At 40.2% G+C, this 518888-nt stretch overlaps 13 protein-coding genes and 2 long non-coding RNA genes across 26 annotated transcripts; 6 read left to right on the forward strand and 9 right to left on the reverse strand.

Moving 5' to 3' along the window:
* Positions 1 to 6595: 6595 nt before the first annotated feature.
* Positions 6596 to 233122, reverse strand: klhdc8b (kelch domain containing 8B). 3 transcript variants are annotated; one of them, XM_005477951.4, is made up of 7 exons: positions 232876 to 233122; positions 182261 to 182577; positions 181168 to 182096; positions 79879 to 80043; positions 68210 to 68434; positions 28146 to 28247; positions 6596 to 16941 (listed from the first exon to the last, which is right to left on the reverse strand). In XM_005477951.4, exons 3-7 carry the CDS (start codon positions 181556 to 181558, stop codon positions 16745 to 16747), a joined length of 1080 nt encoding a protein of 359 aa, XP_005478008.1. In that variant the 5' UTR covers positions 181559 to 182096; positions 182261 to 182577; positions 232876 to 233122; the 3' UTR covers positions 6596 to 16744. The 3 variants fall into 3 exon arrangements, with proteins under 3 accessions (XP_005478008.1, XP_019205720.1, XP_025757587.1); XM_019350175.2 differs by having other exon boundaries at positions 181168 to 181769; positions 181911 to 182577; XM_025901802.1 differs by having other exon boundaries at positions 181168 to 182577.
* LOC112843301 (uncharacterized) lies at positions 30589 to 50961 on the forward strand. The gene is made up of 3 exons (XR_003215555.1): positions 30589 to 30728; positions 30905 to 30971; positions 48529 to 50961. It is a non-coding gene; the product is annotated as an uncharacterized LOC112843301 (long non-coding RNA).
* Positions 233123 to 235096: 1974 nt separating the features above from the next.
* Positions 235097 to 244244, reverse strand: si:dkey-32e6.3 (uncharacterized). Its single transcript, XM_005477950.4, has 6 exons — positions 243845 to 244244; positions 243168 to 243340; positions 242328 to 242543; positions 237965 to 238125; positions 237733 to 237865; positions 235097 to 237430 (listed from the first exon to the last, which is right to left on the reverse strand). The coding sequence occupies exons 1-6, from the start codon at positions 244122 to 244124 to the stop codon at positions 237254 to 237256; spliced, it is 1140 nt and encodes a 379-aa protein (XP_005478007.1). The 5' UTR covers positions 244125 to 244244; the 3' UTR covers positions 235097 to 237253.
* Positions 244245 to 245562: 1318 nt separating this feature from the next.
* Positions 245563 to 268421, reverse strand: usp19 (ubiquitin specific peptidase 19). 5 transcript variants are annotated; one of them, XM_019349672.2, is made up of 27 exons: positions 268058 to 268421; positions 266630 to 267020; positions 262099 to 262227; positions 261728 to 261864; positions 260969 to 261499; positions 259582 to 259966; positions 258320 to 258476; positions 258147 to 258218; positions 257493 to 257608; positions 256931 to 257163; positions 256506 to 256698; positions 255890 to 256023; positions 255620 to 255778; positions 255392 to 255502; positions 255180 to 255290; positions 254975 to 255076; positions 254684 to 254824; positions 254483 to 254601; positions 254172 to 254315; positions 252954 to 253336; positions 252753 to 252863; positions 252311 to 252527; positions 251224 to 251376; positions 250893 to 251059; positions 250607 to 250782; positions 248966 to 249151; positions 245563 to 246726 (listed from the first exon to the last, which is right to left on the reverse strand). In XM_019349672.2, the coding sequence occupies exons 2-27, from the start codon at positions 266853 to 266855 to the stop codon at positions 246586 to 246588; spliced, it is 4734 nt and encodes a 1577-aa protein (XP_019205217.2). In that variant the 5' UTR covers positions 266856 to 267020; positions 268058 to 268421; the 3' UTR covers positions 245563 to 246585. The 5 variants fall into 5 exon arrangements, with proteins under 5 accessions (XP_019205217.2, XP_025757697.1, XP_019205216.2 ...); XM_025901912.1 differs by having other exon boundaries at positions 256931 to 257169; XM_019349671.2 differs by lacking the exon at positions 268058 to 268421 and adding an exon at positions 267729 to 267874 and having other exon boundaries at positions 256931 to 257169.
* A 368-nt stretch (positions 268422 to 268789) lies between these two features.
* lamb2 (laminin, beta 2 (laminin S)) lies at positions 268790 to 317484 on the reverse strand. Of its 3 annotated transcripts, none has more exons than XM_005477947.4 (37): positions 317384 to 317484; positions 316755 to 316954; positions 316314 to 316380; positions 301684 to 301853; positions 300728 to 300863; positions 296717 to 296790; positions 296434 to 296622; positions 295634 to 295697; positions 292011 to 292213; positions 291409 to 291529; positions 290999 to 291187; positions 289994 to 290173; positions 289785 to 289897; positions 288094 to 288173; positions 287325 to 287460; positions 287080 to 287238; positions 286858 to 286985; positions 286645 to 286777; positions 286382 to 286574; positions 285926 to 286069; positions 285195 to 285426; positions 283640 to 283809; positions 283276 to 283311; positions 280904 to 281128; positions 280573 to 280790; positions 280397 to 280493; positions 278939 to 279120; positions 278649 to 278839; positions 276619 to 276803; positions 276239 to 276480; positions 275859 to 276062; positions 275232 to 275376; positions 274913 to 275120; positions 274685 to 274826; positions 271696 to 271872; positions 271432 to 271591; positions 268790 to 270502 (listed from the first exon to the last, which is right to left on the reverse strand). In XM_005477947.4, exons 3-37 carry the CDS (start codon positions 316342 to 316344, stop codon positions 270366 to 270368), a joined length of 5394 nt encoding a protein of 1797 aa, XP_005478004.1. In that variant the 5' UTR covers positions 316345 to 316380; positions 316755 to 316954; positions 317384 to 317484; the 3' UTR covers positions 268790 to 270365. The 3 variants fall into 3 exon arrangements, with proteins under 3 accessions (XP_005478004.1, XP_025757696.1, XP_005478005.1); XM_025901911.1 differs by having other exon boundaries at positions 316755 to 316990; XM_005477948.4 differs by lacking the exons at positions 283276 to 283311; positions 317384 to 317484 and having other exon boundaries at positions 316755 to 316905.
* Positions 317485 to 319749: 2265 nt separating this feature from the next.
* lamb2l (laminin, beta 2-like) lies at positions 319750 to 372617 on the reverse strand. Of its 2 annotated transcripts, none has more exons than XM_003456969.5 (35): positions 359587 to 359875; positions 357566 to 357633; positions 349766 to 349935; positions 345348 to 345483; positions 344217 to 344290; positions 343800 to 343988; positions 341618 to 341681; positions 340288 to 340490; positions 339966 to 340086; positions 338746 to 338934; positions 338423 to 338602; positions 338203 to 338315; positions 337327 to 337406; positions 336956 to 337112; positions 333649 to 333789; positions 332415 to 332576; positions 332199 to 332320; positions 330672 to 330792; positions 330113 to 330305; positions 329858 to 330001; positions 328097 to 328328; positions 327842 to 328005; positions 327500 to 327724; positions 327181 to 327395; positions 326985 to 327081; positions 325019 to 325391; positions 324752 to 324936; positions 324352 to 324599; positions 323005 to 323220; positions 322783 to 322927; positions 322482 to 322689; positions 321767 to 321908; positions 321234 to 321410; positions 320980 to 321145; positions 319750 to 320353 (listed from the first exon to the last, which is right to left on the reverse strand). In XM_003456969.5, the coding sequence occupies exons 1-35, from the start codon at positions 359592 to 359594 to the stop codon at positions 320214 to 320216; spliced, it is 5568 nt and encodes a 1855-aa protein (XP_003457017.2). In that variant the 5' UTR covers positions 359595 to 359875; the 3' UTR covers positions 319750 to 320213. The 2 variants fall into 2 exon arrangements, with proteins under 2 accessions (XP_003457017.2, XP_005478003.1); XM_005477946.4 differs by lacking the exon at positions 359587 to 359875 and adding an exon at positions 372335 to 372617 and having other exon boundaries at positions 320196 to 320353.
* Positions 372618 to 378968: 6351 nt separating this feature from the next.
* On the reverse strand, positions 378969 to 401455 carry si:rp71-17i16.5 (phosphatidylinositol 4,5-bisphosphate 3-kinase catalytic subunit gamma isoform). The gene is made up of 12 exons (XM_019350206.2): positions 400930 to 401455; positions 398130 to 399346; positions 396336 to 396942; positions 395495 to 395560; positions 393049 to 393274; positions 391396 to 391490; positions 390636 to 390779; positions 390156 to 390246; positions 386661 to 386791; positions 386438 to 386549; positions 386080 to 386237; positions 378969 to 381988 (listed from the first exon to the last, which is right to left on the reverse strand). Exons 1-12 carry the CDS (start codon positions 401143 to 401145, stop codon positions 381731 to 381733), a joined length of 3321 nt encoding a protein of 1106 aa, XP_019205751.1. The 5' UTR covers positions 401146 to 401455; the 3' UTR covers positions 378969 to 381730.
* Positions 401456 to 406943: 5488 nt separating this feature from the next.
* On the reverse strand, positions 406944 to 408119 carry LOC106096692 (olfactory receptor 10AD1). The gene has a single exon (XM_013265207.1). It carries the CDS (start codon positions 408117 to 408119, stop codon positions 406944 to 406946), a length of 1176 nt encoding a protein of 391 aa, XP_013120661.1.
* A 3102-nt stretch (positions 408120 to 411221) lies between these two features.
* On the forward strand, positions 411222 to 422931 carry LOC100703845 (troponin C, skeletal muscle). Of its 2 annotated transcripts, none has more exons than XM_025901877.1 (6): positions 411222 to 411308; positions 417814 to 417868; positions 418069 to 418212; positions 418425 to 418539; positions 419056 to 419192; positions 422484 to 422931. In XM_025901877.1, exons 1-6 carry the CDS (start codon positions 411237 to 411239, stop codon positions 422513 to 422515), a joined length of 555 nt encoding a protein of 184 aa, XP_025757662.1. In that variant the 5' UTR covers positions 411222 to 411236; the 3' UTR covers positions 422516 to 422931. The 2 variants fall into 2 exon arrangements, with proteins under 2 accessions (XP_025757662.1, XP_003457007.1); XM_003456959.5 differs by lacking the exon at positions 411222 to 411308 and adding an exon at positions 415486 to 415633.
* A 1405-nt stretch (positions 422932 to 424336) lies between these two features.
* LOC100703573 (troponin C, skeletal muscle) lies at positions 424337 to 427686 on the forward strand. Its single transcript, XM_003456958.4, has 6 exons — positions 424337 to 424454; positions 425323 to 425374; positions 425948 to 426091; positions 426376 to 426490; positions 426675 to 426811; positions 427186 to 427686. Exons 1-6 carry the CDS (start codon positions 424452 to 424454, stop codon positions 427215 to 427217), a joined length of 483 nt encoding a protein of 160 aa, XP_003457006.1. The 5' UTR covers positions 424337 to 424451; the 3' UTR covers positions 427218 to 427686.
* A 2205-nt stretch (positions 427687 to 429891) lies between these two features.
* On the reverse strand, positions 429892 to 430695 carry taf13 (TATA-box binding protein associated factor 13). The gene is made up of 2 exons (XM_005477942.3): positions 430560 to 430695; positions 429892 to 430480 (listed from the first exon to the last, which is right to left on the reverse strand). Exon 2 carries the CDS (start codon positions 430475 to 430477, stop codon positions 430103 to 430105), a length of 375 nt encoding a protein of 124 aa, XP_005477999.1. The 5' UTR covers positions 430478 to 430480; positions 430560 to 430695; the 3' UTR covers positions 429892 to 430102.
* An 8-nt stretch (positions 430696 to 430703) lies between these two features.
* Positions 430704 to 481183, forward strand: slc35h1 (solute carrier family 35 member H1). The gene is made up of 52 exons (XM_025901553.1): positions 430704 to 430833; positions 431765 to 431974; positions 432166 to 432316; positions 433085 to 433148; positions 433256 to 433328; positions 433954 to 434122; positions 434647 to 434730; positions 436484 to 436659; positions 437185 to 437314; positions 437660 to 437796; positions 442901 to 443011; positions 447522 to 447630; positions 449589 to 449693; positions 451796 to 451939; positions 456919 to 457098; positions 458708 to 458893; positions 459317 to 459484; positions 462050 to 462169; positions 462243 to 462407; positions 462573 to 462731; positions 462867 to 463039; positions 463960 to 464089; positions 464667 to 464812; positions 465092 to 465221; positions 465452 to 465591; positions 466256 to 466382; positions 467929 to 468068; positions 468168 to 468300; positions 469011 to 469156; positions 469302 to 469431; positions 469848 to 469964; positions 471352 to 471498; positions 471624 to 471680; positions 472711 to 472749; positions 472866 to 473004; positions 473279 to 473421; positions 473637 to 473746; positions 474000 to 474158; positions 474298 to 474375; positions 474565 to 474651; positions 474734 to 474787; positions 475828 to 475923; positions 476425 to 476478; positions 476566 to 476619; positions 476704 to 476757; positions 477652 to 477723; positions 477814 to 477849; positions 477997 to 478063; positions 478185 to 478373; positions 478471 to 478548; positions 479688 to 479849; positions 480358 to 481183. Exons 2-52 carry the CDS (start codon positions 431864 to 431866, stop codon positions 480384 to 480386), a joined length of 5958 nt encoding a protein of 1985 aa, XP_025757338.1. The 5' UTR covers positions 430704 to 430833; positions 431765 to 431863; the 3' UTR covers positions 480387 to 481183.
* Positions 437838 to 440667, reverse strand: LOC112843293 (uncharacterized). The gene is made up of 2 exons (XR_003215540.1): positions 440628 to 440667; positions 437838 to 439181 (listed from the first exon to the last, which is right to left on the reverse strand). It is a non-coding gene; the product is annotated as an uncharacterized LOC112843293 (long non-coding RNA).
* Positions 481184 to 487871: 6688 nt separating the features above from the next.
* Positions 487872 to 493793, forward strand: dpm1 (dolichyl-phosphate mannosyltransferase subunit 1, catalytic). The gene is made up of 9 exons (XM_003456960.5): positions 487872 to 488057; positions 488258 to 488357; positions 488543 to 488576; positions 488671 to 488747; positions 489259 to 489284; positions 489902 to 489997; positions 490129 to 490197; positions 490321 to 490435; positions 493051 to 493793. The coding sequence occupies exons 1-9, from the start codon at positions 487927 to 487929 to the stop codon at positions 493153 to 493155; spliced, it is 753 nt and encodes a 250-aa protein (XP_003457008.1). The 5' UTR covers positions 487872 to 487926; the 3' UTR covers positions 493156 to 493793.
* Positions 493794 to 495401: 1608 nt separating this feature from the next.
* adnpb (activity-dependent neuroprotector homeobox b) lies at positions 495402 to 504827 on the forward strand. 2 transcript variants are annotated; one of them, XM_025901695.1, is made up of 4 exons: positions 495402 to 495422; positions 499186 to 499302; positions 500565 to 500657; positions 500846 to 504827. In XM_025901695.1, exons 2-4 carry the CDS (start codon positions 499195 to 499197, stop codon positions 503819 to 503821), a joined length of 3177 nt encoding a protein of 1058 aa, XP_025757480.1. In that variant the 5' UTR covers positions 495402 to 495422; positions 499186 to 499194; the 3' UTR covers positions 503822 to 504827. The 2 variants fall into 2 exon arrangements, with proteins under 2 accessions (XP_025757480.1, XP_005477998.1); XM_005477941.4 differs by lacking the exon at positions 495402 to 495422 and adding an exon at positions 495587 to 496093.
* Positions 504828 to 518888: the final 14061 nt, after the last annotated feature.

The following is a 518888-nucleotide window of genomic DNA, read 5'->3' on the forward strand; positions in this document are numbered from 1 at the left end:
GGGGATAAATAAAGTCTTTCTGATTCTGATTCTGATATAAATTTGACCTCTGAGCTCTCCTTCAACGCCTATAGATTGATCTGAAGGTCAAAATGACAATAATGCTATATAGTGCTATTTCAAACTGTTTCTAACTGTTGATATTTGTACTGACAACATATAGACATATAGGGAATGATTTATGGGGATTACATTATAGTTTGCATCCAAATACTGTCAGATTTGAAAATTTGAAAATTAAACAAACTTCTGCAGAATGCAAAACCATTCCCTTAAAAGTAAATACTGCCTATTTGCTGCCTCGGTGGAGGTTTGTGCTCTCGGATCACTTCCTGTTTAAATAAGATTTGTCTGGTTATTCTATACATGCAGTTTCTCTGTTACAGTGAGCACGGCAATTGCAATGAATATAAATAACATTTCAAAATAAATCTCCAAATAAGTTCCCAGAAGTGTTTTAAGTTGACTGCCTAGTAATGAGACTTGCTTGTTGAAGGACTTTGCTGCCTGGACTAATTTGCCAAATATGTGTCGTGTTTGCCAAAAACTTCTTTTTAAACTTGCAGGTGGTACACTTACAGTAGAGAAAACCAAACTTCAGTACTCTGTATTTCTACTCTAGTGTCTGAGGTAATAATCAGAAGAGGTTGTGATTAAAAATGTGCATACAAATCAAACCTGATGACCAAATATTTGATTTTATATCGTGTTTTTAAGTTGATGTATGCAGAACCTGCAGCCGTATCTTTCCGGGTGCCTTGTGCAATCGGTGAGCTACGTGACCTGTACATGCTGCTTGTATGAGCAGAGCAGCCAGGCCTTGTACCACAAAGATGTTACAAATAGCTTCATGATGCTGTGGGTTGCTGGGAAAGAATAACAGCGTGTCTTGGATGAAAGAATTCCACACTCTGCCAGCATGTTCATCAGACCCAGAGTCATGATTTCCTGCTGTTTATCTGCTTTGTGTGTGTTTGTATTTGTGTGTTTGTTTAGTTTTTGTTTTTTTTGTTTTTTTGCAGAGCTAAAAATAATAAGGCCGCAGTAGCCAAACAGCTAACAAAGTCAGCATGTGATATGTCCCACGAGAACAAAACCTCATTATTTTTGTTCTTGCACCTAGATAACATTATCTACAGCATAATTCATATCTGGCGTGAGTTCCCACTGTGTCCCCAGTTTCCCTGCAGAGATCTTAAGCATCTAGGACACCATTTTTAATCATTGCAATTACATGACATTACTGGAAAAAGTCCAATTACCTATGTGTGTCGAACCAGACACCGGGGAACTCCTGGGTGAAACAGGTGAGAGGATGATCATTAATCTTTGATTGCTAATTACCACGAATCATTTCTGCATCTCTCACTGTACAGCCTAGCACTGCGTTTGACTTGAGCTCGCACGAGGCCACAAAGAGCTGCACGGATATTTCCTCTAATTTTCCACGCCTCATACATGCCAGCTGAAAGTAACTGAGAGATGCGTTCATCAGTCTAATTGCCCCGCACTTCAAGTCAGTTTCTGCTAACAATGGTTCAGCAGTTTCTGCGGGGGCGTTTCTTTTCTCACTTTTTCCTCTCAGCTGTCACTGTTACCTAACCGTATATCCCCAGTAGTCAAGATGGCAGAGGGAAAATGTCAATTTACTTTATTCATTGCTTCTGGGAGTGGTTGATGTTGTCTTTGAGTTCAAATATTTGGTAGATGATTGCATGATTGCTTGAGGACACATTTGTTTGCTTTGGTCTGTGACCACAGATGCACTGAGGTATCAGCTGAAATCTGAAGGAGGCGTATCTGACTGAGAAACAGAGGGATACCAATTATCGGTTCATAACTTTTCAAACATATAACTGCTTATGTGCTTTTATTTTTTTTTTAATCTGTAATTGGGACCATAATTTAGAAAATAAACATCATATTGTGTCCAATAAGATCTGAACTAGTGATTGGGATCATAAACCTACCAACAGGGTATTTACTGAGGTCACAGAGCAGTGAGCAAATAGCTGTTTTCTCACAAACTGGGGCTTCTTTTTGCAAACACAGGAGTTGCCCCCTGCTGGTCATGGGAAAGAATGCAGGTTTGAGGCACTTCAGCATTCAATTTACTTTTCAGCCACATCCATCTTTTACATACAGTCACTGGTATTTACCTATGGCAGTTATACATGTTTGTGAAGTATTACATTTGTGGCAGCTAGATGTTTAAGGGTGGTATACACTTCTCTGTTTTACTAGAACAAATAATAAATAATAACAAAAACAACAAAAATTTAAAAAAAAATTTTTTTTAAAAACCCTCAAAACACACACACACACACACACACACACACACACACACAAAATTAAAAGTTGTTTTTTAATTGATGCATCTCTTTCTGTGACCAGGTGTTATCTGGCTTGATCACTTCCAAAAGACTGTGATTGCTTAGAAAAATCTATATCTAATCTTGGAAATGTACCTTTGTGCCTGGAGAGCATTCATTTGATCAAAACACTGACCGTAGCTTCATATAGCTGGGAAGAATTTTCTTTTTGGTCCACACCTTAAAAAAGCTGAATTCATAAATTGTTAATTTGTCTCTTTTTATCAGTGCTGACAAGTGGCAACTTGTTGCAGATGAGAGACGTCCACAAGGAGTGGAGAGAGGCTAACCCCACTACCAAGCTTTGTTTGCTTTGTAACAACTCTAAGGTAAGTGTTAAATTTTATCCTGAACCACAGATTTTTTATCTAATCATGTCAGGGGGGGTTTTCTGCCTAAATCCAACAGCACAGTGTTTTAAAAGATTCCCAGTGTATTGAAATTTGAAGTCATGCCATCTTGACCGGGAATCAGTATATAAGATGGAAGTGAGAATGTAACACTGTCATCCTAGGATGATGTGTTGCACATTAGGAGGGCGTTAGGGTGTCAAACGGTAATAAATGTGCTTTTTCCTGCAATATAACACACATGATGATTCACTTTGCAGGACTGTCTACATTAGCAGGATGAACTTTATAAAGATAAGATAAGATAAAGAAGAACTTTATTGTCATTGTATCTCCAAAAGTTGATTTGTTTGGGTATGAAGGACATTCTATGTCAGAAAAAATTAAGCTAGGTCGCGTATATGTATTTACATGTATGTATGTATTTACATGCAAATGTGTTAGTAATGTCTGTTTAAACGCATTCCTGTGATTAGCTTAATCCTGGCTTGAAATAAAATGTCTCCCTCTGCTGGTACTGCAGCTTACTACAACTTCTGCATGTGTGTCAATTTCACGCTTCGCCTCTCCAAAGAATGGTAAACCAGCATATCTATTACATGTTTTGACAGGATCCTGGTTTGTAAGATAAGGGTCTCGTGTCTCATTTGGGACTTTTTTATACTGCCTTTTGTGTTTCATTAGAATTTTAGTTGTGGTTCATGTTGTTAGGATTAAGCACTGAAAACTATTCGGTAAGCTTTAAAGAAATTATGGGTTCGACTAAAATACTTCAATACTTTAAAACACTAAACCTGCAAAATGAAAAAAATGGTTTAAGTGTAATAGAAGTGAGTGCTTCTGTATATCATGAGTTAAAATTGAGCGCTGTCTCACTGTCACCCTAACCCAGAGCAGCACAACACTGATTGCAAAGGACACACTGTGCTCATCCGTGAGAGAGCTCTGACAAAACAGCAGCATTTGACACTCCAAGAATGAGACGGAGCTGGAATGTGTCGAAGAGTCTGGAATGCACTGCTGTTTATCCTTTTCTTCTGGAGCCAGCAAAAGACCTGCTTTCTAGAATCACACAAGAGTATAAATATAACATTGTTGGAATGTAAAAAGATACCACATTATATACTTTCCCATAAAATAAACACTAATCACAGAATAAACAAGAAGTAAATGACTTTGTGACCCATGCTGCTTCACTGGTTTATTTTGCACTGAGTATGATGCTTCCCAATGCTGCATTAGCAAAGCATGGGACTGAGAGACTAGACTACAGCTTTAAAAAGACATATCACAGTGGGGGATACTGAGCTACCCTTAACCACAGCTTGTCTAACATATACATACTAATTATACTTAAAACTTGTTACAGTGTAGCTCTGCCAATTCACTGTAGCTTTAACTTGTGAAAAAAAAAAAACCCCAGCTGGCTACAGAAGAAAGGTGATGTTTGATCCTCAGTGTTCAGATTATCTGAAATTTAATGTCTAACCTCCTCAGCATCAAAACCAAAGATCATGTCACTAAAAAAGAAACTCAAAAACATAAAGATTACCACTGAATGAATATGTTGAAAAAATGTAAAACAAACTTCACTTAAGAAACTGTTTCTTTCTTAAGTGATCATAAAGTAAAAAAATTGATACCTGACTTGTTGTTGTGTTTGATATAGCACCTTTCGACTCACCTGAGCACTCAAAGCACTTTCTCCCAGAAATATCACTCACCAGTAAGGCACTTTTATCTGTGCCTAAGTGCTTTCTAACAGCCACACTCCAATGGAAGTATCGGGACTTAGGAGGACTCAGGGATCAATGCGACAACCTTCTAATCGTGGTCTACCCACTCTTCTACCTGAGTCACAGCTACCAACAAAGTGAATTAATGCCTGTGTTTTGTTTTCAAGTGCAGGATTTCTTTTTAATACCAAAAGCCAATTCAGTCATTTCAGCAGGCATAAAAAAATGAAAAGGAAAAAAAAGTCAGATATGAAAAGCAGCTTTCAAATTACGTTGGTATAAATTCAAGGACCTGCAGTTTCAAAAGTTGTGAGTGGATATCGGAGTTGTTATCACTGTAAACTGCACTATTTGCAGCAAACAGCCATTAACGCCTCTAAGCATGTTTTCACTCCAACATTTTTCACTTCAAAACCCCCATATATGCACAAGCATTTATATAACCTCAAACTTCAATTAGTATGATAAAGTGACGCTCATCCAAGTCACGGTGCAGCCAATTACTTGCTACTTAACATGCTGAAATGCTTTGTAATCAACTAAAGACATAAAACATGCGGTGAAAGCATCATCTCAATTATAACTTCATAGCTAACTTTCTGCTTCTTAATTCAGATAAAACTGAGGTTATTGTACTCAGCCCTGAAAATCTTAGAAATATGGTATCTAACCAGATTCTTACTCTGGATGGCATTACCTTGGCCTCCAATAATGCTGTGAGGAGCCTTGGAGTCATTTTTGACCAGGACATGTCCTTCAACGCACATATTAAACAAATATGTAAGACTGCTTTCTTCCACTTGCGCAACATCTCTAAAGTTAGAAATATCCTGTCGCTTAGTGACGCTGAAAAACTAGTTCATGCATTTATTACTTCCAGGCTGGACTACTGTAATTCATTATTATCAGGATGTCCTAAAAACTCCCTGAAAAGTCTTCAGCTGATCCAAAATGCTGCAGCAAGAGTCCTGACAGGGACTAGAAAGAGAGAGCATATTTCTCCTGTATTGGCTTCCCTTCATTGGCTTCCTGTTAAATCCAGAATTGAATTCAAAATCCTGCTCCTCACATACAAGGTCTTAAATAATCAGGCCCCATCTGATCTTAATGACCTTGTAGTGCCATATCACCCTATTAGAGCACTTCACTCTCGCTCTGCAGGCTTACTTGTTGTTCCTAGAGTATTTAAAAGTAGAATGGGAGGCAGAGCCTTCAGTTTTCAGGCCCCTCTTCTGTGGAACCAGCTTCCAGTTTGGATTCGGGAGACAGACACTATCTCTACTTTCAAGATTAGGTTTAAAACTTTCCTTTTTGATAAAGCATATAGTTAGGGCTGGACCAAGTGACCCTGAATCCTCCCTTAGTTATGCTGCAATAGACGTAGGCTGCCGGGGATTCCCATGATGCATTGAGTTTTTCCTTTCCAGTCACCTTTTTCACTCACTATGTGTTAATAGACCTCTCTGCATCGAATCATATCTGTTATTAATCTCTGTCTCTCTTCCACAGCATGTCTTTATCCTGTTTTCCTTCTTTCACCCCAACCAGTCTCAGCAGATGGCCCCGCCCCTCCCTGAGCCTGGTTCTGCCGGAGGTTTCTTCCTGTTAAAAGGGAGTTTTTCCTTCCCACTGTCGCCAAAGTGCTTGCTCATAGGGGGTCATATGATTGTTGGGTTTTTCTCTGTACTTATGAAGCGCCTTGAGGCGACTTTTGTTGTGATTTGGCGCTATATAAATAAAATTGAATTGAACTGAATTGAATAGCTATTTCCTGAGGACTCCACCTTGTATTTACTGTGACGTTGATTCAATGTGACGATAGTTTGAAGGAATGAGGTTGATGTGGTGAAGCACCTGACCTTGAAGTCAGACATCTAGTATCACTGTGAGAAAAGTCATTTTTTTTGTATTCTACACACTCTGTAGAAGCGCTTCATGAACAAGCTGCATTTGAAGTGGGCTTTGAAGTCAGCTTCATCTATTATGAATAAGGTGACATTTTTTCTGACGACAGCTCCCAATGTGCCTCTTAAGAGACAGCCAGTGAAACAGGCACATGGAGATAAATGAACACCATTATCTTAGAGCTGGAGTCCGACAGGGAGGTGAAGGGGGAAAAAAAGGTACACAGGATGTATGGAATCAGACAGCAAGTCAAAATAGTTTATTATAGAACAGGATTCATAGTCGAGGCACTACCTCACATTTAGTATAGGCACTGAACTACTGCACTGGATTCACAGCCACTACTCGGTCTGAAAACCAAAGCCTGCCAGTCACATTTACTTTGGCTACAGCTACATGTACAGCACGTCAAATCAAGACACCCAAATAATGCTGAATGTTAAAGATATAGCAGCAAAATGATCATTTAGATTGAACAAAGATACACCCATAGTGCATGCAGAACAGGCGTGTGGTGCAAACTGTTATCCGTTGATGTAATTCAAAATGTAAATACTGGTAAACTACATATAAAAGAAGGTCTGAAAACTGAAGCCAGTGTAGAAATGCCTTAAACCTGCATTTTTCCTAATGGCCAGCATGAGGCGGCAGCTTTGGTCGCCAGTTTCAATTCATCCTAAATTCATAATTAAGTGTTTTTTGTAAATTTGAGTCAGAAAAGAAGATAAACAGGGTTCAGTGGTTTGGTTTGACTTGTGATTAACAAATCATTGACCAATGATTGTGTAACAACACTTGTGATACAAGAGCCAAAACCATATCTGCTCATATCACTGAATGGCTCCAACTTTTTAATTATTCTTTTTAGCCTTCATCATCAAAGCATGAATTAGGAATGAAGGAAAAGTCAAAGTCACTCTGGTTGTATTATTGTTCCTCTCAGAAAGATGGGAAAGCTTATTGTATGTAATCTGTCATTATTGAGTTATTAGCCAAAGTCATGCAGCTGTTAATAGGATGGATGGATTGTGCTCTAACCCATTGTTAATCCTTGTTATCATTTTTAAAACCCACTGATTTTATCTGGTGGTGTAAGAATGTGTCTGGCAGGCTTTGGTGAGGGGAGGCAGCCTTTCCCTGTGTACATCCACAATCCTATCACTCCTAAGCTAATTCAGCCTCGTACTTCTTTAGTACAATCTCATTCACTTTGTTTTTTATCCCAACCATTACTTTAAAATACATTGCAATGTCACATTTACCTATTACAGTGACAACAACAACCACAACAATGAATACCACCAAGATTACTTCATCATTATAACCAGAATTATAACAACAAAAGTAATGCCGGTGTATGCCCTCTATCTTTCTGTGTGAGCGGTGAATGAAAAGGAAACACTCCTCCTCCTGTAAACAGGCAGTAGCTTAATCTTGTTTGATGTTAGAGGGATTATCAAGTAGAAGAAATTATTTCTTAATAACTTTGTACATGTGTGGTGCAGAATAAGCACCTGGCATTAGCTTTATCACAATACAACATGCTGCCTCTTGTGTGACACTTAACCCTCAAGTGACTAGCTATGGTTGTTTCTAATGTATCTAAGAGGCTAACCCAGTCAGAGGTATGAGTCCAGTCAGAGTGAGCAAATAAATAAAATGTATGTTTGATATGAGTATCAATACCACTTTGTGTACAGTGGCACTAAAGCCAGAGAGCTGAGCTTAGCATAAAGAGTAGAAACAAAGACTGTCTGTCTTTAGTTTAACATTCTGAGAAACTTTTGTTTGACTCGTACCAGAACAGAAAGGTTCAAATACAGTTAGGGGTGACCTTAAACTATTACTTGGCAAAGGGCAGAAATATTATGGATAGACATTATTTACAGTACATGATGTACTATTTGTTAAAAAGTAAAATTAAATAAGCTTTCCTTTGTAGCCACCAATAATCAGAAAGACCCAAGCTAGTCATTATCCCTGACTTCCAGTCTTTATGTTGAGCTAAGTTAGCCAACTCGAGCTCTAGCTTCTCATTTAAATATTAACTAATTAATGAACAGTTCTCTGAACTGTTAAACCATTAGCAACAGCCAATTTTGAATAAAATGTTTTTTAATTCATCATAATTTATAATTATAAAAACAGTTACAGGTTGTCCCCACTAGCTAATGAAAATGAAGTAATCTGTTTTCTAGTAAATGTTAAATGTTGGTTGAAATTTAGCAAGACACCAGGGCATGATTTCAAGTTTGACGTTAGGAATTGATGTAAAATTTAATTTCTGGCAGTTAGGTCACTTGGCTTGACTCAAATCATTGGGGTAAGTTAAACCTTTTCTAAAATGTGCTAAATGCCTAAATGTGTTTTCAATTTATATATATACATATATACATATATATATCCGAGACAGGGAGCTGCTAGAACAGGCTGCCACTAGGACGGCACTAAGCGAGGCCTTATTTTTATAAACAATTCTCAAAAAAATTAAGGGAACACTCTTAACACAACAATTTTAACAATTTCAATTTTTGGGAGCTCTCAAGGGGTTGATTTTGGTTTCCTCAGACCATTATTGATAAATTATAACCTTATGTCTACATCGTGTTTGTTATCAACGCCAAGTATATCTGTAAAGAGTATTAATTTTATGAATATGTCATTCTCAGACACACATGCACACACACACACACACACACACATAATTATAATTATTGACAAAATATTTACAAAATAATTACTCAAATATGAGACAAAGCATTTTTCATCGTCTCATCATCATCTGATGTGAGATCCCAGTGTTCCCTTAATTTATATAAACGTAGTTTTTAATGGCAACCATTTAAATGACTTGCTGGTTTCCAATATATTATTTTGACTGTTAACTTCAAAGCGTTTTTCATGCACTGTCGTTATGAGAGAAAGAATTCAATGTGTAAAATAGAGTGTGGCGGGGCGTGGTTCATGGCGGGGGAGGCAGACACACCTGAGCTCGATAAGCTCATCACGCCTCCCCTATTAAACGTGCCGGGACCCGAGGAGTTTTCTTGTTGTTGTCATGTATGTGTGGCTGGCAGCTGAAAAGCTGCAGCCGAGGATGTAAGAAACAAGCAACCGTATAAAGAAGTGTGTTTAAGGGTGAATATGTGGTGCCATAGGCTAAACACTTGAAATACTTATCAGCAGTCCTAAATGATTGCGCTGAATGTTACGGCTGGATTTGGATCAAACAACATCAATATGTTATAACTCAGTCAGTGAACCTGAATTAATAAAACAGTACTCTATATTATGATGTAAAACTTCTCTATTATATTTGTATTTTTACAGTTGTGACATTGAATTTAATTGTTGCTAAACTGGACTCATATCTGAATCTAGCTAGTGTTAGTGTCACTTGAGGGTGAAGCCATGTAAGTGCATAGTTTTTATGTATGGTGTGATTCTACGACTACATGTTTACACTGTCATTGTAAGTGTAAAGCAGTATAGCATAAACAAGGTTCTATTTAACTGTTGCACATTCCCACTTATGCCTGGGAGAGTGTAGAAAGCTCCCGTCCCCACGTCTCATCTTCTGTCTTATCACATTCAGCACATTCGGTAACTTTCAGTAGGCCTCCCAAATCACATTTGCAAATACAGAGCACATGGCAATACTGAGACCACAAAGCAGTTTACCAGGTTTTGTCAATCACTGTAGGGAAACAGCACAGTACAGAGAAAGAGAGAGAGATCAGAACAGGAGAGTGGATTCTGGGTTTGTGTTTCCCAAAATGTCTGTACAAACTAGTTTCTACTTTGATGCCGAGCAGTGAAAATGACAGACGCACTGAAAGGCCAGTGGTCTCCGAGATGGTGACAGTAGAAGCGTCTTGTTTCAGTCACAGAATGTTTTCTACATTTTGCTGAAACCCTCTCAAGAAATTGAAGTACTCATAAAATAGTACTCATAACCTTTGTAGGCTTTTATATTCCAACAAACACAGTATCCTTGTCAGAAATATACAAAGTCTGCTTCTACACATCTCATCTGACCCACATGGTAAAAAATAAAGAGATATTTTTTTAGTCTATGTATGTCTATTAAAATATATTGTCAGCCCAAGCAAAGCTTTGCAAGAACACCAAACCAGTGACAAACACTTTGGGGAACCCAGCTCAGATCTGGACAACACTACAACACATCTGTCACCTCACGACCTCAATCCACAACACAAACAACTGGAGGCCAAAATAATGAACAAATATGAACAATTAACAACAAAAAATACTCATATTTAATCTTGATCACTTAATCAAAGACATGTTTGTTTTTTCTTTCTTTCTTTCTTTTGTTTTTGCTTTTTTTGGGTTTTGTTTTGGGGTTTTTTGTTCAGCTCCAAAGACACAAAGAATAAAAAGAAGTCATGGCTATGCTATGCTAATGTAAAAGGGAACACATTTATGCTACCTGCGGGTGTTGACACTGTTCCCTGTTGCCCAGGCAACCGGGAATCCATGCTGAAGCTGCCCGCACAACAAAAAAGAAAAGAAAAAAAAGAAGCTTTTCATTGTTGAAAAAACTACACAGTTCTGGTTGGATTCAAACTGAAACACTGTAACTTGAGCATTTCCCACCCCTCGTCTTTGCACTGTGCTAAAAATGCACCCCTGTCGTTTTGTCCCAACCTGAGTCTGTTGGCCTTATTTTTGTGAAGCAAGGCACAAGGCTGCCTATACCAAAACATGGCCCTGAATGTGTCGTGAAGAAGACGGTACGTACTGTATCTGCAATTTTAAGAGGTAATGACACACAAGGCAACTTTTTCTTTTTTATTTGTTGGGGGAGGGGCCTGGGAGTCTTATCTGTTGCTTGAAAATGTTTTGCATTAGTTCTCTGTCAGCAGCGCTCTGTAATGTAGGATGATTATTGTCATATGGTCGGGCACTTGGTTGTAAAATTGCTTCACGCCTCAGATTCTGAAGATTTTTGAGCCATTTCGTGTAGAAACTCTTACCAGTTAAAACCATATTAATGCTGCTGTCATGGGAAGCAGGATCACAATACATTTTGTCTTTCAACCTGTATTGCTAGAACACATTTACATAGACATTTACATATGCTTGTGCATCATCTGCTCGTGGTCTTCTAAAACAGAACAGCACGTAATTAGCTGCTACCTGTACTGGAGCATCCTGCTCTTTTGTTCTGTTTCTCAACCTGCTGTCAGACGCTGCAGAGGGATTTTACTGCAGTGAGTACACAGCCTAGCACATACATCACATCAAGAGCCAGAGAGACAGACTTTCACACCGAAGGACAAATTCTAGACTTATGAGACGTCTTCTCAGTATATCCATCATACCATGATAAGGTCAGAGAGGTGGGAGATTTTTTTTATCATTATTATTAAAATGCCAGTAGAGACTGCAGGCCAAAAGAGAGAGCTAGCTCTAGAAAAGTCCCAGAATATCTCGGGAGACTGCAGTGTGGCAGGTAAACTGGATCCAATAGCTGCAGCGACAGGAAGCTTGCATTGTACAACCTCCAGAAAGCAATAATAGATGGTGAATGTGTCATGGTGTCAAAAAAAAAGTTTGCATGCACCCACACAGGCATAATAACAAGCATTCCCACAAGCAGATACACATGAACAGCTACACATGAACATGATTGCAGGACACCAAGCTGACTAAAAACCCTTAGCCCCTTTAATCTCTGCCTGGACTGTTTAAACTCCATTAAAAAAGTGAAATATTCTGTGGCCGTTTTAGCTTTGGATGTGTGGAGACCAAATCAGACACAAAAGGAGGATGAAATTTGCACTTATTTAAAAAAAACATCAAATGCATGCTAATGTTGCTCAGTTGCCACTGGAAAAAAATGTAAGTTTAAAAAATGAACTACTGTAAGATATATATTTGTTATTAGCAGCTAAATAGCTGTGAAATGTGAGCTTTCACCTGTAGTGGCAAACCCATCCTGGGTTCTGATTGTCCTTACTTTAAATTTTTCAGGTTCACATCTGCCTGTGGTGGAACAGAAGCCCCTCCTGTGGTCTTCTTCCTGAGGCTTTTTCCCTATTTGAATTAGGGGTTTAAGGACACATGGTGACGCATACTGTACAGACTGTGAAGAGATATGATTTGTTAAACAGATGTTTGTTAAATTACGGTATGTAAGTACAATAAATTAGCTTTAGTTTTTTAAATAGGGGGTTCTTTCAGCAGATTGTCTTTCTGCTGTTTTCCACCTTCTTACCACCTGCAGCAAACAGCTGTTTCCACATAAAAAGCACTGATAGCTCCTCAAGAGCTTGTGCAGGTTGCCAGAAAAACACCTCCAAATGTTGCTGTGTGTCAGCCGCCCCCAAGCTAAAGTACGAACCAAATTAACTCTGCTTATGTCCATTAACCATCATAGGGCCAGTCTCACTGTCAGTTCTTCTCAGTGGCGTACTGCAGTATTACAATACGTACACATATGTTCCCTGAGCCTTGTTAAGATTATTGTGTAAACTGTCAAGACAGCTAATTGTTACTTCTCCTACTGCAGCCATGAGTATGGGTGCGTAGTGTAAAAAGACGAAGAAGTGCAAAAAAACCAAACAGCTGGAGACATTAAAAAAAAAAAAAAAAACAAGTGAGACGGCCAATTGGAGAAATTATGACCTCAATTTAGGCCATCTATGTACTATGTGGGCAGATTACATGCAAGTAAATATACACGTTTTACCAATTCTACGAATTCCTCTATTCTACAAAGTCATTGTTCCAAAGACATCCACGATATGGCCAAGCATCCATACGGAGTCCTGAAACAACCGAGCTGTTGAGAAAAGAATGTCCAAACGTCCAAACAAATGTATCCTGATGGAACGTGCATGCATTCACGCTTGCTTGGCTCTGTGTACAAGCAGGTGTGTGTGTGTGGTGTGTTTTCTGTGTGTGTGCACACATGCATATGTGAGCTTCTGACTTGTATCTAACGTACTCAATTAGGTGCACACAGTGCAGCGCCTAAAATAACTGACTGTCAGCTGGCATCTCATCTGAGCCCATGTGGCTGCAGTGCTCTCTCACAGCAATACATGTCTGAGTCTGTTAGCACGGTGCACCAGGGTGTGGGCCAGAAAACATATGAAGCGGGGGGAAAGACAATGAAGAAGACGTATGTGTGTGTGTGTGTGTGTGTGTTCGTGTATGTGTTAGTATGAATAAAAAACGTATTCTGGAGGCCAGAGACGGCTCTTTCTTCCTGTATTCCTGTGTGTCTCCAAGTTTTTCTGCAGCTTAAGTCAATATTTCAGTTATTTCAAATGGTCTGGATGTAAGTGATCAATATCATCTTTAAATGTTAAACCATTTCATTATAGTCGTTGGGTTATATGAACCATTTTTGTGTATTAGTGTCTCTACTAATGTTAGTAAGTACTAATGTTAGTAAGTACTAATGTTTCTAGTGTCTTCCCTACTGTTCCTGCTATATGGCTATAATAGAAAAGTTTATAATTTAGACCCGAGCTCAAAAGCCTCAGTACCAAACCTGCTAAGCCTTAAAAGAGTGCTGTGTTACAGTAAATGAATACAGTAAAAGCTGCTGACTGGATCTGTGTTTGCATATTCAGAAATGCCACCATTATGGGAGAACATGGTTCAGCAGAATACACAAAGACCAGCAGAGACTACATGCTGCACAGTGACACACTTCCTTTGCTTTCTTGCCCAAACTCTCTCTTGTCCGCAGGTCAGCGCATCTGTCACAAAACATTGTGTACTGCAGCTTTCTCCATTAACTCTTTTACCTAAAGCCTCACCTTTGCCCAAACAATCTAAAATCTGTCTTTTTCACTGTGACTTGATGAGGTTACTGCATTGTGGAAAGGTGGCTTGGAAACGTCTGTAGCAGCTACAGATGTTGAAATCACGGCACTTACAGTGGATTCCAGTGAGTCCAAGAATAATTGGAACCTACCAGTCCTAGAAGATACTGGTCAGCCATTAATGTGCTTTTCTTTTATAACGTAGAAGGCAAATAAGAGACGGGTGTTACCATTTTGAAATTATCTATTTGTTAACTGTGTGTTAAGCCTAATGTTAGCCATTTTGGTAAAAGCTAAAATAATGAAGGGTGTTTTTGTTTTTCTTGTGTGTTTTGTTTTTTGAAGTTGGAAAGTATCAGCTAACGAACCTCTGCTAACTTGGTTAGCTTGGTTAGCCTGCTGCATTAGTAAATAATTTGTAATTCAAAGTGACATTAAATACAGTGATAAGTTTGGTTTTTGAAAAACAATTTTAAAACCAAATACTTGAAAAAATAGAGTTACCTTTAGTACATCCTAATGCTGAACAAGAAGATATCAATCAGAGAGCCTCTCCCTTAATCCTGAAGCCTTAATCTAACTCAAACTGGTGAGTTTAAAATCGGCCAACAGTAAAGCTGTCATTAAGCTATGTGGACTAAAATATCTTTTATTTTTGTACAAGGCTGTAATTATGTTTATTTCTGCTTTCTGGCATTTTAACATAGGACTCTATAGGGACTGACACACCTTTGGCCATCAGAGGAGCTGCAGCTTCAGGCACTTTTAGGCTTCTTTTTCATTTGCTTTTTTTGCGCAAAAAATCTAGCTTGCTAGCTTGCTATCGGACCTATGCCAGAACGCACTAAAGGAAAGCCTCCACTGGAAGGCAGACCAAGATCAACTTATAAGCACACATATCATCGTTAATGGCTTTAATCTGTTAGCTAACTTGCAAGCCAGTTTGCAAGTTAGCTAACAGATTGTAGGCTAGCTAACATTAGCCACTGGTAAAAACACATTTACACATTATATTTGTACAGCTTTCTAACTATTTTTGCCCAACACTGATAACTAAATACACTAATTGTATTTCATGTAATCGACATAATGTGAGAAGTAGCATATTTTATGTTTTTTAAGCAAAAAAAACCCCAAATATTGTTTGGATCCTACTGAAAATGCAGACTAAGAGCAGAAAAAAGACGGTGCTGCAGAAACTTTCTGTGAACTTTTTCAGTTTTGCTTCCTCTGCAAGCGATAAACTTTTTAGTCTCCTTTCCTTTTAGCCATACAGACATGAATATTTTATATTCACAAGACAGATTTTTTTTTTTTTGCCAGAAACACCTTTAAATAGACAACTTTGACATCTATGCTCATGTGGCGAAGAAAGAACTATGATAATGTTAGCTCTGTCAGGCCCAAACATCATATTTCAAATCACTTTTCTTTCCATAGAAAACCATTAAACTGTCCAACAATACTCATGTCAACCCTAATTCTTAAATAGTGTATGGTTTTAACTAAATACATAAATGTCCTCACATGTTTATACCTAGAATGTGACAAAACTGCTAGAATCACAATTGTAAAATCCTCTTCCAAGTGTATCTGACTGATATGAAGTTAAAATAAGAATCTGCTAGTTATCTGCTGGATGCTTCTGTGCAGCACATTTGAAAAGCCCTACATTTACTCTGCCAGCAACTACATCTGCGTAGTACAATGTAAAGTAGCTCTGGAAATGGTTGATGTGATGCACAGGTGGACAGATGTGAAGCATATTGAGGTGATAATAAGCTCAATCACAGCCAGTTTTTCAACTGAAATGAAGGAAACACAGTGGCTGACTCAACATCCATCAGTAGTTGACTGATTGTAGAAAGTAGATGGGCTTGCAGCTGCATGAGTTGCTAGTGGTGTGAGACACTAGGTCGCAGTTGCTTTACACACATATACACAGAACAAAACAAACCAAACCAAAAAAGTGAGAAGCCAAAACAGTCATTCGTATTCTCAGAACCTCAACTGTCTAAAACTCAATATAGTGTTGTTTCTAAGGTCATAGAAAAGTGTCTGAGCTTGCTGTTGCAGCAGTAGGGGAGAGCAACAAAGAGATTCAGATATGGCCCTATGTTCCTTTATTATCCAGAAAAGTACCCTGCTTTTATTCAGAAAAATGCTCAACAGTTCGAAGGCGTGTTATTTCTTCAGACATGGTGTCTGTTTTTTGTTTAGTTTTTTGCTCATTTTTTTCTTCCTTTGATTTCCCCAGAGTAAAAAAAAAGAATTGTCAGTTTTCTGTCCTTGCCAGTCACAGCAGTCCACTTGTATGTCCTTAATCTTGTATTCATCCAGAGATGTCACAACCTGTCTCCGCAGCTCCTGTCAGAAAATGTTTGTCGAATGTGAAAAAGAGTTTCCCACAGCCCAGTGCACAAGACGAATCCATCAGCCGGACATAAAGGTAGAACAGTACAAGCAGGATTTGTGGATCCATTTCATGTGTTTGTGTCTCTGTTCACGCACATGAAGAAAAATATCAGTGCCAGTTTGCACATATTCTTGCTCGTGTGTTCGTGTGTGTCTTTGTGTCACACTGTTTCCTGCATGCACAGGGCCTCCACAGCATTACTGGGTCCCTGTGAAACTCCGCCAATTACAAACAGCATGTTGGTCACCTGCAGAAGAGCAGAGGAGCAGCGCGCGGTGGGCATGGGTGCCACGTACTCCCAGCGCCGCTTCACCGGGTTATAGCTCTCCACCGAGCCCAGCGGCGAGGGTTCGTTGCCTGCAAAATGAAAAAGGGACATATTAGAATGATGACAGTGATGCTTCATGTGGGGAAGTAGGACCATTCAGAGGATGTATATTAACATCCACTGCCTGAACAGTCCAGACAATATTTCTTCAAATAAAAGACATAGAACATACAACATAAGGAGGTATTTAAACCTGGACACTTAATGTCAAAAGCTGACATGTTCATTTCCATGCAAATGCAGGTTTTGGGAGCTCCAGGGTTTGACTCTGAGAGGGGTGCAACAAAACTATATATAAAAAAAAAACAAAGCCAGAGGGTTTATTTAAGAATGAAACTGTTATTTCAGCTAAGACATGCTACGTCTCAGCCAGGATGCTGATTCCTCTTTCTGAGGCGCACTGTGATCTACTGCTTTTTCTCTTTCCCCCACTCTCCTCCTCTTTCACCTCAGGTACAATGGTGGCTGTCATTATACATCAGTCAGCACTGTTTTTTCCGTTTCTATGGTGACCGGCATCACAGCAAGTTCAGAAATAATATGGTCTGGTGAGTTTATGTTGTGTATGTGCGTGTGTGTGTATGTATCTAAGAAGAACTATCATCTTCATTTTGTTAAAAGAACAAAGTGATAATGCCGAGTCGGTCTTTTCAAAGCCTGTAGCCTCGCTCAGGCCATGGTTCCTTTATCATCTGTAGAAGACACACTCATCACAGCTCACACACACACACACACACACACACACACACACAGCACAGAAACATATTCCTTGTTGCTTTGGAGCTCAAAGGCTTCCTGTCATTTGTTTGATTCTCAACCCACAGACGTCATGTCAGCGCTCCTCCTCCTCCCTTTGACCTTCACTCCTCATCACGACAGCCATTCTTCTTCCCTGTTATCTCCTTTAACACCTTTTCCATTTTACATTACTAGTTCCTTATTTAATTCTTCCCGGCCTCATTTTTCTTATTCTCATGCCTCATTTCTAATTCTTATCAAATGCTTAGAAATAGTCTTTCTTCAAGTTTACGGTTCTTAACCCTGCTTGCGAGTCCTCCTCCACCTGCTCTGTTCATTCAACTCTATTCTTTCTCCCATCGAGTCCATTAAACCTCCTGTTCTCAGCTCTCCTGTTCTCATTTTGGCTTTTCTTTTTTCCACTGCGAAGGCTCTCGTCTCAGATTCTCTTCCTTTCTTCTGTACCTGTCACCCCTCCAACCGTCAGCCTCAGTGTATTGTTCGCCTCTCCTGTTTTCTTGTTCTTTGCCACTTCTGAAAATTGCTCTTCTTTTTTTCCTGCTCTCCCTTCCCTTTTGTTTAGCTTTATGTAAACACAACACTTAAGCTGCTGCGTGTAGAGTAATGCAGTTTGAATTAAAATGATTCATCCCATTGTAGTGACATAAAAAATGACCTTCAGAGTACATTTTTTAATATAATTTTTACAGTCATGACGTTTCACTATTATTTACCATATGCCTTTGAAGTATTCTCATTTTATTACCTTTGGGGTTAGTTCCACTCAGGTGGAGCTATGCAATCAAAGATCTATGGAGTCTTCACTGATGGCGAAAACTCTGAGTATAACTGAAGAATAACTAATGGTTACTGAAAACTAGAAGAGGAGACACCCCAAGGACAAGACAGCTGGGTTTTTCTTTATTTTTCATAACAATATAAATCAAATTAACGAACACAGAGAGCAACAAGAGAAGTCGTGATTGTGGTTCAGTACTGAAAAATACATCCATCCTACGCTTATTATTCTAAGACTTGAAAAAGATCCCATGTTGAAGGGAGAGACTCAACCATGAGAGAGCCCAACAACAGAAGTGAACTGTGGTTTTGCACTGAGCTCTGACAAACTACATTATAAATCATGTCCGGTTATAATGATCCCATTACTCCTCAAAAAGATCTGCAGTACAAAAAACAGTGAAGGGTTGAATAAAATTGCTTTGTGGATTCAAATTTTTGTGTACGTACGGGTCACGTCCGTTGAACATGACACCTGAAACAAACATAAACAGAGAACATTTGCAGGGACATGATGAAATTAACACTGTCTTCTTGTACGTGTTCTTGCAAAGTTTGATTGAGATTGACCCACCAGTTAAGGAGAAAAAAGGATACATACAGACATAAATACGCTATGATTGTTATAGTAAGATATGTAATGTAGCCACCATGACACCACATTAGCAAAGTAATGCCGTGAAGCATTACTGAAAGTTTGCACCATCCCCATTTTTGAATTTTAAAAGCAAATGTGCCACCATGATTAAATTAAATTCTAACCCACTGGGGCCTGGACTCTGCAGGGCTTCTGTAACAACCTTGAGGTGTTTCCAGCTCATTCAAGTTCGTTTGGAGCTTTTTTACCCCACTCAGCTGACCATAATGAATTGCACCTTGACATTTATTTGACGTGCAGAACATCAGCTACAGAGACCAAGTTTTTAGTCAACAAGATCAAAACATGCTCCATGTTATCATGATCATGGGTGATCATCTGCATGCGGTTAATCACAGCTTGGGTGTACTTTGCAGTGAATAGATCATGCTATGTGAGTGTAATTGCTAATTTAAGTGTGGTTCAACAAAAACCTCTGAAAAAACAAGCCTAATGTTGCTGGGGTTAATGCTTCAGTCTCTTGTCTAATTTCTGGCTCAAGTAAAAAAAAACAATAACTTTTTTTAATGGCTGCAAAACTGAAGGCTTTAAATAATGGGTGAAGCATTGGCAAATATACCCGAGTTTGCAAACAGTCTATAGTTAGCTGCCTTTACTTGTTTAGAAATGCCATAATATGCTCTGACCCTTTATAATCAACCATCACAACATGTACGTCTTCTCTTTCAACTGACCAATTGAAAAGCACACCTGTGTGCACATTTCTTTGCATAGCTGGTACTCTTTTAGAATCACTTTCACTGCTCAAGCATGGAGCTACACCAGCTGCAGCACCGTTTCCATCTGTTTTTCAGGGTTAGCCTTCCTAAGGTCTTTACTGTTCACCTGTTTCTGACCGCCTGTTGTTTCTGCTTTCACTCGGGACTTCAGGTCAAACAGAAGCCACAGCAAACCTGCTGAGGAGCTTGTATTACTATCTGATCTGTGCTGTAAACAGTGCCATTACATGCACTCTTTTCAGCACTTACCATATTTTAGCAGCTAATGCATAGCTTACATCCTTGACCTTCTTGCCTCCTGTTCTTTATCACTACAATTTACATTGTCAGTGGGCAAAATGCAGCTATCATAATTTACCAGAGTACAGGAAGAATGCCACATGCCCTCCTGCCAGCTCTCTGGTTAACAGTAAAATGGTGGACAGTTTTACTGCTTGCAGACCTCCACAACGTGACTTGGCAGGGTTCAGAACAGGTCAGAATTTACTCTCACAGCTAGCTGCTGGGGGATACAATTATAATATAACATACAATTAGAAGCTGACATCTAATGCAGGAAGAGTAAGGACTTCATCAGCTCATTTTTCTGCTGTCAAAACAGAAGAGAAGCTCTGATTAGTGTTGATTTGTTACTGACATAGCTTGGTACTAATTAAACATGCCAATTTGTAAGAAAAACATCTTTCAGAAGAAGTACTCTGTTTAACAAATGTCCAGCATAAAACACCACTGAACAAATCTATTCATTAGAAGGGGGTGTGTTTCTTTTTGCCATCTGCCATCTGTATGGTATAAAAAGGTTAATTTGAAGTTTTGCCCATAGAAAAACTGCCATGTGAGCCTTTTTCTAAACTACCTCCCACAGCAGTTCAGGAAGAGCCCAGTAACCTGGCTCCAGATCTTCTGACTTCTGAATAACTGCAAACCTCTGACACCAGAAATGCTTTGGTGCAAAAAATCTCTGGAGGCTAATCTGACACCAAACACAGCCTTAAAGTCTGAGCTGACACAGTTCTTATTTTTAGGTATATATTCAAACATGGATAGTTAAAAGCTACTTTTAGCCTGAGGACATGAAGAAATTACGGATAACCCCTTTTTTAAAAATTCTAAATCAGCATATAATTATCTGTTCTGTGCTTCATTAACCTGTCATGATGGGGTTCAAGGAAACTTGCGTCTGTGTTCTAAACTAGCACAGGCGTGACAAATAGTACAGTGTCACTTTGCATTAACACAGAGTGGCAGATTTATTCCGACGGTACTCAGCTTGTTGAAATACGGCTATTTACCTGCTGACTGACAGTTTAAACCACATTAAGTTTATATATTTCTGTCTCTGTCACTGTGTTATTTGTGATTTTAGTTTGAGTTTCCTTTAATATGATTTACTTTAAGAGGCTTAAAATTACAGATGAGGTCAAAGTTGTGTCAGCAGTTTTCTGCATCTGTGACTCTCACAGATGCAGAACATCTCATCTGAATACATAAAGATCAGGAAGTATGTGTATGCAAAGTCTGTGTGTGAGAGCCCATTCCTAATGGCTGTTTTTGAGGTTCATGTGCATGCAAACAGAAATAATCTGATTATGAAATGATATCCATGAGCCCATAATTGCATCTCAAGTCAGTCCCCTTGTGACAAGTCGTATCTAATTATAATTTAGGTGCAGATATCAAGTTGTCAGGCGTTGTCATGAATTAAACAAAAGTACAAGGCAGTGCAAAAATACAAAATGCTGGGTGCGTGGGTGGAGGTGGTGAAGACAGCAACATTAGTGTTACTATAATGGACACAAATACAGAGAAATGCACATAAAGAGAGAACATCCTGTTCTGTTTCAGACTGAAAAGTACAGAAGAACAAAGACAAACAAACGTTATTAAAAGCTGTCCTAACTGGTTGTAACATAATTTGGCCTCCTCCAGCACGCCTTTTAAAATAAACCCTTTAATAAGACGGGTACTGTAAAACTAAGAAAAAACAATCAGTGAATAAATACATCCAACCTCATCACTGATCATCATTAAACTGTGCACAAATTCTAATCACTCACTGTTTATCACCTACCTATTTATTACTGATAGTTGTAGTATCATAAAAATCTAGTTAAGTTCTTCCAGCTTTGTGACTTCATTTTTGTAATGACAATTTGAGCTTGATTCATATAAGAAGTATTAATAAGATCCATGTCTGTATTCCTTCTGAGAAAAACCTGAGAAAAACTCACCCACAAAATCTAAACAAGTAGTCTTAAAATTACTTTAACTTTAACATCCTTTCTCAGGGAGGACTATAGGTAGGTGGAAAGTACTGGAAACTAGTATTGGCCATTTTAGAGGTGTTGTGACGTTGAGTGAAAACCTGTCCTGTGTCCATTATCATGGTTCACTTTGATCTTGACTACAGATATTAAATATCTGTAGCTTAGGTAGCAAGACCTCATACATGAAGACACAGATATGCTGATGTATTCCAGATGCCAATAGCGATAACTGACAATTTAATATGAGTCACAGAGAGGAGAGCAGTGCTGAGCAGATTATTTGCTTAGCCTTTAGTGTAATTTTAGTTTTTTGTACCTATATAAATACTGTAAATTGCACACTAAAATTAAACTTTGAAAGCTACTTTTAGCTTCTCCCTCGTCACAAGGTTTTTATGCCCTCAAGCAGGGTACTGTAAAAGGATGCCACAATAGCAACAAGCAGTTCATGAAATTTCAATTCCACAGTTAAGTGGTACTATTGCAAAGTCGAAGTGTTTAAGAAACATAGTAATCATAAAGTGACAGGCCATGCGAAGTTATGGAGCAGGGCCGACACGAAAATTGAGCAGCAGGAGCTTCATGACATGGATTTTTATGGTTGAGCTGCTCTTGTAATGTGTAGGTGGCCCACTATGTTTGTCCTTAATGTTTAGTTTCTAAACATTTTTCCTATCAATTGAATTTACACATTAGTTAAAAAATCCAAGACAACAAGCTAAATATAGCTGTTGCAGCATGGTCCTGTATAGAAGATGGAGACAGATGTAAAATCGCCCAATGGTTTCTGACATTACATTTTGAAGACTCATAATATACATTTGGCTGCCACCATATTCAGTTTTTGGATGCAAAATTGACAATTGATTAGGGCACAGTGACAGGCTAACACTAGAATTTCACTTACCAGAATTAAACTGTGGTCTGTAGCACACAACATGACATTTTATTTGTCAGATAATTGTATAAAAAATCCTCTAAGAGGCACCAACAATACAAACATGGTGGAGAAGCCCAGCTCAGTGATTTTAATCAAAGGTAGTAAGCATAATTAGTTTTCTACTCTGTGTTGAATATGTTGAAATTCCAGCAGGCATGAAAGCAAATGAAGAGTAACCATAAAAGCAGAATAAGACATTTTCTGCATCGCTTACTAAAGTGATGCTAAAAAAGTTTGCTCTTTACTATACTGCGACATTACTGATATACAGCTCAACGCAATGTCTTTGCAATTATATAGTGCTTTTCAAGTCGTATTGAGCAGCATTTTAGATTACAGATCACATTTTAACAAAACATTCATACAGTGTTTAAATCCTACACACTTCAAACAATTAATCTAACATGCATTTCTTAGGACTGTGGGTGAAAAGCCTGAGGCAAAACTTACACAGGCACAGAGACAACACCCAAAAAGAAACTCCAAACAGAAAGGCAAATCACAGTGGTGCAACTGTATGCTTTCTACATGGCTTATTTGTATGGATATTGGTGTATATGGTCATTAAAATCGTTTGTGAAAATGTAGTGCTTACACTGGATTTTAAAACAAAGCTCCTAACACAGCCTTCTCTATACCAGCTTATGTGTTCAGCATGAGTGAATCTAGTGAGGGTAAAAAAAGAGCCACTTTCTTAACTTTGAATAATTTGACTTTAGGCTCAACATACCTCACTAACGCACTGGTCTTACTTTCTGGTAACCCCTCTGGGTAGTAAATCATTTCCTGTAGACCAGATAATTAATTATGCTAACTGGGAATAAGTAAGTTTTCCACTGAGATCATGTATCATAGCAGGAACATTAAAGATCTTCACTTCTACAAAATTGCAACCGGACTGTTTATTTGAAGTTTAGAACTTTATGAACTAATAAGGTTCAGATCACAGTTAGCAGGAGTCTAAGCAGAGACACAGAGACCTTTCTGGCCACGCTTACATTCGAACATGGCATTCATTGTGAAGAATCCATGATTCACACAGAAGTCCAATAACAGAAGACTTTCTGAGTTCAGCTGATTAGCAGATCATTCCTCCCAATAATGACCTTCAGGGCACACTGTCATTACCCATGTGAGCATAGAAGTAACCCAGTAGAACCACCACCTATTGTCTGCACAGAGAATCTTTGAAATCTCTGCTTTCTTAACCCTTCATCAGTTTAACTGCATTCAAGAATGCCTTCGTGGATGTGTTTGCCTTTTTTATTTCCCTAGTCAACAGGCAGAGGGAGGGAAATGTGCCATGAACCAGAAATGACTCACAAGCCCAAAATATCATCATGGATTAGATGGCGAGCCAAGCTCACAGCTGACATTACCACAGAAGAAAATACAACACGTCTACCTCTTTCCCCTCGCTCACATACATTTCATTCTTTCATCCAACTCAATCCTCTTTTCCCTTTCTTACTCCGTTGGCTGTTGAATTTCCTAACTGTCTCTCTCAGCAGGACAAGATTGGCGTTTTCCTCTGTTTCCCACATAGTCTGACACACACACACACACAGAGGCACACACACACACACACACACACACACACACAAACACACACACACACAGCTGTCAGGCCACATCATTGACTGTCACTCTGGATTTGGGGCAAAAACGAAACTGCTAATGTGTTTTAGGCCTAGAGAGTGTGTTACAGTGTCCAGGTTAAAAAAAATCTAAGTCTTTACATTACTGGTACTGTAACTTAGAGTGACAAATCTATACGAGACAGCAGTAATGCAGAGGAGGAAGCTGAGAAGGATTGTGTTATTCTCCCCAAGCTTTTCATTTCTCCTCACACTGCAGATGTGTGCTTCTCTGGTCAGATGTTTTCTCTCAGACATTAATGATGAGGATAAACATGATGGAAATTTAACCTAATAGGTTTAAGCTGGAGCTAAGCTGTGTTGATTTTATAGTAATGAAAAAAATAAGTTTTCTCTTCCTGCAACTCCCTGCTCTGTGTTGCTGCCTTGCATTCACACGAGGGGCTGTCTTACAAGAACAAACAGCTTTTGAATGCATCAACAGATTTTATTCTATAACTCTGGGCTTTACATCGGTTTGCGTGTGTTGATACAGCTTTGTGGATATATAACCGAGGCTGTTCTTGCGGATGCACACAAGTGCAAAAGAAAAGAGGGTCAATATCTGTTTAACAAGCGTGTCACTGTGAAAAATGCTGACCTGTGATTAATTTGTAGCATTGCTCAATTTCACTTCACACTATATTTACTTTAACAAATGCAGCTCAGTCAGGGAGAAAATGGAAAGTTAATGGAAAATTAATTTGCTTGTGTGCGAGCCTGTGTGTGGCCTTGGTGAGAAATGAGAGTTGCGGTGTTTGTGGTCTGCTCTGACAAGTTCAGTGTAAATGTTGAGTCCTTTTATCATCAGATGATCTCTTTAATAAACAAATAACAACAATTAGTCAAGCCAAGGTCTTGCTCTACATGGTGAAATTTATGGGTTCCAGATACTGAGATAATTATGTGCTTGTACCTGGACCACAGATGGTTTGACTCTATTTGTTCACTTAGAAAGAAAGTTAGCTGCAAAACAATGCAGTTTTTTTTCTAAATGATCAAATTTATGTTTCAAACAATTCTATGTTGATGTCAGAGGTTTCTTAACAAAACCATCTACAGCATAGGTCACAATTGGTTTGAATGGGAAAACTATGTAAATCATATGCTAGGGCTTTCACATTCACAAGAATCCAGCTGAACATCCACAGGAGGTTTGTGTTAGATAATCCACAGCTTGTCTAACACAGGGTTCCCCACAGCTGCAAGCCATGTTGCAGCCAACATTCACCCCAACTTCTTCTTTACAGTTTATCCAGCTTAATCAGTGTCATATCTGGTGTTATTAATGTGACCTCTGTTCTATGCTGCTATCTGTGCTTTTGCTGCTCTCTGAGCCTCCAGCTTTGCATATATGTACAAAGATGGGTGTGAAGCTCCCAAAGCAACTATACTGTGAAATGTCATAGAACAGCTGGATGGATGACAATCTTCTTTTGACTATAGTTGTCCGCTTTGTTGTGAGAATGTTGTTTCTTTTCTCCAGTAGAGTTTTACAAACACTAAAGATTCTCAAGTGACACACTAAGGCCTGATTTACACTTCTGTGGGGAATCTAGAGCCTGACCTAATCTAAGCAAGTGACCGACAAGCATTTATGCTCATCATGGTGCATGGTCCAGGTGTTTTATATGAGGAGCCACCTGGGCTTTTTTTTCCCTCCTGGCTCCCCACTCTTTGCTGTTGTCAGTTATTATCAGGGGGAAATATATTCGTCCCTCTATTTTTTCCAGTTCTCTCACATGCATTATTATTCCTTATATTGATATTGATAATTGTTATTCAAGAAATGCAGGGAAAAAGTAGGTGTAAATGTACAGGAGGAATCGACAGTGGTGAACAAGCCAGTCATAACACACGCCATGTAGACGCAGTTGTTTCATAGGTTAGGGCGTTCAGAGGGGTTTGGAGTCATGATGTTTATGTTCTTCACCTTTTACATGTTGTTTACTTTAATACCACCCCACCATGAGGTTTACTATATTAGTATGTGATGGATCTGTTAACAGAAAGTGAAAGTTTTTGATTTATACATTGGTTTAGCAAAGTAAATACATTCATATATAATAATTTATACATTACAATAAATGTATAAAGAAAGAAAGAAAGAAAGAAAGAAAGAAAGAAAGAAAGAAAGAACTGTAGTGGAGATTTCTGTTTACTGATATTCAGTGTCAAACATTTGACTTAAAAACCTTAAACAACAAGAATTTATTATGCAAAGTGGGAAATTTCTCTGAATAAGTTAGAAAAAAATGACCAACTGTCATGGCTCTGGGACTTTAACCCAGGTTTTTGATCTATTTTAGACTTGTTGTTCATTTTTGTGGAATATTAAAATTCTGCTCTTCATTTAATACTTTTGTTAAATTTCTAGTTCTTAGTTCTTGTTTAATTTAGTTCCCTTTCGTATCCAGTCTCTTAGTCTTTCCTTTGTGTGTCCTCCTCAGCATCCTCAGTCAGTCATGTATGTTTACGTTTGTTGAAGTTTGGTGTCTTTCTCGCTCTCGCTCTGACTCTTGGTCCTGTCATGTGTGAGCTTCTTATGTTCTAGTTTGGCTATCGCTTGCTTTCATGTCTGTTCCCCTTTCATGTCCAGTCTGTTTTGTCTCCCCGGTCTGTCGTGTGTTTCTATTTCTGTTATCCCCTGTCCTAGTGTCAAGCTCCCATGTCTTTGCCTGAGTCTCAGTGTGCTTGTCACATTTTTTGGTATACCTACAATATACCAAGAAATAAAAAAGGATAAATGATTTAATCTTTCTAAATTATTAGCCCAGAAGTACCAAACAATTTAATGCCAGCTTTAAAAAGTTTGGCCAGCTTTAGTCAAAACCATCGAAGGATGGCTGTGTCCCCGTTTTCCTTAATGTTCCGATGTTCTGATGTTGTTTACCTCAAAGTACAGCATCACTCAGATGTTGTACTTGAGGTACACACACAAAGGTATTTGTGCTTTGATGAGTTACCTGCTTTCACAACAACTTTCTTGGAGCAAATAGTGCATAGGATCTACTTCCAGAGACCTGTATCCCCACAGGCGGTAGTCATCTATCTCAACTGGGCCGCCTGCCTGTCTGCCTGTTCTGTTGGCTTCCTTCATCTGGATGTCTGTGATGTATGCATTGCACTACAATAGATCATTTCGGTGCTCTCTCTGTATGGTATTAAATAATTTTTAAAAAAGCAAAAAAAAATTTTATCCCTACCAGAAAAAAAACATAACATGAGCAACGGCTCAATGGCAACAGGATCAAGGACACAGTATATATACAGTATGTTCACACACCACTGAAAGCCATTCAGTGATTTTTGTCTTTTTATTTCTTATATTTGTAATTTTTACATAATTGTACTATATAAAATAAATAAAGTTTCTTTGCCCATTGTTCTACATCTCCTTCTTGAAATGAGGCACAGCGCTATCCTTGATTGACAGAAGGCAGGAAAAAAGGATTAAATAGAACAGAGCTGCTGACCTAGACCACCAGCTATGATGACTCTTCCACCCAGGCATCCTGCCACAAAGTCAGCCCTCTTCTCCCTCATCCTGGACGTCCGAGTGGGTTTTATCCAAATACCTGCCAGAGGTGAGACACAAGAAACTGTCAGTTATCTTTCAGCACAGTCATTCACAACAGAAAGCAGTTTTCACTGTCATAATATTTTAAAGAAGAACACAGTATATCGAGTATGTGGGGTCACAAACAAAGATGCTCTCGGTATGTTGGGTAACAGCTCAGCCAAGTTCTTCAGAATTTAAATGACTACGTTAATAAATGTGACTGCAGTGCTTTCAATTACCTCATTAAACTCTGACTGAACAGTGGTCATACAATTGCAGATAAAAAAAATAGCAAACAAAAATTACTTCATCACAATCCCTGTTATCAAAAAGTGCACAAAAGTACTCAGTAGTCATAATATGTATAATAAAGTTATCTTTAGCATATACCATTTAAACAGTGCATTAATATGCAGCTGACACAACAAACTGTAAGAAACAAGAAAGCTATTTAGTTTTCCTACCAGCAGCTCTCCTACCTTATGCAGACACTAAGAAGACAAGTAAATACACTTCCTATATTTTCCACTAACTGTTCCTTTAATTAAAGACAAATGTATTTTGCATGAGGGTTCAGTTTCTTTGTCATTGTAACAATTGTAAAGTTCAGACTGTGCTTTGCTTGCATTTCTGCTGTTTTGGGGCAAAAAGAGAGTAAAAACTAAAAGGAAAAAAATAATAGAAAAGAAGGAACAAGAAACATTATAGAAAGTTCCTGCCTCAGGAGCTCCCTCCCACCATGTCAACCATTTTCCTTTTTAGGTCTAAAACTCAGAACCCAGCAGCACATTATAGCTCTATATATGGGAGTATCACATGTAGTGACACACTCCTTTCCAATTCTCCATGTCCTCTTTGCCAAATGGTCTGTGACAGGGATGAGCTGTAAATTCAATAAAATACAGCAAAATACACAAAAGAACAACAATTAAAGTTGCTCTATATTTTAATACATTGAAATGAATACAGACTATTAATTCAGTTCAAATCAATTGTATTTACCTATACACAGCAAGTTGTCTTACTGTGTTTTATGTAAGATAAGATAAGCATTACTGCATGAAAACGGGACCTTTCTCATCTTAGAGATGCACGGTGGTTTCTGCAGCTGTTTGATGTGATGGGTATCTAATACACTCACAACAAAGACTTCAACAAACAACAGACTGCAAACCAACGTAACAACGTAACTTATTAACACCATTTTGTCAAAAATTAGATCAACGTGTGAGTTGAGCTGAGCTGTCTATAGACCTTTTCAATGAAAGAGGTTCAGCTGAGTTCTTCAGCGTTGGCGTGGAAATGTGGAGAGAGTGGAGAAATGTCTAATGCCTGTTTAGGCATTTAGACTTGTTTTTTGGAAAAAAGTGGCAGGTTTAACTTATTTGTCCATAAAGCAATGGTTGAGAGAATTACTTTTAAAGTGAGCCAGTGAACAAAAGACCACATTTTTACTATATCTTTTTTTTTCTTTTTAGCTAATGAGCTAATGAATGGCATTAGTGGGTAATATATTGTGATGGTAAATGGTCACCAAATTGTGCACCCCCTGGTGAAGAGCTCAACAGCAGTTAAATAGGAATCAAGGTGCTGTTCCCCTCAATACCTTTATGTACTATCATGATACTTATCACGGCTAGCATAGCGATGCTGGCAGTACTGTGATGAGAAGAATGATAGTAGAAGGATAGTGATCATGATAGATCAATTGGTGGGCAGTTGAATTCTTGTGTGGGCCTTAAATAGGCTTTGTTGCATATTGTCTCACAGATGGCTGCCACTAAATGGTCACCAGAGAGCAGTTATTTCATCTAACAGAAAGCTCGTAAGAGCACTTCTTACGGGCTCACAGCGCTGGGAAAAATAAAATCTTCCCAACAGTGAGACAGTCCAAGGCTGGAGAGAGAGCTTATATATAAATAGATGGAATTGTCTCTGACAAACTGTTTTTCTCTAAACTTATTTCTGTTTACAGCAATTTTTGACTTGGTTTTTGAATTTTCAATGCACAACTACCCAGGAGAAATAACAGAAAACATCTCTTTAGTTGCAAATTTTATTTACTCATTTTTTTAGGGAGCATGGGCAACAGAGACAAAAAAGCTATCAAGAAATAACAGAACTGTTGCATTTTAAAACATGTTCATCATGCTTAGGAACTAAAATGAATGAGCAAATTTGATTTACTGTAAACAGTGAAAGGCCTAAGGTGAGGCGACAGGAGGAGAAGCATACTGTAATTTAGAGATAACAGAAATGTGTTGCAGAGCTGTTGTAGTGCTTCCTGTCAGGAAAGCAATAGCAGAGTTGCAGTGCAGCTAAATGGTAATCTCTGAATCAAGGGAGGGGGAAGCAGAGCCACCAGCAGACCATTAATAGATATGCTGGCTGCACCAGATCAGATATTCAGCCATGGAAAAACGAAAAGGCCAGATAACGTGCAAATATTCTCCTGACATATGGGAGGAGAGGAGCGTAGAGCCGAGGATTCAAATAAGTATGGAAGCTCCTAACCTTTGCTGTACTCTTCTTATCCAAGTTCTGTTTGTAGATATTTGACAGAAACAGCTAGGACCATGCTTTTTTGTCTATCTCAGCTGTCTAAGATTCATTTCAGCTTCTTTGCCTTTCTGAAGCACTGATAAATATTTGTGTGTTTTGACCATCTTTGAGGACAAACAGACGAGATGGGATCCAGCGATCCAGCTGATTTGGACACGGTGCTGCACGTTATCATGCAGTAAGTAAAAACTGTCCCCAGTCAGGATTTCATGTTCCACAGTCAAGAAAGAGTTCTTCAGTGCATTTTTTTAAGAACACGAATGTGTGAATATGGGGTTGTGCAAAATAAATTCTCTGAGCTCTTCTGTAATGTATGAAGAAGAAGAGGGAGAATGTTACAATAACTGGAAAAGTGTTGGGTGTAACACATTCCAAAGTTACATGTTACTGTAATCACATTACATTTTACAGTAATGCAGTAATGTAAAAGTGTTACTGAACTAAACATTATAGTTAGAGTAATGTTGAACTAAAATGCTTTTTTCTTCTGTGCACTTCGGCCGCAGTCAGCTGGTTTTAGTTCATGTGCAGGAGGAAAAAAGTGAAGCGGCCTAATGATACAGCTTTTCAGGAGTGGAGATATAAGCATTACTTTTATTTTTATTGCACAAAAAAGACAGGCACAGGATGGTAAAGTGCAAGCTGTGTCTAGGACAGAAACAACTACATGATGCTGCAAACACAATTTTGGCTCTTTGCAGGCATCTGCACAGACAACATGCTAACGCTAAGCAAGCCGTTCCTGGCTTGCTTAGCGTTAGTGATTTTTAAATGCAGACCCCAAACCAGCAGCCAGAAACTGATCTTTAACAGGTAACAAACTGATGAGCACTCAGGCTGTGCATGTTTCTAAAGCAGAATCACTATGGCGATCAATTTAAAGTTTCTTTAAGCTGGTTTTCATTTTTGCTTGTTTTGTGTTTACATGTAAAAACTCAAAGAAAGATCACATTTGTAACATAATGCATTACTTTAAAGAGAAGCAGCAAATAATTTTTAATAAATTACTCTTCTTGAGTAACAACCCCGAACCTAGTCCGGAACTAAATGTACCATTGTCTGTAGTTTTTATGGCAACACCAATGGAATCATTGCTCACCACCAACCCCTTTCAGTTTGGGTTCCTCCACCTCATTCTTCTTATACAAATTTAAATTCAAGTTCAGTGGGTGGCTCAATGGGTCATTCAGTGGTCATTCAGTGGGACATTCAGGGGGTCAGAGGCCAAAGAAGGGGGGGGGATTCCGATTCATTAAAAAATCCAAAATTAATAAATCCCAATCTTGACATTATACAATAAGGAACTTAAATCAGTGCTGTGGTATTAGGTTGGAAAGATCTCCAGCAGGGTGCTAAAACTGATGTTAGAGGAAGTGCTCAGCCGCATATCGTGTTATCATTTGGATGGCCTCTTCATCAGATGATGGCAGAATTCAAATAGTGAGTTTAATCATCCTGGATTCAAACAGAAACAATAATTACCACAAACCTCATTGCCACACTGTGGATCATTCATAATGATATGACTGGTCTTTTTAAAGTTCTTGAATTGGTTTTATCAAAGTTTCATAAACTGAATACAGGATATTTTAAAATGACACCTTACTGAGAGTATCACACCCTCAAAAGCACCACCATCTCACCAAGGACAAACGGCTGGCTCAAGAGTTAGAAGGAAGCACTTTTGATGTACTTGAATTTGTGAAAGAATCTCTGCTGAAGAACCAGGTATGTTGGTTCTACTGTTTAAGCTCACATCATTTTTTCCTTTTCTAAATTTCTTACCTTCTTTAACCCCAACACAGTTCAACAGAAACAATGCAGCTGTCCCATGTTAGTCACTTTAGGAGGAAATAACATTAAGACCAATAACTTTAAGCACTTCCTGTTATGTTGTGCTTTATTCATTAGTGGTTCAACCATGGAAGATCTGCAAGCTTATGAGGCTTTCTTAAAGGTGAGGAAAATCACCTTCAATAAAGCCTCAAGGGCTTCAGTGCAATAGGTAATCATTTACAAACCTTTGAGTATAAAATTTAAAAAGAAAAATGTCAAAATACCGATTTTTCAGTGTTTTCCACCATATTGCCTTTATCATATCAAACTGAACGATGCTTTGTGTGCAGACAGGAGATGGCACCTATGTGTGTTCTCACATAGTCCATCACACATATATTCTCTCACACAGCCTCTCACAAAGTTTGTCATGCAGAGAGCTACCAAGAGACAGGGCGAACCATTCTCCCATACCAAAAGGAAAACTAACATGGTGCATTTTTCACTGCTGCTTTATCCTTTGAGAGGACAAATGAGCCACTTTGGGGAGGGAATGCTGCAATTTGTCAGCACAAATTATTAATTCGATGGCTGCAGCCAGCTGCAAACTTTAAAGAAAAGCAGGGAGAAAGCAATATTTTACTTTGGCTAACGTTTCTCCAAGCGGTTGTGGGATCAACTGACTGCTGCACACACACACTTTCTGTCTGTGGTGGTGCATGAGAGGAGGTGAGTTGAGTGGCATGTGGGGCAGATATATGTCTGGTGGACTCAGCGGGAGGAAAGGAGAGTGTGTTTATTTAAAGCTCGAAATCAATCCTCTTTGCTCTCCTGTTTCACCCTCCCAGACACTTCACTCTGTACCCATCACCATGTTCAATAAGACAGGCGCACACATACTTAGAAAGGCATATAAGTGGAGAGCAGAAGCACATACACGCGCACACACCCAAATCATATAAGCCACAAGTCTGTAAACAGATGCACACACATGCACACAAAGACATAGTTGTATTTACAATATCACCAATAGCATATTCCCAGTGAATGGGTAAAATTACAGCCTATCTCACCCTGTTTTCAACACGATCACAAGGTAGAAATTGGAAGATATTGGCAAGAAAACGAGGTAGTGATGACAACATCCCCTCTCTGGGATCAAAACCTGGGAGCCAAGAATGCGTTTAATATTGCATGCACAAATCAAAGTGCTACACTGCATATCATCACAATCATAAACTGTTCCAGACACCAGTCTGCACATCATCTCTTTTTTAAGAACAATAGACTTCACTGACATTTGCTGCATCTCGTAATAGTGCATAGTGGCCACAGTTCTCCCCTTTTCAGATGACAAGAAGGTACACATAAACAAAATCCTGCAGGAATTGTAAAACTAAACTCCTCACAGTAAACACCACAGCTACAAACCAAGCCAATTCATTGCTACAATACTGCTGCTTTGTGTGGATACCTGGGCTTCCATACAAGGACTTTGTGTTGATTTTGGACAGCGATGACTGTTGTACTGCAATCTCAGCTTATTACTCCAGTTGAACTTGGTTGATGTTTAGAAATGAAACCCAGCTGAAATGCAAATAAAATATAGACACATTTCATGAATTTTAGTGGTTCATAAAAGAAAAACAGATGCATCAAGGAGAAAGATTAGTTCATTTAAATTTATTTTTAATAGGATATCCAACCAGTTTCCCAGTCAAGGATTAAGCCTAGTCCCAGACTGAAAGGAAACCTTTAATTAATCTCCACTGAAACAAGTTGAGTCTAAAACTATGCTTAATTTACACCTGGGAAAATGAGCCATCAAGAGGATTTCTGTCTCACTGTGCAATGGTGAGTTTGCAGTTGATGTCTCTTAAATAGGGGGTCCGTACAAGTGCAGTTGACAGTTATGGAAATAATTTCTTCAATTGGTATTTTTAATGTGGACTAGTGGACACATTTTGACCCCATGCTACCTCTGGGTTTGATAGAAAAGTTGCCTTGTACTTCCTGAGTAACGTCAGCCATGTTTTCTTGTTATGGTCTGTCTCATTCAGTCATTGTCAGTTAAGGTCTTTACAAACTTAAGACAGTTTTTCCTCAAGGTTCAATATTTTCCGCCTGTCTTAGGAGTGTCTTGTCTACATTCTCTGTTTAAACATTTATTGTCCTGTTAAAGGATCATTTGCTGGTCCAGCAAATTAGAACCTGGGTGAAAATGGTAAATGGCCTGTATTTGTATAGCACTTTACGTAGTCCTTATGGACCCCAAAGCACATTACACTACATTCAGTCATTCACACACACGTGGTGGCAAGCTGCATTGTAGCCACAGCTGCCCTGGGGTGCACTGACAGAGGCGAGGCTGCCGGACACTGGCGCCACTGGGCCCTCTGACCACCACCAGTAGGCAACAGGTGAAGTGTCTTGCCCAAGGACACAACGACTGAGACTGTCTGAGCCGGGGCTTGAACCGGCAACCTTCCAATTACAAGATGAACTGCCAACTCTTGAGCCACGATCGCCCCATTGTTCCAGAATGTGAGTTTTGACTAAAAGAGGCAGTCTCTCTCCAGTATCTTGACATAGACTTTCCCTGGATGATGTATGATGTATGATCACCCAAAGTGTGGACAATCACGATTCCAATTCTTAAAGAGGGGAACCACCTCCCTAGTCTGCCAATTCAGGGGTACAGCCTTCAGGTTTGCTTTCTCCCTCATCTCTCTCTTTGCCACAACAGACTGGCACAGCATCTGTATCACTGCAAACACCACACTAATCCATGTGTCAATCTCCCATTTACCCTTTGGAGGGCCTGTAGAGATCTGGTAAAATGTGGATTGGGCAAAAGTCAAAGGCCTGTGTGGCCCAATCCCCTGTTGCTGAAACAATATTATTTATAGAAGCCACCACGGTGGCCATAGCTCACAATTTGGGGGAAGCTTTCAGATGAAGCTGGTCGCTCTCTTGGAAATCAGTTCTTCTTTAAGCAACTTAAAGAAACTTTTTTCTTTTTTCCTTATCTGTTGAAGTAAGACTAATGATGCTCACAACAAAACATATATGTTTTTAGAAGTAGTAGAATCCGATATATTTATTAAAAATTTCTTGTTTTTCCTTGGAAATGCTGGCATGGTGATAATTATAATAGATGGAACTCTAATGGATGTAGTTTGTACTTATTTAATACAACAGTTCCTTCTCAAATTGGATAAATTCCTTCTTATGAAAAAAACAATTGATAAATGATTCACATTATGAGGATAAACTTACACATTATCTCGACAATACCTATCTCAGAGTGTAAATCATCACTGAAAGTATTTGCGCAATGAAGAGAAATGGCCTTAATAAATCCAAGGTGTTGAAAATGTGGTGCATTGATGTCAGAGAGGTTTTGCTGTCATTACACACAGGATTTCATCAAGATCTACAGTGTGTACAGTTTTATCCTCATATGCTCAAGTGCACCTGTATCTTCTGGCTGACACGAGTGGTCTTGAATTTGCATCGACCTGTACACACAGGTAGGATGAGCTTCTAATAGTGTGATGCAAAAAGACGTAGGCTGCTTCACAGGTTCCAGCAGCCATTTGACCAGCAACAAGCAGAATGAAACCAAACTGAACGCTGTTTAACACCCACATGAATGCAAGCTGTTGTTGAAGTAAAGTACTGTAACAAGCTGTGACCCAGGCAAACAAACAGTCACACAAGGTTAGGGGTTAGTTTGTTCAGTAAGTTTGTATAAGACGGAGTGAAATCCTTTGGCTGCATCAGTAAGGCTGCACTAATTGAGCGATGAATGATGCTGAAATTACACCTAATAGCCAACCAGTAAAAATAGAAATCCTTGAATATGGTGCAGGAACCAGTAACCATTAAATGTCCGAAATGGTTTCTGATTCAAGTGGCTTCCCTTCAGGAAATTACCTACAGAAAAAGAAGAGAAAAAGAATCCCTTCCATATGAACTGTTAATGGCAATCGTAGCTCGACTGATGTTCTCAGCTGAAAGGAATGCAAGGGTGCAATATGAAAAATGACATACTGACTTGGCCTAATAGGTCTGAAACTGCCAATGAGATTCATTTATTAACTTTTTAATCAAAGGTGACAGAACGCCATTCCTTAGAGTTCCGGACCACTTTAACCCTGTTAACGGGTTAATAAAAGTTAAATACTAGAACTTCAATTGTTTTACTTCACTAGAGACAAATTATATAGATCAGTAAAGATTTAAAATTTTAAAATATTATGGTCAATTTAAAAAATTATTTTGATGCTATCACTTTTCCAATTTCTCTTGAGTTGACTTGATCCACCAGCTGCTGTCTCTTCTACCTCCTTCTATCGTTTTGCAGGTCTTTTTAATGCCATGTTGAACCACATGTTACAAGTTGCTATAAAAAGCCTTCAAAATTGTCTTTGTCTCGCTTGCTGTTTCCCCACTTAGCCAGGTTTTCTGCTCACTCCCTTGGTATAACATAAAACCTTCAAAAGTCTCTCTTCTTGTGCATTTCTTTATCTGTTCCTCTGAGCTTTAGTCCCCTCTATTCTGGAACTGGATTTGCATCCTGGACGCACAGATAATTACATCCACTCAGTGAGCTAAACGCATGCACACACACACACACACACACACACACACATACATGCACACACACACACTTGTGTGTTGAAGCTGCAATGCAGCTTTGATTAATAACACTTGACTATTGATTACAAGGATCAATACGTTAATCCTGGAGTCTTACGAGGATAGAGAGGATGCACAAAGCAATGGTCAGAATAGTATACAGCCTGCAGAATGTGGAAAACTTCCTGCATGCACGGAGATAAGAGTCTTTACTCATCCGTAACATGAAGCACATGCAGGCGAGTCTCTCGGCCCCATGGACAGCTACACATAAAGAGGACTGGCAGAAACCTGAGCCGAATGTTGATCTGGTGAGCGAGGGAAGATATTACCCGGCTCATTCTGGAGATGATCCTGGAAAAAGTGATTATTGTGGCTCAGTCTTATCTAGCAGGGCTTCAGGGGGCACTCAGGACCAAAGCAGTGAGGGGCAGAAGAAAACACAGGCTGCAGGTTTCTACCAGGTCTGTTAATGAGTCTCCATGGCCTCTCAGTGATCCCATAAATATTCATAAATAGTGGGCGGAAGAAGAAGTTGATGTGGGCTTTAATCAGTTCCACAGGCATGGCTTTATGATACACCTAGGCACTTTTATACTGCTAACAAATGACAACTCTTTACTCTAGAATCTAATTCTCTAATTCTCAAGTGGCATATGCTCAGGAAAAGTGTTCTGAGAATGACCTTGCAGAGTGTGCAAATCAATTAATGAATCGGCTCCTGGCCAGATTATGCAAAGCCACCCACTGAATGCAGAGTCTCAGTAGACAGACTTTCAAACTCCAACCTAAAGAAGAATACCAAACTTCCAAGATTTGTGATAAAACTGTGTTAAAAAAAAATAAAAAATAAAGTAAAATAAAATAAATGACATGTATCGGGCTCAATGATTGGTATAATTTGTGAGTAAGTGAGTGTTAAGGCACAAGTAACACAACTACATTTAAAAACACTGACTTTATTTTACCTAAAAGATTATATAAAAGTAATTTGTTTAAAGGCTTCAAAGGACACATCAACCCTTCACTCAGGCTTTAATTCTTATGCTGCAAGTAGCTAAAGAAGAAAGAGTAGTATTACATCTATAATTGTAAATTATTTAGCAATACCTGACAATAAGAAGTGGTCAAGTAAATTTTTCCCCAAAATTTGGCAAAGATTTCCCCATCATGTCAAGGATTAATATTACAGCTGCAGGTGTTTAAAGGGAGGAGTGATAAAGATGACCTTTATTAGTCCCACAGGTGGGAAATTTGTTTTGTTACAGCAAAAGTGCAAAGTTATGTAGCAGAAATTAGAAAACACTGGAATGCAATAAAATAAAATAAAATAAAATACTATATACAATAGAATAAAAATAGAATAATATATACAATAGAATAAAATAGAATACAAATACTATATACTATATCGCCTCTGTAGCCAGGGTGGCTGTGGCTACAATGTAGCTTGCCATCACCAGTGTGTGAATGTGTGCGTGAATGGGTGGATGACTGGTTGTGTAAAGCGCTTTGGGGTCCTTAGGGACTAGAAAAGCGCTATACAAATACAGACCATTTACCATATACAACTGAGTAAGAAAATACAAAAGTACAACTTTGTCAGAGAAAGAATTGCACATATAGCAGTCTTATTGCACGTGTGAGGGTTTGATCAGCTGCCAAAGTCTTTGTTATAGAGTCTGACAGCAGTGGGGAGGAAAGACCTGCAAAATCTCTCCGTCCCACACCGTGGGTGCCGCAGTCTCCCACTGAAGGAGCTGCTCAGTGCTGTCAGAGTGTCCTGCATGGGGTGGGAGATGTTGTCCAACAGGGATGACAGCTTAGCCGCCATTCTCCTGTCACTCACCACCTCCACTGGGTCCAGAGGGCATCCTAGAACAGAGCTGGCCCTTCAGATCAGCCTGTTCAGTCTCTTCCTGTCCCCAGCAGAGATGCTGCCGCCCCAGCAGACCACTCCATAAAAGATGGCTGAGTCATAGAAGGTCTTCAGGAGTGGGCCCTCCACTCCAAACGACATGAGTCTCCGCAGCAGGTACAGCCTGCTCTGCCCTTTCCTGTAGAGGGCGTCTGAGTTATGAGTCCAGTCCAGTTTGTTGTTCAGATGAACACCAAGGTACCTGTAGCTGTCCACAGCCTCGATGTCCATACCTTGGATGTTCAGTGGTTGCAGTGGAGGATGTTTGTGCCTGCGGAAGTCTACCACCAGCTCCTTGGTTTTACTGGCATTGATCTGGAGGTAGTTCAGTTGGCACCAGTCCACAAAGTCTTGAGTCAGTCCTCTGTACTCCCTGTCGTCCCCATCAGTGATGAGGCCAACTATTGCACAGTCATCAGAGAACTTCTGCAGGAAGCACTGGGTGGAGTTGTGGGAGAAGTCTGCAGTGTAGATGGTGAAGAGGAACGGAGCCAGAACCGTTCCCTGTGGGGCCCCCGTACTGCAGACGACCCTGTCCGACACACAGCCCTGAGTCCTCACACACTGTGGTCGGTCGGTGAGGTAGTCCAAAATCCAGGTAGTGAGGTGATGGTCCACTCCAGAGTTCTCCAGCTTGTCCTTCAGAACCGAGGGAAGAATAGTGTTGAAGGCACTGGAGAAATCAAAGAACATGATTCTCACAGTGCTCCCAGCGGTCTCCAGGTGAGCGAGGGAACGATGTCGGAGGTGAATGACGCCATCATCCGCTCCAATGCCAGGCTGGTAAGTAAACTGAAGTGGGTCCAGTGATGAGCTCACCAGGCGCCGAAGCTCAGCCAGGACCAGCCGCTCCAGGGTCTTCATCAGGTGGGATGTCAGAGCCACTTGCCTGTAGCTGTTAAGGTCCTTGGGGTGTGAAGTCTTTGGCACTGGAACAACACAGGAGGCTTTCCAGAGCTGTGGGACTCTCCCCAGCCTCAGGCTCAGGTTGAAGAGGTGCTCCATCACCCCACACAGTTGGTCCGCGCAGGACCTGACGACCCATGAGCTGATGCCATCTGGGCCCGCTGCCTTCTTGCCATTAATCCTCCTCAGTACCCTCCTAACCTGGGTGGTTGAGAGAGACAGGCTGGAGCCTTGTGTTGAGTGTGTATTGGATGCTGTTGTTGGGGGAGGGGAGGAGTGAGCAGGGTGAATAGAGAAGGTGTGAAGTGTCTGAGGTGTCAGAGGTGGAACAGCAGCAGTGGGGGTGGGTGAGTCTGCAGCCGATGTTGGAGACTGCCTCATGGCTGAATCAAATCTGTTGAAGAAATGATTCAGTTCATTTGCCCACCTCACATCCCTCCCAGGCAGAGAGTTCTGATGTTTGTGGCCCGAGATGGTTCTGAGGCCTCTCCAGACTTCACCAACGTTGTTTTGCTGAAGCTGGTTCTCCATCTTCAGCCTGTAGCTGTCCTTCCCATTCCTTATCAGCGGGTTCAGGGTGTGGTGTCAGGGGAGGCTGATTTTTGCAGCCAGCGAGCATCGGCTAATTATGCCTTCCCTATTTCAGTAGCAGCCAGGCTGGAGAGGAGAGAGGAGCTGCTGAAGCTGAGAGCCATTGCAGAGAGCAAGCTGCCAGAGAGAGAGTTAGGGAGTGTGGAGCATTGCAAAGTACAGAAGCGCGGAAGCAAAAGTTCAAAAGTTATCCTGAGGCGTGCTGGGTCCTTTGTGTCCACAGACGTATTGACAGGAGAATATTTATCTCTTGAGATGACATGTTACATAAACTCATTTACTTGCTATTGCTCCCTTTGTTTCCACAAAATGTAGATTGCATTGAAGATCATGACTGATATCATTTCAGAGCAGAGTTTTCTCAGAAATCAGAAATCAAATGTCTCTTATGACATCTGAAAACACATTTGTCACTTCATCATTTGCATTGAAGAGTTTAAATAATATCAATAATCATGAAAAAATAAGTATATATCAATATAGGAAGTTTTTCTTTTTTGGACAAGGAAAGACTTCATCATTTTTGAAACAGTATTCATGAGAAACGCTGATAAAAAAAAATTAAAAAAAACCTTACAAATAACATCAGTCACACAGTTTCAAAAAATGAACCAGAGATTCTAGAATAGGAAGCAATGATGAGAAGCTCATTAGGAAAAATAGGTGGAGCTATCATATTCAAACCTGGGCCTAGTTTTTTTTCTATTTGCTTTTGAAGTGTGACAGCATGTAAGGATTTAAAAAGGTTCCCAAGGCCTTCAGAAAAAAAACCAAAGTTGCTAAAATGGATAAGTCAGGCAAGAGATTTAGGGGTTTTTCAGAATTATGTGAAATAAATCATCCCTCTGAAAGGAAAATCTATGAGTAGTGTAGAATTTACGACTATTTGATGTAAACCCTCCAGGAACCCACAGTCTGCAAAAAAATACCCATTAAAGGCATTGAATAGAAAAAGGTCTCTGCTGTCAAAAAAGAAAATCAGAACAACTACAATATGCAAACTACCACATAGGCAAAGACCACATCTATTGGTCTGATGTATTCTAGACAGACGTATCAAAGACATGAGAGATGTTTGTCTACAGTAAAAGTGGGAATAATTGAGGGATTTTCAGGAGAAGAACCTCATAACAGACATTAAGCATCGTGGTGAAAGCTTTCAGGTTGCTTTGCTGCTTCAATGGCAGGGTAAAGTAATTAAAGTTAAAGTAATAAATTTTAACTATAAATTTGTCATCCGAACAAGAGTGCTTGAAGATAATGCAAGCACAAAAGAGAGTAAAGTGGATCTTTTAACAGTATAATGATCCTCAGCACAGTAACAAATTCACCGAGGAATGCTTCACAAAAGAAGAAATATAGGGTTATGAAATATTACAAAGTGCAAATTTCCCAAACCCCTTAAAATCTTGTGAGATTTTTTTCAAAGCAGAAAGAAGAACTTTGTTTAAAAGAGTAGAAAATACTTTTAATAAAGCAGTGTCACAAACTGGTACACAATTATGGAAGTTATTTCTTCTAAAAGAGGTGATCCCATGTCCTGAGACAAATGTTGTACTTACTGTGCTTTGTCATCGGCAGAATACTACGTTTTTTAATTTGAATAAAACAGCTATTTTTCTCTGGGTTTTAATCAGATATGCTTTTTCTTATAAAACACTTGTCCTAAGCCATGAGATGACTCCCCACATAAAGCCAAAGTATCAAAAACACGTGTCCATTGACAAGAAAAACAAGGATCCCTGCAACAGATGGTATAGCTGACAGAGCCCTGACCTCACACCACTGAGTCAGTCTAGTTTTTATGATGCAAAAAGGTAAATAGTTTACCTAGAAGAATCAGCCCTAATTCATTTACCAACATATCTGCACTTCATTTAAGTGAAAATAAACATCTCCATAATATAAATTGATGCACTTTAAGGAAATGACCTGCCATATATTTAGAGTTTTCTGAAAAACTGGTTAGGATTACAGTTTTGCAGGAAATCACTAAAGCAAATCATTTTAACACACCAACCACTGAGCTGAAATCCAGGACTCGATCCAATATTGCACTTATAACAATATTTAATTTACCACTGCATTACAAGTCTCTTTCTTTGATTTTGTATCCATGGAGGTTATGATCCCTTTTCCAAACCTTTGTTGCTGTATAGCAAGTATTAGTAGAGAACAACTGAGCTGAATTTACAAATGCTGGTAAAACAAAGTGAAAAGTCCTCTCTATTCAGAATATTTTTAAGGAATATTTTTTGTATTGAAAACATCCATCTGTCTGTTAAAGGTTACCCATATCGGTATGTTCTCACCCCTTGACTATCACCTATTTATACATGAGTAGAGATATTAAAAAAATGATATGATGCAAAGAAAGACATCTCCAAGAGTGCAGAGCATCTGAGACTACAGGGGGAAAAAACATGAGGAAAAATCCAATATACAAACATGAAATCTTGAAATCTGTTCACAGAATAGCGAGGAGAGGACTTTCAGGGCACAGTATAAACATGACAGCAATGATTCAGAGAAAGAAAAACAGGTATTTGGTTCTAAAGGTCTGACAGCAGCTGGCGGGTTTTGAGTCATCACTCAACCTCGCTGCTGCCTCCGCTGTCCTCCCAGTGAGGAAAACTTTCACTGATTTGCACAGAGTAATTATACTGCTGGCGCTGCTTTAATAGAAAGAGATGTAATCAGCAGGAGGCCTAACAAATCTATCTGATAGTCTATGCAATCACAGCATAATATCATAGTTAGGCCTGCCTGAATAACAGAAGAGAAGCTGTTGTTTTAAGGCCTCTATTGACTAAAAAATAATAATTAAAGATAAAGCTAATATTCTACTGCCAACACTTATCTCACTGTCTCTGTTTATGAAGGCTGGTCACATAAAGGATTTCTTTTCTTCCTCTCCTCTTCTCTACCTCTGTCTCTCCTGCTTTCTTTCATAAACTCCCAAACAGCATGACACACCAGAGAGACCATTAAGGTGCAGATAAAGCTGAATGTGGCCTGAATTATTTTGTGAAACACAAGGCTAGTCCATTAGCCCCACAGCATGTGCTTGTTCATGTGTGAGCATACAGAAAACTCAGAAAACTCTGGCTATGACTGTAGTGCTGTACCTCAAATATCTAATCATAGTCATCGGGTAAACTTTTTTTTTCTTGTGGTTATTTTATGTTTTTGATAGAAGTGGAGAAAGAAATATAGTTCCCGTTTTAATGGGTTTATATTGGAGTAAAGTACAGGTACATGTACATGCTCATGCTACAGTATTGTTTGGTATTTTGGTGCTGGCTGTAAAATAAAAATAATAAATAATAATAAATAAAGATACAAAGGTTCCATAAGGTCTTGTAGTTTGCATGAATTCAAATAAGGGTCATTGTAGACCACTGTCAGACAGTTGCCAGGCAACATGACATTATTATAATATTTTATGTATAATTCATCTTTGGTAGATATAAATGAGATGTTATTGTTGTAAAATTGTGAAATTGTGAAAATGACAGGACACTTTTACAAGGTCTTGTAAGTATTGTGGTGTCCTGTCAATTTTGTACATGACAGGATGCTTAAATTGTAACCAGCTGCATTTGCAAAGCTTTCCTACATCAGGACCGGCACAACCATCGCCTATGAAATTACACATCTGAGTAATGAGGCTTAAGTCTATTTGATTTTTTTGTCTTAATCCATTTGGCTATTGGCCATGTTTACGGCTAAAATCTGAACTAAATAATTAATACCCATTTTCTAACAAGAGTGTTTCTCATCACAGTTCAGTATGTAGTGTTTGTACAAAATCTCAGGGCAATCCATTCAATAGCTGCTAAGGTATTTCAGAGTCAACCAAAGTGCTTCATCAAACAATGCTGAGAACCCTGCCTCTGTCAGTGCCTACCCACTCACATCAAAACACTGCTTTCTTAAGTTAGGCCTCCATACAGGTCAGGGTAATATGCAAAACTCCCTTTGATTAGCTTTCAAAGGGATTTATTTCCAGTAAAGAAATATGTGGTTGCTGAGAATATTGTTATTAACAAAGTATGTGGAATGCATTAAAAATCTCTCTCAGATTATCCAGTGACTAGGCAAATGAACAAAACCTAAACTGTCTATCAGAAACTGTCTACACTTAAACCTCTTTTCACAATCTGTAAAATGATCATTGATGGATTTCTTGCATAACTGATCCCATAGTCACTGACACTGGTACTGTCTTGTTGGTGTTAGCTTTTTTGGCAATAGGACGAATCTTACTGCTATTGCACCAAACGGTTGCTCATAAGAGGTCACATGGGGAGGTTATTGGGGTTATCTCTGTATTATTGTAGGGTCTTTACTTACAATATTGAATGCCTTGAGGCAATGTTTTTATGATTTGGCGCAATATAAATAAAATGGAATTGAAGTGAATGAAATTTAATCTTAATTTGGTGGAAATGTTTGTAACAGTTATAGGTATGTGTCAGTGGGAAATTATTAGGTACAAATACATATAAAAACATAAATTAAAAAAGCCATCAGTGTTTGTGTTTATGTTGTGCTCATTCATATCATGACTAGCTGAGCTAATTAGAAAATCACGGAGAACAAAACCCCACGATTAGCGCTCATGTTAAAGGAACTGGAAGCTTTAAGTCAAAATATCCCCTTCACAGCCATATACTGTACACGATAAAGGCAGTCTGGAATACGACTGATGGTCAATACTTTTACCGAGGACAAGCTGCCAGTGGATATCACTTTATTCTGACAAGGTCATTTTCAAGAGATGGAGCCTTACCTATAGAGAAGTTAAGAGACTGTGTTTAAGCCCATTGTGTGCTGAATGTCTTTGAGTGCTTGAAGCAGTAGGTCAAGTGTTTCTCCAAACCTCTTGCTGAAACCCTGACTCTGACAGGTGATTGAATCATTCTCTAGTTCACATTCTTTATCCTGAATGACCCAGAGTCTAGCGAAGAGCTCAAGGTGACAAATTCTCCCTTCAGTATGGGTGCGGCGGCTTCAGTAGTTTGTTTTCTCCACATAATGAAAGAAAGCACAATATAATTGACAATAATATGATTTATCTTAGTATAAGTGCTTATTTGAAAAGGCACATGTGTTAAGTCTCTGACAGATAAATACTAGATAAGCTTTTGTTCTTGTAATGAGATGGAATCCATGGCAAAAAGGTAACAGAGATTTTTCAGCGCTTAGAAGATATTTTATTTCAAAATGTAAGTAATGAAAGTACATCACAAAAATTATATCAATTAGCTCTTCATGCATCTTATGGAGATGTTCCTGTTGACTCATGTGCACTCATATGTTGCTAAGTTTGATTGGAATAATCAAGACTTTTGTGCATTTTCATCTCTTTGCAATTGGGGACTTGACTCAACTGACTGGCGACTCGTTCTACTCTGGTTACATTCCTATATAAAAGTAAGGTTGACAAGCACCTGTACTACCAGTAAAAAGTTTTAAAACATCTCAATTTTTCCATTTTTTTATTGCAATTCAAGTTGTTCAAGTCCAATGAATAGCTTGAAATGGTACAAAGGTAAGTGGTGAACTTCCAGAGGTTAAAAAAGGTTTCCATATTATCACAAACAGATGTATGTAACAGCATGTAATTGCCAACTTCACCCCATGCAACTGCAAACTGACTAGGAGACTGACAGCAGATGACTCCATCACCTTATAGCTGACTGAGTGGTCACAGAACTGCTCCTCGTCATCAAAGTAACCATTTAAAAGGCAAGACTGCAAGTTCATGGTAAATACTTATTCACTGGTTGTGTCACAGTCTCTAACTACAGTTTCCCCTAGTGTAACTGTAGCATGTGGATAAAACCATTTTAAATGCAAAACAGCAAATCTTACGGTCAACACTCATATAATGTTCTGCAGACATCATCATATAAATAAAACCATAAAACAATGCCCGTAGTGGCAGTAAAGTGATGTATCACCAAACTAAGCAGCAGTAACATCAGTAACTGATAGAAGTTACAGCTTTATGAACATAAATAAAATAAATGTGTTTTTTTATTCAAATATCTCTACTCTTTGATTTAGTTAGCATTAGCCTAATGACTAGCTAACCTATACAGGCTTACTTTAGTGTGTGTGTGTAGGTGTGTGTGTGTGTGTGTGTGTCTTCTTTCAAAACTTGTCAAACTGAACACTATTTTTGGTCATATTTACAAATAAGGAAAATCCTGACTTGTTAGGCAATATATTCATTTGCCTTGTTTTTGTCTACTTTGGGGTGACCGGGTTCAGCTCTCCTCATAGGTTTACATAGTCGAGTGTCTCCATTATCAATATGTCAGTTTTTCCTCCTCCTGTCCTCAAGTTGCTCCGTCTGCTTGTTTTTACTTTTTATTACCTATTTGGATCATCCTGCTTCTTCCTTTTTTGGACTTTTGTTGGACTCCTGCTTCTACACAGAAGTGGCTTCAGTTTAACTTTTTTTTCTGCATTTGTAAAAAAATTAAGGCCTCTTTGGCATTTTAAAACCAGCCTACCTAGTGCATCTTTGACAAAAGAAACAGTTAAATATAATAGACTGCTTTGTTAACATTAGGGAGCCATTATGATGAGAAGTGATAAGAAATTGGTCAAATTTACAATGAATGTCCTGCTTTGAACTTTAACAGTCAGTTTGTAAGAGACACCAGAAGACTGCAGATCTGCTAAACAGTAGCAATCTTGCTCTGTGCCGTTAAGATTAGAGGTAAATTATTAAGTCTATCTTTGATTTTCGAGGTGAAATTAATCACTACATATGACAATCAAAGCAGATATATACATTTTGTAACAAAGTCTAGGAAAAACATAAAGTGGCAAATATGCTTTAAATATAATGCTGTGTGAAACTCTTAGCCTCACATTTTCTGAACTGCCACAGTTGCTCAGTCTGAGTCAAGTTTTGAAATTTTTACAGCTGAGCGTGTCCGTTTTTTGCATGTAAACGAGTGTAATACCATGGATGCCTTGGAGGAAAGATAAAAAAGTGCAGCATTTTCCTGTCCTCAATGATTCTTGCAACCCATTGCTGCCAAATTCTGCAGTAAGAGCCCTGAAGCACAGTTGGACAACGCTTTGTACATACTAGTTAATGTCAAGCATAACTTGCCCTTTAGGCTTGGGTCATATTATCAGCATCCCTGTGATTTACATTCATGTTGGATTACATCCACTGAACAAGGTAAAGCTCAAACTTGCCTGACAACAGAGTTTTTAGAAAAGTCAAGGTATATAGATGTGCTTCAGGTATCAGACTGTAAGGAATGTGTTTGTTTGTTTTTCAGGGGGTTTTTTTAAGTTGCAGAGATTATTGCAACACTAAGAACTGTCTTTGTGTGTGCAACACTACAGAAATGATAAGTTAGGGTCCACCTGTTAGTCTGAATCTGAACTCCGGTTAACACGACCAGTAGGGTTGTGTGTTTGTGTCTGCAGTCAAGGTGGTAAATCTTTTTTTTTTTAATTTAAATTTAAAATCCACATCCACAATTCCACGACTCAGCTGCCCTCCCCTATCTTAGTCTCTGACACCAACGATGCAAGAAGCCAGCGAAAGAGAGGCGTCAAGGAAATGTGCTTTGAACAAATCCTTCTTGCTTAATTTTAACATAATGTCAAATTAATATTATATTTGACATAAATTGTTTTGTTATAGTCCAACTACAGCTGTATGTTGTGATGTTAGAACACAATGCCACTTTTAATTGAATGCACAATAATTTGACATAATTTGACAGGCTACATCTTTGTTTGACTTTCTTTACTAAAACCACTCTGCATTTAATTACTAGTTTTTATTCATCTCTTGCTCTCTTTCACAGTTTGTCTTTTGTCTTGTTTCTCTCCCCTCACCCCCAACTGGTCGCGACAGATGGCTGCGCCTCCCTGAGCCTGGTTCTGCTGGAGGTTCCTTCCTCTTAAAGGAGAGTTTTTCCTTCCCAATGTCACCAAGTGATTGTTCACAGGAGGTCTAAATGTTGAGGATTTCACCCTGAACTGACTGTTGTTGTGATTTAGTAGCATACACACAAAAGTGAATTGCATTGAATTGAACTGAATTGAATTGATTGAATGAAAAGGGACAGAGTCTTGTTCTCGCCATGGCTTGCACGTGTGTCACGCCTCTTTTTAAAATGAAGCTAAAAACACTTCAGCTGTAAAAACTTGATGAAAGCTCCTCTGGCAAGCATTTTAAGAATTGACACGTCCTTCAACATGGCATACTGGGATTGATTTCCGGGTCACAGGCAGGAAGATGGAGGGCAGAGGAGATGAGGAGGTACAAATTAGATTTTCTATTTTCTACTTGAGCATTCAAAGCACTTTCTTATACAAGCCTCCTTCACCCATTTGCACACACATTCGTAAAAGCACCTTTTTATATGCCTAGGTGCTTCTGACCTAACATCCACACACTCACACTTTGATGGATGCATCAGGGTAATGTACGGTTCAGCGTCTTGTCCAGAGTAGTTCAATACGCAGACTAGTCAGGGATTGGACCACTAACATTAAATAAATGACCTGTTTTTCCTCATGAGTCACAGCCGCTCCAATGGAGAGAAATGCCTCCAGTTTAGACAAGAGAAGCTTGTTTTTGTCACTGCAGGGCTGCCGCCCCTGCTTTGCCAGCCTCATATTGAGTCTAAGATTAAAATTTGCTCTTATGTGTGTCTTTCTTTTGTTTTCTTACTTCCCTCATTCGGTTGGTGTAATAACCCTGAATTGGATAACATGGAGAAAATTGATGGATACAAGTCGAACTTTGTCAGAGTTGGAAACAACCAATAACATAAAGCTAAATTTGCACTATAACTACTCATAACTGTCATGCTTTACGGATAGGTGTGTTGTCATTTTAACGGATTGCAGTGGTTATGATAGAAGGCCATTTTAAAAGCACAGTTTAATCTTTGCTGTGATTCAGTTTCTGTTTTTATGGACTGATTATAATACCTGTAGTGTTTCTTTTCAGGTGTTTTATGTGAAGTATTTTTTTTGTAAATAATTGTATTTTATGTTAATAAAACAACATCTCTGGTCCCTGATTTAGTACCAATTAAGCATAGTTTAGACACCACCACGTACCTAAGTATTGTTTCTGACCATGTCCATTCTTTTATAACCACACTCTACCCATCTTCTGATAGACTCCTCGTGTCACAAAGTTCCAATCATCCCAAACTAGTTTCTTGAACGAGGATGTGCATCTTGAACGCGCAGCAACTGCGTGATGCTATCTTTCAATTTGGACCAAAACCTCTGAGGAATGTTTCTAGCACCTTGTTTGACCTCTGTTAAGAAGAATTCGGGCATTTCTGAAGCCAAAAGTGGAGCAGCTCAGTACTAAAGTGTGCACTGAGTGTACATGTACAGCCATGTTCTTGCTACAGGACATGTCACAATAAGACTATTTAACAAAATTCATAACAAACAGAAAGTGCTGGAACTATATGCCATATTCACTGTTAATGAGAGATACAGCCATATGCACCACAGCAGCTGACATGTTCTGTGCTCACTTTGTGGTAACATGAGCTCATGGGTTAACATATGGCACTGCACTTCTATTACTTTCCTCCTTACTCCATTAAGCCTCACTCCTCACCTCCTGAGACGCTAAAACCCATCTGACCACAGCTGGGAATCCCCACTGCAATGACAACTCAATTTAGTGGTGAACAGATTTTGCCTGAACTTTCTGCCATCTTTAAACATAATCCCACTGCTGCCATCATACCGTTAACAAGAGACACACACACGCACGAGGAAAAGCACATCCACAAATGAACACCATCACCTCCAGCACTCCCTGGGCTCTATTTATAGGTTCCCAGGGACAGCACGTCCTCGCTAAAGATAGTCTGAAGAGTAAGCTGGTCTTTTAATCACCATTTCATACAACAGATATCTAATACCTATACTGCAAAAGCAGCTTTGTACTTCATATAACTATAGTTGTTTGCAGCATCTGTCAGCTTGCAGATCAGTTATAAATATTCACAAATATAATTAATGTGAAGCCGGTGTGTTAATTAGTGCATGGATATGTCTGCAGCATATTTGCTGCCATGCTGCATGGTCAGAAAACCATGTGGGAGGAAAACAAATCACTGCAATGACCTATTGCATATTCACCAACTTTAGACTCGCCTGAACAAACACTCAAACACCACAATAGTTAATGAAACTCATTATCAGCACCAACAGAATGAGGGAAGTAAGAGAACCACCAGCGATGGAGTGGCTGTTTTTCTTTGACTTTTCATTAGATCTCTTTCCTAATCAACAAGCACTCCAAGTAAAAAACCAACAACAACAGTTAAGCTGATTACTGTGAAATTGTCTGGTAATCAGTGTTGACACAGGGTGCAGACACAGTGAACAGTGGCTTAGTTACAAAAAAAAAGCCAAGGGAAGTAAAATGGCTTGTTAAAATATTGTTTCGGTTCACTGTATGGGTTTAACTTGTTTTTTTCTGTGACACATGAAGAGAAATTAGAGTAGAAAAACCTTAATATTTCAGCTATTAGTATATTTCTGTTATACTAAGTAAAATGTTTTAAGAGGCCGGTTTTATTGTTGTTTTTCTTTCTGGTGAGTCTCTCAGTTCTTGAAAGTGCCAAATATGTGTGACCATAGCAGAGCTGCCGCAAACAGCAGAAATAAAAGTTTGTTGAAGATTTAGATGAGTCATACAGTGAGCAAAGTGGGAGAATGTTGAAAGGTGAGGAGAGGAGGAGGAGGAGGACTGGATGGGCTGAGGGCGCAAAAAGCTGAAAAGAAATAACGGAGAGAGTGACACTGAATATAAAATCATCACCCAGCCAAATGCAAGATAACTAACTCTTCATGAATAACTAATGTTTGAGAGCAACTGGTGGTCACAAAAGATCTACCAAGCTTTGGCTTTCTTTTCATTACTGTTATGTAAATTTTGATAGAGGCAGGTTTCCTGGGAATACTTCACGAGACTCAGAAGTAAGTTGTAAAATCAGTTAAAAATCTACTAAAGTCACCCCCATACTGAGCATATCATTCCACCACAAGCATTTTACACTTGAGCAAATATTCTTTTCAATCAAGGCTACCAACAAAAACTACTCCTGTTACAGAACAAATCATTGATTTCAATAAAAAGGGGAAACCTAGTTTTAAAAGCCACATCGGTTTCCTGTTGGACTTCCACTAACAGAGTGACAGTACATAAGAGGGGTTTGGAGAGTCAAACATGTAAGTAGCTGGTTTTATCTCCTATGACTAGCTAGTTTACTAACTAGCTAACCAAGTGTTGCCGGGCCTATGCAGCCATTCAAGTCCTAAGTTTAGGAGTTTGTGTTTTGCTCTTTACTAGGACATGCTAGCATGCTACCACGGATATCCAGGAACATAACTTTATCTTGTTACTAACAGTACCTTAACTTAAAACTTTTTAATACTTACAATAAAATATAACTCTAGCCTTCTTTGCCTTGCTTGTGTGTAAGCTAACAGCGCTGCTAACACTATTTTGTGTTTGGTTTGACATTGGGACCTACCCATTGGGTTTACACCAGTATGGCTTCATCGGTCCCACCCCGACAATCATAACACTCTGTCTTGCATAAAGTACAAGACAAGAACCAGCAAGACTAAATTACTACATGATAATAAAACTGAAGTTACCTTTTTATGCCATATGCTTATGTCTTGTTTTGAATGTCACTGATGCACCACCGTAAAGGCCTACGGTGTTTAAAATTTATTCTTAACAATAAAATGTAACTAGAGGAAAAAGCATTTATGAAAAAGGTCTATAGTGATATTGACCCTTTTATATTTTCCATTTAACACGTCAAAATTGACTGATTTAATGTCATAAATGGATAGTAGACTGAGACAGGAATAAAATGTTGTTCATGGATTGATAAATTTTAGCAATATTTCACTTCCATACATGATGTCCAGAGTACACATTTAGGGTTTACTGCTATAGACAAAGGATATTTAGACATGAGCTTGTAAAAGAAGAAATATTCATCATGCAAGTAGGTTCATGGTCATAATTTTCCCAACTCACCTGTGGCGTCTCCCTTTAATACCCTTTAAATACTTTTAAATTTTTGATTTAACAACAGTGAAACCAAGATTGGTTTCAACAAATCCAGGTTATCACACACTGTTAGTTCTGCTTATAAAACAGTCACCCACTGGGCAGACGCATATTTAATTGAAATTTCTGCAAATGTTTTGCTTTAATGGATGATCTTTGCTATGAATCCTAATCAATGGGAACAGGGTAAGAGGAGAGGGAGAAAGAAAGAAATCTGAAAGATGGCTTGACAGAACATTCCCACTACATACAATCCGCTGGCAGATCAAAGCTCTGACTCGTAACCCTCTAAAGAAGGGTGGGCTTGACTGACATGGCATCTCTGGGAAACAGTTCTGCAGAAAGGTGGGATTAAGGGTTTGCTGTCTGTATGTACTCTGAAATTCATATTAACTTTTATGTAAGTTTCAGCCAAACAACCCTGTATGACTTCTAAGCTGAGAAAAGAGACAGACAGAAAATATAAAATTAACTCTGGGGCCTGGTTGACATGGTAGATACAACACATGGGGTTTTGGGGGATATTTCTCAATATTTTTAAGTCGGGGATAGCAGTGGACTCTACTGGTGAAGAAATTCTAATGCAGAAGAAAGTGTAAACATACATAGACATATTGCCAACACGTTGCAATTAATCTGGGTCAGTCTCCACAAATAAGTGCAATTCATCTGCAAAAGACTTTTTGGCAACAACGAACTCAAATGTCGGTATTTTGATGGCTGAGCGCCTACGTCAGTTTGCACTTAGATTTCCATCCTGTAGCAATTCAGTCACTACTTGTGGAGCAATTTCTGTCTGAAATGCGTTCTGGATGAATGTAAGTAGTTTATATGAACTTGTGTTTAATTGTTGTTTCTATGTACTGTATCTAGTCAGCAACCGATACACAGTTACCAATTTATCACATTTAACCACTGTAGCAACACAAACAAATTTGCATGGTATTGTCAATTTGAACCCATTCAGATCTAAATTGATTGCACACGGACTTTGTCTTACAGCCATCTCAATGGGCCAAAGCCACTTTCAAGATGACAACTGACAGTGGTCACCAACCTGGGCACCGTCTTCAAAACAACCATTTCATCGTATAAGCAATGAGCTTGTACGTTCGTTGTACACAATCACAATAATTCATGCCGTGGTCTCCAACCACTGTTTATCTGGCATGACTGCATTAAAGAAAAATTAGGAACTCAAATTAAATTAAAAGTTACAGAATATTATCAAACATTCAACACAAATTGTTTATATAAATGATTATTATTTAATAATAATAACACATTTGAATTATTTATTAATTATTGAGGCATAACTTTAGTTGGATCACAGTCAAAAAGAAGCAACAATTAAAACCTAACAGCTAATAAAATTTGGCAGAACTAGAAAACATTAAAACTGTTCAGTGATAAAAAAAAAAATAATATACATCTAATTTGTGCTGTTTTCTGTTCTCATCTAGAGCCATCAGTGTGTCAACCTGCCAAATCCTTTTTAATGACTTACTGGAAAAGTAATTGCAATCCCATGAAATGTAACTATCTAATGTAAAAGCATACAAAAGTACATCCTTACAGATCAACTACTTTCACTGTAGAACTTATGCAGTGGCTTGTAATAATAGCTAAACTAGGGTGGGGTGTGTGTGTGTGTGTGTGTGTGTGTGTGTGTGTGTGTGTGTGTGTGTGTGTGTGTGTAGGGTGGGGTGGGTGGGGGGCATTTCTCAGTAACACCACAATTACTGTTGCTCCTTAATAAGAGCTACAATAAGAGCCACACTGTGCAGAGTGTCAAGGAAAAACTAAAGTAATTTTCCCTAATGTCTAAGGCCTCTCTTTCCCTTTTAATTACCAGCCCAGTTAAACAGCTGTTCCACAGCAGTGGGACTGGAGACTGCTGAGCAGAGGGTTAATTATCCTGGCTACCTTTTTCAGCAGTCTTAAGTGTGGTTTTTCCTGTTTAAGTCCCATAACAATAAAGCAAAACAATTAGCCTACTTAAGGTAAAAGATATGCTTTGCTACAACTCACAAAATATATGCAGGTTGTGAAAAAAGTAAGATAATAATGCAATGGATAAACATACCATTTTGTTATTCTCTTCTCTTTTCAGTCACCATCTTTGTGTCAGATATAAGGGCAGTTGGATTGATGTGGGGTCAATATGAATGAGAATATTGCATATAGAACTATATATTATCTGATTTTTTTAGTGTAAAGAAATCAATTAATCTGAACTGATCAGGGAGGTGGCTCTTCATTTCCACCTTCTTTAGAAAGGTCTTGAAACTTGGTAAACAACTTGAAGCACAGCCATTGGTGTGGACAGTTATTTTAAAACGTCTAAATTCACTGTAATGTCAAAAGATCAGTTAACACTGTATATATGAACTCACAAATCAAAAATCACTAAAAAACTTTGTAAAAACATTCATTATCAGAAAGTGTTTTTCTGTTTGTTTGTTTTCTTTTTATAATGCTTGTCTCTCTATGATGTCAAAGAGGTGAAATATTAATAATTTAGTTCATTTTAGCTACAGCTCTGGCTGTGAGCAGAGAAGCTCCACCGACATACATATATGTTTAAACCTGGTGAGTCAATCAGAGGAAGGTTTGTTTAAAAGGAGCTGAAACTGCTCGTTTTCCAACAGAGGATAAAATGCGGAGCTACACTAAGCCTGAACTATTGATTTTAACTATTAATCATGCAAAGCTATTTCCATCAAGTCCAACAATAAAAGTATTGAGCTGAAATGAGGTCCCATTTAACTCACACATAGCCTATTTCATATGTTTTGATGGAATCAAAGAGGAAGAGCCATTGCACTTGTCATCATAATTAAAGTTCAGCCAGTAGGTTCGCCACATTTTTGATGTTCACAGACTCCTTGACCAAAAACAAAGCTGCATGCACTTAAAAAGCAGTTGTGTTATCATTTACTCTTTCATACCAGAGTGATCTGGCCTAACTTTGAGAGCTTTAGTACACTGTACCAAACAGTAATGAGTCACTGGCAGAGAACATCCATTAACCCTGCGTGACGCTCTGCTTTTCAGCGGCGCTTAATGCTGACACAGAGATCATTTGAATGCAAATCACCTTGATTACACCATTTCAGCAGCTGTAGAAAAATGAACAGGTAATGAACCTGCTTAGTATCAGCTCAGTATTATGACCTCTATTAAACACCTTAATCACAAACACCTCTCTTTACACTCACATGTATGATTTTTTTTTCACTGAATTAATATGGCCAAATATTCCATTGAGACTCTAAATCAAACTAAGTGCATGGAGCTAAACTCACTTGCAGGTTTAGTCATTGCTTATGTTCATGTTAGTGTCATTCATCATATCTACAGCTACACTCTCAGAGGACACAAAACACAAACGTGTTACTGTTATTGTTGTTGTTATTTAGATGGTTACCACCATCACTTCTGTTTTCACTCCTGTGATGTATAATCTCAACATATTGACAGCAAAGCCATCCCAATACACCGGCAAGACACACTCGAGGGCGCAGAAATGAAAATGGGAATGACAGATATAAAATACTGTAATACTAGTACTCAGTCATGACAGCGATGCAGGAGCAAATTGGACGCGCCCACTGAAACACAAGAGGAATGGACAGAACACCTGAACACACACAAAACACATACTGGAATTTAGATTTTCAAGTTATAAGTCAATATGAAATATTCTACATGTAACAATAATTCCCACGTTATCTTGGATGGTGAGACGTTAGATTTAATGCACAGTAAAGCCTTCAGCATTAACATTATGGGGGAGGTGGCAGATCAAGTAGGACGTGTTCCCCTGAAAATTTAAGGATTTTAAACTTAAAATCAAAATCAACTGTAAGAAGCCTAAAAAACTAATTAATTAAATAAACTAGTTTAGAAATCTTTTACCAAAATCATTTTTTCTGAGGTTTTCTTTAGTATTTGAGTAATACACAGACTTTCTGTACACCCATGACTACATACAAAAACACAAAGTGATAATGAGTGATTTGTTTAAACTTTTATTAGCCCATACACCTGTAGTGATTTATTAATATAATGTAATTTTTACAAGCTGTCACACCCCTAAGAGCTTTAATTTCTTGTTGGAGTATCAGTTCCTAAACATGGTTGAATATTTCGTTGGTGTGAGTCAGAATTTTGTCCTGGACTTTTACTTGACAAGTTTCACACTGATCTGATAAAACGCACAAGGAGGATTACGTTGCTCAGAACAGGATTCAAATTAAAGACATAGAAGTGAGTTCACTGAGCTGTATTTATTATTGAGGGGTGTGAAAATATAGTCATATACTAAAAAATTCCATCATTTCCATTAAGTTTGCATTGAGCACAGTTCTTTTTGAGTTTTTCAGTAATAGTAATAATTTTAGTAAACTGACTGAATTTGTAGAAAAAATATAATATTCCACAGTTTCTAACTAACTCCTGACATGAAGACTTGACTTGTTTTAGAAAACCTCAAACACACATAACATTATAGAATTGTTGTATTTACTATAACGATCCACATGGTGCTTCTAACAAGTTGTTAGCCAACAATCATACCTCAAAAAGCAAGGCATGATCACCAGCTAATGACTTGTCCAAGAGAAGTCATTAACCATTAAGCACACACCTGAATGACAGATATAAAGCCTCCTCTCTGAAATCACCAGAATCTCTGAAATGGGCCTAATGTTTTATTTAATATGAAGCAAAATGAGTGACTGAGACAATAAACTTTTATTGAGGTCAAGCCTGAGGCCTGTTTAGGACCAGAAGTTCACAGCCTTTAAAAAGAAGAAATGTTTAAGGCACTTTCACTTTGGCTTCACTCTCTAGAGCTGGAAGCTCGATGCATAGTTTTTATTTGTTTATGGCCGTTCCGCAGTTGTGTCCCATCAGCATTACCTCTTTACCTTTTTGTGGAAGTCAGGGCAAAGCTGACTCCATGTTGACTCTGTACACCGTTATGTTATATGAACTGGTATTACACACACAAAAAGTTAGCAAAATGCCAAAATAGGAGCTGATTTGAGCGTAGCCTCAGCGCCAAGGTCTTAATTCTTCAAAGTCAAACCCATTAAACCGGAGCTGGTTCAGAGGAGCAAAAAGAGCCATTGTTAACAGGGATCAGGGTTAGACTTGGTTGATTTGACACAAATGTCACATACAGACAGTACTGCACACACACACATACACACACACACACACACTGATCTTTTCACAAGGGAGCAGCAACATACTCCACACACATCCACACAAAGTGAAACACTTCCCTCCAGTTTCTCCAACACATGTGTTTCCTTAGAAATAGAAGAGAAAAACATAACAAAAACAATACCATAAAAATGGGAAGCGGTGTAAAATGTAAATGAAAACAGAACGCAATAATCTGCAAATCTCACATTTGAATCCCAGATTTTATTCACTGTAGACTAGAGAGCAAAAATCCATAAATGTCTGAGAACTGAGGAGATCAGTTCAGTCCCAGTGTTATCCTGTTCGTGTCTGATATTCCATTCCAGCCACTCAACAGTCCCGAGTCTTCTTTATTATGTTTTTTTGTTTTATTATGCTTTAACTTCTTGAGCTCCAAGGGTCTTTCTGGGGTGTTAAAGATAAGGGCAGGGGACCAGAACTGACCGGCTAAAGATTAAATCCGACCGAAAGAGGGAATACATTTTCGCTTTTCCAATGTATTTTAATACGTTTTAAAGCTTTGTGTGTCTTTATGTGTCTTTTGAAGTATCCAAAGTTAAAAAAAATATATAAAATTGATAATTACTTTACAAAGTTTAAAATTTATTTATTTATTCATCATTTTTAAGGTTTATAATTTCTGCACAATGAGCTACCTTTTCCTGTAATTTTACACATTAATTAAAGCCCAAAGAGTTGTGCTAACTGATTAATCATTAACCATTAACTAGCATAAACTAGCAGCATTCCTTTATCATACAGAAAAGCTGATAGGTACTATTAAAATTTGCAGTTATTTTTCTTATATTAAGAATCTCAGGGATTAAATGTGCAGTTAAACTTCTTTAAACTGACAAAAAAGGAAACTTCACTGGTTCAGTGAAGTTTGACATCCCTGCTCTAAACGTTTTCAGCTGGTGAAGGGTCTGCACTGCAGACCTAAATCATTTCAGCACACACACTCTTCTACTAAGAAGCCATACTGTTTTACCCTTTTCCCTCAAAAAAAAAAAATGTAAATGTTTAAGCATGAGCCCCACTAACAGCTGAACTGTAAATAGCTGCTAGTGGGGCTATTCCAGGGGTGGGGAGCTCCAGGCCTCACCGAGGCATATCACCCTGGGTCAAGATACCTGAATCTAATGATTAGTTCATTTCCAGGACTCTGGAGAACTTCAAGACATGTTGAGGAGGTAATTTAGCCATTTAAATCAGCTGTGTTGGATCAAGGACACATCTAAATCCTGCAGGACAGCGGCCCTTGAGGCCTGGAGTCAAGAGCGTAGATTTGGTTTTGGCATTGGTGGGGACGGATGATTCAACCACCGAACCCTGCCCGGTTTCTCTTTTTCCCCCCTTTTTGTCTTTGCTTCTTGATTTAAAAAAAAAGGGGGGGGGAGAAATATACTTGCCTACATATGCTATTCTACATGCTTTTAAACCATTTAAAATTACAATTGATAGTTTTATATGTGAATTATATAATGTTAAATTACTATTAAACAAATGACTAAGTATTTTAGACTTTAGTTTACTTCAGCCATATTCCATATAAATCAGGTATCATACAAAAATAAAAATAGTTTCAAATACAATCATGACAATAAAAGAATATGACTTTAAGGACTTAACAACATTACTTCAGTTATATCGTCTTGATGCATGCTCAATCATCCAGGTAATTAATTTTCCAAAAGCTGATTCTGTTCATCTGGATGCAGCGTTTTGTGGAAGAAACGTTTCGCCACTCATCCAAGTGACTTCTTCAGTCTCAGCTGACTGCAGGTTTCCCCAATCTTATAAACAGTACATTTGCATAATGACTTAACTTCAGTTATAGTGCACCAACATCTCTGACACATTAGCACTAAGGGAACACTGAATGACCTGGTGGTTTTTGTCCATAAAACTACTCATCTAAGATTACCACAAAGTAAAAGATCTCTCAGCAAAATTATGCAACATTTTAGGAACTATTGCCCCGATCAAATCAGTGAGCTGGGATTTTTTATTCTAAACATGAACTACTGTTACAGCAACAGACATGGACTACTGGTGCCCCACACAACAACTCAATTTCCAGTATGTGAAGGAGCCAAACACATGCCTTCTCCTCTTGTTAATCTATAGCACCAACACATCAGTCAGTCACCTGTGACCTCGCCTCTTCACCTCTGTCCGAGCTACAACATGGCAGAGCTGCCTCTGTCACCTGATAAATAACAGTGAGACATTCCAAATACATGCAGTCACACATGTGCTTCAAAAACAGTAATGAACCACCAAGTCATCCTCCAATTTCACCTGTGATCTTGTATCACCATTACTCTCTGAGCTTTGTGTTGGTTCTTCTGTCACCTGACAAATAGGACATACATGACAATAAGAATAAAATGTGTAGCTGCTTCAGTGCTTCTGTCGATGTGTGCAGATCTTGACTCATCAGTAATGTTTGCAGGGTGATTTTTAAAACAATTTGTGCAAACTGCACTCCAAGGTGGAATATTTGCAAAATCATGACTACCTCATGATATTTTGTCTCAAAAATTAACCCTATGAAAATATCAGTACCATTGCAATGAAATTATTGTGTCACCAACATTTTAACGTTAGACATATAATTTTAACAGCCTCTGTAAACTAATATCCTGGCTTGCTCGAGGCTGCCGTTTTCTCTGACAGTTTCAATCAAAATTAGAAATGCTACTCTGGGAGACTGAGGTAACTAATAGTGCTGCCTGCTGTGCAGTTAGTTTCTAAAACACGTTATTCATGGTTACATACAATTTTAGACTGATGTGGGCCAAAGCCTAGCATAGCCTGTAACGTTATTATGACGGACACATTTTATGAGTGAACTTGACTTTAAGTGACTTAGAGGTTTCTTTGAAAAATACTTTCTTATATTCAGGTTCTTCCTTTTTGCTGCCATCCTCCTCTCCTCCTTGCAGGTCCTCACAGCGCAGGCTTGCCGCTGCTAAAACTAAACAGAGCTCCCTGAAAGGCACAGCCAATCACATTGTCCATATTTGTCACATGAGGTAGGTCTCCAGTAGAGAACGTTGTTTAACTCTTTCTGCACCGCTGGGTGAATGAGACGTTGACAGATCTTTTTTTTTTTCTTTCTATCGGGTTTGTTTTTCTTTACTCGAAGAGATCAAATTATTGGTGGGGACAATTCAATAATTGCTGTATATTGGTGGGGACATGTCCCTTCCGTCCATGCCAAATCTACGCCCTTGCCTGGAGTTCCCCCATCCCTGGGCTATTCAATACCGTGTTATAATTACTGACTCAACCACAAAGGTAAATGGACTGCTGCTTATATAGCATTTCTCTACTCTACCTGAGTACTTAGTACAACTCACCTAATTCACCAAAGCACTTTTTTCCTATGCTTAAGTACTTTCACACAGTGATGAAAGCATCAGAGAGCAACCTGTGCTTAGTATTTGCCTAAGGAAAATTGGTTGGAGCAGCCGGGGATTGAACCACAGATAAACAGATGTCCAGTCTACCTCCTGAGCTACAGCCACTTTCATTCAAACCAATTAGTTAATTTCTTTTTCTTTCACTGAATAGAATTAAACAGGAAAAAAAGCTCAACAACAATTTAGAAACACAGTATTGGTCATGACTTCCACAACTACTTGTACACCCTTTATAATGTATTCTTTCTGATCCTAGCGCATATTAAGGTGAACCATCTGCGCATCAGTGCCTCTGCAGAGAAACTGCCGCAGATTTCACCGTGGGTCTTGGTTTATCAAAGTAAAGACAAGAATGCTAAGTTAGTGAATAAATGCAAAGAATATTTGCAGATTAGTCAAAGCTATAAAGACTTCAAAACTTAGAAATTGATTACTTTCCACTTTGTGTCCAAAACACTGAAAATCTTGGCCTCAGTTAATAATATCTCTTTGTGTCTTCAATCTTCCTTTCAAAGTCCAAACTCAGCTTTCTTTTCATTCCGCAGCTCTTAAAAGCAGAATCAAATCACGACTCATTGCGGAGTAAGTATGGCCATCTATTTATCTCTCTAAGACTATGAATCATCGACGTTTGACTGAGGATATTTTGAGACATTGCATTGCTGTATCTAACAGCATTTAAACTCTAGGGGACCGATTCAGTCTCTAAGGCTACTTGAGATTCAGTGTACACTTAGACATGTTTCAGTCATGCTGCTTGACTCTAGCCTTGAATTGAGCACTTACATATTCTACTTAATGCCCACACCATAGAGAATGCAAAACTGCCATTTTGAGGGAACTGACCTCTTCATCTAGTTTGTTCCCAAAATTCCAAATCATCACACAAGAATCCTTACTTACTATTTTTCTAATAGAAATCCAAAAAATTGTATTTGTACAGAATGAGATTTAACAGCATCATCTCTTGGCTTTCACAAGCACAGCCTGTACTTGCTATGACAACAACATTTCACTCTTCCAATAGTGATTATTATTATTATCGGATTAATAATTTTACAATTAATAATCAATAGTTAATAAAGATTAATAACAATTTAATAATTTTACATTAGTTAACATAATTTCCAGTCAAATACTTTTTGAGCTCAGTGATACTAGTTTTGCATGATTGGCAGTTCAAAACATGTTCAGGTATCTTTGTTGCATCTTTTCAGGTCATCAAGTGTGTGAAACAAGCAAAGAGTAGAAAAAATTGTCAAAAACCAAATGTTCAGAGTCTAAAGCAAAAGCTTCTCACTCAGAGGGATTCACTGTGCATGATGACATCATTATGTGACTCTTTGGCCATATGAACATCCACAGCTGTAATAGCATTAAAAAGAAAAAAAGAAAAATCACAGTAGCCTCCATTTAAGGGTTTTGAAGCTTGACCGTGGTACTTTGAAAACAGAAACTCAGCTGTCTCAACATCATCTTATGGTTCAGTCAGACCAGAGTAAAACTACGATGGGAGCTCCCTTACAGGTGCTTGTCTGGTCACTGCATGTTATTTCAAATGCTGTTTTATCACAAACATGCACTTACATGTGAGCTTGTTTCCTTTCAGTCATAAACTGATAACAGACTGATAGGGGATTACTGTTTTATTGCAATTGTGATGCGTCATTGTCCATTATCTTTTCATTTAGCTTAGACAAACATGCTAAATGTGTTGTACTGTGTGCAACTATGATCCTAAATTACTTTTTCCTCCATTTTTTGCACTTATTTTCCATCAATGTACTCACGGGTTAATTAGTGCTTTGTTTTATCTGGGAATGTATTTGTACTTTAGGTATCTAATTAATTTTATTTCATATTTTATTATTGAGAAGCACTTTGGAGTACCTCTGGTCTTTTAAATGTGCTATATAAATAAAGTATTGATTGATTGATTGATTGATTGATTGATTGATTGATTGATCAGTGGGGGTGGCTGAAGCTCAGGAGGTAGAGCAGGTCACCTACTAATCGGAGGGTTGGTGGTTCTATCCTGGCTTCTCCAGTCTGCATGTCAAGTATCCTTGGGCAAGATACTAACCCCAAGTTGCTCTCCGATGCATCCATTGGAGTATGAATGTGTGTGAATGTAGTTAGAAAGCACTCAGTATAGAGAAAGTGCTTGTGAGATTGGGTGTGATTGGGTGAATGTGGCATGTTGTATAGAGCGCTTTGAGTACTCTGGGAGAGAAGAAAAGCGCTGTATAAGAATCAGTCCATTTACCATCAATCACTTCTTCTCTTTGTTACTTTGAAGAAAAAGAAGAAGGAGTGGTGAAGACGAGGAAAACATTTTTGTCATGTCATGTTTTGGCCTTTTGGTCTCTTTTTACTTGACATAGTGTAGTTCTTTAGCAAAAACTGGTCTGCCAAAGAAGTAAAAACAAACAAATTTAAATCGCATGACTCCAGTTCATCAGTTTTTATTGTAAATATATAAATATTTATGGTAATTTAACCCATGGCTACCATGGCTCTCTGGGCCATGGGTAACAGTTTTAGAATCACTGATGTAGTGTATATACAACAATATGAAAGGATAAAAATGGTAAAAGATATATAATAAATTATAAAAGAAAGCCAAAAAAGGTAAAGCAATCACACACACACACACACGGTGTGAGAGAGTTGACAGCTAAAGACCATGTTTCTCACATGATTGAAATGTCACATTTAAAAGGGTCCTCGTGAATTGCAAGATGACAGTGTTTGAATCATCATCTGTCACCGAAGGCACACAAACAGATCTCCTCGGCTTTATTTGCAGAAGAACAAATGACTGATGCAGCTGGCTTCATATCCTGCAATAAAAGTCTACAAATCAGACTGACAGTCACTATAACATTGCACTTAAACCACAAACTCCCTGCTGAATGTAAGTGCCAGAGAAATATGCACATATGAAGGATTGTTTATGGCAATATTGCTGCTTAGTTTCAACATGACATTAAACCACTTAACTTTACTTACAATGTGTGGATTTTGAGGATACATTAACTGTCTGTGCTATATTAAAAATGTTTCACTCAGCTTTCAACCTTCTGTAACATCAAATATCTCATTTTGCCTACAACAGACATAATTACAGCTTAATACTACATGTGAGGAGCCACACTCTGATTTCATGCTTCAAATGGGATTTGGAGCATATGTTATAATCCTAGAACAAAATCACTAAATAATAATGTGGGTTAATTAAAGCTTATATTCCACATAATCCTAATGATTCACTCTGTTTTGACTCCTGAGGTATTAATAAAGCAAACAGTTAAAATCATTGACAGATTTACGGCAGCTCAGGGCACCTTTAAGCGCCTGAAGTGTTGTCTTTACTCAAATCAGATTTATTGCCAACATTGCATACATGCATTTTTTCAGTCATGTTTTATGCAGCAACATTTAAAGTGAGTCAATCAACAAACCCTGTGGTAAAGCATTTGCTCCTTTCTTTCACTGGTCAGGATTCTGCAGCATCATCATCAACAGTGTGGATTTGATTTGATATGATCTGACTCAACTAATGTATAATCTTCCCATATTTGGGCTGCTTTGTATTCCCCGTTCAAAGTGCTCCAGGGTGGCATAGCACACACTGTGAGAAACCCAACCGCTGATTCCATTAGACTGTTTACCAGGCAGCTTCTCCTTCTTATCTGCTGAAATTATTCAAGCATACAGGAATTCACAAAGCAGAGTAACTGGGCTGCTTTGTCTGAATTACTCCTGGGTGGGTATATCTGAAACGGCTCTGCAGTGGTCTAGGTCATGTCTGAACATTTTTTAGTGTTCATTGGTGGCCACAGCTCCCCTTGCTCTGTTCCTCAGAAGGGTGCCTCATTATATATGCTCCCTGTTGACCACATTAAATAGGCATTACATAACATTTCCTTCCATGGGTCCTATACCAACGGTCCCCAACCTTTGTTGCACCACGGACCGGTTTATATCTGACAATATTTTCACGGACCGGTCTTTAAGGTGTTGCGGATAAATACAACAAAATAAAACCAGTACTGGTACCAAAAAAAAGAAGATTTATTCATAATTGAGTTAACGATAAAAACCAATAAAAACCCTGAAAACTATAAATTTACACCCGTGCCTCAACTCTTGCGGCCCGGTACCGGTCTGTGGCCTGGGGGTTGTGGACCGCTGTCCTTTAAAATTTAAATTAGGATGAAAAACAGCTTAAGGACGTGGCTATTTGACCAGCCATCCATTGTGCCACTGTTGAAAATAATGGCGTAGAAGAAAGAATGTGAATACTGTTTACCCCAACACTAGCACAACACAGCAGTATCCAAAACACGAACTGCACATTAGGTGAGCTTATATAGAGGTGAGTATCCTGCTTACGATCAAGTTCTGAAGCACTCCATTCCTGTGTTTATGTTCGTTTTAAACAAAATGACATTTAAGCATGTAAGCTGCAGCATTTTGAAAGAAACCAGGATACCGCTGCATGTATACATTGTATTTAGAAAAGATCCTATACACCTTAAGCCAACTGAGGTACGATAACACAAACCACAGCAGCAAAAAGGAACTGAGAAAGAAACTGGTGTCTCAAATTGTGGTGTTTTGTACTTATGTTTGATAGACATCAAGCATAAGTACATGCAGTCCTCTAAAAGTGGACTTGGAACTTTAGTTACCTCAACTGGAGAAAGTACTTTATTAATGCAGGCTTGCATTTGTAATCCCCTCATTTAAGTAAAAAGCCTTGTTTCTCTCTGTTCCTGTTTGACACATTAAACTTATTGCATTTTGTGATAATACTAAACATCCTGTAGCCTTTTCATGTTAGTGTGTTATAACTATGTTATTACACATAACATTATGCAGGGATGCTTAAATTATTACCATGTAGAATTAAAGGAGAGATCCTTCTTTACTTAAACAGACACTATTAAAGGACGGCGAAGCAAAGCCATTTTCAAAACATTAAATATAATCACTACTAAAATACTGAAAGCATGATATCGTTAACGCACTAAAACAAATTCTCGCTCCTGCTGCCGTCCCGCTGAAGTCACAGTTCGTCATTCCTTTGTGTGTGTGTGTTTTAATCACTGAAATGAGGAACATTTGCTCCATATGTTTGATCTTAACCAGCCGGAGAGAAATGAAAGTTGTTGATGGTTTAATGTGCTGCACATGAGAAGGTAATTAGCTATCTAGTGTGCAAACTGATTGTAGCTGTGCATATTTGTTTGGCAGCTCATTTAACAAGCTAAGGTGCAGAAAGAAAAGCCCGATAAGAAGGCAGGAAGGTTGTGAGTAGTTTTTTTAAATGTTTGTGTGTTATGTGAGGCTGACACGTGGTTCAGTCTGTCTGCCTTTGCTGTGACACAAGACATCAGCATATGTTAAAATAATGCAATATAAGGCTCCATAATTTATAATATTCCTGACATTTTCAATCATTTACATACATAAATACATAATTTGTTATATTATCATTGCAAGTATGTGTGTGTGATTTTTCCTTATTTATTTATTTATTTATTATTTCTTTATGAAAGGAAGCATATGTTTGTGCTTTGATCGGTTTAATCTATATTTTAAACTTTTATTTAATTTCTCATTTTTAAAGGTACAGTGTGTAAAATTTGTCCACCACATGTCTGCAGATTGCCGTAAACTAAATTTTGGGTTTTTTTACATCCCAGTTCAAGTGCATATTCCCACCTACAATTGCCACTGTATGACAAATGCTGTTTATCTCAGCTGTCAATATGACTGCAGTGTCAATATGCCGGGTGTCCTGGGAGTCTGCTATAAGTCAGTGAGTCAGCAAAACTGATGACAAGCTGATGACAGCGATACCGAGGTGAGGTGTTGAGGGTATTTCTGTCAGTAAGCACTGCTGTTAGCTGCTGTTAGCTGCTGTTAGCTGTTGTCAGCTGGAATCATTGAAACTTTCTTTGAAGTGGATCTACCAATGATAGACTCAGGCACTTGGCGAATAAACTCTATTATGATGTGAGAATGTAATCAAACTGTTTTTCAGAGGGAAAATGTGATTTTGTTATGTTAGCTGCATAATGTTAACTTACAACCAGTTTGTTGTTCTTTAGCCAACTCATTGTCTGTCCAGAGATGGGAGAATTTTGTGTCTGATCTGTTGACAACAAGTAATTGCTAAAATATGAGGAATAAATAAGCATGTTTATGCACATTTTCATGTGCTAGAGCCATGAGTTCAGTTTAGGATATGATGCTTGGGAGGGGGAGGAGGAGAAAGACATAAGGAGAAAGAAATTATGTAAATAGACATGTCCAGTCTGCATGCCAAGTGTCCTTGGGTAAGACACTAACCCTGTGTTGTTCTCCGGTGCATCCATTGGAGTATGAATGTGTTTGGATGTTAATTAGGAAGCACTTAGAAACAGTAGAAAAAAGTGCATTGTGCAAATGGATGTGAATGGGTGAATGTACAAGTTGTGTAAAGCACTTTGAGTGCTCAAGACAGAGTAGAAAAGCGCTATATAAGAACCATTTACCATATTTGTGGTCGTCAGGCAGGTAGCACTACTGGACAGGTACAAAATTTTACAAAACACTTGCCATCTAACTATAATGGGCTAATCTCCAATACTCAAGCCCATGTAAAATAGAGTGTGAAAGCATCATAACCGCTGCCTAACCTGTTTAATGGATCACCCAGAAAGCTCCTGCTCCTTTAGGCTGTATTTCATCTCTTGAGTTCAACCTTAAAAATGTCATCTTAAACTCATGACTTCCTTCAGGGTAAAATAACAGCTTACCTTGATCCAGATCATACTCCTCCATGGTGCTGACAAAGTGAGGTCTGGAGTAAAAGTTATGCGGCCCCGGCTGCTGGAGGCCCCCAAGGCTGAAGAGGCTTCGCTCATTTGAAGCACAGCAGGAAAAGGCCCTCCGGCTGGGGATGCAGGGGTAACGTGTCCAGCTCTTCATCTCCAGGTCAAAAGCCTCCAGTGCTGTCACCGGCATCTTTCCCTGGCGACCACCTGGAGGAGAGGGGAGAGAGATTCAGTGCATTTATGATTATGTCAAAGCTTTACAATTACAAAAGATTCTACTAAAATCCAGAGAAATGAAGTGTGAGTGAACTGGCAAAGTCACCTGTGTATTATCATGAAGACATGGAAACTGCATGCCCCTTCCCATAAATGAAATATATTCCCAGAAATATTATCATGTGCACAAACAACAAGCCAAGGACAAATGCAAATTTTCTGTTTCCATTTCCTGTTTCATTGCTTTTTAATCCCCAGCGCCTGTCACATAGTTTCCTTGGCATTTATGTCAAAGTCTAGCGAGTGCGCAGACCAGCACTGGGACCACATTTCATTTTGGGCTGAAAGGAGAGCACAGCAGCAGGGAGCTCCCCTAGGACACTTAGGAGTTGTTTACTTCCACAAATCATAACTTAACCTTGTAAAATACGACTACAAGGGGAAGGCAAGCTTTGTGAGACAGAGAGAGAGAGAGAGCGTGCGTGGAGCGGGCAGTAAGAGTTTGAATGATGGGAGTGGGGGGGGGCTGAAAGCAGGGCAGCACTGTGGGGGCCAGGGGTGAGAGGCAAATGGGCAGGTTGGCAGCGGAAAAAGAAGGGGAAAATGTAAAGAATATGAGAGAGTGACAGAGAGATTATAGAAAGAGATGAACAAAATGTGGAGGAGTCAGAGAAGAAAGTGGAAGAGGGTCAGCTGGAGTGGGCAGAGCAGCAAAGAGATCGATAGCAGTAGCGAGACAAAGAGTCGAACTGAGTGGGAAGCATTAGATGTGAGAAAAAGAGATTCCATGCAAAAGATTTTGTTGATTGCAGCAGAATCTACTGTGTATGATTTTCTGTGAGAGTACATAGTTCACATATGGTTTTAGTGTTGCTGCAATACTCCACAATCAGAGACTGACATTTTGGCAAAAGTGTAAAACAGAGAATCTCGACTGCTGCACTACTGATAGCATGAAAGGACACAGCTTTTGTACAAATCTACATATAATCACGGGCCTGAGCTGCATTCTAGACCAAATTCAGCTCAGCAAAAATAAGCCATCTGTGTAATCTACATAACAGATAGAAATCTGCTCAATAAAAAAAACAAAAGAATCCATTAGTGTTTGGCCGGTTACTTCATCGGTTGCTGAGTAAAAGCAAAAAGCCTTCATAAGCTAAAGGCAGAAGCTAGTGCTAAAGTGCGAAACCCATGCATAATCAGTCTTACTGTATTATTAATGTTTTTCTAATGTTCCATTTTTGTCTTACTAGGTTCTTTTAATGAAGATGAATTACGGTTAACTGATTTTCTGAAAGCTCTTTTTTTTATGAGGAACTTGGTGCATAACTGTTATGACTGACAGGTTCTCTGAATGAAGGAGCTTTGCACGTCAAAGCACTGTTTCATAAACTGTGTGGTTCACTGTTGTCTGTTTCAACAGCTGACAAGCTCCATGCACAACTTATCTATATGTTATCTGTAGGTAGTTAGTGAGAAAATACTAATCCTGCTAATCATTAATAATCATTTTGTGAGCATCCACAACAGTCCTAGAGAGTGAAAGACAGTCAAACTGCAGCATCTGGGCTACATGTTCAGGGGGCAGATCCTCAATACCACATCTTCAAGCACGAGTCACTACTGTATAGATTCTGGTTAAAATTACATCCACAGGTTTCTGTAAGAGCGTACGTAGGCTGCCATGACAGACCAGTACTTCTGCAGTCCGGTTTTATACTTCTAGTTACTCAAAGCGAGAGCCAGCGTTCACTCGTTGCTAACAACAAAATCAGTTACTTTGTGCTGTAATTAGCAGCTTTACCTGTTCGAGGATGAGCTAGGGTTCAACGTGTGCTGTTGTTCGCTGCCACAATAATTCAAGAAAACTGAAAAACGCGTTAGAAAGATTTTGCCTTTCAGCATCAGCAACTTTGGCTCTACATTTTTACAGAGAGAGAAAAAAGTGAAATCACATCTATTTAAATATGTTAAAGTATCAGCTGTCAACTTCACCCACCTAATTATACATTAACCACCATTGAATCTCTGAATCTTGGCTTTGTAGCCATTTTAACATGATAGCATGTTAAATTGGCATAATTAACATAGCAATTATAAAAAAATTTAAAAAAAAATTAAAAAATAGACTAAAACAACCCAAACTAAAAACACCAGTGCAAGCACCAAAACCTACAGTGCCTCAAATAATGATAAGGTGATATTAGAATAGCATTCAGTGATATGCTGGTATTCTCTGTGCCCCGATAAAAAAATATTGTTGTAAACAGTGTATTTTGTGGCACTACGAAACAAACAATAATGTATAATTTGAAACAATGGGTGTTAGAATATCTTCATCCTATATATTTCGTCATATCGCACAGCCCTAAGCAACTGGCAAAATCTTCAACTTCAGACTTCTAAATGGTATTACATAAACCGAAGGGTGACACAGAGGACATAAATGACTAGGTTGGGTCTAAGGTGGGTGTCTGAAAAACGTTAGCATGTTAGCACTGTAGAGGTGCAGTAAAGTCACAGTAAATATTTGGGTGTAACATGAAAATAATGTGAATTATAGAGCCTTCCTTATTTTATTAATATTACCAATACCATTGGCCAATATTAGCTATTTGTTAGTCTATCAAAATTTTCATTTTTAACTGTCAACCAATGAAAATTTAAAAGAAGCAAGAAAGAAACAGGAGACACACCTTTTGCGCTTAAATAAGTAAATAAATACCCACATATTGTAAATCTTAAGGAAAGCTGTTTGTTTCATTTATTTAAAAAAAATTAACATAGACATTCATTAGGGAAAATATACTAATATACTTTTTTAGTTGTAGCTATTATTAACTAAAACATCTTGTTTAACTTTATTTTAGGAGTAAGTTAGCTACTGCTGTGCCAAATTGTCCTCTTTCATATTTTTTGCACATGTCTGTTCTGTGTTCCACATTGGCTGATAAAGAATATATATTATATTGTGGTTCAGTAACAAATGGTTGAAATGGTATACACTTCGTTGCTGTAAGCATTTCTCACTTTTCCCTCAAGCAGAAGCCAACACTTGGATGCCTCCCAAAATGCCAATAAAAAAAAATAAGCAGGAAAACTGCCGTGTAATGGTGTGCGTTCTGAGATTTGTAATGTTTGTTGTTACAGTAATTCATCAGCTTTCCAAGATTCTTACTGCAGATGAAAGTACAGACTGCTGGCTGGTTCAAACACCATTTGTGATTTACTTGTTGTCCTGATGCAGTAAATTTAGTGGTAAAAATGAAGATGTTTATTTTTGTCGTGATTTAGATTCTTTATCTTTATTTACTGCTGAAGAAGTGTGGTGCAGCATTCACCCAAAGGCCCTCCAGTGCTGTGTGTGTTTTTACACCCGTGTTTTTGTTTCACTGAACAATCTTTTCGTCATCCTTCACTTTGCTGACGACTGTTTTTCAGCTGCACGTGTGCTGATTGCTAACCATGACACTGCTGCAAAATCCTTGATGTGTACTGTGAACACACACACGGAGGCACGTAGGCACACATGCACAAGAATTTCAAAGCGGTAGGAAGCCTCGTGAGTTACGTCATTTGCCAGCAAGGCCACTGTTGACTGGGAACGCAGGGAATTTAAATGAAAAGAGGTTCAAGCACCCGCTGAAGAGAACAACCCCCTCAAGTGCAGCAGCAGCTGTAGAAGCAGCGTGAATGTGCAAGGTACGGTAAAGCTTTAACGCAATCCCAGCGAGAAGACATTACAGTCACAGAGAGAGAGAGAGAGACAGCTTAAAAAAACAGCATAAATTATTTATATTCTCTTGGTATATTACACATTAGTCTGTGTCTAATGTGATATAATATGATTAAACTCCCAGCTGTGCTGTGGCTGCACTTTAGACTAGTCATCGCTCTCTGTCCCATGCACTTCCCGGCATCAGCCACAACAACATGAATGAGTTTACTGTTCTACTTAAAACTTAAAGATTTTCTTTGTTTGTTTGGATTTTTTAAAATTTGTTTTTGTGGCTATTTTTACTGTACCATGTGATGTTGTTGAAACTTTGGAGTTGGTTTTAAAGAAGAAGCCAATCTTTTCTCTTCTCCACTAAAACAGCTGATGTGCAAACATTTGCTGTCCAGGACACCAAGCAGAGGTGGAAAGTAGGTGAAGGACACATATTTTGTTACTATAATTATTTAGAAGTGTCAGATATCCATACTTCTGAATTTATTTTACATTATTTGCATTTTGTTTTTACTCACTACACTTTCTGCTCCTCACAATTTTAAAACAGGAACGTTTCAATAAACTTTATGTTTAAGACATGTGGTGGGAGTTATTATTTCCTGTCATTATATGCCTGTAAACATCAAACTGATTTTAACTTAAATGAAGAAAACAATAACATACAAAAGACATAATTTATAAGACTATAGTCACACATTAAAGTTAGCCTGATTCATTTGAAATAGTATTTATGGTGCAGGTGTCCATAAGCTGTGGCTCTCATTAAAGACCATAAAGTGACTATTTTTTTATAAGATAAGATAAGATAAGATAAGATAAGATGTTTTGTCACAGCAGGAAGTGGACAGTGCAAAAGTTATATAGCAAAATTAGAATACAATAAGAATAGAATAGAATAGAAATAAGTACACAACTGTAAAGAATAGAATAAAATAAAATAAAATACTATATACAGTAGTCAACAAGTCTTTTAAAATGCTCTATTTCTAACTGCTCAACAAATATCTTCAAACACACAAACACTGTGCAGTTTGCTGCCTAAAATTACAAAAGTATTGTTGTATGTTGGACTGGTGCAAAGTGGCTGTGGTGTTCAGTGTTAGGTTACACCAAAGGTAGCAGACACTGAATTAAATTTAAGGTGCTATGCCATTTCTTCTACTATTTGCCAGGATTTTCTTTGCATTGTCTCAGCACATTTTGAACACATGTTCTTTTTAGTTTGAGTTTAGCATTAGTTCTTTTAGACAAAAGAGAAGATCCTACATGTCTGAATTATCAGTCATGGATGGTTCTGAGTCTTAGAGACAGGTAACAGAGTGTATTGGATCCATTAGTTTACAAACCTTTAGTTGCTTTAACATGACTAAAATCCATAATTCAAGTCTAACTTAGGTCAGAAAATGAGCCTTTAAAATGATGCAGTGCTAACAGAGTGCAGGACACGCCTGCACATCTGTTGTTTTTACGTGAATGTTGAATTCTGTTTGCAGCCACATTGCCCAAATGTCGGCTTGTTTACCTGATGATGGAAGGGAGGTCACTTTGTGGCAGACGGCAATCATTTGTCAGGGTGAGGGATGTTGTTGTTTGACCTGTGATAAACTGATTTCTTCACCATATATATCACTGTTACATTGAGTCATCAGATAAATGAACACCATCTGAACTCCACCTGCTTGACCTCCTGCTTTGACCTTGTCTCTCTCTGTATTTCTCACACTTTATAACTCGTGTGTTGGAGAGCTCATTACGAGGCAAACAGATATTCCCCAATTCATCTTTTTAAAACAGGAAAAACCTAAAGCTGTGTTGTCTGTGTTTCTTGTATCAGAACACTTTTGCATTGTTGGATTAATTTCCCTTTTATTTGTTTTACCATCAAGTCAAGCAAGATTAAAACTCATTAACTAACATACTTCTGCCCACAAACAGAATGTCAGTCCAATATTTATGCACCATATACCTGAGATATATGGGAAGTATCAGCTCAGTTTACAGTACAAAACCCTTTAGGTGACTATTTAGGTCATTTACCCCCCTGATATGATCAATACCAGTGGAAGACATCAACCACCAACAATAAAGATCACTCTTTTCCAGTTATGATGTGACAAAACTGTCAGATTTAGGCACAGAGTCATTTGATTTGGATTAAGGAATCGCTTCTTTGTTGCCAATAATAACAATATTACAGTAATAAACAGTATACCATAGCATAGACTTAGGTAAATTTGTGCAAAAGTAATTATTAAGTAATAATTAAAAAGATTGGTTTGAAACAAAGGTCTCCATGTTACAGTGACCCATTAATCAACCCTGCAGCACAAGAGGACACATGAATCTTTTGGGAGCATTTGACAGATGACTGTTGTGTCTCAAAACTCACAGAGGTCATTTGGAAATAAAATGTAAGCACATTTTAAACACTTACATTTTAAGTGTTGAAAGAACTTCCAATTACTTTAAACAAAAAATTATTGATTAGTTAATATTGAATAGTTATTGCACTCACATGAAGGCCTTAAAGCTGTAGCTAATAGAAATAATGATAATTCATAAATTATAATTCATTCTAACAAGGAACTGTATAATACAAATTGATCACATGTTTTGTTAGTAACATGTACATTCAACCTGCTTACATGTTGGCGAGACTTCTAAACGCACACTGTGTGCTGTTAGGCATCGCTCTGCTCCCAAGTTCCAGTTTCTTTGCCACTTGCAAAGACTCATTTTGTGCCTCTGGTGGAGCGTGTGAGACAAAAAGCATTAATATGGAAATGACCAAAACTCTCAGGAGGTTACCACTACCACGTGCTGGACGTGGATGTGTGTTGTTCTTTATTGTGAAATGGATTTTCAAAATACTTCCTCGTGAGATAAAATTATTGCACCCTGCCTTGTGCAATTCCAATTTCTTTCTCAGCAGTGGTGTGAAATTTTAACAGTGTGTAAATGGGCAATAACTGCCAACAAATGTTACCTGAGGAATGACTGAATGTCACTTGTATTCTGTACTGGACACAAATGTCCTTGCTGCTTTCCTACAGAGCAGTTTTTTAACTCCAAGTCAGTTCTGCTGATCAATATTTTCCAAAGACCGTAAGATCCCTCAGACCTGAGAGATAGATTTTTGTCTCTTCAGCCACTTTCACAGCTCTACAAGTGGCAGGATAAAGTCAAAGCTAAAAGGCTTATGGTAAAAAACAACAAAAACAGTGCAGCAGTCACTCATTTCTACACTCTGTGTGTGTGTGTGTGTGTGTGTGTGTGTGTGTGTGTGTGTGTGTGAGAGAGAGAGAGAGAGAGAGAGAGAGAGAGAGAGAGAGCAAACCCAAAAGCACACTAAAATCGCAACTTTAATGGAGAGTTGGCAAACTTGCTGTTGTTGTTTATCCCTTTATGCACTTGATAAAAGCACAGAGTGTGAAATGGGGTGCCCTAGATTTTTAAAACCATACAACAGCAAAACCTGCACATTGAGGTACTTCAAATATGTCATCCATCACCGGCCACTAGAGTTCTTGAGAAAATGACCATTTGGGTCTACAAAATTCCTGCACTGAAATACCAAATGGAGTTTGTAAGGAGAGATATTGCTGTAACATACTTGTTTCTTAGTTTTTTATATATTTGACACAATGAAATATTTCTGATCAGCAAAAAATATTAAACCAACACAGCCTGACTTTAACTGTGATTAATCATCTTTGATGGAAAGCTGAGTTCAGTTTCACTAGCTACATCCAGGCCTGATTACTGGCAGACTTGCTGAATTAAGAAATCACTGTCTGACACAGTGAAGGAGTCTAAAAGATCTTAAAAATCAACTCATCTGGATCAAAAGAAACTAAAGAAAACGTCACTTCGATCAGTCTGGATAGGGTTACAAAGTCATTTCTAAGGTTTGGGGGGCTCCAGTAAATGACACAGAAAGCCTTTATCCATAAACTGAGAAAACTTGAAACACTGGTAAAGCTCCCCAGGAGTGGTCGGTCTGCCAAAATTACTCCAAGGGTGCATCAGTGACTCATCCAGGAGGTCACATAAGAACCCAGAACAACATTTAGATATATGCTGGCCTCACTTGTGTCAGCTAAGCTCAAAGTTCATGATTGAACAATAATTAAGAAACTGGGCAAAAATGACATCCATGTGAGAGGTCCAAGGCAAAACCAATGAAAAAGACTAATTTCACATTCACCAAAAATCCATTGTGATGATGGGAACATGTTTTGTATTCATATAAAGAACGCCCTGAGCAAAGGTGGTTATCCCACCTGGACATTTGTTGTCCGGGAAGCTGGGAAACCCTTAGTGATCCCTTATGTGTCAGGAGTATGGGAACAGCTGAGATGTATTTTCTCTAAACACTCTAAACACTCTGTGGCTTTCAAACCCAAAAACACACTGCACCAAAAAATTTCCACCCCATGGATCCGGTCCCACGGCACAAACAGAGTAATGTAGTGTGCGCTATTAAGTGCCAGGAGGTTGCCATGCCATTATACATCGGGGAAGCCAAACAACCTCTGGCTACGCAGATGGCACAACACAGAAGAGCTATCTCGTCAGGCCAGGACTCTGCAGTCTATTTACACCTACAGGCCAGTAAACACTCTTTCAATGATGAGGATGTACACATCCTGGACAGGGAGGAAGGCTGATTTGAGCGGGGAGTCAAGGAGGCCATTTGACTCCCCGCAAAAAGGGAAAGACCATCTCTGAATCGAGGAGGGGGCCTAAGGGTACATCTGTCACCATCTTAAAATGCTGTGATTGCAGCCATTCCCCAACTCTCTGTGAATGGTACTCATGGCCACTGATGAATGGTCTTTGGTCATTGATTGTTATCAGTGGTCATACCATTTTGGATACTAATGATCAAGAAACAGACCTCACAGCCCATTGTTTGGCAGTGGTGCCAGTTTCAGTCCTTATGCAAATGTACTGTTTAAAAGGTTGGGGGAGCCTCCAGTCAGCTGAGAATGATAAAGGCTACCTCAACACTAACACGTTTTCATTTTAAAACGCATCGTTTTCTCTCCATTTTGGCCTCCCGTCGACAATGAGGCGGAATGTTCGCTCAACGAAAATGCAGCGTTTTGAAAACACTCTCGAAAATGCATAAATTTGAAAATGGTGCTTTCACGTCGCAGTCTGTACAGCGAAAACGGAGGCTTTTTGAAAACAACGACACATTTTAGTCATGTGATGCAGTCAAGTGACCAATTAAACCAAGATAGCGGAGGGCATTATACAGCAGTTGTTTTGTTTGCTCTCAATTTTGACAGCCCCATTAAAGATTAATATCAGTTTGTACATGCTCCAGATAGCTTTTCTTCAAATTCTTTTGCAACTTTGTACTTTTGTGTTACTTGCAGCAGCAACTCCACCTCATTGTTAGTCCATTTAAACAACTCGGTGCTTTTCCTCGACATTTTGCCGCAACGTTTCAAAGAGCCGGAAAGTAAATAAACAGCAGACAGAAATGAGGCAGGGCGAATCGTCTTGCGTTTCACGCATGCGCAGCACTGGAATGTAAGCGTTTTCAGCCGTTTCAGTGTGGACGCACAACTCTGTGAAAACGACTGAAAACGATAGAGTGGACGCGGAGCGTTTTCAGATGAAAACGCCATTTTCAAATTTATACGGGCTAGTGTGAACGTAGCCAAAGTCACTTGGATGAGTGACAAAACATTTCTCACACTGAAAATGCTACGTCCAGATGAACAGAACCACCTTTTTGGGAAACTCAATTGAATATAATAAGAACAATTACAGAGACCTCAGGAAAGATCTACAGAGAACTGTAGATTTACATGAGTTGGGCGCATGACTCCATTTCTCAATAACTGCAGAGTCTAAGTTTAAACAATTGTACATAAGTACAAGTGTTCAGGTTTGTAACTGCTTTGCAAAGCTCTGTATGAAGACCAAAGCTTTCACCCTTAGATGAGAGAAAATTGATTAGGATGTTTAGAAACGACCCACTAATCACCAAGGCTCAAGCCTGTCATGAACTGGAAACTGCTGAAGACCAGTGTCACTGTCCACAGTGAAACACATTTTTCATCACCATTGACTGAGATGGTGCCAACATTGAAAATTTCAGTCTTGACTGAACTCTTATAGCTCCCCATATGGACAAACCAAATGCCTTCTGTTGAAAAGCTTATTGTCAGACAAGTCAAAGATTGAGCTACTTGGCCACAGTGACAAGAGGTACACTCAAAGGAATAAAGGTAATGCTTTCATACCTAAGAACCGTGTCATACCTGCCAAGCATAGCAGTGTTAGTGTCATGCTCTGGGACTACCACCATGCTTTTGCTACCAGTGGTACAGGTACTGTATATTGCCCACAGTGGAAGGAATAATGAACAAGGAGGACTATCTCAAAATATTTCAACTTCAACTCAAATAAACAGCTAGATAGTGGAAACTTGGACACAGTTAGGTGTTCCAACAGGACAATGATCCCAAACACACATTAAAACTGGTTTTAGAATGAAAACAGCAGGCTGACATGAAACTTATGGAATGGTCTCTACAAAGCCTCATTACAAACCCTATTAGAATTTTCTGGAGTCCATCCCAGGAAATAACTAATTTAAATTAACTCTACCAAAAGTGGTCAAATATTCAGCCAGAATTATGCCAGACTCTTGTTGATCACTAGGAAAAGCATCCGGTTGAGGTTCAACCAGATGCTGATGTAGAGATATAGAGGGAAAAATGAGGAGTTATTAATTTTAAATACTTTATTTATATACAACAATATATATTTATTTCTATATTATTTCTGTATATTTATTTGCTGTTTTAATGTTCAGCATCGGATTCTGTAGATCGCATGTTTGTGGTGACTGTCCTGTGAGTATCAGGTATCTCTGGGAAAAAAGTCAGTTGTTCATGAGCTCAGAAACACAGGCCGAGTATATTAAAATATGAATTGAAAAACAAGTATGTGATATGATTAATTGTCAATATCAACAAGTGGTATTAAAATATGGATGAAAACTGAAGGTGGAATTTTGGCAAAACAGCACCTGCACCTGTTCAACTTGGTTCGCCTGTTCACCTGTTTTATTAGACCGGACATGGTCAGAGCTGCCATCCCCGCTTACTCATTGTCACAGCTTTCCTTATTAATGTGTTTTTCATACTTCTTCTTTTCTGCATCATGCATGATGGGCAGGGTGGTTTGCAAGATAATACTAGCTGTGTTTCTGGTCTGAAAGTGGTAAAAGCAGACCAGCAGTAGTTTGCCTCACACTCTGGTCTCCCCTCAGTTTACCGTCAAAGACCAGCAGTTTATCCACAATGTACATGCGCAAAGCACCAGAAAAAAAACTGCTGGCCTCTCAGCTTGCCCAGCTTCTGTCATTGTAAACAGGAGATAGACACACTCTCATAGACAGACAACTATACTTTGAGACTGAAGCAAGAACAGCTTTCAGCAACAATACCAAACAGTAACACAAGATGGCAGTGATCTAAAGGTTGGGTGCACATATTAATTGACAGTTAAGGAGCTTCATGACAACGCTGTCTGAGACTAAAAGGAGAGAGATCAGCCTAACGGAGCACCACTGGCAAGAAGTCATGTATTTCTCTACAGCTTTAAGGTAAAGGTCAGTATATGCTAACACAAACATGCTAACAGTTTAACATCTGCATGATGTATTTCCTACCCATCACGTAGATTTTGGTTCCTCTTACGAAGGGCGTGGCTCCATACCGCGGTGTGGGCATAGATGTCATTGGGTGCCATTGGTCCTTCTCTGCATCATACACCCTAACCAGGGCCTGTGGTGTTGTGTCTGCACCCATGCCCCCCAGTGCATACACTTTTCCATCTGCAGAGAGAAAAGAGAAGCAAAGAGCTTATTAACAGCTTTTTAAAGGATCTCATTACGCTCTATTCTTAGTGCAACAGTGTGGTCAGTATATTTGTTCTCAGCCTTGTTAAGCTAATGTGCAGTGAACTGAGAAAAAAACGCTGCCAACAGCTCTCCGAAGAGCCAAGAGCTGCACTCTTTCATCTCTCCATTTCTGCTCTACCTGTCATGATGGCTATCCGTCTCATCCGTCTACAGTTATCCAAACAATCTGCAATATCTATATCAAAAAAACAACTTTTTTCCCACAAGGACACACACAAACACTCCTGAATGCTGCAGTGTCATTAGTATATACAGAAAGGCAAGGGGGAAAGAGAGGGAAAGTGCTGAGCCAGCAAAGAAGGTGCTCCTGGTGATATACTGCAGGAGAAGGGGAAGAAAGGAAGAGGGAAGAGAAAAGAGAACAAAACGTAACAGAACAGAACTGATGAGAGACGGAGATTAACAGCCCATTAGTGCTCTAAGAAGTCGTGACAACTTAAATGTGGAGAAAGAGAGGGGGACAAGACTACAGGGAACAGTGCAACTCAGTGAGCCAAGCAGATGACGAACCAATGAAGCTGTGACTTAAACTGTGAAGAATAGAGCAATAATAAATCTGTCACTCAGAATGCTATCCTCACACAGTTCAACACTTAGGACTGACTAAATCCAATTTTACTATTGCACATGGAATAAGTGTTGCAGCAAGAACACTGTCATTGTGCATATCATGTGGCGCTCTAAAAACTAAAACTGACATTTACTTTAAATTTTTGAAGCAACACTTTTACACTTAAAAATATTGAGTAGATTGGAAACCAGTAAAATCTGTTCAATATACTTGATCAATTGAATAACTAAAGCTTAAACATATTAAGTTGAAAAGAATTTTAGTTGTTACACAAACATGAAAAAATTGAGTAAATAACACTGACATGCTTGGTCAATGTAACTGAAATATAGATGCTCAGTTAATCCAAAATTTTGTTCCATTTACTTAATATTGTAAACTGAACGTAATCAAAATTGTACTTAATATTAAATATGGTAAATGGCCTGGATTTGTATAGCGCTTTACTTAGTCCCTATGGACCCCAAAGCGCTTTACACTACATTCAGTCATCCACCCATTCACACACCGGTGATGGCAAGGCACATTGTAGCCACAGCTGCCCTGGGGCGCACTGACAGCGGCGAGGCTGCCAGACACTGGCACCACCGGGCCCTCTGACCACCACCAGCAGGCAGTAGGCAACCAAGACTGTGGGTGCCGGGGCTCGAACCAGCAACCTTCCGATTACAAGACAAACTCTTGAGCCACGATCGCCCCCTAACATTCAAATACGAATGTTATTGTATTTCACTGGTAGTCTGAGTCTAAAAAAGCAAACAAACTATTTAGTTGTGTGTTTCATAATACATGTATGAAAAATGACCACATGTTAAACATTTTTCCAAATGAAAATTTAATTTTCATAAACATGGCAATAACTCGAAATAAACAAGCACTAAAAAGACAAGAGCCTTTTCCCTTTTAGCTCAAAGCCTTATACTTGAAGGATAAATGACAAACCAGGAGAGCAAACACAAAAGCTCAGAGTATTTAAAAAACAAAATGAACAAAACAATGAAAAAGGCTCATGGTACTCAGTTACTCTACGTTATCGTGTTTTACTTACACTTTTCAGTTGTAGTTTCTGACAATAAATAATATTGATTTGAATAATTAATGATTTTAGTACAAGATACTGATGAGTATAGATACCTATTTCTCAAATATTTTGATTCAATTTTAAACAAAAATATTAAGTACATGCAAAGACGGTATTCCATGAACCACATACTGAATTTTTTGTCTGAGATAAATGTAAATAAATACCTTAATTTAACACAAACACATACGTTAACATTTTAGACATTTATTTCAACTTATCAAACTCAAATAATTACTAAAAGGATATTCATAGATTTTATCAGGTTCATCTAACTTATATTTATAGTGATATTTACTAAGCCTCTGAATTACTTTTTAGAGTGAAAACTGGAGGATATATATATATATATATATATATATATATGTGTGTGTATTCAACAGAGAGCAGGACTTACTAATCCACAGGCTGACTTCACAACCCTTAGATCTAAACATAAACACATGATATGTCACATGGAAGAACTTTTTCACACTCATAAAAAGAAGAAGAAAAAAAACACACACACAACAAATGACAAGACAACACAGGAACAAAAATACAAATAGCACGCAACTCCCCCAAAGGGCAAGCGCTGTACTAAAGCTTTGATCATGCTGGCATCAGCCTGTTATTGTTTCATTGTGACGTCGCAGTGCGTCGTATTGAAAAAATGAAACGTGTGTTTTACGGCTCTCTCCATACCATTTAATATTAAATATTACTTTGAGCTTGGGGCCTTACAATGAAGGTCAAGGTCAAATGCTTTCCCAACCTGGGTACTGGGGTACCTGGGTAAAACCTGTCCCAGAAGGTATACTATATTGTTGTAAAGTTTGAAGACGATTCATAAAAATATTACATTTTTACTTTTTTTTTTTTTTTAAATCGCTGAAATATAATAGTAAAGGCAAAAATACATAAAAATGTACACTGCACATATCTAATCAGCCAATTACATGGCACCAACCCCCAGGCCACATAGAACTCAACTTGCCTCCTTTAAGCATGTAAAAATGGTCAAGATGACCTGTTGAAGTTGAAAAACCGAGCAGATAAATGGGAAAGAATAGTAATTTTATTGACTTTGAGCATCAGAAGACCATACAGGGTGCAGTTTCTGTCAGCTAAGAACATCTGCTATCTGCTATTCACACATGCTCACCAAAATAGAACATTGAGAAAACTTTGCCTGGTCTAATGAGTCTGTTTGCTGCAACACTCATTTTGTTGCAAAGAACATGAAAGCATGGATACATCCTGCTTTTTATCAGCAGTTCAGGCTGATGGTGGTGTAATGTTGTGGGGAATAGTACCTTAGTACCAATTAAGTCTCATAAAGTGAAGCCACAGGCTACCTGTGTAATGTTACTGACCATGTCTCTTTATGTCCATAGTGTACCCATCTTTAGATTGCTGTTTCCAACAGGATTTTGAGCCATGTCCCAAGGCACAGATCATCTCAAACTGGTTTCTTAAACATGAAAATGAGTTCCCTATACTGATCAATAGACAATCAAACTATCACCAGATCTCAATCCAACAGAGCACCTTTGTGATGTGGTAGGACAGGAGATTGGCATCGTGGATGCGCAACTGATGAATCTGCAACAATTGTTTGATGCTATCATGTCAATTTGGTCCAAAATCTCTGAGGTTTATTTCCAGCACCTTGTTGAATCTATGCCATGAAGATGGAACACCAAGACATTCCCCAGCAGATATAATCTCTCCAGCAAGTCCTGGGTGTGCCTTGAGGCCTGCCTAGGCATGCTTTTGATGGCCAGGCCTTGGCCCATTGGGCCCAGCTGGGCCCAGCCTGGGAAAAGGAATGTGGGTCTGTCCTCCTTAGGCCCACCTCCCACAGGAGGGGCTGTAGGGGTTCGGTGTTTAGTGGGGTTGATGGTAGTCAGAGGTGAAGGTCCTGGCCATCCGATCGATGGCTACCAAATAGACTTTTGGTAGTCTCCATTGCATTCCATGATTATAACTTGATACATAATTAATATACTAATAATAATTATAATTTTGTCATGACTTGAACTGTTGACTTTTATACACAAATAAACAAAAACAAGAAGGAAAAAGGGGGAAAAAACGAAATGAGAGACATATGTGGAAAAAATTTTGCACTTACACTGGGACCATTATTCAGATGGGGATAATGCTCTTCTACTGCCTGGGTGTTTGGTACACACGGGCCACAACTGAGAACAAGAAGTCTGTGCAGAGGGTAAATTAACACTTCCAAAAAACTCACTGGCTGCCCCCTGCCACCCCTGGAAGCCATTTCCTGTCTCAGGAAAACCAGGGCCACCACAGGTGACGCCTTGCACCCCGCCCACCACCTGTTACCACCTGTTACCTGCTGCCCTCTGGTCGGCACCTCAGGTCAATCAGGTCCCACACCTCCAGCCTCACAAACAGCTTCTTCCCCTGGGCCACTCACACTGTCAACAAACACTATCCCCACACCTCACCCCTGCCTCACCAATCTGCGCCATGGTCTGAGTAACCCTCATCACTCAGGCCACTCACACACAGACTCTGTACTCAGACCAAGTCTTTTCTTTGCACTACCTCCGAGCACTTTGCTCTCCATTGTGTGCCTTTCTAGTGTTTTGTACATATTCCCCTAGACTTCCTCTAGTTATTTATTCCTGATTTGTTTACTATTTATTTTTATTTTTTTTTACTCCTGCACAGTTGGTGTGGAGTACCCCTAACTTCATTATATATGTACAATGACAAAAAAGAGATATTCTATTCTATTCTATTCTATTCTATTTACCTACTTCTATGTACCTACTGCAGAGCCCTGTAAAGCACTTTAAAACTTAAAAAGTATTGCTTTGTTCCAATCAATGAAGAAGACAGGTTAATGAAAATCGCACTAGAAGAGCTTCAGAGCTGTCATTCTACATGTCTGTCAGTGTTCACAACATGAGGTGTAATTTCCACACTGTCAAAACATAAAGGTTCACCAAATGAAGGATAGCAAGGACAAGGAAACGATTAAGTGAATAACAATCTCCAGGAAATGAAGGCTCCTGTGTTTAAGTTTGTGTGCATGTGAGTGCATGTGCTGGATCCTGAATACCCTTTCTTTTTCTACTAAGTGCTGACACCTCACAGCCTACAATGACAGACAGATGCACACTTCAGAGTGAACAATGTGAAAACATAACCAACCTTCAAAGCATAACTAGTGTTGGTTTCACTTTGTGAGGGTGCGCCTGTGCCTGCGTGTGTGATCACGGCAAAACTCAGTGCTGTTATCAGAAAGACTGGAACATTAGCTAACTACATGCAGAAAATAAATGTAGATTAGATTTTAAGGTGAACTGTGGCCTCAATGACGACTTTCTAAATCCTAAAATGATATTCTATAAAACAGAAAAGAAAAACAAATAAAAAGAATATTGACAGGATGTTGAATTTGTGATCATTTCTGTGTGCGGCTGTCAAAGGTAAAATAGAAAAGATAACACAGGGAGAAATAACAATCATGCAGGTGTATGTGTTAGTGTCTGTAAGGGAGCAAAGAATTTTACATGCAGGATGTGTGTAAAGTAATTCAACAGTGCACAAAGAAAATACCTGTCAAACATTCTGTCAGGCTAAATTACTTTTACTTGAGCTTTAACACTTTGCCGCAGCAGCATGATAAGACTTTCCTTGTACAATGAAATCAGAACCTATTTTCCCTGAGATTAAATCTGGGGAAAATCATTAAACATGCACAGAGGAGAGCCTGGATGTGTAAAAATTCCCTTTAAACATGCTCTCTGGGGATGGTTTGGTTTTATCAGACAATAAATCAAAGATGCTGTATGCTGCCAGGGTTTCACAGCAAATACACCAAATGGGAAAAGACAAAAGATGAAACCACTCTTGAACTATTTTGTATAAATTAGTAGTACTCTGCATTACCTACATTTGAAGTCTTGATTTATCAGGGTAAAAACCAAATGCACTAATGCACTAGGCCCTAATGCAACAATACAAAGTTTCAACCAACTGATTCAGTAATTTAACTTACAGCCACTTTAAAGGTGGTATAACTGATAAATCACAGTTCAAAAGAAATCACTAGTGTGGAAAATTCAAATTGGATGAATTAAGTGGCAAGACTAAAAGTCAAGCACTGAGACAAAAAGCTCAATGCTCTGCACTACACTGAAGCAATGTGTGTTTCCACAGGAACTTTCCCCCAAGGAACAAAAACCTTTTGAGGAACTTTCTTCCTGTGTTTTTAACCAGAAGATCCTGCCCCCAACTTAAGACAGAGGAGTTGTACTTTCGGAAAGAAACTTTGAATGTGGGGCTTAAACGCTCACTGACGATACAAGTCTACTAGCAGTTTTGATAGGACTGTTTAACGCATAATTTTTTAAACCTGCAGCCAAACACATGTCACATATGGCAGACAATTTAAATGGAGAATCCCAAGATAATTTACAGATCTAGGACTAAAGTCAGACCTTTGATTCTGCTGTGGCAGCACAAATCATGATGCACTGGTACAAAAGATAACTATGCAGACGACTGTATATAACTGCAAATGAAATGCATGAAAATAAATCTGATCTCTTCACCTGATTTCTAAAGCCAGTGTTGAATAAACTGTACTTAGTTGTTCATAGAACTACAAACACTGTACTCCTATATAAACTCTCAACCCATCCAACCACCCTGAGAAGGACATTTATGATCTTTTTGTTGTCACTACCCAAAGCCTGTAGGAAAACAGTGAGAATAGAAAGATAACGAGTGACAGTGAGAGCTTGAAAAGAAGGCCACTGGACTTCTTTAGGTTTTTAACACATTTCACTTCTTCAATTTTAGAACAACTGCTGGGAAGTCCCAGTAATGAACCTCTAGCAGGGGCTGTTCTTTTGGAAGTGGCCCTAAGAGACTGATCATGAGCCACGGTGTGGGAAAAAAATTACACTCCTGTCACTGACAGGTCTAACCTCTGTGAGAAATTGCCCCACCCAACCATCATGTGAACTATTGAGTTTACCTGAGACAAGATGATAGTGGCAGTTCAAATGCCTGAAAAGGGATCTCATGTCCGTTCACTTTTACTTCTCTCGCAGACCATCTGTCTTCTCAGTCCAAAATGTAAACACTGGCAAAAAATCGTGACAGAGTGTCCTTTCTCCTTTAAATGCATGCCTACATCTAAGTCTTGTTCTGTTGGGGTGGCTCTCCTATGTTGTGTCATTTGTTTGTGGAGAGGGCTTACAGAGAGGTACTGAGTGGTATATAAAATTCTTGTGATGCGTGAATCCCACCAGGGATGGCATGTGTGCTCTTGTCTTCTGGCCCAGCTGTACTCAAATTGTGCCCTCTAATTAAGGAAACTGTGGTCTATTCTCTGACCGTCACCCCTGGAGACTCCATGGCAACTGCAGCGTACCCTACACACAGTTTTTTATGGGGTGGCTGTTTGGCAGGTTGATGCTTGGCGAGCAAAATCTGTCACCACTCAAAGCCAGAACAATGAGTCATTACCTGAAGCAATCATCAAACGCAATGACGTACACAAGTGCAAATATGCCAGTGATGGCAGACATGACACACCAAAGATGTATGCGAGTTATTGCATTTATGTTTTTTATCCTTCTCTTTTGTAATGTACTCAGTGTGCTGCTCTGATTCCTCTTCAGCACAGCATCTTTCATCACTCTCTGTCTGTGTCCCTCTCTTGTTGATCTCCTGCTGCCTGTCCCTCATCATTATTTTCCTTTGCGTTTTTTGCTCTTCGCACTGCAACTTTCACTTTACTTTCATCATTTTCCATCGCCTTTCTTGTCCTCTCATTCGCTTTAATTGACTGTTTCATCCGTCCCCTCTTGCCCTCCCTTTTTCTCCTCTTGCCTATCATTTTATCCTTTTATCATTCACCCTCATCTATTTTTTTCCCATTACTCCTTATCCATTTGCATCCCCCACTAATGCAGCGTTCAGCCCTGGTATTGGATGCGCTGCCATCATGATAGCACAGAAGGAACGAAATTATAGAAAATATGCAACCATTATACGATTCCTTAAATGCTTTTTTTTTTAAACCACCCATAATCACGCTATCATCAGCATGGAGAAAATGGGGTTTGGCTTTGAAGGTTTTTTTTCCTTGCATGAAAACATGTTTCTGGATTGAAAAAACAAAAAACTTTACTTCCTTCCTTTCTTATGTTTTCAGCATGGATGCCAAACTGTGAAACAGACACTGTAGTGTAGTGCTTTCATTTCATGTTTTTTTTTCTTGGTTGACTACACTGAAAACAACACAACCTTTAAAGTACCCTATATATGGATAGTCCTCCGCAGTGTCTACTATCAAACTGTTTTATAATATCAAAACATAGTAACAAGATATGGTGAAAACTGAGTTCTGCAAACAGGTAAAACTCCATTAACCACCAAAGATAATTGTATCACTTTTCCATGCACTCTGTAATTGAAAACTCAGTTCAGTTTGACTTATGAATTTAATTTGTTCTGTGCCATAAACAGGACATCAACAGAGCCATTAATAATAATTTATAATGGAGACATAAGTTAAACTTTTTCAGGGCTGTGAGTTGAAAACAGATTACAATGTGGAAAGCATTTTCTACACTGACAGCAAACCCTATACCATTCAATTTCTCAAATGCAGCAGAGCCAAAAATATAGATATTTTCCATCACATTATCTCTGTTAATGTTGCTGATCTGACTTGCAAACAGAAGCTCCTTTCAGCTGCTTCCTTATTCACAAGTGGTTGCCACAGCAGATTTGTACACCCTTCCTGATGCAAGCCTCCTGGGGATTTGCGTTTTCTCTCTGGTCTCAATCCAGGGATCTTTTATGTGATAGACAAATGTATTAGCCACTACACTACAGAGCCACCATCTGCTATGTTCCTATCTTCTAGCATGATGTCACTCACCATAGTTATGCAAATCATGGCATCCTGCAAGGCTTCCAAAGTTACAGAAAGAAAAAGAAAAGGGAAAATAGTCAAGATCTCTTACTGAGATTTAAGAATACCTGATTTGTTCTAAAGCTTCTCTACATCAAACCAGTTAACAATGAAAACTTAGTTCTCCAGTCTTCTTTATCACTTGTAACTGTCATGTTTTGCATGTCTTTCTCTAATACAGGATTGGTTGCGACTCAGGAGGTAGAACATAGAAGAGGTCATCTGCTAATTGGAAAATTGGTGATTCAGTCTATTTGACTAAATAAACTTGTGTAAGATACTGAACCACAAGTTTCTCCTGATAAACTCCTCAGAAAGTGTCTGTTAAATAAAAAAACACTTAGTGTTTGGGTGAATGAGACCGTTGCATAGTGTTCAAGAAAACCAAGAATTTCTTTCTTTCTACACAGCAAAAACTCCAGTGTTAAATTAACACTACAGAGTGTTTATATGTGTCCACACTGTTGAGTGTTAAATGAACACTTTTGACAGTGTTGTATTTTTAAAAGTAACCTAGTCAGTTTTCAAGATTTACAATGAATAAAACTGAGCAGTGCTGATTTTCTGAACACTGGAAAATAACTCAAAATGTTAGAAATATTCCAGTGTTAGAAAATCAGCACTGCTCTGTTTTATTCATTGTAAATCTTGAAAACTGACTAGGTTACTTTTAAAAATACAACACTGTCAAAAGTGTTCATTTAACACTCAACAGTGTGGACACATATAAACACTCTGTAGTGTTAATTTAACACTGGAGTTTTTGCTGTGTATCAGGAATTAATTTGATTTCCCATTCAATAATCCTGTCCATTCACATGGTTTAGTCCAGTTATTGGTTTACATCATCCAGCTTTGCTTTTTCTAAAGATGAATAAAGTACATTTTCTCTACATCTTTGTCTCTGAAACTTTTGTTTACTGATAACCTATTGGCCTCTCTAGTTCCAGTGAGGTTGGTAGAAGTTATATAACCTAAGCAATGATAAAACATCAGGCAAGCTCTCCTCTCTTTAAAAGCTCCCTAAATCCAGACTCAGTCTGGATTAAAGACACTTAATGCCGGAGAAAAAAAAAAGATGTCGGTGACGTTAAAAGGAAAAGGCCGAGCAAACAAAAGCAAAAAGCAGAAGACCAGAATGCATTTACGTGCTACTAATCTGCTTTGACAAATAGATTGTGGGGAAAGTGTTGTTATTGCCTGAGCCTCTGATGCTTTTATTTTCTCTTTTTACACCACCCTCCCCACGCTGCATGGAAATGCAATACCAAACCACTGCAGTATGCCTTTTGTTTTCACTTACAGTGGCAGCAAGTCCAATCTTGTGAATGATGTCAGCACTGACTCTTTTCAGTCTTTCACCATAACTAAAATCTCTGCTACGCTCTCTTTTTCATTTGCACCCATCACTGCTTCTGTTTAGCTAACATTGGGCTTATTGTCACTGTTCTCTGTAGTTTAATTACACTGGTCTGCTTGATGGCTGCCAGCAAGAAGAATGGCAACCATACTGTGTGACATGCTGTGAACACCTGTCTGAATATCAACCAATTTAATGGTTGTTATTACTTGATTTCCCTGAAATAGATATAGCCATCACCTCGTTTTGTGTGATCATACCATGTTACTGCGAGAGTTTTATTGGGGATAGCGTTTCTACTTCAACACAGAAACCCAAAGTTTCCACGTAAGGATGCTTGAGGTGCAGTGTTTATACAAAGAAGACAGCACACATCAGACTACGAGTAGTTAAAAAAGCGTGCCTAAAAGTCATATCTGTGAAAGATCTTAACAGGCAATCAATAGGATTCACATCATGTTCTCAATGATGGTCAAAGGGTAGCAGGTGAGTGTTCCAAGAGGACATCCTGAGTATCTTTGCACCTGGGTTCAGTGTAAAATAGAAATAGCTTTAGGGTTATTTTGCAGATACATTTCACAAATATATTAAATTAATCATCTCCACGCCCTCGTTCTCTTTTCCTCCTCCCTGGCACCTCAACATTCAGCATCTTTTGTGCACTATTCCTGCTCTGCCCATATCCAAATAATCTCAGCCTTGCCTCTCTAACTTTGTCTCCAACTGCTCAACCTGAGCTATCTGTCTGATGTACTCTCTCCTCCACTCTGGTCACTACCAATGAAAATCTTAGCATCTTCATTTCTGCCACCTTCAGCTCCAACTCCTGTCTTTTCATCACTGCCATCATCATCAAACCAAACATCAAAGCAGGTTTCACTAACATTTGTAAATCTTCCCTTTCACTCTCACTGCTGTCCTTCTGTTAGATGTCTCCATCCAATCCACCCCTGCTTCCACTCTCTTCTTCACCTATCTTGTTTGCAGCTGTTGATGGCCGACCCTACGTATTTTACCTCATCTACTTTTACTATTTCTGTTCTTTGCATGTTCCCCTTTCCATTTGTCTGACATGAATTCTGTCTCGTTTCTTTCATCCTTTTTCCCTCCACCTCTTCAGGCTCTCTTCCATCTGCTCCCTGCTCTCACTACAGATTACTGCAAACATCAACAGCCACAGAGACTCCTGTCTGTCTTTATCTGTCTACCTGCTCATCGCCACTGAAAACAAAAAGGGGCTCAGAGCCCAACCGCACACGTCACCACTAATCCTGCTGTCCTCGTACATTTCCTGGACCAGTTCAGGTGCTTCTCTGCCCCTCCTGACTTTCTCATGCACGGTACCACAGTTCCTCTCTTGGCACCCGATCAGATGCTTCTTCAATATCCACAAAAACACAAATAGCGTCTCTATACTTCTCCATCAACACTTTCAAAGCAATCATCGAATCTGCGGTGCTTTTCTCAACATGAAGTCATACTGCTGCTCACTGATCATCACGTCTCTCCTTAACCTAACTTTAACAACTCTGTCCCATATCTTCATGGTATAGCTCATCAACTTTATCCCTCTCTTCACTCGCCATGATTGTGTTAAACATGCTGTTCAGAAAGTCCACTGCTCTCTCCTCTAAACATCTCCATATCTCCACAGAAGTGTCATCCGGCAGTATGTAAATCTCATTCTTGATCTTCTGTGCCCAAGACTTTACACTGATGCAGCCGCTTCCCTTTTAAACAGGCCTGGGACTGGCACTAGAAGTCCACTGGCTTGTGGCTCCCAGTGGCTGTTATAACGCACACAAATACATTAAATTTAAAACTCCTTAAATGCATTTAAATCTAAACATGAATCTAAATCTAACCATGTAGTAACTACTCAGATTTCGTCATCAAAAAATGTTTTTTAAACCTAGTCTCGTTCACCCTGCTTCGAAAAGATGTTTACAGTTTGCATTGCACGTTTCACTTCTCCATTTGGAAGGAATCCCATTTCAGAAGTCTCATGCTGTACAAGAGAACATTCAAGCAGACATGAACAGGGAGCTGACAGGCTAATAAAGAAGAAGGTGGAGAGTTGCAGTAATAATATCATCATTAATATCATCATTAACTTCAATAACCATAAGTGTTTATGGTCATTTCAAAAAGTATAGAAGGACTGCTAACTAAAATAGTGCTTACAGGAGTACATATCACCTGGAGGTCCTCAACGACTCAACACTATAGTCCAAAGGTACTTAACTACCATCCTCAAAAGCTATGTGATAAAAGCCTGGCAGCTTATTCTGCTGCTTTGATGCATTAATGAGGGCATCCCCCATTTAAAGGCATCTAAAGGACACTGGACTCGTCCTGTGAGTACTCATCAGTAGCAGATGAATCAGCCTTTCTTCTCTTCCTTCACTCTTCGTTTCTTCCCGTTTTGTTTTACACAATGTTACATGAATAATTCTTCCCTTCTTTTCTCTTTCTTACCTTCCACATTAGAAGGGATGGGATATTATCGAGATGGTGCCGGGGTGTGTATTAAGCATTGTTATTGTGTTCACACAGAAAGAGATCCATCACCCAATATTCAGATATTATGCACATATTTAATTGCTGTTATCAGTTCCTATCAGTCACATACAATCAGGAGGTAAAATTCTCCATGTATGAGGTCATATTCACCTCATTCAGTGGAGGTCCTTTTTGCCATACTAATGCTCATAATAATGAGCAGTGTGCTTCTGGGTTAAAGAGCAACAAAAATCCACATTTGGAGGGTGGAGAGGTCACAGTCACTTAGTCCAAACAACTGTGGCACACACATTCGGTTTGAGTTTTGAGTTTCAGCATTTCTCTTGTTTTCACCGGATGCTTTGGTTAGGCTTAAAAAATAATAAGTTAAAAGAAACTAACCCTTTGGTTTAGGCACCAAAAGTACGTGATTAGGTTTTAATGTCCAGAACAAAGCTTCATTTGCTGGCTAACTTCACATTATTTGTCACACATTGCACATACAATTTATCACACTACTAGTCAAAGTCATCACTGATTACAGTGGACATCAGGCTACTTAGATTTTGGTAAAGGACACATTCATTTTGTATTCTGTAATTTGGATTTTAAACTAAATAACTGAGATGTGATCAAAGTGTAAGGGGTTTGATAAATGTATCACATTACCTTTTTAGGAATTACAGGAATTATTTTTATACTCATCCAACCCCCAATTTTCAGTTGGCTCAAAAGCAGCTTACAGTGATTAATACCATTTTCATTGAATTTGTTGTTCCCTGGCACACATATTTTTGCAAATACCAAAATGGTGATTCAAGGGTTGGTATGAAACTGAGTGCCCCACAGAAACATGCTGCCAGACTTATCAGCTAACACAGCCGCAGACTGACACACACTCACATGGAGTGGTCAATATTAAAGCCATATATTGCAACAGTCACAGTGCCCTCTTTAGTGAAGCTAAGAGACGATCAATAGTCTGGTCAAAATGTCCACCTGAGGAAGAAAAGGATCAAAGTGCATTTACTGGATTCAAAGACTCAGTTGATTGTGGAGAAAAGCAGCATAAATAGCATTGGCACAAAAGAAACGGGTTCAGCCTGCTGAGTTCACATTCACACTGGAGGCAGAACAGAGTGGAAAGCTGCTTCCTTTGAGTCGACCGTGTTAATGGAGAGAACACAGACCTGCGGGAACAGTTTAAGTGTTGAGTTTATTTTCCCTACACACAGCAGGTGGACTTCACAGAAACAGATTGCAGAGGCGCACAATGGACGACATATAGCACAACCATAAATATAACCTCCAAGGTTATATTTATAAGGGGATTTTTTTTTTGTTAACATATGCACTTCAAAAACATGACTTGTTAGATTTCTCAAGATTGAATTGTAGCAGGAAACAAGAGAACAATGCATCACTCTGTCGCTTATAATGACAGCTTGAATGATTGCAAATTGTTTCTCTTTGAATGTTTACCTTAAAATGAAAAAGGGCAGTTGGAGACCAACAAATCATCCAATTAACACAAATTATATCTTTCAAAATATGGACTTTTTATCAATGAATGCATTTATCTGGTGTAGTTACAGGTTACAATGAAATTATTATTTACACCAAACAATGAAGTGCTGTGATAACCTTTAAAAAACCTTACATATTGCCAGTTGTGTAATGCGCACAGCGCAGTCAGATGAGAATAAAATACACCTGTGTGACGTTTGTGCATGACCGTGTTTGCTGTGCAGTGTTAGCCTGACTGTGATCTGCCTCTCATTGCACAACCATCAAAGTCTAGTTTGATGTCTGATGTTGAAATACAGAGCACAGGGGGTAGATGTATGTCCATCAGCAATAAGCTGTAATATGCTGCAGGTCACCTCAGAAACAGTTCACTAACATAAAGGAAGCTGGAATTGAGGTAAACAGCTGCAGAGTCATTGCAGAGATTCATTAACATAATGCTGACTTTTATTGATTTTGGGGGTAGGGGCAGTTGCGGTTTTGTGTTGCATTTGTGAGGACTGAGATATATAATTTAACTATGTGATATAGGTCCTTACTTTAACACAATAAATGTGTGTTTTGGCTTTGGATGAGGATTGGGGTTTATTTAATAGTCCATCATCAGCAAGGTTAAATCCACCAGGTCAACAGCAGACCACTAAAGAGCAAGGTTACGCTGCATTTTAGCTACATTTTAGACAAGTGTGCTTTCAGAAACTACAGAAACTCTTACATCAAGTCATGCATTTGTACTTTCATTATAAGATTTGTTTGTGGGCATGCCATATAGGCGATATGAAAACACATGAAATTCTCTGTTGACCCATCCAACCCACCTCAGCCTCTGCCCTACAGAGTCTCTGTGGTTCTGTAACTATGACACTCACTTCCTCCATTGCTCCTGGTATAATAATTTTGAAGCACAATTGTGGGTTATAATACATCGCATGCAGAATTGTACATCATAGGAGGCCAGTCTGTTCGAGACTCAGAGACAACACCGTGAAGCTAAGATGATGAATCTAAAACTGTTCTGCTCAAGACTGCATCGCTGATGAGAACTCAGTGAATCGCATAAGTTAACGGGGGGTTTTGTTTTGGAGGAGATATTAAAGGCAAACACTGCTGATGCTCACAGCATTACAAAGTACAACTACTCACCAGTAACATGTGATCAGTCTTACACTTGTAACACATGCTGTTTGGATTCTTGGCTGTCATTCTTCATAAATGGAAATAAATATTTTCATCATTAACAGTTGTTTTGTATTTAAATTCTTCAGGTTCTGTAACAGAAAATGAATAATGAAATTGAAATTCTGTACATGAGCAGAATATTAATGTTGATTTATTCATCTCATAAACCAAAGCATATTTCTCTTGCGATTGTGCAGTGGCAACTTTTGAGAGTAATAGTCGCAACAATCTGGACCTTTGTCTGTGATTCTCGCAGTGGAATTACTTTTATAATTACACAGCAGCTGGTTCAGTATTATTATTTGCTACATAGACCCTGTAGTTCCAAAGACACAAAGCCAAAACTAGATGTGTTGCCTTGTTAGAAAGTGACCACAGGTCAGAGTGTGGGAGAACACTGAAGGTTTGGTGTGAGCAACTTCCAAAAATAGACCAGCCTGCTGATACAGATAGTTTCATCTTAGCTTCCACTAACAGAACCTGGGAGACCACATCAGTCACCTTCCACTACTAGGGGGCAGAATCAATAGAAATGCAGTTTTAATCAGTCCTTATTCAACAGAGAAGTTCCCCAATGAATAAAAAAAACCCAGCATCAACAGTTCAGCAAATCCCCAACATCTGAATGTGAATTAGAAGCATTTTAACTGGGAAGTTATTTAAGTTAAAAAATGGCTTATCAACTATGAGTGTAAATACAACACTGTTTTGTATGTACTAGGATATATAAGGAATATTATGCTAACTATAACAACTGTATACAGCAAATAAATAAATTCTTGAAATTTCTATCTTGTTTTAGGGATATTTGTAATTCACCTTCCTCTGACAGCTGCATCCAACTTCAATCTGTCTTTTGAGTCTCAGAGAAACACGATTTAAAAAATGAATTAATAGTTTAGCAGAGAGCAGATGCAATAAGTTACTAAGATAGAAACTCAGAGGGGCAAATTACAGCAATTTCAAACTTGACTTATTAGGCACCATATTTCGAGGAATGGTTTCCCAGAATACTTAAGGTTGGCTCAAAAATTTTAGCATTTTTCAGTGACTTATCATTTAATTACAGGATTTAACCTGCATCAGTACTCCTATATATCTAATCTCATCCCAATTGTGGGGTCATGTTAGATTTAATGTCAGTAAAAGAGTAATTTGTGGACTACACTAATAATGGATTGCATTTATATAGTGCTTTTTGAGACCCTCAAAGCACTTTACAATTCCACTATTCATTCACACACTGGTGGAGGCAAGCTACAGTTGTAGCCACAGCTGCCCTGGGGCAGACTGACAGAAGCGAGGCTGCCATATCGGCCCATCACCAGTAGGTGGTAGGTGAAATGTCTTGCCCAAGGACACAACGACCAAGACACATAGAGGTGGGGATCGAAACGGCAACCTTCCGGTTACAAGATTAGCTTCCCAAACCCCTGAACCACGGTCGCCCCACAACCTACCAGCTCTAAATCAGTAACTGAAGAACCTTTTGTTAATAATTAAGTCTACTGGGCCTGTGCTACACAGAGTCATCTTGGAGGGTATATATACATACTGTACATATATATATATATATGTATATATATATACACACATACACACATATATACATATATACATATGTATATAGTTACTGTGCCTGCTTTTGTACCACACTGTTAAAACAATGCACCACATGAAAAGAAATGAAGTCTATTAAATTACAGGTTATTGATCTCCGTATGTATAAACCCAACACAGATTTGATCTCACATAATCAAACACACTCAGTCATTTTTTCACAGATAATTTGTTTGAATATTTTTTTTACTCAAAGTCTAACACTTGCTACCATTTTTTAACTTTTCACAGTTTTAGATCTCTAAAATTCGTCTCCATGATATATAATGCACTGTACTATATAAATGACACAGAAATCCATAGACACTAAATTGCACTTATGTTTATTTTATAATACTTTCAAGGATTTTGATGCTATTAGTCCTACTTGCTCTGACCACTACTGTGTAATGATGGATAAAGGTGGTTCAGGCATGCCAGTTCTTATTTAGTGTCATGCTCTCACACTGCCCGAAAAAAAGTCTCAAAGCCTTTCGTTTATTTAAAAAAAAAGAGGTTTTACTACATAAAGGGTTCAGTTTGAACACCATGCATTTCCACATCCCAGCATCAATCCTGGCCTATAACAGGGTGCAAAAGACAGCCAGTATGGTTAGATTAATGAACGCATAATTCATGACTGAACTTATCTCCAGGTGAGTCCGTTACACAACAGAGGAACTCCATCACAGCTGTCTATTGATTTTTATTTTACTTCAATCAAAAGTACAGAACAGGCATATTTTTCTCAATTTACATACATGTATCATTATGTACTGCTACCTCACTAATAATTAAAATGACTCACAAAATATGGCAAATAAAGTAGCCTGGTAACAAACACATTTTATGTTTTTGCTATGAGCTGCCTAACTTAGTCAGATGATCGATATACATTACCTGAAAATTATGTTCAGTTTTGGAAATCAGTAACTAAAAACAAAAAATCCAGCTAATTTGGGCTAACACACATGCATTATTATTTTTCTCCTTAATTACACCGCAGCACCTCTCTCTCTCTGGGCTTTAAAAAAAATCTGCTGACCCAAATTATTAATGCTGCTCAAAAAACTTTCTGAAAAACTCATGTATTTAGTCTATTTATACAGCTGCACCTGCACCCTAAAATTAAAGCTGGCTCTGGAAACAAGAGGTCAAGAGCCTTTCCCTCTTAGTGCCATTTCGCTCAGCTGACATTTAAAAACCTTGTTGAAATAAATGAATCAGATTACAGCACTGCACCTGCTAGCACTCCAAAAATAGTCACTGTGCCACTAAGGAAGGGATTGGAAATCATAATTGCAGTATCTGCCTGTGGCACGAGGCTCATTAAGTCAGGTTCCCATATAACCATTCTGGTTATATGGGAACCTGGCAGCACCAAGCCTGTGTGGTTTTTACACTTCAGACTGTGATTTAGGAAATCAGACACTCAGGAAATTAGCTTTTGATCTGAAGACCAGTCCAAAAAAAAGTCAATTTTAGTTCAGTGTGAGACAAAGTAGAGATCATATAAGATGTGACAGGAGTCAAAGAGTCCGAGCATGGAAAGGCTATGTAAATCATTGCCACTGTGACAAAGAAACTGCAGCAGCTACCAAAGGAACCGTACCTGAAGTTTTGTAATTACTTGGTTTAGAGGCACTCTTTTTGCCTGATTGGAGTTCATTTTTATGTTGGTACTTTTTACAGATTAGCAGGCTAAGCAATCACACACACACACACACGGTGCTGCAATCACATTCACTTTGGCTCTCAAGGCTCTAGCATCACCAGAGGGACTTAATTGAGTTTAGGAGCGCCTCAACACTACCGTTGCAGTTCTTTCTTTTTAAATGGACTGTAAAATTATTGCAATCAATTGAAAATGTCATCAGTAAATGGCAGGAACCTTTAGTATTGGATAGAAGAGTGTAATCATTCTGTCACCTCTGTTTTCAAGTGGCCATGATGTAAAACTCATTGGATGTTCAATATCCAATAATTACGTCAGCTGCAGAAAGTTGCCTAATGATCTGATGCTGCACTCCTCTAATAATGACATAAGCCCCTACTGAATAATTTCCATTTCCTTTTTCAAAGGCTTCTTCGTGTCTGCTTAAAGGCAGAGTTAATGTTAGTGTTAGGGTCATTCACAGAATGTATATAAAAGATAGACAGAGTCACTGTGATGTCCACTGTTAGTTTCTGCATCCAAAGTAATGAAAAAGTAAAGTGTTATCAGCTAACACTACCAAGTTTGGTTAGTAAGATACAGACATAAACTTTGTACAGGTGTAATACAAGTTAGAGCAAAGTAATACGCTAATAATACTCTAATAAAACTCAGTACGGGGTACATAACTGTAACAGAAAGTAGGCTGAAAATTCCATTAAAAATGCCCCACAGGACATCAAAAGCACAAATGCAGTTGAGAGATTTAGCTCAATAAATTGCATTATTACTCAGTTTATGAGGCTAAACTGAGGCTAAACAGAAACAGGCTACAGTTGCCTGTAAGTACACATGCTAGTCAAAGCAGCCACACCCCAAACTCTAAACACTAACCAAATTCAAATGGATGAGTCAAAAAATGTTCCCCCAGCATACATTTACAAAGTGCAAACTATCAGTAAAGATCAAAGCCATTTTTTGACCAATTTGTAAAACTGCCTTAGATTGACTTGTTTATACATTTAATTTGTATATGTGCTTTTTTTTTTTTTTTGCTGCTGTTACAACCAGATTTCCCCTTGTGGGACAATTAAAGGATTATTCTATTCTATTCTACTTAGCTGGGTATTTTAACATGGTGGTCTACGGGGATTGTCTTGCTTTAGGCCATTGGCGGACTATTTGACATGTCACGTTGCCTTCATTTTTCAACCACTGAGATTGGGAAAGACCCAACGATATTATAGAGATAATCGCAATGATTCAACAATGTGTGACCAAGCACTTACCAATATTAGTGAGAAAGAAATCCATTTGACAAGAAGGGATCTCTAGGCTCACTCATAATTTAGACTTCTGTTTGGAATCTATTTAGATCATACGGTGCAGCCTGTGCAAGTGGCTGTTACCAGCATTTATGTCAACAAGAATTTCTAGTTACATTTCCAGGGAGCTGCCTTTCAGTTTGCAGCGTATAGTTTCAGAAGGGTCAGAATTATAAAGCCACTGTGGGTGAGGCCCAGACAAGACAGGAGAAAAGAACAGTGTAGATGTTGAGCGTCATCCATTTTTTAAAACTGCTCTTTAATCTTTTGAAGAAGAGTAAGTGTCCACAGCCAGACCAACAACTCTGGGAGACTTGTTGACACAGTAAGAGCCAGCATGAGTCAGAGTGTGACCGTGCATGAATTAAGCTGAATAAACTGAAACAAGTCAAGCTCAGTACATGATTGAGTACAAGGAAAGTAGACTGGACACAGTAAAATGGCACAAAACAATGCTTCTTGATGTTTCTGCGGACAAAAGCAGAATGCCACCCTCTAATGTACTTAATGGAGAAAGGAACAGTTTTAGATGCAATGCAGTGCAGTACACCAGCCTCTAATAAGTCATTTTGTTTGTCATTTTTTGTCAATTTAGTTTTTTAAAAAAAACCTTCAAAGCAAAGTAAAAGTGGCCAGTCACACTGCGGGACTCTGTGAAAACTCTGACTTGAACCATGGCCATGGAATAAAAAGAAGCTTTTTATTCTTATTGATTTTAAACCCATTTTGAATTCACAATGAAGCCTCAGCAGCAGACATCGATCTCAGCTGACAAGTGATAAAGTGCTTGTCATCAAGGAAAAAATGGGTTATATTGATACTAGACAGCGTCTTCTTTCCACAGATACACCCACCCACATATGAGGATTAAGTTCTTCCGTGTCCCATTTCTTGCCCGTGTGCTGTGATATTACTTCAGTCCTCATGCTGTATGTATTGTAAAGGCTGTGTGCTTAGAAGTGACTGGAAAATGCTCAACAAGGACACTGAATTCATCTTAATCTCCACAAAAGCAAGGCACTGGGATCTTTGCTTGGTGTGGGTAAAAGCAATTTGAATTACATTTAAAAGCATTTAAAACAGAACTTTAGAGTTCACTCATTGTTTTTAGGAACCAGCAGAAAATCTGTTGGTTGAGACTATGAAAAATCTGTGCATTATTTTATTTTTAAAGCTATAGTGTATAAAATCTCACTACTAGATTGCAGCCATTGAGCAATTTTAGCCTTCAAGTGCATAATCCTACCTATGGAGATCACTGTAGGACAATTAACTCTGGCCGTCTTTCATCTGTAGTGAGTGTATGCTATCGGTCCAATTTCTAAGGAGCTTGGAAAGAAAAGCGTGTGGACTTCTTTAAGTTTCCTTGAAAATGTTTCACCTCTCATCTGAGAAGTGTCTTCAGTTCTAAAGAAGTCCAGACACTTTTCTTTCCTTAGACTATGATGACCTGGATGACTGAGAACCTTCACAGACTATCAATCCAATGTTTACCTTAACTGTCAACAAGACCGCAATGTCAATATGCCTGGTGTCCATGTCTGTTTCTCAACTTTTCTTTCGGTAAGCGGACTCGAACACTTAGCCAACAAACTCTCCAACGATGGGAGAATGTAATCAAATTGTTGATCAGAGGGAAACTGTGATTTGTATGAGACTCTAGCCAAACATTAGCTAGCATAATGATAGCTTATAAATAGCCGTTGTTGTTTATTCAACTCATTGTTAGCTGTATGAAGAAGGGAGGGTCACATGTCTAATCTAGCAACTGTTATAAGTGTTAGAGCCCTAAACTTCAGTTCAGGAGATGGGGAGTGAGGTGGAAATGAAGGAGGAGAGACAGAGCAGTGGCAAGAGGATGAGTGGTGAAAGCCAAAATATGCATGTACAAAAGTTAAATGGTAATATATAGTTTGAAAGATTTATTTATGCTCTTTAAAGTAAAAGTATTACATATGTGCCCAGTGTTTAGCCACATACATATAGCCACACACATCACACATTTAGGTGAACCTGAATCCTCCCTTAGTTATGCTGCAGTAGGTGTAGGCTGCCGGGGGATTCCCATGATGCACTGAGTATTTCTTCTTCAATCACCTTTGTAACTCACTATGTGTTAATAGACCTCTGCATTGAATCATACCCATTATTAATCTCTGTCTCTCTTCCACAGCATGTCTTTATCCTGTTTTCTTTCTCTCACCCCAACCGGTCGCAGCAGATGGCCCCACCCCTCCCTGAGCCTGATTCTGCCGGAGGTTTCTTCCTGTTAAAAGGGAGTTTTTCCTTCCCACTGTCGCCAAAGTGCTTGCTCATAGGGGGTCAAATGATTGTTGGGTTTTTCTCTGTATGTATTTTTGTAGGGTCTACCTTATAATATAAAGCACCTTGAGGCGACTGCTGTTGTGATTTGGCGCTATATAAATAAAATTGAATTGGATTGAATACATAAAACACAACACGAAGATGGCAGGTCAATATGACACATTCCACCAACCAGCACCTGCTCCTGTGTATTTTTAATGGATTCATTCTAAGTTTGTGAGACTATTTGTGTCCAGAAAGAGACTGTATAATTATTCAATTTCAGTTTAATTCTACCAAATCACAACAGGCACCGATGACTCAACACACCGGCCATGGCAGTGTAAGAGTCCTGTTTTGGAGACCTACAAAGTCTGCATAAGGGAGTTTGGGAGAGAGTGGTAGTAAGTTTATCAGTCAGGAGCTGATGGTGAAAGTCCTGTTTGGACGTCTTGATGCATTCTCAATCATCCAGGAAAGTAAATCTCCAAAAGTTGAATCTGTTCATCTGGACGTAGCGTTTTGTGGGAGAAACGTTTCGTCACTCATCCAAGTGACTTCTTCAGTCTCAGCTGACTGCAGGTTTCCCCAGACCTTATAGACAGTACATTTGCATAATGACTGAAACCAGCCCACTGAAGGAACAATGGGCTGTGAGGTCAGTTCCTTAATCATAATTATGCAAATTCCCATGACCATTGATCAACAATCACTGACCAAAACCCACTGATCAAAGAACACTGATCAATGGCCATGAGTACCATTCACAGAGAGTTGGGGAATGGCTGCAATCACAGCATTGTAAGATGGCGAAAGATGTACCCTTAGGCCCCCTCCTCGATTCAGAGATGGTCTTTCCCTTTTCACGTAAATGGCCTCCTTGACTCCGCGCTCAAACCAGCGTTCTTCCCTGTCCAGGATGTGTACAACCTGTAGTGATCCCATATGTGTCAGGAGTATCGGAACAGTTGAGATGCATTTTTTCTAAACACCGGGTCTCTGTGGCTTTTAAACCCCAAAATACGCTGCGCCAAAAACTGGTCCACCCCAAGGATCAGGTCCCCCGACACAAACAGAGTAACATAGTGTACGCTGTTAAGTGCCAGGAGGATTGCCAGGATTTATACATCGGGGAAACCAAACAACCTCTAGCGAAGCGGATGGCACAACACAGAAGAGCAACCTCATCAGGCCAGGACTCTGCAGTTTATTTACACCTACAGGCCAGTGGACACTCTTTCAACGATGAGGATGTACACATCCTGGACAGGGAAGAACGCTGGTTTGAGCGCGGAGTCAAGGAGGCCATTTACGTGAAAAGGGAAAGACCATCTCTGAATCGAGGAGGGGGCCTAAGGGTACATCTTTCGCCATCTTACAATGCTGTGATTGCAGCCATTCCCCAACTCTCTGTGAATGGTACTCATGGCCATTGATCAGTGTTCTTTGATCAGTGGGTTTTGGTCAGTGATTGTTGATCAATGGTCATGGGAATTTGCATAATTATGATTAAGGAACTGACCTCACAGCCCATTGTTCCTTCAGTGGGCTGGTTTCAGTCATTATGCAAATGTACTGTTTATAAGGTTTGGGGAAACCTGCAGTCAGCTGAGACTGAAGACGTCACTTGGATGAGTGACGAAACGTTTCTCCCACAAAACGCTACGTCCAGATGAACAGATTCAACTTTTGGAGAGGTCCTGTTTGGACTTTTTGCACTTGGTTTCACATTTTTCCTCTTACTGCTGAGGTTCAAACATGAAAAATTACACATGTAGGTGTATGCATTAAACACAGTTTGATTAGAGTTAGGAAAAGATTGTGGAAAATATGCCCGTTCCCACACTTACAATACACACTGCAAAATGATAAGTTGTAAGTGACATCGCTGTCTAAATATTGCCAGGACTTGATGCATCAAAGAAAACTTTTTGTTTTTTTCATTTCTCTGAACTGCCGTCGGCTCTTATAAGCAATATTTAGAGAACAGCCCGAACAAACCAAAACCCTACACCGAGGTCACTGCCAAACCCTGTAATTACATTCTGACATTGCCTTTCCGTGCTTTCATTAAAGCACTTTTCCATTTGGTTGGATATCTGCAGGTGCAGCTATTTTTTTGTATTTTGTTTCCCCAGTCTACTCTTGCTCCTTCCCTCCGCATGCTGTTCTAATCAGGTTTCCCGTAAAGCCACTGCTGAAATGATTGGGAGCAACTGTAATGAGTGCCTCTGTTTGTTAACTGGTGTTTTAATTTGAGAACCTTGTACAAAGCAGAGCGTAATATATTCTGCCTGTGTATCCAGCAGCAGAACAAGGACAGGTATTGTCAAGCAACACAAGACTGAATAAAGATATGCTTTGCAGTGAGGGCATTGTTCCTTCCACACACAATTTAAGTGTTTTGTAAACGAATGTTTCCTGTTAAATGAGTTGGAATAAAAGCTAAAAGCCCAATTTTTACTTATTGGCAATTCATGCACTTAAACATAATGAAACATTTGACCTTAATGGTGTTTTAAGTCCCACAAAATCAAAGCATCCAGCAGGTGAAGAAAGAACTGCCCTCCACATTAAATGGGATCCTCACGTGAAGAGGATATGAAAGAGCAGTTTGAGTGAGTGAGTCTCGCTGAGCTAATTTGTGTGCGCTGCATGGACGCATACATGTCAATAAGATACAGAAAGTGTTTCTGTGCGGTGATGATGATGAGATACAAAGACAAGCCAGCTGCGATGCTGCGCAGGCATGTCATTGTTTGTCAAACCCAAGGTAGCGGACAGTAACCTAAAGTGACAGCCTGGTGAAGCACGGCGCGGGCTACAGCAGAGATGGCACTCTTCATCTTCCTCTTTTTTTTCCTGTCTCGCTCTCATTGACACGGCCATAATCATGTGCACTCCCTCCCCCCAGCCTCCTCTTTCTTCCTCTCATATGCAGAGACTCTCCAGTTTCTCTGATCTGCACCGTTCTGCATATGTGACAGCAGCGATTGTGTTGTTGCCTGAGCAGAGCTGATGACAGGGCAGTGAGACAGCGAGCCACAGCAGCAGGCTTTGCTTGGCGTGGTGCAAGCGTGGTGACAAAGAAACATCATTACCCATCATCCTGCGGGTGTCAACGCTGGCACAAACAGGATGCGACAGCACGTCACCTTTGACTACAAAACAAACAGCGGCTGTGTGTATAAATACCCCTCTGAGGGTTCCTGAAATTGTTTGCAGTGTTGTGCTGGGAAAGACACAATGAGCTCGATGACAACAATATCAGATACATTAACACATCTACACAATTACTGACACAAGTGTGTAGGCTACATGGTCTAAGATATAATAATAAAATAAAAATGATTCATCCATGCAGATATATTTGGACCTATGAAAGTAATTGTCTGTTAATTTTAGCATTATTATCTAGACTTTTAACTGTCATTGTGACAGTGTCACGGGCTGGGTCTGTGACCCAGCATTTTGTGTTTATTTTCTGTATTGTTGACTTATGTTTTTACTGAAAATATGTTTAGTTCTTGTGGCTTCTATTATTTGGACAGGTTTGAGGTTCTTTGTACATGATATTGTTTTGTTAGATTAGTTATCTTAAGCCTCCAAGTTGCTTGGTCTTTATTTCTGTTTTATTAGGACACTTTGTGTCATCACCTTCTGTGTTTAGTTTATCTTGTTGGTTCGTGTATTAAGCTGTCATGTTTCATGTCTGCGTTGTTCATGTTTGTCAAGCTCATGTCATGTATGCGTCCTGTCATGTTTCCTGTTTATTTTGAAGGGTTTTGTTTCATGTTCTGTGCTTAGTGTACACTTCTTGTGTGTTTCCAGTTGTTCCCTGTCGCATCGTCTGTGTTACCACCCCCCATGTCTTCATAGCCATAGTTGTCACAGTCTTAGTCTTTGTATTAATAGTCATAGTTTTCTTCGTCATCATCTTCTTAGTTTTCATAGTTGTATCACAGTATTAGTTTCCCAGTTTAGTTCTACTTCTGTTTCGCCACTGTGCTTTTTGCCTTGTTTGGATTCAATGACATCAGCCATAATAAAGGCTCACTCGTTTAAACTCAGTTTTTTTCTGAGTGTCTGTGCCTGGGTCCTCACTCACTCACTCACGGTCTGCCCCCACAAGCCGTGACAGATATGAGAGTAAGAGATAACAGGAAAGCGGGGAGAGAGAACAGGGGAAGGCAGACAAAATAGTCTGACGGCTGATTTAAACCTGGGCCTCCGCCTTATGGCATTCAACCCCCCCACCCCACCTCCGCTCAACTAAGTGAACTATGTCAGCACCATAAGCCAGGCATTATGTCTGTGAAGGTTCTCAGTCATCCAGGTCATTGTAGTCTAAGGAGCTTGGAAAGAAAAGCGTCTAGATTTCTTTAAGTGTCCTTGAAACTTCCTTTCAAGGACACTTAAAGAAGTGCAGAAGCCAGAAATTGTTTCTGAGATCAGCTCAGCTAAAACAGCTTAAAAGGATAACAATAAGTTAAAAACAAAGTTATACTTCACAGATAATGATTTCTCCGCTGCAGTCATTGGTTTTAGTTTCACTGCTAAATTATTCAGTTTCAGTTTTGATAGAAAGCTCTCGTGTGGGCTAGTATGTCAGCGCTGTGCCCATATTGGCCAATTAGTTTTTTTTGACAGATCATGTAAATTTAAAAGGTATGAGAGCTTAAAGTATTACCTCCTGCTCCCCCTTCTTGGAACTCAATAATATTACAGGCTTATAAGCCTGCATATAATACAGGCTCATCAAAAACTTATGTTGAGAAAAAGGGGTGATCCAATACAATAAGCAAAAAGCAGATTTGATCCAGATGCTAGTAAAGCTACCACTATGGGATTATTCATATATCACTTTTCAAAAGGGAAGGAAACCAACCATCAAACAAAATTAGAGTAGAAAAGTCATTTGAGATGAAAATATTAGCATTTTTCACAACTTTATCCTAAAGCAGTACACTAAATATAATTATCAGAGTATCTGGCTATAGAGCTAGACAAGTGGTTTCATTGTGCCACTTCTGATGTGACAGATAAAATAGCAAACAGTAATAAACACCGTCTCCAAGATGTAACAGTGCATAGCAACATAATTCAAAAATATATCAGCTGCCAATAAGCACTGCAGCTCCCACAGTGTGGTTGTGTTAGCCACAGTATATTTTGTTAGTGAAGACAGTCAGAGAACCGTAGTTCACAGAAAACCCCTGATTCACTGCTTTCACCCACTACTCAGATGTGAGTCACACTCAAGTGACTCAGGAAAACAGTCATTTGGAGTGCAAACGCTTTCTCGCACACATCTTTGTGACTGCCAGTCAAATTAATTTGATCAAAAAAGGCTTCTGAGGAAAGGGAATTGAAGGATCTGCAATAATTACTCATGTTCTGGTTTCCTCTATAACTTTTAAACATGCTGAACTTTTGTCAGCAACACTAGGATCTTAAAACTGCTACTCTTTGCAGTTTCACGTATAATTTGCCAATACCGTCCCATTTAGTGCGTTAATATTCTACTGTGCCTGACAGTGTTGCTGCTCCTGTGGTGTGCTATGGACTGTGTAATCCCTAACAAGATCGTTAGCTAATGTTCCGCTGAGGATTTCACTGAAGTAACTCTGCTCAACTGGTACAGCAGAGCATACCCAGACAGATACCTGGGGTTCTCTCAAACCACAGAAGCTGCTGAACAGCCTGCAAATACACCGAGAAACAAACAGTGAGCATATAAAAATGCTGTCCACAGTAACAGTGAGGTAGAATAGCAAGATTTAGCAACTCTTTAATGTTTATCACACTGCACGTCTGTTGGAAAACAAGCAGTTTTAGGTCTTCTCGTTTACAGACAACCCCATAAACCAGCAGTTTTCTGATTGGCTACCCCTCACAGACAGAAGGACTAATTGGAAAATGGGTAGAGCTGCAGTCTGAGCTGTGTGTCAGAGTCAAGTGCATTTTACCTTGCAAGGATTTCTCATACCTATGCGTCGCCACAGTATTTGTAACTTAAACAGCAATAAATAAAATATGTGTTTGAAAACAAAATTCCATGTGGTACATATAACTAAGCAGTTAAAATGGCTCCCAGTGGTATTTATTTAAAGTCTTAATTAATTTCCTCTTTCCATGATCTGAATACTAAGTTTATGCATAAAGGAGTAGTGGGCCTTAATGCAAATGTGGAGTAGTGAAGTTCTTCCTACTTAAAACTTACCGCCATGCATATATGATTGGAATTTATTTATACATTAAAATGAATGCAAATTGAATATGTAACATTGGAATAGTGTGCGGTGTAAGGTTTGAAATACGTTTTTTGTAGAAGCTTGTATGCCAACATAGAGCCATATGTTTCCTGTCTTCCCTTTGCCTGCCTGCAGAGTACAAAGACTTGAAAATTCTGTTTGATTCCATGCCGTGTCTTACGTGTTTTGCTTCATTGTGTATTTTTCACCAAGTAGTGTTTTTGTCAAAGATAAATTCAGTTTTTATGATTTATCAACTTTTGGATTTTAAGCATTTGCAAAGTTTTCTGCTGAAGTCAAAACATTTTTTGACTAATGATCTCATGACAATGAAGGCAATGAAGGCAAACTAGCTGTGGTTTATTTGCATAGCATTTAATTCAATTCAGTTTTATTTATACAGCACGAAATCACATAAAACAGTTGCTAAAGGTGCTTTATATTTTAAGGTAAAGGTCCTACAATAAGTAGGCTCCCCTCATCCTCCGGTTAGGGATAAGGGGAGTGAGAGAGGACAAAAGACACACTTTGAAAGAGTGTCTGAGATTATTAATAATACTTTGTGATTAAATACTGATTAAATGATTAAAGAGTGGCGTATAAATACATAGCAGCACTGACCTATTGTCGCCTGACTCCCTTAGTTATGCGGCATACTGGAAGCTGGTTCCACAGAAAAGGGGCCTGAAAGCTGAAGACTCTACTTTTAAATACAAGTAAGCCTGCAGTCCAAGTGAAGTGCTCTCTTGGGGTCATGTGGTACTATCAGGTCTTTAAGATAAGATGGGGGCGGATTATGTAAGACCTCGTAAGTGAGGAGAAGGATTCTGTATTGAAATGTCTTGTGCTCACAAACTGAATTTGGCCCCTGGAGGAGGCAGCATGCGAACAAGAAAAGCAACTCAGGGCCTTGGAACAACCTGCGCCTTATTAAAATGATAAATGGTTTGACAGCCGCCTAGGTGCATATCTCATTTCTCCTGCACAGAGTAGAGCTAACAGCAAATTTAGTCCTCCCCTAAAGCAGAGCAGGTTCTAGACAAGGCCGCTGCTGTTTTCATGACATGATTATGTCCCATTGTTTTGCTGCACACTATGCCTTTGGGTTTCTCAGAACACACATTCCATTATACCCCAAACACAATGTTCATCTCTGATAATTAAATTCCAGTTTACTCGCAAGTACACACAAGGATACAACATGTAAAAAACCACCACAAGGATACATCATCTCCCTCTCACAAGTTTCACACACATTACGCTAAGGCCCTTTTCAGGTAGCGAGCTCCTTGATAACAAATTATTCTCCATTATGGTGATGTGTTTCTTGACAAAAGTCCATTAGTAGAGGACAGCATGCTGTTAAGAATTCATTGGTTGCTATCTTTGTTTGCCCAGGGGATGTCCGAGTCATTTCTCAGTAGCAGAAGATGTTGGAAACCTCAACAAGATGAAGAAATCTCAGCAGATACGACAGGGCAAAAGTGACCACACTTAAAGCTAGAATAATTTTCCACTGGAGTCGTGCTGCAGCTTCTCTGTACCAACATAAAGAAAGCTGATATACTGTCCAACCAGCTTTCACAAATTAAGACCTTCACCATTACTGAGGCAAGAGGCCCCAAAACAGCTTTTGAGCTGCCTATTTAATGACTGTTTTTCATGTTATACAGCCACTGCTCTAAGTATTGCATGAGTATTTTGGCAATGTCAGGCTTTTAATAATCAATTTGAGCTGTTCTTTGTCTGGTGCTGAATCTTTGCACAGTTTACATGCACTGCAAAGAGTAAAGACACACAAATAAATTTGGTGCACAGGTTTCTATTTATTTAAATGAACACAGGGTCAAAACTCCAGCTAGTTGCTACATTAATTGAAATTTTCTATCCTTTATTGGGGATAACTGGTATACCAGTTCTCACTTCCAGCATGAAACAAACAAACCAACACACAGTAAAATGTGGAAGTCTAAGGAGATCAATGCAAACCTCAGAAGAGGCAGGGAGGTTTACACTTTTTTTTTTTACCTATTTCTAAAGAATTACATATCCAAGATCATCAGTCAAGCAAATGTGTAAGTAACTGTCATCAGTGCCAGCACTCTGCTTCCTGTCTGCACTTGTTGCTGATTGGTAAGGAGCCCAGTTCACTCCACCAATTAGTGGATCCACCCAATTAATGCCATATCTAAGCCCAGCATGGCTGATTCAGTGTGGGGTGTGATTTATGGTGTGTGATACTGGAATAGCCTCCATAAAAATTGATTTTCTAAGTATTTAACAAATAAGTGAAAGGGCATTAACGTCATCACTTCCCAAATTAAGCCACAAAATGCATCAAATTCTGAAGTTCACTACCCTCTGCTAGAGTGGTTTACAAGAGAGTGTGTGTCTGTGAGAGAGGGGTTGAGATGCTAAGGTTGTTAAGGGCAGTGAGCGCATGCTAGTGGGAGAGTGGCTGATTGAGCACAATACAAAGCAACTGTGCCTAGTGTGAGTACGCCCTTAATGTACTCACATTAAGAGCACACTTTTCTGTGCCTCTTGTTTTAAATGGTCATTTAGTTCATGTGTCCTACAAGCAGACACTTGGCAGACTTCTGACACAGTCTGTGAAGTTGTGCACGGATACAGAGGTGAGTTCATTTTGTGTTTGAGGTACTAGTTACTGCCTTGGACTGGGCCGGTTACAGACACACAGCTACATGATACACGGTGCGCACATTAGTTATCGTTTTTAGTCTCATCAGCTGGAAGGCAGGAAGATAGTTAACTTCTTGTGAACTGTTAGCCTACCTTTGGTTTTGTTCCTTTCTTTGATTTGGCAGCTGTCACTGGCCCTGTTGTCCCTGCAGCTTATCTCTCTCTTGTTTCTAAGTCATATTGTGATTCTTATTTTTGTGTTTGGCAATAAATATTCTGACCAAAAATTTATCTGGTTGCACAGTCGGGATGTCACAGACTCACTCCTCATTCCATTGTCAAACAACATGAACTCATAAGTAAATATGCACAACTGTACTGTCAATTTGGCTCCATTAAAAACAGTTTAGGTGGCTGAAAGTGGGCAGCGAGCAGGTATCTCAAACAAAGACTTAACACTTGTAAGCGCACCAGCCAGCTTCTTCAGCTTTATGATTTATGGATTTTATTTTATGTGAGTGTTTCCTTGTAAAGTGTAATTACAATCAAGAGGATTGAATGTATTAGTGGCTGAATGCCATGTCTCCATAATGCAATATTTTTCACTCTCCCACAGCAGCTCCTGCTCTCATGCCACATCTAACAGCTGAAACTACAATCAATGTAAAATGCTCTTAGCTTATGGCAGCACAGAAGGCCTATTTTCTACTGTCTGAGTTAAATCAAACGTGATTACTGGGTTGTTTGTTGTTTGAATGCTGAAATGGGCAATGGAAATATGAACTGTACACTCTACGAGTGATCTAATGTTGAACCACCATTGGAATCAGAGCCTGTGTGGTATGTGGACCAGAACAGAAGTAATATCTGCAGTTTGGTGGGTCTCACAAAACAGAAGATAACCATCAGCTTTTCTAAAGCAGCACATAAAATCCATTCATTGTTCATTTTAAATGTGCGACTGTACCCTGATCAGCGTGTGACTGCAGAGCGTTATGTTTTATCTCTTATAGGTTGCTTTCATGTGGTGTTTTGCACATTTCTATGCAATTACTGGGCGTGGATTCTCTGATTTATGCTACAGGATTGCAGACTCAATTCAAACTTCTTGACAGCTCATTCAAACCTCTCCTATTGTGTGTGTTGTGCATTAGAGCAGAAAATCAGTAAAAACAAGATTTTAGAATAGATGGAAGCGTCTCAAATATGCTTCAAGGCAACATATTTTGTGCTTGAGTACGTATATTTGTGACAGATCACAAATAAGTGCCTAATCAGTCAACAAGTTCTCATCCCAGAGCATAGTACAATGCTGTTTAGTTGCATCCTGCTTCTTCTGTAGTGATGGTGTCCTGACAAAGTGTCTGAAACAGCATCAGCCACCCAGATGTAACAATCCTATTTCTTTAGAAACCCTCAAAGTCTGCTTCAGTGTGTTGTATCAGATCAGTGAGTCAGAAGATTCTGGTTCTAACCTGCCTGACCTGGACCCCTATTCACAAAGCTAGTGCTAAGATTAGCTCCTAGTGCCTGACAATTCTTTGAGATATGACGTGTTCATAGGATTTCCCCTTGAAGGGCATCAGACTGAGGCTCTGCTGCTTTTTCCCTGCAGGGACAAATAGGTAATACAGTGTATCAACTGATTCACGATATCAATTGTGGGTAGCTGCTAGTCACAGCATATGTTAATATTTAAGTTTTCAATTTGATTCAATTCAGGTTTTCGTTTTAATATGGTGCAAAATCACAACAGTTACCCCAGCAATCAGATGACGGCCTACAAGCAAGCATTTGGCAACAGTGGGAAGTCAAAACTCCCTTTTAACAGGAAGAAACCTCCAGCAGAAGCAGGCTAAGGGACGGGCAGACATCTGCTGTGATCAGTTGGGGGTCAGAGAAAGGAGAGAGTTCCAAAGACACACTGTGGAAGCAAAAGCAAAATTTAATAATAATTGGAGATTAAATATCGGAATTTCAGGATGGACACGCCTCCAAACACGCTCCTTCCGGTTCTCATATATATACATATAGATTATATATATATATATATATATATATATATATATATAAAAAAAACCACCCAGCACGCCCCTGCGGGCGGTTTATCCTTCAAGCTCGGGTCCTCTACCAGAGGCCTGGGAGCTTGAGGGTCCTGCGCAGTATCTTAGCTGTTCCCAGGACTGCGCTCTTCTGGACAGAGATCTCCGATGTTGTTCCCGGGATCTGCTGGAGCCACTCGCCTAGCTTGGGAGTCACCGCACCTAGTGCTCCGATTACCACGGGGACCACCGTTACCTTCACCCTCCACATCCTCTCGAGCTCTTCTCTGAGCCCTTGGTATTTCTCCAGCTTCTCGTGTTCCTTCTTCCTGATATTGCTGTCATTCGGAACCGCTACATCGATCACTACAGCCGTCTTCTTCTGTTTGTCTACCACCACTATGTCCGGTTGGTTAGCCACCACCATTTTGTCCGTCTGCATCTGGAAGTCCCACAGGATCTTAGCTCGGTCATTCTCCATCACCCTTGGGGGCATCTCCCATTTTGACCTCGGGACTTCCAGGTTATACTCGGCACAGATGTTCCTGTACACTATGCCGGCCACTTGGTTATGGCGTTCCATGTATGCCTTGCCTGCTAGCATCTTGCACCCTGCTGTTATGTGCTGGATTGTCTCTGGGGCATCTTTACACAGCCTGCACCTGGGGTCTTGCCTGGTGTGATAGACCCCAGCCTCTATGGATCTTGTACTCAGAGCTTGTTCTTGTGCTGCCATGATTAGTGCCTCTGTGCTGTCTTTCAGTCCAGCTTTGTCCAGCCACTGGTAGGATTTCTGTATATCAGCCACCTCCTCTATCTGCCGGTGGTACATACCGTGCAGGGGCCTGTCCTTCCATGATGGTTCCTCGCCTTCCTCCTCTTTCTTGGGTTTCTGCTGCCTGAGGTATTCACTGAGCACACTGTCAGTTGGGGCCATCTTCGTGATGTATTCGTGGATGTTTCTTGTCTCATCCTGGACTGTGGTGCTGACACTCACCAGTCCCCGGCCCCCTTCCTTCCGCTTAGCGTACAACCTCAGGGTGCTGGACTTGGGGTGAAACCCTCCATGCATGGTAAGGAGCTTTCTTGTCTTGATGTCAGTGGCTTCTATCTCCTCCTTTGGCCAGCCTATTACCCCAGCAGGGTACCTGATCACGGGCAGGGCGTAGGTGTTGATGGCCCGGATCTTGTTCTTACCGTTCAGCTGACTCCTCAGGACTTGCCTGACCCTCTGCAGGTACTTGGTGGTTGCAGCTTTCCTAGCGGCCTCTTCATCGTTCCCATTCGCCTGCGGGATCCCCAGGTACTTGTAACTGTCCTCTATGTCTGCAATGTTGCCTTCTGGTAGTTCAATCCCCTCAGTTCTGACTACCTTCCCTCTCTTTGTTACCATCCGACTACACTTCTCCAGCCCGAATGACATTCCAATGTCATTGCTGTATAGCCTGGTAGTGTGTATCAGTGAATCGATGTCTCGTTCACTCTTGGCATACAGCTTGATGTCATCCATGTACAGGAGGTGGCTGACAACCGCTCCGTTCCGTAGTCGGTATCCGTAGCCAGTCTTGTTAATGATCTCACTGAGGGGGTTCAGGCCTATGCAGAACAGCAGTGGGGACAGAGCATCTCCTTGGTAGATCCCGCACTTGATGGTGACTTGTGCTATGGGCTTGGAGTTGGCCTCTAGTGTTGTGTGCCACATTCCCATTGAGTTCCTGATGAAGGCTCTTAGGGTCCTGTTGATCTTGTACAGTTCTAGGCATTCCAGTATCCAGCTGTGGGGCATTGAGTCATAGGCCTTCTTGTAATCAATCCAGGCTGTGCACAGGTTGGTCAGTCTGGTCTTGCAGTCTCGGCTGACTGTTCAGTAGCTGGTGTTTTGCGCCTCTGGTATTCTTGCCAATCCCTTTCTGTGCCCCGCTCATGTATTGACCCATGTGCCTGTTCATCTTAGCCGATATGATGCCTGACAGGAGCTTCCATGTAGTACTGAGGCAGGTTATTGGTCGGTGGTTGGATGGGACCGGTCCCTTCTTGGGGTCCTTGGGGATCAGGACCGTCCGACCTTCGGTTAGCCATTCCGGGTGTCTCTCGTTAACTAGCAGCTGGTTCATTTGTGCTGCCAGACGCTCGTGGAGTGCAGTCAGCTTCTTCAGCCAGTAGGCGTGAACCATGTCGGGCCCTGGTGCTGTCCAACTCTTCATACTGGAGACCCTTTCTTGGATGTCTGCCACTGTGATGGTTACTGGACCCTGTTCAGGGAGGTCGCTATGGTCTGCCCTCAGATCCACTAGCCACTGAGCATGGGGTGGGTGGCGTCCTTCTCCCATATGCTCTTCCAGTATTGCTCCGTCTCCAGCCTTGGTGGTGCTGTTCTGTTATTGTTCCCTTGCCACTGAGAGTACACCTTTGCTGGTTCTGTGGAGAACAGCTGGTTTATTCTCCTGCCTTCTATCTCTCTGGTGTACCTCCTCAAGCGGCTGGCCAAGGCTGTGAGTCTTTGCTTGGCAGTTTCCAAGGCCTCAGGTATGGACAGCTTGCTGTATTTCTTATGCACCTTCTTCATCGCACCTTTCTGCAACTCCGTTAGTTGGCTAACCTCCCTTCGTGCTACTTTGATCTTGCCCTCTAGCCTCCTTCTCCATGGAGGGTACTGCCCCTTGTGGCTGTTCAACTTGTAGCCAAGCATCTCACTGATCACTGCTGCCGTAGTGTAGATCAGCTTGTTAGTGTCGGTAATCGTGGTTGTAGGTATCATCCGTAGTGCTGCATTAACATCATCTAGCAGACCTTCTGAGGGTACTTCACGTAATCTTGGTAACCGGCTAGGGGGGGTCCAGGTTTCAAGCTTGGCCATGATCCTATCTTTCAGGTCAGTTCCTCTCGCACTCAACGATCCTTCTCCTATCGCACTTGGGGCTATGTACCCAATCTCGGGTGGGGGTGATGATATCTCCCCCCTGACCTGGCGTCCTGACTCCTCCTTGCCGTAGCATTTATGTTGTACCTCGTCAATCTCTAGCTGTGAGAGCAGTCCCTTCTTTCGAATGTTGGAACACTGAGCTACTAGTTGTTTCGCTGTCATTGTGGATGTTGGGTATTGAAGAATCCATAGGTCCCTCATCCTATTCATGTAACCCCTTCCACCAGGGTTACTTGCGTAGTAGCATTCCAACAATGCCCTGTTTTCATCTCTTGCCCACCGATGCCTTCTTCTTCCAGTAGCCCACTTGTCGTCAGGGTGCCCTGGTTCCTCAACACCTGACGCGGACCTTGTTGATCCGGGCGACGTCCGAGCCGGCATGCCTTCATATTTATCTGTCTCGCTCATGTCTGCGGTAGGCTCACTTTAGCACAGGGGGTCTAGCCTTAGGACCCTTACTGGATACAGATGCCCCAGGCAGGAATAGAACTTGCGATCTTCTGCTCCAAAGGCGTGTAGTCTAACCACTACGATATATATATATATATATATATACATATATATATATAAATGAAGAGGACTCCTCATGTATATGAGACAGATATGATTTAACCGCTTTAACTTTAAGAACAATTCATGCAGTTGTCTCATATTTGATTGTGTGCTTATAGTTGACTAAACTATGTAAATTTACCACCATAAAACCAGTGTTTACTTAACTGTTCAAATGCAACTGTGCGAGTGCACGCAGTGTGTTTAAACAAGCATACAAACAAAAACAACATCACATGGCTTACATGTTGCAGGCGTGATGCTGTTTGTGGAACCTATTAGAGATGAGCTCAGATCTCCAACCCAATGCAATAACGCAAAAACAAGATTAAGTGGCCATCAGAACAAAAGGGAAAGTGCAGCAGTGATGTGTCTTACTGCAGCAGAGTGATCTCACAGCTTTTGGTGACACAGTTCATTTTGTTTTTCAGATTGTACAGACTTACAGAAGCCATTTGCTCACAGTGATCTCCCTGTTAGTGTAACTGAGAAAAGATCCAATCTGTTAGTATCGACACATTAAGTACTCAAAATACGAGCATCACAAATAATCACATGCAAACATTTATTGCTAACGGGCAACATTATAGAAGCTAACAATTCAGTTTTTAGTCATTCCTTACTCTACATTGCTCAAAGAATTTTAATTACTCATAAGGTGTGACACCTTGCTAACACAGAGATTGTTTGTGAATATGGGTAATATGAGCCCTGGGGGGTTTTTTTGGGGGGGGGGGTATTAGGAATTTTGTTTTTACTCCATTAGGCTTGGTGGTTAGGTTTAGGCACTCAGTCACTGTTAGGAATGATCACGACTTTGTTTAAAACACATCCCTTCTCAACAGTAACCCTCCTGGAGCCTGCTCACAAATAAGTAATATGGACGAACAGATCATTCTTGCTAACGCCACAGGAAACCTTGTGTGTGAGTGAGTGTGGCTAATTTTCTTTTTTTTCCCCCTGATTTTTCTATTAGTCCTTTTCAGGCAACCAATGAATTAGATGGATTTGTGATCCTGGTGGAAAAAAAAAGATAACGGATGACCAAACTATTAACTGTTTCCTAAACCTAAACCACACAGTGCTGGTATCTTAACCCAGGGTTTCCCAGCCTTTTGGAGCCACGGCACATATTTCACATTAGAAAAATCACGCGGCACGCCACCAAAGAAAAATGTCACAAAAAGGATATTGATCATTTTTCCCCGCGCACCAAGCATAGCTGAATTGGCTCGGTTTGTCCCCACTATACCATTTTTGCTTTCTTCTGCCACTACTCATGCTAGGGCGTTCATGCATAGCTTTAAAAAAAAATGTAATCCAGAGTCTTTTAGAGGCTACATATCTTAATGACAGGTGCACACACTCATTACTCACTCAAATCAGCGCCTGAGTCTGCTCTGAGAATACAAGAATCCACACTAAAAGCCCAACCAGGCTGTTTGAACTGTGCTGTCATTCGTACACTGAGTCCAATCAAGGGCACGTGTCCAACACAGGTTGAGTAAAGAGGCTACTGTGCTCATATACATGAGTAGGAAAGAAAGATCCTTCTTTGAGTGTCCTTGTTCGTCCTGTAAACCTACTCCATTACCTGAGGAAGAGCTGCCAGCCTGCTGCACTGAGGTGAAATGTGATAATGAAATGGAACATAAAGGTGATTTCATGGTGGAGGATGATTAAATGGTATTTAAATTTGATAATAAATCCAGCACCGGCTGTCAAGAAAAAGAAGGGTAGGAAGGAGGTGTTACAGCTTGAGCGTGCCGAGTGGGCAGCTCCTGTCTCCGGCGCTTCACTGCACTTAGCCAACAGAAAGTTGAGTGGTGAATTCTGGCATCCCTTAATAATCCCCCGTCCAGCTATGAGGTAGCCTTTGATTCTGACTTTTTCAAACACCTGTCAGGTGCCAGAAAAATGAAGATTTAGCTTTCCTGCTAAAGTAATCAATCACATCAAAGTCTGGGAGAGACCAAAGCGCAGAGCAGATTTGATGTACGGGCATTGTGGTTTTTTAACGCATGGAGACACGGCAGTGTTGCAGCAGGCAGGGTAAATATTGTTAGAAACAAAGGTTTTATACATGTTACAGAGCTGACAGCATGAGGCAAGTGTTCATTCTGTGCCTGTCAGCCTGGACTCAATTACGTGCACTGACATTTAGCTTCATGCTTACATGTACACAGTAACGGAAGCACCATAAAGGAATCAGATTAAAAAAGTGAAAGAAACAAAAAGGACGCAGCAAACAAGAAGAAGAAGAATGGAATCAGGATGGAAATCCTTCTTAGACAAGGTGTTCAACTCCAAAATGTTTGTGGAGTTGCCATAAAGGGCTGCTGTATCCAAACTCAGCCAGGAGTTTCAAACCAAGGAATCGTCTTTATGTGCGGCAACAGTGCTAACCACTGCACCACCATGCCACCTTTAGATATAATATAACTGGAAAAAAAAAAAACTGAACTAAACATGATGTGATGGGGGGGATTTTGGAAAAGAAAGATGGAACCCTAGTAAAGGAAGACCTCATTTTACTTCATATAGAGCTCGCTTGTTGTGATGTGAATTAATTGCTTCATAAAACCTCAGAGACCCAGAGCTGTTTTTCTCAGCTGTTCAGCGTATAAAAAGTAAATATGGACATTTTCAAACCGTTTCTGTAGAAGATGAAAGAACTATGAGACTAGGAGGGGAAAACAGAATCAGCTGATAAACTTTCAGCAGGTTTCTACAAGTATATTAATCATGTAGTCAGTTCTGGTCCTTTGGAAAGGATCAAGATGACAAATTCTGTGCAAGTTAAAACTAAACAGATTTTTGTGGGTTTTCGGGAGGTTAATCCATGGACAAGGAAAAGGTTGCTGGACAAGAACAGAAAGACAAAATGAACTCTTTGCTAACACCAGCCCTAAAGCACTCACAGCATCGATTGGAAACCTTCAACGGTCACTGACCAGCAATCAGCTAAGAGGTGGAGAAAGAGCAATGAAAGAGGGGCTCTGCAGGAATCTCACAATTCAATTTGGATTACTGGTGTATTACACTGATTTAGAGCTCGTGCCCTTTGAAATCAAAGTATGGTTGAAGGATTTTACAGTATTTTCCACAGAAAGGCTTGGGTCAATGTAGGTTGGCCAATTATCTTTTATCATTTCTTTTGTATTTTTAATCTAGTCAATAGTCTCATTGCTCTTATTTTGAAAGTTCAACTGCTGCTAACAGGTCAGCTCCAAAACTTTCCATATATGTGAGCAGGACGCTGCTGTGGCGCTGCTCCGTGCCAGTCAGCTGTCTCGAGTCTGTCCTGTGCTCAGACAGACTCCAACTCCACCGTCTTGAACTGGCTACAATATTTCTTTCATCTTCTGCTCTGAAGATCTGCCATGAGCTGGAGGACAGAACCGGGACAGCCTCTGCCAGAGTAGCTTACAACTGTGGGAGGAGAAACTGTCATGGTCCTGGGCCATGTTGGCCCAGTATTCTTAGGTTTTGTGTGTTTTGTATTTTGCTCTTTCTTTATGCATTGGTTCCTAGGTCGTTCAGTTAAGATGTTCCTTTGGTTACCCTCTGTGTGCCCCTCTGTATCTGTGAACCCTCGTCTCCCCTCCTTGTGTTTTATTCCATGTTTCCCCAGCCCGCTATGCCCCTGCTCTCCTGTCTCTCTCTCTCTCCTCCTGTCTGCACCTCTGTACTTCCTGTGTTACTTTGACAGTCTCCCGTCAGTGTCGTGTTTCTCCTGCCATGTCTCGTTACAATTATCTGTGTCACCTGTGTTCCCCGTGTGCTCCCACTTCCCTCGTTAACCTTCTGTGTATTTAGGTCTGCGTCTCTCTCAGTTCTGTGTCGCGTTCTCCCTCATGCTGTGTGTGATTCTCCCCGTGTCTCCTGGTATGCATTATGATTAGTTTTCCCAGTTTAGTTTTGTATTGTTTGTGATCTGTTTTCCAGCAATAAAGCTGTGCTTTTGAGTGCAAGTTCTGTCCCCGTGAGTTTGCGTTTGGGTCCGATCCCTGCCTGCCACACAGCGAAACATGAAAGAAACTTCCTCTCAGTTTAGCTGAACATTTTTGTGGCGATTCCATTAATGTCATTCTGTCCGTAAACATAATCATTCAAAAATGTTGATAAATTCTGATAAATCTTTGTCAAACCTGACATCTGATCTCACTTTTACATTTCACATCTGCCTGTCTTTCAAGTTAACCCCAAAAATGTATTATATGTTTAATTTTATCAACAGAAAGAGAACGAGCTGCCGAGTTATTCATGCCCAATTATTTACAAATCAATACATTTGATTGTTATCCATTACCTGCTCCCACATGATGTCTGTGTAATCAAAGTAAACCTCTGTCATGCTGAGTTTTGCACTGTTAACTTCTAAAAGAAAAAGAGTGAATATATAGAAAATACAACCTTAAAAGTAAATACTGCACAGAGAGTGAGCTGCCTTTGTGACAGTTTGCGATCTTGGAGTGTTATAAATGGTGATAAATGGTATTATTTTTATTTTTTATAGCATGGTTGGGGCTTCCTTTGCAGCATTCCTTCTGCCACAGATGAAATGAATTTTTGTGGACAGTTTTGAGACAAAAATCAAATCATACCAAGCTTTAAATCGTTTCCATCAAAGGCTGATCGTGCCAGAAGAGTTTCCAGTGATCGTATAACGTAAGGCCATTGGTATGTTGTTGAAAAGGGATCAGTTCTTCTTTTTATCATTAAAGTTACACTCATCTAAATCAATTCTGCCTACCAGCCATACTTACGGACGCTATTCATATCCACCACAAAAGAGCATCTCCCCTCGTAATCAACCACTTGTTTACACATCACTGTCTCTCCCCACCTGAGCCAGCAGCACTCACTGATTAAAACTGAGATGTGGGCTAAAACCTCCTAAAGCGTTTGGCTGTAGATTACTTTTTATTTAGCAGTTTTACACTGTAGAAGTCTTAAACCGTACGGGCACAACACGGCAGGGAGACACGGGATTATTGTTCTTTGGTGAAATGAGAGCATGGCAAAGCTGTACTGAACATCAACAGGTTACATATTTGACTTGGTTTATAATTAAACTTTATCAGTCTGAAATGAAATATTATTAAAGCTTCTTTTCTCCAAAATTCAAACTACTTCAGCCATGTTCACTCTAATACATTTTTACAGTTTTAATATCGCAGGGGAAAAGATGAATGGGAGGCCAAAAGTGAATGTGAAATCACTGAATTAAACACTTGAGTTCATCTCGGTAACAGGAAAATCAGGAAGAATGACAGAGGGGAAAAAATCCTTCCCATTCGGTGTAGCTCGGCTGGTGCTCGATTGGCAAAAAAGCTTTGTATGAAGAGAGAGACAGGTCAGATGAAGGTCAAAGATGGGGGCCGCAGTGCGAAGGATAAAACTGCTCAGGCGTCACATCCACCCAGAAAATATTTTTCCGATGGATAACTCAGTACCAGAAACTGACAAAGAGCTGTAAAGACAGGCCTGCACACGCTTTCTTTTTCTCCCTGCACTGGGGACATGATGCACAATGACACAAACACAGAAAAAAGGGGTTTTATTGAGAAAACAGCTGTTTTACCCTTTGTGATGGGTCTTTCTGTTGGACTAATTTTGCCCTTCGATGTATGTGTTTTGCACACTTTTCTAAAGTATTGCTAGAACAACTGGAACAAACAGAACAGGCCTCAGTGTTTGATACACTCGGCAGCACTGAGTGGCAGAAGTTGTTTAAACCAGCTCATGGAAGAGGCCATATTGTGCATTTGTTAACCTTTTGTTTACCCAAAAGGGAGGCACCTTGACAGACTCGGTTACCACGACGCATGACATTAAGAAGGCAGGAAGGCCTTTAGTGCCTTGCTAAAGGTGGAACCTGTAAAGAGAAGGAATAACCTTTATCATTTGTCTGCTGTTACCAAGTCCAAAATGTCAACCCTTATTTAAGAACAGCTCTTTGGTAACCTTTTCAGCAGAATAATCTGTGCTAAGTAACACTGGTAACAGATACAGAAACCTGCTAAATGAGCTCCACAGCCTGTTGAACTGTGCTTTGCTGTTATCTACACAACTGCCCAACAACTTCATAATCTACAGCCAGGCTGAATGACAGTAAGCACATCAACATATTGGATTAATCTCTCATTCTGCAGCAGATCTCTCAAACAAAAGGAATTAATTAAAAAACATTATTAATAACCTTAATAACAATAATATAAAGTCCTAGATGGAAAGGCTCCTGGATATACAGCAGAGCTACTGAGACTTCAAAACTGCAGCTAGACATCTGATCCGAACTGCTTCATGCCTTTATTTTAAAACCAGAGGTGATCAAGCTTTTGAGGTTGAACCGCCTAAATATGTCGGCTGAATCTCTGGTTTGTTTTACAAGACTGTTGATAACTAATTTCTACAGGTTAACTTTTCCTTAATCTTTTGTCCATCTCCTGTGGCTTTTTTCTTCTCCTGATGTGGTTGTGTTGGAGTGACTATGCAGGAATGAATGACAGACCGTGTGTTTGACTCCTTGTGGTTTTGCGTAGAAATCTGTACACTTACTTTGTATATACTTTTTTCCAAACCGCAAAACACTTTGTAAGTGTGTGTTTTAAAAAGATGGTGAAATGTGAGTACGTCCAGCTGCAGGATGAGGTCGTCTCTGGAGAAGTTACAGGATGATACTGAATACTGCTACATATCCTACCAGCTGGTAGGGAAAGAAAACCCTTCTGACCTAACAATTAATTTTTTAATGGTGGGGCCTACCTGAACATTATAGACCAAGCAAGGCCCGCTCCATAGAAGTCCACAAGACCCAAGGATATAGCACAGAGGTCAGATCTATAGAGGCTGGCTTTACTGCTGTAGTTTATTGTGTATCACAATTAGTCTTAGGTTTCTGGGAATTAATAAAACCTGAAAGAAAAGACTGAAGAAGTCACTTGGATGAATGACGAAACGTTTCTTCCAGATTACCAGAATCAACCTTTTGGGATTTAATAGGAATGACACCACGAAACCTCATGGTGTAATAGACCGGAATGATCCACAAGTACAGCTGTTAATGGCTGAGGGTTTGTGCCAGCCACCAGATCTCTCTCATCAGCATACGGCCCAGGAAGGAAGACACACAGAGTCCTATAGGACATGTTACATTACAACCTTCATCTGAGCTGATCTCTTCCTCTCCACTGCTGACAGCTGCCCACACCTACCCAGCTGGAGGTTCATCAGTAAGACATCACGCTGATTCTCATACAGCCCAAGAATGGCAAGAGTAGGCTGCAGTCAATAATTAATGTAGCAGCCACGCACAGCTTAGATGCAAATAGGCACTTTTTTTAAAGTCACGAGCTACACGTTTTGTTTTTGGGCTTTTTTTCCTCCTCAAACTGAATGTATCACCAAGTCAGAGCCAGTCGGACGGTCCTGCTGTTCCATGTTGTTTGTTTTACTGGTTTTAAGCATAGTGGGTGAACAAGCTTATGAATAAAGATTCTCTCACTGTTTCTTCCACCTTGAACCTGAGGTCAGCAGAATATCATGATTTTGTTGGCATTATGCAGCTGTTGGAAACACAGAATTTTACTGTTTGTTTACAAGCATTCATCTCTCCACTTTCCCTCTCAGCCACTGCCTGCAGCTTGATCTGTCTCAGAGAGAAGGTGGTGAGAAGACAAGAAAAAACTGACACTTTGGTAAGTTGTGGGCTGGCCTACATTTCAGGCCAGGCAGCTCTGTGTTCTTTTAGCTAGCCCTCCACACAAACCACTAATATTTATTTCAAGTCAGAGATAATATAAGTACAATCTCAGACTCAGATTCTCTGACAAACACTCTGTGTCACTATGTTTATGTTTGATTAATTCTTCAAGAACCGAACGAACAAAGAACATCTAAGATCAGCGCATCTCTTCAAAGAAAAATAAAAAACTATATGCAGAAAAACTAAAAACAGAAGTAAATCAACAGGGCACTGTTTTCACCGCTGCATCGTGCTTGAATCCTGGAAATTGATCTTTGTACATTAAATTTTACTCCATTCATTGCACCCATGTGATACAACTGACTAGCTGACTGTGATCAGTGGCCGAATGGAATGCGACCGCTTTGTTAATTTGTGACAGATATGTAGACTCACTGTACAGGCCCAGCTGATATTGGATGAATGGCATTAGCAACCATTGTGTTTTTCACCTTTGTTCATTGATTACACTGCAGTTCGTGGTGTTTTTTTTTCAGGCAGCTGAATAAGGTACAGTAGTTGTGTTGATTTACGATGCAGGGACACGGCTCTCTTTTCTTATAATTAATTCTTGGTTGACATCAGATGTGCCAAATTTGAAGTAACTCCAAACGATGGGTTATAATCAGCTTTGAGGAACAAGCTCTTCACCTTCTGCAGAGCCAGGCATTTTAATTTTGTGTGTATCTGTTTTTTAACGTCAAGCTGCACATATACGGTGAGAAAGTGATTTGCTTTTGCTTTAAATTTAATTTGGCAGAGGATGCATTTAAAATGTTGCTCGGTTGTACTTATTTAATTTTAGGAAACCAAAATTATCATCAAGATTAAAATTCCGTTAATTGTGCAGCCCTAACTAAGAGCATGAATGAATTTAAATGCACTTTACTACTGCACCTCTTAATAAATTAATTTTCATGAAGAGGTAAAGTGCATTTTTTCCTTGTTTTAAAAGAGATGCAGTTTCTAGGATAAAACAGAAAAAAACGGTCAAAAAATGTAGCTTTATCTACATTTAGTAATAATTTTCCCCCAGAAGGCTCGACAGGAAATTGTTTTAATGTGAGAAGCTGACTGCCATTGAAGTCAGGTTCTGTCTATGATTTTTGCCATATTTCAGTTCTGTTCTAAGAATTTTACAGATGTTTAATAGAACACAAATTTCTATTTAATGATACTGTATATGCAGTATAAAACATGAACGCAGCTTCCAAGAAAAACAAAGCAAATGCAGAAGTGCCTTAAATCTGAATAGTAGATGTTCTGCATTGAGACCACCTGATGGCGATAATTTTTGCAAATAGACTTCCCGTCCCATAGAAGTCTATAAGAAACAGGTTTTTGCTCAGTTTCTGTGCTCATTCACTCATTTTGGCTCAGACTGGGGGGAAAAAAAACCCTTAGGTTGGTTAATGACTTGTCAACCACCAGCTGTTAGCCAATGAGCATGCGGTTACACATTCCACCCTATGTCTTGATATCAAATTTTTGCAACCAAGACGGCGATGGCAGAAATGCTTACCTAAAGTCTTCAAAACGGGACTTCAGCAACCACGCCACGATAGCTACGTCCATTTTTTATAGTGTCAGTGTTTAATTCCCACTCCACATTTACATTATAACAAAAAGAAAAGTAATAACAGAGAAACAATCAAGACAACCTGGTCTCAATTTTTTTCAGATGTAAATAAGAAAGCCTGTGTCTGATTGGTGACTTGTCCAGGGTGTAGGACAGGATAGCCCCCCTGCGGCCATCTGGATGGATGGACATAAGGAAGCTTTTATTTTATGATATTTTTGTGAGTAGCCATACAGATCTTCGTTTATGTGAACATGGCCATATATGGTTTATAAATAGCCTAATTCCCTATTTTAGGTTAAATGAAGCCAGATAAGGCAGAGACACAGTATAATGGTTTCATATGCCTCTGGTTAGGCTTCACAACAAATACCATCTGACATAAGATGAAGAAAAGATTCATGCTTATGGTTACATAAGTGTATAAAGTGGATTTTACTGGATATTCTCCTGGCTTAAACCAGACTATCACTTAATTTTTATTTTGTTTTGTTTTGTTTTTCCATAATGGGCAAAATGTATACATGTACAGTACTGTACAAATAGGAGACACGTAGAAGCAAAAGAGCGTAAGTAGTCCTTGTCACTTCTCGTTGTCTTTTTCAGTCGAGGCTAATCAAACATATATAATACAGAGTAAATAAACCTTTTTAACAATGAGTGTTGCAAAAACTATTCCAGTTTTGATCCAACAGAAATGAAGCACAGCCACTCTACATCCCATCATTCATTCACTGTTGTGCCGTGCCAGGCCACCTCTTCAGTTAATGTGCCAGGCTTGGCAACTTTCATAACAAATGGCACCGGTTGCTGTTTAAAATAGGTGCAGCCTAGTCCCAGCACAAAGCCCTCTAGAGTAGAAGAGGTTAATTAACAGTGTTGTCATTGTGCTAATCCTTTTTCACTTTCACATGTTGTGCAGAAATGTAATTTCTAGAAGACAGGGTTGAATGAGGAGCGGGCTTATTACTGTAGCTGGTAGTAGTGACAGCTCTTTGTATACTGTAGCTGGATGGCGCTGATTGAAGCTCCACAAAAATAATTACAAGCCCTCCTGTAACAATCTTTTTGTTAAGAGGTGTAAAATGTCTTCTCTCAGCCCACACATGGATCCGGAAACAAAAAAACGTGACATTTATGTGCACAAGAGGCAAGAAAAATGTTTTTAAAATTTACACATATTCCACTTTCTGTCTGTTTTAATTTGAAAACTTTTCAAGCCAATAATTAGGTTGTATATTAAAATGAAATGTTCCCTTGGAGAGCTTTGTATTTACTACTGGCACGTCTATTTTGAACAGCAGAGAAATGTAAAACACATTTTTACTCCATTTCTGTTTTATTTTCTCTTAATGGGGCATACCACGTTCGTCTCACTATGAGAAAGAAATCAGTCACTCACTGTAACTGTTTGTATTGTATTTAACTTAACTCTTTGATTTGTTTTTCCTTTAGGTATTAACATTTCCATAGGCACTGTACAACATCGGCGTATATTTGAATGCACTGCTGACTGCATCCACGACAAAGAGTGGCCCTGAACACACCATAAAAATATGCAGGTAGAAATACGTGAAATTCTCCAGGGATCAAGGTTTTGCTTTCATGTTTCTGTATTTTCCCATTTCCCCCCATCTCTGTTCCTGCAAACAAGCCGGCTCATTAATGCACATAAGACGGCAGCACGAGGAACGGGATTTCATTACATAACCCGGATCTCTCTGGTCTGGATGAATGAAGGGAGTAGGTGGAACAAAGGAGACACAGGGATTCAGACAAACAGAAGAAGCTTAAATAGGAGTCAGAAAGGAAGCCGATGGTATCGATGACAGAGGAGACAGAATTCAGGCCACATCCTTCCATCTCTTCATATCGACTGAATAGTCAATTTCATTTCTTTCTTCTCAGGTCACTTTCTCTCTTCATTGTACAACACGGCAGCATATAATGTGTTTAGACCTCGCATATGTGTTGCTGCATAAAGCTTATTGTTCCACTGTTTCCCACAAGGACCTGCAGATGCTGTAAGCCAATTACAAGCTTCACTGACTCTCAGGTTTCTCTGTTTAAAAAAGTGCCCAAAAAATCAGCATGACAAATGAGGACGACTGGCACAGCTCATTCTCTGGGCCTGCAGCGGTAGGCCAACACTTTGCTCCTTTCACTGTGATTGTACCTTTTAATACCTGGTTAATCAATCAGTCTTTTATATGTGACATGGGACATGTTGTGATTTATTCTTGAAACTTCGTGTCCTGGAAAAATGAAGAATATAATGAGTGTTAATATATTTGTTGAGGATGACGGTTCACTCGCTTTATTAATCAATTTAGGATAAACTAAAATTTTAACCTATGACACATTTCTTAATTAGTGAATATGATATGAGACTTTTTCTAACCTCAAAGCCTTAAACAATCCCAAAACATTCTGGGTGAACATGTGAAATCTCAGTTAAAACTCTGAGTCTGTAGTGCACTACCATCCTTCAAAGTTGATAAAGCTTCATAAGGATGGGTTTAATAATAAGGACAATGGTGGGACAGATAGCTGTTATTAAAATAACAGCTATAAAATATTTTTATTATCATGCATCTTGTTTTTGAACAAGACAGATAATGAAACACTTCATTCATCATTCAAAATCAGTGATATTCATATATTCAGAATACCGAGAATAACACCAAAAGAAGCAAAAACCCAGGATTTAATTGAAGTTAGTTCAATGGTATTTATGAGAAAAGTCCAAGAATCAGATTATCACCTATGAGCAAGTAATTTGTGATGGTGGGAAGGAAGCTCCCTTTGAAACAGGACGATCCCTCCTCTTGAACCAAGCTTAGCAAGTGTGAATCATCTGTCACAACTAGGTGAGGGATGAAGGCAGAGAGAAAAGAAAAAGGAAAAGACACAACATAAGAGGGGAGGCTCAATTTAATGGCATGCAGCAGTAATATACAAACACCTGGGGAGTGAAAAGAGCTGAGTGGAAAAGAAGTGCTCAGTGTATGACAAGAAGTCCTTCAGCAGTGTGAGCTTATTGCAGTGTAACTAAGGCTACGTTCACACTGCAGGTCTTAATGCTCAATTCCGATTTTTTGATCAAATCCGATTTTTTTGTCTGCTTGTTCACACTACAAATAAAATGCGACATCAAACGCGCTCTAGTGTGAACGCTCAAAGCGGCCCGCATGCGCAAAAGAAGATGTCACAACTCGCTCTGTTTAGACCCAGAGCAAACAATATTGTTTGACTGATTGCCCTTAATATAAAGACTTCGGACTTTATGTTTCCAAATTTTTGCTTTAAGTTATTTTGTTATTTACATAATAATGCAAATAACCTAATAATGATCCTTTTTGCTGTTTTAGAGGAGCGGTGCTTCAAAGGATAGTTGCAGATTTCTGTCAGAATCTGCAGAAAATACAGTAAAAATAAAATGTTCACATTTCTCCAACGTGGTCTTCCTAACAGTTTCACCGGATGGCAAGAAATCGTTCGCGATGTCCTATCGGGCGCTTCTCCGGCGCTGATAATTGGCGTCTGTCTTGTGTCAGTGACGTAAAAGACGGATTTAATGCGACATGACCATTCAAACAGCAGTCGCTTTCTAAAACATCGGATACGTATCGGATTCAGTACCACATACGAAAGTGAGCCAAATCGGATTTGAAAATATCGGATTTGTGCCGTTCACACTGTCATACCATGATCGGATACGGGTCGCATAGGGGCGAAAAAATCGGATTTGATGCGCTTTCGCCTGCAGTGTGAACGTAGCCTAAGTTCAAGTTGAAAAAAGTTCATTAGAAGGTCAATAAGATACAGTTATGGCATGCCTCGTGTTATTACGTTAAAAAATGTTACAGCTCGTTTTATGCAAGCCTTTTAGGAAGTGACAGAACACTATTGGAACCAGACACACAGAGCTCCACTGCTGTCCACATCACTCAGTCTCCATGTGTTGTCTCCATGGATAATATGCCCCACTGCTGCAACAGATTCCAAAACAACTCTGCCATGTTCTCCTGCTACAGTGCTAATTGTGTGTTGTCTCAGACAGAAGAGTGCATAGTGTATGTGCATAGAGCTCCTCTCCACACCGGCAAAGACAGGACAAGACAAGGTGGAGCTCATTTTCCTCTTTCAGCAGAACCGTTGTTGATATTTAACCATCACTGCTGCACTTGTTGTAACCTGACAGTTACTGAGTCCACCATGAACTCCTCTGTATACCAAATATGAAGCCATCTGCCTACAAGCGAAAGCTTGGCACAAAGCAAACCTAGCACAAAAAAAGCATAAAGATGCTGCAATGCTACCATCAAATCTACACCTCAACCTGTGCATCAGTGATCTGAAGCTGTAAAAAAAGCGTGAGACAAAGTCTTAGGTGTAAGGGGCTTTCAGGCCGGTAATGCACTGGCAGAAACTTAGCTTATTGTATAAACATATCTCTAAATTGAGAAGAAAGTGTTACTGAATTAATTTAATATGAAAACACTTATCAAGAACAGCTTTTTAAATCTAATGCTGCACAGCAGACATTGCCAACATCATTATCACCTTTGATTTGTCTTGGCCCTCAAACTCAGTGCACTGACTGATGCACAGGAATACAGCTCGACTGTACGGTACATTGGTTCTGTAACTGTAATTTGTATTTGAAATAAATATTGTCTAGTTTCAGGTTGATTTACAGATCTCAAATGAATGGAGGCTGACCCACCCCATGAACAGAGGTATGCTTGTCACACAAAAACAGTCTTCAGACTTGGCAGCACGGTGATGCTGGAAGCACATCCGGATATCTCTTCAAAACACAGAACATTACATTTCTCCCTGTGAGCTGTTTGTATTGTTATGTCTGTTCAGCCTTGCAATTGTGTGTGTGTTATTTTTATATGTGTGTTCTGCTTTTTACGTACATGTACACCAGTATGTGGATTTGCCTGTGAGTTAGTGCATTTGTGTGTGTGTGTGTGTGTGTGTGTGTGTGTGTGTGTGTGTGTGCTCAGTCTATTTAAGCAGATGCAACATTATCAGGCAGCTAGAACATTAACATTAACGGGAGCTTAGAATTCTCCAAATTCTGCGCTCCCGGAGCCTTTAACAAACAGTGTAATGATTCTAAACACTCAAATCAAGCAGACTGGTATTAAGTAAAGTTACATAAAGTGGAAGTGTATGGAAAGCACAATGCTAAAGAAAAAAAGGGGGAAAAAGCAACAGAGATAATGTATAATGGATTGTGTGTGTGTGTGTGTGTGTGTGTGTGTGTGTGTGTGTGTGTGTGTGTGTGTGTGAACTTTTGTTAGCTGTAATTTTTGTTAACTCTTAAACAACTGGCATATAGACTATTTTTGTAATAATATTAAAACAAATGGATGAAATTGAAATAAAATAGTAACACAGAACACACTGTAAAATTAAGCTGCATGGAACCATCTAAACAGATATTTGTTTCCCTCTTTATCAATTAAATATTGTTGAAAAAAGGTTCCATCTTTTGATAAACACGTCCTTCTGAAGACTGAAGGTGTATTTCATTTGTTGTATCAGACAGATTTCTCATCCCTTATCTAGTTTTGGTATGTTAAATGATCAGGTTTCAGCCATTTAATCACGATGCATTAATTAGATGCTTTCACCAGTAATTGTAAGAGATATTTACTATCTGACCGGTAAAACCAAGCCAATATGAGGACGACAGTGTGATCGCACCTTTTAATATCTTGTTAATCAATCAGTTTTTTACGGAAGACGATTAGGGCCGCCGGGGGAAAAAAACGTGGGCGTCTTTTTTTCTTCTTTTCCAGAATTCTGAGAAAAAATAATTCTGTGGAAAAAGTCAGAATTCTGACTTTAATCTCAGAATTCAGACTTTTTTCTCACAATTCTGGGAAAGAAGAAAAAAAAAGACGTGCCCACTTCTTTTTTTGCCAGTGGCCCTAATCCTCTTCCGTAGTTTTTATATGTGACATGGGAAGTGTGATTTATTCTTGAAACTTTGTGTCCAGGAAAAATGAAGAATATAACGAGTGTTAATATATTTGTCAAGGACAACAATTTACTATCTTTATTAATTAGTGAATACGATACAAATGAAAAGGATATAAGGCTTTTTCTAACTTCAAAGCCTTAAACAATCCCCAAAAAATGTGGTTGAACATGAGAGATCTCTGTTAAAACTCTGAGGTTGTATTGCAAATTTAAAATATTTGTCATATTATTTGATGTATTTTTATTTATTTTCATGTATTTTCTTTTTGAACAAGAGAGATAATAAAATAGACCCATTGACATCATCCAGAATGAGAATGAGAATAACACCAAGCAAGTAGTAAGCAAATAGCCAGGATTTAATTTAAACAGTTCAACTCAGTTCAAGTTTATGTAAAACCCTGCTGGAATTAACTAGAGCAACGCAACCTGTTTTGGTATTTTGGTCAAATATCTTGTAAGACATCAAAGATATTGTTCCAACGTGTATCTAATTTTGAACAAAACTAAAGCATACACCAAACAGGTCATCACAAAGATAGATAAACAAGTACACACTCACACACACTCATATACTTCCCCTCGTCTTTTGCAGTGCCCTGGGCATTTTCAAAGGTTCAATAGGAGCCCATGGTGTGTGTACACTGGCACTATGAAAAGCTCATCAGCCCGAAGCAATGCAGTGGGCTGTATGATCAATAATGACATGGCTTTGTGAGACCAAAAGCAGAAACAGGGAGTGGGGGAAGGAGCAGACCAGCAGGTACATTTTCATCCACCTGTTCTCATATTTTCAGTTAAAATCCCAGAGCGGAAACACACAAGGCAGCAAGTGACAAAACTTGATGAAATCATCAACTGAAGGAATCTGTCCTGCTTGCAACAGTCAGTAACAGTAAAAATATATAGTGACATGCACTGGCTCTCATGTCAATGTAATGCTTTTAATTTAATCGCTTTTAATTAATGCTTTTAATTGCTTTTAATTCACTAGTGAAACCAGACTGAAAGGTGTAATGTCCAACAGGGCAGCTGGTAGCATTGGCCCCATCAAAATGACTATCGATGGTCCTCTTCCTCTACATTAGACAGGATTCTCACAGTCACACTGTTATAGTAAAGGGGTCACATTATTAGAGTTTCACTGATTAAAGCAGACATTGTTTCTGAAAAGTTTCGATGGCAGTGGGGCATGCTGGGAAATATTAGTTGTACTTGCTGATGTTGCTCCCTTTCATTTGTGCAAACTGCCCGCAAACACACTAACATCAACTATGCAATGATTTGTTTTTCAGCAAGTGTCCCACAGAGTAGTTGCCGAGTGCAGTGGGAATTAAATTATGTTTAGCAAGCAAAGCAAAGAACTGTTTCTTAGAAGAGAAAGAAGAGATGGAGCAGGATGAGTGCAGCACCAGGACTTTGGATTTGAAAAGTGTTGTCATTGACCTTGCGGAGTGCAAGGCCCGAAACATAAAGCTGTGATGGGTAAGTAGGTTTTTTTACCGCTTCTATGGTGAAATATGCACTCATGCTGTAATATGTGTGTGTGTGTGTGTGTGTGTGTGTGTGTGTGATATATCAACAAGCTGGTTAGCTGGAAACAATTGTTCAAAGAGGAATTCTATAAATGAGAATGCTTGTTATACAGTGACCCATCCAGTCAGTCTGTGAAGACCTTTGGTTAATGGGCTCCTCTGGTTTGTTGCCTGCTTATAGACATCACACTTGTTATGCTGTTTTAGCAAAGCTAAATCAGTTTGACTTGTTGTAGCCTAATTGAAGTAGATGGTGTGAGTTCTAAGCATAGCTTAGATAAATGTGTCCATTCCTCTGACCTCTGACTGCAGTTGTTCCCCATGGTACTGATCAAAAGCTGGAATGATGCTACTGATATTATTATTTGTGTGTTTGTATGTCTGTGTGTGAGAGAGAAGGAGAATGTGCTCCGGTACAATGTGGTGATGAGGGTCTCAGTGGGAGTTCCTACACCTGTGACCACCCCCCTACTGTAACATTCTGGCAATCTGGTAACAAACTTAGTTGACAACACATTCTTCTTCCATACTTGTCCAGTGTGTTTTCATCTCATTGCTCTTATGCGTCACGCCAAGTCATTTTTAAGGGTTTGTGTCTTCATGCATCATACATAGCAAGGTTTATTAGCCTGGAGATTGTGGGTTGGCATCTCATTTGGACCCCCGTGTTATGCTATTGGGTTTTTTTGTTGTTGTTGGTTTTTTTTGCTTTGATTTGTTTTATTTTATTTGGCTGACTGGTAATGTGTAAATATGAAAAATACCTTAGGTCAGGTTAAAAATACCTCTTCACAATAGTAACCCCTCAAGCTGAAAAATGACAAGTTGGGAGTGACAGCCCCGTCTCACTAATGGTAGAACTCGGTGCATCGCTCTCCCCCACCAAAGGACACCTTGAATAATTCAGGCAACAGGTTTGACATTTCAGCTTTGTTTGACGCCTGTGGAGCACGAGAAACCGGATTGCACCCCTTCTCATCATATTTGAATGCGTCGAGTATCCCCTTTAGCATCATTTCCCAAATTGCAGGGTACAGGGTTTTCCCCAAATAAGGAAGAATAACAGCTAAGAAAAGATTAAAGCAGGAGGAAGGTGGGGATCACAATTTTAAAGCACACTTTCATTTAACTTCTCGTTGGTCTGGGACATTCATTAGCTAATTTACTAGTGCAAATAATTGTTTTATATTATTTCTGCCTCTTAGCGATTTTATTTCATTGGTCTTTCCTCTCATTTCATTTGTATTTTGTTGGTTTTAACTTGTGGGTCTATCCTTATTCATTAAATTGGTACAGTTTTTAAATGGTTTTGATTCAAATGCCTTTGATATTTTTATTGGTCAATTGCTTTTTTATGAATAATTTTTATTCTTTATGGGTTTTAAATGACAGGATCCAATATTTTAAACATAATCTCAGTTCAATTAAATTCACTGTTTGTCAGATTGCTTGTCAGAGTGTCCAGAAAAGGTCCAGTAGGAAATAAAATGACATGATCATTGGGCCTTGATGTTTCCATGTGGATCGAGCAGTGGGTGTGGAGGTCTGCTGGCTGGGAGGTTGTAGTTCTGAAGGGATCCAGAAGGGAATCAGCAGAGACAGGACGGTGACATGGAGGATGATAGATCAAGAGAGTAGAGCTTGAATTGGTCGTGTCTCTATAACAAGAAAGTCTGCATCAACTAACAAGAAGTGTCAGAGCATTAGAATTAAGATGACAACTCAACAACTCAATTCATTTTAGCCTTAAGAGGGATCAAATACTTCATATTAATAACATGGATTTGATATAATTTAGACATCACTAAATGTTCTTAGTGCTTTTCTACTCTATTTGAGCTCTCAACGCACTTCATACAGCATCAATCACCTAAGCCTTAAGTTCTTTAAATCTAACATTCACATTCTGATGAACCTATCAGAGAGCAACCTGGGGTTCAGTATCTTGCCCAAGGACACTCTGCCATGCACTTAATAGACTGAAGTAGCAAGGGATCAAACCCCCAACCTTCTGATGAGGAGATGACATGATCTACCTCCTGAGCTAAAGCCACCAACATTTTAATTTATTTACTGTACAGTAAGCAAGTATCTAAAAACAAAACAGAACCAGGAGAAATGTTGTTTTAACCGTGTCACCAGTATTCTGAGCAGTGCTCTGTGTGTGAGTGTGTTTGTGTATGCATTCATCTTACACTTGGATTTATGATCAAATCAAAGATTGAACTGAAACCATTTAGCCCTGACTTGGTTAATAATTAACAAATTGTAGCATTTGAAGCCATTAAGTATTAACGCTCACAATGATTACAAATATCTGAGAAAATAATATCAAAACAAAGAATGTTTCTGTTTCCTGTAAACACATATATACTGGTTAGATAAAGGTTATTGGCCTTTTTTAGAATCAAAAGAAAACAAGACAAAAAAAAAAAACAAATGTGAAATTTTAACAGAGGTTTGGAAATGAAATGTAAAAAAAAAGAAGAAGAAAATCAAGAGAAAAAATGTTTGAATTGATGTTCAGTCATTTGCATGGATCACACTCAGGTGGACAAATATGATTAGTACTCAGATTACTAGTGTCCCTCTGTTGTTTCAGCTCTGTACAGGAAGCAAAATCAAACAATGTGTCTGATTAGACATTACTCCCTCACCTATCAGCGATTTTTATCTTTACAGTCCACACTATTTTTGACAAAGAGCTAATCCTAATCCTAATCTATCTTGTGCCTTGATTTTAGTGTCAGTTCTCCTTGTGTGTTATCTGATTGATGTCTTGTGTTCTCCTGGCCTGTTGCTCTTTTTTGGATTTTGTCAACCTCTCTGAGTTTGGATTTTTGCATTGGCTCTATTATTTAGGCTGGACTAAATAATTCTTTGATCTTCTAAAATCAGGCTAAAACATAAAAAGTGTCACGCCTACACTGTTACTCCACTGTACATGTAAACCACGTAAAGCCAATAAAAGAGTGATGTGACTTCTTTCTCATGACTTAATTTCTCATCCAATTCTGATTTGCAGGGACAAAAACTGAATGGAGGTTACAGTGTGGTTTGTTTAAAGATGTATGACTAATAATGAGAAACCTAAAAACAGCGAGTATCTCGAGAGGAATACAGATTCATAGAGGAACACAGGAACACAGGCAGGATGGTGCAACATGTGAGCAATATGCTTTTCTTTCAGGTACTGCTTTCAGCGCATCTGATTGAAACAGTTCTGTCTCTAATATCGTGTACACACTCAAATACAAGTTCAAACACTTATGGACTGTTTCCACCGGCTGGGGCACATTTCAGCCTTTGACTGACAGAGAGGAGCACAAACCTAACCAATGAGTCTGTCCACCATGCAGCACACAAACCTTGTTATGAAGAGTTACTGTAAACGAAGGGTTTCTAGATGACCTTTATTTTGAAATATGTACAGGAAATGTTCAATATCTACACAAAACTAAGTTTAGGACGGCTGCAGAACAGTTGCCCAAATAAATTGGAAGATTCACTTTTAATATTTTTTTTATTGTTCTCAGCTGTCTGACATAAAAACACCAACCATGATTGATTTATGAGAAATCCTTCACTTGCATCTTAAAAATTAGGCACTACTAACCATTAGCTGTAGATGGGTAGTAGTTTCCCATCTTGTATTTCTAATCCTTTGTCCTGGAGATAAACCTAAATCTTCAAGTGCAGAAGGACACTAGATCCACTGTCAGCCGGATGGCTACCACAACCTGCAGCAGGTGGAGGACTGGCACATGTGCTGTTACGCCCAGCTCACTCAGGCTACAAAGCAGAACAAAGACTATCATTGCCAGCTGCAGTCCAACACTGTGGAGTCAGTCCACAGGATGACACACGTCACAGGAGGGGCAGATGATCATTGATCCGTTATCTATTGTTAATGTGCAAAGTAAACAATGTGCTATTTTACAATGAATTTACAAAAGCATACGCATGCATTCTTTTGTGCTGGCACACATGTACTCACATATGCATGTGTGTGAGCGCATGAATCTCTGCTCCTGCTAAAAATAGAATCTAATTCTGTGGGAAACAGTGAAGAGTGCAATGCAGTAAAGAGATAAGGAGGAAATGGGAGTACATAAAGTTGAGGATTTTTACAGACGTACAAACAGAAGGAATAAAACATATAGGGGCCAGCTTCCAATACAAGCCTGATTTAAATAAAGTCTTGCTACTTTGATGAAATTAATAAAAGCTCCTCAGTAAGATAACACTTTTTGATTTTAAAAACCCTGCAATGATTAGTTTTCCTTGTCCAAACAATTACATTCAATTTTTACATTACAGTTTTTTTCTGTTGTATCTTTTTGGAATTGTAATGCGGTAAATCATGACTGAATGACTGACAAGATCTTTATTCATGAATATACTTAAAGAAGCTGACTCATACTAAAGAAATGCAGCATTTCCAGCCCATGCACAGATAATTCAGAACTGATTCAGTAAGAATTGTGGAGATGCAGTGTTAGCAGGCTGGCCTTAAGGGGTGAGAGACTGTGAGCACTGCTCAAGTACAGCAATCTCTCTCCAACCTTCAATTTCCTCACTTCTGCCTGTCCTTGACTTTCCATCATCCTTCCACATACCACCCTCATCCTTCCTCCATCCTCTGTCAATCACTTCCCACTACTCCCACACACACCTCCTTTCTTACTCTTCTATCCCTTCTTCGTCCCTGAATCGCCCTAGTTCTCACCACCTCTCTGTGTTAGAGTGGCTGAGAAAGCCCTGACTTATCTCCCAAAGGACAGTGGCATAGCAATCACATGCCACTCCCACACACGCACACACCAAGACCAAGGGTTTAGCTGCATATTTGTGTAGGTTGTCTTCACAACACAAAAAAGAGAAAAAGGACTGAGTTATATTAATTGTACTGTCAATAAAAAAGACTGGCCTACAACAGTTTATGCCCTGGACCATCTTGTACTATAAATATAGAATGTTATTGCTTTGTAGGAGTTTTTTCGGGGAGAATAATCACTGGACAAGGCAGCCTGAGAATTCTGCCAGCATCCTGACGAAGAAAATTAACCATCTTGATAGGACCATCTTACTCTTTGTTCCTTCGTAAATGCAGTGTATCTCTTGTGTAGTGTGTATGACTGTATGTACCGCACCTGCATGTTCTGTGTGCAGGTGTTTGTGCCTTCTCTGTTATAAATGTGAACCGCTCTGGTGGCTTGAGCCCTAGATCATCCCACTCGGTGCGTGTACATCTCTGTCATATTTTCACCAACCAGCTGGCTGCTCTGCCCTGCCCCTCATTTCCTTCCTAGCCTGGAGTCTGGGTTGGCGGGGCACTCTGCAGCTCGTGGCTGCTTTGCAGCTTCTTCCTTTCAGGAAATTTGCAATTCAGATGAGCACGGAGAAGAGAGGCATGGTAGCACCTGATATGTCGCATGCTGCTGATGAATGTGTGGAAGCAGTGAATCCAACATGGTGCATAAGAAGAAGCATATTCTGATGGATGAATTGTGGAGATGGTTTTGAGTTTGTGACGTACAGGTGACGAGGTCATCTAGTTCCATCTTCAGAGCAAACATTTGGATGTTGACAGGATGATGAAAGGGTCACACACCTTCTTAAAAGAATTTCAGACAGGCTTCATGAGAAAGTTAAGGATGTTGTCAAAATCCATCCTTAGACCTTGTCACCGGACACACACATCATTATGGCTCGTTTCCTCAGAGTCAGGCCTAGTAATGACGAGCAGTTGAGGATGACATCGGGGCAAGGGAGAGTGAAGTTGTTCTGGGAGTTAGCCACCTGATATCTCTCTCAGTCTGTTCTGTGTGCAGGTCAATGCCAAGGACTGTAAGAGAATACAGCAATTCTAATGAAGCTAAAAATACTGTCATAGAGTAAGAATCCAATATATCTTTGGGAGTGTAAACCTCGACAACTAGCTGAGCTCCAACTGCTGAGTTGCATGATAAAATATAAAGGCTACTAATGGACCCAAAGTGACCTTTTCTGCAAAACAAATCAAACATGATCTTTACATCTAAACACACGCTAACAGTGATATTTCATACACTGGACTGGCACTACACTGTGCAGCTGAGGTTTGAGACATTATCAGAGTAGTTGACTAAAAAACACTAGATTTCCAAAAGCCAAAGAATAATTTAAGCTCCTTGTGTTTTAGTCAGCTGTTGAAAAATGCTTAAGTAGCAAAAACAAACAAAAAAAAAACATTAAAGCTTTCAGAGTGATACACATCATCATCACAAACAGATGCACGTTGTGTTAATGCTTTACCTCACATTGAATTTACACTGCATGAATGTAATTCCCCTAAACTGACACTTGCAGGTAGCAGCAGATCTGCAGGTCAGGTCAGCCAACGACAAATTTAGGAAGCATCTAGAAGAAAACGTTTGTGGATGTGTTAAATTCCACCGTCTCACTGCTTTTTCACCTCTGCTTCACTGAGGAAATAATCATCACTTCCTCTGAGATTGGACGTGTCATCATGTTTCACGTGAGAGCAAAGTCTGACTTCTTGCTTCAAAAAATGCAGGAGTCATAAGAGAATAATGAGCTAAGAAGCCTCTGAAGGCTCATCATAACTCAAGAAACTGGAAAATCGACGAAGTCAATAAAAATGTTACTCCTAAAGTCTAAGAAAGTTTCTATCTTGTGCCCAGCATGGCTAAAAAACTACTTTAAGTCTTTACCAGTTTAACAGAATCTTTGAAATGCAGCTGGATCACAGCTGCAGACAAATCACATCTTTTCAGCTCTGCTGTCTGAAGACTGGTTACCCACTGGGTTTTCAGTTGTTCTCGATATTTGAATTATAAAGCGAGACAGGGTCTGACGCTACATTTAAACATCTTATCTTCTTAAGTGTCAAAATACTTCATGTTTACTTTTTTTCTGTGGTCTTTGATGAATGTGTTACAGAGTTCAAATAAAGCAGGAAAACACTGAAAAATGACAGAAGAGCCTGTCCAGAAAGCCCTGTCTGGTCAAAACGTTTGAAAGTTTTATCAAAAAAAGTAAGAAAAAGAGAGAGATCCAACACAATACTATGCAATAATAAAACGTATTGGATAAATGCTGACAGAAATAAAAGAAGGCCTTTCGTGGAGAGAAGCAGTTTGTCTGCTATGATTGTGGTACAGGAGCATGTGGAGCAGCTATCAGAGTACAATCATGGGAATAAGTTCCACCAAAAAACAAGAGACTCTGATCTAAATATGAACATGAGCAGATCGCTATCAGACTGGCTGTCGCATGAGCACAGAATAGTAAGTGCTGCATTATAGCATTCTCATCTGCCAATCTTGACATCAGAGAGTGAACGCAGGAGATCTCACTCCCACATTTTACACATCGAAAATAACCGATTCATTGATAAATAAAGCTCGAGACACTGCCTCTCAAATCCCAGCAAGTTTAGCATTTCAGTAAAGCCTGTTTGTGTCTGTAACAACTGCTCCTTTCTCCCCTTTTCCCTCTGCTCTATTTCAGCTGTTACTAAAGTGAGTATACAGCACCCTCGGGTGCCTTAAAAACAAGCCAAGGTGCTAAAAGATTAATTGCCATTTTTGTTACAGTATTTAGTGAGATTCCACCGCCAAAAAAACTAGGTCACATCAACATCTACTAAATTAAAACTTCTAAAAAGGAATACATAAACAACAACATCTCCATCGTCACATTAAAAATTCTTGATGCACTGTTAAATGTACTGCAGAAAAAACAGCATGTACTGTCTGTCATAATACAGGCAGCTTTGCAGTAAGAGAATATAACTGTCAGAGATGTAATGGATCTAAGCAAGCTCAAAGACATCAAGCCAGAAACTTGTCATTCGTAAGTGCATTAAATAATTTAGGTGAGTAAGATTTAGATGCATGGCAGCGCGTGCATCTGTTTTGTGTTTTTACACTGCTGAATATCTTGCACGGTTAGAGCAGCAACAACTGATGACAGAGATGTGCCCATATGCATAAGGGCATATGCTGAGCCATCAGCTCATGTGAGCTCACAATGAGAAGTGCTGATCTGCTGGAATTGTTCACTAAGCCTGACTCTGTTGCTTTCAACAACTGAATCTGCCTTTCAGTGCGTAACTTCAACATTTACCTGACAAACCACACAGCAAAGATGCTCGAAACTTCTCCAATGTAATTCTGTTAAATATGAAGATGCTACTAGCAGCAACCAGGCTACATCACCTACACATCACATGTTGTATGTCAACAACAACAGTGAAGTTACAACATACAAAGAGCTAAAGTTGAATAGATTGTTTCAAACAGAGAAGAGTGTCCACTGCAAGCACTGATGTACTTTTCATGTTGTATTTTTGATTGCTAATCTTTGTTTCATGTGTCTCCCGCTCCTGATAACCATCGTTGTCCCTCCTTTCCCTACTGCAGGTTCTCCCGAATCGTGGGTCTGACCCCGGGCCTTCTAGCAGTAGAACATGCCTGGAACACCCAGACATCCTAGTAAGATGCCTGAACCAGTGTGGAGAAGGAACAGCTGCTGCACTCTCCTCTTTATCATGAACAGGACCGCAACATACTTAAACTCCCCTGCTTGGGGCAACAACTTGTCCCTGACAGTTGAGGGCTGCGGTTTTAGCCTTTGAGGTGCTGATTTTCATCCCAGCTGTATCACACTAGGATGCAAACTGTAGTGCAAGTTGTAGTGCGCAGCTAAGACCAAGAAAACTGAGTTGTCTGCAAAGAACAGTGAAGGGATCCTAAGGCCATCCTAAGTAGAGACCCACAAGTTTATTTTGTGACCCAGAAAGAGTAATTTGGACAGCCTTCATCACGTCGCTGTGACATAATCGGCCTACAAATGCGGCCTCAGGAGGATGCAGCCTATGAACAAGGACACCCCCAACATGTCTTGAAGTTCTTCAGACGCCTGGTAATGAACTAATCATTTGATTCAGGTGTGTTGACCCAGGGTGATATCTAAAACCTGCAGGACACCGGCCCTTGAGGCCTGGAGTTCCCCACCCCTGGAATAGACAATAGACAATCTGAGGCTCTGCAGTGAATGACAACACTAACTGTAAGACAAAATTGTTTTTTTTACTACTCAAATAATGATATCATAGATTGTGCTATGCATTCTTAAACTTTGAGGAATGCTGGTAAATCTCCTAGTCTCACCTCACCAGTCTCAGATAATTCATGCCATTTTTCTTTAGTCCATATTTCATAATAAAGGCTGCAAAGAAATCACCAGCTATACTTATTTTATATAGAGTTTAAAAATCTGGGTCAAACTGGGCAACATTTATCAGTCTGGTTGTAAGAAGTAAGGAACAGACTACCTGACTACTATGATGCATTTGGTCTACATCCTCCTGAATTGGGCCACCTCGTCTGTGTTGGGTATAGTAACCTCTATCGACACCTGACCCAATCATGTGCCCACCAAACTGCACCTTATTTACAGTCAGCATCACTCACACTGTCAGAATGTCCATGTTGCCCATTCCTATATTCTGTTCTGCATGCAGAGTTTGAAGATTATTTCCTTGCTTTCACCCTCTACAGCTTTTTCTCTGGTCTGACAACCTTGTGGCCCAGAACACACACAGAGGCCTCCAGTGTTACATCAATTATGCCTCACATCATCTTTTTGGCTTCCAAGTATTTTTTTTTATTAATAATATAATAAAGTAGAAAAACTTTGTTTTCATTTAAAGATTCTTCTGGCCTACAAAGAAAAGCCGAATGCAGAGAAGAGGAGTGAAACGAGGTCAAACATAAATGACAACAAAACACAGCAGAGACTCACCTTGTGCTGAAACAGACCAGCTATCAATAAACTAAGTAAGATTTGCTAAAACTTGCTTCATCATCCATTAGTAAAGTGAGTCAGGCAACATCAGAGCCAAGGACTTAGAGCACTTTTTACAGGCTCACAGAGGAAAACTTAGCTGGCAGCAGTATCATAACAATTTAACTCAGGGACATATATACAATACTGGCAGTACTGTATATACTGGCAGTACTGTATATACTGGCAGTACTGTATATACTGGCAGTACTGTATATACTGGCAGTACTGTATAGGGAAAAAACTAATACCCAAATGAGGGCACTTACAATCCCCTAACGTTCTCCTCATTCTCCTACTTGTTGCATCATTCTCACTTTTTTGAAAGTTATCAACACACAGAAAATGTTGGGTAAGAATTCTTAATTATATTTATATATTTGCTAAACAACATTTTAGCTGAACCGGTTATCAGACTGGGCTGTCATAAATCTACTGGGCCCTTTGACAGATGGCACCACTGTCTGACCATAAAGAACCTCAAACTGTTTCTAAATCACACATTCAGCCATCAGAGAGCACATTATTGTCTATACTGTATCTTCCTTGGCAGATCAACATTAGCTTACTTCCACTGGTTTGATGTACTGCTCTGTCTGAAAGCTATACTCAGGATGTTCTTAACGGACTATTTGGTAATCTGGTGAAAATGCTCTCGTTTACATGTGTTCTTTTTTCCAAGTGTTGAGCTGTTAGACTTTACTTGCTTTTATTCATAGACTGTATAAAAGTAGATGTAGCTGACTTGACTTAGACTGGCCCTTTTAAAGTTTTGTCAAGTGTTGCTGTGTGTGTCAGGCAGGACTTAACACAAGAACACAGCTTTATTGCTGGAATGTCAAAGAAATACAAAACTAACCTAAACTGGAAATTCTGGAACCTAAGCTAATACACAGAAACACACAGCCATGAATGAGGGAGATCGCGGCGCAGGACAGAGGGAGACGCAGACAAAGGAAGGGAACACAGCTGAACGTGATCTAACTAACGAGACGGGGAAACAAAACGGAAACACACTGAACATGGAACACAAGTTTGTCACAATAAAACAGGAAATAGTGAGACGTAGACTGGCACACGAGCTTGACACAAGAGTGGAGGAAAGGTAGACGAGAGAGAGGCGAGAGAGCATGAGCGAGCGTGGGGGTAAAACCTGACAGGCTGGGGAAATATGGATAAAGATGACAGACAGGGGAGGCATGGAATGAACACGAGGAAGGGAACATGGCAACAGAAAAGGGAAACGACAGGGACGCAGAGGACAGAGAACCCCCCCCCCCCCCCTTAAGGGCTGACTCCAGACAGCCCTTAAGGGGGGGCGGGGGGCCTAGTGACCCTCAAAAATATTGCATATTGAGGCACTTCTAAAATGGCTGAATATGCAACAGAAGAGGTCTTCTGCTCTATGACCGCAGTTTTACTGAGTTGGACCTGCAACATCAAGAAGGCTCAACACTGTTTTCCAGATCTCAAGAGCTAGCTGTGTCCACCTCAGTCTACAGCATCACTAATTACTATCATTAGCAAACAACATGCTAGCTAACATAGACATATGAATACTATATTTAAAAGCTTGTAATAAGAGTTGCCACCAGCATTTTCAAGGGGTCTGCGTATGACTTCTAGCAGTTCACATAGAAAAGGCTTTACTTTAAACTTACTTTAAATTAAGCAACATGAATTTCTGAGCTCAGCCCTCGATAGGACAAAATAGTAGTCGATGACAACCAACTTCCTAGTGTGGAAAGTCGTCTATTAAGATGAAAACATGTTATGCTAACTAGCAAATTCACAGCAGCATTCTCTCTGAGCCTTAATCCTCTTCAGCTATTCCGTCTTACCAATTAAGGCATACACCTCTGTCAATTATACAAGTAGTTACTAGCATCATGAATCGCTGGAAGCATACAACTTGTGCATCTGTGATGTTTTTAGGGAGTTTCATTCATTGTTAAAACTGTTCATGGCCAACTGCTGGCATCTCTGCTCTTTGACTGCATCTTCTGTTGCTTTGTGAATATAAAAATATGTACGCGGCACTGAGATCGAGTGATCTGCTCTCTCTGTCTACTCAGTCAGCCAGAGAAAAATCCTAAAAATGGCAAACTGCTAACTTTGAATTGAAACGACAGCTGTGTGTGTGTGTGTGTGTGTGTGTGTGTGTGTGTGTGTGCGAGATGCCTCTCAATGTAAACTGTGAACCTAACAGTCACAGTCAGGAAAGACGGAAAAGTATAAAAATGCCATATTGTGATAGCGTAACTACATAAGTTAGCAGAAGATAACAAGTCACATCAAGCTCTGAGTACCCCAGTACGCTGCTATAAATAGTGCATGTAGGCCTGTGTGTGTCTCACTTTCATAAGTCAATTATTTGTGGAGGCTGTAAAGAGGGCTGCGCTGCCACATCACCTAAGGGCAGTGGATCACAAAATAATATAAAAGATACTGTAATATTTTTTTATTCAGTTGTTTTTTTCATGATATTCTTATATACATATATATATATATATAGACATATATAGACATATATATATGTATGTATATATATAAAACACCCAGCGCGCCCCTGCGGGCGGTTTATCCTTCAAGCTCGGGTCCTCTACCAGAGGCCTGGGAGCTTGAGGGTCCTGCGCAGTATCTTAGCTGTTCCCAGGACTGCGCTCTTCTGGACAGAGATCTCCGATGTTGTTCCCGGGATCTGCTGGAGCCACTCGCCTAGCTTGGGAGTCACCGCACCTAGTGCTCCGATTACCACGGGGACCACCGTCACCTTCACCCTCCACATCCTCTCGAGCTCTTCTCTGAGCCCTTGGTATTTCTCCAGCTTCTCGTGTTCCTTCTTCCTGATATTGCTGTCATTCGGAACTGCTACATCGATCACTACAGCCGTCTTCTTCTGTTTGTCTACCACCACTATGTCCGGTTGGTTAGCCACCACCATTTTGTCCGTCTGCATCTGGAAGTCCCACAGGATCTTAGCTCGGTCATTCTCCACCACCCTTGGGGGCATCTCCCATATTGACCTCGGGACTTCCAGGTTATACTCGGCACAGATGTTCCTGTACACTATGCCGGCCACTTGGTTATGGCGCTCCATGTATGCCTTGCCTGCTAGCATTTTGCACCCTGCTGTTATGTGCTGGATTGTCTCTGGGGCATCTTTACACAGCCTGCACCTGGGGTCTTGCCTGGTGTGATAGACCCCAGCCTCTATGGATCTTGTACTCAGAGCTTGTTCTTGTGCTGCCATGATTAGTGCCTCTGTGCTGTCTTTCAGTCCAGCTTTGTCCAGCCACTGGTAGGATTTCTGTATATCAGCCACCTCCTCTATCTGTCGGTGGTACATACCGTGCAGGGGCCTGTCCTTCCATGATGGTTCCTCGCCTTCCTCCTCTTTCTTGGGTTTCTGCTGCCTGAGGTATTCACTGAGCACGCTGTCAGTTGGGGCCATCTTCGTGATGTATTCGTGGATGTTTCTTGTCTCATCCTGGACTGTGGTGCTGACACTCACCAGTCCCCGGCCCCCTTCCTTCCGCTTAGCGTACAACCTCAGGGTGCTAGACTTGGGGTGAAACCCTCCATGCATGGTCAGGAGCTTTCTTGTCTTGATGTCAGTGGCTTCTATCTCCTCCTTTGGCCAGCCTATTACCCCAGCAGGGTACCTGATCACGGGCAGGGCGTAGGTGTTGATAGCCCGGATCTTGTTCTTACCATTCAGCTGACTCCTCAGGACTTGCCTGACCCTCTGCAGGTACTTGGTGGTTGCAGCTTTTCTAGCGGCCTCTTCATGGTTCCCATTCACCCGCGGGATCCCCAGGTACTTGTAACTGTCCTCTATGTCTGTAATGTTGCCTTCTGGTAGTTCAATCCCCTCAGTTCTGACTACCTTCCCTCTCTTTGTTACCATCCGACTACACTTCTCCAGTCATAATGACATTCCAATGTCATTGCTGTATAGCCTGGTAGTGTGGATCAGTGAATCGATGTCTCGTTCACTCTTGGCATACAGCTGGATGTCATCCATGTACAGGAGGTGGCTGACGACTGCTCCGTTCCATAGTTGGTATCCGTAGCCAGTCTTGTTAATGATCTCACTGAGGGGGTTCAGGCCTATGCAGAACAGCAGTGGGGACAGAGCATCTCCTTGGTAGATCCCGCACTTGATGGTGACTTGTGCTATGGGCTTGGAGTTGGCCTCTAGTGTTGTACGCCACATCCCCATTGAGTTCCTGATGAAGGCTCTTAGGGTCCTGTTGATCTTGTACAATTCTAGGCATTCCAGTATCCAGCTGTGGGGCATTGAGTCATAGGCCTTCTTGACCCGAGCTTGAAGGATAAGCCGCCCGCATGGGCGAGATGGGTGTTTTTTTTATATACATATATGTATATATATGTATACACAGTGTCTCTAACATGCACATAAATAACCATAACATAACTGCCTTTAATCTTTCCAAAACTATTCTGCCAGGGCTACATTATTACTTTATTCATCAGATTTGCTTCTCTCACAGTGAAATCTCATCCTTGCTGGTTTATCGGTGCATGTAGCAGCGCACACATGCACTAACTGACTTAGTGGATGCAACTTTCCCTCTCATCCCATCTCCCTGGAACATGCTTGAAGCAGTGAGAGATGGAGGGGGAGGTGTGGGAACTAGAATTATTACTCCAAACATATTGATCGCTTCACCAGCTCCAACCCAGTTCAGCATGTTCATTTGTGTGGGAGATATGCTGGCACTGGTGCACTTCCTTTTTAGAAGTTAAATGTGGGAAAGGATGTTGTAAATGGTCTTAAAATGATGCTCTGTACAGGTGAACGGCAGAGAACATGTAGGGAAATAAATAAACTACTCTATGATCTCACACAGATTTAGCTCAATCAGACTGAATCAGACTTTGCTTTGACAGAAACACCTGTAAATGTCACGGCAGGGTGCACCGGTGTGTTTGTTAGAGCGGACCCAAAAGCAGACCCCGGAGGCAAGGAGCTGGTTTGCAAACAAGAAGGCGAGCCTTTATTTCAGCTGAAAACATGAAACTGTGAAACACAAAGCATAACTATGATAAACTATGACGAACCTATGACTGACCATGATAACAAAAGGTAAAACTATGACTGTGACAGGTACTATGGCTGTGACTAGATGACATGAGGGAAATTGGCAGACGTCGTGAAAATGAACAGTAAGAGACAAAGGACTTAAATACACACAAGAGGTGATCAGGGGAAGTGGAGACACATGAGGAAACAGCTGACTAGGATGAACATAATGATGCACAGTAAATGTAAACTAAAACACAACGACATGAAAACTGGACTTTCAAAATAAACAGGAAAACATAACAAGACACAGGCATGACAGCATTAACCAGGCAGACCAGAAACATGACACATAAGACACAATAAACAACAATGGGAACTTTAACACATGGGAACACCGCTGACACACATGAACCTAATGACAGGGCAGAGGAAGGGAAACTAAATACTAAACTAAATACAATGAACAAAGAACATACTGGACTCTTTCAAAGTAAAACGGGAAACATGGAGACGTAGACATGACACACAGGGGAACCTGATAAACCATGAACTAAACTGCAAACTAAACATGGCTGAATAACTAGATAACTGAAAAGAAACTGGAATACAGATGAAATAACAAAACAACATGAAACTCAGAAACACTGGGTCTCTTGACCCAGGACCATGACAGTAAAAGAAGAACAAAGAAGGAAACGGAGATGATAAAAAATAGGAAGGAGGAAGTGAGATGTTTCAAGATGAATATTTAAGCCAAGAGTTGTGCAAATAAAAATAAAAACTTTTTTTAAACCCAGAATTACAGGCGGTCAAATTCGGGGCAAGTCAGACCGCTGTGTGACTGAGCTGAACTTGTTTTATTTGTTCTCTTTTCGGTAAGTCAAGATGGCAACAGATTTTAAAACAAGTTTAGTCTTTGCCTGATCTGTCGGGACATGAATCCTCTGATTATCAGTAAATTTTCTTAATCACAGTTTTGGCTTCCTACTATTATAATAATATAATATAACATAAAACCTTCACCTATTTTAAAGAAGTGTCTCATTTCCTTTAAAATACCTACTCCTTAAATTTACTTACTGTATAATTATTTCTTTTTTCCTGTAAAAAAAAAAAAAAGATCAATTTAATCACAGGGGAATTACGCCCAAGTGTTGCCCAAAGGCTCATTTTATAAAGTTATAAATCGTGATGACTAATCTGGAGCTGTCTGTCAGCCTGATCCATCTAGAGGAAGTCAAACTTTCTGTGAAACAGATTTCTGTAGGCGAGTCTGTGGAAAAATAATTAATGGTTGCAGCTGCCTTTTTCTCTGGGTTGCTCAGGGTCTCTCACCCAGTCCAGATTCAGTGGTGGATTCCAGTTGGCTGTTACGTTACGCTTACTGCCGCTCACCCCATGGCGGTCTTGCAGGCTTCCTGAGGCACCCCAGTCAGCTGTCACCTCAGTCTCTTTCACCCACATCTGCATCTGGAGACAAACTGCAATGGAGGCAAACCAGCAGCTGCCTTTGCAAAATGCAGTTAATAGTCAAAAACACCCGCTAGTCAGACCTTAACCCCCCCTTTATAACCCCTACAAGTTGGTCCTGTATGACTAACAACATGACATTTAGGGGACTGAACAATCATATGATAGTAGAAAAAAAGGAGGAATCCACACAGGAACCAGTGGCGTGGCAACCAGAGGACATAGAAAGTCTGTGACATTCAGCAACCTCAAGCAAACTTTCATAGCACTGAGGCAAGCAACTGAAGTGACCACCAGTGAGACCACAGGATATCATTGATTCAAATATGATGGGGTAGTAAATACATTAGAGGGTTACCTAGCAACCAGCGCGACCTCAGCCTCTTTCCTCCTGAGAGCCAGCTGCAGGAGTTAGATCGTTTGATATCTAATAAAAGAACAAGAACTGAGTCTCAGTCAGAAGAACATATTGTTATGATCCCTGTTCCTGGATTTTGAGGTTTTGGGGTTCATGTTTAGTTTTGGATGTTTAATTATTTAATTGTAAATTAAGATTTGTTTGTTTTAAACCCAATGCAATGGGATATAAACCTTCCAAGGAATTCAGCTTTTCCTTCATCAGTCCAGAGAATCTGCAGTTCTTTAGATGTTATTCTGGATTCTTTTGTGACCTCGTAGGCAAGTTGCTGTGGTCTTGGTGTAATTATGGTTGGTTCACCACTGTTCCAGGTTTCCTCCCTTTATGAATAGTGGCTCTCACCATGGTTCGCTGGAGTCCCAAAGACTTAGCAATGGTTTTTATAACCCTTTTCACACTGACACATTTGAGCTATTTTAGCCAATTTCACTGCCAAACAGGTTGTATTTAAAGTGACTTGTTGATGCTAGAGGTCTGGCAGTAATCAGGCCTGAGTTAGCATAGTGCAATTAAACTTAGCTTTCCAAAACAAATGTGATTAATCACAGTTAACCTGTGATTTAACAAGCAGGATGGGCAATTATTTTTACCACACAAGGCAAGGTGGTGCTGTAACATGAATCAGATGATTAGATACTTCCTAGCTAGCAAGAAAGCAACAACCTATCATCTTTCTTTTTTTTTTTTTTTTTTTTAACCTATCATCAACCTATCATCTTTTAAATTGATCAAAAGTGATATGTTATTTCCTGAGATTTCCAAATCATTAAGTACAAGTTAAAAACCAATTTGTAGTGCGTTGCCAATGCTACCCAAGAGCCACAGACCTCTGCTCCAGAAACCTCAAAGCTTTCTGTAAGTTCTCACACTCACTGACTTTGCTGTTAGCTCTTTGACGGCTAAATGGATTTTGGCACCATATGAATAATAAAGGGATTAGATAGAGGGAATGATTGCAGTAGATGGAAGCCAACACAAAGTGAGAAAGGGAAAGAGAGTTGAAAAATAAGAAAGTGACTGAGTGTGGCAGAAAGACAGACAGCAATAAGAGAGGTGCCGATAGCAGTGTGAGTGTGAGACAGGGATGAGGGTAGAATATATCTTCTTATCTCTAAGAATCCAGGTAATTCGAAAGAGAGAGAGGAATGTGGTTGGGGAAGAGGGAGACCACATTAGCTGAATCATTAACGGCACGTTTTTCCTTAGAGGAGCCTTCATATGTAAGTGAGACTGTCAAAAATTCATTTAGCATCGAAGTGAAAACTTTCAGTACTTTTTGTGTAAGGAAAATGTAACAATACTGCCTCAACTATGTATCCATTTTCATGAATGCAGATTAAACTGTTTAGACATAGAACTTCAATTTGATCATGAAACTGATCTAAGTTTCATGTAGAGGATCGCTGCTGTTCATCAGTGCTGGAGCTTCAGCTATGAGTGAGCGGTTTTCAGTTAATGACTCCATACTTTCCAAACCTGAAGGAATCACATCAGGTAAGAAGCAACACCAGAGCATGTTAATCTCATTTTTCTTTTTTTCTTTTTTGATATTCAGCATGCACTGTGACTTTATCCTCCCTAGGTGAAACTGGGTTTCAACTGTAATATTGTGAGGCACCGGAGTGAGAACATTTAGAGTGAACAACTTCAGCTTTGATTACCACCTGTCCCACTCACTAAATTTGTCTCTATGTGAAAATTTTTCCACTTTCTTTAAACAGAAATGTACTTGATTGGACTGGCGTTTAAGTACTAATGCTAGAGAATAGAACGAGTCTTCCAATCATTCCTGGAGGTTTATTTCAACGGCAGGTGGACCGTGAGAAGTTCAACAAAGACTCATACAGTGAAATCTCAAATAAAATCATTCATTTTATCTTGATTGTTTTACTGTTAACTTGTTACTGTAACTCATAACCGGCTTTAAAAGTAGCTCGACAAACATGGTCATTTAAGCGAAGCCTAAGCAGCAAATAGTTGTTCAGGTATGTATGAGGAAGGTTTATTTAAGAATCTTTAGAGGCTTTTTAATACTCTTTTAAATTAAATGTGTGATTATAATAAATGTACAATGAAAACACATAAAAGTAAAATACATCACTTCAAAATGAACTGAAAAGCAAAACTGATTGAGTTAAAGAAAAATGATGAAATTTGTTTATTAAAGTGAAAATAAAACCACATAACACACAGCTCAGTTTGCATTTAGTGAAGTCTTTTATTGTACTTTTAGATTTGTACTTGAACTCCTCACAGCACCACATTCAGCAGTGCTAGTGTATTTTATCTAGAGTTTTAATTACCAAGTTCCTTTATTTTACCTAGTAACTGAGCTCTTTTTATTGTGAGTAATTTTTAATATACTGAACATTTTGGTTTTGAAATATTCTACTTTTGTGAGCAGTCTTACAGCAACATCCTGTAACAGGAATTCCCCAACATTTTATACAAATATCTTATTTTATTTTAAACAAGACAAATACAAACACATCCACACCAAACCTGAGGGCACATAAAGCTGGCTGCCAACTAATAAAATTGATTTATTGTTAAAACATTTTTAGACAATATGGAGGAAAAAAATACACATTTTTCTGTACTACCAGCAGTGTTGGTCAAGCTACTTGAAAAAAGTAGTTAGTTACTAATTACTGATTACTTCTCCAAGAAAGTAATCTCGTTACTTTACTCATAGCCCAATTCTATTTTTTCTGCATAATCCATCATATAAAATTGTATCAAATGAAAAAGTCTCTTTTTAAAACTTGTTTTATTAGTTTTAATCTTTTTTTAATCTTTGACTTTATGCACATTGCATCAAGAAAAAATTAAATTATATGCAACAGAAATTTGTTTAACATTTGAACCTATTTTTTGCATATTCTGGAATATTCACAATGCAGGAACTCCAGCAACACTTAAGGGAAGATGAACAACTTTATTGACTGACCAATGCGTTTCGGCTTGTGGCCTTCATCAGGGTCATCTTGTGGCCCTGTTGTGTTGCTGGAGTTCCTGAATTTTTTCATCCTCTCCATGCACCTTGGAAGTAGGTGAAGTTGTGCCAGAAATTTTTGCTGTGATTCATATTCCAGAATATAAAATAAAATAATTTTTGTGTTTACACTCACTCTTTCAAATAGATGTAAGTAAAACACAGCAAAAAATAAATTAAATCAAAGATTTAGCGGCACTACGTCCTGTTGCTCTGTTTTCTGTTTTCACCTGTTTAGCAGGAGTGGGGCTGGTGGAGCTTTGCCTGGTGCCGCAGCGGTCCTGTCAGCGGGAGGATCCGGGGGTTTCTCTGTGAATTTCACATTTCCGTAAAAACGTGCAAGGTGCTTGCTCAGATTTGAAGTTTAATTTTTCACTCTAGAAAGAAGTTTTCTTTCCATGCAGAGTGCACAGTGGATGCTTTTGTCTCTTTTTACAGAATCAAACTCAAAGTAATGTCAGTACTTCCAAACTGTAACGCTGCATGGTCGTACTCTCTCCTGCAATCCATATTATGCATTGTTGAGCTGTCTGTTGCTGCCACGAACGTTGCACATGCTTACGTCATTGTCATGAGACACTCTCACAAAGAAAATCACAGTTTAGTAACGCAGCATGCTTACAGGAAAGTAACAGTAATCTATTAACTTTTTGGTAATACTAATCCCTCACTTTACTCGTCACTTTAAAAAAGTAATTGGATTCAGTAACACGTTACTGCCCATCTCTGATGACAGTGGTTTGTCTGAAATGTTGTTGGGAGTATTTATTTTAAGGGAACAATAAGTTCCCACAAAGAACTCTGTCTACATTAACACCCTCACTACACCAAAAAAGTCACAACTCCAAGTTGCGAGCCCTACACAACGTATATAATGAAAAGTAGATTTCTTCTTTTTGTAACTATTCAGACGAAATGAGCAGCCAAAACAAATAAAAGAATATATTTCAATGTGGATCAGTGAAAATGTTGCTTATTTTGTATTCTTTACTGTGAGTGCCGGGATAAATCCCAGTTATATGATTAAATGTGGATTGAACAAGGCTTTTAGGTAAAGCCAATCTTACTTATCCAATATATGCCATCTTTTATAAATGAAACCAATGTGAAAACACTGCACTTACAGTGCAAACTGGAAATGAATATAAAACAGAAGAAAAGAAGCTACAGTAGGTCAAAACTTCCCAAAGTAAGAAATTTCAGACATTCCTGTTTTTGATATCTTTTGATATAGAAACTTAAATCTGTCCATTGGTGTCATGTCAAAGGCTGTAAGTATATTTGTAAAATTCATTGAGGTAATGTTGAAGTTTGGAGCCACCAGTGTGTGATTCTGCCAGGAGCAGCTGCAGAGGAAAACACTGCATGAGTGCGCACCAGCATAAAATAATCTCCAGTGAGGCAGGAGACACAAACTAAATGTCAGTCTAACCCTAAAAAGAATGTCAAATATGTTTAAAGGTTAAAGTTTTTAGAGTACCTCCCAGTCAGTTCCCAGCCGTAGTGAGGCAGCAGGAGGCATCACTAACTTATCGGTCATCTATTGCCTACTTATACTTGAGCGAAAACACATATAAGTGTAAATGCAGATGAGGAATGGTGATTGGAGAATTAAAAAGAGTTCAGGATATAAGAGACATGTCTGGAAAGCAAGATAAAATTAGAAACAAAGATAGGCCCATTAGCCTGTGGATGTGGCAGACCCAACTCACATGCCCTAAAGTATTGAGAATTCCTACAGTGATATTCATGATTTGAAAAATCACAATTGCTGAAATGTTAATAGCTATTATTAATAAATGATAACTGAATAGTTAATTCAGATTAATTTAGCTATTTGTTTAACTGCTATTTAACAATAAAATTATAAGTGATTAGGTTTATTAATTGGATGACATTTGGGTGAATATCCAGATGACTGAAATTGATGTTTCAAAAATGGCCTTCCTGTAGTGCAGTTTCTGAATGGTTATCTTAAAACTCAAAATTTAAACTATAACTTTATACTAATTACTGTATAATCTGCTGAACAATCTGTTTTAAATCACACAGATGTGGTTGGTGCTGTGTTACCTGGGGAATACACCAGGTGACCAACTATAATGTTGCTCTCTGATGTAATTTTGTTCCATCCTTCACAAAAGTGCAAATCAGAAGCAGAATGTTTACTTTGCAAGTGTGTGTTTTACTTTGAAAATTGACCATATTCCCTATTCTGGCTCCTTGTTTGACCCCCTGCTTATCTGCTCTGTGCAGTGTGGCTGCACCGAAAGCTGAATGTTAAGCAGGGTTATGTATTCCCTGGGTCATAGTCACTGATTCATTTTGTTTTTCCTTTTCAGTTACTTATCTCCCGCTAGCTGTTTTGATTTAGCCACCAAAGTTGCTGTTTGGCATTTGGTAAGGTGGGACATATGTAGAATCCTTGTACATATCTTTGAACTTCCACCAGCTTTAACACAACAGCATTAACTGATAGGCTAACCATGAAAATGGGCTCCCTCATCAGTATTTAAAACAACAATAATATTCAGAAATCCTAAAAACATAATTAGCACAGATATACTGATTTATCTCAAAGTTGATAACATTGGCCAATAGTAGGTATTTTCCAGCCAATCAGTATTAACTGACAAATAAAAATTATACAAGTAAGACACCAATCAGCTAAGTAAGGAGCTTTGACATTGCACAGTTTGTCTAGTAGAGGGAACTCTGCAACTTTCCTGTTGGCCATACATGTTTTTAATACTACAAACAAAACAACCAGTTGATCCAAGTCAGGCCGAGCATAAACAAGTAAAAAAAATAATTACACATAACAAATATTAGGGAAAGCTGAAATCTTTAAATGTGTCTGACAGAAAAAAAGTATCTGAGAATATATCAGAATGTGAGTTAAATATAAATACAGGCAGCGATCTTTAAAATCCTATATAGGGTGGGCTCTAATAATTGGGGTAAATATAAATTGTAGTATGTGCCTTATTATTATTATTTTTAATCAGTTATGATTTATTTAAAATATAATCATTTAATTGATAAGAGGAAAATAACTACTTAAATTTGCATACTCTACTTTGTTCCATATAAAAGTGTTTCTACACTAGGCAGGCAAAATGTGCCCATGCATGTCTTACTCCCACAGTTCACGACTGTGCCTAAAGACACCTTTATTCTCAGTCAGCTCTAGTAGTGACCACCCTACTATAGCTTGTATTTAATTCTATTTCCATGTCATCATTTATGTCATATTCGGTTTTCCTCTTGTGCTCCAAAATCTTTCCAATTTCCCAAACGCATCAATAACATCTGATTATAGCTTGTGGTGTGGTCTAATATGTCCATTAGAGAAATGAATGAATGCTTTATGAAGTAAACGACCTCCGTGGTTTCTGGCATTAATCCCCAACAAACATTTTCTTCTTTTTTGACTTTTTGTCAATTGTAGCAAAGTAATGATCACTTTTTTTAAAATCACTTTGTGGTGATGGTGGTCAAAGAAACATGATTTTGCTTCTTCCCTGACCTCAGTACATGTGCGGACCTTGAATCGGGTTAGACAGATTAAATTAAGGTTTATTCTCAGACGAGCATTCATCATTCTCAATGTAATCATGATTATCTGTCTCCTAACCTGCCCAGAGCAATAATGAGGGGCTCTCATCCATATTCAGACAGTGTCATCAAGACAACACTTCTACTCCATTATCTTGCTCACTATCATTATGTATGGAGTGAAAGTGGAGATAGAGTGCTGGCTAGAGGCAGACGCAAGAGAAGTGATGGCGTGAACAATAATAAAAGTGAAAATGTGTAATTAATGAGAAAAATGAGAAAGAGAGATGGGAGGAAAGGGCAAAAAATATTCATGATGAAGAGATTTGCTGAATAAAATCAGTTGGAGAAAATCTCTGACAGCACACTCAGTTCAGTCACAAGGACAGTATTCAAAATGAGTTATATGGTTAGTTTGACCCTTATAAGTAGAGCCTGCTTCTTTCTAATATGTCAATCTCTTTTAAAAGACATTTTAATAGACAGGACATAGACAAGAATAATAGGTATTCATTTGTAAATAACTGGACATGGATAAGTTAAGCCTATTATATACTATTATATTACAGTATATTTACAGCTAACTAAGGCAGTCAGTCTCTTTCTTCTTCTCTTTCTTTAAAGAAATGCAATTTGGGGTCAACTTAAAAGAAATAAAAAGGCAGATGTAAAATGTAAAGGTGAGGTCAGAGGTCAAATGTGACGTGTATTTGATCCAAACTAGACAGTGATATTTACAAACCTTATAACCATATCATTTGCTAAATGTTGCAAATGCAAACAAAGGCAACAGAACTTGCTGTATAACAATTTGTTTAAAAGTTTTAAAGATAAAAAAACCTTTTCTGAAAATTTGAGTTAATAAAAGTTTGACCTTATCTCAGCTTAAAGAGGTGGTCAGAGGTTCAAAGTAACGTGAACGTTTTGAATCCCTTTTTGACCATATGCTATCAACACTAACAGTAGCAGACAGAAACAGTTTCAAAATTCAGAGGTCAAGTGTGATATGATATTTTAAATCCTTATACAGTACGTTCTATATGTTGACATCACATTTTGACGAAGAAATCGTTAAGCTGACCTTGAAGACCCTGTTAAAATTGTAATGGATAGCTAACATGACCTAATTCTAGACTATTAAAACATAAGTTTTATCACAATTTATTCAAAACTTTTAAAGCAGTTTTGTTTACAGACAGAAAGACACACTCACTAATAATAGAATTTTATATCAATATAGTTTGATGTAAAGTTACATGCATGATCAGATATCCCTCTGGTGTTGTTTCTACATCGTCCTAATAATGTAGTTCCAGGATCAACATCGTAACTGACTAATGATGTTGTCAGAACATTCAGTTACCATTAGCCAGGTAGTTAGCTAATAGCTAGCTTGTACTAAACCCACATAAATTTAGTAAACCTAAAATTAATAAAGTAACCAATTGAGTGTTTATCATTTGACCATTTTGCCATAAGATTGATTCTTCAGTAAAGCCACGCTAGTATTTGCAGCTCTCCTCTCACTACACTTGTCAGGGTTCCTCTTCATTGACCCGAGGTTTTCAGTTTGTACTTTGTCACAGTTTATTTTCCATGTACTTCCTGTTTTATTGTGTTAGCCTCTGTGTGCATTATGTTCACTTCTACTTCCCATGTGTCATTATATAGATTTAGTTCAGCTGTCTCATTATCAGCCTGTTTATTTAAGCCCCTAGTTTAATCAGTTCCTTGTCTTGACATCATCAAACCTGCATCTGTGTTTTCAGTTCAGTTCAGCCAGTCAGTCGTCTCATGTTCTGTTCATCCTTCCATCACAATGACACCGTCCACATCCTCAACCAGCCTGCAAGTCCTGCGTTTGGGTCCACTCTTCTCTCTCTCCACACTCCGACCGTGACAACACTCGCCAACTAATAAAACCTCGCTATCTCTCTCCTTCTGCACTTCAAGCTCAGTAAGGACCGAGACACAGCACCAGTCCAAGAATGAGTAACTCCATCTTTTAAAGTGTGCATTGATAAATGTTTAAATATTATGTCCGGCAACAGATGATGATCTCTTTAAGACCAGGAGGCTCAACTGACGACAACCACTCAAAAATGTGTGTTTTTGCTCTATTTGTGGGAATGTTTTTGTTTTTGGATTACCTTGGTATAAATAAATCTATTTAGCGTTCGGTGAAGTGATGAAGACCTTCTATATATGACCTGATGTTGAGTTGGCTTAAATCTGTATTGCTGGTCACTGCTGCAATGTACATATCACTGATGTGATTGTAGGTCAAAACCTCATAAAATCCAACTGCTAAGAAATTGAACTATTCACATCTGAGTGAAAACTGTTTAAACAGTGAAACGATGATTATTTTAAAAATCTAAATGAAATTTGTAAAACATTTCACTAAGAAAACTGCAGGAGCTGACTGAGAAAACCAAATGATTTTAAATGTGACCTATAAAATAACATTTTCTATATTTTTATAATGATCAGTCTGTTATAATCATATGAGATGTCACAGCCACTTTCTTTTATACACAATGCAGTGTTATACACCGTGTTTAGCCTTTCAGCATATCATCAAGTCCCTGAACATCAGTAATGAAAATACAATTTGTTGTAGTTCCCAAAGAAGCCTAAAAAAACAAAAACATTCACAAAACTTTAAACCTGCCAGACATTATAAGAACAGAGCAGTGATTAGCTCACGAATAAAGGTTTGGCTTTTATTCATTTAGCAGCGACTTTTCGCATAATGTCAGAATTTAAACTACACTAAAACATTCGTGCTACAGCATCAGTTAAGCAGCTTAGGCACAGATGTAAAACATAAAAGTATCTTATATAAGCGGTGAGGAGACGCACGCTCCATATGTATTCGACTTGCACCTTCAGTGACCCTCATATTAATATGTAATGGTGCATGAACAAGCAAGTTAGCGAATCAATCTCAATTTACATCCAAGCAGCAGAGAGGTCAGCTACTGAGTATGCGGGTCACTGACTAATCGCATGTTGCCACCACTGCTATCAAGTGCTGCTTGCCATATTTCAAATGCGCTCTTACATTACTTACTTAGCAACTGCAAGTCAAATGCACAGCCTGCATCAGCAAGTGGATGCAGTGACTGCAGTGTTTAGCATTGATGGGCATGTTCAGACAGTGTTCAGTTATTAATCCACAACCGAACACTGACAGACGGAAATCCATCTCGAACAGCTGCCTCTGATGGCATGGAGGGTAGTTCCGGGTAATGGTGTTAGTTGCTTTGCTTCATGTAACCACAAATGCAAGAGAACAAGCTTTAACCCTCACTTCATTCCAAAGGCAGAGACACTAACACACTATAGCACTAACAAATCATCCCACTCCACAGCAGGCGACCTATAGGAAAACTTTACTTTAAGTCACTAACTGCAGGTACAGTACAACCTGGCACATTCACTTCAGTGCAAATTACTCAATATGTGATGCTTTTACAGGTAATAGCTCAGCAGCAGCCAGTGTGATATCATGCGATAATTCTCACATTATGCTTCTGTGGCTTTGGCAGTCACATGACCATAATTGTTTCAGTGTTAAAGACTCATTTGTACATGTGGAGAAAGGTGTGATACATTTTTCTTGACAACATAAAAAATAACAAACCATTCACCCATCTTTTTAATAGTGTTTCCAACTAGGGTTGTGGAAGTGCTCATCCCTGTTCAGCTGAAAGTGGACAAGAGGCACACAAATTGCCACAGTACCACAGAGCTAGCACAGAAACCCCCATTAGAATCAACAGTAGGCTTTACTTTGGACTGTTGAAGGAAACCTGGAAACTTGAAATGAAACTGATCGCACAGGGAGGACATGCAAAGTGCACACAGACAGGATCCAGACAGGTTCAAAGCCAGAACCTTCGTGCTGTGACTAGATTGTGATGAAAACCGCACCGAGGAATCGTTTGAATTATGAACATTAGCTCTTTATCTTTAAGCATCCTAATCGCAGTTAAGAAATCCAGCATTCTATTTTATATGTATCTTATCTTTCAATCTTTCCTTTCAACTTCCAGTGTACAATTAGGTGATTAAAATGAGTATAACAAGTGAAATATCTTCACATAGCTACCACTAAGCTATGTATATAACCTGCTACCGGAAACCTCACCCGGCCCAGACACGGAAAGGATTGACAGATTGATAGCTAGTTTTAGGAGAGATCATCTTTTTTCAGTTTAAATCAACAGACAAACTTTAGGAAACACCAGCACATATCCACATTCCATTTTTGGGTATTAAACTGGTGATAATTGTTAAATTATAATATTTCCACAGAGCATAATCATTCTTAATGAAGCGGTGTAAGCAAATGAACTCTGGGGTCACAAAGTAAGAAGGAGCCTGTAGTTCAAGTTAATTAATGCCAGCAAGTGTTAGAACTTCCCCTTAAAACAGGCTTTGCTCAATCTTTGACATCCTTGTTCCAGCTCCTAATTCAGCTTTCAAACTGTGCAGTCATGATAAGAAATTAAAAATTAAGCTTTGACTTTATGAAATGATGTCTTGTCATTTTTCAGTCTGCAGGGTGAAGCTGAACTTTCACGATTCTCAGCAGACAGTGATTGGGTTGTTAATGGTCTGCCTTGCATTGTACTACAACAGTGTGAGCAATGACCACAGAGAAAGAATTGCAAATAAAAAGTGATGCCACATAAAAGAATAGAAGGGAAATGTTCACGTTGAGCATTCAACGCACAGAAAAAGCCTCCTGAATCTGTCAGTGTGTCTACTGGGACACAAAAAAGCAGCCACTGAGCCAAAGCAAATCAAATGAAACAGGATATGCTAATGCCATCTTCTATTATGGACTCTGTATCACTCTATTACTCTGATGATAGGCGTAAACACTGGATAGATAAGTGTCACTGAGGCCGCCTACCGGTAAGCTAGTAAAAGGAAGGTGTGCGTAAGAGCTGTGACAGAAGGTAAATACACAACAATCAGCCTCAATTTAAACCCACTGGCAGGGCAAATGTGAAAAACATTGGTTATCGTGATACGATGGCATGTGTCAAGGGGTTAGGTAGCCAATGAATGTTTTCAGTTCTTGAAATCCAACATAAACAGCTCAATTTCACTTGTGACGCTATAGAAACACAGACACACCAGCAGCACAGGAGCATGAATGCAAACAACACCCACAGCTCTGGGGATTCAGCTAGGTCAGCAAAGCAAATTGCTTTTGCTCTGATCCAAGCTCACTACCACAAGCACCTGCAATGAACATGTGCGCACTGGAAGAAAGTGGCTTGCTCTGGTGAATTACGCATTCTCTTTTGTCATGTAGACGGCTGGATGTGTGCGCATCTCTAACCTGGAGAATAGACTGCAACAGGTTGCAAAAAAATAGTTATCAGGAAAGCGCTGTGATGCTCTGAGCAACGCTCTGCTGGAAAACCTTTGATCCCGGCATTCATGTTTACGGTCCTTTGACATTTACCACCCACATAAGCGTAGCTGAAGACCCCATAAAGCCTTCATAGCAGCAGGATTTCCTGATAGTGCACTCTACCACACTGCAGAAACTGCCCAAGAGTTAAGAGTTCCAGAGTCCAAGGTGTTGAGTTGATCTCTCACTTCCCATCATGCCAGCCTGATGGAGAAATCATGCCATGTGCTAGAGAAACAGCACTAATCCATGGAAGCCTCACCTTACTTCCAGGACTTTAAGGATCAGCTCCTAACACCTTTGCACCTGATATGGGATACCACTCAGCGGTCAAGCAGTCATTACTTGAAAAATCATAGTGCTCTGGCAGCACAAAGAGGTGGGGGGGGGGCTCCATGATGTTAGGCAGAGATGTTGCAGCCTATTGTACAACAATCACTGCACCAATCAAAGTGGCTGTTTAATTACTTTCCGATTCTTAAGCACACATCCCCATCACCAGCAGAATCAAAACAGTGATACATCACACAAGTGACACACTCCTCCTGAGCACAAGCTTTACGCCAGCACGCCATACACTATAATATCAAAGGGTAAGGCCTCTTTGCCAAAGTTTACTACTTCTCCCCTGAATGAACGATAAGATGGTGAGAGAGTGTGGGTGAGAGTGAGAAGGTCCAACAGAGAGACAGAGAGATGAGTTTGTGTCACGGTGATACCACGGGAGAAAATCTGTGCCTGAGGCGAAATAAACCTCTCTGTCTTCAAGAATATAGAAAGCTCTCCTTCAGCGCTCTCTCACTCGCCAGCTTTTAAACAGACAAGCCGTGCTATGTCCATCTCTTCTTCTTCCTAATGCAGTGTCCTCGAGACAAAGTGCTCATTATTTCTTTTTTATTACTGCCAGGGAAAAAAATTAAGTTAGGAAATGAATTTTGGGGTAATTCCAAATAGCGCTGTACTCAACCACAAGAAATAAACACTCTAATTAGCGCAAGCTCGTACTTGGAGTGAAGTGGGAATTATTTAAAGCCAGGGAGATTTCACTTTAAGACTGGAAAATTATGTTACAGTTGTTTGTTCACAGCTTGTTCAAGCAGATGGGTGGTGTCTGAAAATACAAAGTTTTGAGGTATTAGAATTAGCTTAAGTAAAACTACGAGAATATGAGCAGTGTCTCAGAATTTATGTGGCCTTAATCATAGCTGTAATACCGGTGGCTAGGTAGCCACAGCAGACATTTTTCTCCAAAATGTTGAATGTAAAAATAAAGTTTTGCTAAATGCATTTTAGCATTTAGCTAAAATGCTTGTTGCCATGACTCCTAAGCTGTGATTTCCTTTGCCACCATTAAAAAGTTTTCTTAAGCCTGTAACACTGAGAGTTTTTTTAAGACCTCCATATCATCAGTGTGATTTTCACACACACTGCTGCTGTGAGCAATCAACTGCACAAAAATGACGGATGTATCAAAAATGATTTTAAAAAAATGACAAACTCATATGCAAATTACTATTCAGTGTCTTTTTTTAAAATTTATCAGATGTTTCAATTAATACTCCAATTAACGTTTTAGAAATGCTTGTTGAAGCCATATGTGTTTCCTAGAAGGCCACAAGTTCTGCTCCACACGTCCTCAACATGTCCCTCATTGAACTGAAAAAACACAGCACTCAGGTTTCTTCTGTTGCACGTCTTTTGCATCTCATTTGACTCGCTCACTCTGCTCCAGCTCTGTTCTCCCTGTGCTCGTCCTTTCCTCTTGAGCACAGAAAGCTCCCCATCCAGAACGAGAAACACAAATGAGCGTTGTCGTTTTATGTCGCCAGATTTCACACTGTCAGGCAGCCAGCTCTTGTTTGTGTAGGTTTTCCTCTGTAATCATCCTCTCTCTGAGCTTCTAATGAAAGTCTCAGCAGGGCTCCAGGCTTCCCCTAGTAAAGAGCTTTTGCTGAGAGGATGAGGCTATGCCACTAGAGTCTACAGTAAATTGAGAGAGAGTCATGAGACACCGGTCTCCCAGGATAAGTAATCCAGGCTCCAACTTTGAAGAGTCAGCGCCTCTGTTTTTGGCCAAAGCGCCTCAAGTCCAGACTTATTGCTGCGATTGGTCAGAGCGGTTCAGGGAGTATAATCTGTGTGCTCACTGCGAAGGCTTATTTTCTCTTAAAGGACATCAGCAATCTCAGATACTCTCCAATATCATCAGTGTGTAATGTTTTGCACTTTTTCACGAGTTAATTTCTCCTGACTCTTTCTGCCAGATCAGCTTGTGCTCCTCTGCTCTCATCTACCTCTACTTTAAGACTGTTGCAAGTCTTTTGTCGGCAGACGAATCTTTGAGTTGTTTTGCAGTGAGTAAGTGTAGGCGGAGACTGTACTGTAATAGCAGTACTCATACTGATAAGAGCGAGGGTGGCTTTTCAGTTGAGAAAAAACTAGTCGTAGTAGCTTTTTTAACAGTACAGACATTTGCAGTCAAACTGTCAGGCTGAGAGTGCTGTAAAGATCTTCAAACCCTAATTTGGATAGCTACCAGGTAAAGTGACAGAAATGCACCAACAGTCCTGAATATCATTCTTGCAGCTTCAGAGTTTCGACAGTAACCAGCAGCAAATGATCTAAGCAGATCCAGGTGACTTAAAGTCACCGCTGCTCTCTGTCACCCTGTGAAGCTTCACTCCTCACTCACCAAACACAGCAAAGCACCGTTCCTGTGCCAGGAGAGCTAGAAGTTGCTGTGAAGCCTAACAAATCATAGGGCTAGGTGACCTCTAACCAATGATAACTTCTACACATGACCAATTTATGCTTTCAATTTGTCAGAAAAAACTGGTAACTCCTTCTTGCATTTAAGAGGATCCACAGGGCCCAAAATTCCAATCCTTTAATCAAAAGCAACCAGGAGTCAAGCGTGGAAAGGCAGGAAAGGCTAAAGGATCCTGAAACTGTTCAAAGGACTGTGCACGAAACAATGAAAATGAAAACTAGGAAACAAAACACAAGGGACACAGAGATCTGTAAGAAAGTTTGAACAAACACGGAGATGTGAAAGGGAACCAAAGGAAACTGGGGAGTACAATTGTTCACAGGTGAGCAATTGTGAACAGGTTAGCTGATGGTGAACTGGTGAGGCAAATTAAACAGTGATCAAGGCAAAGAGGGAAAACTAACAAGGTGAGAGAGTGAAACTGACACAAGGGCCACACAAAAGAAAACTGCAAATGACCCTGTGCCTCTAAGGATACGCACACGAGCCTCATTCCAATATACATGAAAGATTTTTTCTTAATGAAGTTTGCTGCTGAGCTGCCTGATGGAATGGAAGCAAAAAACACACGAAGATAACAATCAGGGAGTGAATTTCTTTCAGCTGCTTGGTTCTCGTAATAACTGATACAGTGCCGGCTGGCGCATGAATATGCAGAAACTCCTGTTTGTGCCCTCCAGCAGAACATCTCCACTTCAGCTCAGCCGGGGCTATGTTATCAGAGGCTTCGATCATCACAGACTGATACCTAGAATAGAAACCACAGTGCTCAGCTCGATGGGTTGGGAGCGTTACTAAGGTACATGGGAAGAAAACTTTGTTCCAAGCATTATTTTTTAAAAAGTATAACACTGAAAGGAAAGAATAAAACTGAGCATGCTTGCCATGTCTCCACAGACAAATGTCACTTTGATGTCATTATCTCAAGCTTCTCTGCTTCCATGAATATAAGCCTCTCAGGGGGGTAAATCCCTTCAAACAATATTTTTTTAAAGCTGCATAACGTATTTGCAAAGACATGCAAAAAGAACGGCATATATCTGGGTCAATAATGTTAAAATATGTGATGTGGACAAGTTGCTAAGACTTGCATTCAACAAGCACCTAAAGCCTGAATGATGGTATTCTTTGTTCTTTACTTTGGGACAGAACTTAAAGGGACTGTTTCAGCGTTTCCAGATTAGAATCAGGTCTGAGTTCAGGTTCAACGCTTTAAAGTAACCATTAAAAATATAGAAAGGACTAAAGAAGTGAATTATATGAATAGAGGTCCTTACAAAGACAGTTGTATAATATATGCATTCAATTAAGAGAAATATCTAATTAAACAATCATATAGCAACAACTCATTGCCTTTAAGCATGAATATGTGGCAGAGACGGCTGGTTGAACTTCAAATGAAGCGAAACGGAGAAGGATGTAGGGTTTTGGTGACACTGAATATGGCGTGGTTCTTGGTGCCAGTCTGAGTATTTCGGAAACTGCTGATCTGCTGGGATTTTCTCACTAAATCATCACTAGAGATTACAGAGAAAAAGAGAAAATATCCAGTGAGCGGCAGTTCTCTGGGTGAAAACGCTTTGTTGATGCCAGAGGTCAGAGAAGAGCAGCCAAACTGCTTCAAACTGAGAGGAAGGCAACAACTTTTTCTACAACCAAGGTATGCAGAAGAGTATCTCTGAAGGCACAACACATCAAACATTTAAGCTACACTGGAAGACCACAACAGGCAACACTCCTGTTAGCTAAGAACAGGAACCTGAGGCAACAAGCTCCCCATACCTGGCAATAGAAGATTGGAAAGACATGGCTTGATTTGATGAGTCTCAGTCTCTGCTACATAATATTGTCTAGGCACACTTTAGGCCACTTAGTAGCAACTGAGCATCATTTAAACACCACAGCCTACCTGAGTATTGTTGCTGACCATGTCCATCCCTTTATCACCCCAGTGCACCCTTCAACTCATTTCATTTCACTTCACTTCCCTTCACCTCACTTCACTTCACTTCTCTTCACTTGATCCGTATAAAGGATCCACAGTCCTGTTGTTTCGAGTTGGGCAAATTGCACTGAGATGGAGACACAAGCCACCCACGGATTCCAACATATAAGTCGCCCAGTATGCATCCAGAGTTAACAACGGCAGTTTCTGAAAAACTGTATCAATAGCACTAGGGACATTTTAGCATTAGCTTTAGGATGTCTATATACCACAGTGAGGAATGTCTCTTGGAACTGTTGAGGGAGGAAAAAGGGATGCACATGGACGTTGACTCAGTGTCCTCTGTTCATACTCTCTCAGTCACACCACTGCTGACTGATGTATGTGCAGACTACTGCACCATGGCATTGCCCTGTCACATCGGTGACTGTGTCGAGCCAAATACGAGGACTGAATGCTGATTTCAGGGGAGGATACAAGAATTCCAAAAGCTTACCAAATAAATTACATTCGGCCAAATAAAATCCATCTTATCAGAATCAGAATACTTTATTAATCCCCAAGGAAACTGTGTACTGAAACAGACTGCATGCCAGCTGATGCATGTGCACTAAATCATTATTTAGTTATTTCTAATCGACTGAACATTTGCCAAAATGACAGCAGGTAAAGGGATACGACTACGTATTTTACATCTCAGTCTCCATGTTTCTACACTTTAGTACAATGATCAGGGGCATCTTTAGTCCTAATCAGCTCATTAAAATATGTTCTGATACAATTCTCTCTATAACTGTCTGTTTTACAACTCCATGAATGTTTCCATAGAAATATAGACTCAGGTGAATACTGAATCTTGACTCGTGCTGAAAATACATGAAGGCTGTTGGCAAAAGAAAGAGGCCCCGTTTAAAATCCATGTTAAGAAAAAGATCAGAATGCACTCCATCTTAGATAACACACTCCGACACATCCGCAAGAAACAAAAGCACTCAAGCACACAAATCCAAAAACAATCAAACCTCCAACAAAAGGAGAACAAGCAGATCCACCTTCTTATGGCTGCTTCTTGTAGGATACTGTGCCACGCCACAAAGGTCAGATCATCTCAAACAGAGCACCTTTGGGATGTGGCTGAATGAGACATTTGCATCTGGGATGTGCAGCTGACAAATCTGCAGCAGCTGTGCGATGCTTTCATGTCAGCATGGACCAAAATGTCAGAGGAACGTTTCCAGCAATTTTAATAATCTATGCGACAAAGAACTAAGGCCAGCCTGGTTCTACCAAGATGTACCTAATACAATGTCTGGTTAGTGTATATATGTGAGTTTTTAACATGCTTGAAGGTTTTGAAACCTTATATTTTTCTCGTTAAATAACACGTTAAAAAAAAACTTTTCCCAAAAGTCCCAAAGTTAGATAAAGAGAACTCAATTAATGAGAGAAACATTCTTTGATTTATTCATTTAGTTTACATATCTGTGAGTGGCAAAATTATGTGATCCTTTGCTCTCAGTATCTGGTGTAACCCCTTCAAACCTGGTGTTTGTTTAAAGTTGGAAGAATTTTCATTACTTTATTCAGACTAGCTTGGGCTCTAGGATGTTGGTGGGTTTTCTCACATTAACTGTTCACTCATTAAGGTCAAGACTTTGACTTTCCAAAAAAGGAACTTCGTTTTTAAAGCTATTCTTTGGTAGAACAACTTGTGTATTTGTGTCATTGTCTTGCTGCATGACCCGCTTTTGCTTGAGATTCTGTTCACAGACAGAGGTCCTGACATTTTTCTTTAGATGCTCACCGTGGGATACGATGTCCCTGAGCTGATACAGTATATACTCCATAAATAAAGTATTTATAAAAATAAAGCAAACAATTGATGGGCCATCCATGTAGAAGAGCCTTTTAGCAGTTCATTTTGCCCTTGCTTCTGAGTGAACTTTTTTTGATCGATAGCCCCTGTGAAGCGTTACAAAGCTTTTTTAGATGTTCTCCATTGTGCACAGTCTGACTGTTGATTGGTAGTTTCTAGACCAGTGATAATTCTGTAACCCTTTTTAGTATAACAGGCATCGGGAAAAAATTTTCTGAACGCTTCAAAAATCTCCTTTTCATGCCATTATACACCTGAGCTTGATGTATTGTGAAGATTAGACTTTGTTAAATCCCTCATCGTTGAATTAACAAAGGGAGTACACCTGACTGTCCTCCGAAAGACTGAAAACACCTGATGTCACTTTGGAATAAACTGCTTTACTTCATAAACTGCTTTCCTTTGTACACATGTGATATTGGATTGTTAACCTAAACAATTAATTTTAAAAAAAGTCTACTATTTTTATTTTGTTTCTTTAACTGGTTTACTTTATCTTAATCTTCCTTTATGATTTCTGTGAATTTGTTTTAGGTTGTTTTACTGCAGGAACATCTTTCATCTCATTTAAAGTTTAATGTTCATTTAAAGCTAAAATCAGAAAGGTTCCTGTGCATCTGTGTGTATATTTGTGTATCTTTTTGTGATCTGCAGGTCAGTCATGAGCAGCTGAGCTTCAGGGACTCAGATCAAAGAGCCGCAACACCCTCGATGTATATTTCTAATTTGTTAGGTTCTTTTATGAAAACTCCCAAATTTATAGAGTCTGTGTATAATAAATCTGGAATATGAATAAAATTTCTACTTCTTGTGCAACATATGAGCTTATCACCCCTTGTACATGCTAGCTTTTGTCTAGATGTACATCTTTGATCATCTGTTTAATTATCCTTGACTTTTCCTGCTGTGCCAATTAAAAGCCTTCATACAGTAATTTGGGGCTTAAAGATGTAAGAAATACAGATTACCAAGGATTTGGCTCTGCAATAGTTTTCTAGGGGTTGATCAGTACTAAAGCTGTCCTTGTGATCCAAAACCGAAGTTGTAAGTCAAGACTGTGTGCTTGTTGTTTGATCAGGTACGACTGCAAATAGCTTGTTCACATAAGGAGACAACACAGAAACAGATCATGCAAGCAGTGTGACGAGCACGTTTTTCGCAATAAGGAATAATTAAATAAAAACCTGAAAGAACCCGATGGTCCCTCATCTTAATGGCTGTCAGTGGGTTTCATATTAATTTTGACTCATTAACATGGATGTTGCTTACCAGCTACCATCACAGGTTGCATGATCAAAGCAAATTAGATTCCAATTTTAATTAACTGCTTTAATTTATTTTCTTCGATCGGGCTCCATTTGGTCACTGCAGATAGATTTTAATCATTTTCTTGGTTGTCCCTTCTCAGAATGAGACAACAACTGCGTTAGGTTTTTACTCCACTGTGTCTGACTGCCAGTCCATATTATGGTCTACTGGAATACAATTTTAAAGATAACAGGCATTTAATTCAATAGTCTTGGTGAAAATCTCAGAAGAATTAATGTAGCTCTTTGATTTCGATTCAAAACCCTGAATAAGAACCCGACTTACATTTTTTTGATAAATGAATCTTATGCACAAGTTTAACATGGTAATCTGTAATCACTCATCTGCCTGCATTCTGGGTGTTCAGCCACTGGTATATTCTTTACATCACGTCCATTTCCCCAAGCTGTCAAGCTCATTACTCACATTATTACTCTGGTCCAATCATTTTCTTGCTCGCCTTCTGCAAGTTAATTTGACTCCATTCTACATACTTTAAGTCTCAGTGCTCTTCTGTCATTCTGTTTTTCAGACTCTCATTTACTCAGTCGCCCACCTCCACATCTCTGCCTCCCCCTGGTCACTCAGAGCCCCATCCAGTGAGGGTCCTGTCCAAACTCCTATCACTTCCACGTTTTCTGTTCTGCTATGACGAGTCACTGGAGTCTATTCTGCATCTCGACAAATCAAGGATGAAAATCATGATCATAATGATCATAATGACACTGAAATATTACAAATCCATCCATCCATTTTCTTCACTACCACACAGCTGCTGTTGAATTATTCCACAACTAAATTAACTATTTTCTATATTAACCCCTTTTTTCACACTAGTTCAAAAACCTTTGAAAAAAAGATATGATTTAACAACACTGTAGATTTGATAAACATTAACTTGTTCCCTAATTATGACATGCACAATCTCTCACTTCTCATTCTGTCAGCGCACACGAGCAGCGGTCTATCCGTAGCCTGCAGCTACACCACACAGCTGTTCCAGCTTCGCCACACGGCATGCAGTACTGCTGATGGGCAGTGTTCAGCTATTACAGACTGTTAAGAACTTGTTAGACAAATTTGCACAGCCACTACCTGAGTTTGCTAAACTTACACAGAAACTGCTGAGGAATCTTTCTGTGTCCTCTGGCACTCCTTCAGTGTGTTAACAAAGAGACGTGGAGACAAACTGAGTGTGCATCAGTGACGAACTGGAAGCTCTCACGGCCATGGGCAGACTTTTACCCTCCTCCTCCAGGGAAATTGGTTATTTTAATGGGTACAGCTACAACTCAAGATGTTTGCTTTGATCTTCTCTTTGATGTTGCTTAGAAACGTACTTCGAACAACTATATTAGCATGTGAAACACTCATAATAAGAAGAATCAGATGTGGCATAACACAGAGATCCACTAACCTACACCTTATCACTTTATTATTTCATCCATGTGACTGAAACAGCATATGATCACAACTCATAATACACAATACACAATATCAAAGCACCCCAGCTTGTAGTAAAATGAAGCAGATTGCGAAGCTCTACAAGCCCAAAATCCAGGACATCACAGGTTATTCATCAAAAGCAAGCTTTAGCTAAAAGCTGTGGAAGTTGCAGACTAAATTCTGGAGCACAAAGGACGAAAAAGGCATACTTATTTAATTCAATTCTAAGAATTGGAGGCGACTTCTGTGGTGCACTAATCAGGCAAATTCGGATAAGAACCATATACATACATTGCAGTATTTTTTCTCTAGAGAGAGAGGAGACTTTCTAGGGATTTTGTTTTTAACTGACTTCACATCTCTTTTTTCCTCAAAGACCGCTCTCACGCAGCACTTTGAAGCCGTGACAGCGCGCCTTTATCTTCTTCCTTATAGAAACACACTTTATATCAATCAGGAGCTTGACAATCCTGCGGAAACAGTTATTTTTCAGTCAGGCGGATTCCAGGCCCGCTGACAGATAGGCAGTGGATGTTGACTGAGAGGAGGGCAACGGTCATTAATCACAGACTGAGGAGAAGAGGGAAATTATACTCATCACTGGAGTATGCCACTTTTGAGTCATGCTCCTGCTGCGATTAAAAAAAGAAGAAGCTCTACTGTACAGAGGACTGGAAGCGAGATATTTTAATAATAACAATAGAGGACTGCAGGAAAGTAACGTAAGGAGGGCAGCTCAGAACCAACAAAAGTTGGGGTATGGGAAATCTCTTCCATTCATTTTTCGGATTAGGGATGAAAAGAAGGAAAGATAGGACTGTAAGTTCAGAGAAGGAAAACACACATACACACACATGCAGTGTTCACTTCATTGAAAGCAGCAAAGGGTGCTGAAATGAAGCACCCAGACAAACACGCCCTCTCTTTCTCTGAAATGCATGCACTATCTGTTGCTAACTTAGAAACACAGAAAATGCACATATGCCCTCCGTCTGTGGCACAAACAGGCATTTACAAATAATCTGCTTGCTCCCTTTGATTGGTCTAAAAACAAACACAGCAGTCACACACTTGTTGCCAAGCAACAGCAATGCTCGGCTGATCAGTCGACTCGGAAACGCAGAGTGAGTCAAGAGGTAGAAAACAGCTAGGGGGCGACACATGAGAGAAGGGGGGGACAAGACAAGTGCAGAGAGGACATGAAAAGAGAGCGAAGGATACAAAAGGACATCAAAAGACAGAAAAGCACATGAAAGGAGGAGAGAGGATTAGATAAAGGGAGGCGAGGACAAAATTCAAGGAGAAGGAGAGGAAAGGAAAGGAAAGGAAAGGAGAGGAGGCCAAAAAAGAGAGGGCATGAAAAGGAGAAAGAAGCGGAAATGAAATTAGGAAAGGACATGAAAAGATTTGTAAAGGGAGGAAAGGATGTGGGGCTGTGCAGCAGTCCAAGACATGTCAATCATCAGACCACCGCCTGAAAGACACACACACATACACACACACACACACACACACACACACACACACACACACACACACACACACACACACAGCCCGAACATCAGAAGGCATCAGCTGAGAGTATCTGGAAGTTGCCTTGAACCACTTCCCAACACATGTTCAACACTCACTGAACTGCTTGTTGGTCTCTCTCACTCTCTTACGAGGCTGTTCAAGTCCAAGAAAAGATCACAGTTGTATTTAGCAATCCAGCAATACTTCATGATCTACACTGAATGTGAACTCCAGTCCAGCCAAGAAAGGCCAGTTTAGTACCTCCTCATCATTACTGGTGTTTTCTGCCTTGCTACATGCAGTGATCGAGGCACAGCCAATCTATTTTAGGCAGAATTCTGGCTGGGTTGTAGGGGATCTGACACTTATTTCACTCTACGCCATGCCAATCAATTAATAGCTTCATGTAATGTGTATCTGACTAATACAAGTAAATAAGCTAAACCCTTCCTCACATGTAAACTCGATTGTTAAACACCTGCTGTTGTGACCAGGCCACAGGCTTGACAAGCATTTAAATGTTTCAGATAAATTGTTTCCCAAAGACAAATTAGTCTTGGCTGGGTCATCCAGGCATATTAGCAATCAACATTTCATTATTTCTTTACTAAGACAACACAACCCCTTTAAGCAGCCAGCCTGAGGGATGAAATGTTTTTTTGTGTTAGCCCCTCTATTTAGCCCCGCTAAATAAAACGCTAGTCTCAGTGGAGCATTTAGAAGTACAATGAGCTGACTCTCTGCTGATGGCACTTTGTATTTTGGCTCCACAATGGGCCTGAAGGACAGCCTAGCTGCTTGTTGTTATCTACCATTCCTGCTGTAATGTGTGTTCATCTGTTCCTCTTGATATCAAGTCAACTTATATAATAAATATATATATATATACAACATTTTAAAACTCTTGACGTGCCTCTCTTAAACACTTATTTCTGCAATAAATAAATTTTTAAAAGATTCATATTGTCACATGCAAAGTGTCTTTAAAATCAAAGAGTGACATATTTAACCTTAAAACTCTTTCATGAGAACTTAAACTGGTCTTTCTGCTCATAATGTTGAGTCAGAGAGCAGATTATCTCAGACAGTAGAATAATCCCAAGCTCACGGCATAGTAAACAGTAAGCCCTGAATCTGTGTCTTCATACACACATTCATGCAATCATATTAGCTCTGACAGCTTGACAGGACCAGTAGGAGGAGGTAAACACTGTAGGCACTTGGAGTGTGGGAGTTCTGCTGGATCAGTGCTGGAACGTTCATGCCATGTAGATGTGATGCGTTTGGTTAGTATTAAGCTTAGGAGCCCTCATCTCCATCTTTCTAGTGCTCGTTTCATGTTACGCTGATCTCTCCCACAACGATAAACATGCCAAAACACAAGTAAGAGTTGAAAAGTGTCAGCAGCAGCAGTGCTGCTCATATGAAAGAATGCTGTGTGGGGCCTTTTGCATGCCCTGTTAGTCTATCAATAAACAATCTGCTGCTGTTGCTTTTGTAGTGAGCAGCGTTGAACCAGAAATAATGATACTGAACTCTCTGGAATGTAATAAATGGTTGAGTTTTATGAGAAATTTCAGATGGATTTGTCCTTTCAGATTAAATTCACAATTTATACCATATTATCTATGATTTATTTAAAATGTATGAGAAAAATAAGTTTAACAGAGTTTGTAAGATATAAATTAATCATTTCTGGTCTAATTTCACATCACAATGTGTTGTACTTGTGTTGTACATTCTATACTACACCCATTCACCCATATTCTACACATAAATTCGTTCTATCTAACATTCACTCTCCAGCAAACACACCAGGAGCAACTCAGCGTTCAGTATCTTACCCAAGAATACTTTGGTATGCAGACCGCAGGGATAGAACCAGCAACCTCTTGATTGACAGGCAACCTGCTTTACCTCCTGAGCCAAAACCACTTGGAGGATGTGGTCCATAACACTAACACAGAGAGACAGACAACCATTCATGCTCACATCAATTTAGAATCACCGATCAACCTAACATGCATGTCTTTGGACAGCAGGAGTACCCGAAGAGAACCGATAAGGTGAACATGAAAGCTCCACACATAAGTGTCTTGCTGTGAGGCACCACTGCAATGCTCTATCGCCCTGTCCTGCAAACAGTAAAAAGAAAACAGAGCCTTGATATGAATTAATGCTTTGAAAGTGTTTATTTAACCCAAACTCTGATGTGAAAAATTTCCCAAATATCACACAAATTTCTTACATTTTCCCAAACCTAACCAAAGAAACATTTGCAATAAAAGTAACAGAAAACATATGAAAGACTAACATAGCAAATGAACAAACTAAATCTAATACTGAACAAAGTGCAAAAATAATGGCAAAAATCTATTCATGTGACGCCATCAATAAAGGCCTACAGAAAAGAACAAAAAAGGCTTTTTAGAATTTTAGAGCCTTCATTGAGGTTAATACATGTTGTTTGACAATGTAGCTTTTACACATTTCACTGTGAGACTAGATTCGTACTGCATTCATGGCTGTGTGAGGAGGTAAAAGTGTGTCCATTGGTGCTACTTTCCAGCTGTAGCCATAACATTGTAGCTTGGATACTAACCTTCATCGCCTTACGGTTATTATTTAAATGAAGTAAGAAAATTTAAAGACCACTGCCTCTCATCACTCTAGACTTCCATCAGGCTCACCTCATATCTCATTTAAATTCTGTATCCCTGAAAGAAAGATCCTACAACAGTTTCACAAGGTTCAGCTGCAGGCAAGCTCTCTTAGATGTGACTATATGAGTTTTAGTTAATGGTTTCTCAAAAGTTTGGCTCAAAATGTGAATTCTGCCTGTTATGGTATCAGTAGCACTTTAAGAATTCGTACAGGGAACTGCAGGGTATAGAGTATATCACAGTACCAACCAGAATACAGCAGCCAGGATGCTACACATGCAGGAGTATGCACATACACACAGCATTTGTATTCAGAGTGTTGGCCATTTGTAACACAAATGACAAACAGCTACAGCTGAGCAATGAATCAAAAATGAATCAAAACCAACATTCAGACATTACTTTTATTTTCATTTCACAAAAAGACGAGAGTGATGGTGAAATGCAACTGAGACAACTGCAATATGCTGCTAACACAGCTCGGTACGCATCTGCACAGACAGCATGCTAATGTGAAACAAGAAAAAATCCCAGAATCACATTATGGCTGAATGCACGTGGACTCCACCCCAGCAGCCAGAACCTGATATTCAACAAGTAACAAAAGCAATGGCTCTGTCATGGTCCTGGATCTGGGGACCCAGCATTTATGTGTTTAAGGTGTCTGGGAAGGGATCTCAAAACTGGATTATAGATGGCAGACAGTTGGTGTCGTAAACCACCGCCTCTGTTAAAAGATGGTCGCTCACAGTGGATGTAAATGGCTTCTTTCACTCCTCTTTCAAACCATCTGTCTTCTCTGTCCAAAATGTGAACATTGGCATCCGCGAAAGAGCGACCTTTGTCCTTTAGATGCAGATGGACAGCTGAGTCTTGTCCAGTCAAGGTGGCTGTTCTATGTTGTGCCATGAGTTTATGAATGGGGGGACACTCCCATAAGGCTTAAAGTCTGGGACTCTCCACCAGTTGCTCTTAGAACTGAAGAAGCTTCTTGGATAAGAGGTCAAACATCTGCAAGGAACTTAAAGAAGTCCAGACGCTTTTCTTTCCAAGCTCCTTAGACTACGATGACCTGGATGACTGAGAGCCTTCACAGACATGCTCGGTAAAGTTCATCAAGATTGAAGCTGTCGTCTTAGAGGAGTTTGGGAACAAACACAAAGACATGAATACACTACGCTGCTATCATGATGGTGAGGAAAATGATAATAATGACAGAAGACTGGAAATAGTGCATGAAAAAATGATAGAAAACTGTAAGTTGCACTCCTTTGTATTTTTTTTCCTTTCTACTTCCTTCCACACTGCACTGCAGTTTCTCTGGAAACTACAAACCTGGAAACATGAGCATCCATGCTGTTAATGTTAAGCTTTTCTGTAATGGCACTTTTTCTCTAATGAATGTGACAACATCCACTTAGAAACAGTTTTGACTGCAGGGCTCCACAGCACCACTCTTCAGCCAAACTAGTTTCCGCACTCAAAGCATGTTCCTGCTTGAGTTCGCTGCTGGTTGGGTAAACATAAATATTGAATTTTATCACATCTGAAACATTGCACTAATGCAAAGTGGCTAAAGCTAACGCTGTATCCAGAGCAGAGAGCCAGCCACAAGCCAGCAGCCTTGATAGGAGCTAAAGGATCAAAGCAGTTATGAGGAAAATTAATAAGATGGGTGAATAAATGTGGTGAATTTATAAATGTACTGGAAAATGGTGTAATATCTGGAATACCTGACGTTTGTTTTGTTATATATAAATATGTTCCACTTGCTTTTCTTTGGTAAGATCAAATCTATCACACAAAGGTGGATGTACAGCAACTCATTTTCAATGAATTATTGGTACCTCATTATTTTCAGTTGTTTAACTGAAATAAGTAACAATTTGGGGAAGGTTTGTCAGGTTTGATTTCTTTTAATTATTATTATGAAAATAAAGATTGCGGGTTGAAGAAAAGTTGATTTTGCTTTTCATATGCTGTACTTAGAAAACTAGAATTGACAAAAATCGCTATCACTAGCTCGCACTGTAATCGGTGCATCTCTAGTATATTTATATATTTTTATATTGCTTTTTTTTCTCATACACCATTTAAAACCACTGGGTCTAAAACTGAAAGAACAACACTAACATTGTCTTATCACAAGAATACCTTCATTTAGGCGTCACATTGACTTCACAGTATACACTACTGTAATTTTAGTCAGATCTTCTGGTGTCTTGGTAATGGGGCTTTGACATGGCTACTGATAAATCTACTAACAGACAAAGTCATTTTTATATATCGCTTTTAATGAATGCAGCCCTTTTCATTATTATATGGTACATTATACAGCACTTTTCCCATCGCACTCATTCACAGATCACTGCGTTGGATGCATCTATCCTTGCTTGTGTGGAATTCAGCCTATATTACGTATTAAAGTTGGTGCTTCATTTAAAAAGCAGCTTTTGTATTTCTAGCCGGTCGGGTTATTTGAAAAGTCCCTCGAGCATACTCGACACCCTGAAAAAAAAGTCGTAAAATATGCTCTCGATTCTATACGTTTTAAATGACTGAAGCTAAACTTAGCACAAAGCATAAAGTCATTATCAATAGTTGATGGTGCATGTAGAAAACATGGATATAAAGTAGAAATATTCATTTTTTTCATGCAAGACAGAACTGTTAGTGTGTTAGAGTATGTTTAGAAAAAAAGTAACATCAGGCAGTTATTCAAAGATGCTAAAACTTCAAAACATGAAATCTCCCACACACCAAATATGTGTAGATTAAAACTAGATTATTTAATTAAGCAGTGAAACACAGTGTTAAGTCCTTCACCCAAAAGTTCTGCTATTCAGTTAATAGCAGTGAAATTTAGTAGAGTCCAATTCCCTCCAAACACTTTAGATAAAAAGAATCACTGTTCCAAAAGCAGAATGTTTGACAGTGTTTCTAATACATCTCTCTGCACATTTTTCAAAATTACTGCATCATAGCTGCACAGTGTTTCATCATAATATACCCATAATACTAAACCATGTAAAGTTTTAATATTCATTTGATAACACATTCCAAAAACAAGCTTCAAGGATCAAACTGATCTGTAGTTCCCTCATCAGCAGCACCTGTGCTCTGTCTCTTGCATAGTAAAACAGTATAGGGCATATATACATGCACATCAGAGAAATATTCCCTTATTCTGTCTCTATTACCTTGAAAGGTCATATTGATTCCTCATTTTATAATGCCAGCGCTCAACAGAAAGCAGCCTGAGATGTAAACAAAGGAAACAGCAGGAAGAAGCACTTCAACAAGTGGATGTCTCTTTTATTCTCCTTCTGTTCTGTTTTTTTGCTCCGTAGTGTAAAAATGTAAATCTCTCTGGACTTTTTGGCTAAAGATATGCACTCCATCCTTTCCCCTTTGATGGAAAGGAGATCAGTTCATTGTCTTGTCTTCTTTCACCCTCAGCCTCGCTTTCTCACGACTCTCCCTTCCTCCTGCCAACATACACAAACTGACAGCCAGCACACGCCTGGGGAATGAGCATGAAGTCCAGTATGTTTATTCAGCGGAGGCAGACCGCGTGATGATTGCCTCTGCACGAGCTACGTTCTGTGACATTCTGCGCACACGAGGAAGCATGCACACAGTAGACATGAGCGAAAACACCCACAACCAATCTACTGACCATTTACATAATCAGAACTTTGGGCCTGGCCACGTGCAGTATTTGCAGAACCAAAGCTAACCAAACCAAAGCTAAGCACCAACATCACGACTTGTGCGAGCAGCCATCGATCTGAACACCACTCAGCTTTAATCACAAGAGAAAAACCTCCCACTCAGGAGACACTTTAGCATCTGAAAAGCTTCAAGGGGCTTCTACCAAAATGAGCTCCTAATTAGTTAACTTCGGCACTTCAGAGAATTGAGTTTGTTGCTGCTGTGACTGTTTTAAAGCCTTACAAATATGTCAAAGCAGCTGCATACTCTTCTTCATCAGTTCTTAATGAGCCTATGTAAAGATTTTTTGGAGTCACTGAGGGAGGGCATGCACAATCAAACACAAGCAGAGGAGTACTCTGCAATTAGGTAAACCTGTCAAACAAAGACTGGACACGCTATCCCTATGATCTAGCTTTTTTCAGTTCTGGTGCAATACTGACTAACTTGACTTTGTCTATCTGCTGATACCAAGCATTGTTTTCCAGACATTCTAATGCATACAAGAATATACATTATTAGCAGAATGACAAAAAACACTGAGAGTAAAATGAAAAATAAAAATATATTTCATCATTTTTTTTGCCATTTGTCTCATTTCAGCTAAGTATGGGAGTCTTTACTGTGTACTGCTGTTATTTCTGCTCATGCTAGTTTCTCCTTTCTCTGCTCTCACTGTGAGTGCAGCTCCTCACACAAAGGCGATGCGTGTGGGAAATGGAATTGACAAGCAACAAGTGAAGTGAAAGAGTAGTTATTCTGTTGATGGCAATAAATCTAACTAAAAGCCAATAAATCAAGCACCCCAGGAAGTATTACACCACACATAATAACACAGGAGAGAAGAGCCAAGGAGAAGTGGACTGGTTTTTATATGGGGATTAATAAAACATGCCTCACTCACACAAGCACTTGTTTCTAAACCTAAATGCTTTCCATCTAAAATTCACTGTCTGATAGATGCATCAGAGGGCAACTTGGGGTTCAGTATTTTGCCCAAAAATACGCCACCATGCAGACTAAAGTAACCAGGAATCAAACCACCAACCTTCTAACTAGTAGATGACCTAACACCTGAGATACAGCCACCCAAACCCACAATGCAATGTGTCATCATTAAGCTTTTCATGTGTATCAACTCACTAAACCCCACTTTAAAATCAAAAACACTGGCCAACGTACATAGAACACCTCTTTCCTGCTAGCAAACAGGAAAGCTAACATAGCTAACATATGGCAAAAAAGGGGAAAAATACATTGAAATGACATTAACAGACTGGCCGCCTGTCACCTTTATGCTTTCTAGGAAGGAAATGGATTCATATTCTAACAGTATATTAGTGCATCCTTACTAGATGGCACATCAGTGATGATACACATGAAACAATCCAGTCCTTGGATGAATGGAAGTAGTATATGGAAAGAGGTAAAGCTTGAAAATGTAAAATTAAAAGGATTGCCCATCCTACAAATATTTACCTGTAACCTCATCAAAGCTGCAGTAAACCAATAACAAGTACATCTCTAACTAAACTGGTTACAAATACTAAGCCATGATTGGACACTGCTCTTTGAGATCAGCAGATTTATGTTAAAAGTTTCAAAGTGAGAAAACTGTGACAGTGCAACAACAATATCACAAAGCAGAGCAGCACAGGTGGATTCCGCTTTCTTACCTTTCTCCACTGTGGTGACTCCCATGGATGGCTGACCCAGACTCGCCTTTGTCTCCCATTTGCCCTCATCGGGGTGGTACATTTCCACAGAGGCCAGAGGGGTCTGCTGCTGATTCATTCCCCCAAGCACCATCACCTGGCCCCCTAGCACCACAGCTGAGGCCCCCGCCCGCGCAGTAGGCAGTGGAGGCAGTTGGCTCCACGTCTGGCTCTCTACATCCAGGACTTCAACACTGTCCAGAGGCATGCCGGTCTCACTGCAGCCCCCCAGCACATAGAGCAGGCCTTCGTGGTAAACGGGCGTGCAGTAGACGCGGCACTGTGACATGGAAGGGAACTGCTCCCAGTACAGAGACTTGACAGGACTCACCGCCATCTCCTGCACAGGCATGTCTCCAGGGCCGAGAGGAGGGGACGCACCATCACACACACACACACACACACACACACACAGACACACACACACACACCACACCGTAGAGAAGGAAGAGAGAGAGACAAGGAGGGCAAGCAGGAGAGGGCACGCAAAGGTGGAACGCAAGAAGTAGAAACAAGCAGAGTCACAAGCTTGTTTCTGTCTGTCTGAGTGACCACCTGAACTCCTGTGTCCACAGAGAGATCGAGGATGACATGAGAGAAAAGAAAGATGGATGGGAGGGGGTGAAGAAGACAAGGATGTAGGTCAGTGAAAAGAGTGAAGTGAACAAGGAGAAAGAAGGAGAGCGGCAACGCGAGTCACTCACTCCTCAGCCAGATGTCACGACTCGCTCTCTACTCAAATGTTTTATTCATCCAGCTGTTTGTGTTTTCGAGCAGTGAAGCCATCTGCCCTTCAGTCTCCTCTATTCCTTCCTCTTCCAGCCCTCTTTTCTCCTTCACTGCTTCCTCCTGGGTGTTATTTTGGTTAAAGTTTCAGTCTCAGTACACTCCTGGGGGGGAAATGACATTTGAACAGGGGTTTCCGAGGGCTGAATATTTAATCCCACAATAATCTGAAAGTCAAGGGCTGAGGAATTTAAAAAAGAGAGGAAAAAAATGAAGCCGAAGCAGCGAGACGGGGCTCAAGGGGGAAGAGGGGTGAAAGGATACTGACCTTTAATAATGTCCTAACAATCCAAGAAAAAGCCTTTTTGGCGCCTTCAATCGAGGGGCGATTATTCAGGGCTACCAGTGCCCCTCAGCTGCAGCTCTGTAGTTCTGTTTACACCTTGGTGACAGAGCACACAGCGATGATGAGTCTTTAAACCCTACAGGACTGTAACGACTGCAAGACGTTGTCGCATTTCAAGAAAGAATGTTTTTTCTTTTGGTTAAACAAAAATTCCAAATCCTGGTGTCGAGCGCTGAGACTTGTCATCAGACAGAAAGTGTGTGCTGAGAAGCTTCCTGGTAGCTTTGGAGAGGCCCAACCTGGAAGAAAAGACAGTGCAGGATTAGACATGCACTTGGTAGTATAAATTAAAAGCTAATATGATGACAAGCTTATAATTACAATATAATTCAGTGAGACCAATGTGAGAGGGAAAATTATCAAAGTACTGCATGGCAGAATGTATTTAAAGCCCTGTTTGTGCTGGTGTAAACAGCATACAGTATGTGCAAATAGATAAAATAGGGAATAACAACTATTAACAAACAGCTGGAGTAATGGTAGTATAGTAATTATATGCTAAAAAGCTGTTAAGACCTGGTTAAAGCATGCCTCTGGTGAAAGGTTTTAATCTTTCTGTTATTATTAAGGTAAGGAGTCAAATGAAAGGAGTTTATTTTTTATTCTCGATCCCATCACGGTCAAGAGATCATGGAAATGTTCCTATTAAAATCTGACTAAACCAAAAACAATCAGGGCCATTTTTGTTTTGTTTTGCCGGTTTTTCAATAGAAAATGCACAATAATTAACAACAGTACTTGGGTCAATCGAATAAATGTTGCCAATTCAGCCACGCAGACATATTCCCATCTGCAGATCCTGACAGTTTGAAGGCATTCATGAATACTATAAGAAAACCAAAGGCACAAAAGCATCTATGCATAGAAAAGAGTGAGAAGTATATGAATAATAAAACAAAGACACAACCATATATATTATTAAACAGACACTTATAATCCTTAGAAGCAAAAATAAAAGCACATGAAAGCACAAAAACAGAGAGAGTAAAAGAGTGACTTAAACACTATTTTGGGCTATGACAGCATGTCTGATTATCCAGCAACCACGGTTTGGTTTAGAGAAATGCTAAATCATTTGTACGAGTTTTGGGGGCTTATTAATCTAGCTCTCCAGGAGGACACTAAGGCGCTGGAGAGACATAATCCTGCATCTGCCGCATTGTCTCTTCCCAGGTGGAAGCAAACAAACATCTTACATAGGAGGTGTCTGGGAAGCATCCTGGTCAAATGCCCAAACCACCTCAACTGGCTCCTTTTTGATGAGGAGGAGTAAAAGCTCTACTCTGAGTCCATATGAGTGAGCCCCTCACCCCCTCTCTCTAAGAGAGAGCTCCAACACCCTTCAGTGGAAGCTCATTTGCTTCACTTTTTCCCACAGAACCTAAAATTGTAATCTTTTGAACACCAGTCACGGTCTTAGGTTCTTTCTTAATAAATGTGATGTAAACATTTTTCTATATAAAGTTTTATTTGCCTTGTATGAACATAAAGCCACTGTATCCTGTAATCTACCTGCATTCACAGTATAAGCTTGTGACAAACTTATATTCAGTTTAGTTTGTCACAAGTGTTCTTCAGTGTTAATTTATCAAATATAATCACAGTATTGGTGAAACAAATTGCAATTATTGTCCCTCAAATCCTTCAGCCCCACTTATTCTACTCTGTATTTATCCCAGTCAGCTCATCCTGCATTTATCTGCCTTCTAGCAGCTCACTTGCGATGCAACACCACCAACAACCAGCAGCAGGACTGCGGTAAAACATGCAAACAGGACAATTACTGCTGCTGATTGAGTTACAGGGTTCTGTTACCAAAAGTGGGAATTAGCTGCAAATGGATCCAAAATCTGATAAACATTTAATCATAAAGATTTAAATGAACAAATGTAACATCTGCTGAATCATAATTGCTTAATGCTCCCGACACAAACGTGTCAGGGTTGAGTTCAAAGTATAGAGAGTTAGAACAACTAATCCAATCAGATCTCAACATAAGAGCACTGCATTCATATTACAGTGCATCTTAGATTCACATTCATACTGTTGCCAGCAATGAGAAGTCTGTCTGTGCAATGAGTGTGTGTCTGTGTGTGTCTGTGTGTGTGTTGTAGACACAGCAGGAGGCGAGCACACCATGACCTGAGGTATGACAAGGAAAGTAATGACATTTAGCAGGTGGGAGGAGAGAAAGAAGGTAACACAATATATAGTGTCGCTCTACTCCACACTTTCTCCTCTGCTGTCCTCATCTTCTAGCTCTATATGTTGACACTGTATTCATAATTAATGATGCATTCTTCCTCGGCTCAATTAGTTGGCCTTTAGCTGACCTTTAAGTCAAGTGAGAAGGAAAGGGAAATGAGGTGAGTGCGGGTCCATACCTGTATGTATGTGTGCATGCATTTGCATAGAACAGCTATGTAAATATCTCTGTGTCTGCATCAAGCAAGAGAAAGTTATCATGTAAAGGTTTAGGTTCACGAAGTTACCTGAATACTGGCTATTCAATTGTGAAACAGCTTTCTGCTATACATAGCGCTCTTTTTTTAGCTAATATATGTTACACTGCCACTGATGTCATGCTTTGAAACATGCTTTCCATCTTATTAATAAACACGAAGCACAAAAGGACACGATGCAGCACGTGTAGTTTTCAAAAACCGTCCATCACAAAAGGGAGATACACACAAATGCCAATTAGAAAACTGCTTATTTTAAATTAAAGAGAACTTTAACCAATCATGGCATGTGTGGTCAGGACTGTCAGTGGTGTGAGTCAATTATTATGGAGATGGTGCTGCTCAGTGGAACAAAATAAGTCAAGGAATAACCAAAATCCAAAATGAAGTATTATTGTAGGGTCTGCCTTACAATATAAAGCTCCTTGAGGCAACTGCTGTTGTGATTTGGTGCTGTATAAATAAAACTGAATTGAACTGAATGAAGGTTTTCGTAAAGCACATTATACTCAGATATTACCAGTGTTGTTGATTGGAAACAAGCCACAACTCATTTCCAATGCTGCAGAAGGGTTACACAGACTGGCTGAAAGAAAGGTGGGGTGGAGTGGGTCATCTCACCTCTATGATGGTTTGTGTTGGCATTTCAGCCAATGGTGATCGTGTCAACACTGATGGAATTATGAACAAAGAAAAGCACCGTCAGATTTTGATCCATCAGGCAATTTTTCCAGATGACAATTAACTCAAAAATACTGCCAACTAAATAAAGACATACCTGGAGACAAAAAACACACAATGGGACACAATCGGCTCTACAGAGCCGGACGTCAACATTATTGAAGCACTGTGGGATCATCTTGACAGAGAATGGATCAAAAGATAGACAACATCCAAAGAGGAGCTTTGAATGTCCTTCAAAAAGCCTGGAGAAGTACTCCTTAAAGAAATTACAAAAAAGCTTCTTTACCCTCTGTACTTTTGCCTTTTAGAAAAATGACTGATATGGTAATGATCAGATTTTATGAAGGTGTTTCTAAACATGAAGATTTTGAATTGATGAAGTTATACAAGCAAACAGTTCAAAGAGCTGGCATAAATAAGTTTCAGAAAAAAAGGGTTTCTAATTCTACAGGGTGGGCCATTTATATGGATACACCGTAATAACATGGGAATGGTTGGTGATATTAAAGTCCTGTTTGTGGCACATTAGTATATGTGAGGGGGCAAACTCCTCAAGATGGGTGCTGACCATGGTGGCCATTTAGAAGTCGGCCATCTTGGATACAACTTTTGTTTTTTCAATAGGAAGAGGGCCATGTGACACATCAAACTTATTGGTAATGTCACAAGAAAAACAATGGTGTGTCAATTGTCAATGCAACTCTCTTCTCCCACTCTTCACACACTGATAGCAACACCGCAGGAGAAATGCCAGCACAGGCATCCAGTATCCGTAGTTACAGGTGCTGCACATCTCGTATCTTCACACCATAGACAATTGCCTTCAGATGACCCCAAAGATAAAAGTCTAAGGGGTTCAGATCGGGAGACCTTGGGGGCCATTCAACTGGCCCACGATGACCAATCCACTTTCCAGGAAACTGTTCATCTAGGAATGCTCGGACCTGGCACCCATAATGTGGTGGTGCACCATCTTGCTGGGAAAACTCAGGGAACGTGCCAGCTTCAGTGCATAAAGAGGGAAACACATCATCATGTAGTAATTTCAAATAGAATAGAATAGAATAGAATAATCCTTTAATTGTCCCACAAGGGGAAATTTGGTTGTAACAGCAGCTAAGAAGACACATATACAAACAAACAGTACACAGGACACAGAACAGAAACATACACAATTTTTCTTAGATATTTACATTTTTACATATGGACAATGGTTACTATAAACAGAGTACTGTACAGTTATTAAATTTAATAAAAATAACTACAGATAAGAGGCAAACCAGGTTGTAGTGCGAATCAGTTAATTAACTTATTGCAGTTACAGCGCAGATGTAAACATCTATGTTTGTTGGGAGCAGTTCTGATTGTACAGTCTGACAGCTGCAGGGAGGAAGGACCTGCGGAAACGCTCCCTTATGCATCTAGGATGCAGCAGTCTGTCACTGAAGCAGCTCTGCAGTTCAGCAACATTTCCATGCATGGGGTGGGAGACTCTGTCCATCAGAGATGTTATTTTGGCCAGAGTCCTTCTGTCTCCCATCACCTGCACTGGGTCCAGGGTGCATCCCAGAACAGAGCTGGCCTTCCTGATGAGTTTATCCAACCTCTTCCTCTCAGCTGCCGATAAACCGCTGCTCCAACATACAACACTGTAAAAAATGACAGATGCCACCACAGAGTCATAGAAGGTCTTTAAAAGTGCTCCCAAATATCCAGTGGCCTTGAGGTTTCCATTGATGAAGAATGGACCCACTATCGTTGTACCCCATATACCACACCAAACCATCACTTTTGTTGTTCCAACAGTCTTGGAGGGATCCATCCAATGTGGGTTAGTGTCAGACCAATAGCGGTGGTTTTGTTTGTTAACTTCACCATTCACATAAAAGTTTGCCTCATCACTGAACAAAATCTTCTGCGTGAACTGAGGGTCCTGTTCCAATTTTTATTTTGCCCATTCTGCAAATTCTGTGCACCGATCTGGGTCATCCTCGTTGAGATGCTGCAGTAGCTGGAGTTTGTAAGGGTGCCATTTGTGAGTAGCTAATATCCGCCGAAGGGATGTTCAACTAATGCCACTCTCCAGTGACATGCGGCGAGTGCTACGCTGTGGACTCTTGCTGAATGAAGCTAGGACAGCCACTGATGTTTCTTCATTAGTGACAGTTTTCTTGCGTCCACATTTTGGCAAATCCAACACTGAACCAGTTTCACGAAACTTAGCAAGCAGTTTGCTAACTGTAGCATGGGAGATGGGTGGTCTCATAGGGTGTCTTGCATTGAAATCTGCTGCAATGACCCGGTTACTGCGTTCACCAGATATCAACACAATTTCGATCGGCTCCTCACGTGTTAACCTCTTCGACATGTCAATGGCTGTGAACAAAGAGAAACTTGTAAATAACTCATGAAAGATTAAAGTTACGTTGAAACCAAGCACGCCATTGTTTTTCTTGTGACATTACCAATAAGTTTGATGTGTCACATGGCCCTCTTCCTATTGAAAAAACAAAAGTTGTATCCAAGATGGCCGACTTCTAAATGGCCACCATGGTCACCACCCATCTTGAGGAGTTTGCCCACTCACATATACTAATGTGCTACAAACAGGACTTTAATATCACCAACCACTCCCATGTTATTACGGTGTATCCATATAAATGGCCCACCCTGTACTCTTGGTATAAACAGCAAGCTAGTGGCTAAGTGTAAGGAAAAGACATGAGACTGAATGTGGATCACCATCCAACACTTACAAATCCCCACTGTGTGTGTATATATTATATATAGTGATAAACACATACCTGTGAAGCTGCCAAATATGAGACTGTCAGATGTGGGATTTGCAGTCATATCTGGCACCATCATGGGTTGTGTGCAGTTAGAAGTCATTGAAAATAAAGGCACATGCCTCGGGCCTAATATAAGCTTAATATCAACCAACCAACCAAAGCACTTTAGCTGCATAAAGCAATGGATTTTTAAATGTACCAGAGACATTGCTTTTTTTGTGGTTTCATATTAGTGCTTGACATTTGCAGGTTCACAGTAAAGCCAGGTAAGCCTCAGTAGAAAAGGTCATAAAACCTGGCACCATAAATAAATTTAAATGTGTTTACTGATATCATAATTAGATCTTTCAACATTCATTTTATTAACCAGTTATCAAATTCACAAAGAGGTGGACAACAACCTGGAGGTGCTGCCATTAGATTTGTCAAATTGTCAGCTGTAAAATTACAAAATTACTCCTGGCCTAAAATTACTAATATAGTTATATAACTAGATATAAATATTAACTTTTTTAATAGAACAGAAACTCTACATAAAATCAGAGTGGGATCAACGGGTCAACTTTCCGCATCTATCCCTCAGATTAGTTCAGGAACAGTTCACGGAGAGCTTCATGGAATGGGTTTCCATGGCCGAGCAGGTGCATTCAAACCTTACACCCCCCAGTCAAATGCACAGCATCAGATGCAGTGGTGTAAAGCACGCTGCCACTGGACTCTTGGGCAGTGAGGCGTGTTCTCTGGAGTGACGAAACATGCTTCTCCATTTGGCAATCTGAAGGACGAGTCTGGGTTTGGTGGTTGGCAGGTGAACAGTAATTGTCTGACTGCATTGTGCCAGGTGTAAAGTTTGGTGGTGTGGGTTTGTTTTTCAGGAGTTGGGCTCAGACCCTTAGTTCCAGTGACAGGAACTCTTAATGTTTCAGCATACCAAGACGTTTTGGACAATTTCATGTTCCTGACTTCTCGTCTTTCCATCAGTGTCTGACCTCACAACTGCGCTTCTGGAAGAACCTTGTGGAAAGCCTTCCTGAAAGAGCTGAAGTTGTTATAGCAGCAAAAGGTCAAGCAGCATTATATTAAACACTGGATTAAGAATTAGATGATTTTCATGCTTAAAGACTGCACACAAGGTCGAACAATGAGTGAGTCAAGTTAAAAATAAATAAACAAATCCACTAAAACTCGAGATTAAACATTATGCACCTACTTTTTAATTCTTTTAAACTAAAATGCAAAAAAATGGCATACCATCCTGAGAGTTTGACCATATCAACTCATTTATCATCATTTATTGCCATCATTTATCATCATTTATTATCATTCATCCAGTGACAGATTTCCTTTGGTTCATGCCTCATATTCAGGTGAAAATACTGAATGCATTCAGCAGGGCTAAACTGAACGAGTCACTGCAGAAACAGCAACTGAACTCTATCTCCAGCAGATGAAAGCACTTGTTGTCTTTGATGCGTGTGTGTGTTTGTGCGTATATGTTTTCAGTTTTATAAGCTCTGTGTTGCCTTGGCATCCCACTGGTTATGAAGGCAACTACATAAACAACAAGAATTCTTTTTTACTATTAGTCGCCTTTGATTTTGGGAGGCGAGCTGCATTATTGTAACAGTATAAAAGCATTTTCCTAAGCAATGAGGAAATACACTAGTATATGGCAGTTTGGTGAGATATTATTTAAAATGCCTCCTACTAAATTTAACATCCACAGCTTGTCATATCATAGAAACTTTCCCCGACTTCCTCCATTTCTGAAAAGAAAACCTTGCTGAGGCTCTGCATTACTTCTCGTGAGTCTACCAGGGAGAATAGCAGACATGGCAAACTCAAAGTTATGCAAATGTATTTGATTTGGCTCAAAGTTTATTACTAGAAAATATCATCTCTGTCCGCTCACACTCTTTTCTTCTCTCTCCTTTGATGCTGTGGCTAATGATGACAAAAAGATGGCTCAAAAGCCCAGACATTATCAATCTGTAAATTGGCTCTCTTTGAACTACCGTAGGTATGTCATTTACACATCTAATTGAGCTGTTTCATTATATAATACCATAAAAAGTACATACCATTCTCCCAATGCTCAGCTGCTGGAGATTATTAAATTCTGTGGCAATCAGCTGTAAATGGTGCTGTGTTAGAGCATGCATGGCAGATGTGACTATGACCAGGACTCCCCGGGGTGCTCTGTCCCTACTAGCAACACATGCTGACAGCCTAATACAGTGACTTGACAACACAATAACTGCATTGCAGCTACATGCAAGGAATCATGGAAAATTTTAGAACATTTACAGCACTGTATGTCTTCAGGGATCTGAATTCTTTTTTTGTTTGTTTGTTTTTTTCCTTTCTCAAAATGTGAAAATGCGCAAATATTTCTCATTTAAATCATTTGTCAAAATACATGTCTGACTCTGCCCTACACTGTATAGCTTTCTTGGCAGTGTAGCACAGGCTTAACCACCACACACCTGAGATGTGTCCCCTTTTCTACCTTGAATATGTTATGAATATTTGTTTATGTCAAAATGTTGCCCGTGGCAGCTTTAAAAGAAAACTGTCAGTAATTAAAATAACATCTAAATAACATGAGAATATAATCACAGCCTACAGATCTGCCCAAATCTCACAGGGCCCTAGCAACAAAAAAGGACAGCTATAAAACCAGAATACAAACACTCACAGGCTCATGTTATTTGTTCTCGTAAACCATACTGAGGTGTTGGTGTTTAATTTCCAGTTATAGAATGCTAGTTTTGCAAAAGTTGCAATGTTTGAAGAGTTTTTAGGTCAAAAGTGAACTGGAAATACATCAGAGATCACAGAGGTTTAGACAAACAGCTACCAAAATAAAACAGGAAGTCAGTGACTAAACCAGAGACAAGACCCACAACACACCAGAACAGAAATTGGAAAATAAACAGAAAAAAAGATCTGAAAGAACAGTAAAATCTAATCTCTATCATAAACAACCTCAGAACCAAACAAAACATCAAATAATAAACAAGAATTTAAAATCCAATAAAACTCAAAACCTGGGGTCCAAAAGCCAGGACCATTATAACAGGCCTGAGTTATCATGGGTGACAGGTATGGCTTGTTTGGAAGAGTTGTACGGGAAAAACTTGAACTACTTGGCATGTGTCTGGTCACTTTCAAACCAGTGACGCCACAACCTCTTTGATTGACAGGTTCAGGTTACAGATTTAACACTGTGACCACAATGTAAGCACTGTTTTATACTGTACTTCTCTACAATTTGGAAAGCTTTTCCTGATCAACCATCAACAGTTTTTTTCTGTGCAGTAGTAAAAATACAGAAAACTAGCACTGGAATTCTTTCATACTGAAGAAATGCTAAAAAACAGGCAGGTTTTGGGCACAGATTCAAAATAGGACATTAAATACAGGAAAAGACTTTGTGGAAGTTGGCCCAAAGGTCTCTATCTAAGATATGTATAATCATTAACTGGGAAACTTCCTCTGAGACCACAGTGACTTCAGCGGCATACTGCCAAAAACCTCAAGGGGATACTTTCAGTATATCCCCAACAAAGTCATTAAGCCGCTGCTACTGCTGCTGTTGAGATAAGGACACCTGGAACCACAAATGTAAGAAGGTACAAAGGAAAGTTACATAGCAGCACTTATTCAGCTCTGACTCTATTTTTTCCCACTATTCACAGTGTTGTGGGTTTGAACCCCAGCATGTGTCCTTGGGCAAGACACTAAATGCAAGCTGCTTCAGATGGCAAGCAACCACCTTACATGGCAGATGTTCTCTCACTAGTGTATAGGTGTGTGTGTGTGCTTTACAGATGTATGCAAGCTTGTGTTATGAATTTTTATTAATAATAAAAATCCTAAACAACATCCACGGTTGTGCTGCAAAGGAGTTTTATGTTGGAACTCATGCAACAGAGCAACAACAGGGTTGTAACTAAACAACAAATAAATTTCATTTGATTGCAGTTCAGCCTCCAGCCACAAATAATGTTAATTGCAGTGAGAACATCTCACATATGAAAAATGTTGTCTCCTTTTGCTGCATGTTACACAGCTACATGTCTATCTCATCGAGCTCACAGAGGTCTAAGAAAAAACTGACAGAATATAATTTCTGTGTTTTAGGTTTTCCAGACCTGAGTGAGGTGCTGTTTGGTGTATCTGTTATGGCTGATAAGCTAGCACCAAATCCTCTCAATTAAGTATTTTTGGATCAGTGGATGCAGAATGTGACAGTTACAGAACTGTGGATTTAAGGGTTAGTAATTTAACATAAGAGTTAAAGCTGCACTTACAAAATTATAAGATACCTTACTTATCAAACAACTGTGTTTGTGAACGTGTTTTTACATTATGAACCAGCCTCAGGGATCCGGCCCCCTCCAGTAGAGTCTCTCTGCTCCCTCAGCTGAATTCTACTGACACACTTCAACTGTAAGTTGAACTAATTCATACAATTTGGAAGTGAAAAACATAAACACCCATATCACCCAGGTTACTGCAGTGCAAGCTCAATTTAATTATTTGGTTCACAGTAAGTTCAGTGCTTCTGCAGTAATCATAATAAGCAGCATGACTGAGGAGGACACTGAGCAGACGGGCCTGTGCAGGTCAGACTTTTGAAAGTACTCCTCATGAATCTTTGAAAGTAAAAAGTGGTGATTCATCAGATTATGCACTTACACTATTTGTAGAAGTATTTGCTCCTGTGACTTCACACACATATGAACTTGAGTGACATCTCATTCTCAGCCCACCGTCTGAAACTATAACAGCTTCATCTTACCCGGGAAAGCTTTCCACAAGGGAATTTTGACCATTCTTCCAGAAGGACGTTTGTGAGGTCAGACACTGATGACACTTCAGGCGAGAAGGCGTAACTCGCAGTCCCCGCTCTAATTCATCTCAAAGTTGTTCTGTCAGGTTTCGGTCAGGACTCTGTGCAGGCCAGTCAACTCTTCCACGCTAAACTGAAACTGGCTCATCGATGTCTTTATGGACCTTGCTTTGTGCACTGGTTCACGGTCATGTTGGAACAGGGAGGAGCCATCTTTAAACCATTCCAACAAATCTGGGAGCATGAAATTGTCCAAAATGTCTTGGTATGCTGAAGGATGAAGAGTTTCTAAGGTACCAACGCCTGAAAAACCACCCCACACCATAATCCTCCTCCATCCAAACTTTGCACACTTTATGTTTGTTTATTTGTTTTGTTTTGTAATGGAAGAGGAAAGTCACTTCAGCTGTCCACTTGTCAAAGCTGGCTGCCCTTCCAGTTGGTATGATTTGCTGTCAACCCTGCAGTTTTATCTCCTGATTTTCCATTCTCTATTAGATGAGTGTTTCATCTTCTCTCATCTCATGGTTTTGGTTTTATAGAAGTTAACTTTTTTGGTTTTCTATTTAGATTCACTCTCATCAGATTTTCTTCGGCCTTTACCCTCTCAAACCCTTTAAAAAAACAGTTTTATGGTTTAATAAGATGAGATGGAAGCTTTCCAGGGAAACTGGATCACTGGAAGCCAGAAACTAAACTACTACACTCAACTTCAAAGTTTATACAAAAGAACAAAAAGAGGTCAGTTACATTTAGACCCCACAATTGTAAAACACTTAAATAATGAATGAAAGTACTTGCTTTGAACCTTAAATAAAATCAAACGGTGTGCTTCAAAGATTGCAGATGCGACATGTGTGCTGTGTTCCTGCTTTCAGTGCCTGCAGGTCTTTACCTTAAAATAACACTGTGTTTGTAACATGGTGTAACATACAGCTGTGAATAAATAAGAACATGTAGGATTTCATCAAAGCTTAGAATTTCTTTTGAATTATGCAAGATGAGAAAAATCTAATAACTTAGCTAAAACTGTTATAAAACCAAGTCAATGCCAAATAAACATAACAGTACTTGTTTTTTATAGTAACCGAGTGAATACATGTGAAGTGGTCACAGCATTTCAGGTGCAACAACAGACTGTGAAATTTTTTCCCCCATCATGCCAAAAAAACAGTTAAATCGGGAGATAGTCTGTGTTTGAGCTGGATAACCAGGAACAGTTGGTAAGCCAACAGTGTCTTACAACCAAACGCACAGTACAAATTTAGTCTCAAAGGGGTGACAAATGTGTATCATACGATCCACAAGCGTAACTGAAGATTTACAAATCTGTACAGAGATTTGTGTGTAATTTTTGAGGACTCCTAAAATGAGTGTTCCAATCCTCGCACAAATAAAACGCAATGTGAACACAAGAAAAATAAAAATAAACATTTACAAATGTGTCTTAAATAAATACTGATCATTTAAGCAGAAATTGTCAATATTCGACCAAACAAATCTGATCAAGTTTGCTTCCAAAAAGCTTTCTGTGAATGCAAATGTCTAATGTCATGTGTAACATTCTTGATGCTCACTTAAAAGAATGATAAACGAGAGATACACAGAGATCACGTTGCATGTGCACATGGAGTTTTGAGTCTTTTCACACTTCGAGCCAACATCAGGTTCCTAAATCTTGGATTAAGCTAACAGGCAAGCTAAATCTTGAACTAAATCAGGTTTAGATAACAATAGCAGAAATGGAGATTAGATCCTTGTGGTAAATTTTTTAACAGTAGCCCATATTGATCTAGCAAATACCTCATAATGGTTTATCATAGTTCATTGCCATTTCCTCTAACAGAAACACATGGAATTAGGAAATGGCATTATGGAACTAATGATGCATAAAATATTTTGCTGCTTTTGGATGACATCATCTAAAAACAATTCAAGCTAAGGTTTCCATTTGTTAGCATTAGATTGACAACACATTTCGTTAAAATGCTTCCAAGTGGTTTATCTAGTTTTTCATTAGCACTAAGCAATAAAATGATAAAATATGAGGACATGGTCAATATAAACTGGACAGAACTCATTCCACCCACATTTTGACAGACAACACAAAAGGCTAATGACAATGAGAGTAGTGCCACACTGAACCAATTGTGAGGAGGGAATATAGTCAGAGTTAAATCAGGTTAAGTTGATGAAATGTTAATGAAAATTCAAGCAACAGTGTTACTGAATATGACACCTCAACAGATCCTTGTCTTTTCAGCCTGAGGCTCAAAAGACGAAGACACTGTTGAAAAGAACGTTCCTGAGGAACAAACAGAAAGTCAGACAGAAATAGACTAGCATACACTGCTATGTGTGTCAAAAGCATGTTTCCACAACAGCAGGTAATACCAAAAAGCATTTTTTACCATCTGCAGAAAAGCCAATGCTGCACAGCTGAACAGTACAAGACTTTACAGCCCCAGCACTTTCTCCCATACCATGCCTTTCGACGAATAAGAGACATGGTGATATCATGAATGCAAAAGCCTACTTAATGTAAAGGGCGAGACGCCAATGAGCACAGTTGCAAATGTTGGATTTAACTGCCTGAATAAAGGAAATGATCCAAGTCCTGTGTCTTAAACATTTCTCCTCCAGCCGAGTGCAGAGAGACAGCTGTGTCATACTTTGCTATCACATTGCATTTGTGGTCAAGTCACACATTTCATTCATGTAAGCCTCATAAACGAGGAGCCTTTAAGGTTGACAGTATTAGCGATTTATGTCACAATGTAGATCACTATTGGCTGACATGAAAAATGTATCATTATAAGATTTTGCCCAGCTCTACATACCATAGGCGTTTTGCAAATTGCAACAGCTGTGCCTGCCGTCTGACACAATGGTTCTCATTTACTTATGCATGTGGAAATATTTGTGCCTCACACAACAAAAAAGTGTGCACGCAAAATTGCACTCAGATTCATGGAATGGGAACCAGCCTATTTTGTTCTTCCCGTCATTTTATTTTATGTGATGTTAGTAAACGAGAATCATGTAAATGCTGTTTTGGGTAAGGATTATAGTAAAATTTGTCTCTTGACAGTTTTCATGTGGACAGAGATATTTTTAAAACGAACTGAACACCCTTGTACGTTTGGACATAGCCTAAGCCAAAAAAGTACACGAAACTACAAATGGGTGCATTAGAGAGGACACCTTTGCTCTCTTTATTCCATGTGTCCATAGAGTAAGTCAGGGAAGGCACAAACAAGCAAAAAGACAAGGCTCCAAATAAGTAATGGAGGTTGTGAATATCACTTCCCCTGATACAATTACTGCCTTTGTAATTCTATTAATTATACCTTGGGAATGTTTGTAATGTTTGTAGTATTTTTTTATTTTTATTTTTTTTTACCAGTTGCTATCATTTGGTTTTATAAATAGATGTTTGTTTGTTTTTACCCCTATGCATTTTTTTTGACTCCAGCTGAAATAACAGAGGTTCTGAATAGGCTCTGAGACTAGCCAACAGACAGTAGTAGTAGATCATTCCAAAAACTTAAGTCAGACAGAGGATTGGAGCCACTGGAGGGACGAGATTAGTGATTAAGTAATAAAGGCTTGGCACTGCTAAGGTAATTATTAGATTACCTTAGCAAAATAAATGTTACTCACCAAATTGAGAAGTATGTGACTGCTATGTAGATAAATGCTAATGACAGCTGCTACTGAGAGAACAACAGAAGAATATGACCCTTAGTCCCAGTCAGTACTTACACACCATAAACTCAAGCTGGATGGACTAGATACTGATGTTAACATGCTTAGCCTGCCATAGGAGAAGTTCCCTTATTCAGCAACCCTTGCAATTCAACCAAAAAGTAGATCAATTATTATTTTTTCTGAAATGGGTAGATTTCCAGTCTCCAGCTGTGTTTGCATTCCTTTGCATCTCTTAAGAAAATCCATTTCTTTTTATTGCATATTCTGATTGTTGGGTTGTCACACAACAGGAGAAATTTGTCTTGCTGATATGCAAATTTTTAAAAAGGGAACATTTCAGATAGAGCTGATCAGCTGATCAAACCACGTCACAAGAGAATTCCCTCACAGCAGTGAGGATAAATATGTATGCACTAGTATTTTAAAACAATAATGGAGGATGAACTTCTGGAGGTTATAGTGATAACAAGGAGAGCAGTAGGTTTCAGATAAAGACATTGGTGAGATAAATTTGAATTATAATTGCCTAAAATCAAAATGCTGAGGCGCGTTGGTCCCAGTGGTTTGCTTGGTATCTGTAGCAGCTCTTAGTTTAACAGGAGTGAAGATGAACGTCAGCTCTCTGCCTGATTTCTGACATGAATTTCAGTCACATTTGTTACTGATTCAGGATTAACACAGTGAATGCTTGAAGGCAGCTGAGTGCTTGAACATGATCATTTAAAGCCTTCTCCCCTAGTGAAGGAATCCGATGGCCATTTGCCTGCTTGACCCTCTTGTCTGGGTCTCTGCAAAGTTGTTTTGAGTAATCGCCTTTATTCTATGTTGCAAACACTTTGCATAAATGAACCTTAAGTAATCATTATGTAATTAGGCAGGCTTACTGAGATTATTATCACTTTTTCAAGTATTTAATAAAACAAACCTAAAATAATCTTAATTATCATCACAGTAACAGGGAGCACTCAGAGCACAAACCTACACCCAGAAAGCTCAATCTATGTGCAGTATTTACTTTAAAGGGAAAAGTATTGTATTTTGTATGTATTTGTTTTGTTTTCTTTATTCTTTTTAAAGGTAATTTAAAATTTTTGATAATAGACATTTTGTGAAAGTTTGACCTTATTTGAACTTGAAGAACAGGTCAGAGGTCCAAAGTAACATGATATTTAGAATCTCCATATAGCTTTTCTATATGTCTCTATATGTGGTCAATACAAACAATGACAGTAAGAAAAATAGTTTTAATAGCTCTATATAGTGTGACGAGCCACTGCACCCTGCCATCCTTTTGGCCGACCGTGTAGGATTCTGCGGCCCAGTTTGTGACAAGTGGGGGCTTGTCCGGGATATGTTGTATTTTTAAAACTATGCTTAAAATTCTGCTGCCTTTGTTTCTATTTGTAACATTTAAGAAATGATAGTGGTATATGGGGATTCTAAATATCACATTATATTTTGCATCTAAATATCATGTCACATTTGATCTCTGACCTCACCTAAACACATTATAAGGTGACCCAATAATGTGTTGTAGCTTTAAAGAAAATATAGTCAAGAGAAAGAGAATGAGCTGCCTAATTAGTTATAATCTAGTATAATATCAAATAAGCTCAACATAGAGATGCCAACAGAAGAAAACTGCACACACCAGCCTTACCAGTTATGGATGATTTAGCCTTCTGCAGTGAATCTTTGTAGAGCCTACAATGTAACCTACATAATTGGCTGATTCATGTATTTGCGTAGTGTTTAAGTCTTAATTACATGCCGATGTGTCCCACTGTTTTATTTGCAGTGCCAGACAGAACAGAAACAAATATAATACTGGGACTTTTTTCCTGGGTGCCCTCTTTTTGTTGTGGTTAGGTTTGGGTTTTATTCTTTGTTTTTTCAGATACAAGCACATCATGTTATGCCGTAGAATTTAAGTGGGGTTTGAGGTTACACTGTACCTACAGCATTCATTTAACACAGAACTGTAAATTACAACTGTCAGGAATCTAGGGGTCTGCTGTGTGCAGCGTGCTTGGAGCAGATGGGGTTGAGGGTCTCAAGGGCCCTAGGGGCAGTTTGCCAGTACTGGGGTTTAAACCCCCAACCGTCTGCCCAGAGCTTGGCTGTTGAGTCACCACTGCCCCAGGGTTAAAAGGGTTAATATGCAGTCACGCTTTAGCCAATTATATGACAGTAACACAACATGTTTTCCAGAGCACTGCAGCCAGGAAACAGGGTAGAATTTCAAATGAGTCCACAAGCCTCTCTGGTCTTCTTTGTGTATTGTTACATTTTAATAAATAGTAAAGACTTGCACTGCGATGGAGGTTAGAATATTAAACTGGGAATTGTGAGAATGAAATATGCCTGAAATCTAAGCTTCACCTATTGTCTGGCCAAAAAATCATTTAAAAAAAAAAGCAGCAAAAAGTGAACAGCAGTGGGGGGGGGGTTACCAATGAAGCCTTCAGGCCATTATATTAATGGTCTTAAAGTCAACCACAGCGATAAAGTCACAACAAGGTTAAAAGAGAAAATCTTCCACCATCTGTGTCTTGAGAATCTTTAATCCTCCCGTTCACACCATTCAGTGTCCCACTTTTTCTGAGAGCATTTTTACATGAGAAGGAATTTGGCGAACAGAAAAGCAGGGTATTCTTCATGCATCTTTAGACAGAACAAGAAGCTTAGAGGTTTAGGGAAGAGGTTTAGCGATTTAAAGAAGTGCTCATGAACTTTGTTGTAACTAAATATAACAACAAGGACAGGGTTTTGCTTCACGCTTGAACAACAAAAACTAAAAGGAAAGCAAAAGGAAAAAGACATTGTAATTCAACAGTTAACCTGTTACAGGATGTGGGTAAAATGAAACATGGTATGCTTTACAGCATAACTGCTGAGTAAATGACATAAAAGCTATGAGAAAAATCTGAAAAATTCAGCACTGGACTGGTTCTTCAGAGTTTTTTCACCATTCCTCCAACTCCAAAAAGCTGTAAAATGAATTAATGTAATTTAATTTTTACTGCTGGGTTCACTAAAAGAGCCAGTGCGTCTTTGCCCATTCATTAGACAGTCTACAACATAAATACAAATAAAAGACTGACGCAGGTTTCAGCTCTGTGTAACTAGTGTCAAGTCCCAAAAGCCTGCATTCTAATGACCAGGACCATATGACTCCTCCAGTTAGTGCACATTTAGGTATTGATCTGATACCAAGTAAATACAGGTTCAGTATTGCAGATATCAATACCAATGCTAATGATTTTAACCTATAAAGGGAGCTTATGTACAGGAGAGCAGCGTGTCATGATTTATGCGATGAATCATCATCAGTTTGCCAAATATAATCTCTATGTTATAAACGATCCTGTAGGTGTTTTACTCCAGTTTCCAGATAATATATTTTAGGGGCCCTTCAACAGACTTGTGACATGTCCACGGTGTGCCCTGCCTCTTGCCCCATGGCAGCTGATATATAAAGTCCGCTCTTTAAGTATCAAATCTCCTCTCAAAGTCAAACAAACACATCACTGAGAATTAAAACCTGTCAAAATACTTTCATCTGTAATAAAGTGATCAGTGTGGCTGCTCTACCAGGTGTAACTATTCAGTTTAACATCTAGGCAATCATGGGAAACAGGATGGAGTTAGCAGGAAGTTAGCTCGCTAGTGTCCATCTAAAGATGATATTTAATGTTCTGAGTGAAAAACTAAAATGTACACCTCTGCTTTCACTTCCAACATAAATGAAGACAGAAAACTAAGCAGCAGTGACGTTTGTAGGGTTACTGAAACTGGGCTAGCTGGTATATAATGATGTGCTACTTGGTGGCTAGCTACAGAGTTATGGTTAGCATAATAAAAAAAAAGTGGTAATAAAAGCCGAGAGAGGCCGACAGTGATCACTGACTTTTTTTAGGGGCTTGTTTAGATTAAATAGAACAAGATGCAAAACATTACAATATTTTAAAAACACAACAGCCTTAATAAACGCAGAGTATAGGAACTGGAAGCAGGATTCATATTTCATCACTTCACAACCAGATATGCTTTAGCCTGAACTGAATAAGCGGAAGAAGATGGGTGGATGGTGGAGGATGGAGGGATGAATCTTTGATTATGTTTTTCTAGTAATTAGTGGATATAAGTGTGTCTGTGTATTGCACATGATTTTGTTAATTTCATTCACAAATGCAGCCTGTTTTTCAAGTGTGTCAACATTCCAGTCTTTTATTGAAATACGGCCACCTTTGACTCTGAGACACTAATATGGCAGCAACCAAAACATCAACTTCAAGGATTCAAAATGTGGACCGTGATGTGGTCCACATCAGAGAAACAATACATATATTACACTTGCAGTTAAAACTGATAACTGCTTAAAAATCAAAAGTAGTCATTTGATTCTTGCCAGCAGATCTCATCTCTAAAAAGGATGTGTGCCAACCTCTTGAGACATCTTGTGCAACAAAAAGGTCAAATATGTTTATGTTTCACTTCCCACAATTCAGAGCTGGAGTGTCTCCATGCAGAAACTGTGAAGTGCGTTGAGACAGGCACGTAATCACAGCAGCTGCTCTGTTTCCTTCGCACTCTACTATGAATACTTAAAAATCTTTTAATTTCCTCATGGCTATTTCATCAGTAGGGCTGTTTTCTAATGTGCTGAAATATAAGTTGATGGTCAAGTCCACCCCAAACCCCGAAAATAGTCCGAGACAGCCTTTTGCTGTCTTCTCCCTGCCTGCTGCTCTTCTTTCACATTCAGTCTGAAAGTTTGATGCCGCTTGTTATCCATAATTTAAATGTGACGTACATTGTGTTCTGGTTCCCCACATCCACGTCCTCCCATGTCTCATTACTCTTCTGAGAATTTTTTTTCTCTTTGTCATTGCGATGTCACATTCTAGCTTATGTTCATTACATAATCATGGCTGCAATGATTGCTGTAATGTATATACAATGTCAGCAGAAGGGATACTGATGTGATTCATAGGTAATTTAATAAAATAGTATGATTACAGTCCTAGGCATAGCCCAGCAACTTTGTCGCTCAGGTTGTTTAAAAGGAAGTAAACAACCTGAGCATTAAAAAGGTTGTTTTATCCCAGGTAAACAACCTGGGATAGTAGAAATAGTAGGAATTCCTCATTGTACTCTTGACTAGCCTGTTACTCCACCACATGTCCCAGTGCTATGTATTCATTATACCAGGACTCTGCAGTCTATTTACACCTACAGGCCAGTGGACACTCTTTCTTTTTTTTTTCTTTTTTTTAACGTTTTGCAGTGTTTATTATTTAGTCAACAAGTGAATTTGTGACAAGGTGTTGCTAACGATATAGCCGTGGGTCAGTGGGAGTGAACGGGGATTTAGCAGGTTGCAACGGGAACGGAGCGGTTGCGTTGGTGACCGGCGTGAACCTCGCTTTGAGGGAGAGGCGGTGATAGTCCAGGGGAGTAGTGGAAAGGCTGGCAGACCTGAGTTCCACTGTGTCCAAGGTGGTGAGTGAGGCTGGAGGGCAGGCAGGTGAGGGTCCTTGTATTCTTTTTTTTTTGGTTTTTTTTTGTTTTTTTTGTGGACACTCTTTCAACGATGAGGATGTACACATCCTGGACAGGGAGGAACGCTGAGCACGGAGTCAAGGAGGCCATTTACGTGAAAAGGGAAAGACCATCTCTGAATCAAGGAGGGGGCCTAAGGGTACATCTTTCACCATCTTACAATGCTGTGATTGCAACCATTCCCCAACTCTCTGTGAATGGTACTCATGGCCATTGATCAGTGTTCTTTGATCAATGGTCATGAGAATTTGCATAATTATGATGAAGGAACTGACCTCCCAGCCCGTTGTTCCTTCAGTGGTGCTAGTTTCAGTCATTATGCAAATTTACTGTTTATAAGATTGGAGAAACCTGCAGTCAGCTGAGACTGAAGAAGTCACTTGGATGAGTGACGAAACGTTTCTTCCACTGAAAACGCTACATCCAGATGAACAGAATCAACTTTTTGGGATTTACTTACCTGGATGATTGCGTATGCATCAAGACATAGTACCACTATCATCTGATGTTAAGACAAAGTTGCAGTTTCGTACCTTTAAAATAGTCACTGTGAAGACAGCTGACCCCTCGCAGTCAGTTGCCATTTTCAAAGTGACTTTGGTATGTAAAGCTGACAAAAAATGTTTGTTTGCAACTGAAAGTAGTACAGCAGCAGAAACAGAAATTCCTAAATTCCTCCACAAATACTGACGTAGCCGCCACAGGACAGTTTAACTGCAAAATGACACAGGAGCTTGGGAATTTTTTTTATACAACCAGTTGAGTTGCAGCGCCTATTGCAAAGAGAAGCGTCACAAACAAGTTGTATAATCACAAGAGACTGACTCAGACTAATCGTACCATGTTGGCAATCTGTCTGCATTTATAAATAACAGAAATTATTTGCAAACCTTTGCCGACCTGTTTGTGCAGAGCATTCTCATTCCCGACGGCTAATATACCGACGATTTGTCACGTCCCGAGGCATCCCATGGGAACGAAAAAAGGTAACCTTCTACATCCCCATGGGATGCGCCAGATTTAATAGAATGATGCTCCCAGCGGTAACACACGTTTCCAGGCTTGTATTCCAGCCCTAACCCTAACCTTATCCCTAACCCTGTTGGTTTGCAAGTGATTGCATTTGGACCGTTGCTCTTTGGAGACAAGTTGCCTCCCACCAGGCACAGTGCAACGGCCTAATGATTGAAGTGGACAGCCAGAGAATGAAGGTCCTCCACCCTCAATCTCCTCAATCTCCTTTTATAGCTTCTTTTTTGCGGGGGTTTAACTATCACCACTTTCTTTAGGCCACTAGGAGTATCAGATTTATTATAGCATCTTGCATTGACATGGCATGACATTTGACATAAAGAGGCCCAAAGCATGGTATTGATCTGTAATAATCAGTATTAATATTTAAATGTAATTAGTCCAATTATGAGCCAAACAAGGAGTAATCAAACCAATCAGGGCCACAGGCACGACTGAGCAATGCACCATAAAAGTGATATTTAGAGGCATGGCTACTCAAGAAGACCTAGGAGCATGCTGAAATGGTGTCACTTTGTTCTGTTCCACTTTTAACTAATGTTAGCATGACTGTGCATCAGAGGCTACTTAGAATGATCACATATATGGGTCTCTAGAAAGTGTTTAAAGAAAATTAAACCACCTTCTCATGGAAATAAGTTTAAGCAGACCAGAGTGAGATAGAAGATGGAAACAATTATGTTTAATGTGCTCTGCTACATGTGCCCCTCTCCTCCCAAACACCCCAGCAACATTTTCTTCTATTATCACGTGTATGACTGATAAGTGACTGAAGGCACTGCCAAAGATAGATAGCTGATCTTATCCTGTGACACAGCCCTGGACAGGATACATGTGAACACACACATTCACCACATATCAGCGCAAGTATAAGAGAACTAATGAGATGGTGTTTTTTTCACAGCGCTGCTTTGCCCAAAATATCTCATCAGATCAGGGAACAGTGAGCATAACTGGAATGATGCGCTTCATTAGGAACTTAGTCTTTTCTTTAAAAATCAAACAATCATTTGGTTTGTGTTTCCATCCTTCAGTGAGCAAATTGGTGAGGAAGCTTAAACTCAAGCCAGACTGGAGGACATTTGATCAAAGGCACATTTGACCAAATAAGATGATGAGAGGGGAAAAAATATCACTTTGCCTCACAGAGATCTTGTGTCAGTTACATAATGTGGCCATTATCACAGTGGCTGGCATTTTGAGTCTGCTGCAGAGGCTCAGTCTTTGTCTGTGAAAGTGTTCCTGTCTGCCTCGGAGAATAGAATAGGTATTGTTGAGCTGAGCTATATCCAGACCCTCAGAGAAACAGGTGTGGGATTAGGTAAACAAAGTATTATCTGTTAATTAAGTATTAAATCGTGTACAATAGGTTTGGACAGTATGGTACATTTTTCCAGCTGGCCTCAGTCCAACAAGCAGCAACCACACAGAATCCTCCCCCCACATCTCACACACACACACACACACACACACACACACACACACACACGCTTCTACATGTACAAGCAGGTGAGGATAACATAGTCTAGTAAATAATTAAGGTGCACAACTGTGATGTGTGGCAGTGTCAGTAAAGCTCAACTTACATGGATTCCAGGCTAGCCTGTTAGCTTGGAAGTTTCCCACTGGTGTGAACGCAACATGATGAATAAGTATCACTTACATCATATCTTACCTCCATATTCGCAGTGGGAAATTGGCACTAATTTGGTCCTTTGATCCCCATAAAGACATCTGCACCTGGAACTGTTTTCTGTAGAGTATTTGTGCATAGACTGTTCAGAAGATTTGCGTCACAGTTTATTGGTCGTAGTGGATCATTTCAGTAAATTTGCCTCGACTGCAGTAACAAAGAATCAAACTGCAGCAACAACAGTCAAAGCCCCACGGAGCAAGGTAATTCAGATCTTTGGTGACCACTGTCAGACCCAAGTATCAACTTTGAATCTCAACTAGCACATCAACTGCATGAGTTTTATTGCATAGGGTAAGACCACCAACATTTTATCATCCAGCACAAAATGGTGCTTGTGAAAGACTTAACAGACTCTTGTAGGTTTGTTTGGTGAAGAGGGGAGAAACAGGCATTATCATCTGCATGAGATGAGTCAAGTATATAATCAGAGTTCTACAGGATATTCATCATATTGTGTGATGTTTGAAAGGCCTTACCACTGCAGCAAGAGATACATAAAATCTTCAGATGCATGACCACAGACTTTGGTCACGCATTTCAATGAGAGTTTTTGGTGATTTGCATATAACGATACTCAAGAAAATGTGTTTCATTTGTATCATGTTAAATGGTTGCATGGCAATAAGTCTGAGTCTGAGACTAATGGCATCTGAGTTCCCTTCAAAAGGCCATTTCACAAGCTGTGCATAAACAATGACCTCTGATCAGGTAATTTTATGGGCTTGACACATGCAATTAAGTTGCTGCAATTAAGCAACAACTTAATTGCATCTTTGGCCTTTTTTATTCTCCTGTCATGATTTCAAGGGACTGTATATATAATGGCATTTATTTCAAGCAAATGTATCAGGTTGTGACAAATTGAAAAACTATTTTTTAAGCAACCACATAGCATGCAATGCCCAACAGGTTCAATCACTGCGAAAGCCTGAGGCAATGGATTTTCTCTGTAGGCTGACATGCTCAAAATTCATTTTCAAAAAGTCTAGTCTTCATAATTATGATGTCTACATTCTCCCAGCTACATTCTGCTCTAATCACAGGCATTTACTTTCCACTGTTCAAAGACTAAAGGGTAATGTACTGCACTTCGTGTCCTCTTGCTACTGAAAAAGGTGGTGCATCTGGGTGTGTAGCTGTCATCCTGGGTCCATGTGCTGAGTCCTCTGCAGAGCCAGCTGTCATGACTGCAGTCCCAGCCTGTACAGCTGAATTCAGCATTTTTAACTGGAATCTTACACAAAAATTATACAGACATGCAAACCGCATTAGATGCCAACAAAACTTAGATATTATTTCCTTTGGGGCTGCATTGGAAACATTAGTGTTGAGCTGTTAGTACTCTCTGAGGTGTTAAATTGGATTCCTGCATTATACACTGAATCATTCCTATAATACCACCAGGAGGGTTTGATAGAGAATTTTTGAGGATTTTCATTCCAGCTATTTTCATTACTCTAAGCAAACACAAGCCAACCCTGTGACTTTCAATAGTGTACTAATACATTAATACTGCTTTTTTTGATCTGGCTCAGACAAATTGGAAATAACTGCTTTGCTGAAGCAATACTGTGGATGCTGCGTGGCAGAGAAGTAACATGCCAAAGTACCCACTGAGGTACTCGTGAACAGTGTGGGCACTAACAGTGGAAAATGGAAGCCAAACAAATACGAAGTGAACATCTGAAACAAACTGCATCTGTATCAAGCAAAGTCCTCCAAAAGTATTTGCTCCAACACAAGCACTTCAAGCTTTTAGAAAGCCATGTTTCGTGATGTGCTGGTTGCATTCTTCACTGTACCTGTTTGTAATAGAGCTTTTTTTGATAGTGTAATTATGTGTAATTATAATTTCGTTTCTTAGGTAGGCACATATATAATTACAAGGCTACAGGCCAGCTAATAGCAAAAATAAATACATAAATAACGATTTAGAACACAGCAGTAAGTTGTTCCTCTCACTTTACATATCGAGACGAGCACATGTACTGTGTTATAATGGGCAACAAGAAGGAATGGCTTTCTGGCCCCTTTGATTAATGAAAAAAGAAATCTGTCATCTAATAATAAACTAGTATATTTTTGGTATCCTGCAGTCTGATGTTTTCTCCAACTGATGCCACGGGCATACTCACTACCAACCCTGAAGTAGTGCAACCCCATGGTCCCGTCTCCTAGCTCTACATTCATCTCTGCCACGTGTTAATGCAGATGTCAATAAAGTTGTAGCCACAGAAGACACAGTTAGTGTCACAGGAGTAGAGTAGAGGTAATTTCACTTCTTCATGCTGCACAGATCTTATGCTTTGCTCACCTGATTGTTTGTTTGTTTTGTTTTGTTTTTTTAATATATATATTTTTATGTACTCAAAATGCCAACTTTGTGCTGAACATTGGGAGGGTCAAGATCTCTGTCTAAATAAATAAATCTGGGTAAATTGCCAGATGATTAAACATGAAACTATTTTGCTGGTAATAACTGAAATGAGTAAAGAAAATCAACAGCCTATTTATGCAAGATAATTCATAATTTTATTGGGGGGGGTATATTGGTTGGGTCTGATTATTGGGAGGGTCATAACCCCCCTAACCCCCCTGGAAATTACGCCCCTGCCAGTCTTCAACAGTCTAAATCTATAACACATGCTATGTGTAGTGACGTAAGGGATGACCATTTGCTTGAACAAGCTTATTTTTTTACAAAGAGATTGTACATAGTTACAGAGGCTCACACAAGTCTGAGACCAGACGGATGATCCCTGGCACCCTCCAGTCGCTAAGGAAAGATGTATTTTTCCCCATCACATGGCAAATGGTTGCTGGCTGACGCTGGGTGAAACCAGTCACAAAGGAGGTGATGCACCAAAAATGTAGGGCTGCAAAACCTTTACTGGGACAAAATGAGCAGGAGTCCTTCATCAAAGCACCTGAACAGAAAAGTGAACTTTGTAGCTGCTTCATCCATCGCTGTTTGGTTTATACAGAGAAAAATCTGCAGTTAGTCTCCAGAGGTTGCATTAAAATATGCAGATGAACTTTTAACTTAGTCTTATACCATGTTTAAATTATACAGCTTGCTGAAGGCTGATGGAAGCCATCCTATTTCACATGGAAGTGAACAGGAATGAGTCTAGGGGGGTGAGGTTTGTACCAGACGATATTTATTTCACGGTTTTCATAAAAAAATTTTAGATTGAAAGTGAAGTAATATAAAATACTGTCTCAGTTAAATTGTGCTAAAATTTAAAATAAAAAATAAAAATTAAGCTTTTTTCCCAAACCAATAAAAATGTATTTGCCCCAGTAGAACTCAGTAGAACCTGATGGATTTTAGGTTGGATACTGAATTATTAGCATTAATTAATGTCTATACCAGGGATGGGCAACTCCAGGCCTGAAGGACCGGTGTCCTGCAGGTTTTAGACGTGTCCTTGTACCAACACAGCTGATTTAAATGGCTAAACTGCCTCCTCAACATGTCTTGAAGTTATCCAAAGGCCTGGTAATGAACTAATCATTTGATTCAGGTGTGTTGACACAGGGTGATATCCAAAACCTGCAGGACACCGGCACTCGAGGCCTGGAGTTGCTTACCCCTGGTCTACACCATCATAACATCTTGTTTTCAGCAGTACAAAAACGTTGCATCAAAGCACAGAGCAAACTTCAGAATGCTGATATTGCTGCCACCACATTCTCCTTTAAAGGCTTACAGACACAAACTCACTCATTCACTTAAATACGCAGAAACACATAAATTGCTTATCCGATTACTTAATTAATCAATGGAATAACCGATTACTAAAATAATTGATGTGAAAAAGGTACATTTTTCTTGGGTCTTCACATTCTTTCTTCAACCTGCACATATGTCCCTGTTACTTTTTTAGCACACAGGTTAATGGGTTCTGCCACAGTCTTCACATTTTCCCTAAAGCCTGAGTTGTTAGACAGTGATTCAAAAGAAGAATGAATGACTAGATGCACAGGATGGTGAATTTCAAACTTTGTTAATGTGTGTATATGTACAGTCACACTACTTGACCTAAAGGCACAGTGTATAGCAACACACACATATACAATTATATTATAACTGGCTAGAACTACTTTGCTCTTGTATCTCTTCACCAGCAGGTCAAGTGGCAGCTAACACCCAGGACACATTCACAAAGCTTTCTAGTTCTAAGAGTAGCTTCAAGTGACAAAATTCTAAGAAAAGTCTTAAAATTATGATGTTTTTGAAGAATTTCTTCTGAAGGTTTGGACTAAATCTTGCAGAAGATAAAATTATTCACAAAGCAGTCCATAAAACAAAAAAGAAAACTTTCCTACAAAAAGGAAACCTCTCTGTCTGATTTAGTGATGGCACATAGCAGCAGCACTATAAAAGTAAGGAAATCCTGAACAGGCTTCTTGTAAAATGTTTCGAGGTTCAGATAAAGGTTAAAGTCTAGCGTAAGAGTTATTCATAATTACATAATGTCCAGAATAGATTTTATGAATAGGCCTGTTTGACCCAATTCTAAGATTGCATTTCTTGTGAAACATCTTTTGACTCTATCTGGGTTTGGGTCGCAGGGGCAGCAGCCTAAGCAGAGAAGCCCAGTTCCAAAGTCAGCCAACAGACATAATCTCTGTGTGTTCTGAGTCTGCTTTAGGGCCTTCTCCTGGTAGGACATGATACATCTTACATCTTACCTAGTTAGATGCTCAAACCACCTCAAGTGGCTCCTCTCAGTGTGGGAGAGTAGTGGCTCTACTCTCCATCCATTCTAAATAACTGAGCTCCTCACCCTATGCTAGTTTCAGTAGCTGGGGATCAGATCGCCATGGCCTTTGTCTATGACTTCACATTGCAAGAAACCCCTATGGCACCTCCTGCACCCGCTAGATACAAAGGAGGAAACGGACATGAAACACTTTGAGGACCCTCGTATGTTTAGTTTGCTTTATTATCCCCATTGGCTGCATCTATTCTTCCTGGGTTCGCAAATCTTTACATTTTAAGACAGATACACATATATATAATATAAAATTCTGACAAGACAAACCTCACATATCTGTAATGGACACTAGTAATCCTGCCCTATGGTGTTTTCCTCATGGGAGTATTGTGATTGCCTTTCTTCTTCTTCTTCTTCTTTTTAGATTAAACAATCACATGTTTCAAAAGGTGTCATACCTGGCAATGCAGTCAGCCACACCTCCTCACTGAGGTCAAGGGAGTCTCTCTTTTTCCTAAATCACTCTTAAACTGGGAGTCCTTGATAATTAGGCTAATTTAAGACCTGTATGAGAGGATTCTGAGAATGAAAAAGACTCCAGGACTCCAAGACTTGAACTTTAGCATATGAATTCTTAAGTTAAGACCTAAATTATGACCTTGACTGTTGTCCACCAGATAGTGGTTCATCACTGTCAAAGAAAAGGGAACATTTGTCTCTGTCGCGCAGGCGTTAAAAAAAATTCAGAAAGGAGAAAAGGTTGGCAGAGGAGAGCAAAGCTGAAAGCAAAATGCTAAGCAGCTGTTATTTGCATAAAAAGATAACGATAAGGAAGATAAAGCAACAAAGTAAAAGAGAAGCAGATGTTACAGAGTAAAAACACATGAAGAAGTGCTGGTGAGAAAGAGATAGGAGAGGATGGTCACAGTCAATGAGGCAAGTAAGAGCAAAGAAAAATGTGTTTGCATGAGAATTATACCAACGCACGCTGTCTGCCGGGCAGACTAAATGAAAGCGTTTCTCTCTGGCGCACATTTTCCATCAGCCCCACTAAGAGGAACAGCAAGCCCAGTCAGAGCACATGCCCCTGAGGTTAACTGTCCAATCAGTCGCTTCACTAGCCGTCTCCACGGAGACAGCCTAATGACATCGTGGGGGGTGATAAAGGCAGGTAGAGTAACACAAACTGATAAGCAACCACATCACAAGCGCCACGACCCCACAGGTACATACAGACTGTTTTTGTATTTAATTTAATTTAATCTTGTAGAAGGAGACTAATCTTCTTCGTCTGCCTCTGTCTTACTTTGTTTCTCTCCCTGCAACACCTGATGGGTAATTGTTTGGAAAAATAGAACGACAGAAAATACTGAAGTTGAATGAAAAATAAAGACTTGAATTATTTCAGCGTATCTATTATTACAACATTTAACTATGGCTTCAGCAACCTTTTGAGTATTTCACTTTTATTATAGTTGCTGATCATTTCTAGCTCTGTGAGACAAACATACAACATATATATATATATATATACATATATATACATATATATTCATATTTTCCCAACTAGTTGCTATTGGTTGCTGGAAGTTGCTGGCAATTGCTGTGAAATCACACTGAGCTCCAGTCATGCAGGCCTAGAGACCAGTCAGTGACCCCCATGGTAACCACCAGTCACTAGAGAAAAATGTGTGTTCCCAACCAGTTAACGGGTTGTTTTCTGTCGCTAGGTAAAATACAGCGATATATAGATATACAGTGCTACAAGGAAGAACCTTGTGATTAACTCATTGCCGCAGTCCCCCATTCTTTGCTGATTGCATTCTTTGCTGATTCAAACTGACTTGTTTGCAAACACTTGCTAACTAACCACCAAGCTGTGGTGGAACTTGAAAGAGTGCAAAATAAAACAGAAAGAGACTTTCCATTTTCACTACAGCTAAGTGTTTAGTTAGCAAGTGTTTCCAAGCAAACTACAAGCAACCACAGCAATCTGCTATTGACCCAAACAATCATAGGGAGGTTTTTCATACTCTTTGCCAGCAGCCTGCAGCAACCACTTGCCAACTGGTTGGGGAATGCACATTTTTAAATAGCGATCAGAAGTTAACAAGGAAATCAACCAATCTCTGGGCCTGTGTGACCGAGGCATAAGAAGACAAAGAAGGAAAAAGTGTGTCAAAGCTTGGGACAGAAATGTCATAGATGCTTCAGTTAATCTGAACGAGTTTAAAATTTAGTGGAGAGAGAGAGAGAGAGAGAGAGAGAGACTGGCTAATACTAGATTTTTCAGAAAAACACCAAACTTTAAATATTTTAACAACTATATAATGAAATATATTCACTCTCCAGTTAAATTCTTGGATACACCTAATTATTCAAGGGGTCTTCATTATTTATATATACTGTCTATATACTTCGTATACAGAACTGTATACTAAGTTGTAATATGCAGTAAAACAACTGTGCACCTTTGTGACAGATTTGCACACAATTGTTAATCAGCTTCTCAAGACTGATTCCTAGAATGATCTTATGCTAACAGGTGTGAGTCATTCAGAGGAAGGAAGGAATCTTGTCTCCATAATGCACTCGGGCCCATCAGCTGGCCCTCATCATGGCTGTGTTGGTACTGCAATAAGCCTTATTATGGGATTAGTCCATAACAAGAAATGCTCAACCAGGTTAGGAGAAGCTGCAATTCATCATGAATTTGCATCAGTAATAAAACGGAAGGCACAGAATATACAATTTATATAAAACGCTACTTACAGTATAACAAATACCTGGCAATGCTACAGTAGTGTGTACACTGATACTTACACTTTGCACTTTTTCATTCAAATCAAAGTTGTTTTGATCGCAGGCTTCCCCCATGGGACTGACAGTCATTATACACACTCATTAACCCTCACATCCTGACTCTATGGCCTCCACCTAACTCTACTCTTATTAACCCAGTGTCCTATCATTGTAAGCTGTCAACACTGTCTCTCTCTGCCACCGGTATCATCTATCACCATCAACTCAGAAACCATTCCAGCACAGATGTCTCACACTAACCTACTCTAACAGCGTGACCTTTTCCTCACTAGCGGAAGATCTGACACGTGTTGTAATTAATATCCAGAGGCCCTTCCCTGTGAGGACAACCAACACCAGAGCCCATTTCAGCCCATGTGTGCTACAGTACCACTGATGCTAACGTGTATTGTGTTTTACAGAAAGAAAACATTAGTTCAAAATGACATTCACTAGTAAGAACATTTACTTTGAGAAACGCGATTGTTGTAATTAACATGTTAACACTTTAACAAAATTAAATCCACCAATATGAGCAGTAGCGGTTTTTGATACGGGCGACACGGGCGGTTGCCCGGGGCGGCATCGTGGTGGGGGGCGGCATCACGGGCATCGGCAAAAAAAAAAGAAAAGAAGAAATTGCTCATACTCATGCTGCCCCGACATCAGCCAGCGCATATTGGGAATGGCATAGGTACCGATCGGGAGTGTTCGCCCAGGGCGCCAAACAGGCTAGGACCGCCACTGAATATGAGCTTTATATTTGGAGCTCTCGTGTAATGAAGCAAGATCAGAGACCATTCATGAGTCATTGTGATTCATGATGAATCACCAAAAAGTAAACTACTTATCTATTAACTAATGTAACATTAACATAACTCTGTGTGCAGTCAATGAAAGTGTAAGCTAACAAAGTAAATCTATAATGATTATCATTTATGTTCCATAACTTCTCAAAGGCACGGTGATCAATTTGAATAAAATTTACTAAATAAACTGTCTCTGGTGCCAGGATTATCAACATAAACAGTGATGCTAAAAGTGTCTGTAACTGATTGCTTTGTTTCATACTATGATTGTAAAATAAGAATGAATATGTTATTATTCATTTGTTTGGTGTTTATGAACAGCCATTTGTACCATCATCATATACAGTGGTGTAATGAACTTTATTTTTTTAAAGAGTCAGATGAATAATTAACATTCACTGTGTTTTCATACATGAGTGAAGCCAACAACCACTACAAGTATTATTACCAACACTTTTATTATTAATTGAATTGCACTGACATGAGCCCGTTTACAGCCATATCATAGGTCTGATATGCGCCATATCAGACCTAAAACAAAATATTAATAAATACAATTCACTAACATGCAAAGAAATGTTCCTACCCTGCGCAACAATAAGTGCATACGCAAAATAACTGACTGATTTATGAATGTGACACTGGCCAACTTGGTTCTCATCATACTGAATATGTTAGACCGTCAGACTCATTCTAAACTAATGGGCTCATGCATACTGCCACACCCCCTTTTCCATATATAAACACATAAACCTTAACAACAGTGACTGTGTTTCTATGGGAGTGATGATGGTTAAAAAGAAAGTGAGTCTCAGGCTAAAATAACAGAGGCATTGAATATTGTTTCCCATGAGTCACTAACTGTGGTCAAGTGAATCAAAAACTGAGGACTAAACAAAAGGGAATATAACTGGTTTGTGAACAATGAGCACTTGATCTTTAAGCCCAAGCTCAGACACCTGAAGCAATTATAAACACGTATACTTTCCAGCATCTTTGGGACAGTGCCAAGAAACTGGATGATCGCCATGTGTGCATGGTTTCAGGGTTGGCAAGGCATGTTGGAACAAATCACAACAACAATGAGACCACATAATAAAGGAAGGGAACATTTTAGAATCAACTTAATATGATTGAAAAGATGAGTGCTAGAGGAATGAAGATGTGTGTGGCGTTAGCTTGTTGCTCAAGGGAGGGAATGCACAGTGTAGAGTGTGAATGTTAGATAAGAAGCACGTCGACATGAAAAAAACAAATAATAGGTGAATAAGACATGTTGTTTTAGTGCTCAAATAGAATAGAAAAGCTTTTATAAAAACCAGTCCACTTAACCAGGTAACTAGTTATTCTACATTGACCATAGGTGTGAATGTGAGCCTGAATGTTAGCACTGCAACAGGGGGCTAACATATAGACTGTATTCACCACTCCTACCATGACTTGAATAAGTGGAAGGAAATGGATGGATCAATGCGCTTAATTTACTTCTGTTTAGATTGTTTTAAACAAATGATTTTCATTTTGATCTGACTTGATTGCTATGGTAGTGTATAGTTATTACACTCAAGAAGGTATATTGTAATGTAATGTTTGATTCAGCACAATTCCAAATGACTAGCATGCCATATTAGCCCATTTATTTATTTAGGTAAGGCTGGCTTTGAGTTTTAATCCTCTTTAAGGTAGAGATTCACACACACACACACACACACACACACACTGGACTGGAGATAATGTCAGTGCTTGACTGGTTTAATTGCAACAGTCTTCGTCTCCTTTGTGCTGGAGGGTACAATGTTTTATCCTGCAGTTGTGCACTTTAGATTTCTTGCAGTGGAGCCATGCAACACAGCATTTCTGTGCCGAGCAAGGTTGTTTTTTATTTGTATTTAAGACTTTACATTTCCCTTGCACATTTTCACGTTTCCATTGCCTCGGTAAGTGAAATTAACTCGTACTGATAGAGGGGCTTTTATTATTCATTCAGTTTAACATCTCACCCTGCAGCGCATATTGAGTGATGCGCCATCCTGCAGAGAGGAGAGAGCGGGAAGCTCAGAGCTCCCATCACATCTGAAGTTTTCTGAGAACACAGCAGTGCACTGGTCTGTTCCACAGAGAGAGGTGTTCAACATGACTTCAGAGATGCAAGTACATAAGTCTGAAATATAAAATCAAGAGGAGGGGAAAGAAAAATAAAAGGACAGCTAAGTCACCAAAGGAAATCAGAAAGTGGGGCAGACTGCTAAAAAAGGAAGGAAAGGAAAGGAAGCCGATAGAGTGAGATGTGTGTAAAGTGATTATAGGAGAATGGCAAATTCTTATCTGAGACAACACCAGAGATGCCACTGGTGGCTGTTTCTGCTCCTCTGAGAAAGTCTGCCTGGAAACTCCTTCACCAACTTATTTCTGCTTTATTTGCTGTGACACTGCGATGATAGACGAGACAGAAATACGTGTGATCGGTGCCTTTACAAACTCACTAGCTGGAGGATCCCTCCAGAATAACGGTCACACAATTCCATCGCATCACAGGCGACTGCGCTCTGCCTTCCTGATGTGCCACATGTTGTGCAGCAGCGAGAGCTGTGAAAAGTAATTAAATGGATGGAAAGGCTTTCTGCTGAGGATTAAGGAGTTAAAGAGGTGGCGTGAATGAATACTGTGCATGCGGCAACTTATACTAAACGTCAGTAAAGCTAAGGCAGAATATTAATACGTTAAAAAAAAAAGCAACTGTCTGTTCAATAAATAAACTCAGAGGTGTTAGATACACGGCTGCATTCTTCTCTGAAAAACTACTTCAATAAAACAGATTATTTTTGTTTTTTATTAATATCCCACACCCAGTTCTTCATGTCTTATCTGTGACATAATGAGATGCACCACACAAACTGTAAAGGATCACATCATGCTGCCAGATGGGGATTACACTCGGCTGTGGACTCAAACAGATGCAGACACTAAAGGCGAGTAGTCACTCCTGTTCCTCAAAGTCAGCCAGAGGGCTACATGTGTAGCTGGTTCATTTTAGTGTTTCTTCTGCCAAAGCCTCGACTTGACCCTCTAATGCTGAAATGTCCATCAATCGAACCTCAGCATACTCCAGCATGTTCACAGATGCAGAAACTATGACACCTGCATAAAACATCTGGTAATTGTTAGTTATCTAGACTCTCTAATTATTATTTTTATTACTCTTTTCTTTTGATGTTTATTGACTCTTTGCAAAGGCAGCTTCTGTGACAGCACGTGAATCCAAAACCAATTTCCCTAAGAAGACGATAAAATGATTCTTATCGTATCATATTCCTAGTATTTGCTGCGTTGTTGTCCAGGTTATACTACAAGTGTTATTGAATCAAAACTTACAATGTTTTGATATCATGCTGATAACACCAAATTATATAGTTGTGATTGCGCACATTAGCCACATAAGCTAGCATTAACTTACTAGCTTAGGACTAGCTACAGACCACAGTACTTTGTATCCTGCAGGTCTCGATTAGTGACTTTTAAGAGCATAATGTGGCAATTCCATGTAATGGTTAGAAATTCTACATAAAATTCAAGCTATTTTGTGCACCAGCTTTCTGTCATTAACACTCACACACACAAACCTACCGGTTAGCTATTTTGTGAGGTCTGAACACCTTTGACTGACGCAGACTAGACTGAATTTTTCCACAAAATAATGACAATGAAGAATCAGAAGAGTCAGAGACTGTATATATCTGGAGCAGAGCTGCAATTTTCCCTTTTTTTATGGATCTGTCAGTTCACAGTCTAAACAACAATTAGCTGCAGCTAATTTACAGAGTAAATATGATAGCAGCAGATGTCACAGCCAGTTAAATCAGCAGTTGCTAGCATTAACTAAGACTTGCTACAGTTTGTTAAAACCATATGGTAAGAATCGCAGCTTACATTTTGATTCAGTCATCCCAAACATACAAAACAGGTTTGCACATCCACGTCCTGATGAAAGGTCTGAGCTTTATTTCTGTGCTGCTCTATTCTGTACCCGTGACATTAGATTTGTCTGCCCATCCATGAAGAGGGATCCCTCATCTGTCCCACCTCCTGAGGATTCTTCCATTTTGGGGTTAGGCTTCTAATCCAAATCAGGGCCCTATTTTGTGCAGATTGCACAGCCCCTTGAGGCAATTTTGTGATTGCATTTGGGAGCACACCAGTTTATATAGTAATTGCCTCCCTCAGCTATCTGATTGCAGTCTCCTTCCCTACGCCTGTTGCTTGTCATTTTTCTTACAGTCACATTTGTAGCAACAATAACACATGCTACGGCCTCTGAAACATTATTCTAGTTTTATTGCAGCACAGATGCCGTTTTGTAGTTCTTGCCATGATGGGTCTGATAGCTCAGCAAAGTAATGGATGAGTTTTGGCAGCAGGGTGGCGATTCTACAGCACAGTCAGATGAGGCATGAGACATGAGTGGTATTACAATGACACAACAGACAGACAACAGTAATTCTCTGTTTCACAGAGATCGTGTGTGTGCTGTTGTTTAAGAATATTTAGGCAAAGTTCCCTTTTCAGGTAGTGTAGGTGTCAGAACTCTTTTTAGCAATGACGCTAAAAAGATCTCACCAGACTAAGGTATCTGGTGAAGTTTTCTATACTTGTATGCTGCTAGTATTTTTTTTAACTCAGCAGGGATCCATTAAGTCAAGACAGAAAAATAACCAAATTCCACTTATTTCAACAGCGGCTTCTTCTACGGTCCTCCATGTGACCAGCGGGCCTCTGGGGTGATTTATTTTAAAAAGCACTGTGCCGTGGAGAAAGCACACAGAGAAAGCTTGCACAGCTTTCATGTCCAACAGCAGCCACGAGTCAGAGTGGAGCAGAAACCTTAAGAGGCCATCACAGCAGAGGTGGAGCTCAGCACAGTTTCCTCTGTGCATCTCCTCTTCCGTCCACTCTTCCTCATTGTAAACAGTTGCTTTCTTTCGTATTCACGTTCTTCCTCTGTCCGTATCAGTTTATCTGCCACAGTGCATCACCCTCTCCTTTTCCTCCTTTCCTTTGGAGCGTGAGCCACAGCAGGGCATCTGGGGACTTGCTGTTCCATTCAGCTAAATCTCCCCACCCAGCTGAGCAGTTTTCCCAGCAGACACTGCTTTCTTCCTTAAATAGATAGGATGTAAGGCTGAATTAAGAGAAGCTGCTGCAAGGGGAGGGGGGAAAAGGGAGAATAAACATGAAGAAACCAGCAAAGGGTGGGCAATAAGACTCAAAGTAGGTAGACCTACAGGAAAGTTTTTTTAAATGCATATGAGATGGGAAAAAGACAAAAATCTGTTTAGCCTGCACTGTGGAGCAAAACCGAAAACCGTGAGAGAGAGATGATGACAGGATGGAAGAAAAACAAGGGATTGATGTAGAACTGATCCAAAGAGGTTGGGAAGTTAATCCCAGCAGGATTAAATACAGAAGTACAATTCCATTAATGGCAAATCTCTGACGTAGCTCTCTTACATAACCAAGAAGAAAGTGTTGAATCACTGTCAGTGTTGTCAGCTCAAACACATGCAGTATTACTGCCTCTCAACAAGTGGCTGGTTAGATCATTGCAATGCAAACTGCCCGACTCAATCAATGTTTTCTGAAAGAGAGCTGCTGCAAAAGTTTGACTTTGTCCACACACGATGTCCTCCTCATCGTGTGTGGAGTATTTGTGCTTATCTCCCCTCGATCGACATTCAGAGCCTCCAAGCCTCGCTCGAATTTGCAATCAGAGTGTTTGCATTCTGAGTGCTCAGGATGAGTAAGCTGATGATCCTCCAGGTCTTTCAGATTATATCAGTGGGTGACAGCAGGTGATGCCGTTTTAACCATGAATGACAAAAGAGGGATAATAATGAACCCCTGGTGGCTGTTTGGCTGTCATGAAACTTTCTAAACTGATGGATGTGCGTGATTTTTGGTCTCTCCTCGTTTCTGTTTGTAATGCAAGTCCTATTGATCAAATCAAATTAAACAGGCTTTGGCTGCATGCAGTAAAATAGTCCATGTGGGTGTTAAGAGCACCCGTGCATTTGCTCTCTCCATCACTCGTGTGAAAATCTCACCCCCAACCAGTTGGTCGCCCCTTCTGTCTGAAATTACTTCCTGTTGAATGGGAGCTTTTCCTTTCCACTGTCACCAAGTGCTTCCGGTCAGGGGGTCGTCTGATTTTTTGGGTTTTCCTTATTATCGGTATCTAATGTAAGAAAAAGGCTCATGCGATAGTTCTTCACATTGTTTCATTTGCTGATGGCTGCAAAGTAAGCTGCAGGTAGTAAAAATAAAAACTTGCTTAATAATTGATAACTTCAGTATAAGAACTGAACATCTCTGGATCAAAAGGAAGCGCCTATTGAAATCCTTTGAATACCACACACTGCAGGACTTTATTTTTGACTGTCAGATGAGTAGAGACAGAAGAGATGAGCAGCTGAAATTAAAATAATAAATCAGCCTAATGACCAATGTGTCTGTCCACAGTTAGGATCAGTTATGGCTTCCCAGTCTTGGTATCTCTGGTAAAGTGATCTGACGAATAAAGCTAGTTTTTTTTTCTCTTCGTACTGTTACAGTACATCATACTTCTGCTAGACAGACTATTTCACTATATTTCAGAGGTCAGAGGTCAAAAGCAAATAAACTTGAAATCCTTCCCTCTTACAAAGCAGGTGCGCATGTTGCTCTTTTAGCACTCGTCTCACTGAACATGTGTACATGAGCCCGAACGTTAAAGTGGTTATGAAGTTATAAAACAGCAAGAATCACAATCTATGATTCACATCCTCTGTGGATATTTTTAGAAACTGCTGTGATGTGAGATAAATCCAAACATGCTGCTTTTTTCTTTTTTCTCGTGAGTTGTGATGAGATGCCTCTTTAACACAGAACAACATTCACAGTTAGTATATTCAACCAAACAGTGACACTCTTCAACTTACCGCTATATACTGGCATAAATGTTTTAACTCTGTTCAAATTTCCATGCTATAATGGTAAATGGCCTTTATTTGTATAGCGCTTTACTTAGTCCCTAAGGACCCCAAAGCGCTTTACACTACATTCAGTCATTCACACACTGGTGATGGCAAGCTACATTGTAGCCACAGCTGCCCTGGAGTGCACTGACAGAGGCGAGGCTGCTGGACACTGGCGCCACCGGGCCCCTCTGACCACCACCAGTAGGCAACGGGTGAAGTGTCTTGCCCAAGGACACAACGACCAAGACTGTCAGAGCCGGGGCTCGAACCGGCAACCTTCCGATTACAAGATGAACTGCCACGATAATGCAAAGGGGGAACGCGAAGCACATGTGAAACCACCCAGGATTTATTTTCAGTCGTCCTTTACTCACATGCAGTGGTTCTTAAGCTGGGTTCGATCGAACCCTAGGGGTTCGGTGAGTCAGTCTCAGGGATTTTGGCAGAGCCTCTGGCGTGACATGCACGACACCATTTTGTGCACCAGTAAAAAGCATATCTATGTCTTGAATTTGAAAAAAATCATATTTTATTTTTCACTAAAGAGGGGTTCAGTGAAAGCGCATATGAAACTGGTGGGGTTCGGTACCTCCAGCAAGGTTAAGAACCACTGCTCACATGTAACACACAGCAGGAAAGACTTCTGATATCTGACAAAGGATTTCTCCAAAGGTCTTGATGCATTCTCAATCATCCAGGAAAATAAATCTCCAAAAGTTGAATCTGTTCATCTGGACGTAGCGTTTTGTGGGAGAAACGTTTCGTCACTCATCCAAGTGACGTCTTCAGTCTCAGCTGACTGCAGGTTTCCCCAAACCTTATAAACAGTACATTTGCATAATGACTGAAACCAGCCCACTGAAGGAACAATGGGCTGTGAGGTCAGTTCCTTAATCATAATTATGCAGATTCCCATGACCATTGATCAACAATCACTGACCAAAACCCACTGATCAAAGAACACTGATCAATGGCCATGAGTACCATTCACAGAGAGTTGGGGAATGGCTGCAATCACAGCATTGTAAGATGGCGAAAGATGTACCCTTAGGCCCCCTCCTCGATTCAGAGATGGTCTTTCCCTTTTCACGTAAATGGCCTCCTTGACTCCGCGCTCAAACCAGCGTTCTTCCCTGTCCAGGATGTGTACATCCTCATCGTTGAAAGAGTGTCCACTGGCCTGTAGGTGTAAATAAACTGCAGAGTCCTGGCCTGATGAGGTAGCTCTTCTGTGTTGTGCCATCCGCTTCGCCAGAGGTTGTTTGGTTTCCCCGATGTATAAATCCTGGCAATCCTCCTGGCATTTAACAGCGTACACTATGTTACTCTGTTTGTGTCGGGGGATCCGATCCTTGGGGTGGACCAGTTTTTGGCGCAGCGTATTTTGGGGTTTAAAAGCCACAGAGACCCGGTGTTTAGAAAAAATGCGTCTCAACTGTTCCGATACTCCTGACACATATGGGATCACTACAGGTTTTCGCCTGGGCAGCGGTTGTCCTTCTCTCCTGGATCGGCTGGAGCTTTCTTTAGGTGCCTTCCCAGCTTTGACAAAAGTCCAGCTGGGATAACCACAAAGGCGTACTTTGGTGGCTGTGAGAATGAGGGCATGACATCTGGGATAGCTGAGGACGCCGTGAAAAAGACCGGTGTCGGTTGATGCTGGGCAATCCTTCAAAAGCAAACAGCAAATGCCACTGCAAAGAAGCAGAGGTTTTCCTTAAAGTGATCCCTCATTTCAGTCCCAGTCAAAAGCCCAGCAGCAGTATTTTGAACAAACTTCAAGAGAGGCAAAAATGACTAAAAACACCCACACTGCAAACAATACAGGTAACCAGTACAGATATCTAATTTAAAAAATCTGATTAATCTGACATCATTAAGTCTTCATAAGCCCGGGCATATTTGCTCATTTATAAATTTCCTGTTTTTTCACTATTGACTGGTTACTTGTGTGTTTTTTACAATAGATCTGTAAAAAATGTTTATTGATTTTATAATTAGTCTGGGCAAACTTTATTTTGTCTGCCATTTTACACACTGATTTCTGACATTTTAAGCCCAACAGTCATGTTAACAGATTTCTTTCATTAAACAGAGGAGCATTTCTTCATTCCGTGGAAAAACTGAGTAACATATTGTTTAAACTGCACTTCTTTTTTTTACATTAAAATATCTCAAGGATTAAATGTGTAGTTAAACTTATTTACACTGACAGAAAAGGACAGAAGGGTCCAGCAGAGTGACCGTATGAGCTTGACATCTCTGTACTAAAGAAAAACTGAATCCGTATACAGACCTTCAGATTACTTTAGTCGCTACAAAATCAAGAAAAGATTAATCAAACCATCAGAGGCAAGTGAGAAGAGGAAATAATTCACAAAGGCAGAAGCACAATCAATAAGCAACTGCTTATAGCACTTTCTCCCTGACCCTTAAGATTAGATATATGGGGTCCTAGTAGCCCCTAGAGGCTGCTGAGAGGCAGAGAGGCCAGTAATGAGGAGGAGTGAGTCATAATAAGCAAAATAAAGAAAGTGAGAGGTACAGACCCCATGTGGGGGTTAAAAAAAACCCCAGATGAAACCAGAATTTTACTCGCTGCATACAGAATGGCTCTGGGGTTGAGTGTCAAAGAGATTTTCCCATCATGTGTCTCTTCAGAGATCGATTCATCTGAGGAGAGTTATGCCATCTACATTACAATCAGGCTGGAAGACAGTCTGCCCGCCACAGACAGATGTCAGTGATCAAGCAACTCAAAGACTCAGGATGCAGGACAGTGCGCCGTCCGTTCACCGCCGTCCCTCATGCTACACATTAAACAACACATCTGTCACTTTAAATGCTATAAACAAACGCCACCGCAGTTTGTGTGTGCAGTGTGTGCAAGTCAACATTCCCAGTGTGAATGTAAGCTTTCTCAGTCGTAAAGCGGCTCAGCCCCCGTGCCAACTTTTGCCATGCCTCCTTGAGAAAAGCTTGTATCAAAGTCAGTGTGTCTGGTGGCAGCAATCGCGCAAAGGGATCAAACAGCAATCAGTTTCCATGAGCTTATGTATCCCCGTGCCTCTAGCAAACTTGAAATAATACCCTCACAAAGCAATCACACAGTGACCTGCTTCCCTCCAGTCTGAGTCAGTGCTTCAGGCAAATGTGAAAGAGGAAGCAATCATAGCAAACAGTCACACAGCTAGGTCTCTGCTGAGCTGGGCTCTCTTAATGCTGAACCAATACTTTAGGCCATTAGTGGAACTATTTAATTAAACTTTCCACCACCTTTTTAATTGCTCCCAGCATCAATATGCCTGCAATAAACTGACAACAGCATGTTGTTTAATCATGCCAGTCTGACAGTTATCTGATTACCATGCCAATATGTAGGTCCACAACACAGAAACAGCCAGGAACAAGAATGTAATGTTATAATGTTCAGTGTTGTTTCTGTAAATCTGGAGTAAAGTGTTAATATCTTTGTGCTTTTCCTGCAATGAAATCAGGAAATGCTAACATGGCTAAATGGCTGTGTTCAGCTACTTACTATATGTACACTATGCTAAAGATTGTGTGCAGAGAGAATAACCAGAGCAGCCACTGTCTAAAGAATAAAAATGGTTTAGAGAGGTGGTCACAGGGAAGCAGGGCACCATGCAGCAAGGGTCAGCTGGAGTCATACCATGAAGGTAATGGTTATTTTGTACTGACAGCTTCAGATGTTTTCCTCACAAGCAGGCAAACACACACTTTGCTGCATGCTGTGCAAATAGTTTTTTACCCATCATTGAGGAGTCGGGGGGTCTGGCTGCACAGAAGCCCATGAGCTAATAGATCCATTTCTAATTTGATTTATGAGTACAATAAAAATAAATTCTAATGAGTTTGTTATCACATTTGCCACTTTCAAGTCTTATTTGATACAACATAGACAGTTGCTACATCCATCATTTATATACAGGTCATCGTTTGGGGGCCTAAAAGCTACTACAGTCGTCCCTCGCTATGACGCGGTTCACCATTCGCGGCCTCACTGTTTCGCAGATTTTTTTCCCTGGTTTTTTTTTTGTTTGTTTGGTTGGTTTTTTTGTTGGTTTTTTTACAGCGCATTGTGTTCTGTGCCCTGATTGGCTGTAGACCATTGTCATCAATCTCCTGCCGTGTCTCCTGTACAGTACAGAATGCGTCCAGCTTGTCAAATTTACATAAACCTCCGATCACTACCAGTGTGACTCTGAAGTGCTGTACTGTGTGTTTGTAAGTTTTCTCCCCAACAAACACAACAATGTCGATGAACGGCAACCGCGGGTGCCTTTGGTTTCATTCTATAATACTGGACTTATTTTTCAAAGGTTTGAACTTTGAGGGTGTTTAAACAAGACAGAAGTGTGAAAGTGTTCATGACTGTCTGAGAAAAGTGTATAAAGTGTGTAGTGAGGGGTTTTACAGCCTTAAAACATCTATAGTAATTGTAAAAAATAAAGTTGGCTACTTCACGGATTTCACATATCGCGGGTTATTTTTAAAACCTAACTCCCGCGATAAACGGGGGACCACTGTACTGGCTGTAAATACATCTCATCTAACAAACTTCTTTCTTGTCTGCTTTGACCTACTGAGTTTGTTTGCTTGGCACTGCATGGCAAGGCCTATTGAGCTTGTAAGAGAAACACTTCTAAAAACTCTGAAGAGTCAAAATTAAGTTTTTCTTTCTAAAATTGCCTCTGTGCCAAGTGAGCTTCTTATTCCAAGTGAAACTGAAGCAGGACCTTTAATAGCATGCTCTAATAACAAATAGCATGCATCACTGAGTTTTATTCCTTTGTTTTTATTTATAGATCTACATTTGTTTTGCCTTTTATTAGAGTTTATTTAAAACCTAATTGCATTTTTTTAATGTTTCAATTAAAGAATGTGAACTGTTCTTCACAAACCTCGTTAAAAACAGACTAGTTTGAGTATTTACTCACATTAGAAAAATCATTCTCAGAGACAATTTATAGATACCGTGTTGTTATCTGTATGTTGTCCAAAGATTAAAAATATTGAGAAATGATTCTGCCTAATCCAAGCAAACAATTTGCTGGGAATGAGTCATGATTCCTAAATTTGCCTGTGCTTGTTTTTCTAAATCCAATGCTGTTACTGTTACTGTTTCCATTGCTGTGGTTGGAAACAAAGCATTGGTTTTATCCCCAGAGACCCTATAATGGATTTTCAATGCATCAATGGGACATAAAACAACTATGTGCTAAAATGTTTCCCAGAACTCCTCTGTTCCCGTCCATTTGTATTATCATGATGGCACCAGCACCACCTCAGTTGCAACAGGTCAGTGAGCCTAATGAGCTGAATCATGTAAACAATAAAATGCAATTATACAACAAGGCAGCTGCTTTTCATACAAAAAACACAATCATGCACACGAACCTGTTTGTTTGAGCTACAATCTATTTTTAAGGGACTCTATTTATTCCACTGTGAGCTGCGCTAATAAACATACAGACACCTACTATACTGACCAGCCACAAAAATCATTTTTTTTCTCTTTGTCACTCATCTTATCATGAATGTTTCAACTTACTCCATGTTTTGCTGGGTTAAATTAAATAAAGACTGATCAACCTATAAGCTAAATATGAAGCTTTAGCTGCAAGCTAGCTTTGCCTGAACCTGTACAGCTCTCTAAAAGCTTTGGTATAAATGGCAAATGACCTGTATTTGTATAGCGCCTTACTAGTCCCTAAGGACCCCAAAGCGCTTTACATATCCAGACATCCACCCATTCACACACACTGGGGATGGCAAGCTACATTGTAGCCACAGCCACCCTGGGGCGCACTGATAGAGGCGAGGCTGCCGGACACTGGCGTCACCGGGCCCTCTGACCACCATCAGTAGGCAACGGGTGAAGTGTCTTGCCCAAGGACACAACGACCGAGACTGTCCAAGCCAGGGCTCAAACCAGCAACCTTCCGATTACAAGGCAAACTCCCAACTCTTGAGCCACGATCGCCTGATCGCCACCATCGTATAAGTAATTTAAATCCCTAAATGTGTCCATAGTAATAGCCTTTTTTAAATTAAAACTACTAAAAACACATTGTCTAAACAGGTATAATCGTTCATCAAGCTAATAGTGGTCACGTAATAGTGAAAACATCCTAGCAGAGTAGCTGGAAGCAGGGAAAAAGCAGGCCTTGCTTTGTTCAAAGGTTAAAGGCAAAACCTCCAAGCATGACCTTTAAAGGGGGATCATTATTCACCTTGCCAGCTCCAGTTTTTTATACTAGAGCTCTACTACAGTTGCTTTACATGAATAACATTCCCAAATTATCCATATTTATCTTAAACTGCTCCTCAGCTAATCTCCTAGTAAGCAAAACTTTAATGTGTGGGATAAACAGAAAGCTTAAACAGCTTCTGTGCTCACAAATAGATATGTGAGCTTGATTTGAGAGTCTTGGGGCAATTTCACATAGAAGGCACTGCACACTGAAACCCATGCTGAGGTGTGATGTGAAATGGAGAATGACAGGAAGTAGTTGCATACGCCGATCAGGCACAACATTATGGCTGGATATAAGGTAAGTAACACATACACACCTGGCCATCCACATGATGTAAAAGAAAACATGATCGATCAGAGCAGGACAACTTCTTTCACTGCACCGTGGTCTAGTTCTGATGCTCACGTTCCCATTGGTTATTCTTTTGGAACTGCTGACAGGGGTCAGCATGGGCAGCCTGACTGGCCTGCAGCTATGCAGCCGCATACACAATAAACTGTGATGCGCTGTGTATTCTGACACCTGTTTATCAGAACCACAGTTCTTCAGCAATCTGTGCTACAGTAGTTGATCTGTTGGATCGGACCACACGGGCCAACCATCACTGAGCCCTGGCCGTCTATGACCCTGTCGCTGGTTCACCACTGTTCCTTCCTACAGCCACTTTTGTTAGATACTCACTGCAGACTGGAAACATTTTTCCCTCAAGAGCCATCACAGTTTTGCTGCTCAGATCCTTACACTTGCCCATTTTTCCTGCTTTTAACTCATCAACTTCGAGGACAAAATGTTCACCTACTCCCTAATATATCCCACCCACTAACAGGTGCCATGATGAAGACATAATCAGCGTTTTTCACTCCAATAGTGGTCATGATTTATGACTGATCAGTGGATATGCAAGGGCCCCTTGGTATCCTGTCCCTGTGACATCCTACAGATCCAAGAGTAGAAAAAAACTGTCTGACAGCGATTGTTTAGATGAGTCTGACGTCCGTCCTTTTGACTCACAGGGATTACTTACCATACACTGACCTCATTATTTAGAGCTTGATTATGTGAGCATTCAAGGATTCGATAAGTGTTCCCTTTAATATTCACTAGCCACATTTGTTACATACAAAATCTAACATGTAAAAATGAAAGTTGTAATTTAACCAGGGCTAATTTACAAGTGCATTTCTTGGCTAAGAGCGGTGGGGAAGTGCTGCTGTAACTGTAATGAGTCAGCTTGAGTATCTAACACAGTTTATCAGTTCATAAATAGGAATTAGTACATTTTCAAACACGTCGTACGAAGGAAACATACTCCCTGATTTAAATGTGGCCTCTGTCCCTTCAAAGTTGTCTTTTTTGTGCAGTGATGAAACCCCTCAGTGGTCTCTTCAACATTTTGATCTCTGCCTGAAACTCCTGTTCTGAACAATTTAAGGTTTGCATTTGTGATTCTACTCGATCCCTCCCACTGTGCCAACACACCAAAGAAAAAGCACAGAGTTCAGCTCATTTTCACCAATTTTCCCTCTCAGATGCTTCAGGATGTTAGAAGTGTTTGACCCTCAGGGAACAAATTTATGATGCAAGCATGTTAATGTCAAAAGAAAATTACAAGCATGCTCTAGGTCACACTCTGAGCCTGATGTGTCTACTTCATGTTTGGAGACTGCAGGCTACTCCGTGGGAAACTGCTGTTTGGTTTGAAATCCAACGCTCATCGCTGGTGATGATTCTGGACATTCAAGCATAGCAGGAACGCTGTGAGCACTGTATGACTGCAAGAGCTGACAACCTTGAAGGGAATAACAGCTCAATTCATGGGAGCATTTGCTCAAGTATTTGATCATGTCTCATAAAACAGAAATGTTAATAAATGTAGAAAATGCTTTGATTTTCTTTCATCAAATAATACACTATGTCAGAAAGTTTTTTAAAAACACTTGACTTGTTTTTCTGTTGCCTGTTTAAGCCGCTAAACAGCTTATTTCCTCTGCCAACGCTTTTTTTATTGCTTTCTCTTTATACCTCCCTCTGATACCATCCAGGTCTAGAAGTCCCCATCATTAACAGGCCGGATCACCAAACTGTCCGCTGTAAGCAGCCCGCTTAATCCTCTGATGGGAATATTGGCTACCTTCCACAATCATCTCTCGGGTTAATGTCTGTCGCAGGCTGGTGTGTGTGTGCGTGCGTGCGTGTGTGTGTGTGTGTGTGTGTGTGTGTGTGTGAGCCAGGATATTTGTCACACACAAGCGACACTACTTAAATCTGAAGAAACTTTGTACTGTACGCTCACACTCTGCCTGTGTCCTGCAGGGTAGAGGTGCCTCATTAGCCAAACAGGCATAAAACACTGCATGTCCAAATGAAGGTGTTTTATGCTGCATGCATACTAAACACGGTTACATAAGTAGCAACAATCAGTGTGACCCTTACAGCATCCATTTGTTTAGGCATGTAAATGTCATCTATACATCTGGTCAACGATCCCACTGAAAGCCCGCATGCTCTTAAATCAGACTTTGTCCTTTTAGGATAAATGTAACAAAGTACCTCATCAACAAATCCCAGCTCAGAAGAGTTTTACTTTCAAACGTACATAACACCACAGTACAGTATCTTACAGTTGCAAAAAACATCTTAGTTTTTTGCAACTGTTTTTGCACCAGTCTCTGTTTGTCTCGACCAAAAATATTGTGGTGTGCAGTTAAATTTGTGCTAAAATACTGATTCCTGCTGCTGTGTACTAAAATCCTGTCCAGTGATGAGAAACTAACTGGTTTATTTAACACCTAAAGGCAGGAGGAGTTTTCTTTTAAAGAAGTAACCAATGCTCCCCATATGTAGACTTTAGTTAGCCAGGTCACCTAAGAATAATAATACCCACCGTGGAACATTTTTGTATAATTATGGCATTTTTGTCATTTAACAGGCAACAGTCCCCTTGCTTTTACTTTGAAAGGTCAGTCTCTACTAACGAGCTAGCTGACAGGCTGACCTGGTGCTTTTGTGGCAGTTATCATTCAGCTGTCTCTCCAGAGAGTCTGTCCTCTCACGGTCAGACAGATTCTGACTCCATCATGTTGTAATGCAGCTGTCAATCATAGTTCTTGTTCTGCTCTTGAACTCTAAGCAGTGGATTTATTATTATATAGTATACAGAACATTATCATATATTAGTTAATATTATAACATAATGTAGACTAGAGATCTGCTGCAGTGAGCTGGCAGACTAATTAAATCAGAATTAAAGCAAAAATTCAATCACATAAGTCACATGACTGTTTCCACCCTGACCGTGGGTCTGCCAGAGGTCTTTTTGTGTTAAAAGAGAGTTCTTCCTCTCCACCATTGCCAGGCGCTCACACACAGGGGATTGTTTGATCGCTGAAATATTGTAGTCTTCAACTTTAAAGGTACAGTGTGTTAAATCTCACCACTAGATAAATCAGTCAGTAAATTGCAGATTGCATTTAAAATGGCCTGTATTTATATTTTTCTGGTCCCTAAGGACCCCAAAGCGCTTTACATATCCAGTTATTCATCCATTCACGCACACATTCACACACTGGGGATGGCAAGCTACGTTGTAGCCACAGCCACCCTGGGGCGCACTGACAGAGGCGAGGCTGCCGGACACTGGCGCCACTGGGCCCTCTGACCACCACCAGTAGGCAACGGGTGAAGTGTCTTGCCCAAGGACACAACGACCGAGACTGTCCGAGCCGGGGCTCGAACCGGTAACCTTCCGATTACAAGGCAAACTCCCAACTCTTGAGCCACGATGCTGAAATCTGTTCTCCAGTTACAGAGGCCAACAGCTCTGGCCATCACTCATCTGTAGTCAGGGTTTGCTGTCAGTCCCACGTTCACCTCAGCTGTCAGTAGTGGGTGTCCGTGTCTATTTACTCTGGAGGGGTCTGTAAAACTTTATGAAGTGGATCTAACAAGTCGTACTACATATATGGCCACTTTCTAGCCACATTCATAAAATGCTGTTAGGGGTTATGGTGATGTCCATCGAGATGGCAGGACAACATGGTGGCTTCCACTAACCGGCACCATCTCCTGTGTATTTTTATTTAATTTATTCTACATTTATGAGAACATATCTATTTGTATATCTATGAGCACAATATTTTTTTCTATTAAATAGCCTTTAAATATAAAGCACCTTAAGGTGGCTGTTGTTGTCAAGAAGTGCTTTATAAGTAAAATTGAATTAAACTTGATCTTGGTTATGCTTCTTCGATTAACCATAAAAGTGTCTCGAATTTAGTTATTTTTTATCCCACTATCGCACATCTCCATCACAATATGAATGTGAGTACAACAAAGGATACGCATGGATTATCCACAAGTCTGTGCAATCACACAGCTGATTAACGATGCGCCAGGTTACCGCTGACTGTTCTCAGATGATGCTCTCACAAATGACAGCTTCTACTCCCAAAATCCAACCATCACAGGCAACAAATAAGCGGTAATTTAAGAATAAGAGCCATGCTGCTTTCACTAAATCACCATGGAATGACTAGAAAATATTGGTATAAGAGAAAAATGGTAGAAGATTTACATAAAAAGCAGAGACAGCAGGGAAAACAGGCTGAACAGATGCAAAATGTTGTCGCTCGCCCTGGGAAGCCGCTCTGTCGAAAATCATCTTCCGTTTTCATCATGCGGAGACTCGCTGGCAGGACTGTCTCCTCTTGTGGGCTCTGACCCGCAGCTTGAACTTTAGAATAAAATTATCTGGAAAGTGGGTGACTCGATTGTTTATGCAGCACGAGTGGAAGGAAAGACTTGTAAATAAACGAATGAGAGAAAGTAAACTACTTTTGCTCCTGCAGACAAAACTGATGCTAATTACAATTATGAGGCAAAATCAATTTGCAGCTTTTATGTCTTTTAGAAGGAAAGGTCAGGCATTCAAATTCATCCATTTATATCTAACTAGCTCCTGTGCCAGCTGATTTAATCCATGAATAATTCCATCCTCAGAAAGTCCATTTGTCCTTGTCCCTCACTCTTTCTGTACAGCTGTACAACCTGCAGCCTCCCTGATTGGAGGTGGCATTTTGCTGGCACAATGAGCGCTGCCACTGCACTACGTGTCTCTGCTGGATCCAGCAAGACAGGCCCAGACGCTGCATGTCAGCTGTAATCCTCATTATGCTAATGAGCTTAGGAGCTATCATCACAGGTCAGATGGGAAAAGTAGCCCTAGCAGAGAGAGCGAGAGAGGAGATAATGGGAGTGGTGGAAGGTGCTGAACAAGTTGGAGTGTGTCAGAGAAACAACCTCTTTAACAGAGCAGCCGGCAACGGTAGGAGGGACAGCTTTAAACTCCTGGGATGCTGCTCGGGAAAGGAAGCGAGAATGGAAGATGCGGACGCAGAGGGATGTCTGCTTGTACCTGAAAGCATACAATCAGCTGTCTAGACACAAAGAAGAAAGTTGAAGTAAAAACGGCCAAACTCGGAGCCCTCCTGTAACCGACGGACACATCCAGATGTTGGTCAGCGCAGCAGATGGGACCCGCTGGTCTACAGCAGACGCATCTGGATGGCTTTCCCCGGCAACCTCTAGCCCAAATCCCTCAATATGTCCTAAAAATATCACGCAGCACATTAAAAGCTTTGCACTCTATCTGACAAGCACGACACAACCACTTTCCACAATTCCCTGATATCATCTGCCGCCCAAACTTGCAAAAAGCAGCTCGTGACGGCCACATAACAACTGACCAGACATCAGAGTGCATGGATTCTTTTTGGACATGGCGTCCAAACAGATTTCTGATTGTTGCCTTTGCTTGATCCTCGCCCACCATCTTATCGCTCTAACCGCATCATCAGAATGTGGAGTGTTTGAGAGCGCCCGAGCCCACTCGCGTGCCCACTGATGGCTCCGCAACGCCCAGAGACGAGAAGGTCTCGTACTAGCGGAGCCCATGTGCGCAGAGGTGAAGCGCTGCACTGCGCCAGCCTGCCAAATCTGCACTTCCTTCGCGGTGCCAAAGGCAACAAAGTCCACACGTCCACCCGTGTGACATTTGATCACATGGACTAAACGTCTAAAAGGGTGGAAAGTTTTGTTGGCAACAGTCCTTACCTCCTCCTTGTGTGAGTCACCGGTGCGTCGGAGCTCACCGGGGCAGCTCCGCGTAAACGTTTGGACACCCGCAGAGGACAGCGGCGGAAGCGCCGTGCACCTGTTCAGTGAGAGAATCCAGCGAGACCAGCAGTTACCTCCGTCCTCCTCACACACACTGACTCAACATTTCTCCCGACTCCTGCCTGCTCCGCCTGTCCCTCGCCTCCGGTCTCCTCCCCTCACTCACTCACTCACTCACTCACCAGCGCGCATATACGCAGTCTCGAAAAGACCTCGTCCCCCCACCCCCCGTTGCCAGCTGTGACTCTTCACCATCCTCAAGTGAAAACACCCAACTCATCGCCACTTTATTTAATTAATTAATTTATTTTTAAACTCGGTGCCTGCGTCGCTGTTTCTCGGCTGAGCCGCCGCGCAGAGCCAGCACCAGGTAACTCCAGACTCACCTGAAAGGAGGGATGGCGCGTCTGTAAGTGAAGCTGCTCCACAAGCTGCACTGCTGCCCCCGCGTGGACTGAGGGAACTCTCGACATCAGCTTAAAATCGGCAAAATACGTCAGAGTGGAAACGAGTTTTCGCCAAACGACACAGTTTGATTGAAACTGTGCGGACTGATTTGGGTGTGTTTTAGAGGAGTCAGGAAATACATTAAGTTTTAACAGACAAAATAAGATTGCAATGGAAACCTTTAGAATCAGACCCACTGAGGTGAAAGAATCATAATGAAAATGTCTTTATTTACTATTTATAAAATCTATGATTTATTAAATGGTGGTTAAGCTGAAAAAAATGTCGCAGACTGATTGGAAACTAAAGTTGCAAGCTAGAGTGAAAAGTAGCAGAAAAACTTCAATAATTAAAAAGCCAACCCCCTCAAACTTACAGAGTAAATGCCCTGAATGTTACTTTGTGTTTCTGGGTTCTGTATAAAACCAGAATGCTCCACATCATCTGTTTTATTCAATTCTTTGAAATTTGGAGAAACTAATTAAAATAAATAAATAATGTAAGGGATCAACAAACTGTTGATTGTTGACTGACAGCAGGCGGTCTTTGACACAGTACTGTGCAGTGCATGTTCATACAGCACTCTCAGCTTCCCAGTCGTTATTTGTCACTTTCATTCTCACTGAAATGATGATCGCTGACCACCAGGCAAAAGTGACTAGATCCATTTTTTTTTTTATCATCTATAACAAATAGACTCATAATGTGAAAGCAATGCCAGCTATGCTAACAGAGACTAGTATTTCATTTTAACCCACAATATAAAGACGCTTGATGTAAAGCACTCAAGTTTTATTTAAAAAAACAAACAAAACTTGTTACTAATGGGTCAGACCAACCCATCAAACTGTGATTTTGAATTTTTATATGATTTGAAAGTTTCATGAATGTTTTGCACAGAGGTGACTCTGTGTGTATCGGTCCAAAACAGTTCATTATGTGTAGACTTCACATTGGGGAAGACGTTTACAAAACCTATGGATGGATTTTGATTTTATTGCTGGTCTTATTCAGATGTCCCTCTACAGTCTGCAACAGAAGGAATAAATCAATCATCAGTAGCATATTTATCATGTATCAGAATCCGTCCTGACCTGGCTCCTCACAAGTCGAAGTGTCTGACCGCTGACAAAAACAAAGCAGCTAATTACTGAAATGTTTGAGCAGAAGCATCTTACTAAATCCTCACTTCTAACACCTCAGTTAAAGCCAGCTTTACAATTTAATCTCATCCCAACCCACAGAGACAGGAAGCATTTTATCTCTCACACACAGACCTTATCATTCCGTGTTCTGACTTCACCATTTTCCACATGAAAGATGCTCTGGTATCTGCAGGAGTGCTTGGGCTTATGAAGAAGATAAGAATATTTGGCTTTTACAGTGAAGTGTCTGCAATGGTCACAACTAACAAAGTCATATAGTACAGCTACATACTGACATCAACACTGTACCTTGTGTCATTGATCCTCACTGGGTCTCCTTTCTCTCTCCCACAGACACGCAGAGCTACTAATCATGATAATCATATGCATGAGTTTTATCTGTTTATGTATATACAGCACATGTCGGAGAGGTTACCTTTATGGATTTGGTTCTATAATGTTGATGATGTCTGTACATTGAAAGCTGCAGTGCTATGTGAATGCATTTGTTTGTATTACACCAAAAAACAAAACAAACAAACAAACAAAAAAAACATGCTTACAGGTGAAAATTAAAAGCATTAGCATTTTATTGAACATCAATGGGAGCATTTCTTTTAACAATAGTTATATAACGGGGATTTCACCTCAGTACTCAGTTGTTCACAGCTGTGTTGGCTTCGTTTTTACTAGATTTAATGTAGAAGTTTTGGTGCCTCCATCAAAAAATACAAACCTATGAATCAATGCAATATTTGACTGCATTTGTCAGAAGTTTTCACATGTCTAGCAACCTAATGGTTCAAACTTACACAAGTTATTGAAAGGTTCAGTGTTGTGATTAAAGTACAGATCAGTTTGCTTTGTATGAATAAATAACTTACTGAGGTTAAAGCATGGTCTTTAAGCATGTGTTAACTGGCTCTTTGAAATAAAATTAAAAAATGCCCCAGTGTTCAGTGGAAACATGAATTCAGTGTCCACTGAAACCAACATGGGAGCTGAAATGATCTGATGTGTGCTGAGCTATGAGATCATTTCAGCTTCCTCAAAGTAAAAAAAGGAAGGACAATTCCTGTTCTTCTAAACTGGTTTAACACTAAATAATGCATTTATTTAGTTGATTTTCTCCAAATATTGCAAACTACATTTGGATGGAATCCCATCTTCAATAAATAAAATACCTTTAATTTACATCATTTTAAATAAAAATCTCTTAAATAATGTTAAAACTTGATAACTGGAGAGTTTTTTTTAGTAGTAGTTACTGTCTGAGTGATTTTCCAGTGAGTATACAGGCTGTGATTTAGACCCTGACTGATACAAGTAGGCTGATATTATCGGCTGATATTATCGGCTGATAGCAGCATATTAAGTGCTCTATCCAATATGTGGCAACCAAAACCTGGTTTTTAACATTACAAAGCAGAAAACGATGCATTTTCTTTTTTTCTTTTTCTTTTTTTTTAAAAAAAAAAATCAGCATCAGTCCCAAAGAGTTCATCAGTCGGGTCTTCTGTGACGTTATCACAGCGACCAAAGCTTTCTCTGCAAACTTTTCTTATAAGTGTATTCATCAGCAAGGAAAACATTGGTGAAAATATGCTATAAAAAAGAAGAAGAAAAAACCCCACCACTATCTACATCTGGGTCCTTTATATTACTGCTCATTTGGCTGTCTCTTAAAAACTGACCTGAGAAAAACAAAGTCATTAAAACCTCCCTGGAAGTTTAGCAATAAACATATTCTAAAAACCCTCAAAGCAAAAATTACCATAACTTTCTCCCAAATTCAACTTATTAAACAATTCTCTCAAGCATGCCTTTAAATAAAATAAAAATAACTCAGTGCAAACAAATTAAATGCAAACGTCTCCACAGCTCAGAAGTTACTCTGTACCATCTAACTGCTTTAATGAGCACTTCATAGACACCTGATCCGATCAGGAGCACCATATGTACTCTTCTACATCTATTATGGTGACTTTTGATAGCAAGACAGCAATATTAAACCAGATTGCAGCTCAAAGTTTGAGCCAGCTGTCACAAAGAGTTACTTTATGACTGCAGTGCATTCAGAAGTAACACATACTCAGTAATCAGATGCTTCAGTCACCTGAAAATATTCAAGTGTTACCACTGGGTTCTGAGTGGACGTAAACAATGCCCTGAGAAAGACAAAGGAGCTGAAGCAAAACCCACAACTAACACAAGAGATGAAGAGCTTTTCTCCATATCTGACACCAGTTATTCTGTCTGCCTCCAAATTCTGAGAGTTTGGTCAATTATACCGTGGAGTGATTAGTCACAGAGCTGTCGGTGTAATTAAAGAGTCCAGTCCGGCCAATTCAGCGCTCAACTGGGTCAAAAACTCTTTTTGGGTGCCAGGTCACTTTAGGACAGCAGACAGTGCAATCTCACTGAAGTGCTCCTTGTTTACACAGTTATCCTTTTTTATCAAGGATATGTGGTATTTGAAGCATTTAATGAATTGCAGTCCTGCTTACATTGCTGCCGCTTTTTTCTATGTCCACTTGTCCATGTAACCTGTTTCTCCATGTAACCGCTTAATATTTCTGTTTGGATGAACTTTAGACTTTAAGCAAGTCTTCTGCTTTGGTGTGTAATAGTGCCGCCTGCCTGTTAGTCCTGTCTGCACTGCAGGTTGTCTCACAGACAAACTGATGTATTATACAGGAAGTATGCAAAGTTTGAAGTGTGTTCTAGGTTGCCCCCTGCTGGACATTCTTCTCATAGTTTTCCAGACAGACGTGGACACGCTGAGTGAAGTAGCTGGGGTCAGAAATGGCCCGGAGGAGGTCGGTTTGGATCAAGGTGATATCGTACAGCTCAGAGGTGCAGGCTATACGAGTGTCTGAGCCACCCGGGTCCAAAAACACCTGCGAAACACACACACACACACACACACACACACATAAAAAGGAAATCAGAGTATGGTTAGAAGTCATGTTTAGTTTCTGGAACTGGCTGGTGTACGTCAGTGAACACCTAGTGAGCCATGCCGAAAACAAAATGCCATCTCTAAATTACAGAAGCGCTGCATTCACAAAAGCAACCCATTTCCAAGACCCTGTCTCCTCCTACGATACTAAATCTATTATCATGAATTAATTTGGTGTACTCTATTTTTCTAAATTGACCAGATATAGGCTGAAGAGTGTGAGTAAAGCGGTGCTATTACCTTCGGGTTAACTATAGTATCCTCATCATTCTGTCGTATGTTGTCATCTATAAAGATGTGCTGTACGTGCTTGTCAAAGGGGTCGACCCACATTGGTTTCCCCCCACGGATGGAGAAGGAATTAGCAGCCCACCTGGACAGAAAACAACAAATATAGGGAAAGGTTTGGAAAAGCTCAGAATAAAACCCCAAAATCCACAGCCAGGTTTTCTTAGAGAAGCGTTCTGCGTACCAGTCAAAGTGGTCCTGAAATCCTCCCAGACCCTGCACGGAGCTGAAGTACTCGTACAGGCCTCTCTCTCCATCGCGAGAGGACACCCGCTCCTCGGCTCGATTCAGGACGATTCCCTTCTTGCTGCAGCGGATCTTGCCTGGAGTCACAGCCACGCTCAGCTGAGCCAAGAGCAAGAAGAAGAGTCAGAGATAAAGAAAAGAGACGGAGAGCTCTTTTTAAGAGAACTCTGTTGTAAGCAAAAACTAAAATAAAAATAAACCAATTATGTGAATTTATTCTGTTATTAAAATAAGGCCTCTGGTAGACTTGACCTAAATTAATGGTGAAATCAGCTTAAATTCTTGCAGATGTGAAATTTTAAAAATGCTGTGGCAGCCACGTGAACAACAACTCTGCCATCCTGTACTGTGGATACGCAAAAATGTCCTGAGCTCTACGGTGATTCCTTAATTTTCTTGCTGAAAAACCATTTTTCTTCACCTACTTCATATTTTAGCTAAAAGTTGTCCTTCTGTTGCCAGCGTGAGCAGAGGAGTTGGGAACAACAGGCACACAAACAGGCGTATTTGTTTAAATATCTTTGTGAGGCCATTAATTAACGATTTCATCCAAAGATTAGGAATTAAATCTTTACTCTAACCTCAACCATAAAACCACATTCTGACCCTCAAACACGGCTTTGAAAGGTTCATGCTCCAACACTGCCACAATTTCAGGATACATATACACACACACACACACATATGTTTTTATAATATTTCATTCATTTTTAATATTATCTATATTTTCTTTTATATTTATCTTTCTTTAATATTTATTATTTTGATGCGTTCGATGAATGTTCACTTATTCCATTTTCCTTTTGTTTTACCAATATAAATGGAAAATGGACTGTTCTCCACTAACAACTTACTTTCCTGTAAAAACATGACTTTTTACCCCTTTATTCTAGTGTACCTACCTTTAAGTATTGGCAGATCAATATAATTACACTGCAATTTCAAATAAAATATATTTGTTTAATTACACGGGAATTTTAACAACTAACACTAACAAATACTAAGAGCTTATTTCCTCTATATTTGTATTTGATTTTAGTTCATTTTCATTGTTTTCCAATGATCTAGGGTATTTTGTTATTACAGTTAATAACAAAAATATCTACATTTAGTTTTTTTAGTTTACTATAATAACCTTAGTTGGCCTTATAGCTAAATACCTGTAAACATCTCTGTGTGCTAAGTACTATTCAGCTTATTTTAACATGTTAACAATGAAACATGGCAAAAAATAAATAAAACGTGCACATCAGCACTGCCCCTTTTTATATGTGCATTTAACTCAAAGCATTACTGAGCTGAAGTACAGCTGAACACAGCTGTTCGTGCGCCAGACAACCTGTTATGTCACTAAAGACACAACATCATCATTGTCTCTTTTGTGTTCAAGCACAGATGGATGGATTACCTACGAGTAGTCGGTTTAACATTAACACTGGTTCTGAGCACCATTCTGCACACAGCTACTGCAGTGTTTCTTTACCGTCTGTCCCCCAGCAATATGCATGCTTTAACTCGCAGGGTCTGCTTTTCCCTGCTGAATCAAACATGGGGGATTTTCAGTGTACTCTACTTAAAACTACTAATTTAAAAAGCTTAAACCATCACGTGGTGCATTTGCAACATACAGTCAAATCCAATGTGAAATTAAAGAGATGCAATAATAATTGGCTGTGCTGGTCTGATTTTACAATCAGGTACACAGATGCCACCAAACACAGTGATGAGGACATTAGGATGGAGTTGGCCTGAACTGTAAACTAACCAAGGTTTAATGAATTCATTTAATTAAACGCCTTTCCCCAGTGCACACATCCCCGCGACTTGACGTCAAATACAGCAGAGCAGCTGTGCCCAAGAATTCACTGTAGCAGGAAGACAACTCAAGTTCACAAAGTGAGCAATCACATTAGTTCCTGTGATTGATCCCCCCCTGCTCCGTCTGTCTCGACACACAGATTAATAGCATCTGACAGGAGGCTGTTTGAATAAGATTTCCACTGAGCTCTTCTTCACAGAGCTAACTGTGGCTGACAGGCTGACTTTGAGGCCATCTCGTCCATCCTCCTCCTCACACATCTATCCAGCCATCCTTTCAAATCTCTGCTCTTCTCTCTGAATCAATTGGTTCCACGCTAGTGCACTAACAGGTACAAAACCCTCCAGGTGACGAGTCAAGTGCATGCATGTTTGAGACTGCGGAATGTTTCATGTGTAAGAGCACAGAAGACCATGCTCTGCACAAGATCTAGTGCACAATATCAACAGCAATTTATCCGGCATAGTCTAAAATACACCCCGCCCCAAAAAAAGCTTAACAAATCACGATACTTGCAGCACAGCTACAATGAATTCTATTGGTCAAAAAAGAAATTAATAAAAAATAAATAAAAAGAGCAACAGAGCAAGATATTAATAATAAGGCTTCTAATTACCGTGTCCTATTTAGTGTTTTTAAACAAGTGTTTGAAGTTGCCTTCTTCTATTCTTTAATGATGTGAGGCTTGAAGTCTAACTAAAATAAGCTCTTAAGTAAGATTAAGCATCAGCTCAATGTGCATGCAGCATTAATGTAATCTTATAACGATAAGCTATAAAAGAGCCGGTTGGAGGTGACTTGGAGGTGTAGCTCTGGCTGGCGGTAGCTCAGAGGTTCAGCAGGTCATTTACTTACATTACATAAGTGGAAGGTTGGTGGCTCCAAATATCTTTGGGCAAGATGCTAACCCCAAGTTACTCTCTGATGCAATGTGTGAATGTTAGATAGAAAGCACAAAAACGTGCTTGTATGAATGCATGAATGATGCAAAAAGTGCTTTGAGTGCTCAGAGTAGAAAGGCACTATATAAGCACAATTTACAACTTACTTGTGTATCACTTCCAGGTAGTGATGACAGCAACAGTTATAAGCTGAGAAGGAAGTGAGACCAGTGGTGTGTATGTATCATTGTTCCAGTGGAACCATTTTGAGTACGAACGCAGGCAAAATTTCTCAGAAGAGCAGTTGTGTGATGGAATCAATGCAGGCATGCCACAGATCAGCTGATTGCAGTCCCCGCCCACATCAGCTGATACCCATCTACATATCCAAGAGAGCTTTTTAAAGTTTGAAAAAGCCACTTGTTTGTTTTGTGAGAACAGAACTGGTGGCAGAATGTGACAGTTTTGTCATATTTTCGTACACCTTGTGAAAAAAACTTACACTCCATATTAAAGGAAAATAAAAGCATAAATCTCTTGATTCATTCATTTTTCCACTTTGCTTTCATTTCTGGGAATTCAAAGATTTGGAATTTTTGTGTCTCATGGACTAACGCAGTGAAAGCAAGAACATGAAATGCAGCTTTAAAAGATATGGGCTATGGTGTCAGAATACACACTGCTGGAGCTTCTATATACTCACTCTGCCTTGAATAAATCAACAGTGTAGGAACACGTAATTTGGGTTTCATCACATCATTACTCCTCTGACTGACTTCTGGCTTTGTCTCTTTTCTTCACGGTTTTGTTTTTCTGGTGAAGAGGACTTGTTGTTTGATGACAAATCATCTTCATATTATCTTCATAGTCTGAGGTGCAGACAGGAATTTAAATGTGCCTTCATGAACACCTACACCTGTCTTTCTCCTCTTTCTATGGCAAACTATGCAGTGGCTGGTCTCTAGCCACATATGTAAAACACCATTAGTTGGATGGGAGATCTCCTTCCCAGCCCTCTGGACTCGAATATGGTGGAGTAACATTGTGGCAACCAGGAACTGCAAACCCGCTCCAGTATATTTTTAATGGATTAATTATAAGTTTATGAGAATGCATGAATGAAACATGAAATTACACAGTATTGTGTGTATATTTATGAGTACAGTAGTTTTTCTATTAAATAACCTCAAAAAATTACTGGCTGTACCTTTAATGCTGGTAGCATTGGTTTCTGCAACAATTAAAAATTCTACTCAAAGTGCAACTTTTGCAGTTGCTGCTGTCACTGATTTATCTGAATAGGTTTGCATTACATGTAAACCAAATCCTGGAAATATTACCTCATATGAAATGCACCCTAATTCTAAATGACTTATTTCAGTCCATTTACTGTCTTGCGACTATAAACCTAGTCGCAAGACAGTACAGCTACCATGTAGCTCCAAAAAGTGTCTTCCAGAACAATGACGAACAGTTTGTTTTTTTTAAACCACTCTCACCCCTGCTCTTCCATTCAAGCCATTTCTAACTTATCACATACATTGTCATTAGTGAGTGCAATCTCATTAAGTATTACAGCTGAGTGTAGCCGTGTTAGTTACCTTTAGCTGAGGCAGATCAGGGAACAGCGGGTGTGCCCCGTCGAGTGCTCGGGATACGGCTTTTAGCACACGAGGCAGGTCGGTTCCAAATGTACGGAAGAGGATGGCAAACTCGCGACCTTCCTGTGACAGATCTCTGAGCAGCTGGAAGAAGGAGGGGAGTATCCAGTGGTACAGGCGTCCGTCTTCTCCTTTTACAGACAGGTCTCTGTCTGCCTGCAACGGACACAGGGCCACAAAGCAGTTAACACTGTGTAATTGCATCAACCTGTCAAACCGGTTTGCAGCAAGCGCAACAGCTGATTTAATCGTGGAAAGCAGCACTTGGCCACTAACCCAGATGTAGACATGCATACAACAACCTGACTCCCAGTAAGAGGTATGAACAGAAAATTCTATTCAGTTATATAAGTAAGGTAAGGTAAAGACCCGACAATAATACAGAGAAAAAAAAACCCAAAATAGACCATCCTCTGTGAATAAGCAGTTGGCAACTGTGATAAGGAAAAACTCCCTTTTAATAGGAAGAAACTTTCAGCAGAACCAGGGTCAGAAAAATTGTGTGAAAATTAACTGAGAAAATGAATGAATAATGAGTAAATATTAAAGTGGTTATAGCAGCATGATAAGGCATGGCTTAAATATAAAATGAAACACTGAAGAGTGCTACACTTGTTTCCTCCCAGATACCGCTGCACTAACAAAACTGCATTGCATATACGCAGATTCCAGGTGAAAAGGGTTTCTTTCAAGTCACTGAAAAATCTGACAAGGAGTAATTAGAGGGTAGCGGTTTTGTCTCAGCGCCCCCACAGCGACTCTGTCTATCAAGACACCAACCTTTACCCCATCAGGCCAGCAGAGCAGGTCCAGGTGCTCATCCAGAACCTTACGGAAGCGACGGCCAGCACCAGAGGTGAAAGCAGGAATCCGTCCAAACTGGGAGTAGTAGCTTACAGCGTCGCTGCAGGGTGGGAGCAGAGAAGGTGAGTCACTCAACCACTCCCAGGTTCCTGTATAGAAACGATGACAACACAATAAACAACTGGACAAAGGAGGGTCTATTTCCAAGATTGTAACATACACATTAAAATAAATTTCTCCTTTACTTTTTTTGAAAAACCACTGCTTTTGCTTTGAACTCTAAATAAGTTAAACTGAAATAATAATGTTCATTCATTAATAAAATGTAACATGTCAACTCCCTCAGCCTTAGTGGAACTCACATTCTGCCAAACATTCAAGAAAATAAGAATTTAATTCCATATTTGTGTTAAATCAAAGGTAACCTGTGCCTTTGGATGGTATTCAACTTTTCAAATGATGCGTTTAATTTCAATCAAGCCCAAGTATTTGCACAGCGTGTACACGTATTGTTCCGGGGGTCTAACAGAGAACGTAAAATAGTAAAGTTCCCTCGTGTCACCTGACTGACACACACGCGCGCGCGCGCGCGCACACATACATTCCCAACATTCCCGCGTGTTGCTGAAAAGCACCATTAAGTCCGTGTTTACCGTGTTTGTTCTTCTTCCCCCAAGTGACAGTGGTCAGAAAGTAGTCCAGAGCAGCCACAGTCCCCTGACACGTCACGGCGTCCGACACCAGTATGGTGTTGTTTAGGTCAACATGTAGCACCAGCCTTTTCCTCGTCGGCTCGTGATGTGCGGTCCAGAGCCCCTGGGGGACTGTCAGCGCAGGGTCACGTGCCCCCCACACAGACTCATGGACTTCTTCGCTTTCTGTGCCGTCATGTTCTTCAGCTTGGCGCCAGCTGCTCTCACCGTCATCCGACATGACAGCGTCGTTAGTGGACTGAAACTACCACAGACACCTACCTGACCGGCTTCAGGATTGACTCATGCTTATTTACCGGTTCTCCCTTGCCCACTTTTTTCTTCTTCTACAGCCGCTGTGTGGCTGAATGCAACCAAACGACGCGAAACAGCGCCACCTTGCGTTTGTTGTGTCACGCACACACAGGCGTTAGTTTTTTTCATGTAAACACAACCCAGTATCATTTTATTTTGTGTTTATTCATGTACATATTGAAGTTATAGCTAATGGTATTATGAAGCAGGATGGGCATTTAAAGTTCTCACAGGAGGACCAAATGTTACTCATCAACACGCTGGTTGCTCTGTTCTGATTAGTTCCCAGTGACAGCAAGTAGGCACCCGCAGAAATAGGGCTCAATGTGACGATGATAAATGAATGAATTTCACCCTTAAGTGTATTATGTCCACCTGCATTTTCACTAGTCTGACTTGGCATTCTTTTGAAGGTGTCCTTCTGTGTTTAGCTCGTACAGATGCTTTATAGATGAGGAATGAAAACTGCAAGTATTTTCCAAGTGCTGTTAAACAGAGCAAGGATTTTTTTTTAATTCAGCTTTTCCAAACATCTTAGATTTATTTTGGATGCTCACATTATTCTGCTGTGCACACAGAAACAATTTCACAAAAACTGCACAAAAAACAAAAACTAATACGGTCAAAACTATCAGCCCGCTGTTGCTAATAGTCGATTGTAATTCCTTTTTGCTGAATAACAGCCTGTAGTTGTTTCCCTGAGCAATCCTAGCCCATTCTTCTTTGGCAAGTCTCTCAGATTTGATGGTTTTCTGGCATAGACCTTGGTCTTCAGTGAACCTCACTTCATTTTCAATGGCAGGCAAGTCGGTCACTTTGGTCCTCTGGAGTTAGTTCTTCACCACCTCCAGAAGAGCAAAAGAGCAACGAGTTTTTTGGATCGTTGCATTTGAAGACAAAGTGACGACCAAGACCCTGTTTTTCCACACACTAAAACTTCCCCACATCATAAGACCAGTGGGTTTCACTGTGGGGACGCTGTTCTTTGAGTTCCACACCTCTCACTTCTTTCACCAAACATACGTCGTCTCTGTGATTAAAAAGCTCTAGTTTTGTCTAATCTGACCAAAGGATGCACTTCCAGTATGCAGAATCTTTCTCCAGGTTGTGCATCCACATACTGTATACTGACATGAAGATCTCTCCTCTGCAATGGAGTTTTTTTGTTGGTCTGCAACCTCACAGTCCATTCCTGTGTAGTGATCTTCTTTGCACATCCATCTCCTGCTTCGTGAGCATCAACAATTCTTTTTCTCAAGTCTAAACCAAGTTTCGTTTTTGGTGCGATGCTTGCTCAAGTGACACCTCAAACCCTGGGATTTATGCACAGGGACAATAGAGAGATGACTGCAGGCACCAGCATCACTAATTCTCAAAACTGTTTTTATTTATATTAACCATTTATATGCATCCACAGCAACATTCTTAATGATCCCCACATTATATACGCAGTCCATTACAAAGGAGGGTGAGAACATGATGCTAGACAACTTACAGGAAACAGAAGTAATGAAATGCAGCAAGAGTACATCTGACAAGGGGCTCGGGTTACATGCAGCCATGCACATTTCAATTTATACTGAAGCCTTTAGACAAAAGCATCCACAGGAATGAAAAAACTAAACAAGTACAAAAAAATGAACAAAGGTAGAGAAACTGAAGCTAAATCAAGTTTAGAAAGCAACGGGACAGAAAAAGTGTGTGCTGTCTGAATCAAAAACAAAACACAAACACACTTAAAAAAAAAAGGTGGGTCAGCACCATCTGATGTTTTCCTTTATGTGATGCTACAATTCCAGTCCATCTCGAATACACCACCACAAACAAATCAAACCAGGCAACTCAAACTTTAAAAGGAAAAAAACCGACACATTTATATTACGACAATCATCAAAGTGTCCAAATAGACCCTAATAATCGACCACAGGTCTGGTTAATGTTAGCAAGAACAGGTTTTTAGCTTGAAACCAGACCGCAAGGTGCTTTGGTGCGTGGACACCCTCTCTCTGGTAGGTGGTTGTTAGGTGGTGGAGGAGGAACTCCATTAGCAGCAGCTTTACTACTGCTACAGGAGCTCTGAGATCATAAGTGTGTCCCCATATAAACTGAATGAGTAAAACTACACATGTAACTTGTTAAGTCTTTTTCAATGGCTATTAATGTGAGTATATTAATGAAGGTCTGTCTCAAGTGAGTGCAGTCAAATCCTCAAAGACCACCTCCAGATCTTTTAGCATTGCACCTCTCCCCCCCCTCTGGACACCTGATTCAGATGCCGGTGTAACCAATGACGACAGATGCATCTTCAGCCGAGGAGCTGCTCCCACTTGGGGGACCTCCATGGATCTCCACTCTCCTGCCCTTTCTTTCATCAGCCCTCATACTTGCTAGTCCACTTCCTCCATGTTGCTGTAGGATGGTGCTGCACACTCGCCGGAGTGGGCAAAGAGGTCAGACGGTACCTCAGGGGTCAGCGTAGGCGGTCCTTCGGCATCCAGATCCGTCCCAAATAGCGACTGGCTAGAGGCCTGCAAAATAAACCAAGCGTTCACAATAAATCACGTTGGTTCAGCATTCAGAGAGTGTTCATGTGTGAGCATGGAACACACAAAGACTATAAACAGATGGGAATTTTATTTTCACAAAGCTTATATATTAGAAAGCAGCATTCAGGTGGAGGTACTGAGATACATTATTGCATGGAAATTAAAATAGGTTATGATCTCTTCAATACACTACTTGCAATAACTCGGTAATATTATACAGAGGCATCAAAATAAAGGTTATGATTATTGTTCTTTTGCAATTGACATTTTAAATTAGGCCCAACACACAGTCACTCACACACACATAACTTTATCAGTGAAGTCCATTAAATCATCAGCCAATCAGCAGTTGGAGCTTGTGCCCCCTAAAATACATCTACAGTTGATTTGAGGAGACAAATTAGACAAACTAGATCAAGACCACTGTAGACAATTTTTAAAAAAAATTAAGTAAAGACTTGAGAATTGCATATGTCTGAATCAAGTATACAGTCTGATGGTGATCTGAGTAAGGCAGAGCACACACAGGTCTGTGTACTCTGACCTGATACCAGAAAAGGTTTCCCTGAGACCCAAATACACACTCACACACGATCATCACGGGATGACTGCAGAGCAAAGAACTGATCTGTGGACGGTGTGGAGTCTCAACAACACTTGCAAACAGTTAGTGGCTGTGGATGAAGTTGTCCAGCAACTTAAGCTGTTAAATTAAATCATTAATAAATAATTGTATTTTTAAAATTTTGAATTTAAAGAAGGCTCTATAAAAATACCTCTACTTACTACTCTTACAAGTAAGGAACAATTCATGTGTAACTGTCCTTTAGAGCTCCCAAATCATTCATAATTCAACTCAATTCAAAGCAGCACAATTTATAACCATTACATTCAGGGGTGGACAAACATGTATAGTTTTATGGCTGTGAATATACTGCGTTATCTGCAAACTGCTCAAAAACAAACAAAAACAAATGAACAGAAAGAAGTCCCCACCACCCCCACAAAACACAACCCCTTAACTTTCCAAAGCAGGTATGGCTTAGAGGTATTCAATAAACACACAATTAAAAAAATATGTATAATTAGAGTGTACTGCGGTACATGTATAAGAGGACATGTTGTCTTGACAAGATCAGAAATTTTAAAAAGGCCCCAAAATTCATTTTTCTTCATTTTCAGAATACAAACTAAAAGCAGCTGCACACACGGACACACACATACATACATACATACATACAATTAGAGGTTTCATATTTTCTTCTTCATAAACACGTTTTCCACCCATCATACATTTCTACTGTTAAAGGACCAATGTGTAGGATTTATGGGGCTCTGTAAGAATATATTAATCATTGTTTCCATTAGTGTACAAACACCTGCAAACATAAACAGATGTCTCTCAAGTCACACAGACAGGAAGACCCAAACGGTTATAATGTAGATTTGCATACGTGCTCCAAAGAAATGGGCATTCAGTTAGTTGCCATTTGGAACCTCACCACTAGATGGCCCCGAATCCTGCACGTTGATCTTTTATGAGTGTAGTGCACTGGAAACAAAAGGTGCTCTTCATGATTCTGAGCTCATAAGCTTCTTAAAAAGGATCCTACACAATTATCTGACTCCTGAACACATCTAAACAGGCTCCAAAGAGCTTTCAGGGTTTGCACTTCAACTCCACACATACAATGTATAATTAAGGCTGTCACTGCTGATCATCTGAATTATTACCAGAAGTGCGACAATAAAAACGGCAACTTTCTTTAGAAATGTAAAAAGCTCAAAGCCACTTTAAAACAATGCAGAGGTAATGTAGTGAGAAGTCTACACCCAGTACATCATTACAGCGTGGGGGTAGTTCTCCTGCAGCTTTAAATTAGCGCCTCTCATGATGATAGAGTCACAGCTGCTGACTCTATCATCAGCCTGTTTAAGTCTTAATACATGAAGTAGTGCTGAGTATTTTAAAGGTTTTAGCCACTTCAAGTATTGTGGTGCTATGCAAACACAAATATTTTACTGGAAATAAGATGACCACCAAACAAAAAAATTAATCTTCTCGTTTCTACAAACAGACATTTATGATTTTAGGGGCAGTCCAGCACGTAAACCCTGCAGCCAGCGCTCAGCTCCAGCTGGCTTTGTAAAGAAGAGGGTAGACCAAATTGACAAACAGAGCGAGCACTGCAGTGAGCGTGCCCAGAACAAAGTATCGTACGCAGTCATCGTCGGGATAGTCCGACATCCTCTGCCTGCGCCGCACCGACTGTCCGGCTCCATCTTCCTCTTCCTCGTCTCTGTTCCTCTGCGTTCGGTGTCGCCGCAGCGCAGAGTGGAACAGTCCACGGGGCCCTTCGTCGAGCCCGTCGTCTTCCTCCTCCAGTTCCCGCCATATTAGAGAGGCCTGCGATTGGCGGGAAACCTGTGTCAGCTTCTGCGAAAAGGTGCGTGTTCTAACAAATACTACGATTACACGAGAAACCTCCAAATGTGTGTACTTGCTGAGCACAGTGATTTGTACGGAGATGACATGTGTGCTCTACTGAAACTGGGACAGTGAGGAGCTTGTTCTTTAGGTGGGAATCAAATTTACAGGGCCCAGAAAATAAAGGGACATCTTCAAGCTCTTCTTACTAAATGCCCAGGTGAAGAAATGTATATTTTAACCATTTTGTTGGAAACACTGTAACATAGTATATTCTTACCAACTTAAGCAAGTTTTGCGAGATTGATATGAAATTTAAGCCTGAGCCTCTCATCTGACAAAGACTGTACAGCAGTCATTCCTAAGTGGAGTTCTTCACATCCAACAGTGACATGAAGTCAGTTTTTAATAAATAATCTGTATATCGTTTGCACTGTGCTCACATGGAAAGACACAACTCAATGGTTCAAAGTCTCACTGATCAATACATGGCTAAAATGCTCCAGCACAAAGGAGGACAGGAATGAAAAACAGCTTAACAGTGAATATAAAGTCTTTAAAACACAATACTCTTCCACTAAAAAGACTCATGTTATTTGGCTGTTCATTTAGTTACAAGGGAGTCTTTTAATATCAGAGTGCCCCCAAGATTTATGAAAAAGGAAAATAAAATGCCCCTTATACACTCTCCACTTAATTTTATACCCATATGGATTTGGAGGTCTAAGCAAGATCACTCACAATATACACTGAAATTGCTTATAATGTGTATTTCCCACTTTTCAATTGTCCACCACATCAACAACAAGATTTATAATGATAGGGAATGATATTTAAAACCCCACAAAAAACCTCAAAAGCAGTTTCACTCAAGTAGTGGGAAAAAGGGAAAGGAAAAAACCCACAAAGCTAATGCCACTTGACATCCAAGCTTTGCAGTGATTAACAGTGTGTCTCAGCGATGGATCTATCCATTATAAACCCACTGGGCTGTTTGTCATTAACAATGTCAGAGCACAAGCTCCTCTTGTCAAGACTAATTGAACAGAAGCAGCAGTTCTCAGAGACATTTAACACACAGGCCTGTTTCTTAACACCTGGCAAGTACTGCCAGTTCCTCATTAGTGTGACACTTATTAATATCCAAACCCCAATGACAGGTGGACTCGATACAACGTACAAAGGAATAAACATGTACAACTCCCTCATTAACCACACTGACCCAAGCTAAAATCTTCCTACAGCCCATCAACCACACTGCATTCTAACAGTGGCAGTTTGGGATGAATCTCTTCCATCTCTATTGAACACCTTTTTCAACATTCACTCACCCCCACCCAAAAAAAACAACAAAAACAACAAAAACTACACTATGGGAGCTCGAAGTTAGATGTGGGAAAAATGTCCTATGTCTTATTGTTGTGGCTCTCTCACCTGGCTGGCAGTAGCTCCTGCAGCAGTGGGCGACTCCGCACCTACAGGCCTGAGGAAGCGTGGCGGCCTCTCCACCGGGGAGTTTCGTCGCCGGTAGAACAGAACATAAGCATAACGTGTCACCACTTGACTCTCATCCACCATTGTCACGGTGCTGTCATCAAACAGACGCCAGCCTGAGAGACAAGGAGGGAAGAGAGGCTGGTAAGTGGTAGCAAAATGTCAGAGTGGAACATATTGTATAACTTCCATATACATAAAAATAAACGCCATTGATCAGACTCACCAACATCACTGCGCTGGCTGTTCTTGTCACTCGGCAGGCGAGCGTAGGCAGTATAGTGGCCTCCTATCATTCCTCCATAGTGGTTGATAACTGCATACAAGTCATAGATAGGAGGCTGCTGCATCTCATCCTTCTGGCCAATACAGAATTTACTTAGATCTAGGTTCCTGAAAGACGAGAGAGGCTAATGTCATGGAAACAAATAACCAGAGTGATACAGTATTACTATTAATAACAGTCGCTGTTAACTAAATAATTTACCGATTTTTTATTTTTTTTACATTCAAATGATGTGAAAATTAAGATACAAAAACATTTAGCTTGTATTGACCTGACTGGAAAGTCGACCATGTCGTTGATCTTATCCCTCCAAATGAAGCTCCTGAAGGAGAAGCGTTTGAGCTGAATGATCAAAACGTTGGGCAAACGCCACAGCAACAGTTGCTTGGAGGCCTCACGGTGCTGCTGGCACTTTGGACAGTACCTTAACACAGAGAGCAGAGATAAAGACCAGCTGATGAGGCAAATGCACAGCATATTCAAATAAGACTTTTCACATCAGGCCTGCACTGAATTTCATTTCAGAAGTTTCAACTAAGAAGTTCACTAATGTATCTCTTAGCCCAGAGTACAGGAATAAAGAACTGGGCAAATGTTATGACCTAATCCAATTTTACGCAGCAGACACCTGTTTACTTATGTTCACTATGATTCAGCGTCCTACTTGAACTCAGAAACTGAGAATTTTTAAAGTCCACTGGATTATTATCGTCACCATCACTACTGCAATTACTGTGGTACCTAAAGAATAACGCTGTGAGATAAACAATAAAAATACTGGTTGCCACCAGTTCTTCCCCTAGCCACGTAGCAGATGGACCCAGGTATAAATTCTAGGTCATTCCTAGAAAAGTTGACCTCTGAACATGGTTTAAAAACATGAGAGCATCATTATGCAAACTCAGTTTGTTTTGTTAGTGTATGTAACTGTAGTATCCTGAGTTTTTCCCTTTTCATGTATCAATATGTTTTTCTTTTTCTCTCTCTCTCTCGTGTAATAATACACAAAGATACACAAATAAAAGCCTCTGTTTGAATGTCTATGCAGGATCTGGAGCCCTGACATTATCCAGCTACAGACCAGGCTGTTGGGTTAAGTGTTAAGTTTAGTTCCTCTTTTTGAAGTTTGTATACAAGATGTCTCTTAGTTTAGTCGCTGCTGTCTGGGAGTTGGAAAGAGAAAGTTAAACCTGAGTTTATTGTTACACAGACTAGACACATTTACCACTTGTTATGTTCACCAAGTTTAGAATTACATCGGACAAAGCGGAATTTGTGAATAACCTGAAAAAGAGCTACACGTCTAGAATCACAATCAATGCTACATTATTTAGAGCTCATTTCTTAAAGACTCGTACCAAGCCTCTTCAGGTGCCAGCACTTCTGGCTTGGTGAAAAGATTGAGGCACTGCTCGAGGGTGAAGTGTCCCGCTCTGGCCGTCTCACTCAGAGAACCCGGGTCTTCCTCATACTCCAGTTCCTTGGAGCTCACCAGCACATATTCCTTTAGACGCTCGTTGTTCTTCCACACCAGCTCCAGGGTTGCATCGTCAGGTATGTCTGCCAGTGCATCTTCTGCAGACGGGTTGATAGAGGGAAACATATTAGTGTGTGGAACTTTTTCTGTTTTGTTTTTGTAACACTAAACCTCAGAAGCCTGAAAAAGTCAAAATGCATCTTATGAGAGAAAAGTCTTAAAGAGGATTTCAATTTAGCACCTTATCTTGCTAAATCAACCCAATATGGAAATGGGAACAATAAAACTAAAGAAAATCAGTTCTGTAGAAAGTGGGGTGGTACCTCTCTCATCCAGCCTTTGTTCCTTGTTGTTTGCGTCCAGCAGAGCGATGTAGAACTGACTAGCATGACCTGAAGCAGATTCACACGGATGCTGATATCCTGCGACTGCAGCTGCAGAACGTTCAAAAAGTTTAAATAAGAAGGCAAGCAAAAAAAAATGCAAATCACCAAAATAATGAAGAAACTGTACAATACATTTACCTTCTGGCCGCACAGCCTTCTCACAGGATGTCTCTTTTTCAGCATGAGGGTCCAGAAAGCAACAAGAAGCGGAAGAGAGTGACTCGGAGAAACCTGAATCTGTGGTCCGTGTGGTGGAGAGGGACGTCTGGGAAGAGGAGAGGGACTCCGAGTCCCCTGAGTGGATGGCTGAGGCCTGAGCATACTCTGCCTGGGATTCAGGCAGCGAAGCGTGGCTCTCCAGCTCCAGGTTACCTGCTCCTACAGTACTGCTACCACCCACAGCTTCATCCTCCAAGTCAGGGGAGCCTGCTGGCACTGGAGGGAGGTCTACTCGGGACTGTGATGTTTCAGGGGATGTTCTGCCTGACTGGAAAGGAGGCTGGAACACGTTGACGGAAAACCTGCACACAGAGAGATGGAGTGGAGGTTATACTAAAAGTTTACATTTTAGAATATTCACATAAGATTCATTATTAAATGCCATAAGCATTAAACTCTGATTATTTTACATCAAAAAGCACAAGCGTAGAATAAAAAGACATTCAGATCTATTTTTTTGTCAAACTGAGCATTAAAAATGTTTCTGGGTGTTCACAGACCCATCTGTGTAGCTGGCACAGAAATAATACAAAGTACAGCCAGGGGGATCTGATTATTGCTCAAATTTCCAGCATTAAGACACTGATTGGGGGGGGGGGGAGACAGAGAGAAACTACGTTGAATGAAAATCATTTTTGCAAAAGTAAACTTGAATCCTTCATTCAAGACTTTTTGAGCTTTAGCAGTGGAGCATGCTAACACCTACATAAAATCATACTTCTTTATTCCATTAAAAGATGAAAAGTAAATAAATAAATACTTGTAGAAAAAGAGGAAAAGTGAAAGTCAAGTGCATACGTTACTCCACAGACGTGTAGATGTGTACTACAAAGACACAATGCTGCAGGCAAGGTTTGCTGCACATTTCAGCAGCATTTAATGTGAAACGTTTATTAAAGAAAGTGATTAACAGTTACAAATGGCCCTTAAATACATGAAGAATTTCTTTAGACACCATCCGCTAACTACTTGTCTTGTCTTTGTTTATATTTTTAGAATCGTCAAGTAGTTTGAGTTTTTTCTTCCATTAATCAAGTAAAAATAATTCCCAGGACCATCTCTAATTCAGACATGTCACAGCAAATTTAATATTAATAAATCGAACACGATGACCTCGAAATATAAGTGACTGTGTACCTGGAATAACCCTCTAGAAGCTGGACGAGCCGGGAATACGAGAGTCGAGACTCTGGCACACTGACCAGGAAAGGCAGGCCCACGTTCTCTGTGTTGGGTCGACACAGACTTTTGTGGTTGGGCCAGTGGGTTCTCTGACACACTCTGGGGAAACAAGAGCAGAAGAGTTAACATGTTCATAGAAGAGTTAAGCGACTGAATTAATAATGTGATATGGGAGTCACTGGACTACAGCTTTCTTCCAGGCAATCCCTTCTAAAGTTATTAATCAGTCATTTACAGTTGGAAAAAACATGTTTTGGAAAACTTACTGATTGCAGTAGCCAACGCGATAGCAGCGAGTGCACCGCTTCAGTTTGTCTTCTTCAGACACCGGAGGCTTTAGGCAGGCAGCACATTTGGAGATGGGGATATTGGGGACCTGAAGTTTCTGCAGAGCAAACACAAGGCTGTTTAAGTATTTGTAGTCACATATTTCACAGGTTTTCAAAATGTAAAAGCGAGATTTATACCTGCTGCACTTTAAGCAATACCACTCTCTCTTTGGCCAGGTCTTTGGAAAGCACCTCAAAACAGAACAACATGTCAGAGGAGGACACTGTGTCCAGGGAGTGGGTAGGCAGGAACATTCGCTGGAAGCGGTTCTTTCCCACCTGAGATTTTGGGGGAGGGGTGGGGGGGCAAAGAGAAAGAAAGAAAAAGAAAAAGTGTCCTTGAGCAAAGTCACCTCTAAATGTCTGCAGTATTATACGACTCTCCCTACTTTCCATGACACTGTTAAAGGATATTTTAAAATGTCTAACCTCGGCCAGTCTGAGGTTCTCGGGTTTGACCCTCACACTTCTAGAGATAGATTCCAGGACTTCAGCAGTACTGGAGCTCTCCTTGCTCACACTCACTAAAAACTGACACATACAGATGAATATTCATTAACAGGTCACAAGAGACACCTTTGAATTTCAGCATTTAATAATTGATGCAGAACTGCAAAGCTCTTTCTTATCTTACCTTGATGGGTTTTTTATGAGGTTCCTTAGCGAAGTAGAAAACTGAGAGCACCTTTTGTTTCTGTGGCAACGGCACGGGCAGGTAGAGGAAGGGGTCAAAGGTGATAGATACCTGAAAAAGAGGACAGAGATGTCAATGTCAATAAACAGAAACCAAACGTGTGTGTTTGGGGGTGGGTGGGAGGGGACTGAAGAATTGTTTTATTGTGTTACCTTAGAGCATGTAGGGCACACGAGCTTGGACTTGAACTGCCCCTGAAACAGATCCACTATAAAGGAGTCATTTCGCATCTTGTGCCTCTGCCATGCTTCCTCTGCCACCACCTGCACCAACAAAAAAAAAAAACCAAACAAACATCAGGTCAAGGTTTGACAGGATTCTAGCAGGAAAAGTTACCATTTAATCTCATCTCAACACATCAGCCAAAGAAAAGCACTAACTTCGTCTAGCCGCCCGTCAGAGTCGACCGTTTCTGTGTAAGGTTTGTTCTGGATGCGGTTCAAGTCCTCGTGGAGTCCGTCCAGCAGGAATGCCATGAACTCCTGGGCATCGTGCTGGGCGTAACCAGTAAATTGACTGGCTTTACTCGCCACAATTGCCTGTGTTTGCAAACAGATGGAGAAAATGAAGGCAGATTGAAAACTTCCAGAGAAAAATTGCTGTAGAAGAGGAGAAAATCTCAGGAAAATCTCAGGATGCCGCTTTTGTACCTTGAGTTTTGAGGGCTGGAAGGCGTGGTGCGTTCCTTTCCAAAGAGCCCTGAGCAGCACAGCAAAGCTGATGGCTAGCCTGCCTCCTGTTCCCAGTGGATTAGTGCAGTTGATTTCTGCCTCAAATGCTCGGTCTGTGGGGAAACGGAAAATACAGGAATGCAAGAAGAGTAGGTCATCACTACGATAAAGTTAAAAACACACAGCATAGCTTGACATTAACTGATACGCCGTATTATTTTCTATCAACTTTTGGCGAATTACATTGTTTCCAAAGAACTAGGTGGCCCAGATTTTCAGTGCTCTAAATGCTTGAAGTTCACAAACTTTTGCAGTTGTAGCTTATGGAGATAAATCCTGTGGAAGTTCCTGAGCACTCATTAAACCTGCCCCTGTGGGCCATGACGTTCTACCAAAGCCATAATAAAACATAGTTTGTTTTACTTTTCAACATAAAAACCCAAGAACATGGTACTCTTCTTGGCAACAGCATTAAAGATGAAGTAAATTATACCTTTAGGTGTGCATTAGAGCAGCATTTATTAAAACAGTGCTGAATTATAAATGCATTCATGTATTATTTTTAAGAGGTAAAAAGAGTAAATCCATTATTTACCATGAAAGTAATCCCTGAGTTCTCTGGTGTTGGACAGGGACTGAATGACACTGTTCATGAAGCAGGTGTTTCCGAGGTTGACCAATCCTGTAAAACCAGGCAAGCACACCTTCTTCTCTTCCTCTTCCTCATGGCGCTCGCTGCTGGCAGGAGGTGCGTGGGTCATGGGCTGCACCATGCAGGTAGGCTTAGGCTGGGAAACACACACTGTCATTTACTGGAGTTGTATATGTTTGTATGTACTTTTATTAGCCTCACTCAATAACTATTCACTCATCCAGACTCTATGGTGTCACCTCTGCTGCTGTCAGCTCTTACAGCACACGTGGACCATATGATAACAATAAAACTGCTAAAAATAAAAGCAATATAAAAATAGTAGTACACAGTTTCAAGTCTATATGGGTATTCATTAATCCATTCACCATGGTAACAGTGGGCTCTGGCTTGGTAATAGCAACGTGCTCAGAGACGGTGCGTGGAGCCACAGAGTCCAAACCCCCATCTTCCACTCTGGTTGAGGCCTTGGGGGTCTTGGGTTTTTCCTCCCCAACCCGCGGAGGCTCCTCCTTGGCTGGGAGGTTGTGCTGACTGCTGCCTGGCTGGCTCTTCTCCATGCAGGCAGGGCTGGAGGGCACAGCGACCTTAGCACCACCCACTGCACCTTAAACAGAGGACAATGGAGGTTGTGGTTAGAAAATGAAGGTCATCAGCGAGAGATGTGACAGGAATAATAAATATAGTTTTGCAGCACTATTCATTTACATGCCACGTTACAGAGGTCAAATTCCTGTACCTGAAAAATCCACATGCATTTGTCTCAATCACAAACAGTAAAGAAAATACACAACAAACTGCCCTAAATTCAAGTAACAAGTGCTGGACATCTTTATTGTGGAACTTCTCTGGATTATCATATCCAAACATCCTGCAGTACAAAACCAAAGACTTTATCTAATGTTGACAAGTAGAAGCCTGGCAGCAGACCTTGTGTGGCTTGGGCCTCCAGGCCCCCCCAGCGTTGGCTGTGCCTCTTCTTCAGAGTGATGTCCAGACGGGAGGGAGTGAAGGCGTAGCTGCACAACTCAGGCTGGATCAGATTCCTGAATCACAGGAGGGAGAGTACACAGGTCAGATTGTAAAGGCAAAAGGAAGTTCAGGGAGGTGAGTGTTCTACGATAATGTCATCAGTGCAACATTCCCGCTTTGTTATTAATCACTTAATGTGTGGAAGACATTTATAACATTCCAGATATAAAACATATTTATGTCTTCCCCACTGCTTGCATTTGGGCCGAGTGCTTAAACCCATAAAAAGAAAACACAGATAAAGAAGTATGACTCCACTGGTTTGCTTCAACCCAGTGACAGGTGCTACCTTATACGTTTGATGTCTTTGCCCTGATTCAACCCTAGTGATTTAACACTCTTGTTTCTTCATGGCTAATCAGGCCTTAATAACTGTTCCAATTTGTTAGTGATACTGATGAAGCTGGCCGCAGTTCCTGGAACATGTCAGCTCAGTATATTTGTACAGTTAGCCCACACATCTACACAGAAAAGCGTTCTAGTGCTGCGCTCTTCACCTGCTCATTTTAAGATTATGGTTTCAAAGCAAGAACAAGCAAACTTCAACAGTACCTGAGTTTGACTTGCCACTTGAAGACTGTGTTCGGTCCACAATCTGAATGAAGCCGCAGAAAGCTGACATCACTGTAAAGGGAAGCCAAAGGAAGGTCAATCACTCGCTGCTCTTTGAAGACTGGCCAAAAAGGAAGCCACATGCTTTATTAGTAGATATTCATGGTCATAACCTTGTCTGGAAGATGAGGGTGAAGTCCTGTTCCCTGAAGATGACTCTGGCTGTATCCCTGCAGATCCCTTTCAGGTAAACATTGACCACCATCAAGTCTGTGCCCTTCTCATATGAATCATTCTTCACATACTGCAGGTTTACCATGGGCTCTGGGGCTGTGGGAATTTTGGACAAAGTATTAACAAAAAGAAGTTATTTGAGGTGGTTTGTGCATCTGATTACGATGCCTAATATGATCCCAGGAAAGGTGTTTAAGGTATGTGGGACAAGGTCCTGGTTGAGAGCCAAGGTTATCTCACAGCTGGCTTGGAACCAAAGATTTCAAATGTTTTCAGCACTTATATGTTGCAATTGTGGTCTTTGGTCATTAACCAGTTTCAAGAAGAAAAATTAGTGAGACAAAAAGAGAATTTTGGAAGGTGCCAAATTTTGGAATTTACTATATTCACCTTCAATTTAAAGTCAAACTTGGGGGGATATCAATCTCTCCAGACACCATTATGAACCCATTTCACCTGCTTTTGTGCAAAAACAACAAGTGCACTGTAGAGGCGACAACAGAACCTTAGAAAGTGAATGGTTTTACAGGTAGACCACTGCTCTCTTACTCCATCTGACTGATTTTTCTCTACCTTTACTTTTTGCCAGTGTCTTTGTACTGCACTGGTAGCATGACACAGTACATGTCGCACAGGTAGTCTCGCTTCCCCAGAATGGCACATTCGTGCTGTTATGATAAATGCTCTCCAAGCCTCCCAGCACTGTCTTAAGAATGGACGAGACACCAAGAGAAGATCCATTACTCAAGGACAGCTGGACAGGGTTGTACACATTTCTACCCAAACTGTCAAAACAGACACTATGAGTGTGCCATGAGGGTGTTTAGTGGGACTTGTGCTAACAGAGAACCCTGGCTTGTCAACCAATATGAATGCACTGCAGGTGGTATGTCATGTCGCTGGTGACAAGGATACTAGCAAAAAGCAAAACTAGAGAAAAATCAGTCAATAGGGAACAAGGAAAGAGCAAAGGTTTGGCTTCCACATGCAAAAACATTCCCCTTTTTGGAGTGGTCCTCTTGTTGCCTTTCCAGTGCATCTGCTCTCCTTTTGTTTGCACCAAAGCAGGTGAAATGGATTCCCAATGGTTTACACCTCCTCTCTGAGCAAACTGATATCCCCGAAATTGACTAATGGTGTGTTAAACTGTTCCCTTAACCTTTTTCAGGAGTGCATTTGAGCACCATATACAACAACTAACCATCCAGTTGCTTCATTTCCAGTAGCGGCTCCTCCTTCGACTGGTCCCGCTTCTCCTCATCGTCACAGCTGCTCTTCTTTTGGGCAACACCTGGCGGCTGACTTTGTTTGGCTGGCATTCCCATCGACTCTACTGGTACCACTTCCATTTCTCCAAGCTGCTGACAAATCAGAGGATCCTGCTCTGATTCCTGCTCAACAGGTTTTCCAGCTGGCTCAGAGTCTGTTCTCTCTCCCAGCCTTTGGGGAGAAGTCGAATTCATTTCCTTGTTGAAGGCGACAGGTTTAACACAGTCACTGGTGCTAACAGGAGCTGCTGGCTGGCTCACACTGACATGTGTTGTTGCTCCAGACCGGTCTGATGACTGGTTTCGCTTCTCAGCCAACTGAAAAAATAAAAATAAATTAATAAATAAGAAAAACAGGAGACATTTTAAAAATGAAAGAGAGGAACGTTCACTCCCAAAGTCCCCGTAGGAAAAGGAGATTAAATGAATATCTATGAGCTACAGCTTTTTCACATTTGAGAGGGTATACACAGCACCCTCTAGTCCTCTTATTACAGCAGTGTTTAAAAACAAAGCATGCCATATACAGCTATCCAGTCAGATCTAAAGTATCAGCAAAGTTACTTTTGTGACCTTAGCTGTACGAAAACACGCCAATACACATGAGCAGACAGTCCTCTCATGTCTCACTTAGTCCTCTTTATCTGGCAAGCTGTTGTCTGGTGACAGGTTTAGATGGCATCTGCTAGTATGTTGTGTAAAAATCTTTCATAAAATTACAAATCTCTTCCAAGCTCCAGGGACACTTGGAAAAGGGGAGCCCACACATGGCAGATGGTGTTACTGGCTGTAATCTCATTAAATCATAGTACTGGGTGATGTGTGGAAATAATCTGCAATTTTAGTCTTTAAATGAGAGTCAGAGTTGGGAAATTATTGATAATAAAAATAAATAAAATGTTTAATCATTTTAAATATTATTAAATATGGAAATATATTATTTCTATTTATTGTGTTCTGCATGATTTGGGGCTGATTCAGAATACGTCACATCTGCCTCACAGCTGTGTGACTATAAACAACAAAAGAAAACAGCAATACTGTTGCTGGGGTAGCTAAGTGGCTGTGTAAAATGGAGATGGTACAATGTAGACAGCTCTTTACTGGTGTGTGTTCACACTCTTTTGGTGTTTTTGAATTTTTCATTCCCCTGCCGGAGGAATCAAGTTTTTTAAACAGTTGGCAGGTTTCTTGCTTACAGGACAGTTAACAGCTCAGCTTACTGGAGAAAGTCAACTGTATCCAGTTATTTAAGGGCATGTAAACAAACTGAATTATATAAACTAGAATTAGAAATCACAATATTTTATCTAATCTCACCTGAGTTTTGTTGGTAAGGGTGGAAGCAGCTGCTTCTGCTCCCTGTTTCTGTCCACTGCCACGAGTCTCAGATCTGTTGTCTCCACTTTTGCGTTCCGTCTGTGGGCTCCGACCAGCGGGCAGGTGGGCACAGGTGGATTTCCCGTTAGCTGCTGTAGACATCACAGATGGTAGGTCGGCTGATGCAGCATCCTTAGAGGTCTTAGGCAGCCGTACAACTGTGCGTTTGGCACTAGGTTCCTGATGTGGCTGCTCTGCTCTTGTGACGGTAACAGGCTTGCTGCTGCTGGTGGAGCCATCTCCAGCTGTGCTTTTAACACCTGCAGAGTCCGTAGTGGCCTTTTCACCCGTCAGTTTAGTTTTCAGGCTACGTTTGACGCATGATTTGCTAACACCGCGTCTTGACTCGCTGTGTGCAGGTGATGAGGGAGGCTGGGGCTGGAGATGTGGAGTTTTCTCTGATGACTCCAAGGCAACGGGCTTCATGTCTGGTTTGGTCTCTATGGATACTGCCTCCTTCTTTTTATTTGACTAAAGCAGAGGAGAGGAGCCAGAAGAAAAACACAGTGCTTACTTAAAGACTCTCCTCCAAAGATTAGCTGACAGTCATGTCTGAGCATAATGTTTTTCTAAACGTGGTGCAGAACCTTTATAACAAGTGCAGTGTGTTGCTTGCAGGCAAGCATACATACCTCAGTGTAATGTCATATTCTTTTAAACTTGTTTTGAATGAGCGATGAACAATTTTATGCGACTCACCTTTAGAGAAGGCCAGATGTGGAAAGGAATCTTTTTGTGCATGATGAGATGGAGGAAGCCTCCCTTTTCCTTATACTGGACTTTGCTACATGAGGCCTCGATTTCCTCCTGCAGCTGGCAGCTCCATTGCCGTCCATCTGAAAAATGAAAACACACCGATTTTATTAGACCGCAGCTCTACCTACAGTGTCAATTCAAATAGAATAACTGCAATAAACCCAAGATATAAAACAAAGGATTACGTTTAAAGTCCAAATTCCAGAGTTTGAAGGATAAACTGTACAGCTATGCTTGTTCTTTTGTGGTTTTTATATTTTATGACTGACCCAGCTTCTATTTTGATCTCCACTTTATACTTTGCTGTGAATTACCTGGGAAATCCACATTGCAGTGTGTGTCTGTGAAGGTGGTGTTTATGTCCTCTATCCTCTGCACCCCCTCGCCACAGCACAGCCTGACAGTCACTTCGTTGACATTCTGCTTCCAGTCCACAAACACATCTTGAAAAAATAAAGAAGCAGGCATATGAGTTTTAAAGATGAGCAGGAACTTGAAGATGATTCCACCCTGATCACTCAGCCTCCAGCCTGAGCCACAGTGACCCTGTTAAAATGTAAAAACTAAAAGAAATCATCTGGTTAAAAAGGATATCTTAAATAAAAACCAATGAAGAGCACAGCATCAGTACAATGAACCCAAGAGAAAACACACTGAATGCACATGCTCACACATTCACACAGACCACTGCGCTCATATGCTTAACTGGGTCAGTCCAGAGCACTCACGGACAGACCGAGGCAGACAGAAGGCAGTGAACTCAGCAATTACAAATGGGACATCTAAAATTATCCACCCCACACAGACTGTATTCCAAGTAAACAATTGCAAGAAGAAAAATCATCAACTCATTTACATGCCACTAAGCCACTTCTTCAAATGTAGACTCAACACACAAACGTGGACAAAAAGAAAAAGAGACAAGAAGACGTGTACCACAAGGCTCAGCACCCAGCCTTCATCAACAACTGGAGAGCCTCAACTTTCCCACACTCATTTCCTCATCCAATCTCTGCCCAACTGAATCACTCCAAAAAGGTCACAAGCAACACTCAATCCCCTTCAGCTGGTGACAGTCACATTACCAGTGGAGTATGCCACTCCAATGACGGGAATAAACTTGTTGGCATTTGTGACAAGTTTCTTTCTTTTCTTTTTTTTTAACACTTAACATGTGTGTTTAAGTGTATTATTTTGTGAATTTTCAGTATAATTAAAATTACATTACTGCAACAGTGGACTGTTACAGCCAGAATATATATATACATATGAAAGGAACAGACATGTAATCAAATATTCTTGAACAAAAATCAATAGGAGAGCTCTCATTTGCTAAGAGCCCATAGTTGTCCTGCTCAAGCTAACAAAGAGCCAATCAACATCTGAAAAAGTAAAGATATTAGCCAATCATGTTGTTGCCGTGTTGTTTGTGAAGTCAAGTTGAGGGCTTAGTAAAATTGTAGATAACGGTACTTTGGCTTTTTCTTGGCTTAAAGTAACCATATTGTCAAATAGTATGGAACTTATTAAGAACTCTGACTGGATGAGAGGAGACGGCAATTATGCTAGCACCGAGTATTGTGTGGAGGTTCTGAAACTTTGCTCGTGTGTAGTAGAAATACTTTTTTTTTTTTGCAGTATGTCATCATATTTGACTTGCACACATTAACAGACATAATACTCTCAAAGTGAAGTTCAGATTTTCTTCCCATTTATTTTTCCCAAAAACATTTCAAAGATGGCTGCAAGAGTTTCTTTTAGAAAGACGTACAAAACTAGCAACTGGAAAAAAATAACTTCCCAAAATCTATTTTTAATAAAGTAGCTTTTGGTTTAAGGTAAACTCATTTTGATTGTCGCTACGGTTAGATCAACTACCAGCATAAATGTTGTGAACATTAAAGTACATTTAATTTAAAGTGAGTCAACCAATAGCAGTGTGAAATAGCATTTCACACTGTAAATCTATTAAGGAATAAAAATTTAAATTATTTCATTCATTCATTTCCAAATACATTTTGCTTTGCATCACTGAACAGAGTTGGTGATTGCAGGTTTTGAATAATATCAAAAAATTACTGATGCCTTTTCATGAAAAGCCCACAGCTGGTTGAGTATCTCAGCTTGAATAACATCCCTTCATTATGAAGAAGAGAACCAGCAAGACAAATACTCTCACATTCAGTCTCATGGGAAACCAAACAGAGCCAGAGTAGAGCACATCTATTAACACTACAAACAGCCGCACTGACCTGAACACAGTCTAGTCTGATGAGACCCACTAAGATAACTTACAAACACCACTTCCAGCACGACCAAGTATATATAATCAAAGCACTGATTACAGGCATGAGCTGTGCTCTACATGGTCAGGTAAATGCTGTATCACTACGTTCACATCAACATGAGATCCAATATCACCTTTAAAAGCTGTTATTAGTATCAATTTATGCAGGCTTAAAACAACAACAACATATCGAAATGTGTGACAATATGGTAGAGTCACATATGGTGAAGATCAGAACACGATGGACACCAAATCAGAGACGAACAGAGTAAATGCAATTGGAAATATATGAGATGGCAGGAAATACAGCACCAAATGAAGTAGACTTAGGTGCTAAAAAAGGGACAATCGTCCACTATGTTCCTTCCCCCTACTGGCCAAAAAGCTGTTACTGCTGGACTAAAGTGGTTATTGAAGAGAAAATAAGCACTACAGTAATAGAGCTGTAATTGTTGCAGATTACAGCTCTATTTACTGCGGTGCTTATTTTAGTTGCTAGGAAGGTATCCATGCTTTGAGTCCAAATCCATGAGTACAAATACAGAAAACAAGTAAAACAAAAAGCAGGCGAAACTCACGTGTATAGTTTACAGGTATTGCCACAGACTATAGACTTTGGAAAGAAACAGCACTGTGAATCATTGGCTTATTTGATCAAGGGCTTATGGAAAATGTGAGAAGCTTTGCATAATCACTCACAACTGTAACCAAGTTAAGTGATTAATACTGCTCGATCAAGACAGATAAATGATGGAGGAAAAGGAAAAAAGAAAAGGAGAAACATCAAGAAGAAAGAAACCACAAACCCTAATTTACAAATCTGTGCAAAGATTATGTGGACTTTGATTCTTCAAATAAATCCTTCAGTAGTGAGACAAGAAAACTACAGCTGCTTTTGTATTAACCTTTAAACTGGAAGAGTATCCCATTATGTAATTCCAGAAAGCATGAAACATTTTCTTCATCTTTTAACACGTGATATTTAGTATCTATTAGAAGACGAAGGTCTAAGAACTGTTACACTGTCATTGCTTCTGTGAGGCTCTTTATAATCAAAACTATCCCTCCTCTGCACATGTCCAAACCACCTCAGCCTTGCCTCTAAAACACTGAACTTGAGCTCTCCCTCTGATGTACTCATCCCTAATCTTGCCCATCCTGTTCTCTCTCAAAGAAAATCCAAAGACTGTCAACACTGCCACCTCCAATTCTGCCTTGTATCACTTTGTTAGTACTACCACCTTCAAACTATACATCAGAGCAGGTCTCACTACCATCTTATTAACCTACTCTTTCACTTTCACATTCCTTCTGTCACAAATCAACCCTGACACTCATCTCCACCCACTCCATTTAACCCGTTACGTCTTCTTCAACTCTCTTGTGCAAATTATTCCACTACACAGAAATAGGTTTAGTACTGCAAAATAAATAAAATGATGACAAACTAAAATCTGGGCATTTACATTTACACATAAGTGCGCTACCAAATTCATATAATGTAGTTGTACTTAATATTTTATTGCTGTTATTACTGTTTTATCCGATAAACAGTTGCAAAGGGATAAACGCCTCAACAATATCCTAAGGACATGAACTCCACTGCCTTGGACTGCACCGGGTGAGTGTAGGTGGCAGGTGATTTAAGGGGGTTCTTGGAACAGCCCTTTGAGTTTGATTTAGGGACACAAACTAGAGCCAGGCAACATATTGTATATTAATTTCAGCTACAATTGTACTATTCATCATAAAAAATAAAATATTGAGCATAAAACAATTTCTTTGTTATATTTCTGTTTGCTATGAAGATTTTGTCTTGCCTTGTGTTATAAAATGAGCACACCTCTTTTAATTACAGCCGTGCACTTTGGTCTGTCTGCTTCATCTAAAGGTAAATCTAGATCACTAGTGTGTTTCTGCCTATGGTGGCATATGGTGAAGGAGAACATGCAGAGAACTGGTGTGACAGAGGAGAATGTTAGGATAGGAAGAGATGGAGGCAAATGATCCGCTGTGGTGGATCAGCTAAAGGAACCAGATGAAAGAAGACGACAACAATTACTGATTGGCTGCAGATGCTTTTGTCTCTAGATCAGTAAGGGTCTCTCACCCAGAGGACTTTGGTGACATAATAAAAATGTGCTTTTAACTTCATTATAGATGCACATTAAAATAATTACTGACAAAAATAACTGATCACAGCAAACAAATGAACCAGTTCTCCACAGGCGGTGGTTTGAGTAACCCTCCGGCTTACAGTGAATCTCTCACAAAGCAGAACAGGGACCACAATCACTGTCACCAGCTGAAGTTCAAGATGGTGGAATTTGAGTCATCAGGAGGATGACAAACTCCATGGAAAAGCAGCTGAATGACACCGAAGCAACACAAGTGGCCTAACCAGCTTTCAAGCAGGGAATAAGAGGGACACGCTACAAACGATTCCAGATGGTTACCTTTCAAAACAAAACATTTAGCCACATTTTAAGAGTAGAAATCCACAAGAAATAAAATAATGTAAAAATGCGTGTAGCTGGGACACTTTTTGTAATTCTTACCTTTCTTGACTTCTGCAATAACCCCATCCACGGCTGCAGCGGCTGCTGCCGCCGCTCTCTTGGCCTCTCTGCTTTCCTGGTTGGCCCTGTCCTTCTGCTTCTTCTTACTCGTACTGGAGGGCAAGTCTGAGCCGTTTTCTCTGCCACTGCCTCCTCTCTGCTGGGCTCCACTACGGTGGCCTACCGCCTCACTCCCGGCCACACCACTACTGCCGCTGCTGGCCATCTTCAGGCACTTGGCACTGACAGGCCGCCCGTCGCCAGAGTCACTACCACTGCTGGGGTCTGGATCTGAGGTGTGCCTCTTCCTGCCTGGCCCGGCTATCTTGGCGATGATGCTGGTCTGAACTCTCCCAGAACAGAATCGGGAAGACTAGTGAGGGATGGGGACCTAAAGCATAGATGATACACTGTCAGTTATCATGTGTAATTTGCAAGATGTAACAGTAAATCAAACAGCTGTGGGACTTGAGTAGGTTGGTATAGACTACTGCGCGCGCGCGCACACACACATCCAGAGAGAGGGTTAGTCGCTTGGACCTGCTGTGGAGCAGGTGTCAAATAACAGCAATCCTGAAAAAGAACATGGCTATTGTGCCTTACAACAGAAAGCATATGGCTGAGCATAACATCGACTGAACCAGTCGGACATTGAGCTTTGCTCCGTTTCCTTAGCATAGCAACAGCAAGTTGCTAGCCCACAGTTAAATGACAAACAAAGGACAACAGCTAAATCAGCCATTTTATTTAGCGTTCAGTACAACCCATTTACTAAATAGCCGGCCGCTGTTTATTAATCCGTATTGCTGAACTTCCCCTTCTCAGGTTAGTTAGCTTACCTACTGTAAGTTAGCCAATAACCAGCAGACTACATAGGTTCGTTTATTTTAAGGCACACGTGTTCGTGGCTGTCATGTACCTGTAAATAATGAAGCATGCAAATACGTCTCCACGAGGCGTCAAACTAACCTTATATTATCAAAGTCATGCTTTGGTAACTCCCTTTAAAAACCTGCTAACCTTTAGAAGAGTAACATAACACCGTCACCCTGATGTACCTGGTTCACCGGGAAATGTAACACAATTGTTATGTACATACCGTATCTAATTTCTCTGCTTTGACTTCTCGGGGCAGTAGTGAACAGTCGCATTACTTTTGCATACCGCCAGTAATGTTTTTAATGGGTGTAGTTTATCTCCATTACCGTGTGTCCCAGTGGAGCGCCGGGCAGTTCGTCTAATCAACCGCTCCTACAGAGCTCCGAGCAGCTAAAGTCATTAGCTGCTCGGTAGCTAGCGGTAGCTCAAACCAAACGGGTTGGCATGGCTATTCAATTTAAACAAACAAGACAAGACATCTCATGACACCTGACGAACATTAGTAGTTAAAACACTACATTCACATTAACGTTACAACAGGACACTTACGGGGATTTATTATGATGCTAATTCCGTCTTAACACACAATAGCGAGTGACTTCTTTCGCTTCGCCCGGCTGCTAAAGCTCCCTTCTCGGCCGCAGGCCGCTATGCTCCTGCCCGAACTCGAAACCCCGTAGTCCACGGTGTTTCTAGAATCTTCTTTCCTTTAGCCGGGGCCCATTTCTTCAAATTTCAATTGCGAAGAAAATCAAACAAAATACAACAGCAAAAATCCTGCTCAATCCATTGGTTTTATCCGGCCTCTGCAGGGCGAATCCTACTTTGTTTGGAGGAAATTACAGCGCTGACCGGCCAAACCTGAAACGATTGCACGGTCACTTCCTGGCTGACATGCTCACGTGATCTCTCTCGCTTTCTCTCGCTCCCTCTATAACAACCTACGTTAGACTAAATTTCTCGATTTTTGATTACTATATGCCCCCTTTACTATATTATTCCGATGTGTAAAGAATGTTCGAGACACCGAAAACATTCTGAATCAGCTAAGGAGCATCCGAGAGCCTCTATAATCAACATTTAATAGCGCTCACGACATCCTTTTGTGCACCAATATTTTCACAGAAGGTAAAGCACAGAGGTCTAGATTTAGTAAGCCTTGTCCCAAATGGGTCTCCATTATCTTGTTAGACTACAGTATGTAGTAGTTTGTCTGTCCTTTCCTGAAAAATGTATGTAACTTTGGTTTTACAGCAACTACATTTAAAGTGCACACCAAGGAATTTTTGGTATACTTTATTGATCCCGTTTATTGATCTCGTGGGGAAATTCCTCTCTGCATTTAACCCATTCACTCAGTGAAGCAAACCAGTAACTTCCAAACCTCATTACAATTTTGGCTCATTTACAAAAACTACAAATCCAGTGCAACTACAAATGACAAAAGGTATGTATTTCAGATCAACCTCAAGTTTTTTGCTTTCTTTTGAGATCTGTCAACACTTAGTGGCAAACCTGGCCAACGGACAGCTGTAAAACTTGCAGTGCAGCAGATTCTGTCAAAGGGTCACATCAAGGACACAGACACAAAAATAGAAATAGGACATCTTGCACCACTGCAAACCCTGGGGTTAACACATGCACATTCGACCCACAAGACAGCAGGTTAGAAAACGTGACGCCATCAAACATGGAAACTTCAAATCATTCTGCTTTGTGATAAATGTAATGAAAACAAACAAACAAACAAACATCTACACAGATTTTTTAAAAGTTATTCATTCACCAAACTGTACACTTTAAAATTTTACACAGGTTACTTTTGGTATTTTCATTTTGTTAATCAGTTATCAATCATTTGGCTGAGGCTTCTAGGTGTACCAAAATCATCTGTTACACCTAGAAAAAAAACAAAAAACAAACTGGCATGCAAATAGTAAAAGAATGTATGATACTGGCAATGTAAGGCACAATTAAACAGCGTACTACACATCGCTTATTACTATGTCACTTCAATAAACAATAACTGCAGATGCTCCAAGCTCCATCACAGTATGTGTGATAAACATTCACAATCTGTGCAGCACCAGTTTGGCATTTGGATGCAATTCCTAACATTCAGTATACAGCCACCCTCCTACTCCAGGCAGCAGAGACAAACAGTTCATTATTTTTCCACATATAAATGTTTATGACTTGTTTCCCTGTTATTTTGCTTGAAGACAAACATGGTAACTGGATTCCTGACTCACACTTCATCTGTGCTTCATTGGACAATTTTATATAGATATATATTTATAATAAAGGTTCTTATCACAACTACACTGCTCTGTTTGCTCCTTCCTCTGAGGATTTAGTTCTAATTTAAAAAGCAAAATAACAAAATAATACTTAAGAGAAAAATGTGACCGCTGATTGCAACTTCACCTACATTTAATAACAGAAGACAATGGTTAATCCTGGACCACCTAACTACAGCTACACCATCACATGGTAAATAAACATAAAACATTATAATTTAAAATGATTTAAAATATAACTTACATTGTTTTTAAAATTGAAATCACACATTTTAACATATACATGTGATCTTATTTGCAGTAATAAATGCAAACATATTGTGCTCAAATTTGAATCAGAAATAAAACATGACATCAGAAAACCTTTATTTATGTCAATATGATAGCAACCATTGCCAACACTGACAAAACAGGAACATTTGGAGACAAAAATGCATTCACTTCTGGAGTGACTTTATTTTTTGTTTTGTTTTTTGTCTTGACGTGTAACTGTATCTGAAGGAAGTGGCAGACGGAGAAGATGGCGGACTTCTTTCTTTTTGACTTTGAGTGGTGAGTTACTGACACGTGTTGTAGATCTGGATCTGTTTGTTGATGTCGTGGAGGATGCTTTTCATCTTGTCCTCCAAACCGTCTAGCTGACGAGCCTTCCCCTCCAGTTTCTTCTGGTTTTCCTCATAGTTTTTTTCCAACTCTGCAGAATCCAGAGATTTCAGGAATGGTTACACAGCGAGACATTAGCTGATCGGGTCATGACTTTTAAACACACAAAATATCTAATCTGGAGTATCTGGAAAAATGCTCTCTGTCTCAATTTTAGACTGTTTTTAAAACACTGTGAATTAACATTTGGTGTTCCTCAGGGACCAATTGTAGGGCCCAAATGTTTTCAGTCATACATGTTCTCCATTTAGTATTCACATGATGAGGAATGATAGCCAAATAAAGCTAAGGCTAAATATCCATTCTGTTGCCACGAAACCGACTGATGCTCTTAAATGTATTTTAGATTTGTATTTTATTGCTTTGCAGCCAAAAAGGCCACAACTCAAGTATTTTACATAGATTCTTAAGATGAAAGAAAGAGAAATGTTATGAATGAACGTGTCAATCATAACGTGAATGTTATGATCGACACAGAATTTAGCCTGGAAGAAACAGAGTGACATTTAAAATGTTAATCTTATCAAAATTAATCACACCATAGTTAATTTAATTAATAACAATTTAGATTTTTTTTCCTTTGGCTCTCAATGAATGTTCTAAATTCAGTTAATAATTGTGGAGCAAAAGTGGTCAGCTGACTATACTGCAACTGCTGATTTGATCATTTCCTGTTAAATAATGAGGAAAAGACCAATCTTATTTTGTGTTGAGCGAGTAAGTGAGTATGTTGAGCAGGTATGTTAGTCTTTGAAAAGTCATGTTTATATCAAATATAGTGTATATATTTACACAAGTACTAATGTCTCCTGTTGGGTAAGGTTTATTTGCCTTTTGTCCACATTATTATTTTCAAAACTGATCATTGTGTTGTATTAATGTTGTTTAAAGACTTGTATTCTTAGAGTGTTGTCAGTCACCACACATTTTAAAAAGACACAAACAGACATTAATAAGTACCTGCAAGTCTCTGTAGCTTTTTCTGGGCATCTTTCAGAAGTTCCTTGGCTTCATCTCTGAGTCTCTCTGCCCTTTTCTTGGCATCCTGCACAGCCTTGGCTTTAGTGTCAACCCGCTGCTGTACCTCATTGTATTTATCTGTCAACTGACCATCCAGAATCTGCACATAAAGACAGAAGACATCTTCTTTTATAACAGCCATGTCTGGTTGTTATGAAGCACACACACACACACACACACACACACACACACACACACACATACCTGCTTGGCTTCATTTGCCTTGTCTCGTGCCATGGTAGCTGTCTCTTCAGCTCGGGCAACTGCCATGCTGTTGCTGGCACGTTTGGTCTTCAAGGCATTGATCTCACGTCTCAGTGTGTTGAGGCGGGCCACGGCATCATTAAGGTTCATCTCACCATCAGATGTTTCTGACTCAATCTGCGTAGAGTGGGTAAAAGAAGTAGTTCTTTCTGAATGAACATTATCTAACTGGGATAACTGCCATTTCCCCTTCTGTGCAAGGATGTAATTTCTCCAAGCATGTTGATCAGCTTGATCAGCAAGGGTCAAGATGGCGCCTGTGTTTGGCTGTGCCGCTGCCTTCGTCCGTGTGTTTGTTTATTTTATATGCTATGCAAGTGTTTTTGTTACAGTTTTTTCTGGGGTCCGTTCTTCGTACTTCGCTAAGTAAGTTAGCTGGATTTGATTGTTGACGATTTCGCGTGATCTTGGATCGTTCGGTTCTCCGAAGCTCATCCGGGACTTGCTGTCATAGCAACAGATCCGTAAACGTAAACCTGCTTGGGAGCAGGTTTACTTTATGTAAACAGGATTAGATCGCGGCCACTCAGGTATGTCCGCTTCATTTATACGAAAGCAACAGCGATATTTCTCCACTGTTTCTCCATAAATAAATATTATCAATGTAACTAAAGATAATGCAGTATTTGATTCTTTTATTGATTGCATACAGATACATACAGGTCATTTCCTAAAAAAAGGGAAATGTACTATTAATCATTCTATGTCATGTATTTGATTATTTCAGATGTAATTCATATTTTAGAGTAGTAATAGTAAATTACTGCGTGTAATCAAGATGAGAGACCACGGCTATAAAAGCGAAGGTGGATTTGGGAAGTCTGTCGCAGCCATGTCCTGTCCGTTTGTACGCGAGCAAGGAAGGTGCAAGATTGATAAGGAGAGTTTTCAGAATTCAGCGGATATTGCGGGATAGACAGGATCCTTTAGCTCAGCGCGACAGTGTGCTCATAGAGAGATATCGATTTTCCCGTGAGGGTATTATTTACTTAACACTCTCTCTCTCTCTCTATATATATAGATATATATATATCTCCCAACTTACTGTGCATGCTTCAGTCACCCCTTGCATGGGAACAGGTAAAAGTGATGGAGTGTTATGTAAAACTACACACAAAAAAACCCACAATGTCAAATGTCACAGTACAAAAAGCCGGGGTGTGACGAGGGGGTGCAGGACCACCACCTGTCTTTATTTGCTCTGCCCTTTTCTTGGTTGCTGTTATAAACAAACAAACAGATTATTCAAGGGTCTCTTGTCATAGACTAAAAGCAATATAAGTGATAACTATTACCATTCTATGGAATATTCTTATATTTCACTTTTACTTGTTCCCATGTTCTAGTGGGTCCTGTTGTGGCTCTAATGTGAAAGAGGATATAATGTAATATAATATAATAAATTACTTACGAGTTTAATTTGTCAGCAACTTTCTGCCAGCCCTCTCTCCTTGCTTTTGCAGCCTTTGCAGTGTTCCCTTGCGTTTTAATTTAACTCTGAAACTCCTGAAATCCCTCAATCAAGAGTTCTTGCTCTGCTGCTGAAAAATACTGAGCGCGCTCCTTCGACATCTTCGCCGACCAATCAAAGGGTTGCCAATCAATGTTTCTACTATCAATGCGTAGCCCCTTTTAAGCCACCCAGTGATCTCAGATTACTTCATCCAGCTATACTAATCGTCAACAACAGGTGTGTTCGGAGAACCGGATTAGCGAGCTCAAAGTTGGCGCGATGATTTGATCTTGGATGTGTCATTTGATCTTGGATGTAGTAAGCGAAGTACGAAGAACAGGCCCCTGGTGTCACATTTTAATATTTGTGTACAGCACTTTGTGACTGACTGTCTGTGAAAAGCGCTTAATAAATAAAGTTTACTTACTTACATACTTACTTACTAAGTTTACTTACTTGCATATGTTTTGGTCCCTGAAATTTCATGAATGGAAAAAAAAGCCTAACAAAAACACCCTTTTAATCTATGGTTACATATTTTATAACCACTAGGGGGCAGCAGAAACATGCTATAAACAAAACACTGTTATATATATGTTTATCTTTATAATTAGGGTCATTAAAATCTAGTTTGTTTTTTTGTCTTGTTTTTGCCTGCTGAAAAAGGAAGCTTTCCAACAGAAACAACTCTTAACTTCCTAAACTATATTTTTTATGTAAAATGGTTAAAGAAATGACCTGTTGTTCAGTTAAGCTCGACTGTGGCTCACAGCCACTGACCAGAGAGATTCTGCAACAACAAACAAAACAGTGGAAATATGACCTTTACGGAAAAAAAAACCTTATAAACTTTTATTTGGGACAAAGTCTGCAAAATTTTCAAACTTTCTTTTTTGTTTTTTTGGCAGGGGACTCTAAACATGAGGTTTTTGTGTTCTACTGACCACTGGAATTAAAGTGCTTTAAGATAACTGTACATATAAGTACACAAATGGATTTCAAGTTTTCATCATCACCATATCAGTGCTTTGAAACGTGACTAGTGAGGAGCAGAAATGACTGGGAAACCAAGGGCCACTGCCCTGCTCATACAGTAGTGACTTGTCAATCACACAGTAGGCTCATCCCAAAGCGACCCTGTTTTATCATCTTTTTTGTCAATAATGTTGAGCATCATTAATCAAATTAACATCGTGTTGAATTCAGTAAGAATAACATTTAGCAAATGAGACAGTGTGGGCATTATATCGATACAGATTATGTATGCAGCTAGCTAAAGAAGCTTGCTAATTAGCTGATAACTTAGCACTCAACTTTGGGCTCTAAAAAACTAACATGATGTTGGTCAAAATACTAACACTGAAACTTTATAACTAGGAATCCAAAACCAATGAGTGATGTTACAGCGACTTCATCCATCTTTTGTATACAGGCAATGCCCACAATACACATTAAGTGTTATGAATTTTTGCTAACCTCTGTCAGCCGTTTTTTAGTCTCCCCAATGTCAGCTTTGGCTTTTCTTATGGCTTTCTCTGCTGAAGTCTGGGCATTCTTAGCATCCACCAAGGCCTGTTCTACTGTCTCTGCTGTCGTCTTCACCCCCTCAGCATGATGCCTTCACAAAAATGAAGCATTAATGACTGCAAGTAGCACAAATAATTCTATACCGATACATTATAATACAGTTTTAAATCTAATTACCTCGCCCTTTTGGCATCCAGCAGCAGTTGTTCGGCCTTGCGGACATCATTCTGCGTCTGCTGCAAGATGGCATCCACATTTGAAAGGCTGTGGACCCGCTCCTTGATTTCATCAGCGAGATGCTTGATCTGAATGGGTGAAGCAGGAATGGAGAGCTCCAACACACGGTTTGCCACTGCCTCAATACTGTCTGGGTCTGCGCCTTCCTCTGAGAGAGATTAATGAGACATATCAGGATTATTAGGAGGCTAGATTATCAGGTAACATAAATATTCAACACGGTTTTAATGAACAATAAATAAATCTTTTAAAGACTTACCCGTGAGAAAGTCCCTGATCTGTTTGATGAGGTCTCTCAGGTCATTGTTGGAACGCTCCACTTTGTTCTTGGTAGTGGCGGCTTTATCCAGAGCTGCCTTGGCTTTACCCTTAGCCTCCTCTGCCTGGGTTTTAGCCTCTGCCACCTGGGTAAAAGACACAAATGTTTAAAGCTGTGATAGGGAAATTTACAACAACTGCACTTATTACTGTGAGTGCGATCAAAATGTTTGGTTACTAGAGTAACCTCAATTCTCTGAAAATCAAGCGAGGTGTCTCACTATCGATATCACCTTCTGAAAGCTCCTCATGCTTCTGTCTGTTTCTCAACTCTACTGAGCTAACTGGTCAGACACAGAACTGACCCAAGCTCTTAATGTTGATATTTGGAGATAAAGATGCAAGGATTGTTACAGGGAAGGGTGGTTCAAAATTCCTCCACATTAATGTGTCACAGTGATAAAGCAATTGAACTACAAATACAGTCTATACTTAAAGATACTGCTAGAAGTAACTCGTTTTTTGTAGGAAACCAGAGTCCTGTGAAAACTCGTTTCACACACACACACACACACACACACACACACACACACACACACACACACCTCATCCATAGATCTGCATATACCTTGGTAAAGAGTCCCTCCACTTCCTTCATGGCTTTGTTCAGCTCCCTCTCTGCATGTCTGGCTCTCTCCAGGGCATTGTCAGCTACTGCCACAGCACCATTACAGTTCAGGCCTCCACAATGACGCTTCCCCTCATCATCACGGCAACCTGCACCACCACAGGGGCTTTCTGCACAGGGGGCATCACCTGGGGTGCCACAGACCTGTTGGTACGAATGCAAATGTAATTTCACTGATATGGATATTACAAGTGTATGTGCAGGACTCAGGTGCACATACACCCACAGTGGATTGAACCCCATTTTCAAATAAATATGATTAAATATGAACCTATATGAGTGCAGACAGCTAAACAAGAACAAGAAAGAATAAAACAAACCTTCTCGTTGAGCTTCTTCATTTCTAAGCCCTGTGTTTTGGTGTTGAGCTCTCCCAGAGCACGCTTGTTTGCAGCATTTTTACGGTTGAAGTCGTCTTTCTTTGCAGCAATGAGGCGTTCAGTGCGGCGGCGTGTGTCTGCAGACTGGCTAACTGTACTGGGCTTGGTGGTGGTTGATTCATTAGCCCGCCTCTCTGCATCACGAGACCTGTTGTAGGAGCCAAGGATGCTGTCATACGCCCCTTTAAGAAACATGTTAGAGAGGATGCTGATGTTATTTCTGATTGGAGTGAAAAATGGGAGGTAGATGAGGGAATTATGCAAAAAAAATATTCTTACATTTTATTAGACTGAAATTTAAATCAACACCGTTTTCTCACCTAAGAAGTTGGAGTTTTTAAGGATATCCAGCTGGTGGTGTAGCTGCTCTGAAGTGAGGTTAAGCTCTCTGGCCTCTCTTTCCAAAGCACTCAGCTCCTTGCTTGCCTCTGAGTTGCTGTCCTGCACGATGGTTAATTCTCCCTCAAGACTGTTTAAGGTATCAGTGGTCTCACCAATCTGTGCTCTGGTGAATAAGACAAACATCTGTAACTATTATCTACAGACAAATCTCAGTTTCTGAAAGTTCTTTTTTTCTTTCCTGGTTTGCTGCATCAGTTAGAAAAACAAGATTTCAAAATCAAATCAAAGATTTCAAATCAAATCAAAAAAATGTCACGGTCCTGGGTCTTCAACTCAGTTTTTGAGTTTGTTCTAGACTCTTACTCATTCCTTTGGATTTATGAAATGTTTACACTCAATGTTTACACTCTAGTTCAAGGTTCTTGTTTTGTTATGTTAGTTCCCTTTCGTGTCCAGTCTGTTCCTAGTCTCGTCTCTGTTTCTTGTCATCAGCGTCTGCTGTTGTAGTCTGTTTAGTCTCCATGCTTTGTTATCCTTTCTGTCTCCCCGCTCATGTCCCCGTGTCTGTCTGGTTTCTCTGTGTTCTATCTGGTTTCACTGTCTAATCAATCTAGAACATCTGTAGTCCTGTCCCTGTATTTATCCCTTCCTGTTCCCATAATCTTCTGTGTTTCATCGTTTTCATCGTTTCCCCAGTCAGTCATAAATCCATGTTTGTTTATCCCCAGTCCCTGCGTCACATTTTGCCAGCAATAAAACTGTGCTTTTGAGTTTAACATCCGTCTGCTGAGTCCTGCATTCTGGGTCCACTCCCAGCCAACCACGCGCCTGCTTCACATGAGACAAACAAATGAGTAGGATGTATACTTCTCTCAATACACTTCAATAAACCAGAGCAAGTTCAATAGAGTATATTATCATTATCTGGATTCACTTACTCTAACACTGGGGACCAGATGAACAGTCAGATGAAGCTGGTTATTAATTTGCTAAATTAACCCCATTTACCCTAGATTTCCCCATAAACGGTTGGTGTTGCCAGCATCTAACCAAGGGGTGTTTTACAGCATATCTTTTCTTTCACAGAAAATGATCCCTGCCAAGACCATAACTTACAAAAAACGCTGTTGTAAAAAGGACAAGAGATGATCTTGAAATGGGAAACTGACTCCGGACCCAAATTGGAAAAAAAAAGTATAACGAGAATTTAAACCTGTACAGTGTGCCTTAGACATTCTGCAGTACAGTTTAAAGGCGTGCATCATCTTCATGGGTCTAAGGACAAGTTATCAAAAATTCATATAGAACTGGATCCTAAATATGACTGCAGAGGGGTCCCAGCCACACTAATGCACACGCTTTGGTTATCTCCATAGCTACATAGATTGTGGAACTAAATTTTTTAGACTTCTTCTAAAATAGACAGTGTATCGCTGTTCAAGGCGTCCCATGATTGCCATCGCTTCTCTGCTAGCCAGAAGCCTCATTCTTCCAAGATAATAGGATTATCTGCCCCCAACATTTGTCTATTGGGTGAGAGAGGCTGTGTGTTATAGTCATTTAAAAAAGACCACCAGAGATCTTTTGGGACATATGTTGTATTGCTATTTGATGTGGTAAAAGATATGATAAAAATTCCTTGATCAAATAGCTTTTTTTCAACTGCTGGTCCTGCATGTGAGAGCAGATGTTCCTAATATGGTCATCTCAGGCACACAACTCTATCTTGTGAGAACAGAGGCTCCGCCCACCACCTTGCCAAACCTTCTGTTTACAGGTTGCTACCAGTCAGAATAATAATAAGGTGAAAGGAGCCAGAAATACTTAACTAAGACACAGGGTGGACTAAGGCACTCTGCACTGTGTGTCATGCAAAGCTATGAAAGTGGAGTCAAAGAATAAAAATATGGAGCTGGAACTGAGCATGATAAGGAAGATAAGGGTTTATGCTGAAACTATTAGCTAAGTTAAGCGATAAAATAACTGCAGATGAATCCGACAGCTTTACCTAAGATCTTCAATAAGCTCCATTAGGGTAGTGACAGCTGTAGCAGTGGCATTGCGTGCAGTGACAATGTCCTGAGCTTGTGCCAGTTTGTCCTCCAGGTCTTTAAAGGCTTTCTCATAGGGTCCAATAAGCCCAGTGGTCTGAATCCCATGGGCACGCTCTGCAAGACCCTTTGTGCGTGCTGCCAAGTCCTGGTAATAACAACAAAGAGAAAAGAAAGATTGGGGTTGACATCTAATCAATCAATGATTCAAGGATTAGATCTATCCTCCCCTGCATTAAAGCTGAACCTGCACAATGCGATCCCAGTCCCCAAAACACTGGTGACAGGGCTGGCAGTTGGGGAACTGGCCAGAAAAGCCTCTGGCACACTGGTCACAGCGGACACCCGACACTCCCTGCTGACAAACACAGTGGCCTGTCACTCGGTTGCACTGAGAGGTCTCAATCCCACGCCAGTCACAGTCACATGCTATAGGGGAGAAAATGAGAGGATAGTTAGTAGAGAACAACTGGAGCTAGTCTAGCAGCACCATATTAGCTTCTGTCAGTTGTCACCTGATGCTGGCTGAACACCGCTCTTATTTTCTTTCTCTACTTTCTTAAAGACAGAAGAAGCTTTCTCTTGGCAGCCCTTCCAAACAAGCCATACTTAATCAGTCTTTTTCCAGTTCTACTGTCATGAACCTTAACGTTTAAAACACTAAGTCAGACTTGTAGAGTCTAAGACAAAGCTCTTGGGTTTTTTGTAATCTGTCTGAGAATTGTACAGTTTGACCTTGGGCTGCATTTGTTGGGTTGCCCACTTCTGAGAAGAATGATAGCTTTCTTGACTGTTTTCTACTTGTGAACAAATTTCTCTCTGTAGGATGATGAACTTCAAATTTTTTTAAAATGGTGTTATAACCCTTCCCTGGTTGATGGGCGTGAAAAATTACTTCTCACAGATTAGTGATGATGTCATTCCTCCTTGTGGTAGCACACAGCTGGATGCTCCAGACCAACAAACTCCCAAAACATACATAACCGATACATAAAAATCTTTCAGCTGAATTTGAATTTGGAGAAGGTGCACTTTATTTTATACATAACTGCATATTAGCTTAAAACAACGCAAATGTACTCATGTACAATATTGCATATAGCCCCTCAAAATTTCCACAATAACACAACTCTTACTGCCAAAATCCAGCCACACACCGAAGCCAAGCTTAGTCACAAATCTCTACTATCACATTTTCATTATAATGTCAGTGTTTGTAATATTGCTTTATGGTACAAAATTGTTATAAAAAGTTCAAGATTGATCTCTGTAGGCTACAAATCACAAGGATGCAACTGAGTAACCCCTGTCAAGTGTACAGCAGTGCCTAGAGGATACAACAATACTTAAGAGGGTCTCTAAATCATAACGTTTACATTCTCAGACAGTGTTCTGTGTTAAGTTCTTGCTGCTGTTTTCCAAGTGTGCATTTGGAAGAGCGTAGAGGTCCCAAAACAAAGCTAGTGTGCCAAATGAAAATAGTACAGGTGGATAAAGCAGTCCTCTTCTGCTGATACTGATGACTGACTAACCTGACTGACTGTTGTCCTGTTATGGACTACATTCATTTTAAAACTCATTGTAACCAACAGCACTGGTGTGTGTATGTGTTTATCATTCTGTAAGCATAAAGCATGAGCAGCGAGAGTTCATCTCTTTAAATCATTTGGTCTCTTTAACACCGTTTTGTTCTTGTGTCTCACACCTCTGCACTGTGTCCTGGGGTTTCCCCAGAAGTTCTCCTGACAGTCTGTGCACGTCTTCCCTCCAAAGCCATCACGGCACTGACACTGACCAGAGAACTGCACAACAAAAAGAAATATGTCACACTAGCTCTGTATAGTGAATGCATTCCCACTTTAAACACAAAGTGTTCCCTACCTCATTACACCCAGAGGTAACAGAGTTGTTAGGATCACAGCTGCATGGTTCACAGCCCCTCCCACTGGCCAGGTTCCAGTGGTTGGGGGCACAGTGGTCGCACGCCAGACCTACGACATTTTGCAGACACTGGCACTGGCCTGTGGCCCGCTGGCACACGCAGTCCTCGCGCTCAATACACTGGCTGCGTTCAGTACCCAGGAAGTTACATGTGCACTCTGAAGGGGAAGAAAGGCTAAATAAGCTCACAGACAGACCTTCTTTTTTTTTCTGAAGCATCGCTAATGTGCAACACAGAGCTTTTTCTTTTCACAGTGAAAGTGATTCTCACTCCTGCAGTTTCGTCGGGAAGCATCCCCGAAAAAGCCGCTCTTGCAGATGCCACAGTTGGGACCTTCAGTGTTGTAAAGGCACTTGTTACACTGTCCGGTCTGACTGTCACAGGCATTCACGTCTGACATGTCTATGTTGTTGTTACACTGGCACGGCTGGCAGCGCCCTCCTGCCTGGGAGGGGTTACCGTAATAACCCGGGGCACATTCCTCACATCGGGCACCTAGGTTGGGATAAAGAAGAAGAAATTGCCATTATTTATGGCCAGAGTAGAGAGGAAGAAGAAGATATGATGGCAAAAATAGTTTGAAATTTTCTATTTTGTGCCATGATTTTAGGATAAATGATCTAAGAAGAAGCAGGAAAGTATGAAGTTCCAGTGTTAGAATCAGTAGATAATCTTGGTTTAAAAAGTTATACGGCCACTTATCATAAACAGATTCTCAAGTCCTTTCTACTAAACGAAACCTGTTAGTCTAACACTTGGCTCAACCCATTTTTAAAGCAAGGAAATGATTACATAAATCTAATATTTTACTTATGCAGTCTGTTATGTATCAGCTCTGTTACGTGCCATCACTCAAAAGGGTTTTGTTAACCAGTTTGATTAGTGAAGCATCTTTGTCCCCATATTCTTCTCCAGGACATTTTGTGGCATCATACTACACCTGCGATCTGATTTTCTGTGTGCTGTGTATCTAGTTTTGCTTCCCCTTGTCTCGTTAGGTCTCATTTGTCCCAGCTGTGTTCCCACTGGTTCCTCCATCCTCTCGTTGTCCTGCTGGTTTATTTAAGCCCTGTGTTTGTCTCTGTCCGTTAGTTTCCCAGTTTCTTAGTGTTTTGGTTTGAGTTCATATTTATAGTTCCTTGCTTTCAGTTTTGTTTTCTATATTTGTGAAGAATTATTTTCAGCAATAAAGCTGCCATTTTCAGTTAAATTCCCATATTTGAGTCCTGTGTTTGGGTCCTCATCCTGCCTGCCACAGCCGTAGCCATGACAGGAAATCTTGTCAAGGTGGAAAAAATCATAAAGAAAGAAGAATACATGAAGAACCTCAAGCAGTCTGCAGGTAAACCGGGTCTTGGTCGTCGCTTTGTCTTCCAACACCACAAAGACCCAAAACATACATCACTCCTGGTGTAGAACTGCCTCCAGACATCCAAGGTGAACATTAACGACGGGCCTGCACAAAGCTCTGACTGTAAATCCCATTGAAAATCTGTGAGACCATCGAGACTGAAGACCAAGGTCCGTGCCAGAGGACCACTGTATGCAGAAGCTTCAGAGACTCACCAAAGAAGAATGGGGCTGGTGACGTTTGTTAAACTTGCTGAAAACTACAACAAACTCCAGGCTGTTCAGCAAGAAAGGAAACAAAATCAACTATTAACATCACGGGGCGCTGATAACCTTGACCCTGGTAGTTTTTTTTTTTATTGTTTTGTCTCTGTGCAAACTAAGCATCTAAAATAAAACTAGGATGTTTGGAAATTCCTTTCTCTGTTTTAACAGAACACTGTAAAAATTAAATTCCTCAGTGTTTTCATAGATCATTAGCTGTCCCTTAAAGTTAGAAATCAAAGCCGAAATACTCGGCATACCTGAGCCAAGTGGGAACTGGAGCACAGAAGAAACTTAGAGAAAGAAAGAATGAGAATGTGGGGAGAGGTAAAGTCAGGCTGCGCTGGCAGCACAGACACTCGAGTACAGAGAGGATTAGACGACAGCAAAGTTGGATGGAAGACAAGAATGAAGGAGAGAGGGGGTCAAAGGGAAGAAAAAACAGTGTGGGGCAGAAAGTGGGAGCTGTGGATATAAAGAAATAATCTGCATTTTTAGGGCCTGCAGTGCTCCATTATGCTTTATCTATGGAGTAAATAATATACAAATAAATGTGTTTATCTTGATTGTATGGCCATATTGCCACAATTGCTAACAATTCTCAACATCATTAATTCACAGAAACAGATGAAACCTGCTCAAAACACAAAACTGACCCAGACTCATGCCCACATTATGCTTCCTTTGCACTTTAAAAGGTATATTTTTGTAAGAACTGCTCAAAAAACACTGAATCTGGGTCAGGCCCTTGTATTAGGAGCATTTTTACAGATGTGGTTCAAATGCTATTTCTACACTTCTAATGCTGTTTAAACTTCTAATTTCAGGCTCACAAAAATCACAGACAGTCACAGGAAAGGATTTGGCATTCTTTGAGCCAGGTCTCACTCAGGAGTGCACTGTGGCACAGCACCACTGATGGGAGGGGTGCTGAAGCCATGCATGGGTAAGAATGGTGGAGCGGAAAGTGAGGGTTGGTGGACAGGGAGGAGGAGGGGAAGGGAGCGGGGTCAACCATCATTACTCACGATTAAAAATGTTCGCCCCGGAGCGTTTAACAATCCCTGTGCCAGTAATACAGGGGAGGGAGGAAACGATAAAGGTTACCATTCACCAGAAGCCGCTGACAAAGAATCATCCTTACCTCGTTTCAGTTACAGCTTCTGCCCTGTCTTAACTTGTGTTATCACTGTAGCTTGTAGACTTTAAGCACTGTTTCAGATTAATATTAATCATTGAGGTCATTCATAATGTAAGATATGCTACAAAATCCAAAATCAGCTACAAAAACAATGCTGATGAAGCAAAAGTAAGTGACATAAAATACTAATACTTCGTGGTCATCTTTACGTGATGCAAACAGAAGTTAAGAGTACACTGAGTCAGGTTTACCTGTGTATCCTTGGTTGCAGTTGCAGATGATTTGTCTGTTATGACTGTCCTGATAACAAGACACAGCAAAGTGGCGTCCGCTGTTGGGACCATCTGGGCAGGGGCACGGACGACACTGACTGCCGGATGCTGTGCCCAAAATTGGATTGCCATAGTAACCATTGGCACACCTAAAGAAATGATAAGCTGGGTGACTCAGGTGAACAGGTGTGCTTCTGTTACAGTGGTGGATGTTGAATTTAAATGTGGCCAAAGTTTCAAATAATGAATATGTAGCACGTGTACAACAGCCTCTGCGAGCTACAAGCTCCAAATGTTCACTTTCTTCAGGGGTTTCTTTTTGTGCAATGCTGATATTGTTAACTTAGCACGTATTTCCTGGTACAGTCATCACTGGCTGTGTTGATGAGGAGGTGTTGCTAAAACGCACTGCAAATGTAAACAGTCAGTTTCGAACTGACTGAGATGTCCGGTGAGTATTTGAATGCCAGCTACAATAAGGAGTGTTCAAAGTCACGTCAGTGCCTCCTTTATTACATCCTTCAGCAGAGGATACATTAGCCCATCTTTTATGAAAAGAGAGGAAATTCATTAGTTAACCAGTGTTAACAAAATATATAAATGTTACGTTCTAGATAATACTATCCATTAGACCATCCATTTTCTTCCACTTATCCAACTCAGGGTCACGATTGGCCTGGAGAATATCCCAAATGTTGCTGAAAGAGAAGCAGGATACATCCTGGACAGGCTGTCAATCTGTCACATGGCGAATGCAGAGATACAGACATCCACCCTCGCATTTACAACTACAGCCAAGGTAAAATCACCAGTTAATCTAGTGTGTTTCCTTAACATGTGTGAGGAGACTGGAGTACCCACACGGACACAGGGAGAACACACAAGTCCACAAGAAAGGTGGCTTGAACCCAGGATTATTGATTGGTTGATTGACTGATAATAATTTACCGGTATTCATCCCGAGGGAAATTGGGTTAAGGCTGCCAGCCTTGCCAGCGCCATCTTACCCTTCTGACCGATTGCAGTGAGGCACCGGTGCTAACCACTGTGAAACAACACAGTTTTACTCAAAGCCACTGTTTGCAGCAGTGCCTTACAAAGTACGTCATCAAAGTGCTTTTTTGCTCTGATGTGTGAACCGTTTCTTTCTTTTGTGTCTGAAGCTGTTTGCAGTGTTTCCTTTCATATTCTCTAGCTTCTTGCGTGGCCAGATGCCACTTTACATAATTTCCCCTAGGGATCAATATTAAGTATAGATAAGTATTCTGATTCAGATTCTGATTTAAATTTAATCTGTATATCTTTGTATTTAAACCTAACCCTAAATGTTTAAGGCATCATTGGTGACAACTCCAGCGCTAGCTCCGAGTCGTAACTCTAACCCTATATTTTGCAAACAAGCAAAATGACTTTTTAGAGCACGTCAGTTAGAATTATTAATTTTCTTTTTCTTTTTTTGTCTAAACTTTGGAATAAAATCATTGTTGATGATCTCATCCACAAGATTCCAAGCAAACTAGTGCTGGAGCATCACCTCTCACACTTGTCCCCTCCAGTATTATCTCTGCAGCTGATGCAGGCGCCGGTCCTCTGGTCACACTGGTCTGCATGCCCGTTACACTGGCAGGGTCGGCAGCTCGGGAAGCCCCAGTAACCCGACTGGCATCTGTCACAGCGCTGACCGAATGCTCCTGGACGGCACTGACACTGACCGGTAAACTTGTCACAAAGTCGCGTCACGGAGCCTTCCAAACTGCAACCGCAGGCTTGATGGAGAACAGACAGAGATTACAAGAGGAAATTAAAAAGGATGAGAGGGTTTTAGAAGGACGTGATGGGAAAAGAAGAGGAGGTGGGAGAAAGTTGAAGGTAGAAATAAAAAAAGAGGCTTTGGGAATAGCAAAGTTGCACTGACAGGCAGTAGAGGGCGCCAGATGCATTGTACACAACTCAAAAGAACTGTAAATGTACAAGTACACAATTCAAGCTCACTACTCAACACCTGTAATGTTGCCGGTGTGAGTTGACAACAGGTTCCACTAAAGAGTGCTTCAGTGATTCTTCATCTGTATGGCACTTTAGTTTGTAAAGAGACAGGATATCTCATAATACTTTGCTTTTCCATCCCTACTAATGTTTAACTTCTCATCGCCACTAATGTTTAAACTTACTGAGGAAATGTTTAAACATTAGCAGCTGGGAAAAAATATGGAATGGACCTGCAGGAAAAATGAGAAAGGCCTGAGCTGAATCTGCACTTCTCACCTGTGCAGCCTGAGGGCCCAAAGCCATACATTCCTGGAGCACACTGGTGACAACGTCGACCCATCACATTGGGTCTGCAGCGACACTGGCCTCCCCGGACATCACACAGAGAGCTGATGGACCCCTGAGGGTCACAATTACAAGCTGGAGGACAGAGAAGCACCAGCATCAAACCACCGGATCCAAACATGTATTATAAACAACGATCACAATGAGAGAAAAAGAGGAAAGAAGTGAGGCTAAAGTCACCTTTCTGGAGCACATCTTGAAAATTGTAAGATAAATAATGAGTGATTTAAGGCGTCTCTGAGAGCTGCATTTAACTTTAGGAAGGACAATAATGGTGTCATAAACAGTGTTAATTTCACTGATGTTGTCTGAGATCATGCAGGCTCCAGGAATATAAACATATAATCATAACATCATACAAACAGATAAGCTCTATTTGTAACTCACGCAGAGCTCCGTCATTTATGATAGCGGACATGCTGCTTATCAGCTTGGCACAGGTGTCACTCATCAGTGGGCGCGTCACACTCTTTGCCCCGTCGTGACAGCGATACCGCTCATAGGTCTGCCTCCTGGTGTTGGAGGCTGGATCTCCTGCATTGAACATCTCCATGGCGGAGTGGCGTGGCATCAACACAATCTGGAGAAGAAGGATTTGTTAAAAAGGCAAGAAAACGCCTCTTATTTTAGACAACTGAAATGCGTCTCACAGAGTCCACGAGGAGGACGGCGTTGGCTGCTCCATTGAGGATACTGTTGGCATCCTGATAGCGTCTGAAGTCGAAGCGGAGGGTGTAAGTCACGTCTCTCTCCAGACACACAGGCTGAGGAGGCACCATGAACCTGAGGAGAACGCAGGCAGTGCACAGTTACCGTGCACCAGTACTGACACGCATCTGTGTGCGAATGTGTGAGTCACAGACCTTGCTGCAGCAGGCAGAGAGACAATGAGCCTGTCATCGTCGGGGATGGTGTTTCCACAAGGGCTGCTGGTAGGAATTGGCCCTGGACGGATCACCGTTACCTGCACCTCCTCCCAGTCCCTGGGCATCTGCATAGAAACATTGTGCATGGTAAGCATGTATTTGCGGACTCCTTTCATTTTATGATGATACATGACACGGTACATGAACAGTCGCATATACCTGCGCCTCATAGCGGATGAGCAAATCATATTCCATGGAGTAGGGAATGTCACCAATACGGAACTCCAGTGTTCCACCTTCAGGTACCCGGGAAAACCCAAGACCTGTCCACATGGCGGGTCGGCCAGGCTGATGCTCCCTGATCTCCACCACACAGCCCTGAGAACATAAACACGGAAGACATGCTTGTAGAGATTTCTTCTTACTAAAGAGCCTGACTACCAATGTGTGACGGCCTCACTCACCCGTCCCATTGTGGCGCTCTCAGCCTCATAAAGAAGGTGATCCAGAGCCATAAAGAAATATCCAGACTCCACCTGTGTACACTGGCGCCCTGTTATGTGACTGCGGCAGCGGCACTGCCCGCTCTCCATGGAGCAGCTTTGAATACATACATCTTGTCAAATCAATGCCACCGTTCATATGTCACATATAATGATAACATAACTGCACCCATACTAGAAGATCTGTGATGCATAATAGTACTTTGCTATTGTTTAGTAGGTTTGATGTTTACTATATTATTCATTTGAGTTTAGCACGCTAACAATTGATTAATATACTAAACACAAATGACAGCTGAGGGTGATGGGAAGGTTTAATTACTATTTATGATGCTATTCATTAATTTTGTCCTGATGAGTTGGATGAAAAATTAAGAGATGACAAGATTTATTACAAGTCATTATGCTGAAACTGCAGATGTGGTTACCCTTTGGCTAAGAAGAATGTGTGCACCAAACATATCTAACAGAGCTGCAAAATAAGTATTCAGTGGCCCTAGTTCAGAAAATAAAGCACTATTGATTTTTCCTGTAGTTAAAGTTGACTCTCAGAACTTCTAAACTGGATCAACATGGATCAGCTTGGATAAAAAGATTACTTTTTTCCTTCTGCTTTTATCCTGCTGAGTACACCAGCTGGTATTTTGAGCAAACATCCATCTAAGAATGGTTTTAAAAGGTCCTCTAAGCTGTAACAGACTCTGTCGACTCGACTCAGAGCAGCACTCACTGGTTGTCCAGTGCTCCTCCAATGTCACACTCGCAGTCTCTGCAGCCGTTCAGGTCATGGCTCAGTGCCCAGTGTTCTGGCTAGAAACAGACAAGGACAGACAGAGGGCAGGTTGACTGATACAGACGAGCAGAGTACCCACGCAAAACACTACTACCATACACACTACTGTGCCCAGCTCTGTAGTCCAATAAAACAAGCCGTGGGGCACCACTACTGCCCCGATGGTTTAACTTTACTTTGTCACACTGTCTTCTTGCTCAGAAAAAGCTAAATTGACAGTGTGCTACATGTTTTTGCAGTCAGCAGTTTCACTTTTTACTTTTATGTTTTGGCTGCTAAACTGATACTTTGTGGTTTCTCCATTAGAGTTACATAAGAAGTTGGTTATTGCTTATTGTGTGCTCTGGTTCCAGCCTCACATCCATCCCTCTGCGGTGACACAGAAGGATATGGATGAATATGCATTCACCCTGATAATTTATAATATATAATAATATATAATTAAAGTTTCAAAGCAGTGGCAGGGTGCTTAAGAATAGTTTTCCACTGAACATTAATGCTCCTAAAAGCAGGCTTGTAAAACAACAGGATCCACTTGCAGACCAGGTCCAGACCTGACCATTTAGGGCCTGCTGTAACCCACACCAACCGGACAAGCCACAAATCCCTGGGCTAAATTTAGACGCATGACCCAGGCAGGAGCACACATTCCTGCCTACACTATTCCTGGCTGAGTAGAGGGTTTTTGACAAGAGGACGAATTATAACAGGAAGCTGATCACCTTCTGGCCAGAGAGGGTGTGAGGAAATGTCAAACTTAATTTGATGCTGTTGTAATTAAACAGTATCAACTGTGATGTGAAATATAGCATGTAAAAAGGGGGAGGAGTGGTTTAAAAGAAAAAGCAAATTAAGGAGGTCTGAGCTGTTGAGAGGGAACACTGCATGGCTGTGAATGCTCTCACCTGCCAAGTTACCTTTCAGGACCTTTGCTGCAGGTAATTCCCCTGTTCTCTGTCTCACCTCTACTGACTCTAACTATCAAATAAAGGCAAAATGGCAGCAAGATGTTACTATGTTACAACTATATTAAATCATTGCTTACCACTTCACCACTCTGGCACACCAGCATGACATGACCTCACCTGGCATATAGATGGTATAAATGATTTTTTGTTACACATATATATATTAAGTGTTTTTTTAATAAATTATTTTTTTTTAAATCGCTCTCCAGGAATATCAATCTGTACACCTGAAGTGGACATTTAGGTCACATCAATTTCACAACCAAATGTTGTATGAATCTAAGCAAAATATACTTTAGTTTGTTTACACTTTTTAAACAGCTGGGTGTTCTTCAGATGTGTACTTCTGTGTACTACTGGGTGTACTTCCGATCCAAAGTTAAGCTGATTTGATTTATTTGGTTACCAGCTAGACCACTAGTACATTAAACCTCTAATCAATGGACATTTGCTCAGTGGGTGAATATGAATTTCTGGCTTTCACTTTTCAGACAGATCTAGACATAAAGGCCAAAAATGACTGACCGGCATTAGTATGGAAAACACTTTCTATGGGTTACAGCTGTTTGTGGGGAAAGAGACAAAGAGGGAATATATAAAATGAAAAATGAAGACATTTAAGACAAATCTAAAACAATCAGTGCGTTTGTGACGTCTTACCAGACACTGGTCACAGCTGCGTCCAGTGACAAGACGCTTGCAGAAGCAGTCTCCGCTGACTGGGTCACACTGGGAGCTACCTGACACTGTTCCTCTGGGGTCACACTGACAAGCTGGATGCAGGGTGGGGGCATAGGGTGGAGGTAGTAGTGAGTAGTGGACAGAGACTATTCAGAACTTGTGTGACTGCTAAGAGGGGATATACTCACGCTGGCAGCCGTGAGGATTGTCCGTGCTCAGACCAAAGAAGCCTGTCTTACACCTGTCACAGCGCGGCCCCTCCACATTAGTCTTGCACCGGCACTGACCTGCCACCATGCCGAGAGACGGGTCCGTGTGGCTGTCGCACATCCCCCCATTCTGTGAACCGTCGGGGTCACAGTCACATGCTGCGGGACAAACGCACAGCATTAAATGATGAAAATCTACACTTAGGCTAGTTTGTGTGGTTTCTGCTGTGAGTCCAGTAATTTTCAACAACTAAAACATGGCCCAGTACAGGTCCACGGAGAGGTTTCTATAACACTGTAGATATATCCTCCAACAAAAAGCATCAGCTCTCACATTGACAGAATAATTACTAAACTATTTAACTTAATTTTAACTTCATCAAACTCGTCTTAACCAAACATGAAGCCTGTAGTGCACATGCACTGATTACAGACTTTTAAAAGAACGATTGTGTGGATAAATACAGCACTGCAGAAAGAGCACTTTTAAACCCTTGAAACTGCAGCTGAAAGCTGATAGGCTAATTACAGTTATGGTATATCCAAATCCAGGCTAGCCATGTGGCCCTGTTTCCATTGTTTGTGTTAAACTAATGCCACAGGTAAAGGTCCAGGCATGCTGCCATGTTAGCGGTATTCAAAAGCTACACAGAACTATTCAGGCCTGAGTCTTTAGACCCGTTCCTGCCAACGAGGGAAGAGTCAATGTTATACAAAGAATGCTTTTGTAAAAGAAAATACAGCACAAAGAACCATTTCTTCTTCTTTGTGGTAAAATCAGCCTCTGTTCTCATTCCTAGTCATACCTACACAGTACCACTATGATCATGCTGGCTTTTGGAGGACTGCACACAAGTTTGTGCCTGAATTCCCACAATCTCTCTCCCCGTGTAGCCAAAGAGCTTTGCAAGCAGACGGTAAATCCTGCATAACGCAGCAAATGTGAATACTTCAAAGAAGCATTCCTTTTTTCATCAGACTCACGTATGCAAACTCTTGGGTCTCTTATATCCTTGACAGGGTCTTTGTAGTAGAAAGGTTTGCATGTCTCACAGTGGTGTCCCATGGTGTTGTGCTGACAGTCATCACACACTCCTCCGCTGACATTTCCCGTAGCCAAATACACCGCCATGTCAAAGTGACAGGCTGTCGAGTGGCTGTTACAGTTACACTCTGAAGAAAAAACAGGTTTATTTCATGTTAATGAGTCCTTCCTTATAGATTATTAGTCCTTCACTTTTATTCCTTCTTTTTAAACTTTTTTTGAGGTGTTCAACAGATATACCAGCGTGTGGGCTATTTCACTTTCTTTTTCTTTTATCCTCATAAACCTAAAACAGATACAGTTAATGATTTCAGAGCTAAATGTAACCAGCTTACTCATCCGTACTCACTCTTGCAAGCGTTGGTATTACGTCCTTCAGCTGGCCTCCAGGGGTGGTCGTTGTAAAAGTCATCGCACTGCTCACAGTTCAAACCCTTAGTGTTATGGTTACAGACACACCTGCCGTGAACCTTAGCATGAGATAAGAAGTAAGGGAATGGGGGCTTAAAGAAGAACACTGAAATGATGAGAAAAGTCAGGCTGTAATGTGCTAACTAAAGGCATTGCTCTGCATTCAGTACTGTAGTCTGTGCACACAGTCAAGCAAAAATATCTATTACCTGCTTTGCTGTGGTAGTGGGTTGAATGTTTCACCATTAGACCTTTATCAGGCAAATGTTTAATGGCACGTTTGGTGACTGGAATGGGAGTTGAGTAAGACCTAGTCATATTTCATTTTCCCCACTTTAACTGGCCAAATAAATGCATCCCTTAACTTTGTAGCTTCTATTCTATTCAGTTGGATTTAATTTTATTTATGTAAGATAAGATAAGATATAAATAAAGTACAAATAAATATATTTTTTGCTTAGTTAACAAAAACATGTGGGATTCTGTTTGCATTGGATATTTCTGATGTCACTGCTCTTTCTTGAAAACTTCATCACTCACCATCCCTTCTACATCATCCTCGATGCCAGCAATGGGGGCACACTCTGAGGCATGGCCATAACAAAAGCAGTTTCCACGAACGACAAGCTCGTATATTGCATAGTAGTATTTCTCTTTGATTTCATCTCTGGGGTCCAGCAGGTTGTCCCCCAGCGTGTGAAGCTTGGTGAAATTCACTCTCAAGTTGGTGATCTTTAGCTGGTCTGATGGAAAGACGACACAGATGGAATAAGCAGAAGAGGAACAGGGTGCAGATATTTTAAGCTTACTAATAATTTAATTCAGTTAAATTCAACTTTATCACAAGCACCTCAAGGCACTTTATACTGAAAGGTATAGACCTGACAATAGAAAGAAGAAAACACCAATCAGACGATCCCCTATCAGTGAACACTGGTGACAGTGGGAAGAAAAAAAAACTAGATGATAGCTAAACTCTTTTAGTTAATGTATGACATTAGTGGGGCAGCGAAAGTAATTTTAAAAAGAGGTTTTATAAAAGACGCACAAAAAAAGCTGTCCATCCCCATTAAACACAACTGTCCAAAGGATCACTGCTGCAGCATGAGGACGTCAGCCAGTGGAGCATGACAGAGCTGAATGTGAGGCAAAGCATTACACACTAACTGAAGTTAATGATTTGGGATGGTGGAAGGATCAGTTAGCCATCATAGTTCTGAGGAACCTTGACGTTACATTTGTTGCTGCCGCCAGTCCTAACACCTTATATGTACTTCCTTACACTACAGTAAAAAATATTTCAGTCATATATGAATTTATTTTTGGCAATATTTTTTTACCATCTCAGTTAAGGAACTAATGAGATCTACACCTATTTCGCTTGTTTCATTGTTTGCTATAAAGAGAAGAAACTACAGGTGCTGCTAACTAAATATGTCATCCATATATCCAGCACAACTTCAGCTTTAAACTGACACCATGTCCAAAAATGACAGACAGTAATGGAATGTGGCGTTGAGAGAGTCCTTCCCTCATCCTGTACCTTAATCTTCTGAAACTATTTGGCACGAGCTAGGGAAGGGAGCTCACTGCTTTCCAGAGGGATTTGTCTTTTCAGCCTGTCGACATGCTGGAACATTCTCTGTGGTTATAGTCCAGCTGTTTACCAATAGCAGTCACCACACAAACTAATGTTTATGTAGCATAGTGCATGTTAGAACACAGGACACACACCTTTCCCTTCAGTGCCACAAAGCAGAAACCACCCGGGCTGAAAAGAGCCACCATTGTGCTCTCGATGCATTTCGAAGCATTTTTGTTGAAATTATCTGACAAATGATATGGAGTGTATTTTTTATTCTGATCTTGACACAACATAACAGTTAATATGTTTCTGTGTATTCCAAGCTTTCTAGCACTGGCTAAAAACATCACACTCCACTCTGAATATGGTACCTTCTGGCTCCAAAACAATATAAAGATTTTTAAATTGATCTTAATACTGAAGCTTTTTACAGTACAAATCCTGCTGGCTGGTTGACCAGATTCCAAACATTACACAAAAAGCACTGAAAATGTATCATTCAGTGCACACAATCAAGAATAATTTAAAGTTCCTAAATATTACAGACCTTTAATTCCCTTCATTAATGCCAAAGACATTTTTGCAGAACGTCAGTACTGCATGAACCCTAAGGCAAGTACCCGAAAACCAAGTAAAGTTAAGGATTTTGTGTTCTCAGCTGAGCTTCCTGTATAATATTCCAGTGAGTGTGTACTGGATTTAGGTCACAAAAGGTTAATATTAAGTCAGGGCTCTTATTAGTGTAAATGACTACCAGTAATGTATCCTGGGGGTTCTTCCTCAAGAGACAAACACACAATTAAACAGCAACTGAAGAAGAACTAAACTGGATATAATCAATTGTCTTGCGAGCAGCAGACATTAAATATAAATAGTTCAGCTGCGAGGCGGTTAGAGTACTACATGTGGACCAGCTCCACTAAGATATTTAACAACTGAGCCGGACAGCCTCTGCTGATGCACTGGAAATCATGCTAGGGTTTCTGGGAAAAGCTCTCATGTCCTGCCAGTCTAAATATGAGGGTTAGGACAGGGAGGCTGCGTGGGAGAGAAACAGCTGCTTTTCACATCTCACCATGTCTTCCACACAGCAGGGCCATGTTTCACACCCCAGAGAGATGTGTCACAGCTGAATAACAAGAGCTAATTGCGTCTGCTGGAGTTTGATTTATGATGATAAATGTGAGCATGACTACAAGGGGAAAAGGGCGCGGGGGTGGGGTGGGGGGGTGTTTGTTTGTGTTTTTTACACATTTGTCGTGGGTGTCTTCTAGTAATATCTGATTTACATGATCATGTATTTCATTATATGACTGTAACAGAAGCCTGTTTTTACAGAAACAACTGCTCATCAAGAACTCTGAGGGCCAGAATTACTGAGCTGGGCAATTTAAGATATTACTGAAGGGTGGCCGACCAACAATGTACCAACTTATGAATACGGATACATCTATGTCGTTTTGGTAATGACCTACTCAATCTACCAAAAGCAGCACAAATTAGCAGATGTGATGAGGGTGGGCGTAATCCAGGACACTGGTGTGGGTTGCTACTTTTTATCTGAAAAACAATACAGAGTAAGAGTAGCTTTACACATGTTTCTTCCTGCAACAATGTCAACTCGATTAAATTTTATTTCTATAGGACCAAATAACAAAAACAGTCACCTCAAAGTGCTTTATATTGTAAGTTAAATACCCTACAATAATACCTCCTATGAGCAAGCACAGCAGGAAGGAAAAACTCCCCTTTAACAGGAAGAAACCTCGAGTGGATCCAGGCTCAGGATCCAGTCACTGGGGCAGAGTCTATTCTAGTCTGGGGCGATTAGAGGAAGAAACCACATGGCCATTGAGACTAGAGAAGCAGCAGAAGGAGAATAGACATGTTCTGACTGTGAAAATTTAAGACAGTGAGGGAAAACATGAGGTCATGGAGGTTTCTTTGGTTGAAACACAAGACTGGTTGAGAGAGTGGCTGCTATTTCACCAAACCTGACATCCGTGTGTAACATCTGACCTGTCAGTTGTGTAGAACACACAAAGAGAACACAGAGCATTGCTTCCTGTCAGACCCTCATCCTGTTGTTAAAGAAGTTACTGCAAAGGAAAGATTCTGATACACAGCAAACTGTGGACGACCTCTCTGTGTTCTGAGATGTGCTGACCGTCCAAGAGCTATTAAAAATACATATGCATTACATAAAATACATTACATAAAAACAAGTTCAGAGGCACTCTTCCATTGCTAATTTTATATTGCAGGTCAAAACAATCTTAGCTCTGATTCAAATCCCTAGTAAATAAAACTCCAAAACTCCTAACATTTCCTGATACCTAGCTACTTTCAACTGCTCCCTTGTCACAAGGGGTAGCTCTGCATGCCCTTCCTGACACAACCCCATAAAGGGTTTTGGAGTTGAACAGCAACCTTTCAGTTGTTAGGTGAACATGTAAATGATGCCTGATATGTTTTAATATTAAAAAAAGACAGATTCAAGCAATATAGACCAGGTGTTTTGTCTGTTTAACCTTTTTGATGACTGCTGCATGCTACCAGGCTGTTGTGTTGGACCTACTCTGTATAGTCGGGCTGTATGGATCCTGAATCCTGATGGCTGGATCCAACACTCTGTAGATGACCTAAGCCGGGAAATAAATATTATGCACATGTGTTACATATGTGTATTATGCCACATCATGTTATATGCATATATGACAAAATTAACACATAGAACATTTTAGCTGTCCTTTTTTAAGACAGTAGGTGCTATTTGAAAGCTTAGAATCTGTTAAAAGAAGTGTTGTTATTTTGGAGACCAAACTGGCAAAGGACTTGCTACTTAATTTCCAGCCTTCAGAGGATTAACAGAACAAAATATAGATACTCTGGATATTGCTCTGTCAAAAAGAAAAACAACAATACAAACAAAACAGCCTACCTCCTTTTTAAAGTTTAATAATTAACACAGAAAAAAGCACACTGACAGATTTTGAGCCAGGCTAGCTGTTTCCCCCTGATTCCAGTCCAAGACAAGATAACAGAGTGAGAGTAAAAAGACACGAAGCAAATTTCTACACCAAGTACTTTGAGCTGCTCCCTTATTCGCAAGGGGTCAGCACAGCAGCATTTAATTTGTACGCCAAATCCCCTTCATGTTGCAACTCTTAAAAAGACTTGTGTTTCCCTCCAGGATCAAACTGGCGATGATTCACTTGCTAGGAAATTGTATAAACTGATACACTATCAGGCTGTAAGTGTGTCCTAAGTGCAGACTACAAAAAGCACCTGAACGACAAAGATTAAAAAAACGCTTTAAGATCAAGGTCATTTTCACATTTGTCTCAAATTGAATTAGTGCATCAAACAGTCGCTCACCTCTCCTTCTGTCGATGGCTCAATATCAGAGTAGCGTGACTCACATATGATGTCATTTATGTTACGCAGAGGACCCTCAGAGACTCCAGGAAAGACAGCAGCACAGTCATGGGCAAAGTAGCGGTAGATCTGCCAGGTACGACCAAAATCTGCTGAACGTTCAATCAGCATGGCTGCTGGCCGGAAAGTCTGTAAAAGAACGACGCCTTCTTGTTTCATATATGATTTTGACTGCATCCGAAAATATGAAGGTCAAAATAATCATCTGTGATATTTTTCTAACCTTGAACGTCATAATCAAGTGAGTAAAATGAAACTCTGCTTCCAGATCCAGCTGGATAAAGACATCCGACTTTCCTGTGGGAACAAAGACAAGGAATGGAGATGTTAATAAAGTTTACTCATTCTCTATCTGCTAATGCCCGTCAGCTAGTTTGCATGAAGAATTTATAAACTGCTTACATTCAAATGATCATTTCCCACAGATGGATGTCACAGAATAAAGGTTAATGGCATTATGTGAAGTGGTAACCACACACTTGGCTGGTGGAACGGATCCTTGACAGGAAAAACATTCACTGTTGGCAGGAGAAATGTGGAGTGCCTGTCGGAAAGGCCCACTCACTTCCTGAGTTGTAGAGCTCTCTGAAGGGCTACTGTACTTTCACTCTTGTTCTCCTTGTTTTGTGTTAATTCTGCAGTAACAAAGCCAAAAGGATCTTTCCATAGTACTAATGAAATATTTTGAGCACTAGACTCTGCCCGTGTTGCTGTATCATCTGTGTGTAGATGCTGCTGTGTGGCAGTGGAAGTGGAAGAGTAAGAACAGACATCCAGAGTTTCAGTGAAGGTGTTCTGAAAGTCATGCACCTTCCTCCATGCTGCTCTCCACAGCTCATTTTTGTAAGAGCCCCAGTCCTCATATTCCACTCCCTACGGTTCCTTTCAGGCCTCCTGTCGCTTGCACATCTTTCTTGATTCTTTTTTTCTTACATCAATGTGTTATTAGACAATAAGGTCAGTCTCTCTTAGACTAGAACGACAAGCACACTCTACTATGGAGCTGATGAGGCACAGAAAAGACAAAAATTTAAAAGAAGAAAGTTGAGTTGAGTTGAAACTGGGCAGCATCTGACGGACCAAAACATAATCTGTGAAAGTACAGGGCATCAGTGGTGGACCTGCCGATTCTGGTATTTTATGGCAAATGCCAGCTCTCCTAGAGTAACTGCCTCTCCTCGAGTCTCCTCCATGGCTTTGAGATATGCTGGGAGAAACAGCAAACCTTCTGGCGAATGCACATACTGATGTGCTATCCTGGAGGAGTCGACCAATAGGGACCCTAACCTCTGAAACCATTCCTGTTTTGGAGGTTGCCCCATTGTTGCCCCTCTAGTGCACCTGTTATTAAATTCAGTAACACCAAAGCAGCAGAAAATGATTAACAATGCCCTCTGCTACCTGATAAATATTCAAGAAACTTAACAGAGTTGTTGCTCCTTCTAATTGTAATAATCCTACACTTTTTTGTCTGTTTCCTATATTTCCCCATGTCTGCATCAAATTGGTTTTGTGAGCTTGTTCTTTGTTCCTATCAGTTAATTTCCTGTTTTATTTTGAAGGTCAGTCCCTTGTGTGGCTTTCTGTGTTTTAAATTCCCTCCTTGTGTTTTTTTCCTCAACCTCATTTTTATCCTGTCCTATTATTGGTCTCCCTCTGTTGCTTGGTTTGGTTGTTTGGTTTTTGCTTTTTCCTGCATGTCCTTGTAATTTTTGCATGCAATCCCAGGAAATGGGCTTTCTATTTAATATGTGAAGACAATCAATGCACTGTGCCCTTATCAAACCGGCCTTCTGTGAGCGCTGCCACATTCACCAAACAAATGCCACAAAGATGCCATGGAAAAAGCTGCAGCTACCAGGAGTAAAAATAGTCACTGTACTTCCTGCCCCTCTTTTTCTTCTTCTGTTTCTTCCCGATCTATTCTGGGTCTTGAGCTTCACAGTGCTGTCATCAACACCACTCCGTTACTGTGGAATGACTCACAAACAACTAAAATGAGCCCTGTGTCCAGTTGGCCAGTCATGCACAGATCCTCACGATCACTCGTCATGATGAAGAATTTAACTCACCTGAAAACAAACCAGTTACAGTTTGTTCTTCTTCCTCTTTTTATTACTGTGCACCACCCTGTCTTAAATATTCCACTTATTCTCACTTTTATCTTGACATCAGAGTCTTAACTTTTCATCTTCCTTCTTTCCCTCACTCTGTTCAGATGCCACAGCATGCAGAGCCCACTCTGTTATTAAGGACATCTGTAGCTGGTCAGAGGATGCTGGCCACAGTGTGTGGTTGACTGTGTGCAAAACTAATACTGTATTTCTCCAGAACTATTTTCTTAGGGTGGCTGTGGCTCAGGTGGTAGAGCAGATCAGCTACTGATCGGAAGGTTGGTGGTTTGATCCTTGGCTCCCCCAGTCTGCATGCCAAGTATCCTTGGGCAAGATACTGACCCCAAATTGCCCTCCGATGCGTTCATCGGTGTATGAATGTAGTTTACGTTGCACTTGAGTTTAGTTGGTGTGAATGAGGCATGTTGTATAGAGCGCTTTGAGTACTCCGGGAGAATAGAAAAGCGCTATATAAGAATCAGTCCATTTACCATTAGTGCTTGTGGTTTTATGAAACTTTAAGGATCTTTTTGCCTGAATTATTTCTTCAGCATATACTGTACCCCTCCTTGTGCATTTTCTCTACTTTATCCCGCCTTTTTTCCCCTCCTAAATAATATTACTTTTACCTATATACCAGTATCTATATTAAGCACAAACCTTGGTAATTTTGTCAGCTGTCAAAATTCTGCCAGACTCAATCAAAACAGTTTCCTGAACAGGACTTTAAAGCAACTATCTCTGTTTTAATATGACGAGTCTACTGCTCTTATGTCCAGCAGTCTTTAAGCTACATGCTAACATGGGAATGCTAACATGATCTGGCACATGCTGCATGCTGATATTTGCAAAACACACCAAACACAGAGTATATCTGAGGTTGACAGGAAAGTGTGAAAACTATGCAAAATTTCATGCTAATCTAAGAGACGTTTAACAATAACAAAAACCCACTGTGGGTCTCATTAGTCATAAAATCATTAAATTAATAAGACAGAATTTCTACTAACCACAAATACAATTTTCAAACTTTATGACATGAGCAAATAATGCCTGTGGCTGTGAATTTATTATACTGGGAAACTCACAGTACTAGATTAGAGCAATGGTGCAATAAAAAATACAATCATATTAAAATACAGCTGGAGAACAATGTTTACTGTTTAATATACTGTGCAAAAGTCTTGACCCACTCCTCATGTCTTCATATTTTGCTTCCAAGGAGCTAGGCTCTCTTACAGTTTTAAAGTTGTTTTTAGCAATAGTTCTCCAGGCTTTCTGAAGGTTTTTGAACATTGTCTTTGGACACCAGCTGCTTTTTTCAGTTATTTTCATTTACAGGTAAAATGGGTTTTTGCACCAACAAGATGATTCCCAAAGAGATTTTATTCAAAAACCTGGTTCTCAGCAAGGTGTGCAGTGTATCTTTAAAACTTTTGAGCAAACTGGAGGAGTGGAATAAAAGAAGAGGCAGGTCTAAAAACTATCAACGGCCTAAAGAAACAGGAAAAAAGTGAAAGCGCTGCATCTGGCCTATCAGTCAATTCATCTACTGTCCACTGAAGCCTCATAACAGGCCTTATGGAATGATGAATCCAAATGTTAAATTCTTGATTCAAATCATCAGCAGCATACATGGAGGAGGTCATAAAAGAGGAACAACAGTGAGGGTCTACAGCTGGCTCAGTCATGTTTGGGGATACAGAGAAGAGCTTTGAATATCTTTCAAAAAGTCTGGAGAACTATTCCTGAAAAATAGTTACAAAAAAATTACAGAAAGTTTACAGAAAGAGATTTTAAGTTGTGTTCAAGAATTAAGGTGGTCATGCCAAATATTGACTTTAAGGCTTATTAGAATTATATAAACTCTGTTTTTACCTTATATACTGTATACTTCTATTTTTATTTGTACATGCCTGTATAAATCGCAGTACCTATTTCCCATTTATAAAGCAGAGTTTGCGCAGTACAGTAGTATTTTAATAACAGGATACAGGACTCAACGATGGGTGCTCGCTGGTCTGCTTGTACAACTGAGTGGAAGTAAATTAAGCAAACAATAATCTCTACGTGAGCTTTAATTAAGCTGAAATCAGAAGATGACCATAAAGTCTCCTCACCATTCTCAGACTGCCACCAGGACTTCTTGCGGTGAGGTTTGAAGGTAGTGATGACATTCTCTATCCGGTGACTGATGGTGTTGTACAGTGGATTATATGGCCGTCGAGAGTCACAGTCAAAACACTTCTTTTCATCCTGCGGCAGGACAGCAAAATAGGAAGTGTGACAGAGTCACAGACAGAATGTAGCGAAGAAACACATTTAACTCTTTCAATTCTTACTTGAGATTAAGGCAGGGTTCAACAAACACACTTATCATTTGATCATTTTGCTTGATCTTAGTGCAGCCTTCGATACCATCGACCACAAAATCCTAATTAACAGGCTGTAGGTTCTGGCTGGCATATCTGGCACCGCCTTAGACTGGTTTTCTTCCTATCATCTCTTTCTCGCCTCCAAGCTATACAAAATGCAGCGGCCAGACTACTAACTCGCTCGCTCTAGCAAGCGAGCTCACATCACTCCTATTTTATGTTCTTTACATTGGCTCCCAATAGATTTTAGAATTCGTTTTAAAATTATTGTTTTAACGTACAGAGCACTAAATGGCCAAGCCCCAGATTATTTATCCAAGCTTCTCACAAAATACACTGCTGCTCGCCGTCTCCGCTCACAGACTCAGAGTTTGTTGGTTGCTCCCCGAACACGACTGAAGACGAAAGGGGACAGAGCCTTTCAGTCTGTGGCACCGAGGCTGTGGAACAGTCTACCTCTACAACTACGTTTGGTTCACTCTGTGGAATCCTTTAAAAAGCAGTTAAAAACTTTACTGCTTTCTGTTGACCAATGCTTTTTACATTTTTAATTTACATTTATTTTACATTTAAACTCTATATTGTGTATATTGTGTATTTTGCTATTTATCGTACTGTTTATTTTAATCTTTGTGTACAGCGCTTTGTGACTACCTGTCTATGAAAAGCGCTTAATAAATAAACTTTACTTACTTACTTACCTGCAAATGACTGACAATGCAGTAAGGCTCTTTCCGTCTCATTCCACATGTGGATGAGGCTTTAAGGTTCTTCTCTCGTCCAACCAGTAAATCCCCAGTTGCTGGGTAACAGCTGCCATGGGCACAGCCGTGGCTTTGACTGGGGTCCTGACCAACAGCAACAGTCAGGACTGAAGGAAAGAACACAGGAAATTCATTAAAGCGAACAGGAAACAATGGTTGCATCACTGTCCAGCAGTGCACACACTCACAAGCTTGAGTTGGTAAGCAAAGCAGACCTAATCAGTACCCTCCATTCTGACCTGATTATTTAGACAACATCAAAAGCTGTTATCACTTCCCAAGGAAAAGACTCTAGGATGGTAGTGAAACTAAACATGTGCAGCTTTGAGTCAATGGAATACTGTTGCATTATTTTCATCAACATCCATTGTGAGGCCCTGCAAAATATCAAGAGAAACTTTTGAATTTCTGACAGATAAATTTAGCAGTGGCCCTTTACATCAGGAAATTCTCACATCACTCCCTTTAAGGAAATAATAGGAGCTAATGGTAAAAAATTACTATGTACAAATTTGTTTGCTTCTACATGTCATCAATGATATATGAAACTGAAAACACAGATTTCAGTGGCCTCTATGTCCATATCTGTACAACAGCATGACCAGTGTGACATCTGTGCTATTGTTCTTTGTGCATTTTGACAGTGTAGCACTTTTGTAAATAAAGATATACTGTACTGGTCACATACAAAGAATAATGCTCAGTTACACAATAAACAAAACAAAAATCTGATTTTATCAATAAGTCATAGCTGAATTCTTGATCAAAGAGTAGCCAGAAATATTTCAGTGTTGTCAATGTCAAAGCAGCTCTGAAGGTTAACAGACTCTGATGTCTGCATGTGTTCCAAAGAAAGGACCCGACCACAGGCGCTGGCTAAAAGCCAAATATGGGAAGAAGCCAATGCAGGTTTCATTTTTATTGATTGTGATTATAATAGGGATGTAATTATTTACTCTAAGCCAGATTCGTGTGCTACGTAAAAAAGCAGAAACACCTGTTTTTATAGATTTGGTGAGCACCACAAAGTACAGAGACAGGGCGTCTGGGTGATACAAAACTAGAGCCTCGCTGTGACTGAACAGCAGTGCTATGTGTGGGAGTTAAAATAAACCTTAAACTTTCATGACAACCAGCAGCAGCCATCACACATTCCACCTTGACGTGAGTTCCTCCTCCTAATATGTCTCTGGGACCTCTGAGCGTTTGTGTTTGTACTGCTATGAGGAAACTGGTTTGAGACGAGACCTTCGGGTGCTTGTTGTCAGTCTATGGGCTGTCCACAACAGGTGTTTCTAATCCTCACTCCCTCTCTATGAATGCACTTTGAATGGCCCTAAAAGATAAAATGCTAACACTTAATGTTGTCTGCATAACAGACAACATACCAACTTATTATGAACTTTTTTGTGTAGCAGAATAAACTACATGCATTTATTGTGATCTTGGTGAGCCAGCGGGATTCTGAAAGCCTTTGGGAAAGGCTTCATAACGTAACTGACAGCACACTTATTTTCAACCTTTTATCTGACTCAGTTTCAGCTCATTTTCACAAGAGGGAGTAATGTTCGTCTAAATGACCCGTTCTATCACTTTGACATTTTGAGCAGTTTAACCTCAGAGTTCAGTCTCTTGAGCTTAAATAAAGTAGCTGCTCTTCACTTGTATATCCACTGGGAAAATAAACAGACTGCCATGACATCAACCTTCTGCATAATTGGGTGTTTCTGTGAAACACTGATATTTTTAATGCTTACACACATAAAGGAGGACTAGGTGCTATACCTGCTATACCTCTATACTCTCAGATGAGGCAGTTAAATATGGACAAAGCAGGTGACTGTCTAATCTCCAAAGGCAATTTATGCCATAACCTCAGGGCAACAACGGGGAACGCTCTGTCCCCTAAGAGCTTCTGCTTAGATTTTTGTATATGTATGAGCAACTGGTCAAATGATCTGAGAGCTCGGACAGGAGCCTGATGGCAACGGTGCAGAGGAGGATTTCACATGGACACTGACATATGACGATACACTCATCTTTAATTAATGTATTTAAACTCATGGCTCAAATGACAGTTTAAAGGCACTTTAACCTTGTATAGCCCCCCTTTTTTAAGTGAACAACTGTGTGCTTGTTGATTACACAAAAGACACCTGTTAGAGGATTTGTTGAGCAGTTATTATTATCAAAGAAATCTGAGATTGAGAGGAAACTGAGCGAGTCAGATGGATGGTTTGATGGGTGAAAGAAAAAAGAGAGACAGCCTTTGTGCAGACAATGAGAGGATACACGCAGATGCTACTTGATACCTATTCGGGAAACTACTGACACACTCTCAAAGGTGTTCATGTGTACATGTATCAGAGGTGGAGAGGAGAGGGTGGAGGAGTAAAGCAGACATCTAATGTGTCATGTAATCACTAGGTTTCTGGATGTCTTTTATCTCTCTGTGAAAAATTCACCGGCTTTACGCCTGTGCTCCCAGCATGAGCTGACATCACCACTTGTAAAAACAAGACATGCAGGATAATGAACAGATTGGTCACATAGACGGTGCTGCACCATAAACCTCCATGCAATTGGAAGACGCCAACTTGTCTCAAAACACTCCCTAACTAAGCACTTAGCAGTAATGATGCTTAAAAAAGTACAATGCAAAGCAGAAGCAGGGACTATTCACCCTCTAAGTTAAAGCTGTACCTTTCATTCTGAAACTAAGGTATTTCAAGACTTTGAAGAGAACGGGATCCTTTTTTAACTTTTGCTTCTCACAGATTCACAACTGCTTAGCACGCGGTTGGCAACTGTTTGCAAACAAGTCAGCATCCTCCATAGAAACTACTGATGACTTCAGAAATCTGCCAACGGCCAAAGCAAATGCAAAGGAGGTTGTCTGTGCAGCACCATTTGTTTTACTGCAAACAATTTTTCCTAGCAACAGCAAGCAGCTTTCCACAATCACTCGCCAACTGGCCAGGGAATACATATTTTTTCCAATGAATGAGCCTCTGTTGCAACCCCTAAATAGAGCTGCAAAGGGAAGAAGAAGACAGCAGTGATCAGACAGATTTTAAAGGGCCAGTGTATAAAATCTTACCACTAGATGTCTCTAAATTGCAGTTTGTATTCCGTTTCCTTACCCCTTACAATTCCAAGTACATAATCCTAGTAGAAAAATGATTATGTAGAAAAACCAGCAATGGCCGACATTTCTAGACTGTCACTCTCTCCTTTACCGCAGATGCCAACACTCTTCTTCTGTCTAATGACAGCAGTACTGATCTGAATTGTTGAGGATATGATGACATTTTCTGTGGGTAAGCACTAATGTCTGTGTCACTGTTAGCTGCTGTTAGCTGGCATTAGTGAATGTCTCTTTAAAGTGGACCTAACATTGTTGGACTTGGACCATGACCCTATAACCCTCATAGATTACCAACCAACAAAATGCCATTTGCTCATTCTGGCTTGTCGGATGTTCTACTTTTGTTTTAAATCAATTTACATTACATATCTTTGCTTTTACCTTTGAACTGTTGATCACAAACATGCACTAAAAACAAGAGGAAGCAGTATTACGTTCAAGGAAACTACCTTTAATCATTTAATCAGTTTTTCAAGAACATACTAAAAACTGCAGCACTGATAAATATTTTGATGACTGATGGAACTGAGGGGATGTCAAGGCCCATGTCACAAGGACAATCCAATGCTTCAGCTGCTTCCTTCCTTCTTCTTCCCAATTCTTCTGATATAGTGTCATTATAGGAATGCAAAGTGAAATGTGGGGTGACAGCTGAAAGAAAAAAGGGGAGGCTCGGGCACTGCTGCTGGTATATGCAGTGTGTGTGTGTGTGTGTGTCACAAAGGTTGCAAAACAGTGCTGTTCAACCAGGCATTTGTAACACCCTAGTAACACCATACTGTTTATAATGTAGCTTGTACATCATCTTGCAGCCGTATGACACATTCTTCTTTATTTATATTTGTTCTCTAATAATCTTGACATCAGACCATAAAAACAGCTTTTGCTTTCCCTGTCATATACTACTGCCAACAGCTGTTAACCTATTCTCAGCTCGAGTTAAAAACAAACAAACAAAAAAACCCAGACATGAAATCATTACATTCATGCCCTTGGACGGTTAAATTTGGCTCTCAGGCGAAAGGTCTTCCACATGAAGAAAATCTCTGACTGTCAGAGGCAGTGATACAGATTAAAGTCTGCAGAGCTTTCAGAAATGAATTCACCACCCCCGACACACACACACACACACACACACACACACACACACACACACTCACACACACACACACACACGCACACACACGCACGCACGCACGCACACACACACACACACACACACACACACGCACACACACACACACACACCTCCTCCAAGTGAACTCTGCTTTTATTCAGGGTTCATACACCTTTTTCAGGGTCACATTCAAGCACTTTTTAAGCACTATCAAGGTCCATTTTCAAGCTTTTCCAGCACATTACCAAAAAACAAGAATGCACATTTCACTTCAGATCACCTCAGTAACAACATGTGAAAATTAAAACAAATCATCCTAGGCTAATTTAAATGCTTTTGTTCTCCTTTTGCCAAAACATAGAAAAATGCACCACAAAACAATACTAAAAGGATAAGCTTGCCTTAAACGCACACTTCACTTAAAAATTAAGATGTGCAATTGTGAACAAATCAGCTTGTTAGAGATATTCATCTCCTGTTGAAAAAAAACAACAATCCCACAAAACAAGAAAACTGCACCAAACACCACAAAATATTGATGCTTCTTTCCAATGTTTTTCTTTCCTAAGTTTATTCCCAATAAAACTAACTGTGAGATGTTTGACTCCACTGTCTGTATTATTGTTTATCACCTTTAAAGTCTCTGGAATCATAATATCATGTACAGTAAGACTGAGTGGAAGAGGCTTTGAACAGATGACATACTCAGTTCAATCCAACATATAAGACTTTAAGAATGCACACGCATCTATCTAAAATGTATTTATTTAATCATCTGTAATATTATTATTGCTGTGTACACAGCAAGGCAGCCTAGAAATTTTGCTTTTAGACTGTGCGGCTCATTTTATTTCTCTATCTGATAAGAAAAGTATTCAATCAGATAGTTATCTGTGGTGAATGAAATACAGTTACAATTTCAAGCAGTTTTAAGCACCACATCCAAAATTCCAACATTTTTCAAACCTTGAAACGACAACATTAAAATTCAAGCATTTTCAGGGATTTCAAGCACCCATATAAACAATGTTTATTCCTTTATTCCTTGCCATTGATTGCACCCAACTTCTGACCATTCTCTATAAGCAGACCATACACCACATTAAAGCAGCACTATTTCACAAAACTTAGAAATGTTTCTCAGTTGTCAGCATGTGATGACCTCCTTTGCTCTTGGCATTTACGTACTTGCTGCCTAGAGACTGGTGACAGATTACAGAAGACTTCTACCACTGAAACATTCTCATTGTAAACACTGACACGTGGATAAAAAAGAACAATTAAATGTTCCACCTTTGTGAACAGAATCTGCAACCTTCAGTACTTTTTATGACATTGTGTCTGGTTTTATACTGCACACCTCTGCCCAACAAACACGCAAAGCAAACTGAGAAAATGAAGGAGAACAGTCTGTCAGAATGTTACTTTTCACTCAGTACCAACTATATTAGCTAGCCTAAGCTTAATATATTGTTAGTTTTTCAAAGTCAGCATGCATAATCTGCGCAGAGGTGTAATTGCACTGCAACAGCTGTGATAGATCTGAATGGTAGTGGGCTAATATGCCAAGTACTGATATCACCTCCAACTAGAAGCCTGTGCAGCTCACTACAGGAATAAATCAGCTACACTCTGTTGGTTTGCATATGGTTTCACATCATCACCATCTTCTACGAAGCTGTAAAACATTTTTCCTTATTTCAGTTTGCATCTTTAATTTCCTTAAATTTGTCACCCAGCTGTACCCATCAAATCCACAGACTAATGAAAACCTCTAGCTCTGTGTGTGTGAGTGGGATGTAACATCAGTGTGGCACATTCCAGAAGCACGGTCTGGCAAGACACAGTTTGCTGTCACATCAACCAGTGTAAACTTTGCAGGAAACCAAAGCAAACAGTCAAAAAGAGGACCGAAGAGAAAGCACGTGAGGACACACGTATTTGCTGGGAGAACACAGACAGTACATGCATCCAACATTAATAAAATGATGAAACGGTCAGATCCAATATTAGTTCATCCGGGGCAGTGAACAGACAGGATTAGCATCATTTAAGAGCTGCATGACCTAAAACAGTGTGGGACTAGAAGGCACCACAGATATGTTTAGCAGTCACCATGGCACAGCTGCTTTAAGGGCCCGGCAAAGAGAAGTCAACTGCTTTTATTTTTAACTCCTCCTAGCTAATTAGTTTACATTCCCCTTCCATGCGTCTCCGTCCTCTCTTTGCTCGGCACTTAGCTGATGGATGGTTAACTCCCACAGCCAAACAACCAGCTGGTCTTCCTCCTCCTCACCTCTTTGTTTCTCACAGCTCACCTCCCATCTCTCACCTCCCTTAATGTCTACTGCACCTCCATACCGCTCTGACCTCCCACTCACCTTGTTCATTACTGAAAAAGGCCTCCTTCCTAAAAATTGTTGCTAACCTTGATGTAACCCATCATTTAAGTAAATGACGTCCAGAGCAGAGACGATACTGTGTCTGTATTTCTTACTTTCTTATTAGAGATTCAAGGCTAAGCGTAGGGCCCATGACAATCTTGTCATCTGTCAAAATTCTTGTAAAATCTAATAAATCAGTGGCTGAGATAAAAGTTTTACTGAATAAGAGCAAAATTATTTCTGATTACAAAAGCAGGCCAAAAGAGCAGGGCCATGGATCTTGGGGAAAAGGCTAGCATGGAGGGCTCTAGTACGCTTTCTCTGGCAAAATCATACAGATGCACACCATAATTCAAAACTGCAGTAACTGGAGTTACCACAGACATACAAGCCATTATCACAGGTTTTTACACATGAGGTTTTAAACCAATTAAAGTTTGTATTTCAAATCATTTCTATAATAAAAACCCCGGCGTCTCCTCTGAGTCTTTCCCAGCTGTTTATTACTGACCGCCTGCATTGATATCTAAAACACAAGAGTTTCAGTGAGCAAGGCCAGGCGCTGCCCATTACACAGACTGTTACACTAACAAGGCATGGCACTGAGAAGCAGCTGGTTGGAATAGAGGATATGCTCACATTCCTGTCCCGTCCTGGAGATGTCTGAGCTGCCGGAGAGAAAATATGGAACAAGACACCGCGAGTAACAGGTGGGCAGGGGAGTGAGGAGCTAGAACAATGTCTGTTTTTATCTTAGCGGTACGGGAAACATGCTAAGTTCATTCAGCAGCCACCCCACAAGCCATCATTCCCACATGTCTGCTGTTACTGAGTACTTACATCCAAAGAAGCATCAATGTGAAATGGAGTGCATGATTTTGATGCATTTTGTTTTTTCATCAGGGAACAGGCAGAAGTGAGCCAGAGCTGAATTTACAAACATCCTCCAATCTTGTCTTAGCTCAGGAACACAGATCTGCCTGCACAGTTATTCATTTGCATCTTGACATTTGTTTTAATTTTTTTACTCACCTTTAATTACCATGCTGGTATATTTTGTAGTTAATATATTCAATATTAACAGGCAGTTCAACTTTTATAAGTTACACCAACAGTGCTGTAAATGAATGAAGTATAACTCCCACAAGACTGGGAAGTGTCACTGTTAGTGTTGTGACGATCACTTCTATTTCTGCGGGCATGTTGTTACTGCCTTTGTTAGGAGATTTCTAAATCGAGGTTACGGCAAACGTCCTGCACAACCTGACCTGCAGCGCTTCCCTACCTCCTTCTGATCCAGCATTTGGAAAACATTTGTCCTTCCTCGTTGTACTGCCCTCTGTTGAGACGCACCCATGCAAGTGGACGACTGAACTGTGGTTCGTTTCTACAGTTCAGTAACCACAGATATTAAAGTGGCAAATTCACATCCATTAGTCAGCTACATCAACACAATCAAATGTTGGATTGCATGGATAATTCATATATTCATGAGTTTATCCAGCATAATCTCCATCATATGGAGATCAAACTGGTTAAACAGGCCTACAAACTGGTGGCCTGTCCAGGGTGCACCCTTTTTCAGCTGGGATGGATGGAAGAAGTCAAAAAATAACTTTGAGGAGATACATATCTATGCAGTGCATGTATCTGCAAATGCTGCTGATGTTGAAGTCCTCGCTTCAAAACTGGCAAAATAGTAGAGGCCTATCACATAAAACCTACAAAGTGTAAGCATTATGTAATTAGAGAGAGTTATGGAAACACTGCAGGTCAGATTTTGCAGGATTGTGTGAGATGTTTGTCGTAACCTAAAAATGATCTACCAGCCACAATCCCCCTGCCATGTTCTCTAAAGGTCAATAAATCTACCAAATACGAGGCACACGTGGCCACCAGATGCTGGGTGCAGCTTTTCCTTCGGTCATTTAACCAAAGAGACTGCGCTCCTGTGGGTCTCTTTAGTGATTACGGTGCTGTGTATTTGCCTTGGTGCTCAGCAGCTGTTTAGGGAGACCCAGAGCACCGAGCAGACTCCATACGTGTTTGCTGGACGTGCTAATCAGAGTGCCTGATGAAGACAATCTGGCTCCACTTAGAGGGAAAACTGAAAGCATCACATGGGACTTGAAATTAGCATTTAGTGTGTTCTATTCTTGTGCTCACATTCCTGTATGTGACTCTAAGTGACTTTAATAACATAACTGCACCGTGTCGGCTTGATAAATGCTGAAATTGCCACATGTGTAAAAGAGAGGAAGGTAACCTTTGTGTGGTTTGAGGCTTAGGTCAGATTCTCTGAGCACAATTTAAAATACACTGGGGAATACTGCTTTCATCAAATCATTTTGTAAGACCAGGTCTGAACTGACAATGACCCCATTAGTCCCTTGAGAGGGGAGCAAAGGTAACTAAGAATTTCTTAAGTTTTCTGTATCTCAAACTGGGTCTTTTTTCATTTATATTCACCCTTTTTTCACTGCAGGAACTCGGGGCAGGTGTGGCACACTTACAGGAAATTCCCCTTATAAGCTCCTCCGGCCTTTCTGTTTCCACTGCAGTGTGGGACCTACTGGATTCACAAGGTGAAACAATGGCGTTTACCTGGAAAAAAAAAAAGCAGTCCCAAAAAGAGGACTAACAGGGTCTGACTCAGTACAGAGAGCAGGCTCTTCTATGGAGCCTGCCATATTGTACCACAATATATCTGCAGCAGGCACAAAAGAAGGTTTCTTTTTTTTTCCTGCATTGAAGCAACAGCCATTGTAAGTTTTATGAGTAGAAAGAGAGGTGTGGGGAAATAGGCTGAAATACAGAGATAGAAAAAGGGTGCAGTATTTGTAATATAGAGGGGCAAACACAATGACCTAAAACCGTAAGGCCACACTGTAGGAGCTTGTATGCTTGCCTGAAAGGAGCAAGAGTAAAGATATAGATCCGTCTGCAAAAATGTAATGTAGTCATTAGATCCATGTTTTCATTAGTGTGTAATAACCTGTAACTACGACTTTTAAAAAACAAGCCTCCAAAGTCCTTGTCTTTACGTCAGTATAATATTCAATGAAGTACATTTTTAATGCATCATTTTGTGGAGTATACATATCTGATGTCAGCAATAAATCATGGACTGTTCATTCAGTGACTTGGAACATATGAAACAGCTAGCCCGAGGTTACAAGAAACATTATATATGTACATGTTTACATGTGGGTGTGTGTGTATGTGCACGCGTGCATGTGTGTGTGTGTGTGTGTGTGTAATTACAGGGCTCCAAGATGAAAGCACCACACACTGTGACTTCTTCCACTGCAACTCAAGTAAAATTTCAAATATCTCAAGAAAATACTAAGCACACCAAATCCATCCTTCCCTTCTTCCTTTCTTCTTCTCTTTGTCTCGACTTCATCCCCCTTTTCCTTCTGTCCTTCCTCCCTTCCGTCTCCTTCCTTCAACCCTCCCACACTGCAGCGTCACATTCTAATTGTTGCTTGTCTGCTATCAGGTGTGGTCGCGTCTGAGAGTGCTTTTTTAACAGGCTACGCTACAGAACTCCATTAATCCTGTTATTGGACTTAGCCTTTGGCTGGCAGCAATAAAAGCTCCTGGCATCTGACAAACATAAAGACAGTGCAGCCACAGTTTTTGGAAAGGAAAAGGGCATTCATATGTTTGCTTCTTGTGGATATTGGAGCCACATCTGATTGAATAAAAGAGTATTCATTCATAACATCATTCATAACATTTGCTGAAAATAATTTGTGAATCTAGCATAAAAACTGCTTTCCTTTCATACTTTTGATTCCACTCACATCACAAATCGTCCTTACTAGCTATGAGCACAGAAGCCCCACCCACCTGCTGCTCAAACCTTCTGTTTTACAAGGGGAAACCAATCAGAAAAAAACTGGCCTAAAGTGAGAGTGTACTTAACCTCTAAAAGAGGGAGGAGCTACAACATGATGAGCAGAATAGGCCTGCTTTAAACTTCACCGTGCTTTCCCTAGTCTCACCTGTTTCTGTGAATAATACTGATCATTGTGATTTTTTTCAAAGTGTCATTAACATTTACAGTGGCTAACTAAAGCTATGTGTCAGCATCATGTGTCTTCATATGACAGGTCACAGGTCACGCATTCGTTCTCCTTGGCACTCACAGCAGCTCCACTCAGATTCATAACTTCACCAGCCACTTCATTGTTTTTAATGAGGCCAGCACCATTTCCTACTCCTCCCCATCACCTCCCCCATCTTCAAGTCCTCCTTCCTTTAGTTTATCTGCACCTCCCCTTTTCATCCAGAAAAAAGCCCCTGCCCAGGAAACCCAACTCACAGTCCTTTTTATACAAACAGGTTTACTCTCTCCCTCCACCCCTGTGCCTAAAGTCTTTCTCTTCCTCTTCTTTCTCATTGTCCTGATTCTATCCTGATTGCACCCCACCCCCCACCCCCACCCTTCTATTTAATCAGGCTCTCTCTCCCCTCTCTCTCTCTATTTCTAGTACTGGTGGTTAGCAGGCTTTAGTGCACCATTGTTCTGGCATCTGCACATTTCCGGAGGCTGTTGCTTACAAAGGCTTTGGGAACACACTCTCTCGTTCCCACTGCCTAACCAGCTCTCACCTGCCCACACACACACACACACACACACACACACGAGGAGGGTGTCAGCAGTTCAAAAAAGCCAAATTCCTACACACATAAACCTGCAAGAAAGGTGCATTACAGAGGATTTACTTTGTACGATGAGGCAATCCAGATCCCTTTTTTATGTTCAGGTTTGCTTGCTTTCTTTTCTCTCTTATTCCCAGCTCTTTCCTTTCGTTCCTACAGAGTAATGATGAGTTGATGCCTCCTTCAACTGCACTTTAAATGGTTTCGAATACTAAGGAATCACAGACAGACTAAAGGTAGGCGTCTAAAGGTAACTTGCCTTTTTGCCAGAGGTTATCTGCGCTTCACCAACATATATGGTCGGCTCGCTACAGCGCCTACTTCTATTGGTAGTCGTGAAGAAAAGAAACAGCACATGAAAAGAAAAGAAGAGAAAAGTGAAGGGATGGCTGACTCTTTTGTTCCTGTGATCAGCCTGAGTCCTTTCTCGCTCTTGTCACACACACATAATGACACACGCCAATTAACCCCTCCTTTGACCTGTGGGTTTGGAATTGACCCTTGACCTCACAGCTCATCCTCAGAGACATCTGAATGGACACCTCCCCATGTTAGTAATGACAGCGCGGGAGGTTTATTGGGTCAAACACTTCCAACCTCTCTCTACTTATTCCAGCTGCTAACACTGAGATTTTGACCATAAAGATTGTTTTGAACTGTGAATGCAAAGCTTCACTGTTAGAGTCTAAAGATGATATAATGGCGCTATAAATGACACACAATAGTCCTATGCCTACTGATATACTTGGTCAGTCTATTTATCTTTAATTCTTATTTATGTTTGTCAGTGGATTAGCTTCCTCTGTCTGAAAATGATCCTCAGGAGTCATTTGTCAAATCAGAGTTCACCACTTTAATCATTTAACCTTCTGTCCAAGCCATTTAGTAAACTTTAGCTAAAGCCGGTGAGCTCCTGAAAACATCACCTTTAATCATATTCCTGAAAGCATATAGCATTAAAGATTAGACCAGAAGCAAAGACGTATTTTGCTTTTAATTGTTGGTAATTGACTTTTTGAAAGCTCTTGTTAATCTGGTTCATGAGCTGTGCACTGACTGTGACTCAATCAGGTTTAACTGACAGAACGCCATCATTACATTTGGATTTGAGTGCTGTTAATTGCTTAAAGATAAAACACGAGTACATGGCTTCAACCCCCTGCAGGGTTAAGCCCACAGTCCATGGCTGGACTGAACTGAACCTTGCTCCATGTCATTTCCATCTCTCAGTCTTCTCATATCCGGACTCTCCCAAAACTGTTTTCATTTTGCCAGGAATTTTTGTGGAATCATATTTATAGCCCACTTTATCCCCTTTTCCTTCTTGACTTACTGAATGGGAAAACTGGGAATCATCTCTGACCTACACTTTACCTGCGTGGTTACATTTTCTACTGATACCCTTAAACAACACACACAGGCCTGGTGTGTGCAGAGTGAAAGGTTTATTGCTTGCTGTAATTGTTTCTCCTGTCCATGAACCACAACCGTGGTTGTTCCATGTTCTTGTGGTGCAGCTGCCAAAAGCAGAACTTGTTCTGCTCATCAGCGGATCTCTTGAATAGAACTACTACTGTGGCCAGCTGCCGACATCTGTCCACCACAACAAGATTCTCTCCAGGGAAGCACATGAGTGACGATTCCAAGGACCGACACCGCAGCAAACTGGTAAGCAAGCCATCCGGCAGGAAAAACGCAAGACAGGAAGGAGCGGGGCTGGCTAGTTAGTAGTATATGAATGTGATGGGATTATGTGGTGCTTTACTGTCTGCCTGTGTAAACATGTGTACAAAAGCAGCTCTGGGTAAACCATTACAGGCGCCAAAGGGCACGGGTATATTGAATTCAGACAGATTTACAAAGAAAAAAAAAACTGTCCTGCAAAGTTTATTCTGATGTGACTCTGAGACATTAAGGCCAGCAACACTGGCAGCAAAGTAGCAAAAATGTGAAGACAGAACTTCAGTCCTGAAACCTCCCACTAAGCTCTGTCAGCCATCACAAAGAGCTGCAGATTTGATCGGTGAGGCCTGACAGCAGGCGCTCATAGACTTTAACTGCAGCAATAAGCACTCTGGCTTCTAGCTGCAAGGAGCAATGCATTCGAATACATTTACTGAAGGTTATCAGGCAGTGAAATACAGGTTTAGCTCACAACCTCTCGGCTTGGAGTGGAGACCACGTGTACGTGTAAGTTGCGTTAAACAAATGAAGGATACTGTGAAAAGAGATTTAAATTAGATATGTCTTTGTATTCAATTCTTAGCTTTATCGCTGCACACATTCAATACTGGACACACACACACACACACACACCCACCTAGAAGATTACTTAGAAATGATACAGACCACGTCATCTACCAATTGACCCCTGGCTGCCCCAGCCTGTATCTTGCCCAAGGATACTTTGGCAAGATACTTAACCCTGAGTAGCTCCCGATACACTCATTGGAGTGTGAATGTGTGCGCATGGGTGAGTGAGCCACATTCTATAAACCTGTGTGTTTACCATTTACATCCAGAAAGTATGCAGGCGCTAGATGTGTGCAGTGGGTGTCTCTATTTGCGGATTCAACTGGGCCATTTTAGGAGGACCGTAAAAAACGGTAACACCACCCAGAGAAAGACAGAGACGCAGACAGACGACCCCTGAGGCCCTGAAGGCACCAGGGGCCCTTAAAAAAGAAACACCAGCTATCTTATCTCTGCACAGGGAAATGTAAAAGGCAATCCCTTGAGCCTCACATCCAGACTACTGTTTCTGATAGTGCCTTGGTATAGTTCCTGACTCCAACCATCGAGGCTTAGAGAAATCTTTTTAGAGTGTAAGCCTCTTTGAAAAAAAGAGAAAAGTTCTTGACTCTTGACTTTTTTTTCTTGCTATAAATGAGTTTGCAAAGCAGTTTTCTTCCCTGTTTTCCATCCTGACAAGTGAACACTGTGCTGATGACAGCGCATTCTCACTGACAGGGACTTTATGAACCAAGTGCAGGCATCAAGGGAGTATGACTCCGACCATCTCACTTCACTGCTATTATTATGTTGTATTCGCTACAGGTCTTGCGCGTCTTTGAACTCAGCATTTACAGGATTAACAAAGCTGCACATCTTCCACAGACTAATCAAAGCAGGCCCGGTGACCTGAAGTCGCTAGGTAGCCGCCATATCCGTTCAGTGAATCGCTTCTGAGGGTTTGTTATGGAGCAGAAAACACGGACTGACTTCAAAGGGTGCGCAGGTTACTTACCGCAGAGGAGCACCGCAACCGAGGCTCGCATCTCTGAGCGTGCATCCACCCGCTGTGCCGCAGCAACCTGCCACACGCAACACAGTAACAACAAAGTCATGTGACACGGACATTAAAGGCAGTTTTTGTGTTACTGGATGCAAATTGAGCGTTGGGAAAAGTTAAAAATGTGGGAAAAATTGAAGCTTTGACTATTTTTTTTCAATTGACGACCAACAATTGAAGTGCAGAGGACAACCAGGACTCCTTCACAGACTTTTTTTCATCCACTCTCTGTTTCTACTATTTAAATCACCGTTTGCCACTCTGCTCTCTGTAAACCAGTTGTAAAGGAGAAAAAAAAGTATAAACTGCTTTCAACTATCCGGCGAGCTAAGTATAACTGCTTGTCTCTTATTTCAGAAATGAACTGATCATAAGGATTATCTTAAACCTTCTCACCGTTTGTGTCGCGTTTCCAACGTTTCCTTCTCTGCTGCCCCTCTTCCTCCACTTGTTGCGGAGTTCCCGGACAGAAGCGGCGCTGAGCAGTTCTTCTGCTCCTGCGTCTCTGCCCGGGAAATCCCGGGCCGGACTTACTGGGGCGGAGTTTCTTAATACGCACGCAAATGGGCCGAATCCTTGGGTTGCGAGTTCGATTCCTTCAGTGGGCAGATGAGGCACACCCAGTTGCCTTTCTTTAAATGAGTTTTCGATTAGTTTAGAAAGATTACAACTGGACTTCTTTATGTTTCCCGAAGACGTTTCACCAGTGAAGGAGGAGAGGTGAAACGTCTTCACGAAACATATTATTATTATTATTATTATTATTATTATTATTATTATTAACATGTCATCATCCAGAGCCGTCTATTCAGCTGTTTAGTCTTGAGTCCATGCAAATCCATTTACAGTATCTTCCACCAATCTGCTTTCCCCCCCACTATATTACAATAGGTTAACTTCCAGCAGATTATACGTAATGTATACAGTAACTTTTAAAATGATTACTATGTGAAATATGACTAGGCCGCAGTGCTTAAGTAAATAAACATACATGGAAAGTTATGGTGTTGTGCCAAAGAACTTACCCCTGCCAGAAATGTTACTATCCTCGGAGTAGGAGGTTCTAGAGGTGGGTCCATAGGTGTTGGTACTGGATCCATAGCACAGTACGTTCTTTTTCAGTTCACTCTCATGTCTGTTTTATTTTTATGTTATATTTATTTTTTAGTTTATTTGGCTGCTTTATCTGCTTTTTTAAAACAGTTTGTTAACATACCAGGACGGCACAAAAGCTACTTTATTATGTACTTCACTTTATCAACATGGTGCTATGTATGCAATAATGCAGTGTGAAAAAACCCCTGCTAAACCAAAGGGAATTCAAAGTAATTCCTGTGTCAAGTTTCCCTCCAGAAACCCGCCGCATGTTTTCCGGCGAGCCCCCTTTCTGTCCCCGCGAGCAGGAATGCGCGCTCCCTGCCGGACGGATTGGATTCCCTTTGATTTAATCCAATGAGGAGCCGTGATCGCGCGGTATCACAGATTCTATGTTTGAAAGCACCAGCCCAGCCACGCAGGTGGACCGCACGGCGTGACTCATAGTTATGTCCGGGGATAAGAAATCTCATCATAAATAAAGTTTGGTGCAGTGAATCAATCTTATATGAACTAAAGCTGTTGACTTCATCTACGGAAAGCAATCCATCGCATTGCACATGTGGATCATTTCACATGGGAGTAGTGTGTAGTTATAACTGTTTCTGATGTGCGCCAGTGTTTCACTGCTGGCAGATCGTCGTCCAGAACAAAGCCTGCTGTAAATCTCTGTCATATTGCACATTCCCTGAGCTGCTGCAGGACAGCCCCTCTTTGTTAGAGACCAGGATCCAATGCCACAACCAAGAGAGAATAGGCCTTTCATACTGAGAACAGATCCCTGACACGTAAATGAAGTAAGAGCCAGTATTTGGTGAAAGTTCACTGCTCATGTGTTAGCATTGTTTTTGGTTTTTGTTTGTTCGTCTTTTGCATGCTGCACTCTCACACAGAGGTTTTCATATCATTTTGCACATCCATCATCTAATGACTTGGAAGATACCACCCAGCAACATAGTTACAATTAGCCAATAAAATGGTGCTGTGTGTATGGATATATCAGAGGATGTGTAGTGCAATTAGCTCAGCTTCACCATTGACTTTGAGTTGCAGTTTCTGGCAACTTGACAAATGCAACAGTTGTCTACATTTTTGCTCTCCTCCAACTCCCAAGAAAAAATCTCTGGCTCTTTTGTACTTCCCAGCCACCGTACTTTAGCCACAAAATGTTCACCAGCTAGTCAAGAGCAGAACTGGGATGCTTGATAGGGAAACAGCAGGGTACAGTTTGGTTTTTAGAGCTGGAAAAATGCCGAATCCTCAGCTGAAAACAACATGCGTACGAGCGAGACAGAACAAAAACAGTCAAGTTGTAAAACAAAACCTTCAGCTAAAAGCTGCTAAAATGCTCCATAGGCCTGGCAAGATGCAGATTCAGAGGACAGCTTGCTAGTGTCGGCCCATCACCAGCTACTTGTTTCACACTTTGAGATTTATTTTTTTATAACTGTAAAGAGAAAATGTTTAAAAATTGGAGTGGTAAATGACTTTCTGTAATTTGAGCCAGGCATTTAATATGCTGGCAAAGTGACTATCATTATTAACTAACGGCATTAATGATGGGTGAGATCTATTAGGTGTAACTTTGAGTGAGTGCAGAAGCTGTGCTTTTGCAGAGGTGGTAAAGAGAGAAGAGATGAAGGCTGTGGGCAAAGAGAGACAAATATGGGATTGAACTTATACACTTAACTGTGTATAAGGTTCCCCTGTGTAGCAAAACACTGAAGCAACATACCTTCTTAAGCAATGTAAATATTGCATACAGTCTCACACAAATATGAGACTGTATGCAATATTGTAAGGTTAATGTGTTGCAATGAAAAAAAGTGCGCCTTTACATAAAGATGGATGTGCTTCACTCATGTTTTCATCTGTCCTGTTCAGAGTTCAGCCTGTGAGGAAAGAAGGGACTCAGACTTTTCTGAATGTTTCTGGGATCCTGTTCTGGTCTCAATCCAGTTGCTATGCAGATTGCTCTGTTAAATAGCAATGGCCCTTTTTATTTTTAATCAGCCTTACTGATTGGGGCTGTGGCTACGTTGTAGCCACAGCCCCAGGGTGGCTGTGGCTACAACGTAGCTTGCCATCACCAGTGTGTGAATGTGTGTGTGAATGGGTGAATGACTGGATATGTAAAGCGCTTTGGGGTCCTTAGGGACCATAAAAGCGCTATATAAATACAGGCCATTTACCATTTATATAAAGTGTCAGATTGACTTTGTCTTCATCATAACACCTCACAGTGTATGTTTATATGAATATTTGTACATTATAATTAAAGAAAAAGCACAAAAAGTACTTTCAAAAAATTTAATAGGAATATCAGTGTGTACACCCCATACTAATGTGGTCAAACAACACAAACACTCAACATCTTGAAAGCACTTTTGGTATAGGTAACTGATAACATACTCTGATATAGTCTTTCCGCATACAGTAAATCAATTCCATCTGTTATTATTGGCTATAGAGTGAAATAAATGCTCTTCACAGGTTATCCGCCTATTGTAATAGCTTAAATACATGAACACCACCAAGGGCAGGGGTGATATTGAGGACTCAAACAGTACATGGACAGTTGAAGGCATTTCTGTGACATAACACTTGCAGGTAATGTGTAAAACTTGAAATACCAGTGAAAGAATGGAGGAACCTCCAGAGCAGCGTTTTATTTTCATGGGTGACAAATTTTCTCTTTTCCAGTCACAACAGCAGTTCTAACTCTCCTCTACTACAGCAGCTGATGACATGTAGGAGGCATCATCGCAGACAGGTGTTGTACTTCTGCACTCGATCCCGGATCTCGTCCCGCACACTAGTTGCGTTGTCTTTCAGCTCGTCCAACTCAATGCGCTGCTTCTCCATCCTCATCTCGTTGTTTTTGAACATTTTCTCAAGTTCTGTAATCACAGGGAGCAAGAGAAACGTTAAAGTAACAAGCATGCACAAAAGGCTGAAAGGTTGATCTATAGCCACGCCCATGACCTACTATGAAGTTCTTAGTTGTTTGTTTAGAGCCAAAAATCTATGCCAAATCTGCTTATGCGATTGTTAAACCCTAGAGTAAACAATAAACAAATCAGTAATAGCTCTATCCTAAATTAATATAGGACTTAAAACTAGTTCCAAGGCAGAAAGAATAAATACAGTACACAACTGTACAGAATAGAATAAAATAAAATACTATATACAGTAGAATAAAATAGAATAAAATATACAATAAGATAAAAATAGAATACAAATGCTATATACAATTGAGTAAAAATACAATGAATCTTGCTGCAGTAACAGCTGCAAGTTACCCTGGTATTAGCATAAGGCAGGAGCTGTATTACATAACTGTGCCATCTAGTCAGAGTCTTTTGTACACTATGAACAATGGCACATTATTTAAATGGTGGTAGTTTAACACTGGAGACTTCTTTACAGGCAATATCTGGCCAAGTCGCACACTACGGTCACAATGTGCTGTATGCAGCTCACCTGAAGAACACAGTCAACACTGAGCGCAGCCATATGAACTTACGGTCCAGTTGTGTTATACCACTGGTGGCATTCTTGAGTAATTCTTCTGCATCCTCTTTGAGATCTTTGACCCTCTGGTTGATGTCCTTCAGACCTCCAGACACCCCACCAAGAGACTCGATCTTCATCTGCAGCTCACGATACTGTTTCTTTGTGTCGTTGAGGCTCTGGCAGATGATGCAATCATTTTATTCAAGATTTTATATATATATATTTCTTCTATAATTTTGGTCCAAACTCCACCAACAGCCTCACCTGCTCCAGTGAAGATGTTAGGTCAGTGGCATTGTCGGCCAGTGCTTTAGCCTCGATTGCCATCTGTCTGTTCTGCTCCGTCTTGTTCTTCAGAGCTTCCACCTCCTTGGAAAGGTTCATTAAACGCATCATGACATCCATCTGCTTGGCGTCTAACCTCACCAGCTTTCCCTCCACCTGGAAAAAATGAGACACGAAGAAGTCAAGAGTTATGGGAACCACAGCGTGCCTTTTTTCCTGTATTCCACCGCTCACCCCAACCAGTCATTTGTTCTGCTGGAGCTTTCCCATTAAAAGGGAGTTTTTCCTTCCCACTGTCACCACATGCTTTATCATAAGAAGTCGTCTGATGAGGTTTTCCCTCTATTATTGTATCTTTACCTTACCATATAAAAGCACCTTAATGCAACTGTTTTTGTGATTTTGGGCTATATAAATAAAACTGAAGTGAAATGAACAAAAGTGCTCATTGGGGAGGTAGATGACAGAAAATATGTGAAACCTGTAAATTTACATGTTCCAGGATTCTGTACCTCAGCAGTAGCGTTTCTTGTGCTGTTCAGGTTGTTGTGGGCTTCTTTCAGGGCAGCCTGTGCTTTCTCTATGGCCTTTCCAGACGCTTTTAATGCCTCCTTGGTAATATTGGTCATGTCTTTCACTTCCTCTGCTCGTCTCCTGCACAATAGCACCAAAGATTAGTCAGAGAGAAAACCTTTTTCCTAGAGCTCTGCTTAATAAATGCATGTTCAGTGCATTTAATAAAACTTAATTATACACAGCCTATTAATGCCATGGTTTGCCTGGTCCCAGCTGAACCCAAAGAAAAAGGATAGATGTGTGGATATCCTATTTGAACTTTAATAACAACAAGAAAGACAATATCAGAAACCAAAATTCATGTTGTAGGGTATGGATGATAATAGTGTAGCCACAGAATGCAGGTGTAACAAACATAGCCTTGGAGCAGGGGTGGCAGGAGCAGGAGAGTTTTAGAGGGCTGTTGTAGAGGGGGGCACCAATAAGCATATAAAGAGATCAAATTAATCAATTTGAAATACTGAGCAGCCTTCAGCTTATTGCTGCAGCCCTCTACAACAGTCTGTTTCTCGTGGTCCAGCGGGAATCTTAACTGCCTTCTGCTGAAGGCAACATTCATCTTTTATATGCAGTCACAGTTTAACTTTCAGCAAGCTGGCTTATGGGAAATGTGGTCCTTAATTTCAAAACAAAACAAAAATGATATCTCACTTGGCCTGTTTAGCTGCGTCAAGAAGCTCCTTGACTTTAGTGGTGTGCAGTGTGGTTTGATTGACAATCCCCTCAATATTGCCGATGTTGGAAAGACTTTCCTTTATCTGCGCGATCATTTTGTCCAGAACGGTCCTGTTCAGTGGCAGTGTGATCGACAAGACCTCCTGAGCCACTTTCTCTATGCTCTCTGGGTCGGCTCCCTCCTCTGGGCAGTACAAGAGAGCACAGGGACAAAAGGAGTGCAAATGCAGGAAGCATCAAGTTACATTTAGACTCTGAAGCAATATCATCCACATACCAGTGAGAAAGTTTTTGATCTTCTCAATGAACTCTGTCAGGTTCTTATTGCTTTCTTTAAGCTCCTTGCTCAACTTGTTGGCTTTTTCCAGCGTGTTTATCGTCTGGTTCTTCAGGTTTTGTGTCATAGCAGCTATGTCCTGGAGCTGGACACAAGGAATCAAGAGTCAGGTCAAAGAAATATTTCACTCATATGAGACTAAACTGCGCATACTGTGAGCACCTTTTTGGAGACTTTCTGCAGCTCCTTACTGGCAGTGTTCAGACTGTCTGTAACGTTCCTGGCGTCATTCAGCGCAGCTACAGATGTGCCCACAGTCCCGCTGCATCCCACTCCTCCACATACACGGTTTCCCTGATCGTCATGGCAGCCGGCGCCACCACACCGACTGTCTGGGCAACTGCCATTGACGCTGCTATTGCTGTGACCACCACACACCTTAAAGATGGCACCATGCACTGACTGAGTTAGTGGGATAAGATTCAACGCTGGACAACAAGACTTAAATGCAGTTTTGTGAAGATAAACCAAATTTCTAAACTAAACAATTGAAATGTTGTGTTATCAATATAAAAACCAAAAACCAAATATTTTAATTTCACTACTGCAAAATACTGTTAATAAACAAACAAAAATACAGTGCAAGTATTGAGCTTCACTTTATAGTTGTCAGTGGAGACAACAGACGTGTGTCAGCATTCTCAGACTCACTGCAAATATCCTAATTTTCTTAAAAGCCTGCAAATAAATACCTTAATTTGCAGGCTACCATCAGCAAAGAAATGCAGTGACATCATAATGTGTGTGTGCGATCTCATTTGTAAAAATATGGTACATGACAAAATTCCATGTATTTTAAATAATCTTTTTAAGGCTCTGCATCCTTGTAGATTTGTAAAGAAAAAACAACCCCAAAACCCCACTGCTGCTACGTTTGCACATCAGGGACTGTCACAATTATAACATACCCACCAATCAGTGATGGAAAACCATTTTCAATTTCTACTTAATCCTTTAATCATGAGCTGATTTGGCTTTTCCACTAGATGTCACTGCAAGACTCAAGCATAAAATTCCAACACTGTTTTTTGCAGATGTTTCACAATGTTCATAAACAAACTTGGCATGTTGAATGTTTAAAAACACATCAGTGAGGTTTTTTCCTTTTTGTTTGAGTACACTTCTCTTTTTTTAACAGGTAGAACATGTCGATATTATTAAGAAAACTCCACTTTTTAGGAATTTACAACATTAGATGCCCAATGCCTAAATTTTAATCTCCTTTTCACTTTGTCAGTTTTTCCACCTCAGAATGACAGAACAAGTTTCTTTTTCTGGCATGGATTCTTTTAATTGGAGAAAATGTATCTGGAGTTTAGAATTGTCTCCTGGAAGTACTCCTCACTGAGGCTTTCCCTAATCCAAAATCTGAGGCTTAGATCTATGCTTATTCCATTTGACATTCTCTTTCAATGAATGTTGTCTAATCTAGTTGAGGTCGTGGTTAGGTTTAGGGTACATACATAACCCTAACCCAACATACATTTTTTATTATAGCACACTGCTTACCTGGTCGCTCAGGTGATTGACCTGTTTATGGAGGTCGTGAGCTTGTTTTTGTAGGTCGTTGAGTGATTTGTTGTGAGCAGCCACATTACGGTTAATGTCGTTTTCAGTTTCATCCAGCAGGTTTTCTGTGCGTGCTCTGATCTTATTTGACTCTTCCAAAGGACTCATAGGACCAAACACCGAAGCGTTGCATTTCATCTCAGCCTCCAGCGATTCCTGATAGTACTGCTTCACTTTCTCAAACTGATCTGTGAGAAACACCAGCAGCTTTGTAAAAGCAATGTATAAAACCTACTCTGCTACTGGATATGGATTTAGTCTGCTTCCTGTATTTACAGCAGTGAGGCTTCATGTGACATGTTCAAGGTTTTCATTTGTGCCTCTGATGGCAACAAATTACCTGCAAAGCCTGAGCTGAACAGTTCATTCAGCAGCTTCTGTTTGTCAGCCACAGTGGTGTTGAGGTCCCGCAGCTCTTTTTCCATGTTATCCAGCGTGTGTCGGAGTGTCCTGTCTGTTTCTGCTGTCGTATTCAACTCTTGGCCCATGGCCATCAGACGCCCATCAGTGAGGGCAATCTCAGCCCTGAAAAACATACAGGATGTTCTTAAATTATAATTGAAGTAGCTGATGAGAAACAACAAACGACAAGCTGCTATTTCCCCACCTGAGGTCATCAATGCTCTGGCCAATGAGCTGGTAGACCCTGTCCCTGTCCTGCGTAATGATCAGATCCTTCACCTGCTTCAGCTTCCCCTCCAGCTCTTTGATGCGTGCATCCCCAGCTCCCGGTATGATACCACCCTTCAGGATCTCCTGCACTCTGGACTGGATGTGATCCAGGTCCCTTCTAATCTGGCACACGGCGTCATCCCAGAGCTGGAAGCACGGGTGACACTGGATGCATTTTGGGAAGATGCCGGTGAAACCACGAGCGCACTGGTTGCACTGCAGTCCAGTGGCTCCTTCCCGGCATTCACACGCACCCGTTAATCTGTCACACTGGGAAATCTCTGCTCCCTCTGGGTTACAGTTGCATTCTAAGTAGAGGAGAGAGAGAAACAAAGAGTACCTCTAAATAAAATACTTGTAACCACACCTCATATCACTAAATACTGCATCTAGGTTATATTAAAGCAAAACTGGGAATAATCATAAAGAAGAGCACCGGGGAAAAGAAAAGAAATAAAATAAAACCAGTGCTAAGATGACATCTTATTATAAAGCACTCTCTACAAAATACTTCGATAAAAAAGCAACTGACAGTTTAAATTCATCGTGTTGAACAATAATATTTTAACCACTGAGGAATTTTTCTATACACAGTCCCCTTTTTTCAGATGCCGAAAATCTCAAAAGCTGTTTCATGGATAAGTGGGAGCTGTTTCTTTCTTACCATGTGATTGTTAGGGTGCAAAAATGCAAAGCTAATCCATCAAACAGTGAGAGTTTGAACACTACGACTGTAGAAATCAATTTGAGAAAAGAAGAATACGCCGCTGAGCTCATCAACATGAAAAGCCCCAAATATCCAAGGAAGACAAAAGTGGCGAATGACTGCGGGGTAGTGTGAAGAAGAAATGCTTTCCAGGAGGTCTAAGGTGTATCCTTTCAAAGGTTAACACAATATTATTGATTATTGTCTTGAAATGAAATGACAGTCTCCAATTTAATGGCATCTTTTCTTTTTTTTTCAAATATGCATTGAAGGTGTACTGAGTCACAGCTGGAAACAAACACAACTGTCCAGAAACTTTCAGACATAACCCCAGATGCTGACCAAGCTGTAGATCTAACCGGTACAGGTGAAATAGATGCCTAAAATCCAGACGTTGCACAAAGCATCAGCTCTTGAGGATAATAAGTAAGTATGAATTTAGTGTAAAACAAGATTTTTTAAAAATACATTTAAGAACAATCAACCAAACGCACCAAAATGCTCAGCTCTGGTTACAGAAGCCGAAATGTTTGAAGGAATAATTTAACTGTTTAATTCATATTTTTCTTGGTAAAGAGTGGATCACTGATGTATGCTACTGATTTAACATGCCCCTATGTACTGTGTCTCCTCCTAAAGCTATAGACTTTATATTTCATGCTGCATTTCAAGTGGGAAGCCAGAACACCCCCATCATGATGGACTTCCAAGTCAGAGAGTGAGACAACCCTTCAAAATCCAAGATGGCGGCAGTGCACGTAAACAGTAGTAAAACTTGTAATCTGTCCTAATGTTTGGTATTTACTCTAACTGTTCTGGCAACCTCAGTCTGAAATGTTGAAGTGGTTTCACGCGATCTCTGTGCAAAATGAATTATAGCCCATCATGGGTGACTTTGTGAAACTGGCCGCTTATTTTTTGAAGAGGGTGATTTTAAATCTGACTGTCACAAGCTGTGTGATTATTGTAAATACAGTTGAACATATAATCATGTCACACCTTCTCTTAATATTTGCATTTTAAAGCAACTTATTTTCATCCCTTTTAATCTGAAAGCAATGCATGGAACACAAATGTATTATATTCTTTATCGAATGATTGTGAATTATTATTGTTCATGCTCATCATGCTCAGAAGAAGTGATCTGTGATGTAAGATGTTACATGGCGTTCATAAAAGTCACCGTGTGATTTACCGTGGCACTGCTCCCGTGGATCTCCCCAGTGGAACAGCTCACACTCGGTGCATTGTTTACCTCCAAAGCCTGAATGACAGTGACACTGGCCTGTGAACTGAAGAGCACACAAACTGGTCCAATACAAGTACACAACAAGCATATCAAAAAGCACATCTGAGGCCCTCTTTAGACAGAAGCTTGCAATCTTCCTCACCATGTTGCAGTGACTTCCCAGAGCATGCTGCGAGTTGCAGTTACACGGCTCACAGCCCCGATCCTGACCGAAGTTCCAGTAGTTAGGTGCACACTGGTCACAGTTATGGCCTACCACATGCTCCCTGCAGGGACAAGCTCCAGTCTGCCGATCACAGTCACAGTGTCCATCGCTGCAAGCAGACTGGAGGGTACCAGCAGTCACACAGGTACATCCTAAGAACAGGAACAGATGTGCAGAGAAGAAAAACATAAATGACACACCCACATGTTGTTGTTTTTTTAAGATTGTGTAATCCAGTGAATTTGTCATCACTCACGTCTGCAATCATGGGCCAAAGCGTTGCCATAGTAACCGTTTTGACACTGGGCGCAAGACGGGCCATCAGTGTGGTACAGGCACTTGATGCACTCGCCAGTCCTGGGGTCACATGACTCAGGATCCTGGGTGTCTATGTTGCCGTTGCACTCACATGGGAAGCACTGTCCGCCAGGCTGCTCAGGGTTGCCATAGTAACCAGGGGCACACTGGTCACACCGAAGACCTACGAGAGAAAAGTTGGAATAAAGATACAAGTTTTAAAAGTCATTTTTATTTACTTGATAGCACAGTGCTGTCAGTCAAACATGGCCTGAATGAACCAGTATGAACAAGCGCTCACCCATGTAGCCCTGTTTGCAGTTACACATGATCTGATCAGAGGTGTGGTCAACCTGACAAGATAACGCATTGAAGTTATCGGAGTTGGGGTTATTTGGGCAGGGGCAGGGCCGGCAGTGCTGCCCTGATCCAAGTGCTGGGTTTCCAAAGAATGTGTCCATACAACTGGAACAAAATGAGGTAAAAGATTTCCTTTCAATTTGATCACTTGGACAAAGGAGCTGAAGTGTGAAGTGTGGCACTGAATTTTCCTTACCGCTCACAGAGATGTCCTGCTGTGAAGTCCCTGCAGCCTCTGCATTCTCCCGTGCGGGGATCGCAGAGGTCTGCATGGCCATTACACTGACAGGGGGTGCAGCTGGGGAAGCCCCACTGGCCCGGCTGGCAGTCAGAGCACTGCCGCCCGGTGGCTCCTTGTCTGCACTGACACTGGCCTGTAACTGGGTCACACTGGTGGCTCAATGAGCCGTCGGAGTGGCAGTCACAGGCTGGGTAGGGGAGTTTAGAGGGTTATATTCTGGGTTTTTTTTCCAAACATGAATATATATATTTATATATATTTATAAACACAGTGAGTCACACTCATATTTACATGAACGTGTGTGTATAAAACGACTCTTTAAAGTTTCTTTTTTTCCCATTAGACACAGCAAATGTGTCACTTTATAAGCTTTTCTCTGATTTGCTTTATGTCGAACATTTAATCTTGCCTAGAAAACTTATGATCATTATTATTATTCTAAATGGCCCTGATTTGTATCTCCTAAAAGAAAGAAAACAGCAAATTAAATAAGTAGCTTCGTTAATAGAGAACAGAGTATGTGAGCCCATTTTTACAGTCACACAGGTGATTTACATATTTCATGTCTACATGTCTCATCATTTAGCCTACAATTCATTCTAGGCGTGCGTTTGTGCACATGGCCTCGAATACAATGTCAGTAAAACCAACAAAACCATGTGAGGGTGATTGTATTTCTCCTTGACGGGGACAATGTGCCTGAGTAATGAATGGATTTATGACAATGTTTATTTTGTAAAACAGCTCATGAGCAGGGAATAAGAAAATAGAAGAAAATCTTCAGAAAATTACAGCATAAACAGAAGTTAGGAAACAGCCACAGAATTCATCTGACCTTCAAAATGATTTCTTAGACAGCGCTTTATTTCTGAGTTACAGAGGAAAAACACCTTTCCTGGCTCTCACGCTGAATGTATATAAAGGGCGTTTACACACGAAGCGATTTATAATGTCATCGAACTATAGGGAACATTCTGGGCTCTGGTTGCCTAGGTAACTCTGTAATGCACTTAACCCTGCTATATGTTAATCAGTGGTAACCTTAGAAGTTATGAAACTTTAAACTTCAGGACCTGCCCACTTCATATTGCCAGTGATTATTTAACAGTCGTCATTTTAGGTTGGCGAACGTCATTGATTTTTCTGTGGTCTCTCATGTCCCCAAGGATCACTTCCTGTGTAAAATCACTTGAAGAGGATGACCTTGAACTCCCAAATCAAATGAACAAGCAGCTTGTTACGCAGTTCCTCCCACACACTCAAATTATCATTCATGATTTGTCCTTCCTTTCACTTAAAACTAACACTGCTCTTACAAACCTTACAGTACTGCAGAAATTTGTTGTGTATTTTTAGGTAGAAATGAATAAACAGCTATAATTTCAGCATCAGGCTATAAGTGAACAGACAGCTGCTCGGAGTGAAAATCAGAAAAGATTGAAACCAACAGAACTCTGATGAGAAAGTAGCTTAAAGAAGATACATATATTTAGAGGGCAGAGGGCACCAAAGACTTTTGTAAATAATTCAGGTTTCAACTTTCAAAGTAAAATTCTAAAAACACATTTACATTTTGTAAAATTTAAAGTCTGTGTAATTTCAACTTAAATCTACAACACTATAAAGTGATTTATTGTGTTGTAGATTACTGTGTGAAATCACAGTTTTATAAACAGAACTATATGACAGACTGAGCTGATCAGTGAGCAGACTCACCAGTGCAGCCGCTCACACCAAAGCCGTAGGTCCCCGGGGCACACTGGTCACAGCGCCTCCCAATCACGTTGGGTTTACAACGGCACTGACCTCCCACCACGTCACACTCACCGCTGAGGGAGCCCTGAGGGTCACACTCACAGGCTGGATACAGCAGATATGGATAAATGGAATACACAAAAGAAAATGTTTATCATTTAAAACAGTGCTGAGTTTGAATGGATTTGTCATCCTGGTGTTTTTGTGTCTACTTACGTAGGGCACCGTCGTGAATAATGGAAGAAATACTGCAGATGAGTTTGGAGCACATCTCAGCCAGTGCAGGCATTGGAGTGATCATAAAGGAATCAAGACACATGTAGCGGATCATCTCCTCCTGACGCTGCTCTGACTCTGGTGTGTTACCTTGAAACCCAGGAAGCTCCGTGTATTTAGGGATCAATACCAGCTATTGGGCAAAAAAGAGGAAAGCTTTGAGACAGCTACATCAATTAATGTAAACAGGAATGATATGAAAATGATCTTAAGTTCTTAAATCAAAATGTATATTATTATTATATGTACAATCATTTCTCAACTTCTGTTACTGCAGTTGGATTGTCCCACCACTAGGGGGAAATGTGACGGTGCAAAACACCAAGCAACACCCTCACGAGGCCACCCACTGCTGCAGCTCATTTGGACCATGTTCAGACTTAACAGCCATACTAGTAAAAGCACAGCCAAAGCCGACTAAGCCATGGTGATGTCAGCTTCCAGCACTTCTGAATGAGAAGGGCATAATGAAAGGGGAAGGCTCCCAGTCTTAGCTCACCGAGTCAATAAGAATGAAGGCAGTGAGATGTCTGTGTGTGGCGCCATGACGCTGGAACCTGACTGTAACCACGTAACGATTGCTGGGCTCAAAACAAAATGGTCTGGGCATCTGGATGTATCTGTAAGAACACATTGAACATGAAAGAACATGTAATAATAGATGTATTTTATACTTTATCTTACTTTTACTTTCCACTCTCATTTCATGTGTGGGGAAGCAACATTTACAAAGCCTGTGAAGTGACAAATCCTGGTTGTCATTCACTTGAAAAAAGGTCCAGCTATGTCGGCATATTTGTGCCTTGAAGTTATTATGACAGCATATGAAGTTTTCAAGTCATATCTACTAAGTAGGACAAATTAGCATTGGGTCACAATCACAATAAATGTGCTGATAGGAGTAGAAAGTTCTGTTGGTGACTAACACTAACAATGTGTTAATTTCTAAGCAAATACTTTTAAGAGCAGAAAATTAGAAAACAAGGTAAGAAATTAGCAGACTTGATAAGAGAGCATGAGGGAGAGAGTTAGATGCTAATCAAAATAACACAGTGTAAACCTTGGTTTTATAAATGTGGTTCTCTCTGAAAACAGCATGGCAAATGAGTGCTGTGCAGTTAAAACAAGTTTTAGTGACTAGGAAACACCCACTATGAAAGTAAACTACAGAACTGGGACAGTATGGTGCCAGTTTGTTTCCTGTTGTTTTTTAGAACAAGCATTTTATACCAGGGTTGACTTGAGCTACCCATATTTGCCTGTAACTCCTGCATCTGTGTTTTGGTCTCACTTTACTAATTGGTTTTAGTTGACAGATCCACGGCGGGAGAGAAAGGAAGCTGTGATATGCTCCGGTTGAAGTGCCAGATCCGGGCAGGGTCTTAGTTCCAGATGAGTTAAAACTCTGAAACGCTTTTCAGCAGAAAAGCTCAACCATTTCATATTTGAGCATTTTAACTTATACCCTGATTTGTTTCCTCTGTTTCTTTATACAAATAAAGGAACAATTATGACTTTGACTCTTCAGTCATCAGACTAAAATACTGACCTTCCTCCAAAGGAATATAAATTTTATCCCACAGAAAGTGATCCCTGCGAGTGTCACCCACTACAGAGATGTTATCAAATGGTGATAAAGTCTATAAAGATTATAAAAACATACCAGTAAAATGCAACATAGTTGTAGAAATGACAGATGAATGTTGCAGAAAACTGTTAATTTGGTGATTTAGCGCACAGAGTTGTAAAATAAACAATTTTAATTGCAGTTAATTATTTTATCAATAAGTGTGCTGTTTATTTCTAAGGTGATGGTTGCTTATTTGAGCCCTGAAACTTACTGTCCCAAAAACTGCAGGAGAGTATAGTGGAATAAGCCTGACTCAGAGCAAGTTACAGTGACAACAATGTAATGATGCAATTTTGCCTGAACAAATCCTGCAAACATACTGGCTGTGATGGCTCCCTCTCTGGATTACATGCAAACCCCATGCACACTTGCATGCATTCATTCAGGTCCTGTTACCTGTTGTGGTGTGGCAAAGTGACAGTGTAGAGCTGTTCAGTTGGTAGGAGGTTTCCACACCGGAGACTGGAGGGCAATTCTACAGATGTAATACTAACAACAGCCTCCCAGTTCTCTGTAGACTACACACAAAAGGAAAAAGGCTTTTACTTTTATTTTTGCTTTTTTTAAAAAAAACAAAAAACCCCCCATCATATTCTCTCCATACTCACACACCTCAGGTTCATAGCGGATCATGATGTCATACTCCATGGCATAGGGTATGTTATCAATGGTGAAAACCAGACCAGCGCCATCTTTAACGCGGGAAAAACCAGGTCCTGTCCATGTCACCATATGGCTGAGAGTGCGTTCTCTATGAACGGTCCTCACATCCGGCTGAATAACAAAGACACATCACCAAAGATGGCTTTCTTTTTGACCTATTATCACTTCTAATTTATACAATACTTGTGCTATTTTCTGTTTCCTCTCACTGACATAACTGACTTCCTGCCAGCAGCTCTGAATTAAAGCTCTGAATGAAAAGTCTCATAAAACAACTTCTATAATTGCTGCTAAGTTAACAATCACAAACCATTTAGATTATAAAATAAATGTAAATCATCTTTACCGGTGTCCTTTCAGTGTTATTACAATCGTGTTGCTATTCCAACAGTAACTCTTTCTTTATCTCTGTTTGGTCTCCACCACGGTTGGATTATCAAATGATTTTTTTAAATAAAATAACTACCTGATGTAAGTAAGATTTACAAAAAAGTAAAACTGGAGCCTGGAATTGCAAAATTTTGAGTTGAAAGAAACTTCACACAAGTAAGAAGAACGCAGGACAGTCAGGCATCCTTCACTGTGAAATACTCCTGTCATATGACACATCAAAAATGTTTAATTATCCACCCTTTGGTGGTATTTTTTTTTTTTCTGGACACTGCCATCTGTTAATACAAGACCTGATATATTAAACTTAAATAATAAAGAATACTTTTTAACTATATCACTTTTCATTATGTTTTTGGACTCTTTTGGGATTCCTGTTCTTTAATCTGTCCCAGTGTTGGTGGTCTTGTACCCACTGCCCCCACACTCTTTTTTCAGGTTGACTAGTTTGTGCTGATATCATTGATTTGACAGTTAAGCTTTTAATTAGGCAAACTGACGTCCACTTGGAAAGTGGTCTACGTGCACATGACCACAAACGCCTAAAACTGTAGACGTTAGTAATGCTCTGCTGTTTAACTGTCTCCTGATACAACTGCAGAGTCTTATTGGAGGTTGTAGTAATGACTGTTTCTTTTATTTTTCCATGCAATTTATATCAGTAAGCATAGGCTAAATAACAGAAACACCTCAGTATAAAAGAGGCATAGTACAGTGGTGACCTGTTCCTATTAGGGGTCTTCACAAACCAAAAATTAAATGAATAAGTCAATAAAAGAAACAAAAACCATACTGTTTGTTGAAGCTGCCGAATACGTCTCAGTGCTGCCTGATGTTGCTGCGACTTGGGAATGTTACGGTGCCGCCGGTGCCTCCTGAGCTGGTTGCTGAGGTGCTGAACACAGTCATTAGTTGCCTGTTGGCGAACTTGGCCCTGGAGGGGAGAGAAGAGGAGACTTTTGACCTTTAACTGATTCTTTAAGGAAAATAACATTTTTATTTCTAGTTCTCCACACACAAAAACACAAAAACCACCATCCCATCTTCAACAGTGTCAAATGTATATACGCCACACAAATACAAACAAATTTTCACAAGCAAGTAAATAACAAAAAATGTTTTTTATCAAAAGTTATCAAACTGAGATGAAATGATCTGAGTCTTTTGTGCATAGAACGTTTAGCAAAACACGTCAAAACACCTTCACCTTGGTTTCGTCTCCTGTGCTCAAATTGCTGGGGTGTAACAGAGAGCAACAATGATAACAAAAAATGTGAGATGTTTTTGTGTGTGTGCCGTTTGTTGTACAGCAATAATGAATTGTGCCATGTCGGTATCTGTGATCTGTCTAGTGATGTCATGGATTACTTCAGCTGTGAAGGCTTGCACAGAGATCCAGGACTTTGCTTACATCTTGCTTATTCTACACCATCCAGCAACTTTAACAACTTAAAGACACCAACCCTTATGTGTTCAAGAAACATCTTCACTTGTTTAGTGTCTCACATTTCTTCTCATAACATTCCAGAGTCACTGAAGTCAATTTTCCCTACATTCCTGCAGCTGTGATGTTGTAAGTGTGGACTGTTGCAGCTTGCCCTGAGGGCTAAAGGAGGAACTATTGTATGCTGTGTGTCTTTTAACAATGAGGAGGATGGCAGCAGGTGGTGAGTACAGAAGACAGAAACAGGGAACAACAAATGTACAAATGTGGGTACAAACACGTAGTAAACAACAAAAACAGTGATGTGAGGAAGAATGGAGTCTGATAGGCATGTAAAATTAGTTGGCGATAACAGGAACAGACTCGCAGTGAGAAGATCTCCTTGTTGAAACAGGGTGGATGGGGGGACCCTTTTGTAGTCTCATGATCAGTCTGGTCCTATCCCATCCATCTGGGTTGCAGGGGCAGCAGTCTAAGCAGAGACTTTCCTTTCTCCGGACACTTCTTTCAGCTATTTTACGGGAGGCCGAGGCATTCCCAAAGCAGCTAAAAGACAGAAACTCTCGAGACTGACCTGGGTATATGCCGGGGCCTCCTCCTGTTAGGACATGACTGAAATACCTCACCTAGGAGGTGCCCAGGAGGCATCCAAGTGAGATGGTCCAAGTATCTCAAATGGCCCTTTCAGTGTAGAGTATACATAAACTCCTCCACTTACAGCAGCTGCTTGCTCCAAGCCAGGAGTGGAAACTCCATCCTTTTTCATCCGAGAACCATCGCATCAGACTTCACATCACAAACGTTTCACACTCAACTACAAGCCCAAGCCTCTTCCAATGCATGATGGAAGTCATGGCTCAATGAAGACAACAAAACCACATCATCTGCAAAAAGCAAAGATGAACTCCTCAGAGCACCAAACCTTCCACCTTCTACACCTTGGCTGTGCCTAGAAATTCTGTATCTTTTTCATTCTTCTCCATAAAACCAATGAAGAGAAGTGGTGGCAGAGAGCAGCTCGGCTGAAATCCAATTCCACTGAGAAAGAGACTGACTTATCACCAGCCATGTAGATCAAGCTCTCACTAACATTGTACAGGGACTGGATAGCTCCCAATAATGAGTTCAAAACCAAAACACCCCTCCACAGGACATACTGAGAAACGCAGCCTTCTCGAAGCCCACAAAACACATGCAGACTGGTTCGGCAAGCTCCCACGTACCCTTGGATGTGGTTGAAAAGATAAAGAGCTGAACCATTTACATGTGGAATTTGCAACCGGTTACAAGTTCTGTCAAAACTTAGGTACAGGACACAGGTCTGGGTGCAAAGTACTCAGGGCTAGGTTGTTCTGGCCAGTTACTCTGGTCATTGTTTCCAATTGTGGATAAATTGAAAAACTTAATAAAAAGCTAAAAATGTGATAAAGGATAATTAACTGATGCATTATGACGAGTGAAATCTTTCTTTTGCTTACAGAGTTTCCAAAAAATACAAAAGACAGGCAGAACAAGAGACTGATCTTTTGTTAACGATGCTGAGATGTGTGTCTTTTACATAGAGATACTGTAAGTGATTTGTGACCTTTGAGTGAAAAGGTTGGATCATACAGCTCATTACTGAAAGCCACACTATGTGAACATATTTCCATGGATACAGTCGTCATGTATCACATTCTTGTTAAAACAAGAAAAAAAAATGCCAGTTAAATTAAGGATGTTATATAAAGCGCCTTGAGGCGACTTTTGTTGTGATTTGGCGCTATATAAATAAAATTGAATTGAATTGAATTGAATGTTGCTGCCTAATTAAAGTTATATCAATTCAATTAATGAATTTTTGTCACCGAGAATCCACTATATGGCAGGAGTTATGATTGTCTAACCTGGCTCAATGCAAAAAACAAAAAAAAATCTGCCTACTTGCACCTGTGAAGCCTAGCATGTTACCTTTTTTTTTCATTTTTATTCTCTACACAAACAGAAAGGTCCCAAAGGAAAATTTATGAGGGGTTACAAGCTGGAAATATACCTCTTGGATTAGAGTGATTCCACACACACAATTCAATCCTCCTGAATGGGTAAGCAGATGAGGAAACTATAAAGTAGCTGTAATCAGCAGGTTAAACCTAGCACTTAAAGATTCTAACCTAGGTTAAAATCTTTAAGTGCTTTTATGAATGTGTCACATTTAGGGCTACTACTAAGATCTGTTTGTGTGTTTTAACACCTCATGTGTCTTCTTGCAGCAGCTAATCATGCTTTTTATGGCTTAGATTTGAGCTCACAACCATCTTCTTGAAAGGCAGTTACATAACCTCTGCACCATCAATCAGTATTTCAAACTTGCTGCATGCATGGGACACAAACACGTCTAAGTTCTAGGTTTATGCATGCACAATGACCTTTGTTAAACTTCACAAACGGCTAGCTCTCCCCAGCTTATAAAGAATTTTACAACTACTCATTTTGCAGTTTGGGGTAAGCTCAGCATTTTTCTACAATATTCACTTCTTCAAATGAAATACTTTTAAAATGAAAGTTTTTGAAGTTAGATTCTACAATGTGTTGTTTTGAAGTAGTCAGCCTACTAGTATGAGCCAATGATCGGAAATGTGAATAAGTGGTTTACACGGCACCATGCTGCTGCGCTCACCGGCAGTACGGGGTCAGCAGGGGAGTGTCCGGTGGCATCTTCAGCCTCATACTTGTAGAAGTCCAGTGGAGCACAGAAATACCCAGGCTGCACATCAGAGCATTGCCGGCCAATTAGGTGCCTCCTGCAGTCACACTGGCCGGTTTCCATCATGCACCTTTAAGTATCACATACAACAATGTGTAGACAGCCTTTTACTGGTGTTCTTGAAATCACCTGTCTATTTGCTGTCTGCACAGACCATCAAACTGAATGAGTCACAGCCTCACTTTGTGTCCACTTGATGCTTTTTGCATCTAAATGAAATACTTGCAATTTACAGAATGCTTAGTTCTTAAAAGCAGAACACAGATGATGCAAAATCTTTTTACCTGTTGTTGAAGGCTCCTCCAAAGTCACAGTCACAAGGTCTGCAGCCTGCCAGGTCATTACTGAGGCCCCAGTATTCAGGCTGTAGGAGGAACACAAACCTCACAATTAGCTTTTTTCACAGTTTATGTACACTTTTTTGTACACTGCTGCTTTACCATAAACACTCAAAGCAGCAGTTCTGTTTGTAATCGTGCTAGTGATCCATGGCTAATCTGCAGTCAGCAGAGATTGAAGCAGTCACTTGGATGAGTGACAAAAACGTTACTTACATCCAGATGAACAGAATCAACTTTTTGGGATTTCCTTACCTGGATGATTGTGCATGCATCAAGACATAAACTCCACTTAGTGTTTCATTAGCACACACACTCCATCCTCTTTGGTCACCTCATTTAATAATATGGATGTTTAGGTTTCCAGGCTGTAAATGAAGGCAGTTTCAGCTCTTGCAAAGAGCTCACTGCACTGCATTCTCTGTCATTACACAGGCCAAGTTTACCAAAATAACAGCAAGAAAATAGCACTATTGAAAGTGTATTTTTAAACAACAGCCCGATGCATATAGCTGATTAATGCAATCATGTCAGCCAGTTCAGATTCAGTCAGATTGCTGTATACAAAATTGACGCATGGTTTAGGTATAGATCCCACACAGAATTTTTACAATATGGCCCCATTAGTTTAACAAGTCAAAGACAAACATCTTCCAATGCATTATTTAAAGATCCTCACTTTCACCTCCTTATTTTTATTCTTGGACTGCACTGGAATATCTACACAGAGTAGATTTTCATGCATTCAAGGCCTGCTATTGGGCAAACCTGGACATGAGCTTAGGATGAAACCTGAGAGACAGAACAAGGACTGTTACTAACCAGACACTGGTTGCAGTAGCGGCCGGTGACATATCTTTTACAGGAGCAGTCCCCACTGATCTGATCACAAGGAGCTCCCATCACAATGATGCCACGAGGGTCACAGTTGCAAGCTGATGAATAAAGACACAGAAACATGCATGCACATAGATAAAGATTTGAGATATCTACTTTTATTAATGTTCAAACAGACATGTTTGGGTGGCAGATGAACACATACGTTGGCAACCCAAAGGGTCATTCTGGCTGAGTCCATAATAACCCTCCTTGCAGTCATCACAGCGCGTCCCCTTCACGTTGACTTTGCAGCGACACTGTCCCGCAATCATTCCCATTTCAAAGTCGGTGTGGGTATCACACACGCCTCCCTCCAATGACCCCACTGGGTCACAGTCACAGGCTTAAGTGAAGAAATGATGGAGATTGTAGGTAAAAGGTGAAAGGAACGACAGGAAAATTTTATTTTTCAGAGAAAAATTCCTTTTTTATACTCAGCACTGAATTCCTGTACCAAAGGAGAGAATCGAGGTATGAGAGACTCACCGACACAAACCCGTGGATCTCTAATATCTCTGTTTGGATCTTGGTAGTAGAAAGGTTTACACGTCTCACAGTTGCGTCCCATAGTGTTGTGCAGACAGTCATCACAAACTCCTCCACTAACATTACCCGTTGCCATATACACTGCCATGTCAAAGTGGCACTGGTCTGAGTGGCCATTACAGTTACACTCTGCAGAAACAGGCAAAAACAAAACGAGAACAGTTACAGAGCAATTAGAGCAGGGACGGGAAACTTATTTTACGTCTTGGGTCACAAAGCAAAACTCTCCCATCTGTCAGTGTAAACATGTTTAACTGAACGTTTAACAGTTTAACGTAAAAAAGAAGTCCAGTTTTTTTACATGATAAAAAAATGCTGCTGTAGTAAATGAAAGAAATCTGTCAGAAAAAACATCCATAAATGTTTAAAGTTATGGTAGCGATTGTAATTAAAAAACTTTTCATTGTAAAAAATAAAAATGTACAGTACCAAGTGAAAAAATGGAACTTTTCTGTGTTTTAACTGTTATTGTTTTCGATTAATTACTTTGGTGTAGTATCAAAGGGAATGGGGGAGGTCTTTACGAGTAGGAAAAACTATAAAAGCTATGACAACACAGTAAAAAGTCAGAAATCGATGCCTTCTATCACATGTCCGAAGCTGTCTAGCTGCCTGGAGGCTTTGGGCTTATCTTTGAAACCCCTGATTTAGAGGAACATGAATACCATGCTGACCACCTTTTTTTGGGTGGCGTCCTAATAATAATAATACCCTAAAAACTATCACATCACATTAGCTTCTCCCATCTCCTTTAGAGGTGACCTATAATGTAAATTTCTAGCTTCATATCTTTATTCCTGGACACCAGAGTAGCCCTGCATAGCTACATACATCATTCTACTTAATTTATCTTTCTAGCATAGATCTATTTTTAATTTACACCCCAAAAAAGTGTCTCAGTTATCTTGTAAAACAAACGTGAAAATGTGTTTTCACTTGTTGACAAAAAGCCTCATTAATCATATTCAGATACTGTCACAGTCACAGAAAGCCAACTTCATCAGCTTACTGCACTGCTGCTGGTAGTACCAACAAAGAGCTTGTTCTGTATTTCCTTAAATAGTCTAAAGGTTAGAAAAGCACATTTGACAACTATAAAGAAAGAATTTCAGCTACAAATGTTTCCATCTGAATTTTGAAGGAGTGCATATTTGCCCCACCTCTGCAGGTGTGAGGGTTCTCTGCCTCCGCTGGTCTCCACGGCAGGTCATTGTGGAAGTTTCGGCAGCGCTCGCAGTTCAGGCCTTCTGTGTTGTGTTTGCACACACAGCGACCATGGATCTGAGCACAGCAAGATGAAAGGTGACAAGGTTAGTATGGGCATTGCAAATGAGAAGGCTGTGATTTACTGTGCTGCAAGTGTGTGCAGCTTTCTGCTGTTGATTATTTTAAGCAAGAAGATAATTTTCCTTTAGTCTTACAAAGGATATGCTGATAATTACAGATTCTGTGAGTATTTGGCAGTATCATCCACTAACTGACCATGCCGATCTCCCTGGCGTCAATCCCCGGCACAGGAGCGCACTCTGAAGCATGTCCATAACAAAAACAGCTCCCTCGCACTACCAGCTCATAGATAGCATAGTAATATTTCTGCAGGACTTCAGGGCGTCGGTCCAGAAGGTCATCTCCCAGAGTGTTGAGCTTTGTGAAGTTAATGCGCAGGTTGGTGATGCGCAAAAGTTCTGCAAAGGAAATGATTTTTAAAAAGTCAGCCAGATTTGCATGATAAACAACATTAAAAAACGAGGCTGACAGTTCATTAATATGCACATTTTTTCCTGGACTGACAAACATAAGCGAAATAGCAAGTGTTAGCATTTTCTACATCTTTTTTTCTGCATTAACCTGGAATATGATGAGACAGTAAATGTTAGAAATCTACTGATTGATGATGAATTCTGATGAAAAATAAGACGAGTTTGTAAAGTATTGTACAATATTTACACCTGGTATTAACATGTAATCTATATCTAAATGTATTATCTGAAAAGGATACCCAAACGACAGGTCTTTGTGTTTAGCTAAAGCTCTTCATTCATCCTTCAAACATGCAGGTAATTCTGCATGTTTGGTTTAGAAGAATTTAATGCCAGATGCCATTCCTGACACAACTCTAAAGGGATTTGTCTCCTCCCTCCTTTACTGTGCAGTAACAGTGCTGGTTACTAAACCACCAAAGACTGTGTGAAACATTTGGGTATGGTTCCTGGGTAGAATGACAAGTTCTTTGAAACAGCGGACAATGGTGGGAAAATGGTAAATGGGTGAGGGAGAGGTGTGACCTAAACATCAGCAATGTCTGTCCAACCTCTACTATATCAAAAGGGCTGTGCACACAGTGAATATGTTGCCATAGGTGCGACTGTAACAAAACAGAGTGTTCCCAACACCAGTTTGAACTGTTTGCTAGTTTTTGTTTGGGATGAATGCGTGTCGGTGAGGTCAGTGATGGTTCACGCAATCCATTTATCTCTGGTTAAGATTTCATCAAAGTCAAAACATAATTATGTCCAAATGTGGCTCTTTTGATGCAACTCCATTCTAAGTGCAATGTTTTCCGTGAACATCAATATGACTTTTTGATTATCCAGATAACTCAGCTAAACAAATATGAGAGACAAGAAGCATTTGAAGCTTTTATTTGCAACATTAGCTTGTTAGAGTAAAGAATTAAAAAAAAAAGCAGTGTCTTATTTCATAAGGAACAAGGAACATTTTCTGTATGGAATTCCTCATGCATACAATCTCTCTATGGGGAACATATATGAGAATATTATATGCATTAAATGAATGAAAAGTGTTCACAGACCTTGAATATCTAACCTGTAGGGGTCTTTCACTGGAATGGCAGGATCCAGCACTTTATAAATAACCTTAAATAAAAAAAAGAGATGTTTTCATTAGACTTCAGTATTAAGGAAATTCTATAAACCTTCAACAAATGTTAAACACAAATTTGCACAAAATGAAAAATATGAAATGACTGGTCACATATACCTTAATATGTTCCAATTGCACTTTATAAAGTTCTAGTCATATTTTTTAACTACTCAGTGTGCTTTAAAGAAATACACTATGTTTATATGGTAAATGTTCTTATATAGTGCTTTTCTACCCTGAGCATTCAAAGCACTTTATACAACTTGCCTTTTTTCTATGCTCTTTCAATCTAACATTCACACTCTGAAGGATGTGGAGCAACTTGGGGTTTGTATCTTGCCCAAAGACATTTGCAGACTGGTGGGATCGAACCACCAACCTTTTGATTAGCAGATGACCTGCTCCACCATGTGAGCGAGGTCTAACCAGTAGTGCATTTCCTCACTCATTTCCAGAAACACAAACCAAGCAATTAAACAAATGCTGGGTTTTATTGTGAAATGACCACATGATTTCAAATAAAATAATGGCCTGATATTACACTAAGAGTGGGAGACACCCCTTTTTTTTTTTGCAAGATTATCATCTTCCCTATATGTGCTATATGTGGAAAATTACATGGGCCATGGTTCAGATGAAGTCAGATGGCAGTTGCTTGCTGATCAAGTGTGATGCGTATGTGATGTGTATTTGTCCTCTCCGGGGACCCTTAGTATTTAAACATACTGCAAACTGTTAGCACCAGATGCATGTTATATTATTTTAGAAGAAATCATAAAACCTTCACTTGAGTTGTCAGATCGTGCTCTTCATCCAAAACATTGTATTTTTATGCATTAAATAATGTTGAGCTACAAACATATTACAGATATAAATGACGTTTGGGTAGGTGGTGAGGGTTAATGAGCCACACTGACATGCTCTTTCATTACCATGAACACATACTAGAGTTTCCTGCAAATGTTGCCCTGTGAAGCAGGCTGAAAATATCCCACTATAAACGTGTCATTTAACCTACTTTGCTGAAAACTCCATAGTGCTACGCTGCTCTAAAAGATTAGACTTGCAGTACTTCGCAGAATTTTTGAGCCACCACTCATTTCTTTATACTTTACTTCCAAGCAGCCACATTTTTTTGTAATTTTTTAAAGAGACAATTGTTCTTCAGGCTTTCTGAAAGTTCCTTTCTTTTCTTTTTGTGCATTTCACTCATTTTCAGTGCAGCCATTTTCACAGGAGCATTTTTTTCGTTTTTTAAACCACTAAACACTGACCTAAGAATCATTCAAACACAAAAGGGAACCGAAATCAAGGAATAAAACAGTGTTTTTTCTATACATAACAAAAAAACTTAACAAACAACAAATATCAAATCTTTCGATACTTTGTTAGAAGCAGCCAATTAACACACGAAGCTATGAAAAATCCCAAATTGCTCAAGTAAAGGACAAAATCAGTGGTAGGGCTAAAAAACATTATCTACAGCAGATGAACAGCATCTGAAAGTCTTATCCTTAAGAAATAGAGAAAAAAAATCCAGCAAAGACCTGAGAGATACAATCGGCCCTAGCTCATTCATTTAGTTGATGCTTAGTTGATACTATTCACTGGTTTCCTCAGAAATGGTGTCAGCGGAAGGGTGGCTGTCAAAAGGCCAATCATAAAGAAGGGAAACAGAGAAGAAAAGATGAGGTATGCCAAATTCCATAACAACTGGACTGAAAATCAGTGGGAACAAGTCTTATGTGGTGATTATCTACAACCAACAGAATCTCTGTCATGGAACAAAAGGTAGCCAAAACAGAACTTTGGAATGTCCGTCAACAAGTAATACTCAACTCTTTGCCTCATACACCATATTTGTACGTTTGAATAAATCGCTGTGCTGCCTACTGTGCATTTTCCTATATATAGAAATATAAAGAAAGTACTTTTGTATAAATTCAATTTTATGTTTTTTGCATAAGGCTTAAACTACAGAGATGTATATCCTTGAGTGGGCTTAAATCTGAAAGATGCAGAAAGGGTAACAAAGAGCAAAAGTGCTGAACTTTTTTTCTTCTGCTTCTTCATGCCTCTTTACTACTACAGGTACTTTTTAAACTTTTTACCTCTCCATTAGTGGAGGGTTCGATGTCAGAGTAGCGTTCCTCACAGATGATGTCATTGACATGGTGCAAGCCATTGGCAGGAATGCTGGGGAAGGTTCTGGTACAGTTGGAGGCATAGTAGCGGTAGGGACGCCATGTTCGGCCAAAGTCAGCTGAACGCTCAATGACCAGAGCTGCAGGTCGGAAAGTCTGAGGAGACAGAGTACGAAAGATTTATCTGAACCTTTCATTTGCTGTACACACAGATAAAGGATTTCTGCCTGATGGAATGCAGCCACCACACTTCTCAGTGTACATAACAAACACACACCTGAAGAATTATGTCCTTTAACGTGCTTAAACACATACAGTATTGCACATCCAACAGAGGTATACAAAACATGGAGCTACCCACACATGAAAGAAAAGTGCATGTACCTTAAACTTCATGATGAGATGTGTAAAGTGGAATTCAGCCTCCAGGTTCAGTCTGATGCTGACACTCTCCTGGCCTGTGGAGAAAATAACTGTTGATGAATGTTGATTCACTGTTGCAGAGCTTCACCTTTTTTCTTTTCAGATTTCCCTCATTCGAGAAATACCAGAGTCCTGCTCTTACTCCCACAGGAACACAAATGTAGCATCAGTACAAACCTTTCTGTGAAGGACCATTTGCCTTCGTACTATTTTGCTGTCTAGATGTATTATTCTGGTCTAGCTGTAATACCTATTGACGTGGGGTTAGTTCAACCCGGAGAGTTTATCTGATTTAGAAATTTTCCATGTCTGTTTCTCTGGCAACAGAAAAACACAGAGTAAGAAAAGTCTGTACTTTATATGGGCCTATTGACATCTGTGGCTACGCTTGTTATCATTCTCATCATCCTTCAAGATTTGACCTTGGCCTACCTGTAAGTGGATCCACATGCTGAAACATAAGAAATCTGAAGTTGCCTTCAAAATGCTGTCCAAACTTTGATTTAGAGTTAGACTGATTTAGAAGTGTCCACAGTATGCTGATCTTAGCAGTAGAAATATTAACATGAAACATGAAAACTTACAGATACATCACAGATTCACACAGGGTTAACATCACAGACAACCTGCATAATTATTGCACATCACTAGAGGTCCCCAGGTAATACTAGTCCTATTCATACAGTGCATCACAATCTACGGAAACATATTCTTCACAGACACACATATATATAAATATATGAGGACGGAGGCAAGCAATGAACACACTGGTCATGTTTTGTTTTTTAATCGTTATTACACACACACACACACACACACACACACACGTCGGCTATTCATATCTTGTGGGGACATCTAATTGACATAATGGTTTCCCTCACCCCTTACCCTAACCCTAACCATGAAAAATGAATGCCTAATCCTAACCCTTACCCTAAACCTAACCATAACCCAATTGTAACCCTGTCACTAAAACCACATTTTGAGTCTCAAAAATGCCTTCAAACTTATGGGGACCAGGATTTTGGTCCCCATAACGGCTGTTGGTCCCCACAAAGATATGAATACATGCTCACACACACACATACACACCATGGACAGATTGCCACCAGGTGTTGACTCCGTTGCTGTCTGTGAGGTAGATCACATTTTCAATGCGGTGACTGTTTGAGTGTACATTCGGGTCGTAGGGATGCTGGGAGTTGCACTCAAAACACTTCTCTGGTTGCTGAGGAAACAGAAAAAAAGTTTTCTTTTTAAAAAATAACAAATTTAAGTTATAAAAAAAGTTTAATTGTTAAAATAGAAAGCGAGCCTACTTCAGTTTTCACGCATCAAACAAAGAAAGTAGGAGAGAAGGAGGCCATGAATGAGTGTCCTCATTCTATTTAAGTGTGCCAAAAATCCAACATTCATCATCAGAAGGAGCATGCCAACTCTCTGTCATGGTACTAAATGTACGAACATGAAAAGTCCAATTGTCATCTGATTGTCATCTGAGGAGATTACAAATTGTTACTTTTCAGGCAAATTTAGTTAACAGAACATGCTTTCAGCAAAACCTTAACACTGACTAAATGCCATCAAATATTATTAGGACATTTCACTAAAAGTATATCAACAACAGGAGATCTAACAGGATCTCAGGCTACTACTACGGGATGAAATGCACAAATAAAAGAAGCTCTCTTTGCTTAACATTGTAACAGAATTTTTGCATAAGCAACATAAAAGAGTTGCAAAAAAGTCAAAGACTAGCACAGACATGAATAGGAGGAGAAAGTACAGGAAGAAGAAAAAATAGACTGACACACATGAGGCAGGAGTGAAGGTAGACGCTTGAAATCAGAGATTTTGGGAAAAATAAGACCATGTGACGACCAACGTCAAGAGCGTGAGTTTGAATGAAGGGTGGCTTAAAAAAAAGCAGACAGTGAAAGATGGAGATAAGAGCAGAGAATCTGCAGCGAAGGAGTCTCAAAGAGCACCAGGGATGAAGGACAAATGTGCTTGGAAGAGAGGTGGTGAGTTAAGGGATCCAGGGAGTGAGAGAGATGCTGAGAAAGAGCAAAAAAAGAGCTTAATTTGAGAGGGGCCATAAAAAGGGGAGTACATGGAGGGAAAGAGGGCACACCAGATTTGGACGATGAGGGTACGTTGGCAAGAGAAACAGTAGATTCCAGAGCTGCTAAATTAGGTTGTCAAGGGCGATTAAGCTGCTAACAACAGCATGGCTGTTAATGAGACCTGGCTGAGAATTGAAAAGAAGGCATGCTGGATATAGCGTGCGTGTATCCATTCACACATACACCCTATTTCAATTTGGATGTATATGTGTGCACATGCACATGGATATATATGTGCACACTACTGCCCAGGTGACTTAGCAATGTCCATTCTTCTTACTTTGACATACTGAAGCAAATTTTTAGCAGTTATCACTCCAGTATTCCAGAGTCACATTGTGTTTTCTTATGCAAGTTTATAATTTGAAAGGCTAATTATAATCTTTATAAAACAACCTTTTCTAATTACTTTTTAAAAACTGAAAAACTGTTGTGCTGATTTTTTTTAAAGCAATGATTTGACTGAATGAGCGCTGGTAGGTACTTCAACCCACTACCTCTGCAGGTATCATTATACCATGTGGAGGTCTTTAGAATATTGTTGGGTTTTTCCTTTGGTTTTATAAGATAAAGACTAGTACATGTAGGTAATAACCAAAACTTCAAAATGACTATAACAAAAATAGAATGAGAAGGCCCTGAGCTAATAAGCAAGAGGAAAACTAACATATCTGAGGCCCGCCATTACAAGAATGGTTATCTTTCCAGCAAGCATAGAAATGTTATGGTTTGGGGGTGTTTTGGTGACGGTGGTGGGAGATCTGTACAGGATAAAGGGAGCTGGTAGCCTCCCTTTATCCTGGTAGGGAGCTGGTAGCCTGGTAGCCTTAAAACAGAAGGTAACCCTGTGTCTTACCCTGTGAACAACACGTCAGCCTGTATAATGAAGAATTACCGAATAACTGAACTGAATTCTTTTTTTTATACCCAAATTGGATCCAGCCAAGTAGCACAAACCTGACATTTTGTGGAAGGCTATGTGAGGACAAAACATTTCAAAAACACTTTAAAGCTGTAGCTGATGAACCTCACTCCCTGTGATCTGCTCCAATTTATCTCTAATTAGTCAGTCGTGGTCAGCAATGCACCCACCTATGATGATTCGAAAACATTGTTTTGCTATGATACAGAGCTGGTTTTACTTTTTTAAAATGAACTACCACTTTGATTCATCATTCTTGTTTCTTTTTACCTCAGCACCACGTCTGAAATTGACATTATCCTGTCTCCTGCACACAATCTTCTCTCTTTGACATTCTTCCTTCCCTGCATTCTTGTCTCCTTTTAGACCTTTTTCTTCTCAATTTCTGAAAGTCTTTAATACAACTGGTGTGAGTGCAGCTCCTAAATGCAGTTGCATCTTCAATGACGCAAAGTGGAACAAGTGTAATCCGGTCTCTGTGTCATGTTTGTGTGTGAAGGTAAACCCAAAATAATAAGCATAATAAACAAACCTTTTTGAGGCAGAAATCCAACAAAAAAAGAAAAACAATGCCTACAAATGCAAACAGAAGATAAAAAGGGAACTCAACAGTGGACAAACAGTGCAATGAATAACAAAGGGCAACTGAAGCAATTTAAACTAATACATACACTAACCAGTGTTCATTTTTAGAGAAATAAAACACAGCTCGGGGGGAAATGATGAACAAGGCCCTGAACTACAACACAAGTTCAACACGACCAGGGTATTTTTCTGTTATCTGGATTCACTTACACTAAACTCAGCAATCACGATAAGCAGTCACACAAAGTTGGTTATCCACCTGCTAAGGTAATCCAGGGATTCCCCCTATGCAATCCCATGAAAGAGGTGATGGAAATCTTAACGTTATTATCAAAATTTATATTAATTGTGAAAAGATTACAATTTTAAAAATCCAGTGAAATTAATTTCTACTTGCAAAAAACAAAAATGTATTTTATTACTGTACTTAATTTAATGTCTTTGGCCCTCATGCTCCTTCATACCTTCCTGACACAACCCCAAAGGGATCTGTGTCTCCTCCTGGACATACATAACTCAAACAGAGAATTAGTCTATGTACAAATATTATACAAGGTCATCAAACAGGTGTCCTGTTTTGGATCATATTTTAACTCTTAGAGAAAAATACAATTTGTAAGATTTTTTACAGCCAACAGAAATAAAAATAAAGAAAAAGCGAAGTGAACAACCATCGCAGTACAGAAAACCTGCATAAGAACCACCAGTGCTACACCTAAGCGCCCTAGTAGTCACTGAGATTCAAATTTCTCAGAGATTTTTAGTAGATGCAGCTATGGTACCAATTTGAAGCTCCTACGTCACCTCGTTCTCAAGTTATCGGATTTGCAAACATAGGTATCCTAGCCACTTGCCCGAAAACAAAACCCCACCAGCCTTTTACAGCTGAGGGGTGATAAAAACTAAAGAAATGAAGCTCAAGCTAACAATCAACAGAGAACAATGAATAATAAACAGAACTTGAAAGTCCACAACTCAAAAGCACTGAGTCAAAAACACAAGCAGCATAAACACACATTAAATACTGTGACTGATTACAATCTGAACCCTGTACCCTTCCTATCACTGCAGTAGAAGGCTGTCTTGCTGAGCTGGAAGTTGAATGCGGTGAATATTCCTACCCTGAGGCAAAGGAAGAGCAGGCACATACATGCAGACACACGGAAATGCATGAATGCAGGCAGCGTGAATGACAACAGCATGGTGAACATGCTGGGAGACGTATTATTGTAAACAGAAAAAAAAAAGTTGCACGTTGCAGAAATGAACACTATAACATCATTTTGTCCCGAATAACTGCAGCTGCTTTATTTCACTAAAACATCCTCATCATATACGTGTGTATTAGTATTGCTCCACAAAAAAAAACATACAAAAAATAGAAAGAGAGAGGTGAAAGCATATAGGTAAAGAAGGTGTGGCTGACTTGTGTATCTACACCTGGGGCCTGTGTAGCGAGTGTTGCTCATTGAAACAAGGCTGCAAACAAACAGACAAATGAACAATTGAAGATGGAGTAGTGCAGAGGGAACATGAAGATGGATGAATGTGTTATAGACAGAACATGCCAACTCATTTTTCTTTGCACTATTCAGTCTGCCATGTATTGTGAGGGAAATGGCAATGTGATGAGTGATAGTGAAATGAGAGTCAAGCAGAGTGCATATAAAAAAAAAAAAACAGCTGTAGAAAAATCAATTGGTAAATTCAAATAAAGGAAGAAAATGATGTACTTATGTGGTCTGTCATTACCTGGATCTTCAAATATAATGAGAAGCTATTACCACTTATTCCCAATTCATGCACAGAATGAATGTGGGTGTGCTCTTTGTATTCGCTCTTTACACTTTACATTCAGGAGTTTGTGTGTGACTGACCTGCAGATGACTGACAATACAATATCGCTCTGGTCCATTAAGGCCGCAAGTAGAGGTGGCCGTTAGATTGACAGCACGTCCAATCAGGAGGTTTCCTGTTGCAGGGTAACAGCTTCCCTCAGTGCAGCCATGAGGGCTTGATGGGAGCTCTTGTCCAAATACACAGACAGCTGGCCATGGAGGAATGGATGGTAGAAACAGAAAACAGAATCATCAGAATCATTAATCACAGTCAGCTTCACACTAACAATGTTTCCACTAATTTAGATATTTTTCTTATATTAAAAAGAATCACAAATCTCAAATTGCCCCCCAGAAAGCTGGAAAGAATTAAACAGTCATAAAGTTTACTTCTTTACTGCCAAGTAAACTTCTGCTTTGAATCACATATGAGCAAACTAGACCTTTTGATGGCTTGAATCTACAGGAAGTCATGTTGGAAACTTTGTCTAAAGGGATGGGCACAGTCAGCATGCTTTCAACAACTAGTTTATCATGTTTTGAAGCATCAGTGTGAGCGTTTTGGCTTGTGTCTGAGGGCTTTAACCACAAGTGACCGGATTTGGACAAGAGGGTGGATTGGTTATTAACTAATACTAATAAGCCCATAATGTGCACATCCATAATGCAATGGTGATGTATATATTAGCCACTTCTGATAGGTAAAAGATTAATAAAATACCAGTATTTCTGGATTTCTCTACCACCAAGAAGACCATATTATTTGTGAGAGACATCATTTACAACTGCTCAAAAAGGGACAGACATGTTGAAAAGGCCCAGTTCAGTGTCCTGACTGACTCTGAGGAGAGTTTCATTAGAAAGCTATCAGCTAAACCAGTCATGCCCCTAACCTTAAAGCAATTTTTCACACAGATAGGTTATTTGAAAGTGTTTTTATAAAGGGGACAAACAATGAATTTCTTATAATGTGATCATTATTTTTAATTGTGTAAAGCTCGGCACTTTAACATGGCAGTCTATAGGGATTGACTCACTTTTAGACTCAGGTGGTAAATGCAGAAATTGCAGTTTTTGCTATGTTTGCATTGATATTTTTAAGCTCTGGAGGTTGCTACTCACAATCAAATGCACTGTCTATCCTAGTTCAGTATATGTGTTGATAACAGTTCTTAAAAATGTAATCAGTTTATGGTCCAGTTTCTATCATTCCCATCTGTTTTTGTGTATTTGAATGTGTTCCATTATGCACACTGTCAAACTGTTTTCTTTTTTTGAGTTCTACTTTTCTTGTCACACTTTTGAATAAAAAAAACATGTCGTTCTTGTCTGATTTAAAGAAAAAGCCAAAGCTTGATAATCTCAGAGCACAGAGACATAAAAGATGAGAGATAGCTGTTCATGCTGTTGATCTAAAGAAAGCAAACAGGAAAGATATAGATGGTTTAAAATGGACTCAAAAGCATCCTCTCTAATGTGACTGACAGTAACCAGGCACTTTATTAGGAACCCCTGTACACCTGATTATTCAATGTATTTATATAGTCACAACAACAGTTGCCTCAAGGCCCTTTATATTGTAAGGTAAAGACCCTACAATAACACAAAGAAAACAGAGAAAACCCCAAAAATCATATGACCCCCTATGAGCAAGCATTTTGGCAACAGTGGGAAGGAAAACTCCCTTCTAACAAGAAGAAACATTCAGCAGAACCAGCCTGAGGGAGGAGCAGGCATCTGGGCGGTTGGGGTGAGGGAAGGGAGACAAGACAAAGACATCCCGACAGGTTTATTCAAGCAGTACATGCAGTAAATCACAAGAATAGTGATTAGTAGTTTCATTCTGTGTTCACATCAATCATCAATAGCGTTGCGATAGTGTGAAAAATGGCATGAGAATTCCCAGAGACTGTCAGACGTCAGGTTATTTTTCTTAACACAGAATATCTCTGCATCATCATTAACAGACTGCAAGTTTCTGAGACAGACAACAAATGGCACTCTAAAATGCTTTGGATTAGTTCTGTACAAAGCATGACAAGACAGGCTAAGTGAGCCTGCATACAAGCCTCCCTAAACATCATTAAAGCACTGGAAGACTGACAAAACCAAACATTCCTGGCATTAGAAGAAGACCTTAGAGATTTGTTAGATCATGCTGGGGAATAACAGCTTATCAAATGAATGTAAACTAAAGTTTCATCATGGCCTCTGGTATTTAGGAACTATAAAAAAAGACAAATCTGTTACTGATCTTACTGGCTACAAAGGACACTGCTCCCTTACCCAGATTGGTTAGTATGTTAGTATGTCTCTGGCCTATAAACCATTGGATAACCAATGGTTTATAGGCCAGAGACATACTAACAATTCACTTCATTATCTCTCTCTCTCTCTCCATATCTATACATATATATATGTATATACATGCATATATACATATATATATATATATGTATATGTATGTATACATATGTGTGTTTGTGTGTGTGTATTGCGACAAGGGTAACAACAGATAATTTCAGCTGTAATGAACAAAAGGTGCAGATGTTTTGTGTTAAAAAATACTGTATTCAGTGAAATAAGTGGTGCATTTCCACTTTAAAGACAGAGATATTGTTACAGTAGCGGATCTTCATATTCGATTCACAAGCCAAAACACTTAGGCATCAGACTGCTCTTCTGAAGTTTCAGTGAGAGAATCACAGTAGTGACAATGTAACTGGCTCTCAGCTGAAGGTCAGGTTTCCTCATTAGATCTTCAAAAAGTAAACTGCAGATCAAGATCCCATGATTTGTTCCAGATTAAAACTGGGAAAATCCTTTTGTATGCTTAGTATGCATACTGTAGAGTATCGCAATTTCATTTTGCAGCTGAAAAGACAACTGTGGAACTCATTTTACGTTAAATATTTGCTTTCAAAACCTAAAGATTTTCTAGTTGACTCAGGCCAAAGGAACAAAGACTACAGCTCTTCCATTCTCTCTGTACACACAGACACATACACAATGCCTTGGAATCGGTTCAAGTACAAGATTAACAGAGGAAGATTTTCTGAATTCCAGTAAAACATTAACAATGCCTGGCGGTACTACAGACTATTCTACTATAATATACCAGGAAATACACAATAAGCTTTTAGCATACTGGCATTGCATGAAGAGCACATTAAAGCAAAAGAAAAGAGGTTTAAGTTTAAAATGCCACAACATGTACAGTGGTCACATACAGAAATGTACAAAAACATGCTGCAAGGCAAACCTGTGGACTGCTGATAAAGAGCAGACACACCCTGGACAAACATAAAACACACTTACATACATACAGGAAGGTAAACCGTGTTTTTAAGCTTAAATAAAAAGATTAAATTCTTTCAGAAGCAGAAAAACCTTAAACTTTATATTTGTCTGTGGTGCGGCTGAAAATTAGAGTTATGTTCCAGTTCACTACTCTGAAAACTATTTAACAATACAGACACACAGAATATGACTAAGAGGTATAACTGAGTTTCACCTGACCTCACTTTAAAGGTATGATCAAATAACCTGCCCAAGGTGAGGCACCATAAAACACTGTACATGGAAATCCTCTTGACAGACATTGTAATAAATTTGGCTTTAAAGTAAAACAAAATATGAGGATCCAAATTAAAATTGAGTCAAGTCCCTCTAGTGTTTGGTGATCAGAGTGCTCCAAACACCAGAACTGTGCAAAGAAAAAAAAATGTGCATTTAATGTACTCTGATAATTACCTACATCAGGTTTTCAAAAAGGGGAATTTTTTTAAAAGGGAAAATTTGGCACGATAACGACACTTTTATTGGAAATATAAAGACTGATAGAGACTATGATAAAAGCAGCATTAAAATGTGCCAAGAGATCCTCTCCCAACACTCTGTCTAGGCATGTATACCTCAGTACTGATTTAGCCTGTGTTTTAATTAATGACTGAGTTTGCGTTTTGAAGGAGACCACACATGCAAAGAATGCTACTGAATATAAGCCACTCTCAAAAGTGCTCTGACTAATGTCTTTCCTCAATCTGTGTAAGAAAATTGTGTTTGCTTTGGTAATTACAAGGCAAAGTCATCATCCTATGCAGACTAATTTTTGAGATGCTTCTAGCACCTCAGACATGACAATAGCGTGTCATGTCTGATCTTTCTCTTTGTGTGGGCTGCAGACACTTTGCTTTTACCTGCCCTGACTAGCATGTAAGACTTCAGCATGTGTATTGTTGAGGACTTTTTTTTTTATTACTGTATATGTATTTGCAAATGCATTTATACTCACAGTACCCACAATTACTGTGTGACTGTGGCTGATTGCATTGAAGAATCTTATTATAATGATTGTAGTGTTTAGTACCAACTTCACCAGTTATTTTGGTCTCAGAAAACAGAGGGCTATAATAGAGGGCTATAACTGCCCTCTATTAATAAAATTAGGTGACAAATAATACAGCTGTGCAGTGCCTACCTTTATACTTAAAACTTACACTATCAAAAATGACAGAGTAGTTGTAAAACAGCTAACTGAGCTAACTGAAATTTCAGAATTCATCTTAGTACAGAAACTGTCATGATCCTGGGTCCTTTGACCCGGCGTTTTGTGTTTTTCTTTTATTGTAATTTCAGTGCTGCTCTTCCTCTGTTTAGGTTTTATTCTGTTCTGCCATGTTTTCCTATGTTATGTCCGCGCTTCGTAGTCTGTGTCCTTGCATGTATTAGTTCCTGTTTTATTGTGAAGGTCTGTGTCTTATGTGAGTGTTTTCAGTTTGCCTCCCTAGTCTCGTCACGTTATCACTCCCAGCTGTGTCTCCCACCTGTGTGTAATCTCCCTTTGTTCTCTGAGTGTTTTTAAGTCGTGTCTTCTGTCTTAGTCGTTGCTGGTTCGCCTGCGTTAGTCCCCTCCGTCATACTGTGTTGTTTCCCCTCGGTCTCCCTGCGTCTCTCCATGTGTATTTCCCGGGACCTCCCTGCGTCTTCGTTTCTGGTTTGTTTTGTTAGTGTTGCCCAGTTTAGGTTCTAGTTTCATATTCCCAGTGCCTTTGTTGTTTGTATTTCCTTCGTTAATAAATACTCACCTGCACCTGAGCTGCCGCTTCCTGGTCCTAATTATTCCCACACAGCTTGCCCCGGCAAACCGTGACAGAAACAGCACTAGTGAAGAATATTAATGATCTTCTTATAGAATCTGACAGCAGACTCATTTCTGTGCTTGTCCTGTTAGACATTCAATACTGCTGACCACAATATTCTACTACAGAGATGGATTTAAAGGAATTGCGCTTCAGTAGTCTGAATCATATCCATGTAATAGACTCCAATTTGTGCATGCAATTCTTACACATACACAGAAGTTAGTCACAAAGTTCCACAGGAGTCTGTGCTGGGACCACTTCCATTTACACAATGCTTCCCTTAGGCAATATTATCAGAACCCATAGGATACATTTTCTTTGCTATGCAGATGATACCCAGCTTATATCCATGAAGCCAGATGATACAAACCAATCAGTTAAACTGCGGCAATGTGTCAAATACATAAAGATCTGTATGATCTCTAATTTCCTGCTTCTAAATTAACACAAAATCGAAAGAGGGGTGATTGCACTAAAATTCTAGAATTGCATTAGCCAGCATAAGCATGGGTTGAACTGGGGTTATGAAATCTTATCGCAGTCAGATCAGCCCATCATCCCTCTATGGCAGGTGTGTCAAACTCCAGTCCTCGAGGGCCAGTGTCCTGAAACTTTTAAATGTGTCCCTCCTGTAACAAACCTGAATAAAATTAGAAGGTCATTAGAAAGGCATGTTGAGGTGGCAACCCCTAGCCTTACTCAAGTAAATTTAAATAAATGTAAGTAAATGTAAGTTTTTGGAAAAATGTCCTTCTCAAAGTGCTTTTATTGCACCATGTTCATTCACTCATAAGCTGCCGTAACATGAATCAAATGGCTGGATTATCACCTCAGCTTGCAGTCAAGTTCTATAAAGTCTTGCTAATGACCTACTCATTTTATTCAGGTGTGTTTTAGGACACCAGCCCTCGAGGACTGGAGTTTGACATCCCTGCTCTACGGGATCAGTGCTGACAGCGTCACAGTTGGGATCGGTCAAGGATCCACCGCTGTTCTGTTATGAATAAGCTGGCCATTTTAAATGGCTATATTTGTATGAAATGTCAAAGTGACTGCAAGTTTTCTCCAACGATTTTCCATTTTCCATACTTGATCAACAGTTTGTACGGACTATATTGCGATCAGTAAAAAACAGTCTCTTGGTGAATAACAATTGAATAAGGGGGACATGTTCATAGAGAAGAGTAGATATGCTGCAGGAGAAGGATGGAGGACTCGTAGCGGCTGGGAAACAGGCTGGGCAATTGGCTGGTGGCAGCAATTGTAAGCATCTGTACCATCTGTGTATGCGTCATTCTTGCTCACTATTATTAAAGTTTAGCTTCTGACCCAGCACGTATGAATGGTTCCTTCCTCCCGTTAATAATCAACACAGAGACTGACCCACATACCTGAGAATAGGCGAGTTAGGAATGACAAGCATAAAATATGTAATCAGTCTTTAATGTCATGGGTGTGAGTGGCTAAAATATAAAACAATTTCTCTTTAACCTACAAAAGTACAGCATAACTAACCAGGGGATAAATCTTACAAGTGAAATGGTGGCTATGCTCTTGTGTGGCCCTAAAAACCATCACACAACCATACTATTAGGCCTGCAAGTCGTCTGATTTAGCTCTGCTGTCAGTGGCCTATCATTCCACAAATACCACCATGGCAGATTTCATGAATTTTTTTTATTTCCATTCTAAACAAACATTTCAGTGTGTCTACAGGAAAATAAAGAAAAACCTCAAAAAATTTTCTCTCAGAGAGGGAATTCATCACAAGTGTACACTGTCTATTCTGAACCTGTGGTTCTGGTGTTAAATTTACTTAGAATATGACAATAAAGGAAATATTTTAATGCCTAAGTCATCGGCTGTTACTATAAAGTAAACTCACTTCTTATTAATGACCTATGAGGAAGTGGCATGCAGTGACTTTACAGAAAGACTGGCAGAGACAATTGCCCCAGCCCCATTCTCCTCGTACACACAAAAACACCTTTCTCCACTATTTACCTATTTAACAAGATAAACTAGATTAGATTAAAACATACCATGAACAGACAATCAATCTTACAACAACTTATGTCTGAAAGACCTTGAGGAGAGTGAACATAAGCAGTCCTAATATGCCAGGACAGGGGCTCAGGGACGGTAATGACCGGCTAACGTCAGTTCTCACAGTCATCTTCAATTTGTTGCTGGACCACTGTTGTACCTTCCTGCTTTAAGACTCCTGGTATCATTCTAGTGCTCAAAAAACCCACAGTCACATGACTACTGCCCCACAGCATTCTTTTTATGATGACGTGCTGTGAGAGACACATTGTCTCCAGCCTCCCTCCTGCATTTGATCCACTACAGTTTGCATACCGCTCAAATCACTTTACAGAAGATGCCATCTCCTCTGTAATACAACAGAGCCAAGCACATCTGGATGATAAAAACACAAACATGCAGATGCTGTTCTTGAAAGTAATCAAAGAATCATTGTCGACTTCAGGAGGAGCCAGGACGGTAACACACCACTCCTTATCAACACATTGATAGTGGAGATGGTAACTCCTGGGAGTACAGATAATAAACACTCTATCCTGGTCACTACACACCAGAGCTCTTGCTAAGAGAGCTCGGTACTTATTATACAGGTCGAGGAATTTGTTCACCCCACAGAAAAAAACTAAACACATGTCTGACTTCTACTCACCCAGCATGAGGAGACTCAGATGAACATTCATGATGGGCATCATGATGGACAACAGGCTGTCTCTTTGCCTGTAACACACATAAATAATTTGTGAGAGAAAGAAATCAATAAAACATCTAGGCCACAGTAAAACACCACAATACACAGAGGCACTGTTTGTCCATACACTAAAGTAGAGTATTAACCACTGTCAGTCAAAGCAGGTGGTGGAGTCCCTTACAGATCTTAACAATGGTCTTGGCTGGTTGGAGTAATAATTACTCAGTGCTGTGGTAACAGCTGATGTTACAACACAACCTCCAGGCTTTGCTGTGATGTAGTAGTATGGGAAAGATAGATGGCCTTGACTGAAAAGAACCAACCAGTGTCTACATTGCTCATGTTAGATAGTCAGAAATGTTACTCTGAGATAAGTAAAAGTGGTTATCAAAAAGGCAAGAGGACCAGAATAAATGAAAAGACTAAGTGTATTTAGAAAACACGTCACATCCTGGATTTCTTTCACCCTACATAAACCTACTTAGTTAAGAGGGAGACAGGTTTTATTGCCCCACAAAGGTTTTCAATATGAAAGAATTGCCCAGAAAGCTCAACTTTGCTTGCTAATCCAGGTTTATATTTTAAAGCAGGTCCTGGTTGGGAAGCATTTTTCACACTCAGCTTAGCAATAAAAAGACTAAATGCCTGCCGACCCACAGGGACACTGTCAAACGCACGCACACCGAGGGTGTGCCCTGCACCGTCACAACACTCAGTTCAGTAATGTGCACATATTCAACAGATAGATACACAACATTTAAAAATAAATAAATAATATCAATGCCATATTTAGTGTTAACTTTAACACAGACGGGTGGAGATGCTTTTTGTGCATGTGAAAAATATCAAAGGATACAAAAAGTTTATTTATCTCTAAAGAAGAAAAAGCATCAAGTTTTCTATATTGGTTGAGAAATTTCTACTATGTGCAGTCTGCTTCTCATGATAAACACAATGTAAAAAGAGACTGTCTGCAGGGTTTCTTTGTTATATGCATATTCTTTTAGAACAGTTTAACTGCTGCCTAAATGCAGACTTTTTGCCTTTATTGAGACAGCCATGCAGAGAGACATAAAGGGAGAAGACACACAATAAACAACCTGGGATAAATTTGAACCAGGGCCTCTGCAGTAGCCTTACTACTCAACTTGGTGAGCTAGATTGTAAAGACAATAGTTCGTATATTTATCATTTATAACTGCAATAATGTATTGCTTCATACACTACCAGAATTTTACATGTGACACTATTTACTCTAGACAATGGAGCTGATAGGCTGCTCAAGTAAAAAATGGAAACACAAAATGCTGGATTTTTATCTATAATAGAAAAAATCTATTTTTTTTTTTTACGTGTTTTGTTTAAAATCAAGAGCATATAAACTAGTTATTAATGCAGAAGGCATACAGTCATCTTTCCATCAATCACAAAACTTCGTGGGCTTACAACAGAGGTAAGATGGATGTGCTTTTTTTTTTTTTCCAAAACAAAAAAGTCCCAAAAAACACTAGATCCCTGTTACTGAGGGGCCACTTACTGCACAGTCTAAGAGTGGGAAGATCTGCAAAGAATCATAATGCCTTCGCAGACTTGCAAAGAGGCATTTTGATCAATCAGTAATATTACCCATCTAAGATCTACATGGAGGCATGAAGATGACAATAAACAGTTTTGATCAAAACTACATTCTAAGAAAAGCCATTTGGTAAGAGTTAAAACAAAGAAAAACACAACCTGTAGCACTACTCTTAAATTTTAACAGTTTACAGTTTAGACACAAGTGGCCCACATGAGGGGCGACAGCATGAGGTTGCCTTTTAATCTGAACTCTTTGCCACAAGCTACAGAAATACCCAAAAAGGTATTCAAAGTTTAGCTGATATTTTACAAATGAAAAACCTATTTTAAAAAAATAACAACAAAAACACAACTGTGTAATATTCACGATGAATCCAACTAACTGAGAGCAGCCTTGTACTCACACAGCCATGGGTCACCTCACTCTCCCCTGCACAGTGTGGTCAGAATTGCTCACTGGAGGCCAACGTCGCCTGACAGTGCGTAGATTCCCGTATTCCAGTGCACGTGTTCAAGCCTTGGACCCCAATGTGTACATTTCCGCGTGCATGCACATGTGCAGTGTGTATGTGCGCCAAAATGTGTAAAACAAACTTGAAAGTGCAACCGACGGCAGCGATGTAAAAACACAGGGAACGCCACCGGCCAATTGGAACGCAACGTGTCTGAGGGACCCCCTTCATTCCACTCGTCCCTCCCACTCCCTCTTTTTTGCTCTCCCTCTAGCCCCTCACTAGGGCATTGGGGTGAATGGGCAGCTATTCTTATTCTAATTCCACTGTCACTCTACGGGCCACTGCCTGAAAGAGGGGAATGGTCTCCAGGCTTTTGGAATGCACCACCCCTTTCTTCTGGACAGTTGGAAGAGTGAATGGTGAGAGAGGAAGATGAGGGCAGAGAAAAAGAGCGAGAGGGACAGTTCAATGAGGAAGAGGAAGAAGAGAGGATGATGGAAGAGGAGGGAAAATTTAATGTCAAAAACAAGGAAAAGAATGACAAAAGAAACTGAGAAGAGTGGTACCGGCAGTCTGATCACTTTAGCTTAATACAAACTAGGCGACTCCATAACAGCATTTAGTAAGAAGAACTACCCAGAAGATGAATTTTTCACATCTACTCTGACCAGCCCTGTCTCTGCAATAAATGACAGCAAGTCCACCAAAATACTGAAGAGTGAATTTTAGAGGAAATTTTCTGTGGTAAAAATCCCAAATATTCAGGTCAGGTGCTGTACAAACTAAATGACTAAATAACATAAAAGAGACTGACGAAATATATTCAAAGTATAAAGGAACCATCTTTGGGATTAAAAGAAAAAAATTTTTTTTCATTAATGTGACTACAAACCAAATGAAATTAACCTGTGTGTCATTTTGGACATGTGACAATGAAGGCTATACAAACTTCTTTTGGCGACCAGAGGAGGTCCCCCTGTTTGCCATAAAACAATGTTAGTTTAAGATATGCATGCATTGGTTTCACTTTTCAAACCTGTAAGCAGCATTAACCCATCCATCCATAGATGCAGCTATCAACCCAGCTGTCAGGGCGAGAGGACAGGTTGTCAATCTGTCACACTGCTAATTAGCTTCTTGCTTTAGCTTGATATTTAGCAGAGAGATAACACCATGCCAATAATCTTCTTCTCATCAACAATTCACCAGAAAGAGGATAATTTTATTCTAAAAATACAGTTTAATTTGTGAAAAACAAGATCAACTACTGGTATAATTACAAAATTACATGTGCTGAGACTTTGTTGTTCATTAAGTTCCTTTTTTACCCTAACCACTGAAAAAATAAAGGATTTGAAAATAAAACTGAGCTGAAGCATAAGCACAAGGTCAAAGAGTTCAATTCCATTCAAATCACTGAAGTGACTGTGTTGCTGTGAATAGATCAGTAAAGAAAAAGGTGCAGGAAGGTGCATGATAGCGCACACGCGCATTTGGAATGAGTATGTGTGGGTCATGTGCATGCATGTGTGTGATTCAGGCACAACAACTTAAGAACTGCAGCAGAGAACAAAGCAGCTTTCACAATCACAGCTCTCTGCTGATGTGACCTTTCACCTCTACTAAAAGAGCGAGATACGTCTCAACACACAGTAAGCACGTACATGGCAAGTGTAACTAGTAGTGAGTTCAATGTGGTTTCTTAATCTGCTGTAAGAGTTCACAAATCAATTACTGAAAATTTCAACTACAATTCTACAAACATCTGAGAATTGCAACATATTATTCAAAGACACTGCTTTCACAGAACTAAAGAAAAAATAGCAGATCAAAAATCAAAAAGAATTGCAAGTATGCCTCTAACACTCTAGCCTGCAGCTCTTTTTAACGTATATCTTGCAATCCTCTTGTAATCCAACTATGCGGGTGTCTGGGTGTTAGACAAAACTACAGTAAAATAAATCAGATAGGCAACTTATGAGTCTATGACAGTGGTTTCAGCTGCATGTACAGACATTATCAGACTTTCATCATTTTATTCATTTTTTAATTTTATAAAGTTCAAAGTGTCCCAGTTTTGGGCTGTAAGTAGCAAGCTCTTATGGATGTATTTAAATATAAGAAAAACATTGTTATGAATATGCAAGAGATAGGAACTGAACCTGGAACCCTTCTTAAAGTGGACAAATAAGACAATGATCATCACAGTTAGAGGTATTTGGCTAGGTTTCACTGCAGGCAGTCAAAGACCTTGAGCAAAGACTTTGGCACAGACAAGCACGCAATCTCTACAATAAGACAGATAAGACGGACCCTGAAGAAAGTTCAGTGCCACCACTATAACTCCTGCATAGCGGTCGGACAAAGCCAAGGAATCTCTACGCTCAAGTCCAAACAAACCCAGGTTCCCATATCCTTGAAAACCATAACATGATAAGCCTGACTCTGTGCGTATGTGTGTGTCTGTGAGTTTGTGTACATATGAAATGAAGGCCTTCAGACCGAACTACTGAAATCACTGCTGCCAACACACTCCAGCTTGAGGCACTGTTGTTAACATGCTGTAAAACAAGGTTGGGCTGAAAATGGGATCAGATCATTTGTATAAGATCCTGGAGGAAGTTTACTTTCCAACAGGCAGGTGACTCGATATTTATGGTTGTGCCACCTGTAACACTGTCATCTGGATCAGTTAATCCATGATCGTTCAGTGCCTATTTATTATTTTTAGCTATGAATGACAGCATTTTCTCCATTGCTTTTAAGTATTAGATAGAAAAGTGATATTACCAGTGTTCATCCATTTATTTTTCATCAAAACTATGTGTTTCAGACTTTTAAATTAGCCAAATCAAACATCCAGCCCCTTAGAGAACAAGAGAGCTCCTCCTCCTTCTTCTTCTGGTCAATATGCACTATAGTCATCTACATACTTATTGACTACACTAACCCAAAGTAGTACAAGTGCCATAGGCTGGGAAACAATAAACTAGAAGGTTTGAACAAATGAGAGCCTCAAACAAAGGCACTAGTTTCAAGAAATGCACAAGTATCCCTTGCTTCATGGATTGGTACTATAGTATAGACAACCCATAAACAACCCATTTCTGCAGTGCTATAGTCGTCTAAAGCAGGACAATAAAACAAAAAAAGCAGCAGAGGGCCTTGAACATAATTTACATAATTTATTGATAAGAAAATGTCACCTTTTTTACCCAGCTGTCTTAGGGCACTGCCTCTTGCCCTAAGACAGCTGGGTACACCCTGGACGGGTCACCAGTCACAGGGCTGACACATAGACACCCATTCGCACTCACACCTATGTGCAATTTAAAGTTTCTAACTAACCCCACTAACTGCATGTCTTTGGACCCAGAGAGAACCCACACAAACAGACGCCGGCCTGATGGTGGAATTGAACTGAGGACCTTCGTGCTTTAAGGTAACAGTGTTAACCACAGTGCTAATAACCGGGGTTACTCAGCAAATACTTAATTATGGTGGGTGTGTGGGATCAAAAAAAGAAATTATGACCACCTATACCTAGAATCACTGACATAACTTTGACCCTGTATAAATGAATGTAAAACCACCTCTGATGGAGCGTGAAGAACTAATCCGAGCAAATAAAGAGTGAAATCCAGAGCAGAGCAAACAAACGGGTTTCAGGTCTTAGCAAGAGTGCTTTCGAGGTGAACATGCTTGAATTAAACATCTGTGGGAAATCTACATCCTCACTTACATCGTAAATGGAGACTCCTCCCACCCCTACACCGCAACCCTCCACGCCATTCATGTTGCTGTGGGATACCTGGGGCAACCCACGGTGTGATTCCATATCTCAGGAAGGACATGTGAGCTCAAGCAGAAGGTTACAGCGTGGGGTTTTATATATCGTCTTTATTTTAGAGCAACTAATGTCACACATTATCCCAGTTTATTTTTTAACTTTTTCAGTGTTCTTCTTCTGTAATAATTACATTATTTAGCTGTCTTAGTTACTGTTTTTGTTATTTGTTACACCCTGTTTATTTGTTTATTCTAATGTGTACTTTAACTTTATTTTAATATCTGTAATCAAATTATCTAAATCATTTATAAAAACTAAAAACCATAAATGCTTTTGTTTGGTCAAATCTCAATTAAAATGTGAAAATTAGATGAAAATTAATGATTTCTTCAAGGAATTACTTCTCTGCCATTACTTCGTTTGCTGTAGGACGGGTTCAAAATGACCTGGAATCCTGTTAAGTTCTAGTTACATTAATGGTATCCATCCACCATCTTTATTATGGTGCTGGCATCTATCCCAGTTAGGGAAAACCTTAGACAGGTTCCCAGTCTGACAGGCATTCATGCAATTTAGAATCACTGATTAATCTAACCCTCTGCATGCCTTCAGACTGTGGGAGAAAGCCAGAGTAACATCTACATAGTAATCTATTATATTGAGAGATATGTTTTTCAGGAAGGAATTACAAATAATCTATTTCACACCATGCCCCTCAGTCATCTAAACTTTCAGAAAGATCTCCTATTTGGGATGGGATGCCACATATTTCATTATAAATGAGTGTATGGAAGAAGCTGTTTCTGAATTCTGAAAATCTGCAATCAAAAAAGATCTACAAGAAAGAGATAGATATTTAACAATTTTTGAAACTACAACTGTAACATGCTTCATAACTATATTATATAGACAAATGCACATTACATCTACAGCAGCTTAACTTTTTTCCCTAAATTCATACAAATTCACTTCCTCTAATGATACTGACTAAATGTTTAGAGCAAAGAACTGAGACAAGATTGAAACCACTCTTGAATTAGTCTTATGTACAATGCTGTTCTATATGAAATGAAGGACACAAGCAATAAAAAATACATGGTTAAATAGGAGCATAACACAACAAAACATACAGACATTTAATTAAAAATGTGAAAGTCCATTGCAGAAATACAGACAATATATTAATAGAATCCTTGTCCAAAAATACACCAAATCATTTTGTGTATGTAGGAATCAAATAAGATCATGTCTTTCCATTTTGTTAATACTGGTTCAATCCCACTCATTATACATGAAAGCCTTTTTGCACTGAACTGCAAGATATGAGTCAGAGTAGTCATAAATTACTTTAACATCCCTTAAAGCCACAATAACTTTGTCTCCTCAGATCAAATTAAGCCTATGTTGAAGTCACTGTGAAGTTATTTGGAGCACATCTTTCAAAATGCAACACATTTTAAAAGCCTAGAGGAAAAGTTTGCGATGGAAGTCGAGACTTGTTTATAATAAGGAGACAGCCCTTTAATGTAATGAAATTAAGCTCCACAGGGGAAATCATTATGAAAAAAAAACAATATATACAAAGCACTTATCAGAGAGATCAAATGAAACAATTAAATCTTACCCTTTAAGGAAATTAACTTAATATTTAGATTAATAGAATGAGCTGGGTTTTCTATTACCATATAGCTGGAGGTGAGTTAACAGTTCCAGCTTTATAGATGAGCGGCCCTAAATGCCTCAACCCTTCTCAGTCAGTGTTCGCCCCTTTATTTCAGAGCATTTGGTGCTCACTGACCTCATTTAAGCCTCTATTGCTTCAGTCTCACGTTATAACATGTTATAACAATTGTAGGCACCAATTGCTCACACAGAACACCTTCAAACAAAACAGTTCAGATAAAAAAAACTGCCTTCAAACGACTTTCAAAACCACTGCATAAATCACCAGATCATCACCCCGGGAGCCAAAGGAAATCTCATAATGCTGTCTGGACAGTTGGCTTATTTCATACAGTAAAGAAAAGATCACAATCAAAGACAGTTTTATCCAGATTTTCCCTGCTGCTTGACACAAGCATGAAATAAAGCACACCCAATACCGCCTATTGCTTGGCTTGCATTTGCTCCACACCACCTGTGTACACACAGACACACAATGGGAAGTGTGAACGTGCGATCCCCTTCAAAACACAACTGATACATTTTGTTTTCTTTCTCTAAACAATCGAACAATATTCTGCATCAGATCACCTGAAATGAGCGTTATCGTTCAAAGTCTTTGGTGTTTTACCATATAAAGCAAAATAAACTCAAAGGGACATGCCTGTCTGACAAGCCTGACGAAAACTCACGCAAGGGCATGACCAAACAGTAGCGAGTGAGGAGTTCCTAAGGTGCATTGCAGACACATGCGAACCAACGTAGTCGTGTTTGGACTAGAAAAACCGAGAATTAGTTGGCGCAAGGTGGAGGTGAACAGGCCAGCTGTGAGGTTGTGGCTCAGCATTAACACCTTTGTAGTAGCGCCTATAGAGATAACCCAGGGAGCGCTGCAGTTCACTAGACAACAGTGTTACCTGTGAACTATTAGAAGTGCAGTGTCACATATTAATGTACCTCCAAACAATGAGAGACTCCTGTCAGCCTTGGCTAGCTAACACAATGCATGGAATTCCAACAACAAAGGCTAGCCATGCAGATAATGCAAAATTACCAGATCTCTATCACTTATTGTAATTATTTCTCTTCCACAGCTCCTTGTTGGCTCATTGGCATCTACATTTTTTTGCACATAAAACTACAAAAAAATGTTACAATATTTGAAATTCCTATTGTTCTGTTGGCCTAGCTAAGAGCACAGAAGCCCTACTTATAGGTTTCTATTAAGGAACAAAAGCAAAGAAAAGTAATCTAATGCAACACTTCATTAGATACACCTTACTAGTATGAATTGGATACCCTTTTGTTTTCAGAACTGCCCCTTTGTCTTCATGGCGCAGGTGCTGGAAAATCCTTGGTGTATTTGCAAACACTGAGATGATAGCATCTGCAGATTTGTGGGCTGACGGTCATGATTTGCCACATCCCAAAGGTTCTCTGTTAGATTGAGGCCTGGTGACTACAGTGAACCCATTGTGATGTTCAAGAACCCAGTTTAAGATGATTTGAAACAGCCATCAGAAGAACGGTACAAATTGGTCACAAAAACATTCTTGACTCACATGGTGAAATATTGTTTCTTCACCTTGGAAATCTACTGGATTTATACAATTTTTACACCATTTCCAAGCTTCTTTTTTTCAACTGAAAAAAACAGAGGTCTTTGCTGTTTCTCTGGTGGATATTCATTCATTTTTAGACTTGGAGTGATCTTCTTCTTTGCATTATCCTCCCATTACTTTTCATATTCACATACAAGTTCCTCTTTGAAATGATGACCCAGTTCTCTGTTAAATGAACCATGTGTGAGTTCTTTTATGAAAGAACTAGGGCTGTTGTCATGCTCCTCGGCCTTTAACCCAGTGTTTTATGTTTTTGGTGTTTTGAGTTATGTATAGCTATTTAGTATTAAATATCTTCAGTTTGTGTCTTATTTACTTAGGGTTTCACCTCTTTATATTCCCTCAGTGTTTCCCGTCCTTTCATTCTGTATCAGTTCCTGTGTTTAGTTCTATCTATCTGCACTCTCCTGTTAGTTATTGCTCCTCACGTCCTCTTTTATTTATATGTCTTGCTCTTGCTCTTGACGAAGGCGGTCGCACTTTTTCTCCTCTCCTCCTCCTCCTCTCCCTTAGCTTCCCTGCTTAGCCTCTTGTGTCCTTGTCTAGTCTCGTGTTTTTTGTATTACTTTTCCCTGGAACACTCTCTCACAGTCTGTTCTCTAAAACCTAAAAGAGGAATTATGGATTGGATCAACTGGTCCCTAAATGCAATTGACACCCCTTTCTCAACGATAAGTTTGGACTTGAGTGAGCCTGAGTGCTGAAGATATCTACCTATTCAGAACCATGGTAACAGGGTTCTGGCTGATCGGAGCTGGCTTGGCCCTGACTTATTGAAGAATTAAGAAAGCGGAACCGGCTGTTCAAACCCCCACAAGGCTGCCCGCTGGGATTGAAACGATGGGAAGAGGTGTGAGTTTTTCAAAATGGGCTCATTGAGTGCAGCACGGATAAGATCTTGGAGAAGCTACGGCTGCTGTGAATACTCAGAATAAGATCTCTGAGTGCAGACTGGATTACATCTCGGAAGGGCTCGCTCAGAATAACACCTCTGAGCGCAAATTGGATGACATCTCGGGGAGGCACACTGTCGTGAGTTCTCAGAATTGGCTCCTTGAGCACAAGAATGACAACATCACAGAACGCAAGTATGGCGAAGCTCGCGGCTCTCCAATGGGAGATTGAGAGACCAGTGTTGGACTGTAGAACTGCTTTGAAATTCTAAAGTAAAAAGCACCATCACTCATGTGGATACCCTCTCGGCGCCAGCTGCGGTCGCAATGCTGGAGCCGAACAAAAACACCCTGATAACGACCGTGTTTAGACTGTTCCTTCCCATTCCATGCAAGGCCACCTGGGTTGGCTGGAGGACTGTTTACTTAGCCTGGCAGGGCGAAGGACACTGTCTCAGCTGAACTCTGGACACGCACACACATACATATACACTGATTTGCACACACTCATCCCCCCTCCCTTTCCAAATGCCTTTGACGCTTATTCCCTTCTGATGCTGACGGTGGATCAAGGAGACCAGCGCTTATGCTGCAGGCCCGGATGTACTGTCTAAATCGGCTGTCTCTCACCCTTTACCCACCCCTGTTGCTTGTCATGTGTTTCTTTGGTGTATTAAGAGTTTTTTTCATGTGCTATGTGCAGAGGTGTTTTTTTTCTGTTCTCAAACTGATCTCCCTGTTGGAGCTCAGTCTGGGGGGAGTTATTTTTTTTCTCCTTATCTTTCCTCATGTGGTGCTTTTTCCATTGTTATACCTCTCTGACCTGTCTTCCCCATGTGATGTTTTGTGTAATGTATGTATGGTCGGAGGGTAAGATGGCGCCGCCATTGCGTGCAATAGGTCGGCAGCCTTATGAAATTTCCCCTTGTGGGACTAATAAAGGTATATCAAAATATCAAATATCAAATTTTGTGACCATTTGTCTCTTGTGTTTAGCTTTACTTTCCTTGTCTCGTTACCTTGATTTAGTTTACGTGTATTTAGATCCCCAACTGTGCCTCATTCCCGATTAGCCATTAGTGTATCTACGTGTATTTAAAGCGTCAATTTGCCTTAGCTCTTTGTCATGCTGTACTGTAGTCTTCTGTTGCATTCTCAGCCTGTTTTGGATTTAGTTTCTTCTGGCTGTAGTCATCATTGTGATTGTTGGTTCTCTCTGTTGAGAACCAACATAAGCTCCTTGCTGGTTCTCACATTTCTTGTGCATACTATGTGCTGAGATTTTCACGGACCTTGTGTTTACGACTTGTATCCATCAAGTTAGCAACCTATTAATATATTATATTAAGCTGAAAATGAATAAATACTGAAACTGAGCCATATAAGAATAATGTAGTTGTCATGTGTTGATAGCTATTATATTGTTGGGTTCTTTTTGTTTGTAAAATACAAACCTACCCTTTAAAAATGTTACTTGAAAGCTTGCACTTGTCTAATACTGTAATATGAACTCTCCAAATACATATTGTTTGGGCGATATGCAAAGACAACAAGACAAACATCAAATACCTTTTGATATTTTTTAGACACACACACACACACGCACACGCACACACACACACACACTTAATTAATAATGATCACAATAATTTGCAGCCAATTCTTGTCATTACACTACAAATAACAAGTTCAGCTGCACAACAGCCATGATTATGAACCTCTTCCAAAAACCCCATTAGAGGCTGCAAATTTCCATCAATAATGTAATTAAAGAGCACACTGACGGTAGTTGAAATATTACTGTGAGTTCAAGAGCAAAGACATATGTATGTATGTATATATATATATATATATATATATATATATATATATTTATATATATATCTTGTTCTGAAACTAAACTCAAAAAATCTGAGAACAAGGAAGTTCAGAAAAACACAAGTACCCCTAAATAGCACAATCCATAAAATCTGTTTTCTTTCCAAAATACTATACTAGTCAAAATGCATTTTTTTTTTCATCCTGAAATACACATTCAAACTTGTGCTCCTCAAAACAGTTTTTTTTTTTACTTCATTCTCAAGCCAATGATTCTTAGCATATAAGAAACAGCACAGACACCACATTGTCAGTGCTACAATGTAACAACTAATTGAGGTTGACTGAGGCTGGGCTTTTGCCATGCTGGATTCTGGCATGGGTATCCCAGCTGTTCCTGCAACCTTGTACGTCCAGAACAGTAAAACCTCTGGTCTGATGATTCTTGGTGGCAATAAAACTAGACAGAAGTACAGAGATGAGTTGCTTCAATCTGCACTGTGGCAACACCCCTACCTGCAAATGTTTCATTACCACACTCCCAAAGTAGCATCAGCCTTTCTGGAAGAAGCATATCCAGAGTCTTTGTCAATATTTAGTCTAAATATATCTCCTACTGAAGACTACTTTATACATGCTGGGTTGATGTGTCCATCAGAGGCAGCCATAACCAATGATGACTGCACAGCTGGAGGCTGCAATCATTCTGCCATCAACCAGTGAGTGTATGCCATAGTGTTGGTCTACAAAATCCCTTAAAAATACAAACTTCATATTCTATTTTTAACTAGCACACCATCAGCCAAAGCAGATAGCAAATATATGTTTCTCTTACATGTCTTGGTTTACCACTATAGTTCAGAGTAGCTCATGGATCCTTTTAACCCTTAGTTAGAGTTGTAAATAACAAGAGTGACAGGCCAGGTCCTGACCTGATTAAAACTACACTAAGCCTATAAGAGCCATGGGACCCTGTGCCTCCAAACACACCCAATACCAGTATAAGCTGATGAAAAGAAGTTAATGCTAAAAAGCATTTTTTGAATTACAAGGAACAATATGTTTAGGGCAGTTATTTAAATGCTTTTTTTCTTGACATGAACTGAACAAAAAGAAGTCTTTATATAATTACTCTGTGCGGCCTTTCAATAAATAACAAACCCATCAAAACACAGAGACAAGAAGATTAACAATAAACATGATAACTAAACAGGTACTAACAGCTGAGACAGAGGAGGGACAGACAAGGAAAAACTGGGGAGATTAAAATAACAACAAACCAGAATTCAATATCTCTTTGCTTCTTTATGATACACTATTTCTATGAGACTACTGTAAACAATGAAATCACTCACTTTAAGAAACTGTGCCATGGCACAGTTTTCTTTTTAATTATTTTTCACTTCCTTAAGCACTATTATGAAGGGCCAGTACCAACAAATATATTGGTAAAGCTCCTGAAATGTAACTGTCAAACACCGTCTTTTCTTCTTTATATGACTTCTGTAGCTGTAACAAATGCTTGACCACAGTACTTTAGATGCTGAATATGAGCTCTGCTCTGCATTAATCTTAGCTGCTGGTTAATCTGGCAGGAATGTGTGCAAGAGTGTCAGAAATCTGCCTTCCAGCCATAAGCAACATTGTGGTGTCGGTGAGAAAGCACGTCCACACATCCATCACTTTACAGGACACAGGCTCTCCAATTTAATGGTATAAAAATGATATGAATACATCTTTTCTGTGCTATGACTAGTCAAGATGTGCTTGTTCAAGTTTTTTCCCAGGTATGCTGCCATATCCATATCTTTGACTTGGCACTGATTTTACACACGATGTCCTTCATGGAGCGAACATTTATCTGTGCTTGGGAGCAGCACTAGGACAGCACTAGCTTGTGGCCTCCTAAGGTCACCTGACATTACAACAAATACCTTGCCTTTTGGCCTACAAAAGTTTGAATAAGTTAAGAAAATGGATGGATGGGTTCAGGTGGTAGACTGGGTTCACTGAATGAATGAGACTTGAAAGTACTTTAAGCACTTGACTGAGTAGAAATACACTATAGAAGTACTCAAAGGAGTTTGCAAAGAAAAAAGCGTCTGGACTTCTTTAAGTTGCTTGAAGACGTTTCACCGTTTCACGTCTTCAAGCAACTTAAAGAAGTCCAGACGCTTTTTTCTTTGCAAACTCCTTTGACTACGATGACCTGGATGACTGAGAACCTTCACAGACACTATAGAAGTACCAGTTGTAAGTGAATCAAACTTTGGATGCACACTCTTCTATACAGGTTTAAATCAGATATAGTAGAGCAGAGAGAAACTTTTTTTTCCCTAGGGAAAAATGTAAAACAACCTCCAGTGTCTAGATACATGTTATCTAAGTGAATGTTAAAAGAGATTTTGCTGCACTTGCTTTAGCGTCACCAATAAAAAAAACAAAATAAAAATCCAGCCTCAGACATGAAACACAAAACGCAGCTGGACCATTTTTAAGGGTTATACTGACAGTAGCAGTTGTAGTAGTCAAGCGTTTCTGGCTAAATGTATCCACAAGGTGCAGAAAAGTTCATTCATAGTTTCTTTTAATTCCTTTGATTTTATTCTCACTAAGAAATCATTACAGCAAGCTAAGCGCTAGCAAAGATTAACTAGCCTTAGCATACAAGCAGTTTTCAATGTCATATTTCAGCCCCAACATGAGTTTTGCTACTACAGCACCTTGAAGATACATGGGCTACAGTAATAAGACAAGGTTTATATAAACTTGCTCTTCAGCAAACAGAGGAGCATAAGCTCACTGTAACAGTATGAATATTACACTGTACATTGGTGGCTGTGAGTTATTGGATTTCACTGAGGAGTTTCCTTAGAGAAAAGGAGGCAAAGACAAAAATGAACACAGCTCACCTGCCCCGAAGCTTTCTGGTGCCTCAGTTCGCTATTTCACACACTCACACATACATACATACATACAGAGCCAAACTAACTTTCTTTCGCTTTCTTTTCCTCAGACTCACAGACTCACACAGACACACACACACTCTCTCTAACAGAGGTCGTCCAGCAGAGGCTGACTTCACCGCCTGTGTGAGTTCAGTCCTCGGTCCTGACGAGGAACGGTGGCGCGCTCAGCCACGCCGGGGGGAGGTGTCAGGCGGTCCCAGGTAAGCAGGAGCAGGTAGAGCTCATTCACAGAGCCCGACCACGCCCGCAGAGACCAAGGCCACTGGCAAAGTTCTCTCTGTACTTTAATTCTCAGTGTTGAAAAGTGTTGAATTTCCTGCACGGATGTGAGGTCAAACTTTTTCAAGAGAAAGCAAGCAAAAAAAAGTTGGAGCGAAAATGTTTACTGTTTATTTACTTCTGGATTCTACGTGGATTTCAGATTTAAATTCCAGTATTTTTTGGAGGGAAGTGGTTTGCTTTTACACATACTGTAGTGCCCAACTCTTAGTGTCACTTATTTATGTGGAATATGGAGCTCTTTCCAACTCTCCCTCTTTCATAGTGTAGACTACATTGCATATGCTTTTGGTAATGACAGTACAGCCTCCTTCAAGTGTGTGTTCCTTGTGTTTTACACACAGGTAACAATATGTTTCTGAGGTCTTACAAGACAGTGAGCATATATTTGATGAATATACACAAATACTCATGTGGCTTTTTATTTTTTGTGGTTTTTGGTGCATGAGCGTCACATACTACATTCTTTTTTAATACAGGAAACAAATCACAGAATATATATAGATGCAAGATTAATGCTATCCCTCTCATCACATGCTGCTCTATCTTGCTTCAAAGGTGGAAGATAGTAAGATAGCTCATCACTGACAGGATCTGAACCACAGAAATTATCAAGAGATGATGACAGTCTCAGTCACCAAAGTCATTATGTGGTGCCAGCCAAGTCAACTAATACATTTCACATATCTCAAACCAGCAGCTGCCCAACACTAGAACAGTCTACTTTGCAAGAAGTGTGTCAGCATCTTTTGTATATCAAGGCCTGCTGATTTACTTTTTTTTAGTTGTTGATGTTTTTTCTTTGGCCTATTTTGCTTTTTTTTTTTAAACATTTTCAAAAACATGGATGGATGGATGGATGTTCAAAAACATATATATAAACTAAAGTATGAGAATGGCACATGTGATACACGTACCATTTTGTGAGTCTAATTAAAAGCCAGGAGCAAAACTGATTACAGCCTCATACTACTTATTACAGGCATAAGAAACATCAGACTGAAAATTCTAACATTTCAGGAAGTTGCTATCTTACCAAGCAATGAAATAATGAATGTTGTATACAAAAATTCGGTGGGAATAAAAGGAATTGTAATGGAGTGAAGCCTGCTGCTCATTCATAGGAACAGCTCCAGCTGTGAAGGGTTATACATATGTAAATGCCCACTTCTCCTCATCTAATACATCAAGCGTGCTATTTAAAGCCACTCATTTTTATTACTGTTTCAAACTTTTCAAAATAAATAAAGCATTATCTGCTATAACTTAATATCTAAAACATCTACGCATTGTGCTTGAACTGATGTTGAAATAAGGCCAGGTCGGGTTTGTTTAATATCACGTTGTACCACAATGTACTTTCACTGTGGTAGTCTGCAAAAGACAAACCCTCTTAAGGAAACAGGAGTAGCTTAAAAGTTAAACATAAGACACTTCAAGAAGTTTATCTATCTCAGATCGATGGGTACTGTTTGACTTTCCTAGCATGCATGCCTTTGGACTGTGAGAGGAAGCCCAGACAGTTAGAGGGAGAGGTCACAGCCAGGATGTGAAGCTGTGCAGTGCTAACCAGCGTGTTACCATGGCACCCATGTCGGTGCCACTGTATCACTGCATTGCTTCCTGCTAATTTTCTCATCTACCACCCCATTCCCATCATTAATATATTTGTAAGAAGTGATGGATTCAGAGCCTATTTGCTAAACCTCATTTATATAATATTTGAGTTTTATGACTGAAATGTGTTTATACTGGATGGTGGAGAATGAAAGAGAACAGTACCTTTGGAGGTTGTACAAGCTAAAGTCCAGGAATGGCTGGAATGTATAATTATCAACAATACCAAATCTATTTCTTATACAAACATGAAAGTAAGCTGAGGAGACAAAGTTTTACAGTCTGTTATAAAGTACTGGTATACTCAAGCACTAAGAACAGCCGTCAACCAAAACTGAAACTGAAGAAACAAAAAGTTAAAAAGTAGAAAAGCTGAGGCAAGAAGCAAGGAGTTAGATGAGAATCCTGAAAGTCAACTGTAATTTTTTAGAGAAACAGCTGGTGTGGTTGACCTGATTGCTACACTAAGAAACATAAAATGACCGGCTGAGCACCAGGATTACTGTCTTCCTTCCATTCTGCACGTGCTTTGAGCTAATTTGTAGCTTGCAAGCATGAATGGTTGTACAGATGGTTTATAATGTGAAGATCCAGTCAGCTTTAGAGTGTTGGGAGTGAGAACGTGTTGTACAGTGTTAGGTAATGAATATAGACATGCACCATTACTCAGCATCCTCTGTAGGGGAGGGAAACAAACACACTAAAAGTTTACTGTACCACCGTGTATTGTTTTGTGGGAAGTTTTAAGGTTCGACAAAAACAAATAATTAAAAACCTGCCTACATCTGTCTCAGCTGAGTTAGATAAGCTGACAGCCGCCTTACAGCAGACAGCAGAAGGAAAAGGAGAGTAAGAAAAACAACACACCAATAAAGTTATTTCAGCTTTTACTTTGTAAATATGTAAATATGTACATACTGTGTTTGGTTAAAGATGACATTAGGTTATACAAGCATAAACAAGAATGACTAAAGTCACATGATGACCTTCAGTGCTAATCTAAGGCAATTACAGAGTGGAAGAGTGTTTTCTTCTCATTCAATATAACAATCAGCATTTGTAGTGTAGAACAAAACTTAACATGACAGTCCCCTCTAGTGGTGATTCATAACAACACTGACCTGCCATTAGCATTAGATGCCGTTACATTCAAAATATAAAAAGTTGAGGTGCATGTGAAGGTGAATGTGATAGAGAATAACATGATACACTTTAAGTGTTTTATTAAAAGCTGGTCTTTATCCATTGTTTTCCGTGTTGTCCTAAATTACTCACTGCACAGTGATTGCAGTGATGTTCTGTCTGACTGTGAGTAGTTACAAAAATGTGTGTTACAAAATTAGGTGGATAAAGTAACATTTTCCAAAGAATGAATGATTACTGACATATTTTCCGTAAAATAGTAAAAAGGTCAGTGTCACCCCCCCCCCCCCCCTTTTTTTTGCTTTTTAAAAAAATAAAAACAACAACTTTTTTTCATCTATTTTGAACAAATAACAATGAAAATAATATGCAAAAGCATCCATTTGAAAAGCAAAACTTGACATTTAGCAAATCAGAAGTACACTAATTCTAGTGTGGCGTACACAAAATAAATGAAAAATAAATGATGGAATGTGTTACATTGTTTTAATCAAAAAGAAATGTACCCCAATATAAAACTGAAGCTTCTTAAAAATGACACATACAGCCTACAGACAGAGTTGCAGGTAAGTTCTTGTTAAACTGTGGACACAGACAGCTATCCACCAGTAACACTAGTAAACTGTTTTTTGTGCTGTTCTTTGTCCATTAGTAAGAAAGAGAACATTTATTACACTGATGCACAAACAGAGCTCTGCAGCTCCAGAGGTTATGTGCAGGTTACGGCTTTTACCTTATTATATCTAATTAGCTATTTTAGCTTTTAGCTATTTTAGAAGCACATCGACTCTGAGCGCGCTCACACTTGGTTTTTCCGTAGTTCATGGATGGAGCTTATGTTGTTGTCCTCTTCTAAAATTACTTTCCACTTTGCATTTTTCATTTGTGTATGTGGACTTTGATAAATGAAAACTAATTCACTTTATTCATTCTATATTTTCACGAGTGCCTCCAAATCGATGCCCAAACACTGATTACAGGGAGTGCAGAATTATTAGGCAAATGAGTATTTTGTCCACATCATCCTCTTCATGCATGTTGTCTTACTCCAAGCTGTATAGGCTCGAAAGCCTTCTACCAATTAAGCATATTAGGTGATGTGCATCTCTGTAATGAGAAGGGGTGTGGTCTAATGACATCAACACCCTATATCAGGTGTGCATAATTATTAGGCAACTTCCTTTCCTTTGGCAAAATGGGTCAAAAGAAGGACTTGACAGGCTCAGAAAAGTCAAAAATAGTGAGATATCTTGCAGAGGGATGCAGCAGTCTTAAAATTGAAAAGCGTCTGAAGCGTGATCATTGAACAATCAAGCGTTTCATTCAAAATAGTCAACAGGGTCGCAAGAAGCGTGTGGAAAAACCAAGGCGCAAAATAACTGCCCATGAACTGAGAAAAGTCAAGCGTGCAGCTGCCAAGATGCCACTTGCCACCAGTTTGGCCATATTTCAGAGCTGCAACATCACTGGAGTGCCCAAAAGCACAAGGTGTGCAATACTCAGAGACATGGCCAAGGTAAGAAAGGCTGAAAGACGACCACCACTGAACAAGACACACAAGCTGAAACGTCAAGACTGGGCCAAGAAATATCTCAAGACTGATTTTTCTAAGGTTTTATGGACTGATGAAATGAGAGTGAGTCTTGATGGGCCAGATGGATGGGCCCGTGGCTGGATTGGTAAAGGGCAGAGAGCTCCAGTCCGACTCAGACGCCAGCAAGGTGGAGGTGGAGTACTGGTTTGGGCTGGTATCATCAAAGATGAGCTTGTGGGGCCTTTTCGGGTTGAGGATGGAGTCAAGCTCAACTCCCAGTCCTACTGCCAGTTTCTGGAAGACACCTTCTTCAAGCAGTGGTACAGGAAGAAGTCTGCATCCTTCAAGAAAAACATGATTTTCATGCAGGACAATGCTCCATCACACGCGTCCAAGTACTCCACAGCGTGGCTGGCAAGAAAGGGTATAAAAGAAGAAAAACTAATGACATGGCCTCCTTGTTCACCTGATCTGAACCCCATTGAGAACCTGTGGTCCATCATCAAATGTGAGATTTACAAGGAGGGAAAACAGTACACCTCTCTGAACAGTGTCTGGGAGGCTGTGGTTGCTGCTGCACGCAATGTTGATGGTGAACAGATCAAAACACTGACAGAATCCATGGATGGCAGGCTTTTGAGTGTCCTTGCAAAGAAAGGTGGCTATATTGGTCGCTGATTTGTTTTTGTTTTGTTTTTGAATGTCAGAAATGTATATTTGTGAATGTGGAGATGTTATATTGGTTTCACTGGTAAAAATAAATAATTGAAATGGGTATATATTTGTTTTTTGTTAAGTTGCCTAATAATTATGCACAGTAATAGCCACCTGCACACACAGATATCCCCCTAAAATAGCTAAAACTAAAAACAAACTAAAAACTACTTCCAAAAACATTCAGCTTTGATATTAATGAGTTGTTTGGGTTCATTGAGAACATGGTTGTTGTTCAATAATAAGATTATTCCTCAAAAATACAAGTTGCCTAATAATTCTGCACTCCCTGTATTTTATCTGTGGTTTTGAACCCATATTTTTGAGCACTTATGTCATTGATTCACTTTTCCTCAAGGGCTATTAAACACACAATATGACCTAAATAAAACATAAAAGTCTATCATTCCAGACAGAGTAGATGTGGACTGCATTATTCACTACATGTATGTGTGTGAGAGAGACAGAAATATTGGGAGTTAAAGAATGTTACATTTTATTAGATTTTCTTTCCTCTGAGGAAATAACTTCACCCTCTTGAGCTCTAATTGTAGTCATTAAGGATTCAAGGATTCAAAGAAGCTTTTCAGTTAAAGTAATTGCTCGAATCTGCCCGTGGTTTTCTTTATCTGACCATGTAGATAAGTTCTGTTTTTCGTTCTTAATGAAGACCAAAAAAACACCAAAAACAGCCAAGCTGTAAACTCCTTGAATTCACACTTAGATTATCCTTCCATGTTCAAAGTGTCCAGCCTGAAGGCACCAAAACCTTATTGGTTCCAGAAGTATCAGGTGTCTGACTTAAGACTTCTTTTTTCCTTTTATTGAAGTCTTCATTTGTTTTACCTCCTTCACAATATAATATGTACTTTTTTTTACTACATATAAATGCATACAAGTTCTTAGTCTCATCTTCCACTGAATTTTCTAGCTTGCTTACTTAAAAAAATAAAATCACAGCTCTGTAAGTGTGTTATTAGCCCAAAACATGGTAAACCATTGTTAACGAGGAACAGAAATAGAGACGAAACAAAAAACAAAGTGTGAGATTTGATTCCTGAGTGATACTTTTTCATAATAATACTTTATTCCCAAGTTGTGGCATTTCTTTCAGCACACATTATGTATTAGAGACTGGATGGTCTCAGTCATGACGCTATTTTAGTGCAATTACAGATATATTATCAAGTGCATCATTGCATGCTACAGAGTCAGGGCCATGTGTAGGTCACACCGAGGTGTGCATGTGGAGGGACAACTGAAGAACAGCTTCATCAGAATCAGAATGAGTTTTATTACCAAATGTTGAGCAGATTTACAACATTAGGAAATTGCTGCTGTACTTTGCGTGAGACATACTTAAATACTTCAATACACTTAAATACAAATAAAAAGTGCTAAACAGATTGAATGCAGGTGATGATCAGTGCAAAAATGGAACAGGTGCAGAGAACACAATACAGGAGCAATACAGGCGTATGAAAGTTGAGAAAAAACTTACAAAGGGAAGCTGAAATAACCTCAGTGTACTGAATAGTCAGCAGGGTACAAAATGTCTGATGTGAAGTGTGTAATAAATAATAAAAATTTCCGAGCCATGAGAGGAATAAGGCACGCAGAGGTTGCTGCTTAAAATGGAAACATTTGCAGCAGTCTGTGATTGAAGTCAGTTACAAAGCAGATACAAACAGAGAAAAATAGATTCTCTTGAAGAGAAAACTAGCACTGCACAGCAATAGACTCAGATGAGTCCATACTGGTAATTTTTCTCAGCACACTGTGCATCCTGTCCAATTGTGATCCCCTGCTGTGAGCACAAAAAAACAGGCCCAAATAATAATCCGACCTCTTATATCCAAAATGAGTTAGTGAAAGCATGTGGCAGAAGAGTTTTGAAAACAACTGTCAAGGAGAGTGAGGATGCTACTTATTGTGCAGCCATCTGGAGGAATCCAGAAGTAAATGGAGCAGTTAAGAGCAGCCATGCAAGTGAGCAGTGCTATGTATAGTTTTCTTCCCTAGCAGGTGACCAGCTTAAATTTAGAGGCAAGTCTTGTGATGAAGAAGCCAAAGACATTATTTCAGCCAGCAGTCACAGGAAATTCAACACTACACTATAATAATCTGGAAAGGTGTAGAAGCATTAGCCGATCTTAAATACTGCAAGACTGATGATTTGAAGTGAAAGCAGACGTGATGGTGAAGCCCAGCCCACTACTCCATGTGAGATGAAAAGAGAAAGATTAAGAAATATAGTTATATTAAATATAGCCATATAGTTAATATCAAGGACTATCTTTGCAGCTATTACATTTGTTTATGTATCAGCTAAAAAAAACTACAACAATGTGAGAAGCAAAGAAAAAACATTAGATGAAAAAGAGAAAAAGTAAAAAGAGTCTTTACTAAAGGATGAACAGAATAGAGAACAAATGCAGTATAGATATAAGTAGAATATAGTTACATGCAAAGGCAGAATGCATAAATTATGATAAAAGCAACACATACGAATACATCAAATGTTACCAAACAATTCAGACTGTAGAAAAGTAATCTAACTTATCATTTATTCATACCCACATATATCTCAGTTGGGAACAACTACAGTGACCTGCTCCTCCATTCAGAGATCTGATCAATATTAAAATATTATAAATATCAATATTAAAATATATAAAACTATAACAACTAAACAGTTGTTAATGCCTGACAACTGCCAGTCCCATCATCCCACTGGACAGTCTGTGGACTGGAATTTACCACTGCTTACATTGTTGTGGGCTCTTGATACAGCAAGTATAGTTGATATGCAAATTGCAATATCTTAGTCTTCATCTGGTTTGACAACTACAATGCTCTCAGTCAACCAATGATGCATTCAACCTCAAAAATGAGTATTACAGAGAAGACAGAGTTTTGTCTTTCAAAGGGTAATAGAAGTCCACGTAATCATTACAAAGTTGTTAGTTTTCAGAAGTTTATTCTTAATTTTTTTATTGTGACAAAAGTTTAAAAGTAACATCAAAAGGTTGGTACAAACAGAACAGGAATCTAGGACAACACAAGAATGTGAAGACAGACAGACTGACAAAGGACTTGGAGAAAAAGATGGAATATTAACACAAAGGCAATCAAAGTAGGGAAGGGGAGGGAAGGGGCATGTACAGCATGAGCGCCACTACATCACATCACAAACTTTTTGTCAGAATACAGATTACAATACAAACACACCACTCTATGACTCACAAACATGTAAAGTCTCAACTAGAGCCTGGCTGATATTGATTAGCTATTTGCCAATATTGACATCAGCATTTATAATCACTGGCGCTTCAGCTATGTTATGAGTGCTGATGTTGCATAGTTTGCCTATCAGTTCGCCTTGTGAAACTTTCCTTGGCAACATGTGTTTGGTACACCACAAATCAAAAGAGAAAAAAACAAGAGTAAACAAGTAATCCATGACTTGTTATGACATTAAAACAAGATTAATTTTTAACTGCATTATCATTACAGTAAAGCGTCATATATAAATCCACATAACAAATGTTAGGGAAATCTGTTTGCGGTTTGTTTGCATGAAAAAAAAAAAATCTGCCAATATATTGGGTTTATAAATCAGAAACTAATGGTATTGGTACGGGTTTTAAAAATCAGTTTGTCTCTAGTCTCAATAAACATGTCTACCAAACTGACATAGACTAAAACTAAACTGTATTTTTATTTTATTGGTGGTCATATTTCTAAGTACACCATATGCTTTCAGTTTTTCTTTTTTAGAGCCTAGTTTTTATTTGAGTATTATATGAGAATTATAACCCTTCTACAGATGTTACAATTTACAATCAACAGCAGATTCTAAGTATTTGCACTGTAATTATGACAGATGTACATTGTTTATGCACAACAGTTTTCCACCCCCTTACTTCCTGTAAAAACAGCCCAAGGGTCAGTGATATTACATAAATATAAAAAATACACCTTCTGTAAAACTAAAAAGCTTCCACAGAAAAATGTTCACTTATTTTTAAGGCAGAGCAGAATGTGTTAGTCTACTTGATGCCTCCCATCATGTGGATCCAGAAGTTGGCCTGCACAGTCCAGCCCAGCTTCTCACACTCAGAGATTTGTTGGAGAAAGTGCTCCCTGGCATCTGCCTCATTCTGCTCCTCCTGGAGCGCCACCCGCAAGTAGCGCATATCCTCTGCAGCACTCAGCTCTGGGATGCCCGTGAGCAGCATGAGGGAGAAAAGAGTCACCAACAGACGAGAGTGGGAGCGCAGGGAGAGGTATGCTTCTGTGCAGGTGTCCTAATGTGGGTGTTGGAGGCAAGAAAAGATAGAATAAAAAAGAAAAGCAAAGATAAAACAATAAGGACAGCTGAAGTTGAGATTTTTTCTATAATTCTAAAAGTGGTTTCCAAAATAAGAATCAGGCTGCTTTTAATTAGTGTGTGTGTGTACTTCAGAAAATATCTGGAATAAACTCAATTGGCATGAATCAAAAGTCTTAATAATTTTGGCCATGACAGGTCAGCAAGGACAAAGCCTCTGCTTTTAAATTAGAACACTGCAGCCTGCCTGCACTTTCATAAAGACTGCATGGACAAGCCAGAAGTCAGAATTATATTTTTGTACTGAGATGAAATCAAAACAGAGCTTCTTGGGTTCATGAAAAGCATTCTTTTAAGAGAGAGGAACACACATCAGAATTTTGTCCCATTATTTAGGCCTATTTTATTGGAGTTGGGCCACGACTGCTTGCTTTCATCATGGAAAAAAACTGAATGAAGTTTGAATTATACTAGGAAATGACAATTTCTTGGTCCTGTCTTGGTATTAGGACACCTCCGGTTCTGGCCGCTGCCCAGCTCACTATGCACTCGACCCCTACGGCACCTCCTGTGGGTGGTGGGCCCGCAGGTGGTGGGCCTGCAGGAAGATGGGCCCATGTCCCTCTTTTGGGGTGAGCCCAGGCGCTCCCCCTCGGGCAGCCTCCCCGGGCCTGGCTCCAGGGCGGGCCCCGGTAACCCTATCCCGGGCAGGGTGAACTGTTCCCTCGATGGTCTTCTCATAGGGGTCTTCTGAATCGCTCTTTGTCTGGTCCCTCACCCAGGACCAATTTGCCAAAATGCCAAGGGGCAGTCTGCATAGCCGGCAATAAGATGGACTCATTCCTAGGGGGTGATGGGCTCCATCAGGGCTGCTCTTTGTCACCGATTCTGTTCGTAATTTTTACGGACAGGATTTCTAGGTGTAGCCGAGTGGCGGAAGGCTTTCACCTAGGTGGTCTCAGAATCTCATCTCTGTTTTTTGCAGATGATGTAGTTCTGTGGGATTCATTGGGTGATGACCTCCAGCTCGCTTTGGAATGGTTCGTAACCCGAGTGTGAAGCGGTGGGAATGAGAATCAGAACCTCCAAATCTGAGGCCATGGTCCTCAGCTGGAAAAGGGTGGAGTGCCCACTCCAGGTCAGGGACGAGTTCTTGCTCCAAGTAGAAGGGTGTAACTATCTTGGGGTGTTGTTCACGAGTGATGGGAGACGGGAGCGGGCGATCGACACACGGATATATCACTGCGGCTGCAGTGATGCAGATAATGCACCGGTCTGTTGTGTTGAAGAGAGAGCTGAGTGTAAAAGCAAAGCTCTCAATTTACCGGTTGATCTATGTCCCTAACCTCACCTATGGTCACGAGTTGTGGGTAGTGACCGAAAGAACGAGACTGCGGATACAAGCGGCAGAAATGGGCTTCCTCTGAAGGGTGGCTGGCCTCTCCCTGAGAGATAGGGTGAGAAGTTCAGCCATCCGGGAGGGGCTCAGAGTAGAACCGCTGCTCCTTGACATCGAAAGGAGCCAGCTGAGGTGGTTTGGGCATCTGACAAGGATGCCTCCTGGGCGCCTCCGGGGTGAGGTGTTCCGGGCATGTCCCACCAGGAGGAGAGGAGAACCAGGAGGGCAGACCCAGGACACGCCGGAGAGATTATATCTCTTGGCTGGCCTGGGAACGCCTTGCTGATCCCCCGGATAAGCTGGAGGAGGTGGCTGGGGAGAGGGAGGTCTGGGCTTCTCTGCTTGGGCTGCTGCCCCTGTGACACGGCCCCGGATAAGCGGAAGAATATGTATGTATGTATGGATGTATGGATGGATGTATGGATGTATGGATGGATGGATGGATGTATGGATGTATGGATGGATGTATGGATGGATGTATGGATGTATGGATGTATGGATGGATGTATGGATGTATGGATGGATGGATGGATGGATGGATGGATGTATGGATGTATGGATGGAGCTTGCAGGAGTGCTCACAGACATATTCAACCTGTCCTTGGCCCATGCTGTGGTACTGGCCTGCTTCAAATCCACCTCCATCGTCCCGATACCCAAAAACTCCAACCCATCTAGCCTCAATGACTACCGCCCAGTAGCACTCACCCCCATGTGCTTAGAGCAGCTGGTCCTAGCACACTTCAAATCCTGTCTCCCCCCCACCCTGGACCCCCACCAATTCGCATACCGCCAGAACAGGAGCACAGAGGATGCAGTCTCCATCGCACTGCACTCTGTCCTCTCACACCTGGACAACAACAACACCTACGCCAGAATGCTGTTTATAGACTTCAGTTCAGCGTTCAATACAATCCACCCCTCACAACTCATCAGGAAACTGACAGACTTGGGCATCAGTTCCCTCATCTGCAAATGGTTACTGGACTTCCTGACCAACCGCCCCCAACATGTCCGGCTGGACAACCGCTGCTCATCTACAATCACAATGAACACCGGTGTACCACAAGGCTGTGTGATGAGCCCTTTCCTCTACTCCCTCTTCACCCACGACTGCAGACCTGCTGATGGTTCCAACACCATCATTAAGTTTGCAGATGACACCACGGTGATTGGCCTCATCAGTGACAACGATGAGACCGCCTACAGGGAGGAGGTGGATCGTCTGGCTGAGTGGTGCGACACAAACAACCTGCTGCTTAACACCAAGAAGACTAAGGAGCTCATCGTGGACTACAGGAGGAATGCTGACCCACATCCACCCATCCACATTAAGGGGACGGCTGTGGAGCGTGTGAGCAGCTTCAAGTTCCTGGGAGTCCACATCTCCGAGGATCTCACCTGGACAACCAACTGCTCCAAGCTGGTCAAGAAGGCTCACCAGCGCCTCTTCTTCTTGAGGACTCTGAGGAAGAACCACCTGTCCTCAGACATCCTGGTGAACTTCTATCGCTGCACCATCGAGAGCATCCTGACCAACTGTATAACAGTCTGGTACGGGAACTGCTCTGCCTCGGACCGGAAGGCGTTGCAGAGGGTCGTGAAAACTGCCCAACGCATCGCCGGAGCACCACTTCCTGCCATAAAGGACATCTACAGGAAGCGGTGTCTGAAAAGGGCTGGGAAAATCATCAAAGACCCCAGTCACCCATCACATAGACTCTTCACCCTCCTGCCCTCTGGGAGGCGCTACAGGAGCCTCCGGACTAAGACCACCAGGTACCGGAACAGCTTCTTCCCCACAGCTGTCAGACTCCTGAACTCTGCCTCCTGACATCTGACCCACATTAAACTCATGGACTGAACATACACACACCCACAACCACCTACACACACACACACAATGGACAACTGTACCCTCAAACACACAATAATAACATGGACTGAACCACCACTCACAACCACTAGCACTTTATATAGCCTCTGTAGAAATTATCCACATATCTCACTTATCTTAACTGCACTACTGTATAGTTCTGTGTAAATAATCATTCTGTACATACGATAATTTTTAATCCTACAACTGTTCATAACTTGCATAGTTTACATTTCTGTATAACTGTATATCTCATATTTCTGTATAGTTTTTCATATTTATATCCTGTTCATAGCCTGTACATAGCTTGTACTCACTACAGCCTGTACATACTTATAGTTATAGCATATTCATAACATACTTCATACCGTGTACATTATAACATACCATAATAGACCCATTTCTGTAATATACTTACATATCTATATTATTGCTTATATATATTGTAATATATCTATATCATGGCTAAAGCACTTCTGGATGGATGCAAACTGCATTTCGTTGCCCTGTACCTGTGACATGTGCAATGACAATAAAGTTGAATTCTATTCTATTCTATTCTATTCTATGGCTGGATGCATGGATAGATGAAGAATTTCTCCGAACTTTTCCTTCTACGCTTACCTTGGACAGCTGTTTATGGACAAAAGAACTAAGAGAACTAACATCTTGATCCTGAGTGCCACAGCGAATTGCTAAGGTAAAAGGTTGAAATCCACAGAGAAGCTGACTATTTATGGGATCTGTTAAAACATTTTCATGCAAAGCTGGACAAATAATAAAGCCATCTTACCCTAAAGTGCTGAAAGTAGAGGCTGTTGCGACCATCAACCCTGCCCATGACATACAGGAAGTCAGGTGTGAGGACAAAAGGTGCTCGCTCCCTTTTCACGCCAAGAAAGTGCTTCCTGTTACCCAGGATGTGTCCGAAGTCAATGTGAAACAAGTTCCCTGAGAGGCAAGATTAATTCAGTTTTTTCTAATTATCAGTTAATTTGTTCATTCATTAATTCATGAATTCATTTTCATCATGCGGCTTGTTTTAGAGGACAAAAAGCATTTGTCATATCATACGAGGATAATAACAAATCAGTAAATAACATGTGATAACAGTACCCAGTAAGGTGTTTTCTGTGATTTGTGCTGCTTACCGTCTTCTGTGATCATGATGTTGTCATTGTGTCGATCGCCTATACCCAGTACATATGTGGCCACACAGTAACCAGCACAGGAATTCACAAATCTCTCCACGTTCTTGAAGTGCTGCAGTCAAATGAAATCCCAACAGTTTAATGTTTTAGTCGTTTTTTTTTCTTTTTCTAATTACTGAGGGAAACAATAGAAAGGACCTGTAATTGCTTTTGATTTACTCACAATTTCCTGGAGTGGACACTTGGACTTGAGCCACTCAAACAGGGCATTGTTTTTGAAGGCTCCAGTTGCTCCTCCTTGGCTCCTCTGGACCGCAGCGATCGTTGTTGCATTCCTCACAATCTCAATCATACCTGATGACAAGGACATTTTCATTTTGTCCTTCACCTTTAAACATGTGTTTTAAACTTCAAACACAGAAACCTAATTCCAGGAAAAAAAAAACCTCTTACAAAACACTGTTGCAAAAAACATGGCACTGTGCGGGTGCAGTGATTGCATGTTGATCCTCTGCCATGTGGGTGGGTGCTTTTCTTTCCTCCCACAGTCCAATAAGCAGGCATGTTACATAATTTATCATAGTAAACTGGTCATAGGTTAAATTGGTAAATTTATAAAATACTATACAGAAAACCTCATAACAACATGTATAAATAAAAATTTTGGGTGATAGCTGTGGTTGTGAAAAGTCTTATAAAAATGTCCTAGGTCCTGCCTTTCGTAAACACTTTCATGATGAATTTATGGGCTCAGTCACTTATTTCAGGTCAAATATAATAAAAGAACGAGTCCAATTTGTACATTTAGGAAACTCTAAGGTTTAGATTGTTTTCTGTTCGGTTTATAGTTTCACAGTGAAATCCACCCATGGCTCAAACACCAACAAGATGGTGACTGAGGACATGCTCATCTTGACTCTTTGTACCAGGACTTTTAACTGTCTTTGAATTTAAACCAACACAGTATCTGCCTACTACTCTACTACTTAAACATGTACAGTAAGTGCAATTAGGATCTTTTTTTATAATAACTTCATAACTAGCCAGCCAAATTATTTAAATAGGTAGTTTACAAACCAGAGGTGGGAAACAACATAGTACAAATACTTCATTATTGTACTGTAAGTACAATTGTGAGGCATCTGCACTTTTGAGATAACCCCTCCCCTGCACCTCCCTTCTGTCCGACTCAGCCCTCACCTCTTCCCCCGACTCTCACTCAGCTCCGGATCCTTGCTGGGCTGCGTTCTCAGCCCCCTACTGTACGCTCTGTACACCAACCAACACAACCAACGTCATTGTCAGTGACACCACTGTCTCTGATGGAGATGATGGACTTGGGGAGACAGATCCACTCCCTCTTATTTTAAATGGAGAAAAGGTGGAATCTGTCTCCACCTTCAGGTTTCTGGCACCCACATCTCTGCTGATCTCACCGGGACCAACAACAGCAACACCCTGGTAAAGAAGGCTCAGCAGTGGCTGCACTTCCTCTGTGTCCTAAAGAAGAATAACCTGGACCAGAAGCTGCTGCTGGCCTTCTACTGCTCCTCAGTGGAGAGCATGCTCTCCTGCTGCCTGGGTGTTTGTTACGCAGGGGAGACTATTGAGAACAGGAAGGCTGTGCAGAGGGTAATTAACACCGCCCAAAAAACTCATTGGCTGCCCTCTGCCACTCCTGGAGACCATCACCAGATCCTCCCGTCTAAGGAAAAATAGGACCATCACAGGTGACCCCTTGCACCCCGCCCACCACTAGTTTAACGCACTGCCCTCTGGTCGGGGCCTCAGGTCAATCAGGTCCCACACCTCCAGACTCACCTACAGCTTCTTCCCCTGGGCCATTCAGACTGTTAACAAACGCTGTCTCCCCACAGCCCACCCCTACCCACCCACCTCACCACGGTCTGAGTAACCCTCATCACTCAGGCCACTCACACACGGACTCTATTGGACCAAGTCTTTTCTTTGCACTACCTCCGACCACTTTGCAATTATTTTGTTCTCCAATGTGTGATTTTCTCTTTTTTTGTAAATATTTCTCTTGATTGTATATATGTCTCCTGTTTGCTATTTATTTCAACCGTCTACTGTTGCCAAAGTGCTTGCTCATAGGGGGTAATATGATTGTTGGGTTTTTCTCTGTATGTATTATTGTAGGGTCTACCTTACAATATGAAGCGCCTTGAGGCACCTGTTGTTGCGATTTGGTGCTGTATAAATAAAATTGAATTGAAGTTGACTATTTATATTTTATTCTTGCGCATTTGGTGTGGAGCACCTACAATTTCACTGTGCATGCACAGTGACAATAGAACACCAGAAGAGAACAGAATACCCTTTATTCTGTTCTCTTCTGGTTATTTTTCTGACAGTTTTTTTTTTTACTGCTTACATTTTTAAACAAATATCTGTACTTTCTACTCCTTACATTTTCAGAACAGGCTCGTTACTTTAGGTTCAGCGGTATCATTTATAGCGTTTACATTCGGGAGTTAAGTGGGACGGAACAAGTGCTGGTGTCTTTATGTTGTAGTCAGCATCTAGCTGGCTACAGAAGGGGGAACTGTTTCTACAACACATGAAGTTGCTACAATGTTTCTATCAGCTCAACAAATGTACAAACAGTTTGTTGCTTCAGCTACTGTATTTCCAGGAAGAGAAAACATTGAGAGCTAACTTCACTCATGGAAAAAGATGTAAGCTGTAAGAACTGCTCAGTGACAAATGTTAAACTGCAAATTTAATGCTTACTTGTGATGTCATAATTTTAGTCACATATTGGATTTATATGTGATGTGTTTTGATAATTTATGTATTCTAATTTTGTGAAACGTCCTGCAAAACAAACTAAGTATAGTAAATTTGTGTTATTGAAATGTTGCATGAGAAGTCTGGGTAGTTTTGTGCAGGATAAACAGGTTACCTTGCATTAATGTGGTGAATTCACAGTAAAGTACTGTGTTGGACTGAAACACAGTGGCTGTGGTGGTCAGCCACTGTGGATCTTGGGTTACATCAAGTGTAGCAGACATTCATTTACAAATAAACTGATGATGCTTAGATTCAGTCACTGAATTCAGTCGTTGTAAACTGTAAAATCTAATTAGTTCTACATAGTTCTCAGTTGCCTTAAGTGAAGCTTATGCAAGATGATGAAGTTAGGGCAACGTATTCATTATGAGTAACCTTAGAGCTGTGATCTGCATGTCAGCTGATCACAGCTTGTCCACTAAGAAAATCGACTGGAGCTGACATTAGAAATCATTGTGGGCTGTCAGTATTTTCCCCACGCTGAGCCACTACAACAGATCAGCCCCAATTAATTTTTTTCCTCTTTCACTGCTTGTGTCCTAAATAACAGATTGAGATGATGATGAAGAAGTAGAGTTTAGATTTGAATAACATTTTTATCTTCATGTACTAATATTATTTTTAGATTACAATAATATAGCAGATACATTTCAGAGCCTGTACTCTTTCACTTTTACTTGAGTAAAGGTGTTAAATCAGTAATTCAGCTTTTACTGGAGTATTTTTTTTTATCACCAACATCTGTACTTCTACTTAAGTACAGAATGTGTGTACTTTTGCTGACTCTGTAAACAAGCTATTAACTGATTAGTAAATTATATTAAGTATAACTTCAGCAACCACTAGTAAAAGGGGCCATCCAGTACCAACTGTGGACACTATTAAAGCACACTGATGTTGATACCTATGTTGTGTCCAGTGGAGATGCAGCCATATGGAACAAGATTGAGGTCCAGGGATTTCTCCTTCCAGATGGAGTCCATCAGCACCAGTGCCTAAACAGAAATATGCAAACATTCATGTGTCTTTTCAACCTGATGTAAAACTACGATAGACTGTTGAGGTTTTTTAGGGTTAGCAGAAAGTAAAGTGGTGTATTTTAGGCATACCAAACCTGTTAAGTATATAACCTAGGAGCAACACAAATAATGAAAAACTGAACTGGTCCAGGAATTGAGCCCTGAGGGACAAATAAAGGAGCAGTGCAGAGAAAGACCTGTAGTTATTTATATGAATTTTAAATATAGGGTTTGGTCAGATAGGTATGAAGTACTGTATATTCACCTTTTTCCAAGCATGTAGGAAATATATTCACAAAAAAAATAAGTATTCTTATTTGAGGAAGAGAATTCAAGTAATGAAAGCAACAAAAGATCAATCTGACCTGAATGACCAGCATATCCTGTCTGAGGTCATCCCCCTCTTTGAAGATTATTCCAACAGGTGTGGCGGAGGTAGGCGATGGCATGGGAGAGAACTCCAGCCACAGAGGCTTCTTCTTTGAGGCCATTACTTTGCATTTATCGAGCTACATCAGAGAGAAGTAAAGCAGACCGATTTGTTTTTGTGGGGGTTTTTTTTCTTCACCGAAGCCTTTTTGATTTAATCAACAACAACAACAAAAGATTACATATCCCTACTTTACTGTGGTGTACTTATTGTAATCAGGAAAAACAGAATAAGTAACAAATTTATGTTGGAGAAAAGTTCAAGTAAGTAATTATACTTGAAATATATGAAGCAGACAGTAAATTTGATGCAAAAAACAAAAACAAGCCAAGGAGGAATTCACAATGGCCTACTGTAGTAACTGTACTTTAGAAAATGATAACATTTCCTCAACTATGTACAAAACTATAAGCCTGACTATCCTAAATTTTCTCAAACTTGATCCTAAAAGTGGACCTTGAGGTCTGATTCCTGGGATTTTTTGCTACCAGCTTTGTGTTATCATCATACAACGTATAGTTGTGTCTGTCACATTCTCGTCCTTCCAAGTAACGTGCACATATATCTATGTCCAGTTCTTAACCTGAAACATCATCACAAAGAGGTTGCCCTTTTGATGAAAAGGTCAACCTCTTGCATTGTTTATGAATAATGCGTATATATAGAAATTGAGATAGAAAGCCAGCAACGCTTACCAGGATCCTTCCACATTTAATACGAGGGTCAAAGGGCAGCAAGAATTCATTTGGCAGGTTACTGTCTCTAAGAAGTTCCTGAAGCCGGAGGGGAGCTACAACAAGATCAACAGACATAATTTAATGAAGTGGTTTAACAGGGAAACAAACAGCTGCTTTTGGGGATCAGAGTCATTGGCTTCTGAAAAGTTGCTATAAAAACATCTAATGCATTTCAGTGCTGTCTTTCTCAAAGCCTAGGTAGGGATAGAGCTTATGTTATTCATCAGCTGATGAACACCAGGTGTGCAGCACTACTTCATCTACATACAGGAACCGAGCCATACTTAGCCATACGCGGATGGGATTTCTTCATGTATATTAAAACGAAACTTAACACGAGGTCAGCTGGAAGAAGCTTTTCCAAAGTACATTAAAAGTTACATGCAAAGCTTTGCTAACCTTCTAGAGCTGGTAGATGAATAATAATGTAGTAACTTGGAAACAATAACATGCAAGAACATAAAAAGACATGACCATAATTAACAAGAAGCACTCAGAGAGGGCAAACCTCTGCCAAGGTAGCTCACTCTCTGGGCTGTGTTTAGCATGAAGGCAATTGCTTTTAATGAATTTCATTTTATTTGTTTTCTGGTTTTTTTGGTTTTTTAAATGCACCTACATGACATCACCAGAGCTAGAGAGGAGTTGTATTGTGTTTACAGACAGAATGACATGGGTGCACCAAAATGCTAGCACAAACATAAAGTCCTTGGCAGAGGTAAAAATAGAGGGAAGTTTAATAGGTCCATCTTAAAAATGGCCTTCCCAAAAAGAAATGCTTTTGTCATGCACCATGCAAGAACATAAAAACAAGGAAAGTATTTCAGCTTGCATTCAGATGTAGAGGCTCAAGGACTTGTACTGAGAAGCCTGTGGAGCTTACATTTAAAACCTGAATTATGAGAGTATTATATAACAGAAAATAAAGTATAATGGGTCCATTTTAAATTTCTAACTTAAACCTGTGTTCCAAAGTAATTCTGATTCAAGGATGAGAAGAGTGGCTGTTTTTTGATTAAAAAACAACAAACAAACCAACACAAAACAGGTAAATCTGCATCCTTGCTGACTTTAATTGATTCTGAATATTTTTATGACTCTTTATATGAACTCTATTTTAAGCTCTTTAAAATGCATTTTCACTCTTTTAAAAATTGATCAGGTTTTGTTAATTACATTACACCTGGCATAAAAGTCGCACAGCATTCCAGAAAAGAACATCACACCAACAGTAATATATGGTGGTGGTAGTGTGATGCTCGGGGGCTGTTTTGCTGCTTCAGGACTCGGAAGACTTGCTGTGGTAAATGAAACTGTGAATTCTGTGTGTCTACTAAACATTCTGAAACAAAAACAAGCTGAAGTGCACTTGGGCTCTGCAGCAGGACAATGATCCAAAACACACCAGCAAGTCCACCTCTGAATGGCTTAAGAGGAAACAAAATGAAGACTTTAGAGTGGCCTAGTCAAAGTCCTGACCTGAATCCGATAGAGGTGCTGCAGCATGGTAAAACATTCAGTAAAACCAGTGAAATAAAACTAAATTAAATACTTTGAGCTTTTTAAAAATTTTATTGTGATATATTAATTCAGAAAAATTATGCTCCCTACTTGTAGAATCAAGGTTGGTCTTGTCAGGGTACAGGTTTTTAATGATGACAGCGACATCCTGCAGTGCCTCCACCGCCTGGACTTGCTGGGTGAAGCTGTCGAGCATGGCCTGACCACAGCCCAGCAGGTAGGCCTCCAGAATCACAGCCATGCGCTGTCGGAAATACGGGCACCCTGCTACCTCACTGCGGACGTACCAGAAGAAGAAGTGTCCGATTCTTTTGCTCTGCAGTGAAAGATGTGAGTGAGTCAGAGAGTGTGAAACAGATCTGGTCGCAGTCGACATCTTACTGGTGTAAAAACATTCATTAATGTTCCAGCAGACTGAAACCTTGATTAAACTCACCCGAAAAAAGAAAAACTGCCCTTTATCCCCGTCCCTCTTCCCCGCTGTTTTTCTTTCCCTCTTTCTTTCTCCCCTTTCTTTTCCCCAGTCAAGTCGGTCCCGTATTTAGCAAGTGAAAATAAAATAAAATAAACAATAAAAGGTGAATCAAATAGACCATTACGGCAAGGCTGGGATGCTCCATTTGGCAAAGTAAATCCGTTGGGCATCTTTCTTCGCCTTTAGACAATAATTCTGATGGCAAAAGAGCCAAACGGGACAGGCCCCCCCAAAAAAAAGAAAGAAGAAAAACTTTTAAATGAAAGGTGTTATTTTTATTCACACAAAAACCTGACCTTTTGATGACTATTGTGAATGAAAATACAACAACAGATAAATAAAAAGAAAGAAAGAAAATCAGATCCATGATTAAGCTTGTCGCAAGCTTTTTGTACTAGTGTACCAGTAATGTGATGTGACAATAAAAGTGATTTGATGTGATTTGATTTGATTTGATAACCTGTGATCATAATTGGGAGCTACTTTAGTGCTTTTGTGTAATATAATTATAAAATCGGATTTGACCACAAAACATCAGGATTCTTGTGCAGATTCTAGAGAGTCAAAAACTGTTTGTTACTGTAGACTGGCACACAGTAATAGAAAATTCTGCTGTTTGAGTAAAGTTCTCCCAAGGAAACATTTCCCAGTGATACGCAGAGACAACCAAAAAGGTGAGATGATGGTGTTGGACAGCAGTGTGGAATTTCCAGGGTTAAAGTCTGCAATGTCATTTTTGCAGATGCTGACTGAAAAAAAAACTTCAGAGCACTGTTTCTGAAACATTGAAATTAACACAAATAGATCCCCGTGACATCAGCATAGAATAAGAGGTCATCTGACAAGGATCTAAAAATCACCACTGATTGATGGTTAACACCATTGATTAATATGTTTCCGGCTCAGAGAGGTCGATGATGCGAGCTTCTCTTTAAAATAGGTGCGCCCGACATCTCTCTCTCTCTCTCTCTCTTTCTCTCTCTCTCTCTCTCTCTCCTTAAATGACTGTAGCACACTTTCTTCCTGTTGCCTGTTGCTCTTCTATAATGACCATTATTTTTGCTGTGAATACCGCCTCGTACTCTGGAGTGCATCCCACAGAGCTTGAATTGATTTTTCTGGCATCACTGAGCAATGAAAAAATGACATGCTGATGTGTACAGAATAGAGCTGATTCCATTCTGATTCACAAGGTCCTGATTCAATTCTACTTTGACTCAGTCAGAAATATTATAATTATGTTCATTTATCTCATCTATCTATGTACTGTTGAAAGAACCCTTTAAACTTTGTAAATTAAATATATTAATTTCCAAATTAACAACAGATCCTAAAGTAGTTACAATATTGCAACTTTTATTCAACTTTTTATTTATTACTGAGATTTGTGGTATTTTCCACAGTATTTCACCTCCATTTTGCACGCCTTCCATACGGCTTTGCTTTTGTCCAGCTCTTCGCTTGTCTTCACAGTTATTGAATCCAAATACAGCTGCCAAACATCTGCCTTTAGGCTTGTGGCGCCAGGTCACTTAACTCTTGCATGGCTTTCTCTTGTCAGCCTCTTGCAAGTCTCATACACAGCAAAATACATTTCTATTTGAAAAATGTAGTTTAAGGATTTAAGGAATCAATATCGGATTATTTAAAATTGATTTGAATTGGGAAGTTGATTTTTTTTAAACCCATCCCTACTACAAAAATATCTAGTAAGAAGGTGTGAGTGTAAGAGAGTACATTTTTTAGCCTTAGCTCATTCTGGGTATTTTTCTATAGTCTTTGTTACTGTTACTATGACAACATGTGGCTGTAACTTGGAACCAGGGATGTGATGCTGCGATTGCTACAGTGCTGTCTATGAATTGTATTTGTTAGTCCACCCACCCATTCTCACCACCAGCCACCACTGCAAGTGTTGATTTATTTTCTTTAAGTGGGTTTTATTTTGTCTCTCTTCATTAGAAAAAGATGAAAAAAATAATTTTGTCTGGCAAAAATATTCTGCTGACACCCTTGTACATGTCAGTACACTGCAGTAACAGTGGATGCTTCATGACTCACCCGCAGAGCTCTTTGGATGAGGTACCGAGCAAGGAAACTATCATGGTAAGGTTCCACTTTTAGGATCTGTAAGAGTTAAAGGTGAAGGAAAAACTCATTGTCACACTTTAATAGTCATTTTAAGTGATTTTACAAATATCCTTAAATAGTGGGATGGGGGGTGGTTAAAATGCTTAAATGTGTTCACATTCTACTGGATATATTTACACTGACTTAGACAAAAGGTGAATGTTAGAACAGAACAGAAATGTGGAAATGAATGGAAGCATCTTGGAGTAAGGGTCAAAGGGAAAATAAAACATGAAGCAAAATGAAAGCTGTCAGAGAAGAAATGGATAAGTGGATGATGTCTAATGTAACCAGTAAAATCTGTTAAATGTCATTGCATTGGTGATGCATTCCACACAGACTCGAAGAGAACATTTTGAAACAAGTCTGTGGCTTCAGGGAAATCTTTTTTTTTTTTATTTATTTATTTAAAAGGGACAGTGCAGTTTAACATAGTTCAAGTGCAAGACATGAGACTGATGTACCGCACATAGGTTTATAGCTACTGCTAATTTTCAACAATTGTCCCTTGTTGGGCTTACAGTCTAAATTTGTTTCAATTTTGCTTACAGTTTAGATTTGCATTAATCATGATTTGTTTTATGAATTGTAATTGTAATAAAAAAAGCAACACATACAGTCCTGGTGTTCAATAGAATGGGGAGTGGAATAAAGACAGATTCACTTTGCAAACCAAACAGGTCGCTTATAGTAGTTTAATTATTTCGGGTGACGTTTTGCGCGTCAGGCAATATGAATGAATCTGTTTATCTATTTTCATATAAACACATACCTGCACGAGCTGAAGCAAATACTTCAGCACATCATCATTAGACAGGCTCTCCAGTCTCTTCACTGCCAGTCTCCTGACAAACTCGTCTGCAAAATCCATGCTTAGTAGCTCCAATGCCACTGTTACATCCAGTTCCTCAGGTTGCCAGTATCCCAGTAGCCAGTGGATATCTTCAACCGAATTGCGGTTCATCCAGTCAACATTACGCAAGTACTGGGGTAGACTGGAGGCATAGCGGACACTCTCCTCCCGAAACCTTCTGAGGCATGGCTTTTTGGTGTTGATGGCTGTAGTTGGGGATTTGAGAGTTACATTATCAGTCAGTGGGTTTGCTGGCAAAGAATATCTTTTGATAGGCAAGGGTGGGGGGACATGAGATTTATGAGTCTCTCGTTCTCTGGAGTCGGAACATTCAGAGTTAGTAAAAGTATTTGGGACAACCACGGGGAAGCTGTAGCGGTCTAAAAGGAAGCTGATAGCCATGGAGTCAGCTATGTCTGGGTTAGTAGCAGTTGACAGCTTGTCTGCTTGGTAGGTGATGGCCTCATCATCCAGGCCAGGGTGTGACCACATGTGCAGTGTGTAGGGCCCCTGGCTCAGAACAGACCTGCAGGGATGGGTGGTGTCCCGTGTTGAAACACCATGTAAATAATAGTTAGTTTTACAGTACTGCAAGAAATGATTTGACGTTCTCTCAAATGAACAATATAAGAGCACAAACTGAGACGTCAGACTGAGTAATAATAATTACACATATGTAATAAATAAAGATAAAACAAAAATTAATATATAAATGAATAATAAATAGAGATTTCAAAACCAATGTTGACACTAAGGTTGACGACACATGCATACACACAAGTATATGCATCTGTTATCAACAAATGTTATCATCATTTTGTAGCTGATTAGAACTGATTAGATTTGTAACTCTAGTCATACTGTGAAAGGATGAAATCTGGCCAACTCTGAAATTTCACACTTGTTATAATTCCAAACTAACATGCTATTTAGCACATTAAAATAGTAAACTGTGCCTGAAAATATCACGGCAAAACGTGTAATAGACACGCCGGTCCACCGTGTCATTTGATGCTTTGCCTGTCAAAAGCATGAAATGTACACGAATGCAGAAGTTGCAGTACGCTTCAGTAACAACAGAGGGAGATATTTTATTTCAAGCCAATATAAAAAAAATCACAGGAAAGTGTTTACACAAATATTACTAACACATTTATTATATTTATATTAGCCACCTAGCTTAATCGCTTAATCGTATATCCCTTGGTCACTAGCGACCTTATGGCTTTAAATATATTAGCTCCCCCTGCTGGTACTGAAAAGCGTGAAATGCATATGGTGGACCGGAGTGTCTATTACACGCTTTGCTGTGATATCCGGTTGGCCCGTTGTGTAGTACACCAAATGTCGGAAAATGTCAAATGTTGGAAAATGTCAAATGTTGGAAAATGTCAAATGTTGGAAAATGAGTATGTGCAAAAACTGGGCACAGAAATGACAAAAACATCCAAGAATGCAACTTTTTGTTTGTATTATCTTTGGAAATGTTTGTCATTGTTACTCAGATTTGTTGTGAACCATGATATAAAATTTTGGATATTACTGGTAGAATTAATTAACTACTGGCTAACATTACAAACTAACCATGACTCATGTTTACAGAGGAGAAAGGAGACTTTTAAATGATAGTGTTATAACTATTTGCTCATGTAGGTTTTTCTCTTACGTTGTTAATAAAGATATTTTGCCTTAATAAAAACAAAAAATCCGCACCTGTGATCTATGAGGAGTAGGTTGACAAAGTAGAGCACTTTTCCTCTCCCTTTCAGCAAGTCTATTGTTTTGTTGGTTGAAGGCGATGACACTTTTGCCTCTTTGCTCAGTGCCTGCCTTTGGTCCCTTGTTGCTGCAGACATGTCACTAGGACTTTCGTTAATAGTGAGACCCAGCTTAGCTCCACGTGGCAGATCCCTAAGGAGAACATCAAAGTCCAGCCACTCATTCCACAGCACTTCATCTGAAAAGGGCTTGGGAATGGAGGACACTGAAGAGAGGACCTTGTTACCATGGAGTATAGATGCTTCAACATAAACAGACTGAGGACATTTGCTTGGAAGTTGTGGGATATCAAATCCAAGCAATTTGACTCTGAAATTTCTGTTGCAGTCCCACAAGGATATCATGAAGATGTCATCCAAATCCTTCCCTTTAAGGCTGAGATCATTGTGGGAACTGAACTGGCCACTAAAACCATCAACAAGTGGCCAGTCCACAAATTTGACAGCCTCCGAGGGAAGCTGCGACACTGGGACAACAAAGAGGTGGAGCTCTTGGTTGGTTTTCAAGCACTGTCGCACCCAGAGGAAATCGTTCAGGGCGTAGTCTCCAGTTAAAAACTCCTCCCTGCCTGCAACTTTCAACACGAGACTATCAGGGCTATCATATTTAAGCCCTCGGTCATTCATCACCCTTTCAAAAACTTTAAGAAGAAGTTCTGGTGTTGTGTTGAGTTCAGCCTTTATGCTGAAGCTGATCCTGCTTATGTAGTGAAAGGTGACAGGAAAGTCTCTGTTCCGCCATTCTTGTAGTTCTTCTGGTAAGGCGGTATGCGTTACCCAAGGCTCTGTGGCATACAACTTGTCATCCCGTTTCTTCAGCTCTTGTTTCCTAGCAGATGCGAGTTTCCGACGGGTGAAGGTGAGCTCACCAAGTCTATCAGATGCTTCTTTCTCCAGGTCATGTCCGATCAGATAAGTCAGGCACTGCTGTTGTTTCTCGTTCTCCTCTGGATCAACTGCCACAGGCGGTTTTACTATTATGTGTGCTGATAGGCAATGAGGGTCATTACGTGACCATGGAATGTCTAATGTCCTGATAACCTGACAGTCATCGTAGGCTTCATACCAGTCGCCACCCCTGGCATAGAGCAGGCTGTATTTCTCGGGGTCCAATATTGCAAAAGGGTCTGGGTGGCAGTTTTGCTCCTGCGCCTGAAGGCATAGAGTCATATACATGAAAAAATAAATACATACAATTTTTGATTAATGTAGTTTGAATATAGTGTTGCGCAAGTGATCTCCCCATCATTTCATTATATTTTGCTCCAAAGAGCAATAAGATGAGATAAGACTTTATTGATCCCACGGGGGGAATTTGTGCGTTACCTCAAGCTGGGAGCTGAGTAATAAGCTGCCTACTGTGGTGGCATCTTGGAAAAAATAAATGCTTCCTTATAATTTGTTTTCACCAGGGTTTCTGAAATTTTTGTAAAATTTTTCTGTTTGTTTTTTTCACATACCTGGATAGGAAAACATTACGGAACACTATCAGTCATGGATTGACCTCCCAAAGTCTAGACCTCAACATTATAGAAGCAGCGTGGGATCATCTCAACAGATAACGGAACAAAGGGAAGCTAATATCCAAATCTGGAGAAACCTGGAGAACTACTGAAGACTATGTAACAGAAATGAAAAAGACTATAGCGTTGTACAAACTTATATACTGCCTTATTTAGTCTATTTCCATTTATATTTGTGCATTTCAGTGAATCACTGTACCTATTTCACATTTTCCTTAAAGAATGAGGCATGGCTTAAGTTTTTTAACAGTACTGTAAATGCTTAAGCATGAGCCACACTAACAGCTATACTGTAAATAGCTGCTAGTGGGACTATGCAATACCATGTCATATGAGCAAGCATATTAGCTAACATTTGCCTTTTAGCTTAAAATACATAATATTTTAGAAGCCAGCTAAATCAGTTGATAGTTCCCATATATGGTTTGGCAATAAAGCAACGTAGAAACTTCTTTTAGCTGCTTCCTTTTTCACAAAGGGTCACTATAGCACAGAGCTACAGATATTTCATTTGGCAGATTTTTATATTTAACGTATTTCCTGATTCAACCACAAAGGTAAATGGACTGTTTCTTATATATCACTTGTTTACCTGCATGCTTTAGACAACTTGACTGATTCACTTATAAACTTTTTAAAATGTTTTTTTCCTCCATAAGAGCTTTCTATCTAACATTCACACAAATTCAGTGGGTGCATCAGAGTGCAACTTGGATCCAGTCTCCTTGCCTGAGGATATTTGGCATGGAGACTGAAGCAGCCGAGTATTCAACCACCAACTTTAGTTGATGACCCACTCTGCAGCCACCCCAAACAAGGGATGGACTTGATTATGGGCACATTATTGACTGTAATGAATTTGCTACATCTTCAATCATGCTCTGCTTTGTTGTTTATTGTACCCTCAGTGAGACCATAATGTTCTTCGTGCTGTACTAGCCAACCAAAAGCTCAATAGGAAAATGTTTACTAAGGTGAGCATTAACCTCACATTTATTAACTTCTCTAAATTTGAATTTCTTTTGCGAACAGACCAGTCTGCACTGCACCCACCCCAGAGCACCAACTTCCATTATAAAGAAACTCATTTTTAGGAACTTCACTATCGATTTCACTTTATAGACCCAGAACTACATCCAACACAGTCTATGAGAATAAAAGGAAAACATCCTTTGCACAATAGACCAGACCACTCAGTGCAGGTTTACGTACCTCCATACAGATGCGTAGCCTCAATTGGTAGACACTGCACTGTGCAGGGAGGGTGACTGATATCGGCTCGCAGCCCATGCTGATATCTTGATCCTCGTCACCAGGCTTAAACTCACAAATAAACTTCAGGGTGTTCTCAGAGCAGCCTTGGGTAGACAGTCTTCTTACACTGTCTAAAGAGTGTGGACGGGTTGGCCGATTCACAGCAGCATCCATTGGGACTTTAAAGAGAGCAAAGCTTTAACAAAACTCAGACTTAAAAAAAACTCATACAAAGGCAGGTGCTGATTTGTTTTGGTCCTCTGGTGGAGTGCACGCAACTCTGCTTATCTGACAATGTGACAGTGTGTGTTCCTTTTTTGTGACTGCTCAGAGACTTCCTCATTCTTTTATACTTCAGTTGTCAAACACCAGTGATGTTATTATTAATACCAGAACATTTACTGACAATGTAACATAGATAACTTCCTTATTCTTTTTTGTACTTCAGTAACAAAGTACAATAGCTATTCTGACATTTTCACAACTAAGTATGGACAACATGCTACAGTAAACACTCCTGGACTAATACTGTTTAAGAGGGAAATGTCAACTTCTGCAATTTAATCACAAATTAAACAGGTCAAAACTGGGCAGAATTACTGTGTTTTACAGTAATACACCAAACCTGTTTGGGTTGTTTAGCTTTCTGTTCTGTGAAGTCCAGAGGAATGTGTTACGTAAAGTTATCTGTTAAAACAATCAAACAGCTGGTTGGTTTACTGGTTAACTGACTGAAAGGTGTCAGTCAGTATTTTTAAAAGTTGTTTACCTTTTATTTGACTCTTACTCCTAGCATTTGCTGAACTACACTCCATCAAACCATGCTATTGTTTTGTGTGCAGTACGGAGCAAATTCAAAGCCTTTGTAGATACAAATCAGTAAAAACAATGAAATTGGTAAGAGTTTCCTGAAAAGTGTTCGATAGTTGTTTGGTTATTTTTGTTATTGTTGTGGAGGCCAATATTAAAAACCAAGAATAAGAATAGGATGTAGACGAAGTGCAGTATTTTTTTCAGGAAAAATAATTACCTTTATAATCAAGTTTTCTAATAATTTATAGACACAGTTACAAGATCCCATTTCTGCCTGAAGGGCCAAAGTTTTCCCCGACTTTTTGTGCTAGCTTTTCATTGGGAATCCATTCAGCCACAAACATGACTCAAGAAGAGGGAGGGTGTAGAGGCTGGACTGGAACTGGGCCACAGACTGCCAGGCAGCTGAAGTAATTTTCTCGCCAGGAGGAAGAAAAAGACAGGCTCAACAACTAGTGTGACGCCCATGGGTGTCATATGACTTACTTGTACCTTCAGTTCAGCACTTCCCTTATGGAGGGTTTGAATACTGCTTACTGAACCACTAAAAGTAGTTTCATGGAAGAAAGAACATCTCAGAGGGGTTGATTTGGAGCTGAATAATGAACATTTAGTTATTATGTGTTATTGGACACTCCAACCAGAAGGAAAAGGACTTCATTTTATTCTTAGTGCTTTATTACAGAAATGCTATGACAGTCAAATTAGTTTGCCCTTTTAGGAAATTTAGCACATCTAAAGGTACTTTCAGCTACTCCCTTATTTTCCAAGAGACTGCACCAACAAATGTATCCCTATTTTGATTTCCACTCCATCCCCAGTGTGACACAATCTTGTCATGTATCTGGGGCTACACTAACTAATTTGTGTCGCCTCCTGATCTCAAACTGTGGTTCGTTTACATGCAAGGTAAACATGTTAACCTGCACACCATGAGACTGCAGCAAGTTTGGCCGACCTACTAGTGTAAAATCTGCTTTAATATTGAGCCAGAATTATGCCAGAAGCTTGTTGATGACTACCAAAAGCATCCGGTTGAGGTGCAACTCGCTAAGAATCATCACCACAACTGTAAGCATGTATACAATCTGTTTAACTTCATACTTATGTAACAAAATGACATGAAATATTTCCATACAATCAAATAACTTAAAGAGTCAGTCATCTTTAAAAGCTAAACTTGCATGAATTGAGGTAAATGTACTAATTGAAGTAATGCCTTCTTTTGTCAGTGATCTCTATATAAAACCTATAAAATGTCAACGTACAGTTATGTTAATTTCACATACTTGTCATGCAGCCACAAGACGACCATTGATCAGCTGTTTTCAACCATTTTAATAATTTCCTTTTAAAGATGACACACGTCTGTAACAAATGAATTCACAGTATCTTCACAATAGTGCTTTAACACAATCCAAACAGAAATCTAATCATATAATTACCTGCTAATTTTACATAGCAGATTTTCTTAGTATGGTTATAGTTTATTTTTTAAGGGTTTCAAGAATGCAAGTTTTACTGATCTTGTTGTCTGAGGTGACGCCTTGTTTGGCTTCAGGTCTTTGGGTCATCATAATGTGTTTTGTAATTCCTGATTGCAGTATGAAAATACTTTTTAGCAGTTTTATATACTAGGCAGTAGGTATGAGAACACCTTGCACTGCTTTGATTAATCTGACTGCCAAATAAGTTACAGTTTTGACCTGCAGGAGGTCCTAAATAGTTCAAGCAATGAATAGACACTGTCACAACGCCTCTGTATGGAGGCTAAAGCTGGAAAATCATAACAGGAACATGGTGACGATAGAATAACGTGTAAATCAATTACGCTAGCTCATTTGAGGATTAATATTTCACTTTAAAATATCAACAATCATCAGTTAGCAATTATGATTGAAAAATCTTCAACAATAGCTGAACTGGCTTAAGGATTGGTTAAAAAAACACATTTAGGATGTGACTGATTTACAATGTAGCAACAATTTATGTGCGTAACAGCACATTTTATAAGCAAGACCACATTTTTTAAAGGTTACCACCGACAGTTTTTAAAATTAAGAAACAGCAATGTTTGCATTTTCTTCACGTGACATCACTTTTTTGAACTTGAGCTGTCTATTGTTGAGTTCCTTTGCATTCATTCTCTGTATTTATTATTGTGCTATCTACTGTACAATATAAAGCGCCTTGAGGCGACTTTTGTTGTGATTTGGCGCTATATAAATAAAATTGAATTGAATTGAATTGAATTCGTATGTTCTCAGTGTATTCTTGCCATAAAGACTCAACACTTACTGAAAATAAGCTGACACAGTTTCCTAACTTGTCAAGACACATTTGTTTCCACAGCGAAAATGGTATAACACATAAAAACTAGCCATGCTACAACACATGTAACTGCAGTGCAATAAAAAACTAATCTGCTGTTGTTGGTTAAATAGGGAGGATAGGTGGCAAAATGACCCTTCAAAGAAACACAGTCAACATTTATGTTTTTGTTAGCAAAAAATGAGTTCTTCCACAGACACTCAAAAGATATTTAGGGCCAAAATGATGTCATTTGATTACATGTAAGGTTTTGGAATGCAATTTTGAAAACTTTTCCAAAGTTTTCCATGTAAACCTTGGAAAATGTAAAACTTATTAGTAAACTCATTGTTAGCTGCCACTAAATCCTACAGTTTCTAATACATTTTTAAAAAAAATAAATTTAGCTTCACATCTTTTTCAGACATGTATCATATTTGTGATTCTGACTTCAGTAACAAACCCAGATTACAACCCATCTTACACAGTTAGCTAAACTAAACTAAATATAAGATTATTTTAAATAAGCAAAGGGAAATCTTACTGAATTCAAACAAAGGGAAATAAATGCAGACTGGACATGGAGCCAGACATTCAGTCTAAAACTGGTGTGCAAAATGTAAAGTTTCTCTGAAACAGTGTGCAACAGGCTTTGGGGAACTTCCTTATATGTTTGCAGTGTCACAGGTTCTACCCAGTCGACACTAAAGTATATGAAAACTTTTAAAAAGGCATGTACACAATTAACAAGCTGCCAGAGGTGCAATATTTGCATAAAGCAACAGTTACATAAACATTTAGCACATTTTGTCAGGGCTGAACTTGGCTCAAGGGAGCTGAATGTCCACAGTGCCACCAACACAATCCTGCTGGAAGATTTCCTGCAACATTCTGGGGGGAAAAAGTGATTATAGCTGGGTTTACCTTTTGTTTTTTCTTTTTAATTCACCAGTCATTCATTGCTTTAGCTTCTGAATATAATAATGAAGTTTTATATTTTAATAAATGCAGTTATTCATGATTCAGTAGGGGAAAGCAGTGTGAGGCAGTAAACCTGAATTATCCAAAGTTCAGGAATATTCTGTTCGAAAGCCTGCATCTCGCAAATCTGGCAAGACACTATCAATGCTGAAAGATTTACACGGGTTCCAGAGCAAAATATCAGATCTTTTTAAAGAAAGGCCTTGCATAGTTCAGCCAGACAGTCATGGCTTTGTAGTGAACGAGTGTGGGCACTGGCGGGCCTGCAGGCCACACCTTTTACCAGCTGAAAACATTTGTTGCATCATGAAACTATGACAGCGCAGCCTGCTTTGATATGTTTGATATCTTTTCTTTCTTCTATCAAGAATAAAATACAGGCTTGCAAGATTTTCAAATCATAGGTACAGTTGCTTTCTTGCTGAACAGTGAAATGCTGTCCCATGACTTTGTGTGAATCTGCAAATGATTTCCTGTTCATACACAAGAGCTGTAGCTTAGCCTAAAAGACATCTCTTAATTCTTTACCAACATTGTACATTTGGGCATGACAAGAACACTTTATGAAGGGTCCATTCCCTTTCAGCTCTTTCTCTGCTGACGTAAACCTGCTCAAATAAAAGAGAAGGCTGGGTACTGTAATGTGGTATGAGCAATTTCAGCTTAAACAGAATGTGCTGTAATCAGGTTATTTCTGGCCTGCAAATCAATAACTCCATCTGAAGTTGCTTATATGCTTCAAAAAACGGAAAACACGGTACAAAAATGCTCCCACGTGACAGTTTGCGTGCAGACCTAAAGGAGAGTGTCTGCAATGGTGAGGCACTGATGCTTTAGTGTTGCCATCAGCCTGCTGACTGACCACACAAAGCGCAAAATATTTCTGATCCACTTTTACAACTTTCCCTGCTTCCTGTTTTTAAAACTTCTTTAAAAAGAGGATGTCCTTCAGCTCCTGCAGCATTTGGCCACCGCTTTCATTTGTCATCTTTTGAACACAGTATAAACACACGTATAAGCGACACGACACAAAGCTACTTTAATATCAAAGGCTAACGCGATCACTGCAGGGACTGGTGCTCCACAATCTGACACACATCACAGGTGTTACGGGGAGTACGCTACGTGGTTCTCCGCTGCAGCCTCTCTTACCTTAGAGCAGGGGTGTGAAACATAAGGCCCGAGGGCCAGAGCTAGCCGGCAAATACTCCAATCCGACTCACTAAACAGCTTCGGAAAATGTGGCCGAGGGCATCGATTTCAGACTTTTTACTGTATTGTCATAGGTCTTACAGGTTTTCCTACTTAAAAACCTTCCTTACTACTAAAGACCTCCCCCAATGCCATCCACACTATGCCCAAGTAACTAAGTAACAGATTAACAATAACAGTTAAAACACAAAAAGTTACTGTTATTCTTTCATCATCTAGTGTCACTTTTCTTTTCTTTTTTTTTACAGAGTCAATGGAGGAAAAAAAGATCTTTTTTTAATTATTGTGATTTAATTAAAAAAAAAAAAACTCCTGTTATTGCAATTACTACTAGAACTTTTTCTGTAATTTTCTAGACCAATTTTTTCTTGCTGACAGATTTCTTTGATTTGCTGCAGCAGCATGTCTTAGCATGTAGAAAAGATGCTTCTTTTTTATATTAAATGGGATTAAAAGTGTATTTAAACATCTTTACACTGACAGAAAGGGGGGCTTCTCTTGTTAGGCCCAATTAAGAACAAACTGGGCTGTAAAATGAATTGGACATCTCTGCTTTAGAGTCTTAAAAGTAAGATAAATAGCAGAAGGAAAGTTTAGTTTGCTCCAGGTGCTATCCAGTTTGTCATCAGTAGCTTAGATGTATCTCTTAAATCAGTTTATCCCGCCTGAGCTCCATTTCGACGCGCCACGTGTTCCAGTCTAATTCTCTCTGCCGCGCGCTCGTTCGCCCTCCTTCTCTCTGTCCACGACCGGAACCTGCTGGTCAGCGCCTGCCTCATCTCCACACTCCACAGTCCGTACACCAGCGGGTTAATGCACGGGGGCACTATGAGCATTACCAGCAGCAATATATGAAGCGCGGTCGCAGTGGCCGTGGGGGTGGTCTTCACTTTGCAGAGGCATGGAGACTGAGAGGACTCTCCCATCATCGCCACCGGTGCCCTAAACTCCCACAGCGCGTCCGACAGGACTTTGAGGAGCAGCGGCAGCAGCTGCAGGAACAGCATCCCGCAGTAAAACAACACAGTGTTGCGCGCTGTGACGTTAACCGCGTTGAAAGGTATCACTGCGTTGCGCGCGTCCTGGTACATTCTGAAGTAGGAAAACGCGTGTATCAGCAGACACAGCAGCAGGGTGAGGGAGCCCACGGCTTTGCGAAAAACTGCAGAGGCGCGGGGGAACCCCAGGTGCTGTTCCACAACATCTGGCTCGCACAGAAGCCCCGTGGTGACCGTTTCATCATCTTCTCCTCTCCCGGTGTGCAGCAGCACAATTTCAGAGACGCCGATGAAAACCGAGTACAGCCAGATTCCCCCCAGGACACCCCGCAGGCGGATCTTAGTGAAAATTGGCAAGTACCGGATGGCATGACAGACGTATATGTATCGCTCCAACGCCATGCAAGTTATAGTAACGAGACTACAGAAGACGGAGACTCCACCCAAAAAGTACTGAAGGTAACACCATCCGTTGAACGCCATCGTGCGGCGCTGGATTAGTGAGTGGATGGCCGCCGGACCAAAGGTCGCAGTCTGCACCAGGTCGCTGAAAATCAGGTTCTTGAGCAGGATAAAGCGCGGCTGCCAGGAGAACTCATCCGACTGTCCGAGGCCGAACAGAGTAAGTGCGTTCACAAAGCACGAGAAGGCGGTCAGCAAGACAAAAAAGCAAATCAGCACTGAAACCGCCTGTCCTTCAGGTAGTATAGACAGAAACAGGCAGTTGGCATTGTTCAGCTGTCCAGTCACGTGTGGGTTAGTTTGGTTCTCCTGGCTGAAGCAGTCGCGCTCCTCAGTGAGGTTGTGCGCCTCCGTCTCCAGCACAGCTGTCATTTTAATCTGTGGAAGCATCAACAGCCTGTGATGTCTCCGTCCTCCCCCACGGCCTAATGCTACTCACAGGTCTGCATCCTTCAGCATTTTTCCACACCTGTACGATCTGACCTGGCAACACACGCGCGCATACACACGCCCACAGTTCTCTGTGACCAGCTGTTGGATGTGACACTGCAGGGGCGGGCGGGCCATCGGGGGGCACATTTCCCGATGATGACCTTAGGGTGGTTTCTTGAACTTGAACAGCAAACAATTCACAGGCACGTAAAATCCACGCATCAGGATTCTCAGCACAGACTCTGGACTCGGTCTGCAGTCTCCATGGCGCACAGGTGCGCACACCAAGGATTCACATGAATGCGCCTGCAGTGGCTTTCTCTCGTGCTCGCTCTCGTATGCAGGCAGTATGAAGCAGGGAAAGTTGTAAAAGTAGATCGGATAAAAAGGAAAGGTGGAGGGAGGATGGAGAGAGTAAACGAGAGAAAAGGTTGCTGAAAAATAAAATAATACACCAACTAAAACACGATCACAGTGTTTGACGTGGTTGTAGCGCGTCAAAGCAGTTTCCCTGAATGTCCTTGTGGAGTTTTTGGAAAGCTTACTGTGCTTCTGAATTTCTCTTGATTCAACAATAAAAAGTCAATTATCCCCCCCAAAAATGTAGATTGCTTTTCTTTTGTTTAGTTGCACCTTTTATACTGTGGTTTTCAGCTGTCACTGTTGTTACCAATACAACACCCCGGTTCGGCTGTGAGAAGATCTGCGACACCCAGGCGCTTCAGAACATATTATGTGAGTGCATTTTACGCGCACTTGTTGAACTTATCAAACTTTCGAAATCAACTTTTGACGTACAGGTACACACTGCCCCCCAGTGCTCGAGACTGGTAACTGCAGCGCAGAGGCCAGTTTGACAAGCTATTTTTAAATAAGAAAGCTTATTTAAATTGGCAGAATATTATAAACTCACATATAGCTTTGTGTGATTGTGTAATAAATATGATATATAATTTTATTACAAAAATTAGGAAAGAATAATGACTAGAACAGGAGGCAACACATTACTATTTCAGGACAACCTCAGATTAAAAGAAAAAAGCATGCACATTATCAGTGTCAAGTACACTCATGTGGATTACATAAATACACACATTCATACACAAAACACCAAAGAAAAATCCTTCTAAGGGTACACAACTCTCTTCACTATATTTATTTCATTGTTGAAGGCCTTGTATTTTTGTGTGTTTTGAATACATGTTCAAGTAGCTACTCCAAATCACTACAGTATGTACTCTGGGTATCTAGTTCCTTTTTTAATCTATTTTCCCTCTTCCTTGTTTCCCAATAAGTATATGTACTGTATAGAGCACAAATTAGTCTTATTTGTGTTTCTAAAACAATAAACAGGGTTCACTCCAGCTTTGCCGAAGATGATTAAAAAACTTAGAGGTCAGAGGTTCACCAGTCTGCAAAAACTGTGCCCAGAGCTGTGACCTGTTTTAATACACTTCAAGCAGTTTCTGGATTTTGTTCACATATGGCTTTATCTTTGCATGACACAGCTTCATTAACCTGCATTTGTAGATAGCATACTGAACTGTGTTCACAGACATAGATTTCTGGAAGTGTTTCTGAGTCCATGCAAGGATTTGCATGACACAGTCATTCTTGTTTTTAATGCAGTCCTACCTGAAGATCATGGGCTTGCAATATTGATTTAGACCTTGTCCCTGGTGCACAGAAACTGCTCCACATTCTCTGAATCATTTGATGATATTATGTACTGTAGGTGATGAGATGTTCAAAGTTTTCCTTTACAGCTCATCTTAAGCTCTTGGTTTGGAGAATATTATGGATGGTAGGGCGCCAAGTTTCAGTTTAAGGAGAGCTTCTGTTTGAGGCCCATGAGGATTTCACAGAGCTGACTTGTACAAAAGGTCAACTAAAAACGCAAAAATGGGCTCCTCTGTGGATCAGGTTTGTTGTGGCACTTCCTGTGCAGGCTCACTTGGAAAGAAGAGTTTGTCTGAGTAACAGCTGTGCACTCTTTTACATATTCCTTGAGCAAAGCCTGAGCAGTTTTCGTGGTGCGGTTGTGCCAACTGCTGTGTTGTGCCGTCAGGGAGTGCTTTAGTGCACCTCTGGTCTTTGTCACACCTGACAAGGTCTTTAATGTCGTGGCAGAAGTATTCAGTATAAGGTGGTTTGGCCGCATTATTTAGCATCAGCTGGAGGCGACTAGGACACAATGCTGTTCTCTACAAGAAGGACAAAATCTCTTTTACCTTGTTGTCATTTTAAAAGCTTCTCAAAGGTCTGGACAAAAACCTGGGCAGCCACCGAGTGCTGTGATTGTAGCTTTATTGCGCTATTGTGAGCAAACCTTATGTGTAGCTAGAATCTGACACTCACACGTCACAACTGTTTATTAGCTTAAGCTATTTTCAGCTGCTCCTTTGTCACCAGTAATCACTACAGCAGGTAGTGCTGCATGTTTGCTTTGGAAGATTTTTACAGCAGAAAAGGATTTGTTTTTCTGCCTGGGATCGAAACAGTATGCAATTACACTCTGGTATCTCCCAGCAGTGTTTTAGTTTAATAAGTCTGCATGAACTGTACAGCTAGTTTACTAAATCATGTACTCGAGCTTAAAGACTGGAGAAGATGGGTGGAGAGAAGAGAAGGAGGGAAAAGGAGCAGAAAGAAGGGTAGCAAAAGAAGGAGTGAAGGATCAGGAAGGTGGAGGCTAAACGTGGACGAGTGATGGCATATCTCCAGCCTTATTTAGGGTGTGTTTGTCCAGAGGACTCAGCTGCTTCGTGGAGAATGTCCAGGAATAGAAGGAGTGATAGAAGAGGAGATCATGGAAAGAGAAAGAAAAGAACACAGAACAAGAAAAAAAAGCTGATAACAACACAGCTTTTTGGTTTCTCTTGGTGTGTTATCAAACTAAAGTTTTCAAACTGAGCCACGCTTTTTTTTCCTCACCCAAGCAGGGGAAGATTGCTTCTGGGAAGTCAGCCTCAGCTGGTGCTGTCAGTCAGGCACCAAACAGGCACTCCAGTAACACTGGTGACATAAGCTGGACAGCATGGAAGCTGAACTTGCACTATGGCCCTCTGGGGGAGACAAGGGGTGATGACTGAGAGGAGTGAGAAGAGCTTAAGATGGAAACAGGAGGTGGTGAGGATCATAACATGGAGAACAGTAGGAGGGTGATAAAGTGTTATCTACAGGAGAGGGATTAAGGAGAAAAGGTGCACAGTGTGATCAGCGCAGCTGGATTTTTTTCCCTGACTATATTCAGGCAGGTTTTTATCAAAGGCTATGTATGCAGCAGCAGCTTGCACCTTTGACATGCACGTGCACAGCAGTGTTTGAAGTGAATGCCAATTTTAGCATGCTGATATACTCAGAGTCCTTTCTCTATGATTTTTAAATGCCATAATCAGTCAGACTGGAGAAATCTCCAGATAAACACCGAATAGATCTTTATTTAACCTTTTTTATGTTACAAATGAGAATGTCAACTTCCAGCAATAATTAAATTAAATCAGCAGTAATTAAATCGTCCACAGTCAAGAACAGTTTTTGAGCAAGATAAGAGATCATGTGCTAAATCATAGCAAGGGAGGGTGGAAATTATTAGCACACTTAGAGTCAGGAACATACAGCTCATTAAACTGGCAGGTTGGTTTGCCACTACTTTTGTCTTTAGGTTTGATACTGACACACTGTGTGTTTGAAAAAGTAAAAAAATGACTCTTTTTAAATGTTGCTTAAACACATGATTGGGCAGCCAATCATGTGTTTAAGTCGTGGTTTGGAGGCAGCCAGGATAATGCTGCCTCCACACCACATAGTGGTGAAACTGTGCAGACAGTGGCACACTTTTCCAAAACCTGTCGCTGAATATCAGCCGCCCAGGTTCTCCTCGAGATTAGTGTCATTATCCCTAAACGTAGTTGCATGTAACGTATCTGTCTGCATGCAATGTAGCTGTAGTTCAAATCAATATAAGGGACTGAACTGATAAGAAAAAACCCGTAGAGATGTAGAGCTTCAAATTTGCTTAAAAGAGAGTGTAAAAACCATGAAATTGGAGAAAAATGGATACTATATAGACTCTTTTCTTTGTATTCCAATAAAACTAAGTGTTGGTAGGTTTTCTATGCATTCAGCATATCCATTATAGCATTACAGAAAACTGAGCTAATCCACCACTAAGGTTTCTAGAAGACATGACTCTTCCTCTTTAAACAAATGACTCCTAAGCTTTGGTACAGAGGCCACTATGGAGGATGGATGACCAGTGGGAACAAAAGTCAGCACCTGAGAATTACAAGAAAAATGGGGCTAAAAAGGAGACACGGTCTGATCTATCGGACAGAACAGCAGCTGCTTTTTGTTTTGTTTTTATATAGAAAAAGGGAATATGCAAGTATATATATGCAAGCAGACCTCCAGATAAAATAGAATACATTTTTACATGGCACAAGCAGCAACTTCAACCTGTGTAACTTGTGTGTTGATGTGCTTATTTTTATATGTATAAGAATGTCTCAGCGTTCGTTGTGTGTCCCACATCATTTCATACAAACACTTCCTTTGACCAACGTTTAGTTCGTTGGATGCGGTCACCTCGTGGGCAGACTTGAACTTACATTAATCAGCTATAATCAAGAGTCTGAATGAATCTTTTGAGGTAAGATGTTTAACTTGAAACAGTGAAATAATTACTGCACATATATGGAAATAAAAAATCTTAAATAGGCTAATTCATAGCTGAAGTCTTAAGCTGACCATTTTCTCTGTTGCCTTTCAAGTGTTTTGAATCGTATCGATCACGACGAGTACCTGGATTTTAAACTCATGAAAAAAGTGTTTAATAATGGTACAGATCAACAGAATGGAAAGGCTGAAAGTAGACGGGGGTTTAATTTATTTACACATTGGTTATATTTTTAGACCCCTCATTTTTTTCATTTTTTCATCTTTTTTGGTGAACCTTTCAGAAATGATTATTGGATTGTATCAAATGAATGAATACTTTATCTGCAGATAAGAAATGTTGATCAGCAACTACAGCTGCTCTTGTTTGCACCCTAATCACATGGTACTCTCCGCTCTTTCAGGCATTAATAGATTGCGTGTGAAAGGTCCAATGCGCCTTACTACTCACTGGACCGACTAATCTATTTCCAACAGCTGACTTAATGGTCTGAAGTGGAAAGGAAACATGTGGGTGTGCTTTTATATTGCACTGTATCTGTCAGACAAGTAAGATGTTTGTCTGCCTGTGTGTTTGTGTGTAGACAGGTAACCTAGTAAAGAACGAGGGAGCAGAGAAAAACTAAAAACACAAAAATAAGTACAAAATGAATAAAGTAGGGAAATAAAGACAGAGAAAGACACTTAAGAGTCACACAGACAAAATAGTGAGACGAGGACAGAAAGAACACATGTGACCCAAGGAAGAAAAAAACACAGAAAGAAAAGGGCATTCTTAACCACAGCTCAAAAGTATAACACATAATAATAAGTATTTGATACCATACAACCCATTCCAACCTCTCCACCACCATGGGCAAGACTAAAGAGCTGTAAAAAGACTGTAGATCTGCACGCGGCTGGAATGGGCTACAAGACCATCAGCAAGAAGTTTGATGAGAAGGAGACAACTGTTCGTGTGATTATTCAGAAATAAAAAGAAATGACCGTCAGTCCCTCTTAGGCTGGAGCGCCATGGAAGATCTTGCCTCATAGAGGTAGGATGATTAGGAGGAATGTGGCAGATTAGCTCAAAGCTATACGGCAGAAGCTTATTAATGATCTGAAGACAGTTGGAACCACAGTCACCAAAAACGCCATTTGTAACACACTATGCTGTAATGGACTGAAATCTTGCAGCATATGTTCAAGAAGGCAAAGCTAGAGGCCCGTTTTAAGTTTCCCATTGAATATCTAAAGGATTCAGAGCAGGCCGAGAGAAAGTGCTGTGGTCAAATTAAACCAAAACTGAGCTCTTTGGTATCCACTTCAGTCCACTGAGGAGTCCCGAATATAACCCAAAGAACACCATCCACAGAGTCAAGCGCCGAGGTGGAAACATTATGCTTTGGGGCTGTTTTTCTCGTAATGGTACAGGATGGCTTTGACCACATTGAGGAGCCAATGGACCATAACATTGGACGAGAACCTCCTTCCCTCAATCAGAACACTAAAGATGGGTCATGGATGGCATACCAGACCCAAAAAATACTGCAGAGGCAACAAATGAGTGGCTAAAGAAGAAACACATTAGAGTTATTGAGTGGCCTAGTTAGTCTCCAGAGGTAAATCCTGTGAATAGAGCTGAAGCTTCAAGTTACCAAGTGGCAGCCAAAAAAACCAAAAGGTGAGTTTAGAGAGTTTCTGTAAAAACAGAGTGGGTCATAAACCCTCCTGAGATGTGTGCAGACCTGGTGACCAAGTACAAGAAACATGTGCCAGCTGTGCTTGCCAACAAGGCATTCTCCACTCATACTAAAATACTTATTTCACTCAGTGACAAGCAAATCAATTTATGACTTATGTCAATGCTTCAGTGTGTTTTTTCTGGATTTTGTGGCTGATATTCTGCCTCTCAACTACCATAAAAACTTGAAACTATTCATTTCTTACTAAGCGAGCAAACTTAAAAGAATTATTTTCTCCACTGTGTGTAGATGTACTGTGAAGTAGGCTCTGTTGCTGATTTATGGTTATAGTGTCAGTGGGATTCTGAATGAGTTTCACTTTGACTTTGGCTCGATGAAGCCTTTTACTGACATGGTAATCAGAGGTTTGCTTTTCTGTTGATGTAATGAGAAACCACTAGCTAAAATGGTTAAGACGGGGAACAGTTGTGTGAGGTGACAGGTCTTTTTGCACAGCTCTTATGTTTCAGATGTCATAGGTGCAAGGGCAAGTCAGCAGCCTGAGGACAGGGAGGAGGGCAGATAGATGGGTTAACGGACACTGCAGAAGGGGCAGAGAATCTATGCATGCAGGGAAGTGTTAATCCGTGTGTGTGTGTATGTGTGTGTGATGTGCGCGAGCGTGCACACGCTCTGGTCCATGTGAAATCAAGTGTCGTTCTGCACTGAGATGCCCAGTTGATCCTCTGCCAAAATAACCTTCAGCTGCCTGATGCCTGCACAGTGTTTTCTTTTTTTTCAATAAATGTCAGTGAGCTTGTCTGTTATCTAAATATGGGGGATTGGACACTGTGCCACACAAGGGGATGTCCATCAGGAGATTGTAAGGGCGCACAAACTAAAACCAAATTTGATTGGCCGGCTTTTGTCTGAGGAGGGGTCTCCGGCCCAATCCTGATCATTTTTAGTAAAATGCTGGTGGGATGAGAGGGTACTTATGGAGTAGAGTAAAGTCACAGAGCTACCTGAACTGCATAGAAAGGAGACTTTCTTTCCCAGCTGTCTGTCATTTGTACTGGTGTCTGTTGTTCAGCACAGCCTGCCACCATGGTAAGAAACCAAAAACGGATGAGGGGGTAAAGGACGAGAAGGAGGACTTAGGTTTATGATGCATCCTGAGGATTTGATTTGGTTTTGAAGGGATGAGAAGAAAAGGCAGATGACGCAGGACGGAGATAAATACCTGAAGCAAACTGGCTCTGCTCATCCAGCAAGTCCTCATCCGCATCATAACTGGATTTTATAAATCATCCTGGAATTCCTTAAATATTTCGAAATGTCATGCGGGGCACACACCTGATAGACAACAGACACACAAATTGAGTTTGTCTGACTAGTAACCTGTTGCTGTGAACTGCTGCTGACTCCTGTAACTCCTCGTTGCTGTTTGCTTACAGACTCACACTGCTTTTGTGTTCCATCACTTTGTAACTAAACTCACTACGATTGATATTTAGATTGGAGGGAGTGGTACTAAAGATAGATGTACACAGCTGAGTAAAGTGAGAAGACAAGCTGCCTTTTCTTAGTGTCCTAATTTAGGAAATTCACCTTGAGAAAATCCCTGTCAAATCCTCTCCCAAGTCTCACCTTAAAAATAGCTTTAAAGGGAAGGGGGTGGGTTTCCTTCCATATGTCGCAACATTATCAACATTTTGTCAAGGAAAACAGGGAAAAGGAGTTTTAGTTTTATTTTCTTATCTTTGCTATGCTAAGCTCTGCAAGATTCTGCTTACTAAACTGCTTGGGATCCCAATTATGTTAAAATATTAATTTAAATATAATTTTTTTTTTACAAAACTTAAAAAAACCCCAAATCTGTCTCAAATTATTCCTCTTAGAAATGCTGTATAATCCACACCAGTGTTATGATCTCTTTAGAGTAAAATTCTGGTTTAACAAAGTCTGGCTGTGTATAAAAACTAAACTATTCTGTTCCTCTTGGGAAATGTTGGTCAGATGCTTTTAAATTTGTTCAGCTTTGTTTTTATTCACTGTTTTGTTTCCACTTGGCATTTGGTTAGTTTTAGGAAAAGATCATAGCTTGGTTCATGATTTTAAAATACATCCATTTACAGTATTAACACTGTGGAATAGTTACACTGTAGTGAGCATCACTGTGAGCGGTGCTGAAGAACCTGTGGGAAAAGTAGCTATAACTGCCTTGTTTTCACACATCACGTGGATTTTAACGATGTTAAAATGTTTTTGTGTTTTTTGCCCAACAAATGTACAAATGAACAAGCAAACAAAAAGAAGAAAGAATGAAAAATAATATTATTAATTGGAAAGGAGGCGATAATGGTAGTGCAATGGTAAGAGCAGAATTATTCAGTTACACATGTATCTACTAAAACAGCAGGCAATAGCTTGTTGCTACAATCATTGCTTGTGGCTAACTGATACCTAAGATTTTCAAGTTTAACTTTGCACTCTCCAGAAATATAGCTACAAAGTCATTTTTCTTGCTTTTAATAAGCCATTTGTAGTTACAACTATTAACTGCCCCGAAAACTGAAAACTGCCTTAAACTGCTCTGTGAATGCAGTTTAAGAATTATCCAATTACCGCAAAATGTACTTCAGCTCATTTTTAAATTATATGCAGTTCTCTTTCATTTCCCAACTCTGGACATCTTTCTGCTTTTTATTTTGTTATTATGTATTACTAAATGCCATTGAATTTCTTGGAAGGACTGATTTCCATTCATTTCGATGAGCAGCGTGATGAGCAGAGATTCAGACTAACTGTGATTCAGTGTTCAGTCAAACAAAAATGAAAACTTAGAGTAGCAAAATGCTTAAAGACCAAAACTTGATGATGCCTTTAAAAGTCATCATCAAGCTCTAGTCTTATGTTCTAAATAATATAACAGAACATTAATCTATAGAACATGACATGGGGGAGAGGGCGGAGGGTTAAATACACTTCAGAAGGGAGAAGTAGTTTATTTCTGAAGAAACCTTTTGTGATACTAATGTGTTGGTCCTAGACGTGTGATTTAAGCAAATGAACAAAAGAGAACGCTATATAGCTTTTCACCATTGTGATGTTATTACAGGACATAATGGCTGTCTCCCGCTGTGACAAGTGAAGGGAAAAAAGCTCATTTATCCCCTTTCTAATAGCCATTCCTTACAGCTTGTTCTAGTTATGACCTGATATCACTTAAAGCATCCACTTGCCTGACTACAGATGCATTTCCACCTTTTTTTCATTTTTTTTTAAAGCCCACTGACGCCCAAAGTGACGCCCGGTCCTTCCTGACTGAGGAGATGATTGCAGGTCTGTATTTTTTTTTTTACATGAAGAAATTAGTGATAACCTTAAGTGAGGTTCCAGCAGTGATTTTCAAGTAAACTTTTTACAGTCTGTATCGTGGATGAAAATTAATGGGAAATTAATGATTTAAGTTTTGCTTAGCCAGTAAAGCCAAAAAAAGTACTGATTTTGCCTAAATTTGAACTTTTGCTTCTCTAACCCAGAGTTCAAGGCCGCCTTCGACATGTTTGACACAGATGGAGGCGGTGACATCAGCACCAAAGAGTTGGGCACTGTAATGAGGATGTTGGGCCAGAACCCATCAAGGGAGGAGCTGGATGCCATCATAGAGGAGGTCGATGAGGATGGTGAGATCATGGTTGGATAAAAATGTCTAAAAGTCTGTGTCCAGCTGTTGTCACGAGATTCCTTGTGATGAGTGAACTGAGCATTATGTGCATCCCTTCACCAAGACTTTAAGACCAATTGGTGAACTGGAGTAAACGAGACATCTCAAACTGATTCCTACCCACTAAATGTAAAACAGTAATCTTCCCATATTCATCTGTTCTGTCTTCAGGCAGCGGTACCATCGACTTCGAGGAGTTCTTGGTCATGATGGTCCAACAGTTAAAGGAGGACCAGGCAGGAAAGAGTGAAGAAGAGCTTTCAGAATGCTTCCGTATTTTTGACAAGTACGACACTAAATGTCATCACAAAGCCTAATACAGTTAATAAAGTTGTCATATATTTATGTGAAAAGCAAATTAGAATCGATAAATTAACTACTGTGTCAAATAACTAGAGAGACAAATGAGAATTATGAACACCTGTTGCTCACTTTTGTGTTAAAAGATTTAGTCTTTTTTCATGGGATTTATATCAACTTACACATCTTTATATTTGAAAATAACAAGTTATTGCAGTAATGAAATACCTTATGTCATACTTTACATGTCAGAGCCTTTAATGTTGTGGCTGACTATAGTCCCATAGCCAGTTTATTGTTACCTGACTTTTTAGCCCTGAAACAACATTTATATTAAATCAAAACTCCAGTATTGTCAGACTTAAAAGAGATCACAGACATAATTGCTTGAACATAGATACAAGAATTAGAGAAAATTACAGGCTTTAGTGTTTGTGTCAATGTAAATTGGCAGGAAGACAGGAGACTGAGTTTGAACTTGATATATATTTTAAATCTACAGGAATGGAGATGGTTTTGTTGATCGTGAGGAATTTGGAGAAATCCTTCATATGACTGGAGAAGCAGTGACAGAGGAAGATATCGATGAGATGTTTGGGGAATCTGACACAAACAAAGATGGAAAGATTGATTTTGATGGTAAGATTAAGCCTGTATTTACAGGTACAGGCAGTCAGTATTAAGGTTATATAAAAGAAAAAAGAATATTGTACTCATAAATATACATTGATTAATGTGCAATTATATCTTCCAACAAGCTGATCTCATAAAAGAGTTTATTCGCTAAGAGTCCGAGTCCAACAATGTTAGATCCACTTCAAATAAAGCTTTACTAATGCCAACTAACAGCATCAAAAACAGCAGCGCAGCAACAGTTCAGGATATCTCCAACAACCTAGCTCAGGACAAAAGTGAGCTTCACTGACTCCTCGACTTGTATCAGACTCAGATCAGATCAAATAGATGTGGACACATATTGGCAGCTGAGGTAAACAGCAGGCTGACAGACTACTCTCACTGCAAATAACGACAGCCAGAGTAGTTTGTCCTACAGCTGATACTGTAACTGAGTCAGTTGGCTGCAATCTGCAATCTACTGACGTCCAGTGGTGAGATTTTACACACTGTACCTTTAAAGCGAGATATCACTGCTATTTACTATGCTGCATGTTTCCTATTGTTTGTTATAATAACACATAAGGAGAAAAAACAAACTAGGCTTCCTTAACAATATTTTCACTGGTTTAATTATGACAACAGCGGTGTCAGCTGCAGATTGGATATTCCTTTCTGGGATGGACTTGCAGGTTTAAAGCATGCATTTGCACTGTTTTAGGGAGAGGCCCAGTACGCCTAACAAACCTGGGGTTTAACGGGAAACTGGAAACAGTTTGCTTAAGAGATAAACAAAAACATTAATAAAATCAGGCAAGTCTGGCAACCTGAAAGCAATGCCAGGAAGGACAAAAATAGATTGGAAAATGAGTCTATGTATAACATAAAACTGTAAATCATTACATTTTGGTGTTGCTATGGAAAAACCAAACTAAGATAAGGAACCAGTGGGCAGATTTTGTAAACTCTGACTGTATATAAAAGATGACATGATGTCACCATGACGATGTCACCAAATGCTTGTGAGAGCAAGATTAGCATTACATTTATAAACTGAACATGTGCAGTACACAGGCACTGATACCTGCTATTTGTGTCAAATATGTAACAAAATAATAAAATACTGATACTAATACACAGCCTCATACCTCACACCAGGATGTTTAATTGTCAGGTAAATGGACTAAAAAGGCTCTAAAAGACACTAGCACTTTTAATAAAGCACGAGGACGTGTTCAGCACCTAGACTCAACGAGGGTGAGACCTACCATACAGCTCTCACCTACAGTCCTCTGTGTCAGCACTGCCATCAAAGCAGCTATGCCTCTGAGCTCAAGCCTTAACAAAATCCACTGAGTTTTAGCTAAATTCATCACCCACACTCACAGTAGTCATGAACATGGTTTTGCAACCTCTACAATCAAAAGAGCAATTTTTGCTAAGAAAACAAAAAAATCTACACTAGTCTGCATTGGGTTATAATTGCTCTTTGCCAGTTTAACTGCATTTCCCTGTGCGTTTTTAATAATACTGTCTTTTAAAAATATATAAGAAGAAGAAATGTGTGAATGAGGTTAGCAAGTTAGAGAAGGTGCTCTGCTGCCTGTCCAATAACGGGTGCAGAGGGTGGACCTCATGATGGATGACAGTTTGTTCTGTGATCTGTCCACCACAGCTTCAAATGTGTCCAGCTTGCAGCAATTTTTATCATGTTTATTACTAATATCTTTAAGAACATTAAAAATATAAATGAACCAGTTTCAGTTGTAATTCTGGTGCAACTGCAGTTTGACATGAAGCACACGAGTAAACCAGCAGCACTGGAGGTGAAGCAAAAAAAAAAACATGTACATATTGTTACATTTAGATTTAGATCTATAACTGAGGGGGTCTCAAGACATGCTAGTTATGTTACATCCATGCTAACCATGGCTAGTTATTAAAATAAGATTATAAAGCAACAGAATCAGAACCAGAATACTTTATTAATCCCAGAGGAAATGATGTAATCTAACAGGTGACAGACGTAGGCTATGATGCACATTTTAATGAATATAATTCATTCATTCCAAAAATAACCCGCGATAGGTGAAATCTGCGAAGTAGCCAACTTTGTTTTTTTACAATTATTATAGATGTTTTAAGGCTGTAAAACCCGTCACTACACACTTTATACACTTTTCTCAGACAACCATGAACACTTTCACACTTTTCTCTCTTGTTTAAACCCTCAAAGTTCAAACCTTTGTAGAAAAACAAGTCCAGTATGATAGAATGAAACCAAAGGCACCCGCGGTTGCCTCAAAACGTTTGGTAGATATTGTTGTTTGTTGGGGAGAAAACTTACAAACATACAGTACTGCACTTCAGAGTCACACGACTGAAAATTTATCTAAATTTGACAAGCTGAACGCATTCTGTACTGGACAGGAGACACAGCAGGAGACTGATTGACAATGGTCTACAGCCAATCAAGACAGAACAAAATGCGCTGGGAAAAAAAACAGCATCCAAAAATTGCACAAAAAAATCTGCGAAATAGCGAGGCTGCGAAAAGTAAACCACGTTATAGCGAGGGACCACTATATTAAACTTTTTCTTAATTCAGTGAATTAGCTACATGCTTATATGATATATATATATAATATATAAAGAATTTCTTCAATCATATATGATAAACATGAAATTGCTAACAAATTAGCATACCTAGCATAGAAACATGCCTTGGATAGTAATCGGGGGTCAGAGTGCAGGGTCAACCAAACATTTAAAATTCAAATTCATTCTTGTCTTATACCTTGCTGTGTCGTCAAAATCATTATTTGTATCGTTTTTATTTTAAACATTTTCCTACACAATATTTATTTTAAATATTGGGGTGGCTGTAGCTCAGGAGGCAGAGCATCTACTAATCAGAAGATTGGTGGTTTGATCCCTGGCTGCTCCAGTCTGCATGCCAGATGTCCTTGGACAAGATGCTAACCCCAGCTTGCTCTCCAATACATCTATTAGAGTGAGAATGTGTGTGAACATTCGATAGAACATACTTAAGCATAGAAAAAAATGTTCTTATACAAATGGGTGAACGAGGCATGCTGTATGTTGTGTAAAGGGCTTTGAGCGCTCTCAGAGAGTAGAAAAGTGCCATATAAGGACCAGTCCATGTACGTATGGATAGGGTCTTTAGCTCCCCAGACAATAAATATGAAAATGTAGGTTAACATCTCATTTCTCATGTACAGGCTTTATCTACACTGTGTGGTGGGTTTGACAGGCAGGCCGATTGACTCATATGGCCTCTGACTCTGTTTCTAGAATTTCTGAAGATGATGGAGAATGTCCAGTAAAGACACCAGCTCTACATTCCTTGGTGATCCGTCCTCAGAGAGAAACTGAAGCACGCGTGTGATGGAAATCTACTCAGAGCAAACTCTTAATTCTAGGAGCCCGTCCACAAATATGAATAGGATAACTCTGAGATTTCAAAATGGATTCAAGTCAAACACCGCAACCCACCGCCTTTCCCCATCCTCAACCTGGGAACTTGTTGAGGATGTCTATAAATATCCATCCAAACCTTTTAAGACGAAGGCTCTCGTCCCCGGGCGCCTCCTTATGCCCACTACCCAGCTGTCCCCTTTGGCAGCTGCTGTTGCTCCAGAAATGCTACACCGCCATGCTGCCCCCGCCCTCCACTATCACACGTTGCATATCTTCTCAACCCTGATCTTTACTTTCTAAATAAACCAACTTTCTTCACCCACTTTTTGGTCATCCTTGTAAATAATTCTGCATGCCCAACATGTCTTATATTGTTAGATTTTTGTCTCTTGTGGCCTTTCTGGGACTTTCAGATTATCTTTATCTGAATGGCCACATGATTCTCAGACACATGAACCTAGTTAGAGAGATCATTCAGATGACACACCATGCACTCTACAGCCTCCCTAGATTTGACTAAATCTTACTTCTCCAGTCGCAGATTCAAACTAGCCCCCATGCAAACTATAGTTGTATAGGTGGTACCTAATAGCCTCCCTGTCTTTTTAAACAAAAAAGAAGTCTCATATTTGACAAAATATCTGTTTCTAATGAACCTCTTCCAATTTAGTCTTCTCCTAAGCCTGTTATTGCCTGTAGCCTGTTCATGAAGTAGTCTTCCAGCACAGAAGTCAATAACCCTCAGATTATAGCCCCAAGCATGAGATGCAAACCCGAGAATCAAAGGCTTGAGCTGGACATTCACAGAGTGGATGAGTTAAATCTCCCCTTGCAATGTGCAGCTCTCCCTCTGGAGTATATAGTCTGCAAGCCCCCCCCCACCACCACCACCTCTCAAAAGCACCTCCCACCTTCCTTTGCTCCTCTTCTCAGTATCCTGTCCTCTTTTCTGGTCTCTTACCTTGGGCCCCTCCCTTGGGAACTGCACACCATATAAGGAGCAGCTGGTTGTGTTTAATAAGTTAAGTAGCAGCAGGGTCTGAAATCTGCCAGCTATTCAGGGCACCTCTAAGGAGGGGTTAGAGGTCTGGTCTCACAGCATTTTCCTCTTGGTTTAGAGTTTCCCATCCAGATTGAATCTCCATCACCACAAAACCCAAAGCCTACTCACTAATCTTCGGCTCCCCCTTGTTGTTTTCTGTCTTGTATTTACAAGGTGAAATAGAAATCAACAGTACACTGACATGCATGCACTGATGTGAGCAGTGTGCCAGATTTGTGTTTGTATTTTATTCTTTTTAATGGAGAGTGGACATCTTGTTTTAGGATGTCACTACTGAGAGTTGGAACGGGGCCTTTCTAGGAAGAATGGTCCTTTTTTATTTATTTTACAGAAAAATTCTGTATTTTCAGTTTTCTTTCTTACTGGTTTTCCAAAGTGAATTCTTTGAAAGTAAGCTGGGGTTCCTTCTCATATCCAACATCTGAGGAGAATCTCAGTGTGATGCTTTCATGCATTTCCCCCACAAACTTTGCATCTCCTCTCATTTCAAAACGTATGCTTTACTTCTTTAGCATACTTAAAACCACAACTTCAATAAAGTGGAGCATTCACCTCGAAAATGTGATTGGCTTGCCCTGGCCCCAGAACCCTAAAAGTTCAGGATACTAAATCTGGAGGCCTGTGAGAGGCAGGGGGCGGGACCTCCTTGTCCCGTTTAAAGTGTCTCTGAACCATCACTTGACGTCTAGTCTCTCTGTTGGGGTGCACACGGATTGACCACTCCTTTGGGCTTTTCTTTTATCCTTGGATATTTGGGGGGGAAAAGCTAATCCACAAGCATGGTAAGACCAATCAGTTGTGCAAATGACCAGTTCAGCTATCGGCTGATTTCATTAGAGAGTGAGCAATAAAGGCATGTGAATGTGTAAAAATCATTAGTTGAGTTTCTGAGAAGCATATTTCTTTCTGTTGGTGTTGTTCAGATATAAATATGCTGGCTTTCCCTTAAATAGTTTTTTTTTTCTTTTTAGTAATTTTTTTTCCACGTAGTTTTTTTTTTCCTCTGCTGGTTTTTAGTTAAATTGATATAAAATATGCTCAAACTCATATTTTAGCCAGTTATCTGTTGTAAATAGACTACTTTTAATCCTTGTGGGAAGTTAACGCTGGGTGTTGACGGGCAGGATGGGTGTCAGCTGGGAAGGTGCTGATTCTGCTTAGGCAACAAATTCCTCAGGATTGGATGTCTGCAGGCCTTATACAGCGAAGCTAATGTGTTGAGCCTGAAATAGCCGGACTAATTTTCATCAAGCTCAAGAATCCTTTGGAGATGCACCCATATTATCCTGTGACTTGGGATAGCATGTTTCAGTATCATTGTTACAAACATTAATCACTCTGTTACGAAAAAAATACAATCTCGAGTTTAAAATGGGAGTGCTGAATCTCTGATCTGTATCATCTGTACTGTGCGTAAAAGTATTGTAAAAGTATTTTTACTCACAGTGGAGGTGATACGGATATCATTGTAATTTAAAGGGGGGAAACAACTTTTAGGTTAAGTTGTTTAAGACGAATAGAAAATATTATAAAAATTATTTTCAACGCCCTTGCTCGGCTAAAATAAGCAAGTTTAACTGGAACAATCAATTAAGCCTAGATGAAACCTGTAATGAGTGAAGTGATGCACTGGACCCTGCTTTCTTCCAGACTGACGCGCAACAAGAGGCCCGCTCCTACCTGAGCGAGGACATGTTGGCTGGTGAGTACAGTAACTAGTTCCTTAGCCTAAATAACGCCATTACTCTAAGCTATTAAATGATACACGTGTGATACATGTTTTGAATTATACCACCCTTAATGCAATCACGCAATAAGCCAATCAGTTCTACTTCCAAACATTTTTTTCTACCAGCAAGAGCTCCTACAGCCTTAAGAGAATGCGGACTCTTTTAAATCCACGGCGTGAAGCCAGATGGAGCAAACTGGTATGAAAGAAAAGCCGAGAATACCACAATGAAAATTATTCACAAAGAAGCGGACAGTTTTTCAGTCGATAAAGGCAAACTGGGGTGTTATTTTAAAGGATAATGGTGTCCCATTGCGACGATAAATGCTCAAGAAAAAAGAACAATAATAATAATAAAAAGAACGTTACAATGGGACACCATTATCCTTTAAAATAATTCAATTGAATTATTTTAAAGGATAATGGTGTCCTATCGCGACGATTAATGCTCAGGAAAAAAGAACAATAAAGAAAAAGAACACTAAACTGAGAAATGAGACCAGGTTGGAACAAGCACACGCGTTCATTCAACTGTCGTTTCTCTAGAGTTCAAGGCCGCCTTTGACATGTTCGACACCGATGGTGGCGGTGATATCAGCACCAAGGAGTTGGGTACCGTGATGAGGATGCTGGGCCAGAACCCGACAAGAGAGGAGCTGGATGAGATCATCGAGGAGGTCGATGAGGACGGTGAGAAACGGGAAATGTAGTTTATGCCTGATGGCGACACAGCAGACCAGCTGTGCGCCGTAAGTGTTTTTACGCACAGGGACACTTTATAGTAATTCAGTAATTAGCCGGAGAGGTGGTGGTGCTTCTAAACACCCCGTCAACATGACATTTTACTGCACTAGCAAATTCTGGGCTGTTCTATTAAAGTCCCGGTGTTTCCATGCGTAAAACGGTCAACAAAGTTATCCGGACAATGGGTTGATCTGGTGCTTATCGATCACGTGGCTCCACTAAACCCTCAGGTAGCGGCACCATCGACTTCGAGGAGTTCTTGGTCATGATGGTGAGACTGATGAAGGAGGACCAGGCCGGAAAGAGCGAGGAAGAGTTGGCAGACTGCTTCCGTGTGTTTGACAAGTACGCTCGTGCTCACACAGTTTCCACTAATCCTTTGTGTGTGTGCGTGTTCGTGTGTTTGTTGCATGTGTGCGTGTGTGTGTGTGTGTGCGCGCGCGTATGTGTGTTTTCTTTTGTTTTTTTGTTGCCACATCACCTTTACTCTACCTTTACATTCACGCACATTTTGTTGTCCTGCGCGCAGGAACGGCGACGGTTACATCGACAGAGAAGAGTTTGCCCTTATCATCCGCAGCACCGGCGAGGCCATCTCAGAGGAGGAGATCGATGAGCTCCTGAAGGATGGAGACAAGAACAACGACGGCATGCTGGACTTTGACGGTATGTGTAAAATGAAAATGATGAAGCTGTCAGCACACTTATTATTGAAGATTAAAGAGTCTCTATGAAGGAGGTTGAGAGTACATGAGGGGGGAAAATCCTGTTTATTAAGAGGCTGCAGCTTTGCTAGAGTACCAATAAGCTGTATCAGTCTTGTTCTATGGCATATCAGGTTTTACAGTCAGACTTTAGGGACCGTATTGTTGTCTACTAGGCTGTGTTGTACAGTTCCCACACTCCTGTCATCATCTTAAAATCAAATTACACCCTTCCTGCTTGAGCTGAACTGATACTTGTTCCTTTACAGTTTATTCAAGTAAATAAAGAAATGGATGTAAAATGTAATGCTGTCCAATTTCTCTTTTCTTTATCAGAATTCCTCAAGATGATGGAGAATGTGCAGTAGAACAAGAAAGACTCATGGACATTCCTCCACCCTTCTGTGAACCCCCATTCTGACCCACTCCCTCCTTCTCCCTCTTGTCCACCTGGTTCACTGCCTTTCTTCTCCATCCTTATAAAAGTCCTCAACAGACAGCTAGAGCACCCAGTGGGGGGTCGCTGGCTGGGCAACATCTTTTCCCTGGCTCGCTTGTAAATGCAGACATCCCCTAGATGCCATGCTGACACCCAGCCCTGTAACAGGACAGCAAGGCTGCAACAGGGTTTTTTTTTTCACTGCACACAGCTTTTGCAGTACGCATGGCATGTCGTGCCATCAGTGACCCCCTCCTCCTCTCTGCTGGTAAAGCTCTGATCTAGATGTAGTCTAGATAGACGGGCAGCCTGTTACCCGCTGCTTAGACCAATTAATTCAACCACTTCACTGTACAAAGAAGTAATTTGCTTGAAATAAATGAACTAACACATGCTCACTTGTAGTTGGTCTGTCATATTTATGGTCTGTGTAATAATTTTGTTTTGAGGAATATTAATAAAATCTGTTTCTTTTCCTCTTTTTGTCCGTTTTGTTCCGACCACAGCCAGTTTTGCTTTTAAAATAACCAAAAGCCTCGACTGAGGTCAGAATTATTTGGACATTACGGACAGTCGCAAAACCTCAGTTCATCACACATGTGGGCACAGATGAGGTCGGCATCATGTCTAGTATTCCTGGCTGTGTTGATAAAGTTTAATTGCGGGTTGCAAACTGTCTGCTTTGACAAATGTTTACGACACCTTTTCATAAAAAGTCTGGAACACTCCTGTTTTTGAATGCCAGCAACTTGCTCCTGAAAAGTTGGGACTGGAACATGTTTCCCACTGTGTTTAACAGCCCTCTGTGAGTGTTTGGGAGATGATGACACCAGCTGCTATAATTTTACAAGGCAATGGGCTTTTTTGGGTTAGTTTTTCCATTCGTGCTTGACATTCAGCTGCTCAGCAGTTTGTGGCTTAATTTCCTGTATTGTGATTTTTGTTTCATTACCACAGCGTGTCCAGAAGGGGGACATGAAGAGCAACCCTCTTTGTGTCATTTACACAACCTTTCTTTAGATACTTCACATACATTTGAGGATTCAATCTGTGGGTTTAAGTTAAATACTTAATTTTTTTTTACTTATTCAAAGTAAAATTATGCTTAAATTCTTGTGCAGATCCACTCTTCACGTATCAGATTGGTAACACAGCACAATGCTGTGCTTTAAAACAAAAGTGTTATGAAACACACATTCACCACAGAACCACGCTGTTATAAATCACAGTGCTTGAGCACTGCCCTACTGAAATAAGCTCCAGTGACTTATAAAATGGAGCTGCTGAATTTCGGATCACCGGACAGCTGCTTGTCTGCTTTCTCCCTCCAACACCAATAGTTACAATTGAAGGGCTTCACCTCTAGCTACTGGTGAGCTCATTAGCAAAGGCTGTCTGATTTATAAAATACTGTATATTGTGTCCTCGTGCGATTTCCAGCAGTGTCTTTGAACCTAATGCCCACAGAGGACCTAACGTGCATGGATTTCCACTTTGCCTGAGTTCTTTAACTCTGTAACGCCAAGAGAATCGGATAATATTTGAAAGATAGGTTTTGTGAGATTTTAAGACCTCTGCATCACCACTGAAAAACATAAATAAGTTCCAGCAAATAAATAGAAGAAAATAAACTGTAGAAAACTAAAGAGAAGAAAGAAGAAATAACAGTTTAACATAAACCAGTGACACACTCCGGGGCCTGATCAACCCTGACAGGGCCTTCTTGGATGAGGGTGTCTAGCGATAATGACTGAAACACCCGATGAATCCAAGGTCCACTACTGACCATGTGTCCCAAATTTTAATATGATAATCTAGATCAGATCTCTAATCCCTAAACCTAACCAAGGAAGTAAAAAGATGGCAGATTAGCTTGGGTAAAAGACCGAAAGTTGAGGCACACAACGATGTGTGCCGCTGGTTTCTGGGCTGCCTTTCCTCATAACAGCCATCCCTCAAGATTTTCACCATTTAAAGCAATGCATTATCAGGGATTGTAACATCTAGTCCTTTTACTGAAGCCACAATAGACTACCAGATGTTGCAAATGGGATTCAAATTTAAACTCACATTGCAAATTGATATTTCTCATTTTAATAAATTAATGACGAAGCTCAATAAACACTCCAGTTTCAAATTATATTAATTTTTCTGACAATGATTTCATAGTTCAGGCTTGTCAGGGTTAATGCGTTCAAGTGAAAGGAAGGGGAGTGTTTCTTCATTAAATAAATTTTTTCTGTGATTGTTTGATGTTTCATCTGCATTTGTGGATACTGTGACCACAAACGCAGTCCATGCAGTGATTTACACTAAAAAACCAAAAATAAAGCCCCATCCTTTAAATTGTATGCTAAGAAATGTTAAACTGTTGAGCTCTTTAACACCCAAGTCCCTCCGAATGCTGAACCCTGTTCACTCCTAGAATCCTATTAAAAGAACCACAAACATCAAATTGGGTCATTTTTTTTAAACAACTGAAAAACTCATTTGTTAACATTTGTGAGTTCACTGTTAATTTTTCTAAGCCGATTTCAAAGATTTCTTGTTGTGATGCTGAATAACGGGGTGTTTGCGCACAAGAAATTAAGATGAGGACCTGGTCACTTTAAAACTATTGGCAAGTCGCTTTATTTTACTTAACCAAAAAGTCTGAATTCAAGCATATACACTGAAATTTCTTGTTTTACTGTCTATAAACACACACGAGACACAAACATGCAGTCTGAAGACTGAAGAACTGACGAGCACACGTACAGTAAATTTAAAGAAACAAAGGTCACGGGAGGAATAACAAACAGTCCCGTTGTGATTTTAAGAGCCATAATTTGCTTCATCGAAAGCTTTCCGAGCTCTCTTCAGCTCCTCGTTCATGGTCAGCAGATCTTTGACTCTAGCAAACTTCCTGGGATCTTTGCGAATGAGGAAAACGATGTCCTCCACCTGGACGCGACCCTGGCGCCCGATAGACATGGCCTTGTGGGTCATTTCCGTGATAAACTCGATCACCAGATCCTCCAGAATATCCACAGACTCCGTGTAAGGGTTCTGGTCGTCTCCAAATCCGTACATCATGCACCGGAGCTCCTTGGAGAAGAGTCTCTTTCTCTTGCCGTAGCCGACATCCACCCCGCCGGAGCCGTCCTCCAACTCTTCGTCGAAGCCTGGCTCGTCCTCCTCCTCCGCCATTTGCTGAAAAACACCCGCAAGCGTTATTCTAAACCTCAACATTACCTGCTCATTGTTAAATACGCGTTAACATTAAACTTACCTTGTGCTTGTTCACAACTGTCTCACAACAACAGCTTGTTATGTGCGCCGACTTCCGCTTTTGTTTCCTTGACTGAGGAAGTGGTGGTTTGTAGAGGAAACAGACAGGGCTAGAAATCACAGATACTCCCCCTTGTGGCCATCTCTCGCCAGTGTTTAAATTTACTCGTGTTATTCGCCAACACAGCTGAGGCGGTAATGCTCCTTTACGTTGGTTGCCAACCGCCGTTAAACACAAAGAAGAAGAAGAAGTGAAGAAGCCAACACAGCTGACGGTGAGTTTCCTTTAAAGCGCGATCTGTTTGATTGTATCGGAAGATCGAACTTAATTTAATATCGCCTGGTTTATGCGGGAATCGCCGACACGTAGCTTGCTTAGAATGTAAAAAAAGCTACGCCATTTTCATTTGGTTTTACTTTAGCTAAACCCTAGACCTAGACAAACTATGCACAAAGGGCGATGACAAGTTGGCGGTGTGAGTGGAAACAGAAGCATTGTTCATGTGGCTGAACAAGAACAACACCTCACAGCTAACGTGGAAAGAAATGGATCTCGGTGCTTGAACAGAGGGTTCAGATTCCAAGTAAACACTGAGAGCCTTATCGCAAGGGCTCAGCACGTGCACGTTGCCGTGAGTAAGTGACACGTCCCCGTGGATCTTGCTGTGGACTCCTGCCCCGCCAAGTGATGTTCAAAGCTTATCTCAGTCAACCGGATTGAGTATTATAGCTAATTACTGACCTGATAATGTTAACAAGTTAATATAGATGCTAAATGGCAGGCTAATGTTAGCTAATGAACTATAAGGCAAGTTAACAAAGAAACCAGTTTGACCTATAAAACGTAGCAGCTATCCAGTGAGCCTTCCTCTCTCAGTCACTCTTGGAGGACTGTTGCTGGTGAGTTCGTCTGCTGGGGCTGTCTGATGTTCCTGTTAGTTAACGCACAGTGTTTAAGATTAGCACAACATTGTTACCAGCTGCTTATCCGCTAGCAGACGCAGTTAAGAGATTGCTAGTAGCTGATAACGTTTAATTTGAGCTAAAATGAATGTTGCCGTTATGCTAACATTGTATCAAATAGGTTTCGCTTAAATTCTGTCTGAGCGCCTGTTCCACTAACTGGCATTAATGTGCACAAACGCAGTCCTGCTGTAACCTTGTTTTTCTTCTCTGCGGTGTTTCTGTTCCTTTTCTGCTGTAAAGAGGTCTGGTATGGCTGTTCGGGGAGGATGTGGGTTCAGGTCGGAGATGGCCCCTCTGCAGTAGCTGTGTGTTGTGGACAGCTGGTCCTGGCAGTCCTGTATGGCGTGCCCGGTCCAGTTCCTGTGCAGGGGGCTGCGCACTGTTGGATTAGTTCTTCTCTACTATGTCTTCTCTATAGGCATCACATTCTATAACAAATGGCTAATGAAGGTGAGTAAAGAAGCTCATACAGCCATGTCAGTTTCCTATAACATGCTTGGTTGTATTAAAGGTGATTAATGAAAATAAGCACCTGAGGGCGCTCTGCTTTGCTTGTTTGGGAGTCTCCTGGATCCTGAGAAGGAGACCTACACTGACTAGGCCATCCTAGATGACCCCAGCTGTCTCTCTCCCTCTCTCAGGGCTTCCATTACCCCCTCTTCATGACTTTAGTTCACCTCACCATCATCTTCTGTCTGTCAGCTCTGACACGACAGGCTGTGCAGTGGTGGACAGGGAAACCTCGTGTTACTCTGAGGTGGAAAGAGTACCTCAGAAAAGTAGCACCCACAGGTGAGTTTTATCTTGAGTCGGGAGACTGGTGATTTAGACAAGGGACAGTCGCCTCTTATTGGGTTCACCGATTGACTAAGCTCTGCGGAATGCTTCGTCTAAAGTCTGTGTGGAGAGAATAAAAACGCCAACCCTGAGGAGACTGATGAAGATATGTAAAAGCAAGCGCATTAAATGAATCGTTCCAAACCAGTTTTGCCTCGTATAAACTAAAATTCTGCCCAAACTTAAGTTGTAATAAGATCAGTTGAAATAATCCCACACTGAGGAAATTTACCTGTTAGAACAGCAAAAGAGTCAGAAGGAAAAAGTGAGTCAAAGACTGAGAAAAGCAAAAATTCAGAGTAATTAAATCAAAAGTAATTAATATTTTGTTCCGTTGTACTGTATACACTAAAACAACATCAAGGTGATTTTAATATGTGAATAAAGGGCAGTGGGATTGATTATATACATGGTAAATGGTAAATGGCCTGTATTTATATAGCGCTTTACTAGTCCCTAAGGACCCCAAAGCGCTTTACATATCCAGACATCCACCCATTCACACACACATTCACACACTGGTGATGGCAAGCTACATAGTAGCCACAGCCACCCTGGGGCGCACTGACAGAGGCGCCCCAGGGTGCGCCCCATGTATTTTTTATTTTTTTTTAGTGGGTATTTGTGCTCTAAATGCAGTGAAATGAGTGGTTTTAACTGTGTTTAAGTTTTAAAATGAACCTGTCATCCTGTACTTCTAAATTCTGTCCTTCTTACCCGCAGCCATCGCAACAGCGCTGGATATCGGACTTTCCAATTGGAGCTTCCTCTTCATCACCATTAGCCTGTAAGTTTGTGGTTTGGAGATTTTTATTAGAAGCTCAGTATTTTATCTTAACCAGTCACTGTATTGTTCCTTACATATTCTACGACTTTTATTTTGTGTCATTCAAGGTATACCATGACCAAGTCCTCAGCAGTGCTGTTTATCCTGTTTTTCTCTCTGGTCTTTAAACTGGAGGAGCCGGTGAGTGTACTGATCACATGACGCTGACAGCAGTGCTAACAGTGCAGTTTTGTCTTCACTTTAATGTCACGCAGACACAACTGGAGAATTAAGCATGCTTCTCATACAGGCAAAATGATACAAGAGGCAATTCTTTTAGTCTGTTTTCTCGATTGTGGTGCATTGCACAAAGCAGGCATCCAGCAACGTTCACAAAGTGCACTGTGGCTGTAGCAGAACATGCGAAATTTCTAATTTGAAAACAGTGCTGCACATGCAGCGGTGATGGATCGGTTATAAATATGCCAATTTTTCTTAATGGTGTCATAGCTTAAAGATTCGATTCAGTTCAACTTTATCTATATAGCACCAAATCACAATAGTCACTCACTATGAGGTGTTTGAGCTCTCACTTCAGTTTTGTATCACTTCCTGTTACAGAGCACAGTGGTGTTTTGTGTAGCTTGATGGGGGTTTCATCACATGAGCAGTAATGAGCAATCCTTACCTCTTGTCTAATCTCTCCTCTAGTTTGTGCTTTGTCTGTTCTTCTTTTATCTGCCATCCTGTTTCTTTCTTCTTCTTTTTTCTGTTCAATTTTAACTTGAAACTGCTGTGTCATTGTCTTTTCTCCCTTTAAATCCAGAACCCATTTCTGATCCTGGTGGTCCTGTTGATCTCCTGCGGTCTCTTTATGTTTACCTTTGAGTCGACCCAGTTTAACCTGGAAGGCTTTATTCTGGTGCTCCTAGCATCCTTCATAGGGGGGATTCGATGGACCCTCACTCAGGTCCTCACGCAGAAAGCCGAGCTGGGTAAGTGTTCAGTCACTGTGGAGTGAGGGCTTCCAAAGAGGTTAAAAAGCCTATAACCTGGAGCTACACCAATTAATTTTGAGTTGTGGCTTTCATCAGGTATACAGTAAAACATGATACACACCATTTCAAAGAGGATTGGTGTGAAATACAAAAAAAAGAAAACAACTATCAGAGAGACCCAAAATATCCTGTTATGTGGTTTCAACCTAGCCGTCATCCTTGAATGGTCTACAAAAAGTTAACAAGATCCACCAGTGATGGCTCTAATGCAGGTTTTGACACAACATTAACAGCAGGTAAAGTTGGGTTGTTGCTTCCCACTGTCTTTCCTCTGAGTTTATTACAGCAGCATCCATCCATAAGCATTTACAAAGTAAAACACATTGAAGCCCAACAGCAGTAACTTTAACTATATGCCAGGCTTGTAAAGCACTGATTTAAAACTCTGCTATGATTTGAGATTTCCCAGCGGGGACACAGTTCCCTCTTATTTTCATCTTTTTCATGCTGCACTGTTTTAGGCCTTCAAAACCCAATAGATGCCATGTACCACCTCCAACCTCTCATGTTCCTTGGGCTCTTTCCCCTCTTCCTGTTTAATGAAGGTGAGTATAGAATAAGTTCATTTTCTTTCATGTTTTGTCGCTGCGTTAAATTAAGCTCTGTAGCCCCTAATTATGGCATTACAAGTCTTTTGAAAACCTTTACAGACCCCACTATGCAGTGTGATGGTCATTTTCCATTTAAGAAACTGATTAAGTGTCAACAAGGTGTCTATTCTGACACCCACACCTCATTTACATGTAAATAGGAAATAGTTCACATGTGTAATAGATCAGCAGTAGTTTCTCAAGCCCAAGACCCAACGTGTAAAAAGTAGTGAAATTTAGAACACAGACCTGATTGGTTTCGGGTTTATGACTTGAGCACAACACAACAGCCAGTGTGTTGAAATTCCAAATATGCTGTAGCACCCTACGAGCTCTTCTCATTTCTCTCCTTTGAGCTCCCATGTAAAGTCTCTCCTCCGTACTCCCACCTGTACATCAGTTGCAGTGCAGAATCTTAAAGGCTGTCTCAATTCCTAAAACGTATGACATGGTAAACAAAGGCAGAGATCCATGCGTCACATTGTGCCACGCTGTGAATGTAATTAAAAGCAAAAAACTGGGCCAGTAATGTAGCCACAGTTCTTTTCACCGACACTGCTTTAAAGGCTGCAAGAATCTCGCGTTTTGTTAAACTCCTGTTGCCTCGTCTTCTCTCACCTCGCGGTTCATCCTGGCCTGGCAGATCAGAGATGACATGAGAGCGAGAGGATTGGGCACAGGAACAAGAACAAACAAGTGTGTGGGACAAGTATGCATTTGTGGACGTTGGAGTGGAAGGGGATTGTTTGAGGTGTGGTCCAGCTGCCTTCACTTCAGATAAATGATATCCCAAATTATTTATAATTTATAAAAAGGAATTTACGAGAAGTGTTCTCACTGTGCTTAAGAGACATTACATTTGATTATTTTGAATGAATTTTTTATTTTGAAAAATCACTTCACTGATGCAGTGTACTGTAAATGCACTCCATCACAGAGGTGTATTTCAGCCAGCTGGTATCATTCAGCTGACTTATCAGAGTCAACTGAATGATATGATTTTTGGCAGTTCTGAGCATGAGGTGGCGTCCATGTGAATAATCTGCCCTGACTGTGGTAATAGAGCTGTGTTCAAAGAGTGGGACTGATTTCAGCTCGATACGAAGGGCAGCCTTACTGAGGGGATACTGGACTTTTCAAAAGACATGAGTGGGTGCCCATTAATCAAGCAGCTGCTACAGGGCTTTGATAATTCTCCACTTTCTGCAGCTGAGCTGAACCCCTGAGAAACTACTGCTGATCTATTACACATGTGAACTATTTCCTATTTACATGTTAATGAGGTGTGGGTGTCAGAATAGACACCGTGTTGACACTTAATCAGTTTCTTAAATGGAAAATGACCATCACACTGCATAGTGGGGTCTGTAAAGGCACATCAGTCCTGATGTAGCTCAGTGACGGAGGGCCTCTGCTTTTGTGCCACAGTCAAGCACGTAACATTGCACACCAGAGATGTAATCTACAAATAAAGCACTGCTGATTGAAGCAGAAGTGGCAGTGTGATTCACCACATGCCTTTCATTATGAGAACAAAAAGGAATTCTTTTATAAAATCTCTACAAGATATTGGACTTTCAAAAGACATGAGTGGGCAAGCCCTATAAGCAGTCTGTGGAAAACTATTGTAACTGCGTAACTGCCGATCTACCTGGAGTGCTGCCACTTCTAAAAGACTCTGTCCTGATTCTTTCCTCTGTGCCTGCAGGGCTGAGCCTCAGCACCTCAGAGAAGTTATTCCGGGTGACGGAGCTCTCGCCTCTCCTGTATTCCCTCTTCACATTAAGCATCGGCGGTTCACTGGCCTTTGGTTTGGGCTTCTCTGAGTTTCTGCTGGTCTCCCGAACCTCCAGCCTCACCTTATCCATATCAGGGATCTTTAAGGTAATTACTTACTTTGTGTTGTCAACATCTTTTTCTTCACCTCCAGCTGGTGGATGGCTGCCACTAGAAGTGCCTTGAGGTGACTGTTGTTGTGAATTGGTGCTATATCAATTGAATTGAATTAAATTGGTGAAGCCAAAGAAAGTCTGTCCGTAATACCAGAGCCATAGCTGAGTTTAATATGGGAGGTTGCGGTTCTTTTGGTGCTTACTGTGAGCTACTAAAGCAGTTATGTGTAATCTTTGTGGACGTTCTGACAGAACAGAAGGTTCACTAGGGCTTGGATCTAACATATAAAAACATCTTTATTATGAAAATCAACTTTCTTGACTAAGTACGTCTACACATGTTTTTTTGTTTTGTTTTTTTTGCTGTCAGTGTACTTACTTGGTGAAAGTGTAAATATGTTATAAAAATGTTATGCAATAAATAAGGGATGGTTACTGTATATACATGAGGACTTGGGGTTTTTCAGAGCTGTCTAATGAAGTCTTCTCCTTTGTTCCTTGTGTTGACTTCATGCAGGAAGTGTGTACTCTGCTTTTAGCCACTTTTCTGATGGGAGACAAAATGAGTATGCTTAACTGGCTGGGATTCGCTGTGTGTCTGTGTGGTATTTCATTACACGTGGGACTCAAGACATATTATTCCAAAAGTAAGTTTTATTTACGTTTTCATCATATTTGCTGCTCTACATCCTAAAAATATAAAAATACTCAATCATTTTTTTAAATGGCATATAAGTAAGCTCCTTTTTAGTAAAATCCAGAAATTTTGAATATGTAAATTTTTTTGTTTCAAGTTACATTTCTGGGTGAGAATGTGCCTTTATTCACCGAACAGTCTGTTGTCCGATTTCTAGTTTACATATCACATTTTCTACATGTAATGTCACAGTTTTCTTCAGAATCCTTAAAAAGGAAAACAAGTTTACAGAGAGAAAGGAGACTTTGCAGAGTGCTGACCATGCTGATGGTGTAAATTTTCTATTTTCCATCAGATAAGGGTCTTTCTTTAAGGCAGCTCAAGAGTAAGAGCCCAGAACTCGAGCTGCCGTTACTGCAGCGAAATGGGGATGAAAATAAGGACTCGGCTACTGATGAATGTGATGATGAAGAAGAAGAAGAGATCACTCTACACTGACAGGACTCGGACACGGTCTCCATGCTGCACATTCCTTCCCTACTCTTGTGTTAGATGGTTCGAACAGTGATGTCAGAGAAGAGTTTCCAGGTTTGGGACTCTTTGTCCCCACCACGAGTCACAGTCTGGCTCAGGGCCTCCTTATGGGCTCTATATTTACATGATACTTTAAACGTGGCACAGTTGATAACATTTTACCTTCAAAATGTAGCAGATGCATGCATGCATTAACAAAGCACGAATGTGTGGAGAGCAAAGGAGTAAACTCCAGCTTTAACAGGATACTTTGGCACCTCGACTCTGGTGGATCAGTTCTCCGTCAGCTCTGCAGTGAACACATATTCACACACCGTTTCATATATTTGACCGCTGACAAATTATTATGGATAATTTATTTCATGGACAAATGCTGACGAGGCAGAGTGCAAACTTTTATATTATAAGTTATTGATGGTAAAAATGGATTACTGTGCTTCCTTTGATTCTTATTTCTTTGGTTGGCTTTGTAATTAGATTTAGATAATGAAAGACTGCAGAGGTTCAGTGAATTAAATCCTGAGGTTACTTTTTAGTTTAGTTAACTGCCATCAAAATTTCATTTAAAAAAAATTTATTGTTTTGCGTTCTTTGGGGCTTCGGGTTTTTTTTCCAATTAACAATCCCAAACTCAGAGATAATCAGATTGATTTTGTATTGTCTGAATCAGCTGTTTAATGCATGAAGGTCTCTGTATGTCAGAGATCTCAATAATGATAAAGTACTAAACATTACAAAGACACTAGTCAGCTTTTACAGAGCTCAGATTGATGTCAGGACTTTTGCCTAAAATTCGAACTTTGCTAATGGAGTTAAAATATTCATTGATCGCATATTTTAATGTGTTGAGTTGAAGAGTGTTTATTGAATTGGACAATAATTGTCTACAGGCTTTTTGAGTCATAATTTGATTTGTCATGAATAGTGAAACTGACCTTTAATGTGCCTTATAAACAGATGGAAGGAACTATTTTAGTAACTGATGATGACTTTGTTAGAGTTTAAAGCCATTTCTAAATGTTTATTGTTTTTTGTTTTTTGTCATGATTTTCTTTAAATGCAGTGTTGTTTGAGTGTTATTTCAGAAAATAAACTAAAAATTGGTTTTCGTTACTTTTGATATTCCAGAGGTTTCTGTTAACGATCATGGAGATGTTTGCTCGATCCCAGAGTTACTCTGTTGTAGGATTAATCCAAACCAGAGGCATAAAGACGTGCTGTGTTTGGTCACAGAAAAACTGAGTCATTCTTTAGATGATGTGACCTGTGCACCACCTTAATCTCAACTTCATGGAGCCGACAGCCGACTATGCAGGGTTACAGAGACGAGACATGGAAACACCCTAAATCCAAGGAGATAAGGAAAAAAATTAGTGAATTGGTGCAATTTCAGAGACCTCTTTATGTCAGTACTTATGGACTGAGTTACGAGTCCATGTTCATTGCAGTGCCTTGGTTTATCTACACTTCACTGGTTCTGTGTTGGTTGAATCTAAAAGTTAAAAAACACTGAAATCTAATATTTTTTTCCTCTTTACTGCAAATGTATCATTTTGTGTGTGGGGGGTGCTCAGTTTTGGAGATCTTCTGTTGAATATCACGGAACCAGATTCCACTTCCCAGGAATCATAAACCACTTTGTTTCTTCCTGCTGTCTACCTCTGCTAACCAAAACAAGTGTGCAGCTATCATTTGTCACAGTTGACATTTGTCACTGTTGCTAAAACATGGACGTTCAGAAACCGTAGGACTCTCTCGTTTCCTCTTTTCTTGATTCTTTTTTTAAACACTATACAGATGATGGTTTAAGGCACATCTGCAATGGTTTCAATTTTCAAGTCTCTGAGCACAATCCATCGTTTATATATGGTAAATGGCCTGTATTTGGATAGCGCTTTACTAGTCCCTAAGGACCCCAAAGCGCTTTACACATCCAGTCATCCACCCATTCACACACACGTGATGGCAAGCTACATTGTAGCCACAACCACCCTGGGGCGCACTGATAGAGGCGAGGCTGCCGGACACTGGCGCCACCGGTCCCTCTGACCACCACCAGTAGGCAACGGGTGAAGTGTCTTGCCCAAGGACACAACGACCGAGACTGTCCAAGCAACTCCCAACTCTTGAGCCACGATCGCCCCATACGCCCTATACCAGGGGTCTGCAACCTTTAACACCCAAAGAGCCACTCGGTTTCCACGCAAAAGAAAACACTGGGAGCCGCAAATACTTTTTGAAATCTAAAATGAAGATAACACTGTATATATTGTTTTTTTTAACCTTTGTGCTTTGTGTGAACAACTAAAGTAAGTAAGTAAAGTTTATTTATTAAGCGCTTTTCACAGACAGGCAGTCACAAAGCGCTGTACACAAAGATTCAAATAAACAATACAATCAATAGACATTATACACAATGTAAAAGATCAAATGTAAATAATGTAAAGAATATAAAATACGTAGATCAACAAAAGGCTTGTTTGAACAGAAAAGTTTTTAACTGCTTTTTAAACAGAGATGGGCAGTAACGCGTTACTGTAATCTGATTACTTTTTTCAAGTAACGAGTAATGTAAGGGATTACTATTGCAAAAACGGTAATTAGATTACCGTTACTTTCACGTAGGAACGCTGCGTTACTGCGTTACTAAAACCGTGATTTTTTGCGAACGTCTCATGACAGTGACGTAAGCGAGTGCGACGTTCGTGACAACAGCTGTCTGCAGATCATAATATATCGAGTGCGGGACAGAGTGTAGCATGCAGCGTTTAAAGCGTGGAAGTACTGACCTTATTTTGAGTTTGATTCCATAAAAAGTGACAAAAACATTAGTGTCCGTTGTGCGTGGGAAGAAAACTTCTTTTTACAGCGAAAAAACCCTAAACTTCCAAGCAAGCACCGAGTACGCTACGACGTAATGTGAAATTCACAGAGAAACTCGCGGATTCTTACACTGACCGCTGCAGCACACCTGCACCAGGGTAAACCTCCGCCTACCCCAGTCCTGCTTTACAGGTGAAAATAGAGCGACAGGACCGCTAGTCTTTGATTTTATTTATTTTCTGCTGTGTTTTACTTGCATCTATTTGAAAGAGTGAGTGTAAACACAATAAAATATTTTATTTTATGTGCTGGAATGTGCAGAAAATAGGTTTAAATGTTAAACAAATTTCTTCCAGTCAGAGAATGTTGCATATAATTTAATTTTTGCTTGATGCATAAAGTTAAAAGATTAAAACTAATAAAACAAGTTTTAAAAAGAGACTTTTCAATTTGATTACATTTTGTATGATGAATTATGCAGAAAAAGTAGAATTGGGCTGAAAGATCTATCGCTTTATCACCTATTCAGGTTGTAAATCGTGTTTTTAAAAAGTAACTAAGTAACTAAGTAACTGATTACTTTTGAAAATAAGTAATCAGTAAAGTAACGGGATTACTTTTTGGGGGAAGTAATCAGTAATTAGTAACTGATTACTTTTTTCAAGTAACTTGACCAACACTGTTTTTAAAAGAATCCACAGAGCAACTAAGGTGTGTTGCTTATGAAATCCATGAAGTGCTACAGAGAAAATTACATTTTATTTATGTAATTAACACATTTTGAACTCTTAAAGAAATATAACAAAAGGAAAGACACCCAGCTGAACTAAAATGCAAACAAAAACTGTTGTGAGCCGCCACCCTTTTAAAAAGTAATTGGAAAAAAAGCACTATGCCGCTAAAAAAAAAAAAAAAATAGATATTTGCAAAATTCTGCCTAAATATCTATTTTACCTTGTTAATGTGTGTGGCGGGGCGTGGTCTGCAGTGCCGCTGAATGGGAGTCGGACGCACCTGAGCGGCACCCACAATCACACCTCGCCGCCTTTACATCTGTGCTATCTATGCTGTTGTGTTGGTGTATGTCGGGCTGTGAGCTGAAAAGCTACAGCCGTCTGTATGCGTACAGCAACCGTGTGTGAAAAGTGCTCAATAAAGAGATGCTGAAAAGCATGTCCATGCAAACATCGTCGGGTCTGCCGTGATATGTTTACAATGAGACTTCTGGTCCCGAACCTCTGCTCACAGCGTCTACAAATCGGGGCTTTCATCTTTACGCAGGACATCTGTGAGGCGTGAGCGGTGTTTGTTTTTAACATAGTTCACGGTGGAGAACAGCTGCTGACATAATGTGGATCCGAAGATCCATAATTGGCCTATCTGGGGTTGAAAGTCTCGATAAATGCACGGCGTTTCGGCGGGTACACCGGCTTCCCCGAGTGTGACGCTTATTTTGAGCGATGAAAAAAATAATAAAATATTATTTTATTTTTATATTTCAAAATCACAACAATCTTCCAATATAGAACTACAAGTTTTTAAAAAAAGAACTAAACACAAATAAAATGCACTTCAGCTAAATACTTCTAATTTATTTTCCCAAACCACCCGGAGCCGCACTATAAGGACTAAAGAGCCGCATGCGGCTCCGGAGCCGCGGGTTGCCGACCCCTGCCCTATACAGTTTATATTGCATGTCAGCTCGTAAGTGTTGCCATTACACTGAAGTTCAAGATGTTTATTGTTAATTCTTATTGAAAATCCCTTTTTATAATTATTGAAATGATACAGTGTTACTATAGATTTCTAAATCTAAATTGTGTCCGTTGCACTGCGCTGTACTGAAACGACACAAGTAAACTCTTTGACTTCCAGCCTGGGAGCTGGATACCGGACTAGACTCAAGAATAAAGTCGTGTTCCAACACATCTGTTGGAAATGATTAATGCACTAATTATTCATGCACTAAGGCATGGAAATATAAGAGTGTATTCGCCATTGATTAAGTGCACTGTGTGTTTAACTTACAATATGACAGTCACACGGTATTTCATAGCAGAACTCTATGCGGCTCCAGCGGGGTAATATTACCCTGTACATTACATAGGATAGCTCAAACGTATGGTTGTAAAAGTGTCTCCCACTGTGTGGAGGATTTTATAGCATTTTTCTGAGTGCCACGCCCATGCCGGAGCAGCAGGAGGGCCTTGCTTCTCAGATTTCACCCTGAAACGTTCAGATACGACCTGTTGAGAGGGAGCAGGCTTCAGAGTTGAGCAGAAACCTGCGCATGTTGACATCCCGCCTCTGGAATGCAGTGCGGAATAAACTGGACTCACCGAACCGCCAGGTAAGAGCTCACCTGGCCGCTCTAAGAGCGACCGTGTTAGAAAACGGCAAAGTGCGTTTGTGACGGTGTCCTTTTTATTCATTCCAAGTGTTAGATGAAGGACCTACTGTAGCCTGTACTTACGATGCAGTGCATTGTTTCAAGCTGCCGTGAGAAAAACCCCACCTGGACCTGCGCGACACCTACCACACAAAAAGCAAACTTAAACTACTTTTGTGGTGCTTGACACCAGTTAACGTGTTGCACGTCTGTGCGAGTTATGTGTACATTAAAAACAATTTTCACTATTTAATTATCAGTAATTTAAACATGAAATACGCCTTTATTTTATTTATTTATTTTAGATATATCTACGCAGTTATTGGCGTTCTATATTGCGTCAAATCAGCTTCTTCCAGCAGCTAATTTCTTAACAACTTTAAAGAATTTACTTATTTAACATTTTTGTAAAACGTGTGTACATTAAAATAGTAGTCGGTATTTAATTAGATGTAAGTTAAATATAAATTAAGATTTTATTTTAATTATATGCAACAAGCTACAGTAATATATCCGGTGGTTATTAGCGTGTTCCATAATTTAAATTGCTGACCTGTTGTTTCCAGGTGTACTGACCTCATAGTTCCTACCAGCTGTCATAAAACCTTCTACTTAAGGGGAACCATGACACTGAAATTTGATATCCAGGGTCAAGTGTTGCCACCTGGGTACCTAACAGGTTAGCTGGAGTTCAAGTTATTTCGTGGTGGTGTCATTTTTTCCTAGTGAGGTCACTCCAAGGGCAATAAAGGCATCCAGAAATGAGTAACTGTATAACCTGTATTAGCCTGTATTTAGAACATCCCGTCTTTTAGATTGGATATTTCCTTGTATGTCTTTAACACCAGTACAATGATTTCTTATCTTATTATTAAGTAAAAATGAATCGTACAATAAGCGTGTGGCTTTGGATTAATTCAAGAAAAATGAGTTCAAAGCAAAACTAAAGCGCTTCCACGGGCACTGCATAACATTACTACTCCTTTGCTTTTGTCTGACAGGCACATCAATAAGTGCACAATGTGCCACTCAAGCACTGACTTTGCAACATTCAGGCAAGCAGGCACATGTGAAACATGAGAGAACTATACAAAAACCCCAATGTAGTTCCATCACATACTTCACACGATGACATCGGGTAGGCATGTTGGAAATGTCTTTTAACCCTCATCGTACTGTCAGGGGCCGTGCAGACCCCAGAGGTATATTTTTATGTCATATATCAAATGTATTTTTTTTTTCTTTGTCAGTCAATTAGTTCCTAGTAAAGTGGCATGGACATAGTCGTGCCACACATTGAAAGGAGAGCTCATACCGCTGCATGACAGTCCCTAGTCTGAGTGGCGACTAAATTAACTTTAGTTATCTTTAGTCATTTCTGCTTCCTGCACAATCATAGTAATTGGTTTGTTTGCACCGCCTGCAGAAAGTCAGGCCAAGCAGACAGGACTGCCCTTTATCACTGATTCATTTCATAATATTTATGCACAGAATTTCTAAGCACAGCCAAGGTAAGGGGGGCGTGGAGGGTTCAGTATTCTCAGGATATTATCTCTGTTTTCTACGGCTTGGTGCACTGCTGTTGGTACACTGGTCTTTACAGTTCAATCAGCGTCCCGACCACCACCTGTGGTCGCGAGCTCTGGATAGTGACGGAAAAATTAGATACAACGAGAAATGGGTTCCCTCGGAATCATGTCTGGGCTCTCCCTCAGAGGCAGAATGAGGAGCTGAGTCATTAGGGAGGGACTTAGAGTGCAGCCGCTATGCCTCCACATTCAAAGAAGGCGGTTGACATGAGTTCAGGGATCCTCACCACCTCCTAGGTGAGGAGTTTGGGGCATGTCTAGGAGGCAGACCCAGGACATGGTGGAGGTTGTGTCTCTGGGTTGGCTGGTTGTGTGTTTATCTGAAGCCTGATTGGTTTCATCATATAAATACAATAGAAATAATGTTTATTTACAATGATTGAAAACTAAGTGATTCCACACTCAAAAGATGATAAATAAGCTTTTAAGTAACGTGGATTACATTTTGGATAAAAGATGCAAGTTGTTTTAAAGAAAAACTGATTTTTGTTATATAAAATATGCAAATTCATTTTTAATTAATTTGAATTAATAATTCTTTTAGATGACAATAACTATATAACTAATCCATGCATGTTAAATATGTCGGTAGGATGAGGGTTAAACTCTCTTCTAATTGCTGCCTGTTGTGCTTGAGACAGGAATCCATTAAAACAAGTCTAAAATGCAAACAATGAGTGTTCAGCACTGTGAAGAAGTACTTTCCATCCCATACATCAGATGTAAAACTAACATGTTATAACATAACATTTCATAAAAGGTACATCACACCAGCAGTCAAACATGGTGGTGGTAGTTTGACGATCTGGGGTTTAAAGTATGAAAAATGCAAAAAAAAAAAAAAAAAGGGATCGGGGGGTGGGCAAATACTTTTTTTACTGTATGTAAAATTATTGTTAATATAAATTATTAAAGTGAAATCAGCGTCTTTGGGTCTCTGTATGTGTGTTGATATTTCTCCTTATCTCTACTTGTGTTTCCATGTCACACTTTACCAGTTAGCTGTGGATAACTTACTTCTGTCATACCCGGCCACGAGCTAGAAGGTCTGTGAACTCCAGCTGCATTAACTGTGTCTTTGTTCAGCCTGTGTTTGTTGAACAGTGTTCTTATTCACAAAGAACAAATGACATTCCTTTCATCCTTGTTTTCTAAAGATCATCTTCCTACAGTTTTACAGCGTTTTTCAAAATTACAAATTCTAGTTAGATTTTTGGGGAACAAAAAAAGCAGATGCTGAAACTCTTTGCAGTTTGATCCTGAGCAATATTCTTAAACCCCCCTTTACATATAAAAGACTCCTCAAGAGGGTTTTTTAGAGCAAATCATGCATGTGACATGCTGCTGGTTACCTAGCTGGTTGTAAATGTTCTCTCAGTTTTAGGTTGTTTTGTTTCCTGTTGTCACCTCACCACATTTTTTAAAATCTGGCACCAAATATAAATGAGGACAGATTTTTAAACAATCAAAAAACTGAAAGTATCAATTTAACATTTTTAATCAAAATTAATTTGGCTATTTTTGATTACAGGCTTTAAACGTTTTAAATTCTTTGCAATTTACATGGTGTCTGAACTTTTCTTTTTATTATAGAAGTGGGATTAAAAAGAAATAAGTTTGGTCTTTTAGCTTTGAGCAAGAAATTATTGTTCTTAGAAGATTCAAAGACTCCAAATAATGTTCCTTCTTTGGAGTGTAAAAAAACATTACAACATGTGATATATATCAAATAAGTTCAGTCCTGGGATCTAGAATTAGTTGAAGGTGTTTAATGAATGTTGTGTAAAGTGTTAATGGGTCTCAGACAGAAGCATGGTAGGTTTACGCCCTCTTCAAGGGCTGCATGTTTGTTAATATTATGGCCTGGTGTATCATTAGCTGTGTTGAGGTCTGTAATTGGACAAAATCAGGCACATCTGTAGTCTGAGTCAGACATAAAAATTCCCATGGGAAAACTACCTGTTTTTTAATAGCTTTTTTCCCCATTTTGTTGATATGAAAGGTATTCCAAAGTAGAAATATGTATTTTAAATGAGCAATACAAATTTAGAATAAGATTTATGATTGATTAATTTGTTTGATTTATAAATTCTAATCTGATCCACAAATCTTATATTGTGAAATAGAAAATTTTAAAAAAATCTGAAAAGCTGACATAAATGAAGTCAAAAACACACCATCATGAAAAATTCATTGGGGTTTTTTTTGTTTTTTTTTTACATGTTCAGAAGGTCGAGCAGGTCATCTAATAATCAGGAGTTTGGTGGTTTGATCCCCGGCTGTTCCAGACTGCATGCAGACTATCCTTGGGCAAGATACTGAACAAGCTGCTTTCTGATGTGTTCATCAGTGTATGAATGTGTGTGAATGTGGGAATGAGGGAAGTTGCATAAAGTGCTTTGAGTGCTCAAAGAGCATAGAAGAGCTTTATATAAGAACAGTCCATTTATCATATATTATCTAGTGCTGTGTGAATTGTTTCTCAGTTTCCTGTTCTTAGCTGAAGCAGAAACCGCACTGTGTGTGGTCTTCTGCTGCTGTAGAACATCTGCTTCAAGTTCGACATGTACATTCAGAGATGCTCTTCTGCATGCCCTGGTTGTAAAGATCGACTTTTTGAGTTACTGTTGCCTTTTTTTCTCAGAGAACTGGTGCTCACTGGTTATTTTCTCTTTTCAAACCATTCTGTGCCATGTTTAAAGTCACTTCAATCACCTTTCGTTATCATCCTGATGCCTGGTTTGCCGCCAGCTTATTGGGCAGGTTAGATATTTCCATCAAAAGTCAGTCAAACCTAGTGATGTGTTCGTGTGTCTGTATGTAAAAATAAGAGAATGCATAAATGAAATAATACTGACAGCGTTATTTTTTTATATTTCTAGGCTCCACTCATGTCTCCTCACCTCCTTGCTACTTCATTGTCGTCTTCCTGGCTAATGCCATTTTTCCTGCTCAGTGTCCTGCTGATGTCTGCTGCTGTCAATGGCCAAGGTATACACATATATCTAATAATACACAGGGCTGCACATAAGTGGTCCGCAGGTGCGCATGCTTTGCGTACATATAAAAGGCACTGTTTTTGTCCGCTAGAGTGGGATTTTCACGGCATATTCTGCACCACATCTGCACCGCTTCTTCTGCGGTTCGGACTTCTTCTGACATTTCTTTGGAGGTGGAGGAACACCAAAGTAATTGCTTAAAGGAGCTTGCTTCTTCGACATCTTTAAGAGTTCTAAACAAATGTCTGTCCTCCTCCAGAAAATCTTATGTACGCAAACGTGCGTTGCAACTTCTTATCTGGTGCGCGTCTTTTATTTTGACAGCGCATGCGTACCTGCGGGCCACTTATGTGCACCCATGCTAATAATCATTTGACTCTTACAAAGCAAGCTAATAGTGAAGTCGCATTAATGTCTTGATGATCTGCTGTGTAGCTTTTACACATAAAATGTCTTATGTGTACCCACAAACTTTGGCATAATGTATCTACTTTGCGTTCTGTAGCTTATACCCACATTTATACATACAGTTATTCCAACGTTCTAATATATGAAGCTGTGCCTTTTTTCTTTCTTCTTTCAGCTAAAGTAGTGCCAATACTCAAAATCTTGAATGAATGCATTTGATGTCAGTGCTTTTTAGGCTTCTGTGTGTTGCTGTCATTGTGTATCCACACAGTGACAAGACAAATCAGGTTGGCACGGATGGCAGAACCTTTTTTAATTGGTACTGTCAGCATAAAAACTATTGGGTCAATGATTTTATTTGAATTCAAGCATCAAAACTTATTTGCTATGAAGAGAATGATAGTTAGGTCTTGTTCTGTGGAAAAGCAGTCACTCCCAAAACCAAATGAACTGAACTAATGTAACCATATTAGTCATAATCATCCAAAGACTGTGTTAGCACAGTTTTTATTATGCTGAAAATATGTATTTAGTTTGATAATGTACAACTCACCATTTAGGTTTTTTGGCTGTCAAAATGAACATATAAGGACAAGCCAATTATTTTGAGGTATTTTTGAGACTTTGCTAGTTTCCATATTTACCTCATGGTTACTTAATACTACATCCCATAAAAGAAACAATCTGCAAGTCTCAAGGAACTTATTATATTTTGAGTGTTGAACTGGAAATGGTGGGCAAATCCAGCTGTTCTTAGCCCACAAATCTTAGAGCACAATACAGATACTGTATTTCGCTGCATAACTGCCTGTCTGTCTGGAAAAGTTGTTGTTCTTAGTGGATCTGTTAGACCGTGACCCTGTCTCTCTAAATTCCCGTCAGACCCTATGTGATTCCCTGCCAGGCACACATGTAGATGAAGACCCCCCAGAGGCCCCTGGGCCCAGTACACAGTCGCAGACAGAGGCCTTTACATAGACACATGGATGCTTGCTAGTCAGGAAAGGATCTGTTGAGTGCTGAGGGTCATGTGTTCACACAAGTTATAAAGTTCTGTAATTCATGCTGTTCATGTCTTCTATGCTTCCGTTTTGCATCCCCTCCCCTCCTTCCCCATCTTCCTCTCCATCTATAACCCCACTGCGTAGTAAATACAAAACCCTGTCACAGTGTAACTTTGTGACGTTCCTCTGACACGACCTTTGAACCTGCAGTCTCCAACCGGCGTCCTGTTCCTGTTTCTATGCTAGATGGGAGGACAGGGCATGCTTTGATGGATGCATGAAGGAAACATGAAAGACACTGCTTGTTGGGGAAACCCCTGCTGGAAATTATGTAGATGAAGTCAGAACAAGAGATGAATTTGATGTGTTGAGAAGGAAGTGAGAGAATGGGAAGAATGAAGAAAGTTTCACTGCTTGTGTCTTTGATCTTTGAAAAGTCTGCAAATGTCATGTCAACTTTTTCCCTTGACCCAAGTCTTAAAATGCGCTAAACATTTAAAGCCAGATATTTTTTATTCTTCTCTTTGTCTCTGTCAAGGTCGTCTTAAGCTGACGGTTCTGTCTGAAGACAGACTGCAGATGAAGTGGAAGGAGGCTGATGGGCCCGTGCAGGGTTACAAGGTCAGAGTGAGACCGATTTCAGGTGAGAGTTGCGCAGCTGTGAAGAAAGTACTCTGACAGCAGAGTTAGGAGCTCCTCCAATTTGATATACCTACAAAGTCTATCTAAAAGCCTCGGAATGAAATTGAAAGTATGAATCACATTTTGTCATCAGAAAGGGAAAAATAAGAAAAACAACAACTTTGGTAGTGTTCACAGGTGGTACCCACTTTAATAATTGTGGTCATCAAATGTTTGGGAGGATTAACAATGTCACTTGATAAGATTTTCTAAAAGAAGAGAAAAAACACCAAAATAGCATTTTTAAGACCAATATTTGGTGATTTAACAATATATCATGAGATTTTTTTTTCAGCCACACAAAACATAAACAGATTTCCCTAACTCCTCTAAGTACTCACTAAGATAACAGTACAGCTACAAATACAGTTCTTTTACTCTTACTACTCGTGGATTATTCATTTACGCTTTGGTTGCTGTGTTTGTAGAGTTTCAAACACGTGTTGCCAACAGGAAGTTGCAGAGTATACTCTGGTAGACAAACGATACAACATCACCCAGACTCTGGAATAACCTCCCCGCTTTTATTCGTACTTCTGAGTCTATTCATTCCTTTAAATCGCGTCTTAAAACTCAATGTTTTACTTTGGCTTTTGAATCAAATTAGTTTAACCATCATCAGGCCTGTTTTATGTCTGTCACCTTTGATGTTTGTTGGTGTGTGTTTTGTTTGTTTGTTAACTTTTTTTCCTTTGCATTGCCTTTTAATGTCTCCATGATTTTTGCTGATTGTTAAGCACTTTGATCAACCCTGTTGTTTTAAAATGTGCTATATAAATAACCCTTAAAATTTAAACCACATCTGGTATGTGAAGCTTCTGCTTCTCTGATAAATGTTCCACACAACAGGAGCACACTCAATCCTGAAAATGCTACGTAACATTTTCTTTGGTTTCCAGCAGTACACTCACTCCCAAGTGTCTCAAATGTATAATAATTATAAGTTTTTAATTACATAATAAACATCATGAAGTTTATTCATAAGCTTTTTATTATACCACACATCCCATCTAGTTTGAAACTGCTTAAAAATGGGTTTGTAAAGTATTCTTTTGCCCTCCAGACTGCCAGCTGTCTTGCTTTGCAGGTCATAATTTGGATAAAAATACAGCCCATTCTCCTCCCCTCTATCTCCACATCTGTGATTTTTCCTAAGCATTGTTTTCTCTTTGTTGGCCTTTTAGCTCCCATTCCACACAGTGCAGGTAAGCACAGGCAGGTCTAAGAGAGAGACAGAGATGAACTTAAAAGAAGAAATTAATGCAGCACTTTTGTAGTGTGTTTAAAGGTGTAGGATGGCAGTAAGAGAATGCAAAGGTGGTGCTGACAGGATTAAAGAGGTAAGGATGTCCAGTTCTGGCAAAGTCATTACAAAGAACTGCCCAGACTTTCAACAGGCAGTGTATTTGGAATTTGAAGCATCAGATGAAAATACACCGTAGAAAGTGTGTAAAAGTTATTTTTTAGATCTGATGAATAAAAAGTAGGAACTGTTGGTTGTTCAAAAGACCCTTGTTAAGATTTAGTCCTGGTCTTTTTTGGTTTTTGTTCCAGAAAAATATGGCAGTGGTATGAAGTTTTGTACACTGATTTATTGCTTACTTAATAACTTCAGCATTAAAAAAATATTGCCTAGTTTTACATGATCCAGTAAAATATATTATGTAAAATATAATATAGTAGTAAAAATGTTGACCTCGTATGTCAGAATTATACATAAGAAGTCAAAGTTTGGTCTTACGAAGGAAAACGAAGGTGTAATGTCAAAATTGCAGAGCTGGTAAGTTTTTGAGCTCACATGTTTCTAAAATTTGAAATCAGTAATTTGTACCTGAACTTTCTAAGTTAATACATCACAATTTTAATTCATTAATGACTATTCATCTCCAGAAACAGGCTTCAGAAATAGTTGCCAGTTTCTATTATGTTTCCTGTTTGAATTCAAGCATAACTCAAGTTATACAAACTCTGTCTTTAATGTCACTCAGTGATCTGTTTTTTTTATATAATTCACTTTACATATACAGAAAGATTAATCATCCCAAATCCTTATGTTTTTTCCAGAGGTGCCACAGCCAGAGCTCATGTTGACTACCACCCGGGGCCGGGCAACAGTGGCAGGTCTGGACTCCAGTCAGGAATATTTCCTCCAGGTCCTTGTGCTCAATGGGACGACAGAGAAACTTCTTGCAAAGAGACGATTCACAAGTAAGAAATACAGCAGGGTTGATCGGAGTAATGGTGAAGTTTGATTTAAGATGTCTATTGTGAGTCTGTCTATATATTTAATGTCATCTGTGGATTTCTAAAAATGTAACAGTGTAAGTAGGAAACTTTTTGTATGTTGAGCAGAGATGGTAGTAGGAGATAATAAATATATCTGAGTTGTGGAGTAATCAAGAGGTTCATGTAGATTGTATACATGTATATACGTTTAAATGAGTGAGAACTGTCATCTTATATAATATTCTGAAGATCATTTTTTTACACTTGCAAGCCCACAACCTCACACTCACAGTGGCTGAGTACTAATATTACCAGTTGGATTACCTGCTTGGATTGAGTGTTTCTCCAGGATTGTAAACCTGCCTTCTGACACAAACTTATTGATAACGTTACAGTCGATGATGCTTTCTAGGCCAAAGAGCCTCACACAGTCACCCACACTGTGTGACTGTGTTTAAGGAGGAGCAGCTTGCAGGGAGGAGAGCAGATTTAATTTAATTTAATTCCTAATGACAGAAATAGCAGGATTCATTTTGATGAAGGGTCACTTGTGTTCGGAGGCTTAGACTCGGCATCGTAGACGGTTGGGTTGTTTTCCTCCCCAGTTTGTGAGTCCCTTTCACTGTTGACATATTGTAAAGTTGTAAATGATTCTCTCATGTGATTGTATTATATTTTCATGTAGCCTCTGGCTGCTTGCAAAGGATGCAAGAAGTATTAGATTACTGTGTCGAGTTAAGCGTGTCCAGGCAGGCTAGAAAATGCCTCAACTTGGAAATTCGTAATGCCGGCTGTCATGTTGGAATGATGGCAGTCTGGGAATTCCTTCCTGATGTGTCTTCATCTTGTTTTAACTCCCTCAGGGTCCCTTACTTATTTAATACTGTTACTGTGTCAAGGCAATACTTACTTTTCATCCTCATTTAGCAATGATTTGCAGCTCTTAATAACCTATTTTGTATTCTCAATATAACATAGAAAACATATTAAATGTTTAAACTAAGAATTTTTGTCCCTTAATTCCAGACAAAGATATGCTAAAAAGACTTTTGAAGATCTTAAAGTTTTATCTCCTTTTGTGTTTGCATATAATTTAAAGCAACTTTTAACACAGTGAATATCCTGAGACACAAGTGACTACAGTGGGCTCATAAAGGTTCTCTGACCTTTAACCACGAGTCTCGTCTAGAGTAGTTTGAGTTGTAGTCAGATGTGTAATCCATTGTACCACTAACTGCATGTGCTGCAAAATCCACACAAGATCTTTTGGTGATTCCTGAATGGTGTGTGCTAAAGTTTACTCAACTTTCAAGGATGTGTTATTGATTAGTGCTGTGTATGCTCTTCAGTGATAGACGTCATAAAGGTCTGTGTTGGGGTGGTTACTCAAAAAAGTTATCTATTACAAATTACTTGTTACTTTTCTTAAAAATAATGCAGTACCTTACTTAATTACTTTAAAAGTGACCTAAAACATTGTCGCATAGTTACCATTAACAATAGAAACCTTAAAGTCCCAAACACCAACACAAATCCATATCCTAATGAAGACACACATACAGTCTGTCTTTCATGTGTGAACGCAAAGCTGACAGCACAAAACAAAGCTGAAGACCAGCTGACACTTCAAAGTGATCGTCATGGTGATTCTAGTTTGGAAACATGAACAGGCAGAAGTGCAGGCTGCAGGCTGACTGCTCATCAGTCTGTTGAAGTTCACGGTCTGGCTGCTGGGCTGGGATCAGCATACACTAACCTTTATGTTCACTCTGGGTTCTTAGCTATCTTTGTGTTTTCTGTGCAGATGCTGCCAAAAAGCTGATGTTGTGTTAGCAGCATGACGCGGTTGTTTCTGTCCTGGGCGTAGTTACTGCTTTACTATCATGTTCCTGTGAATTTATGGAGTAACATTCAAAGTAATGTTCATATTGCCACTGAAAACATGCAAACTGCTTTGTGGTGTACTCGTCCTGGAAACTAACAGCAAATAGTGAGATCGGGCATGTTTTAGCAAAGTGACTGTTTTTGTTTTAGAGATATTTGTAAAGGTTCTTTGAGCTACCTAGGAGTTGAACCTAGAATCTCCCCAGCTGTAGTCAGGCACATTATCCAGTGGACCACTAGGCCCATGTGTTATAAAAGCCACTTAAGATCTTTTGGGATTTTCTGATGTATGTCAAAATGTTATGACTAACACACTAGTTATGTTATTTGCACTAGGGTTGTTAGGGCCACCATGCAGAATACTAACATTTATATAATCATAGAAACTTGTTTTCCTCAGCAGGCTGTCGTTTGAGCTTTAAATATTAAACTTGCCACATTATCTGTAAGACTCTTGTGGATTTATTCTTTTATGTGTTCTGTGTACTAAGTCGATTTTTAAAAGCCATTTCTGCCAGTAGAAATATAACTGACCTTCATATAAACTGACAAATCAGTTCAATTGAATTTATATATATGTAAAAAAAAAAAAAAAAAAACACCCAGCACGCCCCTGCGGGCGGTTTATCCTTCAAGCTCGGGTCCTCTACCAGAGGCCTGGGAGCTTGAGGGTCCTGCGCAGTATCTTAGCTGTTCCCAGGACTGCGCTCTTCTGGACAGAGATCTCCGATGTTGTTCCCGGGATCTGCTGGAGCCACTCGCCTAGCTTGGGAGTCACCGCACCTAATGCTCCGATTACCACGGGGACCACCGTTACCTTCACCCTCCACATCCTCTCGAGCTCTTCTCTGAGCCCTTGGTATTTCTCCAGCTTCTCGTGTTCCTTCTTCCTGATGTTGCTGTCATTCGGAACCGCTACATCGATCACTACAGCCGTCTTCTTCTGTTTGTCTACCACCACTATGTCCGGTTGGTTAGCCACCACCATTTTGTCCGTCTGTATCTGGAAGTCCCACAGGATCTTAGCTCGGTCATTCTCCATCACCCTTGGGGGCATCTCCCATTTTGACCTCGGGACTTCCAGGTTATACTCGGCACAGATGTTCCTGTACACTATTCCGGCCACTTGGTTATGGCGTTCCATGTATGCCTTGCCTGCTAGCATCTTGCACCGTGCTGTTATGTGCTGGATTGTCTCTGGGGCATCTTTACACAGCCTGCACCTGGGGTCTTGCCTGGTGTGATAGACCCCAGCCTCTATGGATCTTGTACTCAGAGCTTGTTCTTGTGCTGCCATGATTAGTGCCTCTGTGCTGTCTTTCAGTCCAGCTTTGTCCAGCCACTGGTAGGATTTCTGGATATCAGCCACCTCCTCTATCTGTCGGTGGTACATACCGTGCAGGGGCCTGTCCTTCCATGATGGTTCCTCGTCTCCCTCCTCTTTCTTGGGTTTCTGCTGCCTGAGGTATTCACTGAGCACGCTGTCAGTTGGGGCCATCTTCGTGATGTATTCGTGGATGTTTCTTGTCTCATCCTGGACTGTGGTGCTGACACTCACCAGTCCCCGGCCCCCTTCCTTCCGCTTAGCGTACAGCCTCAGGGTGCTGGACTTGGGGTGAAACCCTCCATGCATGGTAAGGAGCTTTCTTGTCTTGATGTCAGTGGCTTCTATCTCCTCCTTTGGCCAGCCTATTACCCCAGCAGGGTACCTGATCACGGGCAGGGCGTAGGTGTTGATGGCCCGGATCTTGTTCTTACCGTTCAGCTGACTCCTCAGGACTTGCCTGACCCTCTGCAGGTACTTGGTGGTTGCAGCTTTCCTAGCGGCCTCTTCATGGTTCCCATTCGCCTGTGGGATCCCCAGGTACTTGTAACTGTCCTCTATGTCTGCAATGTTGCCTTCTGGTAGTTCAATCCCCTCAGTTCTGACTACCTTCCCTCTCTTTGTTACCATCCAACTACACTTCTCCAGTCCGAACGACATTCCAATGTCATTGCTGTATAGCCTGGTAGTGTGGATCAGTGAATCGATGTCTCGTTCACTCTTGGCATACAGCTGGATGTCATCCATGTACAGGAGGTGGCTGACGACTGCTCCGTTCCGTAGTCGGTATCCGTAGCCAGTCTTGTTAATGATCTCACTGAGGGGGTTCAGGCCTATGCAGAACAGCAGTGGGGACAGAGCATCTCCTTGGTAGATCCCGCACTTGATGGTGACTTGTGCTATGGGCTTGGAGTTGGCCTCTAGTGTTGTACGCCACATCCCCATTGAGTTCCTGATGAAGGCTCTTAGGGTCCTGTTGATCTTGTACAATTCTAGGCGTTGGAGAGAATTCTCTCTAGAATTGGAGAGAATATGTATATATATATACACACATATATATATACATATGTATGTATATATATACATATATATATATATATGTATATATATGTATATGTATATATCTAGCACCAAATCACAACAGCAGTTGCCGATTATCTAGGGTGACCATATTTTGATTTCTAAAAAAGAGGACACTTGGCTCAGTCATGAAGAACTTGCTTAAAGAAACATATTTAACATATTTAAATGATGCCTTATCTGTGCGGTTAATGAATTGTGAAATAAAATATGTCATATAGGATTTTACAAGTCAGCAAGTGCAAAAAAATAACTTAAAAGCCTCTGGAATTAAATAATGGTATAGAAATAATACCTCATCTGCATAGGAAAAATTACCAGTACTAGGTCGGTATGAGGGAAATTTCTTTTGCAGTTCGTCTGAAAAGATGCACTTGCATTTTGGGATCTTTTAAACATCATTAGGTACGTTGCTGTGCGCTGCCTGTCCTGTCTGTGAGTGCAGAACAACTTAAAAGCGCTCACAAAGCAGCAGTTCGGGGATGACGTCACACACATGGGTCCTCTGTCGGAATATAGGAAAACCCGGACATTTTTATCAATCTCGAAAATCCCCCCGGACTCCCTGGACAGAACGTGAAAATTGGACATGTCCGGGGAAAAGAGGACGCTTGGTCACCCTACGATTATCAATATCAATACTACACAGATGATCAACATTTCTCTCTTCTAGTGCAGACTCTGCGGGAGGAGGAGATGATCCGCAGTGGCACCAGAGAGCACAGGAAGAAGTTGTTGCCAGGTGGGTCAGGATTAGGAGAACTGGAAGATGCAACAGAGGCTCTGCTGGATGTACCAACAGTTCTGTATCCGGAGCCTACGCCCACCACTCCTGCCTCTGCCAGTACTACAGGTAGTTTATGGTGGTAGATAGCATTAAATATGAAATAAAATATTATTGCAGACAATGTTAGACTCTCAAGTTTTCCCTTGATGCTAACCTTTTAAGCAGCAACATAGTGAAATAAGATTAAAAAGGGCTTTTTATTATAAAATGGGTTGCTATGGTCACAAGGGATGGTAGTGACCACTATATCACAGCCACTAGTTTTATTGAATATTGTGCTTGCTCCAGTGTAATCCTTTATTAGTTTCCTAAATAATGGCGTGTGAAGCGATTTAGGTTCCATGGATATTTATCTAGCTCTGTGCACCATGTACAGAGAGGGCGCCAACTATGAAAAGAGGCCCCTGCTCCAAAACTGACACCTTGAGCATCGACTGAGATTTGTAGCTTCCCATATGGACAAGCCAAATGCCCTCTAGAAAAAGGTTTTACTGTCAAAAGCTTTAAAAAAAAGCTTGAAAATCCCAAATAAATTCAACCTTGTGCACTCAGTAATTAAAGTAATGAATTCATTCATTAGTTAATTCATTTAATTGATTAATTATTATTTTAAGTAATTGAGGATGTGAAGAAAAATTAACCCCAAACTGATATTCATGCCCATGATGAGTGTACAGTATATAAGTTTGTGATCATAACTCTATATTAAAAAAATAGAGTCCAGAAAAAACAGGTCTACAGCCTGACATGAATTGCTGTGAATGGCTATAGGGCGACTAAAAATAGTACAAAGTAAGGTGATATATTAGCAAAACGGCTGGTTAAACATAAAACATCCAGTCAACCAAGTGATCACGTATTCTAATTTGAATATACTCGTGGAGCCTGACTTGGCCCCCATTACTGCTCACTTTTCCTGGGTTAATGCTAACTGGAATGTCATAGCATGCTGCTAACATGGATGCTAAATCCACAGGTGTTGACTGTGAGCAGCAAAACATATTATGGTCACAGTCATTTTAACTGTCGGCTGTATTTAAAAGTTTTTTGGGGGGGTTTAAGGTGTTTTCTGACAGCTCTTAGTGACAAAGCCACACAAAACAAAACACACAACATGTTCTTGCCACGATTGGTTAGTTTGAGACATGCTATTATTCATCAGAATAATAGATCTCTGAATACTACATGCTTTGCTGATGATATTAGTGTTTTGGGTAAAAGTTACCAGAAAAAAACACAAAGAATACAGACACAGCCAGTGGCGTGATCACATAGGACACATACATTTTGTCTCTTTCATGCTTACAAAGCTGACTTGAGCTAGCAACAAGCTCAGATAATCTGAGCCATAGTCATACATGTTTTCCATTGCACCACATGGTCTGCTGGCAACTGTTCACTCCCACACAGTTTCATAAACAAGTCAAAATACTTACTGGAGAAAACTGTGGACTTTTTTCTGACTTTATCAAATGTTTATCATGAAATGAAAATGTTTATTTGTTAACAGCTAAAGAAGGTTTTCTCTCACTTTTCCCTTTGATGCTTATGAGCTCAGACTAATCTAAAGTCATCGGATTTCTTGTCATGCACAGCCTCAGCTGGTCCCCTAAACAATTTTGCCTTATCTTACTGTAACCCCACCCAAGTGGTTACTATTACCTCTCTTCTCCAGAGCCTCCAGCTACAGAAACCCCCTCTGAACTCCCAGATAAGACCCCTGAGAAAAGTGGCAAAGAGAAGAGGAAGAAGAAGAAAGAGCGGGATCGTTCCAAGATGGAGAACAAGGAGGAGCAGGGAACAACACAGGGTAAACCAGCTCAGGAGAAACCCAGAAAGAGCCCATTTCCTACCCAGCCAGGTACCGGTAAACAGTGCTCTCCAGTGTTACGTAAACCTGACAGAATCTGCAATCACAATATTAGTGATCACTCATTTTAAACTAAAGTAATGTCTGGCCTCCACCAGCTTCCTTTTCTTGTAACTTAACAGTAAGTGTTTGAAATGTGATGACAGTGTTTACGGGGCTAGTGACAGCTAAGCGATAATGACAGGCCATCCTGTTTGGCTACAGGGCATTTGTTTCGCCTCTCTCCTTTATAATCCAAGGAAAGAAACAGACGTTCACATGCATGAAAGCTCACTCCTGCATCTGTGCACCATGTCGACACATGTACATAATAGTTAGACGCCTTCACGTTAAAAACAGTTTTGGTGCCATCTGTTTCCTCATTTAAAGTACGTGTGTTGTTTACATCTTTTGCTTCTTGTGTTATTTATTAAGGCATGTCTTCAAGGAAACCATTTGAATGTGCGAGCGATGCAGCCGCAGACATCGTGTTGTTGGTGGACGGCTCCTGGAGCATCGGACGCCTTAACTTCAGACGTGTCCGAGACTTCTTGGAGGGCCTAGTGACACCTTTCCACATTGGACCGAATCACATTCAGATCGGTGAGAAACCGAGCGTGGAGTATGGTGGTGAAAACATTTCTCATCACTAACATTGTGAAAGTCATAGTAGATTTCAAATAGAAGTATTGCCACACTGTAGATGTCCTGACATCATCATTCACACTGTTACAGGAGTATTGGCATCACTCTGTTTCTCTTTTTGCTTTGCTCATTTCATTTCTGGCCATCTGGTTGTTATTCCAGGTTATTGCAAAACTCACAGATTTGCTACTGTCACTACTGCTCACAGATAACTTACTACTACATAATCTTATAATTCATGTTTATACTTCATAAAAAATATAAATCATACACAGTCAAATGTAATCTATCGCAGTTAATAAGAGATAAAAATTGTAATCTGTTGTCATCAGCACACATAACATTTTATATACTTTATGATATATATTTTGATATTTGATTAGGCTTTCATTACTGATCTCTGATCCTGAACCTGTTCACAGTCCCAGGGCAACAAATACATACAAATGTCTTTGTTCTTTAGCGTTGGCCTACAGCTTTCTCATTTAATGCAAAGCGCCTGTTTTCCTAAATGAATTAGATTTGGTACGTATACTTAAACAAACAGCTCGCAAAAGTTAACAAGTCAAACCATGATTCATAGACTAGGTTCATAGTGTTTCCTTCAATATAAATATTTTAAGCATATATTACAATGTGAGCCATAAATAATAAATAGCCATGTTACAGTGACTGCTATTGAGCCATCATGTGACGTTTATTGCTGCACTGCACGGTCTTTATTAAAGTTTTATAATTATATGTTGAAATCTTACTGTAACCATCCTGGTGTTGTTTATATTGTTTACACATCAGCTATTAACCATTTTATAAATGTTATTAGTTGGTATTTCATAGATTATTAATAGTAATAAACTATTGACTAATGGTGTCTTGACTACAAATTAACTGTTTATTATTAATGGTCTTAATAAAGTTTGCATCCAGTCCGTTTGCCATATTTTATATCTGACCATCATGTGGGAGGAGGCTGACCAGGAGAACGGAGTTATATATTGAGCCCACATGGCAGCCAAGGCTCGCTGCTCCTCCGTGTTAGTGGTTAGTGTATGGGCTGCTATGTGTCATATTATTAGTTTATTTTCATCCTTTGTGAACATTTGTGAATTCAATTTTTTGCTCCAGAAATCACCCAACTAATGTTACATGTGTTTATTTGTTTAGATAAAATAAGTTCTACCATGTTTTATACAAACAAAATATCCATCCATCCATTCATCTTCTTCACCTGTTGATAAAGTCAAGGTCACAGATATCATAGAGATACTTTCTTTTAGTCGTGTGAAGGGAACCCGCAAAGTAAGAATGTCATTGCTTCATGCCCTGGAGGACGGGCTGTGGCTCCCCACACCCTCTAGCAGATCATTACATGAAGGAACCTTTTAAATACAAGCGCGTCCATGCTCACAGGTGTACACACGGGTGCTCACACACACAAACTACACCCTTTTTGGCTCCTACCTCAAAGCACACTGTGCGCTGTCGATCCAACGTGCGGCACAATAATATTCAATATTTAGTATTTACTATTATATTCACATAGATTATCGTGATGATGTTGTTTATTATATTGCTCTCTTTTTTTGCTTGTTTTCTCTTTTTTCTTTCTCAACAGGTGATCCAGGTGATTGATATATGTATTTTTTGTCTGTTTGTGTTGTTGGTTTTTGGTTTTTTTGCCCTTTATCACCGTTCCTCTTTCCCACTGTTTTTCTTTCCCTCTTTCTTTCTCCCTTTTCTTTCCCCCAGTCATGTCTGTCCCATGTGTAGCAAGCGAAAATAAAATAAAATAAACAATAAAAGCAAAGGTGAATCAAATAGACCAATACGGCAAAGCCGGGATGGTCCATTTGGTAAAGTAAATCCGTTGGGCATCTTTCTTTGCCTATAGACAATAATTCTGATGGCAAAAGAACCAAACGGGACAGGCGGGAAAAAAAGAAAAAAAAGGAAAAAAAGAATTTCATTGCTCTGCGTAACCATTTGTGTTTTGCCGGTTTACAGGACAATAAACTTCTTGAATAAGTCCTGCTGTGATAGGGTGAGAGACTGGGGACACTGTGAACAGGCTGCTAGGCTATCACAGGGCTCAAACAGAGACAAGCCAAAGCAATATTTGGCTTGTTCCCATTTGTGCATTAAGTTATTAAAATATCGACCTTTACTTACCATGCCAAGGTTTCATGTCATTATCCCCTGATGTTTGCAACACTTTATCATATTGAGCTGCCTTCATATAAGGTGCAACAACACTGTTTACATGCATCATTTCCATAAAAAAATTTCTTTTACTACTTCCAGAAAATGCTGTAAAATCAGTAATTTTTCACCAAAGGTTTTATAGTTAATATGGTTTCAAATCATCTGTTGTTTTATGAGGTGACAACAAAAGGTAAGGACAATAAAAGCACAGACATATTAAAATGGATCACTCAGAGAAGAACTTGACAGTCTTTTTTATTCTATCTGTTATGAACTAACATAGATGATAAAATCATGTATAATTTAGCATCTTTGTCTTAGGACTGACACAGTACAGTGGAGACCCACGCACAGAATGGCACCTCAACAACTTCACCACTAAAGAGCAGCTGTTGGAGGCAGTGAGGAACTTCAGATATAAGGGAGGAAACACATTTACAGGTACACACTCAGCTGATGCTGTTTGATACTGCACGTGTACCATGCATTTGTCAGTGTCTAACCATGTCTCCAGGTCAGGCACTACTCCACGTCATGGAGGAGAACATGAGGTCCAGTGCGGGTGCAAGATCTGACACTCCGTTTTTTCTGGTGTTGTTGACTGATGGGAAATCTCAGGATGATGCCATTGCTGCAGCCAACCGGCTAAAAAATGCAGGCATTGAAATCATCGCTGTAGGTAAGATGGGCAAGTAGAGCAGGTCAAGCGATTTCCTTTTTTCAGTTGAGCTTTTAGTCTAAAACTCCTTAGCCATTAGACTAGATTCAGAGGGGGTTCCACTACTTATTTTAACATGTTATGTCCTTAGCTGGTTAAACTAGTCCACAACTTGGTGTTATTCAGGTGTAAAGAATGCTGATGAAGCGGAGTTGAGACAAGTGGCCTCAGAGCCAGTGGATCTGAATGTCTACAATGTCAATGACTTCCCTCTGCTCAGCAAGCTGGTGGCACGGCTGGTCCACATACTGTGCGGGAGGATAGAGGAGCGCGGCATCACAAAGCGTATGCCACCCATCTTTGTAGCTATCTGTTGGTCTGTGTTTTCCTGCCTGAAACTCAGTTGTTTTTAATGGCATCAGATGTTCAAACTTAAACTGTTTCCTGGAGATCTAATGCTCTGTGTTTCTGTGTCTCCAGGAATGGAGCCTGGTCCCACAGCAGATCCGGCCCTCTCCTACCCCAGTCCTACTGATCTCCGGTTTTCAGAACTTGGATTCAGAGAGGTGAAGCTTCACTGGACCAATCCTGTGAAGCCGGTCCAACAGTACAGAGTTGTGTACCACAGTGCTGAGAGTCAGAGTCCACAGGAGGTTAGCATCTTGCCTCTTTTCACATGCTGTAAATAAAAATGGAGTTAGGCACCATTCTACCTCAAGTTTAGCGTTTCGGCTGTTGGTATCTTTGTGATTTTTTTTTTTAATATGGATGTGATCATATCTGGATGAGAAGGTTGAGCTGAGGCATAAATGTTAATGGTGGTAGGGCCTAGCAAAACGTTAAACATAACAAAAGAGCAACCACCTGTCTTTAAAAGTATCCTATTAACTCGTTATTAAAAAGCATTGTTTAATGTCTGATACATAAAACATTTCAGCCTCTGTGACTTATTTCCTGTTATGAATGTGAATTTTTACCTCACTATTTTAAATTGTAATGTGGTTTAAAGTTCTACATTACTTGACTGAGAGATGAATGCCAAAACAAGCGGCTGTAACCTGTAACTGTTAGCTAGGCCTCTCCTGAGCTGTTGATGATAATGTGGTTGGTTCATTTTTGGTATACAAGGTTTTTTCTCCTGTTTTGAAGCCAGTCTCGAGTTTGAGATAACTTCAGTTTCTGGGGTTGGAGCATTCACTTTCACTTTATAGCCGCAGAGGCTGCTGCTTGGTTCACAGGCGCTGTTGCCATATGGGTTTAAAGCACAAGGATGGCTATGTAAACAAATCTGTGAAGAATTTACAATTTCCAGGTCCAGAACTTCACTGCTATTACAAAAATTATATTCCTAGATGATTCATAAGGTTTAAAAAACCCCAGTATGTGTAGAACATGTAACATGTGCTATGTCTGTCCAGCAACAATAAGATCCTTATTTAGAGGAACAGCAAACACTATCCAGTGCTGATACATATTCTTTGGGTTTAGTTGTCGGATCAATCGTGATATGTATGTTAAGTTTTATGTATGATATGTTTTCAGAATATTAGTCTAAGCAGTGCTTTGTTTCTAGGTGGTGTTACCCGGCTCAGAATCTGTTGTGTTGCTGGAAGGCCTCTCCTCTCAAACTCTGTACCACGTCTCCATCTTTCCTGTGTATGAGGACAACGTAGGCTTAGCGCTCAGAGGGACTGTCACAACATGTAAGACTAGCATCACTGTTAAAGGTGCTAAAGACTGATAGGTATAGAAAGTTACCGCAAATGTAGAGTAATTCCAGCTCCATCCTTTATGAAAGGTGGTAATTTTGTCATAGGTGCTACAGTATCAGTAAGTATGAAGTTGCTGTAGTCAGCAGAATTCCCTTAAATTATCTTCTGCTGATAACAGTGAACAGTGATTCTATCAGTCAAATGTTATTTTCATTATATCACTTATATAGTGAGTTGGCAAAAACAGCTTTTGAGTGTTATAAAAAGAATTACCTAAAGCTATATAGATATTAATAATATCAGTACCCTGGACAGTTTATATAGTAAGTTTCATCCAGATTGAATAACGAATCTAGGGAAAAAAACATACATATGCTACAAGCATCATAGTGAGGTTATAATAGTACAGTTACACATGTGATTCATTATTTAAAGAAGCTAAAGTTAAAGCTACACCCATGGAGGTTTGGTTGCTGTCACTGTTACTTTACACACCATGTGTACTCAGCAAACAAAGTACTCAAAAGTGTGTATACTACAAAGACATGTCTGTTTTCCTCTTACTTAGTGCCTCTGGCCATGCCGGCCAACTTGAAAGTGACTCCTTCATCTTATAGCACGTTGCGAGTGAGTTGGGGTGCTGCACCCGGCGCAACACAGTACTTGATCCTGTACTCAGCACTCAGCCACGGAGAGCCTGATGATGCCAAAGAGGTGATGACAGAATGTGTTGACAGTAAATTTTGCTGCTGGTCAATGATACAGAAAAAAGTAATACTTTGTAATTGCAGCTTATTGTTCCTAAACACTCATCTTCAATTACTCACCGTCATTTTAGACTACTGACTGCTAGTGGCCTATTACCACATCACAACATCAGTGTTCAGCCTTACACTGATGTTGGCAGATACAATCCCAACACAGCACAGTCCCAGTACAAAGCACTGCGCTGAGTAATGAGATGGATGACTCATGTTGTTTCTGTATTTGCAGGAGAAATTCGGTGCAGAACAAACTGTGGTGGAGCTGGCAGGATTACTGCCGGCCACAGACTACTCTGTCACTCTTTATGCGCTTTATGAGGAGGAACCCAGCGACCCTGTCACTGCTGTTACCACCACATGTGAGACATTATCTAAACAATCTAAGAACTGATTTTTCACTTTCACTTACAGTGTATCTTTATGTTTTCTTATTTTAACTTTTCTCTTTCCCCACCGTTCTGCACTCTACCACTGTTTCCTCTGCTAAACTGGTCAAAGATCGTCCTTCTGTAACATCAACTTTCCAAAGTTACTTCAGTACACTTGAGTGCACCTCAAAGTTCTTCTGCCCTCGTTTCTTACTTTGCAGTCCCCCTCCCAACACCACTGAGTGTTCAGTTCCCGATGGTCACCCACAGTATGATGAGAGTGAGCTGGGTGCCCGGGGCTGGGGATGTCCCCGGCCATAGAATCACCTACAGCACCAACCACGGCAGTGATGTCAAGCAGGTAACCTTCCAAACACGCCAGTCTTAAAGGATAGGCAACTTAACCTTTTAACTCTTCAGGAGACTGCACAATTTCAATTTCATTAGCACCTAATAAAATGGCATGTTGTATCTTGGTTCAAGTTTTTTAACCAGTTTCTAAAAGCTCACTTTTACTACCATCGGTAAAAGTGTGCTCTTCCTGCCATATGGAGTCTAACTAGTGATGCTCAGTGGAGTCATTTGTTTAACCTGGTTGCACTCTATGGTGTGGTTGTACCTCAAGTGATGAAAGATGTTTCCACCTTTAGTGGGGACAGTTTTCTTGAATATTGTGCAAAGAATTGTGCTTTATTGGAGGTCTGACCTCTTGTTGCCAAGCCACTTGCGTACTATTGAAGTAGTTCCCTTTTAAGTACTAAATCACCCCTGGTAATTTACCACCGCCACAGTGTTGTGCTCCAAATAGGCTTATATGACAAGTGAGTCATGTTTGCAGTCATGCAGTTTCTCTCTGATAGTTAATGGTTTAGTAAAGTTAATAAAGTGTAGCTTCTGTACTTTAGACTAATGTACAGAAGCTTCTGTACTCTGTCCCATTTATGCATTAACAGTTCAAAATGTTTGATAAATGAAATGCTGCCTCAGCCATGTCAGTCATTGATATATATTAAATATCCTTCCAGGTGGAAGTGACAGGAGTGAACTCAGTGCTGGTGCAGAACCTTTCCTCTCTTTCCAGATACCTCATTTCTGTTCAGTCTCACTACGCACAAGGCCTGTCTGCAGCACTCACCAGTAACGTCACCACACGTGAGACAAAATATTTGTTTTTAGCATCAAGGCAACACCTTAGGCTACATTTGATATATCAAACTGACTTCATGTTGTCTTTTTTTTTTATTAATAGTGCTTTGGGAATAAACTTATTGATGCAACAATACTTTTTATGCCTTTAAAGTTGGTGCTATCTTTGCTGTTTTTCCATAGATTTAACTGAGGATATGGGAATAAATGGTGTGTTTTTGTTACAGGCTGCTAGTAATAAAGTGCTTAAAGATTTAAAATTGGTTCTTTCCCAAGTTTTCTGTTATGTGTAGACACAGTATTGGTTCATTGATCGCATTAGGTGCTTTTTAATTCTTGAATGATTGCTAGGTCAATGCTGAGTGGTTCCACAAACAAAACAAAAAAATGAGTGAAAAACCAGATAGCGTCCAAAGAAAAACTTCAGCATGTGCCTCAGACTTTTACACAGTACTGTAAATGTTATTAACAGAGATGGGCAGTAACGCGTTACTTGTAACGCGTTACTGTAATCTGATTACTTTTTTCAAGTAACGAGTAATGTAAGGGATTACTATTGCAAAAACGGTAATTAGATTACCGTTACTTTCACGTAGGAACGCTGCGTTACTGCGTTACTAAAACCGTGATTTTTTGCGAACGTCTCATGACAGTGACGTAAGCGAGTGCGACGTTCGTGACAACAGCTGTCTGCAGATCATAATATATCGAGTGCGGGACAGAGTGTAGCATGCAGCGTTTAAAGCGTGGAAGTACTGACCTTATTTTGAGTTTGATTCCATAAAAAGTGACAAAAACATTAGTGTCCGTTGTGCGTGGGAAGAAAACTTCTTTTTACAGCGAAAAAACCCTAAACTTCCAAGCAAGCACCGAGTACGCTACGACGTAATGTGAAATTCACAGAGAAACTCGCGGATTCTTACACTGACCGCTGCAGCACACCTGCACCAGGGTAAACCTCCGCCTTCCCCAGTCCTGCTTTACAGGTGAAAATAGAGCGACAGGACCGCTAGTCTTTGATTTTATTTATTTTCTGCTGTGTTTTACTTGCATCTATTTGAAAGAGTGAGTGTAAACACAATAAAATATTTTATGTGCTGGAATGTGCAGAAAATAGGTTTAAATGTTAAACAAATTTCTTCCAGTCAGAGAATGTTGCATATAATTTAATTTTTGCTTGATGCATAAAGTTAAAAGATTAAAACTAATAAAACAAGTTTTAAAAAGAGACTTTTCCATTTGATTACATTTTGTATGATGAATTATGCAGAAAAAGTAGAATTGGGCTGAAAGATCTATCGCTTTATCACCTATTCAGGTTGTAAATCGTGTTTTTAAAAAGTAACTAAGTAACTAAGTAACTGATTACTTTTGAAAATAAGTAATCAGTAAAGTAACGGGATTACTTTTTGGGGGAAGTAATCAGTAATTAGTAACTGATTACTTTTTTCAAGTAACTTGACCAACACTGGTTATTAATAATGAAAAAAGTCATAATGTAGCTGTCTCTCTTTTTTTTTAAATTTCCATACACATTATTCTTTTCTTCTAGTGAAGGTGCCTCCTCCTTCAGACCTTAGGGTAACTAATTTCTCAGACAGTGACATCACGGTGCGCTGGGAAGCTGCAGCTGATGATGTTGTTTCTTACCTCATTAAGTGGATCTCCCTAAGTGGAGGCGACCTGAGACAGGTGGGGAAAATTATTGGGTTGTTGGAGTACATATTATTAATTAAAAAATACAATATTTCAATAAACTGTTGTCCTGTGTGTCCCTGCTGTGTATTTCAGCTGCGTGTGAGTGGTGACAGTGAAGGAGCAATTCTTGTAGGGGTGGAGGATGATAAGGAGTATCAGATTTCACTGTCTGCACTCTATGGAGATGGAGCTCAGAGTGAAGCTGTGGCCATACGCTATAGCACCTGTGAGTCACACATTTTCTGATCCTGAGCATTTCTCAAACAGGGAAGACCCTGGTGAAATCATTTAACTACGTCACGTTAGCAGTAGTGTTCAGCCTAAAAAATAATAAGTTAAAAGTCATGCCATTGAGCCATTCATCCATATTATTTGTTTATTTATTAAATTATTTTCGAGACACTGTTAGTTGTTAGAAGCCAATGTTTTAATGATAGGATATATATGACAGTATTGAGACAACCTAAGATATCCAAGATTACCACAAAAACACAAAAATAAAAATCATAGAATCGCAGAAAGCTTGTTTCTCTCCCGTTAGTCTATAGGCCCAGTTACCTTTGACTTTTCTGTGGTCAGTAGCCCTTCATGTCATATTCTGTCTCTATGTACAATATAGCATCACTAATACAATAACCTGTAAGTAAATGAACTTCATTGTGTAATTGATGGCCGTTCTCAAAGTACTAGTCACTTAAAGATTAAATTTCACATCTAAATTCTCATCTTTGAGTAACTAGAACTCTGAGCTATGAAATAAATGTAGTGAGGCTAAAAGTATCAAATCAAAGTATCAAATTCTCTGTTATACTTTACATTTATTGTCTAAAAAACACTTTGCTCTGCTGCCAAAATAATTTCCTCCTATAAAGGAACAAAGTGAGTATTAAGTGTCGTTAGCTGTGGTACTTTATCTCTTCTATGATGTTGCTGCAGCATCTGGTGGAGGCCCAACCAGCCTCACGGTTTCTGATGAGACTGCCCTCAGCATGGTGATCAGCTGGGTACCTCCCAATGCTCATGTCCTCCAGTATCGTGTGTCCTACACAGCATTGACTGGAGCTGATAGCCAGGATCACACTGTGAGTGGGTTGTAGTCTTTACATCTTCAGCTATTCTGGCCTTCAGCCGGCTGTCATGTGTCAGAATTCCAGAAATTCCACAAGTCCCAAAACTTTAAATCAGTTCTGACTGTGTTTAGGTGATAGTGTTGTTTGTTGTCTGCAGGTGCTGGTCCCTGGTGGAGAGAAGCAGGTGATGCTGGAGTCATTGCAGCCAGATACACGTTACAGCATCTTGGTCACCGCTGAGTACCGCAACAGAGAAGGAGGCAGCGGTTCAGCTCAGGGCAAAACTGGTGAGTCAAACAAGGGAAAGATGCCAAGACAGCTCAAGTGCAACTTCCAGTTAAGACCGACAGGCTTACATGCAAAAAGTGCAAATGTCCCATTACTTTACCCTTACAGGAGGATATGCATACTTGAAGTTCTCCTCATATAGAAACATCAAGGTTTTTGGGCAGTATTGGTTCAACAGCACTACACGTACAGTCATTTTGGTCCAAAGACACAGATTCCTTTCTCTGCATAATGATAGGCTCTCTGAACAATGAGACAGCAGCCAGTGCCGGTACAATGCCAGTACTGCTCTTGATACTTGGTTGTAAGTTCAAAGATTAGGGGGTGCACTGTGTCTACGTTTATTGTTTTTGCTAGTTGGTGTATAAATGACATTCTTTTTTGCTTGTTTTCTGCCTTTTTTCTGTCTCTCTAGCCACTTTGCGGGTAAGCAGTGTGAGTGTGGTCAGGTCAGACCACTCCAGTATCTGTGTGTCATGGAGACCAGTATCTGCCGTTGATGGATATGGTATTGTAATCCAGGATGTAAAAGGTATTCTGTAATCACATCTACAGTGATGTGAAAAGGTGTTTGCCCCCTTCTTGATTTCCTAGTGTTTTGCATCATCAAACAGATTTTAATATTAGACACAGATAAGACAAGTAAATACAAAATGCAGTTTTTAAATGATGATTTCATAGATTAGGGAAACCTCCCTGCCCCTCTTGTTAAATCATGAATTAACTGTGATTAACTACATTTTTAAGAAAGCTGAGTTGAGTTTCACTAAACACACTCAGGCCTGATTACTGGCAGACTTGTGAATCAAGAAATCAGTTTAATAGAGCCTGTCTGACAAAGTGAAACAGGCTAAAAGACCTCAAAAAGCAACACATTGTGCCACGACCTAAAGAAACACCTGAGAAACAAAATCACTGACATCTATCAGTCTGGAAAGGGTTACAAGCCATTTCTAAGGCTTTGGGACTCCAGCGATCCACAGTCAGAGCCATTATACACAAATAGGGAAAACCTGGAACAGTGGTGAAGCTTCCCAGGAGTGATTGGCCAGCCAAAAGTACTCAAAGAGCTCATCAATGACTCATCCAAGAAGCCACAGGAGACCCTAGAACAACATTAACGAACTGCAAGCTTCACATGTCTCAGTCAAGGTCAGATTCAACAATAAGAAAGAGAGTGTGCAAAAATGTCATCCATGGAAGAATTCAAGGTGAAAACCATTGCTGACCAAAAAGAACACAAAGGCTCGCCTCACATTTACCAAAAACGTTTTGATAATCCCCAAGACCTTTGGGAAAAGACTCTGTGGACTGATGAACATTATACCAACAACAAAGTATCAGAATCAGACAATATATACAAATTACTCAATAAAAAATGTCAAGCATTGACAGAGGTGATAATATAAATAAATATCAAGAATATTAAAAGCAACACTAGAGAGTAGAAAAGAGTGTGTGCAAAAAGGGTGTAACTATTGCAGTGTTTACAGTGTATTAGATGGAGGAGTTGTACAGGGAGATGACCACAGGCAGGAATGATTTCCTGTGTCGTTCAGTGGTGCTTTTTGGTATGGTATGGTGGTGGTGATGTATTATCTGGAGCTGTTTTTAAGCCTCAGGACCTGAAAGACTTGCTATGGTAAAAAGAAGCATGAATTCTGCTGTCTACCTGCTTTGGAGGGTTTTTTCCCTTAATAATTAACACCTTCATTTAGAAACTGCATTTTGTGTTTACTTGTGTTATCTTTGTCTAATATTTACATTTGTTTGATGATCTGAAACATTTAAGTGTGACAAACATACAAAAAATAAGAAATTATTTTCACACCACTGTATATACATTATATGTGAGTATTAGTTGTAACAGAACCTACAATGATTGCTGGCAATTTACTCTGTCGTGCATGTGTGCATAGACAAGCAATCAAAGCAAGAAGTTGTGAGTGAGTCCAGCAGAAGCCACTGTTTCACTCATCTGGAACCTGAGACTCTGTATCGCATCAGCGTGCACTCTCTTCTCGGCTCAGCAGAGGGCCCGGCAGTCTCTATCCTCCATCCCACAGGTCAGAAACACAGATGATCATTGGCCAACAAAGACAAAAACTAATTTAATTCACAGTTTATGTATGAACAGTAATATATTTATATATTATTCTATATAAATCATTTCAATGCAATTTTGTTACAGCTGCAGCTCCAGCCCGAATTCCCATCCATCCCCGGATGTACCCTATCCACAATGAAGGTAAATCTTTAGATCCACATAGATCCAAAGTAGCCTATGAAATATTTTGGGCTGAATTTAAGCGTAATTTAAGCAGAATTGTTGTTGGTCAGCAGATTCCCCAGTCAGAGAGAGAGAGAGAGAGTGTGTGTGTGTGTGTGTGTGTGTGTGTGTGTGTGTGTGTGTGTGTGTGTGTGTGTGTGTTTCTGTCTTTGCATGAATCAAAATCCAGCTGAAAGGCAATAGCCCACCAATAATATGTTCCAGTCCTGTGCAGCAATCAGTTTTCACCAACACTGTCGTTTACCTGTATGCGCACAAATCAGAAGGGTGCCGTCAAAGTTACCACTAGATTCACGGACCATGTGCACTAGACACTGTTATTGTTACTACTGCATGTTAGTGACTGAATCACTGTAAACAGACATGTGCGCACCAGCTAGTCACAGCTAGCGTGCTTCCATATTTTTAGATATAAATGCGGTATTGAGGTAGATTGTGATGAAATTACAAAAACACAAAGAAAAAAAATTTGAATAAGAAGACACATTTAACCTAGAATATGTTTAAAGGTGAGATTAAAGGTGAAGAATGACAAACCAGAATAAAAGAAGGAAAGACGTGGAGCGCGGACTAATCTGTTATGATAAAATACACGGGTTTTCATAATATATGGTTTGAGATCTCATATTTAATAGAATGCAATACTGATAAACTTTCCTTCATTTGCCTCTTGAATGGGCCCCCAACTGCACATGGAAAGCCCATTTGATAATCGGGCAGTTGTGGAATAAACAATAACTTCAAGATTAATATAAAAAGAAATTAAGTGAAAGTGTTGACCTGTGGTGAGAATGGGCATCGTTTTTTAATGACTGTGGTGCTGATATGCAAAGCTTTTTATAACTTTTGTTTTTAAATTGTAAACAATAACTGGAATATTATTTCTAAGAAATATTTCTAAGAAAGTTGATGTGTGTACACACTGTTTTTGAATAAAACCCGAGCATACAGCAGTACCTTTGCCTACTTTTACACTCTTGTGTTGCAGTGTGCCCTGAAGTCACCATCAGAAACAGCATTGTTAAAGGTGAGACACGCCGTCCTCCCTTACAGTCATGTAATAAACTGAAACTTTAAAAAAACAAAAACCCAACTACGAAGGAAGTACCACACTGTGTTTCTGTTACGTTTGTGCTGGTTTAGGGTTCAACATGATGGAAGCCTTTGGTCTGACTCAGAGAGCTCACTCATCGGTGGAGGGAGTGGCAGCCGAGCCTTTTGTCTTCAACACGCTCCCCACCTACACTCTGTACAGAGACGTCCAACTGACACAGAGCACCAAGTGAGAATTTCTTTCAGTCCTTCACCTTTTCTTTTCATTGTATTTTAATTTGAGTAAACACCAGTTCACTGACATAGACACTAATGCAATGCTTTTCAAACTTTTTGTAGCACGTCTCATTTCACAAGCCAACCCTAACATCACATGGTCCTTTTTTGTGCTGTGCTTGTGAGACTCAGGCATGGAAGGGAAAATTATGTAAACTTTCACACAAATGTGTTTAGTCAGTGATGGAAAAAAGTGAATCTTGCGGTCTGTCTTGCCATCCTTCCAGGTTTATCCACCCAGCAGGTTTCTCCCCAGAGCACACCATCAGCATTGCCTTCCGAATGCTGCAGGATACACCCAGGGAGCCTTTTGCTCTCTGGCAGCTCACAGACAATGACTTCCAGCCAAAGATGGGAGTGGTGATTGACCGTGAGTAACACTGCCTGCACCTCCCCGCCTCCTGCACTGCAAGCATGTCTTTGGACTTGTTGCAGTCCCTTAATGCTCTACATTGTTCTTTAACAACAACAGAGAACAGAAGTGAACACACTTCTGTAAACTCGGCTCCCTAAGCTCAATATTGTGGTTTTTACGAGAAATAACAAATGATGACTTTATTATCCTGTGTGTTTGGTTTTTTGCAGCCACCACCAAGCACCTGTTATACTTCAGTCTGGACTACAGAGGTGAAGTGCAGGAGCTGACCTTTGACCAGCCACAGGTCCACAGGCTGTTCTATGGCAGTTTTCACAAGGTGAACATAAAACTAGGAACATAGGCTACCCTACGCTGAGAGGCGCCCTATGGTAGCTGGGAGAGAGATAACCATCCACTCTCACATTTTTTCAATGATGGGCAGTTTAGGATCACCATTTCACTTAACCCCACTGCATTTCATTGAACTGTGAGAGGAAGACTCTCCCAAAGTGTGAGGTAGGGTTAGTGTTAGTAGATATGATGACTTAGACCTCAGACACCTAAACGGCACATTTTGTTCCATTTGGCAGGTTCACCTTTCTGTTAGCCAGGTGAGTGTATCCTTGTCTGTGGACTGTCAGCACGTGGGTGAGAGGCCAGCCCGTCCTCTAGGCAACCTGCCCACTGATGGATTTGAGATGCTGGGAAAACTGGTGAAGACCCGAGGACCTAACAGTGGCTCAGCCCCGGTATTTCACATTAATATTGATTGATATTAATTCTAGCTCAGCCTGTTAATGTACTCTGAACATACCTTTAAAAACTCTGGACGATCACTTCCTCTGTCCTGTATTCAATGTCTGTTCTGTGCTCTTCATCACATTTCAGTTTCAGCTGCAGTCTTTTGAAATAGTCTGTAACACCACGTGGGCTTCAGAGGATACCTGCTGTGACCTGCCTGGAGTGGTCAGTGTGCTAATATTTACATTCACCTTTCTTCAACCCTTATTATTTCCACCAAAAAATCATATAGCTGATATAGCTCATATAGCTATGATTTTTTTTTTACCAAGTGGTGGGGCAACATTGAGAGAACCTTTCTAAGAACAGTGTAAATTTGCTCACTTTATATCTTTATTATTGTGTCTGTGTAAGAGAGATGAGGAGAGCTGCCCTGCCCCTGCATACAGGTGTACCTGTTCCTCTGACGTCCCTGGAGCTCCTGGTCCCCCTGGACCACCTGTATGTCACCTCAAACACACCCAGAGTACATGTTGCATGATTCTTTACTGTTAAAGACTCAGCTCTTTGTCTTCTTTCCCAGGGGAAGCCAGGCCCTCGTGGCGAAAAAGGTGAAAAAGGAGAGCATGGCCAAAAGGTGAGCTGAAAGCTTTATTCAGACCTTTCCGATGCAGTCATGGCTTTATTAAGGAAGTTTGTGTATAACAGTCAGGTTTTTCTCATTTTGCCTGAGAAGTTGAACAGCTTAAACCCTGCTGCTCCTGCCACAAGAGGAGACTTAGCAAACAGGCATTACTTTTTTTTTAACGATTAAATATTCCCTGAAGAAAATATGCAAAGAATCAGCAAAAGTAATACCAATGCAGCTGTTGAACAGCTGTTTCCATGAAGTTTCAGTCACAGTGTAGGTAGGGATAGCTCAGTAGGTAGAGTGGTTGCCCCATGATCAGAAGGTCGGAACGGCTACCCTGAGGTATCCCTGAGCAAGGTACCGTCCCCACACAATGCTCCCCGGGCGCTGCATTGGTGGCTTTCACTCTTTCACTGGGTGAAAGAGTTAAATGCAGAAGAGTAATTTCCCTACGAGGACTAACACATACACAATACACAATAAATGAGTGTTACATAATACATAATAATAATAATACATTTTATTTATAGGCGCTTTTCAGACCCTCAAGGTCACCTTACAGTAACACGTAAACAATACCATAAAAAACATAAGAAAAATGTATATATAGCAAACATGGTAGATAAAATTTAGACATAAACAGTCATAAAAGTATAAAAGCAAATATAAAAACTGAGCAAGGTAAAAATGGCCTAAGACAGATCAGGTGTATGAAATTCTAAACAGATGAGTTTTGAGTAGTGATTTAAAAATGGTGAGACAGTGTGTGGTCCGTAGAGCAAGTGGAAGTGCATCCAAAGTCTCGGGGCAGAACAACTAAAGGCTCTGAGTCCCATGGTAGTCAGGCGAGCAGGTGGAACTGACAGAAGGGAAGCTGAAGACATCAATGCACAACTGACAGTGGAAGGAAACTTAATCAGACTCATGAACATGAAAACATAACAGAATAATATCTCAGACTGTTTGTTGAAACCAGAACCATCTAACTGTAAGTCTGACTTTTCTTTGAATTAGTCTCTTATTTATTTATTTATTTATTTTTTCAGGGAGAAGTAGGTCCTCCAGGAAATCCTGGACTTGAGGGAGGCCTTGGACCTGTGGGCAGCATCGGGCCGCGAGGCATTACAACGCAGGGCAAAATGGTAGGTTTAACCCTCTGGGGTCTAGGGTATAATTGGCCGTGTTTGACTACTTTGGATTTTACATTTATATTTCACCTTAGAAACAGTTTACTTTGCCTTGTTTTGTAACATTTCTTTTCAGCACAACCTCATGTGTCCGGCTACACAGTTATTTGTTGTTTTGGGGGGTTTTGCCTGCAAGGCAAGCGCTGTCCTTAGAAAGTCCAGTGTTTACTGTTTCTTCCTGCACTAAACAAGACAACAGTACTCAGGAAAAAGTATGCTGAAAATTATTTATCATAACCCGAATTTTAGATGGGATGTAAACACTATTTAAAAGCTGGTATATAGTTTGAAGTCTGCACTTCAAACCATGTCATTTGCACTCGCCCATCTGTTGAACCCAGAGGGTTAAATGTGTACCAGGAAAGTAACTATGGTGAAGGCTTTGCCAAACGAATGTATGTACATCCGTGTGGATAGTTTATTGTGCAAAAAACGTACTTGTATTAATTTCTTTAGGGTCCACCAGGAGCAAGGGGAGAGAAGGGAGATCCTGGGCGACCGGGACTGCAGGTAAATTTAAAGTGAAGTAATGGAGTCACCAGAACCTAACCATCTGCCTCTAACAGCTCTCTGTCTCAACCTACTCTGTCTCTCTAGGGGGTACCAGGACCTCCAGGTCAAAAAGGGGAGGAGGGAATCGCAGGTGCCAAGGTGAGCTGCTTGATCTCAGTCAGTACACAACGTATCAAACTGAGCTCTGTTTCTGTCCTCATCTCTCTGCTACATGTCTCACAGGGCATCAGAGGTGTGGAAGGTAACATCGGCGCACCTGGCGTCACTGGACCCAGGGTAAAGCATAAATTCATTTTCATCTGTTTGTGTGCATTTTTGCCTTTGCTGCCAATTTTAAGTTTGGGCAGTGACACTGAGTTTGAGAAAGTGCATCTTATCATCAGGAAACAGTTTAGACTGTGACCTTTTCCCCTTTAGACACTACACAAGCTGTCCTCTAGCACCACTCTCAGGACAAAGTATCTTTGTTTAATCAAACTTTGAAGTGAAGTGCAGTCACTGTAGTTCAACACAGAAAACAGCATTCAGCTCAACTGCTGTTCATTTGGTTCTTTTATGTTTTTATACAGTGAGGTGTAGGGATGGAAGTTGTTACTAATTTAGCAATTCCTATCCCATTATTGTTATCACTTTAATTCAATTCCTTATCAATTCTCTTATTGATACTCATTGGATTATCATTGACTCCACTTTGAGAGTCACCACCATTGCTAGGCAACATATCAAAGACATTACATGCACGTTACATGTTGCAAATGATTTGCATGCTGTGTAGTCAAATGTTTGTGCATGTTGGAGGTATTTCCCCTCTTTGTTGTGATCAGTGTTTGGTCATTACTCTGAAAAAGTAGTTATGACACATATTATACAGTACACTTTTTAAAAACTAATGCAGTATGTTACTTAATCACGCAAGTGCAAGTGGACCTGATAGACAAACAGATTAACAATTCCAAGGAGAACCAGTGAGAAGCGGTTCTTCACCTCCTTAGTGAGGTGTAATGAGCTGCTGTTTTATGTGACCTGACCTTATCAAGTAAAGTCATACAAACATTACACTGTGGCCTTGATGTGGTGTGTGTATAATAACACTGTTTGCTATCAGGACTTTGTGTCTGACTCACCGTAGGTTTATGCATCTAGCATATTCTATCTGTCATGTATAAACAGGGTTTCCAAGGAATGCCAGGATACCCAGGGCCTATAGGAGAAAGGGGCCCCCCAGGTCCTGTGGGACCTACGGTAAGACTTAAGAGATAAATATCACGTAAAAGTCTGACCTGTCCTTACAGCTGGTTATTTATCTTTACACTCTTTTATATTTCACTACAGGGCTTGCCAGGTAATAAAGGGGAAAGAGGAGAAAAGGTGTGTTATATCATTATTATCTTCTTTTTTTTATATCAGCTGTAATGGCATCTGATCTTCTTTTTAAATACCTTCTAAAATTTTTCAGTTTCTTTTCAGTTGACTTTATCTGGAGAAACACTTTGTAACTCTGATTGTTTTTTACAGGGAGAACCTCAGTCCATGGCTATGATCTACCAACTGGTCACACAGGCCTGTGAACAACTAGTACATAGTAAGTACTCTAATAGCAAGCATGTCAGAAATGCATACTGTCTGCAGTGCTGATTGCCCTCCTCACTGTGAGGAAGAGTCCAATAAGACTGCCAAAACATTTTTATTCTTTGCTTTTTCAGAGGAGGTGTTAAAGCTCGACATGTTCATTAATGAGATCGGTCGTAAGCCAGTTCCAATTGAAGAGCCAGTGGGGCCTCCAGGGGAACCAGGAATACCAGGGCCCAAGGGCCCACCGGGTGCCAGGGGCTCCCAGGGTCGTGTAGGCCCAAGGGGAACACCTGGCAGGCCTGGATATCCAGGAGAGCAAGGTAAGCTTAGTAGATGGTTTGTTGGAAGGAAAACATCACTTAGAGTTTGATGTTTAACAAAAGTTATCACGTTGATTTGTCTCTTCCCTCTCTGCAGGAAGGAAAGGTGCGCCGGGGGATAAAGGTGATGCAGGGTCCAATGTCCAGGGTCCCCCAGGGGTCAAGGGATTAGCAGGTACTTCTGCATAAGTAACATAATAAAAGTACACACACAGTCCAAGTTACCAATCTTGAAATGATGTTAACTTTATTGTCCCCAGTGGGAAATTGACTTGCAGTCTGTCCATACACAGAAAGACAAAAATAAACAAACACAACACACACACACAAAAATAAATAAATACATTTTTTTAAAAAGCCCAGAGAGAACAGCCCAAATTTTGTCGTCAACAAAGTGCAATGTGTAAAGGCAACAACCCTTATGTTTAGTGTTATTATCCATGATAATAGCAGCAGGTACAAAAGACACTCTGTCTCTTGGTCTTTACTGCAAGCACTTTATATTGCTGTATTAGAGAGTATGGTCTGAACACAAGATGACAGAGGTTGCCTTCCTCAGCACCTGCCTGTTATAAAAGTCCGCAAGCTGGACCTGAGGCCTCTCTGAAATCTGATCAGCCACTTTACCCAGATAGCTGGTCTTATTGTTCAAAGGCACATTACCATACCAAGCAATGATACAGAACATTAAAACAGATTCAATAAAACCTTTATAAAAAAAGGGTCATCATTTCAGATGAAACGTTAAAACCTCTCCTTAAAAAGTACAGTCGTTGTTGATCCTTTTTCACTACAGCAGCAAGATGTGACTCAAAGGACAGAGCCTTATAACGAACAACCCCCAAATACTTGTAACTGTCCACCAGTTCAATGGCTGCACCATTTACTACTGTCAGTGCAGAATGGGGAGAAGGATTCCTGAAGTCAGTTACCATGTCCTTAGTTTTCAAAGTGTTGATCTTTAAGAATGACTGATCACACCAAGAAGCAAACTCATCCACAACAGGCCAACGGGAATCCTCTTCACCACGAAGGAGGCTTACAATGACTGTGTCAACTGCATATTTAATGAAATGCCTGTTAACCTGTGTAGTGCAACAGTCGTTAGTGTACAGATATATAGTAAAGGGGAGAGACAACAACCCTGTGGCGAACCAGTAGAATAATTCAGCTGTTTGGAAAAGCAGCCGTTGCTATATGTGCTAATAATGAATAATGATAAACTCCTTGTTTTTGACTGTCCCGTATCTTGAGTGTTTTGATAAGCACCTAAAATAAAATGTGGTATTACTGTTTTAAAATGTGTGTCCACAGGACCTCCTGGTGAGTCTAAGCTGGGAATCCCAGGTCCCAAAGGGGAAAATGGTAAGCCGGGGCCATCTGGGATCTCCGGAACACCGGGTCAGCCGGGCGAGATTGGACCACCGGGTGTTTGTGACAACAGCGGAGGCTGCCGCATGATTCCCCAGCAAACAGGTTAGCAGCTAGAGAAAGGCGTACTAATCATGCAACCCTGGGAATATGAGTATGAGGATCCAGGCCTGATTTTTGTTTCGTTTTAACTAATGAAGTACATGTGTAAGTACATGCATGTATCTATGTTTGTCTGGTGTAAGGGGAGAGCTGCAGTAGGCAGGATTTCTATTCTCAAATTCTGGTGTGTGTTTTTTTATTGTTGTTGTTGTTGAGTGTTTCTTTTATGGTAATATGGCAATTTTGGCTGAGAGTGCTGAAGTCCCAATCTGCTGTCCACACCTTACGTTTATGAGGGGCAGCCAATCAGAAGATAGATGGTTTAAAGAATGGGTTGACTTAAAAGGAGATGAAGTAAACCAGCTTGTTTTAGTAGCTGCACGTTACTAAATCACTGTGGACTGTGTTCAACTGTGAGTCATGCAAAGCACTTCTCATTTGAAAGAATTGGGTAACTTAGACATAATTTTCACTTATTCAGCATCCTTTTCAAGTTTCTTTCTTCACACAGAAGACTCTTATGATGACTACCAGCCTTGAGTGGAGAAAACATGCAGGAGGCAGTGGTAAGGTGACTGACATCTGTAGGAAATGACGGGTTCATTTGGAAGTGAGCAAAAGACTGACATTGGCGGTTTGAAGAGGTTTGCTGCATTGAAAAGGAAAATAGTAAGGGAAGATTGTCTTTCTCTTCTCTTATTAAAATCTTCACTCATGTTTCAAATCAGCTAAGAAATTATTCACTTAAGAACAATTAGGAAGCTTTCTCATACAAAACCTACCAGTTGATGGATGGCTTCATAAGAGATCTTTTCCCAGTGGAATCTGTAAAGTGTTGCCTTAAACAATGTATTCGCACTGAAACCTTTGTTGCCGTGTTTCTGTATTCATGCACTGTATCAATGCCAAATAGTTTAGCTGCATATGTTATTTTCTGTGTATTTCATTTGCCATTCTAACCTTAACTGCCTCAAGAAGAATGAAATTGCATAATCCATGGTGGAAAAGCTTCTTTTTCTTCCATGGTATAAATGATGCTGTGAGAATGTTTCTTTCCACGTGTATGATAATTGTTGTATTGTTAATTGTATTAACTGTATCTGGATATCCATGTTTATTTTAAACTGTATGAATTCTAATTGCTTATTCGTGTTTACATTTAATGATTTCCAAAGCTTTGATGACAAGAATTTGTTTGTGTATAAAAGAAAGAGAAAAACAGTGTAGGATAATATTTCTTATGGTGTATGTTTTTGGATGGTTTTTCTATGTTTTTTTTAATCTTGTTAATAAAATGTATAAAAATGTGTGTAATTAATCACAATGTGTTAGTATGTAATCACCCTGAGACATGCATGCCTGTCTGCCAGCGTCAAATCTAAAGCCATTTCTGATTTGCAGATGTAGCCTGCAGATTATCCCAGCTCTCGTCACTAAATATCCAGTCTTCACTTATCAAATCTATGAAATTCAAGGCTGGTCCTTAAAAGCACCCAACAACGCAAACTGCATAGCCAATTTTGCATTGTGTCAGTGAAAATAAAGTCATAATGTAATGAAATGCTATTGATTAAAGACTGCTAGAAGGGTGAAAAAAATTACATGACAGTGTCATAGTTCTTCATTGGAACCATCTTGAGGAGATCAGTGGGGTCTATTTTGCAGAGCACAGCCAACCTGTATGTGACAAGCAAAATGTTGTTGTCAAATTGCCTGCTGTAGTAGTCTCGCTCCCTGGGGCTGCAGTAATCCTAGCGTATTTGCTAAAATAAAGGCAGGTCATTTGGACCGAAGTGGGGAAACTCTTGTTCCCTTCAAATACTTTGCACCACACTGCAGAAAATAAACTCTCTGTTACTGATCTTACTTTTAAGTAGTTAGTGAAAGTGCTGAAATATATTTAGAAATGCACTTACACTCTTAAAAGTGCCCCCCAAAAATGTCCCTTTTGACTTTGTCATGTTATTTGATCATTATTGCTATTGCATTCATGTACAAGCAGGATATTAAAGCTGTAGTTCGATTTTATTGTGGAATAGTCTGCTGAATATTTGTGAATTGATTAGCCTGTAAAAGACGCGTCATCACAGACACCCATTTATTATTATGAAAAAAATCCGTCCGATTGATGATTTAATTCATCATTTCTGTGATGAGGTCTGTTTACTACGGAAGAGGATTAGGGCCACTGGGGGGAAAAAAAGTGGGCACATGTTTTTTTTCTTCTTTTCCAGAATTCTGAGAAAAAAGTCTCAGTTGTATTTGTTTGTCTGATTGTTGAATTGTTTCTGTATTATTTTGTGTATTGTTCTGGCCAGGTTGCTTCCCAGAAGAAGATAGTCATAATAATACTTGTTTTTGTTGTGGTGTAAAACTGTATTGCCCGCTTACAGGGCCATCCTTTTTGTGAAGCAGACCGCTGATTCACATCAAGGTCCAGCGTGCTGTAACTTGTAATTTCAACTGCTACAGTGAATGAAATCTTTTAAAAGACAGTCGTTCTCCTGTGCTTCTTTTAAGAGAAGAAAATGAACACAGCAAGTACAAAAAGCTAAACTCACCACTAGGTAAAGATCACCCTGAGTGGCTTTAACTTCGATGCTGTCAATTTTGCTGGTCAATATTACTATATTGACCAAATAAATATTATGTTTTATTGCAGCTTGAAAAAGCAGTGCTGCTTTGTGCGAAGAAGAGCAAAAAAGGAGAAATCCGATGTGAAATATTAACCCCTGGCTGCAGACTAACAGCCTTTGTCAAGGAACCCTTTCAGAAGATGGGGTGATGTTATCAGTATTGTTGTGAAGGTAAGATTCAGATCCTGCATTTTTAAAGTTATGATTTATGTTTTTGGTGTAAAAAAAAATATTTTCTTATGTTTACCTGTTAGAAGACCATTTTACTGTAAAAACAGAAATTCAATCATCAACCCTTCTCCCATTTTCACATAAGCCATCTTTAATGTCCTCTTCTCTGCCACTGTCACCGGAGTATCTAGCTTTATGCCGACCACAGAGCCAGCCTTGCTGATTAGTTTTTCCTGGATGAGTCCTTCTTTGCTGTGCTGCTCCCCCAGCACACCACAGCATAGAATAGTACTTTGGCAACCACCAACTGGTAAAACAACCTCAGGAGCTTCGTGCAGATGTTGAAAGACCTCAGTATCCTGAGGAAGTACAGTCTGCTTTGGCCTTTTTTATGCAGGTGGTGCATGTTGCATGACCAGTCCAGTTTGTTGTCCACACACAGCCCCAGGTACTTGTACTTGTTGACCACCTCCATCTCCTCTCCCTCTATCTGAACTGGCAGTGGACCTGGTCTGGACCTCCCCAAGTCCACAACCAGTTGCCTTGGTCTTTGAGGTGTTGAGTTGCAGGTGGTTTGTGTGACTCCATGTAACAAAATTCCTCGCCAGCCTCCTGTACTCTTCCTGATCATCCCAAATACACCCCATGGTGGCTGTGTCGTCCGCAAACTTCTGAATATGGCAGGATTCAGAGGTGTACAGGGTGAAGAGAAGAGGGGACAGCACAGTTCCCTGTGGTGCTCCTCTGCTGTGATGTCCTTCAGCCTGACGTACTGTGGTCTGTTGGTGAGGTAGTTGGCAATCCAAGCAACCAGGCAGGTGTCTACCTGTATCCTGTTCAGTTTTTCCTGGAGCAGACAGGGCCTGATTGTGTTAAAGGCACTCAAAGTCAAGAAACAGGATCCTGGCCGTGCCTTTTCCCTTGTCCAGGTGTGAGTGGGCTCTGTGTAGGAGGTACAGAATAGCATCTTCCACTCCAACATCCGCCTTGTAGCCGAACTGTAGTGGGTCCTGGGCATGTTGTACCTGTGGTCGGAGGAGGTTGAGAAAGAGCCGCTTGAGTTTGTTTGCCTTCTCCACAGTCCCCCCCACTGTGTTGTTCTTGGTGTTGTGGCCTGTGATGATTTTTACACCATCCCAGACTTCCCTCATATTGTTCCTCTCCATCTTCTGCTCCACCTTCCTCCTATAGGAGTCTTTTGCTTCCCTCAGGCAGTGTTTCACCTCCTACTGTGCTTCATCTCCTCTTTCACTTTGCTCCTGAAGGCCTTCTTCTTCATGTTGAGGACAGCTTTGACTTCCTGTGTTACCCACTGTTTGTTATTAGGATAACACCGTACCACCTTAGCAGGGGCGACCGCATCCACACAAAAATTGAGATAATTTGTATGACAGTGCGAATTTTGGCATCAATTCTTCAAAATAATCTCGGATATATTGAATATAAAATTGACTCCGACTCCACATATCGCTATATTTGGCAAACCACCAAATAACCTTCAAACTACAGCTATTCAGAATAACCTTATTGCCTTTGCTTCTCTCATTGCTAGAAAAAGAATTTTGTTGTTGTGGAAATCATCTCAGCCACCATTAATTAAAGTCTGGCTACAGGATATCTTAGGACTCTTAAAATTGAAGAAGATAAAATTCTCCATCAGAGGCTCATCGGATAGATTTTTTACTTACTGGAAACCATTACTTAAATACTTAGAAAAGGTACCAGCACGAGAAATCTCTCTGTAATCCACCATATGATGATGTACAAATTTTTCTGCTATTCCTGGCAGTGGCTGATCTACCTTATAAAAATACTCTATTTAAAGATATTCCAGCATTATTAATTGGTTTCGACGAGGAGCAAGTAACCATTAACACAAATATTGTTACTATTGTTGGATAAGATTTATATCAATATTGATTAATGTTAAGACCTTATTTTAGGAGGCTACCAGATGTTAATGTTAATATTAAACTATAAGGAAATGCATTAATATTTTATTGTTGATTTTTTTTAATTATTATTATTATTTATTTATTTATTTATTTATTTATTTATTGATGGGTCAACTCATTTTCTCTGCAAAATATTTATTTTTTCATTATTGGGAGGGAGTGGGGGGTATTCATGTATTTAGGTATTCATCTCATTTATGTTTTGTGTATGCTATAAAAAAGAAATAGGAAAAGATTATTATTTCTATATGTACTTATATGTTTTATGACAGTTCGGTATTGAAAATAAAATATATACCTATGTATGACAGTGTGTCGCCTCCTCTATGTCCTCATCATGTGGGATCAGAAGCACATCCCAGTCTGTGGTGTCATAGCAGTCTCTCAGAGCATCCTCCTTTTCTGGGGTCCATCTCCTAATGGAGCATGTTGTGACAGGCTGCCTTTGCATGAGGGGTCCAAAGGCAATCTATCTATTGTGCTTTGTATCTTTGGCTCAACATTTCTGTGCATATTTCCAGCCATCACGTCATAGGATCGGAATAATCTCGATACAATTTAAACCCTTTACTGTCCAAATTTCCCAAGCCATATGTGTCTGCTAAATATATTTTGCTCCTTTTCCATAAAATGGGATAGATGTTTTTTCACAGAGTGCTCCTACCACACCTCACTAGAGACTTTCCCAATCAGGAGTGCAAAAGAAGAAAGAGTGAGAAAATACATAGAATGCACAGAAAACTGCCAACAAGCTTCCTTTTGTCTTGTCTGTTTGTCAGCGACATAATTTGTATCAGTTATGCATTTTAGAATAAAACATCAGGCAGTTTCTACAGAAAAATATGCTAAAACAATGACAACTTTAAACCAATGCCCATGGGATATGTATGGGAAGATATAGATGTAATACCCATATGCATATTAGAGTACAGATCAAATGTAATCACATTTATTCTATACACTTTGGGCATTTTCTCTACCTCACATCCATTTTCCAAGCAAGCAAGCAGGCATGTGCTTTGACTGTGGGAAAAATTAAAAGACATGTTTTGTTATGTTCTGTCTTTGAGGGGAACTTCATTTTTCCCCATTCTGTTTTCAGTGGTGAAGAGTTTCCTGGGAGACAAAGGACTCGCTCCGGATCAATCAATAAATATGGAAAGTATAAAGTGAGGTTTTTTGTTTGTTTGTTTGTTTCCCAGCGTTTTCTTATGTTAAGCTTTTCAACTTCAGTTCCATGTCCATTACAACAGCACACAGCTTTGTTCCCTGTTTGACATATAAATGTTTTGTATTTCAATTTTGTTATCTTTCATAATAAAAAAATTGCCAAATATTATCATTTTTGTTGTTATTCGTACCTACAATGTCATTAAAACACAATTTCGATAGCTACATGGTTAAGATACAGCTCATAAAAGAAACACATAGAATATTGATATACTGTGTGAAATTTGTGATAATCTGCATTGAATTAAGATAGCCTGTTGATTTCAGGTAAGAGAAAAGTTTAATAAATGACGTTTTTAAAGAGCCTTATAAATGTGATGTCTAAAGTTAACGCCAATGAAAAGCCACCATTTTAATATAGAACCTTGGTTATGGCGCTTGAAGATGTAAGCATCAGAGAACAAAGGACCCACTGACTGGAAGCTGTCAATTAACAAGTTACGGGAGCACAGAACACAGCGTTGCCCATAATCCTTGGCTACTTATAGTCACTAGTATCCATAGCCATATGCTCTTCAGAATGAAAGCTATATAACGATAACTTTCCTATTTTTATTATTGTCTAGCTACACAATGAAGCTAATTAGAGTGGTATGAGGCCGTCCTACAGCTGACAACCCAAGGCAGGAATTGAATCCGATTCCTGAATCACAAACCTCGAAGAACTACAACTATGCCCGTTGATTGGCACAGTTTATATACAAGTCTTTGTCACTTGTGTCGCTGAAATTATATTTTTGATGTAATTAGGTCTATTTTCCAGATAACGCTTCAGGTTACCGAGACATTTTGGACCAGTCTGCTTAAAACATTGTGAGAACAGTTCTGGGAGGGTCTTTTTCTCTTCCAACATGACTGTGGCCTAATGTACAAACATGGTCCATAAAGACATGATTGAATGTGTTTGCCATAGAAGCAGAGTGGCTTGCTTTGAGCCCTGATCTTAACTCCATCAAGCACCATTGTGATGAACCAGAATGGAGATTGCAAACGTCCAACATTGGTGTCTTACATATCAAATGCTCTTCTGGATGAATGGGTAAAAAAAAAAAGAAAAAAAAAATCCAAAGACATGTTAAAAAAATCTTGTAGAAAACCTTGGCTGACAAATGTAAACACTTAAAGCTGCAAATGCGGTTCCGATCCACACTCCAGTCCAGATGGTGGCAGTAAAGCACCTGAAGTTGTTTGCCATCTGCCATAAATAGATAGAAGAAGACGAAGCAGGATGTCGCGTGCTGCTTTTTAAGCAGTGTACCTGCAGAAATGTACTGACCCTGTTCACTAAAGCTATAAAAAAAAACTATGGTTGTATGTGAAAAAAATGAAGATCCTTCAATCACTTTATTCTCTGGCTTAATTAGATAAACTTCTCCCCCTGGCGTATGTGTATTGTATGTTCTGGCTAATGCTTGTTTGTTTGTTTGTTTCTGGTACACAATTTCTGGACGTACAAAACCTTTAATGTAATACTGTTTAATTTTACTTTGTATTGTACTAATCTTTAAATAAAGATCTTAAAAAAAACCTGCAGTAGATTAACGTCGCGTTTTTTGACATTTAGGTCCACACTCCACACCAGTTGGTGGCGGTAATGCACCTGAAGTTGTTTGCCATCTGCCATAAATAGATAGAAGAAGACGAAGCAGGATGTCGCGTGCTGCTTTTTAAGCAGTGTACCTGCAGAAATGTACTGACCCTGTTCACTAAAGCTATAAAAAAAAACTATGGTTGTATGTGAAAAAAATGAAGATCCTTCAATCACTTTATTCTCTGGCTTAATTAGATAAACTTCTCCCCCTGGCGTATGTGTATTGTATGTTCTGGCTAATGCTTGTTTGTTTGTTTGTTTCTGGTACACAATTTCTGGACGTACAAAACCTTTAATGTAATACTGTTTAATTTTACTTTGTATTGTACTAATCTTTAAATAAAGATCTTAAAAAAAACCTGCAGTAGATTAACGTCGCGTTTTTTGACATTTAGGTCCACACTCCACACCAGTTGGTGGCGGTAATGCACCATTTTGCTGTTTGCTAACCACCTATAAATAATATAAGGAAGAAGGAGCAGAAGCTCAACGTCGCCATGGCAAGCAGGAAAACGTCGCGGCCAAACCGAGACAGCGGGGACAAATACTCAGTACTATTACCCACCTACAACGAAAGAGAAAATCTGCCTTTAATAGTGTGGCTGCTTGTCAAGTATTTCGGGGAAAGGTGAGTTACTGGGAGTTAGCAAAGGCTCTCCGCTCGTGCTAGCTAACGGTGGAAGTCAATGATGAGCTGTCACTAAACAAGTGTCAGTAGCTCGACTTCAAGGGGTCAGTGTAGGATTTCAAGAATATAAGAGCTGTAAGGGTAATATTAAGCTTACTTATTGCTGCCGTATTCTTATATTTCATTTGCCTTATTTACAGTGGTTTTAACTACGAGATAATTGTTATTGATGACGGAAGCCCAGATGGAACACTGGAGGTGGCAGAGCAGCTTCAGAAAGTCTATGGGGAGGACAAGATCGTAAGTTTTAAAGCAGTAAAGATAGATATGTTACTTTAAGAAGTACCAACAGTACATCACGAAAGTATTTATGAAATAAGAGCGCATTTAATGTGTCATAACGTTGTTTTGCTTGGGAAGTATTTGCCATAGTATTTACTGTCCATGCCAAAGGATTTACTTAAACTATTTTGTGTGTGTTTCAGCTGCTACGACCAAGAGCGAAAAAATTAGGCTTAGGTAAGTATTAAACTGTGCCAGAATGAGTGTGTAAGCTCTAGTAAATTTTGTCATCTGCTCATCAGAGTGTTTGTCCTGCTGTTTTCTTTCAAAGGCACTGCCTATATCCACGGCATGAAGCATGCTTCTGGGAACTTCATCATCATAATGGATGCAGATCTTTCCCATCATGTGAGTGGAGCATGTTTCAGTCATTCTGTCTGTGTTCGTCTTTTAATGGCTTGACAACAGTAAGTGGTAAAATTTTACATGTGTAACTTACAGTCTCAGTATCCACTCTTCAGGTTATCTTTCTGATTAAGTGGTTAATCATATATCAACAGTTCCTTCTTTTAGATCAGCTGACAATTCGTTAATATTCCCTAAAGCAGGGGTCTCAAACTCGCGGCCCGGGAGCCACTTGCGGCCCACATCACCCCTACTTTGTTTGTTTGTTTGTTATTATACTACTTGAACACTAAAGTGGCCCTCCAATGAGATGACAGTACCAGCAGTGGCCCACAGCTCATTTAAGTTAGAGACCGCTGCCCTAAAGCCTAAATCGTCAATTGTTCTTAGCTACAACCAGGTTACTGGTATACATTCTGCCATTTCTAATGTGCCTAAAATGTTAAGTATAACAGATTCTCTGTCTGTTATTTCTTGTCAGCAATAATCTTAATGTTTTTCTTTTCCATTTCAGCCCAAGTTTATCCCAGAATTTATTCAGTAAGTGTCTCTGAATTCACATTTCCTATATTTTTATTTCTGTAAAGCCAGACTTACTTGGCTGGATTTTAGGGACCAATGCCAGTGGTGATTTATAGGGAGTAAAGAAAGAATCTGCAATTGGCAAAGAGGGGAAAAAAGGCTGAGGTATGGTGGACTGAAAATCTGTGGCAACAGAACTGACAACACTGTGATGAAATTTGAGGAAACATGGATTTTTTTTTTTATTGTGCATGCACAACTTCAATAGGCACCAATAAGCATGATGGAGAGGTTCAGCTGAATAACTGACATCCATGTAGGTGTGACGTAGTAGTGAGCTGTGTGCTGCAGCATTTTGAATTTCATCACAAAGCTGAAGTAACATGGGAGTCTGTGGTAACTGTAGACATAAATTGAGTAAATACAAAAATGTGTTTGATGACCTGATGCATGTAGAGAAAAAAAATACCCTGCACAGCACTGTTTGTCTGTCATAGCTCAGTATCAGCCAAAAATTTCAGCTAACAAATACTAAATCAGCTCCAGGAGATTAATATTTATTCAGCATCTCTGCCTTGGATGACAGTTGTGTCTTTCCTTTTATTTCAAATACCTTTTGTTTTTTGTTATGTCAGGAAGCAGAAGGAAGGCGATTACGACTTGGTTTCTGGTACTCGATACCGAGGGAACGGAGGGGTTTACGGCTGGGACCTTCGCAGGAAACTCATCAGGTCACTACTGGTTAACACTTCTTTGTAATCAGTTTCCACTCACCTAATAGGCAAGAGGCTGAAGTTTTATATTTCTTCATTTTTTTTCTTCTTTTTTTTTTCTCTCCTCCCCTTCCTCCTCTTGTTCACAGTCGGGGGGCCAACTTTTTGGCTCAGGTGTTGTTGAGACCTGGTGCTTCAGATCTCACAGGCAGCTTCAGGTAAATGGTGTTACTGTTGTGATGTTGTGAATTAAGTGCTACTGACTGTTACAATTAGAGCTGTATTTTCTTTCACTACTGCTGTGTTTATTTTATTTTTTTTCCTCCACTGACTGACTTCAGACTATACAAGAAAAAGGTGCTGGAGAGTCTTGTTGAGCAGTGTGTGTCCAAAGGCTACGTCTTTCAGATGGAAATGATCGTCCGAGCCAGACAACTCAACTACACAATCGGAGAGGTGAGGTTCTCTCTCTCTCGCTTTAATAATTTTTTTTTTTTTTAAATGTGTTTAATTTTCAGGTAGTTCAGTGTGAGAAAAATCATTCGTGTGTCATTCGTTCTCTTCATTTTTTTAGTTGAGGATTAAAATCGAGGAAAAAAGAAAATGTGTTATTTTTGTCATTCATCTCTTTTGAGTGCTTTTTTTCCTCTTGATTTTATGCTAATTGAAAAATGAAAAAGCAGGCCAAGAAAACCATTTGATTCTCATATTTAATCAGTCTGATTTGTGTGAGCAGGAAGCTGCTGACTTGTTTTTAAAAAAGGGGTAATAAGTATCTAATTTTTTTTTAATGCTTTACAGTTTTTGGCTTGCTATTAGGAGCTTTCAAACTGCATTCTGCTTCATTACAGCACTTTTAGGAGTGAAGAACTCCCAGAAAAAGCTTTAACACATTTAAAACCAGTTTTTAGAGCAATTTCACAGCTTTGTTTGTGTCCAGACCACATAGCTTCAAAACCAATATGCGTATATGGGTCATATACACACAGAAATAGATTTCATAGAATGTTTGCGACTTTAATATAGGATAAAGGAGCAATTTCCCCCCCAAAAAATCTGCATTAAATATCCTATTAGAGCAGGTGTAGCTTAAAAGCCAAACACTTGCTAGAAGGTATACAGCGACATTTGCGGGTTAGCCAGATGACAGTCTCTCTTTTTCTCTGGCTAGATGACTGTGGTACTCCTGCTGAACATGCTGGAAGCACCGTGTTCTCACTTATTTGTGTTACTTGTATGCTTTAAGTGTGATAGAAAGCCTCTTTATTTATTTTATTTTATTTTATATGTGCTTTTGTTGTTAATTACTTTTGGCTATTTATTATTTCCCAAGGGATTTCCACAGTGGATAGAAGTGCATGCACAGAGTTCTACAGCAGAGGGGCGTACTATGAAACAAGTTCAACACAGCCAGTTTTCATTGTGTTAACTAGTGTGGGGAAAAAAAAATCTAAAACTGCTTTCAGCACGCTCACATAAAACGAGGTGTTTGACACATCATGTGACTCTTCTGCTTACAAAGATCCCTTTGAATAACATCTACTCCAGTGAGAGACATTATTAGACGATGATGATAAATTGGTAATTTAAAATCTATAAAGAACATAAAACAGTGAACTGCAGCACTGTTGCAGATAATTAATGCTGTAGAAGTCATTAATCTTGGGATTTAGTGCACAGAGCAGTAAAATAAACATTTTAATTTAAGGGAATTATTTTAATGATGAGTGAGCCTTCGGTGCTGCTGTTTACTTCTGTTTTCTTGTAGCTGCAATTCTAGTGTAAAATAGTTAGCAGTAGATCAGAATCAAATATAAAAACATTTAACTCCAGATTAATACATGCATTAATTCATTCCCATGACATGCACACATGAAATGTGTTCTATATCCATAATAACTACCTCCATTGTCACAAAGAGCCACTGCAGCTTGTAGCGCCGCACGTTGTGATTCGGCAGTTTTATTTCCTAACACAACGAGAGAGGGATTTGAGTCTTTTGTTCAACCTTTCACCTGTTGAACAAATGTGTTAACCGCTACACTGTGAAGCCACCCAAGCACAGGATCTATATTGCACTTAAAACATGCCGTAAATAATAGAATCTGTGAAAACTTCCGGCAGTTTTAAACCGAAACCCTGAACGCAACCCGCTCCCAAGCAGGTTGTGTGTTTAGCATAAGTTACCATGGTGATTTAGCCAGGTAAAAAGAGATCCACTTCCGCCACACAGAAACCTCAGGCTTTAAGCTCCAGATAGCTCGCTAAGCACTTGATTTATGCCTCGTATTACACCCCTCAGGAGTGCAGTAACTTGTACACTCCTTGAGGTTGACTTTGTGCCTCCTTCTGGTATCAAACCCATGATGTCTACACCATGGAGCCACTTCCTGTAGTTTAGGTTAAGTTAAATATTATCTCAGTGTTCATGTAATTTCTTTTCTGAAAGCTTCATTGTTATTTCAGTTAAGATCTTTTTTTTTTTTTAAATACTTTTAGTTCAGTTTCAGCCATCCATATTTACCAATTTGACACAGTTTCACATTTGTGAAGTTATTATTTTGTTATATTAAACATGTAAAACGGGTCTGGTCAAACCCACCTACAGACAGTTTTCTAGATATGAATAAAGTCTACTTTTAAACTAAAGGAAGTATTCAGTGTATACTTAAATCTGAAGTGCCACATTTAAAAAGTAGACTGCTAATTGGTGTATTTGAGGCTGTCTGAGCTCTTTCCATGGACTTTAGGCTACTAGATCCTTAATTGTAAATGGCAAACAAAAGAGAAGAGTCTTCTTCAGACATGTTCACACTACTGCAAATACTCTGATTCAGCTGCCTGGATAGACCTGGCAGGAAATGGCGCACAGGAGGGTCATTTTCTTGTGGTGTTTGAACAGAACCTGCAGCATAATGTTTTCTGGTTTTATTTTTAAAAAAATCCAGTAAATGACCCTTTTACTGTTACCTTTGATTTTTATTTATGACATTAAAATCATGTTAACTCTTCTCATAACTAGTAAATCATGGATTTCTGCATGTAAAACAAATCTGTGGTTCTTCCAACAGGTACCCATTTCCTTTGTGGACCGGGTTTATGGAGAGTCCAAACTGGGAGGGAATGAGATTGTATCGTACGCCAAGGGACTGCTCATGCTTTTTGCCACAACATGATCAGTGATTTACTCAGTTTGTAAAACCCACAGGCCTATAGTCTTCCTCTTACTGTGTTTAATACGGTTCTATCAGAATTGTAATGAGGAGGGGAAAAAAACTCCACTTGCCTGTGGTCAGACAGCAGCACGACAGCAAATACCAAGGGAGACATCTCTCCCTGTTAGGTGTAAATATAAAAGAAGTCCCTGTCAGTAGACCTTCAAGAATACAAAAGAAACATAGTGCTTTACATTCCCATCATCCTCTTTAATCAGTTTCTGGCAAAGCGTCTCGTCATTCCCGGCCCAGACAGCTGACTGAACTCTGCATTAACAAGCTGTCACATGACTTAAAGTGCACACTGAAGTGCTCCACCTATGATTGATTGTATAGGATTAAACTGTTTTTTATCACTGGCCTTGAGATTTTTTTTCCCTTGGGGATGCAGGCAGCTTCTCTTACTGATTTTCTTTAAGGAGTTTAAAGCCTGAATTAAACATGATTAGTTATTGATATTTTGGACTCAGAACGTTGACCTCCAAGGTCTTTCAGTAAATTGGCTTTTTCCTGATGATTGTTGTAGTAGTGACTCCATACAGCCCTTATGGAAGTTTAACTCTGTCATTCTCAACAAATAAATATTTTTCTTCCCGTTTCTTCATTGCATATTTGAAAGAAAAAAAAAAAAAGTCAATAGATAAAGTTCCATTTATAGATTCTTTACTGGTTTTCAGATTCCTGTAAAATGCATTTGATCACAACACCATTAACCTTTTGGAATCCACTGTTATCACGGGAGTCTGCTGACAAGTCTGCGTGTATTAGCAGAATGCTACCATAAGGACAAAATCAGCTTCAGTGTAAGAAAAAGTCAAGGACATAAGTGTTGTTTCATTATGGAGTATGTCGCCAGTGCCCTCTGCAGGGCCCCCGCTGAATTGCGACCAATTCCTGAACAACGGAGTTAACGGGAGGTGGAGTAATTGCATCCAAACTTTAAGTTCTGGACTCTGGACCACCCTACAGTAACTGACCGTGTTCTGTTCAGAGGGTTAGGCTGATGTATAACTTGTGAGGAGTTAATCAAAGATGGTGTTTGGCCACTGAGTAACTTTTCCCCTTATGTTATTTAAATTTCAAGTAAAGGAATAATTCTGTGTTTTATTATTTTGGATTGATTTCTTTGTTTTACAAGCATAACACTCATCATCCATATTTCCGTATACAATTGTTCCTGTTAAAGAGGGGAAAAAACCTTTACCAAGTCTCTTCTAAAGTGTAGGCTTTTTTTATTAGTTAAAAACTTTGCTTGGGTTTCACACGCATAAAATCGATAACTGTGTACACTGATCACAACTCTGTGAGTGGTTCAATACTGACGATCGCACATGGGGCTTTATCTTGAATCCGATATATTAAGAGAAGTAATTCTGGACCTCACTGACGTCTGAACCCCAGCTCTAATACGACTTATTTAAACTGAAAACAGAAGCCAGATGTTGTGGCTCACCAGAGGCTTACCCAGAAATATGGTAAGTAATAAGGTAATATGGTAAGGTTCATTACTGGCCTTCAAACAGGAGTTTGGGGCATTCAATATATCATAGTTCTCCCCACTACGCTGTTACATACTACTCCTGAGGCTTTAATGGTCAAGCCTCTACAGCTCTGATATGCTACATGGTATAAATGTGCTTTAACTGGAAAACCACCTTAAAATATTGCCTCTGCCCCTTGAAAACTAGCCCATAATGAACAACCCATTTCACAGCCTCAGCCAGTCAGGAGACTGAACATCAACACTTGACATTAAATATCACATGCAAGGCTGGCAAACAGCTGCTGTATTGCATAGCCCTTCACAGCAAACCTGAATACAATAGAGTGGCAGGAGTGTGAGTGACAGCGATGATGGGGTGAAAAGGAAGGATGGGCAAAAATCCACCCGACCTGATGGAGAACTTTTCTCTCACTTTAACCATGTGAATGCAGTGACACTCTGGACTGAGTGCTGATAACAGAACTATTCTTTGGGGCAGCCCTTCTCCTGGCACTGTACAGGAAAGTAGTCCCGGCCACTTCGGTAGGCTCGGGCAGCTATAGTACAGCGCCACCTAACGTTGCCTCAATCGTTCATGGCACTCCAGCTGAGTGCTGAGGCACTGTGTTCATCCGTCCCTCCACAAGGGAGGGGATGGGGTGGGGGTGGGGGACGCCAGATGTAGCCAGAACGCGCGTGCGCACTACTCCGGTGGAAACCTACTCCGGTAGGACGCCCGCTATCGGTGAGTTTCCGCAAATACTGTGTTGGGTTGTTTACCCCACAGAGTCAGACACCGACACCAAAATCCTGCCGCAGGGTCTGATAGACGACACGGGTTTTCCTTTGAACAGACATTTGCTTAATTGGTTAAATTGATTGACAGACCAATCAAGAGTTTCTAATGAGCCGGCCTCGCGAGGTTCTCACAATTTATGCTAATCAAGTCGATGTCACTTCCGCCCCTTTTATTTGCGCCATTTTGGATAGGGCAGTTTCTAGGCTGGATGTGTATTGTCTGTCAGAGAAGAGAATGGGCAAAGCGTTATCGGCTAACAGGCACTCGTAGGTAGAGTTAAATGCGATTTATTTGAACGAGGAGCTGCGCCGGTAGTTGTTCCTCAAAAACAAGACATGTGCCCACCCTCACCACTCCAGGGAATGGAGCTTTTAATTGTCTAATGAAGCTGCAAGGCTTTTCGCTCCCGTTGGCCGACCGGAGGGAAGAGGATAGCCCTTCTCGGCGAGGGACAGTCGGGTTTGGAGGATAGACTCGCGTTCGGGCGACTAGTTCTTCTGCCGAAGCAAGCTGTCACCTTAAAGGATATTGGCGGAGATATCCGAGCAAGTCAAAGTGTCTCAGCCATCCTGAGGTGACACATTTCACTGAGACGGGAGCGCTGGATGTGAACGCAGGTAAACTTGTCTCTCTTAATGTTCGGCGTTACCCTGAGGCAGAGAGAGTTTGCTGTTAGCCGTAGCTACCTGTGCTGATGCGGTGGGTGGCGATGAACTACAGCTAAGGTAACTTGGCTGTCGATGTTCTGTTACTCCCTGTAAGGGGCGCAAGCTCAAGTTGAATTACTTGTCCAGTAGGTAGGTTTGTTTATAGCAGCCAACAAAAACTAAATGCAGACAGGTGTTGTTTGTGTTTAAATAAGGGCACAAAAGGCGGAACTATTATTATTATTATTTCAGCCAGTGTTGTTAGTGCGAGTTTGGCTAGCCTAGCATGCTAACTTAGCGCGGTGTGTCCCCATTCTTTGTCAGTGACAGCATCTCCCTGCCAAATCTATCGATTTGGATTTTGCCAGATGTTTATGACTGACACCAGCGTGGACCCAGGGCACGATTTATTTGTCTCCGTCGCTCATGCCGCCGGGCTTGCTGGTCTTTCATGCGAAGAAGGCTCCTGGTGTCGAAAGTGTAGCTGTATTACTGGACACAGTGTTGTCTTCGACCCGGTATAGGTTGTGCATTTTACATGTCTACAGCCGTACCTGAGATCATGCAGGTTTGTATTTGAAGCCTCAGAGCTCTGATCTTCTGCATTTGAAGATCAGAGGTCAGCCAGGTGAGAAGAGGGTTGTGATGCACTAGTAACGCTGAGAGGATGGCTGTCACTTGACTGGGACAAGAGTCAGGTTATGATCAGGAAATATCAGCCTCATATACATCTGTAATAGCAAGTGCTGCAGGCAAGCATCAAGTTCAGTGATACAACTGTGCATTGAAAGCTTGAAAGCATCTCAAACTTTTTCTGGTGTCAGAGTGGACATGGATGTCACCAGAAGCTTCTGCCTTCATCCCTACATTGAATGTAGAAGTGTAAACAGCAGCTGGGAGACAGGTTTTTGTGTCCTGGTGATGGACTGAGTGAGGAATTCTGTGGTTGAAGGTTTGAAGGCTTAAAGGCCTCATGTTTTCTTTTTTTACACCACCATGATTGGGGAGGGGGGGGGCTTTTTCTTCTCCCTGATCTGAGAAGAGCAGAGAGCTGCCTCCTACTGCCTTTCCTTCCTTTCCTCTTCCTTCTCTCCCTCCCTTCCCTCCTACTCAGCCTCTCCTGTTTCTTTTTTCCTCTTGCTCCTTTTCTTACCCCCCTTCACTCCTATCCATTGCCCACTCTCTCACCCTCTTCCATTTTCTCTCTCCCCCTTCAGCCTCTTCCCCGCCTTTCCTCACCCTCCCCTCTGAGCCTGTCTGTCCAACCTCCCTGCCTCCCCATCCCTTCCCCCCCTCCATTTCCGTCGCTCACTCTGTCCTCTCTGCTTTCCTCTCATCTCTCTCCTCACACTCCTTCTACCCTCACTCACTCCCCCACCCTCCCTCTCACTCTCCCTCCTCCTTCTCCCTGCTCCCTCACCCACCACCACCTCATCCTCTCACACTCGCCCTCCCCTTCCCTGATTTCTCTCTCTCGCTCCTTCTGTCCCTCCCCTTCCTCCCTTCCTACCCCCCCCCCCCCCCCCCACTCCCCTTCTCCCACTGCAGACATATTGTAGAGGCTGCTGCTGACTCAATAGGAGGCGCCATTCTGTGATGGTATTGCGAGGCAGGGAGGAGAAAAAAGGGGGCAGGCAGAATATAGGGAGGCTTACATAATGTCCTCTCTAGCGCCATCTACAAGTAATGGGCGGAAGAAGGATAGAGACACAGAGGGGAAGTGGGCAGGGGTGTGTGACGCTTGCACTCCCTTTTGCTCAGTTCCCGCTGTAAGACCAATGTGAGGCAAGTAGAACAGTGGGGCGGCTGGGCGGACTGACAGAAAGGTCTCCTCACTGGACCAACAGATGGTAGAATCCACAGCCCCACTCAACTTGCGTTTTCTAGAAGGGGAAATAAGCTGAGGTGTTCACAGGAATTGTTTGGGAATGTACTGTTTATTGTTGCTGAGCTGCCTTCATGCCATTGTACATCGGTGACCTTTGACCTCAGTAGTTTGGAGCTTTGATTTGAATAGATGCACCAGACTGTTTGGTAAATACATTAACAACACTTGTGTCCTCTGTCTGACTCACTTTATTGATAAGTGATATTGATGATAACGGCTGGGAGGATCTGTGTGTTTCTGTCTTTGCGTTAGCAATGACACTTCTAATTCGTTAAGCTCTGGCTTGCCTGGTGGAAGCTGTATCCTGGCATCCATGTGCATTCTTGTGCAAATGAATGAGATAAAGCAGAAACCCTGTTATGAAAAATACCACAACTCGATGTCATAAGCTCTGCAGGGTAACATTTAAGTTTTGTTATTCTGAGGTCTCAAAAGGTTTTCTGGAAACATGTTTGCATCACCCTATTAACCTCTGTGAGAGAATAAAAGCTTTGCTGCTAGCTATTTCTGACAGAACTTGGTGGCATGTGTCAACGTAGAGAAAGCCCAAGTGTGTGAGTTATGAAAAAAAAATCATTACAGCCGAATTCCATTTACCTGCTCCAGTTGTGTGGCTCTTGTATTGCTTGCCCTGGCCTACTGGGGCACTTTAATAAAGCAGAGCTATTGCTCAGAGTGTTGCTAACACCTCATGTGTTTTCTGCCCTGTCAAGTTGAGTGTCCTTTGTGGAAGCTGCCTTTGTAATTAAGACAGGGGTTAGTCTTAACTGAGTGACGAACATGCAGAAATTCCACAGGAAAAGGACGCAGGTTTAGTTGGGTCATTGAATTGTAGTGTCTTGCAGATGAGTCCATACAGTCACAATAAATCATATGAACATCTGCACAAAACTTTGCAGTCACAACTTGTTTCCATGTCTCAGTAAAATGATAATAAAGTCAAAATACAAAAAAGACATTACTTTAAAAGTTGAAAGCTGTGTTCTTCATGTCTGAAAAGAACTTTTGAATCCACAATCTTGTTTAGGATTTATGAAAGGCAGGTTACATCATGTAAACTGTGGATTTCAGCTAACTGTTTATTCCTTGACCTTTGGCTTCAGTTACCAGACACCTGTCCAAAATCTGCCCTGCACCTGTTGATAGCATGGATGTGTTTGTGTTTTCTGTTCAGGCAGGCAGAATGTTCCAGCTCCCCGTCAATAACCTGGGCAGTCTGCGGAAAGCAAGGAAAAATGTCAAAAAGGTCCTCGGAGACATTGGCCTGGAGTTCTGTAGAGATCACCTAGAGGTGAGTGTGCAGGCTTTGGTGTTTTTTACAGTTACACATGCAGCATCTATGTAGATAATTTCTTCAAGTATTAACTGGATTCTTAAAATAGTATTTGAAATATTATGACGGTAAGATTAGTATGCTCATTTTTTTGACATGTCATTTCATTTAGAGGAAAGATGATCCTCTTCATTAAAAAAAAACAGTCCAGTGGTCAGAAAAACATCTTAAAACAACTCCACATGCCTCAGTCAGCATGTTAAAGTTCATAACACTACAACTAGGAAAAGGTTGAGAAAGTTTGTTTTTGTTTTGATATCTTTTTTTTAAGACTTGCCATGAGAAAGCTTCTTCTCTCTAAAACAAATGCCTCACAACAGCTGTCTAGCATGGTGGTGGAGGGTTGATGATTTTGGCTTTTTTGCAACAATAGGAAGTGGGCATCTTTCAGTCCCTTAGTCAGCCTTCAACTCCTCAATATACACCAACGTATTCTAGAGTCAAATCTGAGGCCTTCTGTCCAACAGTTAAAGCTTGGCCAAAACTGTGTCATGATTCCTAACCAGTCAAAGTCTCGAGCTTAACCCAGTTGAAATGCTGCAGTATCAGAGGACTTTATTTATCCCCGAGGGGCAATTAACAAACAACCGAGCATGACTTTTGAACAGAGTATGACTTTTAAGAGAGCTGTGCATAAATGCATAACACTAACTTCAGTGAATTGAAGCAACAGTGTAAAGAAGGGTGGGCCAAAATTCTTCTACAAATATGTAAAGAACTGAAAAAGTCATAAAGAAAACGATAAATAAGTGTGTGCAAACGATATCAAAAGCATCACCAACTGACTTTTTAAAACACAGTTTGCAGGTTTAGGTGTAGGAAGCATGAAAAACCTGCAAACTGTTGACCCTTGATTTTTGGTTTACTTTGTTTGTTAGTTCCCCCTCTAGCTACTGATGCAATGCTGAGCAAGCTTTCTTCACTCTGAACTGGACCAATATTGGGTCCAAATATGTGATTGGTAGATGATGATGAGAGACCTTAAAGTAAGTGTTTTTCAGATAACTGTAGAAGGGTACAGTCACAGGTATGAGTTAATTGAAAAATGGAAAACTCAAATTCTTCATCTAGTCAGTGTCTGATTGACATGCAAGAAGGCAGAAATAATTTCTCCATATATATGTATCCGTTTCATTCTTTGTCTTGTGACAGTTTCAAGTATTGTTCTGCTGAGTGATTGAATATATTCACTTATTTATGTTACATTCTTTGTTTGCTAGGACTATAAAGACTTCACTCCTCCTGAGGTGTATATAAAGCACACTAGCTGGGAGGATGTCTGTATGTGGGAACCATCGCATACCAAAGCCCAGGTGTGTGACATATAATCGCAACTTCTTTTGCACATATTGTAATATATTACTGTGATTTCTTTTTCATTTTAAACACGTGTTATATAATTATGATTTTTTTTTTTTTTTTAAATCACAAAAACAACTTCTTTTTTTTGTTTGTTTTTTTGTCTCCTACCCTCTCTCTCTCTCTCTCTCTCTCTCTCCAGGACTACCGCTCAAAACCTTTCTGCTGTTCTGGCTGCCTCTTCTCATCCAAGTACTTCTCTGCATACAAAAGCCATTTCCGCAATGTACACAGCGAGGACTTTGAAAACAACATTCTGCTCAACTGCCCATACTGCACTTACAATGGCAACAAAAAGACTCTGGAAACACACATTAAACTTTTCCACATGCCCAATAACACTGTGCGGCAAGGCCCTGGTGGTATGGCGGGAGCTGGTGGGATCATGATGAAGGATGGGCTGCTGAAGAGAAGCGGGGACAGTGTGGAACAGGCGGTGTACTACTGCAAAAAGTGCACCTACAGGGACCCTTTGTACAATGTAGTGCGAAAGCACATCTATCGGGAACACTTTCAGCAGGTGGCCCAGCCCTACATTGTGAAACCAGGAGACAAGGCTAATGCTCACAACGGTGGCACCGACGGTACTAACACGAACAACGTGAGCAGCAACCAGATTCACTGCAAGAAGTGTCTGTTTGTTCCACGGACCTATGAGGCACTAGTCCAACATGTCATTGAGGACCACGAGAGGATTGGTTACCAGGTCACTGCAATGATTGGACACACCAGCGTGATAGTCCCCCGTCCCAAACCCATCATCATGATGCCCCCAAAAACCCTAGGAGACAAAACCATCATTGGGATGGGCCCTAAAGGTGCAGTAATGGCTTCTACCAGGTCTCCTGGCTCACAGCAGCTGGGTCGACTTGTCATGGCATCAAAGACTGGCTTCAACTCTCAGAGTCTTCTGTCGGGATTGAAACACGATGCTATAGGATTAAAGGCTGGGACCACGCAGCCGTTCTCTATTGGCAGCCAGCAAGTTCGAGTTACTTTGCCCGGTAACGCCCAGGTTTCTGTGCCACAGCAGTCACACGCAGCAAAGCAGCTTATTTCTGGCGGCAGCCTACGGAGCCCAGTCATGCTCGGTGCTTCTTCCTCACTCAAATCAAACCCTCTCGGTTCACGTGTTCAAGCAGCAGCTACTACTGTAGCCTCTGTTACGGCTAAGAAAGGTGGCTCATCTGTCCTTGGCACATCCTACACCCAGAAGTGGAAAATCTGCACCATCTGCAATGAGCTCTTCCCAGAGAATGTGTACAGTTCTCATTTTGAGAAGGAGCACAAAGCAGAGAAGGTGCCTGCTGTGGCCAACTACATCATGAAAATTCACAACTTCACCAGCAAGTGTCTCTACTGTAACCGCTATCTCCCCAGTGACACATTGTTAAACCACATGTTGATCCACGGTCTGTCTTGTCCACACTGCCGTGCAACCTTCAATGACGTTGAGAAGATGGTGGCCCACATGCGGCTGTCACACCCAGATGAGAGAGTTGGCCCACGCACAGACTCTCCTCTGACTTTTGACCTCACTTTGCAGCAGGGTAATCCCAAAAACGTTCAGTTGATTGTTACTACATACAACATGAGAGATGCCCCTGAGGAGTCCGTGGCATTTCATGCTCAAAATAGCTCCTCTGTATCATCAGCCTTGTCTGCCTCGCTAATATCAGGTAAGAGGTTAATGCCTCAGCACCCACCCAAAACACCTTCAGGAGCTGCTGACAGTGTAACAGCAAAGATTGCCCCACAGGCATCTGTACCATACAAGAGGGATGTGGGCAAGACTTTGTGTCCTCTTTGCTTCTCTATCCTTAAGGGCCCAATCTCAGACTCACTGGCCCACCACCTGAGAGAGAGGCATCAGGTCATACAGACAGTTCACCCAGTAGAAAAGAAACTAACTTACAAGTGTATTCACTGCTTGGGAGTTTATACAAGTAACATGACTGCCTCCACCATCACACTACATTTGGTGCACTGTCGAGGTGTAGGGAAATCCCAGAATGGGCAAGATAGCCGGGCAGCCCATTCTTCTCGGGTCAGTCCGGCTCAGAGCAGTGCCCTCAAACGGGCCAGCTTCGATAGCTCTGAGGCTAGTGCACCAAAACGAAGGAGGCCAGGACCGCCCGGGGAAAGGGCCCACCCCAGGGATATTAATGGTCCGTCTGGATTTGTAGAAAACCCAGATGAACCTGTAGTCCTGGCACTTGACCCCAAAGGACACGAAAACCTGTCATACGAATCCAAGAAGGCATTTCTAACGCAGTATTTCAGTCGAGCACCATATCCTACACAAAGGGAGGTGGAGAAGCTGGCAGCCAGCCTGTGGCTGTGGAAGTCTGACATCGCCAGCCACTTTGTCAACACAAGGAGGAAGTGTGTACAGGAATGTGAAACCCAGGGCGCCAGCGTGTTGCTTGGGTTCAGTATGCATGAGCTCAGCAAAGTTAGCCACGAGCTGGCGTTAGGTCAGGATGGCGTGTACGAGGGCAGACGTGGCAAACGGCGGACATCTAGGATGCATATGGGGCTATCGGAGCAGGCTCTGCAGAGACACAGGGAGCTTATAGCTGCTAATGGTGGCATAGCTCCACTACCAAAAAGAAAGCCAGCTACGAATGTGCAAGATACTAAAGCAAAGCCATCTGCCCCCAATCCCAACAGTGCCAGCAAAGACCAAACCAAGACAATCAACAGCACCTTACCACAGAAAATGCCTCTAGACCTCTCCGAACCTATAGCTATCGACTCTGACAGTGATGAGGAAGAGCAGCAGGAGGATAACAAGGAAGCAGAGGGAGAGGTACATCTCCATGGTAACCAGCAGCTTACTGGAGCTAAGGAAAGAATGGAGCCAAGGACAAGGGCCAAGATTGTTTCAGATCTAGATGATCTGTCAGACGATGACGACGATGATGACGATGACGAAGATGATGACGACGATGAAGATGAAGGGGCGCACGTCGAGAATGGTTTTGGACCCACAGAGGGCTCAGGAAGACAGAGTGCTAAAGCAAGAGACACTCTACCCATCATCATTCCCAAGTTTGTCCCATCATCAGCAAGAAGCAGGAGAGACGCAGCCCAGCTGGGCAAGCAGCAGGTGTGACTGATAAAAATCAAAAGACTAGCACTCAAGAGAGGCACTTAAGATTTGATCGCCTCGCCTGAACTGAAGGACACTGCACAGCAACACTATTCATCTGTGAAGGAGGGAGCAACGAGGGAACTCGAAAACAAGCCATCCAATGACTTCTAAGGGCAGCAGCTAGGACTCATGTAAAGATTTGTGAACAAAGTTTAAATGTTGTTTGTTTGTTTGTTTGTTTTGGTTTTTTCCCCCAGAGCGGGGGAGGGAAGGTGTAAAGATACTGACGTTACACCAAACAAAGTTTTTTGCCTTCTATATACTTTAGTACATTGGGGTGGAGTCCTAACGGTCATGTAGCCATTGAGCTTGGCTTAAAATACTGAGATGTTTTGAGGTCAGGCTTTTAAGCTGACCAATTAATCCATCATTTTTCATGTAGTTCTCCTCAGATAGGTAGTGTAAATTTGTACAGTCTTTTAGACATGTTTGGACACATGATGCTGTACATGTACTCTTAAATATTTGCTATTACCTGTGTGTAAGGTAGCCTCATATGTTCTACATTGGTATGCTTAACATACAATAGGTGTCGCTTTGGTGGCTGGTATTTTCTGGTATGTTTATTTTTTAACCAAAACTAGTTTCTTTGCAAAATAATATATCTATAAATAAACGAACAGTTTTTTGTTTGGATTTTAGATATTATTTTAATTCTTTTAATGAATTCTTTGGTGGAATGATAGTGGAAAGCCGCATTTCAGCCACTTTTTGCAGCCTTTTGCTCCTTATCCCTGACTGTACTGTACTTGCCTTCTATTTTCACAATTTTCACTCAATGTTTTGTTCCCCCTTCAAGACTGGACAGTAATCAGCAACTGACATACACAATAGTGAAAGCATTTTTTTTTTTCTTTCAAAAAAGATATTGTGTTTTATATGTGTTCTTTGAATTGTGTGTATTTGTTTTCATTTTCCACTTTAGCATTTATGAACAATAAAGTGCTGTAATTGTGCTTCTCAGACAGTCAAAGTGACACTGGTTTCTTTTTTCACGTACTCGAGACTTTGAAGCTTTGAATGCATTTCTTTTTAAAAGGGATTTATTAAGCTTTGTTATTTTCTGCCATATAATCTGACAGATGTAGCATTTTTAAGACCGATACCAGTATTTGTTACCAGTGGATGTATCATTTTTCTTTAACACAAATAATGTAACAAGTCTTAGTGCATTGCTTTTATATGTTATTTAGGAGTCCTTACCAAGGTACAAAATAATCTTGTGGCAAGAAGGATTGATATCTGTGTTCCAAATATGTGTTACCAATGGAGAATTTGCAGAATGTCCTCTGCTGGACAAATTATGCAGTCACTAAAAACATGGGTGAAGGGTGTTTCTCCCATCTTTATTTTTTAATTGTTATTTATTGGTCAATTTAAAAATTCCAGTAATGACACACTGGCACATGGCTAATATCAGCACGGCCGATGTATCAGTCAGGCTCTAAAATATACTGTTACAGTGGTGGAGCCTCATATTTAACATCGTTAAATTTTGAAATAATGGAGTCAGTGAGGCACAAGTGATCCCAGTGTTTCAGTAGTTTTTTCTGCTCTTGGCGTTTTATGATGTCAGAGGGAATCTACCTGCTCTTCAAAGCTTTTGTTTTATAGGGGGCTTAAAGGGAGGAGATCCTAAGAGCTTGTATCAGTGCCTGCTATAACATAAATAAGGCTTGTTTGAAACGGAAACTACTCCATGAATGAAAGTATGACGCTTCACTTCCTGTCTGATTTCTTAAAACTGACACAGGTGCTTCTTCCCTTGTGCTGTACTCTGCAATGTTTCGTGAGTTAGGGGGAAGAACTGGAGACATCTTATTTTACACAAGTGTCTGAACTTCCTTTGACAAGTAGTTGGTATTTAACTCATGTAGCGGTCAAATCTTTGATTTAAAAAGGTGCTGTAAGTGGACCCTTCTCAATACTAGGTAAAGGTCGGATGGTTAATGATGGATAAAATACTGTTAATGGTGCATTGATGGCTGTTTAGAAAAGCTGCTGTGGTTTTCCAGCTGGGAGCAGAACCCAGCAGGTTCAGCTGAAATCAATCTGAATGGCCACCAGATCATTGGAGATATAGAAAGTTGCTCATTCTGTTTTCTTTTACCACTTCAGCCTGTCCATAAATACAGTCTGAAAAAAAAAATCACTGCCAGTTCCTGCAGTAAAACTGTAAGCTGGCATAAGTATCGCTCCATTCACTTCTACAGGCCACAAGCCACATATTACCCACTACTGAAATATATTGACCACACTAGACCAGGATTTAGATCTTATTAAGAAATGTAAACTTGTGGTACATTTATAACGCACCAACATTTATGTACATTGCTCTATAGCACATTCACTTTGGGTCACTCTAACTTAATCAAATTTTCAGTTGATTTGATTATGTTGTTATAATTCAGTGTTCTTCGAGGAAACTCCGGGTCATGACCACCTACTTAACCCTTGTGTGGTGTTCGTATTTTTGTTACTCAGCCAGTGTTCATGGGCCTGGTGGACCCGCTAGAGTTTTGGCTTTCCAATTAACACTATCAAACAATTTTATGTTAAATTACTCAACAGATGTTTACTTCATCCCAATTATGAGCCATGTGAACAGCAAACATGGTTAATTTTTTCCCTTTACCTTTGTTCGATCACATTTATGAATTAATGTGCTTCTCGTTTTTTTTTAAATAAAATGTTATAAAAGTTATAATCAAGCGTAAATATCTTTATACCATATTTTGCAGGTTTTGATGGTATATACTGCCTAAAGGGGCAACGCCCTCTAAATGGCATGGGTCTCACAGACCCGAACACCATACAAGGGTTAAACATGCTTGCAGACAAAGCATACCTATTGGACCCCCCCCCAGAGGCTCTGTGTCTATGCCTCAGTGGGCCAGAGCATGTTCACAGCTTTGGTGAGAACATGCTCAATAAATAAACCAGTTTCTGGATGATTTTGTAGAAGCACACGTACATATCATCTATGGTTGTGAGTTTCCTGATAAAGTAAGGTAACAGCAGACAATATATTCAGGCCAGCAGCGAAAGAAAAAAAATCTTTATTGCACTAGCACGAAATATGACTGCCATGTTTTTATCCATTTCTAAATTTGTGGGTTACTGTCATGTGCTGACATCCTCTACATTAAGTTTTTCTAAAAAAAAATTAAGTGTGCAAGCTCCAGTGATGACAGTGAGACTTCCGTCCACATAAACTGGATCTTATTTCAAAAAGAGTTACATTTATCCAGTAAATATTTCTTCAGTCAGATCTGAAATATCTTGGTATACCCATTATCTTAATGAGGTTTGCATTCTGCTGTAATTTGAGAAAACAGTGGGGGAATGTCATCCTAAAATTAAATCTTGTGTAAGAAACATATTTATCTGCTTAGCATAAAGGATGAGCACCTTGAAGTTAAGACTGGCTTTTTTTCTGGTGTGTTGCCAGAAATAGTTCCAGGAACATCCAGCATTGCTTGGTAACCATAAAATAATAATACAAGAAAAAAAATCACCAATTTCGCCTGACTGAACCAGAGCTTTTTCTCTGGCGTCGTCGGTGCAGTCAAACAATGATGTCATCAGTATGTTGTTGATTATAAAAACAAAACTGGAGCAGTTAGTGGTGTCATATCAAAGGATTTAACTGTGTTTTGATGGTAGGGTGACCCGGGGTGACGCCTTGTGCTTACACAACTTAAGGGTTTTGAATGTTCACGACTGGAAGAAAAAGATGAAACACAGCGCTCCATGTGAGGTGTTTGACAGAGAGCTACAATATACGTGTGTGCTCAGGCCGTACCAAGTAGATCCAGTCTGCATGTTACCATTAACGTGTTGTGGAAAAGCACTGGGAACATTGCATTATTAACCCTCTGCACACTGGATTCCTCTTCCTCTGCCAAAGTAGGGATCAATCAGATGGGACTGAGTTAAATGTAGTGGGTCACAGTTCTCTACCAGTGCAGGCAAACTGAGGGAGATCAGATGCATATATTCTCCATCCCAAGTATTTCATTAAAATCCTGTCCTTTGCTGCCCTGGGATGAGGAATCTAAAATGGAGGGAAATTACCCCAGTGCAAGAGGGAGAGAGAGACAAGACTCTCCTTGGCTGGCTAGTCAGTGTTGCTATGCTGTTGTAAGGAGTGAGGGAGAGGGAGGGAAGGAGAGGTGGTGGTGGGTTGGGGGGGTCTGAAGGAGAGAGTAGAGAGAGAGGCCTGGCAGACTGTGGGGAGGCGGAGGCCTCATCTGCAGTGCTGTGTGCAGAAGGAGCGTTTAACAGCCTTTCAGAGGGGGGAAGGGGAGGGGAAGGGAATGGAAGGGGTGGGTGAAGAAGCTGGGGGAGGGGAAGGGAAGAAGAAAAAGGGAGTCACAGAGGGAGGAGAAGAAGGGCAAGGGTGGTGGAGAAGTGGGAGGTAGAAACAGGGGAGGAAGTACTACGGGGTGGGGGGGTAGCAAGGCAAGGTTATGCTGGTGGTGGTGTAGTGATTGGCGCCCCCTACAGCTGGAAGAGAAAGAGAGGGAGGCCCTGTCTCTCTCCTCCAGCTGTCAGACACAAAGAGGTACTGGCTTCTGAGACAAAAAGAGCCCATCTACTTAACAGGAGGGAGGCTAATTGGTTGAACTGGCCACAGGTCAGTGGAACATTTTGCTCCTACCTGACCTGCTGCCCACATCCACCTGAGCGGTGAGAGCATGAGAGACGGGAGAGAGGAGGAGGGAAAGGTGGGACAGGTTAGAGGTGGTGAGGTGAGGAGCAGAGGAGAAGGAACATGTGGGCAGGCTGGACTGTAACAATAACTGCGATGAAGTTGTTAATGGCGCACCCTGTGGGAAACCTGCAGGAGTCAGCATGAGATTCCCTACAATGAAAAAAAAAAAAATAGAAAAAGAAAAAGAGGTGGGCTGCTGAATAATAGCAAAATATGTGAATATGTCAGTGGAAGTGATGCTCGTGATGTCATGGGTACAAGGTTTCATCTCGTTCATCCTCTGAATATTGTATGTCGCTAGAGGTCATCTGGAGCAGGGTGCTACACAAACTGGGACAATAACACCAGCAGATACAGAAAGAGAAAGAGAGAGAGAGGAGGTGGTGGAGGTGTGTGGATGGGAGGGGGGGCAGGCTCAAGAAAGGCCTTGCAGACTGCGGGGGAGACAAGAGGCCTCTTCTGCAGTGCTGGGTGATGGAGGCAGGGATGTAGGTGGGGGCTGGGGGGAGGACTGTGGGGTGTGAGAGACACAGAGAGATGCTTGCAGACTTGGCCCACTACTAGCGCCTCCTGCAGTCAGAACAATCGTGCTACACACACACACGCACACACACATGCACTGTGAGAGATTCAGGGAAAGAATACAGTGAAGTTATTGAGTAAGCAATGAGAAAACAAATCAGACGAAAGCTCGCTGTTAATGAGGGAGAGAGGTCATCTATGCTGAGACTGAGATCCGGAGTGACACGGATACAGATGGCAAAAGAACAGCGAGTCAGCTTATATCTCATCTTGTCTTCCACTCTTTCTGTTGGATTGTCTCTTTTCTTTTCTCTTTTCCAGTGTGTGAATGTGTGTGTGAATGGGTGGATGACTAAATGTAGTGTCAAGCGCTTTGGGGTCCTAGGGACTAAGTAAAGCTCTATACAAATACAGGCCATTTACCATTTTCTACGGTGGCCCTGAAAGGTCAAAGGTACTCTAACTTAAAAAAAAAACCCAGCAAACAGAAAAACACTGAAAAAAGGGACGCAAAACACAGTGGAAGTGATTTTGGGGAGACAGCTGTGGTAAACAGCTAATAGCGTGCATCTACAGTAAAATATCAATGATGCAATTAAAACAGATTATTTTGCGTCGTCTTCTCCCTCCCAACACTTCTTCTTCTGAAATCCTTTTCCATCATGTTAAAATCACTTCCGTTGTGTTTTGCATACTTTTGCGGTGTTTTTCTGTTTGCCAGTGTGTTTCATCCCTGTCACAGCTATGGTACTTTTCCCCTTGTCCTGTTAAATCAGATATGTCAAAATCATTTCACGTAAAGCCCACTTTGATCTTAAATGGACTGAACCAGAGACACTTCCCTTTCTGTTAGTTACTTTTAACTATGCATTTAACACCAATTAATAAAGTAAAAATCCAACAGTACTTCTCAGTACAACAGTAAAGAAATGTTGCTGTAGTAAATGAAAGAAATATTTCAGCACAAATAAACATTTAAAATTATGTTTCTCATTGCTCAAACTCCTGGAATAACAAAAGTGAACTTTTTTGTTAATTCACAGTCTCTTTGTTTTTCTACTGTGGACAAAAAACTGAAATTTAAATAGTCCATCACTGTGTCGTATGAATGGCTGTGGGGAGGTCCTTACCGGTAGAAAAGCTGTAAAACTTATGGAACTACAGCTAAAAGTCTGAAATCTATGCAGTCTTTCACATATTCCAAATCTGTCAAGTGGGACATAATGGGGTCCTTCCCAGGCTGATTCTGGCCCGTGGGCATCATGTTTGACACCCCTGCTTCAAACAAACCTTTTAATAATAAAAGTTCACCATCGTTTTTGTTCCCATGGAGTTTGTCTGTCATCATTTGGATTCTCTTTTAATCTTATGAATAGTACTTTACAAAGCTTGCACCACTGAAGGTCCAAGGATATTTAATCATTAGTTATGTATTACTTTAAGGATTTATAGAAGGCTGAAGAGGTGAAAAATCTATATCACATAAAAATTAGAGAACAGAAATCTTTTTTCCTCATACCTTTAATCGCTGTAACAAACTGAAGTTGATGCTCTATGACATCACAGTCGTTTGTATAAAGAGAGTGAAGAAAAATGTGCAAAACAGCTATTGTTTTTTCTTCATGATTTCACCTCTGCCCAATAATAATAGTTAACAACAGTCCACAGTGGTCATATCAGGATTTTACATGACTCATTGACACGAAGCAATCACTAAGAGTAAATGAATCCAAACTGTTCCTATATTAAGGAAGGAGGAATTTTCCTGGATAATTTGGCAGATTATTGCAGTGTGTTGCAAACAGCCTCCAATTTGCCTGTCAAAACATAAATGAAACTTTGCAGGATGTTGCATGAATGCGGCTGCAGAAACTCAGCAGATGACATCATCATCTCCCCTGAGAGAGGGAGAGAGACTCAGAGAAACCCAGCAGGCTGAGGGCCTCCTGCTCTGCGGTGGCGTGTGCACTGAAGAGATTGAGAATGCCATTGCTCGTCTGTGGGCCTCCTGCACAGTAAGACTTAAGTGGAGCCGTCAGCGACAATGAGGCAGCTGCTGGCGCTGCTCGGAGGTGTAAAAAGGATGTCGGCTGCATCGCATGGCACATGTAGGTGCACGGGAGGGAGATGGTCTTCTGGGAGGTCTGACACAAAGATCTGTACACAGCTGGCAGGGGAGAGGGAGGTCCAAAAGGAGAGGGGTGATAAATAGGGCAACAGACTACTGCCGAGTGTCTAGGGACTGAATTTTCTTAGCAAATGTGCAAGAAAATGGCTCCTTTTTTTAATTGTAAAGATGACACTGATTTCTTTGTTTGGTAACCAGCAGTAAAAAGGTCAGAGGTCACAGATTCCAGTCCTTATAGCAAGCAGCAGCAGAGTACAAAAAAGGGACAGCATTAGAAATCAGTAGGTCAGCTCAGGTTTGGAGAAAAAGTTAAGATAGGAGCGTGAGCAGAGGATGGACAGTGGATATATGAAACAATAAAAGCAGAACATGGAGCTGCCAGGCATGAGGAACAGAGGAAGAGCTCAGAGAACATTGATGGATGCAGTAAAGGAGGATATGGAGAGAGTTAGTGTGACAGAGGATGACGCTAGGGGTTAGGGTGAGATGGAGACAAATAATCTGCTGTGGCAAACCCTAAAGGGATCATCTGATCGAAGAAGAAAAAGAAGAAGCCTGTCAATGTTACTATTAGCTGTATGAATGTTTTTTAACATCTTTTTTCTACTAATACTCAGTAGTAGGCCAATCGCTTGGTATTTTGTCTTTGTATTTATGAACCCGTGGAACTAAAAACTAAAGAAAAAAGGTTAATCATTAAATTACATTAAGAAAGGCAATTTAAAATTGAAGTTTAAATTAAATGGAAAGTTTGCCAAGGGTATGGGCTTGACCGCAGAGATATACCACAGTTAACATACTGCCACAGCAGGTGAAGAGCTTGTTCCTAGCAGCAGGCTGTAATCCGTTGTTTGCATCCTTAAGAGCGATCTTGTGGTGCCTTTGAAGAATCAGATCTTTTTTTTGTTGATGATATTATGTACTGTAGATGATAACATATTAAAAGTCTTCACAACTTTACATTGAGGAGCATTATTCTGAAACTGTTTCACAGTTTGTACAGTTTTTCTTTGTTTGTTTGATGAACCTGTGCCCAGCTTTACTTTGAGATGTTCTTTTCATTGATGTTAATGATAATGTTAATGATAAGCTAATAATGGCACATCTTGTTAGCTCAAACATGTGATGTGTTTTCCGTTCTATTGTGAATTAAATGTGAAATTATTACTGTAAATCAGTGTGTTCTGTTTTATTTACATTTTTAACTATTAATTTTAATTAAATGTTAACCAAATAAATAGCTCAATAAGGTAAAAACTAATCTAAACCAAAACAAATAAAATAAAATAAAATAAAATAAAATAAAATAAGCCGAGTATTGTGCAAAAGTTCTGAGCCACCTCTCATTTCTCCACTTGTTTGGAAAGCCAGAAATAGCAGTATTGACTCTACTGAGGTGTCAAAACCTCACAAATAACTGTATATGTCAAATATGATACTCTAGGTGTCAAAGGGGTTAAGAGATGAAATAACAGATTCTCTGTTATGGGTTGCAAAGTAGAGAGCTATTGCACAAGGTATGTAAGTTTTCCTGTATCTGTCCTTGTGGCAGTCAGTCAGTTAGAGAAAGTGCAGCACTAACTGTCCAGTAATTGGTGCAGAGGGTGGACAGGATTGTCCAGTATGGACAGTTTGTTTGCTGACTGCCTCTGCACCATACCTGTCCAGTTTGCAGAAATAAACAGTGGCTGCAATACACGTTTATTTATTATTATTATTATTACTATTATTATTATTTACAGTTAACAGGAAATTCTGAATTGCTTTTCTCTTTGTTTAGCAGTAATTTAACTGATCTCTTTTTAGTTTGACCTTTTTAGCAGGTCAGAGCTAAAACCATAACAGGGAGTAATTCTCTGGTTGCTCGTTCCTCCTGATCTCCAACAATAAAGTCAATGTTGAACTGGTATCAGCACTTGTACGATGGGTCAGGCGGTGAAACTCCTGCTGTCCTGTTCTCTGTCCCAACACGCACACGGGTTGTCCTGTCTCTTCTAGCCTGCAGATGTCACTGTTGAGGCTACTTTCCAAAAAACAGAGAAATATTATCTAATAAATTTAATATTTAGTATTCCACCTGTATCTTCAAATATAGCAGAATAGTAACTTCCTGCACCCTGTTGGACCCATCAAAGTGTTACACCATTTACTGTTTATTGGCTAAAAAACAAGATATTTTGACCTAATACCTAAGCTAATAGCAGCTAATAAGATATAACAGGTAAGAATGCTTTCTACTTCTTGTCAGTAATCTTGTTCTTACCAATAACAACAACAACAAAAAAAGAAGGAAAGAAAAAAAAAAGTACTTGACATCATATTTATCTGTAGTAGTTGTATTTATGCAGGATCTTGTAACTTGCAAAACAGTCATGATAATCAGGAGTGTAACACAACCCTGGGCTCTGGTCTTCATAGGCCCTCTATTTTTATTCATATTGAGTCATGCATTATTAAACAAATAATTGAGCATGTACAACAATCTGTAATGGTCCTTAGCGTAGCCAGTAGTGAACTTTTTACAGTCATGAACTGCAGGACTGACAACCCACATACAGACATATAGAGGCAGACTGTAATAATTAAAGTAAGCCTGTGTTATGGCTGGTAAAATTCCACCAGGAAAGTAATCTAACACAAAACATAGATGGGAGGTGAACAGACACACAAGGCCTGAGGAGAAGACAGCAGTGTCACTCTAAAAACTAAAACTGACATTTACTTTAAATTTTTGAGGCAACACTTTTACACTTAAAAATATTGAGTAGATTGGAAACCAGTCAAATCTGTTCAATATACTTGATCAATTGAATAACTAAAGCTTAAACATATTAAGTTGAAAAGAATAATTTTAGTTGTTACACAAACATGAAAAAATTGAGTAAATAACACTGACATGCTTGGTCAATGTAACTGAAATATAGATGCTCAGTTAATCCAAAATTTTGTTCCATTTACTTAATATTGTAAACTGAACGTAATCAAAATTGTACTTAATATTAAATATGGTAAATGGCCTGTATTTGTATAGCGCTTTACACTACATTCAGTCATCCTGAATGTGTGTGTGAATCATTCAGTCATTCACACACTGGTGATGGCAAGCTACACTGCAGCCACAGCTGCCCTGGGGCGCACTGACAGAGGCGAGGCTGCCGGACACTGGCACCACCGGGCCCTCTGACCACCACCAGTAGGCAGTAGGCAACCAGTAGGCGACCGAGACTGTCGGTGCCGGGGCTCGAACCGGCAACCTTCCGATTACAAGACAAACTGCCAGCTCTTGAGCCACGATCGCCCCCTAACATTCAAATATGAATGTTAAACATTTTTCCAAATGAAAATTTAATTTTCATTTTCATTTAATTTTCATAAACATGGCAATAACTTGAAATAAACAAGCACTAAAAAGACAAGAGCCTTTTCCCTTTTAGCTCAAAGCCTTATACTTGAAGGATAAATGACAAACCAGGAGAGCAAACACAAAAGCTCAGAGTATTTAAAAAACAAAATGAACAAAAGTCAAAGGAATTTGCAAAGAAAAGCGTCTGGACTTCTTTGAGTTGCTTGAAGACGTTTCACCTCTCATCCGAGAAGCTTCTTCAGTTCTAAGGTCAAATGGTGGAGAGTCCCAGATTTAAACCCAGTGGGAGTATCCCCCCAAGGAGGGACAAAGGACCCCCTGGTGATCCTCTAATCACATGAGCCAAGGTGTGAAAGCGGGTGTGGTACCTAATCAGCCAGGGTTTCAGGTGAGCTCATTGTGAAACCTGGCCCCACCTTGTCATGTGAATTCCTGAGGTCAGATGGCCCAGGATGTGAGTGCACGTTAAGGCGTCTGGGGAGGGAACTCAAAACTGGATTATAGATGGCAGACAGTTGGTGTCGTAAACCACCGCCTCTGTTCAAAGATGGTCGCTCACAGTGGACATAGATGGCCTCTTTCACTCCTCTTTCAAACCATCTGTCCTCTCTGTCCAAAATGTGAACATTGGCATCCTGGCAACGCCCACTCACATCCTGGGCTATCTGACCTCAGGAATTCACATGACAAGGTGGGGCCAGGTTTCACAATGAGCTCACCCGAAACCCTGGCTGATTAGGTACCACACCCGCTTTCACACCTTGGCTCATGTGATTAGAGGATCACCAGGGGGTCCTTTGTCCCTCCTTGGGGGGATACTCCCACTGGGTTTAAATCTGGGACTCTCGGCCATTTGACCTTAGAACTGAAGAAGCTTCTCGGATGAGAGGTGAAACGTCTTCAAGCAACTCAAAGAAGTCCAGACGCTTTTCTTTGCAAATTCCTTTACGATGACCTGGATGACTGAGAACCTTCACAGACAAAATGAACAAAACAATGAAAAAGGCTCATGGTACTCAATTACTCTACGTTATCGTGTTTTACTTACACTTTTCAGTTGTAGTTGCTGACAATAAATAATATTGATTTGAATAATTAATGATTTTAGTACAAGATACTGATGAGTATAGATACCTATTTCTCAAATATTTTGATTCAATTTTAAACAAAAATATTAAGTACATGCAAAGAAGGTATTCCATGAACCACATACTGAATTTTTTGTCTGAGATAAATGTAAATAAATACCTTAATTTAACACAAACACATACGTTAACATTTTAGACGTTTATTTCAACTTATGAAACTCAAATAATTACTAAAAGGATATTCATAGATTTTATCAGGTTCATCTAACTTATATTTATAGTGATATTTACTAAGCCTCTGAATTAATTTTTAGAGTGTATGTGCAAAACTTATGAAAGTGTAATCAGGGAACTGGAGCTGGAGGGTAGCAGGACACAGGTGAAAATAATCATAGACAATAAGACAGGAGGCAGGAAGTCAAATTAAACACAAAACACTAAAGTCAAGCAACTATCAAATAAAACAGGGTTATACGGATACATGACAAAACTTAGGGGGAACTGACAGGAGGGTGAGTCAGGGAACAATGAGGGGAAAATGCAAACTGGAACTAACACATAAAAGCTCTGCATAAATAAAAATCAAGGAATAAACAGTTTAAAAAAAAATCCCTTATTTTAGATGTTCAATGTTTGATTCTCAAAGTCCAAGAAACCCAGGGACTGTGACATCTACAATATGCTCAGAAGTGAGCAGACTTCTCTCCACATTTGTCATCAAATTGAAGTCTACAATTACTTTACTCTCCTCATTCTTCTCACCACCCTCAGGGTAACCTCCATTATCTCCTCTCTCTCTTTTCACTTCCATCATCCTCTATCACATCTTCTTGTTACACAGACAGACCCTCTACAAGAAGGAAACACACAGGACTGTTATTAGCCTCGTAACCTGCTTATGGCTTCATCCTGTTTTCAATCTTTTGTGTGCTAAAACATCAGAGGTCAAACCAGGTCATCAGAACACATGTAGTCACACAGTATTTCAGTAATGCAGTGTGACTCAGTGGCTAAGAATACATTTAAATAACCTAAATGGTCTCTTTGAGACCCAAGACACAGCACAGCACTGTTTCAAGGTGGTAGGAAGGAGATAGGAACTTAAATATAACCACTTGCTACAACCAAGGTTTGCAGAAGAGCATCTATGAATGCACAACACATTGGACCTGGATGGACTATTGCAGCAGAAGACCACAAACTCATGTCAGCTAAGAACAGGTAATGGAGGATACAGTTTGCACGTTTTCATTGTAAAAAAAAAACAAAACAAAAAAACATTATCTGGTCTATGAACCATGATTTCTGGTGAAAAGTTCAGATGGTAGGATCACAAATGTTGTGTAAATGACATGAAAGCATGGATCCATTCTGCTGTGGATCAGTGGTTCAGTCTGCTGACTGTAGTGATGTAATCGTGTGTGGGGGGTTTTCTTGGTGCACTTTAGGCCCCTTAGCTCCAGCTGAGCATTATTTAAATACCACAGCCTCCCTGAATGTTTTTGATGACCATCCCTTCATGGCCACAGTGTACCCATCTTCTGATGACTGGTTCCAAAAGGATAATGCTCCACATTACAAAGTTTCAATTATATCAAACTGGCTTGTTGAACCTGGCAGTGAGGTCACTGTACTCAAATGGCCTCGCCTGTCACCAGTTCCCAGTCCAATAGAGCACCTCTGGGATGTGCTCAGTTCAATGTGGACCAACATCTCTGAGGAATGTTTCTGGACCTTTTTGAAACAAAGACACAAAGAATTAAGGCAAAATGAGGCTGCAGCACTACTAACAAGATATACAGACAGTGTGAGAGTAAAACTTAGGTAGCTGCTCTCACTTGTGTGGGAATATGTATATGGTTAAACCTATGATGGGTCTAATGAGGTTACAAATGTGCAAAAGAAGAAAACCCATGTTTCAATAATTTTGATTTTGATTTTTTTGTTGTTTTAGTGGAACACCATCTGTAATGAAAAGCACATGACTGTATCAACATAAGCTACCCTGTGTCTGCCTTCTGTTTTCCAGTCATGTGAAGAATCCTTTGCCTGCATGAAGCAGGATATTATACAGAAGGAGGAACTCCGACTATTTTCTACACACGTATAAGCTTTGAAAAAAAAAACTGTTGTGTTTTGTGTCTTTCAGAGGAAGATAAATCATTGCTGCTTTCTGCGCTCAGTCAAATATGTGTATATTTCATCTTCAAATCGAGACATTTGTAGTTTTTAAAACAAGGACATGCATCTCCCTTCGCAGTCTCTGTCTCCCTCTAGTGTCTACAAGTAATATGTGAACAAACGTCGAGCTGTGAGTTTGTTACATGCTTAGTACAACTGTGCAACTTATCAATTTTTTTCATTTTCTGAACTAAAGTGAGTGCTTTTAGCTGAAATTTTGATCAATGGAATTTTAGCGTTATGTTTTATTTACTCAACAAATACATCTCGATTTTCATATAAAATGTCAAAGTGACGGTGCAGAGGGATGCATTTTTCTTGTTATTTGACCAACTAAATCTGACTTCTAAAGTTGTTGCTTTTTTGTTTGTTTGGTTTTTTTTTAAAGAGAGAAGGATTTTAGGATTTTATTCATAGTCAAAATGTTACTCTGTAAAGTAACTTTAAAGGAATATTTTAGTCGTTTTCACTCACTGATAATAACCCTGCTAAGATTCCTTTTGCTGTATTCAGCTAAAAAAGTTCTTTATCTGTTTATACAATAAATTCCAAAGTTCCAGAATGCCAGTTTCACTTTCAATTAAATATAATTAAATAATTATTTCTAACATGTTTTTATGTCTTATGTAAAAAAAAGGACATGGCATTGTGTGAGAGATGCCCTTCTCCAAAGATGAATGTTGTAAAATGTAAAAACTACGCGATGCCTTGTCTTGGAAACAATAATTACGCATCAATAAGCCATTTAATAACGTCAGATGGGCTGTTTATACATTGTAAATTAATATGTCTACAACAACAAAACCTTGTAGACATTTATTATGATGGAATTCTTGGTCTGGGTCACCATGAAGGCATCGAGTTTGAAAGGGTTAAGTATCTGCATTTACCGGGCAGGTAGCCAGCAGCTGCAGCAGGTATATATTGGTTTTGGCCATAAGATGTCACTATAAAATTAAAACACTCACAAGATGTAGCCAGAGCAGGAACTACAGTTTATTTTTTGTACCCATATGAATTCTACATAC

This window comes from Oreochromis niloticus, linkage group LG20, assembly GCF_001858045.2.
Source record: "Oreochromis niloticus isolate F11D_XX linkage group LG20, O_niloticus_UMD_NMBU, whole genome shotgun sequence".
Lineage (NCBI taxonomy): Eukaryota > Metazoa > Chordata > Actinopteri > Cichliformes > Cichlidae > Oreochromis > Oreochromis niloticus.

Bases quoted from the DNA above. Each gene is read 5' to 3' on its own strand.
- klhdc8b (XM_005477951.4), bottom strand. From the start codon at position 181,558: ATGCCTGTGCAGGAGATGGCGGTGAGTCCTGTCAAGTCTCTGTACTGG. The intron at 68,435-79,878 runs GTAGGAAATACA...CCTCTCCTCCAG, and splicing joins AACCAAAATCTACGTGATGG to GTGGTCGCCAGGGAAAGATG. The intron at 16,942-28,145 runs GTCAGCAGCTCT...TTCATTTTGCAG, and splicing joins CATCATAGCTGGTGGTCTAG to GCAACGAACCCTCGCCGCTG.
- si:dkey-32e6.3 (XM_005477950.4), bottom strand. From the start codon at position 244,124: ATGTCGGATGACGGTGAGAGCAGCTGGCGCCAAGCTGAAGAACATGAC. The intron at 243,341-243,844 runs GTAAACACGGAC...GTTTCTATACAG, and splicing joins GGGGAAGAAGAACAAACACG to GAACCTGGGAGTGGTTGAGT. The intron at 237,866-237,964 runs GTACGCAGAACG...TTTTCTGTCCAG, and splicing joins TTTCAGGACCACTTTGACTG to GTGGGCTGCTAATTCCTTCT.
- usp19 (XM_025901912.1), bottom strand. From the start codon at position 266,855: ATGGCCAGCAGCGGCAGTAGTGGTGTGGCCGGGAGTGAGGCGGTAGGC. The intron at 255,779-255,889 runs GTACAAAAGCGG...TTGCAAACACAG, and splicing joins TCCAGCCCTCAAAACTCAAG to GCAATTGTGGCGAGTAAAGC. The intron at 252,864-252,953 runs GTAAATGTATTG...AACGTTCTGCAG, and splicing joins GAAGGCTGTGCGGCCAGAAG to CTGCAGTCGCAGGATATCAG.
- lamb2 (XM_005477947.4), bottom strand. From the start codon at position 316,344: ATGCGAGCCTCGGTTGCGGTGCTCCTCTGCG. The intron at 276,481-276,618 runs GTGAGAAAACGG...TGTTTCTTAAAG, and splicing joins TAAAAACTCCAACTTCTTAG to GGGCGTATGACAGCATCCTT. The intron at 271,873-274,684 runs GTTAGCAAAAAT...CACTCTACGCAG, and splicing joins CTAAAAAACGGCTGACAGAG to ATTGAGTCAGAAACATCTGA.
- lamb2l (XM_003456969.5), bottom strand. The intron at 337,113-337,326 runs GTAAAAAGATTT...TGATACTTAAAG, and splicing joins GGAGGAGCCTTCAACAACAG to GTGCATGATGGAAACCGGCC. The intron at 332,577-333,648 runs GTATGGTTTTTG...TTTGTTATTCAG, and splicing joins TTCGGCAGCTTCAACAAACA to CCGGATGTGAGGACCGTTCA.
- si:rp71-17i16.5 (XM_019350206.2), bottom strand. From the start codon at position 401,145: ATGGATGCTGCTGTGAATCGGCCAACCCGTCCACACTCTTTAGACAGT. The intron at 386,550-386,660 runs GTGAGTAAATCA...ATTTGACTGCAG, and splicing joins AGTGTCCACTCCAGGAAATT to CACTTCAAGAACGTGGAGAG. The intron at 381,989-386,079 runs GTAAGATGGCTT...CACCCACATTAG, and splicing joins TCTACTTTCAGCACTTTAGG to GACACCTGCACAGAAGCATA.
- LOC106096692 (XM_013265207.1), bottom strand. From the start codon at position 408,119: ATGACAGCTGTGCTGGAGACGGAGGCGCACAACCTCACTGAGGAGCGC.
- LOC100703845 (XM_025901877.1), top strand. From the start codon at position 411,237: ATGGCCCTCTGGGGGAGACAAGGGGTGATGACTGAGAGGAGTGAGAAG. The intron at 411,309-417,813 runs GTGAGGATCATA...TTTTTTTTAAAG, and splicing joins TAAGATGGAAACAGGAGGTG to CCCACTGACGCCCAAAGTGA. The intron at 417,869-418,068 runs GTCTGTATTTTT...TCTCTAACCCAG, and splicing joins GACTGAGGAGATGATTGCAG to AGTTCAAGGCCGCCTTCGAC.
- LOC100703573 (XM_003456958.4), top strand. The intron at 426,491-426,674 runs GTACGCTCGTGC...TCCTGCGCGCAG, and splicing joins TGCTTCCGTGTGTTTGACAA to GAACGGCGACGGTTACATCG. The intron at 426,812-427,185 runs GTATGTGTAAAA...TTTCTTTATCAG, and splicing joins CGGCATGCTGGACTTTGACG to AATTCCTCAAGATGATGGAG.
- taf13 (XM_005477942.3), bottom strand. From the start codon at position 430,477: ATGGCGGAGGAGGAGGACGAGCCAGGCTTCGACGAAGAGTTGGAGGAC.
- slc35h1 (XM_025901553.1), top strand. From the start codon at position 431,864: ATGGCGTGCCCGGTCCAGTTCCTGTGCAGGGGGCTGCGCACTGTTGGA. The intron at 459,485-462,049 runs GTGAGAAACCGA...TCTTTGTCTTAG, and splicing joins ACCGAATCACATTCAGATCG to GACTGACACAGTACAGTGGA. The intron at 478,064-478,184 runs GTAAGTACTCTA...TTGCTTTTTCAG, and splicing joins CTGTGAACAACTAGTACATA to AGGAGGTGTTAAAGCTCGAC.
- dpm1 (XM_003456960.5), top strand. From the start codon at position 487,927: ATGGCAAGCAGGAAAACGTCGCGGCCAAACCGAGACAGCGGGGACAAA. The intron at 488,058-488,257 runs GTGAGTTACTGG...CCTTATTTACAG, and splicing joins GTCAAGTATTTCGGGGAAAG to TGGTTTTAACTACGAGATAA. The intron at 488,358-488,542 runs GTAAGTTTTAAA...TGTGTGTTTCAG, and splicing joins TCTATGGGGAGGACAAGATC to CTGCTACGACCAAGAGCGAA.
- adnpb (XM_025901695.1), top strand. From the start codon at position 499,195: ATGTTCCAGCTCCCCGTCAATAACCTGGGCAGTCTGCGGAAAGCAAGG. The intron at 499,303-500,564 runs GTGAGTGTGCAG...TTTGTTTGCTAG, and splicing joins TCTGTAGAGATCACCTAGAG to GACTATAAAGACTTCACTCC. The intron at 500,658-500,845 runs GTGTGTGACATA...CTCTCTCTCCAG, and splicing joins CATCGCATACCAAAGCCCAG to GACTACCGCTCAAAACCTTT.